This window comes from Mirounga angustirostris, unplaced genomic scaffold, assembly GCF_029215605.1.
Source record: "Mirounga angustirostris isolate CCGP_5_RB_7025 unplaced genomic scaffold, mMirAng1.0.hap1 SCAF_5, whole genome shotgun sequence".
In the NCBI taxonomy this organism is placed as follows: domain Eukaryota; kingdom Metazoa; phylum Chordata; class Mammalia; order Carnivora; family Phocidae; genus Mirounga; species Mirounga angustirostris.
This window is the reverse complement of record NW_026991713.1, coordinates 156,056,993-156,545,097: the sequence shown is the minus strand read 5'-3', so window position 1 is coordinate 156,545,097 and position 488,105 is coordinate 156,056,993. Positions and strand designations below refer to the sequence as shown.

General features: G+C 41.7%; 13 protein-coding genes across 60 annotated transcripts; 6 read left to right on the top strand and 7 right to left on the bottom strand.

Annotated features, from left to right (window-relative positions):
• The first annotated feature begins 22,124 nt into the window (after positions 1 to 22,124).
• CRYM (crystallin mu) lies at positions 22,125 to 41,313 on the top strand. 2 transcript variants are annotated; one of them, XM_045875124.3, is made up of 8 exons: positions 22,126 to 22,358; positions 22,859 to 23,012; positions 24,149 to 24,211; positions 28,750 to 28,851; positions 31,314 to 31,497; positions 35,338 to 35,459; positions 36,130 to 36,214; positions 38,374 to 41,313. In XM_045875124.3, exons 1-8 carry the CDS (start codon positions 22,189 to 22,191, stop codon positions 38,436 to 38,438), a joined length of 945 nt encoding a protein of 314 aa, XP_045731080.1. In that variant the 5' UTR covers positions 22,126 to 22,188; the 3' UTR covers positions 38,439 to 41,313. The 2 variants fall into 2 exon arrangements, with proteins under 2 accessions (XP_064448841.1, XP_045731080.1); XM_064592771.1 differs by lacking the exon at positions 28,750 to 28,851 and having other exon boundaries at positions 22,125 to 22,358.
• Positions 41,314 to 45,044: 3,731 nt separating this feature from the next.
• ANKS4B (ankyrin repeat and sterile alpha motif domain containing 4B) lies at positions 45,045 to 81,370 on the bottom strand. 6 transcript variants are annotated; one of them, XM_064592768.1, is made up of 7 exons: positions 81,091 to 81,370; positions 65,656 to 65,743; positions 65,471 to 65,569; positions 65,217 to 65,266; positions 54,693 to 54,737; positions 53,156 to 53,398; positions 45,045 to 47,664 (listed from the first exon to the last, which is right to left on the bottom strand). In XM_064592768.1, the coding sequence occupies exons 6-7, from the start codon at positions 53,317 to 53,319 to the stop codon at positions 46,575 to 46,577; spliced, it is 1,254 nt and encodes a 417-aa protein (XP_064448838.1). In that variant the 5' UTR covers positions 53,320 to 53,398; positions 54,693 to 54,737; positions 65,217 to 65,266; positions 65,471 to 65,569; positions 65,656 to 65,743; positions 81,091 to 81,370; the 3' UTR covers positions 45,045 to 46,574. The 6 variants fall into 6 exon arrangements, with proteins under 6 accessions (XP_064448838.1, XP_064448837.1, XP_064448839.1 ...); XM_064592767.1 differs by having other exon boundaries at positions 65,471 to 65,743; XM_064592769.1 differs by lacking the exon at positions 65,656 to 65,743.
• On the top strand, positions 65,498 to 77,362 carry ZP2 (zona pellucida glycoprotein 2). Its single transcript, XM_064592780.1, has 18 exons — positions 65,498 to 65,559; positions 65,649 to 65,737; positions 66,684 to 66,767; positions 67,157 to 67,251; positions 68,832 to 68,984; positions 69,779 to 69,820; positions 70,176 to 70,337; positions 71,068 to 71,164; positions 71,258 to 71,439; positions 72,002 to 72,128; positions 72,768 to 72,955; positions 73,039 to 73,130; positions 73,229 to 73,353; positions 73,513 to 73,702; positions 74,918 to 75,053; positions 75,128 to 75,224; positions 75,804 to 75,884; positions 77,201 to 77,362. Exons 1-18 carry the CDS (start codon positions 65,498 to 65,500, stop codon positions 77,344 to 77,346), a joined length of 2,148 nt encoding a protein of 715 aa, XP_064448850.1. The 3' UTR covers positions 77,347 to 77,362.
• On the bottom strand, positions 77,171 to 109,048 carry LDAF1 (lipid droplet assembly factor 1). Of its 9 annotated transcripts, XM_064592776.1 has the most exons (7): positions 108,905 to 109,048; positions 106,368 to 106,565; positions 103,457 to 103,504; positions 96,566 to 96,734; positions 94,702 to 94,840; positions 77,404 to 77,480; positions 77,171 to 77,310 (listed from the first exon to the last, which is right to left on the bottom strand). In XM_064592776.1, the coding sequence occupies exons 2-6, from the start codon at positions 106,506 to 106,508 to the stop codon at positions 77,411 to 77,413; spliced, it is 567 nt and encodes a 188-aa protein (XP_064448846.1). In that variant the 5' UTR covers positions 106,509 to 106,565; positions 108,905 to 109,048; the 3' UTR covers positions 77,171 to 77,310; positions 77,404 to 77,410. The 9 variants fall into 9 exon arrangements, with proteins under 9 accessions (XP_064448846.1, XP_064448849.1, XP_064448844.1 ...); XM_064592779.1 differs by lacking the exon at positions 77,404 to 77,480 and having other exon boundaries at positions 77,172 to 77,310; XM_064592774.1 differs by lacking the exons at positions 77,171 to 77,310; positions 77,404 to 77,480 and adding an exon at positions 81,448 to 84,448 and having other exon boundaries at positions 106,368 to 106,584; positions 108,905 to 109,033.
• A 5,077-nt stretch (positions 109,049 to 114,125) lies between these two features.
• DNAH3 (dynein axonemal heavy chain 3) lies at positions 114,126 to 280,746 on the top strand. The gene is made up of 61 exons (XM_064592765.1): positions 114,126 to 114,362; positions 118,248 to 118,352; positions 118,874 to 119,096; positions 121,834 to 121,906; positions 122,285 to 122,459; positions 124,500 to 124,689; positions 126,431 to 126,626; positions 129,994 to 130,119; positions 131,286 to 131,481; positions 133,221 to 133,400; positions 137,927 to 138,063; positions 139,824 to 139,929; positions 140,119 to 140,297; positions 145,937 to 146,121; positions 147,332 to 147,455; positions 150,943 to 151,096; positions 151,890 to 152,034; positions 157,457 to 157,668; positions 162,049 to 162,140; positions 166,120 to 166,234; positions 168,566 to 168,682; positions 169,477 to 169,656; positions 171,287 to 171,423; positions 175,156 to 175,357; positions 180,675 to 180,767; positions 182,125 to 182,235; positions 185,105 to 185,219; positions 188,142 to 188,340; positions 189,799 to 189,907; positions 190,134 to 190,247; positions 190,944 to 191,120; positions 193,565 to 193,656; positions 194,503 to 194,722; positions 195,308 to 195,442; positions 196,803 to 196,914; positions 198,772 to 199,013; positions 202,092 to 202,192; positions 204,357 to 204,462; positions 207,259 to 207,388; positions 210,605 to 210,850; positions 230,159 to 230,262; positions 232,700 to 232,994; positions 234,823 to 235,002; positions 238,707 to 238,830; positions 238,920 to 239,076; positions 239,315 to 239,458; positions 240,409 to 241,075; positions 242,641 to 242,806; positions 244,473 to 244,689; positions 245,774 to 245,956; positions 252,097 to 252,295; positions 255,374 to 257,515; positions 263,619 to 263,844; positions 266,463 to 266,707; positions 268,311 to 268,427; positions 271,991 to 272,145; positions 272,952 to 273,119; positions 274,688 to 274,830; positions 277,598 to 277,802; positions 278,474 to 278,611; positions 279,999 to 280,746. Exons 1-61 carry the CDS (start codon positions 114,324 to 114,326, stop codon positions 280,350 to 280,352), a joined length of 12,219 nt encoding a protein of 4,072 aa, XP_064448835.1. The 5' UTR covers positions 114,126 to 114,323; the 3' UTR covers positions 280,353 to 280,746.
• A 3,082-nt stretch (positions 280,747 to 283,828) lies between these two features.
• LYRM1 (LYR motif containing 1) lies at positions 283,829 to 303,645 on the bottom strand. Of its 7 annotated transcripts, none has more exons than XM_045875104.3 (4): positions 303,341 to 303,645; positions 289,989 to 290,137; positions 285,990 to 286,082; positions 283,829 to 284,676 (listed from the first exon to the last, which is right to left on the bottom strand). In XM_045875104.3, exons 1-4 carry the CDS (start codon positions 303,501 to 303,503, stop codon positions 284,560 to 284,562), a joined length of 522 nt encoding a protein of 173 aa, XP_045731060.1. In that variant the 5' UTR covers positions 303,504 to 303,645; the 3' UTR covers positions 283,829 to 284,559. The 7 variants fall into 7 exon arrangements, with proteins under 7 accessions (XP_045731060.1, XP_045731061.1, XP_045731067.1 ...); XM_045875105.3 differs by having other exon boundaries at positions 284,146 to 284,676; positions 303,389 to 303,642; XM_045875111.3 differs by having other exon boundaries at positions 284,146 to 284,676; positions 289,989 to 290,148; positions 303,389 to 303,533.
• Positions 303,646 to 303,889: 244 nt separating this feature from the next.
• DCUN1D3 (defective in cullin neddylation 1 domain containing 3) lies at positions 303,890 to 341,825 on the top strand. The gene is made up of 3 exons (XM_045875103.3): positions 303,890 to 304,040; positions 334,771 to 335,306; positions 336,453 to 341,825. The coding sequence occupies exons 2-3, from the start codon at positions 334,876 to 334,878 to the stop codon at positions 336,934 to 336,936; spliced, it is 915 nt and encodes a 304-aa protein (XP_045731059.1). The 5' UTR covers positions 303,890 to 304,040; positions 334,771 to 334,875; the 3' UTR covers positions 336,937 to 341,825.
• REXO5 (RNA exonuclease 5) lies at positions 323,478 to 387,867 on the bottom strand. Of its 16 annotated transcripts, none has more exons than XM_064592737.1 (21): positions 387,385 to 387,866; positions 386,855 to 386,996; positions 382,254 to 382,366; positions 379,947 to 380,073; positions 378,744 to 378,840; positions 374,641 to 374,784; positions 371,881 to 371,969; positions 370,800 to 370,915; positions 368,949 to 369,087; positions 368,710 to 368,804; positions 367,614 to 367,716; positions 366,185 to 366,288; positions 365,326 to 365,446; positions 355,820 to 355,924; positions 355,180 to 355,317; positions 352,728 to 352,820; positions 351,688 to 351,904; positions 351,285 to 351,472; positions 350,198 to 350,316; positions 347,266 to 347,343; positions 323,478 to 325,065 (listed from the first exon to the last, which is right to left on the bottom strand). In XM_064592737.1, the coding sequence occupies exons 1-21, from the start codon at positions 387,621 to 387,623 to the stop codon at positions 324,996 to 324,998; spliced, it is 2,637 nt and encodes an 878-aa protein (XP_064448807.1). In that variant the 5' UTR covers positions 387,624 to 387,866; the 3' UTR covers positions 323,478 to 324,995. The 16 variants fall into 16 exon arrangements, with proteins under 16 accessions (XP_064448807.1, XP_064448808.1, XP_064448809.1 ...); XM_064592738.1 differs by lacking the exon at positions 323,478 to 325,065 and adding an exon at positions 341,861 to 342,044; XM_064592739.1 differs by lacking the exon at positions 323,478 to 325,065 and adding an exon at positions 341,861 to 342,038.
• ERI2 (ERI1 exoribonuclease family member 2) lies at positions 387,387 to 397,354 on the top strand. Of its 2 annotated transcripts, none has more exons than XM_045875097.3 (9): positions 387,387 to 387,526; positions 388,795 to 388,862; positions 388,949 to 389,032; positions 389,553 to 389,680; positions 390,376 to 390,532; positions 391,481 to 391,581; positions 391,845 to 391,926; positions 392,505 to 392,593; positions 392,797 to 397,354. In XM_045875097.3, exons 1-9 carry the CDS (start codon positions 387,504 to 387,506, stop codon positions 394,102 to 394,104), a joined length of 2,040 nt encoding a protein of 679 aa, XP_045731053.1. In that variant the 5' UTR covers positions 387,387 to 387,503; the 3' UTR covers positions 394,105 to 397,354. The 2 variants fall into 2 exon arrangements, with proteins under 2 accessions (XP_045731053.1, XP_064448821.1); XM_064592751.1 differs by having other exon boundaries at positions 387,481 to 387,526; positions 388,954 to 389,032.
• On the bottom strand, positions 394,384 to 443,409 carry ACSM3 (acyl-CoA synthetase medium chain family member 3). 8 transcript variants are annotated; one of them, XM_045875101.3, is made up of 16 exons: positions 443,272 to 443,409; positions 436,160 to 436,354; positions 435,491 to 435,653; positions 414,982 to 415,251; positions 414,210 to 414,420; positions 410,626 to 410,833; positions 408,073 to 408,216; positions 407,801 to 407,957; positions 407,449 to 407,525; positions 406,065 to 406,188; positions 405,036 to 405,116; positions 400,407 to 400,508; positions 398,718 to 398,845; positions 398,514 to 398,613; positions 395,882 to 396,001; positions 394,384 to 395,494 (listed from the first exon to the last, which is right to left on the bottom strand). In XM_045875101.3, exons 4-16 carry the CDS (start codon positions 415,198 to 415,200, stop codon positions 395,408 to 395,410), a joined length of 1,758 nt encoding a protein of 585 aa, XP_045731057.1. In that variant the 5' UTR covers positions 415,201 to 415,251; positions 435,491 to 435,653; positions 436,160 to 436,354; positions 443,272 to 443,409; the 3' UTR covers positions 394,384 to 395,407. The 8 variants fall into 8 exon arrangements, with proteins under 8 accessions (XP_045731057.1, XP_064448822.1, XP_064448824.1 ...); XM_064592752.1 differs by lacking the exon at positions 436,160 to 436,354 and adding an exon at positions 440,370 to 440,487 and having other exon boundaries at positions 443,272 to 443,393; XM_064592754.1 differs by lacking the exon at positions 436,160 to 436,354 and having other exon boundaries at positions 443,272 to 443,394.
• Positions 442,900 to 455,014, top strand: THUMPD1 (THUMP domain containing 1). 4 transcript variants are annotated; one of them, XR_008506109.2, is made up of 6 exons: positions 442,900 to 443,356; positions 445,234 to 445,408; positions 446,584 to 446,832; positions 447,780 to 448,228; positions 452,680 to 452,714; positions 454,411 to 455,014. XR_008506109.2 is itself a non-coding variant. In XM_054507541.2 (5 exons), exons 1-4 carry the CDS (start codon positions 443,126 to 443,128, stop codon positions 448,199 to 448,201), a joined length of 1,077 nt encoding a protein of 358 aa, XP_054363516.2. In that variant the 5' UTR covers positions 442,900 to 443,125; the 3' UTR covers positions 448,202 to 448,228; positions 452,680 to 453,412. The 4 variants fall into 4 exon arrangements, 2 of the variants coding, with proteins under 2 accessions (XP_054363516.2, XP_045731058.2); XR_010411910.1 differs by lacking the exon at positions 454,411 to 455,014 and adding an exon at positions 454,357 to 454,375; XM_054507541.2 differs by lacking the exon at positions 454,411 to 455,014 and having other exon boundaries at positions 452,680 to 453,412.
• Positions 450,609 to 456,231, bottom strand: LOC135364557 (acyl-coenzyme A synthetase ACSM4, mitochondrial-like). The gene is made up of 6 exons (XM_064592762.1): positions 456,155 to 456,231; positions 455,925 to 456,026; positions 455,330 to 455,457; positions 455,133 to 455,232; positions 452,518 to 452,637; positions 450,609 to 451,151 (listed from the first exon to the last, which is right to left on the bottom strand). The coding sequence occupies exons 1-6, from the start codon at positions 456,185 to 456,187 to the stop codon at positions 451,065 to 451,067; spliced, it is 570 nt and encodes a 189-aa protein (XP_064448832.1). The 5' UTR covers positions 456,188 to 456,231; the 3' UTR covers positions 450,609 to 451,064.
• Positions 456,155 to 477,125, bottom strand: LOC123844517 (acyl-coenzyme A synthetase ACSM4, mitochondrial). 2 transcript variants are annotated; one of them, XM_064592760.1, is made up of 8 exons: positions 477,043 to 477,125; positions 476,590 to 476,747; positions 473,117 to 473,308; positions 469,194 to 469,443; positions 465,405 to 465,615; positions 460,949 to 461,156; positions 459,064 to 459,207; positions 456,155 to 456,235 (listed from the first exon to the last, which is right to left on the bottom strand). In XM_064592760.1, exons 4-8 carry the CDS (start codon positions 469,392 to 469,394, stop codon positions 456,229 to 456,231), a joined length of 771 nt encoding a protein of 256 aa, XP_064448830.1. In that variant the 5' UTR covers positions 469,395 to 469,443; positions 473,117 to 473,308; positions 476,590 to 476,747; positions 477,043 to 477,125; the 3' UTR covers positions 456,155 to 456,228. The 2 variants fall into 2 exon arrangements, with proteins under 2 accessions (XP_064448830.1, XP_064448831.1); XM_064592761.1 differs by lacking the exons at positions 456,155 to 456,235; positions 459,064 to 459,207 and having other exon boundaries at positions 460,945 to 461,156.
• Positions 477,126 to 488,105: the final 10,980 nt, after the last annotated feature.

The following is a 488,105-nucleotide window of genomic DNA, read 5'->3' as shown; positions in this document are numbered from 1 at the left end:
GTTGTATGCTGACAAGTGATAGCTATGCTTATAGTGAGCACAGTATAATATAAAGAGTTGTTGAATCACTATGTTGTACACCTGAAACTAATGTAACATTGTGTGTCAACTATACTTCAATAATAAATAAATAAATAAATAAATAAATAAATAAATAAAACTTGCATCATACCCCAAAGTCTTATAGTACGGTTTAACATGTCCTAAAAAACATTACTTATATTGTTCCTGTGCCTGAAACCATGATCAATTTCTCAAATAAAAAATAACAAATTAAAAAAAACTGAATTGACATCGCAACCACAGCCCACAGAGGTGGGTTGGAACTTGCAGCTTAAACCTAACCAAGGAGGGTTGCCAGATAAAATACAGGATGTTCAATTAAATTTGAATTTCAGATAAATAACAAATATATTGGGGGGACATACTTATACGAAAATACCCATACTTTATCTGAAATTCATATTTAACTGGGTGTTCTTTATTTTATTTGCTAAATCTGGCAACCCTGTAACAGGTCAATTGCCTGCTAAACAAAACTATCAATATTCCCCCATAGGATTTAAAACAGAACCCAGCGTCTCATAGTTCAATACAGAAATGTCCAGAATGTAATCCAAAGTTATTCAGCATACAAGAAACCACAAGTCTCAGGTTGCACAGGAAGAGACAATCAACAGATTGCAATGGTGACATGGCATGGATGTTGGAACTACCTGAAAAGAAGCCTTTAAAGCAGCTACTATTATAATGCTCAAGAGAACAATTACAGTCTTGAAACAAAATTTAAAGTAGAAAGTATGAGTAAAGAAATAGAAGATATAAGGAAAAATCAAAGGGTAATTTTAGAATTTAAAGTAACCAAAACAATGAATCATGGAACACTACATCAAAAACTAATGATGTACTGTATATTGACTAACATAACACAATAAAAAAAAAAAAGAAAAAAGAAAGTAACCAAAATAAAACACTCACTGGATAGACTCAATAGCAGAATGAAGATGACAGAGGAAAGAGTCAGTGAACATGATCAGTAGAAACTATCCAATATGAACAAAACAGGGGAGGAGGAGATTGAAAAAAAAATGAACACAGCCTCAGGATTATGTGGGACAACAAACATAAAGTCTAACATACAATTCATCAGAGTCTCAAAAGACAGAAGAGTGTGATGCTGAAAACATATTTAAAGAAATAATGGTTACAAACTCCCAAACGTGGCAAAAGACACAAGCCTGTAGATATAAAAAGTTGAGCAAATCCCAAACAAGTTATGTCTAGACATATTATAAAAAATCAAAATGATAAAAACTTAAGACAAATAAAAAACTCTTGAAAAAAAGTAGAGGAAAACAACACATTATCTATAAGGAGACAAAGATCTGAAAAACGGATTGCCATCAGGGAAGCCAGAAGGAAGTGACCAACATTTTTAAAATGCAGAGAAAAGGTGTAATTGGATATTTAGCAAAGAAATTCTTCAGAAATGCAGGTTGAAATAAAGACATTCACAAATGAAGGAAAACTAAGTGCCTCCACTGACAGCTGGTCTGATCTATAAGAAAAGGAAGCTCTTCAGAGAGAAGGGAAATGAGAACAGAAGGAAACTTGGAACATAAGAAATGAAGAAAGAAGAACAGAAGTGGTAAACATCTGGACAAATCAAAACAGGTTATTCTTCTCTTCCTGAGTCTTCAGAATATTTTGATTGTTGAAAACAAAGAATATGGTGAGTTGATGAAGTGTTCAATTAAGGAAGACATAACATATGAGACAAAATACAGTATGAAGGGGGAAAGGTAATAAGAGTACCAATATGGTCATAAAACTACATTCTAATTTAATTGATAAAATATTGATTCTAAATAGACTAGAAGTGTTTTGTAATCTCTAGTGCAACAACTAAAACATTATACAAAATTTCAATGGATAAAATATAATAGAAAAGACATTAGACACTAAGTTAAATTCACATGGAGAAATAACCAGTAATGATTACAATGTAAATATAAAGCCAGTATTAATGATCTTTAGCTCATTTTTCTTATATAATTTAAAAGACAACTGCATAAAAATATACAAATTCATATTTTTTGGCAAACAATGTATAAAGATGCAATCTGTGACAATAATAAAGGGGTGAGCAGAGATAAATAGCATAATTGTTGTATACTGCTAAAATTGAGTACTAATTCATCTAGATTATTATAAGCTAAGATGTTAAATATAATCAAGAGGACAAGACTAGAAAAATCACTAAAATATATATTGCAGAAGAAACAAGAAAGGAATCAAAATGTTACACTAGAAAATATTTTACAAACAAGAAGACAGTAATGGAGTCATTGAGGAACAAAAATGATATAAGACATAAAGAAAACAAAGAGAAAAATGTCTGAAGTCTTACCTTATCATTAATTACATTAAATGTAAATGGACTGAATTCTCCATTTAAAAGGCAGAGATTGGTAGAATGGATATAAAAGCATGATTCAACCATATGCTGTCTACAAGAGACTCATTTTAGATCCAAAGACACACATTAGTTAAAAGTTAGAGGACAGGAAAAGATATTCCATGAAAACAGTAAGCAAAAGAAGAGCAGGAATGACTGTACTAATAAAAGACAAAACATACATTAAGATAAAAATTTTGAAGAGACAAAGAAGTGTATTTTATACAGATTTAAGATCATCTCATCAAGACCTAAAATTAGAAACATGTAAAAACCTAACAACAGAGCCCCCCAAACATATCAAGCAAAAATTGACTGAATTGAATTAAGCAAGAAATAGAAAACTCAAAAATAATGGTTGGAGACTTCAATGCCCCACTTTCAATAATGAATAGAACAACAAGGAAGAAGATCAGTAATGAAATGGAAGTCATAAACAACACTATAGACCATCTGGAACTAACATATAGAAAAATCTACCCAATAATAACAGAATACATATTGTTCTCAAGTTCACAAGGAACATTTTCCAGAACAGACCATTAGGTCACAAAACAAGTCTCAATAGGGGCGCCTGGGTGGCTCAGTCAGTTAAGCGTCTGACTCTTAATTTCAGCTCAGGTCATGATCTCAGGGTCATGAGATAGACTCCTGTACTGAGCATGGAACCTGCTTAAGATTCTCTCTCTTCCTCTCACTCTCTCTTCCCCCCCCCAAAAAAAAGTCTGAATAACTTTTAAAAGACTGAAATCATACAAAGTATCTTCCAATCTTCCATGAACACGACCACACTGAAATGAAATTAGAGATCCATAAAAGAAGGAAATCTGGAAAATTCAGAAATATGTGGAAACTAAACAACACATTATTAAACAACCAATGGGTCAAAGAAGAAATCACAAGGAAAATTAGAAAATACTTTAAGATGAATGAAAACAAAGATAAAACATATTAAAACTTATGTGATGCAGTGAAAGCAGTTTAACTATAAACTCCCACATTTCAAATCAATAACCTAGCCTTCCAACTTAAAGAACTAGAACAAGAAGAGCAAACTAAAACCACAGATGACAAAAGGCAGGAAATTATAAATATTAAAGTGTGGATAAATAAAATAGAGAATATAAAAACAAGAGAATCAAAGAAACCAACCATTGGTTCCTTAAGAGTAACAAAATGGACAAACCTTCATCCTAACTGACCAAAATAAGAAAAAAGACTCAAATTACTAAAGTAAGGAAAAAAAGTAAGAATACTACTACTAATCTTACAAAAATAAAAAGGATGATAAAAGAATCCTATGAACAATTACAGGCAACAAATTTCATAACCTAGATGAAATGACAAACTCAAAACACACAAACTACCAATTCAACTCAAGAACAAGTAGAAACTATAAGTAGATTTATAGTAAAAGATTGAATCAGTAATCAAAAACCTGCCAGCAAAGAAAAGGCCAGGATCAGATGACTTCAATAGTGAATTCTACCAAACATCTAAAAAATGATTTACACTAATCCTTCTGTTTGTTTCTTCAAACAACAACCAATTCCCCAATTCTTTCACACCCAAAATGGGTGTTCTATAATTCAGTTCAGTTCTGACACTAAATTATCCAGAGTTAGCACAGAGCCCACAGGTTAAAGGCCCAGTCTCACAAGACTGCCTGCCCCTACTTTACATACTAGCCTCAAATAGGGTCCTCATATAGGCTACCTACAAACTCAGGGGTTCCTACAATCTTCCTCAGTTCAGTAATTTACTAGAATGACTCACACAATGCAGAAATATGCTATACTTAAAATTATAGTTCACTGAGGGAGAGCTAGTCCAAGATGGCAGAGGAGTAGAAGACCTTAGTTTTGTCTGGTCCCAGGAATTCAGCTAGATTCTGAACATCTGTGAACTCAACCAGAGATCAAAGAAAAAAATAGCTGCAACTCTACAAATAGAAAAGCGACCACTTTCTGCAAAGTAGGAGGTACAGAGATGTGAACCCAAGGCGATATATCAGAAGATAAACTGCGGGGGATGGCAGGTGGGGGGGATGCCTCCATAAGCCAGCACCAGAAAGTGATACAGCAGTGGAGCACAAAATCAGAACTTTTAGTTAGAAGTCTGCTCCAGCAAGGGACATCCCTGCCTGAAAGGTACTCAGGTGGCAAAGTGGGGCAGAATCATAGGTGGGACAGTGTGGTCTCAGGATCCTAGGGGTCACAGAAAGACCAGGGGTGTCTGACTGTGGCTGAGTTCCCAGGCATCAGAGGGGGGATGCTGGCTACAATCAGCAAGCCCAGGAGTAGGCTCTCAGCTTGGGGTTGCCATATACCATGAACCAAAGCACGGTCAGGTGACTGCTTTCAGAGCTGGGGCACAGTGAGAGGCAGAACCATTGTGAGAAACCCCCTTCTCCCCCAGGAGGAACTGTGTGGGGGCACACTGCAGGAGTCTGCAGAGTTTGGAGACTTTAATGAGGTCATGTGCCTGAGATAGAAATGTTCGGTGACAGGTTTGGTGAGCACGGAGTACAGATGGAGACCAAGGAGACAGAAATGATTGACTGCTTTTCCCTGAGGGCGACTGAGGAGTGGGGCCCTGAGCTCTTGGCTCCAGGGCTGGAGACTGGTAGGCCACATTTTCATTCTCATCCTCTAGAATGGTGCGGAAAGCCTTCAGGAACAAAAGCCACATAGAGCAATCCAGAGCCACTTACTTAGCCTGGCCCCCTGGCAAGGGTGGTGCAATTCCAACCCAGGCAAAGACACCTGAGAATCAACGCAACAGGCCCCACCCCCAGAAGACTGCAAGAACATCCAGCTAAGACCAAGTTTATCCATCAGAGAGAACTGCAAAACTCCAGCACTAGGGGAAATAGTATATACAATTCATGGTTTTTTCCCCATGATTCTTTAGTCTTTCCATTTTAATTTTTTTCTTTTCTTTTTCAACCAATTTCTTATTTTATCAACTCTTTTTTTAATCTTTGTAAATTTTCATTTTTACAGTTACATTCTCTCCTTCCATTGAATTTAGTTTTATTTTTGTATACATGTAAGTTTTTCTTTCCTTACAATTTTGGGATGCAGAAGAAGAGGAAAGAGAGAAAGAGAAGCAGAAGATATATTGGAGCAAATTATACCAGAGAGCTTCCCTAATCTGGGGAAGGAAACAGGCATTCACGTCCAGGAGTCACAGAGAACCCCCCTCAACATCAAGAAAAATAGGTCAACACCCTGACATATAAGAGTGAAACTTGCAAATCTTGGAGACAAAGAGAAAATCCTGAAAGCGGCTTGGGACAAGAGGTCTGTAACCTACAAGGGTAGAAACACTAGATTGGAAGCAGACCTACCCACAGAGAACTGGCAGGCCAGAAAGCACTGGCATGATATACTCAGCGTGCTAAATGAGAAAAATATGCAGCCAGGAATATTTTATCCAGCTAGGATGTCATTCAAAAGAGAAACAAAGATAAAAAGCTTCTAGGACAAAGAGAAAATAAAAGAATTTGTGATCATTAAAACAGCCCTGCAAGAAATATTGAAAGGGATCCTTTAAGCGAAGAGAGAGCCCAAAAGTAACATAGACCAGAAAGGAAGAGAGACAATATAAAGACACGGGGACTTTACAGGCATTACAATGGCATTAAATTCATATCTTTCCATAGTTTCTCTGAATGTAAATGGCCTAAATGCCCCAATCAAAAGACACAGGGTATCAGATTGGATAAAAAAGCAAGAAGGGAAAAATGAAGGGGGGGAAATCAGAGGAGGAGAGGAACTATGAGAGACTATGGACTCTGAGAAACAAACTGAGGGTTTTAGAGGGCAGGGGGTGGGGGGACGGGTTAGCCCGGTGATGGGTATTAAGGAGGGCATGTATTGAACGGAGCACTGGGTGTTATATGCGAACAATGAATCATGGAACACTACATCAAAAACTAATGATGTAATGTATGGTGACTAACATAACATTATAAAACAAAATTAAAAAAAAAAAAGCAAGACCCATTCATATACTGTCTGCAAGAGACTCATTTTAGATGCAAAGAAACCTGCACATTTAAAGTAAGGGGGTGGAAAACCATTTATCATGCTAATGGACATCAAAAGAAAGCTGGGGTGGCAATCCTTATATTAGACAAATTAAAGACTGTAATAAGAAATGAAGAAGGACACTATTTTCATAATTATACAGTCTATCCAACAAGAAGATCTAACACTTATAAATATTTATGCCCCTAACATGGCAGCAGCCAATTACATAAACCAATTAATAACAAAATTAAAGAAACACATCAATAATAATACAATAATAGTAGGGGACCTTAGCAGCCCCCTCACTGCAATAGACAGATCATCTTAGCAGAAAGTCAACAAGGAAACAAGGGCTTTGAATGACACACTTGACCAGATGGACTTCACAGATATTTTCAAAGCATTCCATCCTAAACCAACAGAATACATATTCTTCTTGAGTGCACATGGAACATTCTCCAGAATACATCATGTACTGGGTCACAAATCAGGTTCAACTGGTACCAAAAGATTGGGATCATTCCCTGCATATTTTTGGACCACAATGCTTTGAAACTTGAACTCAGTCACAAGAGGAAATTTAGAAAGAACTCAAATACATGGAGGCTAAAGAGCATCCTACTAAAGAATGAATGGCTCAACAAGGAAACTAAAGAAGAATTTTAAAAATTCATGGAAACAAATGAAAATGAAAACACAACTGTTCAAAACCTTTGGGATGCAGCAATGGCAGTCCTAAGAGGGAAGTATACAGCAATAAAGGCTTTCTCAAGAAACAAGAAAGGTCTCAAATACACAACCTAACCTTACACCTAAAGGAGCTTGGGAAAGAACAGCAAATAAAGGCTAAGCTCAGCAAGAGAAAAAAATTAATAAAGATTAGAGCAGAAATGAATGAAATAGAAACCAAAAGAACAGTAGAACAGATTAAAAAAACAAAAAAACAAAACAAAACTAGGGCCTGATTCTTTGAAAGAATTAATAAGATTGTTAAACCCCTGGCCAGACTTACCAAAAAGAAAAGAGAAAGAATTCAAATAAATAAAATCATGAATGGAAGAGGAGAGATCACAACCAACACCAAAGAAATACGAGCAATTATAAGAACATATTATGAGCAACTATATGCCAACAAATTAGGCAATCTGGAAGAAATGGATGCATTCCTAGAGATGTATAAACTACCAAAACTGAACCAGAAAGAAATAGAAAACCTGAACAGACCCATAACCAGCAAGGAAATTGAAGAAGTAATCAAAAATCTCCCAACAGGGGCTCCTGGGTGGCTAGACCAGTTAAGCATCTGCCTTTGGCTCAGGTCATGATCCCAGGGTCCTGGGTTCAAGCCCTGAGTCAGGCTCCCTGCTTGGTGGGGAGCCTGCTTCTCCTCCCTCTCCCACTTTCTCTGCCTGTGCGTGCTCTCTCTCTCTGTCAAATAAATAAATAAAATCTTTTTTAAAAATCTCCCAACAACAAGAATAAAAATCCCAACAAACAAGAGTCCAGGGCTAGATGGCTTCCCAGGGGAATTCTACCAAACATTTAAAGAAGAATTAATACCTATTCTTCTGAAGTTGTTTCAAAAAATAGAAATAGAAGGAAAACTTCCAAACTCTTTCTATGAGGCCAGCATTACCTCGATCCCAAAACCAGACAAAGACCCCACCAAAAAGGAGAACTACAGACCAATATCCCTGATGAACATGGATCCAAAATCCTCAACATGATACTAATAGGATCCAATGGTACATTACAAGGATTATTCATCATGAGCAAGTGGGATTTATTCCTGGGCTGCCAGGGTGGTTCCACATCTTCAAATCAATCAATGTGATACACTACATTAATAAAAGAAAGGACAAGAACCATATGATCCCCTAAATAGATGCAGAAAAAGCATCTGACAAAGTACAGCATCCTTTCTTAATTAAAACTCTTCACAGTGTAGGGATAGAGGGAACATACCTCAATACCATAAAAGCCATATATGAAAAGCCCACGGTGAATATCATTCTCAATGGGGAAAAACTGAGCTTTTCCCGTAAGGGCAGAAACATAGCAGAGATGTCCACTATCACCACTGTTGTTCAGCACAGTACTAAAAGCCCTAGCCTAAGCAATCAGACAAGAAAAAAAGAAATAAAAGGCATCCGAATCAGTAAAGAAGTCAAACTCTCACTCTTCATAGATGACATGATACTCTATATGGAAAACCCAAAAGACTCTACCCCAAAATTACTAGAAGTCATACAGGAATTCAGCAAAGTGGCAGGATATGAAATTAATGCACAGAAATCAGTTGCATCTCTATACACTAACAATGAGACAGAAAAAAGAGAAAATAAGGAGTTGATCCCATTTACAGTTGCACCCAAAACCATAAGATACCTAGGAATAAACATAACCAAAGAGGCAAAGGATCTGTACTCAGAAAACTATAGAACACTCATGAAAGAAATTGAAGAAGACACAAAGAAATAGGAAAATGTTCCATGCTCATGGACTGGAAGAAGAAATAGTTAAAATGTCTATGCTACCTAGAGCAATCTATACATTCAATACAATTCCTATCAAAATACTATCAACTTTTTTCACAAAGCTGGAACAAATAATCCTAAACTTTGTATGGAACCAGAAAAGACCCCAAATGGCCAAAGGAATGTTGAAAAAGAAAACCAAAGCTGGTGGCATCACAATTCTTGACTTCAAGCTTAATTACAAAACTGTAATCATCAAGATAGTATGGTTCTGGCACAAAAAGACACATGGATCAATGGAACAGAATAGAGAGCCCAGAAATGGACCCTCAGCTCTATGGTCAACAAATCTTTAACAAAGCAGAAAAGAATATCCAATGGAAAAAAGTCTCTTCAATAAATGGTGCTGGGAAAATTGGACAGCCACATGCAGAAGAATGAAACTGGACCATTTCCTTACACCACACACAAAAATAGACTCAAAATGGATGAAAGACCTCAATGTGAGGAATCCATCAAAATCCTAGATGAGAAAACAGGCAGCAACCTTTGTGACCTCGGCCACAGCAACTTCTTGCTAGACACATCTCCAAAAGCAAGGGAAACAGAGGCAAAAATGAACTATTGGGACTTCATCAAGATAAAAAGTTTTTTCACAGCAAAGGAAATAGTCAAGAAAACCAAAAGACAACTGACAGAATGGGAAAAGATATTTGCAAATGTATCAGATAAAGGGCTAGTATCCAAAATCTATAAAGAATTTATCAAACTCAACACCCAAAGAACAAAGAATCCAATCAAGAAATGGGCAGAAGACATGAATAGACATTTCTCCAAAGAAGACATCCAAATGAAAACGTGCTCAACATCACTCGGCATCAGGGAAATACAAATAAAAACCTCAATGAGATACCACCTCACACCAGTCAGAATGGCTAAAATTAACAAGTCAGGAAATGACAGATGTTGGCAAGGATGTGGAGAAAGGGGAACCCTCCTACACTGTTGGTGGGAATGCAAACTGGTGCAGCCACTCTGGAAAACAGTATAGAGGTTCCTCAAAAAGTTGAAAATAGAGCTACCCTATGACCCAGCAATTGCACTACTGGGTATTTACCCCAATGATACAAATGTATTGATCCAAAGGGACACCTGCATCCCAATGTTCATAGCAGCAATGTCCACAATAGCCAAACTATGCAAAGAGTCCAGATGTCCAATGACAGATGAATGGATAAGGAATATGTTTTATATATATAAATATAAAAAATGGAATACTACTCAGCCATCAAAAAATGAAATCTTGCCACGTGAAATGATGTGGATAGAACTAGAGGGTATTATGCTAAGCAAAATAAGTCAATCAGAGAAAGACAATTATCATATGATCTCACTCATATGTGGAATTTAAGAAACAAAATGGAGGAGCATAGGGGAAGAGAAGAAAAAATAAAATCAGATGAAATTAGAGAGGGAGACAAACCATAATAGACTTTTAAACATAGGAAAAAAACTGAGGGTTGCTGGAGAGGAGGGGGTAGAGGGATGGGGTAACTAGGTGATGGACATTAAGGAGGGCACATGATGTAATGAGCACTGGGTATTACATAAGACTGATGAATCACTGACCTCTACATCCAAAACTAATACTTTATATGTTAATTGAATTTAAATAAAGTTTTTAAAAATAAACAAAATGAAAAAATAATAAAAAATTAAAAAATCATAGTTCATTGCAAATGAATAGCCAGATGAAGAAGTATATAGGGCAAGAGGTTGGAGGCACAGTGCTTCCATGCCCTCCCCAGCATGCTACACTGTCTTCACCAACACAGTTCTCCAAACCTTATTGTTCAAGAGTTTTATTGAGGATTCATTAAGTAATAATTGATTGAATCCATGTCCACTGATGAACTTACTCTCCAGCCCCCTACCCTCCTGGGGGGTTCTGACCCTCTAATCACATAGTTGATTCCCTTATGACCAGCCCCCATCTCGAAGTTGTCTAGGGGCCTGCGAAGAGTCACCTCATTAGCATAAACTTGGGTATGGTCAAAAGGGGAGAGTTATGAAGAACAAAAGATACACCATTATAGAGAAAAAAATAAAAAGAATATACATTCTTGATCTCAGGGTCATGGGTCCAAGCTCCATGTTGGGCTCCACACCAGGTGTGGAGCCTACATTTTAAAAAAAATCCTGAAACAAATTAAAATGGAAACACAACACACCAAAACTTATAGGATACAACAAAAGCAGTTCGAAGAGGTAAGTTGATAGTAATGAATGCCTACATTAAGAAAAACGGAAAAAAGGGAATGACATCACCAAGATGGCAAAGTAGGAAACCCTAGCCTCTCCATTCCCTCACAACATCAACAATTAGACAACTATCCATGAACAAAAAATAGCTCTGGGATTGCTCCCGGGTCTACTTAAGAAACTTCAAGAACACAATGGAACAAAAAACTGGAGAATAACCACAGAAAAAGAGAAGGAAGAACAGATTCATTTTGTCTGCGTCATCCTGATCACCCAGGCTGGCAATGCTCAGTACCAAGAGGCAGTACCCCATCCAGAAAGAGTTTTCCTCCATGGAAAGGGAGATCAAGGTGAGCAACAGGCTTCCCCAGTCTTTTGGTGCACCACACAAAGGACCTGAATATGTTTCACCCCATCCAGAGACCAGCAAAGTTGACACATAGAGAGATGGCTAGTAACAAGGAAGAAAGGCAGGGGCTACCGGTATCAGCCAAGCAGTAGAAGCGACCCTGGTTCTCAGTGACCTGTTCTGCAAAGGAACTCAGCACCTTTCACCATTGAAGAAAACACTGGCTAGCACAACCAACTTCAAATCCCCTGAAGATTTCACTAGTTCTCCTCCCAAAGGTATTTGCATTTATAAACACCAGATGCCTGAGTCCCTCCCTGGCTCCCTATCCCCACCAAATCCCAGGATCCACACTGGCAGCCAGCCCCAGGCTTCTGTAGCTGCACAAGTACAAGATGCCAACCTGTCCCGTATGACTAACCCCCACCACCGTGTACACCTGAGGCTAGCCCCTCCAGCTGTGCACCTGCCTGCCACCAGCCTGATTTCCCATCACCAGCCCCTACTGAAGTGTGCATACTTGTGGCCAAGAGTCTATAGCCACAGAAGTATACACCAACAGCCAAAGCCTCCACGGCTGCTTGTGGGCCCAGATTTGGCCAGCACCACTGGGTTCATCTGCAGCTAGCCCCTTCAGCCTGTACCTGCATGTCCCTAGCCTGACTCTTAACACTGGCCTCCACTGCTGTGGAGACGCTGCAGCCACAAGAGTGCACACTGACAGCCAGGGCCCCCAGAGCTTCTTGTGGGCCCAGCTCCAGTCTTGTCTCCTGTCACTGGCCTGCACCACTGGGCTTACCTGAAGCTAGCCCCACCAGCTGTACACCTGCACCCAGACAGCCAGACTTGTGTCACCAGTCTCCACTGCAGTAAGTACTTGACATGAGACCCTAGCCACAGAGGGCATGCCAACAGTCAGGGACCTGTCGGTGCATCCTCAGTTGGCTCCGGTCCCCACCGGGTGTGTGTCTGCGACCACCCCCTGCCACTGCATGGGTACCAGCAGCTGGCCCCCAAACTAAGAACGTACACACGATGAGCTCCAGCCACCACCAAAGCCTGTCCTGGCCCATAGCTTCAGATCTGGAAGTGCCTCTGAGAACCCCAGCAGTCTTTGCAGTAAAAGTGAGCCCCCACGGTGCTCACCAAAGGCTACACAGTTGCCAATGCTGTGGACTCCAGCAGTGCTGACCCCCAATGCTGTGGACCCCCAAAAAGACATCCTGTTCCCCCAGATCCAGAGCAGCCATATGTACCTGGCACCCTGTATCACTAGACCCGGTGTCACAACACACTCCAGCATGCTCCCACCAACAAGTGAAGGTCTTTCATTACCAAAGTTGATCCATAAAGTCTGGAAAAGGTGACTGCCTCTTCCAATATGCAGACTCATATGCAAGGCTACTAGAATCACAAAGAATAGGAGAAACATGACACCACCAAAGGAACACAGTAAACTTTCAGTAACTGATCCCAAACAGAGATAATCAAATTGTCCAAGAAAGAATTCAAAATAAATGTTCTAAAGATGCTCAAAGATCTCCAGAGAATACAGATAAACAATTTAATGAATTAGAACAACAATATAAGAACAAAATGAGAAGTTCAACAAAGAGACAGAAAACAACCCTAGTCACAATAGCATCAAAAATAATAAAACACTTAGGAATAAATTTAAATAAGGAAATGAAAGATACATTCACTGAAAACTGTAAGACATTGATGAAAGAAATTGAATACACAAATAAACAGAAAAGCTATCCTGAGTTCATTATTGCTAAAATGTCCATACTGCCTAAAGCCATCTAGAGATTCTATGTAATCTCCAGGTTGCCAAGGGCTGAGAGGTAGAGGGAAGTAGGGAAAGACGGGTAAAAGAGTACACACTTCCAGTTACAAGAGGAACAATTCTGAGGATCTAATGTATAATATGACTATATTTGATAATACTGTATTGTACAATTAAAGTTTGCTATGACAGTAGATCTTAAGTGTTCTCTCTCACACACACAAAAGGGCAACTATGTGAGGTGACTGATATGCTAGTCAACTTGAATGAGGAGATTCTTTCACACTGTATACGTATAGCAAATCATCATGTTGTACACTTTAAATATACTACAATTTTATTTATCAATTATACCTCAATAAAGCTGGGAAAAATAAGAAATTAAAGAACATCTAATGAAAAGACATCCCATGTTCATGGACTAAAAGATTTAATACTGTTGAGATGGCAGCACTCCCCAAATTGATCTATAGAATCAATCCCTAACTGCCTTTTTTCAGAAATGAACACACTCATTCCAAAATTCATATGCAATGGCAAGGAACCCTGGATAGCCAAAAGAATCTTAAAGAAGAACAAAGTTTGAGGTCTCATACTTACTAATTTCAATAGCTCCTACAAAGTGACAATAATCAAAACAGTATGGTACTGACATAAGCACAGATATAAAAATCAAGGGAATAGAATTGGGAGTCTAGAAATAAACCCATTCGTCTATGGTAAACTGATTTTCAGTAAGTGTGCCAAGTTCATTCAATGAGGATATAACAGTCTTTTTTTTTTTTAAGATTTTATTTATTTGACAGAGAGACACAGCGAGAGAGGGAACACAAGCAGGGGGAGTGGGAGAGGGAGAAGCAGCTTCCCGCTGAGTAGGGAGTCCGATGTGGGGCTCAATCCCAGGACTCTGGGATCATGACCTGAGCTGAAGGCAGACACTTAACAAATGAGCCACCCAGGCACCCCAAAATAAGTCTTTCAAATAAACAGTGCATAAGCAACATGCAAAAGAATAAAGTTGAACTCTTGCCTTGTACCACATACAAATATTAATTTAAAATGGATCAAACAGACAAATATAAGAGCTAAAACAATATTAGAAGAAAATACTGGAGTAAATCTTCATAACCTGGATGTAGCAATGCATTCTTAGGACATCAAATAAAAATATAGATAAGTTTGGCTTCATCAAAATCAAAACCTTTTGAGTATTGAAGTACACAAAAAACAACTCATGAATGGAATATTTTCAAATTATATATCTGATAAGGGTTTCATATACTGAATATATATAAGCACTCTTACAACTCAACAACAACATGACAAACCAATTAAATAATGAGCAAAAAGATCTAAATGGACATTTCTCCAAAGAAATTACATAAATGGCCAAGAAGGACATAAAAAGATGCTCAACATCACTAGTCGTTAGGGAAATGCAAATGAAACAACAATGAGATACCACTTACCCACTAGAATGGCTAATTAAAAAACGAAACAAAGGGGCGCCTGGGTGGCTCAGTCGTTAAGCGTCTGCCTTCAGCTCAGATCATGATCTCAGGGTCCTGGGATCGAGCCCCACATCAGGCTCCCAGCTTGGTGGGAAGCCTGCTTCTCCCTCTCCTACTCCTCCTCTGCTTGTGTTCCCTCTCTATCTCTCTCTCTGTCAAATAAATAAATAAAATCTTTAAAAAACAAAAACAAAAAAACAACTTGTTTTAATGGAAAAAAAACAAGTGTTGGCAAGAATTTGGAAAACAGGAACCCTCACACACTGCTGGTAGGAATGTAAAATGGTACAGCTGCTGTGAAAAAGTTTGGCAGTTCCTGAAAAAGTTAAACATATAATTACCTTATGACCCTGCAATTCCACTCCTAGGTATATACCCAACATAATAGAAAACATGTCCATGCAAAACTATGTACACTAAAGTTCATAGCAGCATTATTGGTGATAGTCAAAAAGTAGAAACCCAAAAGTTCATCAGCGATGAAAGGATAAACAAATGTGGTATATCCAAAAGCAGAATGAGGTACGTAACAACACTCAAGAACCTGAAAACATTATGCTAAGTAAAAGAAGCCAAACACAAAAGACCACATATTATATGATTCTATTTATGTGAAATACCCAGAATTGGCAAATCCATAGAGACAGAAAGATTAGTGGTAACCAGGGACTGGAGATATGAAGCAATAGCAAGTGACTGTTCAGTGAGTACAGGATTTATTTTAAGGATGATAAAAAATGTTCTAAACAGGGGTGCCTGGGTGGCTCAGTCGTTAAGCGTCTGCCTTCGGCTCAGGTCATGACCCCGGGGTCCTGGGATCCAGCCCCACATCAGGGTCCCTGTTCAGTGGGAAGCCTGCTTCCCCCTCTCCAACTCCCCCTGCTTGTCTTCCCTCTCTCGCTGTCTCTCTCTGTCAAATAAATAAATAAAAATCTTAAAAAAAGAAACAAAAAAACATTTAAAAATGTTCTAAACAAACTAAAACGTTCTGGAATTAGACAGTGGTAATGGTCGCACCACAATGTGAATGTAACAAAAGCCACTGAGTTCTAATATTTTAAATGGTAGAAATGAAAAAATAAATAAAAAATAAAATTATAGAAATCATTTTTTTCCTCAATGTAAAAAAAGAAAAACCCCATGAGATGGGTAAGAGGATATTCCTACGTTATAGCTGAGATTTGCAAAGGTCAACTACTTCTCTAACTTCAGATTAAAACCAAAGCTGGGGCACCTCCCAAAATCCTATTTCTTTAAAAAAAAAAAAAAAGATTGATTGGTTGATTGATTTATGGCACCCCTGAGTGGCGCAGTCTGTTAAGCTTTGGGCTTTTGGTTTCCCCTCAGGTCATGATCTCAGGCTCCTGAGATGGATGGAAGCCCCCCCTCGGGCTTGCGCTCAGCAGAGAATCTGCTTGAGATTCTCTCTCCCTCTCCCTCTGCCCCTCCCCACCGTGCGCGCGCGCTCTCTCTCTCTCTCTCTCTCAAATAAATCTTAAAAAAAAGACTGATTTCTTTTAGAGAGAGAGAGCACACAAGCAGGGGGAGGGGCCAGGGAGAGGGAGAGAATCCCAAGCTGACTCCCCACTGAGGGTGAAGCCCCAGTGGGGCTCCATCTCACAACTCCCAGACCGTAACCCTAGCGGAAACCAAGACTAGGCTGTTCAACCGATTGAGCCACCGGTTGCTCCCCAAAACCTTCTTTCTTAACCACTAAGCTACAACCAACATAAAAAAAAATAATTAAAACAGTTAAAATTCAATCCTAAATCTCCAGTGGGTTTTTGTGTATTTGTTTGGGAGGAGTCTGGAGGCATGGATTTTGGGGCGTGAATGCGGACAGCGGGGTTGACCTACGGGGGAGTCCGGGGAACACCGTCTGCCTCAGCCTGGGCACTTGGGGAGGACGGGCCAGGGCTGGGAGGATGCCGGAGGGGAGAGGTCCAACACTCACCACACAGACCTCAAAACAGCCACACCTGCGCCTCCCCGTCCGCCTTCGCTGCTCAGGTGTGCGCGCTTGGTCCTCCTAGACAACCACCTCCCAACGCCCTCCCCAACCGCCCCGCAGCCGCAGCGCAGCCCGTTGTCCGCCTCGGGGTCTTGAGACCTCTGCGCGCTACCCCGCCGGTGGGAGGACCTAGAGCGCGCAGCCCGGTTTCCAACGATGCGCATGTGCCCACGTGCCCAAGAGCCCCCACCCACCCAGGCCTGTCCCTTCTCACCACCCACCCAACGCCTGGGTGGCCAGTCCAACTTCCCCGATTTCCCAACTGTTTCACTGCTTCCTCCTCCTGGCCTACCCCACAGTTCCGAAACTCTCCAACTACAGAGACTAGGAGGGGAGTGAAAGGCTCACCTTGGCTGCAACATTTAAGGGGACGCCAACTCAGTATCAAAATAAATATTTTAATTAATTTTTAATTTCCAAATAAAAAGATTAAATATAAAAATGTCATGAGGTGCTACATGGGAGGCTAAAGCAAAAGGGAAAAATCAGGAATCCTGACCCAGTTTTTATTTAAAATTTTAATATTTTGTTCATCATGGAATTTTTTTTTGGTGGTGGTTTTTTTTTTCAATATTGCATCATTCAAAACAGTTTTTAAAAAAATCTTCAGTTCTGTGTATTTTGAGTTCTGAATATGTCCCTTAATTTGGCGCTGGAAGTGAGTACCTTAGCCACTGTGTTTTCCTCATCCTAGTGACCACTCTGCCCTGCTGTCACCTTCAGTATGGTAGTGGCAGAAAATCTAGAGAAGTACAAGGGGCAGGGCTGGGGGGCAGGCGGTTGGAGCGGATAGCAGGGAACTTCCATAATTCCAGAAGCAGGCTTGCCTTGTCCCAGGACAAAGCCTCAGGGGAGGACAGGGAAGGGAGAGTTACACCTGTGACCTGTTTACCGGCCCCTACATTAGTAATAAGTTTATTAATATTCTTTCTAATAAGTCATTATTACTAAGAGTACTTTCATCATTTTAATAATAATAAAGTAAAAAAACATCAATGACACCTAATAATACTAATGTAATACTTGTTAATAATACACCAACCTGCTAAACACAACAAAATGATTTCATTTATGCCTCATCACAATTCTGGGAGGTTGGTTCTAATATTATTAATATTATCTGATTTTACAGTTAAAGAAACAGGGTCAAGGTGGTGAAGTCTCTTGTACATCCGGAATGCACAAGTGGTAAAACCAGCATCCAAATCCACACTAGCTGATCTCAGAGCCCTTTCTTGGGAATCACTAATCAAGAAGCTCCTAATCCTGTACCTGTGAGTGATTTGGTGGGGATTTCATCAAGAAAGGCATTAGAATGCCAATTAAAACTTTAGAAACAAAATGGGATATGAGGACATCTGTCACAATGCATTACATCAATGAGTTAAACTAGGAAAACATTATATAGTTGGCGCTTGAGCAATACACTTTGAAGTATGCAGGTCCACTTCAGATTTTTTTACAAATGCAGTACAGTATTGTAAATGTATTTTCTCTTCCTTATGATTTTCTTAATAACATTTTCTTTTCTCTAGCTTATTTTAAGAATACAGTATATAATACCAAATACAAATTACGTGTTCATTGGTATGTTTATGTTATGCTTATGTTATCGGTAAGGCTTCTTGGTCAACAGTAGTTAAGTTTTTGGGAGTCAAAATATATGTGTGGATTTTTGAGGGGATGTTAGTGCTCCTAACCCCCCTGTTGTTCAAGGGTCAGTTGCAATCACTTTCATAAATCCCAAAATGTATATAAAACTCTTAACCATTCCAGATGAAAGCTCTTTCTAAAGTAGGCATAAAAGGGTGTTTATTTCTATGTCACCCAAAAGCATGCTATACCCCCCACAGCCTCAGCCAAGTGATATGACATCCCTGACTTCAGTGACCCCCTCTCCCTCTAGAACATCTGGGGCAGGGGGGTGTTTGTTGTACAACTGGATGGTCTACTTTCAGTCCATACCTGCAAAACCAGTTTCCAGTCTAGATTCTGGATCATGTTCTATAGTTGGACGTCAGACTTGTGCTGGTCACCTGGAATTCAGAACCCACTAAAACCACTGCTCCTACCACCAATCTGCAGAGGAGGAAGAAGGCTGCCCCACCCTTTTAGGAGGACTTCTTCCAAAGGTGGTCAAACCAGAACTTCATGTTTGGCAACTAAAATTTTACTAGGGACCTGGGTGACCTTACCCAAAGCCATGTAAGGAAGATGATTTTAGGTAATTCCCAAACCCTGTCTTTTAAATAGTTATGCATTTATTTTAATGCAAATTAAAAATGATTAAAACAGCACATTAATCTCCAATTGTATCTTAATTTTGCTTCTACTAAAGCTAAAGAAGGTATTATAATTTTTAACAGAATATATTAAGTAAATTATAAAAGAGATGTCATGAGGTATTAGAGCCTCTATAGAACCTGGCAGTTGGACTTCTGGTATATGTGGTCACCTAAAAATTACCTTCTACCTGTCAGGTTATACAACTCCTGATCCCAGCCAGAGATATTGCATAACTTTCATTTTGAAAAGGTTCTGGAAGGGCGCCTGGGTGGCTCAGTCAGTTAAGTGTCTGCCTTCGGCTCAGGAAATATTTTCCAAAAGTTCTTCCAGCTCCAAACTTTCAAGGGTTACAAATAGCCAAATATCACTTAATTTGTGAAACAAGGGATACGAATAGTTATTTAAATTACTTTATTAAGACACACAACCAAGTAGAATTTAAGCACAAGAGGAATATAGCTCTAATAGGACTTGAGGACTTGAAATTCTTTTACACCTATAAATATCACAGGAAGTTGGGTCACCTGGGTGGCTCAGTTAATTAAGCATCTGCCTTTGGCTCAGGTCATGATCCCAGGGTCCTGAGATCAAGCCCCATGGTGGGCTCCCTGCTCAGCAGGGAGTCTGCTTCTCCCTCTCCCTCTGCCCCTGCTCGTGTGCTCTCAATTTCTCTCTCACTCTCTCAAATAAATAAATAAATTCCTTAAAAAAAAAAAAAAGAAGAGGTTCTGGAGCTTCAGGACCAGTAACTCCTCTGTGTCATTGGCCCCAACAGAATTAATTCCATCATGACCAATTTTCCCAGTGCTACTTTACTTAGGACCTGGGTGATGATACCCAAAGCTTTGTAAGGAAGGTGATTTGAGATGATTTGCAGACTAGTCTTATTCCTACAGGATTTTCTAGAAAGAAATACAGGATCTTTCTACTCAACCAAAGCTCAGGAATTTAATTAACAATGGAAGCAAATAAACATCTGGCTCTCCTAGTTCATGTCTCTTTTAGTTAGTGTTTGGTTTTCCTTCTTTTCCCCTGCAGAATAACAGACCAAACTCCTTACTTTCTTTATACATCTATATTTTTTAAAAAGATTTTATTTATCTGAGAGAGTGAGAGAGCACAAGCAGGGGGAGGGGCAGAGGCAGAGGGAGAAGCAGGCTTCCCGCTGGGCAGGGAGCCCCATGCGGGGCTGGATCCCAGGGCCCCAAGATCATGACCTGAGCCAAAGGCAGACACTTAACAGACTGAGCCACCCAGGCATCCCATACCTCTATATTTTTTAAACCCAATAAATATGACATAATAATAACAACACAAATAATGGCCCATAAATGTTTCTGTAATCCCAGACCTGTGCTAAGTACATGACATATAGTTTATTGTGCCAAGACCTGTGCTAAGTACATGACATACAATTTATTTCGTTGGTAAATATTTTGACACTTCCCCATGCACTGTCTTTTATTGCAATGTGACTATTTCCTAAAAAATGCCCTACACAGCTCCCAACCTGATCTGTCTCCCAGACTACGCTCATCTGTTTCATCCTATACATTGGTGCAAGAATCATCTTTTTAAACAGTCAAATTTTTGAAGTGTATTTTTTTTTTTTCAAAGAATCACATTTCTTAGCCTCCTGATTCCAAGAAGAATTCCCAGTTTCATCTTCTGGTGCTCCCAGACATTAGCTCCCACCCCAACACACACACCCTTGTTCCAACCCAACTCTGTCTGGCAAGACACTGTTCCCAAGGATTAGACAACATTCCTTCCACCTATAGGCTTCACCTGGCCTGAAGGGCCCTCTTCCTCTCTTTCTGCCAATGTAGTGTTAACCAATAGGAATAGAGTTCTGGAGACTGACTACAAGGGCAGATCCCAACTCCTCTGCTGATATGCTGGGTGACCTTGGACAAAGCCCTTCACCTCTCAGAGCCTCAAATGGACAGCACAGCTAAAAACACCAGCCTACCATAGAGGTTGTTGTATAATTCAGTGAGATGATGAACATAAAATGCATGGTGCAGTACCTGGTACATAATAAAGATCAATAACCTGTCCCTGTTATCATTGTTGTTGCTGTTAGCATTAATTTTATTTGGGGGCTTGATTTATTCCCCATCCTTCATAAAACCTTCATCTAAGCAATCAACGTCAAAATGATCTCTTTTCTTTGAATTATCAAACACATTTATTTTTCCTATCACTGATTTGACAGCTAGAATTTACTGCCCTGCATTGTTGGTTACCTTCCTGTGCACATACTCTCTTATTTCCTCCTCTCTAGAATAAGCTCCTCGAAGAAAAGACCTAAGTCGTCTTATGCATTCTTACGCATTTTGGCTCCTTGTGTGACTGAGGCCATTACATCTTGTCCTGGGAACTTCCCCCTTTTTAAAAGGTGAAGGTTAGTTGAGTTAGCCCCAAAGAAAATTGTGCACTTAAAGCAGTCAATAGTCTGGGATCTGGAGGTGGGAGTGGGAGTAGGAGGGAGGTTGGGATAAGGGACTCCAGGTAGGGACAGAACTGAAACGAAATGATTTTTTAAATAACTATCTCCTTTCATCTAAGATCTCCTAGCAGCAGGTAATAATTTAAGAAAAAACGAGCCCCCGCCACCATTTGCCCTCCGCCTCCTCTTTCCCGAAGAGGACGACTTGGGGGTGGGGGGAGAGTGAGGGTGGCGGCGCCTAAGCCCTTTGCAAGGAACGTGACTACAGCTAATTATAGGAATTGTGAAAGTGGACCCAAGAATACTAACTCCCAACCCACCGCCTGCACCGCGATTCTGGGGAATCCGTAGCTGGAGGGGGGACCCAGCTCTACCTACCGCGGCCGGTTGGGGGGACGGGGGTGGGGGGCGCGGTTGGCGGAGACCAGCGTTGCTCCGCCCCCGAAGCTGGGCGGTGACCAGTAGGCGGCTCCGCGGCGCGGCGCGCTCATATAGGGCGCAGCCCCGGCAACTCGGAGCGCTGTGCCCTAGCTGAAATTAGAAGGTCGGAGGCGAGATGAGCCGGGCGCCAGCGTTCCTGAGCGCAGCCGAGGTGCAGGAGCACCTTCGCAGCTCCAGCCTCCTCATCCCGCCGCTGGAGGCGGCTCTGGCCAACTTCTCCAGCGGCCCCGACGGAGGGGTCATGCAGCCGGTGCGCACCGTGGTGCCGGTGGCCAAGCACAGGGGGTGAGTGAGGAAGGCGGGGGCTAGGGGCTGGAGAAACTGGAAAGATGGAACGGGAGGCATGCGAAGGGAAGCGGCGGGAGAAAGGAAGAGAGGGCTTGCCTAATCATTGTTGGTTACAGCTGCCACCTAGTATTTGCGCTAGCCACTGCGTCAAGTGGACGCTTTACAGGGATTTATCTTGTTTAATTCAACACATTCTCCAGAATAGGTAGGTTCTGATGCAGTCGTTTTACTGATGGGGACAATTGAGACTCAGAGAGGTTAAGTGACTTACCCAAGGTGACATAGCTAGTTAGTGGCAGAACTAGGATGGTTTTTCTCATCCAGAGCCAGATTCTTGAACCTACTCTGCATACTGTCTAAAGGAAGGGCAGGGGAATGGGGGGAGGGAGGGCAGTAGGGCAGTGACAGAGGAAAGAGAAAGGAAGGTATATGGGGACTTGACAGGACACCCCAGTATTGGTAGGAAGGAGTTGAAGCTACTCCCTCTCTCCTTGTAGTTTCCTGGGGGTCATGCCGGCCTACAGTGCTGCAGAGGACGCCCTGACCACCAAGTTGGTCACCTTCTACGAGGGCCACAGCACCGCCTCCACGGTCCCCTCCCACCAGGCCATTGTGCTGCTCTTTGAGCCCAGCAATGGCTCCCTTCTGGCGGTGAGCAAACTCCCTGCCCTAGGGTGAAATGGGGCCCCTGGGCCCAGAGCTAGCCTCAGAAGTTAGTTCTCTGAGAGAGCTGGGTGGAGTTTTGATTGTGGCCGCATGTGCCTCTGTCTGAGTGATGTGATGTCTCTGGATACCAGCAATGGCGAAGGTTATCTGTGACCACGTATCTGTTTCTAGGACTGCGCCTCTGTCTGAGTGATGTGATGTCTCTGGATAGCAGCAATGGCGAAGTGTGTGACAGACAGTGTGGAAGTAATAATCTCATCATTCTTGTAGGTGCTCTTGTCCTGCACTGGTTACTCCAATATACAGTTTGATCAAACTCAGTAGCCAAGGAAACATTTATTTAGTGAACCTCTATAGTGTGGAAGAAAAGGAGTGTCCTGTAATCCCTGGGAGTCTTCCCTGAGAGATACACAGTGACCTGTTTTAACGTTTAATGACAGTATCAGAATAGAGCAGGAGCCCATTTAGGGAGCACTTTGTATGTGTCAGGCGTGGTTCTGAGCACTTGACATGTATTAACTCTCCTAATACTTAGAACCACTCTGTCAGGTAAGTAGTAGAATTTGCCCCCATTTTATAGATGAGGAAACTGAGTCATAGAGCAACGATGCCCATCTTATCCAGGTTTACATAACTAATAAGTGGCACAGCTGGATTTCAGACCTACTCAGCCTAAGTCCATGCTCTCTGGAGACCATGTCTACTACCTTTCTAACTGCCACTTACTGAGCACTTACCATGTGCCAAGGAAGAGAAATTGATCTCAGTGATGACAGCATTCCTCTATGGGAGTTTTAATTCACACACACCCCCCTCCCAATTTCTGTTGAGGTCACACAGCTGGTTTGTGAAAGGCCCAGGGAACCACTGCTAGACCTGACTAACTATGGAAGTTGTACTCTTTACTCATGTGCTCTGTGCCCTCTACCCTGCAAGCTGGCTCTGAGACCAGGCAGTTGAGTTGTTATCAGGGACAATCTCCTTCATTCCACCCAAACCTCCTCTGGATCTTTAAATCCTCCTCCCCTGAATTTCAGGCTCCTCAGGGAACCTGGCTGTATACATTACACTTCAGTAGTGGTAGGAGTGCCCCTTGCTCACTATCTCTCTTTTCCTCCAAGGTCATGGATGGAAATGTCATAACTGCAAAGAGAACAGCCGCGGTTTCTGCCATTGCCACCAAGGTAAGACTAGTGCCAGGCTGTACTGTGAAGGTTTGCTGGAGAGTAGGATTGGGTGTCTCCAGCTCGAAAGCCTAAGGGAGATGTGAGGAACTTATTTCGGTGTTCCTTTGGACATAGCTGGAACTCCATATGGCAAATATGGGATGTCAGGTGAGCACAGTGATTCATGAAATTATTAGCTACCATTTAATGAGCACTACTAGACTCTAGGTACCCTACATAAAATAGTCCCGATCTTCACATCAACCTTGCAAAGTAGATATGATTATCTCCATTTGCCAGGTTTAGCGAATGTGGCTCAGAGAGGTTAGGTGAGTTGCCCAAGATCACACAGCTACTAAGTGGCAGAGCAAGAATTTAAAATTTGATGTCTATGACTCCCAGGACTGCTTTGTGGCCCCCATACTACATTGTGGTACACAGTGTGGTTGCCCCAGAGGCCAAAGCCAAGAAGCCGAGGGGGAGCTGAAGAGATCTGAGCAGACTCATGTATTCATTGAGCTAGTACTGCTTGAGATCCTAGCACGTGTCGGGCCCTGTTCTAAACATCAGGGATATGGCACTGTACAAAACAGACACGGGAGGTGAGACAATAAACAACATGAAAAGTTTGATTTGCCAAGAAAATAATTACCCAACAACAAATCCCTTTTGAATTTAATAATATACTAGGATTTGCCTTAAAAAAAAAACAAACCCACTACCAGCAGAAAACAGTGTGCTGGATGAAAATAAAGCAGAATCGAGAATATTGGGGAGGGGTGACATCCCAAATTATTCAGGGAGAACCTCACCCACCCAGAAGGTGACATTTGAGAAAAGACTGAAAAATAGAGTGAGTGAAGAGGGGAGGGGGACACTCTCCAGGCGGAAGAGAAAGCAAGAGAAGGGGGTGATAAGGTTCCTAAGCAGTGTCAGGGCATCCTACAAGAAAAACAGTATTTTTAGAGGTTAGGGTTAAGAAGAGGAGGCTTGGAAAACCGGGTGTCTTCACATGAAATGGAGAAGTCCAAGGGCTGCTGACGCTGGTTTATGACGCCTGAGCATAAAGGAAGTGTGGGACGTGGGGGGCAGCAGCAAAGACCAGGTGTTCAGATCGTGAGAGAGTTAAGATCTTCTAAACACAGGATGGGGAGGGAAGAATGTGAGGGTTAATCTGGTAACCATGTAGAAAGGGGGCAGACTACCGTACACAGCTGGACGAACTGGTTTTTTGAATTATGTCCAGACCCAATTCAGACTGAAATGATCAAAGGACTCCTTGATATATATATGTTCACTGGTACAGTACTGCCTTACGTTTGTTTGTAAAGGTCTTGTCAAAATAATTTCCAACCCATTGTCTTGACATGTCTTTGGGTTTCTGTGAGGAAGGCAAAGAGAGCATTATTGACCTCATTTGATGTGGGAGGAGATGGAGGCTAGTGCTTCCCCGAAGTCATGTAGCTGCGGGGTCTTCCGAGGCCGCCTGGTCTTCTTGGCCCAGGTCTGTGGTTTTCATCCCAAGCGTGGCAGCACATCACCTGGAGAATATTTTTAAAAATTCAGATCCCCAAACCACGGATCTGAAATCACTGAGGGGGGAGGCCCAAGACACTAGTTATTTTTTTCAATAGTCTCTGGTTAATTCTGATGATCAACCAGGTTTGGAAATCAAACTCTTTTTTTTTTTTTAAGATTTTTAAAAACATATTTATTTGAGAGAGAGAGAGCATGAACGAGGTGAGGCGCAGGGTGGGGGGAGGGGGAAACAGGCTTCGCACTGAGCAGGGAGCCCAAAGCCAGGTTCAATCCGGGGACTCCAGGATCATGACCTGAGCCAAAGGCAGATGCTTAATCAACTGAGCCACCCGGGCGCGCTGTGGAAACCAAACTCTTATAGCATCCAGTTACACTGTACTTTTTTGCATTGATAAAAATCTGCACTCCCACAAGAGTTGAGAATCATTGAGTTGATGCTTCAGAGCTTAGGCTGAAATGTCACAGCTTTATGCCCAGGGATGCAGATGGGTTATTTCCATCAGGAACAAAGGGTCTATTATACTTTTTTGCCCTGGAACAGAGAATGTTTTCTTTTCTACCACTTCTCTTTCATTTAGCGCTTCAGGGAGGAAGATGAGACGTATAGGAAGTTTTCGGGCCTGGCAGTCACTGTAACTTCTTTGCATTTGGGTTGCACATAACCTGGGTTGAGGACTCTGACATGCTTTCTCAAGGTGACAGTATATATCAGGGTTTATCCCTGGCGTGCATTTATTCAACAAATATTTGAGTGCCCACCAGGGGCCAGGCCCAGTGCTCAGCCTGGGGCATAGAATAGTGAGCAAAACCAGATAACAGTACCTGCCGTCATGGAACACAGAGTCTATTTGGGGAAACAGATATTAACCCAAAGATCATACCAATAAATGTGAAACCACAACACTGACAAATACATTGAATGCAAGAGATGAAGTGCCATGAGAGTGTATAGCCGGGGGTCTGTGGGATTTGGGAAGGCTTTTCCTGTGTAAAGGATATCTGAGCAGAAATTCGAAAGTTAGTAGGAATTACTTGTGCGGGACAGAAAGGAAAGTATTCTGTGAAGAGGAAAGAACCTGTCCAAAGGCCCTGTGGTTGATGGAAGCACATGTGCTTGGGAATCTGCAAAGAAGATGAGAGGCTGAAGGACAGGAAATGCAGGGGAGCAGGGGAGCATGGCCTGAGAGGGAGCTGGAGAGATGGCAAGGAGAGACTGATGCAGTGCTATTCATTAGCAAATGCAGATGAAAAACACACTTTCAAACTTTACCGTAAGAAACCTAGCAGATTCATATACATGTTTTTAATTATCTGCAATGGGAAAAGAATGAAGTGCCACTGGTGCTGTTATTTTTTAAATAAATCTTATAAATGTTACACTATTTAGAGAAAGGGATGTCAATGGTAACCTTATTACCGAGGCAATAAATGATCAAGACAACCAATCAGAGTTAGGGATTTAGTTTCAGAAGCTGAAGGTTACTTTTACAGGACACTGCAACAATTTCTGGAACCCACTTATACTTCTAAGAATAGATTCATATTAACTGAGAACAGAAAAACAAATTGATTTAGTTAAGGAAAAAATCATCTAATTCTCCTTGTTGCATAAGAGCATAAGATTGAGAGTTGTATGGATATTGTAGTTCTGAAAACTTTTCAAGTCAGATAACTTTAAATGATATTTTATGGCGCAAAATGGTATCTCCCCTTCTGCAGCTAAAGGTGAGATGAACATCTGCTCATATTTCTGAGACTCCGTTTTGCTAGTAATTAATAATTCAAGAGACCTTCACTTTTAAGATTACATTCCAGAAATGCTGTAATTAACATTGTAAGAAAGAGTAGGCCCAAGGAACTCAAATTTTACTAAATGAAATAGAGAAAGGGCAAACGAGGGTCTTATTTAATATGGATGGCTTGAGGGGCAAGTGATATTCTCTATACCAGTGGTTCTCAATGCAGAATGATTTTGCCTCCTGCCCCAAGGACATTTAGGCATGGGAGACATTTTTGGTTGTCACAACTAGGGGAGGGAGGGGATGCTGCATCTAATGGATAGAGGCCAGGGATGCTGCTAAACATCCTGTAATGCACAGGACGACCCACCCACCCACCCTGGCCAACAAAGAATTATCCAGCCCAAATGTCAGTTGTGCTGAGGTTTAGGAACCTCACTTTATTTCTTATACGTAATAGTAGATATGTGCCAAATCTGCGCACATGAGACTCTCTCTGTCCTCATGGGCTCACAGACCAGGACAAGAAAATGAATCTGTAAACAAATAAGCGCTGTCAAGTGGCGACTTGTCCCAGGGAGGTCAGAATGACTTCACTGGAGAGGCGACACTTGATAGGAGTTCATCATAAACCCCACTCCCAAACACAGACACACATACGTCCTCAGCAAGCCCCACAATTGCCAACTCTACATTCCTCTCTACAGGAAGATGGAGGCTGAGAAAGGGTCAGCAGTGGGCTCAGAAAAATACAGCTGAGAACCTTGAGTCACAAGGGCCCATGGAGTCTAGGTAGCTCTTCAAAGTAACTCAGGGCTCTGAGAAGTGGGTGGGGCTTCCCATGCCCCCAAGATGGGGCAGCACAGGAGAAAGAATGTGGGCTTTGGAGAATGAGAGATATGGTTTGGAGCCCCAAGGTGCCCATTTCATAGTTGTAGGACTCTGAGCAAGTTACTTAACCTCTCTGGACCCCAATTTCGTCATCTGGAGGAAGAGGATAAATGTCGGAGTGCCTAGCTCACAGGGTCATTGGCTGCTCTAAATGTGATCATGAGGGTAAAGCATTGGCATATATGAGATGCTCAGTGAAGGCTCCTTCCTCCTTTCCACACTCCACAGAGGGAAAATTGAAACACAAAATGCCATCTGCTTCATTGCCCAAGAGACAGTGAGGGAGCTGGAGATAGGGTGGAAGGCTCCTGATATTCAAACTGTATCTGTCCTTCACCTGGCCATTGTTTCTCCCTTGACCTTCGCCACCTCGCTTCTCTCCGATAGTTTTTGAAAGCACCCAGCAGTGAGGTGTTGTGCATCCTTGGGGCTGGGGTCCAGGCCTACAGCCACTATGAGGTCTTCACAGAGCAGTTCTCCTTTAAGGAGGTAAGTCCAGGGAAGGTTGGGGGAGAAGAGGGGAGGGAGCAGTCGGGGCCTTTATCTCCTCTACTTCACTGCGACTCGGGCTATTCTGAAATAGTTAAGTCAAGAGTCTGATCTAGGGTGCCTGGGTGGCTCAGTTGGTTAAGCAACTGCCTTCGGCTCAGGTCATGATCCTGGAGTCCCGGGATCGAGTCCCGCATCGGGCTCCCTGCTCGGCAGGGAGTCTGCTTCTCTCTCTGAACCTCCCTCCTCTCATGCTATCTCTTTCTCTCTCTCAAAGAAATAAATAAATAAAAATTTATAAAGAGTCTGATCTAGACCACTCTTTTAATGACTTGCCCGGAAGTCCCGTTGGAGGCGAAGAGACCTGAATCATCTGTCTCCAGTTTCTCCATTCCTAGGGTATGCCAGAGGATACAGCAAGCTCATGCAGTTAAAGGATTATATTATATCCATTATATACATTCAGTTTTCCTTTCGGTCCCTCTCTGTGCTTCTCTGAGGAGAATCTGGGAGTCTTTAGGTATTCATGGGTATCGACCCACAAACTGAGAATGAGGCCTAGAGGGCAAGAGACCACAGCACCCTGCTTCCACAGCCCAGAGGTTGGTCCACTTTTCCCCAGTCATGCCTCCCACTTCTTATGGGAACGTTTGATGCTACTTTTATTTTTGTACGTGTGTGAGAGGGATAGGGCGGATTTAAAATATAATATTTTTTATTTTTTATTTTTTTTAAGATTTTAGTTATTTGAGAGAGAGAGAGCACAAGTGGGAGAAGGGGCAGATGAAGAGGGAGAAGCAGACTCCCCTCTGAGCAAGGATCCCCACATAGGGCTCCATCCCAGAATCCTGGGATCAGGACCTGAGCCAAAGGCAGATGTTTTTTTTTTTTTTAAAGATTTTATTTATTTATTTGACACAGAGAGAGAGAGAGAGAGAGAGGAATCACAAGTAGGCAGAGTGGCAGGGAGCGGCAGAGGGAGAAGCAGACTCCCTGCTGAGCAAGGAGCCCGATGCGGGGCACTGTCCCAGGACCCTGGGATCATGACCTGAGCCAAAGGCAGATGCTTAACAACTGAGCCACCCAGGCGCCCCAATATGACATTTAAAAAAAAAAAGATTTACTCATTTGAGAGAGAGAGAGAACATGGGGGAGGGAGGGGCAAAGGGAGAGGGAGAGAGAGAGAATCTCAAGCAGACTCCCCCCTGAGCAAGGATTTCCCCACACAGGGCTCAATCCCACAACCCTGAGATCATGACCTGAGCCGAAATCAAGAGTTGGCGGCTCAACGGACTGAGCCACCCAGGCACCCCTTAAAATATGACCTTTTAATGATAAAAATAATACCTCTGCTTCGGCAAATATAGACTATAAGGAAGAACAAAGAAAAATGCCTTTTATCTGTTTTCAAAGATAAGCAGTTAACACTTTCCAGTCCTCTCATTAGCTTTTCATCAAGTGGTTTCCATCATGTGAGATACACCCAGTTGTCTATCCTATCTTTTCATGAGATGTTCTAACACCATCACTTTTCAGATTACCCATTTTTTGTATCTATTTGCATAATTTTTTATCAAGAAGGGTGCTCTGGGTAACCATTCTCCTTTGATAGGGCACACTGTATTGTGTTTTACCTTGGTTGATGAACTTAGGCATAACATTTACTTCTGTATTTCTTACGTTTCCTTATGAGAGATTCTTTAGGCCCTGTTTTCCGTTGAGGGTCGACAACCCCCACTCCACACATGGAAGTCTGCTAAGCAAGCTAGCAAGTCCCCAACCTCCTGGGGAGGCTAATGACCCGGCTCCCACCAGCGTCGGCCAGGATTCTAACTGTAGCTACTACTTTTGACTTTTTCATCCCCTGCACTATTCACTCCTCAAACCCTTCTGATCTTCAACCCCCTACATACCCTTCAGAGATCAGGTTATTCCATGCACAGCGCTGCCATAGAATCCCACATCTGCTAGGACTCCTTTACAGAGTCTCGAACGCAAAGTGAGAGCTTGATGCTGACTGTGCCCAGTTACCATGTACATTTCGTAGACATGAATACGGGCTGCATGAGGTTAAGTCATTTCAGCAGTGAGCAGTACGTGACAGAGTGAGGATTGATTCCAAACCTGTCGAGCTCCAGAACTTGCCCTGCTAATTTATAAGTTATGTAGTAGCTATTAAGCTATGGAGGCTGGGTATCCCTGGCTAGAACTGAAAAACTGCCCCCGCTTCTTGTAAGGAGAAAGGAGTAGAGAAAGGTCATTTTCAAATATTTGGTCGGGTGTCTGCCCCAATTAATGCTGTGCCCTTGATCAAATGTTCTTTCTCCATAGGAGATGATTTAAATAACCAGAGCCCTTACCCTAGAGAGGCTCAACTTTCCCCTGGTACCCCTGGGCTTGATGAAACTTAAACAGCCAAACAATCATGGTACCAATGTCCCTCTTGTTACCCCCCAATGAAGGTGAGGATATGGAACCGCACCAAAGAAAATGCAGAGAAGTTTGCGGACACGGTTCAAGGAGAGGTACAGGTGTGTTCATCGGTCCAGGAGGCTGTGACAGGGGCAGATGTGATCATCACAGTCACCATGGCAACAGAGCCCATTTTGTTTGGTGAATGGGTGAAGCCAGGGGCTCACATCAATGGTAAGTAGAGTGGCTCCATGAGCATTGGTAGGTGGTGGCCAGAGTTGTCCCTAGGCTGGACCAAGTGGGTGCATCTGCAGGGCTGTTTTACCCATGCAAAATGACCAAACTTTTTAAGGTCCTCAGAAACATGTGAGCCCTGAAAAACAATATTCACTCAAAAATATGAAACAAAAGTCACAAACCTGAAACTTGTAATAAATTTAATTAAATCTCTATAAAATGTAACATTATGGCAAGTGGTCAGTCACAGATAAGTTCTTAAATGTAACGAAATTTAAATCACAAAAGCCAAATGATTCATTCTTTTTTTTTTTTTTTTTTTATTTGAGAGAGAGAGAATGAGACAGAGAGCACATGAGAGGGGGGAGGGTCTGAGGGAGAAGCAGACTCCCTGCCGAGCAGGGAGCCCGATGTGGGACTCGATCCAGGGACTCCAGGATCATGACCTGAGCCGAAGGCAGTCGCTTAACCAGCTGAGCCACCCAGGTGCCCAATGATTCATTCTTTCTTAACAATACTTAGAATTAACCGCCCCCCCCCGGCAAAAAAAAGTTTTTTAATTACGGCACAAAAGATATTCAATGTGACTTGTGGATGCTCTTTAGTATGTGTGCTTGGATAGGTGGGAATCCAAACATAAGAGTTCCTGGGGCTTCTGAAGATTCTCGAGTGGCTCTGGAGTTTATAGCAAGAACTGGTCTATATTAAATACTTACCATTGCAGGTGCTGTCTAAATTCTTTATTTGTATTCTATCATTCAGTCCTTACAACAACCTTATGAGGTAGGAGCTATTATTATCATGACCCTCATTTTATAGGTGGACAAACCAAGGCATGGAGAGATTCAGTAACTTGCCCAAAGTCAGAGGTTCTTAGTGGTAGAACTGGGATTTGAACTGGGCCAATCTTACCCTCAGAGCCCAAGCTCTTAAATTATGTTCTATATTATCTTACAGTAAGAAGACTGGAATCTGGTGCATAGGGAGGCAAATACTAGGGATTTAAACATGTTATTGGTACCCTATGTTTTAGTGACAAGCATATGATGTGATCTCAAAAGCTAAGAATTCTGTACACACTGGCAGATGAGCAGGCAGGAGCCAAGTGTCATGATTACGCATCTAATCACAAACGTGTACTGAATTCCTACCATGTGCCAGGCACTGTTCTAGGTGCTGGGCAGACCAAAATAAGCCAGCACTCAAGGTCATTGCTTTCCTGGTACTTACATTCTAGGGAGGGGAAATAGGTAACAGGTAAACAAATAGATGAACTGATGTTCTAGCTAAAGATTAAGTTCTGTGGAGGAGACAAAAGTGTGGCACGTCCCTGGAATGGGCCAAAATGAAGTGACAGTCTCAGCCCGTGTGGGACTGGTGTTATGATCTGGGTCCAGGGGGTAAGTAGGCAAGAGATGGGTCAGTTCTGGGTTTATGGACAGTAACACCATTGTGGAAGGTCATCGGGAATCACGAGAAACCAGTTCTTGGTGAAACAGACAAGAGCTGAATCTTCAGCAAGACAGACTTGATTTTATTTTTTTCCAGCCTAAAGCAGCACATATTTATTATTTTGCAGTTTCTGTGGTTTGGGGAGTCTGGGCAGGGTTCAGCTGGGTCCTCTGCTCACACAAGAGGGAAATCAAGGTGTTGTCCGTGCTTCAGTCTCATCTAGAGCCCAGAGAACCTCTTCTGGGCTCGGGTGGTTGTGGCAGATTCTTTACATTGTAGGATAAGAGTGCCCGTTTCCTGGGGGTGGTTCTCAGCTCCCAGAGGCCGCCCACGTTCCTTGTAATGTGGATGCTCCATCTTCAAAGCCAACAACAGGGAATCTCTCACACTGTGAATCTCCAGGAAGAGCTGCCTTGATTGTGAGTCAAGGCATCTCTTCTGTTTCCCTAGCCTAAAGACAAAATTGGTTTATGTGTTTACAGAGGCATCAAATATACTTCAGGAAAGTATGTTACCAGTGCGGCTGACAGGGAAACACCAACAACAGATTTTACTTACTTTGCAACTTGGCTAAGACATAGGCCCAATTCCACCCTCGCTCGCATTTCCCTCATCCTGCCCCCGCACCCCCCCTTCCCCAGCCAGGGTCTGACCCTCACCCATTCTAGCTCCCCTGAAGCAAGGCCAGGGCCCAGTCTAAGTCAGGCCCCTCCCTTTGCTGCCTGGCCCACCTCCATCTGCCCAAGTGGCCTCACACAACCCTTTGAGAACTCGCCCTGCTCAGAAGAACTGGGGCAGCGAGGGTTTGGGGGGAGACACAAGGGCAATGAGAAGAGGTGGCTTGAGAAGCTAGGGTTTTTCCCACCAGCTTATGATTTATTTACGAGCTTCATTTAGTTCATGCTTTTGTTCTATAGAACTCCCCACACAAATGACCTTCAAGAAGGACATTTTTACACCCCTCTCTTTGAAAATTAGAGTGAGGGACAACAGCGGGAGCAGGAACAAGCAGAGAAAACTGGATGCAGTGTGAGAAGGCACATAAATGCTGCCTTATGTTGGCGTAAGGCTTTATAGCGGTTTCCAAAGACTAGCTGGCCATGGCTGGATCCAACCAGCAGATGTGTTTTGTTTGGACCATAGTGTGCTCTAAAAATCAAGAAATAACACATGCAAATAGATTTCCTGCTTCTCTTTAAAAAAAAAAAGGAGGAAGGGGAGACTAACGGCAGCCCTGCATTCTCACATGGCCACAATTAGCCGCAGCTGAAGGCTGATTGCCTTCTTGACAAGGGCCTGCTTTCTTCTGTGAACTTAGGCCTCCACCATTTCCAATGCAGTCCCTCTGACCAGCTTTGCCCCTGTCCATTAGCTTCCGGGCCCTGCAGGCATTTGGTGGCAGCTTCCACCTTATCTTATGTGCCAGGAGGCATGATTCCTTGGATTCATCATTATGCCCCGGGCTCTCAGCAAAGGATGTGAAATCTCGGGGCCAGGATGGAGCCAGTTTCCTCTTTATCAGGGCTTCTCCATGACCCTGGCGCTGGGCTCTTTTGTCATGAGTTAACAGAGAAATGGTTGGGGGTGAGGAATGAGTATGATTCGAGAGCAAGCAGATCGGCAGAAGATGGAGGAGCATGGGGTAGGAATAAGCTGTAGGTGATGTCTCTGTTTCAGGGTTCTTTTTTTTTTTTTAAGATTTTATTTATTAGACAGAGAGAGACACAGTGAGAGAGGGAACACAAGCAGAGGGAGTGGGAAAGGGAGAAGCAGGCTTCCCGCCAAGCAGGGAGCCCAATGCGGGGCTCGATCCCAGGACCCTGGGATCATGACCTGAGCCGAAGGCAGATGCTTAACGACTGAGCCACCCAGGCGCCCCTGTTTCAGGGTTCTTATTAAAAAAGTCGCTGCCCCAGATAAATGGAAGAGGCGTGAAAGGCAGGGCTCCCTCTGAGCCATTAGGTGCACTTATCAGATACAGAACCATGGCAAGCACCTTCACTTCTTTGAACCTCTGTGTGTGCATCTTTTAAGTGAGATTCAGACACGAAGTGTACTTGTGAGGACTATAAATAATATGTGTGAAACATCCCACGGCTAGTAGACAACCAATAAATGAATGTTAAGTTGACTCAAAATCTTTTAGAAAGATCGTGATATGAAATGCAAAAAAAAAAAAAAAAAAAAAAAGGCAGGCATTCTTACTGATGAGTGTTCATTCTTGCTGATTGGAAGGGGTTGGCATGGGGAAATGGGGCATCCCAAATCTGAATGTTCCCGTGTCCTAGGTCACCTCCTTTCCCCCCACCCCTCTTCCATTCGTCGGCATGTGTAGTGTCCCTTGACGCTGTTTCCGGGCTCACGGTCTGTTCTGCTGTCTCTTAGCCATCGGGGCCAGCAGACCCGACTGGAGAGAGCTGGACGACGAGCTGATGAAACAGGCTGTGCTTTATGTGGACTCCCAGGAGGCCGCCCTGAAAGAGTCTGGAGATGTCCTGTTGTCAGGGGTGAGCGCCTCCTCCTAGCGGACTGCTGCCCAGCTGGCCTCACAGGGATCCCAGGGTTTCATTAACATCCCCTTCCATTGGACTGCTCCAGACCTCGGTCACCCCCACCTCATGGCGGGGGGCGGGGGGCGGTGACAGCTCCTAAAACATCTCTCAACCCTTTCTGATCCCCTTCTGAAGTAATGTGGCCACTGTGGTATTGACATGTGTTTTCCTGTCCCCCTTGCCTGGAGAGAGCAGCTTGATGGACTTTTCCGTCAGACTGAGCTGTCCTATGAGGCAGTAAGATTGGGAGATAAGTGCCTGCATACCTTTGCAATGTGGCCAACAAGATAGGACTGGGGTTGGCCACTTTCTGGCCTCATTCTTTTGTAATCAGAGCATAGGAGCAAGAAGAGGGCTGCCAAATTGAGTGTTTAGATAAGAACAGGCTGATTTTCTCACTGACACACTGTTTGGCTAGACATTCCACCAGCCACAAACTTATATCTCTACATTCATGGTATCATAAAGGCAGATGCCATGCAAAATGGGGTAGCCAGTTTACACATGGTCTTTTTGTCAGGTTTCTCCCTTACCCAGTTGTGGGTGCCCTCCCTGCCTTCCCTCAGAAGCTGGCTGGAGTGGACATGGGCTCCATGGCCTGGGTCAGTGTGTGTTCTTTTCACAGACCGAGATCTTCGCTGAGCTGGGAGAAGTGGTGAAGGGAGTGAAGCCAGCACACTGTGACAAGACCACAGTGTTCAAGTCTTTGGGTAAGGACTCTAGCTCCCAGAACATACATCCAGCCAGAGTACAGGGCAGGTTTGCCCATTGGCGGAAAGAGGAATGAGTCACCCGACTCCATAGCTGAGTCATGAAATACGTCATTTGGGTCAGTTATTTACATGTCTTAGAATAGTGGGTAAGCCCGTGAACTCTGGAACTGGGCGGTCCTGGGCTGGCTTTCCTTCTCTGCTAGTCCCTGGACATGCATCCTTGGGCAAGGGACCTCACCTGTCTAAGCCACAGTCTCTTCACTGCCTGTTACCTCCAGTGTTTATGAGAATTCAGTGATGTGTGTGTAAAAGGATTTGCACATAGCAAGTGTCAGCAGTAAACCATTTAGATTTAATGAAAGGCAGAAAAATCAAATAAGATTAAAAACAGAGAGGGAGACAAACCATAAGAGACTCTTAATCATAAGAAACAAACTGAGGGTTGCTGGAGGGGTGGGGGGGGGATGGGGTAACTGGGTAATGGGCATTAAGGAGGGCATCTGGTATAATGAGCACTGGGTGTTATATAAGACTGATGAATCACTAAACTCTACTCCTGAAGTTAATAATATACTAGGTAGTTAACTAATTTGAATTTAAATAAAACCAAAAAAATAATAATAAAACAAGTGAAAGTCAGAAGAAGGTATCCTTCAGAGGTGGGGGTGGGGGATAAAGTTGTTACAAGACAGGGAGCTTAAGGGAAATGGAAGGGAGACCCACTGGAAGAGACCCACGCAGAAAGTACAACCTGAGACCTCTTTTTTTCCATCCGTCCCCACCCTCCTACTTGCTGATTTGAGAAGGGCTGCCATGGGAGCCCTCTTGCCACCAGAGTTGTGCAGGCAGAAGCCCAACCAAGGACGGGCTCCCAGTGGCGGGTCTGCCCCTCAGCCCCACCAGATCTAAGGAAATGGACACACATGGTAACATGGTAGACACACATGGTAATGATAGACAGCTGTCACACCTAAAATATTGAAATTCTCCCAAACTGGTTGATAAATAGTTGCTTCCCTGAGCCCCTCAGAAATGTCTTCTGCCCTGCTCTCAAGATCTTCCCTATTTCCTATGATCAATCACCCAAAGCTTTAATGCTTGGCAGAACATTAAGAGTGCTCTGGCCATCTAGCATCCATGTCAGTCAGTCAGTATCCATGCCTTGCCGGCTTTTAAATATTTAAAAAATCTCTCATGCACAGAGAGACAGGCCAAAGCAGGATAAACTTTACCCAGCGCCTGGTTCAAAGACATTATACTGATCCAGTTGTGACAGAAAGTTTCAGAGTTCAGAGCAGATCAGAAGTCAGCAACCCCTTCAGGAGACAACACTACAGGTCTGCTCTATCCTTTTTGAGCAATGTTTGTTTTCTTGCTTTGGGGATTGTTTTACTGGCACATCTTTTCATCTAGCAGATGCATATTAAACACCTGTTATGTATCAGACTCTACTGGGTGCAGTGGTGCCTACGAAAATTAATAAAAATCAGCCCCTATCCTTTGAGAACATATACCCACTTGAGGTTAAGTTATGTATCCCAAACAAGACAGGTGGGGTTGCTGAAGGATGCACGGTTTGGACTAGACCAAGGGTCCACAAACGATAGCCTGTGGGCCGTACTAAGCCCACCACCTCTTTTTGTCCTGCCTTCAAACTAGGAATGGTTTCTAATGAAATGACTGGGGGGGGAAAAAAGAATATTTTATGACAGATAAAAATTATATAAAATTCAAACTTCAGTGTCCATAAAGAAAATTTTATTGGAACGTGGCCAGGCTCATTTGTTTACCTATCATGTAGGACTGCTTTTGCAGTACAATGGCAGAGTTAATTGCAAGAGACCATAGGGCCTGCAAAGCCTAAATATTTACCATCTGGCCCTTTACAGAAGGTTTTCTGATCCCTGAACTAAACTTTGAAGGACACTAAAAAAATGTGTTTGGTGGGCATTGCTCACTTAGCATCTTTTCCCTGCCTCACCCTCTCCCATCACAGACCTTCCAAGCCTAAGCTCACCTCTGGATATCAGTCCATGTTACCCCCATGAGCATTAGCAGCCCGGACCATGTATTGGGAAACTGCCAGTCACAGGGCCTGGACTGTTCCAGGAAAAGTTGTTCTGACAAAAAGTGAGTCACATTTCTGTCCATTCCAGGAATGGCGGTGGAAGACATGGTTGCAGCCAAACTAGTGTATGATTCCTGGTCGTCTGGTAAATAAAACGAAGGAACTTTGCATTGAGGTAGAAGCTACAGCTCAAGGGATGTTGTTACCAGCTGTCTTGCAATTTCTAGATCAAATGAGGGAGCCCAGTGCCTAGTGAGCTATAGTTTTGAGCTTATTGTGTCTTACCTTAAACAATGAGATCCCCATTTGTGTGTGTAGTTGGAAAGCAAAACTAGGTGGCCATTTCTTCTGTTTCACCTGACTATAGTAATACTCCCTTTCCCCTATATTTCACTGCATTTTGTAATTCCTTGAAATAAAGCATTTTCCCATTCTGCAGTTCTTGCTTTGGTCATTTCTGTGCTTCATGGCAAAGAAAGTGAGGGGAGCATGTGCTTCCATTCACTCCCTGGGGGAGTTTCAAGGACTATAATTAAATTTATTTCTATTTTTTTAATTAGCATACAATTCATGTACCATAAAATTTATGAGTTTAAAGTACACAATTCAGTGCTTTTTAGCATGTTTACAGGGTGCAACCATTACCACTCTGTAGTTCCAGAACATTTCATCACCCCCAAAAAGAACCCTGGTACTCATTAGCAGTCACTCCCCTTTCTCCTTTCTTCCCAGCCCCTGCCAGCCACTGATCTACTTTCTATCTTTATGGACTTGCCTCTTCTGGACATATCACATAAATGGAATCATACATTATGTGGACTTTTGTTTCTGGCTTCTTATAATTTAAATCTCAAGGCACAGTGGACCTTCTGTATTGGTCAGGACTCCTTTGGTCACAAGTGGTAGAGACCACAACTCAAACTACCTTAGGCAGAATGAATGAATGAGGAATGGAATGTATTGGCTCTTGTAATTAAGAAGAACACAGCTACAGCTGTATCCAGGGCTCCAAGTGTCCGCAGGACCCAGTCTTGCTCTCTCCATCCCTCAGCTCTGTTTTCTTCAGTGTTGGCTCCATTACTAAGTAAGTTTTCCCCTGGCTGTTCTCTTCAGCAACCCTAGCAGAAATGGAGATTATCCCAGAATTGAGACTCAGGGGACCGTGTAGGTCATGTGCCCATTTCTGTGCCTAGCATTGTGGCTAAATGAGATGGAATACTCTGGCCCACGCCAGCGCCACGTTCATTCTATCCCTGAAGAAACATCATCCAGGGGAATCTGATATCCCTATGATCTAGGCCTGGATCACACGACCCCCTCTTGAAGTCAAGAGTAGACTTAGCCCACCTGACCACATGAGCTGATAGAAGGGAAGGGGTCTCTTAGCAAAAAGAGGGAGAAATGGGTATTGGGTAGGCAAATCTACAGATGTCTACTAAAGTATCAGTGTTGAGAGGGTCATTAGGAATCATCTAGTCCAACCTCTTCAACTTACAGATGGGGAAACTGAGGTGTGTTTTCCCCAGCTCCCCTGAATCACTAGCAGAGATCCACCCCCATTCCTAGGCTGGTGATCAGAGAAGTCACCAGCAAAGAAAAGCATTTTCTATTGCTTTGTTTTCCTACCCAAACTCCTCCTAACAGGTCCTTTTTTCATGCTCTAGGTGACCTAGCCCCAAATTTATCATGTTTGCCAGGCTGTCTGGATGGGGGCCTTTGCACTGGAATAAAATATCCATGTGATCTGCTTCTGCACATCGCAAGTGACTGTGAAGTCTTTCTGGGGAACTTAATGGTCACAACCCTAAGGCATGTGTAGAGAAGGGTGTATGATAATGGGATTATTAAAATTGCCTTGATTACAGTAATTTCTCTGACACTGGCCATACCAACTTCTTTCTAGATGTGTCTCCTGAGGCAAGGGAAACAAAAGCAAGAATAAACTATTGAGACAGCCTAAAAATAAAAAGCTTCTGCACAGCAACTGAAACAACCAACAAAACTAAATGACAACCTACTGAATAGGAGAAGATATTTGCAAGTGACATATTTAATAAAGGGTTAGGATCCAAAATATATAAAAAACTTACACAACTCAACACCAGAAAAACAAACAATCCAGTTAAAAAATGGGCAGAAGACCTGAACAGACATTTCTCCCAAGATGTCATACAGGTGGCCAACAGACACATGAAAGGATGCTCAACATCACTAATCATCAGAGAAATGCAAATCAAAACCACAATGAGATATCACCTCATACCTGTCAGAATGGCTAGAATAAAAAACACAAGAAACAACAAGTGTTGGCGAGGATATGGAGAAAAAGGAACCGTTGTGTACTGTTAGTGGGAATGCAAACCGGTGCAGCCACTGTGGAAGAGTATGGAGGTTCCTCAAAAAATTAAAAATAGAAAAAAAATTAAAAATAGCACTACCATATGATCCAGTAATTCCACTGCTGGGTATTGACCCAAAGAAAATGAAAACACTAATTCAAAAACACATATGCACCCCTGTGTTTATTGCAGCATTATTTAGAATAGCCAAATTATGGAAGCAGTGCAAGTATCCATCAATAGACAAATGGATAAAGAAGATGTGGTGTGTGTGTGTATTTAATGGAATATCACTCAGCTATAAAAAAGAATGAAATCTTGCCATTTGCAACAACATGGATGGATCTAGAAGATATAATGCTAAGTGAAGTCAGTCAGTCAAAGACAAATACCATATAACTTCACTCATATGTGGAATTTAAGAAAAAAATGAACAGAGTTAAAAACAAAAAAGAAAGAAAGAAAGGAAGAAACCAAAAAGAAACAGACTCTTAACTATAGAGAACAAACTGGTGGTTACCAGAGGGGAGGTGAGCAGGAGGATGGATGAAAGAGGTGAAGGGGATTAAGAATACACTTATCCTGATGAGCACTGCATAGTGTATAGAATTGTTTAATCACTATATTGTATGCCTGAAACTAATATAACACTGTACATTAACTATACTGGAATTAAAATTTTTTAAAAATGCCTTAGTTCATAGATATCTTCTTTTGTTCTTTCTGAAGAGCCCTCCCAATAACTCTGTTCTAGGCCACCAAGCTATAACAGAACGGAAACAGTCCTCATGAAGGTAATTAAGAGGTACAAACTTTAGTTATAAATGTAAGTCATAGGGATGAAAAGTACAGCATAGGGAATATAGTCAATAATATTGTAATAAAGTTGTACAGTGACAGAGGGTGATGACACTCATCATGGTTGCACATTTCATAAAGTATATAATTGTCAAATTACTATGTTGTACACCTGAAACTAATATATTATATGTCAAGTATACATTAATAAAAAACAAAACAAAACAGTCCTCACCCCGAAAAGCACACAGTCTAGGAAAACAGAGATGTAAAAAGACGATTACAGTACCATGCTTCAGTGTTTTGTTTTGTTTTTTAAGATTTTATTTATTTAACTGACACAGAGAGAGAGACAGCTAGAGAAAGAACACAAGCAGGGGGAGTGGGGGAGGGAAAAACAGGCTTCCCGCCAAGCAGGGAGCCCAATGTGGGGCTCGATCCCAGGACCCTGGGATCATGACCTGAGCTGAAGGCAGCCGCTTATCCAACTGAGCCACCCAGGTGCCCCCCATGCTTCAGTGTTAACAGGAACATACAATCAGGGTCCCAGCAGGAAATCCATGCCACACTCAAAAGGAATGATTGGAGAGAATTTAATGAAGGGATTGTTAAGAAAGGAGAGAGGAGAGTTAGTTACAGGAAGGAGAAAGGGATGGTGAAGCATGCCAGGGCCAGCAACAGTAGGAAGCTGCTACCACCCCTCACTGAGTTGGCATGAGCAGTTAGGGAACCCAGAAAGTACTGGAGCTACAGCAGAGGGCTGCCAAACAGGGGCTGTGGGCTTAGATGAAGGGAGGCAGCTGCTGCCCCACAAGGAAGAAACAGGTGGAGCAAATGTCTCAATCTCTCTTTCCTCCAACCCTCTGGTCTCGTGATGGTGCCTCCCACTGGCCAAACCCAACCAGAAGTCCAAGGGCAGTCCACAGAGGTCACCACTGGGACACAAAGGAGGGTGGAGAATAGCAGAGGGAGATTCTGGAGATTAAGCAGAAGATGGCCTGCACAGCTACGAAGAGTATCCAACCCAGACTAGGGGTGGGCGGAGAGGGTGAGTCTCCCAATGGGGTTGGCTACATGGAGGAAGGGTTTCCTAGGAAGACGGATGATGGTGTGCAGAGACACAGGCATACGAGAGGTATGCTATATTCAGGAAGCTACAGGAAACCTGGTGAGGCTGTAATTAGGGGACAGAGAGAGGAAGGGCCAGAGAGAAGATCAGAGGCTTGTTAAGTGAAACTTGCCGTTCCTCAGAAGAGGAGGAGTAGATACAGCACTGGGCTTTTCACTCGGTCTCTGCACTACCGACATTTGTTGAGGCGGGCTGTCCTATGCACTGTAGGATGTTTAGCATCCCTTGTTTCTACCCACTGGATACCTGTAACATTACCCCCCTGCCCCCAACTCATGATAATGAAAAATGTCTCCCAACATTGCCAGATGTCCCTGGGGCAAAATTATCTCAGTTAGGAACCACTGACTTGGGAGAAGATGGGTTTACTTCTGGGCATATTGAGTTTGAGGTAACTGTGAGACATTCTAGGGGAGATGTCAGATAAGCACTCGGGCTTATGGATTTGGAGCCCAAAACAATGGTCTGGGCTGGTGACTCAGATTTAGGAATTGCAAGCATACAACTGCCATGTATAACAGGATGACCTGACACATAAGCATGATATGCATTTGCACACTGTAACTTCTCAAACTCCTTCAGTGAAATGTTATTTATTCTCTTTCTCATTGACTTTTATGTTAGACTACAGAGAGAGAGAGGGAGGGAGGGAGGGAGAGAGAGAGAAGCAAGGGGGATGGGGAGTTTGATAGCACTGGATTGAGCTAAGCTAAGCATCTAGCTTAAGGGATGGAGGTCTGAGTTCAGTGAATATTTAACCTCATCCTGGCTCATAATCCTCTAATCACTGTCTCTAGACAAGGTGTTTATATTGCTCTAGCTTCTTCTCTAGACAAGGTGTTTATATTGCTCTAGCTTCTTCTCTTAGGTCTCTTTTGTTTCATTTAGTTTGAAATATCTAGAATTCTTAGAACACTTATAACCTTTTATAATATGGGATAAGCCTTTTTTATAGCAATGCTGCATGAGAGGCTATGTCTTTGATGATGAGAAGTTGGGAGAACCCTCACTTACTGATTCTGTAAATAAATCAAAAGAGGCCAAGAGCCCCACGAGAAGAGCATAAAGGTGCCTGGTGAGACCCCCCCAATGGCAAATGTCTCCCCAAAAGAGGTGGGAATTTCATGTTTCATGGCTTCTCTGATAGGGAGGTAGGCATAAGAGAGTTCTCAGTATGGGAACGTTTTAATTCACCTTCTTTGCTCCCTGATACATAAGACCCAAAGTAATTCTCACTGTTTCATTCATATATTTTGAGCCAATTTTTTGTGACAATTGTACATATGGTATTTACCCCTTAAATGAAGCAACAGGAGATGTTTGGGGAATGGTAGATGAGCCAATCGAGTCTAGAAGCTGGGTTACCTTAATAAAAATAAAATTCAGCTGTTGAAAAAAATATATAACTCTGACAACCCATTCTGGCCTCACAAAGGTTAATGATTATTCATTATGATAACATAAAGGGATGATGTTTGGTCCCTTCTTTATAATCCAGCAATTTTTGATGGAATTTTTAGGTGATTTTTTTACAATCCACATGTCCTTCAAATACACATCCCTTTCTCTCATCACAAAATTGACATGAAGACCAAGGGGGTGGTCATGGTGAGAGCTTCCAGTTCTACTGGACAAACAAACGTTCCCCTTCCTGTATTTTCTGAGCCAAATGCTGCCCCTCCAGTAGGACAGCAGGGAAATTCCAACTAGAAATGAGGCATTCCCACGAAGCACTTAGAACTAAATCCTTTAAAGCTGAGATCCAGCAACATTTCCACTGGCCTGCCTTTTCTCATTCTCCCAAAGAGGTATCTTTCCATTTCCATAACGTGATATTCTATCCTCCACACAGCAATGTTGGTTTCCAGCTCAAAATTCTTTGTACCAGAATGCATCACGAGGCTTTTTATATTACTTTTACCTCTGACAATGATGTACAAAGCACTACTAGAAAGCATCCTTTTTGTTAACAGCAGCACTCCCCTGGTGGCTTCTACTTCTCCTATATCCTAGGAACCAGGATCTTATTAGGCAGATTCTGGGAAACATGTGGAGAGAGGATCCTGGCGTCTAAAATAATGAAGTATGATACAGACAGGCTCAGACACAACAAACTTTTTCTGGGTGTCTTCTATATGCCAAATGCTTTTGTGCACATTTTTTGAAAGCAAACACAACCTCAGTTTATTCCAGACCAACAAAATGTGGTATTTGGAAACATAATCATCCCCTAGGGCAACATATTTATTCCATGACTGACAATCTTTCTGAATCAATCCATTGAGGAAGAATGAGCCAATTGTTCATCAGATGTAAACATCTGTATCCTCCTTAAGCTTATCCTCTCCATGGTGCCTCTTGAAGTAACCCAAACAGATGTGCATGGGAACCATGCTGAAGATGAACAGCTGTTTCTATATTATACATACAATCAATGGTAAATTCCACTTGATGTAAGTCCTGGCTATAAAAATCCAGTGAAGCTTAGCTATTCAGTAGGGCTTCAATTTGGATGTGGGATTGCCATTCAAAAATGTCAGCAGCAATGCTGCCAATTTATATTTTAGAACTTCCTTGTATTCAGACATGTGGTGATGGTGGCAGACAACAGTAAATAAAAGATATGCACATAATAAGCATGAAAATGTAAAATTTCCTTTTACCATCAGCTTTCTCCTACAAATGACCTAGATTTTTCCCCCTTTTTGAAATTTCAGAAGCCACTTACCTTTAGAAAAATTATGAAGTAGGCCAGACTTTTTTCACTATCCTTCTTTTCTCACTCTTTTTTTTTTTTTTTTTAAGATTTTATTTATTTGACAGAGAGAGACACAGCAAGAGAGGGAACACAAGCAGGGGGAGTGGGAGAGGGAGAAGCAGGCTTCCTGTGGAGCAGAGAGCCCAATGCGGGGCTTGATCCCAGGACCTTGGGATCATGCCTGAGCTGAAGGCAGATGCCTAATGAATGAGCCACCCAGGTGTCCCTTTTCTCTCCATTCTTACCCTCTTGCTTCAGCACTATGTTAGACTGCTAAGACTGCCATAACAAAATACCAGAGACTGGGAGGCCTACACAACAGAAATTTATTTTCTTACAGCTCTGAAGGCTGGAAGTGCAAGATCAAGGTGTTGAAAGGTTTGGTTTTTCCTGAAGCCTCTCTCTTTGGCTTGCAGGTGGCTGTCTTCTTGCTGTATCCGCACATGACCTTTTCTCTGTGCATGTGCATCCCCGGTGACTCTTCCTCTTACAAGGACACCATCCATTTGTGTCCCTTATGACCCTTATAGTATCATTTAACCTTAATCACCTCTTTAAAGGTTCTACCTCCAAATACAGTTACGTTGGGGCTTAAGGTTTCAACATATGAATTTGGGGGAGATACAATTCAAATTATATAAAAGGTACCCCGTATTCTATTTCTTTCTTCACTCTCCCTACTTGCCACTCTATCTCAGTTCCCAGGCAGGAGTATTATAGACCCATGTCCATTACTTGTAAACATGTAAACATCTGTTAAGGGGTTAGGCACATTTAAGTTGGGCATGAAGTCTCAGGCCAATGGAGGAACTCAAGTCTCCACCAACAGACAAAGTCATAGAGCTAAGGACAGAACTGGAGTTGGGTGTCCCCAGGCTTTGAGAATCAGAAGTACACAGCACACTTGTGTGATGAGAGATTATAATTTTTGAGTCCAGAGCTGGAAAAGTAAAAAAAGTTTTTCCTTTCTCTGTCATCCATTTAACCCTTTCTATATACAAAAATATCAAAAAGATAATTGAAGAGAAACACCATTTTCTTATTCCCAGGTCTCCTTGAGTTGCTCACTGGTGGTCAGAGTACACAGGTATTGAGTATTTCTCAGAGTACCGTTTGGGCCTCTTTCTTAGGAGGGTATCTCTGAATCCCTAGAAACCATTCCTGGTGGTCTGGCATTGGGCAGAGGGGGTGTTGCCTGAGTGTTTCCAGTGGGCCACAGCATCACCCCGCTGCTGCAGGCTCACCCTGTGGACCCCAACATTCTATCAGAGGCTGGTGTCGACCAGTTGCCCAGGCTGCTGTAGCACCTGCTTCCTTCTGTTTATGGCATTAAGAACTTTCTTCCTGGGACCGAGCTGCATTTGTATACTCTGAAGGTCCTCATCAGAGCAAAGCAACAGAGCTTCTAGATCAATCTGCTCTCTCATGAAAATGGGAAGGAATTCTCCCAGATGGTGAGACTGCAAAAATACTTCCAGAGGAGTAGCATCAACCACATCTTCCTCCCACTCCACTTCATCCTCATCCCAAGGCATCTCATCTTCATGGCTGTTGTCCTCTTCCTCTTTATCAGCCTCAGCTTCATCAGCATCTGCTGCTCCTTGTCTCTGTAGCAATTCACTGCTCATTTTAAGCCCTAACTCCCTCTTGCTGTCTGAGATGTCTTCGGAACTTGATATTTTGTTCCTTCTAAAAACAATATTTCCGAGACCTGGACGGTTGAGAATGGATTCATGTTGCACACATCCATTCTCCTCTTCTGAGAACTGCAGCTTATCTTGGAAGTTCCCTGAGAATGCGTCTTCTTCCTCTTCTCTGAATACTTCCATCACATTCTTCTGCCCACTTCTGCTCTCCTTTCCTACCTGCTCCGCTGTATCTTTGTTCTTCTTGAACTTTATCTTGAAGGTGTCTTTAATGCCCTTAGACAGTGACCCAAATGTACCAGAAGCAGAAGCATTTGAAAGGGATGATGTGGAGAAAGTGCCCTTGGAAGAAGAAAGAGTCCCAGATTCCTCCTTGCTATAGTTGCGAGCCATCTTATTTTGGTGCTTCTCCTGGAGCTTCTCACATTCTTTGATCTGCCTCCTAGCATTCTTCTGAGCCTGCTCCTTCAGCCTGATAACTTTTTTGGGGTTCATGATATTCTGGGCAGTGGCAGCCTTATCCAGGAGAGCAACACATTCATTTTGCTCTCTGCTGGCAGCAGCATCCAGTGGAGACTGTAAGTTGTTGTCCAGGGCAAAGATGTTGGCACCAAAGTTGACCAGGAATGAAACACAGTGGGTATGACCATTGGAGGCTGCATAATGCAGAGGAGTATTTCCCCAGATGTCGCATCTATTGGGGTCCCCTCTAGAAGAGAAAATATCAAAAATACATACAAAAAATAATTTTTCTTAGAACTGAGGTACAAAAAAATAAAAATAAAACAAAAATGAACAAAATACATGTTAATCCTGCCTTAGCGTTCTTAAAGTCCGACTATGTCACATCTAGACATCACATGACCAGAAACAGAAAGAGCTCATCTCTACCTTTCGTCTCCTTTTTAGAAGCAAGGAAAGCTATCCAAGAACTCTCCCAAAAAAGCAACTTTCATGTCTTGTTGTCCACAGTTGGGTCACATGCCTACAGGAAGAGAAATAGGCTACCATTTTCAACTTAAGTTGATTAAAATCCACCCCCCCACCCCCACCCCTGCTGCAGCTAGGGATAAGATTACCCAGTGGTGTGCTGGTAAATGTTTAACAACTGGTTTACCCAGGGAAAAAGATCAAAGCTCTGATCTATAGCATGTGCCAATTTTTGGTTATAAATACACCCACTATGGCAAAATCCAAGCTACTAATGTGATATTACTGGACAGGGAGTTTGGAAGAGATGTATAGTAGCATACCTTTATAAATTATTCCCACCATATATGTAGATATAATAGACATGCAAAATCTTAAGAGCATAGATAATAGAATGTACTCAAATAATTAGGAAGTGTTAAGTTTTGAGTATTTAAAAATATAGTTTGTTAAATTATAAGTTTAAATACCTTTATTTTTAATAATGACTGTTTAACAGACTCTCAGACTTCTGAAAATTTAGCAATCATCTCTCATGAGCTGGTAAGAGCTGGTTCCCAGACGAACCATGAGAGACTGTGGACTCTGAAAAACAAACTGAGGGTTCTAGAGGGGAGGGGGGTGGGGGGATGGGTTAGTCTGGTGATGGGTATTAAAGAGGGCATGCTCTGCATGGAGCATTGGGTGTTACATGCGAACAATGAATCATGGAACACTACATCAAAAACTAATGATGTAATGTATGGTGATTAACATAACATAAAAAAAAAAAAAGAGCTGGTTCCCACTCTAACAGTGTTACCCCACCAGACTCACATGTAGGAAAATAAATAACTGAACAAAACTGGGATCCCATCAGCAAAAAAGAAGAGTGGAATGGATGTTGGGTAGGTAGCAAACCGTGTCTGCTATAACCATTATTCATAAAAAGGGTAGAACATCTCCACTGATTCCCCAACTTACTTCCCTGTAATTACAGTGTCCTATACGTGAATAGTTCTGCAACAGTTTGTGGTAGAATTGAGGGGCACTCTTAGATGGCCAGAGACCCCACGCCAGCATAGAAACAGGCACCTGGTCGATGCTCAGTCAACATTTGTGAGATGACTGAATGCCTAATGGAATCTTGCCCCAGGCTACAACCGCACCCCTCCTATGAGATGGTGAGTTACAAACAGGCACAAACAGAAAGTAAAGTAAGTAGTAACTTACTGTTAATATGGCTCTGGCCTCAAGCCCAAGCCCCTGCTGAGAACTCGGGTAATACAGATTCTAAAGGGCATCTTCCCTCACCCTAGACTAGACCCCCAAATCAGGATCTCACTAAACTTCCCCCAGGCTGGCCCCATGGGAGGACAGGAAAGAGGGTCTGAGAAGGGTCTTGACATTCTTGGTGAGTAGGCTCTGGAAACAGGAGAGACGATCTGTACCCTTGCAACTGCAGCATCAGCGCTCTGTGACCCTTCCACTAGTCTGTGCTACTCAAGGTTTGGTCCCTGGATTAGAAGTAGTGGCGGCAGCTGCTAGTTTGCTACAAATGCGCAATCTTGGACCCCAGCCCAGACTTCCTGAGTCAGAATCTGAAGTTTAACAAGATCCCAAGGTGATATATAGGCTCACTGCAGACTGAGAAGAGTTGCACTGGTCAATGCAGCCCAATTGGTGTCCTGTAATTTGATGAATCAGATTTGTAACTCCTCTGTGGGAACCCTGATCTCCTCCCACTCTCCAGTTATGAGCATCTACACATTCAGTGCCATCACCACCAAAAACTGTCACCATCTCCTTCTTAGAGAAAGACCAGGATAATTATCAGAGGGGTAAAATGGGGCTCTGAGTGCCTAGCTCATTCGTCTGGTGTTACACAGGCAGCCCACTTGGGATCAGGCCTCCCTCCAAGCCTGATGGTCTCCAGCACAACACAGTCCAACCTTAACACACCTCGCGTTTTCTACTTCACCAGCTACGAGGTCTCAAGCTGAACTTCTATAGGACTCAGTGTCCTCATCTGGATGAGGATAAGGAAGAGGATAATTTTCATGGAGTTGTTACGTTAATAAGTTAACAGAAATCATTAGAAAAGTGCTTGGTACATGGTGAATCTTCAATAAACGTTATTATCATTTCCCTTGTCTCTACACTCATAATCCTTAATTTCATATATTTATTTTTTTCTCATACCCTTCTAATAAAATCCCATAGCACTAGAGTTGCTCCTGCAACTTTTTAACACTTGAAATCTTACTTAATTTGCAACTTTTTAACACTTGAAATCTTACTTAATTTGTCCAACATTTATGCGCCCATCTCCCTAATTAGATAATATGCCTCAGAGGCATATGCCCCAAGCCTGTGTCCTTCTCTCCTTTGTATGGTATCTCCTAGTAGAAGTCTCAGACTCAACGTAAAGAAACCAAGCAGGTAATGTAAGTAACTGCATGGAGCCAGGTTTCTTCTTTCGACAAAGTCATAGCCGAGTGCAAGCTCCAACGAGAAAGGACAGCTGTACTCAGCAGCCGCTGCCCGGCACCTCGAATAAAAGCAGACACAATATAGCCAGAGCTTCCATTTTCCAAACAGAGCCAGAAATCCAGAATTTCATGTGGGATTTTTGATTTTTAAATGTTGGCTCCAGTTTAAAAGAAAAATACAGTGAAGTCCAAATAAAACATATTTGTGGACGAGATCCAGCCCATAAACTGTCAGTTGGCGACTTCCTTCTGAGCGGAGAACAGCAAGAACAGATGCACATATGGGCGATGTTAAACACGGCATATCTGGGGAACCAGGAGTACCTTTCAGCGTGACCAGAGTGCATGGAGATGGGGCAAGAGAAATCCAGGCAAAGAGGAAGGTAAGAAAATGAAATTTAATCTAAGGAAAGCAAATATTAAATAAGATAGTTCTGTTGGGCAGCCACTTCCAAGAGGTCTGGTCAGTACTCCTGATTTAATTGTTTTGGATCCAAGGAAGCCTCTTTCAGCCTTAGCACAGTTGTGTACCTTAGGGGGCATAGTGCCTCACCCCCAAAGATGTAGTTTTACTTTTTATTTATTTTAACCAAGCACCATATTCAAAAGACTCCTTAAGTACTCTAGACATCAAAGAAGGATTGTAAAAACATCCAAGATGGTAGTATAAACCTAAACAAAAACATACTGGTTAAATTTGCCTGAAATTATTGTTGGATTGGGTAACTTAAAAAAGAAATTACTGAGAGTGAGCTATGGTGGGGATGTTAAGGGTATTAAGAACTTTAGGTTAAATCTACATGCTTTGGGACATATAAAGTAGTGGAATTTTCCTTTCTCAAGAGAACTTACATGATCCTTTCAAGATGGGAGGAAGAACGTGAAGAAAACCTTGAGATGACCCCAAAAATGGGTCTCATTTTAAGAAAATTTCAAATGCAAAATTCCAAATTTATAGATGAAACTGTTGGTAAGATGATTCAAGAGTTTCCCTCATACTTTTAAGCTATTTCCACTTGCAAAAATTGTACTTAAAGGCAACTTTCCAAGGTCGTGTATAACTTAAATCAAAATATTTTCTGAAAAGTTTCATGTGGTCCTTCTAAATTCAATCTTTGTCTTTCAATCCTTGGTGTCTTTCATACTTCTTGATAGAACCATTACACATACCTGCCCAGGTATTCATGAACTGGTCCCCCCTCGTTTGATGATCTGAGTCCTATATTGATGCTGTATGGTTTGCCTGGGCTAAATTCAGTCTAGCATTGATTTCTTTTCCATTTTTTTTCCCCCAAAGGTGAAACTCACTGAAGAGATTTTTAAATAATCCATATTTTGCCCTTGCTTTTTGGTAGGTCAGTGCATTTGAGCAATGATTTTTAAAGCTGGATTGGTATTGTCACTAAATAGGCAATTTGCTTATATTAACTTACTCTGAGCATTGGGTCCATTTCAATTTTTTCTTTTGGAGTTAATCTGATTTTTTTTTTTTTTTTTTTTTTTTTTGGTGAAGCTGTTCTCAGGAAAAAAAAATCAGTCTTTCAAAAATGTTTTTCTAGGGCGCCTGGGTGGCTCAGTCATTAAGCGTCTGCCTTCGGCTCAGGTCATGATCCCAGAGTCCTGGGATCGAGCCCCGCATCGGGCTCCCTGCTCCGCGGGAAGCCTGCTTCTCCCTCTCCCATTCCCCCTGCTTGTGTTCCCTCTCGCATGTGCTCTCTCTCTCTGTCAAATAAATAAATAAAATCTTAAAAAAAAAAAAATGTTTTTCTACATAAAGAATATTTGGACTTACTAGTAATCAAAGAAATGTAAATGAAAACAATGCACTACGATTTTCTTGCCCATCAGCTAGGCAAGGATTAAAAAGAATAGTAATACTCAGTTTTGACAAGAGTATGGGAAAATGAACAATGATGGAGGAATCGTAAAGTGGTGCAAATTTCCTGGCACAATGTGTGCCAGAAGCTGCTAAAACATAGCACCCTCTTGAGTCAACAATTCTGCCTTTAAGAATTTATCCTAAGGAAATATTAGACCTTTGTACAAAGATGAATAAGCAAGGATGTTCATTTCAACTTATTTACAAGTTAAAAGACAGGATTCAAATTTAAATGTCATAAACAAGCAACTGATTAAATTATGATGAAACCATAAAACAGAATACCATGTAGTCATTAAAAAACAGTGGCACAGATTTCTCCTTTAAAGTTACAAATGAAAAAAAAAAAGTGCAAACCGTCCATAATCTATTGTTAAATAATTAGAAGCAGGTTTCAGAATAGTTGAGGTTCCCTTTTATAGCTTGTAAAGTCAACTACTGCATCTAAGAATCATGGGCTTGCATTAGGATTGAATATTAATAAAAGGCTGTGGGATTATAATGGCACAGACAAAAAATAAAATAAAATAAAAACACATCATTTGTTCCAATCAAGATTGACATCTTAAAGTCAAGTAGAATAGTGATTCATTTTTAAAGAGTCAACCATTTACACTTTATGGAAAAGATTTTTAAAAGCACAGAATTAAAATATATCCCCCACCCCCAAGGCAGATAACAAAACCTTAAAGTTCAGAATCTTTCTATGTGTGGCTCATAAGGGATGAGCCATCCCCATGGTGCCAGTTCTTAGTGTGAAAAGAGCACCTCTAGGCAGTTTTCTCTCTTTCTCTAAAAAGACAATTATTTAGACAGTCTATAAAGGACAGAGTTTTCACTGACTTCCCTGTCTCTTGCTGCTGTCCGCAAAATCCTACCAGAAGCACCGTCTCCAATCAAAATTAGCAGATTGAACTTACCCTCGGCTGCAGATGATTTCTAGGGCTTCCAGATTCCCATGGTAGGCTGCCAGGAGTGTGGGAGTCATGCCATCTTCATCAGCAAGATTCAGATCTCTCTTGGTAGCCTCTTTCAAAAGTTCCAGGTAGCTATCACTAGCAGCTTGGTGGTAGCGAGTAGACATTTTTTCTGCTCGCCAAAGTCTGGCCAGGTATCACTCTCCAGGCAGAGCAGGTTGTCAGTGCAGCAGCCTTCCTACAAAGCTGGTTAATCAGTGACAAGGAAGAGTGTCACCCCAGGACAAAGCTCATTCCAGCCTCCCTCCATGGAAGTCAGCCAGAAAGGTTCATGGCACTGAACTTGGACCTTTCCTTTCTGGCATGGCCATGACATTGAGTATTAAGGACTGCTGTGTTCATCTTGAGTGTTGTAAGGCACATTTAATTTCTTTATATCTGTTAGCAATGTAATACTGGTCATCTAGGCACAGAATGTACAAAATAATTTCCAGACAATTCAGAACTAGTCTAGTTCACAGGGGAGGTCTATTGTTTAAAACTGTTTTATTGAGGTATAATTTATATACTATGAAATTCACCCATTTTAAGTGTTTAATTCAATGACTGTTAGCAAATTTACAGAGTGGCGCAAGTATCATCATAGTCCAATTTTAGAACATATCTATCACTCTCAAAATATCCCTCATGCTCATTTGTAGTCGATCCCCATTCCCATTCCCAACCCCAAGAAAGCATTAATCTGTGTCCTATCTCTATAGATTTGCTTTATATGGGCATTTCATAAAAGTGGAATCATAAAATATATAGTCTTTGTGTCTAGGGGGTTTTTTTAGCTTCACATAATTTTTTGAGGTTCATTCATTTTTTAGTATGTAAAAATACTTCCTTTTTATTGCTGAATAATATTCTATTATACCAATATACCAAATTTTCATTATTCATCCAGTAGCTGATGGACATTTAGATTGCTTCCTCTTTTTGGTTTTATGAATAATGCTGCTACGATCATTCACACACAAGTCTGTGTAGACATATATTTTTATGTCTCATTTTATGTCTCATGTTTATACCAAAGAGTGGAATGGCTGGGTTATATGGTAATTTATATTTAACTTTTTCAGAAATTGCCAAACGGGTTTTTCAAAGTGACCATACTGTTTTACATTCCCACCAGCAATGGATGGTGAGAATTCCTCCATATCCTTGCAGCTTCTATTGTCTTTCTGTTTATGGCTATCCTTAGTGGGTGTGAAGTGGTATCATTCTGGTTTTAATTTGCATTTCCTAATGAATAATGATGTTGAGCACATCTTTATGTGCTTACTAGCCATTCTTACATCTTATATTTAAATTCTTTGCCCATTTTTCTCTTTGGGATATTACCTTATTAATGAGTTAAAAGAGTTCTTTATAGATTTTGGACAAAAATCCTTTATCAGATTTATTTTCAACTGAATGAAAATGAGAACACAACATCTCAAAATTTATAGGATACAGTTAAAACAGAGCTTGGGGAAGAAATGAGCAGTTTTTATACCTGATTCAGAAAAGGAGAAATAAATCAATAATTTAAGCTTCCACCCTAAGGAAAGGAGGAAACAATAGAAAAATTAGTGTAAATAAAGAGCACAATATTAGATCAAAAACATGGTCCAAATCTATCTGGAATAAAAATAAATGTAAATGGATCAAAGTCATCAGTCAGAAGACCCAGCCATATCTTATTTACAGTAGACACAGCTAAAATATAAAATCGCAGAAAAACTAAAAGCAAAAAATGGAAAAGTTTTATCAAGAAAATGCTGACAGGGGCACCTGGGTAGTTCAGCTGGTTAAGCGTCCAACTCTTGATCTCCTCTCAGGTCATGATTTCAGGATGGTGAGATCGAGCCCTGCTTCGGGTTCCACACCTGTCATGGAGTCCGCTTAAAATTCTCTCTCTCCCTCTCCCTCTGCCCCTACCCCCCACATGCATGCATGTGCACTGTCTCTCTCTTTCTCAATAAATAAATATAATCTTTAAAAAAAGGAAAATACTGACAAAAGTGGTATGGCTATATTTACATCAGACAAAATATAGTTTAAGCCAAAAAAATTGCTAGGGATAAAGATAGATAATACGTAATGATAAAAGGAACAATTCATCAAGAAAATATGATAGTCCTAAACTTGTACGTACATAACAACATAGCCCCCGATAGAAAAAACAAAAATTAATAGAATTGGAAGAGAAAGAACAAATCCACAATCACAGTAGGAGGTTTTAATACACTCTCTAAATGTTATATATCAATCAGACTAAAGATCAGTAAAAATACAAAAGATCTGAACACAATGAAAAAGCTTGATTTAACAATCCTATGCAGAACTCTATACTCAATAGAAAATACATGTTCTTTTCAAGCACACAGAAAATATTTATAAAAACTGCCCACCTAATAGAACAAGGGCAGGCCTCAATAAACATCAGATGATAGGTTTCATGTAGACCCTGTCCTCTGAAGACACAACAATAAAATTAGAACCCATCAACCTACATAGCTGATGAACTATTAATATATTCTCTTGTGGTATATATTTTACATAGTTTTTACCATCAAATACATACCATTTTGCATTGTCTTTTCCTCTCTTTAATCCACCATAAGTTATTTCCCATATTGTTACAAAATCTTTCTTAAAAAAGATTTTATTTATTTGGGACGCCTGGGTGGCTCAGTCGTTAAGCGTCTGCCTTCGGCTCAGGTCATGATCCCAGGGTCCTGGGATCGGGCCCTGCATCAGGCTTCCTGCTCCAAGGGAAGCCTGCTTCTCCCTCTCCCTCTCCTCCCTGCTTGTGTTCCCTGTCTTGCTGTGTCTCTCTCTGTCAAATAAATAAATAAAATCTTAAAAAATATATATTTTATTTATTTATTTATTTATTTATTTATTTATTTATTTATTTATTTGACAGAGAGAGAGAACAAGCAGGGGGAGCAGCAGAGGGAGAGGGAGAAGCAGGCTCCCCGCCGAGCAGGGAGCCTGATGAGAGCTCAATCCCAGGATACTGGGATCATGACCTGAGCTGAAGGCAGATGCTTACCCAACTGAGCCACCCAGGCACCCCACAAAAATCTTTAATATGTTTGGGTAATAGTCCATGTAATTGAAGTGAGGAAGACCTATTTTCAAAGTCTGTAACGTTTATTCTTCTTATCTCTTTTTGTCTAAGCCTTTATTCCAAGATAAAGTATCTGTTCACTTTGAGAAAGTACAACGCTTTCATCTGCAAGCCCCTCACAATAATGAGCTCCAAGGGTCAACGTTTGTTCCTTTTTGTGGTTTCTATGAGAACACCACTAGAAGCTGTATAAGCAACCTGGAGGGCAGCAGCATTATTTATTTGTAAAGGGGGGAAATAATTTTTTTTAGCCCAGAGAGAGTGAAATATTCAAACATGATTGTGGATACTTTGAAAACAAGGTAATGTTCCTCAACTAATTTTTGCATGAGCCACTTTAAACATAATTGCATTCATTAATGCACTCTAAAATAGAAAATCATATGTAACCTCAGAGAGGGCTTCTCAAAGATGGATTATTTGTAGTAGAATGCTAAGTGCCATTAAACAAGGAGTCCATGTGGCACCTGGGTGGCTCAGTCGGTTAAGCGGCTGCTTTCGGCTCAGGTCATGATCCCAGGGTCCTGGGATCGAGGCCCACGTCGGGCTCCCTGCTCAGTGGAGAGTCTGCTTCTCCCTCTCCCTCTGCCTGCCTCTCTGCCTACTTGTGCTCTCTATCTCTCTCTCAAATAAATAAATAAAATCTTTAAAAACAAAAAACAAAAAAACAAGGAGTCCATTACCAGATGAAGATGATGATAGTGATAATGTGATAACAATGATGGGGAGAAGGAGAATCAGGATGAGAATGGAAGCAACGATAAAGGAGGACAGAGCAATTATAGACAAGAAGAAGAAGGGTTGAAAATGGAGGAGAAGGAAGAGTTCCTCAACTCCAGTAGTACTTATGACTTGGACTTAAACTCTTCTGTGAAATGGTAAGACATCTGAGCTGTTTTTTTTTTTTTTAATGGTAAATCTCCTGGCACCCTTTGGCATTTCCTTGGAAAAACTTCTTCTTCAAAAGAATGGGTTGGCAGGAGGGGAAGAATGAAGGGGGGGAAATTGGAGGGGGAGACGAACCATGAGAGACTACGGACTCTGAGAAACAAACTGAGGGTTCTAGAGGGGAGAAGGGTGGGAGGATGGGTTAGCCTGGTGATGGGTATTAAAGAGGGCACGTTCTGCATGGAGCACTGGGTGTTATACACAATGAACCACGGAACACTACATCAAAAACTAATAGTGTAATGTATGGTGATTAACATAACATAATAAAAAAAAAAAAGAAAAAGAATGGGTTGGGAAGGGGAGGTAAAGCAGAAATAAATCCCAAACTTGAAGATCCTCCTTAACCCATTCCCTCAAGATGAGGTTGACAAAAGAGGGTTGGACCGAGAAGACCTGAAGTCCATTTGATCTAGAAGAACTTACAGCATCTACTTGAATCTCCATTTCTTTGTGGATAAAATCGGGGAATATTGTTCATGATCATATCATCATCTAAGCTTATAATAGTAAAGGTGAAATGAGCTAAAATTCCTTACAAACTGTAAAATATGGTTTTACAAATGTAAAGAAGCCATGTGATTGTGGCTAAGGGAGCAGAGAGAGAGAGAGAAGTAAAACTTAGTAATTTTTCTTATTTTCTACTGCACTTCTCAAAGTACAAAGGAAACAAAATTGGTAGAAGATGGTGAGGGCAGAGACTAATGAAAATAGGACAGATTTGCATATAATTTAGACACTAACTGCTCATGAGGGGTCTGGAGAATTGTGGGGCAACTGTGGCTTGTGACTTTATGTTTTGATAGTAATTGGCCTTGTGGAAAGAAGGTGAGTCTGTTCCGACAGGATGCTGCTGGGCTCTTTGAAGGTCAGAGAAGAATATCTGCCCTACACACTGGTGGAGAGACTTAAGGGTCAGACTTAAATGTCCATGACCTTCTCCTCAATTGTTCTATTACCGAGCAAGTCAAGGCCCTCAACAACTTTCTCTTGTAACCAACCCTGCCCTTCCCCCACCTGCCTATACTCCTGCCATATTAGTATAACTTTAGAGAAACATCCAGCTAGTGACTTCTATGTCCCTCTGGCTGCCACTTAGGTTCAAAGGGAGTAGGCTTTCTTTCCTCCTTTGTTTTCTTAAAAACTCACTTAATACCTGACATTTCGAGCATTTAACTATTTCACTTTTGAGAGGCCTGTTGACCCAAACACTTCATTTTGCCAATGACCCACAGAAAACAGGGATAATTGGGCCCCGAGGGAAAGCACTTGGAGAGTCTCTCACTAATGGATCTCCTCCTCCATGCAAAGCAAAGGCATTGTCCACTCTTCATTGTTGTGTTTATAATTTTACAGCCTCTCCTGCCACCGCCCAGCTACCTGAGAGCTGAGTGTTATAAACAATTGTCCTATCTACCCTGGAGTCCAATCCTGGCTAAGAGGAAGTAGCCCTTGAATGGAGAATTTACCTAGGATTCTGACTTATCTATAAAACAAAGTCCTGTGTGTTTCTTTGCCCAGGGAGAGAGATGGAAGGAACAAATATTAGTGGTAGTTGGTACCTCCAGTCTACCCCAAGGAAAACCAATGCCAGCAAAGTGGAAACCAAACTTCTCCTTTGTTCTGAAAAACCATTCACTGCTAATTGGGAAAGAAATTCAATGGCTTGTGCAATCCAGAAACACATATTTTTATTAATGAGATTGCCCCCTAAACCTCAAGAGATCTGGTTTTCACAAAAGCAGCCTGTATTTGTTCTCCAAAGCTATTCATGCCTAATTACAGAGGAAATTCACTTGTATGGTGGGGAAGCACATTTTCACCTAATAAGGAAAAAGAAAAGATCTAAGCAAAACGTTTGCTTTTAACAAGATTACTTCAGCTAATGAGCATCTTATTATGAATTTTAATGAAAATAAAAGCAATAACAGAAAGTGAAAAAAATTAAAAGGGATTACAAAAGTCCTGTTGTTACACAGAAAACTTAAAGGAATTAAGCAAGGGCATAAGAGGAATCATTAATACACGACTTTATGTGCTGAACTTGGGTTTGTGAGAAACCTACCTGTTGAGGTAAAGACATTTTCAAGTCCATTATCCAGAAAATGTCACTTACACATGTATTTTTTCCTCTTCAGCACAGCAATAAAACTCTTCAACATATTTGATGTGGATTTTTCCTATTCAAAAGAGATTGAACAACCCTGCTTCTCATTTAAACACATACATCACTCTTAAAATACGGAGAAACTTTCTTTCCCACGTTGAAGGTCATTGGTGGTATTTTTCTTAGAAACATTGTCAAATACAAATATGAGGCGATCAAAGGAACCATTGTCTGCCCTTTTGGTTTTTTTCTTCTCCAAATGAAAACATTTATGAAAATATTTGGTGGGTAAGTCGACTATTGAAATTGTAATGTCCCTGAAGTATTGATTGGGCTTAATTTATTCACATAAGTTTCAAGCCATTCAAAGCCCCGTTTCTCTGCCAGAAAAACAGACAGAGCTGTTATTGTACCATCTGGTTTGCATGAGGAATCTCTTGGCATCTCTTAACTGCACATTTTATAAATGCTAAATCCCAGATGGCATTACATTGTAACAGTGGAGAGTTTTATAAAGGTTTCCAAAAACAAATTCTTTAAAATGTGAATGCTGGATAGTCTAAGCAGGGACCATGAATTTAAATTCTACATTTCAATCAACTGGTTCTGTTAGCTAGACGAATTTTCTTTTTCTTTTGCCTTTTCCCCTCTCTATTTAATTACTGGCTCTGTGAATTGAAGACGTCAATCAATAAAATCATACGACCTGAATCCTTACCCAAAGCTTAAGTTCTTACAAAAATTGCAAGAACAATGATCATTGGAAAACCTGTATTAGCTGCCATTTTGTTTCAAGATGGCAGAATTTACCACAAGGGAGGTATGTTATAGCACCCGATAGCAGATCATCAAATACCATCAAAACCATTCAACTCTCTCAAAGCTGATAGTTGGACTGGAAACCAGGCAAATGTGAACACCATGCCTTGTGTTGAAACAAAACTCTAATACAGTAATGGTTAAGATTCTTAAGTTAGAGATTGATGGACACTAAACCAGAAATTAGATTCCGTCATTAATTTTGGCAGATGACTTCTGAGCTTCAATTTCCTCACCAGTAAAATGAAGAGAAAACTCCACAGAGTTATTGCACTTAATATTATTTACAGATTATTTACAGGGTTGTTGCAAGTAACTAGGGTTAGTAGTTGTAAAATACTTCACATAGTGGTGTGGTGTGTAATCATTACTCAATGAATGTAAATTAGTAGTCATCCTACTGGAAATAGAAGCAGAAGTAGAGTAGAAGCAGTAGTAAGGGGAGCCTTCTTTAGGTCAATCATAGATGTATAATTACTGCATTTTCTTGAAACTTCTCTTTCCTCTGCATTTTTCTCCTCAGTAACAACAACAACTAGGACTTGGGTTTTTTGGTCCTATCCCTTACCATGGTACAGTAAAAAGAGTACATATTTTATAGTCACACAGAGTTGTATTTCAATCTGAGAATATGTATTTATCTTCTAGTGGGCTACCACAACAAAGTGCCTCAAACTGGGTGGCTTAGCCAACAGAATTTTTTTCTTATAGTTCTGGAAGTTAGAAATCTGAAATCAAAGTGTCAGCAGGGTTGGGTCCTTCTGAGGGCTGTGGGGGACTATTCTGGGCGGCTGTCCTTCCCTTATAGATGGCTATCTTCTCCCTGTGTCTTCACATTGTCTTTCCTCGGTGTAGGTCTCTGTCCAAATTTCCTCTTCTTCTAAGGACACCAGTCATACTGCATTATGGCCCACCCTAATGATCTCAGTTTAAGTTAGAGGCTCTACCTCTAAATACAAAAACCTCCAAAGAGCGAGGCTCAGAACTGGCATATTGCCATTTCCACCACATTCAGTTGGTCAAACCAGCCAGATTCAAGGGGGAATGAAGGGCACAGGGAAGAAGCTGACCTGAAGGGGCGCCTGGGTGGCTCAGTCATTAAGCATCTGCCTTCAGCTCGGGTCATGATCCCAGGGTCCTGGGATCGAGCCCCACATTGGGCTCCCTGCTCCATGGGAAGCCTGCTTCTCCCTCTCCCACTCCCCCTGCTTGTGTTCCCTCTCTCACTGTGTCTCTCTCTGTCAAATAAATAAATAAAATCTTTAAAAAAATAAGTAAATAAAAATTTTTAAAATAATAAAATAATAATAAAAATTAAAATTAAAAATAAGCTGACTTCAAAACATATTATAAGGGATGGGAGTACAGGAAGAGGTGGAAGATTGTGACTTTTCCAACAGATCTCCACATCAGCTTCAGAATTTTAATATCAACTAAAAGGAATATGCTGCATTGCTAAGGAGATCTTTTCTCTATTTCTGTGGTAACCACTGCCCTAGCTACTACCTATGGAGTAATCTGTGTTTATACTTGTATACAAATGGGTTTTTATTTAGAACTTCTGAGCCTTCTCTGTCACCCATTTCCCTAAGCTTCCCTATCTTTATATTTACAGGTCGATGAAGCTTCGTATGCCTTTGTCCTAGTTCTTTCTGAGCCCATGACTATCAGGAGGCTTATTCAACTTGGATCTGTCTAAAGAACCAAAGGGGAAAATGACATTAACACTGTATAGTTATACTGTTGAAGGAACTACCATATGATGTTCAAGAACATTCTCATTGACACAGTCTAACTTATTTTCCCAAGTTAAATTCATATCTGACATTTGAAAGCTATTTTAAGCTGTATTAGCATAGCTGGTAGAAGTTTCTACACTTCTTATTTATCTTACACTGCTAAATTCTAATTAATGCCATCTTGTTCTTCTAAAGCTAACTGAAACTGCAAGAGAAGCACGGAGTTTTAAAACACCCCCTCATACACACACACACACAGAAAGAGAAAGAGAGACAGAAAGAGAATGAGAAAATCATAACGAATTAGAAAGAGCTTGGGAATGGACATCAGGACCTAGTTTATCACTGGAGCTCTGCTGCTAACTTTCTATATGATCTTGAGCAAGTTACCAAACCTCTTAGGCATCATTTCTTCATTTTACAATAGGGATATGGACTTTAGAAGCCTCATGAGCCAAATCCACTCACTTGAGTGTTAATACCTTTATACCAGGAAGTTTGAACCCATGAGCCTTTGATCCTATGGCTTACACTGATCACTTAAATACAACTCAGATCTACTGTTACGGCTGTTATCACTTTATTTTAATTGTTATATTATCACCAAGACAATTCAATCAATACAGAAAAAAATGAAGTCAGAAAAACAGGAGTTTCCCACCTCCCTATTCCTACGGATGATATAGTACATATATTTACAACCAGTAGTAGAATGAGAGCACAAATCAATCACAACCGACAACAGTTGTAAATGGCGAGCATAGCCTGACTGGCTGGACTGCCTGATTACTTGCACGGTCTCCTCCCCTGGGTAACATGGTTAGCTCTCTGGAAATGCCTTCCTGGATTTTCAATGCAAATACACATTTATATACCCATGCACAGACACATAAATATACAGACACACACGTAGTTTTTTTTCTTTTTTTTTAAGTAAAATATGAAAACATTAATTATACACCTCTAAAACTCCAATTTCATTGTGGACATCTTCAATATCAGCATCCATAGATCCACCTGAATCCACAGATTCATTTCAGTATCTGAAGATATTCATAGTTTATCTAACCATCTCCTGATGATAACATTTAGGTTGTCTTTAATATGTTTATATTGTAGAAAATAAGAAGCTTGGAATTTAAGAATCGTAAACTGTTGCTTATAAGAACTGTTTTCAGAAGTAAGGAGGGCACTTGCCCAAATAAGACAACAACACTGCCTTGTTCTCGTGCATAACAACCTAAAATTCCCTTCAAGAAATGCCTGGTGATTAGCAAGCGGTAAGTCACCTCAGGACCCTCTGGGAGAGACCCATCCAGAGAGAGGGAATACCTTGTAGTGATTAGCAAAGTGTGCTAATGAAATTAGTCTCTGGTGTGCTCACCACCTTCACCAGCGCCCACAGTGGTCCTCCTTCTCTCCATGCCTCCTGCTCAGGGCTTTTGTGCTGCCCCTTAGCCTCACAGAACCCCCAATTTGGGGCTGAGACCAGAGCTACCCTTTCTAAGGCAAGACCTAACACTCTAGAGAAAAAGCACAGTTTGGGGGCCAGGGGGGAAGAGAGCTTGGAGGCAGGGCCTCAGAAGGTGGAGCAACACATCAGCCTATTGCCTCTCTCACCTTCTTACCAGGTCTCTCTGAATCTTCCCCCCACACTCCATCCTCTCCTGCCTTCCCATCACAGCCTTAACCCATCATGGTAGAATACCTTCACATCTGCAGAAAAGGTGTCACTTTTTGGAAACTATACTTCAGAGGAAAGGAGTAACTATTGCTATCGTGCCTCTGCTCAGAATCTAAATCCTGTCACCATCTCTACTCCCAGAGACTTGCTTGTCCTGACTTTTGCTCCAGCTCCCCAATTCCATATAACATAATGGGTTAATTCCCACGAAGAAGTTAACTGCTAGCAACCACTCATTTTCTTGCCTCCCTCCCTCCAGGTATTTGCCAAATTTCCTTGATCTTAAGACTCACCTGTGGTGCTTGTTAACCAATACATCCACTCAGGACCCTCCCCTGGAGAGCCTGATTCCACAGCTTTTGGGTGAGACCCAGGAATTTGTGCTGTTAATGAGAGCCCCATGTGATGTTTTAATCAAGCAAGTTGGGGAAATACTACTCTAACCTACAATTGTATTTCAGACACCTGTAACAGGCAGTGGAAATTACTCCTAGGGTTACACCACAAAGACAACACATAAATCAATAATTGCAAATGTGACCCCATGCCTTGCACAGAATTTGAACACTAATCACCTATTAATAGAACATGGGTATTAAGGAGGGCACGTACTGCATGGAGCACTGGGTGTTATACGAAAACAATAAATCGTGGATCACTACATCAAAAACTAATGATGTATTGTATGGTTACTAACATAACATAATAAAATAAAATTAAAAAAAGAACATGGGTTGCAGACATCTAGGTGTCTCAAATTGCAGTGAAAGATGCTGAAAAGATATGTTGATTAGGCCTTAGAAAATCTGAGTTCTCAACATGGCTCTGACAGTCAGTTGCCAACAGGCTGGGGCAAGTTGCTTTGCCTCAGTTTCCCCATGTGTAAACTCCCAACTGGTACATAATATGACATTCTTATTTAGATCACTACTCTCTTTGACCCAGAATTTCTACCTCCAGGAATTCATCCCAAGGGTGAAGCAGGGAAATATACAAGAATGTCCATCATATTATGGTTTATGATGATGAAAAATTGGAAGCTGTTGTAATGTCTATCATTAGGAACAGTTAAACACTGATTTGTCTAGACATTGAACATGATGCAACCTTAAAAATGGTAATGGAGATCTTTATGTTTGATATAGAAAATGTCCATGACATGTAAAATAATAAAAGCAGGTTACGAAACAGAACTTACACTTTGATCCCAGGTTGTTGGTTTTAAGTGTGTGTGGTGTTTGTATAAAAAGTCCGTAAAGTTACATATCTAAATATTAGCAGTGGCAAGATTACAGGTGACTTTTTTCCTTTTCTCTATATCGTTCTGTAATTGTCTGCATTTTTTGCAGTATGCTTCAAGTTTATACTTGGGGGAAATAATATATCATCTATTTTCTGTAAAGGTACTGCATGCACATTGCCAGGGTAATGTTCACCATAGCTCGAAGGCTAGGGGTTACATAAAGGAAAGGTGATATGAACAAGAGAGATTCTCTCCTCAATAAAACCCACCGCCTTCTTTCTCTCTACATTGGAGTTGCAAATACTTCGCCCAGGAAACTAATTTTGCCCAGTGTTATGGAGAAAAACACCAACTCATTCACCTGGAGCCAATTTCAGGGAACTCTGGTTTCATGGCAGGCCCGCGGAGCACCTGGTAGAATAACAGAAACGCAAGTGTCAGAAAAGGTAGAACTATGCTTCCTTCAGGCCTTCCAGAAAGCCTCTCCTGTCCCAAATCCCTCCCTCTCAGCTGGGAGGGCTGGGGAAGACTCAGGTGTCTCCAATGGGAGAGGGCAGGGTCACATCCTGTTTTCTGCTATAAAAAAAAAAAGCACAGAGGCGCCCACCCACCTACCTGATTGATTTGGTGATACATTTGGCCATGGCGTGCAGACGGAAAGGAGATGGTGGGAGTCCCTCAAGCTGGTTTAGTGCAGATTGGAGGTGAGTAATCCTGGCAGCAGAGGGAGGGAACACAATGGCCTTATCTGCTGAAATTCATTCCTCCTTAACTCTCTCCAATCCCCTTTTAGCACCTACAGGTCACTTTCTTTATTCTTCATCCTTGTGACTTCAGTGAACTCAATAGGTGTTATTCAATTGGGGAATCCTGCCTTCCCAGGTATGCCTGTTGGGGGAGGGGAAATGCCCTTAGCATCTCTAAAACAGGTTGCAACTGGATAGCCAGGAAACCTAAACATGGCTCAGACAATCTCCACTCACCCCCTTTCTTACCTTGACCAAGTCAATAGATTTTTCCATTGCTTACCTAGGGCTTGCTATACTAGCTAAACAAAAGACCTTGCAATACACCTGTACTACTTTCTACTCCCTCATTGCTCAAGCGTTATGGTATCCAAAGAACAGCAAAACACAATGCTAAGCGCCCATCTTTAGGAGCAATCATTTTCAAATACAAACTTGTGCTTAAGGAAAGCATCAGCATAACAGACAAAATTGGAGCTGTTCCACTTATAAGAGCTTTTCAAACTTTCACCTGAGCGAGAGGATGTAGAGTAGCAGATTATAGGTAGAATTTAGCCTTTAAAAAGTGTCCTTTGGCTTATGTGGGGCATTTTATTTGAAGTTTAAATAATCTCTACACTCAACATGGGGCTCAAACTCATGACCCTAAGATCAAGAGTCTCTCATGCTCTCCCGACTGAGCCAGCCAGGTGCTCCACTTAGGGCATTTTTTTTTAAACTTCAAATTGAAAAGTCTTTAGACAGAACATTTGTTCTCCAATTCTTCACAGACCTACCATTCCCACCTCCATCGGCTTCACTGTCAAGGTTCTAGCCTGGTCCCTGTATGCATGGTTAAACCTAGACTAGAACTTCAGAAAGCCCCAGGCATTTAATTGGGACCTTTCTTACAGCTTCTTGCACAGTAGTTATATCTTTTTCCACCAATCTGTGAGCTCCTTTAGGGTGGGGGTCAAGCTTTGCCTCTCTCAAATGGTATCCTTCCTTGATGCCTATTGGAGAAGAAGTGCCTCCATACACTTCTGTAGGAATCCTGCCTCCTGCTGCTCAGAGATACCCTAAATGCTTCCTTTGCTCTTCAGGTACTGTCATTTGCTATGAAAATAGAATGGTAGTGGAATTTCCAAGGAATCTGGGCACCAAAAAATGGCATGCATCTGTGGTGGGTAGGTAATGTGTATATTCTTATCTTAGTCTTAGTAGAAAGCCCTTGGCTCAAGGCTAGCCCCATTTTTCAGGTGAACAGAATACATACTTGGGAGCAACTCGCATCCAATTCCCATGATGCCCTAGGGGTCCCTGATTTGCATGATGCCACCAAGAGTGGAAGACCTTGTCTTTCCTTAGAAACTTGTCTTATCTCAGAATCCCCTGGGAAATTTTTAGTTGCAAATCACAGCATCTCTCAAAGCTAGGGTTATGTCACCCACATGGGACAATAAAAAGGGAAGTGATTTGAAGTAGCTTAGAAATGGATTGGCAGTCTTGGCTATGTAGCTTTGGTTTACTTTGTCACTGAAATGTACTTTTTGGCCCTTTGCTCTGGCTTCTGTAGATCCCTTTAGTTTTGAATTGTTGAACTGCACTTCTATCCTGGACCCAGAAAAGCTCACCCTGAAGGCCCCATTTGAGACCTGTGCCAGGAGAGTAGTAAGTAATCGCTTTGAGGAGTGATTTCGGAGGTAGTATCCTAGTAGTTACTACTAGTCACCCTACTAGCTAAGGATATAGGCTTGAGGGTAGAGCATTTATTCTCAACCAGGGGTGGTTAATGTGCCTGGTGGTGGTGGTTGGTTGTTTTTGTTGTGTTTTTTGTTTGTTTGTTTTTCTTTTTGTTTTTGCTTTCTGTTTTGTCTGCCCAGGGGATATTTGGCAATGTTTGGAGACCTTTTAAAGACCTTATTGGCTGCCACAGCTGGAGTGGGGGGCTGTCTATACAAGCTGAAGTTGCTGCTAAATAGCCTACGTTGTACAGGGCGGCCCCCTTTAAATGCCAATAATGCTGAGGTTGAGAAACCCTGAAGTTGGGGCCTTGGTGGGAGTCCTGGCCTTACCACTATCTAGTTGAGATCTCTAGCAAGAGAGCTAACCTTTCTAAGCCTTTGCTTGTTCGCTGGAAAAGGGGGATTATGGTACCCTCTCCAAAGGGTATCTAAAGATGAATGATAAGATGCAGATGAAGAACTTGTCACAGCAACAAGATACAACAAATGCTCAAAATGAGCTATTTTTGATCTGTAACCTCCATGGGAAATGGAAGGCTATTTTGGTGCTGGCAAACAGGTGTTATGCTATAAAAACAGGTGTGGGAAGGCAAGCAGCAGCTGAGCAATAGGGTTTTCTCTATTGCCAAGCAACAGTACTGACTAATCGGGGTTATTGGGAGCAGTAAAAAGAAACCCGCCAAGCAGTTCTCAAGCTTGTAGTGCACAAAGAATCACTTGGGGAACTTGGAAAGTATAGACTTAGTTCATTTAGTTCATGACTTAGGTCTGAGGTACATGGTAGAAATCTGTTTAACTGGCCACTTCATCTAATTCCACGGTGCAGATCTTCAGTAATTTTTTCCTTTCTCAAATAGCCCTTACCAACTTTTAGAGAGCTTAGAGTTGCTTTCCTATAGAACAGTGGTCTGCAAACTAAAACCTGTGGATGGCCCCATGTAGCCCATGGTATGCACGGGTGCATGTGTGTGATGGTCCTTGAGCTAAGAATGGTTAGGTTTTAAAGGGTTTAAAATAAAAATATATGCTAGAAATAATGTGGCCTAAAAAAGCCTAAGATATTAATATTTTAGAGAAAAAGGGTGGCTGTCCCTTGAAACTATAAGTTCCCTAAACCAAGGGAAATATCAAAGTTGGCTCTGCCCAGCACCCAGAACAATGGCTGCTACATAGGTACTCAATACATGTTTGAATGACTTGGGTAGAGGCCCCAAATTAGCCAGAACCATGCTATTCAGACAAAGGTAAATGTCAAGAAGAACTCAAATAGAACTCCAGTGCCTGAAGCTCAGGGAGCTATTTGCTGCCAAGACAGGAATCTTCCTGGGATATCTAAAAGGGTTAGCTGTAGAGTCTGTTGATAGAGGAATGAGGTACCTTCCAGAACCTGTGGTACTGGTAACCTCAAGAATTTTGCCACTCAGCAGGGTCCAATGGTATTATGGAATTGCCTTTCCCACAGAGGTCCCAGCACTTAACTCTTCTTACCATGCCATTTACATACAGTTTGGCCAGCACCAGGTGACCATCAGTCTCACAGACAACAGTACTACTTCAAGACATACGGCTTTCATATATCCGATCAGCTGTCCAGTTGTGCAAGCAGAAGAAACCCATGAGCATGCAGGATCCACTATCTGCACAAAGGATTCCATGTCTGTGAGTGAAGCAGGCTGACTGCTTCTCATGGCTACTGTAGGGGAAATGTGGTGGTCTACACAGAGCTGGGGTTAGGAACAGGATCAGGATTACAATCCTGTATTCACTACTAATTGGTTGAGTGGCTTTGGATTGATTTCTTAACCACACTGAGCCTTTGTTTCCAAGTCTAAAATAGGGGGAAATAATCTCATAGGTGGCACTGAGAATTGAGAAGGTATATACAGTGCTCAGCACATCATACCTAGCAGTAGAAAAGATTCCATTGGTAGCTGCAATCACATTAATAATCATTTGACAAACTGAATAGCTGTCATGCCCCAGGTTCTATGCCAGATGATAGGATATAGTAAAAAAAAAAACATTCCATTCACATATTCAGGAATTTTGTAGTCTAACATAACTAATATTGGTAATGGACAAATAAAATATATTCATACTTTGTTATAACAATGATAGAACTGCATGGCTTGACCTAAATCTTGATTCCTATGGACAAAGGTAAAAAATGTGCATCTAAGAATCCATTGTCTTAACTTAAAACTGGAAGGGAGCTTAGATCTTCCAATTGCCTTATGGCATCAGAAGCTCAGAGATGAAATGATACCTAAGGGCACAGCTAGTTTTCATGACTGGACCTGTGCCTTTTCTTAGTATACACCACAACCAGGCCTTTTGGTGTAAGAACTACATAGCAGTTCCTCTGGGCGTTTTGCACATACTGTCAGGTAGCGTGATTTCAGAAACTTGCTCCTCCAATTCAAAGCCTCACATCATGGTTTCTTTTCTTCCAGTTTACCTTTAATGTTATTCCTGGCATGGCTGATGAAAATGCGGTATGGAAGTAACTTTTTAAATTACAGACCTAAGTAACCTTTAGTTTATAGTAAAGGTAACCTAACTTCAATCCTGACTTAAAATATTCAATGTGGGATGTCTGGGTGGCTCAGTTGGTTAAGCGTCTGCCTTCGGCTCAGGTCATGATCCCAGAGTCCTGGGATCAAGTCCTGCATCAGGCTCCTTGCTCAGCGGGGAGCCTCCTTCTCCCTCTGCCTGCGGTTCCCCCTGCTTGTGCGTGCTCTCTCTCTCTGACAAAATATTAAAAATAAATAAAAAATAAAATATTAAAATGACAAATAGTCTTAGGGTTAAGGGGAGCACCAGCCCTCTAAATGACTCTTCTGTCTTTAGGAACACAAGACTCTGAGATGGATCATGGAGGTTAGTGATGGTGTAAAAGTCCAAACTCTGACTTTTAAGGAGGCCATGACACAAGGATATAATTTCTTCTTTGATAAGAACAAGCTAAGCATCCAAATGTCATTCAGTGCCACTGGAGTGACTCACTATGTGGTAGGTGTGAATCTTCTTGTACCACCACCCAAGCACAGACCAGTATTTCTAAGTCCAAGTGTCCTCTCAACCATGTCTTCAAATGAACTGAGAATACAATTGATTTCACAGCTATCTTAATGCCTGCCATGTGCTAAGCCCTGCACTGAGGACTAAAGATACAAGGGTGAACAAAACAGATCCGTTCTTCCCGTTGATGTATAATCATTCTATAATATGATAGAGGGTGGTACTAAAGTCTTCTATGAATTAAGGTGTTCTGTTTTATCATTTTCCTATAATATGGTTCTCCTGTAGGAATTAGTGCTTTTGGGGCCAACAATCAAGACGTGAAATTAATGAATTAATGAACAGGTCCTGGCACCTAAGCAAGCTTACATGTCAGCCATTTTTACAAGAACAGTCCTGTTACACATTGAGTATAAACTGCACGCAGAGTCCTGTAAACCTTTCTGAGTGCTGTTACCACAGCTTTTGCTCACATCTGCCTAGAAATCACCTACAGGTCCTACCATTAGACAACGCTAACTGGCCAGGTGTTCTAGTTTTAAAATCTTGTAATCGTAGCACCTGATGAACAGTATCTGGACAAAATGCTTAAATTCTACTCAGGCCAAAATAGTGCCCGATACTTGAGAATATGTTTGCCCTGGCAATTCTTCTAGCATTGGTTAGAAATTCAAGTAAACGGTTGTCTTTAAAAATGTTTCTCCCTCCACCCCACCCTCAGCAAGGTAACAGTCACCTCTACACAGCACCTGTGAAATTGATACAAGAATCTCTTGGGCAGAAGCTCATCTTAACAACACAAATGCTTTGTTTGTCAGGTAAGGCCCTAGGAAAGGGCAGCTCCAGTTGTGGGAGACACTGTTTTGGGGACGAAAGCTGATCATAGGCATTGTGTCGGCCATTCCTTCTAGATCCCGTGACCTGTAATGCCACACACGTGACGCTCACCATACCAGAGTTTCCTGGGAAGTTAACATCCGTGAGCTTTGAAAACAGGAACTTTGCTGTAAGCCAGCTGCACGACCATGGGATTGAGAAGGAAGAATCCAAGGGCTTGAGATTGCACTTCAGCAAAACTCTTCTCAAAATGAAAGTATGTTCCCATCATGAACCACTGAGCTTTATGGAAGCCTGGCTTGAAGTACAGTCTTTAGGATACAGCTGATGACTTGACCATAAATTCTAACTGTCCATATAATGGATTCAAACTCGGAAAGGCCTCAGTTGATCACTTTGCCTAAGTGAGTTCTTGACAGATGCAATTGCCAGGGACAGCAGAGTAATCTTATGTCGGGGTATGTGTGTTTTGCAATAACAACTGACAACATTTGTAGCGTCCTTTTTACTCAGACCTGGCTTGGCAGAGGACTCGGCTCTTTGGAATTGGATCTGTTAATTCAGGCTTTAGTGTCTAGTACAAAGAGCATGCAGAGCTGGGTGCTTCAGGGCATGGGTTTAAAGCAATAAATTTCCTGCCTAGGACAGCATCCTGATCTGGAGAAGTGATAGGCTCTCTTGTTCTGGTTTAAAGGGAAACCTGATCAATTCTGGAGCGTGCCCTATAGGTATATAGTGTACTAACTTCCTGCCTCATTGTGGGCTATTCTGGGCCCCCAGGCCTGTGGCTGCTAATCGAAATTCTTGTCTCATTTCAGTCCTCTGAAAAATGCCTACCCAATCAGTTCTACTTAGCTTCACTCAAGCTGACCTTTGCCTTTAAACTGGAGACTGTTTCCATGGTGGTTTATCCCGAGTGTGTCTGTGAGTCACCGGTTTCTATAGGTAAGAAACATTTTGTCCCTTAGCTCTTGTGTATATGGGAAAACAGGTTCAGACCCTGTTTTACTTATACTCTGAGGAAACTGACCAGATCAGAAATCTCCGTGTAGCTGCTATAACAGAGCCCGAAGAGAACACCTTCAAAATATACATACGGGTAGATCTCGCTATAACGGATCCATGTTTAAGTAGCCTGGATATGTTCTGCATTAGGAGCCTGAGCCCACCACCTAAATAAGATTGATTCCAACCTGTAACTAGAAGGACTACAAAAGTTTAGAAGACTGCCCCAAATGCCTACAGATTCCTCAAGGATGTGGAGTAGGTATTTTTGGTTCAGTCTTGGCTCTGCCCCTGTGCTTCTCTTACTTAACCTGTATCCAGTCAAGCCAATGGGAAAAACTAGTTCCTTCATCAACTACCCTCCCACCCCCCATTCCCTTCCCCAGACCACTCAGGATTTGTGAGTCTTGTAAGAAGGGACATAATGACACAAGGCATTACACTCGAAGCCATAATCTGACCCTCAACTCACTTTAGCCCCTCAGGGTTTTCTTACAGGTCTCTTCATCCATACTTGAAGGTTGGTAGATGACCATTAACATGGCAGACATGTTTCTTTAAACTCTTACCACCATCTAGTTATAGGTGACCTGTGCACCCAGGATGGGTTTATGGATGTCAAGGTCTACAGCCACCAAACAAAACCAGCTCTAAACTTGGATACCCTCAGGGTGGGAGACTCGTCCTGCCGACCTACCTTCAAGGTTCCATCTCAAGGGCTGACACTGTTTCACATCCCCCTGAACGGATGCGGAACAAGATATAAGGTGAGTGCCAGCAGACTGTGAGGTGTTAAGACTAGACTGTAAGATCACTGGTCACCCACTTCTAACCTTTCTCTAATTTTAAGTTCAAGGATGACAAAGTCATTTATGAAAATGAAATACATGCTCTCTGGGCGGATCTCCCTCCACGCACAATTTCCAGAGATAGTGAATTCAGGTGTGATGCAATTGCTACTTAAGCTCCACATTAAATTAAAGCCGTCTTCTAACCTAAAATTCATCTTACCACCTCCCCCCTCCCCCCATTTGTTACAGAATGACTGTGAAGTGCCGTTACAGCAGAGATGACCTGCTAATAAAGACCGATGTCCAAAGTCTTCCTCCTCCAATGGCCTCAGTGAGGCCAGGTCCACTTGCCTTGAGCCTGCAAACCTACCCAGGTGAGACCTCACAACCTAAGAAATCCTGCCTAAAGACTTTCAAGGAAATCTTGCCTGGACTTTCTGATGCTGCCAGACTAATGGAGCACTAGTGATGCTTTAGCTCCTACTGCCACCATCAACAACTTGAGTAGTGAGGATGTTTCCATTCCATTTCAGATAAATCCTACCTTCAACCTTATGGGGACAGGGAGTACCCCGTGGTGAGATACCTCCGCCAACCAATTTACCTGGAACTAAGAGTCCTTAATAGGGCTGACCCCAACATCAAGCTGGTCTTAGATGATTGCTGGGCAACACCCACCATGGACCCAGACTCACTCCCCCAGTGGAATATTATCATGGATGGGTAGGTATTCTCAACCCATAAGGTAGCTCAGCTAATCAAAAATTGTCAGTGAAGGGGCACCTGGCTGGCTCAGTCAGTAGAGCATGTGACTCTTGATCTTGGGGTTGTAAGTTCGAGCCCCATGTTGGGGGTAAAGATTATTTTAAAAAAACAAACAAAAACGAACACAAACACTTTTAGAAACAAAATTGACAAGAGCTAAAACCCTCTTGGGTTTCAGAAGAGCACTCTGTCACAAAGGCCCTGATCTTTGTGTTCATTAGTAACCAGTCCTTAGTCCAATAGCATGATTCATGCTTTCCTCTTACCCTTGAACTTGAAAGAATCAGATCCTCCCCAAGGATGTCTGGCTCCAACACTCTTGATCTGGAGAGAATAGATCTCCAGTTCCTATTCTACCACGTGCCAGGCATGGTGCTATGTACTCCACATGCATTATTTGAACCTCACCACTCTGTGAAATATACTAGCCACCTCACTTCATGAAGAAACCCATGCTTGCTGCTTAAATAACTAGCCCAAAGTAATATTTAGTAAATGGTGGGATTTGAAAGCCTATCTGACTCTAGCCTGAAGACCATAATGCTATTAAGTTGTAACTACACACACTCAATAATTGGTATTTGTCCTGGGAGCTCTGCCTGCAGGCATTTGCACCTGGATGGAAATTGCACATTACCTTCCTTGAAGCTGTTGTAATCTGTTGCTAAGCCCTTAATCCTGGCACAGTAGTGTACCTGGAGTTTATGTGTAGCCCCACCTAATATGCAATTTTCCTTATAGCTATCATCTTCAACTGTCATCAAGGAGATAAAGTAGCAGGAGTTCTCTACCTTTGTCACGGACCTATACTAACTGCCTGGGACACACTAGGCACTCAGATGAGTAGGAAGAATTTAAGCCAGTGAGAAGAACTACATACAGCACTTTAGTAGCTCCTGATGGGTTTAGCTGGCAAACAAATAGATACTTAAATTGTATTACTATAGGCTAGAAAAATAGAACTGGCATGTATAACTCATGACTTGATATTGTTGGATAGGCCACATCAGAAAGTATATTAAATAAAAGGCACAGGTAGAAGGTAGAACAGTTTGGATGGTGTTAGAATATATATGGATGAATTTGGGCAAGTGTTGAGTCAAACTTGGGGCAGGGGGCTGGGGGGAGTGTGGATAATGTGGCTGATGTTCTTCCTTTGTGTGTGCCTCCCAGCTGTGAATACAACCTGGACAACTACAGAACCACCTTCCATCCGGTTGGTTCCTCTGTGACATATCCTAATCACTATCAGAGGTTTGATGTGAAGACCTTTGCCTTTGTATCAGAGGCCCAAGTGCTCTCTAGCCTGGTAAGCAATTAAGCCACCCGGGACAGGTTGAATGTGAGTGCATCAGTTCTACTTCACTCTTGTTCTATTTCCAGGTCTACTTCCACTGCAGTGCGTTAATCTGCAATCAACTCTCTCCTGATTCCCCTCTGTGTTCTGTGACTTGCCCTGTGTCATCCAGACAGCGGCGAGGTAAAAATTTCAAGTCCTTGTTACTGTGAGTCCTCAAAGCAAGCCTTATCCTTTCAGAATTGGAAGCTTTAAGAATGAGGGCTGTGGGGTACCTGGCTGGCTCAGTCAGTAGAGACTTTGACTCTTGATCTTGGACTGGTGGGTTTGAGCCCCACGTGTGGTGTAGTGTTCACATAAAATAAAGAATTGAGGGCTTCGTTAGGACTCTTCACGTGTTCCAAGAAACCTTCTCAGCCCAGTTCACCCTGCCCATATGATAAGGCTGAGATGGCAAGTTCTTGATCAGACTATGGGCAAGTTTGGTTTTGCACATGGACTGGAGCCTGATCTTTTGCAGAGGTGACTCTGAAAAGTTACTATTGTGGAGTCTAGGTGAACTGGGAACTTAATCTTCTTGGGATATTCTTGGAGTTTATCCTGTTTTTACAGTAAAGTATATGCCCTCTCCTGCAAAGGTGGGGAAAACCCACATAGAGCCGGGGACTCGGCGGAGATGTGCTCTAAGAAGTCCATCGACACACCTCTCTCCACTGGTCCCTATTCCAGAGGTCAGACACTAACTCCATTTTCTGTCCCCAGCCACAGGTGCCACTGAAGAGAAAATGATAGTAAGTCTCCCAGGACCCATCCTCCTGTTGTCAGATGGCTCTTCACTCAGAGGTATGGATTTAAAGCCTAGGGTACTTCCTGGATTCAAGATCTTAGATTTATGTTTAAATTTAACTATGCACAAATACTACATGCTTACAGTAATCCTAAGTAATAAAATGAGTCTCTCTTCCTAGCCATACCTTTAAGTCTCTTGTGTACTCATCCAAAAATCCCTCTTTAAAAAAAAAAAAAAAAAATCTTTTAACGCAAGTGGAATCCTGATATGTTCTACCTACTTGCTGTATGTTTTTTTTTTTAACTTGTTAGAACCACTTAATCTGTACGGAGAACTACCTCACTGCTAATAGCTATATCGGATTCCATCTACATGGCTCTATCTTAGCCACAGTCCTCATTCTCGGGTATCTAGTTACTTCCAGTTTTGTCACTAATGCCACAATAGAATGCTCTTAAATCTTAGCCTACTACACAAATTCGGGATTTTTTTTTTTTTTTTTTTTTTTTTTTTTTTTAAGATTTTAGAACACAAACTGGAGGGGCAGGGAGATTGCAGGGAGAGAATCTCAAGCAGACTTTGGCTGAGCACGGAGCCCAACCTGGGGGCTCAAACTCAAAACCCTGAGATCACAACCTGAGCCAAAACCAAGAGTCAGACCCTTAACCAACTGAAACACGCAGGTGCCCCCGGGGGATATCTTTCTAGAAGTGAAACTATTAGGTCAGAAGGCATGTGCCTTACTACTGCCAAACTTCAGTCTGTACTAGATTGTGTTCCTGTTAATATCCCATATCTTCATCCCAGGCCTACAATTTGAAAGTAAGCTGTCTTAAATCCCTAACAACCTGCAAGAAATCATGCACTCGGGACCATTTCTATTAGTGCCATAATGTTAAATAGGCTGAAACAGGTTCTTTCCTGGTGTTGGTTGACTCATCTGATTTTTAGATTAATAAAAGCAAGTAGGAATTGGGAACAGCCGCGGGAGCAGAGTAGAGAGGAGGAGCTTGGCTCAAAGAGTAGATTATATTCCAGGTTGTAAGCTTCCCAAATGAATCCTTTGAGGCTTAATCTCACTTCTCTGGGGACCCTCAGGCTTTGACTTAGGCCTTTTTTTTTTTTTTTTTTAAAGATTTTATTTATTTATTTGACAGACAGTAAGAGAGGGAACACAAGCAGGGGTAGTGGGAGAGGGAGAAGCAGGCTCCCCACAGAGCGGGGAGCCCGATGCGGGGCTCGATCCCAGGACCCTGGGATCATGACCTGAGCCGAAGGCAGACGCTTAACGACTGAGCCACCCAGGCGCCCCGACTTAGGCCTTTTGATTTAAATGATCTTAAGACTTGAATGTCTGCTTCCTTCCCAGATGCTGTGGACTCGAAAGGGCACGGGGCTGCCGGATATGTTGCTTTTAAGACTGTGGTGGCTGTGGGTGCCTTAGCAGGCCTGGTGGCAACTCTAGGCCTCATCAGCTACCTGCACAAGAAAAGAACCATGATGTTAAATCACTAAGGATTTTCAAATAAAGTGGTTGAAGTAAGCTGCCTGCTTTTACCTCATTAAACTTACATGGAGTTCAAGGATGGCTTCTTGCGGTCACACTTGTAGAAGGAAGGTAGAACCTTTCCACAATCCTAATGTGTAGGCTGTGTAGATGCAAATAAGGAAATTCAGGACTTAATTGCTTCCTGTCCTTCAGTTTTCTGACCTCCACTCCCCAAACTGGCAGTGCCACAAAATTCAACCAGCAGGTCTTAGCTACAGCCCAGCTCTGGGGCTGCCTTTAGATGACTAGTCTTTCACCCCTCCATCATATATGCAAGATGTGGAGACAAGAGGTCACCCTTTGTCACCAGAAGGGCAGAGTAACCAGGTGTTCCCAAGGAATTTAGTGTTGTGCTTCACTGTTTCCTAACTCAAATTACTCTTTGAAAGAAACTTGCCCTGAGAACTTGAAGGTATTCAGTTATTGTTCCCTGTATTCATCATGCAATTTGAGAACAGCAATCTCCCTTGGGGGACAGAAAAGAATATAAGGTTCTGGTTTTCTTAGGGGCAATCACAACAGTCCTAGTCTCATTAAGCCTCCACAGCTGTACACCAGCCCCTTAGCTGAGCCTGAAAAGCTGCTTTCCCACTACCTACACTTGATTATTCCCTCCTCCTGAGCCTTTTTCCCCTGAGGGTCCCCCCAGCTTTTCCACTGCAATTATATCAATATGACTAGTGTTTGCTTCACACTGTAGCTCTAACAGACTATCTTCAAGATAACGAATACAGAAATGAACTCGATTGTATCCTTCAACTAGAAAAACCTAGATCTAAACAAGAATTTTGCTAGGGAAAAAGTCCTAAAGCTTTTAAATATCTGTACAGGGCTGGGAGGTGAAAACAAAGTCCTCAATGTGTTAGACTTTTTCAACCCTCAATTGGGAGTAGTCATTCTGACTTTTAATATTCTTTCCTCAAGAAGGAAAGAATATTACATATACTGCAGCTCTTTAATGGTGGATTCCTCCTTTTCTTCCAATATACCTTCTCATTCTAAATCCTTTGAGATTAATATGGTAGAACTCAGCCCTGGTGTGGGGAAGATCTGTGCGAGAGATCTGGTCTTTCTAGAGTAACAAGGGTCAAAAGTTCAAACGATCTCATTAAAGCCATTCTTTGGATATAGCTTTAGAAGGGAGTAAGGCCTTAATCTGCTAATGGTAAATGGTCTTGGAGTCGAGCTTTTCTGTGACTGACAAGGTGAAGTGTTACACATTAGAACCAGAAACCTTGCATGTGCTTGCATGTACTTTTTTAAATGGCATTTCAAAGTTGGCCACTTAAGGGGTTTCCTGTTACCCGGTGGTAGGCTGAATAATGACCATCCCAACCTGGGGTGGACCCCATCCCAGGTCCACCTCCTACTCCCCAGAATCTGAATATTCTCTACATGGTCCCAAAGGGACTTTGCAGATGTGGCTAAGGGTCCTGACATGGGGATATTACCTAATAAGGCCCCCATCACACAGGTCCTTATAAAAAGGGCAGAAGGATCAGAGTCAGAAGACGTCCCAATGGAAGCAGAAATCAGTGGGGGGCCACAATCCACAGAATGTGGGCAGCCAATATTAGCAAGGATGGCAAGGAAATGGATCTCCACTAGAGCCTCAAGGAACACAGCCCTGCTGCCCCATTTTGGACTTCTGAATCCCAGAGTTGTAAAATCCCCAGTATTTTAGGCTACTAAGTTTGTATTAATTTGTTGCAACAGCAATAGGAAACAAATACATGAGTCCCTACCAACAATACTTTGCTAGAAATGCACACATTTTACAGAAGAGCAACTTAGGCCCTAGGGTAGCTGGTCCAAGATATACTATCTTGATGAAGGAGCTGGAGCCTCTCTTCTCCAAGTCGGCCTGTTTGTGTAGTGCCGCGGGTCAGGATCGTGGTGACCCGGCCCCCAGGCTGCCCCCACAGCAGGGCTTGGCTCTGACATTTGCCACAGCGCTGGAGCAAACTCAGAGAAAAGCAAAGCTCGCTGTGGAGCAGCTGCTGGGATGAACACTTGTTGCCATGGTAGCCTGGAACAAGTACAATGAGTGATTCAAGTTATGTTCTCAACTTCTGAAGGTTCACATCCTACCGTACATGGGGGAGGCAGCCTAGCACTGTGGGGAAAAAGTGAGCTCAAGTCACAGGAGGCTGCTCCTTCACCCAGACTCATGGTGGCAATCTCGCCTATGCAGTAGGGATGAGCTGTAATTATCACAAAGGTCCCAGGAGGTAGATGAGGGGCATGTGGAGTCTAACACTCTACCAAACAGTTCGGATAGTAGAGGTTATGGGGGCTGGGAATGGACCCGCATGCCTTGGGAAGTTCCCTCTAATGTTGAACTTTCCTTCCCTGCCCCATTCTGCTGACTCAGGCGGTTTTATGAAATTTCTCGGATTCTAGAATAAGAGCTGGGCTTGGGTTCTGGATCTATGTCTCTCTTGCTGTGCAACCTTAGGCAGGTAGAACAATCTCTGAGCCTATTTCCACATCTGTAAAATGAGAATAAAACCTATTTTGGTAAAAACGGGACAAAAATCAAAAAAACTATTTTGGGGGTACCTGGATGGCTCAGTCAGTAGGACATGTGACTCGATCTTGGGGTTGTCGGTCTGAGCCCCATGTTGGGTGTAGAGATCACACAAAATCTTAAAAACAAAAAACAAAACCTACTTTGAAAGCATGTGAGGGTTCAGTGAGATAGTCAATAGTCAAAGTCTTGGCGTATGTGCTGCCCAGTCAGCACTGGAATCAACTAAATAAAACCTCAGAAATAAAATTATAAGCAACTGACGGTTGGAAAAAGCTATGTGCTAGATGAGAGATTCTTAATCAGGCACATATTTTGAAGAATATACATGTCCTGACCCCACCTACTAAACTAGAATCTTCAAGGAGGGGGGTCTAAGCATGTTTAGACTCTGTGGGAGGCCAAATAATGGCCCCAAAATATCCATGTCCTAATCTCAGAAACCTGTGAATGTTCCCTTCCATGGGAAAAGGGACTCTATGTACACGATTCATTTAAGGGTCCTGGATGGGGAGATTATCTGGATCATCCAGCTGGGCTCTAACTGCAATCACAGGGATCCCTCTAAGAGAGAGGCAGGGAGAGATCTGACGACGGGAAGGAAAAGGCAATATGACGATGAAAGTGGGGACTGGAGTGATGCACCATGAGGACGAGGGAGGGGCTACCAGCTGAGGAAAACAGGTGGACAGTTCTTCAGCTAAAGGAGTTCAGGAAAAGGGCTTTCCTCTGGAGCCTCTAGAAGGAACCTGCCTCACTGGCACCTTGACTTTAGCCCAGTGAAACCAATTTTAAACTTCTGACCTCCAGAGTAAATTGGTTATTTTTAAGCCACTGGCCCTGTGGTAATTTGTTACGGCAGCAAGAGGAAACTAATACAAACTCCTCTGGTGATTCTGACATACACCCCTGGGTAAGAATCGCTGTATCAGACAAAGGCAGAGGCTGGCAAACTTTGTCACAGACAACGTGTTACAAACTCACATTGTTGCTCACACACAGGGATTAAGGACATGGGAGCAGTTTATTGTTTCAAGGATGTGGCAGATTCAAGTTGCAATCAGCTTCATTTCTAAACTATAGTATATCCTGGTGGAATTGAAGAATTGCTGAGGACACAAGTCCATCCTGAGATGGGAATTGAAGTTGTAACCCACTGAGGTAACAGAATGAGAATTACCTTTTATGGCGCTCTCTGCTGTGCCGATAAGCAGGAAATCCACGGGGTTACATTCCTTTTGGCTTGAAGGTGGTGGTGAGCGGGGTGGGAAGTTACCTCACTGTGGGCAGGACAGGGGGTCCGCAGAAGGTAGAACATGCAGTGCCTGGCATATCCGTAGCAGCTTCCGCCTGATGAGTTGATGGACTCCAGTGTGTGTAGGCTGGGCTATTAGGTAGCATAAGTACCACTTCTTCTCTTGAGAGTAGATTTCCCTGCCAGAGGTTAGAGTTCTGGCTAACCTCTCCTTGGTCTCGACCTTTGATCACACAACACCCCAGGAATCTTGCTTTGTGAAAAAACACAACCAGAACACTCATGAGTGTGCTGGGACTGATACTGTAGGCTGCTTAATCAAAAAGGGTTTCCTTCCCCCTTTCTTTTCCTGTGATATTGTGATTTATAGTAAGAAATATATATTTGGTCTTTGTCCCCATTTAGCACAGAGCTCCTAAAACACTTGGAATTTCCTAAGTGTTGAGAGCAGTTAAGGAGCCTTTTGTTCCATTAATAGATGACTTTGGGAAAGCCCCTAGATAACCTAGAGAAGGGGGCTGCTTGCCAGGGAAACCAATCTTGAGTAGAGGGTAGAAACTTTCAGTCTTACCCCCTTGATTTCTGGGACTTGGCCAGTGACTTAACTGATCACACCTACATAATGAAGCTTCCATTAAAACCCCAAAGCAGAGGATTCAAAGAGCTTCCGGGTTGGAGAACACGTGGAGATTTGGGGAGAATGGTGCTTTCAGAGAGGACATGGAAGTTCCTTGTCCTTTCTCCAACCCTATGCATCTCTTCCATCTGGCTGTTCCTGAGTTACATCCTTTAATAATAAACCAGTAAACCAGTAATCTAGTAAGTAAACTGTTTCTCTGAGTTCTGTGGGACACTCCAGCAAATCAATCAAACCCAAGGAGGGTGACATTAGAACCTCCCATCTGTAGCCAGACCATCAGAAACACAGGTAACCACCTGGACTTGTGACTGGCATCTGAAGCAAGGTGGGGTGGGTGGGGACAGTCTTGTAGGACTGAGCCCTTAACGTGTGGGATCTGATGCTATCTCCAGGTAGATAGTGACAGAATTGAGTTGAATTGTAGGACACCCAAATGGCACCAGAGAATTGCTTGGTGGTGTGGGGAAACCCCCATATGCATTGAATTGGGTCCCAGAAACCCCTTCTTCCCTAAAAAGAGAACTTTGTGTTCTGGAATGGCATCGTATATCCCTAGGGGATATACCCTGATGGTGCTAAATAATCAAGATAAAGTCTCATTCCCCTTGCAGATCAGCTACCAGCAGGCACATGGTTCTGTTCAATGAGATTTAAAGGGATATTAGAAGGGAGGCATCTGTCTTTTTCTTACTGGTTTAAAAAAAAAAAAAGGTATGTAAGGCTAACCCCTTTTCTTCCTATCTGTGGATGTGGTTGTGTGACATTGTGATTCTTTGAGCTGTGGCAGCCATCTTGTGACCATGAGGAAACAAGCCTAATGACACTGAGAATGGTGGAGTAAAAACATGGAAAACCTCGATTCCTGATTACTTCATTGTGTTATCTGAATCAACCCTGCAATCACTTGTATCTTGTTAAAAAGAAAGCCACAGGCCTCCCGAAGGAGGAACTCGTGCTAGGCCAAGTCACCAAACCAGAGCTTAATATCTAATCTCATTGCAGTTTTAACCTCCCCCAGAAATGAAGTCTTAACTGGTCAGTCAGGACTTTTCTAGTCAGCACCAATGAGGTAATCTATCACATGGGCCCTCTCCATTCCCCAAAGGAAGATGAGGTCACCCAGCCCTTCCCTCTAAGGGAAAGTGACCTTGCCTAAAGCAATATATTCTTTTGCTAATAACATCTTTGCTCCACCTTCCTTCCTATTTAAAAACCTTCCATTTTCTACAACTCCTCGGAGCTCCCCTCTACATGCTAGATGGGATTCATGACTTGCTTCATAAAACCAATTAGATCTTCAAGTTTACTCAGTTGAAATTTTGTTCTTCAACAATCTTTCATGTTTAGTGAGATGCTAAGGATTCCTATTTTTTTTTAGGGAGGCAGTTTGTTTCTTGTAGGTAAAAGTATTCAAAATGATTCAGGATTAAAGAAGCTTTATTTTTAGAAGAATGACTATGGCTATAATTTGCATCTATAAGAACACACCAAGTTACATGTAAGCTTTCTTTTGGATTAATAGCCAAATTTGCATAAACCACAAATAAGAACACCTTCTGTTAACAAATTTACTTTGCTTTGGCTCCCTCAAGGCACAAGAAGACCAGAGTCTTATTCTATTCATCTTTGGATTCCCATGGTCCTTAGGGGAGGGAAGTGATTGAACCAAAAATATAGTACAAAGAAGCTCAATTCTGTGAAAATTAATAAAGGGAAACCCCACTAAATGAAGTCAGGAGATTTTGGCAGGGGAAGCTCCCATGCCCTACCACCCCAACTCAATTGCAGACCCAACAGGAAGAGACTGACGTGACTGTGAACATAGATACCACTCTTCTACTTCAGCCAGAGGAAGAGCTACTTTCCTCATTCCCACCCCCACCCACCAGGCAACAGCCAATGAGAAGCCACTATACTTCCAACTCCCAGTTCCTCTAATGGACTTCTAGTTCATAACAGTCTTCCCAACTTACCCCTTCTCTCCTTAAAAAAGCGAGCCTTGAGGTGCCTGGGTGGTGCCATGGTTAAGTGTCCGACTCTTGATTTCAGCTCAGGTCATGATCTCAGGGTCATGAGATCAAGCCCCACATCGGGCTCTGCGCTCAGCATGGAGTCTGCTTGAGATTCTCTCTCTCCCTCTCCTTCTGCCTCCCCCAACTCGTGGACTCTTGTTCTCTCTCTCTCTCTCTCTCTCTCAAATAAATAAATAAATAAATAAGCCTGTCTCTCCTTTATTTCCTGGACTTGCCTACAGTTTTGCCGCAGCTTGTTTGTCAAAGATTGCAATTCTCTTTTATTCCCAAATAAACGCATCTTCTGCTGGTAAAATAACCGTCAGTGTATATTTTTGAGGTTAAACATTCAAAGCAGACAGTATGGTCTCTTCACTTCCATACCTAGGGATGGGTCCTCCCCCCACCTTAATGCTGTTAGGGTCAGAGGAGCAGGGAAGATGCCGTGAAGTAAGCCCTGGATGCAGGAAACATGGGTTCCAGCCCAGGCACTGCAGACTAACAGTGGCCGTAGGTAAAGCAGTGGCCCGTCTCTGGCCTCAGGTGTGACATCTTCAGGAAGACAGGATTGAAGAGGGCTTCTATGACCTTGCTACCCAAGGCGTGGTCTGTGGAAGGCTTCACCTGGGAACTGATAAGCAACATAGAAACTCAGGTCCTGCTCCAGACCTACGGACTCAGGATCTGCCTTTTAGCAGGACCCTTGTACGATGCACATTAACGTTTACGATGCACAAGTCCAGTTTCTTCCAGTTCTCAGTGCTGTTCTCTGCTGAGCCAGCTTCAGATTGCTGGATATGAGCTCCCTCTTCTGGCTCAACAATTAAGTACTTTCTTTAGGAAACATTTGTTCCATTTCCACCTGCTGTTTTTGTTTTGTTTTGTTTTGTTTTAAGGGTTTCAAATGGGGCTTGAAGCTCCAGCACCGACATAGGGGCATAAGGTCTCCTACGCATGTGTATGGAGCCTTGAGTCTCCTCCCAAGTTTTGGAAAGCCAAATGACACCCACTGCCCTCTCCAATCTGGATGGCTCTCCGATTCCCAACTGCCAAGTAGTCCACCTTCCCTGTGTCTCATCCTTGTCACTTCTGCTTTAACAAAAAAGCAGGGAGAGGGAAGCAAACCGAACCTGAGCCGGCAGCCGATGATGGCGTTCTTGTGATCTAGTCACCAGCCAGCTCTGAGACCTTTGGCAAATGGTTACCTGTTGGCTCAGTTTCCTCTCCTGCCAGTTGATGAATATGGCAGGAAGATGGAACAGAGGGAACTTGCAAAACTGTTGTGAAAGGTCAAAATGGTAATGGGTATGAAAGGTCTTTGGAAACCTGACATCCTTCACAAATGTGAAGGTGTTTTCCTGATGCCATTACTGTAACTGACTGCTTTAGTGCAGACCTGGCCGATTCCAGCCTCATCCCAGACGAGCTCAGGTATTGCTGAGCCTAACGCTCTTTTATTATTATTATTATTATTATGTTATATTAGTCACCATACATTACACCATTAGTTTTTGATGTGGTGTTCCATGATTCATTGTTTGCATATAACACCCAGTGCTCCATGCAGAACGTGCCCTCTTTAATACCCATCACCAGGCCAACCCATCCTCCCACCCCCCTCCCCGTCAGAACCCCCAGCTTGCTTTCCAGAGTCCATCGTCTCTCATGGTTCATCTCACCCTCCGATTCCCCCCCTTCATTCTTCCCCTCCTGCTATCTTTTTTTTTTTTAACACATAATGTATTATTCGTTTCAGAGGTACAGATCTGTGATTCAACAGTCTTGCACAATTCACAGCACTCATCATAGCACATACACTCCCCAATGTCTATCACCCAGCCACCCTATCCCTCCCACCCCCCACCACTCCAGCAACCCTGTTTGTTTCCTGAGATTAAGAATTCCTCCTATCAGTGAGGTCATATGATACATGTCTTTCTCTAATTGACTTATTTCGCTCAGCCTAACACCCTCCAGTTCCATCCATGTAGTTGCAAATGGCAAGATCTCATTCCTTTTGATGGCTGCATAATATTCCATTGTGTGTATGTATATATATATATATATATATATATATATATATATATATATATATATACCACATCTTTATCCATTCATCTGTTGATGGACATCTTGGCTCTTTCCACAGTTTGGCTATTGTGGACACTGCTGCTATGAACATTGGGGTGCACGTACCCCTTTGGATCCCTACATTGGTATCTTTGGGGTAAATACCCAGTAGTGCAATTGCTGGGTCATAGGGTAGCTCTATTTTTAACTTTTTGAGGAACCTCCATACTGTTTTCCAGAGTGGCTGCACCAGCTTGCATTCCCACCAACAGTGTAGGAGGGTTCCCCTTTCTCCACATCCCCACCAACATTTGTTGTTTCCTGACTTGTTAATTTTAGCCATTCTGACTGGTGTGAGGTGATATCTCATTGAGGTTTTGATTTGGATTTCCCTGATGCCGAGCGATGTTGAACACTTTTTCATGTGTCTGTTGGCCATTTGGATGTCTTCTTTGGAAAAATGTCTGTTCATGTCTTCTGCCCATTTCTTGATTGGATCATTTGTTCTTTGGGTGTTGAGTTTCATAAGTTCTTTATAGATTTTGGATACTAGCCCTTTATCTGATATGTCATTTGCAAATATCTTCTCCCATTCTGTCGGTTGTCTTTTGGTTTTGTTGACTGTTTCTTTTGCTGTGCAAAAGCTTTTTATCTTGATGAAGTCCCAATAGTTCATTTTTGCCCTTGCTTCCCTTGCCTTTGGCGATGTTTCTAGGAAGAAGTTTCTGTGGCTGAGGTTGAAGAGGTTGCTGCCTGTGTTCTCTTTTAGGATTTTGATGGACTCCTGTCTCACATTTAGGTCTTTCAACCATTTGGAGTCTATTTTTGTGTGTGGTGTAAGGAAATGGTCCAGTTTCATTCTTCTGCATGTGGCTGTCCAATTTTCCCAACACCGAGCCTAACGCTCTTAATTCTTGTTTGTCTCCATCAAGATTTCTCAGCCTCGGCACTGACATTTGGGCCTAGATAATTCTTTTTGTAAGGGGCTGTCATGTGCATTGTAGGATGGTTAGCAGCTCCCCTGGCCTCAAGCCCCAAAAGCCAGCAGCAGCCCCTCTCCCAAACACACACACAGTTGTGACAATCAAAAATGCCTCTGCATGCTGCCAAATGTCCCGGGAAATAGGCTCTGGATTCACACTTCTCGGTCTTTTCTGGTCAGTGGAAAATGTTGTTCAGGGATTTCTATGTATAAAGTTCTAGGCTACCCAAAGTGAATATGCAGACATTGTTCCCATCCCCAGAGTGCTGGTGGAGAGGGGGCAGGTAGGGAGGGTAGAAAGAAGGACAAATAGAAGAGAATAGCAGCAAACAAGAGACAATTTAGTCGAGCAAGGGTATAATTATTCCACGGTGTTGTAGCCCTTTTATAATCTAGAGATCACTTGCCTCAGTCTCCCAAAGACTCCGGTTGGGCGGCATTCTCTTTACAGACTAAGGAAGTCAATGCACAGAGAGAAAGGTTGTCATTTGCTCACCATGCCTGTTCCACAAGGGCTGTAAGTATAAAGAGAATGCACATAGCAAGACATGACTTCACGGAGGTATGAACCTGGAGCTGGGTTGTGGAAGGTGGAAATCTTTTGAAGTGGGAGGTTTGGAAGGGGGATGCTCCAGCATCATTGATTTTCAACTTTTCTGCCACACATGTGGATACTATCCACCATAACGACATACTCAAGAGGCACACCAGATTTGTATATAATCCCCACACCTTTCCCCCAAGAAGGCAAAGAAAGCACTTCATTAATTCATAATTGTCACAACTCTTACCAACCAATCAGGGTGTGTGTGTGTGTGTGTGCATGCCTATTTAATCACTCACGATATGTGTATGCACACATGCACATGTGTTTTGGGGGATACCATGGCATAGGTAAGGGAATGTAGGTTATTCTCAAATTCTACCCCCTCTCTCTAGCTCCACCTTTTCTCTCCTGCTCAAGGAAGCACAGCAAAACCTATGTGAAAGTACTCAGCCCTCTTGTGACAACTCACACCTGATCATGCCTTTGCCAGAGTGTTGCAACTCTGCGCTGAATCTCCTGGGTTTTTTAAAACATTTTATTTTTTTAAGTAATCTCTATACCCAATGTGGGGCTCAAACTCACAACCCCAAGATCCAGAGTCGCACACTCTACCGACTAAGCCAGCCAGCACCTCTGAATCCTGTTCTATGCAGAGCAGACAATAGAAGCCATGCACAGGTGCTAGTTGAAATGGTCTTGGGGGACCATTGTCTATGGGGACAACTCTAGGGGGAGCCAACCATTCACATTCCATTTTATGAAACTGGCAATCCCTGGAGTTATTTGACACAGCAGCGAAGGTATGGGTACTGTTAGAGACAGCATATATTAGGGCATGAGTCCAAATCTCAGAAGGCCACAAAGGCAGGTGATGGAGTTGACATTGAACCGCATGCTGGGTACAAGGGTGGGTTTTGCAGTCAGGCAAACTGGGCTTGAATCCCACTTGTTTCCGAGTGCCCTTGACAACTTAACCTCTCAGTCTTCCAGGTTTTTCATCTCTAAAATGGGTGGTAGTGAGGACTGACTGAAAATGTGTATTGATTTGTAGAAGGTTTAAGATAGGGCCCAACACATGGCAAAAACAGGCTCCTGGACAAACTGATAAATTAACATTCTGGCTGTATAAAGTCACAGTTTTCATGCTCTAAGGATAAATTACCTTTCCCAATGAGTCACACATTGAACTATGCCTAAAAGGCAGGCACCTTTTGAATAATCGGGGAGACCTAACATTCCTCCAAGCTTGGTTAACAATAGGCCTTTCACATGTTCCTGTTCCACTTAGTTTTAAATGATGGTGCACTGTGTGTTTTGACAACTATGCTTTATGGTTCTATTCTGGGGCAGGCTCTCTGCTGGGTTCTGTACATTATTTTACTTTGATCATCAAAGGCCTTGGGCTCCAGGCAATGTGATGGAGAGCCTGAACTGCAAAGCCAAGATTTAGATGCCACATTTCCTGGCCGAATTAGTGAGTCAGTTTCAGTTCTGCTCTAAATCTTAGTTTCACGCCTAAAATCCGAGGCTGATGGATATAAAGAAAGAGAAGCCAGCAGGGGCAGCTTGTGATGGGTCTTACCCAAGTGCAGTGGGAAAGCACCTTGCACTTTGCAGAGTTTGAAGCAAGGATGTTCATGTAATCAGAAATATGTTTTAAAACGATCTCTTGGCCACTTCTAGGAGAGTATTCCATAAGACGGCTGTGTAAAGCTCTCAGCACTGAAAACACTTCCAAATCTTGTATCCCCAGCCCAGACCTACACTCTAAGCTGTCTACCTCACACCCCCAATTAATGTTAAAAAGGCCTATCTAACTTAATATGAGCAAAGGAGATTTTGAATATTCACCCAGCCTCCATCTCAGAAAAGTGTCTCTATCTACCCACTGGCTCAAGTTAAAAAACTTAGATGCCATCCAATGTCCTCCCTTCCTTCATCACCCACATGCAATCCCATCACCAAATGCTGCCGGCTCTCCAAATTAGGAAGGTCTCCATCACCTCCACCCCCGTGTGGCGCCACAACCATCCTCTGCAGACCTACCTGGCCTTCATCTCCTGATCCACTGCCATGGAGTTATCTTTAAAAATCCAAGTCTGATTGTGTCCCTTTAAAATGCATGGTCTTCCCTTTGCTCTTTGATGTAAATTTCTTATTCTATGGGGCCCTGCATGATGGGTTCCTGGCTCTCTTTCATCTGCCCTTTGCTCACCAGGCCCAGCCACACTGACATCATTTCTTTTCCAGTCTTTGGGCCTTTGTGTCCCTGTGCCCTCTGCTGGGAACACCCACCCCCAGCTCTTGGCATGGCAGTAACTTCTCATTCTTTGGTTCAGAGAAGAAGTCCTTGCTTGCTGTGATCAGTGTGGCCTCCCCTGGTTATTTGTCACCTTTTTACGTTCTTCTGATACACTTACCACAATCTAATATTTTGTTTACTGGTTGTAGCAGGTAGACCCTAGGGTGGAGTCCTTGATCCCGACCTCTGGTACACATGCCTTTGTGTGATTCCCCTCTCGAGCATGGTTGGGACCCATGATTGCTTCTAACCCACAGAATATGGTGAAAGTGACAAGATACATGTGATTACACATACGTGATTACGCTACATAAGAATGTAATGCCTGCCTTGCTAAGAGAATCTCTTGGTGGCTTCCAAGATGCAAGTTGCCACGTGTGAGGTGCCATATAGCCTGAAAAGAACTGGATGCTGCCAATGACCATGTGGGCTTGGACGTGGATCCTTCCCCGGTTGAACCTCAAATGAGAACCCAGCCCTGGCAACACTGCGCTTGCAGTCTTGCAAAGGACCCAGCTAAGCCAGGACTCCTAACACACTGAAAATGTGAGATAACATAGATTCTTTTAAGTCTATAGTTTGTCGTAAACTGTTCTACAGCAACCGTTAATACACTTGTTAAGCGACTCGTGTTAGAAAGTAAACGGCTGGAGGCCAGAGACCTTTTCATTTTTCATTACGGCCCAGCTGGGTAGATAGCATAGACAGATGAGAGCAGATACTTGCATGAAGAAAAGACAGATTTAATAAACACCAATTATTAATACTCCATGTGCTGGCAGGAGTAGCAGTTCTTTTTCTCTAAGAGGTAAAAAGCCACCTTTAGGGACACGCGTGGCTGTCATGGGATTCAGAAGTTTCCAGATTAAGGCTTTTATGTCCTGTAAGTAGGACAAGTAGCGGGCTTTTTATTTTGTCTGCCCAGCAAGTATTTCCTCTCTGTCTCCTATTCCTTTGGGACTATGCACCCCACCCTAGGCAAAATCAGTGGGGCTGACGTAAACCATCCCCTGGCTCCGGCATGAACCTATGGCGCGGCCCTGCCCCATTGGCATAGTCCACCCTCCCGACCACTGTGATTGGTTCAGGATTGCTCACATGACTCAAGTCTGTCCAATCAGAGCCAAACCCAGAAGCTGACGTATTAAAGCCAGAGCTGCTGGGACCTCCATGTATGCAGGGCCTGCCTGGAAAAGCCCCTCACACGAGGAAAGCAATGCTGAGGGATGAAGAGAGATGCCTCAAGATGCCGCTTGAGCCCCTGGATCCAGCCGTGTCTGAAAATCTACCCCCTGGCTTTTTAGTTGAGTGAAAGGAACTCCCCCCTTCTGCCCACCCCCCCAATGCCACTTTGGGTGGAGGGTCTATCACGAGCCCTATTACCCGGGATCTGCCATGAAATCAACGGAGAAGGAATAAGGGGGGGTCTGATGTCTAGGGGGTGAAATAAAGAGTAAAGAAAAAAAGCTCATCTATATAAATAGTTAATAAAATGCCACAGCAGACCACTGAAGGGGAAATCCCACAGGATTTTAAAAGCTTGTTTAGTCCGTTAGCATTTTCATAGGATTTTTACAGAAATGGCTTAACAAGCCAAGTTCTTTCAAACAATACAGAAGTATCAAGTGCAAATATTTTAAAGAGTAACGACACTTAACAGTACTCAACATGGAAACTCTTTAGATTTTTTTCAAAAGTGCCCTTGGCCATAAAGTTAACTTTGGACTTTATTTTTTATCCAAATCTGTCTGAGAAGCCATTATTGCCAAATGTTGCTGGTTTTTCTGATAAAAAGCTAATAAGGCAGAAGAGCTTGATCTGTTTTGCTCTTTCCCCACTTTGTTTCAAATAAGTGAAGATATAAACAGGTTCTCTCATTTCTGAAAAAAAAAAAGAAAAAAAAAATCCACAGTTGCCCCAAACTGGGCCCTTGGACACAAGACTGAGTCTTTGGGGTCAAGCTGCCAGGCTGTAGAGGCTCAGGACTGGGCCAAGGTCAAGTCTGCACACTGGGGAGGAAGGGTGAAAGGCAAGGAGGTGCTGAGCCACTGCAGTTCTCTGCTAATTCTCATGTGAGGGTGGATCAGCCAACGGAACCACAGGACTCAGGCAAAAGCAACAAGATCCCCAAAGTGGACCCCGTGGGATCCTAGGAATATGTGAAAAAGCTAGAGGACACTTCCAAGGAGTGCTTGACCACCCAGTCCCCTTCTGAGTCATAATCCCAAGGGCTGAGTATGATCTACAGCCTTCAAGAAGTGCTTGGAAAAAGCTCTGGCTCCGCTGGGCCGGTCATTCCTGGTAGAGCCCCTCTAAGTCTGCGGACTTCATAGCCAGCTGACAGTCACCACTGGAGTTTTGTTGTGTCAGAGGTCTGTTTGGTAACAAGAGGAAATGGTTAGCTCTAGGGCCTCTTTGAAGAGCTTTAATGTTGAGAGTGCACAAAGCTGAATATATGATATTCTTTGTTGGTTTATTTTTAGCTGCTTCTTGCAACCACACCAGATTTAGATTTAAGGCTATACCTATTTTATAGATGAGGAAACTCAGAGCACAAGAGGTTAAAATGACTGAGTTAGGGGTAGGGATTACGCCCCTTCCCCCTATTCTAATTTGGGTATTGCAAATGAGCAGTGCATGAAGTTACAAAAACATGCACGGTAAAAGATCTAAAAAAAGTACAAGACAGACAAGGGGATTTTAATACAACAAAGTAAAAACGGTCACATTTCAATTAACCTTTAAGAAACTACCACTTATTGAGTTTTGGTGTACTATCAAAGAAGAACATCCATAGTGGTCTGAAAAAGCTTTTCCTCCCTTTGCCAGCCACACATTTGTGAGGCTGGGTCTTCAAAACCCAGCTGACGTCTATTAAGGCAGACATTAAAGATATTTGTGAAATGCAGGGGCGCCTGGGTGGCTCAGTTGGTTAATCATCTGCCTTCGACTCAGGTCATGATCCCAGAGTCTTGGGATTGAGCCCCGAGTGGGGATCCCTGCCCAGTGGGGAGCCTGCTTCTCCCTCTCCCTCTACTCCTCCAGCCCCCGGGCTTGTGTGCACTCTTTCTCTAACAAATGAATAAAATCTTAAATTAAAAAAAGATATTTGTGAAATGTAAAACTCAGTCATTTCATTTTGTATTGGAAAATATAGTTACTTTTCATAGAGATGTTATTTATATCAACAGGTAATGCTGTCCGTTTTAAATGAGTATTTTTCAAATTTGTTAATTTCTACTACAGTAATTATTGATCCATTTAAACCACATAAACAAAACCTTGGGAAGACTCAGTAATTTTAAGAAGGCAAAATGTGTCCAGAGAACAAAAAGCTTGAGAACCACCGCCCTAGTGAAAACAATGGGTCCAGGTGCCTCAGTTGGGAGGAGGAGGGGCGTATAAGGAGATGAAGGGCAAATCTTGGAAATCTTTTTAATCTCTTCATTGACAAACAGGTGGTATTCAGCTTTTGTTACTCCTTGTGGTATAACAGAGCAGGGTTCAGAGGCAGGGAGAGATTTTTGGCTCAGAAGCATCAGCTTTAATAAGCCAAATTCTCCTTTTAACCCCTTTAAGACTGATAGTGATCAAAAAACAATTTATAAGAAGCTGGATGTAATTCCAGGGATATCAACCAGGCAATCCTGTGACAACCAGCCCTGAGCTATTTTAAATTATACCCACTTCACATTTTATTTTCTAATCTGAGTAACAACAGGATAACATTTTGGTAAGAAGTTCAAGGGCTACTCTATAGAAAAACAAAATTCAGGATATTGGTTCTTTTAGAGCAAGGGTTGGCAAATTCTTGGGCCTGTCTTTGTAAATAAAGTTTTATTGGAACACAGCCATGCTCACTTGTTTTCTTATTGACTATGTTGCTTTTTGGCTACAGCAGCAGAGTTGAGGTGTTGCAATAAGGACCACATGGCCCGCAACGCCTAAAATATTTATCATCTGGCCCCTTACAGAAATTGTCTGCTGACTCCTGTTTTGGAATCACTTGGAATCTTGGTTAAGAGGTTTTGGAGTTAACTGACCTGCATTTAAGTCCCTTCTCTGTTACACTTTGCTTTGGGATTTGGTTTCATTTCCCTGGTCACAGGATGGAGCTAGAACCTGCCTCACAGGGTGGTTGTGAGGATTACATGAGCTAAGGCCTGGAAAGTGCATAACAGAGTCCCTGGCCGGAGCAAGTACTTGATGGGTATTAGCCACTCTCATCAATTAAGCAAGAGCTTAAAGGAAGCACAGTGGAGTCACGTCCTACTTGAGACTTAGATTCTAAATTCAACAAAGAGAAAAAGATAAAAATCAAGCATTAAAAAAAAAATCATCACTGAAAATCCCTCAGGAGGGTGGCCCATTATAGACAAACAGACTGTCTTACAGTAATTCCAGCATAGCTGGTTTTCCCTCTAGCATTTAAATAGATCACTGTTCCTTCAGCTGAGGCTCCAGATGAAGGGTAGCTGGCATTTAGGAGCCATAATGTAGGAACAAAATCCATACCATCAAACACAAGATCACACTCAGTATGGTGACACACTCACATTCTGAAGAGCAAAGAGAATGAAGATAGACATTGGGAACAGCAGATTCACAGCCCCCTGTATCATCCTGAGATATGTGCATGGTGAGTGGAATGGTGGCTCATTATTCTTGTAGCCTCCCCGCAAAAAACACCTTATTTTGAAGTTTTGTAAATTTAATGGCGTCTTTTAAAAGGAATCAATAACAATTACTTCATAGTGTTGCCACAACAAAATGAGTAATTGTGTGTGGTGGATGATGACAGCATTTTTTTTTTGTTTGAAACTCCACTGTCAATTCTCATTCGATGTCTGATGTGTATGGGAAACTATACAGAACACCGGCCTCTCACAACTTTACTCCTAGACATCCAACTAGGGTTAGGGTAGTATTTGTGAAAATCCCCCAAATGGTAAAGATTAAATTACTGCATTAACATGTATTTACCTGGGAGGAAACCAGTAGTTGACAAGGCTGGAGACCACGACGTAGGACACTATGATTGTCCCCGACATGGCGAGTGATACGAAGCTCAAGCCACAGAGGACACAAAGCAGTGAGAGGCCGCCCACTGAGATGACCAGTCCTAGAGGAGAGCATAGTTAGAAGCATTCAGCTAAAACAAACTGAAAGCTGCCAGACCCCAAGCCACTGTGTTTATGACAGTTAACTCAGATTTTTTAAGTGAGGAGATTTCTCATAAAAATCCAGATTTCCAGCATCACTTAAAAAGGAGGTAATCTAACAACCCGAGGGGGCCTCACTGCAAGGCAAACATCCTTTTCCTTGCCTTGGGAAGGGTCAAACAGCTCAGAACTCCAACCTCATGGCTACAGTGATATAATTTCAGGGACGGACCCTGCAAAGGAAGGAAATCAGAGAATATAAATGGATGTGCTGCCTTTTCACAAAGATTTACAAAATCCTCGATCTGTGTTTTTCCAAGTGTGGTGGACAACCACTGTATCAGAACCCGATGCCTCAGGAAGGCTTGTGTAAAATTCTGATTTCTGGACCCCACTCCAGAACTACTAAATAACCATCTCTGGATGAGGCCTCGAAGTATGCATTTTCAAAAAACAAGTAAACTTATGCACACTCAAGTTCTAGACTATTGTTCTAAAGGCTTTGTATGTGCTATTCCTGTTTAGAAAGTCTTTTCTTCCCCAAAGGAAACAAAAGTTGTTACAGGTCTTTAAATCCTGTCCTCTGGGGGCGCCTGGGTGGCTCAGATGGTTAAGCATCTGCCTTCGGCTCAGGTCATGATCCCAGGGTCCTGGGATCGAGTCCCACATCGGGCTCCTGACTCAGCGGGGAGCCTGCTTCTTCCTCTCCCTCTGCCTCTCCCACTGCTCATGCTCTCTCTCTCTCTCTGTATCTCTGTGTCTCAAATGAATAAATAAAATCTTAAAAAAAAAAAAAAAAAAAAAAAAAAAAAATCCTGTCCTCTGTAGAGCTTTGCACAACAGGACCAAAAGTGGCTCCCTTCTCCTAAATTTGCTTTTGCTACAATCCTCATTCACTCCTCCACCCATTCATTCATCCATCCATCTATCCATCCCTATTTACTCAGCAGCTTCTCCGCCAGGCTGTATTTTGCCCATCCATTGACGATGCCCACCTTCTCCTTCAGGGGTAAATTGCCTTATCCACAGTCCCCTGGGCAGGGAAACAACTCTGGGTGCTCTTAGCTCTGGGAAGCCCTAGGATAAACCAATGACCCAATGGCAACCAGCTCTATGGCCAGCATCTTGTGGTTTGTGATCTGACACGAAAAAGCAAACTGAGCCAATCAGATCTGCCTTCTCAGTAATTTTGCCTTAGCAACAGAGGGAGAAGGTGACAGTTGGCAGTGTGACCTCAGGAGGAAAGGTGGAGAAGGGGGAACATTAGTGCCTAGCAAGACACCTGGCATGCAACAGGTGTTCAATAACGAGGTGTGGAATAAATTGGACTCTGTTACCATTCGTGCTGAAGCCACTCTGTACCATGGGCTCTGCTAAGCATTTTATGGGACTCTAACTTTCAATCCCTACCACAACCCTTTGAGACAGTTTTATTATTTCCCCAGTTTACATATGAGGAGTTTGAGGTTCAGAGAGGGTAAGTAACTTGTCCAAAATCGCACTGGTGGAGGTAGGATTCTAATGTGGACTCCAAAGTCCATCTTGTAACTACTCTGACAATCCGCCTCAGTCACTGTGACCTTTTCAGGAACAGGAACATTGGATGAGAGTGGCAGCTACCCAATAAATACCCGTACCCCCAGCTGACTCATTTTCCAAAGGGGTTGAACAGATAAGCAGGATACCTTCCAGTAAAATGACTCCCACAAAAGCAGCCAGGGAGGTAAGCACCACGATGAGCAGGAAGAACCCGACAGGAATGGCTGACATGACCACAAACACCAGCACGGTGAGGGCCATGAAAGGGTGCCTGTCCAGGTACTGCCCCACCGGAGACTTCATGAAGGCAACCATCTGCGGGCAAGACAGAAAGAGCCAGGACTGAACGCCATGTCTGAAGCACAGGCTGATGGATCCACCTGGGCTGCAGGAAGTATGACTAGAGGCTGGAAAGTTGGAGGGCTCGTAAGGAACCTAACAAGTCAACACTAACAATTCTCCCAAGGCATGAGTCACCCTGGCAACAACTTAAGGAAGCTGTAGACAGATGGCAAATTTGCGGGTCCCACCCAACCTCAAGTCTTGTGAAAGGAGGAAAGACCTGGTCATGGTTCTACCACTTCACATACACCCTCCCAAGGGGCCCTCGGCACGTGTGCGCATGGATGTAACGTCCACACGATTTATCTCCTGCTGCATAGCTGAGGTTTCAGAGCCACAGCCACTGAGGCACATAGAGGTTAAGTCCTCACTACTTGGCATCACTTGGGAGCTTGTTAGAAGCTCAGCATCTCAAGCTCTGCCCCAGACCAGCTAAATCAGGTGCTGATTTTTAAAGAGAGCCCCAAGTGACCTGTATACACATGAAAGTCTGAGAAAGCAATGGGACTTGCCTAGAGTCACACAGTTTCCAAGTGGCAAAATCTAGGCTCTCAAAGATGAATTTTTCACTCTAAATGTCAAATGCTTGCAATGGCTGCCATCTTGTTAGGAAAAAATGCATGCATGTCATCAACGTGGATACCACAGTCAGGCCACAGCCTGATGACTACTGCAGGCTTATGCTGTGTTAATGAACAAGCTATCTTCCTTCATCAGGCAAGAATTTGTGGATCTGGCTCAGTGGAGGAGGGCTGCTTTAATGCAGAACTGACCCTAGAAAATCCACAAGGATGGGCTCCCCCCGTCTTCTTAAGCCCCATTCCATTTCTCTCCTCACTACTGACATTAGTTCCTGTTCTCTTGAAAGGTTCCATCATTCCAGAACTTTTCCCCATCAAAACCTTCACAGACATTGGGGAGGGTATGTGCTATGGTGAGCGCTGGGTATTGTGCAAGACTGTGGAATCACAGATCTGTACCTCTGAAACAAATAATATATGTTAAAAAAAAAAAGAAGAAGAAGATAGCAGGAGGGGAAGAATGAAGGGGGGAATCGGAGGGGGAGATGAACCACGAGAGACGATGGACTCTGAAAAACAAACTGAGGGTTCTAGAGGGGAGGGGGGTGGGAGGATGGATTAGCCTGGTGATGGGTATTAAAGAGGGCACGTTCTGCGTGGAGCACTGGGTGTTATACGCAAACAATGAATCATGGAACACTGCATCAAAAACTAATGATGTAATGTATGGTGATTAACATAACATAATAAAAAAAATACTCTTAAAAAAAAAAAACAAACCTTCCCAGGTCTCATTCCTTAAGGCCTTATGGCAGCTGAAATGAGGAGGAAATTCAAGCTATGGCAATCATTGTTACCACTACCCAAAACACACGTGCCTCCTAGTGACTCCAATGGTGGGAATCTGGGGGCCAGCTGGAAGACAGGAGGGTTTTGTAGCTCAAGGTGATGGTGATCAAAGTGCAGGGTTCATGCTGCTTAACTAGAAAAGGCTGTTGTTCCAAGAAGCCGCTGCCATCGGTCTTGGGGCTTCAGCATTGCCTCCTTAGGAGAATCTCCAGGCCTGACAAATTTCACTTCCAGTCAGGCCACAAAAACAAAACAAAACAAAACACAGCACAATGCCCACCAGCTATACTGCCTCTAGCTACTCTTGAGAAAAGCTACCGGACTTGGCTATTCCACTTCTCTCGCCAGAGGGGACTATACTAGGAATGCCTGGCTCAGATAATCAGAACCCAGTGAGACTCTCCAGTTAAGGCAGCTGAAGGTGAGCGAGGAGGGGTCACGGGAGCGGGGCTGGTCCCTGGAGCTGTCGAAAGTCTTGATTGCTTTCTGGCTCTAAAGTCCACATACATTCTTAGTAAAACCACCCAGGCATCCTCTGACAGACTGAACTGTTCTCTCTGGTCCTTACCATCAAGAGACCCAGTAACCACAGTGGGGAGCAGATGAGGCTGGAACACTTGAAGGCCAGGCTTATGAATTTACACCCGGACCCCCCAGCATAGCAACCACATGTGGCCACTGCACACCTGAAATGTGGCTAGTGTCACTGATGAACGGGATTTTTAACTTTAATTTCTATTTAAAAACTGAGAGATGGTTCAGTCACTGGAATATTTTGAATTACATTTCAAATAAGTTAGGTACGTGTCAAATAAATTTTTCAAATGTAAATTTTATGAAATCTGAACAGAGAGCGAGTATTTTCAATGGAAATTTAGTATCTGAATTGAGACTTGCACTAAGTGTATTAAAAAATGTAAACTATCTCATCGCTAATTTTTTATATTATTACATGTTGAAATTATATTGTTCTGGATATACTGGGTTATATAAAATATATTGCTAAAATTAATTTTTCATCTTTCTTTTCATGCTTTTTAATATGACTACTAGCAAATTTAAAAATCTCTACACGGGTTACATAATATTTCCATTGTAAAGCACTCAAGTTTAAATTTTAAGTTTTAACTAAAGTTTAATCTTTATCTTGGAAAAAACAGGACGCAAACTGTTGGCATTCGAGGATTACGATATAATCAAAGGACTAATTTAGGAAATAAGAACATGGCCGTAATGTGCAAAAGGCAATTATGAAGATTTGCAGGAAGTCAGGCAAGAGACACTGATGGCGAAATCTAGGCTGTTGGCAATATGAAAATGTAATGACAAAAGAAACATCAATAGGACTTGGGGACAGTTTGGCATGGGGATCCAAAAGGAGAAAAGCAGAACTGTTCTTCCAGACCCTAAGGAATCTATTTTTCTCTTAGCCTCTTCTGAGTCTGGGCCCTATAACCAAAAAATAGAAAGTCATTCAGATATGCAGAGAGACCATTTAAGATGCAGTTAAGTCCAGAAATTGTCTTCCCTCAGGACGGATGGCCCTGCTCAGGCCAGTCTGTCACAGAAGGGGAGGACAGGATTCAGTCACACCTAATAATAGAGAATGTTCATTAAACACTCAGGGGCCAAGCGCTGTTTTAAGTGTTTTCAATGTATTTCCTCATTTATTTCTCCCTTCAATGCCCAGGAGCAGGTAATGAGGAACATTATTTAAATCCAGGGAATTAGAACACAGCAATTCACTTCTCATTCTCATGGCAACAGAGAGGGGTTCAATGGGAGGATGGAAAGGTAGACGGCTTAGTTCACAGTAACATGAACTGCAATTTTCCATCCCTCTCCTGGAAGCAGACACATGTCATCCAACCTGGATTTTTCAGGCATGGTGCTGTGCTGAAGAACTCAGGAATGCCAGGCTGGGACAGACTACCACCATTAGGTGCCAGGCTCTGTGCTACAGCCCTCTCCAACAGCTTCTGAGATTATCCTCACAACAAACCGATGAGCCTGCCATTGCTTATTTTAGAGAAGAGGTGATGGAGATTCAGTGGCCTAAGCAACTCACCCAAGGTCAGACAAAGGCAATTTATTTTAAAATTCACACAAGTATGGCAAGTTCCAAAGTAGGGGTAATGTGGCCAGTATTTAAGGACCTGAAGGTTCCATCTGGAACTATTCAGGAGACAGGCCAATTCCCTGGTGACAGAATGCAAAACACAGAATGCAAAAGACAATCAGTGTCCACTGTCCCTTGCTACCAGAGAGGAGGAGGATGAAGGCGTCAGGATTATTTAAAACCACTGGTAAGACAGAACACATGAATAAGAGGAGGGAGAAGAACCATATGGTCCTCTCAATTGATACAGAAAAAGCATTTGAGAAAATACAACACCCTTTCCTGATTAAAACTCTTCAGAGTATAGGGATAGAGGGAACATTCCTCAAGTTCATAAAATCCATCTATGAGAAAAACCCACAGCGAATATCATCCTCAATGGGGAAAAGCTGAGAGCCTTTCCCTTAAGATCAGGAACACATCAAAGATGCCTACTCTCGCCACTATTGTTCAACATAGTACTAGAAGTCTATGCAACGGCAATCAGACAACAGAAAGAAATCAAAGGTATTCAAATTGGCAAAGAAGAAGTCAAACTCTCTTTTTGCAGACGACATGATACTTTATGTGGAAAATCCAAAAGACTCCACCCCCAAATTACTAGAACTCATACAGCAATTCAGTAATGTGGCAGGATACAAAATCAATGCACAGAAATCAGTTTCTTTCTTATACACTAACAATGCAAAGAGAAATTAGAGAAACTATTCCATTTACAATAGCACCAAAAACCATAAGATACCTCGGAATAAATCTAACCAAAGAGGTAAAGGATCTATACTCTAGGAACTACAGAACACTCATGAAAGAAATTGAAGAAGACACAAAGATGGAAAAATATTCCATGCTCATAAATCGGAAGAATAAACATTGTTAAAATGTCTATGCTGCCCAGAGCAATCGATACCTCCAATGCCACCCCGATCAAAATTCCAATGACATTTTTCAAAGTGCTGGAACAAACAATCCTAAAATTTGTATGGAATCAGAAAAGACCCCGAATCACCAAGGAAATGTTGAAAAAGAAAAACAAAGCTGGTGGCATCACGTTGCCTGATTTCAAGCTATATTACAAAGCAGTGATCACCAAGACAGTATGGTACTGGCACAAAAAAAGACATACAGACCAACGGAACAGAACAGCGAACCCAGATACGGACCCTCAACTTTATGGTCAAATAATCTTCGACAAAGCAGGAAAAAACATGCAACGGAAAAAAGACAGTCTCTTCAATAAATGGTGCTGGGAAAATTGGACAGCCACATGAAGAATGAAACTCAACCATTCTCTAACACCATACACAAAGATAAACTCAAAATGGATGAAAGACCTCAATGTGAGACAGGAATCCATCAAAATCCTAGGGGAGAACATAGGCAGTAACCTCTTTGACATCGCCCACAGCAATTTCTTTCAAGATACATCTCCAGAGGCTAGTGAAACAAAAGCAAAAATGAACTTTTGGGACTTCATCAAGATAAAAAGCTTCTGCACAGCAAAGGAAACAGTCAACAAAACAAAGAGGCAACCCACAGAATGGGAGAAGATATTTGCAAATGACACTACAGATAAAGGGCTGGTATCCAAAATCTATAAAGAACTTCTCAAACTCAACACCCAAAAAACAAGTAACCAAGTCAAAAAATGGGCAGAAGATATGAAAAGACACTTCTCTGAAGAAGACACAAATGGCTAATAGACATATGAAAAAATGTTCATCATCATTAGCCATCAGGGAAATTCAAATCAAAACCACACTGAGATACGACCTTATGCCAGTTAGAATGGCAAAAATTGACAAGGCAAGAAACAACAAATGTTGGAGAGGTTGTGGAGAAAGGGGAACCCTCTTACACTGTTGGTGGGAATGCAAGTTGGTACAGCCACTTTGGAAAACAGTGTGGAGGTGCCTCAAAAAGTTAAAAATAGAGCTACCCTATGACCCAGCAATTGCACTCCTGGGTATTTACCCCAAAGACACAGATGTAGTGAAAAGAAGGGCCATATGCACCCCAATGTTCACAGCAGCAATGTCCACAATAGCCAAACTGTGGAAAGAGCTGAGATGCCCTTCAACAGATGAATGGATAAAGAAGATGTGGTCCATAAATACAATGGAATGTTACTCAACCATCAGAAAGGATGAATACCCAGCATTTGCATCGACCTGGATGGAACTGGAGGGGATTATGCTAAGTGAAATAAGTCAAGCAGAGAAAGTCAATTATCATACGGTTTCACTTATTTGTGGAACATAAGGAATAGCATGAAGGACATTAGGAGAAGGAAGGGAAAAATGAAGCGGGGGGGAAAATTGGAGGGAGAGATGAACCATGAGAGACTATGGACTCTGAGAAACAAACAGGGTTTTAGGGGGAGGGGGGAGGGGGGGTTGGTTAGCCCGGTGATGGGTATTAAGGAGGGCATGTACTGCATGGAGCACTGGGTGTTAAACGAAAACAATGGATCTGGATCACCACATCAAAAACTAATGATGTATTGTATGGTGACTAACATAATAAAATTAAAAAATAATAATAAAAAAAATAAAAAATAAAACCACTGGTAAGGGCACCTGGGTGGCTCAGTCGGTTAAGGATCTGCCTTCAGCTCAGGTCATGATCTCAAGATCCTGGGACTGAGTCCCACATCGGGCTCTCTGCTCAGTGGGGAGTCTGCTTCTCCCACTCACTCTCCCTCCGTGCTGTCCCTCTCTCTCTCAAATAAATAAAATCTTAAAAAACAAAAAACAAAACAAAAAGACCACTGGTAATGACAAATCCTGTGTTAAGAGTTTACAGTTAACAGTCCCTGGGTGCCCTCTGGCATGTGATTCAGGGTTGGCACAAAGATGCCAGAAACGTAGTTCAAAAACATCCCTTGTGGAAGGAATGGGCCAGCATGGGAGCAAAATAGTCATAGGTAATCCACAGGTGGAGATGCCATCAGGGGACAACTGCCCAGCCCATGTTCCTTCTGTCTTCCCTCCTCTTTGAACCCTGCTCCCTCTCATAGCAGGGGTACGCTCCTTAAGCCATGTTTCTCTCCATGAAATGAAAAGTCCCAGCCCAGCTGCCACCTCCCTGGCCACAGGTGACTTGGTCAAGCGGATTCTTGATCCCAGGAATCAGGCATTCCCAGAGCAAGCCCATTAGAGGGCCTCAGCTGGGAGCTGAGGGAGACAAAGCGAGTTGAAGGTGCCAACCTGGGCAGTCGTGATGGCCCATGTGAATGGAAGAGCAAGAAAGTCAACCTGTAGAGAGAGGAGAATGAAGCTGATGTACAAGGAAAAGTTACAACCAGAAGCAACATGGCCCAGGAGGGGGTGTTGAGAGTTACCTCTGACCCCAGTGACCTGCCAGACCCTGATTCACTTCCTGCCCTTGTTTTCTAAGACAGTCTCCCATTTCCCCAAAGTCCCGGCAGGTCTCAGTATTCGTCTGCTTAAGCTATTTCGAGCGGGTTTCTGACAATCTCAGCCTATGTCAATGAAGACTTGACATTCCAGAGGCTTCCTAGAAGAAATTATGAAGTTGTTTCACAAACACTCCATGTAGAAGCCCATCTGGTCTTTTCTGGAATTTCAAGGGCCTATTAACTCTGAGGAAAGGTTAAAAATTATTTGGGGAAAAGAAATCATCTAAATATCCCAGAAACAAGGGGATGCTTATGTAAATTATGGTTATGTCAATCTGATGGAAGGTTCTACTACCAACCATTTGGAGGACCTAAGATTCAATATGGAAAAACACCAATATGCAGTATCAAACAAAAATAAAAATACAGGACTATATCTACCATAATTACAACCACTACATATGAAAATTACATACTGAAGGGGCCTACTAATTATAATAATCACCATCAATGGATTTGTTACTGATGGGTTTACAGGTGATTTGCTTTCCTTTTTCCTCAATATTACTCTGAGTTAATACAACTCACATTAATTAATTAACATAATACAAAATTTTAAAAGAAGCTACTCTACCTTAGGACTATCCAAAGAACATCAGGACTTAGTCAGCTGATAATCTGTCCTATCACTCTGGGAGTTGGCTGGCCTAGAAGTTATCCAGCCCAAATCTATTCCAATGACCACGACTGAGGATCTACAATGACGAAGTAAAGAAATGCCAAGAAACCAAAGTTCATATGCTTTGAAATGTCTACTTCAGAATGTAGACGTGAATATTAAATAAGATGTGCAAAAATGCCTAACACAGTGCTTGGCATATAGTAAGTGCTCAATCAGGGTTCATCAATTTACCGTCAATCCCTATTACTTGCAGATTCTATATTTGCAAATTCACCTACTCACCAAAATTTATTTGAAACTCCAAAATCAATATTTGTGGTGCTTTCAAGAATGTGTACAGAGCATGGGAAAATTTAAGTCACCTGAAACACATGGTCTCAGCTGAGGTCAACTAGGCAATGCTCTTATTTCAGCTCTTTCAACAACTATCCTTTCCAAGGTATATTTAGTGCCACCTTTTCTTATATCTTATATCTTTTGCTGGTAATTTCACCATTTAAAATAGCAGAAGTACTATCTTGTGTTCTTCACCCTTCAGAAGGGTGTGATCCGCCTTAAGAGAAAATAGGTGTGTTAGATAAGCTTTGTTCAGGCAAGAGCTATAGCGCTATTGGCCATGAGTTTAACGTTAATGAATCAACAACATATACTAAATAAGTTGTCTTTAAACAGAAATACCCATACAACAGTTTATATACTTACCAGTTGATGAAAACGTTGTGACCAGAAATTTGCCAGACACTAATCCTGTAGTTCCGCTGGGAGACATTATTCAGCAGTTGTTTGAGGTGCCCCCAGAGAACATAACTAACACATATAATGAAAACCAAACGCACATGTAGATGAGCAGGAGGACCTTTCTTACTAAGCTAACTTTTAGTAACAAGAGTCTCAGCCTGCTGACTAGAAAGCTGCTTGGCCAATTTAAAAATAGCTTGCTAACTCCACAAAGAGGGCCAGAGGCATTTTGGGACAAGTCCAGGAAAGATCTCTATAGAGTATATTGCTCTATACTGCAATGTCCTGTCTCTTCAAATAGACCCGAGGGGAACCATGCTGTCCAATACAAAAAATAGATCACAAACCAGTTCGTTTTCTTACATGCACATATGTATTTTGTGGGTATTTTGTATAGGAAAAAAACATCTAGAGGGAAATACAACAAAATGTTAATATTATCTCTGAGAGCTGTTATTTTTTTCACTGACAAAATGCTTAATGACATATAGAAGCAAGAAAGAAAAAATTCGAGAAAGTAGAATATGCTATCTCAGGCCCCATTGCCCCAGAATGGCTACTGAATACCTGAAAAGTGGCTAATTCAAATGGAAATGTGCCGTTAAGTGTAAAATATTCACTGGATTTTGAAGACTTATTACAAAAAAGAATACAGAACATCTCAGTAACTTTTTTCATTAATAACTCTTTATGATTACATATTGAAATGATATTTAGATATATTTGGCTAAATAAATTAAAATTAATTTTACCCACTTTTTACATTTCAAATGTGGCTACTAGAAAATTTTAAATTACATATGTGGTTCACATCATACTTCTATTGGACGCTGAGTTTCTAGTGGAAAACTGGACTCAAATTTTAAAGTTGGCTTTAGCCCGTCAGTCTCAGGTAACAGGGCAAAATTCACAACAAAACAAAATAAAAAAGTATGGTATCTGTGGCACAGACTGAGACCCACCCTCTATATCCAGCTAAAGAACTACATTTACCCCGAGGGTAGACGTGCAACTAAATTCTGGTCTACGAGATGTAACTGGAAGTGCTGTGTGTGTGACTTCCAGGAAGTCACCTTAAATTAGAGGTGGCTTGTAAGTCTTTCTCCCTTTTCCTCCTCCATCCTTACTGCCTGGAATGTGAATACAATGGCTGATGCTTTAGCAGCCATCTTGGACAATGAGTTTGAAGATCACAATTTAGACACCATGGCAGGGTGGTGAATTACAAAGATTCCTGACCTACCTCCAAATTTCTACTTCAGAGAGAAATAACCTTCTATGGTGTTTAAGCTGCTGTTATTTTGGGATTTTCCATTACACAGCCTGATTGGAAACTGACCTTTGAGTTATTCTGGATGGATTCTACCAGCAAAGACAGCTTCTTCTGCAGCTCCTGCAAGTCCTTTGAGGTACTCGGGGGCTCCTCTTTTGTCATCCTGAAACCCACTCCGGTCTCTTTAGGGATTAATGCTTCTACCATTAAGCTGTCCAGGGCAGGGCGCAGTCGAATCTCATGTCACCCAGTCTCTTGCTGTCACTGGGGAAACAAAAAGTACCTTGAACCATTAGTAGTATTCACCCAGCTAGTTCAACAAAAGCTTCTACTATCCTTACACATTAGATGGAGGGTGGCTTGGCAATATCTATCAGAATTTCTAAGTGCACACGACTTTATCCAACAACTTATTTTCCAGGAATCTGAAGGAAATAATCAAATAGGTATATCAAAACATACAAAAAGGATGTGCAATTCTATGTATAGTATATAATAAACAGCAAAACACTGGAAAGAAGCTAACAGTCTATTAGTAGGAAATTGGTTAAATAATGATGAATTCATAAAATGGAGTATCACATAGTCATTAAAATGATAATGTGGACATCTAGTGACATGAACATATCCATGATAAGTGAAAAAAATTATAAGATATCCCATATGGTTACATAAATATATGTATTTTATGTTTATATTCCATAGTAAAAGACCTAGAAGGATATATATAGATCATTTAATACCAAAATGTTAATGGTATTATCTCTGGGGAATTACGTTAATTTTTTTAGCCTGACAAACTGCTGCAAAGAATATAGTAGAAAGCTGAATACACCATTTCAAGTCCCATTGCCTTTTTTCCCCCCGGAAAACCTTTCTTAAACAGTGATGGTGGCCAATTTCTTTATTTACTACCCCACACTAAACAGGTTGGCTTCCAACCACATAAATCATTCTCTATTTACTTGTAAGTCTCCACTTAATGCATGAGGTGTCTCAAGGGCAGACTAAGCCACAGTTATACTCTGTGACTCAACAGCCTTTAATTTCCAGGACTGTCCTAAGTTCATGTCAAAAACCAATTTGTTCAATATTTTTTAACCCCTGTTGGATTTTCATATAAACAAATATATCGTTCTTGTTTTATATTTCCCAGTACAACTAACTGTAGGGTTGGACACAATTTCTCCCTTAGAAATGACCTCCTGACTACTGATAGTAAAAAAGCCTCAGAGATCCTGTCACAGTGGCCAAAATTAACTGAGTGATGCTGACATCTGTTTACCATGTTGACTATACCACATGGTAATTATGTGAGTTAAGGGGGAGGAGTTACTTTACTAACACCTATAGGGTCTAGAATGCAGATTAAAGTACATTTTCATCACCCCAGCTAGAGAGCCTCTGCTACAACCCCCTTTGTCAAACAGGAACCCTTTGGACAGGAAAGAACTAACCCCTCCACAGCCATATTCTGTCTTTGAAGCTGCAGCTGGCACAGATCTTGGATTTGGGATGTTCCCAGGATGTAGCTCCCCTAATCTCATCTCTGCAGCAGGCAGATACAAGCCCAGCTCCCCTTACAGGTCTCCAGAGGCCTAGGGAACCCAAAGGCCACCCAGACCGGTTTGGAGAGTCTGATGGGAACGAACCTGGGTAGAATGCCATGGGCCACAGCCGTCAAATACATCCACCTGCCTACCAATCCCCAGACCCCCTAGTCACTCGCTCTACAGAGGGGTCTCCCCAGGAACTGAGAAGTCTCTGGAGGGGAGGCGGCAATCCCTTAAACCCCGCGCGGCCCGCAAGATCCCCGCCTTCTCCGCTCCCTCCAGGCTGACCCCCGAGATCACTGGCCAACCCGCCGCTCCTGGGGCTAACCGTCACCCCGAGCGTTCCTGCTGGAAGGGAGAGGGGGCGCAACACTTGTTGGGGGAAAGGAATGCTGGGCGGCTCGGGCCTACCCAGGCCGCCCCCTCCCCATCTCCTTCCAGTCTCTCGGCCTTCGAAAACGCGAGGGGGAGCCTCCAGACGCCCAGCTTCTAGGGATCCATGGGCAGAGGGGAAGAGGAAGGGAGGCAGGTGGAGAGGGGGTTCCGCGCACGGGAGCGCACGGAGGCTGAGAAAGGGGCGTTCACGCGGGATTGGAGTCATTAATTTGGGGAGAAGAGTCCACCTTTGTTACTTGGAGCGCCCCACTCTGCAGTGAAGGGGGTTCCCTCGGTATATATAGAAGAGAGACCTGTGGGAAGGAGGGTACCCATTTTCATTAATCCTGGGGAGAGGGTTTGGAGACTCCCCCGCCAGGTTTTCCAAGAAGGGTCAGGGTCTCGGGGGTGGGATGGGGCTGGTAACCCTTTTACCAAATCTAGTGGTGGGTGTGAGGGTGTGTGAGCGCGTGCGTGCGTGCGCTCCCAGCCCGTCTTGGGAGCTCGAAGGGTTAAGACTTCCCTTTATACTAAACTGCGGACAGAGGGCCACAGCGCAAGACACCCATTGCTTGCTCAACCCACGCCCAGCGCCCCTCCATTTGCCCCTCCCCGTGAGGGGGTCTAGCCAGCCCGGGCATGCTGTACCCAAGCATCCAAGCTGCGAGCTCTCACCGGTCCTGGCTGCCGCGCTGACCAGGGTCGACAGGCGGAGAAGAGGGAGGCGGGGGGAGGAGGAAGAGGAGAAGGGAAGAACTCTCGTGGGCAGGGGCGGGAGCGGGACCCTGTTTCCTGCCCCGCCCAGGCTGCCGCCTTCCCCCGCCCCCGCCCCCCCCCTTCCTTCGCCCCGCCCCTTCCTCCGCCCCTCGCCTGCTCGCGTCTCCGACAGCGGGGCTGGGTTCGGCTCTCCCCGCCCGCGGCTGGAGGGAGCCCGCGAGGGCGCAGGGAGGCCTCTGGCCGCGCGCTCCGTGAAGCGCGCTCTCTACCCGCCCCCCGCCCCGCCCCGGCATTTTGGAGCCACCCTGACAGGCCCTGAATAGTTTACAGATGAGGAAACTGAGGCCCGTCCTATACCCTTGGCTTGAAGTGAGAGTGCCCAGGCCACCGCCGAGACAGGTGGACTGGCCTCTGAGCATGGGATTGCGCAGCGCCTTAGGGCTTCCCCTGCCTAAATACCTACACCTGAACCACCTCTTTTGGAAGCGTTCCTGGAGCCCAGGACACCCAAGGATGAGGTACGGCCTTGACCGGCAGGTTTTAGCCATTACTTCTCGCGCAGATATCATGAGCCAGCGAGACTCTTAAATATGGGTGAGGTTATTTTCTCCATTTTTTATAATTGAAAAAGTCTAAACCCAAGCCCCTCAGTTCCATGTCAGAGCCGGACACATGTTCCCTGGCCCCAAATCCGGCCCATAGAGTAGGGTTTCTCAGTGGCAGCGCTATTGACATTTTGGGCGGGAAAATTTTGTTTTCAGGGGATGGCCCTGTGTTTTGTAGAATGTTTAGCAGCGTCCCTGACTTCGACCCACTAGATGCCAGTAGTCATCCCCTTCCTCCCAGTTGTGACAACCAAAAATGTCCCCAAACACTGCCAAATGTCCTGTGAGGGGGCACAATCTTCCTGTTAAGAACCACTGTCCCTGTTAAGAACCATAGGGGTGCCTGGGTAGCGCAGTTGGTTAAGCAGCTGCCTTTGGCTCTGGTAGTGATCCCAGGGTTCTGGGATCAAGCCCCGCCTCTGGCTCCCTGCTTGGGGGGGGAGGGTCTGCTTCTTCCTCTCCCTTTCCCCCTCCCCGCGCACGCTCTCTCTCTCAAATAAATAAATCTTATATATAATATATATATATATACTGTCATAGAGCTACTGGTAAAGACGATGGCCTGGGGGCGGGGGCGTCCCGGGGTCCCAACAGTCCTGGGCCCTGATCTCAGGGCTGACTTTTACTGTGACCTCGGGTGAGTTAACGCTCCGGGCCTGGGTTTCATCTGTAAAATGACAGGCCTGAGCATTGGCCTGCTACTGCATAGTTCTCAGGTATTTTCCATCCAAGGACCTCGGTGGACCTACCTTTCCTCTGTGACCTACGTCCATAGCAGCCTGGGAAACAGTCACGGGGTTTTAGTGAGGACCGATGCAAATATAGCTGTAAAGAAGTTAGTATCTAGGGCGCCTGGGTGGCTCAGTCGTTAAGTGTCTGCCTTCAGCTCAGGTCATGATCCCAGGGTCCTGGGATCGAGCCTCGCATCGGGCTCCCTGCTCCGCGGGAGGCCTGCTTCTCCCTCTCCCACTCCCCTTGCTTGTGTTCCCTCTCTCGCTGTGTCTCTCTCTCTCAAATAAATAAATAAAATCTTAAAAAAAAAAAAAAGTTAGTACCTATCTGGAGTATAGGAGGGACTCAAAAAGATTCGATGGTGCAGTCTTCTACCCACTAATACCTCTAGAATTAAACAGGCTGGTGGATAAAGAAATAAGCTTGGGGACAATAATAATAAAAAGAAGCTAAGGGATCCTGTCCAATTCCACAAGAGCCAACAAAAAAGGGGAGCTAATGGTGGAGATAGGACATGGACAGATAAATGCCCCTAAATTCTTAAGTTTCAGGCAGCCCTGTGTGGATTCATGCATTTTATTCTGCTGCAGTATGATGGGTGCCCCACCTAAAATGTTGTGGGGTTTTTTTTTCCCTTTAGAACAAAACACTACAACTGTCATTCCCTGGTAGGCATTGCTTTGGAAAGCTGAATTGGGGCCTTCCCCAGAATTTTTGTTCAAGGGTGCCATCTAGGGGTGCCTTTGTGAATTCTCTACTACTACCCCCCCCCCCCCCCCCCCCCCCCCCCCCCCCCCCCGTCATTGCAGGGACAGCCAGGTTTTGCTTTTTTCTTGTGTGTTGGCTGCCTTTTCCACCATATTATGGGTTCCCTGATGGCTGGGATCTTAGCTTTCTCCATATCATCAGGACTCGGCTCATGACGACCATTGATGGCTCAATAAAATAAAGCTATGTGCAGCCTCTTCTGTGCTTTTCAAAGGTTACTTACTCTGGCTAAGCAACCATTTCAGGTCTTAGGAAAGACCTACCAGGAGCACTGGGCTCTGAATAAGAAATGTGTGAAAATTTCCCAGCAACACATTGAGACCCTAAGCTGTTAATATCACAGAGAGGGAGAACACCCAGATTCTAGCTGACCTCTTCTCCCCAAATTGCCAGACTTAGCAAATTAAAATCCAGGACACCCAGTTAAAGTGAAGATAACTTTTTTAATGTAAGTATGTCCCAAATATTCAATACTCACACTAAAAAATTATTTGTTGTTTACCTGAAATTCTAATTTTACTGGGCATCCTGTGTTTTATCTGGCAACCCTGTGTACTTGGAATTGAGGGATTGAGGGACTTGAAGCCTGCATCCATCTTGGGAATTATCAAACAGAAAGTTAAGTCAGACAATTCTGGTGCAGATGAAGTGGCCAGGGGTTGGATTGGGGCTGGGAGGGGGAGGGCATGGCATTTTCATTCTCCTTAGTAGATATTTTATTTATTTTCTATCTTTCTTCAGACCATATGTAGGTTTTTGGTTAAAGCTGGGGAGCAGATTCCATAGTCAGGCTCAAATCCCAACTTTGCTACCAACCTAGCTGAGTGACTATGGCAGGTTACTTAACCTCTCTGTGTCTCAGTTTCTTCAGTTATAAAACTTGAGATAATAATTGTATTTATTTTCTGGGTTGTTTAGTGGATTTAGAAATGATGCTCATTAAATGCTTAGCACAGTACCATATAGCTCAATACGTGAAAGCCATAATCATTGTTTTGATATTTTTGAACACAGGTAGACTTAAAGTACACTAACTTTCAGATGGAGACATGTCTCCTACTCACCCATGGGGTCATGAGCCTCATTAGCATCCTACCAGTCTCTTTCTACTTACTCACTTTGTTGAGTTACAGCTGCTGGTTTTTGTGGGACATTGGGTTTCATGCCGCATTATAGGAGGCCTGGTAATAACCCCATTTCTGTCTAAACCCAAGTTTCAAACCCTGTCACTAATTCATTTATTCCAGATACTATTTGAAACTGTATATAGTATGGTGTCTAAATGTGGTATATGTCTGATTGGATAGGAGCTCCCAAATGTGGGGTGACGATCAGGTGGAAGCTGGTGGCACAGGAGTTGAAAGGATTTCCCTGAGGCAGAACAAAGGAGACAGAAGTTTATTGAATAGACCACAAGGGAGGGATGGGTGGGAGTGCAGCAGAAGCAGCGGGTGGGGGCTGTTTTTAAAGGCAAAGGTAGGGAGGTGTGGGAACATACAGAATTCTCCCCTTTTTGGTAACAGTGCCTGGTTGTAAGTAGCCCATTGGTTAGTTAGGGCCTATGGATATTTTGAGGTGGGTCATCTGATGGGCCTGTCTGTATTCAGCCAGGGGGTCGCTGTGGGCCCTGCCTACATTCCATTGCTCAAGCCTGTTTGCCTAAAAGCAGCCCCTACCTATATGCCTGATGATAGTACAAATATAAGAGATGAGCAACCACAAGGTTATTTTGAAAGTATGGAGTGCCCAACTTTGAGGAAGAAGTAAGAAAAAGGAGCAAGGGAAGTACTTGGTGCCATGCAGTGCTCATGGTAGGATCTCAGAAATGTTTGTGTTCAGGGCAGGTCCTTTGTGGAAAGAGCACTGGACTCGGGTCATGAGGACGGGCTTCGACTTGGACCCGTGTTTCTTAGGAGTCGCCTCAACTTGAGAAAGTTATGTATCTTGCTCGGTTTTTATTTTCTCATCCACAAAATGGGAACAACATGGAGTTTGGGGGGGAAATTGAATAAAATAACAGATATGCAAGCATGGCACCCCAAAAGAGCTCAGTAAGTCTAGCTTGGTTTTGAGAGAACTTTGAAGGCGACCAAGTAACACGTGCTTTGAATAATTGGGCAGCAGCTAATATTGTAACCAGTAAGTACAAATGTGTGCGAGTGTGTGTGTGTTTCTGCATTTATAATAAGGATTACATTAGCCACAACATCTATAGAGTGCCTCTTGTATCGGGTCACCAAGCCATCCCACTTTGCCTAGGACTGAGGGGGTTCCCAGGATGCAGGACTTAAACTGTTAAAACCCAGACAATCCCAGGCAAACTGGGACGAGTTGGTCGTCCGCCCCCCCCCCCCCCCCGGCGGTGTGCAAATTGCTTTACAGACATTATCTCATTAAACCTTTAAACCTACCCTATGAGGTGGGTACTCACATTGTTGCCATTTTACATTTAAAAAGGACACTTAGAGAGATTAAGCAACTTGCTCGAGCCACTTAGCTAATTAATGGGAAGGGCGGGATCTGAACCCAGCTGTGTCCACCCCAAGACTTTAACCACCATGCTATTTGCATTTAGACTTCACCAAAGGCACAGTCTTTCATTGCCACTCACCTCCACATTCCCGGATCATTGCTAACACCCTCCCATCTCCCCTTCTGTCATCAACGATTTCTGCTGCCCAGCCAGGCCTCCAGCAAAGGAAGACACCAGCTGAGTCAAGCCCAGTCTTGTATCTGGGCACAGCTGAGGCCCCTCCTTCCTTAGCAACAGACGCTGAATCCTGGTTACGGGCCCCAGGGCCTAGGTGCAAGCAAGCACCTACAATGTTAAAACAGCCCAGAGAAGAGGAGAGAGAAGATCTCAGGCTGCCAGGGTATTGTTTAGCGGGGTGTTTCCTCCCTCTTCTCTGTATTAATATGTAACTATGCTTCAGTTTTTCCTCTCTTGGAGCTGCTCAGTGGAAGGGAAGACTGGCCAGACCAGGAGGTGCTGGAAAAACAGCAGAAAAGCCCAGCAGAACCCCAATGCTGTCCCTTTATTCTCTAGCTTCCCTTTCTTTCTTCTTCTACCAGGGAACTCCCCGGGGGCCGAAGTCTATGACCTCAGAGAAGCAGCCCTGTGAACAGAGTTTTCAGAACATTTAGAAAGTTCCATCTTCTGTGTCATCCCCATTATGCTCTAAGGAAGTGTGAATTTCAGAGCCACTAGTAGGAGAGGATCGTCCCCGGAGAAACTGAGAGCTCTTTATTCATTTTGTAATAGGTCAATTAGAATGGACAACATGAGTGACATGGGTTGCTCATCTCAGAAGGTAGGTGTGAATTTTAAGGTGTATTTCTTTCTTTTTTTTTTTTAACCTGTATTTTCAACATGTAGGGAATTGGGGGGTGGGGGAAGGACGCTTCAATGATAGACTGCCATTTCAGATCCCCTTGACTGAGCAAGTGTGTTTACCACCTTTTTTGTGTGTCCTTTGAAATATGCTTTTTGCTGAATTAGGCTTTTGAACATCCTCAGGTTTTGCTGTGAAAATTTTAGGAGTAGACACCTGTTGTTCCTTTCCCTTACCTTCCAAGGCCATTAGATGTTCTGTTCCATCGAACAATTCTCAACACTGGGTGTACATCAGAATATCCTAGACAGCCTCTTGAAAACAGAGACTTAGCCTCACTTCCAAAGGTTCTGATCCAGAAGGGTTGGAGTGGGGTCCCCAAATCTGTATTTTTAACTAAGAATTGAGTAATCCTGTTACAGCAGGTCCTCAGGTGAGCATTTGGGAATGGCCTCTAAGAAGAATGTGCAAACAACATATGTAGTCAGAAATCAGCCCTCTGAAAGTAATAGTTCTGCCCGATCTAGGTGTCAGAATCTTGGTTTTAAAAGCCAAGATCCACTAGGTTGCTATACATTAAAGTGCCCAAAGGAGCATTTTAAATTGAAACTTTATGAAATTAAAGTGGATTTGTTGATAATGGCTGAATCCACTGAAATGAAATGAAAACTCCCTGCAGTTTACCGGAGAAAACACTTAAACATTAACATTTTTAACAAACCATTTTGTATACTGGGTAGTTCTTACAAAAATCACTGTCTCTTTCCCCTTGAAGATGCCACAGAGAATTCTTAGGTGGGTATGGTCAATCAAGAAAAGTATCTTTGTTCTGTTCCGGAATTGATTTCTAGATCTGCTGATCCTGTGTGTATCCCACGTTTTCCTGTCCCATGCACTGAGATGTTTTTTGCTCTCAGCATATTTATGGTTCTGTGTGTATAAGTCTTAGTCTGTGCCTATAAACTAGCTCAAATTTAATTTGTTCTTCAGAGGTTCTGCTCTATTATATTCCATAAAATTCTTAACGTTGGCTTTCTTGCAAAATGTTGTTTTCCTTTCTTTATTTTCCCAAGAATGGCTTATCTCTTTGTATGATGATTCAGCTGCCTCAGTGTCTGCCCCTTGGATGACCATCTCTCACTATGGAGGAGCATAAATATAATTCAATCTGGCTCAAACCCAAAAAGGAATCTCTGGGCTTAAGTAACTGAGAAGTCCAAATTGGAACCAGGAGTCCAGCTGATGTCATTGGGAGTCCATCTTTTTCGCCTTCTGGGAGTTATGCTTCCTTCTATGTTGGCTTTATCTTAAGGAGAGCTTTATTGCCACATCAGGCAAAGATGACTGTTAAGAGTGCCTCTTTCTTGGTAGGTCTGGTGAAAGTGTCAGGAAAGACTCTGATCAGCCCAGCTTAGGTCACAAGCCTGTCCCTGAACAATCACTGTGTCTAGGAGGATGGAGTACCCTGACTGACCAGACCTGTGTCACATGCCCTTTCCTGGAACCAGGGACTGGGATCAGCCTATTATACAGTACAGACAGAAATTGGAGAAAAGCCAGTTATGTCCCCTTAGGGCTGTGTTCTACTTGGTAGGAAGAGTAACTTCCCAATTGGTGTCAGGGCTGATGTCAGGTTTACTCCAACCACGAGCAGAAACATGAAGGCCAAGGCACCTCCTGAATAATGTTAACTTCCTCCTCGACTGCAAAAGGTCAGGGTTTGGGGGTTAGCTACTCATTACCACTTTTGTTGGTTACTTAAGATGTCCAAAATTTGCGGTGTTTGCTTGTTGCTTTTTTAATGAAGATTTTTATTTGAAACAGATTTAAAAGCTAGGCTAAGGGAAAGATTTCCACTGACCACAAAACCTTCTTGCTTGCAAAGACGAAAAACAGGCAGCCATAACTTATCAATCAGTATGTGTTATACATCTGGGGTCCTGAAGGAAATCATAAACATCTTCATAGTGCTGAAAGTGCTGTTGCCAGAATCTACCTCAGATGGTGTGATACCCACTTTGCATGGCCAGGTTCCTTTCAGTCTGATGCCAGAGTTCTCTCATTTTGTTCAACTGATCGGTGCAGATCTGATATTAATTTTTTTTAAGATTTTATTTTATTTGAGAGAGAGAACATGCACATATGTGCTTGCACATGAGTGGGGGGAGGGGCAGAGGTAGGGAATCTTCAAGCAGACTTCCCACTGAGCATGGAGCCTGACACAAGGCTTGATCTTACCACCCATGAAATCATGACCTGAGCCAAAACCAAGAGTCTTATACTCAACGGACTGAGCCACCCAGGTGCCCTCTGATATTAATTTCAGTAGCGAAAATCATCTTGGAGATAATTGATCAATTCTTAGATCCTTAAAATTGAGGTCAAGAGGAGAAAGAGTTATTTAAATCAACAAAGTGAATTCTTTAAGCTAAAAACAACAAGGTCTGTGGGTCTTTGTTTAAATTGAAGCCCAACCAACCCTATTTTTAATGAAGTTCTGTTGGTGAGTCTAATGTGCCACAATTTTTGAGAATAACTGGATTAGGCCATTAGACCAGTGGGCCTGTTGTATGTTTTTAAAGATCTCAGGCTTGCATCTTTGTTTATGAGCTTGCATGTCTTCATTTAATTTTAAGATCAGCACCTTCCTAAAGTAACTTGTCATATTAGTGATACTTGCTATTCCCAATGTGTTGGGATGCAGAGTCATGTGTATTTAAAAGCACCTCTGTGTGGCTAGGATGTGTTACCTATATTCTCTGAGCTTTAGTTTCTTCAGGTTGAATGTGGGTATAAAAAACTGTCATAAGGCTGTACAGTGCCTAGAACAAAATAATTCAGAATAATGGTAGTGGTGTTGTTGTTGTTATTATTGTCACTATTTTCTGAGGTTGAGTCATCGGTGAGCAGTTGGTTAGGACATGAGGGTGGCTAACATCTGCTTCATATACCCCCTATCTGCGACCCCCTGCCAGTTACCCTGCATGACATAATTTGCTGACTCAAGTAAATCAAATCAATCCAGTAATGTCTCGTCTTACAGAGTTCAGTCCAAAGTCATTGCCTAAAGTGAAAAATCATGGACAGTCAAAAGTGCCCTTGAAAATCCCTTAAACCATCTTTAAAGTGCTGTGTAGAGACACCTCTCAGTAAGTCCAGCCTTGCAGTTTTCCTCTATGTTGGGACCCATTGCACTTTCTCCATCACAGCCCCACGTAAGTAGTGATCATGCACGTAGGGGCTGGGTCCTAGGACAGAAACACACACGGAATTGCTCAACACTGCAGTCACTTTCAGCTCTGCTCAGGAGAGGTGCTTGGGAACTGAGACTGGCCACTGGAGCCACACGTTCACCCCTACCTGAGGGTCACCCCTAAGTGCACATTCACTGAATGGATTGGTGGACTTAGATACCCACACCGTGTAAGTGATATTTTTTTTCTTTTCACAGGAAGTGCAGAAAGTTGCTCATGCATGTGTTAAACACACAGATAGTACAATGCCCCTATGTAAGCCAATTTCTATTTGGAATTGTGTATTTGGTGAAATGCAACAGTCCATTTTTTAAAGTTAGCCCCTTGAATCATGACCCAGGATAGGGTAACTTGGGGTCTCCCCAGGGGAAAAATATATGTTAATTTACTCATAGAGGGGTAGCCAAGGAGAAAACACTGGAGGAGAGACAGACTGCTAATTTAAAAAATGAAACCTACGCCATGGATGGTTGGGAGTGAGAAGGGTATTTAGTGGGCAGAACTCTGTAACCTAACCCCTTTCTTGGGGATCTTTTTACTCCATGCCAACCTAGAGGTTTGGAAATCTTGCCTAATTCCTAAAGAGTGGCTTTGTTCCCATTTCTTACAGATCACCAAGAGTGACTCAATACATCACATGAGCCACTCCCAGACACGGCCAGAGCTGCCCCCTCTGCCTGCTTCTGCTAAAGAGGAACCATCTGAACTCTATCAGGTATGTTCACCTGGCTACTGCTCTTCTGCTGGTACTCCCCGGAGGCAGGGAGACAGTAAGACTTGACAAGTGCGATCAATGGCGCTTTGGTCACTTCTGCTACCAGAAAAGTCTCCAGCTGTGTGGGGGAAAAAAAGCTATCCAGTAGCACAAAGGTGAGTTAGGATCCAGCCTTCTCCCTCCCCTGCTGTGTTGTTGAACCTTTCTGAACTTCTGCATCTTCCATTATTTCTACACTATAGCCATGTCCATAAAGAATAAAGACAATAGAAGTAAATTACCTGACTCACAAATATACCGTTTATTGAAAGCCAGCTGTTGTCCTTGACGTCAGAAATCATGCTCACAGGGGACAGAGAAGTGCAACTGGTGACCATCCAAGAAGCATTTTCCTGAGTTTGTAGAAGGTAGAAACAGCGTAAGGCATGCAGGACTCCCTGAGTGTCCATGTGAGTGGAGCTTAAGCTACTCCAGAGGTGTCTTCCCCCATGTCATACTCCTCTGTGTTTCTTCCCTTGTAGACGGTCATGTCGCACAGCTTTTATCCCCCCTTGATGCAACGCACATCGTGGACCCTGGCTGCACCCTTCAAAGAGCAGCACCACTACCGTGGCCCCAGCGACTCCATTGCCAACAATTACTCCTTGATGGCCCAGGACCTGAAGCTGAAGGACCTGCTGAAGGTTTACCAGCCAGTCACCATCAGTGTCCCTAGGGAAAAGATGGTTCAGGGGCTGCCATTAGGTATTTGTAGCAATGTGCCATAGCAGCTCAGAATGGGGTGTTGGGTGGGATTTTTAGTCCTGGGTTCTAGTTCTGGCTCCTTTGCTTGCTGCAGCCAACCTTGGATAACCTCATAGAGTCTCAGTTTCCTCATCCATGAAACAAGAATGATTGTAATAGCTAACATTATATTTACCATATGCCGTATCCCTTATGTTTATCACACACCAAACACTTGTGTTATTAATTGCTGCATAACAAATTACCCCCAAAACTTAACGGTTTAAAACAACCAGTATTTATTGTCTCACGGTTTCTATGAGGCAAGAATCTGGGCATGGCTTACCTGAATGGTTCTGGCTCAGGGTCTCTCACAAGGGTGCAGTCAAGGTGTCAGCCAGAACCACAGTCACCTACAGGCACCCAGGGAAGGATCCTCTTCCATGACCACTCAGGTCCTCAAGTCCTTGGTGGCTGTTGGCCACAGACATCAGTTTCCTGCCACATGGGCCTTTCGATGGGGCAGCTCACAACATGGCTTCTGGCTTCCCTCACAGGGAACAAGGGAGAGAGCAAGAGAGAGAAGAGAGCCAAAAAGACAGATACCAGAGTCTTTTGGGAACTTAATTTTGGAAGTGACATCCTACCGCTTTTGCTGTATTCTATTTGTTAGAAGTGAGTCACTAGGTCTAGCCCACATGCACAAGAGCATGATACCAGGAAGTGAGGAATCACTGGGGGGCATCTTGGAAGCTGCTTACCACAGTACTTTATATGTATTAATTTATTTAATCCTGCTGGGTACACTTAAATCTGCTATCCTTCAGTAATTCTTAACTACAACGTGTGTTGGAGCCTCTTCATCTGCCCTCTGTCTCAAACTTATTTTTATATTTTTCATTTTTCTCTCTGTGCTGTGTCTGGGTGAGTTCCTCAGATGTATCTTCTAATTCACTAACTGGCTCTTCAACTCCGTTGGGCCTTGAGTTTATCACGTCTAATGAATGGGTTTTTTTTATTTTCATGATGATATCTTTACATTTTCAGATTTTCTAATTGGTTCTACTCATGAGTGTCACCTCTGCCAATTTCTCATTTTACTCTTGTAGGCATAGCTCTTTCAATATTCCTGGGAGGATCTTAAACATTTATTTTGGAGCAATGTTTGTAATGCTGTACTGTTTTCACTTTGTGAATCTATCCCTTGATTGTTGAGTTTATTAGCTATCTTTCTTAGTATTTATTTTTCTCATATGTTCTGGGATTTTAGTTTGCAGGCTTGCGTTGAGAGTTTTTTCCCTTCTTGGTACATGCTTCCCCCCGCCATTGTTTTTATTGAGGTGTGATTCACGTACAATAAGATGCATAGATCTTAGGTGTTCAGTTCAGTGAGTATTGATAATTGTTTAAACATATAGCCACCACCTAAACAGGATATGGGGCATTTCCATCACTAGAGAAAGTTCTCTTGTTCTCATTGCCAATGAGTTCTCTCTCCTACCCAATACCATCCCACTCCAGTGTAACCACTTTCTGATTTTTGTCACCATAGATTAGTTTTGCTTGTTTTCACTTAGAAATGTAATCAGTTTGTATCCTTTTGACACATCCTTCTTAATCTGACTTTTTTGTTCTTATGCTTCATCTGTCCTCTTAGGACCTCAAACTAGCACCAGACCTTATGTTGGTGGTTTAGAACTCCCATCCTAAGGTGATATTTAGATCTTGTAGATGTGGTCCCTGAGCTGTATGAAGCTCGGCCTCGTTCTTATCAGTCTTTCGCTGTTGTCTCTGGCTTCCTTATGAATTGAGGATCCCTGTGCTTTATCTGCTGTGTCTTCATAGGTAAGACAGTCCTGGCTTTATGCTGTGAGCCTAGCGCCAGTCCCCTACAATTATAGAGTGTTTCTGGCTTCTCTTACTCCCCCAGGTATCAAATACCTAACTACTCCCTGCTCTTGGCACAGAAGCCAAGTTTATAACTTTTACTTCATATTCTGTGCATTTTTGGTCCACATAGAAAACATCTTGTTGAATATTGTAATGTCTTTTTGATTTTTAAAGAGTCTGTTTTTGTTGTATTTGGAATAGGAGGAGCTCAAAGTATGAATTCAGAATACATCTAGATTAGGAGTCTTCAGTTCTCTCTGATTCTGTCAAAATGTCAATTTAATATTATGTCTTTAACACTTTTCTGTTGTTAATTGTTTTAGGCTAAAGACTTAAGCAAGTTACAGTATCTAGTTAAAGTTTACTAATATAGTTTTTATATCATTTACTGAATTCATTCATAGTTACCTTGTATTTACTGCAAATGATATTGGTTTCTCTATTTGTAATAATCAGGTAGTATTTCCTTTAAAATAAATATACTAAGTTTAAAAGTTTGCACCTATTTAAAGGAAAACATTGAACAGTAAGTTCCAATGTTTAGAAAATAGGGCATATAGGATTAGTGAGTGAATCAAGTAGGCAGTTATTAATACTTGTCAGTTGTATGAATGAATGGAAGGTATGTGCAGCCCCATTTCACACTGGGGGAAGCTGAGGCCTGGAGTGTTGAAATTACTTCTTCAGAGTCACACAGATGTTTAGTGGTGTATGTGGGACCAGATGGCCCATCTCCTGCCTCATCCCACTGCGCCAAGTCTACTCCTCTTAGTATGCTCTGGGACTGTCCTGAGAGCATGTCCCTATGGACAAAGGTTGGCCCAAGGCTACTGGCCATCTCTGATGTATTTCTTCTCCACTGTTCTAGCAGCTAACTATTCTTCAGAACCCAACAAGAAGAAAAGAAAGTTCTCCCCTAGAGACAAAGAGGATCCCACCAGGTAAGTGTCCTTGTGGGTGTTGGGGATTGCAGGACACCAAGCTGAACTACAGAAGTCTGTGGTCTCATTAAAACCATGCTCTGCATCTTGATTTCAGAGCATTCTCATACTCCAAGTAATTAATGTTTTTTTTTCATCAGTCCCTTTAACCCAATTTTTTAAGGCTCTGAATAAAACTAAACCAACTGAGCAAAACCAGTTCTAGCATACCTATGGGTGTTCCATGGTTAGAGGTTGTCATTGAAGGACCCATGCTAGTAGATGACACAGAGGAGAGGGGCTTCCACTGCACAGCAACACTCAGCAGCTTGAAGACAGTAGACCTGACACAGAGCACCTTTGCAGAGAACCAAGGGCTGAGCTGTGCCTACTTTTCAGGACCAAGCTGGCCTGCAATATCTCAATCTCATCACCCATAAAGAAGGAGGTGGTGACATCTTCGACCCTTCCAGGAAGCAGGCCAATGAGTCCAGAAGAACAGATTGGTGTGATGTTACAGCAGGAGATGGAAATAGAAGGTAAAGAAACCCAACCATCTGAATCAGACTTAGAGGTACGTTCTTATTGCTTCCTTTCTCTCAATTTGCTGAATATTCTTGGCATCTCAGTGATTTTAAACTCGGGGAGAACAGAATCACCCAGGGAATGTTTTAAAAATACCAAAGTCCAGACCCCATAACAGACTACTGAATAATGGTCTGTGTGTGTTTGTGTGTGTGTGTGAATTATTTTAGTAAGTCTTAGAAACCTTTGGGTCCTCTTAGTACATAGGTTGCAAAATGCTCACCCATAAGCTAGGGTTGCCAGATTTTGAAAAACAAAACAAAAAAACAGGCTACCTAGTTAAACTGGAATTTTAGATATACAATGAATAATTTTTTTTTTTTTTTTTTAAAGATTTTATTTATTTATTTGACAGAGAGACATAGTGAGAGCAGGAACACAAGCAGGGGGAGTGGGAGAGGGAGAAGCAGGCTTCCCGCGGAGCAGGGAGCCCGATGTGGGACTCGATCCCAGGACCCTGGGATCATGACCTGAGCCGAAGGCAGACGCTTAACGACTGAGCCACCCAGGCGCCCTACAATGAATAATTTTTAAAATTATACTGAAATACTAAATGTATAAATATATCTCACTTCATCCTATATTTTATCTGGCAACTCTACCATAGGCTGAATTTGGCCTATAGATGTGTTTTGAAAATGAGGGAAATCTCACATAAGCTGGATTTCTAACCTCTTTTGAAAAAAAATTAAGATATTTGAAGCTGAGAAGTAGCTACTTCTGTTAGATGAAAAATACATTTTCCAGTTCATGAAAGTCTCCAGTATTCTGTATTATTTTCTTACATCCAGCCAACTTTCATTGATTAACTACCTGCTTGGTTCTAGGTAGACTTTTGAGTTTCTAACCTATTTTAAAAGAAAAGGAACAAAACTTTAGAGCAAATAGCTTATGAGTTTATAGTGTGTATAATAAAATGATTTATAATAAAAATCCTAGTGACTGAGTATGTGCTATTGGCAAAATTCCATACTAAACCCTCTAAATGCTTGACCCCATTCAAGATCTGGGAACTATGATTATTCCTGTTGTCCAGGTGTGGAAATTGGGGTGAGGTCTGATTAAGCAACTTGCCCAGGGTTACATAGTCATTAAGAGGCACAACTAGAACTTAGACCAGCTCTGGCTGATACTAAAGTCTCTATGGCAGCATTTCTCACACTTGCCTGAAGCTAAGAATCACCCGGGGTGCTTGTTGAAAAATCCCAAACTGATTCAGTGGGGCCCATGGATCTTCATTTTAATAAGAGCCTCTCTCCCCACCCCAGGCAGTTCTTACAATGAGGGAAGTTTGGAAGTTTATTCTCTATAAGGAGCTTCCATTTAAGATGGGAGAAAGGCGAGCTCAGCCTCTTCTGACCACAGACGATTGTCACTAAAGGTCAAACCTGATTTCCTACACTTTGTGCTTCTCATCCATCTTAAAGTATTCATTTCTAGAGCTAATCAGCTATCCAGCAGCTTAGCGCCCAAAACAAACAAAACTTCCTGAAGTCACCAGATCACATTGGCCATTTTTGTTCAGTTTGTGTGTTTGTGTTGCTTTTCTAAACTCAGAAGCCCATGGTCAGATTAGAAGTACTATAAGTCTCACTTGGACTTTGGGGAATTTTCCCTCACTGTGGCTGCAAGCCACAGGATCAAAGTGCTTTGTAGGCCATTATTGTTGTTGAGGACGGTGAATTACTGGGTCCATTTGAGGAGCTTGTTAATCTTCTTAAAGTTCACCAGATAGGTTCCCTCTGTCCTGGCCTAGTACTCATTCCACTGTTCCTATCTGCATAGCATTTGACAAGTCCATCCTTATACCCCACTGAACTCTGTGGCTCTGGTTGAATCCTCCAGGGTCAAGGAAGCACTTGCCTGCCATCACACTGCAGTGAGTGTGTGGCGATGGGCCCAGAAAGCCTGATTGTAGGGGGTTGAGGGTGGGGATGAGTGCTGTGTGAACAGGGCCTCTTGGAGGCTAACAGGTGTGGGCAGGTAGGCACAGTTAACCAATCACAGTCATTATCTTGCATTATGGAAGAGGTACTATTACTATTTGACCAATGGCATCCAAAAAGACATGATTGCCCCCGAGGAGGATGAAGTGATGCATCGGATTTCAAAGCTGATTTCTAACACACTGCTGACAAGACCCTTCCTGGAACCCCTGATGATCGCCCTGGTGAAGGAGAAGGAAAATGACTACTACAGTAGCCTCATGAAAAGCACTGGTAAGGCTGGGTGTAAATGGGGCAAGGGGCTCCCTTGTGGAGGGCACCATCTTTCTCTCACTATCAGTCCACTCTGGTTCCTCCGAAAATGCCAAAAATATCCTTTTCATTCAAATACTCTCCCCCACATCACTCATGTCGACACTAGCACTTCCTGTACTTTGATGTGTACCTGCATGGGGATCTTGTGAAAAATGCAGATTCTGATTAGACAGATCTGGGCTGGAGCCTGAGAGCCTGCATTTCTAACAAGCTCCCAGGAGCTGTGGATGCTGCTCACCCCAGGGCAGCACTAGGAATAGCAAAAGTCTACTCAAGTTTTAAAATCTAGCTCAAGACCTGCCTCTTAAGTATTTTTCTGTCTCTGCAGCCCTCAGTGATCCCTCCATCCTCTGCATTCACAGCACTTCTTGTCTCTACTTTCAACTCACCCTGCTTTGGAACATCTCCTGGCCCATTATTTCTCTTCCATGATCTAACAATGGTGTTGTCTTTTCATTTCTTGTGGGTCTTGGCTCCTGTGTTAGACTGTCAGTTCTTTGATGGTGAAGAACATGTTATTGATCATAGCTCCCCTTCATCCTTTGGCCCGTGTCTTGTACACACAGTAGGTCACTGGGAAATATTTAATGATGGTGAGTAATGTGAGAAACACATCAAAGGGGAGTGGTGATCATATGAGTTCCTCACCTTCCTATTTTATCTGGACAATAGCTGCCTTTACCAGGTTGTCTAGTTATTTTTAATTTCCTAATTAACTTTCTAATGGTGTCAGTGTAATGGCCTCTTGTCTACTCCAGGATAGAACCAAATTCGTAAGGATAAGCATGGAAAGTCCTTCAAATTCCAGCCTCACCCTACTTCTGCAGTCTTATCACCTTGAACTCTACCACTTGCATCTGATATTTCTACCCCAAGATAATTCAGAGCACCTTGAGCATGTTTTACAAAAGTCATAGAACTGCACTTCATTACATGCTGTTCCTTCTGATCCCTGTGCTCTTCCCTTCCTATCCTGTCTGCTAATTCCTACTCATTCTTTCCAGTCCAGCTCAATGTCACTTCCTCTGTGAAGCTTTTACCAATCTTTCTCTCCTTAGCATGTGAAGTATTTGGTCTCTAAATTTCCTTTTTTTTTTAAAAGATTTATTTAGTTATTTTAGAGAGGGAGGGGAAGAGAGGGAGGGAGAGAGTGAGAGGGAGGGGCAGAGGAAGAGGGAGAGAGAAACCAAAGCAGACTCCCTGCTGAGAATAGAGCCCAACGCAGGGCTCCATCCCACCACCCTAAGGTCAGACCTGAGCTGAAGCCAAGAGTCAGACGTTCAACTGACTGCGCCACCCAGGTACCCCTAAATTTCCATTTCTAAGTATCTGGTGTCATCTGTTGCATTGAATTTTTTGTGTGACTGCTTAGGTGTAAGAAATCAATTAATAAGAATGAGGCATCAGCAAATACTAGTTCATTGTCATACATGATACTAGATATCCTAGTAGAGCTCAACCCCAGGTTCTAAGCCTCAGACTGTGAAGTTGCAGTCCTCCATGAAACATCTCAGAAAGAAGACACACCAACAGAGTGGAGCTTCTCCGATTTAGTTATACCCAGGGGATTATCAACATAATGGGGATTATCAGTGTAAATGGTCAGAGGCTCATTTACATTCTAAGTGCTGCACCTAAGAGCACAGAGTGTTCAAGGTCCCTACTTACTAACAAAGTGTTTGCTCTGTTGCTTATATAGTTGATTACATCCTCATGGACCCAAGAGAAAGAAAAAGACTCTTCATCGAGAACATTCCCCACATGTTTCCTCAAAGAGTAATCCGGGCCCCTGTGCCCTGGCACAGCGCCTACAGGAATGCCAAGAAGTGGAATGAGGAGCATCTGCACACGGTGAACCCCATGATGCTCAGCCTGAAAGAACTATGGTTTAAAGAGTAAGAAGTTCCTCCCCTCCCTTTTCTTTCCCTTTATTGTTTGCCCACAAAAGACAGTATCTTATGCTGGGCACAGTGGGGGTAGCCCTGCCATTGAAGGGAGATGACAAAAATCCTAGACCCAAAGTGCATAGGAACTGTAAGTGACAGCTCTCCACGTAGTGAAGTGACCCTTCTTTATGCTCCTGTGACACCCTGACCCTGTCTCTAAGTCCTGGCTCATACTGGTAAAGAGCTCAGACTCGGGGCCGGCTGCTTGAGCCCAGATCTTAATTTTGCCACTTCCTAGGTAATACAGGTGTGTTACATCATCTGTCTGTGTCTTGCTTTCCTTATCCCTAAATTCAGGATAATAAGAGTTCCTGCTTCATAGGGTTGGTAGGAGGAATAAATAATACATGCAAAGTACTTAGAACAGTGCCCGACAAACTGTTAAGTACCCACTAGGTGTGAATGAGCCATTACCTCCATGAGGACATCTATCACACTGAATTACAATTGTGTGTGTGCTAGTTTGTCTCTCTCTAGCCTCCGAGACATATGGGGGGGATTGAGTCTTATTCCTTAGGTAACTCAGTGCCAGCACAGGGATGGCAAGCAGGGGTCTCAGTTGTGTTCATCAATGACTAAATTGGCCACAGCAAGTGAAGTTTAGAGAATATAGGAGCCACTTTTTTTTCCCCTTCATTCTTCTAAATTGAGATATAATCCACACACCATAAAATTTGCCTTCTGAAGTGCACAGCACCATAGTTTTTAGTGCACTTACATATTTGTCCAACTCTCACCACTGTCATTCAAAAATATTTTCATCATCCCAAAAAGAAATGCTGTATCCATTAGCGGTCCCCCACCCCCACCCTTTCTCCCTTCCACTCAGCCCCTGGCAACCATTAATCTGCTTTCTCTCTCTACAGATTTAACCTATTCCGGACACTTCATATAAATGGAATCACACAATATGTGACCTTTCGTGTCTGGCTGCTTTTTGTTTAGCATTGTGTTTTCAGGGTTCATCTGACATTGAAACATGTATCAGTATTTCATTCCATTCTATGGCCGAATATTACCCCACTGCATGGCTGCACCATGTTCAGTTTATCCATTCATCACCTGCAGAGAAAGACTGTCATTTGGGGGGGGGGGGTGCGGTCCATCAAGGGAGATGTAAATCCTGGTGGGAGAATGAGGCCACCCAGAGTTCACTGAAAGGTCAGGCTGATGACATGATGAGTTGCCACAATCTGAGTTTTTATTAGAAAAACTAGAGGCAAATATGCTTACTTAATTTTGATTGGCTGAACTTACCAGTAGCTCAGATATTTTATTTTGGGAAGGCTCTGTAGCTTCAAATGTGTTTAGTCTTAAGGGAGCCCTGTTACTTGGAGAACTTACTTGTTTATCACATTCTTAGTTGTACCTATATTTCCAAAGAGAATTGAGGGGGAAGTCAAGCTGGCACGGAGCCCACCAATGGTAAGAAATAAGCACATTCCCTTCTTTTGACTGAATTCAGTTTTCTAAATCATTGGAGGTACCAGTCAGGACACTGAAAAAAAGTCATTTTCTAATGAGGCAGAAGTGTAGGGTAATAATTTACAGAATGGGCTCCCAAACTATACTGCCTAGGTTCTGGTTCTTGCTTTGTCAGTAACGAATGGTGTGGTTTTGGGGAAGCTACTCTCTCTAGGTCCCTGTTTATATGTAAAATGGGAATAATAATAGTACATACCTCATGGTGTTTATTGGATGAGTTGCTTAGAATAGTTTTGGCGTATAGTAGTTGTTCAATAAATGAAGGTACAGCTTTAACTATAAGCATTTTTATGGCCTTAAAAAATATCCTGGAAATTAACAAAAAAGTTCAGTCTCAGGGATGGTAAAATTTGCCAAATGCTCACTACTGAGAAGATGTACACATACACGTGCATTTAACTTGATCATGTAGTGAAGATGGCAAATTATTATAGCTTCTGAAAAGAAAGGATCCTTACCCCTTGTTTTTAGGGGTTCCCTAAAGATTATATAGGCAACAAAAGCAAAAGTGAACCAAAACCATTTAGAAGATTTTTGTCCGTTGAACAGCAACAACAACAAAAAACAACGAGAAAGATTTGTTAAGGAAATGATACAGACAGCTTTTCTCTGTGACCTGCATGATTTAATTAAAAAAAATTCTAAGAAGTCACCTAGTGATCGGTGAAGGGTAAGGGGCTTGGGGGCCAGAATGAGAGTTGTGGTCTCAAGAGACACTGTAGGAAGTTTGTAAGGACTGAATTAAAGATAAGTAATGTAATTTCCAGGTGGTGACAAGGGCCATACTTGGGTTGGATATCAAATGTGTGGTGAGGGAGGTCTCGGGTTCTATTCTTCCTTCCCTAACAGTGCTTTGTGACTGGCCAAACAAGATGGGCACCAAGTTCACCACCTCCACCAAGAAGGAATAGAAATGTAGGCTGTGGGACTTAAGAAGGATGAGGAAAAGTACCCAAGAGGTCGTTCCAGTGGATGATGAAAATGGGAAGTAAGAAATGAGATAAGCTAAGGAAGTGAGCAAAGATCTAATTGGGGAAGTGAAAGGCAGTGATGATTTAAAAGAGTGATTTATAAATGAATGGGGTAGACATCAGGAAGAGATATGGTGGCCCTCTGAGCTAAAAGAGGCCTCAGGGAATATGGTAAAGGACAACACATCCATTGATCTGAGAGAAATAGGAGAAGATAAGAGCCTCATAGGAAAAGGTGGAAGGAGATTCATGTGTTCAGTCCACAGGCCGCTAGGAAGGAGATTCATGTGTTCAATCCACAGGTTGCTATTGTGTGCCTGCATTATGTAAGGCACTATGTGTGTGTCTTGGTGAGCCTGCTAGCCATTGAGGGTAGGTCTATAGGGGGGTTTTGTGTTTGTTTAGAACAAAGCAGTCCTTTAAGTTGTCCTGAGTAGCTCACCTGGGGGCCACATTGAGGATTAGATGGAACCCACTTGATCATGAAAGTGTTGCTTCTCTTGACTTGTCTTCTCTGTCTTCACTGTTAAAGAACTTTGATTTGTCCCTTTGACATCCCAGTTCCCAGCCAGGCAAATACCAGGTTGGTGCCAAAACCCCACTCCCCAGATGGTTTACCCAGAGCAGGACACATAGGAAGGCTCAGCAAACACCAGTTGAGTTGGCTCATTTATCTACTCTTTGCAAGGTTCCTCTGGACTTTCTACTCCCTCCTCAGACTCTCAGATTTTTCAGATATAATTAGTTTTACTCTCCTTGAAAAAAAAAAAAAAGGATAAATGCCCTTTGAACTTATCCTACAGAATTCATTTTTTAAGTGTCTTCTTGGCCCAGGATGTTTCTCCTTCTCTTTTTGGCAGATTTAGAGACCTCAGGTTTGTTCGAACAGCAGAATTACTGGCAGGAAAACTGCCTCTGCAGCCTCACGAATATCGGGATGTGATCCAGAAACACTGCATGGAAGCACGCCAGATTCTCCTCAACAAGTCAGTACCTGGCCTCAGAATGGGACTACATCACAGTGTTATAAACCCTCTCAGTCTCCCAGCCTGGAGGTTGAACAGTTTGCTGACTTCCCACTGACGTCTTCCTCTTTCCCCTTCCTTCCACGTTCCATCCGCTGACAGTCTTTGTGTCTCCCCATGTCCACTCTTCTTCAGCCCTCACTCCTGGTCTCCCTCTGCCTTTTTGAAATTCTCATTATGATTCCTTGTTGGGGGTACCACTTCCCTTCCCTTCCTCTGAAGTCGGTTAGGCTTTGCTAGGTTACACGACAGTGCATTTGAATGACTTGTGTTCAGGTGGCCCAGATAAACACTGCAAGGTTCCAGGGTTAGGGAGGTTTCAGTCACTTAGATGATTCCTTTTTCTTTTGCAAATGCATGCAGGACTGTGTCCAGAGCCAGAGAAATCCCCTTATGTAAAATGATGGTGATAATACCTACCAATGGGTTTTTATTATCTGAGACAATGTAGACACAACCACTGGCCCATAGTAGCTGCTCAATAAATATCCTAGTTATTGTCTTTACAACTATGGCTGTTCCTAGTACTTTTCTGGTTGTTAGAGGAATACTTTTCTAGAAATCAGAAAAGAGATATGATAGGATGAAAAGGCCAGTGGTTCCCAATGGGAATTAGGAATTGGGGGAAGTAGGAAGAAAGAACAAGGAGGCCTCCATTTCTTGTTTTGCTTTTCTTATTTCTAGTCCCAACTTCTGAGCAGCTACTGTCATACTGGAGTTTCTCTTCTTACGTTTTCTTCTTTTTCTCCTCTTTCTCTCTTTCCCCCTATAACGTCTGAACAGAGGCCAGGCATTTGCCAGGGAGAGAGGTTGGACAGAACATTCCAGTTCCTTATTGCCCCTTCACCACAATCTCTGATTATAGTGAAGAAAGTAGAGACTCTTGGACACGCCACCAGCATCCCTTGTGTAATTGGGTATTGCTAATGGAAGAGTAGTCTATCAATTGAAATCTTACTACTTTCTTCCCAGGAAAGGGATGTTGGCAGGTGACGTAGCCAGGGATATGAAAATACCAATTTGGAAAGCTGCTTAGATCTGCCTGGTCACAGGGAGTGGGGAATATCTGATTGGACTTCTCCAAGCTCAGAAGAGCTTCTTACTTGGGTGCCTTCCTGTCTTTACAGGTGGATACCCACCTGTGCCCAGCTTTTCATTTCACAGAAGGAGCGGTGGGTCCATTTTGCTCCCAAGAGTGACTATGACTCCTCTCATAACATTGAGGAATATTTTGCTTCTGTTGCTTCCTTCATGTCACTCCAGCTGAGGGACTTGGTCATTAAGTCTCTCGAGGACCTCGTCTCCTTTTTCATGATACACAAGGTATGTAGGGGACCATCAGTAGGCCCATTTGAGGGGAAACAACTGGGACAATCAGAATTCCATCATGCAGGTTCTCAGCTGTGAGCCAAGGATAAAAAATAAAAAAATTCTTGATTGCCACACACATCGGGTCATTATTAGCTCATGAAAATGATTTCTGTGAATCACAGCATGCTTTCCTGAGATAATTACTGCTAAACTGACCAAGTTCTCCATAAGTGGGGAAATTGTTAAAAATATTTAAAGAAAGATGGAGTAAAATGGAATTCATGCCCTTTATAGGAGAGAAACAAGTCACTTTTTGATCCTCTCTGTTAAAGGAAGGAGTTGAAAAAGTTTTATTATAAATCTTTGGCTTAATATTTAGGGAGTATTGTGTGTATCATTGCAGATGTTGACTTTTTTCTTTGGTCTTTGAAAGGGGCATTCCTAAAAACAAAAGGCTTTGTTGACCTAATTAATAACTTTCTGCATGAAACTACTTCAGTGAAGTCAAAATAAAAGCTAAAAGCACAGAGTCCTGGTTTTCAAAACCTCATAGTATCCCCTAAACTCAGATAGCCTGAGGATTAAGGAAGATTCACTTGGATTTTATACCACATGCACATTTTACCTTAAAAAAGAAAGAGTAATAAAAATATAAAATTGCCTGGTTATAAAAGGTTAAATTCTAAGTGTTTTTCCAAATGAAGTAAAGATAAACAATTGACTTTTTGCTCAAAAAAATGTAGAAGCCAATGTTGCTGAATTTAGGCTGTGATGTTAGCTTTCTAGCAAGAACCAATCTATAGATGTCACTATAATCATCTACTTTGCTAAGCAGAAGAGACTCAGATGTGGGAACAAATCCCACTCTAAAATTCCACACAAAGGGAAAAGTAAAATATTTATATGTCTGAAAGAAGGGGAAATTTATGGGTATTTGATGCATGATAACTGTTCAACCAATGTTTATCAGTCATCCTCAAACAGATCTGGAAATGTCTAACATCATTGACTTAGACAAGTACTGTAACAGCTACACTATGACAGTTTCATTAGGTGTTGTAGTTTATGAGAGGTAACTTATATTACTAGCCTGATAGGGAATTGTAGCTATCCCCATGCCAATATTTCCGTTAGAAGAAGGTTGCCATTTTGAATGTTTAAAATAGACTTTTCACTCAACTGCAAGCTCCATTTGAGGCATACAGATAACTGTTTCTACTTTTGGATTCTGTCAACAAATTTTTGTTGAGCACCGACTATGTGCTAAATGTTGTCTTGGATATTTTGGAGGAAGTACAGGGTTCAGCCACAGATCCTGCCCTCAAGGTTAGAGTAGAGAAGATAAGATGTACATATACATCTCTGCAAGAGAGAAAGATAAAATACCATGAAGGAAGTGGAAGTTTAGAAGTTCAGAAGTAGAAGAGATTATATCTTGCTGGAGAACAGGGAGGCTTCCCAGAGAAGGTGATTTTGAGCTGAATTTTGAAGGATAGGAAGGATTTGGAAATACTAATGCAGGAATTTCTAAGCTAAGTAAGCATACTGAATAAAAGCTTTGGGGAAGGGAGAGTGGATGAGCTCAGGGTGGGCTAAGCCATACCTAGCCCTTATTTGAACATGAACAGTGTGTGAGACTCTGCATTTCCTTTTCTGGTGTTTGTGTCATACTGTGAATGGGTAAAATTCACTCCTTTGATTCTGGAAGGCCCCACCTTGTGACAGCCACCATATCTTAATGTCTCCTAAAGGATGGGAATGATTTTGAGGAGCCCTACCAAGAGATGGAGTTCTTCATGCCTCAGCTAATCATGATCAAACTTGAAGTCAGTGAACCCATTATTGTCTTTAATCCATCTTTTGATGACTGCTGGGAGTTAATACACAACTCTTTCTTGGAAATTATTAAGAGCTCTAGGGAGATCCCCAAGGTATAGTATCAACTTAATCATTTGTTTATACTTTTATTTACTTATTGACTAAAATAAATTTAAAATGGCTGTTTGTACAAGGATTCAGGTAGGGGAGTTTTACTTTGGGAGATAAATACCAAAGTAAAGGGGAGTATGCCTCCCTTAACCCCAGAAAGATTTGGGCCATAGAGAAATGTCCATGTATTTGAGAACCATGCTTTTATTTTTTTTAAAGATTTTATTTATTTGAGAGAGAGCTAGTGAGTGCATGAGGGGGAAAAGTGCAGAGGGAGAAGCAGACTCCCTGCTGAGCAGGGAGCCCAACGTTGGGCTCAATCCCAGGACCCTGAGATCATGACCTGAGCTGAAGGCAGATGCTTAACCAACTGAGCCACCCAGGCACCCCTACTTTTATTTATTTATTTTTTAAGATTTATTTATTTATTTGAGAGAGAGAGAGCGTGCAAGCCAGGGAGAGGCAGAGGGAGAGGGAGAAAATCTCAAATAGTTTCACCCCTGAGCATGGAGCCTGACGTGGGGCTTGATCCCAGAATCCTGAGATCATGACCTGAGCCAAAATCAAGAGTCAGACACTTAACCAACTGAGCCACCCAAGTGTCCCAAGAATTGTGCTTTTAATAAGAGCATTAAGAGTTACTTTGTGGGGCACCTGGGTGGCTTAGTCGTTAAGCGCCTGCCTTCGGCTCAGGTCATGATCCCAGGGTTCTGGGATTGAGCCCCGCATCGGGCTTCCTGCTCAGTGGGAAGCCTGCCTCTCCCTCTCCTACTCCCCCTGCTTGTGTTCCCTCTCTCACTATGTCTCCATCAAATAAATAAATAAAATCTTTAAAAAAAAAAAAATTACTTTGTGAGCAAGTAGAGTCCCCCCTCCCCCCAGCCCGCCATGATCCAACTTCAAAGGGGTAGATGTTTCCCAAGCCATATCCAACTTGGGTTGATTCGCAATGGAACAATGCCATGAACTCACCAAGAATCTTCATAAAACGATATCTAATTTAGTTCTTGAAGTTCCATATGTTTGTTTGTTTGTTTAACCACTGAAGGCATCAAAGGGAAAGATGGAAGCTTTCCTTCCTGGTCCAAGCCCCTTCCAGTTTCCTTTCCAGGGTGGCATTGCTAATCATATTCCAGACACTTAGCAGACTTTTAGTGCTGGACAGGATCACCCACATGAGTGTGATTCTTTTGTGATCTATCTTCTATTTCCCTCCGGGTGGTTGACGTTGCAAGACCAGTGTCCAGCCCCACATAGGGAAGGGAACTGTGGGATGTTTTTCTCTCTCTCTCTTCTTCTTCCCCACCCCCTCCCTCCCCAGGCATTATGTGTGATGTAGTCTTGTACTTAGAGGATTCTAAGAGCTCAAGATGAGAGTTGGGGGATGTAGAGCAGCACATGAGGCCAAATGCTCTAGTCAGTTTCACCAGATAACTCTAAATTTGGGGTTTCGAACCCAACCAAGCCTGGTTAACAAGAAAACTGGGTGTGTGGAGGGGGACGAAAGAGTGGGCAACTCTCCTACCATCCATATCCCTAGGAAGGAAATGAAAGAGAAGACCCTGTAATTTGGAAGGATAAGTGTGGGGCTTGGGGACAGATAAAGTACATACCACTCAAGTTCTCTCTCACTGCTGTCGATTAGCAATGTTTGCAAGCAGCTGGGCTAGGAGAGCCCAGGGCTCATGTGGTTGCTCCAGCAAACACTGAGCAGGGATGGTAGTAGATTTAGTGGATTGTCATGGCAAGAAGATAGAGTCACAGGTCACAGTGTGTCCTTGGGTTGAAAGCTAGGCCCAGGTGAATGCCAATGGGACTTTATCAAGCTGTGTGGAAAAGCAGCCCAGGCTCAGCATTCTCCATCGAGAAATGTCCACAGCGCTGGCTCCTACCTCAAACTCCTCAGACTATTTTATCTCTGAACTGGGTATTAAAACGTTGAAAGAATAGCCCCTCAGGTTGAATATCTAATAAGAATATCTAAGAACAGGGGTGCTTGGGTGGCTTAGTCTTCAAGTGTCTGCCTTTGGCTCAGGTCGTGATCCCAGGGTGCTGGGATCGAGCCCCACATCGGGCTCCCTGCTCGACAGGAAGCCTGCTTCTCCCTCTCCCACTCCTCCTGCTTGTGTTCCCTCTCTCGCTGTGTCTCTCTCTGTCAAAAAAATAAATAAAATCTTTAAAAAAAAAAAAAAGAATATCTAAGAATAGCAACAGGTAGACAGTATCCCCAACCCCTACCAGACCTTCCTTTTTTATGGTTAAATATACATTTTATTTTATTTATTTAAGATTTTATTTATTTGAGAGCAAGTGAGGGAGGGAGCACGAGTGGGGGGAGGGGCAGAGGGAGAGGGAGAAGCAGACTTAAACGACTGAGCCACCCAGGCACCCCTTTATTTATTTGTTTTTAAGGTTTTATTTTTAAGTAATCTCTACACCCAGCGTGGGGCTTGAACTCACAATCTTGGCTCTTGATCAAGAGTCCCATGCTCCACCGACTGAGCCAGCCAGGCACCCCCCTAAACATAAACTTTAAAAGTTGGACAAAATGTCAGCATGAGGTTTTGAAAATAACAGTTTCAAGGTGCAGAAGGGAAGCCTATTTATGAGAAGGTTACTAAAGGAAACCAAAGTAAATATTAGAAAATACTTGTCTTAGCAAAAAAATTGAAACATGGATGTTGTAATACTGATTGAAATGAAAAGAGGGGAATGAGAGGCATAAATAAAATGAGGTGGGGTGAAATAAGGAAGGGTTTTCTAAAGCTAAAAATGCAATAAGGAAAATTTAAATCGGAGTGCCTGGGTGGCTCAGTAGGTTAAGTGTCTCTGTCTTCAGCTCAGGTCATGATTCCAGGGTCCTGGGATCAAGCCCCGCCTTGGGCGCCCTACTCACCAGGGAACCTTTCTCTCCATCTGCTGCTCCCCCTGCTTGTGCTCTCTCATGCTCTCTTTGTCAAATAAATAAATAAAATCTTTAAAAAAAAGCAGCCATGTCAATGCATTACTTTCATAATCAGAAATACGTACTCATACACACACACACACACACACACACACACACACATTTCTGTGGAAAGGGGCTACTTGGGCCAGTCTCTCTACTGATGGGAGAACTTTCTCACTCAAAGTGCCAGGGAAATCCCAAACTTGGAGAAGTGTACAGGCGTAAGCACTGAGGGTGATGACAAGACCAGGAAGTCAGGGACCGGAGAGCCAGGGAGATCAGCAGATGGTAACCGTGATTATCTGGAAAAGACACCATTGATCTCATCTTAGTTTTACAGACTGCTCTACCAGCCACATTTAAAGGGCAATAAAAGGTGTTACTTCCTCTTTCAACTGAAGACTTCTTCCCAAGAAACAGTCCCTTATGCTCCCCACATGTAATCTCTTGCATGGCCTAGATGTACCAGTTGTGTGTCCCTAAACCATTTCATCTGTACGCTTGACCAATGCCAGTTCCTTCATATCTTTGCTTTCAACCACTGTCTTCAGTATGGCCACAGCTAAGAAGTTGTCCCTCCACTGGCTTAAAAACCTTCGGATTGTCCAAAGAGGGAGGACACAGACTATTCGCACTAGCTTTTCCCCCTTTCTAAATCAGTGCATTCTCATCCATGGTATATAACTGTTGTCACCAAGTAGAGCCCTCTGACAGTCTTTTCTGAGACCAATCACTATCAGCTTTCTTAACAGGGAGGGCATTGGGTCCCCAGCAGGGACTTGGACGTCTTCATGAGTCATGCAAGTGAGAACATTTCTCAGGGACACACACATGCCATTAAGAAGTTAGAGAACTTGAATTATCAGAAAAGAAACTGTTCTAGCTTCATGACTGTAAAGCCATAGATTTTTTTTTCCGCTGAGGTGAGAGAAGCATCTAGTATCTCTCCTTTTCTTCAGATGAGAAAAGGGAAGTTCAGAGAGGAGAAGTAGCTAAGGTCGCATGGTTAGTTAGTGGCAGAATCAGAATTAGAACTCATGTCTCTAGTAGTTTTTCATTAGTAAAATCTGATGGGGGTGGGGGACAGGGAGCATTGCTGTAATATTCATTCAGTCACACAGTATTTATTGAGCACTTACTATGTGCCAAGCTCTTGTTGGACCCTTCACAATACTGAAGAAGTCAGATTCGATCCACGCCCTCATGGTATTTAATCCCATGACAAACCCAGATAAGCTCATTACACATTATTTAATTATGATTATGCTGTGTGGGAAAAGTTCAGAATGTGAACTTTAAGCAAGGAAACCTAACATCCTAACTGGAGGCCCAAGGGGATTCTCCATGGACCAGAGACTTGAAAGGATGAGGGAAAGATGAGTAACCCAAAACCAGGGAGAGGAGAGAGGATAGAGGTAAAGAGAACAGGAGGGTGATTCTGGCACTATCCAAGAGGAAAAAGAGTGAAAAGGTAGCTGGTATCCCTGGAAATGTGTTTGTTGAAAAGATTTTACATTTTGGTGCCATTTCCCTTCTTGTGTCTGAAGTCTTGTGACATCAAAAGTGGTTTCTGTTCTTTAGGTGGAATCTGTCCTGTTCCCAGAGTTGAAAGGCTATAATCTGATTCTTGGAACCATTAACACTGAAGAAAAACTAGTTTCTGATTTTGTGGATCAAACCTTTGAGGTGTATCAGAAAAATCAAGTTGGGCCCCACAAGTAAGTTGGTTTAGTTGTAATTTGACCATTTGGGTATTGGTTTGTTTGTCATCAAATACACGATCACTGTTCCCACACATCAGAAACACATACATAGTAAGAATAGCCAATACTTACACAGGTATTACTATTTATCCCCATTTTACAGATGAGGAAGCTTTCCCAATATTACACAGCAAATAAATAAATGAGCCAGAATTCAGATTCAATTACAGGTGCACCTCCATTATCTGAAAGATGTTAGGCCAGACAGGTTTTGGCATTTAGAAATTTCTGAATTTTAGAAAAGTCACGTAATGCATATATCATACCTGATGATGCAGCTTCAGCAAGATCTCAGGAAGCTCCTCTTAATTAAATGTGTTGATATTTCTATAGTGAACAATATGAATATTCACCCAAGTAGCCTCACATTGGTTTAGGCCAGCTTTTGCCATCAAATGAATTCTGAAGCAGCTTTCTGTTTTCAGAGCTTTTTGGATTTAGGAATTAAAGGGGATTGAGGACAAGTTATCTGAATGCTCCTTAATCACCATACTGTAGAATATCTCACAGTTGCTCATGTGAGCAGTCCCTAGTTTAGGGGTATCATATAATACAGCTTCCAAACTGAGACACTTTGAGAGCGAAGAGGGCTTTATTAACAGCTACCATGGGACAACAAGTGTAAATCTGGGCTGTCCCAGGCAAACCAGGATACATGGGTTTCTTGACCGTGGCTCTGTCAACATTTTAGACCAGAAAACTCTGTATCGTGAGGAGCTACTGTGTGTATGGTAGGATGTTTAGCAGCATCCCTGACCTATACCCATTAGATCCGGGAGGATCCTCCTGCAGTCATTACACCCAAAAACATCCCCAGATGTGGCCAAATGTCCCCTGATCACCACTGGGCCCCCACAAAACTAATTCTGCTTACTCCATTATCATCTTTATTTCATTTTATTATTATTTTATTTATTATTTTTATTTTTTTCAAGTAGGCTCCACACCCAGCGTGGGGCTTGAGCTCATGACCCCAAGATCAAGAGTCGCATGCTCTACTGACTGAGCCAGCCAGGTGCCCCCATATCATCTTTATTTTAATTCAAACTTTTTAAAAAGACTTCATTTTTAAGTAATCTCTACACCCAACGTGGGGCTGAAACTCATAATCCTGAGATGCAGAGTTACATGCTCCACGAACTAAGCCAGCTAGGCGCCCCTAATTCAAACTTATTTTAAGTCACAGCATCCCAAATACATCCTCCAATTCGGGAGAAATCTGTCCAGCCATTTTTGCATGATCTGATAAGAAGGGAAAACTTAATTTTATCCAATAAATTTTTAGGTTCACTAGTTCCAAATTTTCATCTTAAAATTTAGACAGAATTTTAGAGCTGGAAGAAGGGATAGGAACTAATGTTTATTGCGTATTCACTGTATATCAGGCATTGTATTAGATGCTTTATATGTACATTATTATAGGTAAGCCTTACAACAGTCCTATGAGGTATTACTATTTCCACTTAAAACTAAACAGACTGATCTTTGGAAAAGAGAAATATCTTGCCTAAGTTCATGCAGCTAGGAGGTGGCAAAATTGGAATTTGAAGCCAAAGTTCTGAATTCCCAGTTTACTATACTTGTTGCCACATTCTAATTCCCTTTGCTGGCTTGGGCTAATTTTTATGATCTTATGTCTTCATTTGCCACTCTTCCTAATCTGATTTGGTGACCTGTATTTGCATGTCTGATTTTATGCTCTTCGATTATGGAAGATACTTAAATGTATACAAAAAGTATGATGACTTACTGGATAACATGGCAGAACAAAACATCACCACGTTCCTGAAAGAAAACCATGAAATTGAGGATTTTGTGACGGTAGGAAATATCACTTGATATTTCATATCTTGGTGACACGTACTGCAGACAATCCACTACGTAGTCCGTGTATTTTGTTAGTGTGTATGTTGTGCTCAGCATTGGACCAGGTTGGCTGGGGGTGAGGCTGGGGGCAAGTGCATGTTGGCTAAAGGCAAATCAAGCTACCGACTGTGTTCCTTTCTACAGAGGATCAGTAGCATCAAAAAGCGGAGAAATGAAATTGCATCCATGCACATTACCGTGCCTTTGGCCATGTTCTGCCTTGACACCATGACCCTAAATTATGACCTCTGTGAACGAGCCCAAAATCTTAAAGACCGTCTGATTCAATTCCAAGTGGACGTAAACCGGGACACCAATACCAGGTAGTTATTGTGGACAGAGAGATAGCAACAGTGTTTGGCGTGAACGGGAGAATGAAAACGTGGCCAGAACTTGCACCTTCCAGCAATGACCAGACAGAACTTCTAGCTCAAGTTGTTTCTGCCCTAGAGTGAGGTTGGCGGGGAATTCAGGTTCAGGCCAGAAGGTGAACCGTGGGGCTTGGAGCAGGAGGGTGAAAAGCATCCTGCAGCTGTCCATCTCTTATCCCTCAGCCTTTGCTTTCTTGGAGGCATCTTTAGGGAGATGCCACCTCGTGGGCTTGGCTGTCTAAGATCACAGGCCCTCTCCCCAGCCATCTAGCACATATTCAGAGACACAGGGTGCTTACTGCACACCGCCCCCCCGCCCCCTGCCCCGAATCACTCCTGTGCAGGCTTCTGCTGTCTGAGGATTCTGTCATTCAATCTTAAGCTCTATGTGGTACCTTCATTTCACTGGTGACTATATATTAATCACGATAATTTGGGTTCTAAGGGATAGAAGCTGAGACTGGCTAAAGTGAAAAAGGGAATTTGAGGCTCACGTGTTGAAAAGTTTAGGAATTGCTAGCTTCGGGCCCTCAACACTGCAGGTAGGATGCAGTGTCTCTCCCTCTACTTTGCTTTCATTCTCTGACAGGCACTGTTCCATTTGTGGGCCCAGAAGCTCTAGGCTTATATCCTCCCAGGTTCCCATCCAGAGGGGAAAATGGTTTCTCCCTTTCCAGTTGCCTCAAAAAGTCCTGGCCTGTGTGACACCAGCCTGACTTGGGTCTTTTGTGCAGCACTGAACCAAGCGCCATGGTGTAACTATTTGAAAGTTACAAAATGATTAATCCATGTCTTTCTAGCTTTCTTTTTCAGAGTGCTTTTAACTAAAGACTAAGATGATTTAGTAAGCATGGCCACTACTAACAGTGGTATATGTTGTATTATTCTTATTAGATGTAAATAGATAGATAGATAGATAGATAGATAGATAGATAGATAGATAGATACATACATACATACATACATACATACATAGATACATAGCTAGCTAGATAGATAGATACATAGATAGATAGATAGATACATACATACATAGATACATAGATACATACATACATACATAGCTAGCTAGCTAGCTAGATAGATACATAGATACATAGATAGATATATAGATAGATAGATACATAGATAGATAGATACATGATAGATAGATACATAGATAGATAGATACATAGATACATAGATAGATACATAGATAGATACATAGATAGATAGATACATAGATAGATAGATACATAGATAGATAGATACATAGATAGATAGATACATAGATAGATAGATAGATAGATAGATAGATAGATAGATAGATAGATAGATGTAATTTTAGCATTTTATAGCACCTTAAATTTACAAAATACATTTCAGAAACTCATGAGCAAATTTTGGATAATAGTAAGCTACCATTTTTCCAGCACATGTTATAGTCTGAAGACTGTGTAAGCATTCTGCACGTTATAGATCTAATCAAATCTTTACAACAACCCTAAAAGGTTGTTTGCTATTCTCTCCATTATGTTGATGAAGAAACTGAGACTCCTAAGGGTTTAGGAGGTGGCACATACAGGGCTTCACCTCATTTATTTTGACCCCAAAGTCCTCACTCTCAACCACCGCACTCACCACACTCAGCTTTCTCACAGAGTGATAAAATGGTAGGATTCCTGGTTTAGAAGCCAGAAGATTGGGGTTTGAATCTAAGACCTTCCATTTATTAACTGTGTGTCCTCTTGCTTTACCTTCTGGATCTTCAGTGTCTTTGCCTATAGAATAAAGCTTTGGGACCAGGACAGTAAAAGTACTTCAAACTAGTAAGACACTTTCTTTGGGTATTTTGAGCATCAAAGAAAACTTATTTTGTAAGCAGTAGTCCACTTGTTCATGTCAAATCAAAACAACATGGTACCTTGGCTGGTCAATCCTCATCAAAATAAGTGTATAATTAGGTCTTTTAGATATAAGTGAAAATAAAGGTCTCCTTATGAACCCAGGGATTTCTAAGGATGCAGAAATCCCAGGGTGGTGGCTAAGATTCTTTCTTTCTGCCTTAAAAATGGTGAGACTGACTTGCTGGACTTTCTCAACAACCCCATGAGTAGGTAAGACAGATATAAGTAAGATCCCTTGCTGAATGCAGGAGAAAATGAGGCCCAGAAAGAAAACCTCGCTTGCCCAAGTGAGTGGGTTTGAATTTGAGTCTTCTCATCCCAAACCCTGTCCTTGCCACTGCATTGTCCTGCCGTTGCTGGGAGTGAGGTGCCTTCCTGTTGCCAGTGACTAGGGGCACCCTAGAATGGGGGTGCTCTGCACATAAAGGCAGGGAGGGCACTTTGAGTGCATTGGTAGGAAAGTGGGCATGCCATTCATACCTACTACAGGTACATTGGTTTAAGGCTGCTAAAGCAAAGACCTGAAATATTGACGAAAAATTCAAGGACCTGCATAGAGATACATAAAATTATCCCTGGGGTCCAGCTGCTTGTTTCCTTCAGTGTGAAAACTCTTACACAAATAATGACAACAGGTAGAGAGAGGCCGTGGATTGATGCAAGATTTATCGGTCCCCTTATGCCATCTCCTAAACCAGAGAATAGCCCTGTGCTTATGGGAACTCTGGCCTTTTAGATTTTAAATCACATCATCTGTATATGTAGAAAGCAATGTTTACTGTCTTCAGCTTATCCCTGGATATTGTTAAGGTGTTGTGTTGGTCAGGTGCCTGATATCAATGACCCATATCAGGGACATTTTAGAGAGTTTAATAGGTAGTGGGTTTGCTACCACCCTTCTGGGCCTTTGCAAGAAACTGATAACTATTAGCCGCATAACATTTATCCTCTGAATTCTCATATAAAAGGGAGGAAGAATGGATTCTCATCTGGTAAGAGTCTATCAGACTGAGAAGACCTACCTGTATTAGGCGAGGCAAGATGCTATAACAAGTAGACTTAAGATGTCATGACTGAACACTATAGAAGTTTTATTTCTTCTCAGGGTAGCTCCAGATTGGTGGGGGAGACCTATGGTACATCCAGAAATTCAAGCACATGGTGACTTTACATCTTTAACCTGTAGCTTTCAAGGTCATTCTAAGTGTTGACATCCTAGACAGTTGGAAGGAGGAAAGAGCATGAAGGGATATGCAAGGACAGTTTTTTGTTTTTTTTAATTTATTTTATTTTATTTTATTATGTTATGTTAGTCACCATACATTACATTAGTTTTTTTTTCCTGTTTTTTTTATATTTATTTATTTTTTATTCTTATGTTAATCCCCATACATTACATCATTAGTTCTAGATGAAGTGTTCCATGATTCATTGTTTGTGCATAACACCCAGTGCTCCATGCACAACGTGCCCTCTTTAATACCCATCACCAGGCTAACCCATCCTCCCACCCCCCTCCCCTCTAGAACCCTCAGTTTGTTTTTCAGTCCATCGTCTCTCATGGTTCGTCCACCCCTCCGATTTCCCCCGCTTCATTCTTCCCCTCCCGCTACCTTCTTCTTCTTTTTTTTTTCTTAACATATATTGCATTATTTGTTTCAGAGGTACAGATCTGAGATGCAAGGACAGTTTTATGTGCTGCCCCTGAAAGGGATACTCATCCCTGCTTCCTGCTTCACACTGACTGCAACTCAATCATGTGACCATACCTTCGAGGGACTGAACTGTCCCCCTTCAAAATTCATGTGTTGAAGTCTGTCTTAGTCTGTTTGGGATGCTACAGCAGACTACCATAGGCTGAATGGCTTATAAACAACAGAAATTCATTTCTCTCAACAGAACATTGGTTCATTTGTGTCTCTCAGTTCTGGGGACTGGGAAGTCCAAGATAGAGTCTCCAGCAGACTTGGTGTCTGTTGAGAGCCGGCTTCCTGCCAATGGGTGAGGGGTCTCTCTTATAAAAGTTCTAAACCCCTTTATAAGGGGATGTTCTCATGACCTATTTACCTCTCAGAGCCCACCTCCAAATACCATTACATTAGGGATTAGGTTTTAACATGAGAATTTTGGGGGTGCACACACATCCGGTCTACAGCAAAACACTAGTACCAAGGCCTGTGAGGAGATGATGAGGTTAAATGGGGTCACAAGGATGGGACCCTAATCCAATAGGACTAGTGCTCTATTAAGAGGAAGAGACACCAGAGCTCTTTCCCCCTCCACTGCATGAGGTAAAAGGGAGAAGGCTGCTGTCTGCAAGCCAGGAAGAAAGCCCTCACCAGGTACTAAGTCAGTCGGTACCTTAACCTTGGACTTCCCAACCTCCAGAGCTGTGAGAAAATAATTTTCTGTTGTTTAGACCACCCATTCTGTTGATATTTTGTTATGGTAGCCCAAGCTGATGTGTAAGATCCCCAACTAAAAATACAAAGGAGGCTGGACATGTCATCTAGCTCTGAAGTGGAGACTACTAAGTAGTAGTGCAGTAGGTAATTTTTCTCTGCAGAAAGTTTCTAAATTGTATGAAAATTCATTTCTACAATCTTGGCAGCATCTGAAAAGATGTTTTACTCATTTTTTCCTTCAGTTTGATACAATTAGCTTCACTATGGAGGGGTCTCCATACATGAAGAAGGAATATAGAGTTTGGTCAACTATACTTCAATTAAAACAAAACAAAACAAAAAAAAGAAGGCATATTGAGGACTGAAAATACTGAGAGAAGTGGTTTTTATCTATAATGTATGAATGTCAACATGTAATGGTCATTTACTAATAACAAAGACTGTGGTAGCTATTGCTAACATTTCTTGAGGGCCACTCTGTGTTAGGCATGGATGTATTGCAGATCATTTGTTCCTAATTATAATTAAAATACTGATGACAATTATATATATATATTTTAAGATTTTATTTATTTGAGAATGACAGAGTGTGAGAGAAAGAGCACAGGCAGGGAGGGGGAGCAGCAGAGGAGAGGGAGAAGCAGACTCCCTGCTCGATGGGGACCCTGGGATCATGACCCGAGTTGAAGGCAGACACTTAAGCAACTGAGCCACCCAGGCGTCCCTCATCATTGGTTTTTGCATAAGTTAGAGCATATTCAAATTATCCTTAGAGTAGCATCCTTTCTCCTAGTCTCGTGTTTGAGAAGTAGGCAGTTAGATTTAGTGGTCCCGGTGGTTGAATGTCAGTTTCTCTTTGCCATCCAGGAACTACCTCCAGCACATGAGGATAAATTTGCTGACGTACTGTGAAGAGTAGTGATTACCAATTAATTTAGTGCTCTACTTCAATATAAAATTCAAGGAGTCACTATTGGTGGTGGTGGTGGTATTCGTGTTGTTTTGGTCTAAATCTGGATTCTACCCATGGTACATTAAATGAGCTAATATGTATCCAGTGATTAGAATGGGGCATGGCACATAGTAAACCCATGAGATATTATTTCCTTTATTACTGTTTTTCTTTTCTTGAAGAATGGTGTGCATGTAAATATCACCCATCACGGATTTGCAGGTAGAGAAAAGTTGGAAACCATTTTCCTAGTCTCCAAATAAGAAAGATACCTCTTTAGCATAATAGATCTTATAAGAAAGTGATTTTAGATAATAATGGTGATAGTAGCTGTTTCTCTCTCTGTAGCATTTGTAATCAGTACAACACCATCGCAGATAAAGTCAGTGAGATTCCTGCCAACACTGAGGAGCTGGTATTCCTCATTGAATTCTTAAAGAAATCCAGTGATGTCACAGTGTTCAAACTCAGGAGGCAACTTAGAGATGCAATTGAACGGTTAGAGTTTCTGATGGACTATGCAGACTTGCCCCGTAAGTCCACGCCCTATAGATTTATATGTGAATGTATATGTATATTTATACTTTTAGAGATAAGGAGTTGGGAAGGAGAGTTAGCAGTCCTACCACTTAAATATCAATACTGGGAGAGCGTCCCCATATGTTAGAGACACTAATTCCACGCCCTTACCCACAGGAATTCTAATCAAACCAAGGTGATCTTATCGTTAGACAAAAAGAAGAAATATCTAGGGATTTGGTAAGTTCTTAGATGCCTTTCTTGGTGTCTTGTGGCTGGTGTTTCTGAAAAAGTCACTTCCAAATGCAGAGTCCTTTTATAAATGGATAGATTTCATCCATCTATAATCTTAATACAGTCCTGCCTTTGAGGAGAGACCAGGGCACTTTCCTTCAAGCTCCTGCATATCTTAAAAGGAAAGAAATGGCCAGAGCCCCTTCAAGGCTTATTGGGCCAAGGTAGAGTTTTGTAGGGACCAGGTTCTGAAGGAAAAACTGATACACTATCCACAAGTCAAGTTTTCAGATCCTTCCATCTCAAAATACCTGTGAATTACCTGGTGTTCATGCTGTTTGGGAGGAAGGGTGATGGGAGGGAGAGATGGGGACTGGGAGTGGAAAACAGTACCCTAACCATCCACCTGCACATTCATGAGCTGTGCCCTTGACCTTGTGAACACACAGTGGACCTCTGCTTCCTAAGTTCCCAAGGGTACAGAGGGAGCCTAGGACATTTCAGCTGCCCAGAGCCTTAGGCTGGGTGGGGCATCTGGCACTGACTTTATTACTGACATTTAACCAAAAGGGAGACTGGGACTCAGATGAGGTGACAGTTTAAAGAGGAGAACCGGAACTTGAGCCCAGGTTTCTACTCTACTCAGACCCAGCCTGGGAAAGCAGTGAAGTATAGTGGTTAGAACATCGGCTTTGGAGTTGGTTAGACCTGGGTCTGAAATTGTCTCTGCTGCCTTCTAGCGGTGTGACCTTGACTACTTGGCTAAATTTTGTTTTCCATCTGTAAAAACAAGGATAATACTGTTGCCCTTCTAGCCTGGCACTTAGTAAGTGCTCAGTAAATGTTGGCTATCATTCATCCATCATGGGCCCATCCATTCATTGCCACCCCCTCACCCACTTCTGTTGACCTCTTATTCTGCTAAATTAATGCCCTGCATGCTGACCTATGTTGAGCAGTGTCCTGGAGCAAACTATATGTGTTTTGCAGACGAGGATATCAAGTTGAACAGCACTGTGCTCCTCTGGCCAGACCAGATTGAAGATATCTTTGAAAACAGCCGAAACTTCCTCCTTAACAAGAGGGATCAGGCCGAGATGGACCTCATTAAAAGGTACTGGGAGAGTGTGAGGTTGTTTCAGAAATGATGCCCAGTTTGATAACACGCTGCAGGTTCCTGGTTCTGCTCAGAGCCCCCCACAGCAAGGCGTGGGCGAAGGCTGAAGACAAATGGTGGAAAAGGAATTTCTTTTTGTTTCCCACTGAGGGATGTTCTCTTTAAGCCTGCTTCACTATAGTGACCCTGCCAATGCCTTCCCTCCCTGCTTTGAACAATTGGAATTTGGCGGTGCAGAGAGAAAAAGACAAAAATAGTGGCATGGAATAATGGCCTCGCAATAATAATAGCAAAATCATCAGCCTCACACTGGAGACCAAGGAGATAGCAAGACAGGGATAATAGAGGCGTGGTAGGAGGCTGAGAAATTGCCTGTTTGGCAGCTGGTCTTGTTCAGTGCTAATGTGGCTATATCATTTATTCATCCATTATTTGTCAATTCAACCAGTATTTATTATGAATTTTTACTATGTGCTGTGCTATATTCTAGACATGTAAGTGTGTTTGGCTACTAAATAAAGATTTTAATCCAGTAGCAGAGAAAATACCTACTGAAAAATCAGTGTCAAGCAAAGTGGGCCAAGTACCACGTGGATGGTAAAGACATACATGCATGCACGGCCAGCCCAGCTTGTAACACTTGGTTGATGAACTGTAGAGTTGTTCCAGTTACTCTCCCCTTCACATGTGAAACTCCCCCCTGCCCAACTTTAGGTCCTATAATCCCTGCAAATACTCACAAGAAAGGAAAAGAGTAGATAAAAGCAGGGATTTCTACACAGAATGGGAGTTTGGGCTGAAGGAAAAAACTATTTATTCGTTACCTTCAAAATATGGCCTAGGTCTGCCATCCAGAAAAAAACAATAACAACAACAAAAGTGGGGGGTTGGGGGGGGTGTATACACAATTGTATGCACACAGTTTTTTTTCTTCCAGCAGCCTTCTCCTCTCTCTACCCCGAACTTTTAGCCAAATGGGTGCTACTGATATTTTTAAATTAATAGACTTTATTTCTTGGAACAGTTTTAAATTCACAGCAAAATTGAGAAAGTACAGCGTTCCCATCTACCCCATGTCCCCTTATGAACAGCCTCCACCATGGAACTGATTTGTAGGTTAGATGAACAGGAGCAAGTTTCTTCATCTTTTTGAGCCTCAGTGTCCTCATACGGAAAATGGGATAACAGAGCCCATCTCAGGTCATCTCATTTCATGAGAGGTATCATTGTGCAGAAGGATGAAATGAGATGACCTGAGATTGTGCCTGAGCGGTACCCAGCACATGGTAGGCATTCAGAAGCTGTCCATTTCCTTCATCCTTTGGACAGTGACTTCTTTGGGGAGAAAAAAGTGCTTCACTTCTAAACCACGACCTTGCAAGCATACTTTTGGAACAGCGCTGTAAGACTACTTAGAGGCAGTAAGTGCTGTTAAAGTTCAGAGTGAGGGGTGGCTCTGGGGAAAATGGGAACTGTCATTTATAATGAGAAGAGAAGAGCAGTGGCCATCTCTTCTGGGAGGGGTGACTCAGCCTGATGGCACCCACTGGTTTCTGCACTCTCCACAGCAGAGTTCAGCCGAGGAGGGGCTCCAGGAATAACCCGAAGCCCTGGGCTCAGCCCTCTCTTTGGTGAACACTCAAACCTCATGTCCATCATTTTTACATTAATCCTGAGAACGGTGTGTGAGGGGGAATGAGCAGTGTTCATTTATTCATTCGTCTTCTGTGAGAGCAGCCACATTCTCTCTCTAAGAAACTTGACCTATTTTACCAGCCCACATTAATTTTTGGCTTTGGCACTAATAATTCTCCATTTGCTGCCGCCTGACCCCCCCACTCCCCAATTCCTTCTTCCACCTTCTTCCTCCTCTGTCCACTCAGTGCCTGGTCCACTGACACCCACAGTCCTCAGCCTCTGACTCCCTTGTCTGTTGGATCCAGGTAGGGCTCCCCCAGTGGAGAGCCCTGAGGAGTTTGGACAGGGATCACCTTTTCTCCTCTCCCTCCCTGTTTGGCCCTGGCACTCTGGTAGTAGCTTCATCCCTCCTGGATGACAGTTCTTGCTTCTCCATGGTTTCAGTTCCCAGTGTTTTCTTGACCCTAGGGGTCCTAGTGGCTTCCTTCTGAGGCTACCCTATCTTACCTGTGTAGGTAGTCCCTTCATCAAAGCCTCTCTCTTTGAACATTGGAGTGAATTCCATTTCATGCCGGAATTCTGACCAATCCACCATTTTTAAATCCCTAAATTATCCTCCCTTAGACTCCAGGTAGTCCCACAAATACAACTCATTTATTCAACCTGAGTGCCTACTATTTACTAATGACTGTACTATTGTATGACATATATACATATGTATATATTATGGAGATGAAAGTACTTTAGAAACTATAATGTGCTAAGCAATTGTAACTTAACACTATATAGTCTACCCTGTTAGAAAAAGGGAGAAGTGACTGTGCGACTTGCTTTGTTGCTAAAAGGTCACTCCTGGTCATTCTAGCTAAAGTAGCCCTCTACTTACATCCTCTAGGCACTCTGCCCTGTTTTATTTTCTTCAGAACATTTATGCCTATCAGGAATATATCATTTTATCTTTATCTATGTATGAATTTATCCACCCATCTATTCACCCACCTACCCACCCATCAATCCATGTGTTTGTTTGTTTTTTTTTAAAGATTTTATTTATTTATTTGACAGAGAGAGACACAGCGAGAGAGGGAACACAAGCAGGGGGAGTGGGAGAGGGAGAAGCAGACTCCCCGCAGAGCAGGGAGCCCGATGCAGGGCTCGATCCCAGGACCCTGGGATCATGACCTGAGCCGAAGGCAGACGCTTAACTGACTGAGCCACCCAGGTGCCCCAATCCATGTGTTTCTTATCTAGGTCTCCCCAAACTAAAATACAAGCTCCATGAACATAGGGAGCTTAATAGTGTATATCACAAATGTTTCCCTGATGCCTAGAGCAGTCCTTGGAATGTATCAAGCCCTTAATAATAAATATCTAATGGATGACTGAATAATACATATATATACATACATTTTATATGTGTGTATAGAATAGGTATTATATAGATTTCATATATACGCACACATATATATTTACCCATACAGGTAAACATCTGGAAATGCTTAACCGTCAATAGGGTCACACCAGACATCTCTGGGAGGTAGGATTTTAAGTAATACATATATATATATGTATTTTTCAGATTAATGTAAAATGATGGACGTGAGGTTTGAGTGTTCACCAAAGAGAGGGCTGAGCCCAGGGCTTCGGGTTATTCCTGGAGCCCCTCCTCAGCTGAACTCTACTGTGGAGAGTGCTCCTGTTCATCTAACCTAATATATATATATATTAATCTCATGCACCAGAAAATCAGATTCTCCCCAGGCTTGAATATGGGTGAGAAATTGCTGATATTTTGGATATCAAAAGTGGAAAGTCCAAATGTGATTGGGCTGTCCTTTGCTTTTAGGTGCTCAGAATTTGAGACGCAACTTGAAGGCTACAACAAGGAACTGGAAGGGTTTAGGAAACGTGAAGTGATGAGCACAGAAGAAATGAAGAACAATGTTGAAAAGCTTAACGAGCTTTCAAAGAACCTAGATCAAGCACTGATGGAATTTGAGGTTTGGGGTCTTGGGGCCTGGGGTTGGAGACTTAATGACTGTCCTGCCCTGTTGGTTCTGCTTCTTGATTTTGGGTTTTCCTAACATCACCTGTCAGGTGGATAGTATTGATTGGTGAATTGACCAGTTCTTTCATTGGCGCTTTCAACTACCTTTTCTTACAACCCTACATTATACCAGCTTTTTTGTTAGTCATTGAGTACACAAAAAAGAAATTACAGGAAAATATTTGCTCACATACATTGAGTATTTATTATGTGCTCAACAATGTACAAAGGGCTTCTTATGCGATATATCCCTTAATACCCATAACAAACCTTTGGGGTGGGTACTGTTACTGTCCCCATTTATCTCTATCTAAAATAAGAGAACTAAGGCTTGGAAAAGCTAAGTAAATTGCCCTGAAGGTCAACTAGTAAGTTCTTTACCATTAAAGTTCTTATCTTTGAGGCAAGTCAGCCTAAGAAGGGGGGGCATCATGTAAACATCTGAAGTACATACGAAAATTGTGAATATGGGGATATGGATATGGTAGAATAGGATCAAAGATGATGGAGCAAGTAGCAAATTATCCTAGAGTTTCATCCAGCTAGATCTTAGCTGTCACAGCCCTCAGAGGTAACCCAGAGGGACTTTCTTACTTGAGTCCATGTCTTGTTTTCCTCTCTCGCTCTCCAGATGAATTTACATCTTCCTCAACTTGGTTTTCAAAGCACTGAGGGATTTGCCACAGTGGCCTTTAGGGTTCAGAAAACCAGCTGCCCAATAAACAGCATTCCCTTTTGCCCTGCAGTTGATCAATAAGGAGGAGGAACTGTTGGAAAAGGAGAAGAGTACCTTCCCTCTCCTGCAAGCCTTGATGACCAACAAAGTGCCTTACGAGCAGCTGTGGCTGACGACATACGAGTTCAGCATCAAGTCAGAGGAGTGGATGAACGGTACGCTCCAGGCTCAGTCTGCTGGGACATGGTAGCTGATGGGGTAGTGGGTCCACTACCAGGGGACACAACCCAGCCAGTTCTAGAACAGGATTGGACTTCAGATTTAAGCTACATTTGTTTTTTTAAATCATATTCTTTTTTTTTTTTTAAGATTTTATTTATTTATTTGCGAGAGTGAATGAGAGAGAGAGAGAGCACATGAGAGGGGGGAGGGTCAGAGGGAGAAGCAGACTCGGGACTCCAGGATCATGACCTGAGCCGAAGGCAGTCGCTCAACCAACTGAGCCACCCAGGCGCCCTTTAAATCATATTCTTATACTCTGGATTAACGCAGCCACACAGTCAAATTTTCCTGATGTGATAATGATGGAAAGTGGGGTTTGAAGAGCCAGACCTGTTGCCAGGGTATAATAGAAGAGGCAGCCACCCAGAGCCATAGATTGCAGAGAGGCGGAGGGGGTGGGGAAAATAAGATGGCCTTTCCACCCCTGTGCTACTTCAAGAAAGGCCATAGTGCCACAGACATCTGTAAATTACTCCTCTTCTCTAGATCCTGGAGACTAGAGAGAATTGGAGGGGGTAAAGTCAACAGGACTTAATGATGATCTGATATGGGGCAGGGGTCAGGGAGCGAGAGGGAAGAACCTAGGGTGACATCCAGATTATTGGCCCAGGCAATTTGGTGGATATTGCCATCACTGAACAAGAGAAGTGACAGATTTATGGGGGGAAAAAGACCCATCAGCTTGAATATACCAAGTTCAAGGTGTCTGCAAACACCCAAATGGGAATATTAATTAGCAGCTGAGTATATCAGCCTGCAGTTAAGTTATATGTTTGGGGGGCAACTTATATTGGGGAATAATTGAGTGTAGATTACAATTAAAAGCCATGAATGATGTCACCTGGGGAGAGTGTATACAAGCAGAGGACAAACTCTGAGACCCTTAGAGCTGAGCCTGCAGTTTGCTTCAGGCACTTCGGTGTTATAAGCACACCTGTGGTGAACATCTTTGTTACCAGTTTAATGGATGCAATTCTGATCATTTTCTTAGGATAAATTCCCAAAAGTGAAATGGCTAGATCAAGGATCATGTGATGGAAATTATTAGGATTTTATTTATTTTTTATTTTTATTTTTTAAAGATTTTATTTATTTGACAGAGAGAGACACAGCAAGAGAGGGAACACAAGCAGGGGGAGTGGGAGAGGGAGAAGCAGGTCTCCCGCTGAGCAGGGAGCCCGATGCGGGGCTCGATCCCATGACCCTGGGATCATGACCTGAGCCAAAGGCAGACGCTTAACTGACTGAGCCACCCAGGTGCCCCGAAAATGATTAGGATTTTAAAAACTTGTTGTTAACTGTCTTCCAGAAAAGTTATGTTTTAATTTATTACCCTTCTAGCAGTATTTAAGAGTGCCCATTCTTCACACCCTTAACGAACCTGAGAATAATAGCTTTGAAAACTGTTTTTGCCAAATTATTTTTATCTTTATTTGCTGATTTAATATTTAAATTGGTATTTTCTTTTTCATTTAAAAAATTTTCATTTTCACTGGTGCTCTTAATTTTTCCAAGTAATCAGTCATATCTATACAATTATATTTTACCTTATTTATTTATTTGTATACCCCTTTTTTTACTCACTGTCCTGTGTTGACTAGCACTTCCAAAATAAACAGTGGTAATAATGGGCACCCTTGTCTTACTCGTGATTTTAATGAGGGCTCTTGCAGAGTGTCACCTTAAACATGATGCTTTTTGTTGGTTTGAGATACAAAATTTTTATGGTGTTAGGGAAATATTTATAGCTTACGAAGTCTTTTTATTAGAGATATTGTATTAAAAATTTTTTGCATTTAATTTTTTAATTTTAAATTCATACACAGCAAAAAGGACATTTTTGGCATATAGTTCTATAAATGTTAACACATATATAGATTCACCACAGTCAGAAAGCAGAAATTTGGGCGCCTGGGTGGCTCAGTTGGTTGAGCGACTGCCTTCAGCTCAGGTCATGATCCTGGGGTCCTGGGATCGAGTCCCACATCGGGCTCCCGGCTCGGCGGGAGGCCTGCTTCTCCCTCTCCCACTCCCCCTGCTTGTGTTCCTGCTCTCGCTGTCTCTGTCTCTGTCTCTGTCAAATAAATAAATAAAATCTTTAAAAAAAAAAAAAAAAAAAAGAAAGCAGAAATTTCATCAGTTCAATAAAATTTCTTGTACTGCCCGCTCTGTAGTCACACTCTACCCCCAGCCAGAGGACCTGGCATTGTTGAGCTATTCATTGTTAAATAGTTTCCTCTTTTTGAGATTGTTATATAAATGGAATGATACAGTGTGTAACCTTTTGAGAGTGCTTGTTTCACACAGCAGACTACTTTGAGATTCATCCAAGTTATTGGTTATAACCATTGGTCCTTCCTTCCCTTTCATGCTGGGTAGTATTCCATTGCATGGATATACCAATTTGTTTACCCATTTACCCATTAGTGGATATTTGGGCTGTTTCCAGTTTTAGGCTGTTATGAATACAGCTGTTGTAAACATTCATGCATGAATTTTCATGTTGACATTAAGTTTTCATTCCTCTGGGGTAAATGCCCAGGAGTAGATTGCTGGGCTATATTTAATATATATAACTTTATTTCAAAAATGTCTTGTAATAGTAAAGTATCCCTAATTTCTCTCTTCCATCTGTTGTGTCATTTCTGTTATTCATTTCATCTGTATAAACTGTAATCATCAAATATATTGTTGTTACTGTTATTTTGAACAAACTGTTACTGTTAGATCAGCTAAGAATAAGAAAAATAAAAGTATTTATTTTACCTTCACTTATTCCTTCTCTAATGCTCTTCATTTCTTTACATAAGTCTGAGTTTCTGACAAATACTTTTCCTTCTTTCAAGAACTTCTTTTAACATTTCTTGCAAGGTAGGTCTACTGGCAACAAATTCCCTCAGTTTGTTTGTCTGAGAAAGTATTTGTTGCTCCTTCACTTTAGAACGATAATTTCTCAGGATAGAGAATTTTAATGTTGGTGGGGTTTTTTCTCTCAATAATTTCATTCCACTCTCTTCTTGTTTGTGTGGTTTCTGAGGAGAAGGGGAATGTAATGCTTATCTTTGCTCCTCTAAAAGTATAGTGGTTTCCCCCCGCCCTGGCTTTTTTCAAGTTTTTTCTTTAACTTTGATTTTCTACTGTTTGAATATAATATGTTTAGGTGTAGTTTTTGGCATTTGTCCTGGATCTGTGGCTTGGTATCTGACATTAATTTGGGGGGAAATTCCCAGTCATTGCTTCAAATATTTTCTCTGTTCTTTTCTCTTTATTCTCTTTCTGGTATTACCATTTCTTGTATGTTATATATCTTGTAGTTATCCCACAGTTCTTAGCCATTCTGTTCCATTTTTTCCCCATCTTTTTTTCTTTTTAATTTTGGAAGTTTCTAATGATATATCCTCAAGCTCAAAGATTCTTTCCTCACCTGTGTCCAGTCTACTAATAGACCCATCAGATGTCTTTTCATTTTTGTTACAGTGTTTTTGCTCTCTTGCAAAGATTTGTTATTGCTGTTATTTATTTTTTTTAATTGTTTATTTTAGATAGAAAGCACACACACATTTGAGCAGGGGGAGGGGCAGACAGAGAGATGGAGAGAGAATCCTCAAGCAGACTCCCTACTGAGAGCAGAGCCCAATGCGGGGCTTAGTCCCATGACCCCAAGGTCATGACCTGAGCCAAATCAAGAGTCCGACGCTCAACTGACTGAGCTACCCAGGCGCCCCAGCTATTGCTATTCTTTAGATTTCTTGGATCATCTATATAAACAGTCATGACATTTGGAAAATTAAGACATTTTATTTCTTCTTTTCCAATCTGTGTGCCTCCTATTTCTTTCTCATGCCTCATCATACTGTCTAGGACTTTGTGATGTTGATTAGGAGTTAAAAGAGTGAAATCTTTGCCTTGTTCCTCATCTTAGGGAAAAAGTATTCCATCTTTCACCATTAACTATTAGGGATTTGTTTTGTTTTGGTTTGGTTTTTTAAAACCACTTTATTGTGGTATGATCGATGTGTAAAGAGCTGTGCATATTTCCAGTATACAAGAGTATAGTGGTAGTATAGGCTTTTCATAGACGCCCTTTATCAAACTTAGTAAGCTCCTTTCTATTCCTAGTTGGTTTAGAGGTTTTTATCATGAATGGATACTGAGTTGTGTCAGATGCTTTTTCCGCATCAGTTGATATTATCATGTGATTTTCTATTTTTAGACTGTTAATATAGGTTATTACAGGGGCACCTGGGTGGCTCAGTCGGTTAAGCGTCTGCCTTCGGCTCAGGTCATGATCCTGGAGTCCCAGGATCGAGTCCCACATTGGGCTCCCTGCTCAGTGGGGAGCCTGCTTCTCCCTCTGACCCTCCCCCCTCTCATGCTCTCTCTGTCTCTCATTCTGTCTCTCTCTCTCAAATAAATAAAAATCTTTAAATAAAAAAAATATATATATATAGTTTATTACATTGTTTGATTTTTCAAATATTAAACCAGCCTTGCATTCCCATGAAAACCCGAATTGGACATGATGTATGTGTTTTTATATATTGCCTGGACACTATGTACATTTCTTTTTCTTTTCAAAAAGTTTTAATTTTTGATTACTTACCTCAGAAATGTCAGGCTGATGAAGCATGTGAAATTAACAAGGCTTTATTTAGTCTCGGTAGCCATGAAAGAAAAATGTTTCTGAGTAAATTTGCAACATCCTGATGCAAGAGTTCATACTGATTTGAAATGTCCAAGGGGAAGAAAGAAGCAGCATGGAAGGATTTTGACTGAATGTGAAACCCAAATGCTAGAAGATCCCTATGAAGAAAAGGAGGAGAAGGAAATTAATATTTTGGAGTCCTTTTTTAAAATGAGGGGTCATTCTTTGTTTTTTAAAAAAAAAATCTTAAGATAATTTCAAACTTACATAAAAATTGCCAGAGCTGTACGAAAAACCCCCCCATCCCCCAACTGTCAATATTTCACAGCATTTGTGGAACACCTTTACTGCTTCTATAATAGCATCTACAACCACCGCTAACAGTCGGTTCCCTAACTGCACTTGCATTACATGCCAGATACTGTGTTTGCCCCTTAGCTCACTTAATGTTCACGATCACCTGCCAGGGTGCCCATTATTACCCCTGTATCATAGGTAACACAGTTGAGGCTTAGAAAAGTTCAGGAAAACACCCCCAGGGTTTCATTGGCTAAGGGGAGCATTCAGATCCAGACCCAACTCCAAATCCCGTGCCTGTTCCAATATCCATACCATAGGCACCATTCTAATTTCAGGGACTTAAAAGTGCACATGACTAACATCCACTTGGTGGGTCTGACCCTTCCCTCATCCCATGTTTTCTATTTCAGGACCCCTCTTTTTGCTGAATGCTGAGGAGATCTCCGAGGAAATAGGGAATATGTGGAGAACGATATATAAATTGACCAAGACCCTACCTGATGTACCTGCACCCAGGCGGTTAGCAGAGAATGTGAAAGTCAAGATTGAAAAATTCAAGCAGCACATCCCCATCCTCAGCATCTCCTGCAACCCAGGAATGAAGGACCGGCACTGGCAACAGGTCCCTGTCACCGTCCACCCCTACCCAGCCCAATCCATACCCAGTCTCTACCTGGTTCTGGTAGCCCTTTGGAAGGCAGGAACCAATACTGGGTCAAGGTTCTCCTTTCTGAAAGGGAGAATCTACTTGAGGCTAAACAGGCAGTAATGGGAGGGGGGAGGGAACAGGCAGAATAGGGGCTGAAATGCCTGCCTCTTCACATGAACAGGCTGACCCTTTTTTGGGGGACCCCATTGCTGATGGTTGAGTATTGCTCCAGCCAGCGGCCACAGAGTCTCTCCTTGTCTGCCTACCTAAGCAAATGCCTGCTCAGGGTCCTAAAGGGTGATAAGGGCATTGAATTACAGTGGGAGGGACCTTGATTTGTCCCTTAACCTAGGACAGACAAAAGAGAAAGCCACACCTTTTTCAGGGGCTTCCTGACAATGCCAGATGGTTTCTGCTTGCGCTGACTCTACTGTAGAGCCTCATTGTCCAACAGGCTATGTTCAGAAATAACATTTCACTCTTCTTTCAGCCCTTTGAGTCTATAAATGAGAATAATAAATATTCTCCCTAAAAATAGTTGGGACTTTTATAAGCAGCCAAGTGTGAGGGTGATAAGTGCGGTGTGAACACTAAGCAGAAAAAAGAAAACTCACTGTGTTTCTAAAATAATCATCATATTCAAGGGCTAGCAATGGCCTTGAAACGTCCTCTACCAAGGAGTTGCTCTGTGTGGAGGTGGAGATGAGACTGGATCTCCATAGGCAGCTTTCTCTATGATTTGGCCTGGAATTCTTCTCTGGGAACCATGCACAAGACTGTAGGACAAGTCTCTGGAAGGACCCAATCTGAGAGCACACACCCATTACCTTTCAGAGAATGAAGTCTGAGCTAGGAGCATTTTGATCTCTCTGGGAATACAGAGATCTTGATACGTGAGAGATTCTGGAGTTTTCTGTAAAAAGGAACTGCTTTTAATTTCCCAGAAAGCCTTGAAGCTCAACACCTAAGCAAAGGATGTAAAGGAGGGCAGGGGAGAGGTCACCTGAGTAGACTTCTGGTCTTGTACTGCCCCAGCAGAGGGGTCTGCACTGCGACAGCTGCCCCCACTTACAGGTGCTCATAGGGTCCCTCTCCCCATGGACCTAGCCTTACTAGAGCTTTGACCCATTTGGAGGGCTGGGGAGGTTGGATAGGCAAGTGGCCTTTGGTAGTGCTAGGTGTCTCCATGAGATGACACTTAAAGAAAGTGCCCTGGTCAGTGGCACATTTAAACAACCCTCCCAGGAGACTCAGAAGGCAGTCTTCTCTACCTGATGCTTCCCCTGTGATGACACTCTTCTCACATGTGGGCACTTTAAAAATCCCAACGATTCCTAGACATTCATAATTCTCATTTACAGATCACTCAGATGGACAGATTGGAAAAACTCCTTAGAATTAAAAGAGCAATAGCAGTAATAGCTCGAACATATTGAATACCAACTATGAACTAGGTATTGTGTTGTAGACTTTGTGTGGATTCCCTCATTTTATCCTCCCAGCAACCCTTTGAAGCAGGGACTATCATTGTCTCCATTTCACAGTTTATAAGAAAACTGAGGCTTAGAGAGAGTAAGTAAATTGTCATGTGGCTAGTAAGTGGTGAGAGAGGGAATTGGAATCTAGATCTGTTTGGGGGAAACGCGACAAGAAATATCAGGTTAAAGGGGATAGTATGCCGTAGATAAGAGTGGACTCTAGCCCCAGCATGGTGGCTCCTGAGTAATGAGCCCCTAAAGTGGAAATCCAGTGGCCTGAACAGTTAAAAGTGAGCTCAGAAAGGAGAGAGGTCACCAGATACACACAGGGCTGCCCCCACTCAGAGCCACTTCCTGCCTGCACTGTAGGTCAAACCACAGGCCACCCCGGTGATAGCCACTGGCCTGGGGAAGCCATTCTCTGCCCTGATGCCTAACTCAGGAAATCCTTTTGCACAGATTCTGGCTCTGGCAGGGGACTCTGAAGGTTAAACCACCTCTAGCTCTTAAGGCTACAGGATGGATCTTCCGGGGACATAGGGTGTGGGGCAGCTGTGCTGTGGTTTTTGACCATTTCCCAGAACTTAAGCAGGAAGGGCTAGTCGCTCAGTTTGGGGCACAGACAGCAGCAAAAAGGTTGCTACTGTGGTTTAAAACAAGATGGAACAGGGTGACATTTGACCTTAAGAGGAAACCACACTGATGTGTACCAAAGCTGGCCTTCTAGGACAGTGCTGCCCAAAGAAAATAATACAAGCCATATGTCCAATTTTGAAGTTTCTTGTAGCCATATTTAAAAAAAAGCACAAACAGGAGAAATAAATTTTATGAATATATTTTATTTAACCAAATATATTCAAAATATTGTTATTCAATAGGTAATCAATGTAAAAATGTTAATGTGATCTCTCACATTTTTCATACTAAGTTCTTGAAATGTGGTATGCTTTCACACTTAGAGCACATCTCAGTTTGGGCTAGTCACATTTCAAGTACTCAATAGCCACAAGAAGCTAGCGGCTCCATATTGGACAGAGCAACCAATTCTCTCTCTCTCTCATTCTCTTTGAATTAGAAAACCAGATGCTTTGTTAGTCTCTGTAATTAACAAAAGCAATTAAAAAAACACAAAACTACCAATCTCTGAGTCTTTCCTATGGGCCAAGTACTATGCCAAGTCCTTTGCATAGTTATGTCATTTAATCCTAGAGAGAGTATGTGTTCTAAGGTGTACTTTCAGGTATTAGAGAATAAATCAAAGTCCAGGGTCACCAGGAACAGTTGTGCAGGTTGTACACTCCACAACTCTGGGGAATGCAGTTTTTGTGAACTACAGTGTGAAATGTATTTTTTAGAGTTATGCAGTATATAACCCTCACAACTATACATAGAAGACCTGAGAGACCCACTAGATATGATGGAGAAGATCTTTTTAGGCAGAACTGGGTCCAAGTCCCAATTCTGCCATTTATTAGCCGAATGGTCTTGGACAAGATGATTATTTTCTTTGTCTCAGTTTCCTTATATGTAAAACAGGAATAATAATACATTAGTATCTTCCACATCATATTGGGGGGATGAAATAAGTGCATAAAGTTCTTAAAACACTGCCTACTTCATAGTGGCCCTCAATAAATGTTAATTAATTCTATGATTTCCATTATCTTAGGGGTCCTCCAGGTGTCCTCAGGCCCTGCTTTCATTCCATAATAGTTACTGATGCCTATTAAATGCCACTCCTAGGGACACATGGTTAAATAAGATAGAACAGGCCCCAGCTCTCATATTCCTTCTTGCTCAGACATCCCGTAGTCCTCCTGGGGCTGGACAGAGACAAAATGGGGCAGTAGGTGAGGTTTCTCCTAGAGCCTCATTCTCCTTCAGGTCTTCCTACTCCTCTTGAGTGCATGGAACCCTCATCCTCCCCAGATCTCTCAGTCCTTGAGAGAAGTGTTCAAATCCATCAGAGACTTCACGTGAGACCTCCTTCAGGGTTATTTTCACTTAAAAAAACAAGCTTGGGGTAGTATTTACACCAAAGGCATGGGCACAATGAGTGCTAACCATTCCACCAATTTAGCATGCTGGGGTGGAAAGGAAGATATTTGGGCAGAGGGTTCCTCCCTTCCCAGCATCCTCAGATTGCAGAATTGGGGGGTCTGCCTATCCCATGTACTCATAACTCTCTCCTTTTACTCAGCAAACACTTACTGTAGCTTCTGTCATAGACCAGACTTTGCACTAGGCTCTAGGAGCACAAAAACAAACCAGATCCGGTTCCACCCGACAGGGTGCTCACAAGTTGGCACTAGGCAAGTGGTGGTGGGCAGTGATCCCCAGTAAACCAGATAGAATGCAATGTGGGCCCTAGGCTGCCTCCCACATTTTTAGACCTGCACCATCCAATTCAATAGCCACTACCTATTTACACATCTATTTGAATTTAAGTAAAACAAAATAAAAATTAAAAATCAGTTCTTTCCATGAGAGGCGATGGACTCTGAAAAACAAACAGGGTTCTAGAGGGGAGGGGGGTGGGAGGATGGGTTAGCCTGGTGGTGGGTATTGAGGAGGGCACATTCTGCATGGAGCACTGGGTGTTATGCACAAACAATGAATCATGGAACACTTCATCTAAAACTAATGATGTAATGTATGGGGATTAACATAAGAATAAAAAAAAAAAGAAAAGAACTGAAAAAAAAAATCAGTTCTTCCGTCACACTGGCCACATTTCCAGGGTTCAATGGCCAAATGTGACGGCGGCTACTGTAAGGGACGGTGCAGAGTAGAACATTTCAAACACCATGGAAAATCTACTGGCCGGTGCTACTACCTTGGACAATATGCATTTGTTTTCCTCTCTTTTCTGCAGATCAGTGAGATTGTCGGCTCTGAAATAAAACCCACAGAAACAACTTGCCTCTCAAATATGCTGGAATACGGGTTCGGCAAATTCATTGACAAGTAAGACTCCTCTTCCCTGCTTGAGGAAGCTTTTCAGTCAGAGTATCTGACTTCCCACAGGATATGACTGGCCTCCTATCAGGCTGTTTTTCTCCTTCTGGTTCAGGGTGACTTAAGTGTTTTTAGTAACCTCCCCCTCAAGTGACTAGCTATTGGTGAAACTCACTTTCAGTTGCTGAGTAGATGACAGATTGTGACTAGAAAATTGAATCGAAGATTTTATTTCGAAGGGAAATTAAAAAAAAAAAAAGTTCTTGGAAACTGAGCTCCAAGCCCAGGTCTCAGTGACTTCAGGTAAAACCATTCCACCTTTCTGGGCTTCAGTTTCCCCTTTTAAACAAACAACAGTAAACAGGAGTGGCTCTTTGAGCCCTTAGGAGTCCGAGAAACAGGGTCAAGTGAGAGAATTCTTCACTTGCTTTCTCCTTTTCTCCAAATGCCCCTGGAGTCTGTGTGCAGGAATCGGTGCTATTAGAATTGTTGTTTTTAGGACCAGATATTCTGAGGACTCTGATGGTTTGTCCACACCTCCTTCAGGGCTGAGGATGGGAGATGCTGTATTTCCTGGACCAGAATCCCTGTTAGACAGCTGGGTTCAGGTCTAACTCAACACACATGCTTCTCTGGGTGTGGCCCCACACCAGCTGCATCGGCGTCACCTGGGAACTTGTTAGAAATGCATGTTCCCAGGCCCCACCCCAGTCTGCTGAATCATAAATTCTGGGCATAGACCCTGAAGTCTGTGTTTTAACCAGTTTTTCAGGTCAGCACTTCCAGTACAGGAGCCACCAGCCACATATTACTGAGCCCTTGAAATGAAACTATTCTGAGCTAGAGATGCTGGAAGTATAAACAGGGGCTGGATTTCAAAGGCTTATTAAGGGAAAAAAAAAAAAAAACCAGGGCGCTTGGGTGGCTCAGATGGTTAAGCGTCTGCCTTCGGCTCAGGTCATGATCCCAGGGTCCTGGGATCAAGTCCCGCATTGGGCTCCCTGCTTCTTGGGAGCCTGCTTCTCCCTCTGCCTCTCTCTCAATCTCTCTCTCATGAATAAATAAATAAAATCTTTAAAAAAAAATCTAATAAGTTTTAATATTGGTAACATGTTGAAATGGTAATATTTTGGATACACTGTGTTAAATTGTTAAATTATTAAAAGTAATTTCCCATTTCTTTTTTACTTTTTAAAAATATGGTGCCTGGAAACTTTAAAGTGAGGTATTTATTTCAAATGGGCAGCACTGCTCCAGGTGATTCTGATGCATGACAGAGTTTGGAATCCCTTCTCTATTCTTGTGGGGATAATGGGTCTAATCTAAGGTGCTCCCAGGCCCCCAATACCACCATTACAGGCTCTCTTCGAGGAGCGGCCTGGAGACATGAGCCTTTCTACCAGGTGTAAGTTATTTCATTAAAAGGCCACATTTTTCCCCTTTAAGATATTTCTAAGAGATACCAACTATTGAACATTTATCCTGCACCAGGCATTTAATAAACATTAACCAACTTCTCCATCACTATAACCTAATACTGTAGCTACTATTATTATTCCTGTTTTACAGATGAGGAAATAAGTTGATTTGAATGATTAGGTAACTAGCCAGAGGTCACAGTAGTAACCGAAAGAACCAAGACCTGAGCCCAGACTTGGCTGACTCCAGAGCCTTAACCATTACCCTGTACTGCCTAAAGAATAAACCAATCTAAGGAGACCGAAACCAAGCAAACACACAGCAGCTCTGCCACTTCCCATGCCAGTGGGCTCAACTGTGACAAACCCAAATGTGGTGACACCTTGGCTAAGTTGTTTACCTCTGTGTGTCTCAGTCTCCTTATCTGTAAAATGGGAAGAAGAATAGTAGCTGGCTGATTAGAGTTATGGTGGGGATTGTGACATAAGGCATGTAACCTGAACTGAGTTAACATCGAAGTTCTCGGCCACTACCTGTGAGTGAGATGTGACGTCCACCTGTGCCCCACCATCCCATAGTTAATGCGGCTTTATCACGTGGCACACAGTTCATGAGCTGCTTTAGCACATTTGGGTAAGGTCAACTCTTGACGGCCCTCAAGGACTCCCAAACTCATTAGTCCTTCCCCTGTGCAATTATTTGCATAATTATAAGTCACAAAGCATGTTGCAAACATTTCACTTAATTATACCAGCAACCCCTGATGTATGCAGATGGGGGCTGAAAGCCTGTCAAGTGACTTGATCACGGCCACACAGCTAGCCTCCTTGTGTCACACCCACCTGGGTTGGCACCTGCCTCTATTAATTATTTCCTACATGCACACTCATTGTGGTCATCTCCCAAGAAGGCCACATTTAGGATGATGACCCTGCTGCGGAGGTCTTGATTAGTCATTCTTGGGAATGTGCCTCATCCACTGCTCTGAATGAGGCTGTATGAGGGTTCTCAGCTCTGTTTAGTTGGCCCTATTTGGCTGACTACATGTGAATAATTCTCTTGCTCCTTCTGACAAGGAGAGAGGAAAAGGCACATTGTGGGGGAGGAAGAAACATTGGATTAAAAGCCAGAGGAACTGGTGTCTAGACCTGGTACCAGCACTCCCCAGCTGCAAGTGTGGCTCTGGGCACATCACTTGCTTCATCTGGGCTTCGGTTTCCTGTAAAGACCAGATTGTCTCTTCTGCAGTTGGGCTTGCAATGAAAGACAAGTGCTGAGGCAGAGAGAATAATCCCTCCTTCTCCTTCCAAGAACTTGGCTTCCGGGTTCTTCCCAATTCCAGGCCACACCTGAGTTTAGGACCCATCTCTCCTTGTGGAAACAAAAAGAAAGGAACTTGTCTTTCCCCTTTCTATGGAACAGAGGGGCTATAGATGTGGACCCAGCATATCAGGAAAAATAGCAGTGGTTTTTAAAAAGGTAGGGATGGGGGTACCTGGCTGGTTCAGTTGGTAGAGCATGTGACTTGATCTTGGGGTTGTGAGTTTGAACCCCACAGCTGGGGACATCCCCACCCCCACTAGGAGACATTTGACAATATTTGGAGACACTTTTGTTTGCCACAACTGACAAGAGGTGGGAACATGGGGAGTCTGCTACTGGCATCTCGTGAGTAGAGCCCAGGGATGCTACTGAAGATCCTACAATGTACAGGACAGCCCCCCTCTCCCAACAAAGAATTAATTATCCACCCTGTATTAGCTTGCTAGGGCTGCTATAATGACTGGGTGGCTTAAACAACAGAAATATTTTCTCCTAGTTCTCGAGGCTGGAAGTTAAAGATCAAGGCATTGGCAGAATTGGTTTCTTCTGAGGTCTCTCTTTTTCGCTTGCAGAAGGCTACCTTCTCCCTGTATCCTCACATGGTTTTCCCTCTGCATGTGTCCGTCTTAATCTCCTTTTCTTATAAGGACACCAGTCATATTGGATTAGGACCCACCCTAATGACCTCATTTTAACTAAACTACCTCTTTTGTAAAATTTTAATTCCAGTGTGATGAGCACTGGGTGTTATATGCAACTGATAAGTTATTGAACACTCCATCTGAAGCTAATGATGTACTGTATGTTGTAATTGAATTTAAATAAAAAATCTTAAAAATAATAAAATTTTAATTCCAGTATAGTTAACACAGTGTTATATTAGTTTCAGGTGTACAATATAGTGATCAACAACTCTATATGTTCCTCAGTAACTGAACCACCTCATTAAAGACCCTATCTCAAAGAGGGAATCTCACATTCTAGGATACTGGAGTTTAGGACATCAAAACATGATTTTGGGGGAAAAAACAATTCAGCCCAAAACAGCCCACAGGCTGCTAGCACAGAGGATAAGAAACCTTGCGAAACATTGGAGCTAGCTGGCACATCTTAGAGTTGGATAGTAAACATTTTAGTAAAATTAAGGGCCTTTTGAATTTGTCTTCAGGGTGAACCGAAATTCCTCCTTTGCTGTGTTTTCATTGCCCTCCTCCCGTTGACATTGCTGTTGCTGTGTTCTCTTTAGACTGGAGCCCATTGGTGCAGCCGCCAGTAAGGAATACTCTCTGGAGAAAAACTTGGAGAAAATGAAGTCAGATTGGGTTAACATGACATTCAACTTCGTGAAGTACAGGGACACCGTGAGTGTCAGTCCCACTGCCCAGCCCCCTGAGAGCAGCCCGTTTATTATGTAGTAGCTTACAGAGTGGAGTCATTCAGATATGCAACAGAGCTCAGGAAGGAAGGATCCCTAACATCTTTTTTTTTTGTAATTTATTTTTATTGAGATATAATTGACATGCAACATTGTACACATTTAACGTGCACAAGTGTTGATTTGATACATTTATGTATTACAATATGATCACCACCCTAGTGTTAGCTAGCACTGTGATGTCACATAATTATCATTTCTTTTTTGTGGTGGGAACAATTAGGATCAGTCTCTTAGCAACTTTTGAGTTTTTAATGCGGCCTTGTTGTCTATAATCACTATGCTGTGCATTAGATTGTGTCCACCCATCTGCCTTCATGTGCCAGTTATTCTTTCTTCCAGGCCCCACAGGAAGGGTGCATTTTTTAAATGAGAAAGGCCTTTTGATTCAGAGCAACAAGCTTTCTCAGTGAAAAGGAACTGAACAAGACTGCTGAACTAGCACACCCCAGGGAGGGCTTCCCCACCCCTGTCCTTCAGAAGCATACCTGGGTAGGGGCGCCTAGGTGGCTCAGTCATTAAGCATCTGCCTTCCGCTCAGGTCATGATCCCAGGGTCCTGGGATGGAGCCCCACATCGGGCTCCCTGCTCGGCGGGAAGCCTGTTTCTCCCTCTCCCACTCCCCCTGCTTGTGTTCCCTCTCTCGCTGTGTCTCTCTCTGTGAAATAAATAAATAAAATCTTTATTAAAAAAGAAGAAGAAGAAGCATACCTGGGTAAACAATGCTTAAAGCATCTCAAAACAAAATACATATATATATTTTTTTCAGGCACCCCTGTTTTTTCTAACGTGCAGTGCAGATTGAGAATCTCCCTGTCCCCCAGGCTGCATGTTACCTTTTTGTGACTTCTCCACTGCTTTACTTTGAATGGTCGCGATGCCTTGATTTCATGTGGATAAGAACTGGAGCTGAGCCAATGGAAGGGAAAAGAACTGGGGCCTCTCTCAGCAAGACCAGGCAACCGAGGGTACCAGCAGCTTGGTGCCACACTGCCTGATGGGATTAGATACTGCTGGAGGCTGTTGGGCTGGGGTGAGGGGTTGAGCTGGGGAACCTGGGAACAGCTCAGTTGCACCTGGCCCATCTTGAGAGTTTTTGAGTGATGCAGCTAATAGACAAGGATTGACAGTGGGAGGGAGTCACAGTATCATTTTATTAAGAACTAGACACACCTTCCAGTGCAGAGCTACTGGTAGAAGGTAGATGAGAGAATATATCCTAGCCCCAATTTAACCATCCAGATGTAGGCTTCAAGGAAGTGAAAACAGAGCCAGAAAGGCCAGACCTGCCAGAGAGGGGCAGACCCTTCTCAGCTTGCTCACCAAGGTGGCCCAGGAGAAAGAGTGCCATTCATAGGAGCTCTGACCTTCAAGGCACAGTAACCTGAACGACTAGTAAAAAATGGCCCCCTTAGAGTATAGGCAGAGGTTCCCAAACTTTTTTCTGTTTGTGGTGCCTTTTGTGTCTTAGTACTTTTTTCATAGTTCCCCTCCCTGGGCCAAAAGAAATTCCTAACAGCTTTGTTTATGAAGTAATTAGGTTCAAACAACTTTAGTAAGTATTTGTATCCTATCAACAACTGTTTTTTAAGAATACATATAAATTGAAAGAAAAAAACATTTGTATTTCCTTTTTGAATGAAACTGCTGAGTTTGCTGCAGTGCCCAGGAGCCCCTCGGCACACAGTTTAGGAACCACAGGTCAAGGGCCAGTCAGATTAGCAGTTGATCCTACCTGAGGATCAGCTTGCCAGCAAAGCAAGTGGACAAGGAAGTAGGAACATAGAGAAAGGAATAGAACATGCTCCCCCTCCCCCACCCCATCCCCAACAGATACTAGTTGCAGGTATGGGCTGGGACCGTATTTGATTTCTGCAAAGGAGGTCGAGAATAAATGTCTTTAAGAAAACTTTCAGGGAAGGGTGTCTGGGTGGCTCAGTCAGTTAAGCATCTGCCTCAGGTCCATGATCCTGGGGTCCTGGGATCCAGCCTCACATTGGGCCCCCTACTCAGTGGGGAGCCTGCTTCTCCCTCTCCTTCTACCCCTCCCCCTGCTTGTGTGCTCTCTCTCTTATAAATAAAATCTTAAAAAAAAAAAAAAAGGAACACTTTGAAGGAAGAAAATAGAAATTCCATCCTCTGTGAGACAGATTTCTGCCCCACTTGGGTGGATATCTGAGCTGTGGGGCTTTTGGAGATCAGCATGAAAAGTGGGGGGTCTTGTGGTTTTGACAGCTCAGGAAATCTTTCTTTGCAGGATACAAGCATCTTGTGCGCAGTTGATGACATTCAGCTGTTACTTGATGATCACGTGATAAAGACCCAGACCATGTGTGGCTCCCCATTCATCAAACCAATAGAAGCAGAATGCCGGGTAAGAGGAATGAGGTTGAAGGTTTGTGATGTCTCATTAGCTTTGGGTTTGTTGGAGGAGGGAGAAGGTTTTTAAGTTCAGTTAACAAAGAAGCTCAGTTTTTCCTGATTGGAAAAATAAATAACACAAGACTGAAAGCAATAACCATCCAAGTAAGCATATGGCACGCTGAGCCTTTGCAACAGTCTGCCAAAAGAGAAGATGAGATGATTTTAATGCTCTGAATAAAAATACATTTGGAAAGTATTTTATGGGCTAGAGTAATCTAGAATGTAAACTACACAAGGGTATGGGTTTGGCCTCCTCTGCTCATTGTTTATAGAAATGGCTAAGGGCACAGACTCTGGAGCCAGACTGCCTGGGTTCAGATTCTGGCTTCACCCCTTGTGTGACCTTGGACAAGTTACTTGAACTGTTGTATGTCCATTTCTGCATCTGTACAATGAGATTTATAATAATATCTCCCTCATAAATACGTTGGATTAATTGGTTTCACATATATAAAGCACTCAGACCGTCACTTGTCACAGGGTAAGCATTGTGGCGCCTATTATTATTATTATTCCACTAGAAAAAGAACTACATGAGGGCAAGGACTCTTGTTGGTTACTTTCATTGCTGAATCCACGTTGCCTAGAACAATGACCAGAACATAAGGGCAAATACTGAATAAGAATTTGCTAAACAAGTGAATGAGCAAATAAATGAATGAATCCATCCAATTTGTTCAGTCAGTGGGCTTGTGTTGCAGAGTGGCAGATTAATGACTCAGATATGAAATGCTAAATTCACAGAAGTGGGAAGAAAAGCTGGTTCGTGTGCAGGAAATTTTGGATGCCTGGTTGAAATGCCAAGCCACCTGGCTGTACCTGGAACCGATCTTCAGTTCAGAGGACATCATAGCCCAGATGCCAGAAGAAGGCAGGAAATTTGCCATCGTTGATAGTTACTGGAAATCACTCATGTCCCATGCAGTAAGTTTTTACTCCCTAGCACACCTCACCATCAGGAATGTGGGATGCCATACAGATGTTCCTCATTGTGCATCATAGCCATATCCCTTGAAATGTATAAGTAAACTAGACTTTTTCAATATTTTTATAAATTTTTTTATAATTTTGAAACTTATTGTTACTAAAAATTGGAACCTAGAACTATGTAATACAGAGAATGGAGGCCTTTTGAAAGCCCACCTCCCAAGAGGCAACTGTTAGCAGTCTGTATAACTTAGCTCTCATTCCTAACAAGGTAGGAGACTCTCTCACAGGATAATGCAATAAAACTTTCATAGACTGAGGATCATTTTAGAATTTAAATTCTCCTCCATATTCAGTTACTTATTAAACAAATGTTTGTTTGGTACCCAGCATTGAATTAACAGTCAGAAAATACTTGAAGATGCCTAGAATGTGATTTCTGCCTTCATAGAATTCACTGTCTTGTGAGGAGAGAGTCTTAGGTAAACAGGAGAGCTATAGTAGAAGTATATACAAATAGCTTTTAGAACACAGGAGAGTGGTATAGTTGTCTGGGAGTGTCAAGGAAGGCCTCCAAAGGGGGCGACATTGGAAACAAGCCTTGAAGAATGAGTTCACTGGGCGTACAAGGCAATCAGGAGTATCTATTAAGAGATGATATCTTGGGGCGCCTGGGTGGCTCATTCGTTAAGCGTCTGCCTTCCGCTCAGGTCATGATCCCAGGGTCCTGGGATCGAGCCCCCACATCGAGCCCCCACATCAGGCTCCCTGCTCCGCGGGAAGCCTGCTTCTCCCTCTCCCACTCCCCCTGCTTGTATTCCCTCTCTCGCTGTGTCTCTCTCTGTCAAATAAATAAATAAAATCTTTAAAAAATAATAATAATAATTGCGGGGCACCTGGGTGGCTCAGTCGTTAAGCGTCTGCCTTCGGCTCAGGTCATGATCCCAGAGTCCTGGGATCGAGCCCTGCATCGGGCTCCCTGCTCCGCGGGAAGCCTGCTTCTCCCTCTCCCACTCCCCCTGCTTGTGTTCCCTCTCTCTCTGTCTTTCTCTCTGTCAAATAAATAAAACCTTTAAAAAAAAAAAAAAGAGAGATGATATCATTTTCCTTTTTGAAGTCAAGTGTGCTCAACTGAGGCTCCCTTGTACAGAATTTATCTCAAGAAAATTTATCTGCTCTAGTGGGCACTTATATTGCCCAGCAAGTAGAGCCAGTTTTCATGATACCCTGCTTCCTCTAACTCTGTATTAGTTCAGATTCTTTGGTTGCAAGTATTAAGTAACACAAATTCAACTGATTTTAGATTTTAAAGATCAAATTCGCTGACTTAAACTTTAAAGATTGAATTGGCTTTATTAATTCATAAATCAGGCAGCGTCCTAGCTAACAAATAAAGGGACACTCCAAGGAATTGTACAAAATGGAAGGTTTTTGTAGAAGGAGGGAGTCAACCATGACCTGAGGAGTAGGATCATGTTGTATGAGCATTCACGCTTGTGGGATTAGGAGGCTAAATTAGCTGGGCAGGAGGTCAGTAGTTGATGGACTGGTTATACACTCATTACAATGATCAGTCTCAGAATCTGGGAACCCCATGGTGATTCTCACTTTTTTTGATGAAACCTAGATGAAAGATACCAGGGTTCTGGTGGCAGCAGATCAGCCACGGATGGCTGAGAAGCTTCAAGAAGCCAACCTTCTACTGGAGGACATCCAGAAGGGGCTGAATGATTACTTGGAGAAGAAGAGACTATTTTTTCCCAGGTATTCAGTATTGTTCTTTTGTTTGGAGTTGCCTTTTTGACCCATTTATAGGTAGAACTACATTTTTTCATCCTGAGAGTTGGCTACTACCAACCTATTTCATAGTCTTTCCCAGTTCTCCATTCTCCACAAGACAGCTCTCAGGGGGAGGGTATGTCTTCATGGTCATTATTTAGAATGAGGTTGAATGGACACTACCAGGGGCCAAATCCACACCTTGGCCATCCATCATGGTCAAATGCCCAACTGAAGGGATATAGTAGTCATGATTAAGAGCCTAGACTTTGGAGTTAAACAGACCTTGGTTTGAGTCCCAGCTCTTTGACTTATTAATCTTGAGACCTTCAGCAAATCTATCTGAGCCTCAGGTTCTCCACTGTAAAATAGAAATATAATAATGGCTCTTACTCATATATTTGTGTAGATCAATGAAATAATGCATGTAAAGCATTTGGCTGTCCAAACTGTTTAAGAAATGTCAGTTGAATGTTTTTGCCATCAAATGTTGTAGTTTCTGGTGGGTATGTTTATAAATATTTGACTCTTTTTTTCCCACAAGAACCAGTGTTCTTCTGCATAAAAGTCAAAGTCATTTTAGAGGGCTGGTTCCAGAAAAGAGGGTCCTCACTCCTGATAATCTGTCCATGTCTAGTTCACGTAGATGGTCACTCCATGTCATTTGGATGTAGGTTTGATCCCAATGTGCTCTTAAGAAAAGTAAATTTTAGTGTTCCCTTATATGGAGACAAAGTTAGTTTCTTGCTTTCCACCACAAGTTTTTAAAAAGTTATTTGTGTAGGATTCGGAAATGTCCTGGTGTGCCTGAGAAGGTAAATTTTTAATTTATTTAATATTAATTTTGTGATGTAGATAGCCATATATGGCTGACTAATGGCCTTAGGATTGGACAGCATGAATACAGCACAAATAGTGGAAGGAACCTCGATTTGAAAGCACAAAACTTAGGAAGAGGAAACCCCTGAGATTTGGGCTTTTAGTCCTATTCCCACTACTGTTATTCCTTATAAAAATGTAAACAATAGTCAACACTACCACAGTATTTACCATATGTCAGGACACTGCCCTAAGTGCCTTACCTGTATTAACTTATTTAAACTCACAATAATCCTATGAGGTTGGAAGCATTATTATTATCTGCCTAATAGTAACTTGCCAGAAAACACAAGACTGGTAAATGGACAAGCTAGAATTCAATCCACGCAGTCTGTATAAAATAGTGAGTTATTTAACCTCTCTGAGCCTCATTTGCTCCCTAAGTCACACACACACACACACACACACACACACATTCAATGTGTGTTTATGCATTTTTATAGAATAAAGTCAAGCACTCTGAGAAAACACTTTGGAAAATGTTATTGAATCAGTTCACATATTTGAAATTAATTGTATCTTGAAAATACAGATTGTTAAATTAAGTTATACAAATTTTTTAATAATTATTCTTAATGCCATTGAGCCTTATTCATTATCACACATGATGAATCCATAGAGATCACCTGTTTGAATTTTACTTGGCAGTGGGAGATATTGATATCATTAGGTATTGGTAAGTTAGTCAGCCAACAAATAATTATTGAGCTCTTCCTACGTGCTCAACACTGGAGCTATAATGCATTAGTTTGCTTTGCTGTGTAACAAACCTCCCCAAAACTTAGAAGCTTAAAACAGCAACTATTTATTTAGCTCACAATTCTGTGGGTTTGCAAATAGGGCTGGGCTCAGGTGGATGGTTCTTCTGGTCTAGTAAGGTGGTTCCTCTGATCTCAGCTGGATGATTCCTCTGGTCTCATGAGGGCTCATTCATGTGACTAGAGTCAGCTGGTAGTTGATGGCCTCAATCACTTGTCTAGTGCTTGGCTTCCTTTTGGCTGGGGCAACCAGGATAGTTGGGCGACATGTCTTTCATCCTCCAGAAAGCTAGCCTGGATTTATTCATGTAGTGGTGGTCGCAGGGTTCCCAAGGCCAGCAAGAGTGGAAGCTTTAAGGTTTCTTGATGTCTAGGCTTGGAACTTGCACAAATTCATGTTTGCTACAGTCTTTTGGCCAAAGCAGGACCCAGAGCCAGGCCAGGTTTGAGACATGTGAAAACAGACTCCACCTCTTTTTTTTTTTTAATGTAGTGTTCCATGATTCATTGTTTGTGTATAACACCCAGTGCTGCATTCAATACTTGCCCTCTTTAATACCCATCACCAGGCTAACCCATCCCCCCACCTCCCCTCCCCTCTAGAACCCTCAGTTTGTTTCTCAGAGTCCATAGTCTCTCATGGGTTCGTCTCCCCCTCTGATATCCCCGCCTTCATTTTTCCCTTCCTATCTTTTTTTTTTTTTAACATATAATGTATTATTTGTTTCAGAGGTAGAGGTCTGTGATTCAACAGTCTTACACAATTCACAGTGCTCACCATAGCACATACCCTCCCCAATGTCTATCACCCAGCCACCCCATCCCTCCCACCCCCCACCACTCCAGCAACCCTCAGTTTGTTTCCTGAGATTAAGAATTCCTCATATCACTCTACCTCTTATAGAGAGGAGCCATAAATATTGTGGCCATTTTTGTAATCCACCATATACAGTGAAGACCATAATCGTGTGGTCCCTCCATTATGGGACTTTCAGCTTGGTGGTTACAGTAGACGTTTATACCTTTAACATTTCCTGAAGGTTTGTGGTTGCTGCTTGAAGGGTCTGAGCAAGAGAATGAGCTTATCATTTCTAACTTTAACATGGTCAACATGTAGATAGTGATGTAATGTGTTGTGGGGTCCAGGAGCAAACAGTCAAGAAAGAATTCTTGAGTCGTTTTTGGTGCAAAAAGGTGGTTTTATTAAAGCACAGGGACAGGACCCATGGGCAGAAAGAGCTGCCCTGGGATTGTGAGGAGCGATTGGTTTTATACTTTTAAATTTGGAGGTTGGGGTAGAGACAAAGGAAGTTTCTGAAAGGATTGTCATATGTTAAAGAAGACTTACAGGATCTTGGAGGTCTGGCTATTGTCAAGAAGGTTGCTTTTTGCCTCTAGCAAAGCATTAACATTAAGACAGTTGTGAGTTCCTGGAGGAATGTCATACTCTGTGTGTCTCAAGTATTTGTCAATGGGCTGCAAAATGTAAGGAAATTTAATTTTACCTACATTTCCTTTTGCCTTTGTTGTATGCATCAGATAGGTTCATTAATAGCATATTTCTTATTTCACACCTGTAACATGTCATACCTGGAGATAAGGAAAGATAAGGAGGTCTTCTCTCTCCTTCTACTCAATACTGACTGTGTATTAGAATCACCTGGGATTTTAAAAATATAAATCCCCAGACCCAACCCCAAATCAATTATATTAGAAACTCTGGGCAGTGCAACCTTGGCATTAGAGTTTTTTAAATAAGCTTCACAGGTGATTCTAAAGTGCAGCCAAAGTTGAGAACCACTGTTCTATCCAGGTTTGTTCCAAAAGGTAGCACCCCACCCCCAAACCATATCAAACTCATATATACCAGCTTTCATCCTTTTTCTTGCTCTGAGTCAAAGCTGTCTCCACCCTCTATGCCACAGATGAAAAATGGTAAAGGGGAATGTGCCTTAAAGAAGACTCTAGAATATGGCTGGTGTTCACAGGGTGTCCTCTATCTTTTGGGGAGTATCACCTCATTGGGAAAGGAGGTTCTCAAAAGAGATTCCAGTTACCATCTTCCTTTGCTTTGAAATAGGTTCTTCTTCCTGTCAAATGATGAGCTGCTGGAGATCTTGTCAGAGACAAAGGACCCCCTCCGCGTGCAGCCACATTTGAAGAAGTGCTTTGAAGGAATTGCCAAGCTAGAATTTACAGACAATCTGGAGATTGTGGGCATGATCAGCTCAGAAAAAGAAACCGTTCCATTCAAACAGAAAATCTACCCAACTCAAGCCAAAGTAAATCTCCTCTTATTCCTTTTCATTCTTTTCTCCATAACAGAGCAATACAGAGAGAGGCAGAGAGCATATTGATTGGTTAAGCCCTTGGACTCAAATTCCATACTGCCTGAGTGTGGAACACCTGGGTTCCACAGCTTAGTGACTGGGCAACTCTGGGAAATTGCTTAATCTTTCTGAGTCTCAGTTTGCCTTTATGATGGGGGTTATACTGCAATCCACGCGACACACTAAATTTATGGAAGGATTTCAACCAAACCTGATGTAGAGGCAATAGTAGGCATCAGACCCGACAGCTGATGCTGTTCAGATCTCCATGAGCACAGCCCAATTAAAAGTGATCTGGTAAGGGGCACCTGGGTGGCTCAGGTGGTTAAGCGTCAGACTCTTGATTTTGGCTCAGATCCTTATCTCAGGGTTATGAGATCGAGCCCCGTGTCAGCTCCGTGCTAAGCATGGAGCCTGCTTAAGATTCTCTCTCTCTCCCTCTCCCTCTGTTCTGCCCCCCCCCCACTCATGTGCACCTGCCTCTGTCTCTCTCTCCCTCTCTCTAAAAAAAAAAAAAAAAAGTGATCTGGTCAGACAGCTTGCTGGGGCAGGTGTTTTTATTTTATTTTTTTTAATTTAATTTTATTATGTTACTCACCATACAGTACATCACTAGTTTTTGATGTAATGTTCCATGATTCATTGTTTTCGTATAACACCCAGTGCTCCATGCAATATGCCCTCCTTAATACCCATCACTGGGCTTACCCATTCCCCATCCCTTCCCCTCTAAAACCTTCAGTTTCTCGGAGTCCATAGTCTCTCATGGTTCATCTCCCTCTCTGATTCCACCCCCCCTTCATTTTTCCCTTCCTTTTCCTAATGTCTGCCATGCTATTCCCTATGTTACACAAATGAGTGAAACCATATGATAATTGATTTTATCTGCTTGACTTATTTCACTTAGCATAATCTCCTCCAGTCCCATCCATGTTGATGCAAAAGTTGGGTATTCATCCTTTCTGATGGCTGAGTAATATTCCATTGTATATATGGACCACATCTTCTTTATCCATTCATCTGTTGAAGGGCATCTCAGCTCTTTCCACAGTTTGGCTATTGCGAACATTGCTGCTCTGAACATTGGGGTGCATAGGGTCCTTCTTTTCACTACATCTGTGTCTTTGGGGTAAATACCCAGGAGTGCAATTGCTGGATCATAGGGTAGCTCTATTTTTAATGTCTTGAGGAACATCCACACTGTTTTCCAAAGTGGCTGTACCAACTTGCATCCCCACCAACAGTGTGAGAGGGTTCCCCTTTCTCCACAACCTCTCCCGCCTTGTCAGTTGTTTCTTGCCTTGTCAGTTGTTTCTTGCCTTGTCAATTTTTGCAATTCTAACTGGTGTCAGGTGGCATCTCAATGTGGTTTTGATTTGAATTTCCCTGATGGCTAATGATGATGAGCATTTTTTTTAAATTTTTTATTGCTATGTTAATCACCATACATTACATCATTAGTTTTTGACGTAGTGTTCCATGATGCATTGTTTGTGTATAACACCCAGTGCTCCAAGCAATACGTGCCCTCCCCAATACCCATCACCAGGCCAACCCATCCTCCCACCACCCTCCCCTCTAGAACCTTCAGTTTGTTTTTCAGAGTCCATCATCTCTCCTGGTTCGTCTCCCCCTCCGATTTCCCCCCCTTCATTCTTCCCCTCCTGCTATCTTCTTTTTTTTTTTTTTTAACATATATTGTGTTATTTGTTTCAGAGGTACAGATCTGTGATTCAACAGTCTTGCACAATTCACAGCGCTCACCATAGCACATACCTTCCCCAATGTCTATCACCCAGCCACCCCATCCCTCCCACCCCCCACCACTCCAGCAACCCTCAGTTTGTTTCCTGAGATTAAGAATTCCTCATATCAGTGAGGTCATATGATACATATCTTTCTCTAATTGACTTATTTCACTCAGCATAACACCCTCCAGTTCCATCCACATCGTTGCAAATGGCAAGATCTCATTCCTTTTGATGGCTGCATAATATTCCAGTGTGTGTGTGTGTGTGTGTGTGTGTGTGTGTGTGTATACACCACATCTTCTTTATCCATTCATCTGTCGATGGACATCTTGGCTTTTTCCACATTTTGGCTATTGGGGACATTGCTGCTATAAACATCGGGGTGCACGTACCCTTTCGGATCCCTACTTTTGTATCTTTGGGGTAAATACCCAGTAGTGCAATTGCTGGGTCGTAGGGTAGCTCTATTTTCAACTTTTTGATGAACCTCCATACTGTTTCCCAGAGTGGCTTCACCAGCTTGCATTCCCACCAACAGCGTAGGAGGGTTCCTCTTTCTCTGCATCCCCGCCAGCATCTATCATTTCCTGACTTGTTAATTTTAGCCATTCTGACTGGTGTGAGGTGATATCTCATTGAGGTTTCGATTTGGATTTCCCTGGTGCCGAGCGATGTTGAGCACTTTTTCATGTGTCTGTTGGCCATTTGGATGTCTTCTTTGGAAAAATGTCTGTTCATGTCTTCTGCCCATTTCTTGATTGGATCATTTGTTCTTTGGGTGTTGAGTTTGATAAGTTCTTTATAGATTTTGGATACTAGCCCTTTATCTGATATGTCATTTGCAAATATCTTCTCCCATTCTGTCGCTTATCTTTTGGTTTTGTTGACTGTTTCTTTTGCTGTGCAAAAGCTTTTTATCTTGATGAAGTCCCAATAGTTCATTTTTGCCCTTGCTTCCCTTGCCTTTGGTGATGTTTCTATGAGGAAGTTGCTGCAGCTGAGGTTGAAGAGGTTCCTGCCTGTGATCTCCTTTAGGATTTTGATGGACTCCTGTCTCACATTTAGGTCTTTCAACCATTTTGAGTCTATTTTTGTATGTGGTGTAAGGAAATGGCCCAGTTTCATTCTTCTGCATGTGGCTGTCCAATTTTCCCAACACCATTTGTTGAAGAGACTGTCTTTTTTCCATTGGACATTCTTTCCTGCTTTGTTGAAGATTAGTTGACCATAGAGTTGAGGGTCCATATCTGGGCTCTCTATTCTGTTCCATTGATCTATGTGTCTGTTTTTGTGCCAGTACCATACTGCCTTGATGATGACAGCTTTGCTTTTCTTTTTCAACATTCCTCTGGCTATGCGGGGTCTTTTCTGGTTCCATACAAATTTTAGGATTATTTGTTCCATTTCTTTGAAAAAAGTGGATGGTATTTTGATGGGGATTGCAATGATGAACATTTTTTCTTGTGTCTAGCTGTTTGTATGTCTTCTTCAGAGAAGTGTCTGTTCATGTCTTCTGTGCATTTTTTGACTTGATTATTTGTTTTTTGGGTGTTGAGTTTGAGAAGTTCTTTATAGATCTTGGATACCAGCCCTTCGTAGTGTCATTTGCAAAAATCTTCTCCCATTCCGTGGGTTGCCTCTTTGTTTTGTTGCTGTTTCCTTTGCTGTGCAGAAGCTTTTTATCTTGATGAAGTCCCAAAAGTTCATTTTTGCTTTTGTTTCACTAGCTTTGGAGTTGTGTCTTGAAAGAAGTTGCTATGGCTGATGTCCAAGAGGTTACTACCTATGTTCTCCTCTAGAATTTTGATTGATTCCTGCCTCACATTGAGGTTTTTCATCCATTTTGAGTTTATCTTTGTGTATGGTGTTAGAGAATGGTCGAGTTTCATTCTTCTGTGTATATTTGTCCAATTTTCCCAGCACCATTTATTGAAGAGACTGTCTTTTTTCCATTGCATACTTTTTCCTGCTTTGTCAAAGATTATTTGACCATAGAGTTGAGGGTCCATATCTGGGTTCTGTATTCTGTTCCATTGGTCTATATGTCTGTTTTTGTGCCAGTATCATGCTGTCTTGGTGATCATGGCTTTGTAATATAGCTTGAAATCAGGCAACGTGATGCCCTGAGCTTTGTTTTTCTTTTTCAACATTTCCTTGGCAATTCGGGGTCTTTTCTGATTCCATACAAATTTTAGGATTGTTTGTTCCAGCACTTTGAAAAATGTCATTGGAATTTTGATCGGGGTGGCATTGAAGGTATAGATTGCTCTGGGCAGCATAGACATTTTAACAATGTTTATTCTTCCAATTTATGAGCATGGAATATTTTTCCATCTTTTTGTGTCTTCTTCAATTTCTTTCATGAGTGTTCTGTAGTTCCTAGAGTATAGATCCTTTACCTCTTTGGTTAGGTTTATTCCGAGGTATCTTATGGTTTTTGGTGCTATTGTAAATGGAATCGTTTCTCTAATTTCTCTTTCTACAGTTGCGTTGTTAGTGTATAAGAAAGCAACTGATTTCTGTGCATTGATTTTGTATCCTGCCACATTACTGAATTGCTGTATGAGTTCTAGTAATTTGGGGGTGGAGTCTTTTGGGTTTTCCACATAAGTATCATGTCATCTGCGAAGCGACAGAGTTTGACTTCTTTGCTGATTTGAGTACCTTTTATTTGGGGCGGGTGTTTTTAAGGTCAATAAAACATTATGGAATCCATGCTATTTTACTCAGGTTTTTATACAAGTGTCCTTATATAATGAGTAAAATGTAAATTACTCCCACTCCTGCTGAACCTGACAGCACCATGGAGTAGAAATAGACAAGCACTCTTGGCTTTACTTTGTTAGCCATTTTTGCCAGCCACACATGTAAGTTGTAATAACCAGGAGTCGTGTTACCAAATAGACACCAGCTAGCTCACAGGTGCCTGAAGTTAAGAGCTACAGTGACCTGAAATTCTAAAACTTAATCATTTGCTGCACATTTGAATTACCTGTAGAGCTTTAAAAAAACAAAAACAAAAACAAAAAACATCCAAATGCCCAGGTTGCATCCCGTATAAATTAAATCAGAATGGCTAGGAATGGAAGTCAGGTGTCCAAATCAATTGGAATGATTCCAAGTGATTGGAATCTCCAAATGATTCCAGTGCACAGCAAAGTTTGGGAACCATAGGAATAAGGCAAGAATTAGGACTGTTCATTAGAAATGAGCAATTTTATTTTATGAACTGAAACATAAATGTATTGTTTGCTTTCTGAGAAGTTGTGTTTCAGAAAATGACACGAAATGCATGTCAAGAATCCCCCATTTCCCCTTTTAAATCACACATACTTCTCAGAATAAAAAAATATAAATAAGTAAATAAATATAAAACACATAATTAAAGAATATTGGCTTGGAGGGGTGTCAGACCTTTGGCCTCCCTCCAGCCTTGGTCCAGAGAGAAAGCTGGGTCTGCCCATGATCCCTCCCTCCGGGCTTGGCTAACTTGCTGCTGCTTTGTCTCACCCCTACAGGGCATGGTGGAAAAGTGGCTCCAGCAGGTGGAGAAGATGATGATTGCCAGTATGCAGGAGGTTATTAGACTTGGGATTGAAGCATATGTCCAGGTAAATGAGAATCAGTGTACACGAGCCAAGGTGTGAGTACAGTGACAACAACGTTGGGGAGAAGGTTAAATGGATCAATTCTAAGCACCCCTCTGCCTTCTACCAAAACCCACCCGGATCCTGCTGGGTAACACCTGACCCCTCCGTGACCCTGCTGGGCCTCTCTCTTCTTTCCTTCTGAATCCTGGGGCGATGCACATATTTCTGGTGAAATGTTGCCAGTTAGAAGCAGGTGGCACAAGACAAGATGGTTAGCCAGAACCCTCTGGCTGCTACCTGCAAGTCCCTTCTGTGAAATGAATTGATGGCAGGAGGTCTTTTTAGAGCACCTTCCAATTAAGCATTTCTCCCTCTAGGCTTTTCATTTACAGTACACATGCCCTGAACGGTACAACTCATTAAACTCCCGAAGCATTAGGGGAAACAGGTATGACCGAAGGAAGCCAAAACAAAAGAACTGTGGGCGATCGCTCTTCAGCCAGCTCCTAGCAAGGTTAAATGTAGGCAGACCAGGTCTTTGTGCTCCTTGACTTTGGGTGCCTTTTCTTCTTACTTTTCAGGGCCCCACCCCCATGACCCCTTCCATCAAATAGAAGAATATACTAAAGTACGGGGTACTGACCCTGCTGTCCCTCATAGAAGTATTGCACTGTAAATGAAAGGCCAGTCCTTTGTCCTATGATTTATTTTAACTAAAAAATTAAGTTAAAGAACAATGGCGAGCTGTATGGAATGACTTCATGCCATTGCATCTAGAGAAAGAGTCAGCAAACATTTTCTGTAAAGTAAATGTTTTTATAATGTCTTCAGCTCTGTGGGCCACACACACTATTTATCTTTGCCTTCATAGTGCAGAAGCAGCCTTGGATGATCAGTAAGGAATGGGTGTGGCTGTGTTACAATACACCTTTATTCACAAAAACAAAAGCAAGGCCAGATTCAGCCCTCTGTGTAGTTTGCCAGACCTATAGTTTAAAACAAGTTTGGGGGGTTCTAGGCAAGGCTAAGAAAACTGGCCCAGCACTGCAATATTATGTAGCCATCAAAAAGGGTAGTTATGAAAACTGTCTGTGAACAGCACCTTGATTATAACTGTGTAAAATCCTTGGATTGGGACCTTAAGAAAAAAAAAAAAAAGAGCTAATGAGATTGTTGATGATTTTATTTCTTTTTCATAAAATTCAGGAAGGAAGACATAAATCAGTAATCCCAAGATATCAAGTATGGTAGCTTCTGAGGGTGGAGGAGGATTTTGTATTTGTTGAGGGGGTATGGTGGTGGGGGATGTTTTTCAGATGTTCGTTTAAGTCCCACAAGATGAACTGACTGTACCACATGCCCCTCTGCACTTTCCCAGTTCCCTCGTAATCAGTGGGTCTTGCAGTGGCCTGGCCAGGTGGTTATCTGCGTCTCCTCCATCTTTTGGACCAAGGAGGTGTCCCAAGCCCTGGTGGAAAACACCCTACCAGTAAGTGAGTGTGTCACGAAGCTTGTAGAGGAGATTCAAGCTCGATTAGGATCTGAAAGACTTATAATTAAAGTAGCCGTGTTTTCTAAACAACAACAAAAAACTCACAGCATCCAACCACGGCATAGAGAAGTCAGGGTTTTCATGGGGACAGCAGGATGGAGAATTTGGAATTGGAGCTGTCCCGGAGTTCTGTAGTGTAATAGCCCTCATGGTCTTTCCCAGGCAGAAATTCTAGGCTGCAGAATTTTAAGTTTTTATCAGTCTTTGCTTCCAGGGGTCAACCTGGTAGAATTTCCACCAACAGAGACCTCTGGTCTTCTTCCTGGGCCAAAAGACCACCTGGTCCCATTTTCCCCTCCTCCTCCACCATTACCTGCTTCTTACCGCCTGCAGTTGAACACAAACCCACCTACAGCTCTTCCTTCAGTGTTCTCTCGAGACCAAGAGTGCTCAAGTCCTGCTTGTCCTCAGATCCAGACATGCATATTTCCACTTAACTCCTGCCGTTGAGGCCAGTGCTTGAGAGTTCAAGACCTGGATGAACTTGGGTTCAAATCCTGATACTTTCCCTTGTTAGCTGTGTGACCATGGGCAAGTTCCTTAACCTGAGTCTCAGTCTCCTTGACTATATAACGCACCACATTGTATTATAACATCATAGTACTGTATTGTGGGAGAGTTAAATGAGATGCTGGCAAGTTAGCTAGTACTAGAGCCCAGGCCATGAACCCCACAGGGCAGAGACCATGTCTGTTTTGCTCACTATTTATCTCCTGGGGTTACTGCAATGCTGGGCACATAGTAGGTGCTCAATAAATATTTACTGAACAAATGAATGGTAACTTCATTCCCAACATTTTCACCATGGTATCATTTCTCATGATGATCTCATCAGACCTTCTGTTCTTCCCCCTATAGATGACTGGCTACAGACCAGAAAATATTTCAATTTACTATATTTTGCTTTATACCTTAAAATTAGAACATGAGCATTTGACCAAGGTTCAAATTTATACACATTCTGTGTTGATAAGTCCTACAAACATATTGCACTTGACACTTGCAAACTGCTTTCATGTATTTCATTTCAAACTTTTGAAACACTAAAAAATTCTGATTTTTATGACTGCATCTCTGTGCCCCAGGTTTCCTACCTGTAAAAAGGGGAGACTGCTTCACATCACACACCCCAGCCCTGGAGTATATGGATCCTGAATAATGTGGCTCAGCATCCTAAACGAAGCAGGTGTTGGTACAGGATCACCATCCATCCATCAATCCATCCATCCTTCCTTCCATCCACCCATACATCCCTTGTTCATTTAACAAATATTTGTTTAACATCTGCTCCATGCTGGAATGATGCTACTAGGCAAAGGGATTTAGAGTTGAATGAGAGAGACATGATCCCTGTCCTCATGGATTTACAGTCTAGTGGGGGAGATAAAAAGTCTCTGCTAGAACTGTGATAAGGAAAGTACGGGGATCCAGGAAGCATGGGAAGGAAGGAAAGAAGTAAGAGAAGGGTTAGAATTGGAGACAATTTTCCAGAAAAATGGTGTTTAAGAGGAGACATGAAATATAAATAGGAATTAGCCAAGCAAACAACAGGAGAAAGAGTGTTCCAGAGAGAGAGACCAGAATGTGCAAAAGTCTGAAGATGAAAAATATGGTGCATTCCAGCAACTGAAGGCACTTGAATCTAGAATAGCTGTGGAATGGGTGTGGTTCAGAAAGATGTGTGGAGCAGCCCTATCACCAAGGGTTTTACAGACCCACAGCAAGGGCAATGGGGAAGCATTGAAAAGGTTGTTTGTTTTTTGCTATGTGTCGGGAACTTTATTAATAACAATAACAACCATCAGTATTTACTGGATACTTGATTCACATTGTGCCAAGTGCTTCACCATCTCATTGAATCTTCAAAACAGCTCCAAGAGGTAGCTGTAATTATCTAGACTCGACAGGAGACTGAGACTCAGAGGATTAATATCATTTGCCCAGAACTGCATAGCTAGGAAGTGGGGAAGGTGAGCTATGAACCTAAGGTGGTCTCCGTTTCTCTTCCTTTTTAAAATTTATTTCTGTTTTTTAACTCTTTATTTTGAAGTAATGTCAGCCTTACAAATAATGTTGCAAAAATAATGCAAAGAATTCTCATACACCCTCCATCCAGAATCCCCCAATATTAACATCTTAAATAACCATAGTACAATTATCCAAATCAGGAAACCAACACTGGTGCAAGACACATTCTTATCTAATACGTAGACCTTTTAAATTGACTAATCTCAATTTAGCCATTTGCCCCACTGATGGCTTTTTGCCTGGTCCAGGATCCCTTCCAGGATTATTGTTTACATACATTTAGTTTTCATATCCCCTGTGTCTCCTTTAATCTGAAAAAGTTTCAGAGTTTTTTTTTATTAATTCAGATCTATTGCATAATTTCTATACAGTAAAATTCACCCCTTTTAGTGTACAATTCCGAGTTTGAACAAACACATACATTTGTGTAACCACCATCCCAATCAAGATATAGAACCGTTCCATGCCCCCCTGCCCCCCAATTCCCTCAAGCCCCTTAAAGCAGCCCCTTCCCCTGCTCCACGCCTCTGGCAATTACCAATCTGTTGTCTGCTCCTATAGTTTTGTCTTTTCCACGATATGGTAACAATAAAATCAAGGAACCTAGCTTTTGAAATTTGGCTTCTTTCAGTTAGCATAATGCACTTGCAATTCATCTAGAGGTTAATGAAGGGGATGAGGGAAAGGGACCTGGAGTGGTAGAGCATGCTGTTCCCCAAGAGGAGGTTACAGAGGAGAATCCAGTTTAACCAGTTGTCCCCTCCTATGCCCCCACCAGGATTTTCTGAAAAAGAGCAACAATCAGATTGCACAAATTGTCCAGCTGGTGCGAGGGAAGCTGAGCAGCGGGGCTCGACTCACCCTCGGGGCCCTCACGGTCATCGATGTCCACGGTGAGCAAGGAGGCTTCCTCGGCATTGTTGACTGTCTAAGAATGGCAGCCAGGCTTGCTGCTCTCCATTGAGAGCCTGGATGGAGTGATTCAGGGTCCCCTTTGCCATTAGGGAGGGGCTTCTGCAACTGAGAGTAAGGTGAGGGGGTAAGGAGAGAAGCCAGATGTTTTCCCCTCCCGTCCCCACCTTATTTCCAGGAAACCTCCAAGCAAGGCTCTCCCCAAGACAAGGGCAGCCCAAGCCATTTCTTTTTTTTTTTTTTTTAAAGATTTTATTTATTTATTTGACAGAGAGAGACACAGCGAGAGAGGGAACACAAGCAGGGGGAGTGGGAGAGGGAGAAGCAGGCTTCCCACAGAGCAGGGAGCCCGATGTGGGGCTCGATCCCGGGATCCTGGGATCATGACCTGAGCCGAAGGCAGACACTCAATGACTGAGCCACCCAGGTGCCCCCAGCCCAAGCCATTTCTGAGATTCACCAACTTGGAACGATTTCTTGAGGCTGACCATAGCTAATATTTTTGAATACTCACCAGGTGCCAGGCTCTGTGCTAAGTGCTTGACATACATTATCTCATTTTTATACACACTTCTCAAATTAAGAACCTGAGGCTTAGGTAAATAACTTACCCAGAGGCATACAGCTACTAAGGAGCAGAGGCTGTTTTATACTTTGATGTAATTGATTTAACTGTAATTCTATGTCTGTCTGATTTCAAACCCAAGAGACTGGAAGTGGGCAGTGTATGCAGGGAGGCAGTGGGAGAGAGATAATGCCTTCGAGCACTTCCCTGTAATTAAAAAAAAAAAAAGGAGAAGAGGAGGAGGAGGAAGAACTGGGGTCTTTATATAAAACAAACCACCCCCTCACCCTCACTCCATCACCACCAAGGAAACTAGGGCTGGACTAGCTGGTTGCCTGGAAACAGTGTCTCTCTTGTTCATACACCCAGCTTCCTCCTGGCATTTCGTGGCATCTTATTCTCCTTAAGGTTGATGCTCATTTCAATCTAATTTCTCTTGGATAGACTAGCATGAAATCAGGGAGAGAGAAGGGAGAATGTGATCTTCATTTGGTAGGAAGTGCAGGTGTGGTCACTGCCCAAGGCTCCCCAGAGCGGTGGTGTTCACACACATGCACACACACACATACACACCCATGCACAAAACATGCACACATGTACACACTGCATCATGCAGCATCCCCAAGTCAGTCCCTTGAGATTCACCTTCCTCTTGGGTCCCTCATGGAGACCCCGACTCCTGCTACCAGTCTATGATTTCCCTCAAGAACCTGGAGGGAAATTAAATTCCTCAGGAAGGAAGGAAGAGCTGTTGGTATAATCTTCAAGGACTCTTCTTTGGAGGGTTTTGGATTTCACTGTCATAAAGACTTCTCTTCGCAGAAAGGCAGTAGACTTGCAGAAGCATCCCTTTACAAAGTTATGTTTCTGAGATACTAAATTCGAGCTGCTGTCCTACTTTTTTTTTTTTTTTCTTTTTTTAAGTAGGCTCTGTGCCCAGCATGGGGCTTGAACTCATGACTCTTGAGATCAAGACCTGAGCTGGGATCAAGAGTTAGATGCTTAACCAACTGAGCCACCCAGGCGCCCCTACTGTCCTAGTTCTGAGATCTCAATAGCTCTCACCTAAGAATTCCCTAAAAAATAGCTAATGATTTTTAGAAACCTCTGTTCACTCTTCAACTTCAGGGCCTCCCATGACGGTGAGAAAATTAAATTAGGCTCATAATCCTGTGAGAGAAAGAAGGAAATCCAGAAGTATATCTCCCATCTGGTTTCTCAGGCCCCCAGATGGAAAGACTATATCTAACTATGGGTTCATGGGACCCCTTCCCTTGCCAACTGCATCAGGCCAAGCTGACTATATTCTCCTCGGATATCCTAGAAGCCTGGAACAGGGCCAAAAGGGTCATGGGGATATGACAGCATTTGGGAAAACTACATATTGCAAAGCTCTCTGGGTCAGTCCACCAAGAATTTGGGAATATTTATACAGCAGCTAATATTTATATAATCTTTCTTTTCTTTCATCTGTCTACATCTGCATATACATGTAGATGTGTAGATATTTATATATGTGTATATATATATATATGTATGTGTAGGTATATATATGTGTGTGTATACGGTTGATCCTTGAACAACATGGGTTTGAACTGCACAGGTCCACTTATATGGGAATTTTTATCGATAAATACAATACAATACTGTAAGTGTATTTTCTCTTCCTTGCGATTTTCTTAAATATTTTCTCTAGCTAACTTTATTGTAAGAATACAGTATATAATACATGTAACTTACAAAATATGTGTTAATTGGCCGTTATCTGTAAGGATTCCAGTCAACAGTAGGCTATTAGTAATTAAGTGTAAGGGGAGTCAAAAGTTATACACAGATTTTTTACTGTACTGTGAGTGGGCACCCCTAACTTCCACGTTGTTCAAGGGCCAACTGTATATACAGTTAATCCTCCTAATAACCATATAATAACTCTATAAGGTAGGTATTGTGTTATCCCCATTTTACAGATTACACAGCTCAATAGAGAGGTTGAGTAACTTGCCCAAAGTCACTAGCTAGTTAATGGCAGATTCAGAATTAGGATCCAGGCAGTCTGATTTCAGAGTATGCACTTTTAATGCCTCTGCTGTACTCCGGGAGCAGACAACGCAGCAGATTCTCTGCCTGGCTCCTTGAGAGAAGCAAAGACCAGCTTCTGAAAGAAATTGCTACCTGCAGGTTAGGGGTAGGCAGGGAGGCTAGTTGAGTCTGAAACTGTTTGAAGAGGGAGGGGTGGCCTGGATGATGTCCTCAGACCTTCTCTGAGCAGTCTGTGGACATAGGAGTATGCTGACAGCTCTGCATTTGTGTGTTTCCATGTCTGCATCTGTCCCAACAGCTCGCGACGTGGTGGCCAAGTTATCTGAGGACAATATCTGTGATCTGAACGATTTCCAGTGGATCTCCCAGCTGCGTTACTACTGGGATTCGAAGGATGTGCAGGTGCAGATGATCACCACAGAAGCCTTATATGGCTATGAGTACCTGGGGAACTCCCCCCGGCTGGTGATTACACCCCTCACTGACCGCTGCTACAGGTAACCTCTGCCCCTCCCCCTGCCCAGACCCAAAGGGTAAATAGAGAATTCCAGAAGGAAAACCTTCTGGGGAAGAAGGTGAGGGGCATCTTGAGTTTGTGACCTTTCCCTCTGCATTTCATATTCTGAGATTTTAGAATTTTGCCCTTAGTTACCATGGTCCCACAGATGGGCATGGAAATTAGGCCTTAGGCCAGAAATGAGAACCCAGTAGGAGTCCTAATGCAAATTAATGTGGCCAAACCAACAAGCAGAACATTGATGCCTGTCCTTAAAAATGCCACAGTGCTTAAGTAGAAAGCTCTCTGATGGCAGGAATCAAGATGGTGCCTGGAGATCCCATGGACGAAAGCTAGAAAAGGAACCAGGTGAAGGACTCTGGCAAGGAGTCTCCAAGCTCAGCCAGCTGGTGAGACGTAGTCATTCTGTGCTCAGCAAAGTGCTTTATCACTTTCCTTGGTATTCATACCATTAGAAATCTGACCTCTGTGAATGTGTCCACTTTGTGATATTTAGATTTTCTTTGATTTTGTATATTCCTTAAAGTGGAATTTTTTGTAATCATAAAGATAATTCTTGAGTATTATTTCTTTCAAAGCCCTCAATCACTTATTTTCTGTGGTCTCTGATTTTTGGTCTTCATTCATTCATTTATTTCACCTGTTATTCAATAGCCATTTCTTAAACTCTCCTGTGTACCATGCATGCCATCAAGAAACCCTCAACCTAATGGGGTCAGGGGACAGAGACGTAGTCAGATGAGTATAAGATGGTGTGTTAAATGAAACTATAGAGGCTCATACAAGGGTCTTTAGAGCCACAAGTGAAGAACACATCAATTTCTAACATTTATTTTGTCCCTACTCTTGTCAAAGTGAATCAAAATACAGGTCCTAAACTCATGAGTTCATAATCCAGTGAGAGAAATATATTTATTTCCACCACTCCATTAGTACTGGTGATCTTTGGAATCTGGAGTTTATGAAGATTTTTAACTTTTATTTGATTCATTTGTGTATGTATTCAGTTATCCATTCAATCATTCATTCAAACAAATGTTTATGAGTGCCCACGCACCAGGCCCTGGGGTTACAGTGCTGAGTAAAACAGATTTGTTTACAATGATGATATATTGGTCATATAACCAGAAAAAAATTAAAGCTATTTGTATGAGTCAGAACAAAATAAAGCAAAAGTCAGTTTCTTTCCTATGTCTTAGGACTTGGGCACCAAATTCTTCCTCTTCTTCTTTTTTTTTTTAAAGAGAGGGAGAGGGGCAGGGGAGGTGCAGAAGGAGAGAGAGAATTTTAAGCACTCCATACCAAGCACAGAGCCCAAAGTGGGGCTCAGTCTCACAACCCTGAGATCATGACCTGAGCTGAAATCAAGTCATTCACTTAACTGACTGAGCCACCCAGGTGCCCCATTGGGTACCAAATTCTTATTTTTTCCCCTTAGGACACTGATGGGGGCTTTGAAGCTGAACCTTGGGGGAGCTCCGGAGGGACCAGCTGGCACAGGCAAGACAGAAACCACCAAAGATCTGGCCAAAGCTTTGGCCAAGCAGGTAGGGAAATGCTGTCTATTCTTAAGCTCTCCTCCTATTCCTCTCTGGACTCCTGTCAGGAGAGTTGGCATGAAGTTCAATATGGTATAGGGGGAGAGAAAGAGTGGGGCCCCAGCTCCTGCAGTGGAATAGGAAGAAAGGAGCCCCACCTGTATTTCATGTGCAGGGTAACTCAGATATGAGAGAACCCATCCCTAATGGTGCCCACATCCTTCCTTCTCTCTAGTGTGTGGTCTTCAACTGCTCAGATGGTCTGGATTACAAAGCCATGGGGAAGTTCTTCAAGGGACTGGCCCAGGCTGGAGCATGGGCCTGTTTCGATGAGTTCAACAGGATTGAGGTAATGCTGCAACTGGCCTGCAGAGCAGGGGTTGAACATACAGGGGCCTTTTATCTGGGCTCTCAGCTCCTCAGTGACAGGGCATTATATGTCCTCTAAAACCCCTGCACAGAGTAAGTACTCAATAAACTAAACAAAAACAGTCCCAAGAAGACAAAGTACATATTTTATATACACATATATCCTCATCGTATTCATTCACTCACTCATTCAAAAATTTATTGAGCAGCTAGTACATGTCAGATACTCTGCAATTGTTCATGACACAAAGCTAAGTAAGAAATGAGTGATACAACTTAGCAAAGGGAAATAAAAGTTAAGTGAAACAAATAGAAAATGATAGAAGTCTATAGTAGTGGTATAAAGGAGCCGTCACAGAAGAGAGGGGGGTGATTAATTCTATTTGGGTGGGGAATTTAGGTCAGGAAAGGCAAACATGCAATTAGAACCAATAAACACTGAATGTATACGATGGATCAAACATTATGCTGGGTGCTAGAACAAAGATAAAATACTATGGAAATTAGTAATACACACCCCAATTTTCTTTTTCTTTACCAAAGCCCCAAATCATGCTCCTGATTTTGATGTGAAGGTCTGGTTCTCAGATGATTGGGTTTTGTCATTGCTAAGTGAGGGGTCCTCTGAAAGAGTGGGGCGGTAGAAGCTCACATCAGCCAGCCATTCTCACCCCAGGTAGAAGTGCTGTCTGTGGTGGCTCAGCAGATCCTCAGCATTCAACAAGCCATCATTCGGAAGCTAAAGACATTCATCTTTGAAGGCACTGAGCTCTCTCTAAACCCGACCTGTGCTGTCTTCATCACCATGAACCCTGGGTATGCTGGCAGGGCTGAGCTGCCAGATAACCTCAAGGTAAACATCAGCGTGTGTAAATTCTGCATGTACTTTATGGTATAGAAACCTGTAGAAGTGGGTGCCTGGGTGGCTCAGTCATTAGGCGTCTGCCTTCGGCTCAGGTCATGATCCCGGAGTTCCGGGATCGAGTCCCACGTCGGGCTCCCTGCTCGGCGGGAAGCCTGCTTCTCCCTCTCCCACTCCCCCTGCTTGTGTTCCTGCTCTCGCTATCTCTCTCTCTGTCAAATAAATAAAATTAAATTAAATTTAAAAAACCTCTATAAGTAACCAAGGATCTCCCGGAGAAGGCAAATAATGGGTGACATTTTTTTGGCTGTGAGAAGTAATAGTGGAGCAACGATGGTGGTAAGGTAGGCCCCAGAACATAACTACACCCCCAACAAGGTCTCATAGGGAGGAGTACATATACTTGATGAACCATGGCAATTAGGAAACAACAGACCCTGGAACAAGAGTCACTGTTTCTATCGTCTACAAGGGGTCAGACAGGTAATATAAATGAGAGGAACCAGCTGGGCATGGTAGGGACTGACGAATGCCCCATCCAGAGGCAGCAGCCCCTACTTAGCCCCAGCCTGTTGTCGCCAAGCAGGAATTGTCAGGTCTTCTGATTTTTCAGGAAAAACCAGAAATTTGTATTTCTACATGTAATCTGATTTTGTGATCCTGGCTCAATGCCAAAAAAAAAAAAAAAATCACTGTAGGCCAAACAAAAACATCTACTTATAAGACAGCATCAAAGTTAGACACAGAGAGCTCTGGGAAGCCTGGGCTGAACCGGCAGCACTTGGGTGGCTCAGGTCGTGATCTCAGGGTCCTGGGATTGAGCCCAATGTTGGGTTCCCTGCTCAGTGGGGAGCCTGCTTCTCCCTCTCCCTCTGCCCCTCTCCCTGCTTGTGCTGTCTGTCTCTCTCAAATAAATGAATAAAATATTAAAGAATAAAATAAAAACAAAAAACCTAGGCTGAACCACATAGAGCTCCCCTTTATTACTATGGTTAAGCCGAGGTGGTGGTCCTCACCAAAGCAGGCTGTTCCAACCAGCCACAGAGATGACAAGGAAGCATATATGTCCCCATTGCCTACTGCTGAGCTGGCCTCAGTTACAGCATGGCAATAGCCATTGGTCCTGCTGCCAGTGGAGAAGGACAGCACCTCTGAAGGGAAGAGAGACAGTCACCAAGGCCATCTTCAAGGGAATAGGCTGTAGATGACCTTAGCATGCTGCTCTCAAGGGAGGAAAAACCCCAAAGTACAAGATGGCTAGCTCTCCTCCTGTGGGAAGAGACTTGAGCACCCCAATTGCATGAAAAGAGGTACCAGAGAGAGACTTCCAGATCTGCTTCTTTATGGATTTTCTTCTAAGTCATTGCTCCATCCCTTTGAGTGGAAGACGCAAGAGAGACCCAGCCAAACCAAATTAGTACTTCACCTGCCAGAAACGCATCTGCTTAGTGCTCTGGAATCTTATTCAGACACTTTCTCCCCACCCACCAAATGGAAAAGAGTCAGGGAGATCTTAGGAATGGCTCCTCCCCTCTAGGCCAGCATAGGCCAGTGAGTACCAAAGTAGAATTTGGACCCACATTTCTTCTTTTTACCCCCAACCATTGTGACTCCCCCCTACACACACACCCCTCCCAGCCAACAAGCTTGTTAGGTCTGCATAAGCAGCTTTCATGAGACAGTGTGGTATAGGAGAAAGCACCAGGGGCTGGTGTCAGGGAGCCTGGGTTCTAGTCCTGGCTCTACCTCTAACTAACTGCTTGACTCCTCCTCTAAGATCTAAGGTAATAACAATAGCTGATGTTTATTGAGCACTAACTATGTGCCACACACTTTTCTTTTTTTTTTTTTAAAGATTTTATTTATTCATTTATTTGAGAGAGTGAGAGAGAGCACATGAGAGGGGGGAAGGTCAGAGGGAGAAGCAGACTCCCTGCCGAGCAGGGAGCCCGATGCGGGACTTGATCCCAGGACTCCAGGATCATGACCTGAGCCGAAGGCAGTCGCTTAACCAACTGAGCCACCCAGGCGCCCTGACTTCAAGATTCTTCTGATACATTATTGGTCCTGCATTCCTAACTGACTTCCTCGGTCCCTGTTGAACACAGGAAGGGCCCAATAGTTGAATGATGCTCCTTTGGCATAGGAGAATGAGATGTTGTTAGAATACCAGCACCTAGGGCCTTCCACATAACCACTGAGAGACCCAGTGTGACAACAGGTACCTAGACAGGGCCAATGGGGAGGTTAGCGGAGCACTGGTTCTATCCAACAAAGATGATCCCTCTGCATTGACTTGTGCTCCCACTTTCCTTTCCTTGATTTCACTAGAATGCCTGAACAACCATTGCTGCTTCTCTTTGTGTCTGTAGACATACCTTCCCCCCAGTGTTTACTGTATATGTTCAGGTTCTCAATGGCCATTTCTTTTCCAGGCCTTATTCCGGACAGTAGCCATGATGGTGCCAGATTATGCCCTCATTGGGGAAATCTCCCTCTACTCCATGGGTTTTCTGGACTCTAGAAGGTATGTTACATTGGCTTTCCAGTAGATTCTAAAGGCTCTGAAAGAGTACCTTCTGTGTGGTGGATTCAAGGTAGGTTGCCCATTGGAAGAAAAGAGAGAAACTTGAGAAATGGACTTCCATTCCCTAGTTGATCTGAAAGCACATAGCCCTGGCTTTTGTCCTAACCCCATCCCTGGCCAGGAAATGGCCCAGATTCCGAAGAAAGGGCCTCCTCTCTCTCTGTGTATACTTGGACTTCTGCTAAAGAAATTGGCCTTTCTATCCCAGCCCTGCTACACACACACGCACACACACAACTTAAGGCAAGACTTTAAAATATGAAATTATTCCAAGATTGAAGAGGAAAAGTTTAGTATAATTTGGAATTAACATTATTATCATAACATTTACTGACTGAAAAATGTAAAGCATGGACGTGGAAAAAAGTTGTCATGTTATAGAAGTGAATAAAGGGAGTTTCTTCTCAGTGGCCTTGAGTCCCACTCTCTGGGGATTAACATTGTTAATAGTTTAATGTTTCTTCCCAAACATGTGTGTGTGTGCGTGTGTGTGTGTGTACTCATACATTCACATTTATGCATAGAAGTATTACACATATAATTGTACAGTAGCTTGTATACGTATGTGTCTATTCCTGCTCTTTTCCTCCTAACTTTGAAAGAGTTAGAATGCTTCCTTAGCTCATCATGGTAACTATTAAAAGGACTTCAAATGATAGGGCTTCTCCATCAAGTCCATGAGCAGGCCTGGTTCCTGATGGGACAGGGCACAGGGATGCTGGGAATGTCTGCTGAGCAGGACCTGGTCCTCTCTGGCGGTCTGCAGATGTGTCTCTGCCCTCCTAGTCTTGCCCAGAAGATTGTCGCAACGTACCGCCTGTGCTCAGAGCAGCTGTCCTCACAGCATCACTATGACTATGGCATGCGGGCGGTCAAGTCTGTGCTCACTGCCGCTGGCAACCTGAAGCTCAAGTATCCTGAAGAGAATGAAAGTGTCCTGTTGCTGAGGGCCTTGCTTGATGTCAACCTGGCCAAGTTCTTGGCTCAAGATGTCCCTCTGTTTCAGGTATGCGGTGCTTTGGGACCTCAGCCAAGCGCTGAGACTCATTTTCTGTGGATGAACTGTTTCTCTGGCACCCTCTTCATCTCCAGCCAGCAACCCCACCACCAGACACCCTCCCCCAAATGTTAGATAAGAATAGTGATAGTTCTGATTTTAATAAAAATGGTTTCACTGATAGAATAAGATCTGCCATTGGGTTTGGGTTTTTGTTTTAACCAAATGTAGTTTTGGGGGTTTTTTTGTAATTATTTTAACGGCTCTCTTCCTAATCAGGTTGGGAGCTCCATAAATACAGAAATCATGACTATCTTATTCATTCCCAGTACATTAACTGGTAGATAATACAGGCTTATTAAATCTTTGCTGCCTTGTAAATTTATTTGGGAGGGATAGTGTTGGACTTTGTAATTGTGGATGTCTTACAGATAGTGTTGGACTTTGTAATTGTGGATGAGTTTTGGCATAGAAAAATGAGGTTTAGAATTTTACAAAGATTTCTGCTGTCTGTAAATCTCATTTTCAGAAAATGTTGAGGTCATGCCTCTGATAATTCATCCTTTCCACCCTCTCTCGAATTCTTGTTAACAGGGAATTATATCAGACTTGTTTCCTGGAGTGGTTCTTCCAAAGCCAGACTATGAAGTTTTTATGGAAGTGCTGAATGAGAATATCAAAAAGATGAAACTCCAACCAGTGCCTTGGTTTATTGGGAAAATTATCCAGGTTGGTTCCATGTATCCATACAGGGATGCGCCTGTTTGTTCACTCAAGTCAGGAATTGGAATTATGGTAGATTGCAGCTCAGTGATGGTGACCAGAGGTGCCTGGATAGAGACGGAGGTGCCTTCAGGTCTCACTTCCAGGAGCTGAAGTTGAAATTCAATGTTTTCCTCCAACCATCTCCCTTGGGGTTCCTTTTTTTAAATTTGTGGATGAAACAAAACCTTTGGGGGGCATTGGGCTACAACTAGTCAGGACTTTCTCAGTTTCCAGTGATAGAAACCCAGCTCAAACCGCCTTAGTCAACAGAAGGGGATCTGTTCACTTACCTAACTTGAAAAGCCCAGGTGTATGTTGACCTCAGACACAGCCGGATCTGAGAACCTTTCTTTTCATTTCTGGGCTCTGTCTCTGAGTTACAACTTCATTCTTGGTTGGGTCCCCAACAGCCTCAGTCTTTGATTGTCCCAGGTTCAAGCCCAGGAGGAAAAAGAGCATTGCTCTCCAGATGGCTTCAGCATAGATCTCAGGATTAGCTTTGAACTGTGCTGTAAAGCCACATGACCACCCCAGAACCAATTATGGGGAAGATCATCTATATTTCACAGCATGGGGCCTGGCTTGGAAAATACCTTTTACCTGCTGAGAGTTCTAATCAAGTTAGAACTGCATTTAGGCCTCGAAAAAGGAAGTTTCCAATTTAAGTACAATTTGCTAAAAATGACCGCTGTTTCCTTTTCCCCTTTAAAAGCAAATAGAAAAAACCAGAGGCATTAAAGTCAGACAGCCATGTATCCAAATCCTGCCCCCACCACTGATGACCATGGGCAAGTTACTTAACCTCTCTTGGGCTCAGTATTCCCACCACTAGAAGGTGGTTAATGATACCTAAGTGTATTAAATGAAAAAATTAGGTAAGTCACTTGATGCTTAGCACATTGGTAGGTATAGAGCAAATAGGAGTTCCCATTTTTTAAATAATATGAAACATACACATATATTTATTTATCCGAAAGATATTTATTTATTTATTTATTTATTTGAGAGAGAGCGTGCAAGTGAGGGTATGGAGGGGCAGAAGGAGAGAATCTTAGGCAGGCTCCATGCCTAGCACAGAGCCAGATGCAGGGCTCAATCTCTCAACCCTGAAATCATGACCTGAGCCAAAATCAGGAGTCAGACACTTAACCAACTGAGCCACCCAGGTGCCCCTATCCAAAAGATATTTACACTATAGATCATCAGAGGTAGAAGTGACTATGGGAATCCCCTTTTTGTCCCTCATTCCTCATTGACTTCTGACTAGCTTGCAGTTCTAGGAGGTTTGCAGTGATTAACTGCTTAAAATGATGTCTCCTCCCAGATCTACGAGATGATGCTGGTAAGACATGGCTATATGATTGTTGGAGACCCCATGGGTGGCAAGACCTGTGCTTATAAAGTGTTGGCTGCAGCTCTGGGTGATTTATATGAAGGTAAAGCTCACATCCGTGGCTTCCGGGGAGCACAGGACTCCCCAGTAAGTTGGCTGGCTCCATGGAGATAATGCCAGGCTGTTAGTTTTGCCATCCCTGGATTGTGACATCAGAGCCAGAAATAGAACATGGCACACAGATGTCTGCAGGCAGAAAATAAAGGTGGGGGAGGGAGCTTCTAACGGGGATTTTATGTGCATGTTATTAAGTGGAGGAATTTTCTCGAATTTCTCAAATGCTGAATAGTGGCTTCTCCAAAGGCTTTCCAATGAGAGAGAAAGTCCTGCCACTGTCCTGAACCAATTATTCTGAAAGCCAATTATTGCATGGTTTCTTTTCTTCTTTTTTCTTTTCATCCCTTCTTCCCTTCTCTTCCCTTCCCTTCCCCCCTCCCTCCCTCCCTCCCCTTTCTTCTTCTCTCCCTCCTTCCCTTACTTCTCTCTCTCTCTCCCTCCTTCCCTCCCCTTCCTTCCTTCCTTCCTTCCTTCCTTCCTTCCTTCCTTCCTTCCATTTAATGTAGAAGATAAAACCTCAGATTTTTGAATCAGACACAGACCTTGGACAAATGACCAGACCTCTCTTAGCCTGTGTTTTCCCACCTGTGAAATGGGATTGTTGTGAGAATTAAATGAGATTATGCAGGAAAATAACCTAGCTCAGTTCCTGCTCAACAAATGGAAGCTATGTGTATTGCCAGAGAAACAATTTTGGGGTTTTTTCTTTTATAAAAAGTGAGCCTGTGGTGTTTGTTTGTTTTTAAGATTTATTTATTTATTTTAGAGAGAGAGAGAGAGTGGAGTGGAGAGGGAGAGGGAGAGAACCCCAAGCAGACTCGGTGCTGAGCCTGACGCAGGGCTTGATCTCAAGACCTTGAGATAAGGACCTGAGTTGAAACCAAGAGTCAGATGCTCAACCAACTGTGCCACCCAGGTGCCCCACAAGCCTGTGGTTTTGAAAAGCAATGCCTTCTATTTACACATTCCCTTCCAGTACTTCATCTTAACACATTTTTTCTAATAATATTTGTTGATTGAGTTGCTATTGGATTTTTTAGGTTTTTTGTTTTGGAGACTAACTTGGCCCTCATAACTAATTAGGGCATTTCAAACTTAATATTCTGGTCATTTGAACACAGTTTAGGAAATTAAACGAAGAGAAAAGAGGCTACCCCATTGTTTTTGCCTTGGGATTGTCCAGAAATTGTTATTTAGTTCATGGCTCAGGCACTCCAACTTTTCTTACTTTGAAGGATCATTTAAAAGTCTGGTTATTTTCAGTTCTGTTATCAAATGCACCTGATGTCCCATCTATCGGCCTTCATTGGGTCCTAGTACTCTCATGGTGTGAATGTCTCCAAGGGGCCACTTGCTGAACAGCTAAAGAAGAGGTTTCAGGACTAAACTAGTCCTTCAGATAGAGGGAAAAAAAGTAACCAGTATTTTGCAGAATCTTCTAAATGTCAGCTGTTTCCTCATTTCAAGTCAAGGCCAAGGTTCTTAGGGTAGCTGTGAGAGCCGGTACATAAAGACACCTGGTAGCATGGACCTCTCTCCCTTACTGCTTGAGTTCATTTAGGCCCAGGCAGATCTTTGGATCTGACCAGCACATTTGCCCTGTTTGAAATGAGACTCAGAAGAAAATATGGTGAGAAACTAATGGGCATAATAACCTAACAGTTTAAGTCATTGTCCATCCAGATATCCTAATCTTTGTAAGGACTGAGTACAAATTTTATAAGGATTCTCCTTGGAGGGCATATTCATGAATGTTGGTTGGTCTTTGAGATGGCATTATCTCTTGTCTAATGTTCTGGTCTCAACGGAGCCTTTGTAACTCATGTTGGGCCTTCTTGCCCAGCCAAACAGATGGAAGAATTTGCTGTGGAGTACAGGATCATCAACCCCAAGGCCATCACCATGGGGCAGCTCTATGGGTGCTTTGACCAAGTGAGCCATGAATGGACAGATGGTATCCTCGCCAATGCTTTCCGGGAGCAAGCATCTTCAATGTCTGATGAACGCAAGTGGATTATATTTGATGGGCCAGTAGATGCTGTTTGGATTGAAAATATGAACACAGTTCTGGATGACAATAAAAAGGTACTACTGAGTCTCATATCACTTTTACATAGGTAGAGTATAAATCCTCTTATTCAAGTGAGTAATTGACCAAAACTATATAATACATACATTCACTACACTAAGAATAAATGCCCCATAAGAAAGTAACAGCTTATGAATTATGCTTCCATTTGTACTTGTAGTGGGTAAACTATGTGTATTTAGGGATAATGTTGCATCATGGTTAAAAGCCTTGGTGTTGGCGTCTTACTGGACCACTAGCTCTAGAATTGAGCTCTTGTATTGGGCAAGTCACATAACTTCTCTGAACCGCAATTTCCTCGTTTGTAAAAAGGTAGTAATGAAACAGGGATGTTGACAATTAAAGAAGTAGCACATACCTAGTGCATGATATGTGGAATGTGTTTTGGTTATCCACTGCTGTGTACTTAGAGACTTAAAACAACCATTTACTTTGCTGATGATACTGTGGATTATAAATTTTGGAAGGTCTCAGCTGGGCTCAGCTAATCATCGTGATGTCAGGAGGGCAGCGGTGGCTGGAGGATCCACACCCAACGTGGCTTCCTCCCTCAGTGCCTGGGGGCTCATTCCTCCTTGGCCTGTCTCTGTCTCTTTCTCTTCAGATAGTGTCTCATCCTCCAGGCCTCTCTAGGAGGCTTGGGTGTCTCAGTGAGCTTGGAGTAGTGGCACTTCTTACATGGTGGTTACTTTTCCAAAAGGCAGGAAGTGACAGTTTCCAGGAAATTAAGAGCTGTGCTTGGAACTGGTGTAGCCTCACTTTCTCTCAATTCCATGAGTCCAAGAAGTCACAGGGGCTGCCCAGATTCAAGGGAGTGGGGAGAGAGGCTCCACTTGATGGAGCAGGGACAAGGCCACTTTGCGAAAACACATACAGGATGGGAGCTATCTCTGTAGCAGTATCCACAAAATGGAAAATACATTTTGCCCCAGTAAGCATAGTGCCTAAAGAGCTTGGACTCCAGAGCTGGACAGCCTGGGTTCAAACCCTGCACTGCCACTTGCCAACTGAATGAACCCAGGCAAGCTATTCAGTTTCATCATCTGTAAAATGGGGACAATATTGTCTACATCATAGTGTTAATCAGGAAGATGAGATAAGTTAATATTCGCAAGATGCTTCTAATAGCACCTGGGGTAGAACAAGTGTTATCTTACTGTAGGTTAGAATAAAATAAAATTTATCACCAAGTTAAGGAAGAGTTTCTACACCGAATATACATGATTATCAAATCAAAATATACTTTCCTACTGCATTAAAATTTCACAAGACTATGAGTCATGCTCAACAATGGAAGGCCTAATTATCCAAATTACACATTATATATGCACACTAATTATAGCACGTGCGTAATTTTGATTACATAACATATAAAAATAGAAATGTTTTATTACATGATATAGGCTATGTTATATAAGCTAATTGTACAAATGTACTTGTTGGTCTTGAGATTAATTATAAAGAGTCATGATCAGGGGCACCTGGGTGGCTTAGTCGTTAAGCATCTACATTCAGCTCAGGTCATGATCCCAGGCTCCTGGGATCGAGCCCCGCATCGCATCGGGCTCCTTGCTCAGCGGGGAGTCTGCTTCTCCCTCTGCCACTCTCTCTCACGCTCTTTCTCTCTCAAATAAAATAAGTAAAATCTTAAAAAAAAAAAAAGAGTCATGATCAGCGAATTTCCTGATGACTTCTCATCCCTGGCTGTAAATCAAACTACTATCAGACGTACGGGTGTCTTTTACTTTTCTTGATATTCAGAGATGGCACTATTGGTGGTGTCAGCCCATAACAGCCATGACCTTCCTGGAGATACATGTAGTGACCTGTTTCCAGTTGTGTTTTATGTAGGCCAGGTAACGTACGAGGGGCTTTTTAAGCACAACTTTGGGTGAGCAGCAGGGAGTGATGGGGTTTTCTCTTTGCCCCTGAGAGACCAAAGCTTCAGACAATCTTATGTCTTAACTATCTCACTTGAACCCCTGTTGGCAAGTGTGAAACAGCATCGCTAACTTTGTACGTACACTGACTCTGCCCTATGTATTTTTCGCTACTTTCTACAGGGACATACCTACTAACATTAGGACTTCTGATGGCCTTTCCTTCCTTTCCAGAAAGGATTTGTGAAGATGTTCTTGTCCCTCTAGCCCTGCACCCATCCATGAGGGATTCCAAAAGGAGTCTTTCATGGGAAACAAGCAAATAAAACAGGAAGAAGGTGTGCAGTTAAGTTCTATGTGAAACACTGAGTAAGAACTATGAGACTTGCTGTAGTCTCATAGCTTCCTGATCTTCCATCTAAGGCTGCAATTCAATGACTCTCTGACCTCCCTATTTATTTATTTTAATATTTTTTTTTGAGAGAGAGAGAGTGCACGCTTGAGCAGCTGGGGGGACGGTGCAGAGGGAGGGGGAGAGAGAGAATCCCAAGCAGGCTCCATGCCCAGCATGGAGAGATCATGACCTGAGCTGAAGTCAAGAGTCAGACGCTTGGAGCACCTGGGTGGCTCAGTCGGTTAAGCGGTTAAGCGGTTAAGCATCTGCCTTCGGCTCAGGTCATGATCCCAGGGTCCTGGGATTGAGCCCCACATTGGGCTCCCTGCTCAGTGGAGGTCTACTTCTTCCTCTCCTTCCTGCTCATGCTCTCTCTCGCTGTCTCTATCTCTCTCTCTCTCAAATAAATAATAAAATCTTTAAAAAAAAGAGTCAGACGCTTGACTGACTCAACCACCCAGGCGCCTGCCAACCTCCTTATTTAAAATCACAACTCACCCAGCCCTGGCTGAGCATTCTCCAGCCTCCTCTTCTTTTTAATTTGTCTCCAAAGCACTTTCATTGTTTTATATGCTGTGTGTTTTGTTTATCATCTGTTTCCTCCCAGTAGAATGTAAATCCCAAGAGCACAGGGATTTTTGTCTGTTTTATTTTATGCACCTGTGCCTGACACATAGTTGGTGCTCAAGAAGTATTTGTTGAATGAATTTAAACCATCTCTGTCCGCGCTGAGGCCTTTCACTTTCAGATGGAATTTAACCCCTTTGCCTGACACCCCCACCTCTGCTTTGCACTTTCAGCTGTGTTTAATGAGTGGAGAAATTATCCAGATGAGCCCCAAGATGAGTCTGATCTTTGAGCCAGCAGACCTGGAGCAGGCCTCTCCGGCCACTGTGAGCAGGTCAGTCAGCCTTGCCCTGGCACCCTGAGGGAACACGTGGCCTCACTGACCCTAAAACCCCACAAATGTGATTAAGCCCTAGCAGATCACCTACATTATTTGTCGTCCCTCCGATTTATCCTAAAACCAGTCCTCAATCCACAGTGCGGATAAGAGTCTAAAATCAGGCAAGAACTTTGGAAAGGAATCTGACATTATTGCCTAAGACTGAACCTTCATATGCCTCATAACCAGCAACTCTACTTCTAAGAAATCTTTGTCCACGTGCAATAAAATTCACATACAAGAATTTTCAGAGTGGCATAGTTAACAATAACAAACACTTGGAAACAACCCAAATGCCGATTAACAGGAGTGAATGCATGTGTAATAAAGTCACAAATTATAATTTTTTATCATTTGATTTTTTTCTATTTTATTTTCATCATGATAAGTGCACTCCTTAATCCCCATCACCTATTTCACCCATCCCCCAGCTACCTCCCCTCTGGTAACCATCGGTTTGTTCTCTATAGTTCAGAGTTTGTCTCTTGGTTTGCCTCTCTCTTTCTTTTTCTTTTTTCCTTTGCTCATTTGTTTCTTAAATTCTACATGAGTGAAATCATATGGTATTTGTCTTTCTCTGACTGACTTATTTCGCTTAGCATAATATCCCCTAGCTCCATCCATGTCGTTGCAAATGGCAAAATTTCATTCTTTTTATGGTTGAGTAATATTCCATTGTATAGATATATCACATCTTCTTTATCCGTTTATCTATGGGTTGCTTCCATAATATGGCTATTGTAAATAATACTGCAATAAACATAGGGGTGCATGTATCCCTTTGAATGAGCATTTTTGTAGCAAATTATAATATTTATATATCACTCAAAATAAATGAATTGTACTGACATGGAACTCTATGCATAAATCTTATTAAATACATTAAGTATAAAATCCTAGCAATATTATATATGAAGTAAGCCCACAATATTCATACAACATAGTGTCTCCCTTTAAACCTCTAAAAACAAGAAAAATAAATATATATACATTTTAGGAACATATAGAAATGATATAAAACTATGTGAGAAAGAAAGAAAGGAAAGAAAGAAAGAAAGAAAGAAAGAAAGAAAGAAAGAAAGAAAGAAAGAAGAAAGAAAGAAAGAAAGAGATGGGTAACCATGAGATCGGGAGACCATTGGGGTTAGATGAAGGTTATTGTCAAGATCCAAGCTTCTGTCTGGGATCTTGGGTTATGGGAGGTGGGTTCATGGGCACTCTCTACATTATTGAAAACAATTAACTAAGAAAGGCCATGCATGGGCTAATGATAGTGTGCCAAGGATGATAATTAATCTAATCCTGTGCACCTGAAGTTCTTAAAAAAAAGAAAATCAGTCCACACTCCAAAAAGCAATGTCAGGGAGTAGAAAGAGCAATGGCAAGTTAGACCAACTTGGGCTCCCACCCTGGCCATGCCAATGTCTAGCTGTGTTACCTCTTCCAAGTCACTCAGCCTCTCTGAGCCACACTCTCCTCATATCTAAAATGTGACCATTAAGAAGAATATTTAGAGATAAAGGCCATTAGGCCCTAGCATAGTGCCTGACATGCAGTAGATACTCAATAAATGGCAGCCGTATTAGTAACAAACAAGAGAGCACCTAGATGTAACAGAATGGGGAAAAACAAAAAAAAACAAAAAAAACATGGACTATATAAAATATCAGTACATGCTAATGGTAATTTGAATAATTTCCATGGATTAAGAGTTTTCTATGTCCTGGAAATGGTGCTGAATTATTTATGGGCATTTTCTTATTTAACCACTATAATAGTCCTATGAACTATGTATTTTTTATATTTCTTGATTTATGACAAGGACATAGAATTTCAGAGACAATAAAGAAACCTTGCCCAGTGTTACTCAGATAGTAGAATCTAGGGCAGGGATTTGAACCCAGGTCTCTCTAACTCCCAAGCGTCAGCTATTATCACTGGTCTCCATCCTTTCCTGACAAAATCTGGGCACCTTCCCTTTGGACTGGAGCTGGTGAGGGTCTGTGCCCCAACCCAAACTCCAGCCCCTTACCTTACCATGACTGCCTGCATTTCCCTCATCCCTGCGTGCTTGGGAACCCAATGTGGACCAAGCTGGTCCTCTCTTTGTGCTTGCCAGGTGTGGGATGATCTACATGGAGCCCCATCAACTAGGCTGGAAACCCTTGAAGGACTCATACATGGACACCCTGCCTGCTAGCCTCACTGAGGAGCACAAGGAATTGGTGAGACCATCATGTTCTTTTCCTTCCCCTCCCTCCCTGTCTCCATACTCCTCATTGCTAAGGCCTTCTAGGAACATCTTCACCTTCCTAATTCCAGGATGTAGGAAGGAGCAGGGAATTCCCTGCCTATCTCTAGTGATCTTCCTTCCTGGCTGCCTGACATTTTCCCAGCTTTCTTCTCCCTGTAGCAAGAATAGAATAGTATGGAGGTGCCTGGGGGGCTCAGATGGTTGAGCGTCTGCCTTCGGCTTGGGTCATGATCTCCGGGTCCTGGGATCGAGTCCCACACCGGGGTCCTGGCTGGCTCAGTGGGGAGTCTGCTTCTCCCTTTGCCTCTACCCCTGCTTGTGTGCTGTCTCTCTCTCAAATGAAAAAATAAAATCTTAAAAAAAAAAAAAAAAAGAATGGGATAGTATGGTCATTTTCTCCTTCTACCTTCTCCATCACTCCCCATCTCCCCAGTGGAGAATTCTGATGCTTGAGAAACATTCTACATGGTGGATGGAATGTCATACCTTTCCCCATTGCCCTACTTGCAGAAATGTCTCTAGAAGTTGCTCTAAAGGTAGGGCCAGATTAGAAAGAGCTGTCTTCCTCTCTGTACTGCCACTCCCCATCCTGGTGACCTCGACTCTATACCTCCCATAGCTAGGGAGCTGGAACCAGTTTAGGAAAGTTGTATTGCGGCTACTAAGAGTGCCTGTCCCCTTCTTCCCTTCCTAAAAGAGGGGTGAACATTCAGGTTAGGTGGGTACCCAAGCATAGTCTCACACTAGGGAAGCAGGAAGGGAGAACTGAGGCTTTTGGTGCCTCTTGTCTTTCCCTGTGTTAGTAGAGTGCCCTAGGAAAGTTCCCCACTGAAGAAGGCAAAAAAAGTATAGTTGAGTTCTCTTCCCACTGCAGAAACATTCCGGTGAGCTATGGCCCCTTTCCTGTCCCATTTATATACATGTACAATGTATATAATCACATACATTTATACAGATAGATGCCCACATGCACATCCACAGACCAATCTACGCATCTGCACAGGAAGCCTTCAGGGACTCCTCAGTGCCCTTAGCTCAAAGTCTAACTTCCTTTTTTTTTTTTTGTAAAGATTTTATTTGAGGGGCTCCTGGGTGGCTCAGTCAGTTAAGTGTCTGCCTTCAGCTCAGACCATGATCCCAGGCTCCTGGGATCGAGCCCCACGTTGGGCTCCCTGCTCAGCGGGAAGCCTGCTTCTCCCTCTCCCTCTGCTCCTCCCCCCACTCATGCTGTCCCTCTCTCTTTCTCTCTCACTTACTCTCTCATTCAAGAAATAAAGAAATAAAATCTCAAGAAAGATTTTATTTATTTGAGAGAGAGCATGAGTGGGGGGAGGGGCAGAGAGAGAGAGAAAAAGAGAGAAGCAGACTCCGTGCTGAGCACAGAGCCCGATGGAGGGCTTCATCCCACAACTCCGAGATCATGACCTGAGCCAAAATCAAGAGTCAGATGCCTAACCACCTGAGCCACCTAGGTGCCCCTGAAAGTCTAACTTCTTTTCTTTTTTTTTGAAAGTCTAACTTCTTATCAGGGCCTCTGAGGCTGTGATCTGGCCCTGCCCACCTTTCCAACCTCATCACCTACCCCCCTCCTCAGCTCATTACCCTGCAGCCCTTGTGTTCTGTTCCCATTCCTGGAAGAACCCAGGTTTAATCACCTCAAGGCTTTTGCACCTTTTCTTCCTCCTCCTGAAAATGTTGTCCCATTTTATTGTGTGAGAGATGATTCACCTTCATCATCCAGGTCTCAACATAAAGGCCTCCTCCTCTAAGAAGCCTTCCCTGACCACCCTATTAAATGCTTTCTGTTATTCCCCATTTTAACACCTTTGTTTGTTTCCTGCTAGTACTTTACATGACTTGTAAGTATTTTATTTCCTTGTTTGTTTAGTTATTTATTGTTTGTCTCCCTTGCCCCTCAGTAATCTCCATGAGGGCAGGGATCTTGTCTATCTTGTCACCTGTTTATTCTCAGCACCTACAACACTGCAGTTACTAGATGCTCAATAAATATTTGTTGGCTGGATGAATATACCACATATCCATGTATACATATATATTCATCTATACATAAATGTGTCTATACATTTATAATATAGATATGTATCCACATATATACAGATCTATTAATGTATTTATTTAGTGATGACCTGCCTACTTCTTAAAAAAATGACTTAAGATGATTTACAGTGACAGCTACAAATACAGTATAACAGAAATGAAAAAACACTCGAGGAGAAAGGAGGAATTTTTTAAAAAGAATAACTGGGGTGGGGAGCAGAGACAAGAATCATTATACCCACAATTAAGGACATACAGAGAATTACTGAAAATGAGCCCCAAACTTAGCTCTGCACTTCCTGTGGCCACTTTATACAGGAGTCCAGCCTTACAAATGAAGAACAGTCATTTGAAAATCTTATTTAGAATTCCTAACATTTTTTGTACAAACAAGTGGGACACCAAGTCTGAGTGCTTAAATTTTTCATGCATCTTGTAGCTGACCCACAGTAGGTCCAAGCCTCTCTGAGTATCCAGCTCTGGGCAGTGAAATGGGAGGGGTGGGGATGGCCTGTGGGCTGCACAGTCCATTAAGTAGGAAGCTAGAGTCAGAGGCCTTGGTGCCTGTGGTCTTTTCCACGATATACTTACACTCAAAATTAATCAGCAACCTTACCAGCATCTCCAGCCTTCCAGAGGTGTACCAAGCCCTTGGTCTTAAACTCATTTTTTTTTATAACATCTCTTCAAATTTCATTTCTACCTTCAGGTCAATGACATGTTCATGTGGCTCCTCCAGCCCTGCCTGGAATTTATTCGCCTTCAGTGTAAATTTGTGGTCCAAACATCTCCCATCCACCTTGCCTTCTCAATGATGAGACTGTATTCCTCCCTGTTCGGTACGTGCTACTTATAATTTTTTTTTTTTTATTAACATATAATGTATTATTTGTTTCAGGGGCACAGGTCTGTGATTCATCAATCTTACACAACTCACAGTGCTCACCATAGTACATACCCTCCCTAATGTCCATCACCCGGCCACCCCAACCCTCCTGCCCCCCTCCACTCAAGCAACCCTCAGTTTGTGTCCTGAGATTAAGAGCCTCTTATGGTTTGTCTCCCTCTCTGGTTTCGTCTTGTTTCATTTTTCCCTCCCTTCCCCTATGATCCTCTGTCTTGTTTCTCAAATTCCTCATATCAGTGAGATCATATGATACTTTCTTTCTCTGATTGACTTATTTTGCTTAGCATAATACCCTCTAGTTCCATCCATGTCATTGCAAGTGGCAAGATTTCATTTTTTGATGGCTGCATAATATTCCATTTTATATATATACCACATCTTCTTTATCCATTCATCTGTTGATGGACATCTTGGCTCTCTCCATAGTTTGGCTATTGTGGACATTGCTGCTATAAACATTGGGGTGCATGTGCCCCTTCACGTGCTACCTACAATTCTTAAGCCAAATGAAGGTGAGGTAGGTGTTGGATATTTCTTCTGCTCCCCATCCCTTCTATTCCCCACACAACGAGACCAGAATTTTGGTCTAGAACAAGCAAGCATTTGGAGTATAGATAGTAGAGTTTAGTGGAAAGTGTCCATATGTTTTGGCTTTACCCTTAGTCTTGGATTGATTTCCTGGGTATTTTTATGCAGTTTACCCCATCCTTTCTCATGTTAGGTTCCTCATCCACACAATGGGAGTAGTAATTTCTGTCCCTCTTTACCTAACTAGAATATCCTGGAGGGAAATGAATTTAGATAATACATGTGAATGTATCTGAGAAAAAAAGATCCTGGGAAAAAAAAAAAAGACTGCAAATTTTCCCATGCTAAGAAAACTTACGAGAATCTGAATTCACAAAATACATGGTTACACTATTAAGAGAACTGATTACATCAGTCTACAAAACTGGGGAACCTTCTCTAGGACATGGGAAGTACATAAATCATAGAACCATTTGTTTAATAGGCCTGGAGAAGTTCTCTGTAACTATCTCACATAAATCAAATTTCATTGAATTCTGTGGGAAATGACCAAGGATGTGTCGATTTGGAGCACTTTTATTGGATGCCATTTCTTTCTCAAGATGGCACATAATTCAAACTCAGGATGGATCTTCCTACAACTCCTCTTACATGAACATTTTCTCAGCATTATAGGTGCAGATAAAAAATATAACATGGTGAACAGTTGAGTGGAGACTTTCTTTGGCTATACATATTACATGATTTTCTGAAGTTAAAATTACAGACCATTTTTTCAAAAGCACACTAACTGTATACAATGCCATATATTTGCATCATTAGTTGTAAATTTTTAGTATTTTCCCAAACTCTGTTTCCTGTCCTTGTGTAGTATCTCCTCCAGGAAGGAAGGCATCATATGAGAAATGGACTCATTTTCCCCAACACTGAGTGACCTAATCTCTTGCCTTCCCAAATCTTTAGCCATGAGTCCTTATCAGGAGTCCTGAAAGACACACTACTAAAACCCGAGGACTGGGTTCGAATGCATACATACCTGATTTCAGAGCTCTAACTTTTTACTCTGTCAATGCTAAAATGCAAGAGCATGGTAACTATGATCAACAAGGCCTTAAGATAAGGAATAGTAAATACATTTTTTAGCCTTTTATTTAAAAATAATTTGAGACTTGCAAAAAAATTGCTAAAAGCATATATTGAGTCACATATCCCTACACCTAGCTTCCTTTAACATTAACATCTTATATAACCAAGGCACAATGATTAGAATAAGAAAGTTAACATTGATACTATACACTATTAACTATACCACAGACTTTATTTGAATTTCACCAATTTTTCCTCAAATGTCCTTTTCTGTTCCAGGATCCAATTCATTCAGGGCGTCACATTTTTTTTTAATTGTTGTATCTCATTCACCTCTTCCCATCTATGACAGTTCTTCAGTCTTTCCTTGTCTTTTTTTTTTTTTTTTTTGAGTAAGCTCTACACCCAACATGGGGCCTCATGACCCTGAGATCAAGAGTTGCATGCTCCACTGACTGAACCAGCTGGGTTCCCCTTTTCTAGCCTTTTATAACTTTGTCACTTGATAAATACTGGCCAGTTATTTTATAAAATGTCTCTCAATTTAAGTTTACCTCATGTTTTCTCATAATTAGATTAGGGTTATGCATTTTCAGTAAGAATACCACAAAAGTGGTGATGCATCCTTCTCGGTGCATCATCAGGAGGTACATGATGTTGATAGATCTTATGACTGGTGAAGGCTCTTTGTCAAAGTTAGTTTTGGCCAGAGCCACATTTCTCCACTGTAATGTTCTGGTTTTCCTTCATAATTAGTAAGTATTTTGGGGAAGATAATTTGAAACTATGAAAATATCCTATTTCTCCTAAAATTTTCACCCACTGATTTTTAACATCCATTGGTGGGTCTTGCCTACCACAAGTAGAACGGTGGCATTTGCCTAAAGTTAATTTTCCATTTCTATGTGTATTTCTTCTACATTTACTAATTAGAATTCTTCTGTAAGGAAGAGCTGTTCTTCCCTACTTATTAGCTAATTCAGTTATTTACTGATTAAAGTATGGACTCACTCACGGATGTTTATTTTATTCTATGGGTTATAATCCAATTCTGTAATTATTTTGTTCCTCAAATGTCTTCAGCCATTGAGAGCTCCTACAGGTTGGTTCCCATGTCCTTTCATAATTACAAAAAAAATTATAAAATATATACATATATATATTAAAAATATGTTAAAATATAAAATATATAAAAAATAAAAATAAGAAAAGGGGCACCTGGGTGGCTCAGTTGGTTAAGTGTCTGACTCTTGATTTCAGCTCAGGTTTTAATCTCAGGGTCATGAGTTCAAGCCCTAAATTGGGCTCCATGCTGGGCATGGAGCCTACTTAAAAAATAGGAAAAAAATAGAAAAATTATTAAAAACTAAAAAAAGTATATGTGGATAAAGGATCTGGCAGGTGATGGCCACTCAGCCACTATCAGTCCCCTCCCCAGAGTCCTCACAGACAAGACCACCAAGTTTAATTGTTTAGATCTGTATATAAGCGGATATATGCAGCTTCTCCTGAGGTTCCTTTTTCTTGCGTTTAGATGAAATCAAGGAAATAGATGAGGAGGAAAGTGAATTACATGAAGGCCTGACAAGCCAACAGATCTTTCTCTGGCTGCAAGGGCTATTCCTCTTTGCCTTGGTGTGGACCGTGGCTGGCACCATCAATGCGGATAGCAGAAAGAAATTTGATCTGTTTTTCCGCAACCTGATCATGGGTATGGATGACAACAATCCAAGGCCCAAAAGCGTCAAACTCACCAAAAACAACATCTTTCCAGAAAGAGGTAACTTAGTACCTGTTTGTTATGTCTTGCTCTAATATTTTGGGTCATATTGTTCCAAATCCAACCAAAATGTGTGGCCCAAGTAAGGGCTTTACAAAGGCAGGGGGAGATTTTGTAGCTTGCCTGATTGGGTTCAGGTCTTCAGAGCTGACCCACATATGTAAGAGATGGACAGTTGTGAAGTCAGGGTCTTACGGGATGTTTTAACTATTATTTTCATTTAGAAAAGTTGATAAAACTTTTTTTTCAAAAATTACCCATAATTCCATCACTCAAACAGGCTCCAGGAGATAGAATGAGAAATATAGCATTTATGTTTTTCTTATTCCTTTCTAGTCCTGTTCTATGTGTTTACATTCATCATATCATGGTGATTATGACATTGATATTTATTGTAATTTTGTCATTGTACTCTAATATCATATTGAAATGTTTCCTTTTTTACCACATACATTATCTTCAAAATGTTCACTTTAATGACGATGCTATGTGTGACATCATTTATTAAAAGAAAGATTTTTTCTTTTAAGTAGCTTTTACTGGTTTTTTCTTACCACCATAATAATATATAAAATTAAGAAAATAAAAACCAATGGTAATCCAAGTACCCAGAAATAATCACCTTTAATATTTTTTCTTCCAGTTTTTTTCTGTATTTCTGTACCAAAAAGAGCATCATACTATAAATGCTTTCCAAATAGCTTTACTTTTTGTGATTATAAAACAGTATATAAAGGGCCATGAAATAACTTCTGGAGTGATAGTAATGTATACATGGAGAGAGTTTTGGTTTACACTAGGTAGGTGCATTTGTGAAAACTCAGTGAATATACACAAGATTTGTGCATTTCACTGTATGTAAATTTTATGTTGAGAAAAAATATAAACAAATATTGAACAGTAAATGATACAAATGCTGAAGCTTATGGGGACGTGTATAGATGTATACATTTTGTATATACTTTGAAATCTGTCCAAAAAAATAAGATGGCTTAATGGATGGATAGAGGGACAAACAGGTATATGAAAAAACAAGTAAAAACTAATGGTAAAAATCTAGGAGAGGGGTATACAAATGCTTGCTGTATGATGTTTTGAGTATTTATGTTTAAAACTTTATGTAATAATAATAAATGAATGAACAAGTAGGTTCACTACCCCTCTACACAGTCTTTCCTCAGCACATGTGGCACATTTTATGTGATATGGTCCTCTGTCAGATGAACTACGTATAAGCCCCGGACCATTAGTTAGATAGTAGTACATTCATTCTTTTTTCTTTCCTTTTTTAAAGATTTGTTTATTTTCTTTATTTGAGAGAGAGAGCAGGGCGGGGAGGGGCAGAGGGAGAGGGAGAGAGAAACCCAAGCAGACTCTGCCCTGAGCGGGGCTTGGTCTCACGACTCTGAGATCAGGACCTGAGCTAAAACCAAGAGTCAGGCGCCCCCCTTTTTTCTTTCTTTCTTCTTTTTCTCTTCCTCGCCCACTTCTTCCTTCATCTTTTACTTGTCCTTTGGTTTAGAAGATTATTTTCTATTGTGCTAAAATACATGTAACATAAAAATTTACCATTTTAACCGATTTTAAGTGTACAGTTCAGTGGTGTTACACATTGTTGTGCAATCATCGCCACCATTTATCTCCAGAACTTTTTTCATCTTCACACACTAAAACTCCATGTTCTGTGAACACTAACTCCCCATTTCCCCCTCCCACTATCCCCCGGCAACAACCATTCTACTTTCAGTCTATCAATTTGACTACTCTAGGTACTTCATATAAGTAGAATCATATAGTATCTGTCCTTCTTTGACAAGTTTATTTCATTTAGTAATATCTTCAAAGTTTACGCATGCTGTAGCATGTCAGAATTTCCTTCCTTTTTTAGGCTGAATAATATTCCATTGTGTGTATATACCACATTTTGTTTCTCTATTCATCTGTCCATGGACACTTGAGTTGCTCTCACCTTTTGGGTATTGTGAATAATGCTGCTATAAACATGGGTGGACAAATATTTGCTTGAGTCTCTTGCTTTCGTTGCTTTTGGCTATATGCTCAAAAGTGGAATTTATAGATCATAAGATAGTTCTGTATTTAAGTTTGTGAGGAATTGCCACAATGTTTTCCATAATAGTTGCACCATTTTACATGCCCACCAGCAATGCACAAGAATTCCAATTTCTCCACATTCTCATGTACTGTTTTGTTCTGTTTCTTATAATAGCTACCCTGAGTGTGGAATGCATTCTTGATTTTTTTGGGAAAAAATATGAATAGATCATATAATAAAAAATATATATATTTTTAAAAAGACAACCACTATTAACATTTTGATAACCATCGTGTTAGACATTTTCCTGTGCATATATGTACATATAGATTTATTTTTTCAAACATGGGATTGTTCTGCTCTTGTTTTCGTTATTTTCTGGTTTTTGCTATCATTAACAACATTGTGATGAACAGTGTTCTGGTGGCTACGTACTTGCTTAACCCATGATTATTTTCTTAGGATAATTCCCTAGAAATAAAATAGCTAAATCAAGGATCAATAAAATTTTAAAGATTTTGATTGTGAAATTTCCCCCTTGCCTTCACCATTCCTGAGTATTACCATTTTTAAAAATCTTGGGCAATTTGAAATGTGAAAACTCTATTTCATTTTAACTTTCTTCTTTTTGTAAAAAATATTTTGATAGACTTTAATTTTAGAGAAGTTTTAGGTTTATAGAAAAAATGAGCGTACAGAGTTCCCATATGCCCCTTTCCCAAGCCACCCCTCCCTCCCAATTTCCCTATTATTAACATCTTGCATTAATGTGGTACACTTGTTAAAATTGATGAACCAATATTGATAAATTATTATTTAACCAAAGTCCATACTTTACATTTTTGCTCTTTGTGTTGTATACTTGTAAGGGTTTTGACAAAAAATATCATCCATCCACCATTACAGTATCATACAGAATAGTTTAACATTGCCCTAGAAATCCCCTAGCTCTGCCTATTCATCCCTTCTCCCCCTTAACTCCTGGCAACTGTTGATTGTTTTATTCACTGTATAGTTTCACCCTTTCCAGGATGTGATATAGTTGGAATCATACGGTGTGTAGTCTTTTCAGATTGGGTTTTTTCACGTAGGCATGTGCATTTAAGACATTTTACATCTTTGTGTGCCTTGATAGCTTATTTCTTCTTATCACTGAATAATATTCCATTGTATGGCTATTTATCCATTCACCTATTAAAGGTCATTTAGGCTTATTCCAATCTGGGGAGATTTAAAATAAAGCAGGTATAAACATTCATGTAAAGGTTTTTATGTGGATATAAGTTTTCAATTTGTTTGGTAGATACCTAGGAGCATGATTACTGCATCATATGGTGAGCCTGTGTTTAGCTTTGTAAGAAGCTGTCAAATATGTTTTCCAAAGTGGTTGCACCATTTGTCATCCCTACCAGCAATGAATGGGAGTTCCTGTTGCTCTACATCTACATCTGCCTCAGCATTTGGTGTTGTCCGTTTTGGATTTTAGCCATTCTAATAGGTGTGTAGTGGTATCTTGTTTTAATTTGCAATTCCCTAAAGACATATGGTACTGAGCATCTTTTTTTAAATATTTTTTTATTTTAAAGTAATCCCTATACCCAATGTGGGGCTCAAATTTATAACCCCAAGAGATCAAGAGTTGCACACTGTACTGACTGAGCCAGCTAGGTGTCCCTTGAGCATCTTTTCATATTCTTATTTGCCACCTGTATATCTTCTTTGGGGAGTTGCTGTTCAGATCTTTCACTCATTTTTTAATTAGATTGTTTGTTTTCTTATTGTTGAGTTTTAAGTGTTCTTTGTGTATTTTGGATATAAGTCCTTTATCAGATACATATTTTACAGGTATTTTCTCCCACACTGTGGTTTGTCTTTTCATTCTCTTAACAGTATCTTCCACAGAGCATAAGTTTTGAATTTTAATAAAGTCACCTTATCAATTTTTTTCTTTCATGGGTCATGCTTTCTGTGTTGTATCTAGAAAATCAGCACTAAACCCAAAGTCACCTAGAATTTCCCTATGTTATCTTCTAGAAGTATTTTAGTTTTGTGTTTTGCATTTAAATCTATCATCCGGGGCGCCTGGGTGGCTCAGTCAGTTAAGCATCTGCCTTCGGCTCCAGTCATAATCCCAGGGTCCTGGGATCGAGCCCCACATCAGGCTCTCTGCTCAGTGGGGAGCCTGCTTCTCCCTCTGCCTGCTGCTCCCCCTGCTTGTGCTCTGTCTCTCTCTGTCAAATAAATAAATAAAATCTTTTTTTAAATAATAAATAAATAAATAAATCTATCCATTTCAAATTAATTTTTGTGAAAGGTGTAAGATCTGTCTTTTTGTTTGCTTGTCTATAGATGTCTACTTGTTCCAGGGCCAGTTTTTGAAAAGACTATTCTCCATTGAATTGTCTTTGCTCCTTTTTCAAAAATCGCTTGATATATTTGTGTGAAAATATTTCTGGATTCTGTAGTCTGTTCTACTGATCTGTCTATTCTTTTACCAATGCCATATTGTCTTAATTACTATAGCTTCATAGTAAGTCTTGAAATTGGATAGTATAAGTCCTCCAACTTTGTTATCCTTCAATATTTTATTGGCTATTCTAGATATTTTACCTTTCCATAGAAACTTTAGAATCAGTTTGTCAATATCTACAGAATAACTGGCTGGGATTTTTATTGGGATTTTGTTGAAGCTATAGATCAAATTGAAAAGGGCTAGAATCTGAACAATTTTGAGTCTTCCTATTCAAGAGCATGGATTCTATCTCCATTTATGTAGATCTTGTTTAATTTCCTCCATCAGAATTTTGTAGTTTTCCTCATATAGCTCTTATACATTTTTTATTAGATTTATACCAAGTATTTCATATTTTTGGTGCTAATGTAAATGGTATTATGATTTTAACTTTAAATTTCTATTTTTCATTTCTGATATCTAGGAAAGTACTTGATTTTGTATATTAACCTTATATCCTACAACCTTGCTATAATCACTTACAAGTTCCAGTAGTGTTTGGTTGATTCTGTTGGGATTTCCTGAATGAATAATCATGCCATCAGGAAACACAGTTTTGGTTTTTTTAAGATTTTATTTATTTGACAGAGAGAGACACAGCGAGAGAGGGAACACAAGCAGGGGGAGTGGGAGAGGGAGAAGCAGGCTCCCCGTGGAGCAGAGAGCTGGACGCGGGGCTCGATCCCAGGACTCCGGGATCATGACCTGAGCCGAAGGCAGACGCCCGGTGACTGAATCACCCAGGCGCCCCAACAAACACAGTTTTATTTCTTCCTTCCCGATCTTTTATTGCCTTAAAAAAAAAAATCTTATTGCATAAACTAGGACTTCCTGTATGGTGTTGAACAGGAGTGATGAGAGGGGGCATCCTTATCTAGTTCCTGAACCAGATACTAGGATGTATCTAGTTCCTGACACTAAGTATGATGTTAGCTGTAGGTATTTAGTTGATATTCTTTATCAAGCTGAGGAAGTTCCCCTCTGTACCTAGTTTACTGAGAGTTTTTATCATGAATGGTGTTGGATTTTGTCAAATGCTTTTTTTGAATCTGTTGATATGATCATGTGATTTTTCTTCTTTAGACTGTTTCTGTAATGGATTACGTTGATTTTATGCCTTACATACCTGGAATAAATCCTGCTTGGTTGTGGTGCGTAGTTTTTTAAAATATATTGTTGGATTTGATTTGTCAATATTTTGTTAAGGATTTTTGCATCGTTTTGATGAGAGGTATTGTCTATAGTCTTCCTTTCTTGTAGTATCTTTGGTTTTGGGATCAAGGTTATGCTGACCTCATAAAATAAATAGGCTCTTATTTTCTGGAGAAGATTGTAGGAAATTGGTATAATTTTTTTCCTTATATGTTTAGTAGAATTCATCATCTGGGCCTGGTGCTTTCTCTTTTGGAAGATTATTAATTGTTGATTTAATTTTTTAAATAGATATCATTGTATTCAAAGTATCTATTTCTCCTTATGTGAGTTTTGGTAGATCATGTTTTTTGAGGAATTGTTTTATTTCATCTAAGTTATCAAATTTGTGGTCATAGAGTTGTTCCTAATATTCCTTTATTATCCTCCTAATGTCCCTGGTATCAGTCGTGATGGTTCCTCTTTCATTTCTGATATTAGTAATTTATGTCTTCTCTCTTTTTTTCTTGGTTGGCCTGGCTAGAGGTTTATCAATTTTATTAATCTTTTCAAAGAAACAGCTTTTGGTTTTGTTGATTTTTATCTGTTGATCTTCCATTTTCAATTTCCTTTATTACTGCTCTAATTTTTATTATTTATTTTCTTCTACTTATTTTGGATTTAATTTGCTCTCATTTTCTACTTTCCTAAGATGGAAGCTTAGATTATTGACTTTAGAGCTTTCTTCTTTTCTAATATATGCATTCAATGCTATAAATTTCTCTTTAAGCATGTCTTTCACTGCATTCCACAGATTTTGAAAAGTTGTGTTTTCATTTTCATTTACTTCAAATATATTAAAATTTCTCCTGAGACTCTTCTTTGACTCATGTATTATTGAGAAGTCTGTTGTTTAATCTTAAAGTATTTGGGGATCTTCCAGCTATCTTTCTGTTACTAATTCCTAGTTTAATTGCATTGTGGTCTGAAAGTATATACTGCATGGTTTCTTTTCTTTTTTTTTTTTTAGTTTATTTGAGAGAGAGAGAGAGCATGAGAGAGATCACAAATAAGGAGGAGGGGTAGAAGGAGAATCAGACTCCCCGCTGAGTGGGGAGCTCGATGCGGGACTTGATCCCAGTGGGATCATGACCTGAGCCAAAGGCAAACGCTTAACCAGCTGAGCCAGCCAGGCACCCTACTGCATGATTTCTACTCTTTAAATTTTTTTTTAAGATTTTTTATTTATTTGATAGAGAGAGAGACAGCGAGAGAGGGAACACAAGCAGGGGGAATGGGAGAGGGAGAAGCAGACTCCCGCTGAGCAGGGAGCCCGATGTGGGGCTCAATCCCAGGACCCTGGGATCATGACCTGAGCCGAAGGCAGACGCTTAACAACTGAGACACCCAGGCGCCCCACTACTCTTCAAATTTTTTAAGGTGTGTTTTATGGCCCAAAATGTGGTGTCTCTTGGAGAATGTTCCATGTGAGCTTGAGAAAAATGTGTTCTGCTGTTGTTGAAGTAATCTATAAATGTCAGTGAGGTCCAGTTGGTGGTGATGGTGCTGCTGAGTTTAACTATATCCTCATTCATTTTCTGCCTGCTGTCAATTACAGATAGAGGGGGTTTGAAGTCTCCAACTGTAATATTGAATTTTTCTATTAATTTTTGCCATCCTATCAGTTTTGCCTTATGTATTTTGGTGTTCTGTTCACATTTGTAGTAAGCAAATAGTCTCTAATTTTAATTTCTTCTCTTTTTAACTATAAATGAGATTGAATTTTATATATATAGCAGCTGTTTGTTATTCCTATGCCCTATTGGTTTGTGTTCTTTTTTTAATGCTCTATTGTAGGGTTTTGTTTTGTTTTTTAACAGACTTTAGATGTATGTTTCCTTTTGTTTATTTTCCCTGGACTGTGATGAGTCCTTTCTGTCATCATCACTGAGGGAAAGCTTTATTGTCTGGCTTCCATATATATCATCTCTTTTCTTATTTTTGTGGTTTTGCCCTTTTAAGATAGATTTTTTTTTATTTTAATATGTCACCCACAACTACAGTTAGGCTTTTACTGCCTTGAATGGTTTTAGTTCCTCTGTTGTTATCTTTTTTTCCTTGTTATCCTTCCTTAGTGTAACAGTTAAAAGCAAGTCACATTGTCAGGGCTTGAATCCTGCCTCCCAATACTTACTAGTCAGCCTTAAGGAAGTTGCCTATCCCCTCTCAGTTTCCTTAATTATAAAGTGGAGACAATAATAGTAGTATGCAGTCATGGTGTTCTTGTAAGAATTAAATGAACTAATGGGGCGCCTGGAAGGCTCAGTTGGTTAGGCATCTGACTCTTGATTTTGGCTCAGTCATGATCTTGGGTTGGGACTGAGCCACACATAGGGCTCCACACTCAGCATGGAATTTGTTTGAGATCTTCTCCCTCTCTCCCTCCCCCATCCATGCTTACTCTCTCTCTCAAATAAATAAATAAAATAAATTTTAAAAATTAAAAATTAAAAATAAATTATATGTAACACATATAAACACACTTAGAATAAAAGCATGGCATATAGAAAGTGTTAAATATTAGCTATTTTTATTGCTGTCTTCTCATTGTCATCATCATTCTCATCTCTATTAGCTCATCCATCTTCCTCTCTTTAATGTCATCTTGCATTTTTATCTTAGCCTCCTTATGACTTTTTTTCCTGTTTAATTTTTAAAAAATGGTGTTGTTTTGTACTCTATTAGGATTCCGAGCAGTTTCCTGAAATTTGGTTTTGAGTCTTACATTAAGCAAGGTTCTGAGGTATATTCTTCAGGTATAATCTCCATATTATATTCATTTACATTGCAGTATTTTTATCACAGTTATTTTCTGCTTTCCATATCCTTCCAGATCAATTTGTTCATGCTTTGTGTCAGTAAAGATGGTGCACGAGGGGCGCCTGGGTGGCTCAGTTGTTAAGTGTCTGCCTTTGGCTCAGATCATGATCCCAGGGTCTTGGGATCGAGCCCCACATTGGGCTTCCTGCTCGGCGGGAAGCCTGCTTCCTCCTCTCCCTGCTTGTGTTCCTGCTCTTACTATCTTTCTCTGTCAAATAAATAAATAAAATCTTAAAAAAAAAACTGTAAAAAAAAAAAAAAGATGGTGCACCAAGTGCCCTTGACCCCATTCTTTTTTTTTTAATTTTTTAATTCTTATGTTAATCCCCATACATTACATCATTAGTTTTAGATGTAGTGTTCCATGATTCATTGTTTGTGCATAACACCCAGTGCTCCATGCAGAATGTGCCCTCCTCAATACCCATCACCAGGCTAACCCATCCTCCCACCCCCCTCCCCTCTAGAACCCTCAGTTTGTTTTTCAGAGTCCATCATCTCTCATGGTTCGTCCACCCCTCCGATTTCCCCCCTTCATTCTTCCCCTCCTGCTACCTTCTTCTTCTTCTTCTTTTTTTTTTTCTTAACATATATTGCATTATTTGTTTCAGAGGTACAGATCTGAGATTCAACAGTCTTGCACAATTCATAGCACTTACCAGAGCACATACCCTCCCCAGTGTCTATCACCCAGTCACCCCATCCCTCCTACCCCACCCCCACTCCAGCAACCCTCAGTTTGTTTCCTGAGATTAAGAATTCCTCATATCAGTGAGGTCATATGATACATGTCTTTCTCTATTTGACTTATTTCGCTCAACATAATACCCTCCAGTTCCATCCACGTCGTTGCAAATGGCAAGATCTCATTCCTTTTGATGGCTGCATAATATTCCATTGTATATATATATACCACCTCTTCTTTATCCATTCATCTGTCGATGGACATCTTGGCTCTTTCCACAGTTTGGCTATTGTGGACATTGCTGCTATAAACATCGGGGTGCATGTACCCCTTCGGATCCCTACTTTTGTATCTTTGGGGTAAATACCCAGTAGTGCAATTGCTGGATCATATGGTAGCTCTATTTTCAACTTTTTGAGGAACCTCCATACTGTTTTCCAGAGTGGCTGCACCAGCTTGCATTCCCACCAACAGTGTAGGAGGGTGCCCCTTTCTCCGCATCCCTGCCAACATCTGTCGTTTCCTGACTTGTTAATTTTAGCCGTTCTGACTGGTGTGAGGTGGTATCTCATTGAGGTTTTGATTTGGATTTCCCTGATGCCGAGTGATATTGAGCACTTTTTCATGTGTCTGTTGGCCATTTGGATTTCCTCTTTGGAAAAATCCTTGACCCCATTCTTGGCTCACCTTGTGACAATATCTTTCCTTTCCTTTTGCAGCTGGAGGGCTGGTGATGTATACAGCTCCCACTCAGTTTCTCAGTAGCTTTGCCCTATAACATTTATCTACTGTGATGGCCTTGCCTCCCCACTCCACATCCTACTCAACTGATGTAGTATAAGAAAAACCATAATTTCCACATATACTGCAAATTGGCTTCTTCATATACCTTCTTCTGCAGCAACTACTTTACTTAAAAGCAAGTTTGGTTCTGAAAAGGCCATTCATAAGACTACAATGACACCTTGCAAGTGATCAGTGCAAATTTGTCCACAGAAAGTTAAGCTTTACTTTTTCAACATGGTAATCATACATCTCTCTTTCTGCTAGTTTTCCAAATTCTCGCTGCTTTTGGACATGAATAGGGTAAATAATATTCATATAACACTTTTATTTTTTAAAGATTTATTTATTTTAGGGAGAGAGAGAGAGAAAGCATGCATGAGCACAGGGGTAGGGGATGGAGAGGGAAAGAGAGTCTTAAGCAGACTCCCCTCTGAATGAGGAGACCAACACAGGGCTCCATTTCATGACCCTGAGCCAAAAGCAAGAGTCAGATGCTTAACCAACTGCGCCACCCAGGCGCCCCCATTTAACACTTTTAAAATAAACCCAGATGCTGTAAACTCTGCTCCAGAGTAAGGAACAATAAGATGGCCAACATCCAATGACCACATATGATCAACGAATGCCATCTGTTGGAGGCAGCCTTTTCTATTTGTTTCATCTATGAACATTCTAGAAAAGGGAAGTTCCTCAACAGAGGGGCATCTGTGGCTCTTTACTTTGGAAGACCATATCTCACTGAATCTAAGGTATTCTGCCTGAATCCTCCTTACTCATTATGGACTGGGACCCTGCTGCCCCTACAGCTCTAGAAAGATAGCCTGGTGAGGAGAAAATGAGACAGTCCTCCCAGATTAATACCTGGCAGGGAGATGGAACAGCTACCCAATTTTCTCTGTGGGATGTAACCTGAGTCTGTGCATCCTGGTGGCCTCTGTTGCGTTTCCTCAGGCAATCTTTTGAGGTAAGATTTCCCATTCCAGCCGTAAATTTTGCTTAGATTTTTTCAGTTGTTGTTTGTTGTTTTTTTTTCCAGTGACATCATTCCACTTCTTTCCCTTGTGCCTTAATAAGTATTTTCGTTTGGAATTTCAAAGCTCCTAGCCAGAACCCATTCGAATCAAAAGACATGTTTTAAGTACTAAGTATGCTTTTTTTTAATATATAACAACTTTATTGAGGTATAATTTACATACCATAAAATTATCCCATGTAAGTGTACAAATCAGTGGTTTTTAGTAAATTTGCATAGTTGTGCAACTGTCACCATAATCCAATTTCAGAACATTTTCATCACTGAAGGATCTTATCCTTCAGGCCCATTTTCAATTAATCCCTGTTCCCATTTTTAGCCCCAGGCAACCACTTACCTACTCTCTGTATATTTGCCTTTCTCAGGTATTTCATATGTATGAAATCATGGAGTATGTGACCTCTCATGTCTGGCTCTGAGTATAGTTTCTTATTACGACCTTAAAAAGCTTAAAATGCCTTTCTAGATTTTCCTCAAGGACCCAGGGTTAAAATTCTCATGGTAAGAGTTCCAGGGAGGCCTTCCCTGACCTTACGGGACATTGTATTCCCGGCTTTTCATGCTTGGAAGCTGTGGGCTAAGTGGACTTCTGAGATAAATGCTGGAGGAACTACATTGGGGAGCATATATTAAGGAAAGCAAACAGGCCTTTGGGGGATTCTCTCAAGTTTGGGTTCACATCATCTGACATGGATCCTTGTTTGTCAACCCAGAGATTTATTTGTCCAGAAAGTGCTAAATTTCCCTTTATTCACCCATTCACTGTGTGCCTTTTGAAAACTCAGTTCTTTGTTGAAAAGTTTACCATATTCTCTCAAGTGTCAGAGAGGAACACAGGGTGAAGTAGGGGGTGGCCAGAGGTAATAGAATTACCTGGATTTCTACTATTTCTACTATTCTCTCCTTTTGCCCTTGTAGCTGGACCTGAGTCTGGGTTAAAATCACAGTGCAAAGTGAACAGGAGCCATTGCTCTGGTAAGAACCTGAAACCTAGAGCTGAATCTTCTCAGCTGAAACTATCTGTGTACTCAGAGCTATGCTACGTGTTTGACACGTGCATCTCATTTACCCTCTACAATGATTTTCTGAGATTGACATAAAATCAGGCCCATTTTACAGGTGTACAAATGGTGACCTTAACTAAGGTCACATAGCTAGCAAATCTTTTACTCAGTTGAACCTTTTCTGTTTGGGCTAATGTTCCGATATCAAGCCACAAACTAGCTCTAGCTAATCCTATCAGCCAGAGAAGGGAGACAAATACTTTTCTGATTCATGCTTTTAGTCTCCTTTTTTTTTTATTGTAAAAAAAAAATCAATTCCATTAAGTAAAAATGACCAAAAAGTATCTCTTTGTTCATACCACCCTGTCACAAGTATTTCAGTTTTCAAAAAATTTTCTGTCTTTTCCACCTGATTTCAGCTCTCTACCTAGTTACCATAATGATATATGTTCTATTTTTATTCTATTTTCATCTGTCATTCTTTTTTTTTTTTTTAAGATTTTATTTATTTGAGAGAGAGAGAGGGAGAGAGCACTAGCCAGGGGGAGGGGGTGCAGAAGGAGAGGGAGAAGCAGACTCCCCTCTGAGCAGGGAGCCCAAAGTGGGGCTCCATCTCAGGACCCTGAGATCATGACCTGAGCTGAAGGCAGTTGCTTAACTGACTGAGCCACCCAGGCTCCCCGACCTGTCATTGTTTCTTAAAAGCATCTTTTATGTTAATACTCAGTTTTTGCAAAATAATCCATTCATCTCATAAGACATAATTTTGACTGGTCTCCTAATGTGAGACATGTAAATTATTTCCAAATTTTTGCTATCACAGATGGTGCTGCATACTCATATATAGAGATTATTTTCATTGTGAATTATTTCCTTATGATAAATTCCCAGAAGTGGGATTTCTGACTTAGACTACAGAACATTTTTGTAGTTCTGTAAGCATAATGCCAGATTGCTTTCTAAAAGTGTTATGCCAGATTAACTTCTAGGTAAAGCTGCAGAGTGATGTAGGATAACAGAGCTCCCTCCTTTAATACCTAATGAAATGAACAAAAACAACAACGGCACAATTAAGCCTAAGAATTTCCCAGCAACAGCTAGAGAAAATGATTGGTTCTATAAACATTGAAAAGTGGTGAGCAAGAAGAGAAACACAAGAGCTGGCATGCTGCATCTCCCAACCCAGAACCCACCATCCCACTGTCCTCCTAAGAGTGATGTTGAAGAAAGGTGGTGAGTTGACAAAATCCTGAGTTCTCACTGGTCATCACCACTGTGGAGAGAACTGGATTACAGTGGTGCCTGCAGATGTGAACAATGTCTAAGAGAAACCCTTGGGCATGAAGCCCCTGCATGCTTCTGTAGGACCTTAGTACAGATGGGAGAAACTACCGGGGTTTTACATCTTCCAGAGTTTTGTGCTGCATCAGGGTTGTGAGATGAATCGTACAGGAGTGTGGGGCATTTCGCTAGCTGGGTTGGGAGTGGAACCATAGTTCAGGAAAGTTGGCCAAATTGTAGAAAGAGAGCATAGAGCCCAGGTTTCCTAGCAAGGGCAATTGATTTTACCCAATCCCTGTAACTTCATGCTATGGAAAAGAAAGCCACACACCAGTCCTTGAATTGTGGTCGGGAAAGTGGGGGAGATAAACTGGCTTCTGATAATGTTGGGAAAGATGTCAAAAACTTAAACCTGATTGTATCAGAGCAAGAATGGTATGAAAACTATGAACATGAGAGAGAGGCAGATAGAATGAATGAATCTAAAAGAAAACCTTACCAGGGTGCCTGCATGTCGCAGTCAGTTAAGCATCTGACTCTTGGTTTCAGCTCAGGTCATAATCTCAGGGTCCTGGGATCAAGCCCTGTGTTGGGCTCCACACTCAGTGCAGTCTGCTTAAGATTCTCTCTTCCTCTCCCTCTGCCCCTGCCTCCCTCTGCGTGCACGCATGTGCGCTCTCTCTCTGTCTCTAAAATAAATAAACAAATCTTTAAAAATTAAAATTAAAAAAAGAGGGGTGCCTGGGTGGCTCAGTCGGTTAAGCATCTGCCTTCCGCTTGGGTCATGATCCTTGGGTCCTGGATTTGAGACCTGTGCTAGGCTCCCTGTTCAGCAGGGAGTCTGCTTCTCTCCCTCTGCTCCTTCCCCCAGCTTGTGCGCTCTCTCTCTCTCCCTCCCTCTCTCAAATAAATAAAATCTTAAAAAAAAATTTTTTTTAATTTAAAAGAAAATTACCTAAGAAACAGAAAACATTTCTGTTGAAAGAACTTAGTAATAACATGAATTTAGTTTTTTAAAAAGTTTTTTAAGTTTAAAAGTTTTTAAAAAGATGAACAGTGTGGTACTGGCAAAAGGATATAGAGCTCAGTGGAATAGAATTGAGAGTTCAGAAATAAGCCCCTCACATTTATGGTAAGTTGATTTTTGACAAAGGTACCAAGATAATTATGTGGGAAAGGAATACTCTTTCAACAACTGGTGCTGGGACAACTGAATATTTACATGTAAAGTAATGAATTTGTTCTTGTACTTCACACCATAGTCCAAAATTACCATGAATCAAAGTCCTAAATTTAAGAGTTAAAACTGTAAAATTGTTAAAAATAAAAAATAGAGGTGCAAATCTTCATGACCTTGAACTAGGCAATGGTTTCTTAGGACACCAAAAACACAAGCAACAAAAGAAAAAATAGGTAAACTGGACTTTGTCAAAATTAAAAACTTTTATGGGGCACCTGGTTGGCACAATTGGTTAAGCATCTGACTCTTGGCTTCGGCTCAGGTTGTGATCTCAGTGTTGTGAGATTGAGCCCCATGTCAGGTTCTGCACTCAACGTGGAGTCTGCTTTAGATTCTCTTTCCCTTTCTCTCTGCCCCTCCTGTTTGTTCTCTCTCTCTGTCTAAAATGAATCTTTAAAAAAAAATTAAAAACTTTTGTGCTTCAAAGGACGAGGTCAAAAAAGTGGAAAGACAACCCACAGAATGGGTGAATTTTTTTTTTTTTTTACAAATCATGTATCTGATAAAGGACTTATATCTGGAATATATAAAGAGGTATTACAACACAATAATAAAGAGATAACCCTACTAAAAATGGGCAAACTAACTGAATAGACATTTCTCCAAAGAAGATACACAAAGGGTCAATAAACACATGACAACATCATTAGCCATGGGAAATGCAAATCAAAAACACAATGAGATAGCACTTCACAACTAGGCTGAGAATAATAAAAAACATGGAAAACAACAAATGTTGGTGAGAACATGGGAAAATTGGAACTTTCACATATGTAAGGGAAATGTAAAATGGTACAACAGTGTTGGAAAACAGTATTTGATAATTCCTGAAAACTTAAACAGAGTTACCATATGACCCAGCAATTCCACTCCTAGATATATGCCCAAGAGAAACAAAAACATTTGTCCACACAAAAATTTGTACATGAATGTTCATAGCAACATTATTCATAATGGCCAAAAAGTGGAAACAATCCAAATTTCCACCACCAGATGAGTAAATAAATAAAATAGAATATATCCATACAATGGAATATTCTTTAACAATAAAAAGAAGTGAAGTAATAATACATGCTACAACATGGATGAACCTTAAAAATATTATGAGGGACACCTGGGTGGCTCAGTCGGTTAACTGTCTGACTCTTGATCTCAGCTCGGGTCTTGATCCCAGGGTTGTGAGTTCAAGCCCCACACTGGGCTCCACCCTGGGCATGGAGCCTACTTAAAAAAAAAAAAAGCAGATAGATAGATCAATAGATCGATCATGGAGTAAAAGAAGGTAGTTATAAAAGAACACATATTATATGATTTCATTTACACAAAATGTCCAGAATAGACAAATCTATAGAGACTGTAGATTAGTGGTTGCCTAGTGCAGGGGATTGGTGGGGGAGATGAGGGGTAATAGCTAAAAGATATAGGGTATCTTTTCCATATAATGAAATGTCTTAAAATTGGTTATAGTAATGGCTGCATAACTATGAATATTAGTACATCATGTATACATATATTTTTAGTAAACCATTAATATGGGTGACTTTCATCTCAATAAAGCTGTCTTTTCAAAGTTTGCAGATGAGGTAATAAAACAACAGAATTAGAGGAAAAGAGGGATTAAAAACCAAAGAACAGGTGCACCTGGGTGGCTCAGTGGGTTAAGTGTCCAACTCATGATTTCGGCTCAGGTCATGATTTCAGGGTTGTGAGATTGAGCCCTGCATCAGGCTCCATGCTAGGTGTGGAGCCTGCTTGGGATTCTCTCTCCCTCTGCCTCTGCACCTCCCCCCTTACCACCCACACACCAGGTCACGCATTCTCTCTCTCTCAAAAAAAAAAAAAAAGAAAAATCTTGCCATTTACAATGATGTGGATGGAATTAGAGGGTATTATGCTAAGTGAAATAAGTCAAGCAAAGAAAGACAATTATATGATTTCACTCATGTGGAATTTAAGAAACAACAGAGAATCATAAGGGAAAGGGGGGGGAAAATAAGACAGAGAGGGAGACAAACCACAAGAGACTCTTAACTATAGGAAACAAATAGGGTTGCTGGAGGGGAGGGGGTAGGGAGATGGGGTAACTGGATGATGGGCATTAAGGAGGGCACGTGATGTAATGAGCACTGGGTATTATATACAACTGATGAATCCCTGAACTCTACCTCTGAAACTAATAATATACTATATGTTAATTGAATTTAAATAAAATAAAAACCAAAGAAACAAATTGACAATGAAACAATACCATTAATGATCTAATAAATACATTAGGAATAACAAGGAATAAAGTGTAGACATCTCATAAATGGCTTAGAGGGAAGGGTTGAGAGAACTACGCTTACTATAGAAGAAAAGCCAAATACGTTAAAGTGATTATCAATAATATGATTGATATGGAGGCCAAACAATGCTATTTCCTTAAGTAGGTAACTCAGCAAATAGTATAGACAATATATACAAAGATATGAATGAGAAATTGTTCCTAAAATGTTAACAAATTATGAGCATGCTATGTTTCAAGAAAAACTGATATAGAATAATTGACCCAAAGACATAGCCCGAATAAGTTATTGGGCTTATAGATAAAAGAGATTGCATCACACATCTAGATAAGGAAAAAAAGGTCAGTGAAGGGGGAAGTATCTGATGGATCTCACACTTCCACACAGCAACTTAGTACACAGGGAAGCATAAGACAACAGTCAGAAGTCTGAAGGAAAGAAAATGTGACATGAGAATATCACTCTCAGTCAAGTCACTGTTCAAAAAAAAAATCAGCTGACAGATATTACCAAACTTGCAAGAACTGAGAGAATGGAGCACCTCTAAGTCCCTTCTTGGGAAAAAAAAGAAAAGAAAAGAAATCAGCCAACTGATTCGTTGAATGAAGAACTGTTGAATGGTCTGTGTTAGAAACCGTAAATTTCAGCATTGAATCTATTGAAATATAGACCTCAGACTAAGGAATGGGAGAATTATGTTTATCCTCAGCAACAACAAAAGACCCCAGAGGAGGGGAGATGGAAAGAAGAGTGGGTTAATAACCTCATAGCTTATAAACGAATCAATGAAATTGGTCTAATGTTGAGTCATGTGGATTTACAAATGAAATATAATGTCTGGATTTGCTTCAAAATACTCCAGACAGAGAAAGAAGAAAGGAAAGCGCTGGGAGAGAGAGGGGGAGAGGGAAAGGGAGGGTGGCAAATGAATATGGTGGTGATTAGTGGTGGGGACATGGATGAGACAAGAATAGCGAAATGCTGATAATTATTGAAGCCAGATAATGGGTACATGGCAGGTTAGTATACTATTCTCCTTACTTTCATGTATTTAAATTAATTTTTTACGTGATAAAAAGTTAAACTACAATTCTAAAGTTGGACTAAATGATTTTTAAAAGCATAATAACTTTAAGCCTATAATCACTTAAAATTATTTTTTAGTTAAGAAGCATCATGGGGCTCCCGGCTGGCTCAACCAGTAGAGCATGCAGCTCTTGATCTTGGGGTCATGAGTTCAAGCTCCACGTTGGGTATGGAGATTTTTTTTTTTTTTTTTTGAGAGAGAGAGAAGTGCGTATGCACATGCAAGTGGGAGGAGAGACAGAGGGAGAGAGAGAATCCTAAGCAGGCTCCACTCAGTGTAGAGCCCATTGCGGGGCTCAATATCATGACCTGGGCTCAATATCATGACCTGGGCCAAAATCAAGACGCCTAACCCACTGAGCCACCCAGGGGCCCCTGGAGATTATTGTTCTTAAGAAAATGTTTGTTAATGCCTGTTGGTGATGGTTAAAAGTTGAATAAAGATTTTTTTTTTTTTAAAAAGCATCTTACTGAGAGAGTAGATCTTAAAAGTTCTCATCACAAGAAAAAAAATTGTTACTGTATGTGGAGACGAATGTTAACTAGTCTTATTGTGGTGATCATTTCTCAGTATATACAAATATCAAATCATTATGTTGTACACTTGAAACTATTATGTCAATCATACCTCAATTTTTTTTTTCAAAAAGCATCTTTTAGGAACTAATATTTCTTGTAGTAAATCATGATTTATATGAAGTTCAGCTGGTCCTTCAGTTTTACTTGTTTTTACTCTCCTTTTCTTCTGCTATAGTTAAGTGTAATGAAATTTAACATCTTTATTTTAAAGTAGTATAATATATATATCATATATAATAATTTTAATATGTGATATGTAATTATATATGTGTACATTAATAGAATATGTATCATATATTAATGTATAATAGTACAATATATAACAGTATAATATATAATATCAAATGATCCTATCCTTATTAAATCCTTTCTTTCATCTGTCCTTCCATGTTCAATGTGTTTGTGTGCCAGAGAGAAAGCCAGGATTGCTATCAAAAGTTATTTCTGGATGTGAGATTTGATTTATTGCCTTCTTCTGTTGTGCAATACTTCCTGTTTTACATTATTAAAGTAATTCTTTGTATAATTAGTACCTGTCATTTTTTTATACAAATGATAAAGTCATTACTCTTTAAAAGCTGTTTTTCCAGTTTATACAGTTACCATTAATGTGTAAGTTTCACCACAGCTCTGCCAGGGCCGGTAGTTGTACATTTTCAGAGGCCTCTAGCTGAGGTGGTAAAATACCTTAAGTATGAAATGTAAACCCCTGGCATGCTAATGACCTGTTCTGTTCTGTGTCTTTGAATCCAGGAAGCATCTATGATTTTTATTTCCTCAAGCAAGGTAGTGGACATTGGTACACATGGACAGAATATATCACCAAAGAGGAGGAAGATATCCCAGCTAATGCAAAGGTAAAAGAGAGGTATTTGCCATGGAGCTTTGGTTTCTAAAATTACCTGAATTGTCTCCAAGGTGGAGGAATTGACGTCAGTTCTGTATTAGCATTTTTAAGAACTTTCTTTAGAAAAAGTTTCAAACATGAGCTGGATCAGCCTTCAAACGCATGGACTTAGAGTTAGACGCAGATTCCTTACTCAGCTTCATGCTCTCTGCCTCAGTTTACTCAACTACACAGTAGCAGAAAGAATACTTAAAGGGTGTTTGCAAGAACCGGAGGCATGAACACGTGGCACACATTATGTGCTAGATTCATGTTGGTTGCTATTTTGATTATTAGCATTGTCATGTGGTCAGTGATCAGTGCCAGGAGGTCATCAGTCTTACCTCTCAGATATCTCAGCCAAAAAGGATCGTTTTCTTCAAAATTCCCAGAGAAAGATTTCCTTGATGAGAATTCTTAGAAAAACAGGTCTGGGTTTTCTGGATAGCAGATGATTCAGCTACAACTCCTGCTCTTTTCCTTGTGGAAAATTTGCCTCTGTTAGTAGTATCTCGTGGACATACTTTATTTTTCTGGGGGTGATTGCAGATCATTCAGGCCCCAAATGGAGTGGTGGACAGTGGATGGAAAAGTGGGAATATTGACAATCAAGTCAGACAGCTGGCAGGACCACAGCTGTTCCTGAAGATGGTGTGATGAGTAGAGGTGGATGTGTGCTGAATTCAGGACACACTCTGGCGGCTGAGTGTTGTGCAGAATCCCCAAGCACAGAGGTCCAAAACTTTAATTCTCCTTAAAGAGCTCAGTCACCTGAACTCCAGGAGTTTGAAATCATGCTGAATTCCTGCAAATAAGAGAGTCCAATGCAGAAAAGATTTTAAGTTCTGCTGAAAATTTTCCCCTTGTCAAACAGGTGTTCTAGTCTCTGAAAATAAAAATCTCTGAAACCCAACTTGCTTTAAATTCCATCTTGGTAGCAAAATAAGCATCTTTTCCTGGCCCTGCATTCAGCACCACTTAACCAGCTACATGGCTTTGGACAAGTGAGCCAGTAATTCTCCAGCCTCAGAGGGTTACTGGGAAAACTGCAGAGGATAATATAGGCAGAACCTCCATAGCTCAATACCTATTAATTTTCTTCCTCTGCACTTCAATTCCTGCCCTGTCTGTTCCTTTTCCTTTGAGCTAATTACTTATCAAAAGAAGCCCAGCCTTTTTCTGCTAGTACACACAGGGCTGCCATGTTGCACAGACTCAGTTGGCACCATTGGCATTATGGTCTAGCTTTGCTTTAGGGGCACCATTTACATAAACCACAGTGTGAACGGTGCTTTCTAGAGTTGTGCAAACAGTGGCTCCCTGTTCACTGGCCCCTCCCAGCCTAGACATATAGGGAGATGTCAGCATATGATATACATCTTCTTGTCCCTTCCTCTGTTCCCATGGAGGAACCAAATGTGGCCAAATGGTTGATGACAGGGTTCAGGCTCAGAGAAGCCAAACTAAGGTAAGGTATTCTACTCAAAGTAATAGGGATTCCAGGAGCCTAAGACCAAACCCTTAGAGTCCATTTGGGGTCTGAATAACAGGAAGAGTGTCGTAATCCCCATATTGGAAAAAAAGGTTAAAGGGGGGTGGGTCCTAGAACCAAGAATCTGAGTGTTGGAAAAAGCAGATCAGGAATAAGTGCAGGGAATGGGGGCTGAGAGTCACAACCCACCCCCCCAAGCCAAGCAGTAGGATGACATATGGGAAGTGGACCTTGCCTGGGGCAAGGCAGACAAGTTGATTCAGAGCAATGATCTCAGAGGGCAACAGCTATAGACTGGTCCTTAATGTAATTGGTGTCTATACCATGATAGTTTAGTGGTTAAGAATATAGACTTTGGAGGGGTGCCTGGGTGGTTCAGTCGGTTAAGTGTCTCCCTTTGGCTTAGGTCATGATCCCAGGGTCCTGGGATCCAGCCCCGCGTCGGGCTCCCTGCTCAGTGGAGCGCCTGTTTCTCTCTCTCCCTCTGCTGCTCCCCCTGCTTGTGCTCTCTCTCTCTCTCTGTCAAATAAATAAAATCTTAAAAAAAAAAAAAAGAATATAGACTTTGGAATCAGACAAGCTGGAATTCAAGTTCCTGCATTTCCACTTACTTGCTGCATTACTTGGACAAACTGCAGAAGAGCTATGGACCTCAGTTTCCTCATCTATAAAACAGAGCCAATAATGCCCATCTTGACATGTATGATCTCATTTAACCCTCAAAACAGCTTAGTGACATGGGTGCCATTATTATCCTGTCTCACAGGTGAAGAAACTGAGGCCCCTGTGGAGGTTAAATACTCACTCAAAGTCATAAAGATAGTAAGGGATGGAGCTGAATGGATAGTAAGTCTGAATGCCAAGACCCAGCCTCCCTGGCCCAGTAACAAGACTGTCCCATGTCTTTGTGGTACAGGTCTCAGAACTCATCATCTCCACGGTGGAGACAGCCAGGCAGTCCTTCTTCTTGAAAACCTACGTGGACCATGAAATTCCAGTGCTGTTCGTGGGGCCCACAGGCACTGGCAAATCAGTCATTACCAACAATTTCCTTCTCCACCTTCCCAAAAACACCTACCTGCCCAACTTCATCAATTTCTCTGCCCGAACCTCAGCCAATCAGACTCAGGATATCATCATGTCCAAGCTGGATCGACGGCGGAAGGGCCTGTTTGGGCCTCCCATAGGGAAGAAAGCAGTGGTATTTGTGGGTAAGGCACTAGCCTGAATCTGAACACAACCAGATTCTTCTATGCTGCAGCAAACCAGAATCTCCCACTGTACAGTTCTTTTACTCTCTCTAAGAGATAATGTATTTCTGGTTAATGTAATTTAGTATTACTTCCCTCCCCTTTTCTTCTCCAACCTGCTTCCCTTTCCTTTCTTCCTCTTACCTTTTTTCCCTCCCCCCCTTCCCTCCCTTTCTCTCATCTTTAATTTTGTTTTTCCATTCCTTTCCTCCTTTCATTACCATGTATTTATTGATTAAGTACTGTATGTCAGATTTTTCAGTAAGATGTAGTCCAGGGTCTTTTTGCCTCAATTAGGCTTCCAGTTTCCCCTGAGATGAAGATGAGCCTTTGGATCAGGGAAGGTTACCTTGTAGTTAGAATTAGTTCCAGAAGAGTGTCTACCCTCTTGCATCTCCAAAAACAACACTCACTTTGTGATAAACCCCGTATTCCATTTTTTGTCAGATAAAGGTTATCAGTAAATGAAGAAATCTAAATATTGCTAAATAAGTATTTGTGAAATAAGCACATTGAGTTTCCCCAGGATTTTAGCTCTTTACAAAGCATTCCTCATTTATTTCATTTGAGCCTAACATCCCTGTGAGGTTATTAACCATCATTATCATTTTACTAGTCAGATAATTGAGGCTCCAGAAGGTTAAATTCTCTGTCAAACATCAAGAAAATTCTGGAGCCATGACCCAAACCTAGGGTTTTTTTATGACAAATACATTACATTTTCCACTATCTTACTGCTAACTCATGGGGTTGTCATTTAGTAAAAGTAATGCCCTACTGTTCTTGGTTATCTCATGTCCTGTCTTTAAAATTCATGTATTGATAGTGAATATTATCTATATTTATATCCTTGCCCACTAACATTAGCTTCTTAAAGGCAGAGATCCAATTTTATTTTGTTTTACCTTTCTTTTCTTCCCTTTTCCCTTTCCTCCAAACTATTCTCCCTTCCTATTTCTTATGGCATATTCAGAAACAATTTAAGCTTTGTAGCCAAACACATCTAGGTTCAATCTAACTTTCTAACCATAGGCATATTGTGATTTAACTTGCATGACCCTTAGTTCCTCACCTCTAACATAAAGGTAATACTACCTTCCTTATAAAGCCATTATTTGGATTAGATGAGATAATATGTATAAAACCCCTGAAATGTTATCTGACACAAACTGGGCATTCAATCAGTATTCATTAGAGAAAAATTAAGAGAGCTTCCATTTTATTGAGTGTCTTCTATGTGCAGTGACTGGATCACAATATGCTAGTGGTGGAAATCAATCCTTGCCCTTGAGAAAGTCACTATCCTTGCCATTTTGATTTTGCTCCACAAAAACCCTAGCTCAAAACTTTTCTCCCATTGAGGTTCAGTTTAACAAAACTTTTCTCCCATTGAGGTTTCAGTTTACCTGGTGATTGATCGAATTATATACCCCGTTGGCTGGGAGTATGACTGTCTTCCTCACCATCATATCCTCAGAAATTAATAAAATGTCTAGCACATAGTAGAGAATCAATATATTGTGGTTGATAGAATGGGAAAAAAATTAAATGCCTGTTTGTTGATGCTAATCCATGCATCCTTAAAGTCACAATGGGCAGAGATCTCAGTGAGGCAGGAGAACCCAGAACCCAGGAAATCCTCTTCCCATATGGTCAGAATATCCACTGGCTGAGCCCTGCCTAGAGTGGGAATAGGACAAGTAGGCACAGACTGTCCCATGAAAGGAATATTAATTAGGTTTAAATAGCCCAGAGACTTACAATATGTGGCTATGCCTTCTTTCCCCAGATGACCTCAACATGCCAGCCAAAGAGGTGTATGGGGCCCAGCCCCCCATTGAGCTCTTGAGGCAGTGGATTGACCATGGTTACTGGTTTGACAAGAAGGACACAAACAGGCTGGACATCGTGGATGTGCTGCTTGTGACAGCTATGGGGCCCCCCGGGGGAGGAAGGAATGACATTACTGGTACGTGAAAGAGAAAGTTCATTCCTCTTCATTGTCCAGCAGAGCCAGACCACCTTCATGGATGGAGGGTTGGTACAGGGCACTCTGACCTGATGAAAGGTGGAGAAAAGTATATTTAGGCTATAGCTGGAAGGGTTTGGGCTAGCTCCAGGGAGTGGAATTTGAAGACTTCATATTGGAAATTGTGTGAAATGGACTTGAAGATGAAAAGAGAATGTGAGAGTCTTTGGCTAGGCCCTGGAGGAACAGAGTTCCCTGGAGGAACTCTCCATATGAAAAGGAGAGTTCAGTGTGGCCAGCATGTGTACCAGGAGGGAGGCTAGATCAGAGGTTCTCAAGCAGGGGTGGTGATGGATTCACCTGTTGTGTTTTTTTTACAGTTCTTCAGATTGCCAGAGATAGAACAACTAACCCAAAGTGGCCTAAACAAAATAATAATAATAAAAAAATAAGAGCTCCCCCCATCATCTAACAATTCAGGAATACATTTGCTTCAGGTGCAACTGGATTCTTCTAGGATCTGTGTTTTAATTCTGAGATACATCCTTGCTTAAGAATCTTAATACCATCTCTAGACTTAAGATTCTTTGACCTCACTCCCCCCTCTGACATTTAGCTTTCTTACCTGTAAAGTTTTCCGTAAGGAAAATGGACAGGATAATCTTAATTGGTACATTGTGTATCTAATACAGACTCAAAAATCATCACTACCAAGACATGTACTAGTAAAATTGCTGGACTTTAAAGAAAAGGAAAAACTCTTTTGGGCATCTAGGCACAAAAGAGTACATGACTTTTAAGAGAAATAAAATTAGATCATCTTAAAACTATTCAACCACAATGCTTTATGCCAGAAGAAAATAAAATAATGTATTTAAGTTACTCAAGGAAATAAAATGGGAGTCAAGGATTTTTTTTTTTAAGATTTTATTTATTTGATAGAGAGAGACACAGAGAGAGAGGGAACACAAGCAGGGGGAGTGGGAGAGGGAGAAGCAGGTTTCCTGCCGAGCAGGGAGCCCGATGCGGGGCTCGATCCCAGGACTCTGGGATCATGACCTGAGCCGAAGGCAGACGCTTAACGACTGAGCCACCCAGGTGCCCCGGGAGTCAAGGATTTTAAAGCCAGAAAAGCTGACTTTCTATTATAAAAGGAAAATTGTTATCAGAATGCAATAAGTCAGATTTATTTCCACAAGTCCTTTCTTGGGAATCTACTAGAAAATGGGTTTCACATGATCGAAATGACTGTAAAGAAATAGGTGTTATATGCAACTAATGAATCGTTGAACACTACAACAAAAAAATAAAGTATTTCAATATTCAAAATTTAAAAAAAAAGAAACAGAACAACTGGTAGTAAGCATTAAATATACAGTTATTTGTTGAACTAAGACTACCTGGGAGAGATTATAATATGTAAAGGCTATAAGACCCAGTGATACAGAACAACTGAAAATGGAGGGGAGATTAGGATAGCAAGTACAAAAAGTTTTAAACTGTTTTCAGTTATCATAATTGGTAGTGGTAGTATATTCTTAGTCTAAGAGCTCTTTATAAAGTAGGATTATACAAACAAGTTACTGTGGAATTTTCTATTTCCACTGACCCTTGTGTCCTTGAAAATCAGGAGTCTCAGTATGGGAGAAAGGAGATCAAGATGTAATATAGATGAAATTAAGTGAAAGCCCTGTAGTCCTAAATTAGAAATATCAGTAGTAGCTCATGATGTACTAGTTCTAGGAAATAATAAACAACTCATTAACACTGAGCATGCCTACCACCCAGATTATTTTGAAATCCAGTTTCCTAGTAAAAGGAACCACAGCTTCTTGAGAAATGGCTGATTGCATATCTAGGGCAGAAAATATACAAGTTGAGCTTGTAACTTCTTGATATACTAGAGAATGAGAAAACTTTTAAAGATTAAATGGTCATGTCAACAGGACTCAGTTGGCAACATAAGGAGGCCCTCACTGGCCAAAGATGGGAAAATTTGAGCTTCAACAATGAGAGCAATTTTAATGGATTGAAATTTATCAAAATATATTTAAATCCATTACTCTATAAAACAATGATAGTTGGTCATTTTACAGAGGATGGTAAGGAACCAATTTATTATCTTGAAAACTGATAAATAAATGGAAAGAATCAAACATTTATCCTGACTTTCTTATATGAAATGTACCACAGTATAAGCAAATCCTAGATGAGGGGAAATGTCTCTTTATAAAAATATTCCAACCAATATATGAAAAAGAGATGATAGAATCAGAATATCACCATTTTACACTAATGAGTGACTTAATGGATCTAGCCACTGAGCATCCATCCGTAGCTACCAACATCACAAAGGGAGAGAGATCATTATGTCTCTAATGAAAGAATATACCACCACATACCATCTGGAATCTGAATCTGATCAAATCTCTAGATCCAGCTGCAAATTACTATGAAATACATATGAGGACAGAGGAATAGAATTAACTGCACCCTGGGTATGCAATGAGCAAAATCCTAACTGTGGAAACTCTACAGATCAAACAGCCCAGATACTCTTAACAGACAAAAGATGAAAGAAAGGGATGGAAGGGGAACCTATAGATTAAAAGAGACTTGAAGACATATCAAGTTTTGTTTTTTTAATTGGGAGGATTAAACTCTGGTGTGTAGGAATGAACACTTGGGTGATAAAAACATAAAGAAATGCAAGACAGCAAATCACTCTTAAAGTCAGGATAATAGTAACCTTTGGAGAGAGAGAGAGAGAAGGCTAAGATTGGTATGGGATATATGGAGGGGCATCTATGGAGGGTTGGCAAAGCTTTATTTTTTTACTTGGTTGGTAAACGTAAGGGTGTTGACCTTATGATTCACTAAACTTTATATTTGTTTTTCTCTGGTTTTCAGTATCTGCATTATATTTTATATAATAAAATGCTTTTTAAAAACAGATACGCAGACAAATTTATAGAAATAGAAAATAGGTTATTCGTTGCCAAGGGCTCCAAGGAAATGGAGAGTGACTGCTAGTGGGTACAAGATTTCTTTCTGAGGTGATTAAAATGTTCTAAAATTGATTATGGTGTTGGTTTCACAACTATTAAAAAGCAATTGAATTGTGTACTTTAAATGGGTGAATTGTATAGTATGTGAATTATATCTCAATAAAGCTGATATATAGATATATAAATATATAGATATCTAACATTAGACAGGTAAATATAGATATAGGTAGATACGTAAGGATACCAAATTAATAGTGGTTAATTGGGGGAAGAATGGATTTGGTATGTGGGAAGTAAGTCAAAGATGATGCTCACTTTCTATAAAAGTATTTCTGAATTGACTATTTTACAATGATCACATATTGCCTTCACTTTTAAAAAATAATCTTGAACACTAGCTTAGTGCTGTTAATAGGATTTCTGCAATCATGGAGATGTTTTACATTTGCATTATGCGATACAATAGCCAGCCACTAGCCACTTGCTACCCTTGTGCACTTGAACTGTGGCTAGTGAGACTGAGGAAATTATTTTTTAATGTGACTTAATATTAATTAGGTTTAAATAGCCATATGTGGTTAGAGGCTGCCATGTTGGATAGCACAGCTCTAGAACAATAAGACAGAGGAAAACATACTCTTTCATATCCCAGGATCACAAGCCCAGGAGGTAGGTGTGAGTGTGTGTGTTTTCCAGGACGATTCACTCGCCATCTAAATATTCTTTCCATCAACGCCTTTGAGGATGACATTTTAACCAAGATTTTCAGTTCAATTGCTGACTGGCACTTTGGGAAAGGATTTGACGTGATGTTCTTAAGGTAAGAGGTTCCTGTGTCTTCCACAATATTGGCCCAGATCCTCAGTTCTGGCCCCTCCTTGATGAATCTCCCTTTCTCTTCCTCCCAAGGTATGGAAAGATGCTGGTACAAGCTACTATGACAATTTATAAAGCTGCAGTTGAGAATTTCTTGCCAACTCCCTCCAAGTCTCATTACGTCTTTAACTTACGGGACTTTTCACGGGTTATCCAAGGGGTACTGCTCTGCCCTCACACCCACCTGCAGGTCAGACACTATTTCTGTTATCAAGTTCATTCAGCAATAGCCTTAGCTACATGAATAAACAGTGATAATAGTAATAGCTAACTTTTATTAAGCATTTATCTCTGCTAGGCATTGCGCTAAGTATTTTATAAACATTATCTTGTTTAATGTAACACAGTCCACCCCAGGATTTAGAAAGAAAACTACCAGCTCAGGTACCACCTTCCATTCATACAAATAATTAACTCTGGATTTTTAGGATGTGGAAAAATTTATCCGACTTTGGATCCATGAGGTTTATCGGGTCTTCTATGACCGTCTGATTGACCATGAGGACAGACAGGTCTTCTTCAACATGGTGAAGGAAACCACATCCAGTTGCTTCAAGCAGACTATAGAGAAGGTAAGCCAGATCCTATGAGCATTTGGCCTCAGAAATGGTCCCAAATATTTGACTATGTTAGTCTCAGATTTCAAGTTTCCTTCCTAGTGGAGACTCACAGCTCTGCTTTCTGAATCTCAGGAAATGGGATTAAGTCATCTAGTCATTTGATTTGATGATATTATACTTGGCCCAATTTTGTTTCACTTCCCTGATAACATATACATTTGTATCTATTCAAAGTGGTTTATGATCTGATGTAATTGTTTATAATTAACTTAAAATACATTTTTAAGGTTAATTAATTTGTGAGATGAGAAATGAACTGTGAAATTTTTATGGTTTGATTGAGGCCCTGGTAAAGCCTAAGTAGAAGAGTGCCATGTTTCCCATTTGTAAATATTTTCTCTTCCCATTTTGATGTAAGGAAAGTTGTTTTAAGCCTATGTGTTTACATCATCTAGTTGTACCTCTATTTTTAAGAAGCTGTGATTTCTCCACAGAAAAATTGCAGGTGTTTCATGTTGCATCCAGAGGCCAAGTGCAGAAGTACTGCCAGGTTCTAATATCAGGAAGAGAAAGCATCTAGAACATTCCTACTCTAGCCACAGAGTGGGGGCCAGGGGTAGTACCTGTACCTTTGTTTGGTGAAGGAGCAAGCACATGAAAAAATTGGTGCCATCCTTCAACCGCCACTGGGATCTCACAGCCTGACCACCAACATTTTAACCATTTGGCAAACAGATCAACTCTCACTTTCATGCTTTTTTCTCTAATGCCCTTTCATCATAGTCTTTACACCCATCAGATCCAAATATTGTGTTATAAAAAAATTATTGATGGACCCTCACTTTGGAGAATATGCTCAGAGGAAACAAGCATATCTCTTGTTCCCTCCCTCTATAATCTCCCACTGCCAACTTGGTTGGGCCACTGGTGGAATGCCTGGCTGAGATTTATCTTTCCCATAGGTCCTCATTCACCTGTCACCCACTGGAAAGATTGTCGACGATAATATCCGTAGCCTCTTCTTTGGAGATTTCTTCAAGCCAGAAAGTGACCCAAAAATCTATGATGAGATCACTGACCTGAAACAGCTTACAGTGGTCATGGAGTACTACCTGGAAGAGTTCAACAACATCAGCAAGGCCCCCATGTCTTTGGTCATGTTCAGGTTTGCCATTGAGCACATTTCCAGGATCTGCAGGGTCCTGAAGCAGGACAAAGGCCACTTGCTCCTGGTGGGCATTGGGGGCAGCGGGCGGCAGAGTGCCAGCAAACTGTCCACATTCATGAACTCATATGAGCTGTACCAGATTGAGATCACCAAGAACTACTCAAGCCATGACTGGCGGGAGGACCTGAAGAAGATCATGCTGCAGGTTGGAGTGGCCACCAAGAGTACTGTGTTCCTCTTTGCTGATAACCAGATCAAGGATGAATCATTCATCGAGGACATCAACATGCTTCTGAACACAGGGGACGTGCCCAACATCTTCCCAGCTGACGAGAAGGCTGACCTTGTAGAGAAAATGCAAATGGCAGCCAGGACAGAAGGCGAGAAGATCGAGGTCACTCCTCTTTCTATGTATAACTTCTTTATTGACAGGGTGAAGAAGAACCTTCACATTGTCCTTGGTAAGAAGAAGCAAACTCAATTTTCCCCTTTCCTCTGGAGTGCCCTAAACTCAGTCCTCCTACAGTGGTCCAAGGATTGATCTAGCCATGGCACTCACCCAGGGCTTTGTGCCTGAATTCCCGTGGAAAATGACCCTCCCCTAAACGACTATTTTAAAATTGTTCCACTCTTTTCAATTCTTTTTTTTTTTTAAGATTTATTTATCTATTCCAGGGAGAGAGAGAGAGCAGGAGGAGGGGCAGAGAGAGAAGGAGAGAGAGAATCTCAAGCAGACTCTGCACTGAGCACTGCGCCTAATGCAGGGCTCCATCTCATGACCCTGAGATCATGACCTGAGCTAATATCAAGAGTCGGACGACTAACTGACTGAGCCACCCAGGCACCCCTCTTTTTTTTTATTTAAATTTTACTTAGTTAACACCAATACAGTGCGATATTGGTTTCTGGAGTAGAACAACACCCAGTGCTCATCACAAGTGCCCTCTTTAATACCTATCACCCATCTAGCCCATCCCCCCATACTCTTCTCAGTTCTCTAAATTCTCCTCTGAACCTTCTCCTTCCTTTTAGTGCATTACCCTGGTGGCCTCATATCTGGAGTTCTCTCTGTGAATGACATCTCCAATCTATCCAGAAACCTAGGGGTTATATTTAATACTTTTCTCTCATGTACCATGTCCTGTCAGTTTTTATTTCCTTGCTTTCTCTTAAAACCACCCATTTATCTCCATCCCCACCACCTTTTCATTAGCTAAATTGCCATCATCTTGCCCAGACTCACCTCTGCAACCTTCTAACTATTCTATGTCCACTCTTGTCCATTCCAGACCAGACCTTTCTGTTCCACTGACTCAGGATGGTTTTTTTTTTTTATGTGTATTACAAATATGATCATTGTGTGTGTACACACACACACAAACACTTAATATGCTTTCTATCAGGATAAATGCCAAAATTCCTAATCTATGGTTTTATAAGGCCACCTGCCATACTGTCCCCTTTATTCTCTCCACTCTCCTCTCAAACCAAGCTTACCATTCTCTCTCTGTTCTTCAGCCACAATGACTTGCTCATATTTCCACCTGTGCATTATGCTTCCTCCTACCACATTGAGCCTAAATTAAAAAATGTATGGAATTTAGCCAGAATTTGTGCTTGGATGGAGATGGGGTCAGAAACAAGCCGATGGACCCCACTCAGCTTCCATTAGTAACTATGTATGGGGCATCCATGGCTCCCTTAAGTCTGAGTCAGCACAAATAGAGCAAGAAGATCAAAGGGCACAAACCATGCTGTCTAAGTGATGCAAAAGATCTGGAAAGGAGAACAATAGGCATGGGAGACCAGTCAGAAGGCTATTATAATATACTGAATCCCCATCACAAAGTTGAATGAAAATATCCTATGATTCCCCTGTGCTTCCCAGGCATTCATCATAACTATTCCTGTTGCACCCCTGGAGTACCAACAGGAAACCAACCCCTTACCCACCAGAATCCTTGGAAAGAACTGCCTGGCTCCTTGCCTTGGAGGAAGGAAACTAACCAAGTCTGCTTTTCCTTAGCCATGAGCCCAATTGGGGACGCCTTCCGGAACCGCCTGCGGATGTTCCCTTCACTGATCAATTGCTGTACAATTGATTGGTTCCAGTCCTGGCCCACGGATGCCCTGGAGTTGGTAGCCAACAAATTTCTGGAAGATGTGGAACTTGATGACAATATTCGGATAGAGTAAGCATTAGCTGCATTTTAGTACCCTAACCAAATATTCCAAATTGAAAATCCAGATATTGACTGTATTGTTATTATTGTTTTAAGATTTCTCAATTTCTGTAGAGAAAACCACATTTAGTTAGATATTTAATAAAACACCTTTCCTGAAAAAGAATGAAATTTCATTGTTCAGAATTGTCCTGGAGATGCACTATTGTCATAGCTATGAGAACCTAGCTCTAATAATATAGCTATTTCCAAAGTTTTAGAGCATACATTCTCAGTAGGGGTGACAGTGCTACCAAGGGGATGAAAATTGGTTATTATGAGGGTGAAAAAAAACTTAGTCTTTTATGTATAAAGCACAGATAAAAACAACCCAAAAAGTGCACTTAATTTTAGCTAGAGTAAGGGAAGAGATGAGAATGTTGACTTCCTGGGTGCCCCATGAAGAGAGTGGTCATGTCATCTGCTTTGTCGAACTCTGTATCCTTAGTGTCTAGCAGGTGCCTGGTACAGTAATTCAGTTACTGTTTATTAAATGAATGGAAAATGAAGAAGTAGATAGGGGTCAGAATATTGATGGCTATAAATTCCATTTTGAGAACTTTGAACTTTATGCTTTCGGCCAGAAGACCCTTAACTTGGGTCCATAGGCTCATGAACAGAATTCAGAGGATCAGTTAATGTGAATGGAGAAAAATTATATGTTCATTTTCACTGACATCCAACTGGTATTTTGAATTTATTTCAATAATGAATGTAGGCAGTAAATCCCAGTAGGATTAGCAGGACTTGTTAACAACAGGAATCACAGTTGTGTTTTTTTTAATAACTCACTCAGTCATTATAGTTACGTCAGTATATCATTTCCTTCAAAGTTGTGGTAGGTTTTAGACCTGCTGCCCAATCTTATTATTTAATGTAGAGGTCAGCACAGCATGATCTACTGGCCAAGTCCAATTCATAGCCTGTTTTTATAAATAAAGTTTTTTTGGAACACAGCCATGCCATTTTTTTCCCACACAGCAGACTTGAGTAGTTACTACTATTCAACCATGTGGACCATTGATTTTTACTATTTGCAGATAGTAAAACAGTTTTACTTTCCAGAAAAAGTTTGCTGACCCCTGACATATCACAAATTTGGTTTTTTAAAATATTTTGAAAATGATTTCAACATAATTGGTTCCTTTTGTAATCCAATATATTTTTGTTTTATGCATTTTAAAACATTATTCTGCAAAATTCAGAGACTTCACCAGACTGCCAAAGATTAAGAGCTCCTGCTTAAGCTCTGGTGATTCCCCAAAATGATCAGAAATGGAAATTACTTGCTTGAAAATCGTTCTAGTAAGAATATACACCTCTCGGGCGCCTGGGTGGCTCAGTTGGTTAAGCGACTGCCTTCGGCTCAGGTCACGATCCTGGAGTCCTGGGATCGAGTCCCACATCGGGCTCCCTGCTCAGCAGGGAGTCTGCTTCTCCCTCTGACCCTCCTCCCTCTCATGCTCTCTGTCTCTCTCTCATTGTCTCTCTTGCAAATAAATAAAATCTTAAAAAAAAAGAATATACACCTCTCCAAAACTTCTCGCAGCTCTGTTGACCTGTCTTTGAGAATTTGGGACTCTAGGTCTCTCTGGAGGACATTGGGCCTGCCTAACCATCCTCTTGTCCTCGGTAGGGTCATCTCCATGTGCAAATATTTCCAGGAGAGTGTGAAGAACCTGTCGCTTGATTATTACAACACACTTCGCAGACACAACTACGTCACCCCCACCTCCTACCTTGAATTGATCCTAACCTTCAAGACACTCCTGAATACCAAGAGGCATGAGGTTGATATGATGAGGAACCGTTACCTGACAGGTCTGCAGAAACTGGACTTTGCATCTTCACAGGTGAGCACTGCCACAGGAGAACAGGGACAAAGAGGTCCAGGATTAGGCGGATGCAGTGAGGCTCTTGTTCAGGTGCAGAATTTAAGAGGTCACTGTATAAAGACAGCATCTACTCCTATACTTGCAGAGCTCACCTTGCTTGCCTCAGCCTCAACCCAGCCCTATGAGATTCTGTCTTTCTTTAAGATTTTGGTATTTTGTTCATCATGGATGAATCCCGAATGTGTTATCTCACCTCTTGGGCCTCAGTTTCGTCTTCTGTATAAACGGGCTGTGTTCCACACAAAGAAACCATGATGCAGAGAGGCCAGGAGATTTGCCAAGATCATACCTGCAGCCTCGTGAGTAGCCAGTGCAAGTGATCGGGCCAAAACTGAAACTCAGCTCTGCACAATTCCAGAACCTGTGCTCCTCACCAGGCCAGCATGCTGTGTTTCTCCCACACGCTTGCTGAGAACAGTGGTTGCACGATTGTGAAACCCTCCTCAAATATGCATCTGAGCTGCCTTAGAAGGTAGAATCAGGGCCAGTGGATTTAAAAAATGGCACAACTCTCCTAAGAGGAAGTGAGCTCTCCACCCTTAGAGGTGTTCAAACAGAGGTTGGAAAACCACTTGACAGGAATGCTTTAGAGAGCATCAGACTCTTGGGAAAAGTGGCCTTGAAAGTTCCTCTTATCCCAGGTATCTCAGGCATATGTGTTTTTTTTCATTGACTATGAAAAAAAAAGTAAGTTTTTTTCCCTAACTTACTTTTATTCTATCTCTTGCTACTCCCAATACTAAAATTTAGGCTCAAGAGCATGAAGGAAACTGTACCTTTTAAAAAATGTATAAGTTTACCATTCTATGTCTAGTGTCTAGCACCGTGCTTGATAATTTACAACACATAGTATGAACTCAGTAACTAAGGACTGAAAGATCAAAGGGAGAAACTCCAGCCAACAAATGCATACCCAGTACCATGGTAAAATCATTAGTATTTTCTGCGTTTATGATAGTTTAGAGAATTGTTTCAACTCCTGCCAACCGGGCCATTTTCGGCATTGACATAGCTGACCCCCCCCACCCCCCTCCCTTGGTAGGTGGCAGTAATGCAAGTACAACTGACTGCTCTCCAGCCTCAACTCATCCAGACGTCTGAGGAGACTGCCAGGATGATGGTGAAAATTGAAGAGGAGACGAGAGAAGCTGATGCCAAGAAACTTCTGGTGAAGGCGGATGAAAAAGAATCCAATGCTGCCGCTGCCATTGCTCAAGGAATCAAGGTATAAAGAGCCAAGAGGAAAAGGGAGGGAAGCAGCATTTTTCTGGGCTTATCCAGTCTCTCACTAGCCCTCAGGGTATGTGTGGTCAGGCTCATCCTGCAGAAGAGAAGAGTGAGGCTTGAAAAAGACAGATGACTTTCCAAGCATCACGTAGCTAGTAAATGATGAAGCAGGTCTCTGTGACACCTGGCTCTCTCCAGGAAGAATTATTGTTTTCCACATATTCTCCATCTCACTCAGAGTCAAGGCCCACAAGACCAAACATAATCTAACCTCATTTCATTACTTTTCCCTCATTCACTCTGCTCTGGCCACACTGGCCTCCTAACTATTCCTCAGAGAAGTACAAAGGCACTCTCCCACCCCAGGGCCCTTGCACTGGCTGTTCCTCTGCCTGTCTCCTTCACCTCCATCATGTATTTGCTCAGATGTGCCTGGCATGTTATGGGTGTGGAATAAATCATTGTCAAATGACAGAATGTTGAACCTAGAAGACCCCACTTGAAGGTGATTCTTATATCAAAGAATAGCCCTGGGAAGGGCTTTACCTACATTCTGATATTAGAAGAGAATCTGATTAACATTCCTGTGATGTTATATATTTCTCAGCACTTTCAATTGCATAATTCCATTTGACTGTCACGACTGCCTTGGACTTAGGAATGACAGGTATCAATGACACTGAAGTTTCGTGGCAAACAGAGTTGCACAGCTGCTTAATGGGTTTAGAATCCAGGGCTATTGGCACTTAGCTCCAGATACTTGTCCCTGCTCAGCAGTTAGAAAATCTTTTTGATCATTCTTCAAAAAAGAGCTTGAGTGAGGAGTAGCTTGTGTCTGGCTTCTAGGATAAATAAGTCATGGGGCACTTTCTTGAAAAGGACAGGCCTTCCAGACTGGTTTTTCTCCAGTGAGTCCGGAGACCTGACCTTTCATAGATTCCCTTGGGTCTGAACCATGGCTTCAGAGTCACACAGTGAATGCCCTGTGCTCACCCATAGTCCCAGGGGCACAGCCAGGAGCCCCATGGAACCATAAAAGATGGTGACCACCAGGGACCAGAATCCAGTGGGCAGTGGGTGTTTTGCCATGCCAAGATGATAGTAATAGCTACTACTTATCAGCACCATGCTGGTTTCTTGTAATCCTTCATTTAACAAATGTTTATTGAACACTTGCTGTGTGCTTCCTAGGCAGTGGAATAAGACAGACAAAATTTCTTCCTTCATGGAGACTGTATTCTCTTGTCCTTGATTTATGTTGCCTTTTATCACTCCAACAGCCCTGCGAAGCACATGGTATCATTCCCAGGTTACAGATAAGGAAATCACGGTACAAGAACTTTAATGACTTGTCCAAGGTCACGCAGCTACCAAGTGACCGAATCTGGGTTCAAACCTAGAGTTCTCAGATTCTGAAGCCCTTGCATTTGGCTACTATTCCAGAAGTGGCAAACTGGTAGCTAGGGGGTTCATACTTACACTGTGACACACACAGTATTTTTTTTTAATCTGAGATAATCCTCCACTTGTAAGAAATCAAGAGATTTGAAGTAGAAATTCTGAATGTTCAGTTTTTCTTTGGAAGAAAAATCAAGCATCCTGGTAGCACTGGACCTGCATTCCTGGGTTGTCCCCATCAGCAGTGTTGACTAGATGCTGCCCCATGTGGCTTCCAGCTCAACAAAGCCCCACCCAACCCACTTCCCACACTCAGATCACAGGCCTGGCCCCAACAGGCGCATGAATTTGCAATTCTTCCATGGTTTTTTTACTAGAATTGGGCATGTTGGGACTCAATATTTGCTCTGCCCCTTCTGAAACTCAGTTTTCTCATCTATAAAATGGGGATAGTAAGAGAAAAACATGTAAATTTTGTAGTATGTGTCCGACACACAGAGTTTAGTGGCAAACATTCATTCTCTCAAACTGTTGTTCTTTACCTTGAACCAAGTGGACTTGCCCCTTTGATAACGGGCAGCCTCTTGCCACGTGTAGGTACCATCACACCCAGGATTCTGCTCCATAATGTCAGGGGCAAACAGGGACTCGCTGGAACAGGAGGGATGCTGGAGGTGACATGGAGACAACCCACCACACCCATTCCTGGGCAGTAAACTGCCGCCTTGGGTTTCGGTGTCAAGGGTGAGGTCTGACATTTTGCCCTCTCATCCCTGAGTGTCAGGAGTGACATCCTGGAGGTGAGTCACGAGGTACGTCCAGGGAGGAAAAAGAAGCTGTGCTTGCTCTGAGTTTCCCCGAGGACCAGACCCCTCCCTGAACCTCTCAGAGTTACAGTGCTCCACACAAGGACTGTAATTTTCTCCAATCTCCTCCCACCCCTAGAGATGAGACATCCTGGGAGAGCCCCCGCTGTGGCGACTCCTGCAGCAGAGAGGCTCAGCCAGGCTTGTGGAATCCATCGAGGGATGGGGAGGAGACTGGCAGAAACGAGGCCCCAGACCCTTGCTTCCCAAGTATAGCAGTTTGCTTAGAGCAGTCATTTCTTTTTAAGCTAATGAATCATTTCTTTTCCCCCTAATGAGGATATTAAGTGATGCCCACAATGGCTGCAGAGTTGACTTTTTGTGTTTTGTCAGAGGGCACTGTGCTTTATACCTTTCAAAGAGCCCTCGTGCTCCTTGCATCGCTAAGCAACAGGGGTTTTTTTGGTTTTTTTGTTTTTTTTAGAGAGGTAGAGAGAGGGGAGTGAGAGAGAGGGTGGGAGGGGCAGAGGGAGAGAGAGAGTCTTAAGCAGACTCCTCACTGAGCATGAAGCCTGATGAGGGACTCAATCCCACAACCCTGAGATCATGACCTGAGTTGAAACCAAGAGTCAAATGCTTAACCGACTGAGCCACCCAGGCGCCACGGGGGTCATTTTTAACCATAATGTTTTTTATCATAGAAACAAATGATGACAGTAATAACACATATGAAAGAATATTTAAGAACTCAGCTTTAACACCTTCTCAATTTTCCAAGTTTCTTTCTGGCCCCTGTCTACACACATGGATAATTTCATGTTACTGCAGTCATAGTATCATTGCAGTTTGCATCATGCTTTTTTACTTCCTTAACATCGTATCACAAATGTTTTTCCAAAATGTCATATAATCATTTTAATGACCATTTTAAGTAAGTGCTTCTCTCATCAAGTAGCCATTCCCCTACTGGGCACAGAAGTCTATTCCTTCCTGCCCTGTTCTCAGTGTTTCGAAAGTATAAGCTGGAGTTTCTCAACAGCGCCGTGTGTCAGAACCACCTTTGGAGTTTGAAAAGTGCAGGTGCCCAGACCTCACCCAGACTGCATGAATCAGAATCTCTGGGTGTGGGGCCTGACCATGAGGATGCCCTAAATGTTCTTCAGTGACTCTGAGGCAGAGCCAGGGTTGAGAATCACTGTTCCCATAATATTATAATTAGAGCCTTTTCGAGGCACTTGACAAACAAGCTTGCTGGGACCCAGGCCGTGCTTCTTAGGAAAGGGAGCAGAGCTACTGGGCCACTGGAGGACAAGAAGCATGTGTGGGCCATTAGTTGTCTGGCACATTATAGGAAAGGAACATGGAACTGTTGATGACACCTGTGGGCACCTGGGATCATTGAAATCCACCAAGAATCCACAGCTGTGGCTAAGTCAATACCTTCGGTCTCCTCTGCCACCAAACTCTATCTGAAGCTGACCGTGAGAAACAGCAGGCTCGGGGTGCCTGGGTGGCTCAGTCATTAAGTGTCTGCCTTTGGCTCAGGTCATGATCCTAGGGTCCTGGGATCGAGCCCCACATCGGGCTCCCTGCTCGGCAGGAAGCCTGCTTCTCCCTCTCCCACTCCCCCTGCTGGTGTTCCCTCTCTCACTGTCGCTCTCTGTCAAATAAATAAATAAAATCTTAAAAAAAAGAAAGAAAGAAAGAAACAGCAGGCTTTGGTTTCAATTCTTTTCCTCTTGCCTTGCCCTCTGGGACCTATCCTAGGACTGAAGAGGGAGCAAACCAAGTTGCCCCTGGGATGAGCCATTTTTGCCATCTGAAGCAGAATATTCCTTTTTGATATTGGGAACATCTGACAGGGTTCATGGGGGCAGGGTTGTTGCTGTAATATAATAAAGCCAAGGGGCGCCTGGGTGGCTCAGTCGGTTAAGCGTCTGCCTTTAGCTCAGGTCATGATCCCAGGGTTCCCTGCTTAGCGGGGAGCCTGCTTCTCCCTCAATCTCTGCCTGCCGCTCCCCTGCTTGTGCTCTCTCTCTCTAATCAATCAATAAATAAAAATCTTAAAAAAAGTAATAAAGCCAAACAAAACTTTGATGCAAGTGTATTTAAAAAACAGAAAACCTGGGGCGCCTGGGTGGCTCAGTCGTTAAGCATCTGCCTTCAGCTCAGGTCATGATCCCAGGGTCCTGGGATCGAGCCCCCCATCGGGCTCCCTGCTCTGCGGGAAGCCTGCTTCTCCCTCTCCCACCGCCCCCTGCTTGTGTTCCCTCTCTGGCTGTCTTTCTCTCTGTCAAATAAATAAAACCTTTAAAAAAAAAAACAAACAGAAAACCTGAAATAAAGAATCCATGATATACACATGTACATGCATGTACACACAGATGTAAGGGGAAACTCACCTTTATTTTGTTTGCCTATCGTAAACCTGCGGGATGTGGACTTCCATACATGATGCTTTGTCTAAGAATCCTTGTTCTCTTGTGATGCTGCACTTCAGTCGTGGTGGTGTGATGACTCGTTTGGCTGAGTGACTGACAGAGAATTCATGGAGTGGGAACCAGGGGCCCACAGTTGGAGCTTTGTGACCTGAGCTAACTCATTTTGCCTCCTGAGAACTTGGGGGTTTTTTCTTTGTTTTATTTTGGTTTTTTATTTGGTAATTTGGCTACTAAATAATCCTTAAGGTCCCTCCCAGTTCTAAAATCTTATAATGTTAACCTTTCTTTTAAAAAAAAAACATTGAGGGGTGCCTGGGTGGCTCAGTTGGTTAAGCATCCGATTCTTGCTTTCGGCTCTGGTCATGATCTCAGTGTTGTGGGATCGAGCCCTGCTTCGGGCTCCCCACTCAGTGGGAAGTCTGCTGGAGATTTTCTTGCCCTCTCCCTCTGCCCCTCCCTACCACTCTCGCTCTCTCTCTCTCCCCCTCCATTTCTCACTCTCTCTCCAAAATAAATAAATAAATCTTAAGTAAATAAATAAACATTGAGATATAATTCATATACCATTAATACTCACCTTTTTAAGTTGCATTTCAGAGAGGTGTTTAGTACAGTCACAGAGGTGTATACGTATCACCACTAATCCTAGATGATTTTTGTCACCCCACAAAAAAACCTAGATCTGTGAGTAGTCACTCCTCATTACTCCGCCTCCCCAGCCCTTGGCAACCACTAACTCACTTTCTGCTTCTATGGATTTTCCTTTTCTGCACATTTCATGTAAATGGAATCATAGAGCAGGTGGCATTTTATGTCTGGCTTTCTTTGTCTTTATGGCTGAATAATATTCCATTGTATTAATTTTGTCTTTGAATGAAAAATAAGGGACAAACCATGCACCATCTCCTTTTCCCAGAGCTCACTACCCAGCTGTAATCTCTGTTGCCATTCCTCATCCTTAAACTCTTGCCTTAAACTCCACCCCATCTCCAAGCTTCACTTTATCCCTGACTACCCCTGCCTCATCTCTGAGCTACAGTACATCCCAAACCTCACCCCATCCCTGACCTTCTCCCACCCCTCATGCCTTATTTCTTCCCCAAACTTGCCCTAACCCCCTTCCCAGCTGTCACTCAACCCCTGGGCTTCATCCTTTCCTCCATTTCTTCATCCATCCTTGATCTGTGGGTGTGAAGTTACCCACTGCATATTATCTCTTGGGAATTTGTTTAAAACCCAAACAAAGCTTGATTTTTTTTTTTTTAAGATCACAAATCACATCAAAACCATAGCCCTGAAAGTCCGTGCACACCTCCCTGCTGCCACTCAGTGGTTAGAGCTACCCTCCCGTGCTGAACTCCAGGAGGGGGCACCATCCTGGGAGGACGTGGAGGGGTAGGAAGAGCCTCTCCCAGCTTCCTCTATGAAGTGAGTGCCGGGTGCGTGGGGCACCAGGCACTCATCCCTCTACCCCCTCCCCGTGCTGCCCGCAGGATGAATGTGAGGGGGACCTGGCAGAGGCCATGCCAGCGCTGGAGGCTGCGCTGTCTGCACTGGACACCCTGAACCCAGCAGACATCTCGCTGGTGAAGTCCATGCAGAACCCACCCGGCCCTGTCAAGCTGGTCATGGAGAGCATCTGCGTCATGAAAGGGCTGAAACCAGAGAGGAAGCCGGACTCCAGCGGCAGTGGTAACCCCCGTCGCCCCCCCTCACTCCCCCTCAGTGGCCTTCACAGGCTGCTCTTCCCTGGCAGGAGGGGTACCGCGCCCCTCACCCACGTGCCCCAAGCTCGTGCATGCTTATCCGCACAGCTCTCTCCTGTGCCTTCACCTTCCTCACTCAATCAGTCAGAGAAAAGACAGGCATCTTTAGGTGAGGCTGAGCTTAGTCAAGGCCCCTGCCTCTGCAGATCATTACAAAAATGAAGGTCATGGGGGGCACCTGGGTGGCTCAGCTGGTTAAACGTCTGCCTTCCTTCAGCTCAGGTCATGATCTCATTGTCCCGCATCAGGCTCCCTGCTCAGCGGGAGAGTCTGCTTCTTCCTCTCCCTCTGCCACACTCTCTCTCAAATAAATAAAGTCTTTTAAAAAAATGAAGGTCATAGGTACGAAAGGACTGACAGAGTAGTGAGTGGTTGCGGGCAAAAGAAACAGAAAGAGCTAGAGAAAGATAAACAGAGAGAGAAACTGACGGATAACCAGAGAAGGAAAGACAGAGAATGAGACAGAACTGCAGAGAGATGGAAAGATCAGACAGCTGGAGGGGCACACAAAGATATAATGAACTGAACAAGAAGTCAGGACGGAGGGAGGCAGACAGAGGGAACAGAAGAGCTGGAAATGGAGACTTAGGGGCAAAGAGATGGGGCACAGGGAGGCAGAGACTGAGGGGAGGAAGACAAGGAATCAGATTTAGAAACAGGGAGAAAGGATTAGGACAGGGAGGAACACTCCTATAATTGAACCTAGAAGCATTAATAGGTAGAGTATTTGTTCTCCTTAAAATCTGAATGAGATGTAGGACTTTGTATTATTAATAGCAGTGTCTTAGAACTGAACAAGGACTTTAAAAACCAGCCTCACTAATATTCCCTGCCTTTTGAATGCTCCTGTCCTGGGAACAGTCCTGCTATTCCTCTGAAATGCTCAGAAACCCTGATCCCTCATTCAGAAACCTCTGGCTTCTGCTTCCCATTGGCTAGCACCTCTTCCGGATGGTTGTCAGGCCAAAAACCACATGAAGAAGATGCAGAGGTGACCAGGAATGGACAAGCAGGAAGTGGACTTCACAGGAGAATCCCTGAGTAAGGGATGAGCCAGCCCAGCACTTCTCCACCCTGACTGCACCCTAGAATCACCCACAGAGTGTAAAGAATGCTGAAGCCCATGCCTTCACTTCCAGACACTCTTAATCCATTGGTCTTGGGCACAGCCTGAGCTGTATTTTTTTTTAAGCTCCCAAATGATCTAAGGTGCAGCCGGGCTGGAGAAGGGCTAAGATACGCAAAACATGGCCAAGGTCACAAAAGTTCATCCTCTTCTTGGATCATTGATGATCTGCAAATGGGCCACCATTCACCTTTTTTATTTTAAAATTGAAGCAAATGGTGTATGTTATTCATTGATCCTGCAGAATTTTAGCCAGAACATGAAGATGGAACAAAAGAGCAATTGAATTCATTACCTTCAAATGTAAATGAAGCAGATAATTTTCCTAAATGCAGACAAAAACCTTCATGGGAAATATTTGTTTGGTTACTGTGCTTGCGTTAGAAACAGGACACATCTGACCTATTGTACTTAATATGATTTCTCAAGTATAACTTTTTTTTAAAAGCCTGTGAGGTTGGCAAGTGTTTACGTGCTGTGAGCCAAAAGGGCTTCCAACTCATTTCCAGCGTGTGAACAAAAGGGGTGTAGCCCCGGGATGGGATCGAGGCTCATTCAATCATTAGTCAGCAGGATGGGTGCTGGGGAGAATGAGGGCCCTGCTTTGTTACTGGGTAGGCCAAGGATGGCCTTTTGTATAGTTACAAGCCTACATGCTGCTTCCCCACCCTTGCTCTTTCTCTTGAGACTGCCTCACTCACAAGGACTGATTGAGTACCATCCAACCCACCTCTCAGACTTGAAAAGGAATATTCAAAACACATACCCGTGGCTCCTTTGCCTTCTCTATGACTGGGACAAGGGGCAACATTCATTCGATACATATTTATTGATAATTGAGTATCAGGCACTATGCCAGATTGTAGTAAACACAGCAGAAGCCAAAAAAAAAGGTTGCATAAACAGGTTGCATAAACACTGTAAAGGGAATGGACATTCTAGCAGCTGAGATGCAAGAAAATGCTGTGGGAGGGATAGAGTGGCCCAGCTTAGTAATGGAAATCTAGGGAGACCTCTCAGTGGAAGTGACTTTTATTTATTTTTTTAAAGATTTATTTATTTTATTTATTAGAGAGAGAGTGGGAGGTGCAGAGGGAGAGGGAGAGAGAAAATCTCAAGCCGACTCCCTGCTGAGTGTGGAGCCCAACACAGGGCTCCATCTCACAGCCCATGAGATCATGACCCATGAGATCATGCCCTGAGCCGAAACCAAGAGTCAGAGGCTCAACCAACTGAGCCACCCAGGCACCCGGGAAGTGACTTTTAAAAGAGCTGAAGTCTGGTTAGGAGCCAGCTAGATGCCATTTACAGGCTAGGTGAAGGGCTCACAGTAGGGAAGCACTTAAGATCATTGAGGAGTTGAAGGAAGGTTCTTTCTGACTGAAGCCTAAGGAACAAGGCAGAGATGAGGTGGATGAGTTCCGTGGGCCTCCTGGACCACTGTGAGAAGCTTAGATTTTTCTTTATTTTATTTAGATTTTTTATTTCTAGAGCAATTTTAAGGTCACAGCAAAATTGAGAGAACGGTACAGAGATTTCTCATATATTCCTAACCCACACACATGCATATCATCTCCCATTATTGTACCAGAGTGGAACATTTTTTAAAATTGATGAACCTACATTGACACATCATTATCACCCTGAGTCCATAGTGTATATTAGAGCTCACCCTTGGTATTGCACATTCTATGGGTCTGGACAAATATATAATGACATGTATCCATCATTATGATATCAGACAGAGTATTTTCTTGCCCAAAACATCTTTGGCAGGACCTTGGATTTTTCCCCAAATAGGAGTAACCATTGCAAGCCTTTAAGTCTCAGCCAGAATGTCTTAATAGTAGTCCAATCTCCATTTCTTGTTCTAAACAGGTAAAATGATAGAAGATTACTGGGGAGTTTCAAGGAAGATTCTTGGAGATCTGAAATTCTTGGAGAGTCTTAAGACATATGACAAAGACAACATCCCCCCAGTGATCATGAAGCGGATCCGGGAAAGATTCATTGATCACCCAGATTTCCAGCCAGCTGTCATTAAAAATGTGTCATCTGCCTGTGAAGGTTTGTGCAAATGGGTGAGGGCCATGGAGGTGTACGATCGTGTGGCCAAAGTTGTGGCTCCCAAACGGGAGCGGCTGAGGGAGGCCGAGGCGAAGCTAGATACACAGATGCAGAAACTGAACCAGAAGCGAGCAGAACTGAAGCTGGTAGAAGACCGCCTCCAGGCCCTGAACGATGACTTTGAAGAGATGAATACCAAGAAAAAGACCTTGGAGGAAAACATTGAAATCTGCTCCCAAAAGCTGGTCAGGGCAGAAAAGCTGATCAGTGGCCTTGGCGGAGAGAAGGACAGATGGACAGAAGCCGCCCGGCAGCTGGAGATCCGGTATATTGATCTGACAGGGGATGTGCTGTTGTCCTCAGGGACTGTGGCTTACCTGGGGGCCTTTACTGTGGATTATCGGGCAAGGTGCCAGAAGCAGTGGTTGGCCCAGTGTAAAGACAAGGTCATCCCCGGCTCCAGTGACTTCAGTCTCAGCAACACGTTAGGAGATCCTGTAAAAATCCGTGCCTGGCAGATCGCTGGGCTGCCCATTGACTCTTTCTCCATTGACAATGGCATCATTGTGTCCAATTCCAGACGCTGGGCCTTAATGATTGACCCTCAGGGGCAGGCCAATAAGTGGGTCAAAAACATGGAGAAAGCAAATAAGCTGTCCATCATCAAATTCTCAGATGCCACCTATGTGAGGACACTGGAAAATGCTCTGCAGCTTGGCACTCCTGTCCTACTAGAAAATGTTGGAGAAGAGCTGGATGCCTTTATTGAGCCCATCTTGCTCAAGTCCACATTCAGGCAGCAAGGGGTTGAGTACATGAGGCTGGGTGAAAACATCATTGAATACTCCAGGGATTTTAAGTTATATATCACAACCCGTTTGAGGAACCCACATTACCTCCCTGAAGTTGCCGTGAAAGTCTGCCTCCTCAACTTCATGATCACACCCTTAGGTCTCCAAGATCAACTCCTTGGCATCGTGGCTGCCAAGGAGAAGCCAGAACTGGAAGAGAAGAAGAATGAGTTGATTGTGGAAAGTGCCAAGAACAAGAAGCAGCTAAAAGAAATTGAAGATAAGATCTTGGAGGTCCTCTCCCTGTCTGAGGGCAACATCCTCGAGGACGAGACTGCCATCAAAGTTTTGTCCTCCTCCAAAATGCTGTCCGAAGAGATCTCTGAGAAACAGGAAATTGCTTCAGTAACAGAAACACAGATCGATGAGACTCGGATGGGCTACAAGCCAGTGGCTGTCCACTCTGCCACCATCTTCTTCTGTATCTCCGACCTGGCCAACATCGAGCCCATGTACCAGTACTCCCTGACATGGTTCATAAACCTCTATGTGCATTCCCTAGCCCACAGCAGTAAAAGCGAAGAACTGGACCTTCGCATTGAGTACATCATTGAACATTTTACCCTCAGCATCTACAACAATGTCTGCCGCTCTCTGTTTGAGAAGGACAAGCTACTTTTCTCACTCCTCCTGACCATCGGCATCATGAAAGAGAAAAAGCAAATTAATGAGGAGGTTTGGTATTTCCTTCTAACTGGAGGTGTCGCCCTGGACAACCCCTTCCCCAACCCAGCTCCTGAATGGCTGTCTGAGAAGGCATGGGCAGAAGTGGTCCGTGCCTCGGCATTGCCGAAAATGAAGGGCCTCAAGGAACATTTAGAACAAAATGCCGAGGAGTGGAAGCTCATCTATGACTCCACTTGGCCCCATGAGGAGAATTTCCCTGGATCTTGGAACTTCCTTAAGGGATTGGAGAGGATGGTGGTCCTACGATGTTTGCGGCCTGACAAAATCATTCCAGCTATTCGGGAGTTCATTGCTGAACACATGGGTGATGTGTACATCGAAGCCCCTACATTTGATCTCCAAGGGTCCTACAATGATTCCAGTTGTTGTGTACCATTGATTTTCGTGTTGTCTCCAGGTGCAGACCCAATGGCAGGTAAGGGCAGAATGTTGTATAAAGAACATAAATGGTCCAGAATGCACAGTCGGGTAACAACAGCATGTCCCTTATAGCAGGAATCTCAAACTCAGATGCTTTGAAAGCCAGACCATTAACAGGCTCAGGTGGGGCTAGAAGGGACTACTGAAGATTTCTTTTCCCACCTAAAGGAAGCAGCTGCTACTCAGCTCCCAAACATTGTGCAGTCTGATAATGTGAGCTCAGGATGGCCAGATCGCCTGATTTTTCAAGAGAAATGAGAAATGTGGAAATCACCCATTTTTACATTTTGATAACTCATTCACATTTTTTCCTAAAAATTGTGAGGACCAGATCGGGGCTAGTTTTAAGCCTGCTGCTGGCTGTTAGTTTATCATCTTTTTTTTTTTTTTAAGATTTTATTTATTTGAAAAAGAGAGAATGAGAGACAGAGAGCATGAGAGAAAGGAGGGTCAGAGGGAGAAGCAGACTCCCTGCTAAGCAGGGAGCCCAATGTGGGACTCGATCCCGGGACTCCAGGATCATGACCTGAGCCAAAGGCAGTCGCTTAACCAACTGAGCCACCCAGGCACCCTAGTTTATCATCTTTGTCTTAAATCATTTTCTCTATTGCTTCTCCCAGTTAGGCTTTTCTTTTGATTTTTAAATTAAATTTTTTTAAATAATTAATACTGTGTATAACTGTGTATAGTTAAAAAAAAAAAAAGCAATGCAGAAAAGTACAGAACTGTGGCTCAACCAGTGCCATTTTGTCCCCTCAAGGGACATTTGGCAAAGTGGGGTAACATTTTTTTTTTTGGTCACAACTAGGGGGTGCTACTAGAATATGGTAGATTGAAGCTGAGGTTGTTGCTAACCGTCTACCCTGCACAGGACAGTCCCCCACAACAAAGGATTATCCCAAAATGGCCCCAAATGTCAGTAGTGCTGAGGTTGAGAAACCATCATGCAGGGTGAAAGGTGCATCTTCCTCCTAACCCTTCCAGAAGTAACCATCATTACCAGTTTGTGTATCTTTCCAGAAACCGATTATTACATATTAAAAGGTATGAGTTGTTCACAGGAATAGATTAGTTTTCTGTTCTGTTGGATCTCAAAGCTTTAGTTTTCTCTGTTACTGAATGAAGAAAGAGTACCAGAAATGCAAATGACAAAGGTTGCCATCCTCCTGTGAAAGCTGGGGAGTTTGACATCTATCCCGACCCAGATACAAAGCCAGCACCCCTGCCCCGCAGAGAAAGTCAGAGGAGCCAGCTGAAATGAACTGGTACCCTTCCCCTTTCCCATACCACAGTGTTATTGTCAAAAATCAATTCATGGCCCCTTTCTAGTAGCTTTGTTCTTTTCCCCTATGTCCTTTACGTGACAGATTTAAACAAGAGAAATGAGGGGAAACCAGGAAAGGTAAAGAAGAAAAATAGAGGAAAGGTCAGAGTATGTTCTGTAAAATGATGACAGGCCGGTTACATCCAAAGCCTTATGTTGCATATTCCTATCTGTCTGTGCTAGAGGCCTGATCAGATTCAGCTTGGAGAACTTCTCAGGAGACCTCATGGCTACTGTGTCCCTCGTAGTACCTCACACTAGGAAGCACATTCTATCTGGTTGTCTTTCCTGATTAAGATTGATCAGGGGACTCAGGCATTGTCAGTGTGATCTACCTCCCCATTCCACTCCCTTGTAAAGCTCCCCATTGGCCTCACACTTAATGTGATGATGGTTCTTAATCTTGGCTGCCCATGGGAATCACCTGGGAGGGCTTTAAGAAAAATCTCCAAGTGCAGGCCATTACCTCCACCAATTAAATTAAAATCTTTGTGGAATGAGGCCCAGGCATTATGTTTTATAAGCTTTTCGGGTAATTCCAGTATGTTTTGGAAACAACCGACCTGATGATTTTTAGCAGCCTTAACAAAATTATTCCCCAAATCCCTTATTTCATTAGGGGTTGCAAAGCGATATTTTAATTCTATCACTCCTTCCACATTTATTAGCTGGAACTCTTCTATAAAGACGAATTTTCCTTTGTCATCTCTTTGGTTTACTCTGTGTGTAGTTCAAAAAGGACCAGCAGACGTTTGGTTCATTCCTTGATTTCTCAGCTTTTGGATTAATGAATTGGTAACCTGCAAAGTTACTTAAGCTGTTAAGATTTTCTTTGAGCCATTGTGAGCCCATAGATTTTTCTTTTCTTTTTTTTTTAAGATTTATTTATTTATTTGAGAGAGAGAGAGAGAGAGCGTGGGAAGGGACAGAGGGAGAGAAGCAGATGCTGCTAAGGGCAGAGCCTGACGTGGGGCTCGATCCCACAACCCTGAGATCATGATCCAAGCAGAAATCAAGAGTTGGACACTCAAATGACTGACTGAGCCATCCAGGCACCCCGTGAGTGCATAGATTTTAACATAGTGGGTGTTTCAAACATGGCGGTGTCTTATTATTTATCATTCTTTTTGATTCTCACGTCATTCAGTCCCCGGCCTGTGGGGGCTCCTTCACGCCTAAAGTTCTCACATAACCCCAGTAGTTTTTTATAGCTTCCTTGCTGTATAGAATTACCATGTATTCTGGGCTCAGCTTGTACAGACGTTTCTTGAAGGAACTCCAGTTCTTTCGGCAGAGGCCAGGGCATTTGGAAACCACAATCTGGGTCCTACCAGATGGATCATTGATTGAAGACTTTACTGCTTACTAATTCTCTTTCTGGCTGTGTCTACCCTGTTCGTTCCATCAGTGCTTTGAGTTTTTATCTTCAATGACTGTGCTTTCCATTTCTAGAAGTTTTATTTGTTTTATTCCAAATCCATGTATTTTTTTTTTCCACAGAATTCCGAGTTTCATTATGCTTTGTGGTCTGTCTTTTAATGATTTTTAGATGTGTTTCTTTCATGGTCTTTTTCAGAGATCATATTAATCTGCTAGAGCTGCTAAAACAAATACCAAAACTCAGTGGTTTAAACAAGAGAAATTTATTTTCTCCAAATTCTGGAGATTAAAAATCCAAAATCAAGGCATCGGCAGGATTAGTTTCTTCTGAGGCCTCTTTCCTTGGCTTGTTTTTGGCCAACTTCTCCCTGAATCTTTATATGGTTTTCTCTCTGTGAGTGTGTCTATGTCCCAGTCTCCTCGTCTTATGAGGACACCAGTGCTATTGGATTAGGACCTCACCTAATGACCTCATTTTAACTTAATTATCCCTTTCAAAACCCCATCTCTAAATAAAGCCACATTCTGAGGTTCTAGGAATTAGGGCTTCAACATATGGATTTGAAAGGGACACAATTCAGTCCATAACAGAGACTGTACGTAATCTTTGACGGTATTAATTCTTCTGAATGCTCTATGTACTGACTATCCCTTATAGTCATATATTTCCTCATGTAGTTTGTAATTTGTTATTGTGAGTTCACAATCAGCAAGCTTGTGTTATTTCATGGGAGTCTCATAATACCTTGGGTTTTAGAAGTGCCCCAACAGAACAACTTTGTATATGCAAACCCTGATGCCCCAGGGCTTTTGCCATTCTGGATCAATTTTATGGGAAATTTCTCAATTTGGGAATCCCACCCAAAGGGTACCATAAACTCACACCATTCATCCGCACGTGGCAAAGGCTTCGTGTGTTGTTTTCTCAGTGGAGAGTTGTTTACTTTTTCTACCCAGGTGACGAGCTTCCACATTGCTTCTTGACCAGTAGCCAGTTTCTGGCCACCTTCACATGAAGATGTAGCCCTTTGAGGATCCTAACTGTATGCAAAAGTCTCAGTTCCAGCCTCCCTGTCTCTTATGAGTGCAAAAGTCATGTCTCCACAAACTCCCAACATCTAGACTGGTTAAATGAAATATGGTATATTCCAATGGTGAAATACTGAGTAATCATGAAAAAGAATAAGACTTTGCTGTACATACAGGCATACCTTTTTTTATTGCACTCCACTTTATTGCACTTTGCAGATGCAGTGGTTTTTTTGTTGTTTTTGTTTTGTTTGTTTTACAAATTGAAGGTTTGTGGCAACCTGCATCAAGCAAGTCTATTTGTGCCTTCTTTTTTTCTTCCTTCCTTCCTTCCTCTTTCTCTTTCTTTCTTTCTTCCTTTCTCCCTCTTTCTTTCTTTCTCTTTTTTAAGATTTTATTTGTTTATTTGAGAGAGAGAGCACGAGTGGAAGGGGGACAGAGGCAGAGGGAGAAGCAGACCCCACTGAGCAGGGAACCTGATGTGGGCTTTGATCCCAGGACTACAGGACGATGACCTGGGCCGAAGGCAGATGCTTAACCGACTGAGCCACCCAAGCGCCCCCCTTTTTTTTAAAGAGAACAAATTGGGGCACCTGGGTGGCTCAATCGGTTAAGCATCTGCCTTCAACTCAGGTCATGATCCCAGGGTCCTGGGATTGAGTCCCACATCCTTGCTCAGCAGGGAGTCTGCTTCTCCCTCTGCCTCTGCCTCTCCCCCACACCGGTCCCCGCTTGTTCTCTCTCTTTCTCACTCACTCTCTCTCTGACAAATAAATAAATAAAATCTTTAAAAAAAAATAAAGAGAACAAATCTACACCTTTATTTACTTTTCAGTCAATTTAAATCCTTGAGGGGTATAGCATCACACGGTTCAGTGGCCAATGGCCTTGGCAGGAAAGTTGCTTCAGAATTTGGCACAAGCCATGCCACTGTTTCCATGAGCACGAGTTAATTTTCCTCACATTACTCTATTTTTGTTCGGTTTGCCACCAGGAGTCACTGTGTCGTTCTTTGCTTCGTACACATAGCACATCTCTTGCCTAGACAGAATTCAGTTTCATGTTGAGCATAAACACCTCCAATTTTAAGAAGAGCTGTCTGCTCCTTCTGGTTCCGAAGAAAAATAGCCTTGGACCACAGCCTTCCAGATGTATTTGTCAATTTAGGAGTCCTGTTCCTAGGGATGCCTGGGTGGCTCAGTCGGTTAAGCGTCTGCCTTTGGCTCAGGTCATGATCCCAGGTTCCTGGGATTGAGTCCCACATCGGGCTCCTTGCTGAGCAAAGAGCCTGCTTCTCCCTCTGCCTGCCGGTCTCTCTCTCTCTGACAAATAAATAAAATCTTTAAAAAAAAAAAGGGAGTCCTGTTCCCAGCAGGCTCCACAGGCTCCAAGGTGGTAGAAAGAGTATTGGTGTAACTTTTCAAACAACATTTGCTCACTTCATGTCTCTGGGTCACATATGGGTAATTCTTGGCCATATTTCAAACTTTTTCATTCTTACTATGTTTGTCATGGTGGTCTGTGATCAGTGATTGCAACTTACTGAAAGCTCACATGATGGTTAGCATTTTTTAGCAATAAAATATTGTAAAGTTAAGGTAAATGCATTGTTTTTTTAGACATAATGCTATTGCACCCTTAATGGATGACAGAATAGTATAAACATAACTTTTATATGTACTGGGAAGCCAAAAAAAATCATTTGTTCACTTTACTGCAATACTCCCTTTATTGCAATACTCACTTTATTGCGGTGGTTTGGAACCAAACCCACAGTATCTCTGAGGTATGCTTGTATTGATGTGGAAAGATCTAAATGAGAGAAGCAAATGTAGTTTTCTACAATTCACATAAGTATAATAGTATATATGCATTCATTTCAATGCATAAAATATCTCTGGAAGGATTCACAAAGAGCTAGTAACTTTGGCTGCCTCTGATGAAGAGAGAAGTGAAAGAGACTTACTTGAAATTTCACTATACACATGCCTATTTTTCTAGTAAAATACATTTGTAACAACCCAGTTTCTAGTTCTTTGGTTGTGTGCTCACCTCTCTGGTTTTGAGTTCCCTCTTCATTTTTGGCACCTGGGAATTTCTCTTTCGTTCAGACTCTGAATTTTTTTCTGGTATGTGTAATTTTTTTTAATCAAGAATGTCTATGTATTCAGAACAAAAGAGGAATCAACAGTAGCTTCTTTTACCCTCTTACCAGAAATCTGAAGCTTCCGCATAGAGATGCTTTTTTTTGTAGTTGACAGGAGCCAGTGATTTTGTTGTAACCCTTCCTTCTGCATTGTTATTGTTAATATGGTCTTAGTTGGCCTGTCCTTTTTCAAAAGCCCCCTTTTCTTCCTGGTTGCAGGCCTGCTGAAGTTTGCCGATGATCTTGGCATGGGAGGTGCCAGAACACAGACCATCTCCCTTGGCCAAGGCCAAGGCTCCATTGCTGCCAAAATGATCAACACTGCCATCATAGATGGGACCTGGGTGGTGTTACAGAACTGCCACCTGGCCACGAGCTGGATGCCCACGCTGGAGAAGATCTGCGAGGAGGTGATTGTTCCTGAAAGCACTAACATAAGATTCAGGTGAGGTGCCGCCCTGCCCACCCCCCCAACAGCCTGTTTCTGGGCTCCAACCTTGAGCTCCAGACGTCATGCTGGTGGCTGGGAATGCAAAGGTGAACAAACATAGTTTTGCTTTTAAGAAGCTCTCAGGCTAACAGAAGACAGACCACAGATAAGTGATGTTGACACCATGCAATATCTACCATACTTGTTTACACAAGAACCATGGAACACAGAAAAGGGAAGGGAAAGTTGGGGAATGCCTGGAGGCCTGACAGTTGCGTGGGGTTTTGAAAGATGAATAGGAGCTTGCCAGGAAAGACATTTCAGGCAGAAGGGACAGCATCTGTAAAAGCAAAAGTGTGTATGAAGGAAACACTGAGCTGTTATTCTATGACTGTGGGGTATGTGCTGTGAGACACTGTTGTGGGATGTACTATGAGATGTGTCTGGGAAGGTAGATTCAATGTCAGCAAATCTGATTTTTTAAAATTGTGTTGAGGGTGCCTGGGTGGCTCAATTGTTTAAGCGACTGCCTTCAGCTCAGGTCATGATCCTGGAATCCCAGGATCGAGTCCCGCATTGGGCTCCCTGCTCAGCGGGGCATCTGCTTCTCACTCTGACTCTCCCTTCTCTCATGCTCTCTCTCTATCATTATCTCTCTCAATAAATAAATAAAAATCTTCTAAAATTGTGTTGAAAAAAAACCTTACCTAAAAAAAAAAAGAAGAAGAAGAAGATAGCAGGAGGGGAAGAATGAAGGGGGGGAAATCGGAGGGGGAGATGAACCATGAGAGACAATGGACTCTGAAAAACAAACTGAGGGTTCTAGAGGGGAGGGGGGTGGGAGGATGGGTAAGTCTGGTGATGGGTATTAAAGAGGGCACGTTCTGCATGGAGCACTGGGTGTTATGCACAAAGAATGAATCATGGAACACTATATCAAAAACTAATGATATAATCTATGGTGATTAACATAACAATAAAAAATTAAAGAAAAAAGAAAAAAACCTTACCTGGAGTGTAGACACCATTGTCCATGCTGCTCTATCCTATATTTCTTGGGCTCTGCAGAATTGTAATCAATATTAGAAACGTTTACTTGTTTTTTGTGAACTTTAAGCCCAACAACACTGGGCCTTGGTTTTTGCATCTACAGAAGGATGAGATAAACCAGACAGACTTCAAAGCCCTTTTCAACTCAAATGTTCTCTTATTCCGGGCCAAGGGTCAGCAAACAATGGCCTGCAGACCAAATACAGCCTGCTACCTGTTTTGCTTAGCTTGTAAGCTAAGAAGAATTTTATACATTTTTAGATGGCTGGAAAAAAAAAAAAAAACAAGAATAATATTTCATGACACATGAAAACTAAATGAAATTCAAATTTCAGTGTCCACAAATAAAGTTTTATTGAAATACAGCCATGCTTATTCATACACTGTCTATGACTGCTTTCACATTACAAGCCACTGTGACTGAGACCATATGGCTTGCAGAGCCTACAGTATTTACTCTTTGATCTTTTATAGGAAAAGCTTGCCAACTCCTGTCCTAGGCCACAAAGCTTGCTAGTTATTTTCATTTTAGTCATGTCTGCCCGAAAACAGGAAAGTGTTTGGTGTTTATTTACAAAGCCAGATTAGGCCATAGTTTATTGTATTCATGAAAGACTCATATAAAATTCATGGAAGATTTTAAGGGAGATCCATCAGTTTCAGGAATTCTATCTAGTTCGGGATGATGAGTTGACTAAATACCGTCAGTGACACACTCAATGAACAAAAAATTATTCATGCTGATATTAAGGTCCTCTAGACTATGGTCCTAACCCAAAAGTCGTTACCTCAGGTGCCTCCAGGACCCAGGAATATAACATACATGAGTGAAGAGGACAGGCACAAGGGATCTAGCAGTTCCCACACTATGCTAGCAATCATCACGGGCAGTCAGCCTTGCTGTCCGACATCAATGGAGAGATGTGGCGACGGTGGTGAACTAGAAGCCCGTGCCCTTTAGAGAAGAGCAGTGACTGCCTAATACCAAGTGGCTGTTGCCATACAGGAAGGCAGGCCCCTTGTGATCGGATTTTCTGATTATTTTCAAGGGAAGGTGGGAATCTAGAATTCCAAAAAAAAAAAAAAAGCCCTAGATTTTTAAAAGTTGGCAACTACTTCAAAACTATGCTATAACATGGTGTTGGTTTGCAAGGTATGAGCTAAACACCACCTAACTGCAGCCTGAAGTCAGGCCTCAAGCTACATGTTGATGGCCTCTTCTCTCCCTTCCTGGACTCCTGGGGTGCCAGGGATAGTATCTGGCCATCACAGATGCTCAGGTAGTCTAGCGGTGGGTGGAATGTGGTGTGGCATTTAAGAGAGGGCCTTTGTCAGTTGCTTCTAAGTATTTTGTCCTTGAAAAACCCACGTGACCTCTGCATGCCTCCATTTCCTCACTGGTACAAGGGGATAGCTAATCCCTTCACACAGCCACCCTGGATTCAAGTGAAGGAAGGACACATGTTCTCATGGGGTTTGGCATCTAGTAGTGCTTAATACACGGTGGCTATGATTTTTTGTTATTGTTTTTCTGTATAACTTATTGCATTGTTCTAACTAGTTTAGGTCTGTTGTTCTTCCAGACTCTGGTTAACCAGCTATCCATCAGAGAAATTTCCAGTTAGCATCCTCCAAAATGGGATCAAAATGACCAATGAGCCCCCCAAAGGGCTCCGGGCCAACCTTTTGCGCTCCTACCTCAATGACCCCATCTCGGACCCCCTATTCTTCCAAAGCTGCACAAAGGCAATCATGTGGCAAAAGCTGTTATTTGGCCTTTGTTTCTTCCATGCCATTGTTCAAGAGAGGAGAAACTTCGGACCCCTAGGTAAGAGGTGATAGTGCCCCTGGGCTGCTGGGGCCCAGACCACACACAGATACAGGTATGTGTTCGAGTTTGTACTCAGAGAGGGTTGCCAGTAAAATGCTGTGTAAGTATATGCTGTGTAGTATTTGGGACAGACTTAGACTAAGCATGATTTGTTTATCTGAAATTTAAATTTCACTGACTGTCCTGTACTTTTACTTAATAAATCTGGCAGCCCCTATAACCAGGTCACTATCAATGTCAGGGAAAGAGCTGACGCTCCAAAATCAGAGGTCTCCTAATTACTGAAGTAATACGTTGATGAGAAGATTGTAGGCCCTTCCCTTTGATGGGTATTTGCTTATCTTAGGCACGAGGGAGTTGTCCCTCCGGAGTTGTCCCCCGTGCCTACTCCCCCAGGGAGTTGTCACCAGCTAATTTATGACATTGTAAGTAGTTCTCTACAAATGTGCATAAGAATGAAAGAAATACAACCTGGACATTTGTGCTTCTTCCTGAAAAAATAAAAATAAATTTCATTATTAATGTAACCTATCCATGGCCTAACTTAATTTAATACTTTATATTAACTTAATCCTCTTGTTAGAGCAGAACATCAAATTGCTAAATACAGATTCTACATCCACTTGGTTTTAAGGTTGGGCTGCCTCTGATTTTGTTCGATAGCCTTGAAATGACCCACCTCAATGTATTTTCAGCTGTTCTTTTGGGTTAGATAAGGAGGCAAACTGTCCTCTTGGTGATTCTCTCTGAGCAACCTCTTTCCTTCTACCATCACACCATAGCTCCACAGACCACCTGACCCTTCCACTGAGGGGTGTAGGGATGAAACAGCTGGGGGGAGGGGGACATCCCCCTGCATCTGAGTTTCATACACCACATTCTCGCACCACTGTTCTTCCACCCACATCAGATTTCCAAAAATCTACGTAGTAGTTTGGCTTGCAAACCAACTGGCCAGTTGTGTTTTGTGTGCCAGACCACGGATTTCATTATTTTGTTATATTTTTTATTTGCACATAAATGTTCGGGAGGAAATTAAATGTCTTTGTTGAACACAGATCCGACCATACCCTGCTGTCTCCCACCACGCCCAGTTAGTTCATGCATTTGTGCCCCTTTCCCAGACCCACTGGACGTTTATCACTATACCCTTGAAAATGCAAGCAATAGTTTCTTCAAGGTTGGCTATCCCATTTTCCCATGAGCACAATGAGGGGAATTCTCAAAGCTGACTTAGTTCTGTTGCCTAATCATAGATACTGCTCTCTAGCTATGCTTTAGTGTTATTTTTGGAACTCCGTGCATTACCACAGTATACCAGCCAGGGTGAATAATTCTCATTCCACAAATCCCATGATATTAACATCCACCTTAACAAATGGGGAGATGCATAAGGAAATTGATTTTAGAATGGATGTTTTCTCAGGCAGAATGGCTCCCATGTTGGCAGTAAATGTCAAAGCTAATAGTTGGCCTGGTGCTTGATATTCATGGGGCTAAAAGAGGCTCCTGATCCATAATGATGCTTAACTCTACAGCTCAATGTCTGAGTGGAAATTATGAGCTCTTGGCACTGAAGCCTCTTCCATGCTTTGTGCAGGTTGGAATATTCCTTATGAATTCAATGAATCTGACCTGAGGATTAGTATGCGGCAGATCCAGATGTTTCTGAATGACTGCAAGGAGGTGCCATTTGATGCTCTAATTTACCTAACAGGTATTTATGGGAGGAAGCTTTGCAGTTATAAATCTCCAGTATTATTCTCCACCCTTCTACTCTTCTGATCCCATCTCTATTCATTTACTTACTCACTCATTCATTCTTTCAACTAACATTGAGCTCTTACTAATGCTGGTCACCATGCCAGATATTGTAAAAAACTAAGATACAATTCCTACCTTCAAGTGGCTCACAGTCTACAAAAGAAAATATATACATATATATATAAATAAATGACAGGGTACCTGGGTGGTTCAGTTGGTTGGGCATCTGCCTTCGGCTCAGTCATGATTTTGGGGTCCTGGAATCGAGCCCCGTATTGGGCTCTCTGCTTAGCAGGGAGTCAGCTTCTCCCTCTCCCTCTGCCCCTCCCCGCACTTGGACTCTCTCTGTCTCTCTCTCTCAAGTAAATAGATAAAATCTTTTTTAAAAAATGCTTTTAAAAAGAAATAAAAGACAATACAGTGGTAAGTTCAACAAGAGAAATATTTATGAAGTAGAAAGGTAGCACAATGATTAAATCTCAGGGATGGGGTAGGGGATGATCATGGAGAACTTCCTGAAGGCATAAAGGATGAGTTTTGAGGGATGAATAGGAGTTTATAAGTGGAAGAAGAAAGTAGGGTAGGCCGTGGGAAGGAAGAAGGAGAGCAATCCCAACAGAGGTTCCCTGAGGTGAAAACAGCACTTGCTATTTTGTATTAAAGCAGTCTATCAGTGACCTTTTATTAGTCACCCAATATATACTAGTACATAATATGGAAGAATGTAAATGTGTAAAACTTGGTTGCTTCCCTCAAGGAACACATCATGTAACCCCAGAGATAGGAGATAAACTATAGACAGGCTAAGTGAGTGGAATACCATGGCCAAAGGTCAAAATGCATCTTAGTAGGAAAACCCTGGGCATTTTCAAGATTACACACAAGTTTCTTCCTTAGCTCCATATGTTAAGGAGTTTGTCTGGATATGTTCCCCGATCATGCGGCAGGCACTCTATATACACAGTCATCACATCCAGTCTCCATAGCAACCTTATGAGCTTCACGTTAGTTACCCCATTTCATAGCTGGTGAGACTGAGGCCTCTGGGCAGTGGTTCTCAACCAAGGGCAGTTTAGCCCCCCAGGGGACATTTGGCAATGTCTGGAGACATTTTTGGCTGTCGCCACTAAATAGAGGTGCTACTGGGTAGAAGCCAGGGATGCTGCTAAACACGCATCATTGTCCTACAATGCATAGGACAGCCCCCACCACACAGAACTATCCAGTGCAACATGTCAGTAGCGCAAAGATTGAGAAATCTTGCTTTAGAGTAATTAAGTTCAGTTGTAAGAGGTCACGCAGACCTTAATTCAGCACACTGTCCCCTGCAACAAAACCCCAAGTGACACACACAACATAAGGTCGGTGGCTATTAGAACTTCTCTAAAGAAGTGAGTCCTATTCCTATCACTTCAGGCCATTCAGAGGCACATGCCAGTGCTCTTCTTCAGAATGCAGAATGAATGCATCCTTGCCCTGGGGTATGGTCTTAGGTATTGGACTGTCAGCAGATCATAAAGCGACCTGCCCCAACCGTGTCAGCCAGCATGAGGATACTCACTTCCCACCTATTCCCGTCAGGATTGACTAGTTAGGCTGAGATAATCAACAATCTGCGCATCTCAAGGGTGTAAGACTTCAAAGGTCCATTTCTCGCCCTCTCTACATGTCCATTGTGAATTGGCAAGGTCTGTGCTCATTGTCATTATTTATCAGGGGCACGGCTGGCAAAAGCTCCAGTGACTCTCGATGCCACATCTCAGGACATACATGTGTGTCATACCGCCACAGGGAGAACACTGAAGAGCTCGTGCCAGGAATTAACTGCACACGAACTCGTCTCCCACACCCTGCCCCTGCAAGGGACCCAGAGAAGTGCAACATGCCTATATGCGTGGCAGGAAAGAAAAAAAAAAAAAACAACAGATATGGATGATCATTAGAACTCTGTACTGACACTAATCAGAGAGACAGGTCTCATTTTTTGGACAGTGGTTATCAAATTAGATGGCCCAAAGTCAATACATTCTTAATCCGATACCCCCAGCCCTTTAGCAGGGAGAGTAGAGACCTTGGAAGAGACAAAAGCACATCCTGATGCCTGTAGGAACTTCTGCTCTTGCTACCAGAATAGACATATAAGTAGCTATAAAGAAATGTACCTTCCTAAACAGACGTAAAACCCAAAGCCTGCAAGGATATACCCTGAAGGAAAATTTGCTGATAAGGAAGTGCTCCATGACTCTGTGCCTGAGATTTACCCTCACTTGCGTTCCCTCTTGGCTGCCCTGTAGCTCTGCCATACTGACTTTGGTGAGGGAAAACCACTGTCTCTTTAATGTTATATTTTAATTATTATATTTAATATAGTGCTATCAAAAACTTGTTTATAGCCGGGACAGGCTGTGACGTTCAAACTGAGCTTTGCTAAAGGCCTGGAAAAGTCCACAGAAAGAGCCTCAGAAATCTAGATGGTCTGGACAGCTTCTGCCAGGGCTCAAATTACTCAAGAAGTATGAGCTTCCCCTTAGACCCTTACTTCTCCCTTAATGAACCACCCAGATCCTCCTCCTAGGCATTTAAACCCCTCCAAAACCAAGAGAAGCTGAGGCCTCTCACCCCAAACTTGGGCCATACTTCCTATTTCTTGTCTGTAGACCTGTGTCTTCCTGGAATGGTTGGGATTGGAAATGAGCCCATCTTTCACACACACTATACACACAGATGTGTTTCCTCCCTGCAGACTAGTGCGTTGTCCATAACTATGAAATACCAGGTAGCACCCACATACTGTGGAATCTGGACCAGCTAGAAAATGGGTCATGGGGTTAGTGAGAATGATTTGATGTGGCTTCCAAAGAATTACCTAATTCTTTTTGTAGAAATCTGAGTGTAGAAACCTGAGTCTCAGAGAATGATATTAATGAAGGGGGTGGAGTATCCCAAAGCAGGATGTATGGGATAATCTCAATTTTCTAAAATAAATAAATATATATATTTGTAATAGCTATGATAAATTGAATGCTTTCTGTATGCCAAGCACTATACTAAATATTTTATAAGCTTTATTAACCGCGACCTTGTAAAATGGTTACTGCAATTATCTCTACTTCTTGATGGATAAGGAACTGCTGGAATTGGAACCCAGGACTGTCTCATGCCAGAGTGCTTGTCCTGAACCATCTTTCTGTAATGCCTTTCACGTACGTATACACACACCCGCATAGCTGAAGAAGAAGCCTAAATGTTCATAGTTACCTCTGGCGGAATTAGTGGTGATTGTAGTGTATTTCTTTCAGTTTATTTCTGCTTCCTAATTTCTAATGAGGTGAATAGGTACTATTTTTGTAGCAAACATAATACCAAAAAGGCCTAGTGTCATCCTAAGGTGAGCATTGGTTTCAGCAACCCTGTGTCTCAGCAGAGCTCCTTGGCTGGAGAATCCTGTTTTAGGTTAATGACCAAGTTCATTATGACCTTCCTTGGGCTCAACTTCTTCCTGTTGGTTGTCCCCAGGGGAATGTAATTATGGAGGCAGAGTGACTGATGACAAAGACAGGCGTCTCCTGCTGTCCCTTCTGTCCACGTTCTACTGCAAGGAAATTGAGGAGGATCATTACTGTCTCGCTCCTGGAGACATTTACTACATCCCTCCTCATGGCTCCTACCAGGTGAGGGGTTCGGCAATCCCCATGTGGCTAGGGGCTGCAGGGTAGGTAAGGAGGGCCCAGAGGTAGCCTTGGGCTTCCTGACTTAGGCCCATAAACTATTTCCAGTATTCCAAAAAGCCTCTAAGAGAGACATTATTACTGTTTAATGAAAGCTGAGCATTTGATAGATAAGGCCTTTTCAAAATGTGGGGTCCATCTTGGGGGGTTAAGGGGACAGATGGCTAAGATGAGGCCTTAGTAGTAAACGGGCTGGAAATTGGTACTTGAAAACAAAGGTTCAAAGGGGAAGGACAGAAAAACTGGATGGAAGAAGGAGACAGGAAAAAGAAAACAGGAAATCTGCGAGAGATTGAAAAGGGCTTTCTTTTTTTGAGCACCTGTTATATGCCAAGGCCTAGTCCTCTGTAACCTGACTTATCTTCCCATTTACAAATAAGGAAACTGGGTGTCAAGGTGACACAATTAGTTTGCAATAGAGCTAGGATCCAAATCCAGTTCTGTCTCAATGCAGAGCCAGAACTACTGGGGGGCAGGGGGGAAACAAAGAGAAGCTAGGGGTGGGAAGGGAGATACTCAGACCTCTGCCTTCATACTCACTCCCCAGAAAACTATGAGGAAGAGCTTGGGATGTGTTCACCGTGTGTGTGTGTGGGGGGGGGGGGGGTTGGTGTGTGGGGTGGTGGGCAGGCGTGGCCCGTGGTACCAACCCAGTGTGATTCTTGCTTGGGTTAGGTCCGGCCAAGCCCTGAGTGATCTCTGGGACCTGAGGGTACCTGGGTTTGTGTCAATTGAAGGTTTCTTTCCAGTCCTATATCGACTATCTCAGGAACCTACCCATCACAGCCCACCCAGAAGTCTTTGGCCTCCACGAGAATGCTGACATCACCAAGGACAACCAGGAAACCAACCAGCTGTTTCAAGGGGTGCTGCTGACCCTCCCTAGGCAGGCAGGAGGGAGTGGCAAATCCCCCCAGGTAACCAGGTGTGGGGCAGGAGACATAGTTCTGTTTCCCAGGCAGTTTTCCACCTGGTGGTCACGCAGGATTGTGGCTGATGACCAGGAAAGCAGAAGAGTGGAGGTCTAGCAGACCCCTGAGGGGAGAGTATGGGTGCCCGGGTCTTCCTGCTGAGAATCCTTAGATACAGAGCTGGAAGAGCACCAGTGTTTCCAGATTGTCAGCTGCTCCTGGATACTCCTCATGATTCGTTGCTATACCCATATATCATCTGCACTCCATTTACATAATATTTAAAACTAAATCTCTTTTGCTTAAAAACATTTCTTTTAAAAGCTGCTCATCAGTACCATAAGTGGAAACCCAATGTCATTTCCATAAAGTCATGACAGCCACAAAAAAGAAAATGAAAGCTAAATAGTTATTAGGTTCCTCGCAGATGATGTCGCTGAGGCCCTGCTGGCTCCTTGTGGAAAGAGGAAGATCAGCCAGTGTTACAGAGCGTCTAATTAGCCTGATCCAAGACTTTGTCCTTGAGAAGAATGAAAAGTGAAAGGTGGCTGAAACTTGGGAAGAGAGTGACTTTCTCACCTTGTGATTCAACATGATTTGCTCCATGTCCTGGAAACACCTAGAATCAATCATTTTGGGTGCCTTTCGTGGTTAGTGCACACTTTATAAAGCGCAGACCCCGTCCACCATCCTCAATCTACAGATGAGGGTGAAATGAGCATGAGAGGTAGAGACCTGCTTCAAAGCGTTCATCAGCTCAGGCAGAGCCAGACCCAGGACCACCATCTCCTGATGCCACCACGTCCTCTTCTTTCCCCGTCCTTCCCTTCCCTACCTTCCGAGCTAACCCATGTTCACGCCCTCAGCTGTGGATTTCTCTTGATTTGGCTCATAGCGCCATAAGTGACAATAGGTATGAAGATAAAGTAGCCTGCGTGGTCTCAGTTTAGGGATGGAAATTCCCCCTCACAGAAGAGAGAAGAGGGAAGGAAGTGCATGTTCCAAGCCTCTCAGATCCACAGGATGGCCGAGCTCTCTGTCTCTCCCACAGCCAGGTCCTACTCCTTGTTCCTCTAGGCCTGTCCCCTCTCCACTTGGCCAACTCCATTGCCCTAGACTATTCTTGCTCAACACTGAGGAATGGCCTACTACCTTCCCAGGTGGCCTGTCCTGTCGCTGGCACTGAGCAAGAGTCCCATCTGTACCATGAGCTGGTTCTGAGACGCTGGCTGAGGGAGCTGTGGGAGATGGTCTCCTAGGGCTGACCTTAAAAGACAGGAGTTTAGCAGGGTTCAGTGCTGCTCTGAGGCTACCTGGCTGAACAAGAATTCCCTGCCCAGCCCTCAGGCTCTTATTGCTCTGCTTTGTTACTTTCTGGGCCAAGAGGCAATGCCTTCCCAAAGACCAGTAGAGAGGTGAGGGCCCTCCTTTTCCCCGGGGCAGAATTGGCTTCTGTGGGAGATGTCCCAGGAAGGTCATACAGACTCAGTGTGAACTGGTTCAGGTTTACCCAGACAAAACCACAATGCACAGGCCTTGTTTCTCATTCACCTCTCTACTGTCTGCCCTTTAAGGAAGTGATTGAAGAGCTGGCCCAGGACATACTTGCCAAGCTTCCTAATGACTTCGACCTGGAAATGGTTGTGAAGTTGTACCCTGTGGTCTATGAGGAATCCATGAACACTGTCCTAAGACAGGAGCTCATCAGATTCAACAGGTGGGCCAGATGGTCTTACTTGGATCCTGGGAACCTGGATCCTGGGAGTTGGAGTGTAGGGGTATGATCTCAAGGGCAGTAACAGATGTGTATGCTTGATAAGGGCTGCTGTGCAAAGGAAGCGGCTTGCCCCACTTATAGGGAGGGCTGTCAAAAGGGCCATCCCAGCATGTGTTCACCTACTGTAAAATCATTTTTTCTATTCATTCTCTCCCATTCATGCATATGACACCTGGAAAGTCAGGTTAAAACCAATACCGAGCAGGCTAATAGTAAAAGTAACTGTTAGAACCACTTTTCTTAAGCCCTTAGTGCCACGTATGGCTCCAAGCACCATGCTTGTGTTTGCGTTCAGCCGTATAGTAGTCTTTTGAAATATGCACAATTAGTAATCCCTCTGCCACCATTTTACAGATGAGAAAACTGAGACCCAGAAGAGTGAAGTAATTTGCACAGGTCCCATAGCCATTCAGTGAGAGAACTGAGTTTGAACCCAGGCTGTCTGATTCCAGAGCCCGTGCACTTAGCCAATAGGTGAAATCAATATGAACAGAGAAAGTGGTGGAGAGAAGAGAAGTTTATCCCATCACCCCAACCACAGAGGTAGGGAAGGGGTGTTATGGGCTGGCCATGGGGCTAAGGGTGTCTGGCCCTACTCACTTCTCCAATTACTATATATAGCATAGCACCCAATAGATCATCTTGACTTGACTTCTAAATAAGACTGAAAGGATTCTCAAAGACCATCTGTGCCAAATGAGAAAACTCATCACTTCTGCCTTCAAGTCCAAGGTTCTTACTGCTCCCAGTTCTTCATCTGTTACTATCTCCATTTTGCCTCATTGGTCATCGCTCAGTTTTAGGGACAGCCCTGACTCTGAAGGACTAGAGAATTGGAAGAATGTCATCTAAAAATTCCTTGCCTTCCCAGTCTTAGGAGTCAACAGGCCATATGGGGGAACCAAGCAAAGTATGGGGTGTGAGCTAAGGCCGCAGCAGCACTCCTGTGAGTCAGATACCTTGGTGTGGTGGGAGATAATTGTCATTTATCCAGATATTAAGCCTAATGGCTTCCCTCTTCTAAGGTCACTGGAACTCCTCCTTGGTGGTTGCATGGGCCTTCACTAGCCTTTACCACTGGTCATTGTAACAGAAGAGAACAGGGTAACAGCAATCTTATTTTCCAAAGATGGTCAGGATTAATCACATTGAATAATACTCCTACATTCCACACCCCCCCCCCCCCCCGCCAGTACTTTTTTTGACCTGTTCACCAAGTGCTATGAGAAGCCCGAAATGATTAGGTGAAGTTCAGCTTCCAATTCAGGGGAGCCATTATTGTGTCTTCTGGGGCTAATGTTCCTTCCCTGGGAGCTAAAACCTTGAAACTAGCAGAGCTCATAGTTGCAAAAATAGAAAAAGCTCTGACAAGTAGGTCTTTAGGTGGAATAGCTACAGATCTGCAGTATAATCCCTCAGATGGTCACTTTGCCCCTTGACTCCTCAGCAAAGCACATGCACCAAATGTCTGACCCTTAAATTCCTCTTAATAGGAATATTTAGCGATTACACTTCCAGGAATCTCTTTCTTGTATTTGATCATTCTCGTATCCCTTCGGCTGGGATTCCAAAAGTCTTTGGAGATGACGAGTTCTCTCTGGTGGCATGTTCTTTGGCACTCTCAGGTGAATTCCCTCTGGGATTGGCTAGGTCTCATAACATAGAGGCCAGAGAGAGAGACAGGCAAACTTGGCATCTCCCAGGATGCCCTTCAGCTGCCTTTTCTCAGGCATGGACCTCATAATCTATAAAAATAACAACTTTGACAATATGGATCAAATCCCTTCAAATTGTATTACCTTTTTTTAAAAAAGATTTATTTATTTATTTCAGAGAGAGAGATAGAGGGAGAGAGCACACGCGTGTGGTAGAGGGACAGAGGAAGAGAGAAACTTAAGCAGATTCCACGCCCAGTGCAAAGCCCAACATGGGGCTTGATCTCACGACCCCGAGATCATGACCTGAGCCAAAACCAAGAGTCAGACACTTAACCTACTGTGCCACCCAAGTGCCCCAATTTTATTACCTTTTGACCCAGAAATTCTACCGTTCCTAGGAAAATCATTAAAAGTTTCCACGAAGATTGATATGGATGGATGTTCCTAGCAATGTTGTTTACAGTGACAACAAACCTAGAAATAACATGTTACAGCAATAGGGAAATTGTTAAATAAAAACTGCAGTCATTAAAAAGGATGATTTAGGGGTGCCTGGGTGGCTCAGTCATTAAGCATCTGCCTTCGGCTCAGGTCATGATCCCAGGGTCCTGGGATCGAGCCCCACATCAAGCTCCCTGCTCAGCCAGGAGTCTGCTCCTCCCTCTCCCGCTCCCCCTGCTTGTGTTCCCTCTCTAGCTGTCTCTCTCTCTGTATCAAATAAATAAATAAAATCTTAAAAAAAAATGGATGATTTAGGTCTCTATTGAATTGGAAAGATGCTCCCTATACGCTAAGAGAGAAAAACAAATAAAAAAAAAATTATGTTTATATATAGAAAAATTTGGAAAGATAAACATCAAAGTTATCTTTAGGTAATGAGATACTGGGTGATTTAATTTTCTTCTCATCTTCGTAATTTTTCTATGATGAGTGTATATCACTTGTATGACCTTTGAAAGAGGGGAAAAGTGAAAGGAGACCTGGAGTTAGTATACTTGGATAGAATAAAACTGGAGAGCCTGGCTGAGTCAACTCCTTTGTTCTTGCAGGCTGACCAAAGTGGTTCGCGGAAGCCTCATTAATCTTGGCCGAGCTATCAAAGGGCAGGTCCTGATGTCCTCAGAGCTGGAGGATGTCTTCAGTAGTATGATCGTGGGTAAAGTGCCAGCCATGTGGATGGCCAAGTCCTACCCATCACTAAAGCCACTTGGGGGCTATGTGGCTGACCTGCTGGCCCGCCTGGCCTTCTTCCAGGTACCTGGGAGTCAGGGCAACTGGGCACCTGGCATGCTCATTCAGGTGTAGAGGACATTCTGAAATGGACTGAGCATCTACTAGAGACAATCTTCCCAGAGTTGAGGTCAGAGGGCAGGGGGAGACTTTTCAGAGTCTTTGGAAAGATTATAGCCTATAGAGGCAAGAGTAGGAACTAGAATACATGTCACGAACTGGTGGCTCGTGGACCAGATTCAACTGATAGATATATTTGGTTTGGCTGCCTGGTAATTTAAATTTTTTGAGCAAGCATGTCAACATTGAATTATTATACATAAAACTCCAGATATTTGTACTGCAAAAAAAAAGGAAGACCCGAAACAATGGGCCTGCATTCCTGAATGGCAACTATTATGAGATGAGTGCTGTTGCTCGGTTTAGACAAGGCACATAGTTTCCACTGCTACAGTCCCTGCCAGTCTCTGTTGTACCCCTGACACCAGCTTGCACCTATGCTTTTCTTAAAGTAGAAATATATATCTTTGTACCTGCATTTCAAAAGTGGGAAAATATAAGCTAAACTTAGAGGGCTGCCTGTTTTAAGAAAAATGAGAAGAGATTTTTCCTAATGGGACTCATTTACATTATCTGCCTTTGAACTATCTTTGATGTGTTGTTGATTTTGAATTTTTATTTCTGTGGCTCTCCAGGAATGGATTGACCATGGGCCCCCTGTGGTCTTTTGGATCTCTGGATTCTACTTCACACAGTCTTTTTTGACGGGTGTCTCTCAGAATTATGCCCGGAAATACACCATCCCCATTGACCACATCGGATTTGAGTTTGAGGTAGAGGTGCTTTGGGTTAGGCCAGCTCATGGGACCAACCAGGGAAAGCAATGTTGCCTATTTCTTAGTGAGTCCAAACATTTGGATGTGTTAAGGCCCAAATGCTTCTGAGATGGTACAAATTAAGTATTTAGCACAAATTAAAATAGCTCCAAAGTTATTCCTGACAGAATCAGAGGATTCCCAAGGCTTTGTCTCTGTATATATATATACAAGGAATCTTCCCAGAGGAAAGCTCTGCCGCCATTATACCAAGAAAAATTGAAGCATCCTCCCCCACTGTTTATTCATCATGGTGGACTCTTCCTTTGGAAGGACTCTTCATTTGGTCTTGGGTAGTCCTTTGCTTGGAGTGAAGTCAAAGGAATGTCCAGTAATCAAATATCACTCTGTCCATATATGGAGAGAAAGGAGTAAGATCATCTTGTTGAGAGGTTGCAGACTGGTTGCGTAGGTCTTGATTTAGTTTACAAATGAATTTGATGGTCTTTGAAGACAATGTTAAGCTGAAATTAATGCAATAAAGTAACAAAATAACTGGATAAACATTGGAGAAAAAAGATAAAACCATCTTTTTTGATGTTGAAATGATTGTATACCTAGAAATCGTGAAGACTCTAAAAACACACCTATCAGAATACTGATAGGTAATAGGTATCAGAATACTGATATGGTGGCTGGATACTGGTTAAATATACAGAAATCAATAGCCTTTTCCTATTCTAGCAATAAGTACTTAGAAGTAAAGGCGAGAAAAATATTCACAATAACAAAAAGATTACAATTTGAATGATTTTAAATGGAGTTTGTGATCTCTGGTTCACCATAATCCCCACCACTCCTTGTTTTCCTACACTTGGACCATTTTCTGCACTCACCTGAAGGAATTTGACTTTGCCACCTCTGAACCTAAATAGTGGTGTGCTGGAGCTGGCTTATGTCAACTCACCAGAGCCAGTTGTGGCTGGTTATTACATAATTGATAGCCTGAAACTGACCATATGCACCATAGACATCAACGAAAACTACAAATCAAGGCTTTATTTCTCCCCACTAGAGAACTGCTTCACCAGTGTGTGTCTGAATCTAACCCCTCACTTTATAGATCCAGGTCCAGAAAGGGAAAGGACTGTGCAAGGTTGCTAAGCTATAGTTAATGTGGCCTCCTGACTCCTACTTTAGTGCATTCTATCTGCCCACCATATATATTCCTAGTCAGCGTGCTGACTAGCAATCAGGCCCAGTCCATGTGTGAGGGCAGGAGGATTATCACAGAAGCCCCAGTGTCGTGGGAAAGGCAGGCATTGCAGCAGATATTCTAATCTCTTCATGCTGCCCCATTTAGGGAAATGGCAGGTAAAAGAACTTACAGCTTCCTCTCTTCCAGGTTACCCCACAAGAAACAGTCATGGAGAGTAGCCCAGAAGATGGGGCCTACATAAAAGGCCTCTTCTTAGAAGGTGCCCGCTGGGACAGGAAAACAAAGCAGATTGGGGAGTCTTTCCCCAAAATTCTCTATGACCCATTGCCCATTATTTGGCTGAAACCTGGGGAAAGTGCGATGTTTCTGCATCAGAACATTTATGTGTGTCCAGTCTACAAAACGAGTGCCCGAAGAGGCATCCTCTCTACCACAGGCCACTCCACCAACTATGTCCTCTCCATTGAACTACCAACAGACAGGCCCCAGAAGCACTGGATAAACCGAGGGGTAGCCTCTCTGTGCCAGCTGGATAATTAATGGCATCTGTCTCAATGCAGAAAATAAAAGGCATTTCGTTCTCGACCACAGCCTAGCTTTCCTTTCGTAAGAGGCACCTGGTATGATGAGGATGGCAGCAGTTATATAAATAGAGTGCTTGCTATGAGCCAGGATTTCAGAACAGCCCTATAAAGTAGGTTATTATCATCACCCTCATTTGATGGCTGCAGAAACCATGATACAGAGAAGGTAAGTAAGATCTCCCAAATCAGATAGCTACTAAAATAGTGGAGCCTGGATTTGAACACCGACAGTGGGACTCTTTCTTCAACCTAGACCTTTAGCCATTTGGCTAAGCCCCTTTTTGGTTTTCTCTTGTCGGTTTTGCTATAACTGCCACTGAACTTTTAATTGCTTCTTTCCTACTCTGTGTCTATGCACTAACATCAGAGTCTCAGGTTCAAAGAGGATTGAGCTGCTTTCATTTTTTGAGGTTTTGATATATTTGAAAATCACTTACACAATAATCTTATGTGGTGGGGTATTATTATGCCCATTTTAGAGATGCAGAAACAGGGGCTTAGAAAAATAACTAGCCCAAGCTTCCACAGTTCATCAGTGGTAGAACTGGGACACAAATACTTCTCTACTAGGCTGCAACAGATGCACGGAAATTTCAGGAAGAAAGGAGACATGAGAGAACCAGTATTTGTTGCAGGCCTACTGCGTGCCATGGGTTGTGCCTGGGCCTTTAGATGTCTTGATTGTTCCTCTGTGGTAGGTACGACAGTCTCTCCCTCTGGAGGTTCGGGGAGATTATGTAATTTGCCTAAGGTCACCCAGCTCTTTCACATTGCAGAGCCAGGTTTTGAGGCAAGGTCTGTCTGGCTCTAGAAGCCATGCATTTTTCACTGCCACATGCCGCCTCCCTGCCAACAACTTGGCTGTGTTATGATGTAGAGTCTTAAATGTGTAGCTGCAACAGCCACGTCCAAAAAATTTCTAGTTTATCACTGTTTTCACCCAGGGCCAGCTAGAAGGGAATCCTGAAGGATATGAAAATCACATTCTTGATATATTTACTTCTCAGCTAACTCCTTCACTTAGCTCTTTGGCTCTAAGTGACTTCCTTCAGGGCATTCCACTGGTCAGTTCATTGTTGAGCAAGGACATAAGGCTGGTTTCTCTGCCTCTTCACTAGAAGAAATGTCCTCAAGGTCTTCGATTGTTCCTGAATGTGGGAAGCTTCTGAGAACCAAACAAACATATTCCAGAAACCTTTTCATGGAAACATGGAATTGATCAAATTCCAATTAAGAGCCCTGAATTCTGATATCAGCAAATTATCTGAGAGATCCTAGAGATTAAGTACAAAAGGGTAGTTCTCCAAATCGTGCCAGGAGGCAATAAAGAAACAGTGAAGAGGAGCAGTCTCATACAACTCATTGCAGGTTGCTTAATGGTTTTTTGTTTTTTTCTGGGGGGGAAAGACAAGTTGTTTTTTTTTTTACACCCCAATGGGGGAAAGAAAATCAGAATGAATAGAGAGCTGAAACTGCTGTTATCATTCCAAGTAAGATTGTTAGTCATGTGAGATGGAAAGATGGTCAGGATCCCAAATGCCTGAATCTTGGACTGGTTAAGTCATACTGTAAGCTTTAAGGCAGTGAGGGGGTTGCTAAGAGAACAATTGAATTTTAGTTATCTAACCCCCGGCTTCAGCAACAAAAAGCTGAGGGAAGCAAGGACGGACTGTTTCATTCCTCAGGGGTCAAGGGACAGAATGTTTCTGTACGTTGGATTAAATTTTTGTAATTTAAAAAATTTCCTCCACTTTGAAAAGAAAGTGCCCTAAATTTGAGGTCATTGTCTACTGGGGCCAATATGGTAATTAATGTCTCCCCCTGGGAAAGAGCAGTATGTTCTTCAGAAATCCTGGTGAGTTAGAGGTTGGAGTCCTGGGGCAGAAATGGCCAGAGATCAGCTTGGTGAGAAGCTGCAGGTCCTGCCTATAAATAGCTCAGCAGATAACATCAGACAAACATTGTCACCAAGCTAGTCCTTGCTCTTTAAAAATCTAGCTGTTGGGTTAATAGTTTTCAGTCCTTATTGGTGTTAGAAGAAAATTTCATTGGAAGAGGGGACTTAGGGAAGATAAGTTCTGCCTTTAAAAGAACAAAGATGGAGATCTTATAGGCCTCGAGAGAAAATGGGAGGGAAAAAGCTATTATAAACATAACTTATATAGAAGTTTTGGTAGTTAAGTTGACAGTTATGTTTCTGTGTATTAGAATATACATCTTTGCAAAGGAGGTTAGGCATATAAAATGCACATTTAGGTAAGGTTCCTGGCACATAGAAAATACTCAGGAGGCTAGCTAGCAATTAGATGGGCTTCCATTTTGTAAGAGGCTTGGGGGGGGGGGGGAAGGGTGGTTTCTCCACTCAACAGAGTTAAATACAAAAGTGGCACAGTCAAAATCACCTTCAGTTACTTAGAAAGGGACCAGGAAGGAGACAGGCAAGCCATGTCTCACTTGGTCCAGCAGAACCAGTTTTTCCTCCAATGCAAGAACAGATCACTGTTTCATGGTTGACCGTCAGACAAAGTAGTTGATTTGATTTCACAGGTCCTATGTTGCATGAGAAAATGCTTTAACACTAGAACCACCTCTGAGCAGGGAGATGCTTCTACAGTGAGACCAGAGAAGAGAGTGACTGATAGAATAGCAGATTCACATCTCCCAATTCAAGCGAGGCTAGGGTTTGTGCTCACTCAATGGCCAACACAACTGCCAGCACATTTAAATTTCTCTTGTCTCTCTTCACCAAAGGCCTGTAGCTGCAATTGCGTTCAATATGCATAGGTTATTGCTACAGTGATATATTTGTTCTCCAGGTCATTGCCAAACTCTGCAGTACTTACTCTCAGCATGAGAGGGTATGCATCTGCTCACAGGAGCAGGGTTGAGGATTGAAATATAACGTTTACTTTGAATGAGACAATCGGAGTGAGAAGGGAATCCTAATCTAGGTATGGGCAGGAAGTTATCATCTGCTGCTTCTGAGGGTCACAAAGCCATTTTGGAAAAGAAGAGAGAAAGACCAAAATTGATACAGATTTGTCTTTATTGGTGATGCTCATCCTCTTTGGAGGTCAGAAGGAACGATATAATAAGGTACATGTGACTTACCATGGGACTCCACACATGCAGGGGTATAAATCCTTTGTATTTTGATTTTTCTTTGTGCCATTTGTTTAGACATAATTTGAAAGCCACCTTGGCTCTTGTACCTTCTAATTATGTTAAGATAAAATACTTATAATGAATGCAGTATGGTTTTAAGTGAGCCTTTCAGATCCTAAGTGCACTGTAAGTGATCATAGGCTATAAGGTAACTATAGCCTAACTATGTAACTATCTAACACAAATACTTTTGTGTATGTGTATGTTGGGGGCAGGAATGGGTCTCATGTAAAATTTCCATGAAAAAACATAATCAATCCAATGATGTACCTTTTTTTAAAAAGATTTATTTATTTTAGGGAGAGAAAGCACAAGCAGGGGGAGGGGGAGAGGGAGAGAGAGAGAATCCTCAAGCAGATTCCCTGCTGAGCGTGGAGCCCAACACAGGGCTCAATCCTAAGAATTTGAGATCAGGACCTGAGCTGAAATCAAGAGTCGGATGCTTAACCGACTGAGCCACCCAAGCACCCCCAATGATGCACTTTTTAAGGGGAATTTATCTGGAAATTGGGAAGATCAAAAGATAACAAAACATATACAAAGAAACCCTGCTTTCAAGCAAGCCTTTCTTTTTTAAGCAAAAACTTTGGAGGAAAAAGCCTAGAAATATTCTGAAGGTGGTGTACAGTTTTATAGTAGCTATGAGAACTTCCAGGAATTGGCTAATTTCTTCCTATCAGCTGGCATGTCTGGCGAATGGCATTTCCATGAAAAGGCTTGGTCAACCTTGTCTTCCTTCTACAGGCCTTAGTCTTGTTTCCAAATGATGCTTCAGTGAGGGTGTAACCTCTAGGGTTAGTGTCATCCATGTAGGCAACAAGACCCTGATGAACTGTAAGGATGTATGAGTACAGATCATGGGGTGATTACCAATATTTTGGAAGTTTTTAAGAAGATACTTTAATTTTTGCCCCTAATCAAACAGAAGGGATTTGTCATCTGGTTTACATTCAAGACCTAGTTGGCTCATCATTCTGAGAAATAAATTTTCTTCTGGGTTAAGAAATCTCATCATGAGACTTGAGATATACTGGTTTGGAAAGTTTCCTCAGTTTTTCCTGGCTTCGAAGTCCCCGGCCTCGTAGTGGGGTAAGGCCCATTGGAGGCAGATGAATCTGAATAATGAGAATAAGAATAATGATAATGTTAAGAATTATAATCATTACAGCAGCTTATATCCATTGAGATTTACTAGGTACTGTGCTCTCTGCTAAGCGCTAAATCTACACTGACTCATTAATCCTTAAAATCCTTATATACATTAATCCTTGCAATAATCTCATAAGGAATTCTATAGATGAGAAATGGAGGCTCAGAAGTTAAAAACTTGCTCAAGCTTATATACACATTAAGTGGTAGAACCAGGATTTGAACCCAGGTCTGATTCCAGAGCTGGTGTTCTTCTTTGTCATACTGCCTGCATGGAGAGGAAAATGACCATAGATCACATGGTGAGATGAGAATCCAAAGAAGGCGAGAAAAAAAGTTTGTGTATACAAAGCTACTCTGTGCATCGTGGGAAACTGGGACCAGTCTAAATGCCTACTAAATGGCTGCTGGGTAAATTATGGCACATTCTTGTAAGAGGATACAGCGACAACCATTTAAAAAGATGGGAGGCAGAGATGACCAGAACAGATGAAGTAAAATAAGCAAGCAGCAAACAGTATGCCCAGGATTTCATTAAGAAAATATACGTATGGGGGCGCCCGGGTGGCTCAGTCATTAAACATCTGCCTTCGGCTCGGGTCATGGTCCCAGGGTCCTGGGATTGAGCCCCACATCGGGCTCCCTGCTCGGCGGGAAGCCTGCTTCTCCCGCTCCTGCTCCCCCTGCTTGTGTTCCCTCTCTCGCTGTGTCTCTCTCTGTCAAATAAATAAAATCTTAAAAAAAAAAAAGAATATGTATGTACACAAATATAGAAAAAAGACAAAGGATATACTGCCCAACTATTAGGTTGCGCCAGTACAGTATAAAATTATTGTTTCTGTAGGTCAAGAGTAGAACCCTGGCAATTTCATATGGCCCAACCTAACAGTTACAGTGGTAACTTCCACAGGTGAGAATTTTGGACCATTTTCACTTCCCACCTTTAATGGCTATTAACAATAAACCTGTCTTTCATTAAAAGAAAAGAAAAATATTTCCATAAAAAAGATGAAAGTCAAAAGAGAAAGCTATATAAATATAAGCTGGCTTTCCCTTCTATATGTGGGAAAGTTGTACGAGTAGGAGAAATCAGGCATTCATTGACATTTTAGTTTGTTGTGATGGGTTGGCGGCATGCAAGGATAGCTTACTTCCAACATGCCTCCCACGGAAGCTCTAGACTTCTCGGCAAACACTAGCCCTCTTGGTACACAGTCTTGGAAATAACTGGGTTGATGAGGACAAGTACCCACCACAAGTTAGCTGGAGTCACACTTACTGGCCTTGGATAAGGAATCTGGTAATGCAGTCCAATTTCAATCCTGGCTGTGCATTCATCTATATGCTGTTTAATCAGGTCTGTGTCTGTGAGCTATTAAAAGAGGAAAATGGGTGAGGCTCTTAGTATCTTTCTAATGCTCCGTATGTAGGGGTGTACATCTTCAACTTTCTCAGTTCACCAGCCAGTAAATGAAATGTTGAGAATGTGAAAAATCAAAAGCAATTTAATATAAAATTTACTGTGGATTAGACATTTAAAAAGTTATTGCAATAGGTAATACCAGCACATAGTAAAACATTATTCAAATAATACAAAAGGATATAATATAAAAACGAAGTCTCCCTTTTACCCCTGTCATAGTTCCCCTTCTCAAGGACAACATTTATTGGCAGTTTCTTATTTGTCCTTCCAGGGATATTCTATAGATAAAAGCATACATGTATATATTTAGTTCTTTTTTCCTTACACAAATGATAGCTCACTTTGTTTTGAACCTTGCTTTTCCCTTAACAACTTGAAGCTCCTTCTAGATGTACACAGCTACCCATTCTTTTTAATAGCTGCACAAAATTCCAACATAAGGCCGTGTTATAATTTAATCAGTTTTTTCCTGATGAACATTTAGGTTATTTCCAGTCTTTTGCCATTATAAACAATTCTGTTATGGATCCCTCTAAAATTGTTTTTGGCTTACATGCAAATATATCTAAAAGATAAATTCCTAGAGAATGCTGGGTCAAAGGGTATTTGTTCATGCATTTTTAATTCTTTCAGATATTCCCTCTAGATTTAAAGTACCCTCTAAGAGGTTGTACCAATTTATATTCCCACCAACACTGAATGAGGATTCTTCGCATCCTCCCCATGTTGATCAAACTGTAACCCAATTATTGCAGCAAGTGCTGTCTAGAAAGCCCCCGCCCCCAAGTAAGATATCGGAGAATGATCCACCTCTTCTTTTGAACTGTAAACTGCCTTGCTCATTGGTAAGGGGAAGAAATGGCTTTTTAAATTTCCAAACAGTCAAATCGTGGTAGTTTATTTTTTATTTTTTATTTTTTTTAAATCGTGGTAGTTTAAAGTAAAGGAATCATAAGTTCATTCTGAAAAACAGAATGCCAGGTAGAAGGGCAGAAACCCTTTCATTCCAAGGATGGAAAAGGAGTTGACATGTGGCTCTGCCAAGAGTTTGCAAGTGGGCCTCAAAGCAGAGCTGGGACTGCAGTCCCAGATGACACCCACAGTGACGTCTGGGCCAGTGAGGCTTGGAAATTCCAAGGGCGTGCCTGGTCCTATGGTACCTTTTAGAGCAGAGAAGAGTTCTAGGAATTGCAATGCACAGAACTACAGCTGGGTCCCTTGGGGCAGAGGCTCAGCTTTCTGACCTCTGTGCTTCTCAGAATCTGTTGCTCTGATGTCCACATTGGGAACAGATTTCCATGTTCCCATTTGCCCATTAGAATTCAGAGCAATTCAGGAGATACCTCTGGATTATTATTAAACTCTTAGAGCAAGTGAAGTTCGAAGAAACTACTTATATCTGCATAAGGGACTGGGGAGAAAGAAGCCCCCGATAAAGGATGCACAGTTAAGGGGGCTGAGGGCTTCTCGGACTCCAGCTGTCCTTGAACAAGTCCGGGTTAGAGTTCTCCAAATTCAGTCGTTCAGAGGCTGCCTTCATTATGATTCTGCTATATCCACACACCATTTATACTAATATTGAACATTTTCTTTAAATGTACTGTCTCCTAAGCATAGTATTTGTAAAATTATCTGATATTATATTTTCTTTCTAATACATGGCAAAACAAGTACATATCTTAAAATTAAAAACCCACATATCTCCTCCCCAGGCACGACAAAATCATCTCACTCATGTAGCATCCTGGCACATACACTTCCCTCTGGCTCACACCACACTGGGCCAGTTCAAGCAGAGGAAAAGGAAGGATTGGTTACCGCCATAACTGAAAACTCAAAGGGTCTTGAGTAGTCCTCACATGAGTGAGCCTAAAAAGGATTACTGGGCACATCCTACTATGGTATCTCCAGCACCTGGCTAGACACTGTGAGGCCATGGTCCCCACCTTCAACTATCAAGGTTATTACCTGGGCAAAAAAACTATGATGCATAAAGTTCCACCAAAGGCACGGAGGCATATAACCAACAGGGCAATGACTGCTGCAGATGGCTACACAGGAATTCAGAATAGGTTTCTGCCGTGGGGTTGAGTGAAGGCAAAGAAGTTGAGGAAGACTTCCTGGAGAAGGTAAGTCAAGCCAAAGTATTTGTAAATGCTCACAAATTTAGTGACAACCACAAGGCAGGCCCATGGGATATACAAGAAAGTATAAGACATTGTCTGTGTGCTCGAGGAACTGACAACCTGGCTGGGGAGACCACACCAACAAATGAAACAAACAAGAAAGAGTATGACCAACTACTCAGGGGTAGGCATAGGCTAGTGGTCTTCTAACTTTTTGGTTACTATTTCAATAAAAAGTTTCTGAGCCCACAGCTCCCATTTATATACTCATATTGATTTATAAATACATTAATAAATTCATTAAATGTACCAATAAGCTAATAAAAATACACAAAATAGACATTTTTAATACACTCTGGTATGTGGCACAAAAAGTTTGGAGAAGCTGGTGGAGGGTCAAAAAGGCAGAGATAAGCTTCATAAGCAGGTTGGTTTTATGAAGCAGGGAGGCCTCAGGGCTTCTGAGAAGGGGAACGTAGATTGGGAGGGTTTCTTTTGTAGTGCTTACCCTAATTGCCATTTTACACTTCTTGCCATCTAACTCTTAAACATCTGTGAGGGATCCTGTCTTGGTTTTGCTCATTTATATCCTCTGTGTCTAGTCCAGTGTTTGGCACACGATGGGCACTCAAATACTTGCTGACCGAAAGAATGAGAGCAAACAGTTTGCAGAGTGGTAACAGGAGCTAGAGCAGAAATAGGCAAACTGGAAAGGGGAGGTGTCCTTGTGGAAGGAGGAGTTCTGCTTTGGATCATCATGACTGTCGTGAGCTCCTTCAGGTGGCTGGTGAGAGGCTGAGGCTGGGTATTCAGATATGGGAGCTGGAACCAGAAAGCGACTGCATGGTCCCTGGGCCTCAGCGTAGAGGGTTGACCTTCAGAGGATCCTTACAGCTGGCCGGAGGGTGTGTGGAGAAGACAGGGCCAAAAAGGACACAGAAACGGGTCAGAGAACAGACTGTCAGGAGGTTTCATGAGGGAACAGTGACAGCATTGACTCTGTGAGATCAATAAGAAGGAGGCAAGAAAAGTCAGAAGCTGAAAGTCTCTTTCCATGCTTAGTGCCAGGCAGTCTTCGTGAGGAGCTAACAGCTAATGCCTTATAGTTTGTTGGGATGGGTCAAATCAAGCCTCTTACAGATGGTCTTTGGCTCCCTGGTGTCTGGGTGGGCAGTTCCATTAAACTAGCTAATGGAGGCACTATCTTACCCAATTCTGTGGTCCCAAAGGGCAAACTCACTCTGCTAGCCAAAGAGGCTCGAGTTCAAAGTGAAGTTATGAAGGGAACCCTGTGTCTTAATCCTATTCTCTTCCCTCTGAATGGGTTTATACTTGGAGGTCTTGAATAGGTTATGAATTGAAAACAAAAGTTTAACTGCACACCTCCTGTGGGAGGGGCTGGTAACAGGCACAGTGTGTGAGGAACGGTTCCTCCCCTGAAAACCATCACTGGCCTGGCTTGTGTCACCTGGCTCATGGGGTCTTCTGAGGACGCTGAGCCACTTACGGGTTGGACTGAGACCTGAACCAAATGAAGAGAGAAACCCAGGCTGGGCTCTGCTTCCCAGTGGTTAAGCAAGCGAGCTCGGCTATGCCTCTGGGCCCTTCCAGCCCCACACTCGGCCACTGTGACCCGTGATGCTCAGTCCTCTCAACTTTTGGATGAAAAAGAACAAACATCACAAGAAACTGCCCTCCTCCTTACAATCTCCAGTTGGGGCCTACTTACATTTTTGTTTTTCTGGAACAGTGTTCTGGCTTCATTTAATATGTACTGTTTTTCTTTAATGGTGTCTTCCATCTGCCCTGATGCCGCCTGCCATTTCCTCGCAAGCCTGAAAATTCTGCGGTAGAGGCCAAGAACTTCTTGTCGTGTTGCTGTTGTCATCCTCAGACCCACCAAAATAGAAGAGGGAAAATTTGCATGAAAATTCAGTTTGACAGTAGGCAGCTAGGCAGATGTACATTTTTTTAATCAAGCTCTTTAATTAGTCTAGAAATAATTGCTCTTTCTCAACAGATCTGTTTGGTAGCATTGCCAGAACGGTGCTCTAGGAATACCAGCGATCTCTCAGCTGTCCTTGTGTATTATCCCATGGTTGAGAGTTAATGTTTGCCATGACGGCCATTTTTACAAACCTGGTAAACCAAAATTCAAATGTGCTATACTTTAAAGCAGTAAATTCTTTACCAGACTATCTTAGGAATGATACTTTTAGTGTGTATTTTTATAAAACTACAGCCCTCACCAGAGTGCCTGGAAAAGGCACATTTTGAATAAATTTTCTAGTTAAGTAACGAGTTTCATGCAGGGGTTGTAAACTCAAGCACCTCTAGGGCCTGGCAGATAAAATGAGGGAACCTGGTTGGGTGGGGACAGTGGCCAAATGGAGAGGATGTACCGCACCCCCTCCCCCCGAAAAGGAACAGTTGCTACTCAGCTCCAGGCAGTTGCTGCCTTGTAGAAATGAGGGCCTAGCACAGTGCCTGGGTGGCTCAGTTGGTTGGGCGTCGGACTCTTGATTCCGGCTTGGGTCACGATCTCAGGGTCGTGGGATTGAGCCCTGTGTCGGGCTCTGCGCTCAGTGCGGAGTCCGTGTGGGATTTTCTCTCTCCCTCTCCCCCCACTTTCTCTCTCTCTCTAAAATAATAAATAAAATCTTAAAAAAAAAAAAAGAAATGAGGGCCTAGGAATGCCAGATTTCCTGAAACTTTAACAATAGGTAGCAATCCAGATTTTTAAAATGTGAAATCTCAAAAAAAACATTAATTCATTCTTTTTGAAAATCTGAGTACTATGAAGGTTAAACACAATTGGTCTGCAGGCTCGATTCTACCCAGAGGCTGCCAGGTTGTAACCTCTCTTTTAGTTCATCATAACCTTGTTGAAAATCTCTCTCAAATTGTTGGTCTGCTTCCTTGTTCACATAAGAACCATACAGTAAGTACAACTGAAAATCTTTCTGATGACTGAAGAGCTTATAGCCTCTTTGAGTTTTTACTCTGAAACATTAGTTTTAATTTCAGAGGACTTGGCTAAGTGAGTCCTGACCTAAGTAGATTCCCCAAAGCTAACTGCGTTTTTAAAGATTAAATTTATGAAAAAAAAAAGTTTTTCAGATTTTTATTATGAAATATTTCAGGTATGCAAAAAGATATAGAGAACCATATAATTAACAGCCATATATTCACAATGGATCTTAAAGAATACATTACATATATATTTGTATATACCCCTTCTAGTCAAATTTCCCTTCCTCTCTCCTAGAATGAACACTATCCTGAACTTGTTATTTGCCTTCTCACATATAGCTTTACACTTAACATTATATAGTATTGCTTAGCAAGTTTACAAATCTTATACAGTTGACCCTTGAACATGGGGCTTAGGAGCACTGACCTCCACACAGTCAAAAATCTGTGATTAACTTTTGACTCCCCAAAGAGTTTACTAATAGCCTACTGTTGACATGAAGCCTTACTGATAACATAAGCAGTCAATGAACATATATATATGTATATGTATTATATGCTTTATTCTTACGATGAAGTAAGCTAGAAAAAGGAAAATGTTAAGAAAATCACAAGGAAGAGAAAATACATTTACAGTGTTGTTCTGTACTTATCAAAAGAAATCTGTTTACAGGTAGACCTGCATAGTTCAAACCCATGTTGTTCAAGGGTCAACTCTCTATATAAAAGTTATTACGTCCTTCTGCAACTCGCTTTTTTTGCCGATGTTCATCTACATTGTTACATGTAGCTCTAGCTCATATGTTCTCAATACTGCAATTCAGTCCACTGTATGAAGTTATCCCAATATACTTGTCTCTTCTCCTGCTAATGTCCTAATGTTGGACATTAGGTATTTCTCTTTTTTCTCCCCCCCCCCCTTTTTTAACTTATGCAAAAACTTCAGCCTATGTCTTTACTATTTACTTCAACATCTAAAAGAAGACAGAAAAAAAAAAATTCCCACTACTAGAAGATTCTGATAAGTCAGATTTTAGAGAATGAATACTGTATTGCCTTTAACAAATGGGTAGGCTGGGAAGACAAGGACAGATTTAGTAAATGAGTAGCAGGGTCAGGCACTAGGACACCTCACTATGAGTACTGGGCTTTCCTCAAACAGGCTCATCAGGAATGGGAAGTAGGCTGCTCACTGCCCTTTAGGACAGGATCCATTACCAACCCATGGGGGAGGGGATACCATGTGGAGACTGTATACTTTAGGAGAGTCCTGAGCTTATGAGAACTTGGGCAGCTAAATAATGCAAATGGGAGCTGGAAAGAGGTATATTTATCTAGACATTCTAAGTACCTACAAGGAATTTACCTTACAGAGAATTTCTTTTTAATGATTGCCCTTCCTAACTCTGGTGACCTTACTTGCAATGAGAATGAACCAAGGCTTAACCATTTGCTGAAAAGCTTGAAAGCACTACTTCACCCAATTCAAAAGTTAAAAACGAAAATTATAATCAACACCAATTCTGACGTCCACGATGCCTCACAAAGAAAAAAATGTTTAGAAGAAATGTGTAAAAACCGAGAGGAAACATCATGCTTTGTGGCTAATCGTAATAAAAACCCATGAGACGATGAGATGATGACTTTTCCTGGTAAGGAAACAGGTTTCTGAGTGTCTGGTTCTCCCTAAAACTCCATGGTTTCAAATGAAAATACATGAGTCAGTTCCTGTGAGGGGCAGGGAGTCTGTAACTTCTATTAATGACTGCTTCACTTCCCTGTCATTAACAGATGAAACTTCCCTGACTGCATGACACTTGAGGAAAGTGAAGGAGGTCTGGCAAATTAAAACAGCAGCAAGCGTCTCCAAAGTCTGACTTTCATTGGTTTCCTTCTACTACTCAAAAAAGCCACAGCTTCAAACTGTAACTGATCATATACCATAATCAGATACACAAGCCCTGCAATTAGAGTACTCAAGGTAACGAGTAGTACTAACAATTGGTACTTAATAGGACTATTTTCAAAACACTTTAATTAATGTTTTAAGTGTTTTGAAAACTAATCCTGAAAGGGAGATAAGTGAAGTCTCCTTCTCCAACATCAGGTGACCCAAAAAACCCAAGTCCCAAAGACTTCCACAGAGAAGGGTCTAAAGCTGTATTCCCCATTGTGTATTATTAGCAAGTCTAGATTAATAACACTTCCTTCCCAGTCTTAGAGAAAAGACAAGAAAAATGCCTCTTTTGTTTTCTTATTGGATTTCTTTCAGTTCTTTGAGGGAATCATGTTTTTCTTACTTTAGTGGTATATACCCATGCTGTTCTCCCTTTCTAGAAGGCTCTCTCCTGACCTCCTCCCTTTTTACCTGACCAACCCCTACTCATCCTTCAGTTCCCCAAACATGGATATCTCAGAAAATCCTCCCCCCTCCCCTCACCACATGCATTGGATTAGGTCTCTGTTGAAACTTCCTGTGGATCCTTAAATTTCTTCTTTGTAGCTCTAATTACTCAAGTAATAATGGTTTGTTAGTGTCTGTCTTGCCCCAAGTGATCCTGTTTATGGGGATAGTAACCATGTCCATCCTATTTACTGCTCAATTCTCAGGACCTTGCCAGGTGTGTAACTGGTATTCAACAAACGTTTGCTGAATAAATGAAAATATCTCATGATACAGAAAGCTTGGGATTCTAGGAACAAAACTGACCATATAAAAATTTTTTCTTCATGCTCTTTTCCCTTTGGTTTCTATTTTTGTCTTTGTTCCTAGGAAGCAACCTGTTTGGAGAAAGTGCCTTTTCTCTAAGAGTTTTCCTTCCAATAGATATAATGGCTTGAAACCAACATTTATTCTTTTGAAACTATCAATGATCTCTCACTACTGGTGCAAGGCTGAGGCAGCCCCTTTTCTTCACTAGTCTCAAGGGTTGATCTGATGCAATGAGGTCTGCTGGGATTTTCCCACAGGCAACACGAGGAATATCAAACTGTCTAGAGGACCACAATTTTTTTTTTAAGATCTTATTTTTAAGTAATCTCTATACCCAATGTGGGGCTTGAACTCACAACACCTACATCAAGAGTCACATGCTCCACTGAGCCACTCAGGCACCCGAAGAGGACCATAACTGACCCACAGTCTCAACTGGCCACAAGGTCGAGTCCTTTTTTTTTTTTTTTTAAGATTTCATTTATTTATTTGAGAAAGAGAGAGAGAACAAGCAGGAGAAGGGACAGGGGAGAGAGACAAGCAGAATCTCCGCTGAATGAGGAGCCTAACACTGGGCTCAATCCCAGGACCCTGACATCATGACCTGTGCCCAAGTCAGACACTTAACCGAGTCACCCAAGCGCCCCACGAAGTTAAGTCTTAAAGAATTCTTAAAGTTTTGTAACTTATTCTGAGATTGACATTTCGTCAAACTGTTTCATTTTACTTCCTTAACCGCAAAACCCCAGAATGAGGAAAAATAAGAGATATGAAGTGTCCCTGGGAAGAAATGTGATTGGAAACTGGTCTTTTCTTAAAATCGCACCCCATATAAACACGGTACCAAGATAAAATTCACTACCAAGCACCTACCAACTGCAGTCCATGCCACTAAGCAAAGGCTGACAAATGTTGCTGGCTAAAGTGTTTTGGCCTCTGGTCACAGTTGCGAGATGTTTCCCCTACAGCAGGTGTCCCAAAGATTGATTGGGAAGGTGATTTTTTTGGATGTACAAGTATTTTCCTATTGTGATTCTTTTAATGTATTATAATAGTCCATCAAACCCATAATTTTTTTTTAAAGATTTTATTTATTTATTTGAGACAGAGAGAATGAGAGAGAGAGAGCACATGAGAGGGGGGAGGATCAGAGGGAGAAGCAGGCTCCCCGCCGAGCAGGGAGCCCTATGCGGGACCCGATCCCTGGACTTGAGGATCATGACCTGAGCCGAAGGCAGTCGCCTAACCAACTGAGCCACCCAGGCGCCCCATCAAACCCATAATTTAAAGTGATTTTGATATAGCAATATAGAGCTTCCTTTAAATAAATGTATTACAAAAGTTTCTAAAGCTGGTTTAAAATATGGGTAAATAATACTATAAATTGAGATACAGAGTCTGAAAAACAGAAGTTTCAAAGCCACTGCTCTAAGGCACCCTGCTGTCCTGCCTTGGTGTTTATTCTGGCTGAGCCACCCACGTAAATGCCTGATTTCTGCTAGCCACCCCACTGCACCTAGTAGATACCTATTTGCTCTCAAGCTTTTCTGGGGGCACCTTTTTCTCTGCAACTATCACAGCCAGCCATGGCTATTTTGCAATTTCATTGTGTCTTTTTCCTCACAGTCTCTGAATTCCTGGAGGGCTTGGACTGTTTTGCTCATTAGAATAATGATAATAATACTACATTTTGCTTTGTACTTACTCTGTGCCAGAGGCTTTGCTAGGTGCTTTACATATGTTAACTCCCCAAATCATCACAATTCTTTAAGGTAGATAACTACCATTATCCTCTTTATAAAGGAGAAACCTGATGCAGAGAGATAAGTAAATTGTCCAGGGGTCACATCAGCTATTAAGAGGTGGGGCTAGGGGCGCCTGGGTGGCTCAGTCGTTAAGCATCTGCCTTCAGCTCAGGTCATGATCTCAGGGTCCTGGGATCGAGCCCCGCATCGAGCCCCGCATCGAGCCCCGCATCGAGCCCCCTGCTCCGCGGGAAGCCTGCTTCTCCCACTCCCCCTGCTTGTGTTCCCTCTCTCGCTGTGTCTCTGTCAAATAAATAAATAAAATATTAAAAAAAAAAAAAAAGAGGTGGGGCTAGGGGGTGCCTGGCTGGCTTAGTCAGCAGACTTTTTATCTCAGGGTTGTGAGTTGAAGCCTTACATTGGAAGGAAGGAAGGAGGGAAAGTGAAGAAAGTAAAGAAAGGAAGAAAGAAGGAAAGGAAAAGGACGGAAGGAAGAAAGAAAAGAAAGGAAGGAAAGAAGGAAAAGAAAGGAAAGAAAGAAAAAGAGGTGAGGCCAGGATTCAAACCTAGAACGTCTGGAATCCAGCCCAAACTTTTAATCACTAAATAGAATGCTCAGTCTCAGTGAATGTGATTGAATGTCTGTTAATTTCTTTAAAGAGCTTAGCCAGTTGTGACAATAGGAACTGAACAATTCTGTTCCCTTCCCACAAAGAGCGAAAGACCTTTTGCACCTTGATATGAATAACCTTTTAATAAGATTTTCTGTATACCATCTGCCCTTCTTCCTCCCCTGCAACTGCACTTCCTTAATTATGTTGCACCTCAGCACCTTTAAAGGAGGCTGTGCGCTTGGCGGGACTGCGCTGCTCTTCGGTTCCCTACGCAGCTCTCTTCTGCCACCCCACAGGGAGCGGATACCATAGAGGAGGCACCAGGGCTCATGACAGTGCTACCACTCCCCAGGCCTTACTGGTCCCTCCCAAGCATCCATCCAGCAGTACCCACTGGGACCAGGCACAGGAGATTCTAGGGATACACAATCTTGATAATCAAGCAGCTATAGTCCCTGCCCTCCTGAAGCTTCCATTTTAGTGGCAGAGCAGACGAGATACAAGACAAAGACAATTTCTGGTGGTGATATGTGTTCCTTAGGAATGAAAGAGTAATATGAGGAACAAATGAACAGGGGCAGGGCTATTTTATTTTGGGTAGTGACATTTGAGTTCTGAATGACATGAAGGAGCCTGTTAAAGGGAAGGGTTAAGGGAAAGGTGCTTCAGGAAGAGGGTGGGAACCAACAAAGGCTATGAGGTGGTAAATATTGTCAGTGCATCCAGAAGCTGTCAGGGAGGTGAGGCCGCAGGTGAGCAGAATCCAGCATAGGTTGGGAGGGTAGGTCCTAGAAAGGAGTTTGGTTTGTAGTGTAAAAACAAAAGGAAGACATTGGCAGATTTTAAGCAAGTTGGAGTATCACGGTCTAATTTACATCTTTTAAAATGTGCTGGGTTTCAAATTGTATCTTGCAGTTGGTGAAAAAAAGTCTTGCCTAATGCCATCTAATTGACAGGAGAGTTGGGATTAAGAGCCAATAAAGCTGGATGATTATTTCCCTGACCAAGAGCTTTCCCATTTTTATTTTGGAGTAATGGGGAAGAAATCAATCTAAAACAAAACAAAACACACCACCCATTCACCCTTCTACTCTATGGTGAGTGGAAATAGTGAAAGGTCTGGGTAGGGGCGCCTGGGTGGCTCAGTCGTTAAGCGTCTGCCTTCGGCTCAGGTCATGATCCCAGGGTCCTGGGATCGAGTCCCCCATCGGGCTCTCTGCTCAGCGGGAAGCCAGCTTCTCCCTCTCCCACTCCCCCTGCTTGTGTTCCTGTTCTGTCTCTCTCTGTCATATAAATAAATAAAATCTTTAAAAAAAAAAAAAAAAGGTCTGGGTAGGCTCCAAGAACCCACTCTACACAGCACATGTAGGCACGTGGCATGTCTAGATTTAATTTTACAGGAGGCCTGTGGGAAGATATGCTAGTATTAGGGGATTTATCCACTTCACCCTTTTCCCCACCTTTGGAAAGACCATCACAGCATGAACACTAAGGAGTTTAAGAGCAGGGATGAAAATTCCTTCTCCAGATGAAATTTATAGAAGTATGACTCTGGTCTCAGGAATGTCAAAATTCCCAGTGTTGGACTCTCATGAGGCTTTGCCTTCTACTTAAGAAAAAGTGTTGCAGTATAAACAAGGGACAGAAAAGGCAATGGGAATTAACCGACTTTCAAGCCCCAGGTTGAAGGAAAGACTCTTTCCATTCTTTCAATATCTGCCCCTAGGTGGAATTTTTTTTATCTCACAATGATGTAATATAGTCAAATTTCTCCCCCAACTACTTTATGATTGGGTGGGTGGGTTAGGGTAGTGGAGACTGTGAAACTCACCCAAATGAAATCACTGTCTTACATGTTCACTGGGCACCCATGCTGGCCTGTCCCTCTCCTGCTGTCCCATCTCCTTAGATCTGACACCCCTTCTTTTTGTCAAATGAAGATCCAAATTCACAGAACTGAAATATTCTTTCTTTGCCTAGCTGCTGATTCTCATCCTTGAACTTCCCTTACTTTTCGCAGGGTGCCTTCTTCATTCCGAAGTGGGTTCAGCTATGTCCCTGCTATGTACCCCAGGCACCTCCAGCACACTTGTGTCATACTGGTCATTCTATTCTAAGTTTCTGTTTGGCTTACCTTTCTTCCTCCACTGTGTGTGTTTTGGGGAGCGATAAATTAGAAGGGTTAGGACTATGCCTCATTCATCACACCCTTAGGCCTGGTACAAAGTTGGAGCTTGAAATTTGTAAGAAGAATAAATTTACACACACAGAATAGTCACCAGTAATGCCCATTCTCATACATGGTAGTATTTGGACCAGTATTTAAAAATACTAAGTAACCCTCACAAAGATGTTTTCAAGAGTGGTGCTGTGGGTGTTAGGATAAGGAACTTAAGACTCTGTTATTTGGGGAGGAGGCCTTATCAGTTCCATCTAAGGCAGTATAAGACACACAGTTAAAATGTAACCCTTACTCCTAAGTTCTTTAAAAGCCAGTAATGGTTAGTGCACTGGACTGAAATTGATTTACTGTTTCCACGAAGCTTAGAACCAAATATATAGAAAAATGTGGTTCTGATACATTTTTTTCTTGGGAAAAAAAAAAAATCCTTCTGGGGAATAGAGCCATTGCACCCGAATGATCAGGGGTCAAACCTACAAAATTGTAATTTAAAGCTTCTGTCATTTGGAAAACCTCTAGGGAACTGAAATGCTCTCATAACGCCAAAGCAAACAGTTTTTCTTGCCCTGGAAAGCGGAGTAGAGAATGACTGTCTTGGTTTTAGGCATTCAAAGTTTTTCCACATATGTAAGGAACAGAAGATACAGTGCAACTAATGAGCAAATGGGTTCTGGAATGGTCAAACCTGGGTTTGAATTCTGACACTGGTCGTCTTCCTGAGCCTCAGTTTCTCAAAAAGTGAAATGGGGTAACAATAGAACCCTCTTCAAAGAGTGGTGGTAAGGATTATTCATGATAACCCATGTAAATCACTTAGCATTGGGAGCTAACAAAGGCAAATGTTACCTGAATAGGAGGAAATAAAGAAGAAACAATGAGGCCTCTTTTATCTATGCTAAGCTTTGTCTGCAGAGGAGGGAAAAGAAGCGTGCGGCCTGTTGGCGAATTTATTGCTTTGTGATAGTAATGGATTTTCCTAAAGCTGTTTCCCTCTGATCATTAATAATCCCTGTACAGTAAAGGGCTATTGTTCTTCAGTATGAGTAAATAACCCTGTCGGAGGCACCGCTTATCTTCAGACCACAGCACATACTTCTTACTGGAAATATAATGCAGGTGCCAACATCGAAAGCATGCCCAGACTTCCCTTCCTATTTTTCTTCCTTTATCTCTTACTCCTTGCTTATCCTTTGGCATGTTTTTCTCCTACATCTGTTATATTTCCTACTTTCTGGTGTACACCCATATCCTACACAGTATCATCCTTACCCAAATCGAATAACCTTCAAGATAAGCTGTACTCCACACATCTCTGCCCTCTCTCCTCTCTCTTCAATAATAGACAGACAGACAGTCACAGACAGACACACACACACCCAATGGACTTGTTTCCTGTCCTGGACTCAGTTTTTGGTTACTAGAATCCAAAAAGGGAAGTGTAAAGCCACACATTGTTTTGCAAATCTCAGGATATGCTTGTGTGGTGTACTTAATCATACCACAGCTATTCTCTGAAACAGCATCTTTTTACACAGAAAGTGACAATATGGTGTGTCAGGGATAGGAGGCAGAGAGAAGGTAGATTGTATTTTCATTTTACTTAAAGGAATGGAAATTAGGTTAGGTCCTGTAATATGGGAAATCTCCAGAACACAGGGAAAAACCAAAAATACTGATGTCTGAAAGACTTCTAAATTATCCCAAACAAGATCATAGGAGGCAAGTATGCTCATTCTAAATATACCAGCATAGAAGCACATGCAAGATTATACTTGTAAGGGGGAACTCCAATCAGGCTTTTGTAACCAAGAGAGATACAGCTCTTTTTCCCCTCAGAGACAGAAATTCTAAATGGAAACCAAGTTTTGGCCCCTCAATTCAAAAGAAATGGAAGTACCTGTTTCCTTATCAGCATATTTTAAGAGACAAAGTAAGGGTCAGTCACAGGTGGTGAGAACCAGTTACCAGAAGTAGGAGGAGGTGTTAGACGTGTGGGGGTGTATGTGAGCTGGAAATAGATGAAAACTAGGTCAATGCTAAAAATCAACCCCAGTCATTCATTCATAACTATCCAGGATTTCACCCCTTCATAGGAAAGGGGGAAGTCTGAGAACAAGAAACACTTAGGTTTAAATTAACATTTAAATCCCTCCTTTGTGATAATTTCCTAGGGAAATGGATTAGGGAACTGACAAAAGAGCTTTGGTTAGAACATTAGAGACAGTTGGAGCTTCCTAGTATCTGACCCTTGATCCAACCATCTGATGAATAACCTCACCTTGCTTGAGTAGGGGTCCCTGCCCTCAAGACAGTTTCTAAGTACCCTCCAACTGTCAAGTAACTACCAAATGAGCAACTTTTCTCATCTGCAGAGGCAAAAGAGCTCCTTACTAGACAAAATTCCTTGACAGTAGGAGCAATGACTGTCCCTCTTTACATGGGTGGAACGACTAGCACCCAGAGTACCTTCAAGCTCCTCCAGTTCAGTGCTGACCAACATAATGTATTTCAATGACGGAAATATTCTCTAACTGTGCTGTCCAACAGGGTAGCTAGCCACTGGCCACATGTGGCTACTGGGCACTTGAAATATGGTTACTGCAGCTGAGGAACTGGCACTTAAATTTTTATTTAAATAGCTACAAGTCAAAAAAAAAAAACAAATAAATAGCTACATGTAGCTAGTGGCTCCTCAGGAACAGCACAGCGCCACAGCTACACCAAGAACTGCAAATCAAATGCCCACAGGTCAGGCAGATAGTTGAAGAGGAGCGGGGTGGGTGGGGAGAAGCTTATTGGCTCTAGCTGACTGTTGCAGTGTAGGAACCTCAGGCTAGTGTTGCCAGATTGTCTCATTTTTCAAATGAAGCTGAAAATCTGGATTTTGATGTCCAATTTTTATATGCTGGTAAGTAAATTTTAAAAAGAATTTAAATTTAAATCACTCTGTGGGATGAACGGTATGTTTGCGTGCAATATCTGTCTTGCCAGTTTGTAGTCTCTAATTTAGGGAGCCCCTCCAGCTCAAAGAAAAAGACCTTATCCAATGCCCCTGCTGGTCAGTAGCAGATCCAAGACTGGAACCCAGGCCTTCTGAAACTTCTTCTGATATCCTTTCTAGGTTTTATGAGATTAACCATATCTAGTTTGTGATTGGTAGTGCTGGCAGCAGCGGGAAAAAAGCCCCTTTGTCAGAACTGTTGAAGTCCAAAAAAAAAAAAAAAAAAAGAATTGTTGAAGTCCATGACTGGTATCTTATGAATAGTGTTCCTACCTAGCTATAACCATATAGTGGGACCCGATGGGCAAAGCTCTGTACTGGAGCCAGCAGGACACAAAGAAGAAATAGCCCATGGGGAGTCAGACATACAAACAATTAACAAGCAAAGTCAGGCTTGCTGTAATGGACACAAATCACCTGCGCACAAGTCCAAAAGCACCAACAGCTGTGGGAGGAAGGGAAGGAAGAGATCTGAGCCAGGGCTTAGACGATGAACAGAAGCTGGCTAGTGGGTGGATAAGTCTCACTGATTATGAGTGAGTCTCATTATTATGGGATATTAGGGAAGCCTTCTTTTATCTCTGAGGCCTTATCTGTGTCAAGGGTCTCCTCTGCTGGCTTCCCTTCTTCTCTGGGTAGTCTCTAAAAACCCCTCTACTTATTTTCCCAAGGACTTTTCCCCTGACTTGTATATCTAACTTCTCAACATCCTCACCTGGATGATTAAAAGACCTAGCAAATCTAGTATGTCTAAAAAGAATTTAGGATATTTCCTCCCAAGCTGTTTTCCCTTAGGAGTCATCCTTGGTTCCTCTTCTTCCCATACACATCACATCCAATCCGGCAGCAAGTCTTGCAAGCTCTACTTCCGAAATGCATTATGAATTTAATTATCTGCATTTCCACGGCCACTACCCATCTCTCCCTTGGCCTACTGCAGCAGCCTCCTAACAGGTCTGACAACTTCTACCCTTCTCTATCTAGCTGCCAAGGGATTTTTAAAAAATGTAAGTCAGGTCACTCCCCTTCTCAAAATCCTCAGGTAACATAACAGCCAAACCCTTACCTTGGGCTAAAAAACGCTGTGCTTGATCAGGCCCTGCCATTTCTTCATCACAGACCACTCTGGCCCTTCTTTCAGTTCCAGCCACCTGGCTTTCTCGCCGTTTCCTTCCTCAGAACCCTTCCCGTTGGCTCTTTTCTCCATCTAGAATGTCTATTCCCTAGCTTCTCTCTTTTCTCGCATCTCTATGAAACCTGGTCTTGTCTGAAAAGCCTTACCCGAATTAGAGTGACCCTCCCCCAATCTTCTACCACTTCACCCGGTATTAGTCTTAGGGGGCATGTGGCACTTGCTGATATCCTCCTTACTGATTTACATTTTAACTTTCTTCTGCACTCGAATAAAAAGTCACGGAGCAAGGCCTGCGTCTTGTTCTCGTTTGTGGACCGAGGCAGTAAGTAAGAAGGTTTGCTCTATCCTAGAAAGGCTCCGTAGCCTCTACGGGGCCTCGTTTGGGTCAACCTTCCCCAGCTTGACGCCTCTCGCCCCCGGAATTGCCCCTACTAATCTCGCATTTATATTCAGGGATCTAAAGGTCTCAGATGGGCCCAACCGGCATCTCAGCGTCCCCACAACAGGCCTCCGCTTCCTGGCCCTCGGGCCGCTTCCCTTGGCAGGTTCCTGAGGCCAGCGCGATGACACCGAGCCGCCCTCGCGAGGCTGGGGTCACACAAGCACGTCTCCTAGCAACGTCGCACCCCCGCCCCCACCCCATCCCTGCCCCTGGGGAGCCAACCCCTTCCCCCAGTCTCCCGCGCCAGGAGTCAGCGTCTCCATCCCCTACACTCACTCTGCGTCAGTTCTGCCTTCCCCCACCCACAGAAGCGCCGCAGCCTACCGCGGGCTAGGAGGAGGCGGTGCCGGGAGCTTAGCAGAGCCGCGGCCGACGCTGGTCGGGCAAGTCCGGTAGGCCAGGCCGGACTAAACCACCGGGAGGACCTCTGTGGGAGCATTAGTTCCAGGTCAGGGGCAGTCTCGAGTCTCCCTTAAACTTTATACTCTAGCCCACCTTCCGCCGTATACTCAACAATATAGCCAACTTCATCCTTTCCCTAGTTTTCCTTTACCCCTTTCGCTATCCTTCCCCCCCGAGCCAAAAAAATGGTCCAGTCCAGCTTCTCCTAGCCCTCCCTCCGCGTCGCTAGGTCTTTGCCCTTACTTGGCGACGGCTTCGTACGTCTTTGCGTACGTCGTGACGCAATCTTCCACCCGTTCCTCCCCGCCCCTCTTCTATTCTCCCTCCTGGAGCGGGCGGCCTGCGGGGTTACCGGAAGTGATGATGCAGGAGGCGATGGAGGGGGCGGGGCTTGGGGGCGGCCGCCGCCGGTGGGCCGCAGATGAAGAGGAGGCGGCGGCAGTGGTGGAAGAAGAGGAGGCGGCGGCGCGGGTAGGGAGCCTGGAAACGCGAGCGGGGATGGTAGGTGGTTTGGACCCGCCGGGCCGCCGTCGTTTCCAGAAAGGGTTTGACTGGAGGAACCTCTGGAGCAGCTGTGAGTTTGGGGGGGGTTGAGGAGAAGCGGGGAACATTGAGAGATGAAGGGGCGGGGGTTGGGTACCTTCGAGAAGAGGGGGTGGAAGGGGAGGAGTGGAAATCAGCTCCTTGTCTGGACTGGTCCCTTTGGAAGAGGCTGTGAGGGGAGCTTGTGGCGTGTCAGCCGCAGGGCTCAAGAAAACTTAACCTACTGTCCCTGCCTCCCCACCGCCAGCACCCCTCAACCCAGGCCTGGGGATCTGGGGGCTGGAGCTGCCCTGGAGAGGGTGCAGACTCTGGTCGTATGGCCCGGGTAAGCGCTGTGAGGTGGGAGTCCAAGCGGGAGGTGGTGGGTGAATCTCCAGCTCCCTCCTCCCTCATTTTCCTCCCACCCCCATCCTTCTCTTTAATCATTAACAGCCCTGGAATTAAGGGGCTCAGACCTGAAGGCCTTTCTGTGCACCTTTGCTATAAACGATAACCATCTGTGCCTGAGGTAATGGGGCTGGAAGCTTTGCCTGTATCCTGTATGGGAAGTGGGACGGGGTGACAAATGTATTGTTTTTTTCCATTCCCCTTCACCCCTTACCTTACCCCATATACACCCCTCGTTTCCACCTCAGTTCTCTGTGGCTAGGTGGTAATCTTGGTGGGTTTTGTTTTTTTTTTTCCCTTCATGGCACTTGGTATCTTGGTTACCTCTTTTGAATTTGGTGTTCAGCCTCTATCCCAGATCTTAACTGCAAGCTTTGTAATACTTCAGTTACAGGTTGTGTCACATTGGGAGTACCTCTCAGTGCCTGGTAGCTCCAAATTAAGATGAGCATTTTCTCCTATGAATACTGGAATTCCAAAGTCCTTGCAAGGATTCCTAAATGGCATCATAGCCCAGGAATCAAAGTCTCTTGTTCTAAATACTTTATGTGTGAGGAATTTACATGTCAACTCTTTCCAAAATGATTTGATGTTAAGCTAATTCTGGATTTCTGTGTTTCTCTCCACCCACACTTCATGATGCACTTCAGAGCACAGAAAACCCCACTTTTTTGTTTCTGCAATAGGACAATACCTCTTTTATCTTTTTCTCCATTTATGTGTCGGGCGCACAAGTCTTCAGTGACACATTTGGCTTGTGCTGATTTCTGTCTTATTTATTTAGCTGATGCTTTGTGTATAGATGGACTTAAATGAGAAAATGTGATCTGTTTTGTTTTAAAAAAGAATACAGACCATTAATGGAAAAATTATTTGAAGAAAGCAGAGAATGATTAGAAGATCTCTTTATTGATGTTCTATTGGTTTAAAAAAAATCACCAAGTAGTGCCCTTTTAGCTTGTCGTAGGAATTTCAGAGTGAAATGTAATGATTCCTATTTTGGTGTTGATATTTTCTTTGGAAGTCCTTTGTTGAATGTGGAACTGTGTTTTCTGAAGAACTTTAAGAAATAGTGCGTAAACTTTAGGGATCCTTTGATTAGAGCACGTCCATAAATCCTGGCCCTCTATAACTGAATTTATATGCGTATTGCTAGAAGAATTGTAACGGATCCCATCCTACTCATCAGGGCTTTTCATAAAGTAATATTTAATGCTTTGATTATACAAGTAACAGCATGTTTAGATGTTTCACAGAACTGTAACAAAAGAAAAGAATGACCACTGTTCTCACCTTAATTGATTTGGAACCAAAGAATAAAAAGTCCAAAATTCATTCATTCAACAAGCATTATTGACTAGCTAGTAAGTGCTAGCCGTTATTTTGGGCTCTGAGTGGACAAAGGTGAATGCAAGCATAAGGTCTGAGCTCTCATGGAGCTCACACTGGAGTGTGTGGGGACAGAAGAAATAAGCATATAAATGAGATTTTGATAAGTGCTGAAGAAAGAGTGATGTGACAGAAAGTGTCTCATTGAGATGCAGTCAAGGAAGACCTTTCTGAGGAGGTGACACTTAAGTTGAGCTTTAAATAAAAAGAAGCCAGCCGTGCAGATATAGGGGAGGAGCCTTCCAGGTTCAGGGACTAGCTAGTGCAGAAACTGGCAAGAGTGACTGGCTAGTTCTAGGGCCTAGGAAGAAAGGGATGGGGTGGAGAGGGTGTGGGGAGGTGAGGGAGAACGAGAAAGGGGAGGCAGTAACAGCCAGAGCCTAGTGAGCAAAGAGGAAATGAAAAAGTCTAAGTCAAGAGAGGTGGAGGCTGGGCTCAGAATAGGTAGGCAAAATAAGAGTAAGAAGAAGGAAATAGAAAGCGATGCTCCTTTTTGATCAATTCTGTTTCTTTTCCTAGAGTATTATCACTTACTATTTTGCAGGTACTATTGGACTATTGCAATAAAAGAAAAAGTCACCCTGCTGAGTGGGGAGAGGAGGCAAGGTGGCTGTGGTCACCTGGGTCTTTTCTGGCAGATAAATGTCAAACTGTGTTCAGAATTCAATGGAACGTTCAACTGAGAACACACTTTTTTTTCCTTACAGTATTTTGTCTTATATGCTGCTATTTAAAATTGCATAACAAGTACCCTGCATATATTCTAATATATGAAGCTTCCAGCCATGTATGAATTTAGGGTTGAAGACTGGGCAAATGATAATAACATACCCCTGTTGGTCTACAAAGATGTCCATCAGGATCTAAGTTTGAAGTTGTTTTTTGTAGGGAGGCAGGTTTTATGTTGCAACATTTCCACTCTTGTCTGGTCTGCCTGGTGACCAGATAACACTCAGCTGAGGTGTAGGTTGGTGCTAAAAGTTCACTTCATGGCTTACATTAGATAAATGACCATTGTGGGCTCAATCCCACTATGTCGGCATCTTTGGGCTGGCATGTAACCACGAGATATAACCTACTTCTGCCTTCTGTTGGGGCCATTCATCTCCAATAGTCAGCTGCTTTTCAGCCTCACCTTGACCAGATTGTCCACTTGAGAAGCCCAATCAGGACTCCTCCTTGATTTGGCCCTCTTCTGCCATGTCACAGTGCGCCGAAACAGAAAGAATACACTGTTTTCTTCTTTTGAACCCCACAACAGTGACTAGTGTGTTCTTTGAGTGAATTGGCCCTTTGAGCCATGCGGTTGAGAGACTTAAATATTGCTTGGGCTATTTGTAGTAAAGTCGGTATTAGAAATGCTAAATAAAACCTTTTAGTGTTTGGGGAAAAACAAATCAGAAATTGAGGACCTGTCACCTGTTTTAAGTTCTGGTATTTTAGTAGCATTGGTAGATGGATTGTGAGAACTAACTTGAATAGAGCCCGTTGGGCAGTCCTGAGGGTAATGAAGGGAGTGGAATAGAGCCTGGTACTGAATTACTGAATTCCGACTTGAATGCAAATGGAAAGTCTTTTAGTTAGCAAGCTAGTGACTAAAGTGAACAGCTAGGACCTTGCAAACAATAGACTCCACTCTCCATACTGCAGAGTAACACAAGGGAATGGAGAGCTGATAATGAAATACATATATACTGGGCTTTGGTCTAGGTTAAAGAATTTTGGACTTTGTACGCTAACGCTGGACTTCAAATGCTCTAGCCAATGGGTTATTAAGGTGTCCACTACTCAATGGTTTTTTATAACGCAAGTATGAAAATATCCTGTAGGCTGAAATTTCATCAGCCAGTTTGGAGACTGGTGGCGTTTATCTAATTTCTGAAAGGGGGTGGATGGGTAGGAGGGGACTTGAACACAGGGAGAAGCCATTGACTCCTACGTTGGCCGCTGATTGTGTTTGGGGAAAGACTCCACAAATCTAAATGAATTTGAGTCTTGGAGCTGAGCTGGCCTTTTAATATAGGATACCAGTTGATTTCTTTCTTAAACTTTGGGGGCTTTTGGACACACTCTGAAAGGCGGGCAACCTAGGAGGCCAGTTGATGACACTTATTCTTGGAGTTGTGTTCTATATTGCATTAGGTGACTTAACATGAACCTGATATGGCTACTGTTTTGATGTCTGTGCTGCAGTAAGGAGAGTTAATTGTACACTGGCTGCCAGTTGTTTTGAGGTGAAGATGTGGTAACTCAGATTGAAACAATGGTAATTACTTGGTAACTCCTATTTCCCCAGCTCTTGATAATTTACAGTTACCTCTTTGTGTCTGTTTACAGATGTTGATACCAGTGAACCAGGACCAATTCTCCCTAAATGTTGCAGATTGTTCTGAAGCTCTTTGCACAATGGACCAGGGTGTTTGAGTTAGTGTCTTTCAAGTCTAGTTTCACTGGTTCTTGTATCTGTTTTTCTAGGTGATGGAGGGTCCTGTTTCTTTTGGGGACATAAGGAGATTACCGTAGCACCTCGCCATTTAATTAATGAGTGATTACAGACTAGAACTCGACATATTAATTTAGCAAAATGATGAGAGAGAAGGTTGGAAATGGCTCAAACTCTAATTCTTTGAAGTCGTGATATGCCAGAAGGAAAAAAATGAGAGGGGGAGAATCCCAAAGAATCTTCTTTTAGATGTGTGTGAATGAAACTTTATTTAAATACCATACATCAGAATAGGGAAACTCAGTAAGTCACTTCTTGAGGTGGTGATTAGCCCTTGTGGTAAAATAAGCCACCTGTGGCCAGTGCCCTGATACCAACCTGAGTGCATGGAAAGGTAGGCATCATGTTAATGATGAGGGTGTGGCTTTGCTTGGGACTGTCCTGTGAGCTGTGCTGTGTTGTTGGGTTTGGGGCTGAATTGCAGCATGGAAGCTTAGATTGCAGAGCTTTAGGAAACATCATCTATGTTCCTGTTCTGCCCTGCTGGAGGGCTCAGCCTGAGGATCTAGGGACTGGAAATAATTCTGTCATTGAGGCCTGTAAATCCAGACCAGATATGATGACTGACAGAGGATCTTGGATAGCAACCCTTGCAGGACTTCTCGGGTTTTTTTGGAGAGTGTTTAGCATCTTTTGTAGCCACTGCCCCAGTCTCTGCCTGTCACTCCAGGAGACAGTGTGCCGGAAAGACTTGCCGCCTTATTTTATTAATAGATTGCTTCCATCCTATCAGGACTACAGAGTTTGGTTATAGCTTTTAGCTCCTGTTGGTTGATGAAGGGTTTGGACTCTGCAGTGTCTGCTTAAGGTGCGTTGTTATATGATCTGTAATTCTGATTCTGAACAAGACTCAAGTCCTAGCATTTACTGTATTGGATGCAGTTCGTTTCTCTTCCTCCAGTTTAGGAAGAAGCAGGAAAAAGACCCTCAAAAAACCTTAGAATATCTGGTGTGGAGTTTTTTCAAACTGCACTATATGGAAACCCTCTTGCAGGTCATTGCTGGAGTACATTGTGGTGGAATGAGCGGGTTTTGCTGTCTTTCTCCCATTTCACCCCACTGTGCTTCACTCTGAAAGTTAACTTTAATATTCTGTTATATTGGGCTTCCTCAGAAGATTTCAATCAAACAAAATATTCTGAGGCTGAAAACAGGTTGAAAAGCAGTGATAGTAGGGAAATGGAAATCTAGAAAGGTTATAATAAAGTTGCTTAAAGTTACAGAGCAAAGTACTGACAACTACAGGACTAGAATCGGGTCTTCTCTGTATTAATTTTTGTTTTCTCATTTACACTGCCTCATACGTGTCCTTGTAGGCACTTTGTTTGGGTTTAATTGGAATCCTTGTTGTTTGGTCTTTTGTATATCCTTGGTTCTTTTCTCAAACATTTTGTCACAAACTGCTGTTCTTTCAGAGAAGACCCCTTATAACCACTTTTGAAGCATATACGAAATGAGGTTATAAATGAGTAATGGCACTAGTAAGTAGCTGGCCTTATCTCCTCAGAATGTTTCTGAAAGTGACGATAGTACTTTCAAATAGGAGTTGAGGCTTTATCACTGTAATTTTTTAAGATAAGTTAGCAGGCATGCTGTAGAGAATACCTGTGCAAAATGCTGAACAGATTACTTTCTTTTTCCAGTGACCTGCCCTGAAATCTGAACTGGAAAACCTGGGTATATCCATTGGCAGAACAGTTTTAGAATAGCTCTGGTGAAGCAAATTTGTTTTCATTTAAACTATTGCTTTATATCTACATGATGATGACCTAGTGGCTGCTCTTTATTTTTTTTTTTTTAGAGAGGGAGGAGGGGAAGGGATGAGGAAGAGGGAGAGAGAACCTCTAGTGGACTCCCTGCTGAGTGCAGAGCCAGACACGGGGCTTGATTTCATGACCCTGAGATCATGACCTGAGCTGCAATAAAGAGTTGGATGCTTAACTGAGCCACACAGGTGACCTGGCTAGTGGCTGCTTTTTATTTAAAAAAAAAAAAAAAAAATTTTTTTTTAAAGATTTATTTATTTACTTGAGAGAGAAAATGCGCGCGCGTCACAAGTGGGGAGAGGCGCAGAGGGAGAAAATCTTCAAGAAACTCCCCACTGAGCACACTTGGGCTCATTTTCAGGACCCATGAGATCATGACCAAGAGTCGGATGCTTAACCGACTGAGCTGGTCTTTCAACAGAAGGAGAAGGTTAGCAATACCACTGCAGAGGGTGCTGGCGCTCTAGTAGCCTGGGTTCTAGGTGTTAAGATCACCTTCCACCTTCCTGCTGGAAGCCCCAGATCCTCAGAGGAGACATTTTTCTCCATTTCAGTGACCTTTTCCTTCTTCGATGAGTGGAATTCAAGAGCAAGAAGTGATAGAATGAATGCTTTGTGTCCATTTTTTAAGAATGTTTCCATGGTTCTTTTACTCCTCGTAAATTAGTTTTTCTTTGAAATAACTAGTCACTGGTTCCGTCATTTACTCAAAACAGTTGGTTTACAGCTGACGCCTATCTGTGGTAAGGAGAAGTTTGGGGGTTTCCTAACATTTTATGTAAGAGAAAAGTCTGAAGACTTCTAAAGGCATCTAGATAGGTAGGTTCCATTGTTCGGGGAGGAGGATGTGTAGGAGGGCGGGGTGGTGGGGGTGGTGGTATGGGCTGGGTGTATAAGGTGAAGAGAAATGCCCATCAGTGGTCCAGCTGGGAAAGGGTAGAAAATGTTAACAATGGCACTCGCTGGAGGAAGAGTGGGTAGGGAAGGAGCAGGCCCACAAGATTGCCCAACTTCAGGGAACACCGTTAACAAGGAGGGGAATGGGAGCCTGTGGAGTTGGGTAATCCAGTGGCCATGACCAGGGCTCTGACCACAGGTGTTCTTTGCCATTACTGGAAAGTGTATTTCTGATGGGGAGGGGTGAATGCAGGGATGCAGTATCTGGTTTGACCAGATTGGTCTTAAAGATTGCTTGCGGAGTGCTGGCCTAAGGTTTTTGAGATCTCTTGTCTCTTTTGATTTTACATTTGACAAATCAGAAGTTGGTAAACAAGAGGGAATGTGATGTCCCTGGGCTCATTAGAGTTTGGGTAAAAGTACATAATGAAGCAAATACTAGGTGGTGGTGATTGTCATTTAACAATGTCTACTATCCAAAGGGAACAGTTACATGTAAACTATTGTAATCCCTGATTCTCTCATGGAGACTATAATAAATGTGGAATAAATCACAACTAAAATTATTAAAGAGTAATCATTTTTGACTTCACGTTTCTACAACATTCCATGTTTTCTTTAGCAGGTCAAATTAGTTCGTCAGTCTTTTCTCTTAAATTTTATTCTACCAGGTACTGTGGATCTGTCCATAGAGCCAGATTTCCTACTCGAGCTGAAAATGGCAAGCAGTGCTCTGATTTGGTGACAGCTGTAGATTTAATGATTAGATCAAGCAGGGAAGTGGCTTCTGAGCCACCAGTTTAATTGGTTTTAACGTGGACCTCTTTTTCCGAGGTTATTAATTATGTTGTTCCAACAACAATTCTCTGACACCACCTGAGTGTCCAACAATTCAGTTCTGACACAAACTGCATGGAGTTCATGCATACCCCAGAAGTTAATGACTCACTCTTATGGGATTGCCCCACTTTAGATACCAGCCACAAGCATCAGGTAACCCCAAGGCACCTGCACTTCTGCCTGGCAGACTACAAATTTGGGGTTCCTCAAAACCACCCTCCCCCAAGTTCAATAATTTCCAGAACATGACTCACAGGACTGGGGAAAGTGTATTTAGGATTATAGTTTCATTATAAAGGATACAACTCAGGAACAGCCAATTGGAAGAGATGCATGGGACAAGATACGAATTGGCACAGTTTCCATGTTCCCTCTGGGCATTCGAGGCTCCCAGCACATCATTGTGTTCATCAACCCTGGAGCTCCTCTAGCCTGGTTTTAGTTTCAGTTGAGGCTCCTTTATGTAGGCATAATTGATCCAATCTTTGGCCTGGTGATTAAACTCCAGCCACCCTCCTCTCCACTGTGGTCTGGAGATGGGGCTAAATGTTCCAACCTTCTGTCAAGTGCCTGGTCTTACTGGTGTGTCCAGCCTCTGTCCTGAAGCTATCTAAGGGCCTCCCCTGAGTCATCTCATTAGCATAAACTCCACTGTGGTCCAGCAGGGGATCCTTATGAATCACAAAGGACACTTCTATCAGTAAGGACATACCAGAGGTTTTAGGAGCTGGCACAAACTGGGGACAAAGACCAAATATATATATGTATTTTTTTTCAAATGTATTTCTTAATTAATACATTAGTACTCCAGCTTTGCATCCCATAAGTAATGAAATAAGGGTACCTAAAGTTGATTTAGGTGATAAGTAACAATATGCATTTACTGTTGATTTGATGGAGTTTTTCGTTAAAGTGCAAATTGAATAGCTTCAGGTTACAAGAGAACAAATTCGTCCCTCAGTCAGTATGAAATGGCATTCCCAGAATGTGTAATAGTTTCTTGAACTTCACAGGTGCTCTAGCTCTAGACTTCCCTAGTGTAAGAAATGAGCTCACTTTTAATAAGATATCAAATATCCGGAATTCGTGTTTCCTTTCAGTGTGACTTTAAAAAGATAGTGCATTGGTTAAGAGCATCAGCCTAGTCAGTCTAGGTTTGAGTCTGAACTTTACCACCTACTTACAATTTGATCTGGGATTGAACTACTTAACATCTCTAAGTCTCATTTTTATCTTCTTCATGTATAAAGGGAGGATAATCACAGTAAGTAGTTGTGAAGATTCAATAAGACAGTCCATTTGAAGGATGTGGCACAGTGCCTGGCATATATATAAACATCTAAGAACATCAGCTATTATTAGCTACATGCATACGTAGATAGCTAAGCTCACCTGGGTTGGCAACTCCGAAGGAGCCAGGAACTCTATCATTTTACTTTTATAGGGGGATGTATGAGACAGTGTATAAAACATTGCTGGGCACACAATAGGCACAGGTTATCTATCACTTGAAAATAAAACCTGCTCTGGGTATCTGGGAAGTATAGGAGTGACTCTGTGATGGAAACTTCCAGCCTGTTTCCAGAGCTGGCCTAAAATCAAGAGATGGAAAATCTTCCTGAAACTCTATAGAGCCTGCATGAGCGATGGGGACCCGGGCCCTGTAGCAAAGGTACTGTTGAACCCAAAAATGGGAAACTGATCCAGGAGACTTTTTATCTTTCGCAGTATACCTTGAGGTTTGTTGAGTTGGGCAGAACTATGTGGGACTTTGGGAAGGAAACCACAAATTTATTTAAGCCGGTCCAGAAAACCTTTGAGAGTCAGTGGGCAAGTACCATGTTGTGTGTGTGCTTCGCAGAGACAGTGAAAAGCCCAGGTATACTGGTAAAGGGCTTACCAGCTGCTTAAGGTTCACTGGTTGGTGAACTTCCCCGAGGCCAGTCGCTGTTTCTTCCTGTCGCTCACCCATCTGGAGATTCTACTCTGGTGGGACCACCACTGGACTAAGTCTAGATCCTAGTCTGGCCTCTGCCACCAGTTACTCTGTGTCTTTGGGCAAATTACAGCCCCTCTTTGAGTCTGTTTCCTTAACTGTGACATAGGATTTGAGACCAAATCACTATTTCTCAAAGTGTGGCATTGGTTACATTTTTAGTGTATCTGTTGCTGAAATGAGCATTTGAGAGTGTTTTTTGTACTATTGATGGTACATATGACTTTCAGTGGTACATGGATGAATCCCTTTTGTTTACTAGTTCTGTATTTTCATGTGTATTAATGAAAACATAGCTAGCAGGTCAGACCTTTGTCTTTATGGATAGTGTTGCTTAGGATGACGTGAAGTGGATATGATTTTTTTTGAAGCTTTTAAGAAGAATATTGGAACAAGAGTTGGAATGGCAAATGGATATGAAAGATCATAAAAGTTGTCTAGAACAGGCTGAAATTTGTAATTTCTAAGGTTCAGTAATTCTGCAGTTCCACACTTGCATGAGGTCCTGTGGTGATGGGCACGGTAGAGCAGGTCCGAATTTGGGTGGATTTAAAGACTTGCCTCATTCAAGCAAATTGACAACTTTCTATTTCTGCATTCATGGTGAAGATACCCATAAGTTGTGTAGAATTTAAAATATTGTAGATATTAGTAGTGATGGCTTTTTTTAAAGAATAAAAAATGAGTAGTATTGCTTCCTCTTTCACCCTAAGCAGTTTTCCTGCAACCTGGATTGATCTTTTGTCGATGGGGTTGGGACTCCCCATGGAAGCAGCTAGGGTTCTGACTTGTTCTGTTGGGGAGAGAGAAAATGCCAATCCATTCTGTCTCTCTCTTTTTTGGCCAACCATCTCTCTTCAATGCACACCAGTGCAGGTATTCTAGGCTCTGGAAGGTTGGGGCTCCGCCCTATCTTAATGTCTGGTATGTTACTTTTTGCTGGTAACTTCTTTAAAGGTACAGTGTGGCACGTGCCCTAAAATGAAGTTAAACACTGAGGCGAACTATTTAAAATTTCATTTCATAGGGCGCCTGGATGGCCCAGTTGGTTAAGTGTCTGCCTTAAGCTCAAGTCATGATCCCAGGGTCCTGGGATCCATCAAGTCCCTCATTGGGCTCCTTGCTCAGTGGGGAGTCTGCTTCTCCTTCTGCCTGCAGCTCCCCCTGCTTGTGTGCATGCTCTCTCTCTCTCTCTGTGACAAATAAAATCTTTAAAAAAAAATAAAATAAAATTTTCATTTCACTTTCTGTCATATTGCTCATAACTCAATATTGTGGGGGTCTTGAGAAGTTAAATGAGCAGTGGTAGAAATGAAACAAAACTATTGTAGGAGGTGCTTTCTTTTTAAGTAAAACCCCAGAATAAAACTGAAATCTCCATTGCTTAAGAGCAGCCAAGAAAGTTGCTTTCAGATGTAGTCTGTGGTTACTTGAGTGTTTTGTTTTGTTTTGTTTTTTAAACCTTAATTACCTGTGTTCCCTTGACATTTTCTGTGTATCTTCACACTGTCATCTTTCATTATCTACTTTGGTTGTTGGCCTGTATTCTGCAAGTGATTTTGTTCTATAATTACTTCAGCATAAAGGCCCATGCATCTGGTATAGCTCCGTATAATAAATTGTTTAACGTTTCAAATTGTAATTTTTAAAAATTGTTATAAAGTGGTTGCATGTCTGTTCTCTTTCTGTGCTGTTTATCTAGTCAAGATGAGGTCAAAATAGAGCAAAATGGTGACAATGATATAGCCCAAGATTATTTTTCTCCTTCATTTGTTTAATACAGAGTTTCTACTTGATTTCATAATGAGAAACTCTCAGATGTTTCCCAACTGAGGTGAAATCTAATGTTCCAAGCCACAAGCCCTCATACTTTGTAAATTTTGGTTTTGTCATTCATACTGTCTTGTCTCCTGAGAGAAGTGGTGACTTGTATTTGGCACGTTGGGAAAGGGCAAAAGCCTTTACTCAGACCTGTATTTTGCAGTATTAAAAAATCTTTTTCCCACTAAAATGTTTCATGACATGTATGACATTCATCCTTTGTGCAGATTCACAACACCACCTTCCTCAGAGTAGATATCTTCCGGAGTCCATTTCCCTTGGTGCAGAGTTTAGTCATTATTTATAGATAACTGCTGATGAGTCTGGGGAAATTCTGAAAGGGGCTGGAGGGGGCTTGTGGCATTTGCCCTTGGTCTCTAGACTAGGGTTTGCAAAGCTAGAGTGGGGTTGTTTATTTCCTTCTATTCTTGGAAAATTGCCATTGGATCAATGAGTCTTGGTTAAGATTTCTTGCGGGCAGCTGAGTTGCTGGGCCTTTAAAGTTGCGGGCAGCTGAGTTGCTGGGCCGTTAAAGTTGAGAGAAAGACATGAAAGACTATTCTTTTCCAGTCATACAAATAATTATCTCCAGGGGTGCCTGGGTGGCTCAGTTGGTTAAGCGACTGCCTTCAGCTCAGGTCATGATCCTGGAGTCCCCGGATCGAGTCCCGCATCGGGCTCCCTGCTCGGCGGGGAGTCTCTTTCTCCCTCTGACCCTCCTCCCTCTCATGCTCTCTGTCTCTCATTCTCTCTGTCTCAAATAAATAAATAAATAAAATCTTTAATAAAAAAAAATTATCTCCATGGTAGGATAATCTCCACAGAAGTGTAAGCATTCAAGACCACACATTTAAAAAGATAAAATGTAATTTAGAGTTAGAATGCAAGATGTACAAACATAGTGGTAGAGTTCAAAACCTTTTCAAGCCGTTCTTCCATGTTTCCAGCACTTACTGGAGTAAGACCACTTCGGTCTTCTCATGGTAGACTAACATTTTAATTCTTGTAGGAAACTTGAACTTTCATGGTAACTGCAAGTAAAAAAATAAAAATGTGTAATCAAAGACTTTAACTCTTTAAACCTCCCTAGTCAAAGAACCAGAATTACTTAGTTTGTCAGGGCATTTTCTTTTCTAAGTTTCCAGGGCAAAACCATTGCCTGGCTTAGCAGAAAGAGATAATAAAATGTTATGCAACAGGTAAAAAATCTTTCCAGTTGCCTTTTCCCCATTTGGAAGGATACAGTTTTTCCTTCCCTCTGAGTAGTTTAGCCTAAGTTCCTCCTCTTTCTGATTTGTAGCTTTACTATTTGCATACAATGCTTAAGTTAACTCACTCAACACCAAGTTCTGCAGGTCTCTAGCATTTCTTGCTTGTGACTCAGCCTGCTTAAGCAAAAGAGCTTTTGATTACAATAGCAGCTTAACAGAACAAAACTTCTAAAAAACACGCTTTTAATAGCACTCTCGATTTCCAAACATATACAAGATATTTTCTAAGAAGAACCAGCCTGTGTAGTTTTCAAATTAGACATATTTGAGCAGGGGACCAGCTTTCCTAGACGGAATGTGGATCGTTCATAGGGAACTTCTGAAACTCAAAACTAATCTTGTAACCTAGGAAAATTTGGCCTCCAGATTGATGCTTTGACCATTGTATTCAAAGTGTAGTCTGAATTTTTCTTAAGGACTGACCCTGGGATTGGATGCACAGTGTTTCAGGAAGAATGTGTTTATGGGTTGCCAGCTATTCATGCCGATACGTTTGAGTGCCTTTTGTGGATCTTGTTCTTAAGGACCTTACGATGTGGTAGGAAAACAGACATCAGAACAATTAGAAACTGTGGTACAATCAGCGCCAAACAATACCAGTGCTGTAAGTGAAGATGTGGGGGGTGGGGCAGAGAGGCTCTAGGTCAGCTTGAAGGAGTCAGGAGAGGAGTCCTGTGGGAGGTAAAATCTCAGCTGGGCTTGAAAGACAGACTAGAGAGTGAGGTGGCATTCCAAGTAGAGGTAACAGTATGTGTAGAACTACAGAAGCATGAGAAGCCGTGGCGTTTTGGGGGAATGGCAGGTGTTTCAGTATGCCTGAGGGATGTGGAATGAAGGGGATGGGGAGAATGACAGTGGTTGAGACCGAACTCTGAGGGGCTTTCTTTGTATGCCTTGCTGAGTTTGGATTATCTTTTGTGGGTGAAGGGGAACTATTAAATAATTTTGAGTAGGGATGTGGCATTTCACATGGTGTGTGTGTGTGTGTGTGTGTGAGAGAGAGAGAGAGAAAGATCTTGCCAGCGATAGCGTGAAAGTGGTTGGAGGGAACAATCCCAGTAGTAGGGAAGCTGTTTGTGAGCGTGCTGCAGTAAAGATGTCAGGGGCCTGAACTGTGGAATTACTGAGGATGGGTAGATACTCAGGAGTAAGTATTTACAAAGTCTGGCTTAATCTGATAAAACTTGATTGCTTGCATGTCCTGCATGGGTCAGTAGCCTGAAGGGTGCCCTGTTCCATACAGTCACTCAGAGACCCAGGCCGATGAAGATCCCACTATTGTATGTTGTCTTCTTGGTCACCATGGCAGGGGGAATGATGGCTGGGATGTCATGTGCCAGCTCTGCTTAGGCTTAGAAATGATAAGAATCACATCTGCCTACAGCTCATTGGCCAGAAACAGACACATTTCCCCCACCTCACTGAAAAGAGGCTGGGAAATTGGGGGAGCAGATGGACTGTTGGGTGAGCTGCTCTGTGCCACAGTGTAGGGATTTGAGTGAGGTGGTTTTTTTCTGAGATTATTTCTTCATCAGTATAACAGTAGTACCAACCTCATAGGATAGATGTGGGGACTAACTGCCATCATGACTCTACAATGCCTGGTGTTGTGTCTGGCACAATAAGGCTGTTGGAGGAACCTTTAAGTTTGATCTTGAGATTGAGATTTTCTCACTATGGGTCATATCTAATTAGTGGGTTATAACCAATGATTAAAAACCAAACTAAAGAAAAGAAATAGCATAAACTAGAGTGAATCCTAGAAATGAGGGCAAATACTGCTTCATGAAACTTTTGAGTTATACATGTAGTTACATGTGTGTATATGGTCCGGAAGTGAAGTATTACTTCTCACTGAAGGCTGCGCTTAAAGTATGGAAGACACTGGACTAGGTAAAGCCTTATACATACCAAACAAAAAACTACTCTTATTTTAAAAAATTTTGGGGGGCACCTGGGTGGCTCAGGTGGTTAGGTGTCTGCCTTCCGTTCAGGTCGTGGTCTCAGGGTCCTGGGATCTAGCGCGCCTTGTTCCCTGTTCAGTGGGGAGTCTGCTTCTCCCTCTCCCCCTGCCCTGCCACACTACCCCCCCCGCCCCGCCCCACTTGTGCTTGCTTGCTCTCTGTCTCAAATAAATAAATAAAATCTTTAAAAATTTTTTGAAATTGATGGATAGTACATTGTAAAACTTATGTAAGCATTTGTGGACATTATTGTGTAAAAGTGGCTCATACCATGCATGTAGGTAGATTTGTGCAGTGCACTTGGTACATAGTAGATGCTTATTTTACATTAGATTCTTTTTTAAAATGATTTATTTATTTGATAGAGTGAGAGAGCCCATGCAGGGGGAGGGACAGAGGGAGAGGGAGAGAATCTCCAGCAGACTCCCCACTGAGCACGAGTCCAACGTGGGACAATCTCAGGACCCTGAGATCTGACCTGAGCTGAAATCAAGAGTTGGACACTTAACCGACTGAGCTGCCCAGGCACTCCTACATTTGCTTCTATAGAAAATGTTTGTCAGGTGCCAGTTACCCCTTTTCACGTTACCATACGCATTCCCTGCCTTCTTGGAACTCGTAATACTAGATGCAGTCACTGAAATAATAGCATCCTTTCTCTCTGTGGACTTGTTATTTATTTATTTATTTATTTTTAAAGATTTTTATTTATTTTTTTCACTGAGACATAGCGAGAGAGGGAACACAAGCAGGGGGAGTGGGAGAGGGAGCGAGAGAAGCAGGGCTCCCGCTGAGCAGGGAGCCCGATGCAGGGCTCGATCCCAGGACACTGGGATCATGACCTGAGCCAAAGGCAGACGCTTAACGACTGAGCCACCCAGGCGCCCCTGGACTTGTTATTTTTGACCACCTGTTTGGGAGCCATGAATGTTTATGTTCCAGAGGAGGAAAGGATATATAATGCCTTCAAGCCTTGAATGCATATTAGAAGTAACAAATTGTTTATTATAATAAGGTGTCATAATAGATAATTCTTAAAAAAATTCAGTCAGAAGAACTTACCAGGGGAGAAACCAATGAAATACTTTCTGGTTTTTATTTTTATTTATTTATTTATTTTTAAGATTTTTTTTTTTTTTTTTCAATTTGAGAGAGAGCATGAGCAGCGGCAGGAGGGGGCAGAGAGAGGAGAAGCAGACTCCCCACTGAGCGGGGAGCCCGATGCGGGGTTTGATCCCAGGACCCTGGGATCACGACCTGAGCCGAAGGCAGACGCTTAACCAACTGAGCCACCCAGGCCCCCCAACTTTCTGGTTTAAAAAAAAAAAAAATGTTTTGGCCTGGAAAAAACAAGTACCAAAGATGTCCTTAAGATTGTTAGGTTGACTGGGTGCCTGGGTGGCTCAGTTGGTTGAGCGACTGCCTTCGGCTCAGGTCATGATCCTGGAGTCCCGGGATCGAGTCCCGCATCGGGCTCCCTGCTCGGCGGGGAGTCTGCTTTGCCCTCTGACCCTATCCCCTCTCATGTGTTCTCTCTCATTCTCTCTCTCTCAAATAAATAAATAAAATCTTTAAAAAAAAAAAATTAAAAAAAAAGATTGTTAGGTTGACTTCTCGTGCAATGAGTAGCTGGTGTCAGCCAACTGATGAGCAATGAAAGATGTGCTGTGCCTTTCGAAGGGCAGTGGTGGCTAATGACTGTTTCATTTGGATAAGCCAGTTGGTGATAACTGAGTAAGTAGTGCCCCGGGTGAATAGGAGTTAATCCTGGCTGCCTGGCAGAAGTAGATTTGTTATATAATTTATGGCACCCAGAAGCCATTTGGGGAGGTCTTTATTGTCTTATTATCAAGACAGTATCCATCTCAGGCCTGAAGATGAATTCTCATTGCTCTCATCTAGTTCCACCAGAGTGGTTCTCATAACTGAAAGGGTGGCAGCTTGCTGTTAAATGCCTGCACTTGGTTTTTGCTTTGACACAAAGGTATGTTAATCAACAATGGGTATTAGAAATCCAGAAATGTTTCAGTTCGTGATTTATTAATAGTTTGAGGGCTTTTTTTTTTCTTGTTAAACTGATTTAACTTTTGAAAAATGGGTCATGTTCAGGGTTTCAAACATTTCCTCTTTGAATAGCCTCAATAAACGTTTATTAACGTTTGTCTTGTAAATTGCTATTGCAGTTCATTTGTGTCAGTCCTGCCACAGCTAAAACTAACACGGGAGTGTCAGATTGGCTTTCCGACATCTGACACAGTGGGCTCCTTAACTCTTAGTGCTGGTGGATGTCCACTGTTAAACAAGCCTGTACTATTTTTTATGACTCACTGAGAAGTCATGTGGTGGTGTGATCCCCCTCTTCAGCGACCAGCACTTAAACTTGTAATTTTCAATGTATTGTGTTAAAACAAATTTCTCATTCTGGCTATTTTTCTTTTCAGTTCTAGACCTAAAATTGGAAGCTCTATTTTTATAAAACACTCTCCTAGAAAAGTCGCCGGTGTTGCTACCCAAATATCATAACTGGGCCCGGGGGCGGGGAGAGCAAAAGCTAGCTGTTTCACATGGTTAAGCGGAATGTGTGGGTCTGCCTGCCAGCCGGCGGAGGTGGAATCTGCCCTTTGCTTTCTTGGCAAGTGCATCTGGCTTTGAAGGCCGTGATTAGGACTTTAGTTCTTGGCCTTTTCTTGCTGTCCTATAAAACACAGTCCATTGTCCGCTGTGGTTCCAAAGAGATGGAGGGCCTTGATGATCCACGTCTCTCATTATCTTTGATGAGGTGTGTGCTTCAGCCCTCACTTAAAAGCCACTCCGTCATCAACCAAATTTTAGAAAATGTAACAGTGGAATAGAAATACAAAACTGGCCGTGAGTCCTTTGTGTTCAATATGCAGTATTCAGAAAAAACTGCTGGGTTATGCCCCTGCATCTCCAAACACCTTAAATGTGTGATGCCTTAGTTGACTGAGGTAAAGAAGAGGCAGTTCAAATCAGCACCAGAAGGCTTTTCACTGGAGTTCACGTGATTGGCAAGCCCTCGGAGCTTCCCAGGGTGCTGCTTGAATGAACCCTCTGGACTTGGTCCCTTGCTCCGAGGAGAGGCTGGAGTGCTATCCATCATTACTGTGAATTTTTTCCAAGGGACTGGGGTGCATGTCAAAAAGAGGCACAACAGGATGAACATGTTCCCGTTTCAGCTTTAACTTTGGCCCTTGCCGGGTTTGAGGTGAAAGTTAGCTTGTGGCATGCGGAGAGATGGGGTGGTATATGCTGGCCAAGAAGCTGTGTTTGTGTCGCATCATCTGAGAACCGATGAGGTGGAGAGTAAGTGGAACAAGGAGACAATTCCTGCTTTCTCTTCGCTCTGAAGGTAGAGGAGTGCTGGGAGGAGAGGAGTCCAGGAGAAGTTGGACCTTAGGGAGCAGCTCTGGAGAGGTGAAGTTCTACATCCTTAGGGCTCGACCGCTTTACTGTTGAGTATTTGGTAACGTCATCATATAATTAGAATTGGTATAAACGGCTACTGGTTATTGAGTACTAACTTGTGCTAGGGACAGCACTAAGTAGGTTGGACTTATATTCAATCATGAGTCAATACATTTCAGGTACACAGACTAGTGCCTTGTACAGAAGTGCTCAATAAATAACAGTGATTATTACTCACTCAACAGATACTTATCCAGTACTTGCTTATGTGACATAGCTTAGGTGCACAGGACAAAGGGGTGAATAAGATAAAATCCCAGCTCCTGTGGCACTTTGCTTCTGGTAGTGGGAGCAGACAATAAGAAGTTAACAGGAATTTCAGAGAGTGAAATGTGCTGGGAAGAAATGAAATAGTGTGCTGGACCCGAGTGAGATGGTACTTTAGGTCGGTCGGCCGGGGAGCGCCTCTCAGCATTCTAACAGAGACCCATCTGATGTGAAGGGGCCATTTATTCTTCACTATGACACTTTGATTTTCCCAGTTCTCAGGTGAGAAAACTGAGGCACAGGTGATTAAGTATACGCTGGGGAGCAGATAGAGCCGAGCTGTACACACGCAGTCATGTGCATGCGGAGCGTGTCCCGCCCTTCTCAGAAGGGGTGAGACTATACTGGGGCGGCTGCAGGGGCTGCAGTGTCTGCAGCTGGGTTATGAGTGAGGAGAATGAACGTGGTTGCAGTGTAGGTAAAACCCTGATGCATGTCAGAAGAGTTAACATGTAATTTCACAGACCCCAATCATTGGATGCAGAGTTTTGAGTGTATGAGTGTGTGCATGTATGCACAGTTTAGTCTGGGTCCAAAGCTATCCTTGGATTTTCAAAGATATTGATGCCCAAAAGCGCTTATGGTGCTGCTGCTTAATTTTAGGATTTTCTCATAATCTGTTTCATGAAAATAGGGCCTAGCTGTGAGGGCAGAGTTTTGATAGCATTGCAATGCCATTTGGTGGCAGCGATTTTGGCAGGTCAGTATGGGCGGGAAGTGGGCAGGAACGGGGCTGGAATCATCAGATGTCAGTCTTTGCCAAGCTTCTAGGACCGGGTTGCCAGCCATCGGGTATAGAGCTCTATTTTGATTTAATTACCTGCTTATCTTTACATGTGTTAATGAACCTTTTGGCTTCATGCCATATGAGTGCCCGTTTATGAAATAAGTAACTGTTTGAAATAAAAAAATAAACCCCAAAACTTGAGGCCTCAAGTTTCAACCTGCAGGGAATGTATTTCCAATAAAGGCACACAAACACAAGCATTTCCTGTTACAGTTTTTAAAACCTGAATACTTTCTAAATAGGCTCTTCAGTGCTTGAAACCAGAGAGAAATTGTTTCAGCAATAGTAATTGAAACCAAGAGGGTAGCCAAATTCTGGTCAGATCTGGCCTTTCAGTTTCATAGGATGTGGTTTAGATCAAATATCTGTTTCAGCTGGAAGATTGATCATGTTGTTATTGCACAGAGAAAGACTTCCAGGAGCTCTTGCTTTACAGCTTTTCACGTGGTGTCTGAGTGCTGGGAGGAGGTTCCTCCTTGGGAACATGAAGATGACAGAACATGCGTACACAACAGAAGAAAGCAGCTGTTAAGTGCTCTGTGGCCTGTCTGCTTGAAGGAGGCCGAAGGTTGTAAAAATTGCAATTGGAAGGGTGCTTTTGCTCATTAGTCATATCAGCTTTTAAATGGCATCCTGGTGGTCCACCCAGTTGCAATAGAATGTTACAGTTTGCTCGAGTTTGGGATTATTTGTCCTGGTGTTCAGCTAAGGGGTGAAATTGTGGCCTAGTAACTTGGTCCTGGATGATGAATCAGAAGAACCTAGGCATCAGATCTTCTTTCTTTGCTCTGTGAGCAGAAGAGATCTGAGTGACATAGCAATGTGTTTGTTAGTAGGGACTCTCTCTGTTGTGACCGAAAACCTGACATCTGGCTTATGCAAAAGAGGAATTCATTGGCTCGCATAACTGTGGGGCTCAGGCTTTGATCTGACTTTAGGTAGTACGGTTGGATTCTGGGTGCAGATAATGCCTTCAGAATTCATTTTCTCTTTGTCTCTTGGCAGTGATTTCATTCGTGGGTCCTACATACATTTGAAGTGAGACCCATATGATAAGAAGGGACCATTTAATCCTCACAGTGACTGTTTGGTAGGCATTACTATTTTCTCTGGTGGCTCTCTGTGGCGGGATGACTGCAGCAGCTCCAGCTTCCTTTACTTTCAGTGCTAAGATTTGTTCTGTCTGCTGAGGTCACCTGTATATCCCTAACCCAGTCATTGAATCCAGGGGTATGTGAGGCCCAGCTGGGCCTGAGTCACATAGTCCATTGTGAGCCCCACCCAACTATGTGGCCAAGAGTTCAGGAGAAGGATCTTCTCTAGTGAAAACTGGCTAGTCACCTGAGGAAGAGCCTGGGTGCTGGGGACGCAGACCAGTCTCTGTTGCACGCAGTCATACCATTTGATCTAGTCTGAAGCTAGAAAGCCCAAATAATAACTCTACAGGTTAAATCCAGCCTATTAACCATTTCCAGGGATCCCACAGTTCCATTTTGAACGAGCCTCCCACACCCTGTAGGAATGTGATTCTTCAGGTTCTGCCTCTTCCATGGGCCGGCTCCTTCTGCCCCGGCGCTGAATCTCTGGGTCCGGGACTGTCATTCGTGAGGCCTTAGTTGGTGGTGGCAGCGGCTGCTGCAACTTCTGCTGCTTTCTGATGGGAGTGGGCACAGGTCGAATTTCTTTGAAAGAATAACAAGGAAAAGTTAGATAAAATTAAAAGGTGTCCTGTGATTAATCTTTTTCTCCCCATTATGTAACAACACCATCTTGGAATCCTTGAAGCCAGACTCATTGGATCTGTCAGCCTTTTTGATGTGATTCACAGTGAAGCAAGTGATCTTTCTTAACCTGTTTCCATTCTCCTTTGGTGGTTGGGTATTTTCCCTTAAACACAATGTCTTAATGTGCTTTTGGTAAGGATTTTTTGCAAGAAGTTGAATTAGTTGGCAGATATGCACACTCCCAGTACACTATACAAAGTTTATGTTAGTTCTTTGGATTCAGATTGGATTTTATATATATATACACACACACACACATATATATATATAATTTTTTTACACATCCTTTGATCTGTTGGTTCCACTTATAGGGTTTTATTCTCAGGAATTATAAGTGTGCTGAGTTTTAAGCACATGTTGTTTGTTATCAGAGTAATGTTTATAACAGTGAACTATTGGAAGCAAGCTAAATGTCTGACAATAAGAGACTAAACTGACCTGATTTAGTATGGTACCTCCATTCAGTGGAAGACTTATGTGAATATTAAATATGTTTCTTTTCTTTTTTTTTTAAGACTTTATTTATTTATTTGAGAGAGAGCACACACAAGGAAGGGGAGCGGTGGGAAGAGTGAGAGGGAGAAGCAGGCTCCCTGCTGAGCAGGGAGCCCAATGTGGGGCTCGATCCCAGGACCCAGGGATCATGACCTGAGCCAAAGGCAGACGCTTAACCAACTGAGCCACCCAGGCGCCCCTGAATATTAATATGTTTCAACAGAGAATCCCAACCTTTTTGCACACCCTCTATAGTACAGCACCAAATTTTTGACAGATTGAATAGTAGCAAGCTATAAATGGTCTATGGATTACATGACATAACTAGTGTGTTTGTGGTTATACCAGTACTACCACTGAATTGCTGCTCTTTTTTTTTTTTTTTTTTTTTAGATTTTATTTATTTATTGGAGAGAGAGAACAAGCAGGGGGTAGTGGCAGAGGCGGAGGGAGAGGCAGGCTCCCCGCTGAGCAGGGAGCCCGATGCGGGACTCGATCCCAGGACCCTGATATCATGACCTGAGCTGAAGGCAGACGCTTAATGGACTGAGCCATCCCAGCGCCCCAGAATTGCTGCTGTATAAAAGCATTCTGTGAGAGGAGAAGATTTATATGAAAAAATGTTCAATGGAAAAGATTGCAAAATACAGTGTACAATATGATCCCACTTTTGTTCGAAAGTTCTAAGCGCATAATGTAGACATGCATGTGTTTTCCGTGTGCCGTCCTTATGTGCTCATATAAAAGACTAAGAGGATATACTCAAATATTAATTGTAAGTGGTGGGATTTTTTAAGCTCTGTATTTTCTAAACTTTACAGAGTAACTATGTAATACTTCTGAATTTGGCTGCAGGAGAGAAAGCCTTAGTGGCCTCACTTCTCTGACCAGTTTACTGATGTGGTTGAAAACAGATATTCTTTTATTATACAGCTTGCTCTTTTCTCCCTCTTCCTCTTCCCGTCTACTGTGCATTAGCAGTTAGCTTCCATCATAGGCCTCTAGGAAAAACCTGATAAATGTGGCCTTAATGGATTTGGATTTTTTTTTTTTTTAAAGAATTAACAAACATTTAAGAGATTGATTAGTTACCACATGATGAACCTGAGGCCTTCTTAGAGGAAGGGTGGCTCTAGAAACCACATCTATACATTTGTGGTAATTCTGGTGCCCCTTTAAGGCATTTAGATGCAGTCATTTATCATCTTTATATTGGGTTCCTTCCTCATCTTTCAACTCATTTCAGTTTCCTTTCTTGCCTTTCTTTTACTTAGGGGCAAAAACCAAAGCTTATCTCCAGTTAACTATTTTTCAGTCACTTTGTGACTACTGAATTGCTCAGAAGGAGACTGAAAAGTGAACAGTTGATGTGGTAATTGGGTGTTTGAGGACTACTCATCTGCAGTCAGGTAAGCCTCTAGGGGGGCTGGTACCCATTTGCCAACTGGAAGCCAGCAATCAGTGCCTCATCCATGGTTTACCTTCAGCGGGGCCTAAGGAGGCTGTCTCTTAAGAAAGAAAACAAGCAGTAAGCATAAAAGCAGAGATGAAGAATGCAGCGGGCATGCCATTTTTATTCTGATACCACGGAGCACAGATCCAGGATAGCCCTCGGCTCTTAAACCAGGAAGGAAACTGAAAAAGCTGGAGCAGAAACAAAAAGAGTAGCGAACCTAGAAATCCGGTGCCCCTTAATGATGCCCGATTTGCACATAAGTGGGTAGCCTGACCTGTCCTGATCAGTAGTGACAGCAAAAAAAGATTCCAAGTGTGGGTCAGTAGAATGATATGGCCCTTTTTTGGTTATTTTGAGGCATGTGGGATTAAACATGTAGCTCATTCCTGGAGCTCAGAGACCAAAAATGCTTCATTATTTGGTATTTGGAAACTTTATAGTACATGCGTCTGTTGGCTTGGTTGGATTTGGCAAGTAGTATTGGTTCTAGCCAGCCCACACTGGCCTCAGGCCTCCGACTGGATATATATTCTTGCTCTAGTATATTTGAGGTATGCCAGGTGAGGACCAGTAAGAACACTTTAAAAAGAAAATTACTCTGGAAAGCTGGCTGGTCTTAGTCATGTGACCTAAGATTATTTACAGAAATAAAACCGGTTGGTTTATTTTCTTAAAAAAAAAAAAAAAAGTCCCCCTGCCCCAATCCCTCTTTTCTTTTCTTTTGCGCTTTGGAGATTTGTTGATATAAGAAGTCATGTGTTCCTACCCAACCCTGACTGCTGCCTTAGCTTGCTGCTGTAGTACATTTTAGGACAAAAAGTCTTTTAAAAGCATGAAAATAGCAGCAGACGGGTCTCGTTTGCTTTGGCAGAGGGAATGGCTTTCCCTCCCAAATAGCTATGGGTAAGAGACCTAATCTCCAAAGGTGATCTTGTAAGTCCCAAGTTCCAAGTGACAGCAGGCAACTCTACATATCAGGTACTCCCTCCGTCTTACCTTCTTGTTTTGTTAAGTTTACTTTCTAGGAAGTAGTTTACAAACGGCCACCACCCATTCCCTATCTTTTTCTCAGGTCATTCAGCATCTCTAGCTGCCAGGTGGGATCAAGGGGCTCTTGTGGTCTGGCTTTGAGACTCCCAAGGGGGATGGCTTCTGCCAGGACAGTGCGTTAGCCCCTGGCGGCTGGAGAAGAGCCATCTGAGGAATTCATGTACTCATGTTCTCTGGCCTGTGGTTGTCTGGCATATATAGTAAGAAATAAAAACCTGCACCCAGCTAGCTCTACAGACTGTTTAGATGAAAGCTGGAAAGTGGTTTCTTATTGCCCCTCTGCAGAAACACCAGCATTTGCCGGTGGTTTCTTGCTTCCGAATAGACACTAGATGGGAACAGAATGGGCTGGGTAAAATCAGATGGGTCCCCTCTCTCCAGGAAGTCTCCAAGTAGATCACAACTGCTTGCTGACACTGATTTTTGGTGCCAGCATTTGCCTCCTGTTTTTTAGCTCCTCATTTCATGAGGTTGTTCCTTGGGTGACAGGCTCCCCATCAGCAGCCAGTACACATTCCTGAGCAGGCTTCCCGACCCAACCAGCGGCAGCAGTGAGCCAGCTCGCTCTGGTCTGTTTTCCGTATGCCAGGGCCTCTTGCTGACCCTGCAGAGATCAAACTAAGATGATTAAAGAGAGGCAGGCCTGCAAAAGCAGTGTAATCTTTCACCCGTTGTTCAGACTGGAGTAGCCCCTGCTTGCTCTCTCCTCCTTTTGGACTTCTGGTCTCATTTTCTCTTGGGTCTGATAGGCTTAGGCAAGAAGTACGAGAACCATTCACTGAGCAGGCAAAGTGCCAGTCCTTAGAAGGCTTGCAAATTTAGAACTTCAGCCTCATTGGATGCCAAAAAGTGAAGGTAGTCCCAGAACATTAAACTTGGAAGCACTAGTCTAGACCCCTTACTTTAATGTTGGGATCACACAGACTCGGAGAGGTTAAGTGACTTGTTCAAGGGCCCACACCGCCTAGAGGTACAAGACCAGAACCAAACCTGGGAGTTTATTCTGTATCTCTAGTATGTTTAGGTGTTGCTAATGTACCTTTCCATCTTGGGCCATCATCATCTCCTTGGCAGAAGGGTGTATCTTTGGGACACATCATAGCAGAGAATAGTAGTGAGACCAGTGAGGAAGAATGGCGGGTTTAGAACCAGACGGCCTGGATTTGAATCCCTTTTCCTTTGTAGACAGGCTGTGGGACTTCAGGCCAAATTCCTTAATCTCTCTTCAGTTCTCCTCTCTGTAAAAAGCTTATATGGTGTCTTCCTCATATGGTTGTAGTGGGTTAAATGTGACCGTTAACGTGAATCCCCTCCGTACATAGGTGTAATCTAAGAGATACCGCTGTTACTAAATGTTTTAAATCACCTTTCCACATGGACCAACCAGATTGGCCCTTTGACTCTTTCTTTTACATTTGGTGTTTCCAGTCGTTTAAAGATCAAACAAAAGCCAGTTCTCGGAAACTTTCCCACGGGGTGAACTTTGGAGTCTGACAGGCTGGTTTTATCTCCTAGTCACCCTGCTTAGTAGTTAAGAAACTTGGGTTTCCTCATCTGTAAAAAGTCTGTGACAGGCTAGGTGGTTGTGAGGGCGAAGGCGATGATGCAGAGGAAGCAGGCAGCCCCGTGTTCCGCACATACCACTTCCCCTAGTCAGCCCCTCCACCTTTCTTTCCGTAACGCTAGTTCACACTCCTCTCTCCTTTTCCTGTCTCCAGTCACTCTGTGTCCTTGTGTGGTATAGCCCTTCAAGGTCCTTCTCTCCCATAACAGGTCCTTCTGTTTCAGCAGTAGATAGTTAAGCCCAGGAGACCCAGGGACTTGCCTGCACCTCGCTTCATGGAACTGCCTATGAGGTAGCTCGGCTCCTGATCCCTCTCTGGAGCCAGAGCAGCGGCGGGGACCACGGCCCCTGGGATTGCCCCCGGCCTGGCAGTGCCAGCTCCAGGCAGGCGGCCAGGCCGGCGGCCAGGCCCGCCCCCACGAACAGCCAGGGCTGGCACGGCGCAGGCAGCGGGGGGCTGGGACCGCTCTACAGAGAGGGAGGGTGACAGAAGCATCTGGAGCGAGATTGAAGGAGAAAAGCTGGAGGCTGAGCCTGATCCAGCATAAACTGAGCAGAGTTACTGGCATCGATCTTTCAGGTAAACCCCAAAACTACAATTGTGCTGAGAGGTAGGTTTCCAGGGGTGTGTGTATGTGCGTGTTTTCTTTATTCTTCCTGCCTTGCCTTTCTCCCTGCCCCTGGCTCCATTTAGCTCTTTATGCCCCTTAGCAGAAGCAGGAGAACAGAGTCCCTGTGAGGACAGGGAGGTTGGGAGCTGCTCTGGGTACCTGAGGAGTCCTGCATACCTGAGCTGCCCCCGCCCCCCTCCCCCAAGAGCCGCACTGGCCACTGAAAAGAGCACTGTTCTAGGAGCAGGGAGGCTTGATTCTGTCACTGAGTTGGCAATAACAGCAGCAGCTATGATAAACGTTAACACTTCCTGAATACTTTCTGTGGGCAGAGCATCTCACGTGGATTATCTCCTTTACTCTGTCTTGAAGTACAGCTGCCCCATTTTAAAGTGAATGCTGACAGTCACATGTTGTGCCATCACCATGATTCACATCCAGGTTTGTCTGCTCCAAGAACTCATCCTCCTAATTACTCTGCCCCTGTTTTCTCCCTTCGTAGATAGCTCCTTGATCTTGCTATGCCTCCATTTCTTTTCCTGTGAAATGGGCGTAGTAACTATTTCACAGAGCTACATTTATATATCATGATTATAACGTACTACCAAATACAGAGTGGTATTTGTTAATAGTGGCGCTCTGATGCTGATGAAATTTGGCTTTTGGGGTGCCCACATTGTGCTGAGGCTTTCTACTTCAGAGACGCGGCCGGGATGACCAGCTGGAAAGGCAGCTCCATTAAAGTATAAATGAGTATCAAGCTAGAAATCCTGTCTTTTTTAAACCTACAGAGCTAGGACCAAGGGGAAAGGAGTCTGGAACTGGCTGGAAGCTTGCCCCAGGCAGGGAGAAACCACTGGGTTCAAGGTGTCCCTAGAGCACAGCAAATACCCAGCCTGATTATACTCAGCATCAGTCACAAGGAAGTCTGATCCTATGGAGAACCCGCTCCTGCAGGTGCTCTGGGCAGTGGTGCATTTGAGCAGGGTCAGTGCTGTGGTTCAAGAGACTGTTCTTCAACAAGACCCAAGCACAGCACTCAAGGCAGGGTAGGTGTCCTGGCCGGGCCTGGGAAAGCTGAGCCCGAGCCCATTTTCAGATGGGACAAGCTAGGGCTTTCATCAGGCTAACCAGCTACTGCTTGGCTGCTAATAATAATGATAGCTGTCCTCGGTCGTTTCCAGGAAGGCGGGCGGGGGGGGCCCACTTGTGCGGCAGGTACCCTTTATCTGCATTTCCTGACGGTATCCTTACAACAGCTCTGTGAGGCAGATACCATTTTGCAGGTTGAGGAGATACAGGTTTCGATCAGGGTCAACAATAATCACTGGCAGAGTTGAGCTTTGATTGCCGAGTCGGAGCTTTTAACCGTGCCGATGGACTGAAACAGCACTGCTTTAGGGCATCTCTGGCAAAGCTGAGTCCAAGGGCATCATGACTGCCTGGGTCACGGTGGCAGGGCTCGCTGGGAGAGGGCAGTGGGTAGGACACCCTTCCTGAGCACTGGGCACAGACAGTGTGTTGTGCTCTTTCCAGTGGCTGATGGTAAACCTTGCTGTTCTGGGATCGCTGTGGTGACTCTGGAGGTCAGGACACCCATCCGTTGGTGGGCTTTCCCTCGGCGCTCTGCTGGAGGTGGACTCGGCAGTCTAGCCTAGTGCTAAAGGTGTGTTTCTCAAGCCAGACATTGTGTGATGTTGGATGATTTGCTTTGTGCCTCAGTTTCCCTGTCTTCAAATGGGGTTGTGGTGAGGATACCTGAGTTTTAATGTCCATAAAGTGCTTATTAGCGTAGTGCCAGGCATGATATCAAGTGTTCAGTAATTGATAACTGCTATTATTAGCTGTTAGCCATCAGCTAGCAAGTCCAAGGAGACTTCCAACTTTAAAACACTTGAAGTGCTGTCAGCCTGGGACACCGGGCTTGTGTAAGACTGAGCCTGGGGAAAGCTCTGGGGGCAGAACTGTTTTCCCAGGGAAAGAGGTAGACATAAAAGGGAGGCCACTGAATAATCAGGGGCTGTAGCACCATTAGATCTGAAAATATTTTCTTCTGGCTTGAGATCGTCACTTGCCTCAACCCTCATCCGGAGTGGGGGCATTTCACAGAAAGGGACCAGAATGGAAGGAAGAGATCTGACCTTCTGGTACTAGCTGATTGATCATCTGTTCAAATTGATTTTCCCTTCCTTTTTCTCATCTGCTTGTCATGTTAAAAGCCTTCAGGTTCTGCTGTGTCGGGTCATCAAAGATGCTCTTATGTGGAGGGCCGTTTGGGTAAATGGGATTGGGGCCTCTTTGGGAGGCCCATCTGTTCTGTCCCTACCTGAAGGCCTTGGCGCCAGGATTTGGAGGAAGCTGGTACAATGAAGCATCTGTCCTGTGGGGGTGGGGGTAAGTGGCCTGGGGTAGGTGGGTCAGACGGAGGCCAGGAAATCCTCTTATCCTGCCAGGTACCTGGGCCTCCCTCAGCAGCAGGAGCTGAGCAGCAAACCCTGGTGAGTCAGCGTGCCTGGGAATTAGAGTTGCCAGTCTGTGAGCATGTGGGGTTTGTGTAAGTTTGGGCCTTTTGTTTCTTTTAGCACTGTAGTCTTTAGAAACACAAATCTGGAAACCAGACCTTCCACATGGTATAGTCCTGCTTGTTTTGAGATACTTCAGCCCGAACAGTTGCTTTCCTTGTATGCTGGTCTTCCAAGAATTAACCCCCTGCCTTTTAAAATTTTAATAGGTTGTGCTTATGGTTTATTCGCTATACTATTAAAGCATAAAAAGACTTAAGAAAACATACATGGGTCTTTTTCCACAGCAGAAAACCCTTATAGGGTTTCAGTGGGGTTTTTTTTGTTGCTGTTGTTTTGTTTTGGTTTTTGAAGCCTAAGTGGAACTGCAAGTCTTTTGAGGGCATGTATGGGCATGTCTTTCTGTCACTTACTCTCTTTGAGGGTGGAGAATAGGACACACCCTGATACGATGAATCTCCGATAAGTTATAAGAATGATTCTGGTGGTCATTTTAAACTTGTACACTCAGAATTTACCCATAGGATTCCTTTTGAAGATAACCCCAAATTTATCCAGGCACCATTTGGAGGAAATGAAAGTTCTTTAGGTAAAGGTCCAACCTTTATAAAAAGCACCCTTCTGCCCGTCTCCTAAGAGCTTTGGATTTGGATCACGAAGGGCCATGAAAGCTTCTTCTAGAGCTGGAGAGGCATGGGACTGACCTTGATTTTGGTCCCTTTACCTGCTGTACTTCTGGCTCCTGGTCTCAAGTTCTCTTAACATTGTAATTTTGGTGGCTGCAATTAATGGCAGCAGGTAGAATTTTACGGGTACTAAGTTGTAGCTAGAACTTCTCGTGGATTAGTTGAAGTTAAGAATAAAGTCCTGAGAAGACAGAGGTTGCAGAGAAATCACCTCACCCCCCTGGCCAGGAAATTTCTAGCAATTCTTTAAAAAACACTTTTAAATAGCATAAGTAATAAATAAACCACCATGATGAGTTTGTAAGATATCTGTGTAGACTTTTCTTTTTTATCTAGCAGTTATCCTACCACTTAGAGATATGTGGATAAATCAGCCCTTCTTTTAAGGTGGAGAACACCCCCTTGGAGGACTGAGATTGCAGGCCTTGTAGGACCTTCCTGTTTAGTGTGGACTTGGCTTGTACTCTTCCTGCAGCCTCGCAGAGGACCTGGTAGGGGGAGAAAAAGAAACCGGAGGACCAGGAACCGTGGTTGGTGTTTGGCTCCTGTGGGTGGGCAGAGGAAGGGTGGAGAAAGGGCATTTCACCTACTGTTGCGTGGGGGAGTTCCAGAAAGGAATTTGAAGAGATCAGAGACAAATTTTACTTTGCTATTTGGCTAGGACATTGCTTGTAGTCTTGACTCCACAAATCCTTTACCTCATCTTTAGGCCATTATGAAACTGTATAGTCGTCTTAAATGTGGCTTCCCTTTCTCCCTATTCATCCCACTTAAAAAGAAAATCTGAGGATTTTGACATGAGAGACTAGAAAATGAACTTTTTATTTGCACCTTCTGGCTTAACCCAGGACCAAATAACTTTCTTATGTGATGGCAAGTTGGCAAGACAGATTTCCTCTGGAATATTTCTGGCAAAACTGTAGTCTTCCTTGATGCGTTCTGCACATGAATCAACCTCTTTGTAACCTGTGTTACCTTAAGAATTTTAGGAATTTTCTCATTGGTTCTCTGTATGTGTCCTAACCCTGCATTTCCAGCGTGAAGGTGTAGAACTTACGGGGGGAAGTGGTGATGGACTCTGGGTATCTCCCCTGGTTCATGGTTGGCTCACGGAAATAGAGTGGTGGCCCAGGCCGCAGCGCCCCGCAGGGGAAGGGAATGGAGCTTGCGAATGCCCGTCTCCCTGTCCAGTGGTAACTGCTCTGTAATTTTCTTCTAGGTTGGCTGGCTCCTCTGGCTGATGGCATGTTGAGGCACATGGGCCAGTGGCAGCGAGGGCATCTGATCCAGAGGGGGCCACTCTAGAGGCCAGGCCACCAGCACCATGGGCCAGTGCGTCACCAAGTGCAAGAATCCCTCATCAACCCTGGGCAGCAAGAACGGAGACCGTGACCCCGGCGGCAAGCCACATAGCAGGCGGAGCGCAGGCCACCGTGAGGAACAGCCACCGGCCTGTGGCAAGCCAGGGGGGGATATCCTCGTCAATGGGACCAAGAAGGCAGAGGCCGCCGCCGAGCCCTGGCAGCTGCCGACGTCCTCTGGAGATGCCGGGAGGGAGCCCAAGTCCGACACCGAGGAGTCTTCCCTGCAGAGGCTGGAAGAACTGTTCAGGCGCTACAAGGATGAGCGGGAGGATGCAATTTTGGAGGAAGGCATGGAGCGCTTTTGCAATGACTTGTGTGTTGACCCCACGGAATTTCGAGTGCTGCTCTTGGCTTGGAAGTTCCAGGCTGCCACCATGTGCAAATTCACCAGGTTAGTCACAAATACGTCATGTCACCAGGTGAGCGGAGGAGGACGCGTGCACTCCTGGGCAGTGGGGCCCAGCTGGGGGAGAACTGGGTTGGCTTCTTAGGGTTTTGGGTAAGTCTTTCTTTTTTTGACCAGTAACGACCCGTCTTGGCCTGAAGTTAAGGAATAACCCATGTAACGCCCCGGGGCCGGACGCTGCTGCCCAGCCCCACTGCCGTTTCGGACCTTTCTCTTTGCTTCTGCTCCATTACTTGTCGATTCCCTCACTCCCTCACCCACTTGATATTTATCTACACCTGTCATGTGCCAGGCACTGTGCGCGCCAGTCCAGGGAGCGCCTCCGTCAGCACGCATGCACATCACCTCGGCCCTGTGGCCTGCAGAGATTGTTTGTGGGGAGGGGGTGGCAAGGTCACCCCAAGGTGTGGTTTGCAGAGCACCGGTTTATAAATAAGAATTGGCTTTGAGACCCTCCCCCCACCCCCTGGTAGGTTGCCCGACAGACTTCAGATGCCTTGTATCTTCAGCTGAAAAGCAGTCTCTGAGATGATCATCAGTGAGAGACTATGTTGTAACCTCAAAGTGTTATGTAGATGTTAAAAATACATATGCAGTTTTTGTTTTTTAATAACAGAACTTTGATCTCTGGTGGCAGAGTTAGCCAGATTTATCCAGAATCTTTGGCTCCAAAGATCTCCCTTGGCAGTCACCAAAAGTATTCCAAAAACAAACAACCCATAGAGATTCAAAAGGAAAGCAGGAAGACTCCCCGTCTGGGAGGGGAGTCTGCGGCTTAATCACTGTTGCAGAATGGGAAATAGGGCATTGAGCAGGAGAGACTGGAGTTTCGCTTTGGAAGGATGAATAAGTGAATGAACCAACCACCATCAGCTGCCTACCATGTGCCAGACACTGTTAGAAGCAGTTGACACATATTAACGTGTTTAGTCCTCACCAAAACCCTATGAAGTAAGGTGGTGTTCTCACCACTTGACAGATGAAGAAATAGGACTCATTAGTGGAGGAGTTGGAATTCAGATGCAGGCCGTCCAGCCTCAAAGCCATGCTCTTAACTTACTTTGCTATATTGCCTCTCAGCAGATGGTATTGTTTACAAATATTAATTGTGCCCCCTCCTTCCTGTTGCAGGAAGGAGTTTTTTGATGGCTGCAAAGCAATAAGTGCAGACAGCATTGATGGGATCTGTGCACGGTTCCCTAGCCTCTTAACGGAAGCCAAACAAGAGGATAAATTCAAGGATCTCTACCGGTTTACATTTCAGTTTGGTCTGGACTCTGAAGAAGGGCAGCGGTCACTGCATCGGGAAATAGCCATTGCCCTGTGGAAACTAGTCTTTACCCAGAACAACCCTCCAGTATTGGACCAGTGGCTAAACTTCCTAACTGAGAACCCCTCGGGGATCAAGGGCATCTCCCGGGACACTTGGAACATGTTCCTTAACTTCACTCAGGTGATTGGGCCTGACCTCAGCAACTACAGTGAAGATGAGGCCTGGCCAAGTCTCTTCGACACCTTTGTGGAGTGGGAAATGGAGCGAAGGAAAAGAGAAGGGGAAGGGAGAGGTGCACGCAGCTCAGGGCCCGAGGGCTTGTGTCCCGGGGAGCAGACTTAGTGGCTCTAGCCCAGGAGCAGCAGTAGCAGCAAGGGTCTGCCTGCTGCCCTGCAGCCAACCGAGTAATTGGACCTTTCTGGAAATTACTGAAGATCCAGATATTTTCTACTTTACACCTTTCTCTGCCTTGTATCTGAAAGGGCTCTAAAATGCTGTATCATGTTTTAGGCACTTTCTTCACTTTTTGGTTATTTTGGTTATTTCTTTTTGGGGGGGTCCCCCAAAATATTTGAACCTGGCTACATGTTGTGTTTTTTTTTTTTTCTTTAAGCCTTCAGCTAGAATAAGCCTGCCATTTCTTGCACAAATTAGATTTTTTTGTGGGGGAGGGCATAGAGCAGGGAGGGGGGGAATGGGACGGTTAGGTTGAATTAACATTACAAGATGATACAGTGCCAGATCTCAGTTTTGCATATTCTGTTTTCCAGGGCAGGTCTGTACTGTGTGTAGTGCTGTTTACAAGGTTGAATTTAGGTTGTAATAATTATTTTAAAAGATTTACACAGAATTGAATAGCAGTGTTAACTGTTAACCATATTGCATTAATTCCCAGGCAATTTAAAGCTCTTGGAGAGCCAAGGCCAGCCAAGAGCATTTGTTGTCTGGTGACAACCCCCTTTTAAGCTAATTTATCCGAAACCGTTATTTTCTTCACTTCTTGCTCATTCCTTCTTTGACCTATTGCATTTCATGTTGAGTTCATCCATCAACATGCTGCACCTGTCAGTCAAGTGAGCAGTTTTTTTGTTTTTTTAGAACACATAGTACTGAGAACCACTTAAGCATTGAATGCAGAGAAAGCAGTGCTACCTCAGTTTTGCTGGAAGTAGACTTTGATAGTTTTCTTTTTTTGATGAATTTTCTGTATTTTCATGTTGTAAGTGAAAATACTTTTGTTTTGTTTTTTTTTTCACTTGCCTTGGAGCCAAAGTTTCTGTTCCTGGTGGTCGGAAAACTGTGCCTGCCGGCCAACTGACTTGAAGGAAAACTGTGGTATGGAGCTCTGCTTGAATTTTTTTTTTTCTTTAAAGTTTTTTTGAGTATCATCAGCTTACTTGTCTGGCAAGGGCAGAAGCCTGGGACTGGCCTGAACTCTGCCAAACAAATATAGAAGTGTATTTAATAGTTAAACATATGCCCTTTCCCTTCTTGCTGCACCCATGTTGTCACTTAACCCCCAGGAGTTATTTATTATCTTCTTTGTTAATGTCAGGCTCATTTGGGGTAATGTGATGACTGTTTAGGTTTACATGACCCTCCTCTCCTTCCCCTACCCCCAAATATGTATATATACATATATAAGATATGTATATATTTTACCTATATAAAATATATATATACACATATATGTATCTATATTCCTTTGTTTCTTTGCCTGCTAAAACTGGCCATAAAAGAGGGAGCTGCCTTCAATATATAAAGCATAAGAAGAGTGCCAGGGAACGTCATAAATGGAGGCTTTTGCATCTGAATTTGGACCATCTTCACTAAAGAGAGGATGAATTTTCTCAGCCCTTTCCTCACAAGAGGGAGGCCCGGTTCCCCAGACTCCTCTGCGTGCTTGCTCCATAAGGCCAGCTTTGGCCAAACTGCCACACAGGAGCTGACTCTGGTCCTACCTGGTTTTAGTAGAGGGTCCTCTTGTTATTTTTCCATCTAAAAAAACATGTCCTCAAAACACTGTACTGGAGGGGTGGGTGGCAGGAACTTGTACAGTTCAGCTCCCAACACTTTGGAACAGATTGAAAAGGGAATCTTTTAAATAAAAACCTATAAAATATTTATACTCTTGAGGTAATGAGAGTTTGTCTATTAAACATTTGGAGTTTTCTTCCCTAACTACTTCCATCTGCCTCCCAGGTATATGTTTCTCAGCCTGGGCAGGAATTGCTTATTTTGAGTTCCTTTATTAGGAGGAGCCGTATGGCTCCAGGCTCCCATCTTTCTAAAGATGATTACTTAAGGAGTTTCTGCAGTCGATGTTTTTCCAAGACTGACATTGACATAGGAAACATACTTGTGGAGTTTGATTTTTTTCTTTAAGATCCTAAACCAGGCAGTTGCCCCTTCTAGAGGGGCAGAAGGGAAACTTTAAAATCAGCCACAGTAAGGTAGCAGTACTGCTGGAAAGCTGAAGAGGGTCTCAGGCCAGATGTCTGGCTTTGTTCTAGCCTAAGACACAAGCTCCTTGTATAAAGAGAGTTTCTAGGGGCCCCAGCGGGTTCTGTGGGCTCAACTGTAGTCAGGGTGCCCAGAATGAGGTCTTAAGAGAGACTGTCTTCTCATCTAGCCAGTCCTGCAACCCCTAGTTTTTCCTGATTCTAGACTGGGTAGAGGTTGAAAAAGGGAAAAGGTGGGCTGCTCCTAGCCAGGTAAGGCTCTCTTCTGTCTTCATTACGAGGGTATATGGAGAGAAGTGCACAAGAGGGAGGCACCGAGGATCCTGAGGACTCTGGAGGAACTGGATTCCTTCCCTAGCCTACAAGGTGGCATTCCATGCATTAGGTGTGCTAGAATGGGTGGATTTTGTTAACTATTCTGCCTCCCCACAAAAAGAGCCACTAAATTATTTTTGGTTATATTTTTCATGACCTTTTTGTTACAGAAATGCAATTGAGAAACCCAGAAAAGGGAGCAGTTAGGGAAGGACTTACAGATTCTATCCAGGTTGGCGTTCCTGATGCAAGGAATTCCAAGCTTCTGTAGTGGCTCTGGGCCAGTGTTTGACTTGACCACAGGAAAAGCAGGGTTTTTTTGCAAAGGGATCGAAGGTGGGGTGTGTGTAGGGTTTGTAGTCACACTATTGGGAAATGAAAGGTCCCTGTTCCTTTTAACCTAGAAATAGGTTTGCTGTTAAATGAGCAGTAGTTGTATGGAAGAGGCCAAATGCATGCTCCTCAGGTAAGCCAACATGCTCCTCACTTTAACAATGTAATATCAGGGTGGTGTGAAGAGGGGCAGGATGTGGATGCTATTTTGAAAATAGGCAGGTATCTGAGGGTGACTACAAGACATTGAATATGTATTGGGAAATTCTTGGTTTTTGGCAAATGGCTTTGAGTTTGTGGTGTTTCTTTAGGTATTAGAAAGCTGTATGAGATGAAGTGTTGCTTCATTGAAATGCTCTTCCCCCATCCCTGCCATATTTGAATGTATCATTAACCCCACCTCCTGCAATGACACTTTGCTATGCTTCAGCTGGATGCCTCAACAGTTGTCCCTCATCTGTGCCAGTGTGCCCACATGTGTAAGTTGGGTCCAAGACTCCCTTATCTACTCTTCTGATAAGAAAAATTAGAGCTGGGTGAAGATCCAAATTTCACCCAAGCCCAGAGGCCCAAAGAAATCCCAATTGGAAATGTACAAGGCAGTGCTTTCAGTATTAAACTTCCCTAAGGAAGGCACAAACTAGCCTTCTTGGAAAGGAAGAAGGGATTAAGCCACAGAGTTTTTAGTCTTTGATACAGTTCTGATCTCCCAGAGGCTGGTGCCAGAATTCAGGCCTCAGTGCTGGAGACTGCAGGGTGTGGAACTCCATAGTTCACGTGATGGCCTCAAGTTCTGTACTCTGCCAAACTCCATCAAACAACGGTGGGAAATGACTGGGATAAGGACTTGGGCCTGAAAGTTTAAAAACCAAAACATCTGTATTTAGGACTGGTTTGCCACATTAAAAGACAAGTCTTGAGTGTAGTGAAGCCCAGGAGTAGACCCAATTATACAATTACAAGGGCTGGAGAGAAGCTGCTGCTAGGTTTGGTTTGTTTTAGCTGCCTGCTTTGCGTTCTTGTCTCTTAATGTTTGCTTAGTGATGACTTGAACATCTTGGTAACTGACAAAGGTCTTCCCTTGGTCGGGGGTGGTGGTGGTGGGGGGACTTGAAAAATCTTGGTAACTGACAAAGGTCTTCCTTTGCGGGGACTCTAGCAGAAACTTGTTTAAACAGCCAAAAGGACTATTAAAGGTTATTAAAGTGTGTTAATTGGGACTCATTTGAGGACATATCTCATTGATCCTACTCCTACTCCATAATCTGTTTTCTGAATCCTAGAGGGGGTTCCCACCCACCCCCTTTCAGAGTTTATTTCTATAGTTAGCTGTAATTATAGCATATATCCAGTTTAACCTGGACTGGGGTCCGTGTTTTAGTGAGGATCTGCAGGTGTTTTTCCTTACTGAAAAAGAGTTATGCTTGAGCACTGGTTGCAGAAGCCAAGATGATTCAAATAGCTTTTGAGTAACCATCAGGTTCTGCTTCTGATTCAGGTGCTGGGGCCTCACATCCTCCCTATTCCTCTTGGAAACTAAGCCTGCTTTCACAGATACCTTCTTCTACCACCCACCTTCCCTTTTTACTACTTACTACACAACATACTCTTGGATATTGCCAAAGGAAGCCATTCAGCAGATGCTGTGTCTCCCCCCCCACCCCCCCAATTTATTCTGGGAGAAGTGTCTTCCCTCTGATTCTGGTCCCCAGCCCCGAGTCTGTAATTAATTGCTCTTACCTGTTGCACTAATGAATATGATTCTAGGTTTCAAAGGGGAACTTGAAACAATAGGCAAATGGGGGCTTGAATGAATTGGTCCTACAGATACCCTGCCTTAACCCACTGAGGTGATGAGTCCACTGCTCATGTGACCCTCCACCTTTGTGGATTCCTCTTGGTTTCTGACCAGTGTGTCTGTTTCTTGAGGTTGTACAAACTTGTTGACAAAGGTCAATACTTTTGTTTGTATTCTCTGCACTGTTGCACTCTCCAAATGGCCCCTTGAATATTTTTATTAACTTGTTACACACACTTTTGTCTTTGTCTACATTTTTCTTTTGATGTTTTTTTTATTTGGAAGGTTACCTGCTGTTGGATTTAATAAATTTGTTTACTTGACTATTGACAATTCTGAGAGAAAAAAAACCAAACACTAAAAAACCAAACCAGTGACTTTATTCTGGGGTGAGATTTATCCGTCGGGAGCCTCTTCCAACGTGATACTGGATAGCAGTTCCTATGCTTTGGAAAATAATCCAGATGGTACAGGATCCTCAGACTTCAAACATGGATGTTGACTTCCCACTCACCAACTTAATGGCCTTTGGGGTCCTAATACTTGTAGGCAAAAAGCAAATGAGTCCTCAGAGGGCCACTACCTATATAGTCTTATTGTAGCAACTGATATGGATTCCCATGAGGAACAAAAAGTGAATTTGAGCACTGTGCTAATGGATGGCTCCTACATCAGGTTGGCAGTGATTAAGGCAAAGGAGACAAGCTGAAACTGTCAAGTGCCACTGCTGTGTGACCTTTGGCAAGTTAGTGAAATTCCGAGTTTCCTTACTCATCTGTAAAATCAAGAGACTTAATTCCATCAGAGGGTTAGGATTTAAAAGCCTTTAAAAAGCACCTAAATCACGTAAGTTTAAGGTTTCCAAAAGGATGTCAGGTGAGTAATGCAAGGAATCCAGAGAGGAAGAGATGGGGGTTGGCATGGTCACACCGGACCTTTCAGGTCACTGTTCCTCCTAGGGGCTTAACTTCCCTCTGTGCCAAAATGGGGGTGGGGGTGGGGGCTTAGACTAACATGATCCCTGATGGCTCTATTTGGCTCTTACATCCTAGAAGTCTGATTATGGTAGACCAGTTATGACCCTTAGCTTCCTTTCATTGTATTTTCTGTCTTGTTATTGTTTATATTCAGGAAAGCTATTGGCCAGCCATCTTACTCACTTCTTTGATGGAGGCCCTAATGACCTTCCCAAAGATTTCCAGCCTCATGTTGGTATCTCCTAAAAATAAGTAAGTACAGTGGTGGGACTAGATGTGCTTTTATTTTTCCTTTCAGTTGGAAAGGACTTGGGAGTCATGGCTACATCTTTTAGCTAGGGAGAAGGTTGAAAGTTTTCCTCAATGAACTGGAATTTTTTCTTTTCTCTTCTTCCCTTATTACCAAGGTTAGCATCAGATGAAGGCTGGAAGGAAATGGGGTGGGGGGTGGGAGGAGGTTACATTTTTTTCTCACTTAAAAAGTCTGTCTCCAAAACAGGTACTTATAACCCAGTTGGCTCTTGGGGCTTGTGTCTTCTGTGCTTGGGCCTTTCTGACTTGAGCCCAGCCAGGGCCTTAACAAATAGAGGTTTGGAGAATTAGAAAGTGAAAGATACTGATTTGGGTGCTTGTATAGAGCCTGGAGCTATTCCAAGTGTTGATGTGGTGGTGTACAGATTATATATGGCTAAAATCCAGTTTGATTAGATGAGGGGCAAGCAACGTCTTCACACCAGAGATGAGCTTAACTGCATGTAGAATGGATGTTTTCTAGCAGAAAAGGCTCACAGAAGGTAGTGCTGAGGGTTCAGAGAAGTACAGAAGAGTCACCTCAGCACTGGCATCCTCTCTCTTCTCAAACCCAGTTGCCAAAAGCACATGACTGGGCTGGCTCTGGAAATCCCATTTTAGCTCTGGGTTGTGAACTAGGTCCAAAGGGTTAGTCTTGGGGAAGGAGAGGTAAGGGAGCCAGCCTATCCTCTCCATTTCCTTTCCTTTGTTGTGACTTCTCAGGAGGCCCTGTCTTATGAAAGCCATAACGCTCTTCCCTGGGCTTAATATTCTTCCTCTGTAATGTTCCAACCTTGATTCTCTTGCCTTAGGGGTGCTGAAAAAGTCCTAGTGGAATATGGCAACAGTGCAGTCAACAGCAAAGCACCTGACTATAGCGTTTTATAATCCATGCTGATGGGGACTCTCCATGGCCCTGTGTTTATCTGGGGTGGTGCTGCTGAAATTGCTAGTATATTAAAATAAAGAGCTACAAAATGGTATGGTACCTAGTATAAGACAAGACAGAAGAAAACACTCAGGCTCTTGTGTATATGGACTTACATAGTAAAGGACACATTCTCCTTGATTGGGTAAGTAAAGATAAGTAAATGGGTAAAATTCTAAATATTTGGGGAAAAGTTGCCATATACCAAAATGAATTCCAGGAGGAATAAAGGCTTAAGTATAAAAATTAAATTATTTAAAAAAACCATATAGGGGTGCCTGGGTGGCTCAGTGGGTTAAGTGTGAGACTTGATCTCAGCTCAGGTCTCGACTGCATAGTTCTGAGTTCAAGCCCTGTGCTGGGCTCCACACTGGGCATGGAGCCTACTTAAAAAACAAGCCTCTCCCTCCAAAAAACCCCATATATTACTTGTCAATGGCTATTAAATTGATCTCGGGATCAATCAAGACTTTCTAAGTATAAGAGCAAATAGAAGAAATCGTAAGACTTCTAAAATTACCTTAAAATAAAAAACTAGAAACATTTTTGCAGTAATCAATAGATGGACACTGTACTTAATCCATAAGGAGACCTTAAAGAAAAACTGGCTAAAAAGCTTCTGAAAAAAATAAATGCCAATCTACAGGATATTTAAATAAATAGAAATTGTATCTGTTTATGTAATGGAAAGTTTTTTTTAACTTACCACATTAGCAAAGATTTGAACCAAGTCCACGCTAGCTAACACAGTAAAAACTTCTGTGGAATTAAAACAACCTTAGGTGTTCATACTCCTTAACCCAATTTCACTTCTAGGAATTTTTCCTTAACAAATATCATTTATCAAAGATATATGTGCAAGGATATAATTGGTTGGGGACAACTTCAGTGTCAACAACAGGGGACTGTTTTAGAAATTATGACACACATCAACATGTTGAATACTATGCAGCTATTAAATCTGCTTTTGAATGATGTAAAAAGTATGATAGAAGACTGAAATAGTGGCAGTTGTTGACTCTGAGTGGTGGCATTAGAAGCGATTTTACGTTTTGTGGATTTTTCAAGTTTCCATTAATTGGTTTTCTTTATAATAGGGAAGAGGTTATTTACAAAAGGGGCAAAAGAAATGAAAACAAACATGGCTGAGTATTAAACCGTTCCACTGTGGGCGAGGAGGTCAGAAAATTGGGAGTAATACGTTCAAAGCCTAAATCAAGAGTTGTGTAAAAACCCTTGGGAGTTGCCTTTCTCCCCCAAATGAGAAGCTGCTTCTCCAGCAGCTGCCTTGGCTGCCTAGAAGGGTGTGGGAGGAAAAATGCACAAACGCACTTATGAATGGAATGTGTGTTTTGCAAGAGGCCAAGTTGGCAGCTTTGGCTTCCAAAAGGTGGGAGCATCAGCTGAAAAGAACAGAGTGTGCAGACTGAGGCCTCAGAGACCTTATGGTTGGGCCCATCTCTGTAGAGTTCTGGAGTTGGGGGCCCACTGGGAAACCTCCCATCCAGGAGAAGGAAATGGCCTTGGCTATTCCTAGGAGCAAAGGCAGTATTCTTGGCACATGGAACCTACTTTGTTCTGTGATCCTGCACTTGGAAGATGCTCCTCAGTAAATGTCATTTATTGAACACTTAATGTGGGGTTTTCCCTAATTTAATCCTCATAACCGCATGAAGTAGGTACTAATGTCCCCATTTTAAAAGTGAGTTAACAGGCTCAGAGAGGGAAAGTCCTTATATATATAGCCCACTATTCTGTCATTTTTCCACAACCTGGATTATTGAATTTTCACGATAATCCTTAAAAAGATCATTCTCATTTTATAAGCTGTGAAAATATACTCAGATGAGATTAAGTGGCTTGCCCAGAAGCAGAGCTCAAGTGCCAGGCCAGATCTGTCCATATTCAAAGGCAGACACTTATTTTGTCTCAGGACTGGAGTCTCAAGAAGTAAACAGCAGCTAAACTCTTACAGCTTTGCAGCTCACCTGGGGGTGGGCAAAGAATCCAGTAACATTGTCAGTTTCAAGATAGTCTCAGGGCCTTCACGGTATGTATGCCTGGGGAACTTTCCACTTTACAAGGGAGCTTCAAGTTGCAGTGTCTTGATCCTAAATCAAGCTCTTCAGCTCTGGCTCCTGGTTCCCAACTTTTACATAGGGCTGGCTCTTACAGAAGTTAAACGGGTAAACACTGCCTCAAATGCCTAACCTTGAGAATTAATTTTAGGTATTCTAGTTATAAAAGCAACATATGGTGATTTAAAACCAAAACAGCCAAAAGCAATTTGGTAACACCTAATCTTCTGATCCCACCACATTTGACATACAGCCTTCCAGGTTTTGTTCCAAGCCTATGCATATCTTTGTGTACCTTTATCTACAGAAAAAGGACTCAAACTATACACACTATTCTGTAAGCCTCCATATTTCCTACAACATATACTGGGAATGCATAATCACATCTTCAACACCAATCCCGTGAGGTGTGTACTCAAGTTCACACAATATGTAGGGAAGCTAGGATTCAGAGTCCGTCTGTATCCAGAGGTCAACTGCTACTTCTTGCAGATCTCTTTTTACCAGAAATTTTATTTACACGCACATAATTTTTAAAAATGGCTACCAGGAATTCCATTGGGCGCCCCCTGTGGTATCTCCTCCATACATGTTTGTGTACATCTATACTATTATTGTAGTATGCTACTATAGAAGTGGAATTGCTGGATCCTAATGTACGAAGCAATTTACAAGGGTTTTGGTAGGATACATATTGTATGCTGGATTAGTTCATCTTTTCCAGAGGGCAGATAAATATTTCTGTTTCAGAGTTGTATGTACCTGTACCCATGTCCTTTCCAACACAGAATGTTAATATTTTGAGAGTTGATAAAAAAGCAGAGGAGTAGCTTTCACTGAATTTGAAGCTTTCAGTTTTAAGGGGGAGATCCGATATGATGGAGGCACCTACTGGTGAAGGGTGACACTGCAATCTCACTGAAGGGTGGGGGAAGGAAGCATTCCTAAAAATGGAATTGGAAGGGTGCTTCCAGTGTTGGTAAAAAGCACAGTCTTCCACTCTCCTGTGTGTGGACCTGCCAAATTTTCAGTTCAGCCTATCTTTTTCCTTCAATTTTGTAACAGCTGTCAATGAGAAAAGTTTGCCTTACATAAATTTGCTTCATAGATACAGCTTTGACAACCTGCGTAATGGCTGGATTTTCTCCAAAGCAAAGTCCCTCCCTCCTGGTTTCCTTACCTACATATACCATTTAATAGGAGTGTTACATGGAATGAGCACCTAGTACAAATTTCCTGTGTATAAGTCCAGTGACATAAAAAAGTACAAACTGGTTTCCTTCTCACCCTGTCTTAAGATGAGGATGCTTGAATTTTAGGCATTTATTGAACATTTGTACATGCCATATAAATGGACCGAACTTCTTAAGTGGTACACCATTTCCACAAAAGCTGTCTGCTAGATAGAAAGGCTACAGCCTGACCACATTCTCTGCCACTGCCCACGAGGGATAAGAAACAGCACATGGAAAATGATGGTCAGACTCACGAACACATGTTTGGGGTGGTGCTTTCCTCTTCATCTTTTATTCCCATCAGTCCTAGGCCAGAGAATGATCCATGAGTGCTGCAACAAATGAGTGAAGATAGGTTTCTAATCCACAGGGTTAAAAGAATGGTTACAAACTCCTAGGTAAGAAGTGGTAAATTTGGGGGGGTATGTGTATGGGGCAGGGCACAGGCAGGTAAAGGAGGCTGATGGAAAGCTGCCTATTGAAAATGGTTCCATGGAAGGAACACTGACGAGTCCCAGAGGCCTGGAATCAAGTCAGCTCTGCTATTTAACAGATGTGAGGCATATCTCAACCCAGGGTGAATGACCTCAAACGGAGCCTCAATTTCTTCAACTATAAAAATATTAAATACTTAAATTACTATTCTCACAGGGCTTTTGTGAGGACTGTGGACAATAAAAGCTAAAATATACAGATCATTTCCTCATACTTTCCTCATACATCATACAGATCATTCACCATGTACCAAGCATCATTTTAAGTACCTTATATATACATTCTCATTTAATCCTTCAAAACAGCTTATGTACCTAAAATAGGTACTGATGCAGGTACAATTGTTATGTCCACTTTTCAAAAAGAAGCTCATAGTTGCTCAACAAGTTGAGTGACAGAACCAGGTAATAATGGCAATCTGCCATCAAGAGTCCTTTTAAATAATGTATGTTGTAAAACACTTGGTACAGTGGCTGGAATGTAGGCGTCATTCGGTACATGTTAGTTCCCTGCCACCTTGTAGTGAATATTCAAGGGTTTGGGTTAGACAGCTGAAGACCTCTCCAAGGCAAAGCAGACAGAAGTGAGAAAGACAAACCCAGAAACTGTCACTAGCCTTTTGGGCATGGGGGACTGGGACTGGAACTCTTATTGAGTGCTGGAGAGTGGCTCTGGAATCAGATCATCAGGGTTCAAATCCTAACTGCACTTACTAGCTATGTGACCTTAGGCAAACTCTTTAATCTGAGCCTTTTTCTCCACTTGTTAAATGAGGACTCAACAACCTCAACTGAAAACACGTATAAAAGCACTTAAGGGTTTGATGAATTATGGCAAATACAGCAATATTTTCAATATTAATCTTAGCATCTACTGGAAATATAAGGGTTAAGAGTTGAGTCAGGCTCCAAAGCATGAGGAAACCTATTCTCTTTGCTACTCCTTGCTGAGCTACTTTTACCCTTTCCCAAGGCATTGCGATCATGGAGAAAGCTGCAAAGATGAGGCCCAGAGAAGTTAATCACACAGCAAGCCTATAGTTTGGGTAAATGCGTGCTCCTCCCTGGTTTGCTCAACAAGGCTACAGACATCAAAATGTAACTTTTAGAAGAAAGGAGGGGGATGCCTGGGTGGCTCAGTTGGTTAAGCAGCTAGCTCTTGATTTCATCATGATCTCAGAGTCCTGAGATTGAGCCCCGCAGCGGGTGGGGAGCAGCTCTGTGCCCAGCAGTGAGTCCACTTAAGATTCTCTCCCTCTTCCCCTCCCCTCCCTCAAATAAGTCAGTCTTTAAAATAAAAACAAAAGGAACATTAGATTTCCTTACTGCAGGATTTGCTATTTCCAGAGTTTTTTCATGATTTGTCATATGTGTCTTAGGACCTTTGCCTTAGTCAGAACCTAAGACTTTCTGTTCCCTGACCCCAATGCTCCCTTCCTCAGGCCCTCATCCACTGTGGAATAACCTGGCCACTTCTGGGAGGAGAAAGCTTGGGCCTACTCTTAGCTTAGCTTGCCTACAAAATGAAGAACTGCAATCTAAGATTTAACCTGGAACATGAAGACCCCGCCCCTTATTCTATCACCCCTCCACATACTGGCTTCTGAGAAGCTATGTCAGGGCACGTCTGTTCTGAACCAAAAAGCTTTTTTCGCAACTTACGGTCACCTCATGCTGTTAACCTACCCACAAAAGCCTGTTTAAAGTATATCAGTCTAAGATGGGTTTTTTTTTGTTTGTTTCAAATGTAAACACTTAATAGTCTCTGTTCCTCATAGACAGCAATTCTCTCAAGCTGCCCAGCAGGTAGCCCATCTCCGTAGTGGCCATGAGATGCATGTCACAAGGATTTTATGACAAGAAATTAATTTCTGATCAGGTTTCAAGGCCTGAGGCCTTCATGTTCTGCCGTCTGGGACCCTGGGCCTGGAAAAGAATCCTAGAATGTCAAAATTTTAAGGGACTTTTTAGAAATAAATACAATCTAGTGATTTTCAAACTGTGCTGAAAAGAGCTACTGCCCTCTCGTCCCTCTCCCCCAATATATACTCATCCACCACCCACTCATTCCAGAACTGCCTATCTTTATGCTTTAGAAATTTAACAGCAATTTTTCTTTTAAAGAAAAGGTTTTATAGTTGAAAGGGTTTGAAAATCACTGATTTACTCCAAATCTCTCATTTTACCAAAGGGAAATTGAGACCCACAGTGGGAAAGTGGCTTGGCCACTTGTCAGAGGAGGTATGTGATAGAGCTGGGACTGGACCCAGAGTTCTGTTCCATTATCCTTCAGGCTTAGAATCAGCAAAGAGGGAAATGGGAAAAGGCAGGAACATGCTCCTGAAATGTGGGAAAGATCATATCTGGTCTGGGCCTTCCCCTAGACCTTCTTTGACTGTTTTTACTCAAGTGGGGTTAGGCAGCTGCCTCTTGTCCCACAGAGGCTGCAGGACCTAAGACCTCTGGCTTTAAACTGGGATGGCGATCTCCCTGACTGGCTAATAAGTGTAATTAGAGAAGAGCATATATGTGTAAAGTGGAGATAGAATACCTATCTCTTAAAACTAAGGATTAAGAGAGGATTTCTAGAAGTTCTCATTTATGTGCCTGAATGTCAACAAAAGGCCTTTCTCTAAGAATAGCTAAAGTCCCAGAGGCCAGAATCCTGAAGGGACAACCCTTCAGTCCTTACCTCTTGGTTCCTGGCAGCAAGATGAGGCAGAGAGTGCCTGGGCCCAGGCTGTGGTAGAGCTTTCCTATCTTCCGGCCCCAGCGCCAGGCTGCTATCTTTGGGTGGTCCACCTTCAGAGCCTAAGATCAAAGCCACATGTTGACACTCAGCCAGAGTATCCTCTGCTCACCTTTGGAGGGACTGCAACTTTCTTCTTCAGGCTCTAGGACCATGGGATCCCAGGAAAGGTTCTGTGTAAATCCTCTATCTGAAGCTAAAGCCCAAACTTCAGGGTTCCCTGTCAACCCCAGCATCTCCAGGTCACAGGCAGTTTAGGAGTACAACTGTTGCTCTTTTCTCCATATGGAGTGGGTCTTCCAGGACCCTGAGGCAGAGGAACCACATCACTAATGGCCCCTGCCATTAAGTATCTTTGTGATCTGGGCAAATCACTCAACCAGCTCTGGCTTCTATTTCTCATCTGTTAAGTGTGGGAGATTAGACCAGGACAGGGTTTCCCAAACTTCAGCCATTCATCTTCTACCTTCACCCTTCTACTTGTGTATCCCTCTAATAGTTTTCTTTAAAGCAAGTCAGTTTCTTCCTTCACCTCAATGAAATATATCTGTGAAGTCATGGGCTCAATGTGATTGTTGTATAATAAGCGTTAGAACAAGACCTTAGCATAAAAGCGGGGAAAAAAGTCCATCTATGACCACTAAAAATTATCTTGTATATGTACACTTTGGGATGCTAGATTACTAAAGACTTGCCCAGCTCTTTAACCTCCTGTGTTAGCCCCTCAAGGTCCCTTGGAGAGCCACCTGGAGGATTAAAAGCCTAATTGTAGCAGGTATGGAGCAGGCAAAAGTATGAGATCTTGGAGAAAGAAAAATGTGTCCAGGGCTGGAAGAAGCTGGAGAGTGAAATAAAACTAGTGCCAGGGCAGGAAAAAAAAAAAAAAAAGATTCAAAGGCTTAAGTGTCACTTGAGCTGGACTCTCCTAACTTCCATAAACACCAGAAGGCAAATCAATGCTTAGAGCTAGCAAACCAAGGCAGCTATCTCTGACACTAGGATACACTCACTCACTCACTCACTCACTTACCTGTAAGGCTTGCTGCTCGGAGGGGGGAGGTATGACACGAACCCCTGGGGGCCTTCTTGATTCAGGAGGTAAGCCCCTGAGCCAAGCATGGAGATGCCTGGGGGTTAGGGCATGCCGGCCTTTCAGCTTCCAGTGCTTGCCTTTGAGAATGTTGAGGGCCCTTTGGGCACTGCCAAAAGTTTTGAATTCTGAAAGCAAGAATAGCCCCTTCTGTTATTAAGGGCCACAAAGCCTGGTCGTCCAGGTTGGAGGCCAGCCAGGGCCAAGGGAGAACAGAAGCAGCTGGTAACGTGGTCCAGCATCCCAGGTGGGCTTATCTGGTGAACATTTCCCTTCTCTGACCTCATGTTATCACCATCCCTAATCTCCTTCCCCAAGGTTACATTCCATACCATAGACTTACTCAGGAAACAGTATCTTTTTTGCTTTCCACTTTTAAGATCTTTAGGCAAGATGACAGCTTCCAGGCCAAGGAAGAGGTTGGACTGCTGCAATAGGTGTTCTTTAAAGGTTTCGCTCACTCCAGACAGGTATATAGTACCTCGGTTCTCAGAATCTTGTTCTAGCTCATTCACAAGAGTGTTACAATCAAGGGTGAGCTCTGTCACAGGCCTCTGCACCTAACCAAGGAAGATGGCATTAGTGGTAGAAAGTCACCACTTAGAGGTGCCTTAGTGGCGCAGTTGGTTAAGCCTCCAACTCTTGGTTTTGGCTCAGGTCATGATTTCAGGGTTGTGAGATCAAAGCCTTGCACTGGGCTCCTCCACGCTCAACGCAGAGTCTGCCTGGGACTCTCTCCCTCCCCCTCTCCCTCTGCCCCTCCTCCCTGCTCTCTCTCTCTCAAAATAATAAATCTTAAAAAAAAAAAAAGCCACCACTTCAACCTTTAGGCCTATTCTATACTAGCAAGTAACTTAATTCTGTAGTTTCCTTATCTGTATAAGGAGGCTAGTGATAAATGCCTCAGAGGACTATAGTAGAGACTTAATAAATACATAAATACAAATGTTTTTGTGTAAACATACTCTCTCCTCCCCGCCCAAACACCCTGCAATGTAAATGAGTTAGTTCCCTGACTTCTACGCCAATTCAACTGATCATGCTTCAAAACACCATTTGATCCCCCTGAAAGCTAAAGGAAAGGGCAGCTACAGAAAAACACCCAGAATAAACCATCTGGGGTCTAAGTGGTGATGAAGAATACAAGGAAGACCCCAATGTAGCCCAGGCTGATTCTGACAAAAATGAAAGTTTTCATATTTTAGGTCACTGCTAGAAGAATGCTGGGCTTGGCTGAAGACTTTCCATAACACAAAGTCTTGTGCTCGGGCCTCTTGAGGGCTTTTCTCTAAGCTTTTATATACTAGGGCACTATAAATACAGGCTGTGCTAGGTCAGGGCTGAATGAAGGGTGCTCCTTTTTGCTTTCTCTGGCCACTATACCTTAATGCAGGCACCTTCTACCAGAATGCCATCCAAGGATTCTATGGCCAGCTGGGCAGCTTCCAGGACTTCATATTGTATACAGAGATGTGGCTGCAGAAAAAAAAAAAACAAGATTTTCCTACCTCTGCTTTCTAGGCTCAAACTGCTAGAGGAGGGACTGGGAAAGGGCCCTAAACTAGTGGCCAAAGCCACCAAAATGAATGTTCTCTTTGCTGTGCTGGGCTAGATAGCAACTGTAGATCAACTTTAAGTAGAATCACCAAGGTTCAAGAACTGATTTCTCAGCCAATAAATAACCTTTATTTGTCAATTAAAACTGAAGTCTTTTCGCCCCGGGTGGTATGGGCAAAGCACTAATAAATGTTTACTAATCAACTTGCTTTTCAGTATTATTTATTATGAACCACTGAAGTCATCACTGCAAGTCATTTAGATTCTCATTTGTCTTGAGAGCTTAATTTCACACAGGCAGCTTTCCTATAAGCTTGGGGAGGTTAAGTGCTTCCATTGGATAGGCTGCATCTTCAAACTGACTGCTTTTCTGCTTGATGATGTGACATACAGCATCATCACGGAGACAAAAGTGCTCTGAGACAAAAGCTTCATGATACTGGATTTGTCAATGATTTCCTGAATGTGACACCAAAAGCAGAGGTAACAAAAGAAAATAAGACAAACTGGACTTTATCAGAATTAAAAAGTGCATCAAAGGACACTATCAACAGTGTTAAAAAGCAGTCCTATGAATGGGAGAAAATATTTGCAAATCATGTATCTTAAACGAAGATTTCATATCTAAAATACATAAACTCCTAAAACTCAACAACAAAAAATCAAATAATCCAATTAAAAATAGGCAAAGGACTTGAATAGGTATTTCTCCGAAGAAGTGGCCAAAGTGATCAATAAGCATATAAAAAGATGCTCAATATCACTAATCACTAGGGAGATGCAAATCAAAACTTCACATCCATTAGGATGGCTAGTACTTAAAGAAAGACAAAGAAAGAAGAAAGAGGAAGAATGAGAGACAGAAAAAAAACAAGTGTCAGCTGGAATATAGAGAAACAGGAGTGTAAAACCATATAGCCACTGTGGAAAACAGTATGGCAGTTCTGAAATTATACACAGAATTATCATTTAACCCAGCAATTGCACTTTGGGTATACACCCACAAGAATTAAAAACAGAGACTCCAATGGATATTTGTACATCTATATTCACAGCAGTATTATTCAGAATAGCCAAAAAATGGAAACAATCCAAATGTTCATCAACAGATGAATGGATAAACAAAATGTAGTACATCCCCACACAATGGAATATTGTACCTGTCCTTGAAAAGGAATGAGATTCTGACACATGACACAGCATGGATGAACCTTGAAGACATTCCACTAAGTGAAATAAGCCAGACACAAAAGGACAAGTACTATATGATTTCACTTACAGGATGTGTATAACAGAGTAGTCAAATTCATAAAAACAGAAAGCACAATAGTGCTTACCACGCCTAGGGGACAGGGACTGAAGAGTTATTGTTTAAGTGGTACAGAGTTTCAGTTTGGGATGATGAAAACTTTCTGGATACATTCCAAGACCCCCAGCAGATGCCTGAAACCACAGAGAGTACTGAACCCTATAAATACTATGTCTTTTCCTACAGGTTTTTGTATTTGATAAGGTTTAATTTATAAATTAGGCACAGTAAGAGATTAAAACAATAACAAATAATGAAATAATTATAATATACTGTAATAAAGTTATGTGAATGTGGTCTCTATCTCAAAGTATTCCACTGTACTTACCCTTCTTGTGATGATGTGAGACGATAAAATGCAGTAGGGTGAGTGACATACACAGGCATTGTGAGGTAGTGTTAGGCTACTGATAACTTTCGGATGATACGTCAGAAAGAGTATCAACTGCTTCTGAACTATGAGTAACTGAAACCATGCCTAAGGGGGTACTACTATACTTAGTAACACAGAACTGTATATTTAAAAAGTTAAAACAAATTTTACATATATTTTACCAAAAAAAGAGAAAAAAAACCCCAAGACTTATAGCAAGAGGTTATAGTCCCCGGACATATACTTCCCATCCCTTAGGTCCATCTTCCCAGGGAATCTATTTCTATTTTTAGATATAAGAAAGACATTAATAAAAGATTCAGAGAAAGCACATTTTAAACATCCAGGATTCCATACTTAGGTCACTTTTAAAAATGGCAGATTTCCTGATTCTCAAAACAAAACAGAGAATCTGGCAATACTGGGTACATATCCTTGTGAGTTAAGAACTGTTTCATCAAACAGCATGACTCATACTCCAGTTGGTGACAGTCAAGCTCACATCACTAATACTTGTTATGTGAATGGCCCCAGGAGGCATCTGAATTTCCAACACTAATCTAGAGGTGAAAATCCAAGTTTTATCATCTCATTACCTGATGGGTTTCAAGAACAAGAGTCATTGACCGGATTGGGCCAAAGCTCTTAAACAGCCTTTTCAGAGCCCTGAGGTTGCAATTTTTGCTAAATGGCCCAGCATAAACAGTTGACATCTCTGTCCACTTGATTCTCATCTACAAGAAAAATAGAATACAGTGAGAAAGTGAATGTGGTAAGAGAATTAAGTCAAATCTAAAGAAAACATGAGACAAAACATGGGATAATTCTGGTTTAAGAAATTTCTCAACACAAACACTTGCTGAATATACAAAAATTTGTATACAGGGATTTGACAACTGCATTATTTGGAATAGCAAAAATTTATAAAGCACCAATGATGAAAATAATAGGTATATAATACAGGGGAATACTATACAGCCATTAAAAACAAGGGAAATAAGATCATGACTGACATCAGAAGATGTACACAATACACTGCTAAATGAAAAAGTTGCCAATTAGTATACATAGTTTGATGCCCATTTCTATAAAAATGTATTTTCTAAAATATTAATAAACACATAGAAAAAATCTGAAGAAATACAGAACAAACTTATTAAAATATGCATTACTTTCATTAATGCAGGGAGATTATAACTCATTAAATAAATCCTCTAGCACAACTCATTTACTTACCCTCTTGTTCATCTCCTCAGTGAGGTTGGGTGAAAAGGGTTCAAAAGAGAACTGGACAATGCTGAAGGGAAACAGGGGGATTTCCACTCTGGCCTGCTCAAGAACCTGCAGAGAACAGCAAAGTCTGAATGAGGCAGGAACCTAGTGGCTTCTGGAGGTGAGCCATAATAATATAAACAAGGTTGCCCTTTTACCCATATTAAAAAGCAATATAGGGCTGACTTTAAGGTCTGGAAGAAAATGGTGATCCTAGAATACAGTAAAAAGAGCTGGTAAAATCACATAGAACCTATGCCTTTAGCATTACTAAGAAAAAGAGACTACTAGAAGCTTCAAATTACCTCTAAGAAGTAAGTTAGATTCTAACAGAACTCCCACCATCTTATACTGTTAAAGTCTGTTAATAAAGACAGCAAGAAGAGGAGGTTTAAAAGACTCTAGAAAGAAATCAAGATGCATGGAAGACTTAGATGAAGTACAAATAAAATTACCCCCAGAAAGAAAAAGTACAACCAAATGCCAAAATAACAAACACAGGTCACAACTTTCATATTTCACAGCACTTGATTATAGGGAAGAGGGTTGGCAGCCTCAGAGAAATGCTCTGGAAAAGAATAAAGTATATAGGGAAGAGATATTGCAGGGAAGGGAAAGAAGGAAATAACAACCCCCCACCCCCCAATCTAACCTCACACAATGCAACCCAGAAGAAACCTCCCACACTGGGGATTGTCCCTTGGACAGAAACACGAGTGGACCTTGTATTCAATATTTTGGCTTGTCTTGAAGCTGCCTCAGGAACTAGTTTCTGTCTCAAACTTGACTCAAAGCACTTGATGGCACTGGAAGCATTGTTTGGAAACTCCTGAAAAGGAGTGATGTCAGCAAGGTCACAGACTAGGAAGCTTCAGGCCCTCATTCCTCCATAGACACCAAGTTAACAACAACAAAGAGACCAGAATACCAGTTTGCAAGAACTCTAAAGACCAACTGAGAAGCAACAGCACCAAGACGAACAAAAAAACCCAAAGAATTCCAGCAAAAGGAAAGGAAAATATGCAGAGTTTTGTGTGCCCACCTATGTTCCTCCCCTATCCTTCCTACACTTGAGATCCTCCCTCTGGATGGAAACAGAAGAGGGGACTCTGCATCCAATATTATGGCTAGTCTGGGGTTGCCTGAGAGACTAGTTTCTGTCTCACTTGACTAGAGCACTAATGGGATAGGCAGCCTTGTTTGGAAGCCACTGAAAACAAATGCTATCATCATAGCACATTAGAGCTGCAGTTCCACAGGCAGATGTCAAAGGGAGCAAGAGATTATAAGCACTGAGAAGAAACAAACAAGCTCCCTAGGGAATCTAAAAGTACACACACAGGCTCAGAGAACATACATCCTCAAATTGGTTAGAGAGGTCCTGGAACCTCCAGCTGGGCTAATCAGTGAAAGTCTTCTGTTCCATGATGCCAGGTTATAACGAGGGGACAGATAGTTGTTTCTTTCAAATGATTAGGTCTCAATAAAAAAGATCACAAGGCATGCAAAGAAATAGGGAAAAATGGCCCAAAGGAACAAAATAACATTCCAGAAATCTAACCTAAAGAAACACAGAATGAACTAAAAGAGAACAAAGACAATTAATTAATGGACTCAGGAAAATGATGCATGAACAAAATGAGAATATCAACAAAGAGCAGCTATAAAAAATGACCCAAACAAATTCTGGAGCTGGAAAACACAAGTGAATTGAAAAATTCACCAAAGGGGTTCAACATCAGATTTGATCAGGCAGAAGAAAGAATTAGCAAACATAAAGACAGATCATTTGAAATCATCGATCAGAGTAAAAAGAAAAAGGAATGAAGAAACATAAATAGATCCTAAGATGGGACAACGTCAAGACCAATACACATATAATGGGATCCTGGAAGAAGAGAGAAAGGGACAGAGAGCTTATTTGAAGTAATAATGGCTAAAAACTTCCCAAATCTGAGGAGAGAAATGAACATGGAAATTCAAGAAGCTTAAAGAACTCCAACCAGGATAAATCCAATAAATCTAAAGAAGCCCACACAAAGACACATTACAATCAAACTGTCAAAAGTCAAAACCAAGGAGAGAATCTTGAGAACATCAAGAGAAACGCAACTCATTACATACAAGGGAACTTCCTTAAAATTATCAGTGGACTTATCAGCAGAAATCTTCTTGCAGACCATAGGAGTGGCATGATAGAGTCAAAGTGTTAAAAGGGGAAAAAAAAATCAAGAATACTGTAGCCAGCAGAACTCTGCTTCAAAAATGGAGAAATTAAGATTTTCCCAGATTAAAAAAAAAAAAAAAAAAGCTGACAAAATTCATTACAACTAGACCTGATCTGCAAGAAATGCTAAAGGGAGTCCTTCAAGATGAAAGAACATTAGACAACAACATGAAGCCACATGAAAACAGTTTCCAGGAAAGGTGAACATGTGAACCAATACAGTAACCTCTATGAAGGTAATTTTGATGTATAAGTTTAATTCTTATTCAAAACTTAAATGACAAAAACATGAATAACTATATTCCTATGTTAATGAATATACAATCTATATAGATGTGATTGAGTAATTATTCAATGAATATCTACTTACTCACTTTCAAAATCTAATTTACTGGTAACCTTTTCTTTCTTATTTTTTTATTTTTTAATTTGAGTATAGCTGACACACTATTAATTACATTAGTTACATTAATACATTATACATTAATACATTACATAGTTACATTAATTTCAGGTATACAACAGTGATTCAACATCTCTATACATTGTGCTATGCTCACCACAAGTGTAGCTACCATCTGTCACCATACAATGCTATTACAGTATCACTGGCTGTATTTCCTATGCTGCACCTTTATATAAAGGTGCAATTTATGACATCAGTAACAAAGTGGGGGGGTGGAGCTTATAAAAGTTCAGTTTCTGTATGCAGTCGAAATAAAATTGTTATCAGCTTAAAACAGAATGTATAACCTTAAGATGTTTTATGTAATTGCAATAACTAAAAGGAAAATATTTATAGAATATAATACGCAAAAGGAAGTAAGAAAGAGAAAATTATGTCACTACAAAAAAATCAATGAAACACTAAGGAGGACAGTAGAGAGGAAAAGAGGGACAAAAGCTACAAGATATACAGAAAACAAAATAGAAATAGTAAGCCCTTCCAATTTAGTAACCACTTTAAAAAAGTATCAGCAAACTGAATTCAAAAGTACATTAAAAGGATTATACATCATGACCAATGGGATTTACTCCTGGAATGCAAGAATGGTCCAACATAGGAAAATCATCCCACCTTAATGGAAAGAAGGACAAAAACCACAACAGCATCTCAATTGATGCAGAAAAAGTATCTGACATGATTCAGCACTCTTTCATGATAAAAACACTCAACAAACTAGTAACAGAAGAAAACTACCTAACAGAATAAAGGCCATATATGAAAAGCCCACAGCTAATATATTCAAAGGTGAAGGGCTGAAAGGCTTTTCTCTAAGACAAGAAACAATGATGCCTGCTCTTGCCACCTCTATTCAACACAGTATTGGGAGTCCTAGCCAAAGCAACTAGGCAAGAAAAAGAAATAAAAAGCATCCAAACTGGAAAGAAAGAAGTAAAATTATCTTTGTTCACCTATGAGATGTAGAAAACCCTGAAGATTGCACAGAAACACCGTTAGATAAATGACTTCTTCAAAGTTGAAGGATATACAATCAAGACACAAAAATCAATTGTGTTTCTATATACCAAAATGAACAATCAGAAGAGGAAAGTAAGGGGGGGAAAATCTCATTTACAAAAGCATCACAAAAGAATAAAATTCTTAGACATAAACCTAACCAAGGAGATGAAACACTCATAATGCTAAAAACTACAAAACACCGCTGAAAGAAATTAGAGATAATAAATAGAAACATTCCCATGTTTACAGAAAGGAACACAATACCATTAAGATGTCAACAGTACCCAAAGCAACCTACAGATTCTATGTAATCCCTTTTAAAATTCTAATGTCATTTTTCTTCTACTGTCAGGTTTTTTTTTTTTTTAGAAATAGAAAAAAAAAATCATCCTAAAATTCTTACGGAATCTCAAATAATTTTGAAAAGAAGAACAAAGTTGCAGGACACAAGTTTCCTGATTTCAAAACATATTAAAAAGTTACACTAGGGTGCCTGAGTGGCTCAGTTGGTTAAGCGACTGCCTTCGGCTCAGGTCATGATCCTGGAGTCCCAGGATCGAGTCCCGCATCGGGCTCCCTGCTCAGCAGGGAGTCTGCTTCTCCCTCTGACCCTCCTCCCTCTCATGCTCTCTGTCTCTCATTCTCTCTCAAATAAATAAATAAAATCTTTAAAAAAAAAAAAAAAGTTACACTAATCAAAACAGTATGGCAGTGGCATACAGACATATAGACCACGGAACAGAACAGATTTCAGAAATAAACCCTTGTGTATATGGTCAAATGATTTTTGACAAAAGTATCAAGACCATTCAATGAAAAAGCATAGTCTCTTTAACAAAATGGTACTGGAAAAACTGGATATCCACATGGAAAAGAGGGAAGTTGGAACCTTATCTTACATATATATAAAAATTAAGCCAATATAGATTAAACACCTAAAAGTAAGATCCAGAACTAGAAAACTCCTAGAAGAAAACATAGAGTTTTGAAAAGCTTCATAATATTGGATCTGGCAATGATTTCTTAGGTATGACATCAAAAGCATAGAGAACAAAAGCAAAACAGACAAGTTTTCAGTTCATCAAAACACACAATCAGCAGAGTGAAAAGGCAACCTATGGAATGAGAAAATGTCTGCAAATCATATATCTGACAGGGAATTAAAATCCAGAATATATAAAGAATATACAGAATATAAATATATAAAGAACTCCTAAAACTTTAACAAAAACCCAGTTTGAAAATGGGACTTGAATAAACATTTCTTAGAAGATTATATACAAATGGCTAGCAAACCCAAGAAAAAAAGGAGGTTCAACATCACTAATTACCAGATGACCATGAGGTATCACCTCACACCCATTAGGATGGCTACTATCAAAAAAAAAAAAAGGAGAAAAGTAAAAGTGTTGGCAGAGATTTGGAAAAGCTGAAATTCTTACGCACTTTTGGTAGGAGTATAAAAAATGCTGCAACTACCATGGTGAATACTATAGTAGTTTCTCAAAAAATTAAAATATCTTTAAAAAATAACTATTTAGTTGCACCTGGGTGGTGCAGTTGGCTGAGTGTCTGACTCTTAGTTTCGGCTCAGGTCATGATCTCAGGGTCTTGAGATGGAACCCTGCATCAGGCTCTGCACTCAGTGCAGAGCCTGCTTAAGACTCTCTCCCTCTTCCTCTGACCCTCCCCTCCTAATCTAAATAAATCTTAAAAAAAACAACAACAAAAACTAAAGCAAAATAACAACATGTAGAAGTAAAATGAATGATGGCAACAATGGCACCAAAGCTAGGAGGGGAAAATGCAAATATATGGTTGTAAGGTTCTTATATGTGAAGTGGTATATCATTATTAAGGTATTAAGGTAAGGATGGTAATTAAGGTAAACTATGATAAGTTAAAGATAGACTATAAATCCTAATGCACCCACTAAAATAACACAAGGAATCAGTTAATACACTGCCAAAGGAGATAAAATAAGATCATAAAAAAATACTTCATTAACTCAAAAAAATAAATAAATAGAAAAAAAAAAGAGATGGGACAAATAGAAATCATAGCAAGATAAGAGACTTAAACCTAACAACATCAAATAATCGTATTAAATGCAAATAGCCTAACTACTCCACTTAAAAGGCAACAATTGTTGGATTGAATAAAAATGCAAAACCTAACTGGTCACTACAAGAAACCCACTTTATTTTTATTTATTTATTCAAGAAACCCACTTTAAATATAAAGATATAAATAGACTAAATGTAAAATAAAAAAATATATACCAGGTCAACAATAAACAAAAGGAAGCAGGAGGGGCTATATTAACACCAAAGTAGAAGTCAGAATAGAGGGGAGCCTGGGTGGCTCAGTCAGCTAAGCGTCTGCCTTCAACTCGGGTCATGACCCTGGGGTCCTGGGATCAAGCCCTGCATCGGGCTCCCTGCTCAGTGGGTAGTCTGCTTCTCCCTCTCCCTCTGCCTCTCCCCCTGGCTTCTTCTCTCTCTTACGCTCTCACTCTCTCAAATAAATGAATGAAGTCTTTAAAAAAAAAAAAAAGAAAAGAAAATGTTTCCAGGGATAAAGGAGGCCTATTTGTAATGATAAAGGGGCCAATTCATCAGGAAAACATAATGCATAATGTTTATGTGTCTAATAGGAAAGCTTCATTATACATAAAGCAAAAATTAACGAAAACTCCAAGAACAAACAAATCCACAATTATAGTTGGAGATTCCATCTCTCAATAAATTTAAAAGGATTCAAGTAATTCAAAGGACATAGTACATTCTTTTTTTTTTTTTCAAAGATTTCATTTATTTATTTGACAGAGAGAGACACAGCAAGAGAGGGAACACAAGTAGGGGTAGTGGGAGAGGGAGAAGCAGGCTTCCTGCTTAGCAGGGAGCTCGACACGGGGCTTGATCCCAGCACCCTGGGATCACGACCTGAGCCAAAGGCAGATGCTTAACAACTGAGCCACCTATTCATTCAGTTCAGAATTCTTAATTTTCCTTTTGATTTCTTCTTTGGCTCATGGTTTTTTAGAAGTGTGCTATTTATTTTCCAAATAATTAGGGATTTTCTTGAGATATATTCCTGATTTCCTAAATTCTCTATCGTCCAAGAATGTACTTATGTCTGGGCGCCTGGGTGGCACATATCTTGTGCTAGAAAGGAAAATGCTCAAAAAAATTATGGGTCCATGTCACAAGGACAAAGGAGCCAACTTGAAGGGGCTACCACTAGCCAAATCTGTGAAGTTTGAAAACCAAAACAATTTAATACAATCATAAATTATAAACCAGTGAACTAAACAGGAATCCATGAGACCACACAGAATGAATGAATGAATAATAAAGGAAGGACTCTTCCTTTTGTTGTCCATCTGTCCTTTATTTTTATACAACTACATATTTATTTATATAAAAATATATATAAATATGTATTTGTATAAAAATAATACATATATTTTAGCAGCATACCTGTTTTTATTTTTTTTGTATATTTTATCCATAGAACTTTTATAGAGTCAAAATTTTAAAACTTAGAGAAGGAAACAGCAAAGTAATTTGTGGCCCTTATTTTTAGCTGATTCATTTTGCTATTTTTACATTCAATATTTAAATTTGTGCACATGCACACCAATTTCTCTAGAAATTTTTCCTGCTTGCATCTCAGACTTTCCTTCTTCCTTAAATGCATCCTTTTAAAACTTTTTAGTAGAGTTTTTTGGTCATAAAATGTTCTTCTTTATCTGAAAACATACTTATTCCACTTTCATTTTGAAACAGTTTTGCTGGGTAGACTTTTGTAAGTTGAAAGTCATCTTCGTTGGGACTTGGAAGAATGCTTTCACTGTCTTCTGATTCCTGTTGCTGCTGTTGAGAAATTGGCCGTTAATCTATTTGTTGCTCTTTGAAGGTGATTTTCTTTTCTCTGGCTTGCTACCAATATATCTATTTGTTTGGGAGGTAATAAATACAGTTTCCCTGCAATATGTCTAAATGCAATTTATTAATTTTTTTTAATGTGATTCCTTATTATATTTATACTGCTTGTAATTCACTGGGCCTCCTGAACCTGTGTTCACATAGCTCTGGTTAGTGGAAGAGGTATCCTTTCTCCTGTTCAAGAAACAGTAATCCAGAGGATGTCACTTCTTCTACCTTCCTAGGAATTCTTTATTATTTATTTACACTCTGTTATTCTGTATCTTCAACTCTCCCTTTCTCCCGGCTCTTTCCCCAGCGGCTTCTAGCGCTTCCTTCGAGAAAATGAAAACAGTAATAAAAAAAGCATGGAGATAATAGAAGTCGCTGACATACTCTGTTGAATGTGGTCCCCTCAGCTCCATCCCTTAAGAAGAATCTCCACACTCGCATGCATCCTCAGACAAGGTATTCCATGTTGACAGATCTCTCGCCTCCCACAAAAAATCAGTACTCTTGCTTATAGACTGTTGAACTAACAACTAGTAAATAGGAAGGAAGTGCTAGAGTTGGAAACCATCATTGTGCAACCATCAGGTAGGAATCAACAGTTTTTGCTAAATATAAGAGGGGAATTTTTGATGAAAAGCAGGATTGGTGGTATTCTTAAATTATCTCCTCATATTACTTATTAGAAGGGACAAAAGTAGTAAATCTACAGTGGAGAAAGCAGACAATATCTTGTTAAGGTCATCAAAATAAACAGCACAAAATAAAGAACAGATGGACAACATGTGCCTCTGAATGTGATACACTGAAAAGGAAACATGATTTACAAGTATTTTGGTAAAGAATGCATAACCTGTGTCTAATCATGGGGAAACAAACCCATAATGAGGAACATTCTGGGTGGGGTGCCATGCAACATGTATTACTTAAAATTACCATGAAAGACAAAGAAAGGTCAAGGGATGTATCCAGATTAAAGGAAACTAAAAAGATAGGACAACTAAATGCAATATGTGACCCTAGTATAGATACTGTTCTGAAGCAAAAAGAAATGCTAAAGGACATTACTGGGTCAACTAAGAAAACTGGAATACAGATGAAATTAGAGAAAGGTACTGTATCAATATTAACTTTACTGACATTTATTACGGTTATGTAAGAGAATATTTCTATTCTCAGGAAATATACACTGAAGTATCTAGAGGAAAAGGGCCATGATCTATGAAACAACCAAATGGTTTCAAAAATAAAATGTCATATAGAAAGAGGAAGATAGAAATAGCAAGGGAGCATAAGCATGCCAGCACACACACAAATAAAGCAAATAGGGCAGAACATTAACCGAAGATGAATATAGATAGAAGGTATATACCACCATTCATGCAAGTTTTCTGTAAGTTTGAAATTCTTTCCAGATAAAATTAAAATATATAGAGAGATCTTCTGAATAAAATGACCTAAGTTCATGCTGCAATTCATCCCTTCAACTTTCACATACAGCAATAATAGATAAAATTTAAGAAGAGAAAACCAAAAAAATAAAGTCAGGCTAAAATTTAACTAAGATAAACATCTCTGTAAGCCAGAAAAAGAACAGAAATTCAAAGTTGTGTGCAATACCAAAGGTGGGGTCTGCAAGCAGACACTGGTAGCTGACAGTTCTGCTCCGGTGGGGTAACTGGGACTAAAAGTGCTCCATATAACGTGAGACAAAAACCAGACTTGATAATGATAGCCAGGGTTGTTGATGAAAAAAAGCTTGACGCTTAGCATGAATTGCAAAGGGCTACATTCCCGTCTGCTTTGAGCACAACCTTCAAAGAGACAGCAGGTCACTCACCTCTTTATTTGAAAGGCACTTAATAGTTTGACAGTTTCCGGCAGAACAAAGTTCACTAGTTTCTGCTTCCCGGGTCAAGAAAAGGAGCTTCTGACCCATTAAGTCCAAGCATTCTAAAACACTGTAAAGAAGTAGAAGAGATCAAGGGAAGAACAACAGTTTCCCTAACCTAAGACTTACTTCTCTTACTTGCACTGTCTAAATAAGGTAGCCACTAGCAACATGTGGCTATTTAAATTAAAATTAGTATCAAATAAAATTACAGTTCAGTTCCTCAATACGCATTAGTCACACGTACTGTATTGTGTGGACCTTACTGGACAGCACAGATCTAAAACAATTCCATCACTGCAAAAGGCATAATGGACAGTATTGCTCTATATTTAGGGGAAGAAAGGATAAACATGAAAAATACTCAAAGCTCTCTAACAAGTTTATATTCTAACGATCTGACACATTTATTATGGTGTGCTGATGAACTCCTTCCAGGCCTGTTTTTTGTTCTTCCCTAATCTGGGCAATACATCAAGGCTATAGGTGACTCTTCTAATCAAAATACTCACTAGTTTATCATCTCCCCTAATGCTACTTAGTTCACTATATTTCAATGTCTTCCTTTTTGGTAAAAGAGTTAAGACCAGTCACTACATTTAGAAGATAAGAAAAACAAATAGGTACTATTTAGGGTGGAAGGTAAGGGTATTTTTCCCTCCATGGTTTTTGTGATGGTAGAATGTTACTCATACTATTGGTAAACACTTCTCAACAGACTCAAAAAAGGAAAAAAAAATTCACAAGTTGTGTAAATAAGAAACCAGACACTCTCTTTTTGTTCTTGTTTAGAACTGAAAAATATTACCTTGTGTTTGGCTGATAAACTATTTCTGCTGTATTTCTCAGCTCTTGGCCTGCTGCTAACAATTCTTGGTGACTAGCTAGTGCCTCCAGATTTAGTTCTGCAATCTTGAAGAAAATAAAGTGGTAAAAATCATCTAATTCCCTACAAAGCATTTGAGTTTTAAAGTAAAATAAAACACCAAAAAGCAAAAAAATCCAAGAAAAGCCCACTCAAGTGGTGTTCTCTACTTCTGTAGACAGTGGCTTTGCCATTGCCATAGTCCCAGGTTGGCTTCAATAGCTACCAGATGGTTTCTGACCGCTTAGCCAAGAATGGCAATCTGTTACCAGCTGCTGATGTTGTTACATGAATATGGGAAAGGGCCAAGTAAAGCTAAGTATAAAGTGATGGCAATTTGGGCTCATCACTGATCCCACAGTCACTTAAAATTTACTTCTTTGTGAACATACAACTTTTGGAAATTATAAAAAAATGGCTTTTACAGCAACATCAAAAAAAGATCTTTTATTGGTTTAATACAAAATCAGTTTATTCTTCTTCCATAAAGTGGGAGACCACTTGGGAGTTGCAACATAGAGTGTGAGATCCAAACTATTATCATTATTTATATATCCCATAAGACATTTTAGAATGTCTTTCTACCACTGTGACACAAAACACTATTCTGGATGCTTATGATTCTACACAGACTACAATTTATTTCATAGTGGAGTCATGATAGAACATATCATACAATGGGACAATCTAATAAGTTAGAATGCATTGTAACAATGTCTGTAAGAAACAGTGTCCATCAACGTCTCCCTTATGTGCTGTTCTAATCTACACCCACCGAACTGCTGCTGAAACAATGGCATGCTCCCCTCACCCCAAAAGAGCAAAATTCTATGTAGACTTTTCATAATTATTACAATTATCAGCATACAATGAGCCACACATTATAGTGCTTAATATATTCAAGGCACTGTACTAACAGCTTTATATAAAATATCTCATCTACCCTCACCAATATCCCAGAGAAATGTGTTTCCATTTTACAGACGTAAAACTGAAGTTCTTTAGAGAAACTGACCCAGATTATGTAGCTAAACATAGTACTATCTTTTTTCCTTTAAGATTTTAAAGTAATCTCTACACCCAACATGGGGCTCAAACTCACAACCCCGAGATCAAGAGTCACATGCTCCACTGACTGAATAAGCCACGTGCCCCTGTACCATCTTTATTTAAAAACAGATAAGCCCAACTTCAGAGACTACATACTTAACTACTACATTATGCTAGTCATACAGGTCTTAATTCCAAATGCTCAGCTTGAATTACACTCCTACTTTTGTACAGAAAGGTTAACAACATGAAATGGTCTGTGACTACCTGTTCTAGTCTCATAATTTTAAGAAAAGCAAACATATAGGTCAAAGATACTAACCTTCCTTGGGCCATACTTAAGGAAATACCGAGCCAATTCAAGGGTGGTTCTAGCATCTTCTATGGCATCATGACCAAGCCTATCTGGACACTGTATATCCTTCCTGGAAAGTCAAGATAAAGCTGACATACTCGACAGCATTTTCAATGATAGGTTCTTTGAACCACCTCTGATATTCTGGTTACATGTAAAATTTTAGCAATCTGATAATCAGATTTTATCACAACAATCAAGATTCCTTTATTTCTAAGTGCCAGGAGAGTACCTGGAGTAAGAGGCACTGATGACGTATAATGATCAGGAATGCCTTTGTCTACAGCAAGCATATCATCTGGACAAAAGGCTACCCAATAAAGTCTCTGGCCACTCCCCAGCCAACACCTTGCCTCATTCTTTTAGATGTAACCACTATTTAAAGTCACCTTCCAGAAATTTTATATTTGCAATCAAGTGTCTATAGGTACTTAAATTTTTTCTTGGTCTTTCTCAAAAACCTTAAAAAAGTACATATGTTTGTGTCTATAAATTTATCTAGATCTAATCTACATCATACTGATATCTAGGCATATATAGATCTTGTTCTGCATCTCCATTTTATTCTCAGTAGTACTTTAAGAGAGTTCCTTATTAGCACATACAGATCCATCACATTCTTTTAACAGTAACAAAGTATTCAATAATATAGATAAACGTAATTTATTTAACCACTCCTACAGAATATTTGCAGTTTTTGGCTGTTTTAAACCATACTATAATGAACATCTTCATACACATGTGTTTGTACATAAGAAGATACATTCAGTATAAGAACATTGTTTTCAAATTCTGGTTAACTTTTCTGACGGTTCTGTCCAGTTCTATCCATCAACCCTCAGATGTGAATGTAAACCCCTTTTAGTATTCCCATAATTTCTTCATCTCTGAGTCATACTTCTCTGGAGTTAGGGTCCCAGGATTCATAAGGGAAAAGAATAATGTTTACAGACTAAGAGGGAGAACAGAGACCCTGAAATTTGCAATATGCATTAAATAAGAAATCATATGTTAACTTATATGCAACTTGTCAGGACAATATTATAATATGCAAACAACCTACCCCAAAATAGCTTTGGCTAAGAACTTTAGCTTAAATCTTCTGCCCTGCTCTCTGACATAAAGCAATGATGTATCAATAACATATGGATGTATCATCTGAGGAGGAAAGAGAATAGAATGAGTAGCATCCTATGCTAAAGGAAAAAACAAGTGGGCTGAGGGAATAAAAGAACCCAAGACTTTAGATTTGAAATAAATGGAAAAGGCATATATACTGGAAAAACTAAGTCAGATACTCACTTTCAGTGCTCTGAGATCCAAGTCTAAGGAATGGCCCACTAACACAGCATCAGGAGGAAGCAGTGCTTTTAAATGTCTCTGTACATCTTTGAGTTTGGTTGTCACTGGGTTAAGAATCTTCTTTGTGATTCCTGAAAAGCTTTCAATAAAAAGAGAGAAATGGACAGGTCAGGATATTAATAGGTTTTCCTCCCTGAAAAGTCATTTCAAAAGAATATTTTTAAAAATTAATATATGCTCAGTTTAAAAAGGTTGAAAATACAGATAAGAGGAAATTTAACCCAAAATCCCAGGATCCAGGGATGATCACTTTTTACATTTTAGTAAATATCCTTTCATATTTTTTGATACATATATTCACATATATATATATATTTTTTTACGATTTATTTATTTGAGAGAGAGAAGCAGAGAGAAAGAGAGGGAATCCTCAAGCAGACTCCCTGCTGAGTGCAAAGCCCCTGATGCAAGGCTCATCCCAGGACCCAGAGATCATGACCTAAGCCAAAATCAAGAGTTGGATGCTTAACCAAACGAGCCATTCAGGCGCCCCCATGTATAGATTTTATTATTTTTATTTATTTATTTTAAAGATTTTATTTATTTATTTGACAGAGAGACAGCGAGAGAGGGAACACAGGAGGGGGAGTGGGGAGAGGGAGAAGCAGGCCTCCCACCGAGCAGGAAGCCTGACGCAGGGCTCGATCCCAGAACTCTGGGATCATGACCTGAGCCGAAGGCAGATGCTTAATGACTGAGCCACCCAGGTGCCCCTGTATATATTTTATTTTTATAAAAATGCAATCATAATGCATGTTACTTTATAACATGATTTTATCATTTGCCATATATCATTAACAAGTTTTCACATCAATAAATCTATTTCAACACATCCTTTTAAATGGTTAGAGTATTCCATTATATGGATTTCACATATTTTAACCAATCCCCTACTACTTTCAGATGTTTATATTCCCATATTTTTGAAATATTGTGACAAACAAGCTTGTACATACATCTTTGCCACAAATGACTGTTCCCTAAGAATACTAATTATGTCTGCTAATAGGACAATCTTTATTACTATCATGGCCTCTCTGTGCCTAAGGTAAGCAGAATCTATAGATGCAACTTCAAGAATAATGTTTTACTAGCTTTTCTTTGCCTAATCACTATAATATGTACATTCTGAAATTACAATTAAAAAGAAAGACTAGGGCGCCTGGGTGGCTCAGTTGGTTAAGCGACTGCCTTCGGCTCAGGTCATGATCCTGGAGTCCCGGGATCGAGTCCCGCCTCGGGCTCCCTGCTCGGCGGGGAGTCTGCTTCTCCCTCTGACCCTCCCCCATCTCATGTGCTCTCTCTCATTCTCTCTCTCTCAAATAAATAAAATCTTTAAAAAAAAAAAAAAAAGACTAAAATTTTTGAGCTTCAAATTTCTGTTACGGAAAAACTTTGTTTTGATTTTTGAGGTCAAGGCAGCTTAAGCTGTAAATCATTTGACTGCCAAATGGTGATTTGCAGATTTTTCAAATGAAGTCTTATCAGAGAGCAAAACTCCAGCTGTTTGGCAGTTGCTACATAATGATTACAACTGGGAGACTTTAGACAAGGAAGATCTGCTTACTCAAGGTCACAGGAAGACTAGAGAGCAAGAGGGTTAAAGAGCTTTATACAGTGACATTGTGCAATTTCAGTTTTAAAATTTACAGTTGTGCTACCCCAGCCTTGTCTTTGATAACATAAAAGTAGATAATACCTAAACCAACAGAAACTACAAAGTATTCCTGTTGTCATATTCCACTCTAGTCTGCCAGTACTAGGGATGGCAGAAGGCAAGGTGAAAAATACCTGGTAAGGTAGTCCATAATCTTGTTGTCAGGTTTAACGAGTTCATCCATAACACAGCAGCCTCCTTCAGCAACCAGTGAGATGCGTGTTAGCTCTCTCCCCTTGGATGTGAGGCACTGAAAAACCAGGCCATAGTCAGACTGCTGAACTGTGGAGGCTCTTGCTTCCTCTCATTATTAACAGTATCTCAATTGCCATCAACTGTAATCTACTGGGGTCCCAGTGACAATGGCACAACCTTTGCTAACTAGAGAGCCCAGTATGAATAAAATTAAAGCTAGGCAGACTGCTGAACATTTCATCTAATTGCTCTGAAAAGGATGTGCTCAAGGAAGATGGATGGAAATAACATCATTCATCATTTTACCATTTATTGTGTATGACATCCCAGTATTAGCCGAGTACCACTAGAAAGTAATTTTTTATTAATATGCTCTATTATCATCTAATGCAATACTAAACATGATGAAGTACCTCTATTATTATCCCCACTTCACAGAGGGAGAAGCTGAGAATGAGAGGTTACAGAATTTGTCCAAAGTGACAACGCCATTGATAGGCAAGGCCAGGATACACACTCTGATATGAGATTCGAAAACTTTAGCTCTTAGCCATTCTGTTAAGAAATGAGAGACTGGTACCTGAGTATTGATAGGGGATGCCCTGGTCTTTGAAAGGAGACTTACTAATTAGACAAAGTAAAACACAAAGGGAGCTTGAGGGAAATCCTACTTCTGATCTTAAATGTGTAAAATTAAGCCAAACCAATGGCAATTGAGTCAAAGTCTTTAGGGGAACAATAAAACCCTGTTCAAAAGACAGAAGGAGTAAACTTATAGTAAATGACAGAGATTTCGTTAAACTTAACAACTAGTTAAAAAACTTATGTGATATTTATTCTTCATCCTGGAGCATATATCCAAGTTTTCTAAAATGTGAGTAAAAGGGTCTACTTTCAGTTATTTAAACCAAAATATTGGAACTAAATCACTGGTTCACTGGTGCATTAGACTCAAGAAATCATCTTCTACTAGACTCTAGTTTGTAACCCTCCAGGTGAAACATTAAAAGTAGTACTTACCATTTCACAGTCAAGTCCAAAGAGAGGACTGTTGTCTGTTATAGAACCATTACATTTGGTAGGTACAAAGTTTTCACAGTCAGGAAAACCTAGGAGGAAAAGAAATAAAATATCTGCCTTTAAAACTAGAGATGATAAACATCACTCTTAGATTCATTCACTGAGGGAAAACTGAAATACTGTATTTGCTGGACACCTTCTCTGTTAGACACTTGAAATATAAAAATTATATGAGAGACAATGTCGGTCCTCAAGTTTTTCTCCATCTGCTCATTTTTATAATCTGGGAGAATACTACAGGCTGCTCTTATAGGGGATAGTAGAGCCTGGACTTCTTGGCAGTTACCAAGTAACAATTTTTCCTCCATATAAGAAAAGATATTATAACTAAATTGTAGCTGTGGCTTCTGGGTGGCTCAGTCAGGTTAAGCATGCAACTCGATTTTGGCTCAGGTCATGATCTCAGGGTTGTGAGACTGAGCCCCACATTGGGCTCCACGCTGGATATGGAGCTTGCTTAAGATTCTCTCTCTCCTCTCCCTTCCCTTGTGTGCTTGCACGCTCTTTCTTTCTCTCAAAAAAAAAACCCAAACCAAAACAAAAAACACCTAAATTCTGGCTAAATCCCAAGTCACTGGACCTTTTCACGTAGGCACTAAAGGAGGATAATAAAGTATGCAAAAACTGCATGTAGCATCTTTCTTTCCTCAAGAAAAAGTAGGAATGAAATTCCATCACAATAGAGATCTAAAAGGATTTCACTGTAGGCAGAAAGTAACCAACTCTACCCTTGAGACTTCCCTGAGATCTCTGTTCAGAAACATGCCTGCATTTTTCTGGAATCATAGCCTGAAAATTCCCTACAGGAACCCACCTATAGGCTTAAGGTACCCCCTCCATTGTGTACCCTTACTTAGTCAATAACCAGGCATATTCCGCTCAGGGGTCCCAAAGTGTTTGAACCATTGAAAATTCTTACCTTCAGACAGAGGCTTAAACAGTATAAATACCTAGATCTTGTATGACAAGAAACAAAGTAGAGTTTGAGGAACTTTGACCAGTTTCTGTGTCATAGTACCTCAAAATTGCCAACTAATTACAATGAAAAGAATCAAAATATGGTCTAGGCCAGAAAAGAGAGGCAAACCCAAATCTGGGAGACTTTATACTTGCTGCCCTTATCATATGATTAGTAGCAATAATAACAAAAAATAACTTTTCAAAAGCACTATGTGCCACCCAACATGCTAAGCACTTTTGTATACCTTAACTCATTTAATCCCCATGGCAATCCATGATATATGGAGGGAATGTAAAATGGTACAGCTGCTCCGGAAAAAGTTCTTCAAAAGGTTTAACAATTACCATATGTAACCCAGCAATTCTACTCCTAGGTATATACTTCCCCCAAATGAAAACATTATGTCCACACAAAAATTTGTACCTGAATGTTCATAGCAGTATTATTCATAATAGCCAAAATGTGGAAACAACCCAAATGTCCTTCAACTAATGAATGCAGAAAATGTTGTATATCTATATAAAGAATATCATTTGAATAAAAATAAATGAAGGTGACAGACGGCAGCTACACTTTTAAGCACAGCATAATCACAGAGCTGTCAGATCACTATGCTGTAAACCTGAAACTAATGAAATACTGTGTGTTAACTGCTATACTTCATTAAAAAAAATAATTGCTTGTTAAATCTTAAAAAAATATTAAGTAGGATTAACTGAAAGATACGAGTTTTCATATATGGATGGTGCCACACATATTATTTTCAAACTAAATTTGTATATCTATACCCAACGTGGGGCTCAAACTCAGAAACCTGAGATCACGAGTCTCATGCTCGTCTGACTGAGCCAGCCAGACTCCCCCAAAACTAAATTATATTTAATCTTACTAAAATTAAATTTAAAATAAAAGGAAAAGAAATTTAAAAAAAGAATGAAGTACTGCTACATGCTACAACATGGATGAACCTTGAAGACTTTGTTAAGTGAAAAAAGCCAGTTACAAAAGACCAGATATTGTTTGATTCCATAGGTAAATCCACAGACAGAAACTAGTGATTGCCTAGGGGGTAAGGGTGTTGTGTGAAAAATAATAGTACAGCATTTCTTTTGTGGTGTGAAAGTAGCCTAAAACTGATTATGGTGACGGTTGTAAAACTGTAAATACACTAAGAACTACTGAATTGTATTTTGTTAAATGGGTGAATTATATGGTATATTAATTATATATCTCAATAGAGTGGTTTTTTTAAAAAAGAAATTTAACATTACTGCTATGATTAAAAGGTAATAAAGAAAATAAAATTAAATTAAAGCATTTTTGTTAAATTCCTGCTACATAACTGACCAAGACTCTGAGCCCAGACTTGTTCTATTCATTGAAGAAAATGAAGATGGGGTATGGTGGGGTAAGAGGAAGACTGGAAGTACTAGAGAAGTGTTAAAGACATATTGACTTCCTTTTAATATAGTAAGAAGGAATGAAAGAAAACTGAAAAAGGAATAACTTTTCTCCCAGAATATTTCAATGATATTTAAGGTCATGTTTATGTACTATCCGAAATCATCAGTTTACCAATCATAGTACACATCTACACTTACAGTGTTTCCTTATTAATATAAGATGGACTAAGTCATTTGGAAAGCAGCCAAAACAATGAATTTTCAACAGTAATAGTTTAAAATAAACTGTTAAATATTCTTACATTGTTACCAACATCAGATTAAATACAAACCTACCCTGTAATGGAAAGTGAAATGTTTTCATTTCCTCCTTTGTGAGAAGGCATCTGGTTAAGCCCACTTTCTTAGAGCCATATTTTTGAATAATAGGGTCATTCTGCAGGTTGATGCTGACTTTTGAACTGGCAGAAGGTAAAGACCCTGAAACAAAAGGAACAATTAAACTTACGTCAGAATGTGTGTTCAAGAAGGGACACCTGGGGGCGCCTGGGTGGCTCAGTTGGTTAAGCGACTGCCTTCCGCTCAGGTCATGATCCTGGAGTCCCGGGATCGAGTCCCGCATCAGGCTCCCTGCTCAGCAGGGAGTCTGCTTCTCCCTCTGACCCTCCTCCCTCTCATGCTCTATCTCATTCTCTCTCTCAAATAAATAAATAAAATCTTTAAAAAAAAAAAAAGAAGGGACACCTGGGTGGCTCAGTCGGTTAAGCGTCCGACTTGATTTCAACTCAGGTCTTTATCTCAGAGTGGTGGGATCAAGCCCCACATTAGGTTCTGCGCTCAGCACGGAGCCTACTTATCCCTCTCCCTCTGCTCCTCCACACTCCCCTGCCCGCCATCCAGCTTGAGCTCTCTCTTAAAATAAATAAAATCTTAAAAAAAAAAAAAGAACGTGTGTTTAAGAAACCTCAAAGGACATATTTCTAAACCTGTGTCAGGTAAGCACAGTGAAGATCAAAAGACCCACCCCCAACTTTAAGGAGCCTGTACTGTAATATAGTTATAGGAACATAAAGAGAGTATAAGTCTCAAATGGGTTGTAATAATAAAAGCCATAGGGGTGCCTAGGTGGCTCAGTCGTTAAGCGTCTGCCTTCGGCTCAGGTCATGATCCCAGGGTCCTGGGATCGAGCCCCGCATCGGGCTCCCTGCTCCACGGGAAGCCTGCTTCTCCCTCTCCCACTCCCACTGCTTGTGTTCCCTCTCTCGCTGTGTCTCTCTCTGTCAAATAAATAAATAAAATCTTTAAAAAAAAAAATTAAAAAATTAAAAAATAAATAAAAGCCATAAAAGGGAAAGGAAGAAAAATACACTGGCTGGGGTGGTGAGATACGGTTCAACAGAGGAAAAGATTAGCTGAATCTTTAAGAAAAAGCAGAATTTAGAGAGTTGGTGTCTTAGACCTGCCCATCACAGTGCCTGCCACTCCTAACAGCCCATTCTAGCTAAATCTATTCCACCCCTAGCCACTTGCTCAAGCATCAGCCTATTCTTTAAGCAGGAATGGTCACCGATTGGATTGAGAGTGGGAACCTGGCTTAAGAGAGACTCATCTATGGGTGCCTGGGTGGCTGTCGGTTGAGTGTCTCTTATTTTGCCTCAGGTCATGATCTCAGGGTCCTGGGATTGAGCCCTGTGTTGGGCTCTGTGCTCAGCATGGAGTCTGCTTGTCCCTCAACCTCTGCTCCTCCCCGACTCATGCTCTCTTTCTCTCTAAAATAAATAAATAAAATCTTTGAGGAAAAAAGAGACCCATCTATAAGTAGACCAGTAAATTGATATTCCTAGCCAAGACACGCTCAAAAGGGACAATGGTAATTAGCTAAGCTGATCCGATTGCTTGCTTCCAAAATCAAATTAGGAAATACAGAGAATTGCCCATGAAAGGGCACTTAGACTCCTGATAGCTTTCTAGTCTACATGCATCCTTTTAATAATATCCCTCTCACTTAGGATGGCCTGAATGAGTATCTGGTCCTTGCAACTAAAGAAGTCAAAATACTGTAAATAGAAAAGAGGGGATTCCAGGTAAGACAGAAATGTACAAAGCAAACTTGGTTATGGTAGTGACTAGACCAACTGAGAATTTAAAAAAAAAAAAGTCTGTGTAGGAGAGCAGTATAGGAAACAAGGCTGAGGAGTATAACAATGAACTGTAGGCCACTGCAAATGCCAGACTCAAGAGTTTGGACTTTAGTCCATTATTCAATAAATAATGGAGAGCAAGAGAAAGTTCCTAAGATGGGAAATGGCATAACAGTATTTAAGAAAGATCAACCTCAAAGATAATGTGGAAAATGGAGAGAGAGAAATGAGAAAAAGTTTTGCAGAAATTCTGGACAAAAAAAAAAAAAAACCCAACAAAGAAGAAAAAAGATTAGTCTGAATCAAGATGTTGTAAAGGATGGAGGAAAAGGGATATATGAAAGAAACAGTACACAAGAAAAACTGATAGAACACAGTGATAAAATAATTCAGTCAACAAGTACTTACTAAGTACTTATATACCTGGCATTGTTCTAGCCACAAGAGATTCCTCAATGAACAAAGTCAACAAAATTCTCCATGGAACTGAAATTCTAGTTGGGAACATGGACAATAAATAAATATATAATATGTCAGGTAAGGAATAAGGACCACAGAGAAAAGTAAAGGAGGGAAAAGAGGAGAGGGTGTACTGGGGCAGGAAAAGAGTTACTGTCCTAAATTTTATAATCAGGGAAGATCTCTCTGGTAAAGTGACATATGAATAGATATTCATAGGAGCAAAGGGAATGAGCTTTGCAGACTGGGTACAGGGAGCCAAAAGAAAAGTAATTCTAAAATTCAAGACTGTTGTCTTAGAGAAAATTGGTACCAAGAGAAAAGGCGATTTGAAGATGGGAGCCTGTTATGTTATTTAAGGATAAGAAAAATGCTTTTAGCTATGTTATGATTGAGGGGACAGGGGAATATCTAAGTGGCAACATTCAGCAGGCAGTTGAAAATGCAAGCCTGGAATCTGGGACATCAGACCTAGAGATAAAGATACAGGCGTTAACCAAAGAAGAGCGATAGGTCAACTTGGGGAGATATATAATATTTTGTGGGGTTTTTTTAAAATTTTTTGTTATGTTAATCACCATACGTTACATCATTAGTTTTAGATGTAGTGTGAGATATATAAATATTTTGAAGGAAAGACTGAATTGAGGGAAGATCAGTGTTACAGACTATGCTTTGGGACTCTGATATTTAGGATGGGAAACAAAGTGAAATCCTTAAGAGGATAGAGAACTAGCCATAATCCTCTGACTCCTCAAAGTCTACAGAATAAAATCCAAAGTCCTTAGCATGACATTTACAGCCTGCAGGACAGAGCTTTAATCTACCTCTCAGCCTCGTCTCTCACCACTACCATCCTCCCCCAACTATCTAAGTCTAACCCATCCTCCTCCAATTATCCCCAACAATCTATATTCTTCAGCCACATCAAATTTCTTTTTTCTGATGATTTCTTTTGCAATGCTATGTCTTTACATGAGCTTTGAATCGAGTAATGACTACTCTGTTATTTACTCAAAAATGTTTAAAATACAGTGGAGGTCAAATAAAATACAGAGGCAAGTCAGATACAGGCATCTAGTAGAAGGAGAGGGGAACAGTGGAAAGAAGTCAGGGGTCTTTAAGACAGGATAATAAGAAGCACAGTCCTAGAGGAGATAGGAAGGAATCACTGGCTTTTCACCACTTTTTCACATCCCCTCAGTGTAACTATTATTTCTGAACACACACAAAAAAGCATCACTGAACAATACTTACCTTACTATGTCCAATGAACTCTATCGAGCAAGTTCTTTTCTATTCCATCACTTACCTGCTTCCCCCTACAAAAACAGAAGGTTAACTACAACTTACTCACGGACACAACCCATCGTTTGAAAAACTGCCATCATGGATATTTCTCTTTTAGATGGCCAGCATCTTAACCTCCTGCCTACTCCCCACTGTGAGTAGTATTAAGGGTGTCCTTTCCATTAGTCAAAGGCAAGATCTTCCTTCCCATCTGTACACTCGTGGGTACAAAGACCAACTGACAGTTTAAAAATTATTCACAGTTTTTTATAAGAGTCCAACGTTAAGTGATATGCAGGGATAGCCTATGCTATCGCACCTAACCAGATGGTTTCTGGGGCATGAATACGGGCTATGGTTCCTGCTCTCTATTCTCCCGAGGTACTTATCCATTTTTTCTTTAAAAAAAAACCCTGCTTTTCTGTTTAAGGTAGTTAGAATTGACCTTAGTTGTTTGCAAGAATAAACTTGACTGATAAACCCACTTATAAGCATATCCAAAATGTCTTTTAGAACGAGCAAATCATCAAACCAGAGTCACAGCCATACCTTCCACCATCTTGGATAGATCCCCCGTTACTTGTTTCTTTTGCAATCCAATGATATCAGCTAGGAAATTAGATGATGGTGGTGGCAAGCGGAATTTCTGAAAATACATACCAAGTTTTTATAAAAGTGCTTGAAAGCAGTTAAAATATTGTCAAAGACTTTCACTTTTATTGTCAGCTCAGTGCTATGAAAGGTCTGGACCTTAACTGTTTGTATTGCAAAATGAGGACTGTTTCCTTAATGTGTAAAAGTGACTAGGTAATAATAATAATAATAATAAAAGTGACTAAGTAAGTGAAGCCACCTTTATCCCAGCTCAGATATTTTATTTGGTTCTGATTACACATTGGAAACAAAGACAAACATTACAGAAATGTATAACTCAGAAAAGGAAAGTCCCTTATATTTTCCAAGCACTTCTGTATCTATTATACTTTAGTGGACAGCTTGCCAAGTAGTTAGGACAGATGATACAGCAAAGCTGAAAGGTTGAAAGCTCCAGACTTAGGCTCACCTTTGCCGAAATTCCAGCTCCAACACTTACTAGCTATAACTTGGACAAGTTACTTACAGTTTCCTCACATACAGAAGATATTTATATCTCTCACAGAACTACTGTGAAAATTAAAGATGATGCATGCAGAATGATTGATGTAGGTCCTAGCATATATGTAGCCTTTGATAAATGAAAGCAAAAAAGAAAACGGAGACCCAAGGAGATAGGACTCACCAACTCAAATCCCTCAGCAGTAAATGGATGAAACAGTCCAATAAAGACTAGAGGTGGCTATGGGGAGGAAAATAGAGAGCACATGCCTCTTCTAAAGATGAAAGCCGCTATTCAGCTCCAGATACTGTTCTAAGGATGTCTAATCTTGTCATGTAGTCAAGAGGCCAAAAAACACAGACTTACATAAAGTGTATAATTTCTGAAAACATCATAACCCGAATAAAACAGGATATATCAGCCTGGGGACTACGTATAGATTGTAATCTGGTAATAAATATTTTGCCTAAATTATCAAAGAAAATCAGAGGCAAACCTAATCTCAACAAGAGATCTCTGAACCTTAATCTTTCTTGCTTTCTACAACCTCTACTGCTTGTTCAATCAGGTTGCCAAAGAGCATAGTTTGAGACATGCACTAGTCTTTGGATGAGAGGACTCAACTCAAGCCCTGCTACAAAGTTTTCTTAACTTACGTGTCTGAATGACTTTCGGAGAAATCCAAATTCCAAATAGAACCTGTAAAAGTGTAGCTGGCTCATTCCCTGCAGTACAAAAACCACCACGTTGTTCAGGTGGTTTTGGTGGAAAAGTTGGCACCAGCTGTTGAAAAATCAAACCAACACAGCTAAAAGTGATACCATCAAGTCAGTTATAGACATACAAAAGGGAAGGGTGCAAAAAAAGCAGTGAGCAAAAGTTAATGGAGTTCACCATTACTCAATGACTGCCTGGCAAAGAGCTATTACTGTACAGAATTCAAATAGAGATCTCTTGAGATAATAGTTTATTGCATTCAAATCAAGTAGGATACCAAGGGAAACACAATGCATTCAAATCCAAAATCCTATTACGATTTGTTTTAAATTGGAAATAAACTCATTTTACAAAGGCATATCCTCAAGATCCCAAGCTGCTGAGTCCTTCCTAAGCTAGTAATCACATGACTGGCTTTAAGAAAGCCAGTTTTAGATAAATTGACGGACTACTGGCAATATTTGTTAATACAGAAGATGGCTTTTGAGTTATCTAGCAAATCTCCCTTAGATAGATACGTCTGAGAAATTAAAAAGTTTTGAAAAATTTTTTATTGGTACATACACAAAAGCAATTTTCATTAGACATTTAACAATGGCATTGAAGATATCAGAATAGCATAATTCTTTTTGTCCCTTAATGTAAAAGGAACAGAAAAGATTAACTGGGATTCTTAACACATGATCATGTTATTTTCAATTGGGTCTCCACTAGGGGTTACAAACCAAAATACCTTTAAGCGGTGTTGGGAAAGGTCAGTGAAAAGACATGACTGCCAGCTAACATGTCACCTGGACCCTGGCACCTGAAGGCTCCTCACCCCCTCACCCCCTTCTTCTCTGCCCTTTGAATGTGGGTTCTGCTTGTCTTTCCTGATCCCAGAGGCTGCTCCAAGGACATAGCCTTGAGACAGTGATGTGGTGTTGAAAACACCTGCATGGTTCATATGACTGAACCCAGCTAAACCCTCTATATAAACTTTTTTAAGATTTGACAGGCATATGTAGGGATCCATTTGTCTTCCTCCTGCCCAAGACAAGCCTTGTATGTAAGTTCCCTTCGCTTATTATTAAAATTGCCACTTACCAACCTGGAACAGCCTGCCTCTTTCTTCAGTCTCTCCCTGCCCTCCAAGTAAGTGGGGCAGGTTTCAGTTTACACCCAGGAAGCTCCCAAGAGGGTTGCAAACCAAAAAGTAGCCAGACAGATAATGTAAATAAGGGAAGCAGGCCTTATTTACCAGTAGGTGGTACACTAAAGTGTACATGCCCCATCTATAAGGGGAAGGCCACTGCTCAGCTTTGACAAATTGTTGCCATTTGGGAATACAGGGATAAAACTGCCACATCTTAGAAATTTTTGAAGAAATAAAGTATCTGGATTTTTTTTTTTCTTAAGTATCTGGATTTTACGCAGGAAACAAACAGTGTTGTTGGAGTGGGGGGTGGGGTGGGGTGGGAGGGATGGGGTGACTGGGTGATAGACACTGGGGAGGGTATGCGCTCTGGTAAGCGCTGTGAATTGTGCAAGACTGTTGAATCTCAGATCTGTACCTCTGAAACAAATAATGCAATATATGTTAAGAAAAAAAAAAAGAAGAAGGTAGCGGGAGGGGAAGAATGAAGCGGGGGAAATCGGAGGGGTAGACGAACCATGAGAGACGATGGACTCTGAAAAACAAACTGAGGGTTCTAGGGGGAGGGGGGTGGGAGGATGGGTTAGCCTGGTGGTGGGTATTAAAGAGGGCACGTTCTGCATGGAGCACTGGGTGTTGTGCACAAACAATGAATCATGGAACACTTCATCTAAAACTAATGATGTAATGTATGGGGATTAACATAAGAATAAAAAAATGAAAAAATAAAAATAAAAAAATGAAGTATCTGGATTTTAATAAAGGAATTCTCAAATTAAATGTTGGCAACTCCTATAAAGAAAAAATGTAGGGGGTGCCTGGGTGGCTCAGTTGGTTAGGCGTCTGACTCTTGATTTCAGCTCAGGTCATGATCTCGGGGTCATAAGATTGAGCCCTGCATTGGGTTCCACGCTGGGCTTGGAGTCTGTTTGGGATTCTCTCTCTCTCCCTCCCCCTCTGCCCCTCCCCCACCATTAAAAGAAAAAAAGAAAAAGAAAAATTTAGGACATTCTGTACAGCAAACAAATAATATTAATTAAGGAATACATGGCCCTCTAGACACTAATTTGAAACCTCAGGTTTATACCCACCATTTAAGTGCATCTCATACCTGGGTTTAGGAACACTGGATTTGCCCAGAACTGCATACTTCAGCAATTCACATAACTGATCGTGGGTCACTTCACAGTTTTCAGCAAATAAAATGGTAGATAAGCGGGCTTTCTGCAAAGATAAATCAGGGCATTAAAAATTAAGACTACTGGGACACCAGGGTGGCTCAGTCGGTTAAGCGTCCGACTCTTGATTTTGACTCAGGTTATGATCTCAGGGTCTTGGGATTGAGTCCCTGCATCGGGATCCCCACTCAGCAAGGAGTCTGCTCCTCTCCCTCTTCCTCTATCCCTCCCCTGCATGCTCTCTCTCTAAAATAAATAAATAAATCTTAAAAAAAAAATTAGGACTGGGGTGCCTGGTGGCTCAGTTGGTTAAGCATACGCCTTCGGTTCAGGTCATGATCTCTGGGTCTTGGGATCAAGCCCCACGTCAGGCTTCCTGCTCAGCAGAGAGTCTGCTTCTCTCTCTCACTCTGCCCCTCCCATCACTCATTCTCTCTCTCTCAAATAGGTAAAAATCTTTAAAAAAATTAGGACTATTGAGAACAGGAACAAAGCAAAGCAAATTATATGCAAATATAAGGAGGGATCTAATTAATTGGAAATGAAGATCTAAAACAACAACCTGTGATATGACATTATTAATACAATATTTAATAAACATTGATACAAAACCTTACTACAGATACTTGGTTACTTGCTAGGGATAGTAAAATGAATAAAACATGATTCATGCTCTCAAGTTCATTCTACTAAGGGGAAAAAAAAATGCAGAAATAGCTAATTCCAATACAATGTGGGTAAGTGCTATTATAAAGGTGTAGGAGCAAAGAGGCTAACTGCCTTGGGGGTTAGAGAGTTTGGGGGATAACTTCACTGATACTGAAAATACTGGAACTGTCTTGAAAATAATTTGTCACTCAGATGGGAGGGAATGTTGTGTCTAAACACGTAATTTTGTTTGGCTAGAACCAAAATGGCATGTTGCAGAGCAGTGGAGATTTGAGAACAGAGAAAAGAGGGAGTCAGGTCATAGGTAAATGTAGTCTAAGCTAAGGAGTCTGACATTATTCTGGGGAAACAGGGAGTTCACTAAAGCTTCTCCCTCCTAAAAAAGCCCTAATTCTTCATCTCTATATTATACTCCCCTAAAGGATTAGAGTATATGTTCTGTTTGGTAACCAACTCTGCAACCCTCCCTCTCCCCAAAAATCAGTAAATACCTTTCTGTATCAGTTAAATGTATCAAATACCAATTTTAGTAGTCCATTCTCTAAATTTATCTGAACACTTACAACATATATGAAAAAATTCCCTATTGATGACACTTTTTTTATATTATAAATAATATGAGCATCTTTTTTTTTTTTTAATTTTTTTTATTGTTATGAGCTTCCTTTCAAACATCCCCGTGTACCTGGATAAATTCTCCGGATAAGTTCCTGGTCAAAATAAGCACCTAGAGTTGACCCTTGAACAACACACGTTTAAACTGTGCAGATCCACTTATATGTGGTTCATTTCTGGTAAATATAGTTTAGTATCATAAATGTATTCTCTTCTTTATGCTTTTCTTAGTAACATCTTCTCTGGCTTACTTTATTGTAAGAATACAGTATATAATCCATGTAATTTACAAAATATGTGTTAACCAACTGTTTATGTTATCATTAAGGTTTCTGGTCAACTGGCTACCAATGTTATTGGTAAGGTTTCTGGCTTTAAGTAGTTAAGTTTTGGGGGAGTCAAAAGTTATATAAGGATTTTGGACTGTACAGGGCAGGGAGGGTAAATGGTGGTTTGGCACACCAATCCCCCATGTTGTTCAAGGGTCAACTATTTAATTCTGACAAGTACTATTAACTCCTGAAAGAATATACCAATTTATATTTACCAGTCAAAATTATAAGATTGATAAGGTGAGACTGAGGTAGGTAGGTAGGGGTCTATGTGGCAGTGAGTAAACATGGTTGCCAAGTGGAGGTCAAAGCCTAAGGGGGGGGGGGCGGGGAGGGCATGCTATAGGGGAGAGAGCTAAGACTAAGGGTAGGAAAATACCCTTAGGGAGGGCATACATGCAGAAGGATGGCTCATTGTGGGGTGTCAAAGCCTGAGCGGTATGAAGGCATCCATGTAGAAGGAAGCGGAGAGCAGTGAGGGCTGGTGTCAGATGTCAGAAAGTATTTAAGGCAAGGAGGGCATCAATATTGAGGGACAAAAGTGGCCTGCCACAAGATTCAGAGCCTGAACAGGGTAAGGGTGTCCATGTATGAAGGATAAGAATAGTAGCTTGTCACAGTAATTCACACAGGAGGGTGGCCTGGTACATGGTGCAGGGAGACAGAGCCCAAGCAAGGTGAAGAGGGTGTTGGGAGTGTGGGGCGGTGGCAGCATGGGGAACTGGTCAAATATACTGAAAATAATGACAAATCAGGTTTCTCACTGAATAGAGAAGGAAATTATAAACATGAAGAGAGAAAGCAAGAATGAACCTTGTGGAAATAGATTGCAGGTAGAGATTTTAGTATGTATGGATAGAAAAATATTTAAAGGTAAACATGTATATGTGTGTATATGGGTATATGGATGTATAAATACATATTTCCTAGCTCTCTTTTGGGAGTATTGACATCCTGATAGCACTGAGCACATCTAATACCCAGAACCTTGAGTTTCTAAATGTCATTTAGAACCAAGCACCCCAGAAAAAAATTACTGATTCCAGGGCTGGGGCAGGAAAATCACAGATGAGCCTGGAACATCTTTTTGTGCCAAAAAAATAAGGCAATGCTCAAAGAATTATGAGGTCCAAAGAACACAGAGGCTAGCTTAACGCTCAAATATGGGATATTTTGAGCATCAAAATATAGTAATGGATTATAACCCATTGAATGAAATAGGCAATGAGTGCATACTAATAAAAAAATGAATTACAAGTTTAACAAGGAAGCATCTCTCCACAAAATTAGAGAAAAACAAGAATGGAACAAATCAAAATCATGTACAACCTAATAAAATACAAGAGAAAAGAGTTCACTTCTGTGATATTCCTGCCAAACATGTATAACCCAAAACTAATCGATGAGGAAACACACAAATCTAACATGAGAGACATTCTACAAAATAACTGGTTCAGGATTCTTCAAGAGTAGTAAGGCCACAGATGTCAAGGAAAAGACTAAAGAATTGTACAGATTGAAGGAGACATGACAACTAAATGTAACACATGATTCTAGACTGGATCTTATTGCTAAAAAGGATATTACTGGAACTGAGGAACTTGAATGGGGTCTGAAGATAATATGGTAGCAATATATCCATGTTATTTTTAATTTTGATGGTTGCACTGTGGTTATGTAGGACTGTTTACAGGAAATACTAAAATATGGGTGGATGGTCATGGAGCATTGTTAGCAATCACTTTCAAATGCTGACTGGGGTCGTTTTTGGTACTGTTCTTGCAACTTTTCTGTAAGTTTGAGATTGTTTCAAAATAAAAGAGTGATGAGATTGTCTATTTCCTTATACTTTTCACCATATTAACCTTTAAAAAGTTGTTTTGCCAATTTGATAGGCAAAAAAAAGAATCCCTTTTAAATAAAAAATGTTTTCATAGCACTATTTCCCATTTTACATCCTACAGGTATCCACTGCTTTCTGAAAGCTTGTGTTCTGCCACTTCCCTTTTACAACAGACCTATTAGCACCGTACCTGTTTACACTTTTTACCTTCAGCATTTGTTTCACAACAAGCCAGTTATAAAGGCAGCACACCCCGAGCAGAGTGGCACAGCGAAGCTCCTTCCCCAAGAACTACACTTAGCATGAAGCCCTCATAGCTTTGAATTGTCTGTGAGCATCTGCGCTTTATCTTGATTTTGTGCATCAGTTAGCAAGATCTGTCTTGAGAGATCAGCAAACCTAACAGAGGTTATTTTGGGAGTCTGGAAACGTTCCAGTTCCCAGCCCCCCCGCATAAATTAATAAATGCTTCTTTGCTTTACACCATTTCAACTTAGAAAGATTTCACAGGACCGCTCTGCTTTCGGATAGTGGGGGAAACCGGGTTATCATTTCTACCTATTGTTTGTCTTCGGTCTCTTTCCACTAGAACGAAGTAGTCACCTCTGTTTATTCACTGATGTTCCCCCAGTGCCTAGGGCAGTGCCCAGCACATGGCAGACAACAGAAATCTGATGACTGGAGGGATGGACCACGTATATTTAGTTCTCAATACACAGCAGGGATGCTCTATCAGCCTTATTATTCCCCTACTGGCGTGCCATGTGAACTGCACGACGGCAAGGAATTTTGGGTTCGTGCACGGGGATATTCCCGGAACCTAGACAAATCCTGGCACACGGAAGACTCAATAAACTATTTGTTGAGTGAACATTCCTTTTGGGTCCCAGGCACCACACCACTTTTTAAAAACCATTATCAGCTTTCCCATTTTACAGACTGGAAAGCGGGATTCCGAAAGGCCAGTGGGTGGATGAGGCTGACCCGCAGCGTCCAGGGCAGGAAGGGCCCCGAAGGCGGCTGGGGCGAGGGCTTGGCAGCTCCTAACCTCCCACTCGGGCTCCCCGTTACTCACCTTGGCCTCAGGCTGCCTCTCCTCCAGAGTCCAACGGGCTCTCATCGCCTCAGCCGCCCCGACCAGCGTGTTCGCGGCCCGCCTCCTCTTTCTGCCCTTCTTGAGGTGCCTCCCGGTCCTCTCCCTCTCGGGATCCATGAGGCTGTGAAGAAACACCGGCGAGAGCTGAGGAAACGCCGCCTCCTGACGGGGGAGCAGGTGAGGCCTCCACGGCCTACAGGCTCCCTCAGATCCTCTCCTCAATTCAGTGTACGGAGCCCTCCCAACCCTCCCGGAAAAGCGAGGGCGCCAACTATCCTCCCTGTTCCGCAGCGGAGAAGACCGCACCGAGACCAACGGTTTTACCGTCCGCGCCGGAGGCCGAATTCGAAACGGTTCCCCAACGGCGCAAAGGCGCCTCCGCCCGTTGAAAAAGAGAAAGTTGCTGCCAAGCGACTTCCCCGCCAAAAAACACTCCCCGCGCCCCCAAGCCCCGGAAACACCGAAGACGAGCCGGCAGACAGCCCAACCCGCAGCCGCCGCCGCCTCACTCGCAGCCAGAGCCGCGGCCGCAACTGCCGCCTCCGACGCGCCAGGGGTTTGAACGGACCGGAAGTGGGGGGTTAACAACTTCCCGCAGTTGGGCTGGGAGGAGTAAGGAGTGCCGGGAATGGCGACCAAGGAGCTTGCGCGGTAAGGGGGGGGGGTTTCTGGCCTGGGGGTGGCTCCTGGTCGGGTGCGGCGTCTGCAGCAGGTCTGGGCAGTGGGCATCCGCGGTATCAGCCTTCATTCTCTGCAGCCCCGGGGTCTCCGACCCGCACTGTCTGGCCCGGACTGAAAGGTCTCTGCTTGCATCTCGGTCTCGAGCCTCAGGCCGCCCTCTGCGCGTTGTTGGAAGAACCGGGGTTCGGACTGTGTGGCCTTGAGCCACTGTCAGCCCATTGTAGGCCTCGGGAAACGAATGGACGTGACAGCGCCTGGTAGGCCGTTCCGAGGTCTCAGGCAGCCCCCACGTCACCCGTCAAGCTGTTCACCCCACCACTTCCTGGTGATCCGTTTAATTCGTCATTTGATTTATTGTGGCTTTCTCCCTGATTCCTGGTCACGCTGTGCACATTTCTGATTTCTAGAAGCACTGTTGTAATGTATTGTAATGTATTAGTAAATAGCATGGGCTTCAGAGTTGGACGATCCTGGGTTCACATACCAAATCTGTGTTCCTTGGCAAATTACTGAATCCGTTTTCTCACCCATAAAATAGAGATAGCAAAAGTGACTACCTCGTGCAGTTGTTGAGGATTAAGTGAGATCACCAGAGTTCAGTGCCTGCTGTGTAGTAAGAAATCAAATAAATATTCGCAATTATTCCCAACTCCTTGCGCTTCCCATCACATGTTTTAAACAAAAAACGACAACAGGAAGTGTCTGCTTAGTTAAACTCGACCTGTTCTTCGGAGTAGTTGTCTTACTTAACACTTCAGTAAGCTCATACCTTTCTGTGAACTCAGGTATTGCCTTTGTCATATATTACCTTCCACTAGTTTACCATGGATGTCTAGGTTTTTTACCCAGCTGTATTTTGAGCTCCTGGAAGACTGGATCTGCCCTATCTCCTCAGAGCCGTGCTGTGCACATAGCAAGGGCTTGAAAAATGCAAAGGCAAAAATAAGCTTTTCAATGCATCTTTACCTCTGCAATCACCCAAGTTCCTCAGTATTTACTGTAAAATAAGGGAAGCAGAAAGAATTAGTCTAAGTTTGCAAATATGACCTTTGAGGCTCATGCAGGTGAAATGACTTAAAAGAGAGGGTGGCAGTCAGTATAAGAACCAGGGTCTTTGCTCTCAAAGTCTAGTTCAATTTCCTCTCCCATTAATAATGAGGGTTATACCATTAGTTTGTTAGCATATTCGAACAGGAGTGTGAGTTTGTTGAACATATTGGGTTGTTTTACTTTTTTAGGCAGCTTGGATTAATTAGAAGAAAGTCAGTTGTACCAGCAAGTGGAAATCTAGGAAGAAGCAAATCTAGTAAGTAGCGTGCTTCATTTCTTTACATTTTGTATCCCTTGCACTTTTAACACTGATAAAGCATAAGGACACCCTTTGTTTTGCAGAGCAGTTGTTTGACTACTTAATTGTCATTGATTTTGAGTCAACATGTTGGAATGATGGGAAACGCCACCAGAGCCAAGAAATAAGTAAGTCTGGACTGCCAGTGGTCAAAGCTAGCCCTAGAGGAGTCACTTTAATAGATAGAAACTAGTCAACAGTTAAAAGAAAACAAGATGCCCTATGAATTGGTAGTTTACTATAAAACCTGACTTGACAAGAAAAGAACAAACATCTAACATCTAAAAGTATCATCATATAAAATAATTATTTTAGAATTCCATACAAAATCTCAGTTGCATAGGAACTGAAAAAATACCTTTGCAAAAAGTACATTTTAACTTACATATGGTCTTCATATTTAATTGTGGAAATATATTCAAGAGTTTAAATAGATACACTCATAACTTTAATATTCTGACTTATTCTTTGGCACAATTTTATTATAACTGTTATATCACACTGCTTTGGTCATTTTAATATGCTTTTACTGAAATAATGATTGGCTAATAATGATATATGATGGTAAAATATGTTTAATTTAGAGTGATTACAGCATTAATTTAACAATTATGTATTCAAGTGTTAATTGATGATTCTCTCATGTAGTTGAATTTCCAGCAGTATTGCTGAATACATCAACTGGAGAGATTGAATCTGAGTTCCGTGCTTACGTTCAGCCTCAAGAACATCCAATTCTTTCTGAATTTTGCATGGAACTGACAGGCATAAAACAGGTATGCCCTTCTCTTTTCCCTACCTCTCTTCTCACCCTGCCCCTCCCCAAAAAGGAACAAGAAAGTATGATGCAAATATTAAAATTCAGAAATCAGTTTCTAAACGAAAATAAAAAGTATATACCATTCGGAACTAGATTTATGTACTGTTAGAAATAATGTTCCCTCCAGAACTCTGTTGGAATTTTTAAAAATTAGAATAGTGTTGTAAAAATGAATATCAAACTTACGGAAATTAAGTGACATCAAATTTCTGTCAGTCAGGATTTAATTACTATATTTCTGTGTGATTTTAGGTAGAGCAACCTAATTTTTCTTGTCTCGCAGAGTTCTAATCATTATATCACCTCTCTTCCATGTGTTTTAGCATCTTTTTCACTAAATAAACTCTGGCAGTCAGAACCTCTTTTTTTTTTTTAAGATTTTATTTATTTGCGTGCGAGAGAGAACGAGTGGGGAGAGAGGCAGAGGGAGAAGCAGACTTCCTGTGGAGCAGGGAGCCTGATGTGAGACTTGATCCCATGATCCTGAGATTATGACCTATGCCCAAGGCAGACACTTAACCAACTGAGCCACCCAGGCGCACAGAACCTCTTCTTTTTTACATCCCCCTATAGCGCTTAATTATGTGCTAATGATGTGTTCAATAATTACAGAATTCGATTGTTCAATTTAGATTTTGTGACTTTACTCAGGCTCAAGTTGATGAAGGAGTCCCTCTGAGGATTTGCTTATCTCAGTTCTGTAAATGGATTCAGAAGATTCAACAACAGAAGAAAATTATTTTTGCTGCTGGGATTTCAGATCTGCCTAATTCCAAAGTAAAATTATGTGCATTTGTTACTTGGTCAGGTAAAAAATAAGTTATATCTATCAATCATAAATATGTAGGATAACCACTATGTAATTCGTTATCTATAGTAAGAATTGTACTTGTTAACCTCTTAGACCTCAAAAAGAAATCTCAGTGCCAAACAGATGTTAACCAAGGAAAGTAAATTTATTCATATTTTTCAAATTTTACCATTCTGGGATACTTTAAAATTTTTTAAGACTTAACTTTAAGAATCTTTCTAGATTGTCCCTCCCTGTTCTTCTGGCTCCAGGCAAAGATGATTTAGTGAAAACTTTTATGCTACTTTCTATAACCTTGAATAAAAAGAGTCTTCATTCAGCTCACATTCTTTGCTTTATACTTTCACACTAGGAAAAAAGGGGCCATTAAAAGTCATTGATAGCAATGCTGTGCCATCAATAGTCATATTTTTGGTTTTAGGTTTCTATAAGATGTCTGGTTTCTCAATTACATTAGTATTTTCTAGAATGTTGAAAGCAGATAACCTCCTTGTAGGCCTTGTAACTTGACACCTTACTCTTCTTTCTGAAATACTCAGTGTGTTTAATTGGGTATTTAAGAAATCATTTTGAAACTTAGTTACCAACCTAATTTCTTAATAGTAAATTATATAAAGTGAATAATTGTTAGATATTAATAGCAATTAAATCCTATTTTGTTTTATATAGTATATTGTTATAGTATATACAGTATAGTTTATATTCTCTAGTACGTATTACACTTTGGTATATAGTATGTAATGATAGTATACTGTATACTATTATATATAAAATATATCTAATATATATATAAATAATACATATTTATATAAATTTATATACTATATATTATGTCTTTCTAAATCTTATTTTATATAATATTTGAGCCTTTTATTTATAAATGATAGCATGAGTAAAAACTGCTGGCATCATTGAATTTGTTCTATTTTAACATACTTAATGCAGACTGGGACTTGGGGGTTTGCCTGGAGTATGAGTGTAAAAGAAAACAACTGTTAAAACCTGCATTCTTAAATTCTTGGATTGATCTCAGAGTAACTTACAAGGTAAGGGTCAAAGATGGGGGCATGGTCACTTTCCTTCTATTGAAAAATGATTAAACTTCATCCCATACATGGGTATAGGTTACTATAAATAAAATATTTTTTTTTAACTTTCACATAAATACATTTCTTAAAGTATGTACAAATGACAACAAAATAAGGACATTCCAAATCTAATAGAAATAAAAATTATGAAAAGTAAGTGGTTAATACATAGCCTTTCTAATAGTAACCTTTTTTTGGATATGTTTCTTTTATTTGGTTAGATTTTCTATAGAAGAAAACCAAAAGGACTAAGTGGTGCCCTGCAGGAAGTGGGAATAGAATTCTTAGGACGAGAACATTCTGGTTAGTATAAATTGAAAATAATTTTATTATGTAAGTCATCTTATTTCTATAAAGTCTTTCATATGAATCTCATGTTTTTGGTGATGTCATTAATAAGGAATATCCTTTCAGGCTAAAAAAAGTTCCTAATCTATACAATTCAAAGATTTCGGACTTTCAAATTATACTACCATAAAGTAGTGTAAGATAAAGACTGCCATCTAGTGGCTTTCTAGTTGCTAAAAAAGAATGAAAATTAGCTAAATCAAATGGAGATTAAACAAATGCCCAGACAACACAGTGAATTAGTGAAAAAACTGAACAAGACCATTAGATTACTCACAAAGTATGGTCCCTACAGAATGTTGCTTACATTTTTGTGAACTGTACAAATTTTTATCTCCTCTGTAAATGTGGGAGATCTTGTCTTTTGTTGGTAAGGTTGTCACAGCATTTGCTAGTCCAATTTATCATGATTAAAATGAGTAGATGATCATAAAACTAGTAGTATGTTCCAATATTAATTGTGATTTCTTATTTTTGCTGTATTTCTTTACAATGGTATTACTAAACTCAGTGTTTGATATCTATTTCCTCAGGGTTGGATGATTCTCGGAATACTGCCCTACTTGCTTGGAAAATGATCAGGGATGGTTGCTTAATGAAAATTACAAGGTCCTTGAACAAGGTTAGTGGTGTCTTACCTCTTTATTCTGTCATCTCAAACTCCAGAAGTAATACATTCATTGAAATACAGATATCATGTGTGGAAATCATTGATAAATCAGTGAATGATGACATTTTTCTTTTTTGTCAAATAATATAATGTGTACTAAAGAAATTACGAATGCATAGTTTCTAAAGCTATTGGATTTGTCTGTGGAATCATAGGTCCCCACTAAGAAGAATTCCAGCGTTTTCGCCAGAAATTTGAATACGAATCAAGTTGAAGAAAGATCCTCCTGCAACAGTAGCATTCAGGGTCTGAGTATAGATGATAGGGAGCCTAAAAATATAGTAAATTCTCATGAAAAAGTTCACATGAGGTCAGGTGGTGTGAATTCTCCTATAAAGGTACAACAGGATCAGTTCCAGCTAAAGAGCAATATAAAAGCAGGTCTTCATAATGGCAAAAGCTATTTATCTCTTTTTAATACAAAGTCCTCTACTTCTCTGGAGCAGTTGCCATCTGCCAGCTTGAACACACCTATGCAGAAGCACATAAGAAACGAACACCTTGCATTTAATACCAAATCTAAGTCTTCATCAATTGGTTCAGAATTGGTACTTGTATCAACTACCATTTCATCTGTTCATCATGTTTCTGATACGGAAATGAGTTCTGCTCTTGATTGTTTACCTATGTTGGCTGATTGGGAGGATGTAGCTTTACTGCCAGCATCTCAGCCTGAGCAAAGTATAGATTGTATACCTTCCATTAGTGACTCAAACTTAGATACCTCATTTAATTCTATAGAAAGATTAATGGTTTTGAAAGAAGGCACAGAAGAAACTCCTCAAAAATCTGGGACCTCGAAGTCTGTTGTATATAAGAGTCCACATACTACTATTTATCATGTGAAAGAAGCCAAAGATCCAGATTCAGATGTTTCTGACTTTAAATTACCTGAATGCAAATCAAGTAGCTTCAACAGTGTTAATGCCACTATGTCTCATCCTTCAGTTTTGGGGAAATACCCCCTCATTTTAGGTGGTACTAAAAGGAATCTATCCAGTCCTCTATCTGTCCCACCAGCAAAAAAACAGACCCTCACTGTTCATGAAGAAAAGCCTACATCATCTGATGGCTCCCCAGTGAGAAGTTGTTCCCAGAAGGTCCTCCCCTCTATCTTAGCTTCTACAGTTAACCTACAAGAGCCTTGGAAGAGTGGGAAAATGACACCTCCTTTATGCAAGTGTGGCCGAAGATCTAAGAGACTTGTTGTTTCTAATAATGGACCAAACCATGGAAAAGTCTTCTATTGTTGCCCAATTGGGAAATACCAAGAAAACAGAAAATGTTGTGGTTATTTCAAATGGGAACAAACACTTCAAAAGGAGAGAGCCAACAGCAGAGTTCTGTCTCATTCCCCAGGGGGACTCACTTTTAGTTCCCCAGAAATAAGCCATATTTGTGACAGAAATGTAAATTTTTCTACTAAAAATTCATTGAGACTCAGACCTTCAATGAGGAATTGATAAACTTTCTCTACATCTAAACTGTTTTTACTTTAATACGACTTTTTGTGTGATAAAGAGAAAAAAGTATATAGGGCTACAAGTTATGGGGACTTAGCATATATGAGTTCTGTAGACTGTATTGGGGCTATTAAACACACGCACACACACACACACATACACTGAAAATAGAGAAAAAGTCAATTTCACAGTCTTCTAATTTCATTCATCGGTTATCTGACATTTGTCTTCTATTCATGTATGAATCCTGATTGTTCCTTGAATTTCCAAACATCATGAGTATTCTGATAATAGTTGTACACTGTTTTATTTTTATGTTGTATCTTTTTTTTTTTTTAAAGATTTTATTTATTTATTTGAGAGAGAGAATGAGATAGAGAGAGCATGAGAGTGGGGAGGGTCAGGGGGAGAAGCAGACTCCCCGCTGAGCAGGGAGCCCGATATGGGACTCGATCCCAGGACTCCAGGATCATGACCTGAGCCGAAGGCAGTCGCTTAACCAACTGAGCCACCCAGGCACCCTTTTATGTCGTATCTTAACACTTGTCAAATTTATCATACTTTTTTGAAGAGCCACAAATTAAATATTTTGTATACTGCATTTGATTAGATACAAGCAACTGTAGTATGATGTTCTTCTTTTAGTTAGACCTTGAAATGAGTTTAAACTATTTTTAAATTACTTGAATAAAAATGTGACTAATAAAAATCCCTAGCCTGTTTTCAGGTAGATATTTAGACTTTAAGAATTATGGTATCTTCTAACTGAGATTTTTATTTTTCTAAAAACTTTTATAATAAGTTGTTTAGTTTTATTTCAAAACTTGAAGATTTGTTCTGATTTGTATATCAACATATCAGAGGAATTATTCAACTAGAATTTGAAAACAAACAGGTCAGAAATTTGGTTCAGATACTATGTTTAAAAATTTCTCAGCACTTGATGGCATTCTTTTTATATTACCAAAATCATAATAACATTGACACTAATGCAGAGGAATTTACTAAATATTTTATTTCAGAATTCAGCTTCTGATGTTATACCCACAAAATATTTTATTTTGCTTTTTTAAAAGATTTTATTTTTTTAAGTAATCTCTGCACCCTATGTGGGGCTCAAACTTAGAACCCTGAGATCAAGAGTTGCATGCTCTACTGACTGAGCTAGCCAGGTGCTCCAACCACAAGATATTTTAAATCAACAATTTGTAAGTATATTATCACATTTTTAATCACCTCTATACTCTTGTGGTTTGGACAGAGTCTTTGTTTTATAGATACTGTGATAAATAATAGAATGGATTTAAATTGTTTCCCATTCTTTCTTCCTCAGTTCATTTCTTTTTATCTTCCCACTGATAGTCTTTGGCAGCTCTTGAACAAATTCTACCTGTTGGTAGTAAGGGAAAAAATTAGCCCAGAAGTTTTCATCTTTATACAAAGTCAATTGTATACCAGTTTTATTATCTCTAGGTAAAAGAATTAGGATACCCATCTGGGTGGGTTTTGGTAACAACCAAAAAGGGAGAGGGGTATTGTTGAGGAGATGTTGCTTGATATTTAGTATTTACTACTAGTCCAGTGAGCCAAATGACCCTGCAAATTATGTCAAGAGTTTCATTTTAATCTCAAAGATTCTGATTCTTATCCATGTCATTAGTTCAGTTTGGAATATTTGGTGTAGCATGTTTGAGGAGAATGTTCATTAAAAAAATAAATAAACAGCTGAAATTTGTCAGAACACTAAGCAAATTGTCATCATAATTAGAATACCTACCTTTCTGGGATATTTGTAAGGTGCTGTAGTTTTTTTTACATGCTCTTGAATCTCCTTTTTTAGTTGTTCTTGATCATGTGACTTGGATTCAGGGGTCAGAACAATAAAAGCCTTTACTACCTGAAAAAAATATTTGAAACACCAGGAAGATGAGTTGTATATTTTTATGTTTTAGCGTGTCTTGTTTACTTTTTCTAACTGGGACTCTAATGCCTGCTGGGGTGGACCAGAAGGCTTCATAGGGTTTGATCCCAGGTCTGTGCTCTTAAGTCAGCCAGTTGAGTCCCATAACTCCTCTTCTAATACAAGAGAGTTTCTGGGAGCCCTGCTTTGTTAATGATCTTAATGAACTAGAACTTTCTCATCTAACTACATCTTGAACTCTGCTTTCTGACCTGCTTCTGTTTCTGAGCTGTCTTTCCTCTTGACTTCTTGCCTCATCTTTTATCTCCTTCAAGAAAATTTCCTTTTAGAAAAAAAACCTTCCTTTTAGAAACTCGACAATGCACTAAGCACAGCCTCTTGGGTAACATCTTAGCCTGATCTAGCCTAGTTCCTAGGTCCCCACCCTCAGTGTGGCCCTTATAAAGAGTATTCACACCGAGTTTGCTATATCCTTATTGAAGGAACAGTTCATTGAGGCTGTGCACTCTTCATTCCAGAGATACTTATGTTGATATAAGGCTGTGAAGATTCCAACAGCCATTTTGCTATTACTCTGACCAATTTACCTGACCCTGAGGAACAAGATTAGAAAATGGTGGTGGTCCTTGCTCTCTAATTGTCAGAGACAGGGAAGACTTTATCACTTTATACTCACAAATCCTGTTTTCAAAGTTCACTCTTCCTTGAAATGTTTTGGAAAATCCTGCCCTGCCCAGAGTTTTTGGACTATTTATCCATTTTATCATATCCATTTTTTGATATTTCATAAAATTTTTGTGTTTATACTGGCTCTTCTGCTTTATCAACATTTTTATGAATTAAAAAAATTTAACCTTGCTATAAGTGAATCATTCAGGGGCAGCTTATTTTAAGAACTAATGTTTATAATTACTGATTTGCATATTGATGACTTCTGCACCTCGGATAAGGTCTACTCTATAAAAGTTTTTTTTTAAGATTTATTTATTTTAGAGAGAGAGAGCATACACATGCACACAGCAGTTGGAGGAAGGGCAGAGGGAGAGAATCTCAAGCAGACCTCCATGCTGAGTGCAGAGCCTGACTCAGAGCTTGATCTCATGACCCTGAGATCATGACCTGACTTGAAATCAAGAATTAGATGCTCAACTGTCTGAGCCACCCAAGTGCCCCTATAAAAATCTTTATAAACCATTGCAGAAGATCGTAAATTAATATGGAGCACCCTAACATGATTAAGAGTATGAACTCTAAAGTCAGACGGCCTGGGTTCAAATCACACTTTATTGTGTAATCTTGGGAATGTTAGGATACCTCTCTGTGCCTATTTCCTTCTCCAAAAAGAGAGGTTGTGAAGATTAAATAGGTTAACATATACAGGCCCTGTGTAGGGCTTGTAATACCTGGAACATCAGAATAAGTCCTTAGAAATATTAGGTATTAGTTGTAGTAGTATTAGAAAAATAGAATTTTTTTTTAACTAAAATCCTTAAGTCCGCTTCAAAGTTTCTCTAAAATTCTCTGCAAAATTTTGCATTTTTATGAGTCTATAATTGTACCATTTGGTAGCCACTGGCCACATGTAACTAATTAAATTTAAAATGAAATAAACATTTTCTCAGTCACACCAACCACATTCTCAAGTGCTTTACAGCCGTGTGTATTGTATCAAATGGTGCAGATATAGAACCTTTCCGTCATTGCATAGGTCCAGTAGTGCCTTATGGCCTTCAAATTCCAAGGAACATTGTGCTCCTACCAGTGGAGTTCAGAGTGAAAGGATAAACTTCAGTAATCACAGAATCAATTCCCTGCTCTCATCTATCTGGAATATTGGAGGCTCTGCTTGGCAAAGGGGACCTGAAGAGTAGCATGGAACCTTTAAACCCAAACTACCCTCTGATCAGCCCCAATAAGAATGAGCTTTCAAGGGTGCATGTTACTCTTGATCTCGGGGTCATGAGTTCAAGCCCGTTGTTGGGCATAGAGCTTACTTTAAAAAAAAGGGGGGAGGGGATGAGTTTTTAGGACTGTCTTATTCACAGCTTATTTCCTGAATCTTCCACTTTCCACTTGCCTACGTAGCCAGCCTACTTCCGGTTGCCTCAGTTGCTATCTCTGACCTTCCTTCCACCCCTGATATTTGATGCTTGCCTATCCTCCTCAGCTACACTAGAGACCATGTTGATTTCCAGACCTGGGTAATAACTTAATCCTATCTAGCTGACATCTGCCATCCTATCTTGCTGTGACCCTGGGTTGTTGGCATTCACACCATCCCTCTATGGAAAGGATTCAAATTCCTTATATATATTTTCAGTCTTATTCTTAGCAGTTTTTTCTGACTAGCATATTTACTAATGACTATCTGACTTGCAGTTAGTGAATGAATCATTTGGGTAATTCTGTTTCAATGAACTGTTGAAAAGTATATGTTAGACTGCCAACAAATTATAAAGTGGAGATGAATCCTTTTTTTTTTTTTTACCTCTCCCCTGATGGGGTCTGGGCTGCTGACAACAGCTGCCTCTACAACTGCAGGATGTTCAATCAGGGCACTTTCTACCTCAAATGGTCCAATTCTGTAACTGGGAAATAAAACATATGACAGGAATTCATAAAGGTGAACAGCAGGTCCATTCCAGAACACCAATGATCAATTAATGTAGACATTATACAGATGAAAAATTACCCAGAGGATAATATGATATCATCTGATCTTGCAACAAACCAGAAATAGCCATCTTCATCCATATAGCCCCTGTCCCCAGTGATGTAGAAATTGCCTCGTAGTGTTGAAGCTGTTTTTGTAGGATTATCCTGTGAAACAAATAGCATTTTGTTAGTATTACTGTGAATGTGATTCTTCTGTTTGGTTGGATTTTTAAATGCTCAAGAGGGAAAAAAAGTGGTTTCTTTGAGAAGCCTTGGAATGAAGAGAAGCCAGCACATGAAATAAGGATGAAATTCCAGCATTGAGCTAGTCTAGTCAAAGAAAGGTAAACTACAGTTATAAAGACTAGACATGCTGCCATTCTGAGAATTTTCTTTTCTTTTTTAAAGATTTTATTTATTCATTTTGAGAGAGAAGGAGAGTGCGAGGGGGAGAGCATGAACGGGGAGAGAGGCAGACGGAGAGGGAGAAGCAGACCCTGGGATCATGACCTGAGCCAAAGGCAGATGCTTAGCTGACAGAGCCACCCAAGTGCCCCTTCTTTTCTTTTTTAAAGATGTTTAAAATTTGAGAGGGAGAGAGAGAAAGACTGGGAGTGGGTGAGAGGCAGAGGGAGAGGGAAAGAATCTCAAGCAGACCTCACGTGGAATGCAGAGCCTGATGTAGGGCTCAATCCCACGACCCTGAGATCACAACGCCAGGGGAAACCAAGAGTTGGATGCTTAACCGACTGAGCCACCAGGCATCCCCCTGAGAATTTTCTTTGATGGATCACTAAATACTGCAGGAGTTCAGACATCCAAGGTGTGGGATATTAAGTCTTTTCAGTGGTTAATACCTAGCACTGGCAGGAAAAGAGAGAGGTGAATACTCAGAGTTAAAAGAAAGCACCAGCACCTAATAAAGAATAAACTTTGTTTTTTTATTTTGTTTCATTTTACACAAAAACAGAGAACTGGTTCTGTAACTTTGGCAGGAAGAAAAAGGAAGTATTGTTACATTATGTAAAATTCACCTACACGTAGGGATGCCTGGGTGGCTCAGTGGGTTAAGTGTCTTTCTTCCGCTCAAGTCAGGATCCCAGGATCCTGGAATCAAGCCCCACATGGAGCTCCTTGCTCAGCAGGGGGCCTGCTTCTCCCTCTGCCTCTGCCTGCCGCTCCCCCTGCTTGTGCTCTTTCTATCTCTGTCAAATAAAATCTTTTAAAAAGTAAAATAAAAATAAAAAAATTTCACTGACAAGTAGAACCTGGACCTTTGATTATATCAATGTAAATTTCACTTTTATTTGTATACTTGGTTTGCAAACAGTAGGGAGCTTGGAAGGCCTCTAGTGAAAGATATTTCTTAATCTCTCTGCACCATTTCTATCCCTCTCACTCAAGAAGGCAGACCACTAATCAAATTTCAGGAAAATGATTAGGTGCTGTTTTATCATGTATAGGATCAGTGTATACAAAAAGGGCTGTCTTTCTAGGGCTCCCTTCTCTTACTTCATGAGCCTGGAGCAGTGATCTAGCCTCAGGAGAACAAGCATTTGGGTGTTTCTTCAGTTTCCTATCTGAGGAATTACTATTCAGGACAATGAATCTCTCTCAAGAAAAGTCCAAGCACCTATCCTAGGTGTGTTTTGTGGCAAACGGGGATAGTTACCAAGCACTTTTGAGAAATAAATAGGAAATAAGATGTATTTAATAAGTCTCTTACTATATAATGAGCAAAAAGGCCAAATGGTCGTTTAGGTAGAACTTGAATGCCAATATCTCCTTCTTGTCCAGGAGGTAGAACATTGCCATTTACATCTAAAATCTAGGATAAAATAGAACAATTTATTTAAGGAAATTTTTATGTAAAGATACATGTTAAAATTTTACTTTGCATGTTTTGTTTTGTATTTTGCCATTTAAGAATGCAGACTTCAAAAAAAAATTAAGTATACTTTAAATTCCCAAGAGAAATGTGTTTATTTAAATTCTTAGTGCAAAATATATGATAAAGTGCAAGTTAGAAAAATGTGAAGAATAAAAATCATCTTTAATTCTATTTAGCAATAATCGCATTTTTGGTGATTTTTTTAAGACAACATAGACATAGGAAAAAATAGGATCACTTTATAGTATACTGTTTTACAACCTTCTTTTATCATTTGCGGTATGTCTTGGTTATCTTTTACTCTCAAGTAAATATTTCATTACTGGTTTTCAAACTTTGATTAACTGTGGAACAAATAAAACCTTACTTCAGGAGCCCCATATAAGTAAGCAGGGAAAGGAGAATGTTTTCTGGTTGAGACACTGGTGAGTATGCCAGAAGCCTTGCTTTCTTATCTTTTTCCCAGTCCTCCTGGTTCCCCCAAAGTACCTAACAGTGAAGTACCTAACAGTAGCTAGCATTTCATAGCCCCTGACTACATTCCAAGTAATAAATTCTACAGCTCTAAGTACTTCACATGTATTGTTTTCTTGAGTCCTTACAACAGTTCTATCTGGTTAGCACTATTACTACGCTCATTTTACCTATGAGGAAACTGAGGTGCAGAGTTTAAGCAACACAGTATATGACGGAACTGGAATTCAAATCTCAGCAATCACACTCCAGATCCTGCCCTTTTCATCACTATACTTCTCTGTAGAATCTCTCCACGGAGTTCAATTCAATTTTTAAAAACCCAGATTAACATTTTTCAGGCTGGTTACTTAACTCATGTACCAGATTTTGCCTTAAGTAACTTTTAGCTATCTTTAAATATGAACTCTCTACTTTCTTTTATATACACCCACCAAGAGCCTTCAAACCTAAGATGTGGCTTGTGTGGAAAATAAAGGTATAATACTTATTTGGCACTTTCCTGATGGAAATGGGCTGTGTCCCCAAAGAGAAACTTGAAAGGCAGAAGAATTCTAAATGTAAAATCTTACTTTTAAGTTCTTGTAAATAAAAAAATATAAATTCCCACACAGTCGTCTAAAGAACATTTGGCTCCAGTATCAAGGAATTACTGAAGGAAAGGAGAGGTTTTAAGAGTTCCAGATACTTAGACTACTCTTTAATAGATGGGAAGAGGCAAAATGTCTTATTTCTGGAGAGAATCACATTCCTTATTGTTCAAGTGGCCTTAAAAATCTTCAAACATGAAAATTATGGGCTTTGGGCTTTGAAGCTGCAAGAATCCGGTATCTAGCTCATCGGAGCACATCCCCAGATGCCACGCTGTCATTGCAGATGCTCTTCGCTAGGTAACAAGAGCAGTAATAAGAGCCCTTGGGAAAAAGTTAAAAATGAAGGTAGCTTACCTTAGGGAAATGCACATCAAAACTACCAAGAGATATCACTTCACATCCACTAGGATAGCTATCAAAAACACAGAAAACAAGTGTTGGCGGGGATGTGGAAAAACTGGAACCCTTGTGCACTGTTGTGGGAATGTAAAATGGTACAGCCACTGTGGAAAACAGTATGGCCATTCCTCAAAAAATTAAAAACAATTACCATATGATCCAGCATTTCTACTTCTGGGTATGTACCCAAAAGAATTAAAAGCATGGTCTTGAAGTGGTATTTGTATACTCATGTTGATCACAGCACTATTCACAATAGCTAAAATGTGGAAAGAACCCAAGCACCCATTGACGACAAATGAATGGAAAAGCAAAATGTGTTATATCCGTACAATGGGATATTATTCAGCCTTAAAAAAGGAAGAAAATTCTGACACATGCTACAGGGATGAAACTTGAGGACATTATGCTAAGTGTAATTAGCCAGTCACAAAAAGACAAACACTGACTCCACTTAATATGAGGTACTATAAATAGTAGTCACAGAAGTAGAAAGTAGAATGGTGGTTGCCAGGGCTGGGGGCATTGGGGAATGGGAAGTTACTGTTTAATAGATACAGATATAGTTTTACAAGATGAAAAGAGTTATGGAGATGGATCGTGGTAATAGTTGCACAATATTATGAACGTGTTTAATACTACTGAACTATGCACTTAAAAATGGTCAAGATGGTCCATTTTGGGGCACCTGGGTGGCTCAGTCATTAAGCGTCTGCCTTCGGCTCCGGTCGTGATCCCAGGGTCCTGGGATCGAGCCCTGCATCAGGCTCCCTGCTCAGCGGGAAGCCTGCTTCTCCCTCTCCCACCCACTCTGCTTGTGTTCCCTCTCTCGCTGTGTCTCTCTCTGTCAAATAAATAAATAAAATCTTTAAAAATAAAAAACAAGATGGTCCATTTTATGTGTTTTATTGTAATTAAAAATTGGGAAAAAATGAAGGTAATAATGCTGACTGGGAACGCATGACAGAGCAGTTCTCCTCTTGGCCATACCCTTTCTGCATTCAAATGTAGTTGCTCCAGAAAAACCACTGGGCTTGAATTAGTGGGGTAGTGGTGATACATTGCTGTTGGATCGCTGTGAGTACAGCTGCACCTGTGAGACCTTCACAGCAATGCATATTGGGAATTGTGGTTAAGAAGGAAGAAAGGAACACAGCTTTTTGAAATGCCAACTTGATTATTTATAATGCAGACATGATAATGCTTAATTACCAATATTTCTTTCTCCAACCTAAGGCAGGCTATAAACCAATGAACTATTGTTAATCCTGTTTACAGAATGTAACCAGGGCTCCCCTACCATCGCTTCTTAGAAAAACTTTTCAAAGGAAGGGAATGCAAGGGAGAGATGAATGATAATAATGGCACCTATCTTTTGGACCTTTATTATGTGTGAAGCACTTTGTTATGCTCTTTAGAGATATCATCTCATTTAATCCTCACAAGAAACCTATGATAGCAGTTCTGTTATTATTAGGGCAACCAACCATCTTGGTTTGCCCAGGACAGAGGCAGGAGAGTGTCCCTGGGATGTATGACTTTACATGCTAAAACCAAGTAAGTCCCAGGCAAACTGGGACAAGTTGGTCATCCTAGTCCCTATTTTACAAATCAGGAAACTGAGACTTTAATAACTTCCCCAGAGACACTCAGCCAAAGACCCTCAACTCATGAAACTCAGAGCTAGACCTGAACCACCAGGCAAGCCTATCTTTAGACAAGGTTCTCAGTGAAGTTAAAGCGAGGGAAAGAACCCAGATCTGGCTTATTCTATAAACTGACATCAGCAATCCATATCAAACTTACTCAAACTTTCTCAAACTTACCTGATCATAAGAACTGGGATGCTTGTTTAAAACACAGATTTCAGGGTCCTACCTAGAAGGGGCCTGGAAATTAGTATTTTTTAACAAGTGTCCATGTAATCCTTATGATCAGAAAAGCTTGGGAAGATTGATTTTGTCTATAATTACCCCTCATTTAGGTTTAGTTTTGAGCGCTCCATTCTGTAAATTCATCCATTTTGTGTTTTTGTTGCTATGCTATGGTTTTCTCTTATGTATCAGTGTAAGTTCCTTTGGCTATACCTAGCTTTGGGTGTACTGACCAGAGAACAATTCTAACACTGTACAAAGTGTGCAGATGGGATAATAGGATGCTCCCTAGGGATCAGGTGGTAATAATGGCCATGGTTATAGAGAGCCAGGAAATGGCCAGGCAGGGCTGGGGAAGGAGAAAAATACTTCAGCTACTGTAAACTGTAGCTTCCTTTGGCCTACTTGAACCCCTTAGAAGGTCTTGACCTCCCTTATCAGAAAGGGCAGTGTGGTATTGTGGTTAAGAATACAGATATTGGAACCAGATGGCTTGGGATTGAATCCCAGCATTAGTAGCTCCTAGCTGTGTGACCTCTGGTAAATTCCTTCCCTCTCTGTGCCTCATCTATAAAATGGTTCTTTTTTATTTTTTATTGAAGTGCAGTTGACCTACAATATTATATTAGTTTCAGGTGTACAACATAGTGATTCGACAAGTTTATATATTATGTTATGTTTACCACAAGTGTAGCTACCCTCTGTCACCATACAATACTATTACAATACCATTGACTATATTCCCTATGCTGTATCTTTTATATTTGTAATTTACTCATTCTAAACTAGAAGCCTCTATCTCCTACTTCCCTTCAGCCATTGTAAAATAGTTCTTATATTGGTATGTCATGTCTTTCATAGGTTCTTTCTGGGAATCAAATAGCTTAATATTTATAAAATGCCTAGAACTGGCACAAAAAACTGCTTTGCAAAAAAAAAAAAAGAGAGAGAGAGAGAGACCATTAAAGTAATGTCTCTAATCCATTTCCATTACATGGAGATTAAGATATCATAGAAGTAACATGATATTATCACCGAAGCTAGGACTGTAGGGGAGGGTAGAGTGGGTTAAGTGGTAACCTGACTGGGTTGTTAAATATTCCCCTGGAAGGGGATGTGCAAACCTTAACATCAAAAGCAGGAGACGGTTTTCCCATTGAGCCAGGCTTAATTTTCATTCCCTTAAAATTTCCACAGATTAGCACCTAGTTCAGAAGGAGAAAGAACCAAGTAACATTATAAGTAACTTAAAATTCATTTATTTATCTACCATGCATTCATTAAACATTTATTGATGATCATTATTATGATGACCGAGGCTCAAAATAAAACATTTTCTGTTCTCATGAAATGTAGAGATAGACATAAACAAATACATACAGTAAAGTTATAACAATAAGTTGGTAATTACTAAAATATCCATATTTATGAAAACATTTGTACTCCTATTAGCATGATACTTGTTATGCTGTTTCTATTTAAAACATCTGTCAATTTTATTTTTGCTATTTTAATTTTTGACCAGGTACTACATTCTCATGATTTATAAATAGAAGCATTATAAAAAGACACGCTATGAAAAATTTCTTTCAGCCTTTCCCTTATCTGCTCCATTGTATGCCCCCTTTTCCTTACATAATAACCAATTTTGTTAGTAGTTTATTCATTTCCTCTAGAATTTCTTCTTATTCTTATTTCTACAAGCTCTTTAAATAACCCTTTTTAGAGTATACTTGCCAAGGAGTTATCTAGTGAACTCTTAATATTTCAAGTAACAAGGAACTCAGCATTTTCCATTTTTGAGGCAGCCCTGACTAAGAGAGTTCCCTCTTACATAAGGGGAAATCTTTCTGTGGATCTAGCGTTTTTTCACTTAAAATATATTTTAATGCTCTCACTCTGATCAGCCCTATTGTGGCTTTTCTCAATGAATGTCTAAACAACTGTATCTGTTACAGAGCTTTTTTGCAACTAGCTTCCCTCCCAACTTTTTTTTTTTAACTATTCTAACCACTCATCTCCCTCCCTATCCCTCAATCATAAGGATATAATAAACACTTATTTTAAAATTTATTTATCTGTTATTTATATTTATTTATCAGTTTTAATTATCCAGCTAAGTCCAGCCCTGTCTTTTCGATGAGGTCCTATACCGTTTCAGTCTGTCCATATCCTTCATAGATATCCAGACCTGTCCTTTTTCTCCATTGTTCAGTCACTTCAGGATTGATTGGTTCCCCGGCACTCACACAGTGCTTTAAGCTTTTGAACTTATAGCTTCTCAGAAAACAAGTTAAGTTAAATTTAGGAGAAAAAAATGGAGAGAAATGAAAATTAGAGTTATTTCTAATGAAATTCAATATAAAGTGTGTTTTAGTTTCCTCCTTCCTCCCCTCTCCAATACAAAATAAACAAACCATTCTAACATCATAAAATGACTCCCAAGACATCCATTTTTTCCCCACTTTTATTTTTTGGGAGTGTGTGATTTGTTGCCAAAAAAAAAAAAAAAAAGCCATGTCATCCTCAGGGAAGGCGCTGCGTGATAACATTTTAAATCAGTGATTAAAAATTTACCAATTGTGTGGTTAAATTGACTGTGGAATATTATGCAATGGAATACTATAGAGCTATAAAAAAAAGAATAAGGAAGCTCCTAGACAGTGCTGTCCAATAGAAATCTTTGCCACAATCAAAGTGTTCTATTATCTGCACTATCCACTGCAGAATCATCTAGCACTATGTGGCTACTGAGTGCTTGAAACACGGCTAGTGCAACTTTGGAACTGAATTTTTAGTTAAAACTAAATTTAAGTAATTACATGTGGCAAGTGGTTACCATATTGAATAGAACTGGATAGCACACAGTTCCAGGATGTATTGTTAGGCAAAAAAAGGAAGGTGCAGAACTGTGAACATATTATGTTTCCATTTATGTTTATAAAAGGGTGAGAATACTGGCATATTGGCTTGTGTTTGCACAGATTTCATGGAGAAGGAGAACGGAGACTGAGGACAAGGCTTAGAGGAAGACGACCTTTCACTCTATATTCTTATATACCTATTAAATTTTATATCATATGAAATATTTCCTATTCAAAAAGTTTTAACAATTTTAACAATTTAAAAATATTTACCAATGCACCCTTTCAAATGGAATCAGTAATACAGCAAAAGACATATATCCTTTTTCCTATTTGCTGGGATAGGGTTCCAAATAGGGGTCATTTCTCTAGTTTCTCAGCTCAGGTAACATTCATCATCCAAAAGATTAAACATCCTTTTATCCATAACCACTGGACTCAGTGGTATACCTATGGCTGAACCCTCCCTTTCCTCTCCTTGCTTGGGGGAGCCTGCCTGGACGTAACAATTATGACTTAAAGAATGAAAGCAAGGAGAAGGGGGACAAGAGATTGTTAAATTCCATACCTACTAATGTGGAGCTATGTTTTTAGAGAGAAAGATCCTTTATTTTATGACTTCCTCTTCCTCTCCCCTACCCCCACTAAGTGCCTCTTTACCAACGTTTCTTACCTGGTCATATTCCGTACAAGCATTCGGTATGCAGTTGGTGCTGAACAGAAGACTGTGATGGGAAACTTGGAAAGTGTCTGCAATTTAGAATTAAGCTCTTAGTCTTACTACAACTTTAATAAGTTCCTAAATGTTTATGGTAGGCACAGCACAACTTAAACGTTGTTTATTCTAACATAAATGCATTCACACATTTCCTCTGTATATCTTTTCAGGATAATTGACTTTCCAGATGTGAAATATCTTAAGTCATGTTGTCTACTCTGATTTCTGCAAGTTACTTTATTCATCAGTCCTGTCAGGGACGCTGCTAAAGCATTCCTAAATGGTGACCTCTTGTGCTCTGCCTTACTTGCAAGATGGAAGTTGGCTCAAAACGTGGCAAATAATGTGCAAATACACATGCTCCCTGGATCCATGGAGAAAAGACGCTACTCCACGCCGACTTTGCCCAGCCTGTGTCTGAGGTATTCCACATCACATCTGAAGGAGTCAAATCCAGCCAGAACCTGGGAAAACAAAGAATGGTTCTGATATATATAAGGAAAACACATTTAAAAGACCAATAAATGAATCATCCCCTCTGTAGTTTTGACACGTCAATCTGGAGTTTTGTGAAGGTACCTTCCATTTACAGATAATCCTAAACCAAAACTGCTATGAGTGTGTCCAGTCATTTTAGGAGATCCGCTTGTTCCACTGGTAAAGTAAATAGCCATCATCTCATCGTGTTTTGTCTTCACACAGGTGTGGTTGTCACTGGCGTGTCTACAAAGGAAGAACTACAATGATTCTGCACATTGCACGTGGCATCATAAAATGTTACCACAGAAAAGAATTCAAGAAACCATCTATGTGGACCTCTTCACCTCATGGATCAGGCCCCAATGACTTAGGTTGAGTTCCAAGGTAAAAGTCATCTCTTACTCCATCTTCTTAGGTGCTTTCTGGAATTAAACTAAATTTTGTCATCAAAGCCCATTTATAATAGTTGGCTTCATAGCTCTTTACGATAAAGAAGAGCTGAGGCATTTTAAAAAACTCAAGTGGTTTATCATACCACTAGCAGAATGAGGAGTCTATGATCTTATAATCAAGGCTATGTGAGAACTGACCCTTCCTCTGCACTGTAGATGTTTTCAAGTGATTTTTTTTTTTTTTTTTTTTAAGAAAGTGAGTATGAGGGACGCCTCGCCTGGGTGGCTCAGTTGGTTAAGCGACTGCCTTTGGCTCAGGTAATGATCTCAGGGTCCTGGGATCAAGCCCCATATCGGGCTCCTTGCTCAGTCTGGTGCCTGCTTCTCCCTCTCCCTCTGTCCCCCTGCTCATGCTCTCTCCTCACTATCTCAAAAAAAAAAAAAAAGAGTATGTGAACAGAAGTCATGGGTAATGGTGTAAGTCAGGTTGGTAATTCCCACATTGTTCAAGAATCAGCTGTAGTTCCAAAGGATAACTGGGCTGCTAATAGGTCATACATTAGGGCACCTGAGAGGAGGTGAACTTTGCACACACAGTGCCTAAGAAGCATAGAGATTTTATCTAGGAGTATTGGGCTGAGAATGAAACATTAGGATTAGAAACATCCAGGCCACAAGAATCATAGAAAAGCTGTTTTAAAAGACTAATAAAGCTAGACTAAGTGTTTAGTCTGTGATTCCATACTTTTCTTCCTTAAAAATTGTACCTATAGCTGCATACCTATCACTTCTATTGTAGATAGAAACCTAAGGTGGGGTTATCATACCAATCTCTCACCACTAGAGGCAGTAAACATAGCAGTTGGGAGTGTGGGCTCAGGGGCCAGACTCCCTGGGTATGAAACCCAGCTCTGCCAGATCCTAGCATTTGACGTTATTCATTTGTATTACTATTGTACCCGCTTCTTAGGTTATTGTGACATGAAAATGAGTTAATATATGTGAAATGCTTGGAACAGTTTTTGGCACATAACCAGTGCCATATAAATGTTACCCATTATTGCAATTATAACCTTTTTAATTAGAACAGTACTTGGCTTTCGGTAAGAACTCAATAAATGTTAGCTATTTTTTTAAATTTTTTAAAGATTTTATTTATTTATTTGACAGAGAGAGAGAGCACAAGTAGGCAGAGTGGCAGGCAGAGGGAGAGGGAGAAGCAGGCTCCTCACTGAGCAACGAGCCCAATGCGGGGCTCCATCCCAGGACCCTGAGATCATGACCTGAGCCAGAGGCAGACGCTTAAGCGACGGAGTCACCCAGGCATCCCAAATGTTAGCTATTTTAGAAGAGGTAGGAATAAGTCAATAGTTGCAAACATGCTTCCAAATCCTTGAGTAAAGGTGGGAAGCTCATTCTAGAGAGGGAACTGGCTGCCAGCCTAGAGCTAAGATAGAACCAATACCTGGCAAGAGGGCTAAGTGACCCCTGGAAGCATTCCATAGCAAGGACTGAACATCAATGTAACTTAGTTTTCTAATTGCATCCATTAACATTAAGTGTTCTTATTTATAACCTGAAATGTTGCTATCTGCAAGGAAATGATATAGTCTATACATAAGAATTGATTATGATCAGTTTCTCTGGGAGATAACAGCTCTGTGGTTGGTGTTGTGAATGTACCTCCTAGATCCTGCTGCAGGAACAAAGGACTTACTCCCCACAGGTGCTGGGAGCCCTATTTAGAGATTGCTTTGGCTGCAGAGAGCTGCCTCACTCAAGATCACCCCTCCTTCTAGGGAGAGCCTACACTCAGTTACTGATCAGTGAGGGTATATAAAGGCCAGGACCTTTTGCTTGATCTGGGAACAACTTTGAAGGACTCTCCAAGCCCCAGACATCCCAGTGGATTAGCTGAAGGTTTTTCTGGGAGGGCATGGCAGATGAATTTCTTCTTTTGCCCAATCCCACATCCTTCCCCTTCTTTCATAGGGGTTGACTCCAAGACAAATCCTTAATAAACTTCTTACACAACTAATCTCTATCTCAGGGCCTGTTTCCGTCAAGATCCTAACATTCAAAAACCACTCCAAGCTCCTTCCTGCCTCAGAGCTTTGCAGATTATTAGCGCAGCAATAATCACCAGTTGCTCCCTTTGCCTCGTTTTAATTTTCATTTTTCTGAGCACTTGTGGTTCAATATCTTTTCAGTGTTGCCTTTCTTTTTGGGAAGCTGTTCTATAGCAGTTATGGCTACTCACTTCATCATCTCCTTGAGGTTCCCCCACCCGTCTTTGAGTTTCTGAGACACAATTAGCTTGGAGTGCAGATTTTCACATTTAGATGCAACAGCATCTACTGCTGGGGCTAAAGCTTCGTTGGTAATAATGCACTTTGCTTTCGAAGATTGTAGTCTGTAGAGAATGTCTTTCTGGGTCAGCTGAGTGGTTCCTGGAATTAAAACTGTCCCTAAAGGAGCAGAAAAGAAACAATGTATAGAAGGAAGGATTTTACTTTCTGTCTCAGAATGAGTTTACCATCCAGTTTACCAGTCTAGGTATCTATTTGTCTTCCTTTCATTATTCTGCTTTTGCCTTTCAAGGCATCTCAATATCTGTGACCCTTTTGACCTAACATGAAAGCATGTTAAGTGCTAGATAATTTTCTTCTACCTGAAGACCATTCATAACATTCAGCTTGAAGACAGGTGTTTTGTTTTGTTTTGTTTTGTTTCATTTTATAAAGAGAGTTTTGATTGAAGAGTAATATTATCCAATATTTATTGGCTAAATGCCAGATGCCATTCTAAGTGTTTTACACATCTTAACTTATTTAATCCCTACCAAAAAAACCCAAAACATAAAATCTATGAATGATTTGCCAAAGATCACTGGAGTAGAAAGTGGCAGTGCAGTAACTGAACTCTGTAGCCTGACCCCAGAGCTGTACACTTAACTACTTCAGTCCAGCACCTTTTAAAACCTACATAAATGTTTTATGATTTCTTTCCAAAGGGAAGGATTAAGGCATTCATCTTTTCTGTGCTTCTACTTCTCCCTGCTGTAAATTACATTGTAGTATAATGGGTAAGAGTCTGTCCTGGAGCCAAACAGTCTTATAGCTTGGCCTTGGACAAGCCACTTCATCTCCATGAGTCTCAGGTTCTGCATCTGTATAATGGGGATTCTATAGGATTAACGAGGAGTAAGTGAGTTAAAATGTGTGAAGAGTGCTGAATAAATTTTAGATATTATTTTCTCAAAGGATTAATGGACTTTCAAGAATATATATCTGTATCTATAGTTACATGTATCCATATCTATATCTCGGGCTCTACTACTCTTAAGTCCAGACCCTAAAGAGTGGGGTAGAAGGTATGTACTTCACAATGGTGTTTGCTCTTCCCAGTGTCACAGCAGGAAAGGAAGATTAAGAACACATACCTGGTCCTTCCTGGACCCTTGACACTGGCTTGTCTTTCCACTGGGGGAAGGATAACCCCCTCCAGTGGAGTTCTTCAGGAAACAGACAACCAGGACCCAAACACAGAGTTCTTCATAAAATCTTTCTTTTCTAATCAGGCAATGCAGCAATATTTATGAGTCTTTAACTCCAAGGTTATTCCTTAGAGATGTTCCATCTGGGGATAAGTAATTAGCCTACCATGGCCTAACAGTTTTCTATAATTTAAAGGCACTCTCTAAGAACAAGCCCACTGCCAGCATTTCATACCTAGTAGAAGCACTTTATTTAAATACATCACCCTTCGATAATGAATTTCTGCTAATATATTATTCATATCCTATCTTTAAAAGAACCTATTAATAGTGATCAGTCTTACCTATTAAAACTACTTCCTGTCCAAATTAATCATTTAGGGAAGCATTACATAGTTTCTTGCCAGGGAGCAAAATGTTACTTTAAAAACTTGTGGGAGGACATGGCTTCTCAGCCTGTTGGCTAATATCAAGTGTAAATCTTGGGGGAGGCCTCTCACTACCGTGTTGATGATACAGGGTGAACAAAATGATATTACCAATATATACATTTGCATGAAGGGTCAAAAGACTGGCGCTAGTAGCCCCTTCTCTCCCTATTAACAGATCTACATGAAAAAACAAAGTTTTTCCAGAAGTTTGTTTGGTGGACAAAAGAAATAACTTTCATAATTTAATTTGGCAACAGGATTTGAAAGCCTAGCCCATCCACCCACCCTCTAGGTGGTAGATAATGCTTATTTTCAGCACTGTTAGTATATTAGATTTACCATTTACTCTCTCCTGCTCATTCTCCCTTCTAAGAGAATCTGCCTTCATTTCAGCGGCCCCAGTGACCATGTTTGTATCAGATGAACCTGCCTCTGACCACGTCTGACTGGCCCAACCCAAGCCATGCCAGTTAGATTCTGCCTCAAGTATTTGACTTAAGAGACTGAGTGGATTGGGACATACAGTTAGGACCCAAGGCATCTGTGTAGCAAACCAAGCCACATGTCAGCCAAAATGAAGGAGAGCAAAGAAATCATGTGTTAGCAGAAAATAGAAGTCAAATGAACAGATGCTTGAGGGAGACAGAGACAAGAGGCCCTATGGCTTCAGAGCAAAAGAAATAGAGAAAGAAGCCACTATCTCTGTCTGCACCTTTTTTCCCCTGTAGATTCCTGTAGAATGTCCAGTAGATATTCAATAATTCTCCTTCCTTATTGAACTAATATGAATGGATTTCTGGTCCTGGCAGTCCAACATGTTGCCCCTTTACTTTTTCTTGTTTTTAAGATTTTATTTATTCATTCGAGACACAGAGATACAGAGAGAGAGAGAGAGCACAAGCAGGGGGAGAGGCAGAGGGAGAACCAGGCTCCCCGCTGAGCCAGGAGCCGGACATGGGGCTCGATCCCAGGACCCTGGGATCATGACCCGAGCCGAAGGCAGATGCTTAACCATCTGAGCCACCCAGGCGCCCCTGTTGCCCCTTTATAAGACAGTGAGCTTAAGCAGCATTCATGAAAGCTATTATTTTGTTTAAAAAAAACTCTGTAAAAGTGGGCTCTGCTACTCCAGTGTACAATTTATAGGTACATATGATATGAGAACATGTAACTCTCAAATGCAAGTAATTATGAATTAAGAATGTTTACTCAAGGGCGCCTGGGGGGCTCATCTAAAGAGTTCAGATTTTACCTGGTAGGCAATGGAGAGTTATTAAATAATGTCAAGCAACATATTGACAGGATAAAATGTTCTAGAAAGAACACTAGCTATGGAGGATGAATTGGATTGGAGTAAGGTGTGGGCACACACAAGATCAGAATTAGGAAGACTTTTGGGCAAATCCATTCAGGAGGTGGTAAACGTGAAGTAAGGCAATGGCAATGGGATTGGAGAAGAAGAGGGACTCTGGGGACATGTAGGAAGTCAAATTTACAAGATGTAGGGACTGATTTGGAAGGAGGAGTAGCAGCTGCTTGCTTTGGGCACCAGATGAATGGCAATAAAAACCATGAGAGAAATAAAGGCATGAAACAAGAACTTTGAGTTTGTGGCTGAATTGAGTTTCAGATGACCATGGGTCTATAGGAAGAGAAGAGTGGTAGGTATGAGGGTATTCAATTATTGATTGGCATTTGGTTAATAAACTTATTTCATTATGAAAAACCCAACTCATAGTTTAGGTCAAAAGATATGGTGTGTTTCCAACACATTTCTAAGGTCCTGAGAATAATACTATATTGTCTACAGTTCCTCAAATAATTTACCCAAATAAATGTCTCATGATTACTTAGATGTTTTGGAAGATCTCCCATCCAGCCTACTTTAAATGTAATCAGATTGCAAACACTACTAACCTGTTCGCAAACAGGCTACATTTGCAAGCCACCATTCTGGGATCTTGGGCAGAATCACAATTACTCGATCTCCTCTTTGCAGGGAACAGACTTCTGTAAGTATATTGGCAAATTTCCTAGACAAAGATCCCAGTTCCTCAAAACTCCATCTCACTTCTTCTCCATTTCCATTTATCCACCAGAAGGCTGGATTGGAAGGTCTCTTTCCAGCCTGAAGAAAGACAAACCAGATGATTTAAAGGTCATTACACAGCTTAATTCTATTTTAACTGACCCAGTGGAATATGTTTTCAGAAGAAAATTCACAGGTCACACACATGGGATATTTGGTTAGTTAGGACACACATGGGATATTTGGAAATAACTCTGGGATCTTTAATTTCTAGCTGTTGGGAGCCATGTCATTTCTCATTTAGCCTGATTATTTTTCTTTCCCAAAAGTTAGAATTCTTGCATCCCTTTATGTTCTCTCAATGCTATATCTATGCCTCATTCCCTACCATTTCTGACCATTTCTGACCTTCATACTACTACTTTTTGTGGTTTTTTTTTAAGAAGTTAACCTATAATCATACATTTTTATAACCCAGGCTTTCTCAACTATGGAACCATTAACATGTTGAGCCAGATAATTCTTTGCTATGGGGGACTGTCTTGTATATTAGAGGATACATAGCAGCATCCCTGGCCAAAATTGTTCCCAGACATTTGCCCTGGGGGCAAAATCACTTCCATCTGAGAAACTGTAGTTGGACTGGCCCTTGCTCCATACCTTTTCCATATTCGTCCATTGGTCCAGGACATCTTTAGCAAAGTTGAAATACTCTGGAATCTCCAGTTTGAATTCCTGTTTCACGGATTCATAGTTGGAAAAATTCTGAGGGAGCACTGTTCTATAATCTTTATACAGTACTCTCACAGAACCAGGGATTGCTAGGTGCTGAAAACACTTGGCACGAAGTAATGTCTCCATGGTGAAAAGAGCTAGCATCAGTTTTGCTGGATGTGTTAACCCTCAGGATTTCCACAGAAACCAATCCATCTAAAAGACAAGCAAAAGGACATGCATGTGTCTCTGTCCTAAAGGTAGCCATACCCCAAAGTAGCTAAGTTTTATTATTATTATTATTTATAATCATCATACAAGTGCCATTCTCTGAGCACTCAATATGTTTTGAACACTGTACTCAGTGCTTTACTTACATACAAATTATCACTAAATCTTCAGAGTAACTCCATGAAGTGGATATTATCATCTGTTTACAGATAGAAAAAATGACTAATAAGAGGCTGTCTTAGTGAACTCTGGCGACCATAACAAAATACTCTAAACAGGATGGCTTAAACAACAGACCTTTATTTCTCACAGTTCCAGAGGCTGGGAAGTCCAAGATCAAGTGCTAGCCAATTCAGTCCCCCCGGTATGGGCTCTGTTACTGACTTGCAGATGACCACGTTCTCTTTATATCCTCACGTGGTAGAGAGAGTGAGAGCCCTGGTTTCTCTTCCTCTTCTATTAGGATACTAATCCCATCATTGGGGTCTCACCTTTATGACCTCATCTAAACCTAATTACCTACCAAACACCCCACCTCCAAATACCATCACATTTTGGGGGTTAGGGTTTCAACATATGAATTTGGAGGGACACTAAACATTCAGTACACAACAAAGGCATCGGTTGGATTTGAACCTAGAACTCTCTGGTCCCAGCCCATTTTCCTGACTATGTACTACATGCTATTGTTTCCCATTTGCATTTCTAAAGAAGTAATGGTCTGGGTCACCCAGTTACTCTCAGTGAAAGCAAAGATATCTAATATCTTTCATCTGCATTTCAAAAGTTGTACAGACATGTTAAGGAGAAATTTCCACAGTGGGTAATCCATAAGTGAAGTAATAGAGTAACCTAGTACCAATTAGGCATGAAAGAACTGTCGAAAATCATTTCATTTATAGGCTGTAATTCCCATGCTCCCAATAGGAGCCCACACAACCTTCTAGTCCAGACTTGGAGCTGCATTTACCAGAGATGTCATAATAGGGCTTTCACCTTTGCGATTTTTGTGGGGGAGGACCCTCCAGGCCACCTAGCCCTCCCTGCTTCTGTGGGAAATCATTTGATCATGATGTCATTTACTTGGCTGAGGCCTCATAAACAAGGTTGTTAAAAACATGGTTCTAGAGATTATAGGGTTCTCTTCTTCATACTTTCTGTAATTTCCAAATTTCCTACAATGAAATACTACTCTCACAATCATTAAATCATTTTTTTTATAGGGGGATGGGGGAGGGACAGAAGGAAAGGGAGAGAGAGAATCTTAAGCAAGCTCCACACATGCAGCCTAATGCGGGGCTGGATCTCACAACCCTGATATCATGACCTAAGCCGAAATCAAGAGTGGGCCACTTAACCAACTGAGCCACCCAGGCGCCCTATCATTAAATCATTTTTAACTGCAACTCTAACTGTGTGGTATGTAAGGCAGCGTGGCTATGTAGAAGAGTTTCTATATTGATGCACTGCCAAATAATGGATGTCACCCATAAGTTTTATCCTAAATTGGCCTGGTGTTTGGACATCATGTTGCTTCACCCAATGCACTGGGAGATCTGGGTACTTCTTCTGACCCTCCCACCTTTTTATGTGAAGACCTGACAAGTCACTGAGCTTGAGCTCTTTGAGATCATCTGGTTTGAGCTCCTCATTTTTCACCTGCAAAAAAAAAATGGAGCCCCAGAGAGGGGAAGCAGCTCGCTTCAATAGGTCATGTCAGAGTAAGAACTAGAACTCATGTCTTTGGATTCCCACTTCAATGTTCTCTTTACTAAAGTTCAATAGGATTCAGTAGAGCAGTGATTCTCAACCCTGGCTGTATATTTGGATCACCAGGAAAGCTTTTTTAAAAATACCAATGCCTGGGGCTTAGACCAATTAAATCAGAATCTCTGGGGGTGGGGCCAGGGCATCATATTTTTTAAAATTTCCTCAGAGGATGCTAATGTGTAATCAAGGTTGAGAATCACTGATCCAGAGGTGGGGATCTGTGAGACAGCAGATCAGCATCACCTGGAAGCTGGTTAGAAATGCACATTCTCAGACCCTCGTTTCCCATTTTACCAACGTAGTGACTAATAGAACCTCTATCAGAGAGTTGCCCCAAAGATTAAATGAGATAATGCAGGCAAAGTGCTTATCATGGTGTCTTGCATATTACTACCCACCCACTGGAATAGAGGTCAGCAAACTTTTTCTGTAAAGGTCCAGATAATAAATATGGCTTTGTGGACCATATGGTCTCTGTGGCAACTGCTTACCTCAACTCTGGTTGAGATAGCAGCCATTGACAGACAATACATGACTAAATGGGCATGGCTGTGTTCCAAACAAAACCTATTTATGGATACTGAAACTTGAATTTCATGTAATTTTCCTTTTTTTTTTTTTTTTTAAGATTTATTTATTTGAGAGAGAGAGCACACAGGGGGAGGGCCAGAGAAAGAAGAGGAGAGGGAATCTCAAGCATACTCCACACTGAGGGTGAAGCATGACACAGGGCTCAATCTCATGACCTTGAGATCATGATCTGAGCTGAAACCGAGAGTTGGATGCTCAAATGACTATGCCACCCAGGTGCCCCTCATGTAATTTTCATATGTCATGAATTAGTACTCCTCTTTTGACTTTTTTCAAATATTCGAAAATATAAAATAAAAACCATTCTTGGTTTGCAGCCTGTATAAAAACAGATAGAGGGCTGGATTTAACTCATGGGCTATAGTTTGCTGATCTCTGGTGCTAGAATGTAGGCTTTGTGAGGGTGGGTGTTTTGTCTGTTATGTTCATGGTACTATCCCTGGGAAATAACATAGTGTTTGGCCCACGGTATGTGCTTGTTTGTTGAATGAATAAATGATGTTTTCAGAAGGGAGAACTTTGTATATGGCTTATTGCAATAGCTCAGAGTTAGAGTAGACCTGAGAAGTGCCTCTGTTACTTAACCAGATTGATATGACTACCTGCACTCTTCACATATGGCTATTTAAATTTAAATGAATTCAAATACTATTTAAAAATAAGTTCTTAGTCACACTAGCTGCATTTAAAGGACTTAACAGCCACATGTGGCTAGTAGCTACTGCATATAGGTAACTGCAGACACAGAACATTTCTATCATTGCAGAACATTCTTGTTAAGTAGTACTTAAAACTATGTTTTTAGTGTTGTAACTTTTCTCTTTATTTTTAATTTTTTAGAGAATGTCTTCAAATGGTTCCAAAACCATAAAAATTACAGTGAAAAACTGCCCCCCCCCCGCCCCGCCTGGGGTGGCTCAGTCTGTTAAGAGCCTGACTCTTGATTTTGGCTCAAGTCATGATTTCAGGGTTGTGAGGTCCAGCCCCGTGTTGGGCTCCGTGCTGGGCATGGAGACTGCTTAAGATTCTCTCTCTCCCTCTCTATCTGCCTCTCCACCCTCTCTAAAAAAAAAAAAAAAAAAAAAAAAAAAAAAAAACCTGCCCCCTCCTACCCCCATCTCACAGCTGCCCAGTTTCATCCCAACCCACTCCCTCCAGGAACTATGATGACTTCTATGTCTTTTTTCAGGATTTCTTTCCATGTATTTAAGCAAATGACTATAGATTCTTACTTCTCCACCACTTTGACACAACAGGTAGCCTAGAACACACACTATTCTTCCCATTAAAAAAACTTTTCTTACAACAAATTCTTGAAGGTCCATCCATGTCAGTACATGAGGATCTTTCTCATTTTGTTTTGTTTTTGTTTTATGTTTTCTTTAGCTGCATGGCATTCCAGTGAACAACTGCACCATAATTTCTTAAGCCAGTCCCCTATTGATGTCATTTGAACTGTTTCCATTATTGTGCAGTTAAGATGAAATTTTTAAACTATTTCCTCCACCACATTTAGAATCCTTCAACTATACATTGAAAAGAAAATGGACCAGTCATTTGGAGCTTAAAATAAGCCTAACCATTCTGTTCTACCAAAAAGAAAATATCAGCATCCTCCTGATCAGAGATAATAAGATTGCCTTCTCCTCAACAAAATTTTTTTTTCAATTATCTTAGCACTTGACAACATCTATTTCCCAGGTTTCCAATATTCTTTGTAGGTGAAAGAGCTGAGATATGAGTCCAGATGTTTGTACTGAGCCACAGAAAACTCTTCTAAGAAAGAAAGGACCATGCTGGTCAGTTGGGCTTGAAAGTATTTAAGGTCTTATCTGAAATGCAAGCTCTACATCCATATAAACAGCAGTACAGAGGATTTAGCCTCCTTACATCTCCGTAAGTGTCTCTCCCACCAAGTAATCCAAGTAATAGCATTGGCTTAGCATATATAGCTTCAAAGCAAGGTTAAGCCCCTACTGTTCTCCCCAGCCCTAACAAGACCCTACCCTAAACTTCTATACAGGATTTTTGCAGCTTCTCTTGACCATTTCATGGAGAGAGGCTACCCCAGGATTATTTCCTTGGATTTTCATGTATATGTTCCCTGAAATTTCCCTAGACATAGTATGCATACTTTTCAGATGATGCAGAAGATGGATTCCAGTCTGCCACTGAGCAAAACTCAGCTGCTCCTTGGACCCAATTAAATTTTTTTCCAAGACATTTTACCAAGTTAACACATGCACATAGTTTTTAAAAAATTACATGGTACCAGAAGACTTAAAATGAAAAACTTAGTTGCTATGTTTACAGCTTTTTGTGTGTACATACTCCTGGCCACTTACTAGATAGAATTACACAACAGCTGAGAAATTCTGATAGAAACACTTTGGTTACCCAAGACTTCCATGAGAACATTTTTGATCTGTTGGTTTTGGTTGCTTGTTTGTTACCTTTGCTCAAAACTGTGCATGCCAGACCAGCAAACCTTATATAGGAGACAGATAAGGTAGTACTTACTAAAATGACAGATTTCGACACAGCTGGAGGTGATGGCAGACCAGTTGACTAGAAGAGCTGCCCTGAAACTTGAACTCTCACTTCTGCGTTAGTCCTGGCCATAGCCAAAAGAAGAGGGAGAAGTAGTAGTCTGACAACTGGGAGAAGACACACCCAGAGGGCCTTTCTTGGATTGGTGGAGATATTCCAGAGGGAGGAGCAGGAGTTCTGGACTAAGTTTTCGCTGATAGTTTACACAATCTCCTGCCACCCTCCAATTTATAGTTAATGATTTAAATACACTGCAAGCTTTTGCTGCGGGTGGGGAGTGGGGGTGGGGGAGGAGGCTGGGAAAGTAATTTATTCACAGGAAGAAAAGTGCCCATGGAGTTGCTGGAGGTTGGTCCTGTGAAGGGATAGAGGAAGTTTTCTCTCAGAAGGAAGAAAGAACAGAGGATGGAAGAGGACATAGAAGGGTTTTGAAATGGAAAAGAAAGAAGTGGCAGGTTTGGGTTGCTCTAGGTCTCAGAGAACCAGTTGCTGTGTTTATCTGTTGAACTGGTCAGGACTAAACATAAACTATCTCAGGTCGCTCCTTTGCTCAAATTCTTCAGTGCTTCCTAGTTCACTCCAGGTAAAATTTCAAGTCCTTACATGGACTACAAGGAACTGCATGATCTGGCACAGGGTCCTCTCTGACCCACCACCTGCTCCTTTTTCCCTTACTCTTCCGCAACCACATCAGCACCCTTGCTTTCTCTTGAACATACCATGCATGTTCCAGCGTTGGGATTTTTTCCACTGCCTGGAACACTCCTCCCTTAGATACCCCCTTGGCTAAATCCCCATTTTATGAGGTATCCTATCAAAGAGGTCTTCCCTTACTGCATTTTCTAAAATAGCACCCCTCAATTCTTCTCTTTAATCTGTTTTAACTTTTTACATCTTTTACCACCATCTTTAAGAGTAAGAACTTTGTTTTGTTTGCTGATGCATCACTATTGTCTGGAACAGTTACTGGCAAATTTTAGGCATTCAATAAATATTTGATGGGTAAATTAATAAAGATGACTTCCAGTTACATGTGACAGAAACCCAATTTAGATTCACTTAAACAAAATGAGGAATTTATTGGTCTCTTTTTGGTTCTGTGAGTTTTTGGTTGTTGTTGATTACTTGGGATTTTCTATGTAGATAATCACATAATCTGCAAATAGGAACAGTTTTACTTCTTTCATTTTTTTTACCAATTTAATTTTCTAATTTAAATTCATTTATTGGGTCACCTGGGTGGCTCAGTCGTTAAGCGTCTGCCTTCGGCTCAGGTCATGATCCCAGGGTCCTGGGATCCAGCCCTGCATTGGGCTCCCTGCTCAGCGGGAAGCCTGCTTCTCCTATCCCACTCCCCCTGCTTGTATTCCCTCTCTCACTGTGTCTGTCTCTGTCAGATAAATAAAATCTTTAAAAAAAATAAAATAAATTCATTTATTAACATACAGCATATTATTAGTTTCAGAGGTAGAGCTCAGTGATTCATCAGTTGCATATAACACCCAGTACTCATTATGTCACATGCCTTCCTTAATGCCCATCACCCAGTTACCCATTCCCACACCCACCTCCCTTCCAGCAACCCTCAAGTTTGTTTCCTATAGTTAAAAGTCTCTTAATGGTTTGTCTCCTTCTCTGATTTTGTCCTATTTTCCCCTCCCTTCCCCTATGATCCTGTTTTGTTTCTTAAATTCCACATATGGGTGAAATCATATGATAAATGTCTTTCTCTGACTGACTTATTTTGCTTAACATAATACCCGCTAATTCCATCCACGTCATTGCAAATGGTAAGATTTCTTTTTTTTTTTCTTTTGTGATGGCTGAGTAATACTCCATTGTATATATTTACCACATCTTTATCCATTCATCTGTGGATGGACATCTGGACTCTTTACATAGTTTGGCTATTGTGGACATTGTTGCTATAAACATTGGGTTGTAGGTGCCCCTTGGGATCACTATGTTTGTATGTATCCTTTGGGTAAATACCCAGTAGTGCAATTGCTGGGTCATAGGGTAGCTCTATTTTTTACTTTTTGAGGAACCTCCATTCTGTTTTCCAGAGTTGCTGTACCAGTTTGCATTCCCACCAGCATTGTAAGAGGGTTTCCCTTTCTCTATATCCTCACCAACATCTGTCATTTCCTGACTTGTTAATTTCAGCCATTCTGACAGGTGTGAGGTGGTATCTCACTATGGTTTTGATTTGTATTTCCCTGATGCTGAATGATGTTGAGCATTTTTTCCATGTGTCTATTGGCCATTTGTATGTCTTCTTTGGAGAAATGTCTGTTCATGTCTTTTACCCATTTCTTGACTGGATTTTCTGGTTTTTTTGGGTGTTGAGTTTGATAAGTTCTTTATGGATTTTGGATACTAGCCCTTTATCTGATAAAATATCTTCTCCCATTCTGTTGGTTGTCTTTTGCTGTGCAAAAGATTTTATCTTGATGAAGTCCCAATAATTCATTTTTGCTTTTCTTTCCCTTGCCTTTGAAGATGTGTCTAGCAAGAAGTTGCTGCAGTTGAGGTCAAAGAAGTTGCTGCCTCTGTTCTCTAGGATTTTGATGGGTTCCTGTCTCACATTGAGGTCTTTCATCCATTTTGAGTTTATTTTTGTGTGTGGTGTAAGAAAATAGTCCAGTCTCATTCTTCTGCATGTGGCTGTCTTTTTTCCATTGGATATTCTTTCCTGCTTTGTTGGAGAATAGTTGACCATAGAGTTGAGGGTCCATTTCTGGGCTCTCTATTCTGTTCCACTGATCTATGTGTCTGTTTTTGTGCCAGTACCATACTGTCTTGATGATTACAGCTTTGCAAAACAGCTTGAAGTCGAGAATTGTGATGCCACCAGCTTTGGTTTTCTTTTTCAATATTCCTCTGGCTATTCGAGGTCTTTTCTGGTTCCATACAAATTTTAGGATTATTTGTTCCAGCTCTGTGAAAAATGTCAATGGTATTTTGATAGGGATTTCATTAAATTTGTAGATTGCTCTGGGTAGCATAGACATTTTAGCAATATTTGTTCTTCTAATCCATGAGCATGGAAAGTTTTTCCATTTCTTTGTGTCTTCCTCAATTTCTTTCATAAGTGGTCTGTAGTTTTTAGAGTACAGATCCTTTACCTCCTTGGTTAGGTTTTTTCCTAGGTATCTTACGGTTTTTGATGCATTTGTAAATGGGATCGATTCCTTGATTTCTCTTTCTTCTGTCTCATTGTTAGTGTATAGAAATGCAACTGATTTCTGTGCATTGATTTTATATCCTGTGACTTTGCTGAATTCCTGTATGAGTTCTAGCAATTTTGGGGTAGAGTCTTTGGGTTTTCCACATGGAATATCATGTCATCTGCGAAGAGTGAAAATTTGACTTCTTCTTTGCTGATCTGGATGCCTTTCATTTCTTTTTCTTGTGTGATTGCTGAGGTTAGGACTTCTAGTACTATATTGAACAACAGTGTGAGAGTGGACATCCCTGCTGTGTTCCTGACCTTAGGGGAAAAGCTCTCAGTTTTTCCCCACTGAGAATGATATTTGCTGTGGGCTTTTTGTATATGGCTTGCAGTATGTTCCTTCTAACCCTAGAGTTTTAATCAGGAAAGGATGCTATATTTTGTCAAATGCTTTTACTGCATCTATTGAGAGGATTATATGCTTCTTGTCCTTTCTTTTATTAATGTGGTGTATTACATTAACTGATTTGCGAATGTTGAACCACCCTTGCAGTCCAGGAATAAATCCCACTTGGTCATGGTGAATAATCCTTTTAATGGACTGTTGGATCCTATTGGCTAGTATCTTGGTGAGAATTTTGACATTCATGTTCATCAGGGATATTGATCTGTAATTCTCCTTTTTGATGGGGTCTTTATCTAGTTTTGGGATCAGGGTAATGCTAGCCTCATAGAATGAGTTTGGAAGTTTTTCTTCCATTTCTATTTTTTTGAAACAGCTTCAGAAGAATAGGTATTAATTCTTCCTTAAATGTTTGGTAGAATTCCACTGGGAGGCCATCTGGCCCTGGGCTCTTGTTTGTTGGGAGATTTTTGATTACTGCTTCAATTTCCTTGCTGGTTATGGGTCCGTTCAGGTATTCTATTTCTTCCTGTTTCAGTTTTGGTAGTTTATATGTTTCTAGAAATGCATCCATTTCTTCCAGATTGCCTAATTTGTTGTCATATAGCTGTTCATAATATGTTCTTATAATTGTTTGTATTTCCTCAGTGTTGGGTATGATCTCTCCTCTTTCATTTATTATTTTATTTATTTGGGTCATTTCTCTTTTCTTTCGGATAAGTCTGGCTAAGGGTTTATTGATCTTATTAATTCTTTCAAAGAATCAGCTCCTAGTTTTGTTCATCTATTCTACTGTTCTTTTGGTTTCTATTTCATTGATTTCTGCTCTAATCTTTATTATTTCTTTTCTCCTGCTGGATTTAAGCTTTATTTGCTGTTCTTTCTGCAGCTCCTTTAGGTGTAAGGTTAGGTTGTGTTTTGAGACTTTTCTTGTTTCTTGAGAAAGGCTTGTATTGTTAAATACTTCCCTCTTAGGCCCACCTTTGCTGCATCCCAGATGTCTTAAACAGCCATGTTTCCATTTTCATTTGTTTCCATGAATTTTTAAAATTCTTCTTTAATTTTTTGGTTGCCCCATTCATTCTTTATTAGGATGCTCTTTAACCTCCATGTATTTGTGTTCCTCCCAAATATTCTCTTGTGATTGAGTTCAAGTTTTAAAGAATTGTGGTCTGAAAATATGCATGGTACAGTCTTTTGGTACTGGTTGAGACCTGATTTATGACACAGTATGTGATCTATTCTGGAGAATATTCCATGTACACTCGAGAAGAATGTGTATTCTGTTGCTTTAGGATGGAATGTTCTGAATATATCTGTGAAGTCCATCTGGTCTAGTGTGTCATTCAAGGCCCTTGTTTCCTTGTTGACCTTCTGCTTAGATGATCTGTCCATTGCTGTGAGTGGGATGTTAAATATTGTTTTGCTTTATGGTATCACTGATCTCTCAAATCCTCCCTTTGTGATCTAGTAGTTATCTTTTTCTCAGCTTCCTTATTCTCCATCATTTGTCTTCTATATCACTGACTCTCTCTTCTGCCTTGTTTACCCTAGCAGTTAGAGCCTCTGTTGTTTTTTGTTTTGTTTTTAAAATATTTTATTTATTTATTCATGAGAGACATAGAGAGAGAGGTAAAGACAGAGGGAGAAGCAGACTCCCCACGTAGCAGGGAGCCTGATGCAGGACTCGATCACAACCTGAGTGGAAGGCTGACACTTAACTGACTGAGCCACCGAGAGCCTCTGTTTTTTATTGCATCTCAGTAATAACCTTTTTGATTTTGACCTGATTTGATTTTAGTTGTTTTACTTCTCCAGTAAGGGATTCTCTAGTGTCTCTTATGCTTTTATTCAAGCCCAGCTAGTATCTTTTTAATCGTTGTTTGAATTCTAGTTCTGACATCTTACTTACATCCATATTGATTAAATCCATGGCAGTGAGTACTGCCTCTTGTTTTCTCTTTTGGGGTGAGTTCTTCTGTCTTGTTATTGTTTCCAGAAAAGAATAGAAGAGAGAGAAAATACAAAAATAGCAACACCACCAGAAAAATATACACTAAGCAAATCAGAAGAGAACAGAAACCAAAAAAAAAAAAAAAAAATCAAACAGAAGTTAAACAGAACAGAACAGTAAACTAGATTCTGGGTGTATTTTGGTCTGTTAGAAGAAACTAGATCCCAAAATAGAAAATAAAGAAAAACTTATGTATGTACAAAAATAAAATTGAATACAATGTAGGAAGCCACAAATGAAAAAAAGATATATAATGTAAATGTAAAAATGAGAACTAAAAAAGAATTGATAAGGTAAGAAAATAGCTGAAAAGGAAAAAAATATATAAAACTGAGAAACTAAAGAATAATAAGAAAAAAGCCTGTTTCCCCAAGAGCTAGAGTTTTGTAGTTCTCTTTGATCAGTAAACTTGGTATTAGCTGGAAGTTCCTGTTGGTATTCTGGGGGAGGGGCATGTTGCACTGATTCTCAGGTGTCTTTGCCCATGCAGAATTGCACCAACCTTGCCAGGGGGCCGGGCTCAGTGCAAGTGGCTCCGGAGCCAATGTGGGGGATGAAAATGGCGGTGCCCTGATCTCAAGCCCCAGAGCTGAAAGTTTGTGCCCCCCCTTCTTTAGTGGGCCCTCACAGAAAAGCAGTCAGTCACTCTGTCTCCCTGATTTCTGTCTGAACCCTGGGTTCACTCAGCCTGTGACTGAGCATTTTTAGCTCAGGCACACAACCCCATTTAGAGTCTCCAAACTTTACAGACTCCTATGGCACATACCTGCGCCACTCCTCCCAGGGGCTGGGGGGGTCTCACCAGGGTTCTGCCTCTTGCTGGGCCCCTGCTGAGAGGTGCAGTGGTTTGAGGTTTATGGCAACACTGAGCAGAAAGCCGGTGCCTGGACTCACTATTTGCAGCCAGCTTCTCTGCTCCAGTGCTTGGGGAACTGTGCCACACTCAGACACCCCCATTCTTTTTGTGACCCTGGGGATCCTGAGACCACACTGTCCCACCTGGGATTCCCCCCACTTCACACCCTGAACACCTTTCAGGCAGACCTCTAAAATTTCTGATTTTGTGCTCCACTGCTTATAATACTTTCCAGTACCTGGCTTATGGAGGCTCCCTTCCTCTATGGTTTATCTTCCAATATATTGCCTCGGATTCATGTCTCCACACCTCCTACCTTCCAAAAGGTGGTTGCTTTTCTATTTGTAGAATTGTAACAATCTTTTCTCAGAACTCCAGTTGATTTCACAGGTGTTCAGAATGATTTGATAACTATCTAGCTGAATTTCAGGGGCCACACAAAATTAGAGTCCCCTACTCCTCTGCCATCTTAACCCCTCCCCCTACTTCTTTCTTGCAGATCTATGTGCCTTTTATTTCCTTTTCTTGCCTATTGCATCAGCTAGAATTACAGTATTATGTTGAATAAGAATGGTAAGAGCAGATATGCTTGCATTTTCCCTGATACTAGGGGGAAAGCATTCATACGTTCATGCTTGGGGGTAATGTGAGCTGTAGGTTTTTTGTAGATGCTGTTTATTAAGTAGAGGAAGTTCTCCTCTATTCCTGTTTTTCTGAAAGTCTTTATCATGAATACACCTTGAATTTTGGCAAATACCTTTCCTGCATCAATTAATTTTATCATGTGATTTTTTTTTTATAGCCTATCAATAAGGTGGATTACACTGATTGATTTTTTTTGAAGATTGTATTTATTTATTTGAGAGAGAGAGAATGCATGAGCTGTGGGAAGCGGCAAAGGGAGAGGGAGAAGCAGACTCCTCACTTCTTTGTCAGGGAGCCTGACAAAACATGGGGCTCAATCCTAGGACTCTGGAATCATGACCTGTGTTGAAGGCAGATGCTTAACCAACTGAGCCACCCAGGTGCCCCTACACTGATTTTTTTTTTTAAGATTTATTTATTCATTTGACAGAGAAAGAGAGAGCACAAGTAGGCAGAGTGGCAGGCCGAGAGAGAGGGAGAAGCAGGCCTCCCGCTGAGTGGGGAGCCTGATGCGGGGCTCAGTCCCAGGCCCCTGGGATCATGACCTGAGCCAAAGGCAAACGATTAACCGACTGAGCCACCGAGGCACCCCAAGATTGATTTTTAATCACTGAACCAGCCTTGCTTCCCTGAAATAAACCCCTATTGGTTCTGGTGTATATATATATATTTATATATTGATAACTTCTATAGTTTATATCTCTTGCCAAATTTGAGAAATTTTTAGTCATTATTTCTTTTTCAGCCCTGTCCTCTCTCTGTCTCTCCCTCCCCTTTTGGGATCTGATGACACAATATTAGATCTTTTGTGATAGCCCCACAGGTCTCTGAGGCTCTGTTCTTTTTATTCCTTTTTTTTTTTGGTAGCATTTTTTTGTTGTTATTTTTTGTTTTGTTTTGTTTTGTTTTCCGTTCAGCCTGGTTTCTCTCTATTGTTAATATTGGGTAATTTCTACTGTTCTATCTTCCAGTTCACTGATTTTTTTCTTCTCTTCCTCCCATTCTGCTATTGAGTCCATCCAATCAGCTTTTTATTTCTCATCATATTTTCCAATTGTATTTTTTAGTTTTAAGATTTCCATTTGGTTCTTTTTGATATTGTCTATTCCTTTGCTGAAGCTTTGATGTTTTGAGCATATGAATTTGTAATTGCTTGTTGAGGCATTTTTATCATGGCTGCTTTAAAATGTTTGTGAGATACTTCTAACATCTTTGTCATCTTGGTGTTGGCATCTACTGATTATCTTTTTTTATGCAGTTTGAGATCTTCTTGGTTCTTGGTATGGTGAGTGATCTTCATTTGAAACCTTGATATTTTTATATTATGTAATCAGATTCTCAATCTCATTTAAACCTTCCATTTTAGCTAGCTTTTTTCCCACACTGTCCTGGCAGGGGAAGTGAGAGGGCACCACCTCATTAATGCCAGATGAATATAGAAGTCCAGATTCTCCACTAAGTCTCCAATGAAACTGGGATTGGGAGGAGTTCCTTTTTAGTGCTGGATGGGATAGGAGTTCCAACTCCTCATGGGGTCTCTACTGACACTAGCTTGCTCCCTACTTGGCATTCTCTGATACTATCCCAGTGGAGGGTATTGGGACACCTTATTACACACTCATGAGAGTAGAAGTCTAGGCTTCCCACTCTACCTTTGTTGGCATAGATAAAGATGAATGGAGCCATGATTTTTTTCTGTGGTATTTGGCTAGAGTAGAGCAGTTGATGTTTAAAAGTTTTTTTGTCTTGCTGGGCTGCTCCTTTCTTGGTCCTTTGGTGAAAGACAGCAGGCTTTTTCTGGGGCTTTTATTGTTGGTACCATTGGTGTTTCCAGGTTTTTGGCTTTTTCAACTCCAAGTCTAGGATATATGAGACCAGAAAGAAAACCCAGGGAACTGACCTCTGTCTCATTCCTTAGGTCCCAAAGTCTATAACCAGTCTGCCTTCCTCTCTATACCTTCCAGAGTCTTATGTTTGTTTTATATGTAATGTCCAGGGCTTTTAGTTGTACTTAGCAGGAGAAAAGAGAAAGGTCTGTCTACTCCATCTTCCCAGAGTAGAAGTCATCCCATCTCATTTTTTTAAAAGATTTTATTTATTTATTTGAGAGAGAGAGCGCACGAGCAAGAGAGAGCACATGTACACACAAGCGGGGGAGGGGCAGAGGGAGAGAGAGAATCTCTAGCAGATTCCCTGCTGAACAGCGAGCCCAATGCAGGGCTTGATCCCAGGACCCTGAGAGGATGACCTGAGCCAAAGAAAGACACTTAACCAACTGAGCCACGCAGGTGCCCCCATCTCATTTTGTGAGGTTAGAATAGCAATGATAGCATTTTTAGACAAGAACACTGCTAAAAAGAAAATCACAGGCAAAGTGAAAAACTGTGAACATAAATAAAAAATCAAAAGTAAGTTATTAACAAACTGAAATCAGCAATGTACAAAAACCAAACATCCATTATGAACAGTTTGAGTTTATCCTAAGAAGAGGTAAAAGGAAGGACACCTGGATGGCTCAGTCAGTTAAGTGTGGGACTCACTGCCCCCAAAAGTAAATACAAATAGAAGGGAATTTCTGTAATGTGATAAATAATGGACGTCAACAACTTAATTTGATATTGAAACATTAGAAACATCTCATGGTGAAATGTTAAAGGCATTTCATTCAATCAGGAATAAGGCTGTAGTCACTACGCCTACTTAATATTATACCAAAGGTCTTTGTCAGCCCATTCCAGGCCAACTAGAATGCAAGTACTTTAACTGCTTGATCATTACTAAATTTCAAATAGGTAGAACAGGGCCCAACACATAACAGGCATTCAGTAAATATTTGTTAAATGAGTGAGTGAAAAAGCCATATCTATGAAAATGATATACTTAAAAAAAAAACAACCCAGGAAAACAGTGGAGAATAAGTGTTTTTATATGTAAGTAATTCATGTTAATTTTAAAATTCTAGCAACAGAAAAATACAAAGAGGATGGTAAAAAACCATTTCAAATCTCACCACAAAGAAAACAACTGTTAGTAACTCTGGGCTCACATCATTTTACTATTACAGTAGGCATATTTACAGATGGAAGGTAGGTAGATAAACTGATAAAAAATGGATTTTATACTTAAAATATTAAGTAAAATGATACTGAACTTTAACCCACAGAAAAACAATTGAAGTGAAACTGAAGAATAGTCAAATACCAGGTAGGTATTTATTTTTTATTTTTATTTTAAGTAGGCTCCATGGCCAGTGTGGAGCCCAGTGTGGGGCTTGCAATCATGACCCTGAGATCAAGACCTGAGCTGAGATCAAGAGTCAGATGCTTAACCGACTGAGCCACCAGGGCACCCCCCAGGTAGGTGTTTCTTAACTAGACATGTCATTAGTTCCTAAAAGATCCCACCAAAGTTAAGTGATTGGAGTAATTTTTAAAACTACATTTTTCTAATTAAACTGTATCAATATATTAATCAATTGAGGGCGCCTGGGTGGCTCAGTTGGTTAAGCGACTGCCTTCGGCTCAGGTCATGATCCTGGAGTCCCGGGATCGAGTCCCCGCATCGGGCTCCCTGCTCAGCGGGGAGTCTGCTTCTCCCTCTGATCCTCCCCCCTCTCATGCTCTATCTCATTCTCTCTCTCAAAAAAAAAAAAAAAAAAAAAAGAAATTAATCAATTGATACATTCTGTTTCTCTTATCTCCCTTCCCCTAGCCCCTTGATTTTTGTTATATTATTGTCAGGTTTGGAGGCCTGTGCATTCTCTTCTGTAACCATAACTTCCTCAATTATCAAGCATTAGTTTATGTCACTGATTCCCAACTGGGGACAGTTGTGCCCTAGGGGGATATAGGGCAATGTCTGGAGACATTTTGGGTTGTCACACCTGGGGGGAATGCTATTGGCATTTTAGTGGGTGGAGACTAGGAGTGCTGTTAAAACATTTTACAATGCACAAGACAGCCTCTATAACAAAGAATTAATTATCCAGCCCCAAACCTAAGGGCTATGGCTAAGAAACCCTGATCTAATGTCTAAGTGGGATTCAATGCTCACCAATAGTCCTTTTCACATAGCTTCTCTTTCCTTGTATTCTTTACTGCTTTTCTTTATTAGCTGAATTTAACATCTAGTAGATTTTTTTTTTCTTCACAAGTGCTTATAATAACTGTGTTCCCTTGCTTAGTTGATAATGCCTGTCTACTGACTTTATATAGAGAATAACTTGGCTGGGTTTGAGTTTCTTATGTTAAATTTTCTTTCCCTGAGAAGATTGTGGACCTTGTTCCACTGTTATTTGGCATTAAATATTACTTTGGGTAAGGCCAAGGTCAACCAAGTTCTTTTCTCCTGGTATGTGTCTGTTGCATAATAAAAAACTTGCCTGGGCTTTGTCCTTGGTTCCTGTCACTGGAGACTCTAAATCCTTAGAATTCCTGTGAAAAAGAGTGCCTTTGTTATTCATGAAACCCCTTAAATGACACCCGAGTTTATGCTAGCAAGGTGACTCAGGAGAAAGGGTCTGGTCACCAGAAAGGTCAACCATGTGATTACAGGGTTGGAACTTTGAAGCTAGCCCCATATCTGGGGAGAGAAGGCGGACTGGAGATTGACTTCAGTCACTTAGCTAATGATTGTCTGATAAAAACTCAGTGAAGCTTCCTGTTTGGTGAACAACATCAGATATGCTGGGAGGGTGATATGCCCCGATTCCACAGGGAGGGGGCATGGAAGCTCTACGTTTGGGACCCTCCCAGACTTTGTGGTTTGTTTCTCTTCATTTGGCTGGTCCTGATAAAACTGTAATCCTAAGTATAGCTCTTCTTTGAGTTCTAGTGGCTTAAGGAACATGAAGGAGTTGTGGGACCCCCTGATTTTGTAGCCAGTTGGCCAGAGGTTTGGGTGGCCTGGGGACCCCCGAACTTGCAGTTAACATCTGAAGTAAGGAAAGTCTTGTGGGGACTGTGCCTTTAAACCTATGGGATCTGATGCTAATGTCAGTTCGTGTCAGAAATGGATTCAAACGTAGTATTATAGAGCCTCACTTACTCTGCCTGGGTGCTTATGTGATTTTTTCTTTATTCATTAATTAACTTCAGCCAGAGATGTTTTGATGTTGTTAGTCCTATATCAGGTCTTACCTGGAACAAGATGTGTTCTATTATTCTGCAGATTCTTTCTCTTTAGTGCTAGTTTATGGTCATTCTCAATTATTGGTCATTCTCCATCATTCTTGTTGGTAATGTTACTGACTTGGGTCCTTGGGCACTCCAAGCAGTACAAATTGACTGGGGCCAAATGGGAATTTCCAGGCAAGGCTCTTACTGGGGCTTATGCTTGAGCACAAGGGAGACACCACAAAGGAGAGGGTCTTCCATGCTGGCTCTCAGAACAAAGGCCGGGAAAGTTTTTAAAGAAGCTAAGGCAGGAAAGGAGTGACTTCTAAGTGATGAGGGAGCAGAAGGCAAGCTGAGGACAGAGCACAAGCTAACACCCCACAACCTCCCCCCCCCGCCCCGCCCCCCCCCCCAAGGTGGTATCTGTGTGACATTCCCCAGGCACTCCTGGCTGCCCTAAAGCTAAGGGAAGGAAAAACAAATGGTTAACTAATAGAGATTACAGTCCTGCAAGATAAGAGTCTCCCTCAGTTTATAAATGTCTTAGTAATTTACAAGAAAAAAGCATTCTTATCAATAACCTAACTTCCAGAAGGAAAAGTAGATAAAATTAAATGTCCTTATGACCCGGAGCCCATTGACAAATACTTGAGGCGGGCAGAGTATAATGTTCCTCCAGGAAGCTGCCAACTGTCTTAATGTTAATGCCTTGCTAGAGGGAAAAACAATAGCAAGGCCTCGGGTCTCCTGTGAGTCTTCTTTAGCAGATGAAAATCCTTCTCAAGCTTCCCTTACCTTTGCTTCCCCCAACCCCAAAGTATATATAATCAATTGCTCCTCACAGCCCCAGTGCGGCTCTTTCTGCCCACAGGTCCTGTCCTTTTGCTTTAATAAAACCACCTTTTGGGGCGCCTGTGTGGTTCAGTAGGTTAAGCGTCTGCCTTCAGGGCAGGGTCCTGGGATCAAGCTCCATGTGGGCTCCCTGCTCAGTGGGACGCCTGCTTCTCCTTCTCCCTCTCCCTCTGCCCTCCACTTGTGCTTGTTCTCTCTAGTGCGCGCTCTGTCAAACAAATAAATAAAATCTTAACAAATAAATAAATAAAACCACCTTTTGCAGGAAAGACATCTCAAGAATTCTTTCTTGGCTGTTGGCTCCAGACCTCACCTACATAAGCATGTAGGGGTGGGGAGAGACACAGGAAGCTGGGCACACCTGGCACAGGGGACAGAACATGCTACTTCATGCATCGTGTCTCATTAGCATGTTAAATCTCCACCCTGCTCATTTTTTAGTACTATAATGAGGGGGAAAGTCAGTGAAAGGTCAGCACTGGGGTCCACCTTGCGGACTGGTTTGATTTGATCTTTGCCAGTCTTTGTAGTCAAGTCCCTCTTTGGTAAGCATCCTGCTTTCACATTCCTGCAAGAGTAGAGTTCTAGCAAGGATTGCTGGATTTTGTGGTGAGGATTGAGGGGACCTGAGTCCAGTCTCTGCTCTGTCTCAGTTAACTTCAGCCCTCATGTGAACAATCCATTTAATATCCTGGTCTTTCATTCCCTTGAGATCCTGTCTCCCAATGACCTCGATCCTACAGAGCCTTAGTCTCCCATTCTTGTGACTGTACCCTATACCTTCTTTTTTTTTTTTTTAAAGATTTTATTTATTTGGCAGAGAGAGAGCACAAGCAGGGGGAGCAGCAGGCAGAGGGAGAGGGAGAAGCAGACTCTCCACTGAGAAAGGAGCCCGATGCAGGGCTCGATCCCAGGATTGAGCCTTGGGATCATGACCTAAACCATACCCTATACCTTCTTATTACCACCAATAGTACTACTTCCAAAATGTTTCAACATCCTCCCCCACTTTTTAGGAATTAGTTAATTCCTCCTGTCTTGTCAGTTTGTTTGCCTTTACTATTTTTATCATGGTAATTCCTCGACCCCACTAAAATCTTTAGTCCATTGACTCTGAACACTGTCTTCTTCATGCCCTCACTTACTCTTGCCCATCTTGGATTCTAGGTACTACTCAGCTCCTTTGCACTGCTCTCCCTCCCCATACTCATTTGGCAAAACCCAGCTCTCTGCAAAACTCCAGATTGCTATCTCCCTATTCTGAGACTGCCCATGAGCAGCTTAACATGGTTCTGGAGAAATGGTTCTGCGGGGAAACACGGTTCTGCACTTAGGATGTTGATGGTACTTGCTAATAGTCTTAAGAATTAACAAGCAGGCCCTCCTCACTGCTTGATAACCCCATTGCATATCTATAGTTGGAGATAACCATATCACACCTTCTGTTTCTATAATCTTCACCTCTCCTTTCCCTCTTATTTTGCTGAGATTGATAAGTAGCCAGAAGAGAATGTCCTCAACCCCACAGCACCTCATCAACCTATACTCCTACAACTCTGCCCATACCCTCTGCATTCCTTCCTGTGACAATGAATATTGTCAAGTTCCTACCTTGGGCCACCCTCTCCACTGAGTCCTTGACATCATGTGCTCTCCCCTACTCAAGAACATCACTCCTCAGTTACCTCTCTCCTGTACCATCCATTTCTTCCTTTTGTTTGGACTAGGAATTGTAGTAAGAGACAGTCAGCGACAAACACATGGTAATATCTCCTTTATTACAGTATCTTGTCCTCTTCCAACTCTTCATTCCTCTTCTCCTTTTTATGGCAAAATTTCTGAAAATAGTTATCCACTTACAGTCTTTACTTCTTTATTCTCTGTCTCTTTCTCCATCATTGTGGAAAAATTTCAACCATATATACTAATAGCTTAGAATAGTATAACGAATCCCTGTGTATCCATCACTCTGCTCCAACAATTGTCAACACATGGCCAATTTTGTTTCATTTATACCCCCACCCACCCCTCCCTCTCCTTGCATTACTTGGAAACAAATCTAAAAATCGTATCGTTTAATTCACTTTAGTAATTCAAACCTGTGGCTTAATTTAACCTATCTTTCTGTCCCTGTACTTTCTGTAAACTGATATATCTAGAGGCCAGATCAGTATTTAGCAAAAAGATTGCATAAATAGTATTGTGTAATTACTATTGCATGACATCTGGGGAACATAATGTCTAGTTGGCTCACCTTTTGTGATGTTAAGGTATTAGCCTGATCCATCCATGACAAGGTTCCATCAGCTTTTCACCTAATGAAGCTTTGGGCAATCATTTCCTATATCCATTATTCCATGGATTCTCTGGAATGGAATCAGGTTTTCTTCTCTAGTACTCAACTGAAGTGTAATCCCCTTCAAAAATAAAAACATTTTCAAAAACTGCTCTACAGGAAAAAGGGCAGAGTGTTATAGAACTGTCTCAACTCTTTTGTCAACTACTTACAGACGGAAGAATTTTAATTCTATTTCATATACATTTTGTAAGGAGGGAGCAAGAGGCATTTCATGGTGTCCTGGCAAGGAAACAGAAGCCTGGCCACTGGTCCAGGATTTCCCTCTGAGTCTAAAAGAAAATAACAGAACTGGGCTTTCTAATCAGGTCTTTTTACTTCAAAACCCATATTCTCTTCACTTTGTTGTGAGCTGTCTTATTAATTTATCTGAAGGACAGTGTTCATCATCTCTATGGACAATGAGATTCTAACAACAAGAGTAAGGACATCCTGAACAAACTGTAGATTCCCAGTGTATTGTTCAAAGGGTGGCTAGTTATGCTGTAGAAACAAACTAACCCAAAGCTCAGAGGCTGAAGTCTAATGCAAAAGTTCTGGGTTGATGGGCTTTCCTGGCTAGCTCACCTCCTAAGGGCCCTGTGCTGGATCCTCGGAAATCAGCCAGCTGACAAACAGCACAGTAAGAGCCAGAGCAAAGAGCTGAGAGAGACAGTTGTGGAGGATCTCATATGAATTTAGGCCTAGAAGCATGCATCATCACTTCTGCTCACATTTCAGTGGCTCCATCTTCACTTGCAGGGAGGTGAGAAATTAGCCTAGCTGTGGACCCAGGAGGAAGAGAAATACTTCGGTGAGCATCCACATCAAGAAAGCAACAGTTTAATATATGGATAAAAATAAAATATATAGCATGGATATGGATATGGATAAAAATAAAATATATAGCATATGGATATGGATATGGATAAAAATAAAATATGGATAAAAATAAAATATATAGTATGACATAAGATAGAGAATAAAGGGGCGCCTGGGTGGCTCAGTTGGTTAAGCAACTGCCTTCGGCTCAGGTCATGATCCTGGAGTCCCTGGATCGAGTCCCGCATCGGGCTCCCTGCTCGGCAGGGAGTCTGCTTCTCCCTCTGACCCTCCCCCCTCTCATGTGCTTGCTCTCATTCTCTCTCTCAAAAAAAAAAAAAAAAAAAAAAGATAGAGAATAAAGTAGTTACCAAATGTGTTGCAAAACAAGGGTTGTGTGTAGGGAAGTGGGTGGAATATATATGTAACAGGTCTTTCAAATAAGTCTTAAATCAAAACTTAATTTTTTCCCCAATTTCTGTTTTCCTCCTGCTGTATCCAATATCCCTTTTCTATCTCTTAGTGACTTCTTGGGATGATCCCACAATTCACAATCACTTTTAGTTATAAAAGTTTGTCCACTTAAAAATTTTAATCACAAACTCAATGTACATTGCACCTGTTCCCTTCTCCCCAACATAGGCTTGCTCTGTGCTTCTGGGGACCAGCAGTGGACAGGAGGACTGGCCACTCTTCTGCACTCCTCCCACTGTATCCCCTCAAATAGAGACAAGTGGCTTGTCTGTCTCCCAGACATCTTTCCCTTTCCCACTTCTAAGCTCTAGATACTCTGTTGTTGGGGGTTAGGAGAAAAGATTAGGGCAGGAGAGTTTACCATGCTGGCTGTGACTTTAATCCTCGGTGGGGTCTACCTGTGCAAGCCCAGGTACCTTCTGGGAGTCTACTTGACATACAAGATACTCACACATCTTTAGAACACCCTGTGTTGGGCTGCAGGCCTCTCCTCTGTTGTCTGTCCACCCTGTCTCACTCTCTGTGCCCTGCCATGTGTCTCATTTCCACACTTGGTCAGGCAGAAGGGGTCATCGTCCCAGGAATGTGATGCCAGGGTCTTCTTCCAGGCACCTCTAACCCTTATGAGGGAGTCCCTTAGGGTCCATCCCAGCAAAGGGTGTGAATGTACTTTCTGCTCTAAGATATATGTATTATCGCTATTCCCATTTTACAGATGAGGAATATGAGGTTAGAGCAGTTAATTTGCCCAAGGTCACAGAGCTAGAAAGTAGTAGAGTCAGTATATAAACACAAGACTGTCTGCCTCTCTTGGGGCACCTGGGTGGCTCAGTCAGTTAAGCATCTGCCTTCGCCTCAGGTCATGATCCCAGGGACCTGGGATCTGCTTCTCCCTCTCCTCCGTTCTCTCGCTCTCTCAAAAAAAAAAAAAAAACCAAAACAACTGTCTGACTCTCCATATATATTCTTAAAATCAGCTTGTCTCTCTGGTCATCTGTACATTGAATGCTGTATTCTCATTGACTTCCCTCCAACTTTTTATTTAAATATAATGATTCAACCTGACTACTCATGTAGATTCTTATTTAGGTCTCATCTGTGCTGAATGATCCTCTAAACCTCAGTCACCCTGGACTCTTAAATGTGTACTGTACTTACCCTGAATTTTATATTTCTTGCATTAGTACTTTACCAGCGCTAGTGTTATGCCTTAGTGGAGTGTGCAGTTCATAGACGATTTCAGTTCCAAATGGCTGTATTTCTTACGTGTTTCTTACGTGAACTGTCTGAGATTCCACCATTAGGGATTCATTCTTAAGAGCACTGACTAAAGTGGAAAGAGGAGCAGGAGGAAAACCTAGAAGTGGTCAAAGAAGTGGAACTAAACAGTAAAACGATTAAATTTAAACATAGATTATTTAACCAAATCTCAGAGAAGTAGGAAGGAAGTACCCATGAATCCTCAGGAAAAGTTTTTAAGGAGAAAGACTCAATGCATGTGTAGAGTATAAAACTGGAAAAGAAAATTGGAGGGAAAAAGATTTATTGACTTTTGCCCTCAAGAACCTATGTCCATAAAATGCCAAGTTTGCCTTAGAGAAGCATACCTGTCAAAACTAGACTCCAGCAGTGGTGGGATGAAGCACATTGAGGGAGGCTGGGATCAGAAAGTCAGGACACCTTGGGCGCCTGGGTGGCTCAGTCGTTAAGCGGCTGCCTTCAGCTCAGGTCATGATCCCAGGGTCCCAGGATTGAGTCCCACATCGGGCTCCCTGCTCTGCGGGAAGCTTTCTTCTCCCTCTCCCATTCCCCTTGCTTGTGTTCCTGCTCTCGCTATCTCTCTCTCTGGCAAATAAATAAATAAAATCTTAAAAAAAAAAAAAAAAAAGAAAGAAAGTCAGGACACCCAGCAGGGCTGAGCCAAGATGCAGGGAGGAACAAAGAGCCAGACCCAATGTGGCTTCCCCAGGGAAAGACCCAAGTCCACATGGCTTCAAAGTCAGGCTCCAATCTGGGGTTCAGGCTGTTGGGCATGTTTCCTGTGCAACTTGTGGGAGTGAGGAAAGTGCACATGTGGCACAAGTGCTGTGGGCACAGAGCCGGTGAAAGGCGTAGGGTGTCGTTCAATCCAATGCGAGGCAGGAGTCAGTTGGCAGAGGTAAGGGCATGCAGGTGTTATGTGCTTTATCGTATTTTACTTCACATTGTATTATTTCTAAAATTTATTTCCCTTCTGGCCTCCTTCCTAGAAGGATTAAATTTCGCTTTCAATAAGTGACACACTGAGATAAGAGATTAGGGGACAAATAATGCATTCAGGGGACTGGGTTGGAGAATGGATACTAATACCAAAAATACTAGACTTCAGTGAGTCACAACTGAGCCCCAAACCAGCTGTTTTTAAGTCCACACTGACTGAACTGTGACTATGAACTAAGCACTCGTCATGCCTGATCTTAATGAGTTCTCCCAATAACCCAGAAAATGGATATTTTATTATTACCTCCATTTAAAAAATTTGGGAGGGCCCCTGGGTGGCTCTATCAGTTGAGCATCTGACTCTTGGTTTCGGTTCAGGTCATGATCTCAGGCTTGTGAGACTGAGCCCCATGTTGGGCTCTGCAGTCAGCATGGAGTCTGCTGGAGATTCTCCCCTCTACCCCTTCTCTCTCTCTCGTAAATAAATAAATACATTTTTTTTTTTTAAGCTAATGAGGAAATTTGACTTATAACTTGCTTGGAGTCCCTCAGCCAGAACATGGCAGAACTGGGATTTGAACCTGGTTTGGCTTTAGAATTTGATCTCTTGATCATACACATAATACCAACTGTGAAGGTGGCAGGTGTAGAGAAATCAAATCAGCAGGTGACCAGGGTTACAGGGTCAAGACATCTAACTCCTGAAAATGCTGGGTAACAAGAAAATAAGGTAGGAAATGCTGGATGGATAGTGCAGTCAGAACACGAACAAAATCTTTGAGTGTCTGCTATCTGTGTTTGGGACCAGGATGGATTCTGTCCTCAACATACCAGTAGAAATTACATGGCAGTAACTTTTAAGGTTAGGAAGAGAAAGGGAAAGAAAATTTAGAATGTCTAAACCATTCCTCCATTCCTTCCTTAAACCATCACAAGCCACTTCACAGAGCCCTTGGTGCCCAAAGATAGACACCAGACCACTGACCATGACTGGTAACCTAAGGAGGTGAAAGTTCACACAAATAGAAACTGTACACAAATGTGTTTCCAGCATTGCCAGGGAAATCTCTCTCTTAATTCCTAGCTTCTTTTCTAGCTCCTCTGGTGGGGCTTAATGGGATCTGGATTTGGTATACTTCCCTTCTTAATAGCATGAGTCTTAACCTTTTTCCTTTATTAACATTTTTTTGGGTTGAGTTCAAATGTTCAGTAGCATTTTTTGAGTACTTACTATGGACTAGGCACTATGCTAGGCACTGAAGATGAAAAGAAAAATAAAAACGAGTTTCACTCGGCAATATACCTCTAAATACCACCAGCAATGCCAGCATAATGAAGCTGTTGTTCATAATCAACTGAGGACCTCCAGAAATTGATGCTATGCAATCTCCATTCTGAAAAGTAAAGGCCGTGCTGATTATCTAGGTGGAAGCAAAAAACAAGATGACAACAAGATTTTTGGAAATAGTGGTAGGTCCGGGGTTAGAACCAAAGATTAGTGACTAGTATTTCAGTGCCCCTTGTGCAATATCAGATTACCTCTTTTAGGGTTTGTATGAGCTCAAATCTGGCAGCAACTCTGTGTCTGAGGAAGTATGGGAAGAACTCGCTGAAGCTGCTGAAGTTACGGATAAGAAGACCTCAGAGAAAGCAGCGTGAAACACAGAAGCCAACATTCTTGGTTGAAGGAATATCGAAACATATTCTGGCACAGTAAGGCTGGAATTATAGGGAAGGCTGAAGGATGGCTGAGGGAGCTAGGAGGCTGGAACTAGATCAATGTTCTAGAAAGTCTGGCACTGCCACCACCTCTGGAGTGGCAGCAGAGCTGCTGATACTGGATTTGGGATGCCGCTGCAATTGGTGGGATGAATTCTCAACAGGCACTGCCTCTTCACACATTTGCTTCCAATTTCTCAGTCCCAGACAGAAGAATCCAATTGATGAAGCTGAGGTGAGGTGCTCACCTTACAGGGTGGGAAGAAGGGATACTTGATATTTCAAGCTTCCATGACACAAGGTGGGCCCTGCTTTCCACTCAGACTCATCCAATGATGGATTCCACCTCCTCCCCAAGGAAGGGGGTTCATTTATTGAGCAAACAAAAACAAAAAATGTCAGCCATAATGTAGACAAAAACTAAAGAGGAAGTAGTCATAGGTGGTCACTGTATGTGTTCTACGCCAGTCTTCTCATTATTTCTCTGCCTTCATCCCCTAGAATAATAGTATTAAATAAAGACATACTGGAAAACACTTCCTCAAGGATTCCATTTCTTATGAAATTGCTTCAATATTTGCCCAGATGGGGCACCCTGAAAGGGTAATGAATGTTTTCCATTTGTCCTACTCTGCAGTGTGGAATAGGGCAGTTAACACCTAGCACTAATCAGGAACACTAGTATTAATATTAGTAATTTAAGGAAAAGAACCTAAGGGAAGATAAGGTTATAGAAAGAATATATACACATATATATACACATGTATGTATATATACAACTATACACATACATACACATACATATTTACATATACATATAGTGAAGAAAAAAACCCAGTTAACCATCAAGTTCAACATCAGGCTAATTACTTTTCCTTTTCTTAGTATTTTGTTGTTTCATACATAACAATTAAATCTGAACGTGAGATTGAAATATCTAGGTCAGTAAAATGCACAGTACTCCTGCATTTGCTCACAAAGCGATACACTGTCAAAGGTGGAACACCAACACAAGGGATTTATAAAGTTCAAATTGACTTTTAATTGCATGAAGTATAAGGAGTTGGATTCCTGAATTTAGGGTATGGGGAATATTATGATGTTAACTATGAAGGGATTCCTTACCTATCCAGACTAATGAATGCATTCTTAAATATTTTGGGGGACAGATACGAAGAAAAGAAAACAGCAAGATATATTTCATTGGAGAAAAGAAGATGAATACTTTCCCTTACTATTAGCAAAAATTATTTTATATGTATATGAATTTCTAGACTATTATTTCATATCAGCAAAAGTTTGTCATGGGGGTCACAAGAATGTCAATCTGAGAGATACAGACCTTACAATAACTAAGAGGTTCTTTATTTCTGACTTTCTACTACCATCCACTCCACATTTTTGGGTCACTGGATTAGCTAATAATTCCTCCTAGGGCAACAAAGGACAAACCCTTTTGGCTCTTCATGATTTTGTTCAGAAGTAAGGATGTGATTTCCTGTCCAAACCAAGTGCACTTGGAACAATAACTCACCAAAATGTCACTTATGACATCAGCATCAAACAAAAGTGTGTGAAGAAATTGATACGGACAATATCTTGGGTATGAATATAAATATATTTTACAAGTTAAAATGTTCCCATAGTGACAATTTAATGCTAAGAAGTTTGTCCAGGTTTCCCTCTATTTTATATTTCTCATTCTGATAATCAAGTCTCTTGACTTAGGAGTTCCTTCTACTTTGTGTCCTTTCTTTGTACTTCTGAGGCTCCTTCAACAGGAGTACTAAAGTCTATTGATTACGCACATTTCACCAGGAGCAAAAAATAAGTAGGATGGCTTGGAAGGCCCCCAGTGACTTCTAAGAAACAGTGGCCTAGGACAAGATGTATATGAGTGTGTCTTGCTTTGCCAACCTTAATACTTAGGTTCATAACTAGCACATACGTACTTAATAAATATTAACGGAATCAATCAATGAATACGAATGGTAAATGAAACGGTTCTTCATAAGCACGATCTACATCCAGTTGGAAGCCAGCATGTAAGTTTACAGCCCGGCTCCACCCGAAGGCCGCTTTCCCAGGAAGTCCGAACACGGGCTGGGGAGCAGCAGGAACGGCCGGTCACCCTTCGCGATACGCGGGCCTCGCACCACCTCTCCACAGCGGGCCACCCACCGGCTCTAGGACCCCGCGCAGCACCGAATGAAACTTGGAGGCGGGACTAGGGGAGGTCGTCGCGCGCACATGACGCAAGCCAGCTCGCGCCAGCAGAGGCGAGGAAGCCGGGAAGAGTGGAGAAACAACGTTTCTCGCTAGCCTCAGTTCTCACGCGCAATGGCGGCCCCCGTCCAGCAGCCTCCTCAGTCTAGCGGCGGAAAGCGCAAAGGCAAAGCTCAGTATGTGCAGGCCAAGCGGGCTCGGCGCTGCGACGGCGGCGGGCCCCGGCAGTTGGAACCCGGGCTACAGGGCATTCTCATTACCTGCAACATGAACGAACGCAAATGCGTGGAGGAGGCCTACAGCCTGCTCAACGAGTACGGCGACGACATGTATGGGCCGGAAAAGGTACGGGCCGCGGCCCTTCAGTGATGAGGGACTGCTGCAAGGCCGGCTTCCTCATGCGCGTGCGCGCGTTTGTGGCCGAGCTGGCGAAGGGGCGTGGCCTCGCCTGTGTAGCCGCCGCTTCGCCTTATCTGGGTTGCAGACCCCTGCCGGGTCGTGTGCTTAAAAAACTTGCAGGTTTGGGTCCCCCACCCCATTAGTAATTATGGTGGCTCCTATTTATAGATTGCTTCTGCGGTCCAGGTGTTGTGCTCTCAAAGCTGAAGCTCTCAAACGTTTACAATAGGCTTGTGAAGTAGTGTTCACGAGGATACTGAAGGTTAAGTAAACGGTCCAAGTTAATAAGGGAAACTTAATTTGTCCTCATAGTTTTTGTCATAGCTTACCACGACTTTTACACCATGGTTGTAATAATGTTTGCCCTAAGCAGTGTCTCTGAAATAGTGGGTCTAGTACTAGTGCTAGTTGTTTTTCAAATGCGCGTGTAAATGCAATTTAAAAAGTAAAAACTTTCGTACTCACACCACCTAAAACCTAATTTTCTCATCACAGTTTGGAAATCATTATATTCTTGGCTTAGGATCTGGACTAATACATACACAAATACCTCAATGAATTAAAAGGGGGAGGACAATACAGGGGGGATTTGGATTCAAGTTCCATTATTTACTAGTTCTAGGGCTTGGGCATGGGTATATTATTTAATTTTGCTAAGCTAAATAAAAAAGAAAAATGATGTGTACTTAATGTTGGCTGAGAAGTTGCTTATGTATATAAAATACATCCTGGCATATAATAAAGTTTCCATAAATGTGTTTAATTATTATTAGTGCTTGTCTGGCAAACTAATAATGGTGGGGCAGAGAAATGGGCAACAAGTGAGTGTCCTGTCTACACTGGTACCTTGAACAAATTCTTGACTGTTTCTGTTCCCTGTTCCTTGGTAGAATAGAAGCAAGGGTTTTTTTTTATGCCATAACTGTTGGGTCTAATTGATGTAGTTTTTGAATGTAGGTGAGGTCCAGAGCTGACGGCCAAGAAAGAATTCTTGAGACATCTTTGGTGCAAAATGGTGTTTTATTAAAGCACGGGGACAGGACCGAGCTGCTGCACCAGGGCTGTGAGGGGTGACTGATTATATACTTGGAAGTTGGGGGAGGTAAAGGAAAAGGGAGGTTTTCAAAAGAACTTTTGTATGCTAAAGGGGACGACCTACAAGATAATAGAGACCTTCCGATTATCAAGTTAGGATTTTTTTTTTTCCCCTCTAGTAAAGCATTCAATAGTAAGATAGTTGGGAGTTTCCTTCTGGACGTTAGGTTGTTGATAAGAATGCTTTTTTTTTTTTTTCCTGGTAAATCACCTAAAACATTTGTAAGCTGAGGGAAATTCCTGTCTTGCAGGACTGTGATCTCTATTAGTTAACCATTTGTTTTTCCTTCCCTTAGCTTTAGGGCAGCCAGGAGTGCCTGAGGGATATTACACATATCCCACCTGGGAGGGAGCTGGGGTTTGCGGGGTGTCAGGTTGGGCTTTTTCCTTTTCCTTCTGCTCCTTCATCATAATCTCACCAAAAGGAAGGCACAAAGATATCTAGTGATGGGATTAAGGCCTATCTTGAATTAATTCATCTGGTGAGCACATTACCCTGTGTCCCAGAATGTTAAGATGTTTTTGAAAGCATTTTCAAATTATATGTGCCCCAGTCTGAGGGAACTCCCTTTTTCCTCCACATTTTGTAGGGAGCGATGTGTCAGTTTCTTAATAAAAAGCTTTATTGTCAGTATTGATCCATCTGCCACTGGAGATTTAACATAGGTAGTTAACTGTAGCTTTTCACATGAGCTGTTTTTGCGTTTCTGCTCATTTGTTTCATGCAGTTTACGGACAAAGAGCAGCAGCCCTCTGGAAGTGAGGGAGAAGATGATGACATGGAGGCTGCCTTGAAGAAAGAAGTTGGTGACATTAAAGCATCAACAGAGATGAAGCTAAGAAGATTCCAGTCAGTGGAGAGTGGAGCAAATAATGTAGTCTTCATCAGGACACTTGGAATAGGTGTGTCTGACTAATAAACCTTAAGATTATTGAGCCTATAATATCTGGACATCTCCTTGCCTCAGAACACTGCCTACAAAATGGCTTCATGGTTACAGCTCAGTTAATCATTTGATCTTTTCCTCACTGTTCTAGCACTAGGCATATGGAAAGGTAGAATGGGGTGGGGAACATCACATTGGCTTAGGAGTGGAAACCTGGCTTTGCCACTTTCTTTGTATGTAACTTTAGGTGAAACAAGAGTACGTATTCTGTTTAAGAGGAGAAGCTGCTCTTCAGCGCCAGCCAGTTTGGAATGGCTCCAGGCATCTGGAATATAGTCCTGCAGGGCCAGATCTTCTGGTTTTTCAAAAGAGGTTGGAAATCTGGAGAAGTTCCTAGATTTTTTTTAATGCAGTTAACTAATTTAAAAGTATTGAAAACACTCAGTAGCCCCAAACAGACTTGTAGGTAGTGAGGATGGCCTAAGGACCATATCATGATCTTGTGTAATTCATAGTTTGGGGGCTTCTCTGAGTTCTGAGATCTAGATTATTGTACAAAATTAACTAATGGATGAATTAAATCTTTTAAAGTGACTTGCAGATTTGTTTGTTTTGTAAAAAAGTGTACTATTTAATAATGTTATGTTTGGGGCGCCTGGGTGGCTCAGTTGGTTAAGCGACTGCCTTCGGCTCAGGTCATGATCCTGGAGTCCCGGGATCGGGCTCCCTGCTCCGTAGGGGGTCTGCTTCTCCCTCTGACCCTCTTCCCTCTCGTGCTCTCTGTCTCTCATTCTCTCTCTCAAATAAATAAATAAAATCTAAAAAAAAAAAAAATGTTTGTACTTGCTATTGTTATAGGAAAACAGTAAAGTGTTGGACAAATGAGACATCACAAAAATGTTAACTCCAATGTCTTCATGAACAATTGTTTTTAGTGAAAACAGTAACAATGCTGAAGAGTTAACTTATTAGATATAATAATAATCATTATAGGCAGTGAAGAAAGTTGGAAAAATGTTTGATTAGGCTTATTAACATTCATTATGATAATTTCTTCTACTATACTGTTGACAATAGGTCATTGCCAATGAAAATTCATTTTATAGAGAGTTTGAAGAGGTTCTGAAATGTCCGAGAGTTTTTATTCTTAACTTACTTGTTTGCTTTGTGCTTTTTTCTTTTTTCCTTTAGAACCTGAGAAATTGGTACATCATATTCTCCAGGATATGTACAAAACCAAGAAGAAGAAGACTCGGGTTATTCTACGTATGTTACCCATTTCAGGCACATGCAAGGCTTTCTTAGAAGATATGAAAAAATATGCAGAAACATTTTTGGAACCCTGGTTTAAAGCTCCAAACAAAGGGACATTTCAGATTGTATATAAATCTCGAAATAACAGTCACATGAATAGAGAAGAAGTTATCAAAGAATTGGCAGGTATGTTTTTCTTAGTGACTTTACATTAGTATGTAATACTAAATACTTTTCTTGATTTTGTGAATTTTTTTTTTTTTTTTTTTTTTTTTTACAACCTAAGGCTTATAATTTTGGGTATAAAAGAAGTATATTAAAATGTCCTTAGGGGCACCTGGGTGGCTCAGTCGTTAAGCGTCTGCCTACAGCTCAGGTCGTGATCTCAGGGTCCTGGGATCGAGCCCTGCATAGGGCTCCCTGCTCAGTGGGGAGCCTGCTTCTCCCTCTCCCTCTGCCTGCCGCTCCCCCCTACTTGTGTGCTCTCTCTCTCTGTGTGTCAAATAAATAAATAAAATCTTTAAAAAAAAATAAAATAAAATGTCCTTAAAATAGGGGTACCTGGCTGGCTTAGCCAGTAGAGCATGTGACTCTTGATCCCAGGGTTGTGAGTTCAAGCCTCATGTTGGGGGCAAAGATTATTAAAAAAAAAAAAATCCTTAAAATAATATCAAACCTAACAGATTTTGATATGTTGGATATGAGACTTTCTGGTAGGTAGATATGAAATCTTCCAAATCAAGATTGAATTTTCTTTGGAAAAAAAGTACTCATTAAATGTCTCAGGATTTCATTTGTATTTATTTATTGAAAGAGTTTGCGGAATTTTTTTTTAAGATTTATTTATTAGAGAACATGAGAGAGCAGGAGCTGGGGGTGGGGGGAGAGGGAGACAAGCAGATTCCCTACTGAGCAGAGAGCCCAATACGGAGCTCGATTCCAGGACCCTGAGATCATGACCTCAGCCACCTAGGGGCCCAGAGTTCAAAGAATTTGATTGAGGTCCATGTAGAAGAGTAGATTAGTATATATATTGGTATAACAAGTCCCAAACAGAAAGATGAAAGATTGTATTTGTCAAGCCTCATGGTATCCTTCTCCCTCTAAACGTTTCCCTCTTCTTTTTGTTACAGGAATAGTAGGCAGCCTCAATTCGGAAAATAAAGTGGATCTTACCAATCCACAGTACACGGTGGTAGTAGAAATAATTAAAGCTGTCTGTTGCCTGAGTGTTGTCAAAGATTATATGTTGTTCAGAAAGTATAATCTCCAGGAGGTGGTGAAGAGTGTTAAGGACCCATCACAACTTAACCCAAAGCAGCCAGTGCAAGCAGGAAATGGGAAAGAAGCTAAATTGGAATCTGGTGACAAATTAAATCAACATGACCCAGCAGAAGGAACAAATAACCAGCAGGTGGTACCAGAAAATAATGAGGAACTGGGGCAGGCAAAACCAAGATCTGAGACACAAGTGGTGAATGAGGGAGGAGCTAAACCTGAACTTGAAAGTCAAGTCACAGAAAGATCTGAGTCAAATGAAAATGATCTCTCATAAGGAAAAAAAATTCATTTGGTGTTGCAGGTGGGTTTCTCAGATGGCGTTGGTAAGATATTGCTAGGATTCCATATAAAATTGTGACTGAAAATATATTGTTTTTGACCTTTGTGCGCTGCATAATGCTGAACTCATAATAGTGAACAGTGATTGAGCAGCCCCGTTAACAGTTCTGTTGGAGATCTTTTCAGCCCCCTATGCCAGGGTGCAGTTAGGCCTACATGCATTTGGTTGAGCTAGGAGAAGTATGGATAATGATGAACACTTTCGTGGAGGGGAGGGTGGAAGGAAGATAGTGTTGGCCTCTCCCTCCAGATTACCTTCGCCAGCCGCCCCTTCTGTGTTGCCATCTGATTTATGGGAGCAAACAAACTAAAAGAGAAAGTCATAGGGAAATTTCCATTCTAGGGAAGGAATTTTTATGTGTTGCAACTCAGCTGTCCCTTCCCACTTTGTTGTAAACATTGCAAAAACATGGGTCTTATAGGTTTAGAAGTGAATTGTTTTTGTGAAGTTTTTCTATTTTTTTGTGATTCTGTTACTTAGTTGTTATGCCAGTTTTTACATTTTATTAACATTTGTTACAAATCTGATGGTCCAGTGCTGCAATTTTTGAAGGCATGGTGTGAGATAGAAGAGGACCATTCTAGGCAAAGAACTAGACATTTCTGATAAGGTTGGTGATGAAGAATTAGTGTTCTGAGTTTCTTTAGTATGCCAGCGCAACAAGAGACACAAATTCGTATAGTGCTCATACTCCCAAGCCATGCGGGTTCCTGTAATTTGAAGTTTTTTCAAGGTTTTCTCCAGGGTAAAACCACTGAAAAGCCTGGAAGAGATGACACCAAAGAGGGCTGCTACTAAGTCCAGACTGAGAACAAATATTAAGAGGCTGTGAAATTCACTTTTGGAGATGGGTTTATTAAGTTTTAAAAAGTTCAGTAGTATTACAACTGTTGAGTCTTCCTGCACCAGTGTCTGTGTTTATTTAATGGCTAGGGAGTACGGGAATGTATTTTTATCCTCCTAAACTAGGAGTCCAGACTAGAAGGATTTGGGAGGGGCAAAAGCTATAAAGACTGGACCTTGGTAATGCAGATGAGGCTGTAACTTCCTTCTAGATCTTTAGATACTTAAAGTGTTAACTCTTAATAGGTTGAGGTCATCTTGAAAGGATGATAAGAGCATTTTAAGTTTCATTTGCATGAACACGGAGGATAGGATTTTGGTGCCTTCATTGGACTTGCTCCAAGACAAAGATACTTTTATTTTGATAGTGCAAGACTCTGGGACTTTGGGAATAAAATTGGCCATATGCTTTTAGAACATCTAACTCTGCAGAGCTGGATTCCTTTTACTTTGTGAAAGCTGCTACTCTACGGAAAGATTTCGATTTAGTAGTTTGTTTTTAATCTTCCTGTATTTATTTGTATTTGGTAAGACCTGAGTGCGACAAAAGCTATTCTTCCCCAGCTGTAAAGCACTGTGTTCTGTTGGAATCTGAATTCCTTCATTGATATGTTTTCAGGTTTCCCAACTTTATTGTCACTGACATTTGAGCATGTTGTTTTATAAATGATGAGATTCCAGGGTGGGAATTGAGTGGTTTCTTTTAATTTTTTTTTTTTTTTAAGTTATGTCAGTTAAAAAAAACTCCAGTATTGTGGTTTAGTAAACTTGTTTTGCTCTGTGGAGGAAAGAGTGTTAAGCTTAGTATCTTGAAACCTGTTTAAGGTCACACATGATTTCTAAATGTTGTTTTTACTTGTATTTTGCTTTTGGTATGGCCAAATATTTAGTTTGTTTTTATAGTTCCTGATATTTTCAGAAAAATCAAAATAAATTTGTTCCCTAAAGATTGGTGTTCTTTGCTTTTTCTTTCTTCCTGCCTCTTAGTAAATCTCTTGCTTTATAATAGATACTCATAAAAGGTGCTTGCATGTCAAATTATGTACCAAAAGTCATGTACATTGTCCTAAAAAAGTACAGATATAATACTTTTAGAATAATTGCTCTTGATTAATTACTCATAAGTAACCCAAACATAAGATATTTTACAGTGAACTTGCTTCAAAAGGAGGTTAGGGGTGCCTGGGTGGCTCAGTCGGTTAAGCGTCCAACTCTTGATTTCAGCTTGGGTCTTGATATCAGGGTTGTGAAATCAAGCCCCATGTCGGGCTCTGCTCAGCAGGGAGTCTGCTTGGGATTCTCTCTCCCTCTGCCCCCCCCCCGACTCTCTAAATAAACCTTATAAAAAAAGGTATAGTAATATAGTACTTAATTAAATGCACTTACTGGCTTTTGAATTATTTATATTCCTTTTAATTCACTTTATTTTTTTTTAAGTAGGCTCCACACCTATCATAGAGCCCAACATGGGGCTTGAACCCATGACCCTGAGGTCAAGACCCAAGCAGAGATCAGGAGTCAGATGCTTAGCCAACTGAGCCACCCAGGCACCCCTTTAATTCACTTTAGAGAAGTAGTAATACAAGATGTTAAGCAGAAGAAATTCTGTCTTGAACATTTTTCTTAGAACAGTTCTAATCTTTATTTTGACTTAATCAGGCACAAGATAAATTCATTGTCCACTGTGCTTTTCTAAGTAATTATTTGCTATTTTAAACCCTGCAAGTCATTAAAATCATTGCCTTTGTCAGTTTGGTCATCATAAGCGTTTTCTTCCCAAATATTTTTGGATATTCATTTATTTAATATTTTGCTAAGTACAGAACAAAAAAATTGAGTTTTTCAACCAGGAAAAACCTTCAGCATTGTAAGAGAGTAATCACTAAATTATCAGGAAGCAAGGACTCAATGAAAGCAAGCCTATAACTACTTAATGCCATAGTTTCTTATTAGGCTATGTTCGACCCCATTCATGGTCTCTCAGAACATTGCGTTTGATTTTCCCAGTGATTGTCTTCGGGAGTTCTGGAACAAATTCCACCTAATTAACAGAGAAACATACTATGAGACATTTGATTCCATTTTGACAATCCCAGTTGTCAGTACAATAGGGAGAGCTTTCATGTAACTGGCGAGTTTGAGTCTGGGGGATGTCTTAGCCTAAGCTCATTGAAATTCTTGTGTTGATAGTCCATTTGACATTGGAGCTACATCGTGAGTTTTTAGTGCAAAGGCTATATGCTTTGTCAGAAGAATATAATCCCTTTACTCCATTGCTTCCCTTTCCAGTTCAAACTAGACCTGGGCCTCTACTCCCCAAGGAAATAGAGGCCACACCTAAATGCACAGAGAAACAAGTTAATCCTTGGGTTTTGGGCTTTTAAGAGTTGGGTCCTGCAAATCCTTTCTGAGGAAGACTTTTGAGAGTTAATTTTGAGTACAAAAAATTTTCCCCTTATGCTCATGGTAAAATCCTCTCTGTTTCCCTCTCTCAAGATGTGACTATTTTAAAATATCTAAACAACATTTCTGAGAAGCAACTGGTGACTGATTTAGTAAATTTAATGGAGAAAATGTAGCTAATTCTTAAGCTGAAGTCAACTACCTTTTGGTTGAAATACCAATTGAAATAGAATTCTCATCTTAAGGATCAATATCAAGCAACAGTATTCCAGGATGAGAAGGAAGGAAATTGCAGTGCCATCTCTCTGTTTTTATATAGAATTATTCTTTTTTTTTTTTTTTTTTAAAGATTTTATTGAAGAAGGTTTCAGGAAAGATTCCACAGTTTCTTTGGATAACATCTTTTTTTTCTGAGCCTTAAGTTTGGTCACTTGATACTTAAAGGCTTGTGCTTTGGGGGCGCCTGGGTGGCTCAGTCGTTAAGCATCTGCCTTCGGCTCAGGTCATGATCCCAGGGTCCTGGGATAGAGCCTGCATGGGGCTCCCTGCTCAGCGGGAGGCCTGCTTCTCCCTCTCCCACTCCCCCTGCTTGTGTTCCTGTTCTCGCTGTCTCTCTCTGTCATATAAATAAATAAAATCTTAAAAAAAAAAAACAAAAAAACTTGTGCTTTGAAGAGTATTATGGCTCAAGAGTACTGATAGCTGAATCAGGTGCTGTCTTAAATTTTTTTCCACCATTTTTTTTTCTCATGGAATGGGACTGGTTAGTCTTATAAGGATCCTTAGTAATTATTCAGTATTTCAAAGTTGATCAAAACTAGTTTATCAAAATTTAAGTGTCCTAAAGAAATTTTTTAAAGCAAAATTATTAGGGCTAAACAAGTTGAAATAAGTGTCTTCTACTTATATAATGAGCTACCATAAAGTCAAAAGCTAATAAAATCTGTGTACTTAATAGCTTAGACCCTTCTTTGGTAACACACTCTTGGGCAAAAAATACTTGCCTTTCTTGGATAGCTGTAAGGTGCAGTTGATTTTTTCACATGATCCTGAAGTTCAAGAGTTAATTTCTCTGGGTTGGATGATTTAAAGGGTGCAGATAAGACAACAAAAGCTTTCACTACCTGCAGGAGAAAAGTCAATTTATATTGATGTTTGTTTTTCAGACACATCAGGAGTTTGGAACCAATGCTGAACACAGGTACTTATAATTATTTGTTAACAGCAGCTTAAGTGATGAATGCAAATCCAGAGATCACCTCTGATGGAGCTTGGATACAAGTAGGGTTTTGAGATCTAATTCCAGATAAATGGTTTGTGAGTGTGAGGAGTGCAGTGTTTCAGTAAAGCTAAAAGTTGAGTTTTATTTACATGTCAGACATGTATTTAACATTTCAGTCAGACTAGTCCTATATATTATAGAGGCAGTCCTTGATTTGCAGATGATTACTTACTCCAGACCTACACTGTTAGAAGCATGTAATAGGGAGACAAATGGAGGTTCCAGAGAATATGGTTTGAAAGGAATTTGGGGAGGCTTGGTGAAAGGATTTTGTATGCTGGGAGATGAACTCTTGGGAAGGATCTATCCAGGCAAAAAAATTCTTGCTTCTCTTTGGAATACTATTCAAAACGCACCAATTAGATAATTATTGAGGTTAGTCAATTATAGTTTAAATTATTAATTATTCGTACATTGATTCCAATCGGTATTTACTTCTAATGTTCAGATGAAACCAACTATATTGAGAGAATGAGAATATGGTGGCAGGAGAAAAGTACTTTGGAGAATAGAATCCACTGGGTGTGGAGGTTGTACAGGAGGTTTAAGTATGGAATCCATAGAGTCACTGCAGAGGGTTATTGGTATGTAAAAGGCATCAGAGAGGGTACCTGGGTGGCTCAGTCAGTTAACCATCTGCCTTTGGCTTGGGTCATGATCCCAGGGTCCTGGGATCAAGCCATACATTGGGCTCCTTGCTCAGTGGGGAGCATGCTTCTCCCTCTCCTTCTGCCCCTCCCCCTGCTTGTGCTCTCCTCTCTGTCAAATAAGTAAATAAAACCTTTTTGAAGAAAAGGCGTCATAGAAAGAGATGTGGGAGGATGCTGATACACAAACTGTTTTTGAAATATTGCTATTTACTGAGTCTAAGAAACTTCCATGAGGAAAGGAAATGTCTCCCTTCCATACTACATGGCTTCCTCCTAAAACTAAGGCTATTACTGTCATTCCCCAAGTTCCCTCTCATTAGGTCCTAAGTAGGCTTGTGGGACTTGTTTGGGAACCTGGCCACAGTCTCCTATTTGCATTGTTTCTGTGAGGAAATGTATTCTGAGTTCCATGACAATCATACGTACAGTAAAATCTGCTTTTTCTTATGCAGCATCTGTTCCCCCCTTTTATTTATTTATTTATTTTTTTTTTTTTTTTTTTAAGATTTTATTTATTTATTTGACGGAGAGAGAGACGAGGAGAGAGGGAACACAAGCAGGGGGAGTGGGAGAGGGGGAAGCAGGCTCCACGCAGAGCAGGGAGCCCGATGTGGGGCTCGATCCCAGGACCCTGGGATCATGACCTGAGCCGAAGGCAGACGCTTAACAACTGAGCCACCCAGGCACCCTATTTATTTATTTTAAAGATTTTATTTATTTGACAGAGAGAGCACAAACAGAGGGGGAGAGAGGGAGAAGCAGGCTCCCTGTTGAGCAAGGAGCCCGATGTGGGACTTGATCCCAGGACCCTGGGATCACGACCCAGGCCGAAGGCAGCAGCCCAACTGACTGAGCCACCCAGGTGTCCCTTGTTCCCCCCTTTTAGTAATAGTACCCTGATTTTCCTACAGAGCATTACCCTAACTTCTCTCTTTGGTGGTGTTGACACTAACTTCTACCTCCAGTGACCAACGTATGATCCAGGTGTGGCCAGTGAGCATATACCATTCCCTGGACCACATTGATTACATATGTGATCTAAGATGGGCAAATGTTATTCTGGGAGTCGCTTGGAACTGTTGGAAAAGGAGCCACCTCCTTTACTGGTTGTGAAGCTCTGTGCATTTGCAATCAGTTGCTACCAAGTAGGAAGAGCCTGCCTGAATGGAGCCAACCTAAAGGACAACAGCCAGGAAATGAAGAGAGACAAAGTTTTGCTTACTTCACATGAACCCTTGGATGTAGCTGTACTTGAAGATGACCTCACTTACATATGAGCCAATAAATTCCTTTTTTAAAAACTTAAGTCAGTTTGAGTTCAGTTTCTTTCACTTACCACTAAATGCATCCTAATACATCCCCTTTGGGACACAACTCATTTGTAAAGTTGAGTAACCAGGTGATGGGTATTGAGGAGGGCACGTGTTGTGATGACCACTGGGTGTTATATGCAACTGATGAATCGTTAAACACTGCAACAAAAACTAATGATGTGCTATATGACAGCTAACTGAACATAATGAAGAAAATGAAGAGGAAAAAAAAAGTTGAGTGCCTAGTATATATTTTTGGCACATGGGTGCTTCATCGTGAGAATTACATAACTACTCTTGATTCATTCTCCAGAGGGATCAAATGGATAGAACTAGAAAATATGAAATTTCTACTTTAATGACATTCACTCTACCTCTCCTCTGATTGGATCCGGACTACTGACAACAGCTGATTCAGCAACTGCTGGGTGTTCAATTAGCGCACTCTCCACTTCAAACGGCCCAATTCGGTACCTAGAAGAGGAAACGAAGCCCTTGATCACTACGTCACCCAAGTAGGAGATCTCCCCTGGCAATCTGTTAACTCTCTAAGAGTGGCAAATGTACAGACCCAGAGGATATGATGACATCATCAGCTCTGCCGACAAACCAGAAATACCCGTCACTGTCCATCACTCCTCTGTCTCCAGTGACATAAAAATCCCCTCTTACTGTGGCAGCAGTTTTCTCTGGATTGTCCTAGGAATCAAAGACGACTTTGGGGATTAATTTGGTCAGAAGGGAAAAAGGGATATGACACCCATGAAGTGACTAGTACCTTGCACATTCTATTTCTAAAAGAAATTTAAAAAAAAGGTGGTTCCTACTGTAGAATACAAAAAGTTCAAGAAAATAATGAAAAGGAAACCCCTCTTGCACCTCTTCTGCCCTGTATCGCCCCCTCCCTGCCCTCTGCAGCCTGCCTAGTTGTCTTTTCTGGACAAGCACGGCTACTGGTTTATTACACATAGAATTTAATCTTTACAAAACTCGTAGGAGATAGGTGATATTCTCCCCATTTTACAGTTGATGAAATAGACTTGGATTTTGTGACTTGCCCAAGTTTCACAGCAACACATGGTGGATATGAAATTTGGACCCAAGTCTGTATGACTCCCTATACCACCTTTCTATTAACGTGACTAGCACATTGTATGTTCTTGTACCACATATTCAGAGAAGAAACAGAAGGGCCGTGTAGATTTTAGTCTGAGGGCAATTTCCCCTTCTTTGCCAGGTGGTAGGATGTTGCCATTTTCATCTATAATCTAGAATGAAAAAATATTTAGGTTCCTAAAATTTTCTTTTTACAAAATGAAAACAGGTTATGAATAGTTGTACAGTGACTAGCAGAAAACTGTAAAACATTCTTTACTGACAGTCAGATATTACCCACCTGGACATCATAGGGTAGTACTGCTTTCCCCATAGAGCCTGATTTAATTTCTTGTCCTTTCTGATTAGCACAAATTATTCCCTATTGAGAGAACATGTTTTATATAAGAATGTAAAAATTCATCTTCTGTAGCTATTTATATCATGACAATAAAACATAAGACTCAGTTTTGACTGGACTGATTTTCCCAGAATGCATGCTTGTCTTCTGGATACACACACACACACACACACACACATTTTGACTGGACTGATTTTCCCAGTATGCATGCTTGTCTTCTGGACACACACACATACACACACACACACACTGTTTTGTTTTAGACCAGTGCTTCTCAAATGTGTGTGTCAGAATTATCTGGGACATTCATTGTCCAAGCACAGATTGCCAGGCCCCATCCCAGAGTTTCTGATTCAGGAGGCCTGGCTGGGGTGGGGTGGGGTGTCTGAGAATTTGTACTGCTACAAAATTCGCACACGCTGCTGCTGCTTCTGGTTTGGGGACCACACTTTGAAAACTACTCCTTTAGACTAAGGGTCCCATTTAGTACACCTTGGGATAAATTACCCACTGGGGCTCTCTCGGGTCCTCAGTGCTGCTGAGAAGATGAGCCACTCGATTCTGACCCTCTCCAACCCCTAACACCTTTGAGACTTCTGCATGGGGAGAAGACAGGAAGACTGCAAGGAACAATCCTAATTCCCTGCTAGCCAAGCCAAATTGGGCAATTCAGAGGTCTTGGTAGTTACTGGGCAAGGTAAGGTATTCTGGGAAACTAAAAATTTAGAGCACCAAGGGGGCTCTTCAGGGGCTCAGCCTGGGGTTGAAAGGCTCCCAATATGCTAAACTTAAACTTTGCCCATTAAACATACCATACATACCATACATACTTTTACTTAAATATATAATATTTAATATTTTATAAAAATATTCTTATTTTAAAAATACAGGTTTTAGGACTGCAAATTTAGTTTATCTACTCAGGTCACTTTGTAAACCTGATGTAGAGATCCCAGTTCTCATGTTACCCACCATTTCTGTTAAGACCTTCAAGCCATCTCGTTAGACCAGTTAGCAAAATAACAGGGTGAGTATAGCTTTTATTCACACACAGGTGTGGTGTTTAATAATATGTATTTCATTAAACATAGTGGGTTTTTCATGGTTGAAAAATAATTGGCCTGAATCGCATCTTTTTAAAGGCTAAAGAAATCAGAGCAATCTGATACTGCAGTCTAGCTGTGCCTGGCTGAGAAGGAGGAACTTGCTTGGTTTTAAGACAAATACTGGGTTCTGAGAATTAACAAAGTGAAAAGCACAGGGTGAGGGGACAATGGAAGGAGCTGCTCTGGGAGAAAGGTGACCCCACCTTCAGTCTTCTCTACATAGGGTTTTGGATTTATTGCCTATTGTTTTGTTTCACTGAATCAAGAAACCAAAGATTTGTTTAGACTTGAGACTTGTAATCTGTTATTTAGAACCTCTCAGGTGGGATGTAAGCAAATCCTGAATAGTTTGAAGCATGAGAGTGTTGTGGGTGTTCCTTCTCTGTTAAATACATTCAAAAGCCAAATCCCCAGAGACTTAATTTCTTTTTTTTTTTTAAAGATTTTATTTATTTATTTGAGAGAGAGAATGAGATAGAGAGAGCATGAGAGGGGGGAGGGTCAGAGGGAGAAGCAGACTCCCTGCCGAGCAGGGAGCCCCATGCGGGACTCGATCCCGGGACTCCAGGATCATGACCTGAGCCGAAGGCAGTCACTTAACCAACTGAGCCACCCAGGCGCCCGAGACTTAATTTATTAAAAAGGAATGATTTCCACAAGTCCAGGAAAATATATTCTGAAGAATCATTCTTTTGTGGTTTTGGCAGGGGTTTGGGGGTGGGGGAGGGAGACAAGGGAAAGATGTAGCAAGAAACCATGACTTATGTCTAGGAAGGTATCGGTGTCAAACTGGGCCATCCGATGTACAAAGACACAGGCTCCCTGAAGCCAGGATGAAAACACACTGCCAATGGCAGCCTTGATCCAGCCAGTGTCAGATATATTCCATATGATATCTGAGGACTTCAGGTCTAGCCAATACCTAAATGATGTGAAGAAGCAACAAGACAGACCAAAAAGCCCCAAAACAAAACAAAACAAAACAGAAAAGCAAACAAACTGGAATCTTGGAGAACTGGCCAGAATCTCAATGGCTACAGAGAAGGGTCAAAAGAAGCCCAAAGGCAGGATGAGTGATTCTATCTCCCACTTTTGTTAGAGGACTTTCTCAGAATCCTAGGTAATCTGAAAGTAGAGAGGAAGGCTGGGTTTGACATAATGTTCTGAGTTTGTTCATGGATGCAACAAATATTTATTGTGCAAATATATGCTAGGCACTGTTTTCCCTAGCACAGTGAGTGAGATAGACCAGATATCTGCTCTTACTTTAGCAAGACAGACAGCAGATAAGCACACAATAAAATGAGTAAGAATATAAATCAGTATCATAATTTCAAATAGTAATACATGCTCTGATGAAAATAAAACAGGGTGAAGTGATAGTTTTAGGGTACCTGGGAAGGCCTTTCTGGGTGGGTGAATTTACTTGGCAATGAGAAGGAACCAGGCATGCTGTTGTGGAGATGGGGTCAAAGTTGGTTCCTGTATATCACCCTGCACTCACCACACAAGTGCATTCCTTAATCCCCATCACCTATTTCACCCATAAATTCTTGCTTGATCAGTTGGTGAGATGTTGCCATTTACTGAGCTGAGGCTGGGCAGGGGCATCGTGGATTCTGTTTTGTAGATGTTACACTGGAGAAATCTAATAGTCATCCAAGTGGAGGTGTCAGCTAGCCAGTTGGATATACATGTTGGCATCTCAGGGGAGAGTTTAGCAAAAATGGTTTTCTTCTCTACCTTCCACAGAGGGTGTAGCCAATTCCGAGGCTGCTCTGAGAGTGCTGGGCCATCTTGGGAGAACCTGTGGTCCCACTGGTGAAATAAATGGCCATTGGTTCTTGACTTCCTGTCTCCACACAGCTGTGTTCTGCAGAGGTGGATCTGTAAAATACGGGTCCCAACCCAACGTGGTAGCTGAAGATGGCACACCAGTTTAACTCTGAGATTATATATATGTATACACATATGTATGTATATATATATATATATGTTTTTTTTTTTTCTCTGCTACTTGTGCCCTCTGGATACCAGAACACAGTTAATAGAACAAAACCTAATCCAAAGCCTCCTTGAGAGGAATTTCTCAATAAATCTTAAAGGGATTTTGCAGATCAGTGCTAAGCTTTAACAACTCATTTCTCTCTCTTTTTAAGCACCACCTCTGCACAGGCCACATTGATAGCCAAGATGACTTTCAATATCAATGACAAAAGGATGTGTATTTTATTTACTTAAACATTTTTTTCTAAGTGCTTTTTTTTAATCTGTAATTTTTTAAAAAATCAGTCATGAGTCTTTGTGAACTGTTTAACATTTCAGTAGTTTTTATGATTTAAAGGAAGATCTTTTGGCATTTGAATCAAACTTTTTCATACTTTTTATTCAACATCTGCATCACTGGCAGACACAGTTAGGTGCTTACCATATAGCATCCAATTGCACTTCCTTGCACTAATAAAACTCTGATTTTGTTCTGGTATCAGGCAGTTATATGCTTCAGGGGAGACTGTTCCTTATATAGTTCCAGGGGGTGAATCTTGATAATCCTAAGCCAATTGTAGTAATTCTCATGCCAGAGACTGATTTAGGAATGGGCTCACATACAGTTACAGTCAATGAGATTTAAAGGCTTTCTGGAAAATGTTTCCTTAATACAAATCAAAACCACAATGAGATACCACTTCACACCTGTCAGAATGGCTACAGAGGAATCTGTGCCCTGGTGAATGGGGTGGAGGGAAGGAGGCAAAGTAAAGAACTAGCAGGACTTGGAGATTGATTGGACTTGGAGGATGAAGGAAGGAGGCAAGGCTGATCTGCTTTTTAACATGGGCGACTGGGAGAATCACATGCTTTATCAACTGAGCCAGACAGGCACCCCTCAATAATTATTTTTAAAGATATGCTATAATTCAGCAGTCAATAAAGAGCATCAAATTATGTTCAGGGGATGTGTGTGTGTGTATGTGTGTGTGTATGTGTTTGTATATATGTATATATGGTGAAGTTGGTGTGTGGGGGTTGGAGAAAGAGGGATTTCTTCACAATATCTAATACTGTGGGGAAAAAAACCACTATTTAATGCTTCTCAATCCAGTGTGGAAACCTTTAATGTAAGACTTTAAATTTCTTTTTTCTTTTACCAAAAGAGGACACATTATAATCTGTGGGTGATAAGGAGATTTTCAATTAATGATGTCATTGTCTGACTGACTTTCTTTGGACACCTCAGTTTTATATTTCTGTATTTTTCAGAACTGATTATATGTTGATGACTTCCAGATTTGTATCTTAAGTCCTTGAGTCTGAGACTCATGTATCTACCACCTGCTAGACATTTGGATGTTCACAGACCCCTCAATCTTAATATGTCCAACTTTAAATTCTTTCTCCAGCTGATACTACCCACCCATTCAGTCACCCATGTTAAAAAGCAGATCAACCTTGACTCCCTCCTTCATCCTCCAAGTCAAATCTTCTATTAGGTGATTCTTTTATGGGAAGGAGTCTGGATCAACAGACAGTATTGCTAAGTCCTTGGAGGCAAGGAGACTCTGAGATATAGTTAGTTGCAATTGATGTTACCGCTGGTACTGCAGATGAGGCAGAAGAAAACACTCACTGAAATAATTCCTGGAAGCTGAGCCACCCGTTCTGGCTGCATGGAGACACCAGGAGTTTGGTCTTCAAGTCGGGACATTCTGACACAATGGACTCCACTGCCGGGACCACCTCCTCACTGGCCACAATACACTTGGCCTTGAATGCTCGCAGCCGATAGAGAATGTCTTTTGCTCTCAGCTGGGTTGTTCCTGGCATGAAGACCAGCCCTGGGAAAGAGAGAAAGCTCTGAGCTGAAACAGAACTTTTTTTTTTTTTCTAAGATTTTTATTTATTTATTTGACACAGAGAGAGACAGCGAGAGAGGGAACACAAGCAGGCGGAGTAGGAGAGGGAGAAGCAGGCTTCCCTCCGAGGAGGGAGCCCGATGCGGGGCTCGATCCCAGGAGCCTGGGATCATGGCCTGAGCCGAAGGCAGACACTTAACAACTGAGCCACCCAGGCGCCCCTGAAACAGAACTCTTGTCCCTTAGGTGAGATTATGGACTATGGAAACAGGCTTTGTGCTTGGGTGGGGAATACAGCCTTTGGCTACTCCTGTCTTGGTCCCCACAGGACCCTGGTCACTGGGAGATCCTTAGAGCAGTGGCTTCAGTCTGATAGTCCTTGGGTCTAATTCTCTCCTTGTGACTTATTAGCTTTTGACCTTGAGCATGTTACTTGATCTCTCTGTGCCTTCCTTTCCTTATCTGTAAAATGGGGAAAATAATAGTAAGTGTCTGGCATATAGTAGGCATTATAATGGTGGGCTATTATTATGTAACATTTTTGTGGGACATTTGAATCATCATTATGTAGTACTTAAATAACACTTTACAGCTCATTAGAAATTTTCAGGAACATTATCTTACTCAATCTTCTGAACCCATGGTCTCCAAAGTGAGTTCTGCAAGGTAATCCACTGAAGATGAGAAGAAAAATTAGAATTTAAAAAAATTTTGAGATAATAGTATTCTTTATGTTTTAATCTCATTTTATATATATTTTATAATATGCACGCTCTATTGTACAGAAGAACAATAATTATACCCAGATGGGAGGATGTGTATCCCAAATAACTTTATTGATAGATTATGTGATCAGAAGAGCCTGGAGGCCACTGTCCTAAGCAGCCATGTAGGTCCATGCTGTTGGAATATGAGATTGAGTCATAGCCAGTGAGTGGCAGAGTCAGCCCTCAAACCTGGGTCTTCCCAGTGGTTTGGAATCGTCAAAGTTTGCCTACACTCCTTTGGAGATGCTTAGTTTATCCCACTTTTCACTCCATTCTAAACACTGGCCTGAGATGGGCCTGATTTTAAAATACCAGTTCCTTATGAGAAGAGCATATATGGGAGAATTAGATGAAAGACAGAGGGAAGGTGGTTTGCTCTTTCTAAAGTGAATCAGTGAAGGAAAGAGAACTGTATGTAAGGCATCACAAATAGCCACTACCATTTATTGAGCACTTATTATGTGTCTGCTATCTCACTCAAAATCAACCCCAGTATATAGATGACAATGAGCTCAAGGGTCACAAAGTCAGTAAGCGGCAGAACCAGGATTCAAAGATACATCTCCTAGACTCCCAAGACCCGTGCTCATTTCTTGGTGAGTTTCCTAGTCAGTGAAATGGGGAGATGTGGATTTGAATTCCTAGAAAGGAGACTATACTCATTGTGTATATCTTAAAACCTCTCACCTGTCATCACCTCTTGGTAAAATGAATATATATATATGTATATATGACATTAAGGAAGTTAATTAAGAAAATACCTAACTGGATCTCAGATAGTACACTCTATATAAAAATACTTATTTTGCAAACACTTGCTCTTTTTTTTTTTTTTTAAGATTATTACTTTATTTGTTAGAGAGAGAGAGCACAAGTAGGGGGAGCGGTAGGCAAGAGGGAGAAGCAGGCTTGAGCAGCGGATGCGGGATTCGATCCCAGGCCCCTGGGATCATGACCTGAGCCGAAGGCAGACGCTTATCCGACTGAGCCATCCAGTCATCCCACAAACACTTGTTCTTAATGGCTCAGAAATTATTAGTACTCTTAGTAGATTTGTGATATGAATGTGTTCAGTGGATAGAGTGGGGATTAAGGAAAAGTTCTCGTCTGGTGGATTTCAGACCGTATACACTTTACAGCAAAAGCAAAATATTTTGCCACATGGTACAATACAAAGCATCTCAGTATTCACTCAGAAGATTTAATAACTCTGAATTAGAAAACAATCCTCAGCTGCTTGCTTAACATTTAATTAACTGAATGTTTTGACCATTCAGCTTATGGGTTCGTTTTTAATCTTGGCATTTCCCAAATTGCTTAAATTATGTTAAGTAATGTTGAGTACATTTTTAATGACAAACCACTTTTAATCTCCTTTCAACCCACAATTGGTTTCACATTTCCAAGTTTCTTTTTATACTGAAAGCAAAAAGAATTTTATCTATTGCTTTTTAAAAAATTTAATATTGGCAGTAAGATCATTTCTCAACACCATTATGAAATCCTTATAATTGGTCTTTTTAATGATATCCCATCAGGTTGAGGTATCATCATTTCAACCAGCAGTGAATATACCTCTACTAAACTTTGTTAGCTAAGTCATGATTTATTTAATCATTTCTATATAGTTGTTTCCATTTTTTTTCTCTTATTAATGATATTGTAACAAACATCTTTGTGTTCTCTACAGTTTTTCCTTTGGTATTCTTATTTATTTTTAATTGATTTATAAACATTTATATCATGCTCTGGAGTAGGAATTGGCAAACTTTTTCAGTAAAGGGCCAGATAGTAAATATCTTAGGCTTTGTGGGCCATTCCATCTCTGTCTCAATTAATAATTCTGTTGTTGTGGAGCAAAAAGAGCCATAGACAATATGTAAATGAGCAAGCATGACTGTATCCCACTAAAACTTTAAAACTTTATTTATGAAAATAGGTGGCCAACCCATAGGCCATGGTTTTTGCCAACCTCTGTCCTAGAGGGGAAAACAATACTGTGGAATTTTTATTTGGGGTATATTATAAATTACTGTTTCGGTAGAAAATGTGTCATTGAATACATTAATCTTTTTGCCTAGAAAGAGGCAGAGGTTTTCCAACTGGGATCCACAGTCATATTCTTATAAATCCTTACATTCTTTTTTTTTTTAATTTAAAAACAATTTTTTTTAAAAGATTTTATTTATTTATTTGACAGAGAGAGACACAGTGAGAGAGGGAGGACAAGCAGGGGGAGTGGGAGAAGCAGGCTTCCCGGGGAGCAGGGAGCCCGATGCGGGGCTCGATCCAAGGACCCTGGGATCATGACCTGAGCCGAAGGCAGATGCTTAATGACTGAGCCACCCAGGCGCCCCTAAGTCCTTACATTCTAAAACGCTTTTTCAAAAAAAAAAAAAAAATGCTTTTTCTTCCTTTAGTATTTTCATATCAGGGAGAATCCAAATATATTCAAGAAAGTAAATTCTGGATCATCTAGATAAATACATCATAACCAGCTCTGCCAAGAGGCATTATTATCCACACTTGCTTTGATAGAGCTTTGTGTTTAAATCCCAATTGCGGGGCGCCTGGGTGGCTCAGTTGGTTAAGCATCTGACTCTTGATTTCAGCTCAGATCCTGATCTCACAGTTGTGGGATCAAGCCCTCCATCAGGCTCCATGCTGAGATCTCTCTTTCCCTCTGCCTCTGCCCCTCTCCCCTCTCTCTCAAAAAAACAAATAAATAAAATCTTTAAAAATAAATAAATACATCCCAACTGCATAGCTTTCTAGCTGTGTGACTTCGGACAAGTTCTTAACATCTCTGAACCTCAGTTTCTTCTCCTGCAAACCTCTTTTTTTTTTTTTTTTTGCAATACCCACCTCTTAATAATAATAGTTGTTATTATTATTCCATCATGGTTGTTCTTCATCTCAACTCTTATTTTTCTGTTCTTTGTAAGCGTAACAATTCAGAAAAACCTCAAATTTCATTCTCTCTGTTTCTGCATGATTTAGAAATGTTAAATATTGGGGCACCCGGTGGCACAGTCGGTTGAGTATCTGACCCTTGGTTTCTGCTCAGGTCATGAGCTCAGGGTGGTGAGGTGGAGTCCCAAGTCTGGCTCTGTGCTCAGTGCAGGGTCTGCTTGAGATTCTTTCTCCCTCTCCCTCCCCTCCCCCTGCCTACACATGCACACTTGCATGTGAATAAAATGAATAAATGAATAAATAAATATATATTTTTTTAAGATTTTATTTATTTATTTGACAGAGAGAGACACAGTGAGAGAAGGAACACAAGCAGGGGGAGTGGGAGAGGGAGAAGCAGACTTCCCACGGAGCAGGGAGTCTGACGTGGGGCTCAGTCCCAGCACCCTGGGATCATGACCTGAGCCAAAGGCACACGCTTAACGACTGAGCCACCCAGGCGCCCAAATAAATCTTTTTTTAAAAGGAAGTGTTAAATATTGGCACTGACCTGTTCGCATACAAGCCACATTTATAAGCCACCACTCTGGGATACGGGGCAGGATCACGGCCACTCGGTCTCCTCTCTTTAGGCCGCAGGGCTTGGTGAGTACATTGGCAGCCTTTCGGGACAAGAAGCCCAGTTCTTCAAAGCTCCATTTCACTTCGTCCCCTTTGCCATTCACCCACCACAGGGCTGGGTTGGCTGGTCTCTCTCCTGTCTGGCCATGGGCACATGGGAAAGAAAGAAAGCTTACATGACTGGTCTACCAAATAGATGGGACACATCTGCCATTACTTCCCCTCAGCACCCACGCTGGTGGACTCTGGTAATAGCACCCCAGTTTGTCTTTGGTGGAACTACTCCTCTCCTATCGAATACAGCCTAGGTGAGACAACCCATCAGGGTAATTGTCCACCCAGCAGTGGGTGGCATGTGACCCACGTTGGGCGAGTCAGACCTTCTCTCTCGGACTTTGAGTTTTCTGAGAAGAACCAAAAGATAGAATATGGTTGGAAAAAAACCTGTGTATGGGCCTTTGGTGCTTACATATCCCCAGGAAGCTGTCCTGGTTCCCTGGTCTTGCTGAGACTGACTGTCCAGTTTGCAACCCAGTTTTATGAGCGCTCCCATGTCCAATAAATTTTTTTTCTTGATTAAGTTAGATTCTGTTCCATCCAAATAACCCCAATTTTTGTATTAAGGTTGATTAGGAACTTAACATTTTTTTTTTTAACCCAAAAGGCTGAAGTATGGGTTTCATAGGTAACAAAGAACAAGATGCTGGGTCCTCTGGGGGAGGTTCATCAAGGGACTGATTTCGGAGGAAACTTCTCATATGATTCTACAGAGTACACTGTCTATGCTGCAAAACCTCTTTGCTTTATGTGTTACCTGGGAAAAAAATTTACTCCTCCTTTCTTCCCCTATCTGGAATATCTGGAATGCTCCTTTTACCTTTCCTGGTTGGAAACTATTTCAAAACTCAATTTCCATTTTACTTCCTCTGTGAAGGTTTCCTCAGGCTCCTCTTTTTCTCCTCTCTGACTTCTCTGTGTTTCTGCAGCAGGGTGCTCAAATGCCAGATGACTCCATTACACTGTATCATAGGCCCTGCCCCTGTGGGTATAAGCCCCCTAAGATCAGGGGCTGCTTCCTGTACCCTTGGGACTGGTGACCTTGGATAAGGAGCTTAACTTCTCTGAGGTTAATTTCCTTATCTGCAACCCCCCAGGTTGGTGATGGGGATTTGATGAAATAATATAGGTCAGTATTCCTCAATCTTTAGTCATTGGAGTATCACTATTTTTGCTAGATCTGTCTACACCTGTGCTATTGTTTTTTTTGTTTTGTTTTGTTTTGTTTTGTTTTTTTGTGGGTTTAACACTTTTACTTTAACTTCCAAACTGTTTTCTAAAGTGGCTGTATCATTTTTTTTTTTTTAAGATTTTATTTATTTGACAGGGAGAGACACAGCGAGAGAGGGAACACAAGCAGGGGGAGTGGGAGAGGGAGAAGCAGGCTCCCCGCTGAGCAGAGAGCCCAACGTGGGACTCGATCCCAGGACCCTGGGATCATGACCTGAGCTGAAGGCAGATGGTTAACGACTGAGCCACCCAGGCGCCCCAATTTTTTTTTTTTTAAAGATTTTATTTATTTATCTGAGACAGAGAGAATGAGAGAGACAGAGAGCACATGAGACAGGGGAGGGTCAGAGGGAGAAGCAGACTCCCTGCCGAGCATGGAGCCGGATGCGGGACTCGATCCCGGGACTCCAGGATCATGACCTGAGCCAAAGGCAGTCGCTTAACCAACTGATCCACCCAGGCGCCCAAAAGTAGCTGTATCATTTTACATTTGCACCAACAGTTAAATAGTTACAGTTGCTAACACTTGACATGGTCACCCTTTTTAGCATTTTCAGAAGTATGCAGTAGTATAATTGTGACTTTAACTTGCATTTCCCTAACGACCGCTGATGTTAAGCATCTTTACGTGTGCTCTAATGAAGTGGTGATTCAACTCTTTTGCTCATGTATTGGTTTATTTTCTTATTAATGAATTTTGAGACTTAAGGATATAGTCTGGATACAAGTCCCTTATCTGATATCTGTTCTACAAATATGGTTTCCAAGTCTGTGGCTTATCTTTTCATTCATTCTTTCTTTCTTTTTATTTTATTTTATTATTTTTTATTTTATTTATTTTATTTTATTTTATTTTATTCTATTTTATTTTATTTTATTTTATTTATTATGTTGGGCACCATACGTCATTAGGTTTTGATATAGTGTTCCATGATTCATTGTTAGCGTATAACACCCAGTGCTCCATTCAATACGTGCCCTCCTTAATACCCATCGCTGGGCTAACCCATCCCCCCACCCCCTCCCCACACCTGTGTTATTGTTCTTTGTATTTTTCTTTACATTCACTCACTTTTCTTGTACACATTTACTTAAGAAGGAAAATGTATTTACTCATCACCATAATTGGAGAACCAGTACCATTTGTTAAAAATAGCTTACTGAAAAATAAATATATTAAAAACAAAATACGCCCAGAGATTTTCAACTTCTACCTGCTCTTCTGTTCAAAAGAGAATTTAGCAAGTATAAGAGAGCTGTTAAAGATGTAAATGGACTTAAAGGAAGACTGTCCTCTCAGTTTAATAGGAAAGATTGATTCAACATTATTTGAAACCCTGTATATCTTCTGAGGCACAGGTCCTTGCAGTGAATTTTGGTAAGCACTGATAGGTAAGTATCTAGCTCAGTGCCCGGCATGGGGTGGGGTCAGTAAGCAGGGATTTGACCTGTGGCTACACTGCAAACACTCAAGGCTTTTTGCTTTATTCTTTTCAATGTTGGATTCTCTCCTAATCACGCCAGTGATGACTATTATTTTAAAATAGTAGCAATGTCCACAATAGCCAAACTGTGGAAGGAGCAGGGATGCCTTTCAACAGATGAATGGATAAACAAGATGTGGTACATATATACAATGGAATATTATTAAGCCATCAGAAAGGATGAATCCCCACCATTTGCATTGACATGGATGGAACTGGAGGGGATTATGCTAAGTGAAGTAAGTCAAGCAGAGAAAGACAATTATCATATCATTTCACTCATATGTGGAACATAAACGAGAGCACGGAGGACCATAGGGGAAGGGAGGGAAATCTGAAGGGGGAGAAATCAGAGAGGGAGACGAACCATGAGAGACTATGGATCCTGGGAAACAAACTGAGGGTTTCAGAGGGGAGGAGGGTGCAGGGATGGGGTAACAGGGTGATGGGTATTAAGGAGAGTACATATTGTGATGAGCACTGGGTGTTACATGCAACTAATGAATCACTGAACACTACATCAAAAACTAATGATGTACTATACAGTGGCTAACTGAACATAATAAAAAAAATTAAAAAATGAATAAATTAAAAAAAAAAAAGCTCAAATTACTGCTTTTTGGATAAGCCTGTGACCAGCCCAAACCGATGAATGGAGAGCAAAGAGCTGCTGCATGGGACTTGGAGAAAATGAAGGAAAAGAGGCAGGACTCTCTAAGTAATCACCATAAGGGGGACTGAGGAGGATCCAGAGAAAGACAGCATGTGGAGTTGTGGATTAAAGATCTTGCCTGGGGAGAGTGGAGGGCAAGGGGAAAACAAACAAAGGTAACCAAGAGGGATGAAAGAACTGAATTAAGAGTGGCAAATGGACCACGGAACAAGGAAATGGAAGCCTGAGATATACGTGGATGCCAAGCATCTAATAGAAGCCTGTCATGTCATACCTTCTCCTTTTGGGACCACTGGTCCAGCACATCCCCAGCAAAGTTAAAGTTCTTAGGCAGTGACTTCTCACAGCGATTTATGGCTTCAAAGTCAGCAAGAGTCAGAGGCGCCCAAAGCTGATGATCTTTGTGAAGGTACCGGCCAGTTGGCTTGGCAAGCCAGATGAATCTGAATGTCTGGTATCGGAAAAAAATCATCATGATTCCCAAAGGGCTTTGTCAACTGATATGGATGTGGAAGTTCTGCAGCCTGTGGGGAGAGATGAGTGGAGAGCGTTAGTTTCTTTGGATGCTCTGTGGTGAGATTGGGAAGTGGATTGTGGCTGTGTGCCCCCCCCCCCCAGGAAGTTGGGGAACACCTGGCAAAGACCCATTCTTCTTTGGAGCTGTGGCAGTCAGCCCTCACCAGTCTCCCTGCCACGGGCCTCTTCCTCTTCATTCTGTCTATGATCAGATTATTCTTAAAAACAAAACAAAACAAAACAAAACTAACAACTATAAAACTGTCAAGCTCCCATCTTCTGTCCCTACCCTCTCCCCCAACCAAACAATAGACAGAGTATTTGCTGCCACAATGGACATTCAAGCCCTGCTTCTGTCTGCTTCATACTCGATTCTACTATATTTTCTAACTCCTCTCCTTGAATTTACTCTTCCAGTAAAAGCAGTCCACTCACTTTTCTTGAATGTCCATTTCTAGCTCTAGGATTTAGTCTGTCATTCCCCTTCCTTCCGGCTTCCCTGCCTTCCTTTCCCCTCAGTTCTTCATTATAATTGGTTAGGAACCTTAAGTCCTGGCTCAGCAACTTTAAGTGATTAAGAAATCACTTACCCTTCATGCACCTCAATTTTCTCATCTGTAAAATGGGGGAGGAATATAATATCTGTCTCCTAGGGTTATTATGAGGATTTAATAAGATAATGTGTGTAAAATGCCCAGCATGTAGACAGTACCTTCAAAGTGTTAACTAATGCTTTTGTTAAGATTATTTTCATTAGTACCCTAGTGGCTTAGGTTCATGAAATAGTTTTACTTCATGAATCAGGAGACCTGGACTTTACTCTGGACTCCTTCAAAACTAGCTTTGTGACATTGGTAAAGTCACCTTCCTACTGCCATCTGTAATTTAACATTTTTTTTAAATAATACTGTTATTTCCTCCTCTGAATTTCTATAATATGCACCAGTATTCCTCACGTGACAGTTTTCTACCTTATATTATTAATTGTTTTCAATATATGTGCCTTGTCTCCCTAACCTACCTAGATGGTGTGGGTAGAGCCTGTGTATTTCATTCTTATTACTTAACATGACTTACAGAGCTGTCTTCGATAACAGAAGCCAGTGTTTTTCAGTGCTTGCTGTAGACCAGGCATTCTGCATTCCTGATATCATTTAGCATTCATGACAAGCTTGTGAGGTTGGTGCCATTATTATCTCTATTTTACAGATGGGAAAACTGAGACCTCTGTAGACTTAAGCAACTTGACCAAGGTCATCCATCTCATAGTGGCAGAGGCCAGGTTTCCACCTGTATGGCCTGACCTCAGAGCTTGCGTACTCAACCTCTCTGCTATTCAGCCTCCTTTGTGTTGCCTTCTTCAATAAGGGTTTCTTGCTGAAGATGAATACCCTTATCTTTTTGCCTTCCAGTCCTACTTAGTTGCCTTGTATGGGATGGAAAACTCCGCAGGTGCAAAGGGTGCCTGAGTCTGCCGCATGGTGATAACATAAACAGCAGAACAAAGGGTGCAGGGTGTACCATCCCCTCATTGTTGTTGTCAAGCCTTCTTTACTGCTCAGAGTGACGTCTGGAGAAGCAAGAGGCCCATTTGGTGCAAATGCAATTTACTGTAGCCCAGGAAGAGCTATTTCTGGCCATACCATTGGTATTAAATTCTCCATTATGTCAAGGAAGAAAGAAGAGGGACCACCTGGGCAAGTATGGTGGAGGTAGCAAGAGGAGAGAAGGGTGGGGAGAGGGAAAGTAGTGGGGGCCATGCTTATGATTTAGCATTTTGCTGAAAGTGAGACTCAACTTCTCTCCTAAACACACACACACACACACACACACACACGTGTGCACGTGTGTGTATGCACATATGCAACACACATACTTGCATCCACACTTGCCTCTCTGGATGCCCTTTGCCAAGTTGCTTAGTATCTCCAAGTTCCATTTCATCTGTGCAATAAGAGTAATGGTAGTATCTTCTTCATTGGTTAATTGTGGGGTTTAAGTGAGCACCTTAGCACAGTGCCTGGTGGGTAGCTAGGACTCAGTAAACATTGCACGTTAAAAATCAAACTTCACAACTGTTTATGGCAGAAGGCTTTCACTGTTTGATATCCAAAGAAACTAGAAAAGCTATTGGATTGGAGCCACCAATATTTTGGTGGCTTATTTTTGCCTCTTTTAATGCCCTGTCACTGTGCTCCTGGCTCTTGGGGTTGAATTCAGCCCCCATCAGTCTGAAGCATTCTAGTCTTCACTTCCATCATTTTGACCTTTCTTGGTCCCAGTTTAATGATCAATTGGAAAGATTATCAAAACATGGGACACCTGGAACATTCTTGCTTCCTAAGGAGAATAGCGCAGATAATAGAGCAGATAGTTTTTAATGCAAATCTCCTTCCTTTTCTCCTCCAAACTGAAAAATGATGTTTTCATGAGTTGTTCTGATTTCCCATACCTCCATAGATAAATTTGCCATATCATCAAATTAACATGCCAATAAATCTAAAACTAAATATCATAAAATAGATCTAATCTGAATATACACTTCAGCATTATCTGCATTATGTGCATAATCAGTGAATAGGTCTTACACATGCAAACAATCATTACTAATAAAATACTAATCAAGATATCACAGAGTAGGATTTTTCAATTAAACTGTAAAATTTTTTTGCCAGTAACATTTCTTCTTTCTATCTCTTTGGTCTACGATTGATTTTCTGGGTAAATTTGTACAGATAGGCCTTTATGGAGACCATGAAACTCTGAAGATCCGCCATTTTGCATTGAACACAGCCATTTCCTGACTTTGGATCCTGTGGGAAGTTCATATGATTCCAGGGTCAAATCTGAGAATCACTGACTCTTTTAGGTCAAGACATTATCTAAGTAGAAATTTATATATACACATGTTTAACAAAATATTTCCCAAAGATATCTGTAAAAGTGAGAGAATTTAAGTAGGTGATTTCTAAAGTCTTAGTGATTTCCAGTGTGTTAAGGGAAACTTTACCAGTGGAAAGATGTTTGAGCAATTGGTGTGCACTCAGCACTGTGTTTTTTATGCAGTATCTTGTTTCATTATCTCAACACGCTTCGGAGGCAGGCATTTTGTTTTAAATTTTTTGAGAGAGAGAGAGAGCAAAAGAGAGCATGAGTGGAGTGGGATGGGGGGGGCAGAGGGAGGAGAGAGAGAATCCTAAGCGGGCCCTAGGCTAGGCTGACAAGCCCGATGTGGGGCTTGATCTCACAATTCTGAGATCATAACCCTGAGATCGTGACCTGAGCCAAAATCAAAAGTCCAGGCACTTAACAGAGTGAGCCACCCAGGCACCCCCAGGCATTTTGTTTTACCTATAAAGTGACTGAGGCGGTGAGAGGGAAATAAATAACAAAAGCCGTTCATGGAGCATGCAGCACAAATTCCAGCCTGCATTTGTTGTCTTCAAAGCCAATGCAAGGAAATGCTATCACAGATTTTTGCTATATTTCTATCAACCTTTGTAAAGTAGAACAGTCCATTTTCCTGTCAAACGGACATTTATCCAGGGTTGAATCAGCAGTTATCCAATTATGGCAAGACGATGGGACTCTTAGTGCTCTGTTCTCTACATTTAAACACACTCTTACAACTTCTCATTTACTAGAATCACTTCCATGTTACCACATGCATTTTTTCCTTACCAGAAAATGTTATTATTGATCCAGAAAGGCCTTCAGCTTCTTCACAAAGACTCAGTTCCGTATCTGCCAAAAAATTGGTTCCTTCCTTCTTTTCTTTTGGTGGCATCTATGCCATTGTAGTTCCGAGTCTCTGGTGCACAGTTGGGAGGATCATAATCCTGTGGGAGGAGAGTTGATGTTTCTCTGGACAACCTGTGGTTAAAGCAACAGCAGTTTATAAGACACAGCTGGGAGGGGAGAGAGGAAATACAGGAGCAACTTCCTCTTACGGTTCAGTGCTAAGCCCCAGCACATTAGCGGATTATTCTTGTCCATGGAGCCGATGATATCAAGATCCATACCGCTCAATGGCCTATTATCAGAGTCTCTCATGATTTTCAAGTAGCCTGGAATATTGGCATGCTTGACTCTTGTGGCGTAGCTGGATATAGCCTGGCATCCTGGCAAAAGACAGCCAAGGGAATCATATCTCAAGTCTCAACTCATTGATTAGATTATGAGAAATCCTTCAAACTCCTGGCTTTTATTGAGCATTGACTATACGCTAGCCACTACAAGGTGTCTGTCCTGACATGATCTCATTTGGAAATAATTTTGAGACAGTGTTGCTGACTGGTTTGAACATAAACTTTGCCTGCTTGTACCTTCGTGAATGTCAGTTGATGGCAACAGGAATTGGGTTTAGTGAAGTCTCTGCCTAAATGTTGCTTGTTGATGACAGTGATCAGACATAGACATTTTTCACCTTCAGAGTTCATTGGTACCCCATATGATATCCGGAAGAGAGTATCTCTCATGGGCTCAGACATCAACAGGGCTCCTTGATCCTTTAATAAATGAAGTCCCAAGGCTAAGCCCAGTGTGGTAGACTGAATAAAGGCTCTCCAAAAAATCATCCCTCCCAGGGGAGCCCTCTTGAACTACAGAGTGACCAGAAAACCCACTCTACCGTGCAGGGACCTCACCCCATTTGTGATGTTTGGCCAGTTTTACAACACTTTCATTGTACATTACTAACCCCTATCTTCACAGATGGTCCAATACAATAATGGCAATACTGGGGACTCAATGAGCTAAATGTGCAAAGATCTTCCAACTACCTGGGCCAAAGGCATTGCCGTTACTCCTTCTAAATCTCAAGCCCACCCCCTTTGGAACTCAGACTCTCACCCTTGGAGATAGTCACTGGACATCCATGCATTTGACCACTGCCCCTTTTGACCCACAGGTGGGAAAAGGGGATATATTTCAATAATGCAAAGATCTAGTTGCTTCTATTAAAACTAACCATGTTGTAGCAGAGCAGTCTTTTCACAGTCTACTCCCAGGGGACACTTACCTTGACCATCACACCTTGCAACCTGGAGAGTCTCTCTATTGGAAAAGACACCTCCACAGAGATTCTCTTCAACCTCCCTTGAGAGGCCCTTATCACATACTGCTAACCAAACCTTGTGCTGCCAAATCCCAGGGAATGGACTCTTGGGTCCATGGGACATATTTAAAGAAGGCACCAAACCCTGACTGGACCAGTACACCATCTGGTGACAAGAAGGTAAATACTTCCCAAATTGAAATAGAAAACATCTGGGGAGACAGCTTTCCCCACATGTCCAGACCAGGCCTGCATTCCTTTTCTCACTGTCGCTCCTTCTACCTCTTTTGTGCAAAGAACATGCCATTTTCTGCATATCCCAGTTTCTTGCAAAAGAAGGAGACTTCTTTGGATTATAACCTTTTCAGAAATAGCCTCATTTTGGACACATTCTGCATGGAGCAGTGGGTGTTATATGCAAACAATGAATCATGGAACACTACATCAAAAACTAATGATGTAATGTATGGTGATTAATATAATAAAAAAATAGCCTCATTTTGATCTTGTGAGCATTTCTAGAGGTTTAGAAGGTTCAGAATTCAAGTCTTTCTTTTACCTAAACTATTAACTGAATCCTGATTCTAATCCAAATGCATGGTTTCTGAATTTACAACATAACAGATCACTACTGATAACCCATATAGTTCTAAAGTTCTTTTGAAAAAACAATAGTTTTGAAATGTCCCAGAAGTATTCCTATTCTTGCAACAAGTTCTCTAACTATTGCTTCATGTTCTTCAGTGTACTCTATGTTCCCAAATGTGCTCAGTGATTTCATTCAGTGCATTCCCGCAGTATTTGATATTTTGCTCCTAGCCACTGGGGGAGGACACTTCCAGGAGGCATACAGGACTCCGGGTTTGCCTTCATAGGGAGAACCCTTTTCTTCCTTCAGTCCAACAAGTGCCAGTGGAGATTTCAGTTGGCTACTTAAAGACTAGGGTCCTGGTTTAGAACCGATATATGGGTTGGAATTGTCCTGTGGCTTTGGTTCTGTACTTGCTGTCACTCAATCCTTTGTACAAACACTGTCCCCAGTGAGGTGATGCTGGCTCACTGGTCTCAATCTTGAGCAGACACAGACGTCACACAGGAAGTATGTGAGAATTTCTCCCTTCTAACTCTCCCTTTGCCTCAAGTGTCACTTAAGTCGTTTACAACTGCGATGCACGTTCCCTCTGAGAGGAGCCATGCCAACCAGAAAAAGGCCTTTTGCTGGCACTGAAATGCAAAACCACTAAATCCAAAGAACTTGGCTGTTGGTCAGAAATTCCTCCAGGGAAACTTCTTTTTTATTTAAATTACAATTAGTTAATATACAGTGTTATATTCATTTCAGGTGTACAATCTAGTGACTCAACACTTCCAGGCAAACCTGGCGTTCATCACAACTGCATGACTTAATCCCCACCACCTACTGAACCCATCCCCCCAACCACCTCCCCTCTGAAAACCATCGGTTTCTTTTCTATAGTTAAGAGTCTGTTTCTTGGTTAGCCTCTTTTTTCTTCTCTTTGTTCATATGTTTTATTTCATAAAGTCCACAAATGACGGAAATCATATAGTATTTGTCCTTCTCTGACTGACTTACTTTGCTCATCAAGGCAAATCTTGCTCAGAAGGGGGAAATGTGGTAAGTCATAACGGGAAATGTCACAAAACAGAGGCAGGAGGTTTGGGCAGGGGGAGCCCCCACACACTACCACTCCAAATAAACTGGGGACCCAACAGGAAGACATGGACTTGACCTGACACATGGATACTCCATTATTCCCGCTAGCAGGACTCTATTCTCATCTCTCCATCCTCACCCACCCTCCTCCTCCAACAGGACTCACCCATGAGAAGCCACAACACTTTAACTCCCAGATGCCTCCAATGGACTTTTAGTTCTTAACAGCCTTCTAAATTGCCCCCTTTCCTCCTGAAAACACCGAGCCTCTCTGATATTCTCCAATGTGCCTAAGGTTTAATCACAGCTTCTCTGTCCTACATTCAAATCTCTTTCCTTCCAAAGAAACCCGACATTTGCTGATAATTCCCTGAGAGTTTCTCCCTTTAAGGTTACAAACTGGAGGGCAGTTTGTGTTTTTACCTGGGGCTCTGGTTCCAGCAGAACCTGGGAAGTGGGATCCCAGCTCCTCCTTCTAGAAGGTCCTGAGAGTCAGCAGTGCCTGTATTCCTGTCCCAACTGAATGCGGCTCCCCTTCCTCTGAATTTGGGTCAGGATTTCTCCCCAGAAACAAGCGGCATCTGTAACAAACCACCACAGCATTTCTGATGTGGCATCGTGGGACCCCTCAATCCAAGGATCCCTGGGTAAAATAGGTCTTGTTCAAATACCCTCAGGGAAAAGGAGGAATGAACCAGGGGAACAGCTCAGAAAATGCAAGCGACTGTGCTGCTCACCCACCAGCATGTCCTGGGAAGCCACCCAGAGCCCCCTCTTCAGCACTCAGCCAACAAGGCAGCTTCTCCGTGGCACCTCAGGAGGCACCAAGTTGCTGCAAAGGGCCCAGGTTCTCCCCGGGGTGGCTGCAGAACTTACTGGCAATGCAGCCCTGGCTCTCGGAGGGGCGCTGGGTCCTCAGGGCGCGGCAGAAGCCTTTCCTGCCCTGAGGCACCCTGGCTCAGACAATGCCTTGGCCAGGGCACGCCCTCTGCCCTCTGGCCTTTGCTGGGCACGCAGGGAAATCACCCCTTCCCGGGGGCGATGGGCGGGCGCCCTCTGCCAGCTGCCCTGGGAATCCCTGCAATTCTCAAAGCCATGGCTGCTCAGCTGCAGGCACTGAGGGTGCTCGGGTCCCGCCAAGCCTGTTCTCCAGACTGGGACAGGTCTTTGTGACGGTGCCTCAGACACAAAGAAATCTTTTCCTTCTCCTTTCTGCCTCAATGAAGAATGAAACCAATTTTGTCAGTGTCATTAGGTAATTTGTAGTGCTTGCACCACTCCCCTCCAAAATACAGACTGCAAATTGACATAATGCAAAGTAACATAATTGTGTTTACCCACCAAAATGTTCGTAGTAAATAAAAAACTGACACCCATTACACTATATTTTCTTTCCTTCTTCCTCTTAAGAACAGAATAATTTCTGGTCAGGTCAGGATATATGAAATTCCATTTACGTAAGACATCATCTAGCACCATGATCTTGATCATGACAGTGTATTTTCGACTTTGCCAATCAAGTGTTTGGGGACACATAGGTGACAGGGTCCAAATGCAAACCTAGAGGGAGCTACACATGCATTATGAATTACTGCATGTCTCCTTAGATAATATTTTCAATGAAAAGTGATTTAGACATGGAAGATGGATGAAATTGTTTCCATCAGTCTGGTAAGGAACCCATTTTACCTTCAAATACTAATTGCCATCTGGTCACAACTAGAAGAAGCTTGGTGAAGTATGACGTTTCTGCTTGGATGTAAGAGAATGCTTGGGTTTTGTTTGGTTGGTTTTTGTTTCTTTTAAGATTTTTTTTGACACAGAGAGAGAGACAGCGAGAGGGGGAACACAGGCAGGAGGAGTGGGAGAGGGAGAAGCAGGCCTCCCACTGAGCAGGGATCCTGATGCGGGGTTTGATCCCAGCACCCTGGGATCATGACCAGAGCCAAAGGCAGACGCTTAAAGACTGAGCCACCCAGGTGCCCCAAATGCTTGGGGTTGGAAACCATCCACCTACTATCTTGCATCAGGATCCATAGTGGACATGAGGATAACAACCCCCCATCCTGCTGTGCATTGCTAGCTCCAGAGGGAGAATACAGACCTTATTCTTGAATACTTTGGGTCAAGATCAGCAATGCATCTGTGCCAGTTCCAGGCTGCAGGACCTGGCGCCTGGTTTTGGAACTTGAGCAAGGCCCCCCGGTACAGGAGTGCCTCCCTGGCCCATGGTTCCCCCTCCACACACCTGGACCACCTCCCCCTTTCCTCCTTGCAATTCCTCTTTGTCCTTCTTCTCTCTAGCCCTATCTCCCTCTGATTCTTCCTCACCCTCTCTCAGGTTCCTGGTGGTGCCACACTCCCTGGGTGTTGTCCAGGAGTCCCTTGAGAGAGAAGCTTATGAACTTTATGAATTAAAATTAGCTATTAAATGGTCTTCCAGGTCCCTGATTCGTTCTTCTGCCTCACTTACCCTAGCTGTTAGATTATCTAGATTAGATTGGATCTCATTGATAGCATTTTTAAGTTCTGCCAATTCAGCTTTCATTTCTGCCCTTAGAGACTCTATGTTGCCATTAATTGATTTCTCCATTCTAGTCTTCATAATTGCTAGCCTGAATTCCATCTTCCACATCTTGGTTATATCTGAATCCATTTGTATATTGGTGGCATCCTAAGTCATAATCTCTGAGTCTTTCCTATTTTGGGGGTTCCTCCTCCTAGTCATTCTGTTGACGGGTGGTTGAGGGAATGTGCAGAGTCCAAATTATTGACCACAACCCAAGCAAGATGCACCTGTTTTCTAGGGACTTAGGGTTCCTGGCCTCTTGTTTTCCCGGCCTGTCTTCTGGGGGAGGGGTCTCCCACCCTGTTACTCAGGCAGCCCTGTTTGGGCAGAGTTGCCCTGCCCACCTGTGGCAGGGGATGGGCTCAGTGAAAACCGTTTTCTGGGGGCTTTTGTTCACTGGCGGCTTTCCGCATCTCTTCTGAGAGAGCAGAGGAGCCCATTTCCAACCCTCTGCCTCAGAGCAGAGAGATCACAGCCTGTTCTTCAGTGAGCTCTCCAGGCCACACCATCTCCGTTTCCGTCTGTGCTGCTATAAACTGCAGTCCTGGGTTGTGCGCCCCTCAGCAGCATTCCCAGTCCTCGCCTCCAGGTCAGGGCACACCTCTGCCCTTTGTGCTTCTAAAACCACCAGCCACCCCCAGTTTGCACACGCGGCCCCACCCCCAGTTTGCACACACGGCCCCGTTGCTCTGGGTTTCCATTCAGGGCCTGCCCTAAAGTCCTTTCTGTGCCGCTACTGGTCTGCGAGTCTGTGCCCCGTCCCCAGCGCGCGAGGCTATTGCTCACCTGCGGTGTAGGATCCCCACGGCCAGACGCCCTCCCCCTTCCGTTTATCTGTTTATTTGCCCATGGAATCATGGTTCCCCGCTTCGTACCTCAAAACCTGGTTCCCTGCTTCTTACCTCTAAACGAACCTCCTGTGATATTCTGTTTGTAGAGATCCAGATCTATCTTCTTACATCTCAGGCTGATTTTGTGGGTGTTCAGAGTGGTCTGGTAGGTATCCAGCTCAATTCTTGGGACCAGTCGGAATAGGGTCCCCTACTCCTCCACCATCTTCCTCCCCACTGCCACCCCCACCACCCCCACTGCCCCGCAGGGAGCATGAAGTTGGACAGAGTCTGGCAAGGCTGTTGAGAAGACTTAATGAAAGACCTCATTGTGAGACAGGAATCCATCAAAATCCAAGAGGAGAACATAGGCAGTAACCACTTTGACATCGGCCACAGCAACTTCTTTCAAGATACATCTCCAGAGGCTAGTGAAACAAAAGCAAAAATGAACCTTTGGGACTTCATCAAGATAAAAAGCTTCTGGACAGCAAAGGAACCAGTCAACAAAACAGAGAGGCAACCCACAGAATGGGAGAAGATATTTGCAAATGACACTACAGATAAAGGGCTGGTATCCAAGATTTATAAAGAACTTCTCAAACTCAACACCCAAAAAACAAATAATCAAGTCAAAAAATGGGCAGAAGACATGAACAGACACTTCTCCGAAGAAGACATACAAATGGCTGACAGACACGTGAAAAAATGTTGATCATCATGAGCCACCAGGGAAATTCAAATCAAAACCACATTGAGATACCACCTTACACCAGTTAGAATGGCAAACATTGACAAGGCAAGAAATAACAAATGTTGGAGAGGTTGTGGAGAAAGGGGAACCCTCTTACACTGTTGGTGGGAATGCAAGTTGGTACAGTCACTTTGTAAAACAGTGTGGAGGTGCCTCAAAAAGTTAAAAATAGAACTATCCTATGACCCAGCAATTGCACTACTGGGTATTTACCCCAAAGACACAGCAGTAGTGAAAAGAAGGGCCATATGCACCCCAATGTTCATAGCAGCAATGTCCACAAAAGTCAAACTCTGGAAAGAGCTGAGATGCCCTTCAACAGATGAATGGATAAAGAAGATGTGGTCCATATATACAATGGAATAGTACTCAGCCATCAGAAAGGATGAATACCCAACTTTTACATCAACATGGATGGGACTGGAGGAGATTATGCTAAGTGAAATAAGTCAAGCAGAGAAAGTCAATTATCATATGGTTTCACTTATTTGTGGAACATAAGGAATAGCACGGAGGACATTAGGAGAAGGAAGGGAAAAATGAAGGGGGGGAAATTGGAGGGAGAGATGAACCATGAGAGACTATGGGCTCCAGGAAACAAACTGAGGGTTTTAGAGGGGTGGGGTTGGGGGTATGGGTTAGCCCAGTGATGGGTATTAAGGAGAGCACATACTGCATGGAGCACTGGGTGTTATACAAAAACAATGAATCGTGGATCACTACATCACAAACTAATGATGTATAGTATGGTGACTAACATAATACAATAAAAATTTAAAAATTAATAAAATTAATAAGCATCATGGAGATCCCACACAGATCAAGCATTAGACTCAGCTTGGAATTATTCCATTTATGTGCATAATTTAAACCCCATACTGACACCTAGTGAGGTGACAGAGATAAGTGGCATTTCTAGAGATGTTTAAGGTGTAACACCTTCTCCATTAATATGGGATGATTTGAACACCATAAATCTTTCTATCCAAAGGCAAATTCCTAGGACAGAAAGAGGTCTATTTTAATGCCATATATTCAGTATCATTTTCATTCAGTTCACACTGATTTTTCCTTTGAGATTTCCTTTTATACTTTTGTTCAAAAGGCTATTCAATTACCAAACATAGGTGGAAATGTTAGTTATCATTTGTTCAATGATCTAGCACATTTGCAATTATGATCAAAGAACATCCTTTGTGGGTTTTGCTCTTCTGAAATATATTGAGACTTGCTTTATGTCCAATTCGTGGTTAAATTCTATAAACATATGATATGTCCTTAAAAATAATGACCTTCCTCTATCTGTTTGGTAAAATAACCTATGGATTTCTGTGTATAAATGTATGTAATAATATATACATATTTCTGTAGCTCTATGTTCATTTTACATAAGTGGAGAATGTATTAGTTTTATTTTTTAACATATCTAATATCTAAATGTATAATTATACATATATTTTATGTATTTATTTTGTATCTCCTTCTATATGATAGGTACTTTATACAATTATGTATCTATTTCTACATTCAGATGGTTTAACTGTCCAAATTTCCTGCATCCTTACTGATTTGGGGGCTGCTTATTATCAGCTGCTGAGAGAGGGATGTGAAAATTTGCCACTTGAGGATTTTATTTTTCTTGCAGGTTTTTTTTTTGAAAATTTCATTTATTTACTTGAAAGAGAGAGCAGAGTGAGAGAAAAAGCATGAGTGGGGGGAGGGGCAGAGGGAGAGGGAGAAGCCCACTCCCTGCTAAGCAAGGAGCCCGATGTGGGGCTCAATCCCAAGTCCCTGGGATCATGACCTGAGCTGAAGGCAGACGCTTAACTGACTGAGCCACCCAGGCGCCACAAAAGTTTACACTTGTTGGTCAGATGGCTGGTTTAGAAAGTTGTAGATTTTTATCTGGATCTTTTTGTCCATTCGCATTCAATGGGACTGTTTTCTCTTTGGCTTTACATTTACCATCTCATGATGTGTGTTCTATTTGTTCAGACTTCTCTATTTTTTTCTTCTTTTTTAAAAATCTATTACTATCTGATATTATGCCCTTCACTTTGATCCTGCCTCATGAGCCACATGGAAAAAGTCTAGTTTCACAATGTGCAAGTTGTGTTAAGTTCACTGTGGTTCCCACAGTCCATATCTTGTGCCCCAACATTATTTCACCCAAAGACTGTAGTTAGCATCTACTGATAACTGGTGGCTGAATTGTTACAATGATTTTTTTTTTTAAATGTGATTTCTTCTTTCCACTGTCTACTTCTATCTTTATTTCTGAGCGAACTTTTTTTTTTAAAGATTTTATTTATTTATTCATGAGAGACAGAGAAACAGAGGGAGAAGCAGGCTCCCAAGGAGTGGGAAGCCCGATGCGGGACTTGATCCCAGGACCCTGGGATCATGACCTGAGCCGAAGGCAGACGCTTAACCATCTGAGCCACCCAGGCGCCCCCTGAGCAAACTGTTGTAGAGATCTTTCCCTTCTCTCCAATGCCGATTTTTAAAGCTTTTCTTAAGTAGAACTCTAGACTCATGGATTATCATTCAGTATTAGGAAACTATTCCTGCCATGATTCATTTTGATCTGCAGGTTGTCTTGATTTGGACAGTGGTGACCCTTTCAAGCTGGTTCCTGCATCCTTTTCACATGAAGTGGTCCTCATTCTTGGTCCTCAGAAGTTCAGGCACGGAAACCCAGAGCCTGAGAAAGGATTCACATCTGCTTGATAAAAAAATCTCTCGGTCTACACCAGAGTCCAGTAAGTTTGGGGAACAACCTGATGGGTCTGATAAAGATTCTGGTTGATAAGTAACCTCATCAGAGGTGGAGTAAGAAGCCACTGGCCTGAGGACAACACTGAGTCTTCCCCCAAGACGGGCACTCTGAATCTACTCTTTCCTGGGTGGGCCTGCTTTTATTCTGTTTTCTCTTCTCCATGCAAATATTTTGAGTTCTATTAGGATTTATTAATTTTTATTTTTTTAAATTTTATTATATTAGTCACATTACAATAAAACATTAGTTTTTGATATGGTGATCCATTGTTTTTGTATAACACCCAGTGCTCTATTAGGATTTAAATACCCCTTTGCTCCCTTCACCAGAAAGAATCAAGTGGCATGTAGCTCTATAAAAGCTCATAGAGTCTTGGGTAGAAGGGAAGGCTCTCCGTTGGTTGGAATCTTAGCTCCCTCACTCACTAGCTGTGTGCCTTTCTCTGAGCCTCAGCATGCTCATCTCCAAAATGGGGGTGACAATGAGATTTTTCTACTGTAGGGCACTGTCGCCTGAGAGCAGAATGATTACTGAAGCACGCCTGACATAAAGCACTCAATAAGCCTGACATCCTATTCCTTACCTTTCCTTTCCTCGCATTTTTTTAGCTACTGTCTTTATAACTGGACCATTTTTCAGGGCAAGGCCTAAGCACTGGGTGTGTCTCCCGACCAACACCCCCCCAAAATATGCTGGTGCTCTTTCTAGTGCCTGGGAAAAGCCTAGAGTTCAATGTAATTGTGTTGAATTCAATTACTTCTTTGCCATAGATCAATATCCAGGCAATCCAGGACTCCAGACTGGGGCCCATTCCCTCATGCAGTCCCAGGACTTAAGTAAAGGCAGAGCAGGACCTTCAGTTATACTCACATCCCCTCCTACTAATCAGAGGGGATCAGGGGAGATGGAGGACCCAAGGAACCTCTGACATCTGAAGGGTGGGAGTCTGGAGCCGAGACGGATCGTGGGAAACCTTGGGGAGCAGAAAAGGAGGATGTGACACAGAAAGTGGGAACAGGGGAGGTGGGGTTGGATGAGAGTGAGTCTAGGACTGGAGACAAAGATAAGGACTGGGGATGTATCTAGGGTGGGCATATAGCCACGAAGTACCCTTATGGACAAAACAGGAGTCAAAGAAGAACCTTCAAAGGCTAGGGTATTTGAGCTCAATAATAGTGCCACTGATAATGATCCTACAACAAATGTCTCCTTCCAGCCTGAGCATTCCACTTTGTGTGACAAGTTGAATAATCTCACTATGATCTATGTCAGTCCACCACCTTGTATGTGTGGCTTTTAAGTTTTCACACACAAGGGAAAAATGTAAGTTGATTCTCATGACCCAGCTTTGAGATCTCCCAAGAACATGTGTCTTTTAAAAGCAGATTCTCTCCTGGGGCACAGAGGGACAATACCCACGATTCTTGGCAGCACCAGGAGTTATGAGTGGTTGGGTCCCTCAGAAAGTGACTCTAAGACAAGGATGTGGTATAAGTAGTTTCTCTGGAAGGGTCTTCGGGAAGCAATGACAGGAGCTAAGACGTGAAGGAGTCGAGCCAACACACAAGACGGTATTAGTTTAGAGGTCACGGCTGTGGGCAACTCTCCGTCTACTGGGAACGTCCAGAAAACTGTGCAGAACAGCCCTGAGTCATCCCGCCCATGTATGAAAAGACCTGCATGGAATGAGTGCTGCTCTCGTGGACATGAATTACCTGGCAGAAGAGCTCACTGCCCCAGCCAAAGAAGCCATTAGGAAGCCAATGGACACCCTCAGGCAAAGAGCTGCCGGCAACTGCAGTAGGCAGTCACTGTGTGTGCAGGACGGGGGGTGCCAGTGATGACAGCAGGGCACCAACCCTCTCCTCACATGTGTATATTCAATTTCATGACCCCTGGGATCTGAAACATTGAGAAATTAGTGCAGTGCTCCACGTCATACGCAAAATGATTGGCATGGTTCCTTACTTTTATTATCACTTACAGTCCCAACACTGATACTTCCTAAATAACAACTTCTGTCCCATGAAAACCGAACTCCACTATTTGAGTCTAGAAGTTTCAATTCAAGCAACTTTTCTAATAAGCACTCTTCAAAACTTGCCAAGGACAAAGACATACCCCTTTAACAAGGGATGGAGGACTACCTAAAGTCTATACCTTGACTGCAAAACAGTGAACACTTTCCTCCTCCAGGAAAAAAATTCCCATGCCCTGGAGGAGGCATGGGACCTGAAGCTTAAGAGTGCTCACTATCCTTGAAATCAGTGTTAACCAAGTGCAGTTTTCCAAGCTTAACAGCAATTGATAGTATGTTGCGTTAGTGACAAAATAAAAAAATCTAATCATGTTCTCTTCCTATAAACATTAACAATTAACTGTGTGTCTTGAAATCAACTATATATATATATATATAATTTTTTTTTTGAGAGAGAGAAAGAGAAAAAGTGAGAGAGAAGAGTGTGAATGGGTAGGGAAGGCTAGAGGGAGAGGGAGAATCTTAAGCAGACTCCATGCTCAGTGTGGAGCCTGATTTGGGGCTTAGTCTCAGGACCCTGAGATCATGACCTGAGCCAAAGTCAAGAGTCTGACGCTAAACCAACTGAGCCACCCAGGCGCCCCCATATCAACTATCTTTTATCCCCTCCAATAACCTCTATAGAGCCCTTGTTGGCATTAATATTTCTATTATTGTAATCATGATTTTTCTCTCCATGAATATTAATTAGCCACCAGAATGGTAGGCACCAACTTTATAGAGCACCAAGTGATGACACACCCATAATAGATTAGACAACTACATTATGATAGAATACATGTTATAGATGTTTTATCTGAACATAAACTATGTAAAATAGATCATTCTGTGATTTCTATATTGTTGTGTATTACTCAATTTCTGTAACATAAATTCTATTATTTAAACGAAACAATAGAACAGAATATGTGTCAATTACTAGTAAGTAATGGTAGGACTAATTATGCAACATTATGTGTTAAAAAATAAAAAGCAATGATTACTAATAAACTTTTCACTTTATAATAGGTTTATATTTATCAACAAAATCAAATAGGAAAGACAGTATTGAGCATTTCCATATGCATAACACAGTTAGCCAACTCTTTTTCTTTTATTTTAATTCCACTAGAGTTAACACACAGTGTTCTATTAGTTTCTGGTATACAATGGAGTGATTCAACACTTCCATGCATTATCCAGGGCTCATCAGGACAAGTGTACTCCTTAATCCCCATCACCTGTTTCACCCATGCTCCCAACCACCTCCCTTCTGGGAACCATCACTTTGTTCTCTAGAGTTAAGAGTCTGGATGAAAGACCTCCAGTGGAGACAGGAATCTATCAAAATCCTAGAGGAGAACAGAGGCAGCAACCTCTTCAACCTCAGCCACAGCAACTCCTTCCTAGACACATCTCCAAAGGCAAGGGAAACAAAAGCAAAAATGAACTACTGGGACTTCCTCAAGACCAAAAGCTTCTGTACAACAAAGCAAACAGTCAACAAACCTAAAGGGCAACTTACAGAATGGGAAAAGATCTTTGCAAATGACATATCTGATAAAGGGCTAGTATGGTAAGTGAGAGAAGCCAAGCAGAGAAAGACAATTATCATGTGGTTTTTCACTCATATGTGGGACATAAGGAATAGCACAGAGGACTACAAGGGAAGGGAGGGAAAACTGAAGGGGGAAAAATTAGAGGGTGCAACAAAGCATAAGAGACTCTGGACTCTGGGAAACAAGCTGAGGGTTACAGAAAGGAGGGGGGGGTGGAGGAATGCGGTAGCCAGGTGATGGGTATTAAGGAGGGCACGTATTGTGATGAGCACTTGGTTGATATATGCAACTAATAAATTGTTGAACACTACATCAAAAACTAATGATGTACTCTATGTTGGCTAACTGAACATAATAAAAAAACATTTTTTTTTAAGGGCTAGTATTGGGATGCTGGGGTGGCTCAGTCGTTAAGCGTCTGCCTTCGGCGCAGGTCATGATCCTGGGATCCTGGGATTGAGCCCCTCATTGGGTTCCCTGCTCAGCCGGATGCCTGCTTCTCCCTCTCCCACCCCCCTGCTTGTGTTCCCTCACTCACTGTCTCTCACCGTCTGTCAAATAAATAAATAAAAATTTTTAAAAAGGGCTAGTATCCAAGATGTATAAAGAACTTATGAAACTCAACACCCAAAAAGCAGAGAATCCAGTCAAGAAATGGGCAGAAGATATGAACAGACATTTCTTCAAAGAAGACATCCATATGGTCAACAGACACATGAAAAAATTCTCCACATCGCTTGGCATCAGGGACATACAAATCAAAAGCGCAATGAGCTACGACCTCACACCAGTCAGAATAGCTCAAATGAACAAGGCTGGAAAGAGCACGTGTTGGAGAGGATGTGGAGAAAGGGGAACCCTCTTACACTGTTGGTGGGAATACAAACTGGGGCAGGCACTCTGGAAAATGGTATGTTGCTCAAAAAATTAAAACTTCAGCTACCCTATGACCCAGCAATTACACTACTAGGTATTTACCCCAAAGATGCAAATGTAGTGATCTGAAGGGGTACCTGCACCCCAGTGTTCATAACAACAATGTCCACAATAGCCAAACTAGGGAAAGGGCCAAGATATCCATCAACAGATGAATGGATAAAGAAGCTGTGGTACATGTATATAATGGAATGTTATGCAGCCATCAAAAAACCCGAAATCTTGTTATTTCCAGTAAAAGCATGTTTAAGTGGAGGACACTCTGTGCTTTTACCTGGGGCTCTGGTTCAAAACCACCACAGCATCTCTGATGTGACATTGCAGGACCCCTCAATCCACGGATCCCTTAGTAAAATACGTCTTGTTGAAATACCCTCAGGGAAAGGGAGGAATGAACCAGGGGAACAGCTCAGGAAATGCAAGCGACTGTGCTGCTCACCTACCAGCATGTCCTGGGAAGCCACCCAGAGCCCCCTCCTCAGCACTCACCCAACA

Coding starts and splice junctions, on each gene's coding strand:
- ANKS4B (XM_064592767.1), bottom strand. CDS start 53,319: ATGTCTACTCGCTACCACCAAGCTGCTAGTGATAGCTACCTGGAACTT. Junction 47,665..53,155: donor GAAATCATCTGCAGCCGAGG/GTAAGTTCAATC, acceptor TTTCTCTTCTAG/AGGGGACCCCAATAGATGCG.
- REXO5 (XM_045875094.3), bottom strand. CDS start 387,623: ATGAAGGCTGATACCGCGGATGCCCACTGCCCAGACCTGCTGCAGACG. Junction 382,367..386,854: donor AGAGGCAGCCTGAGGCCAAG/GTGAGTAACGGG, acceptor TTATCTTTGCAG/AAAGCCCGCTTATCTACCAT. Junction 368,805..368,948: donor TGGATCTCAGAGCACTGAAA/GTGAGTATCTGA, acceptor TTTCCTCCTCAG/ATGATACATCCATATGTTAT.
- LOC135364557 (XM_064592762.1), bottom strand. CDS start 456,187: ATGGGGAAAGCAGTACTACCCTATGATGTCCAG. Junction 455,458..455,924: donor GTTTCTTCTCTGAATATGTG/GTACAAGAACAT, acceptor TTTGATTCCTAG/GACAATCCAGAGAAAACTGC. Junction 455,233..455,329: donor GATGTCATCATATCCTCTGG/GTCTGTACATTT, acceptor TTCCTCTTCTAG/GTACCGAATTGGGCCGTTTG.
- THUMPD1 (XM_054507541.2), top strand. CDS start 443,126: ATGGCGGCCCCCGTCCAGCAGCCTCCTCAGTCTAGCGGCGGAAAGCGC. Junction 443,357..445,233: donor ACATGTATGGGCCGGAAAAG/GTACGGGCCGCG, acceptor TGTTTCATGCAG/TTTACGGACAAAGAGCAGCA. Junction 445,409..446,583: donor CATCAGGACACTTGGAATAG/GTGTGTCTGACT, acceptor TTTTTCCTTTAG/AACCTGAGAAATTGGTACAT.
- ACSM3 (XM_045875101.3), bottom strand. CDS start 415,200: ATGCTAGCTCTTTTCACCATGGAGACATTACTTCGTGCCAAGTGTTTT. Junction 405,117..406,064: donor GATATGGACAGACTGAAACG/GTATAGGACCTC, acceptor CTTCTGAACTAG/GTGCTAATCTGTGGAAATTT. Junction 398,614..398,717: donor GATATCATATTATCCTCTGG/GTAATTTTTCAT, acceptor TTTATTTCCCAG/TTACAGAATTGGACCATTTG.
- LDAF1 (XM_064592772.1), bottom strand. CDS start 106,508: ATGGTAGAAGCATTAATCCCTAAAGAGACCGGAGTGGGTTTCAGGATG. Junction 103,505..106,367: donor CCATCCAGAATAACTCAAAG/GTCAGTTTCCAA, acceptor CTCTCTCTACAG/GTTGACTTTCTTGCTCTTCC. Junction 96,735..103,456: donor GGGCCATCACGACTGCCCAG/GTTGGCACCTTC, acceptor TCTTGCCCGCAG/ATGGTTGCCTTCATGAAGTC.
- DNAH3 (XM_064592765.1), top strand. CDS start 114,324: ATGGACAACATGAGTGACATGGGTTGCTCATCTCAGAAG. Junction 122,460..124,499: donor CATCTGAATCAGACTTAGAG/GTACGTTCTTAT, acceptor GCATTATGGAAG/AGGTACTATTACTATTTGAC. Junction 196,915..198,771: donor TCTGGGTGATTTATATGAAG/GTAAAGCTCACA, acceptor CTTCTTGCCCAG/CCAAACAGATGGAAGAATTT.
- ZP2 (XM_064592780.1), top strand. CDS start 65,498: ATGGCGTGCAGACGGAAAGGAGATGGTGGGAGTCCCTCAAGCTGGTTT. Junction 66,768..67,156: donor ATGGCATGCATCTGTGGTGG/GTAGGTAATGTG, acceptor TGGCTTCTGTAG/ATCCCTTTAGTTTTGAATTG. Junction 68,985..69,778: donor GCACAAAGGATTCCATGTCT/GTGAGTGAAGCA, acceptor CTTTTCTTCCAG/TTTACCTTTAATGTTATTCC.
- CRYM (XM_045875124.3), top strand. CDS start 22,189: ATGAGCCGGGCGCCAGCGTTCCTGAGCGCAGCCGAGGTGCAGGAGCAC. Junction 22,359..22,858: donor CCGGTGGCCAAGCACAGGGG/GTGAGTGAGGAA, acceptor CTCTCCTTGTAG/TTTCCTGGGGGTCATGCCGG. Junction 24,212..28,749: donor TTTCTGCCATTGCCACCAAG/GTAAGACTAGTG, acceptor TCTCTCCGATAG/TTTTTGAAAGCACCCAGCAG.
- ERI2 (XM_045875097.3), top strand. CDS start 387,504: ATGGCGACCAAGGAGCTTGCGCG. Junction 389,033..389,552: donor CCACCAGAGCCAAGAAATAA/GTAAGTCTGGAC, acceptor TCTCTCATGTAG/TTGAATTTCCAGCAGTATTG. Junction 390,533..391,480: donor TGCATTTGTTACTTGGTCAG/GTAAAAAATAAG, acceptor TACTTAATGCAG/ACTGGGACTTGGGGGTTTGC.
- DCUN1D3 (XM_045875103.3), top strand. CDS start 334,876: ATGGGCCAGTGCGTCACCAAGTGCAAGAATCCCTCATCAACCCTGGGC. Junction 335,307..336,452: donor ACCATGTGCAAATTCACCAG/GTTAGTCACAAA, acceptor TTCCTGTTGCAG/GAAGGAGTTTTTTGATGGCT.
- LOC123844517 (XM_064592760.1), bottom strand. CDS start 469,394: ATGATGATTTTTTTCCGATACCAGACATTCAGATTCATCTGGCTTGCC. Junction 465,616..469,193: donor AGTGGTCCCAAAAGGAGAAG/GTATGACATGAC, acceptor GCCCATGGCCAG/ACAGGAGAGAGACCAGCCAA. Junction 461,157..465,404: donor TGTGGCTTGTATGCGAACAG/GTCAGTGCCAAT, acceptor TCTCTTTCCCAG/GGCTGGTCTTCATGCCAGGA.
- LYRM1 (XM_045875104.3), bottom strand. CDS start 303,503: ATGCTCCCACAGAGGTCCTCCCGGTGGTTTAGTCCGGCCTGGCCTACC. Junction 290,138..303,340: donor GAAGGCAGAACTGACGCAGA/GTGAGTGTAGGG, acceptor GGATGACAACAG/CAACACGACAAGAAGTTCTT. Junction 286,083..289,988: donor TGTTCCAGAAAAACAAAAAT/GTAAGTAGGCCC, acceptor CTCTTTTAATAG/CTCACAGACACAGACCTGAT.